Raw genomic sequence first — 498,539 nt, 5'->3', positions numbered from 1 at the left:
TAATTATGTTGATATATTTTTCTTTACAGTATTGGAGGACTCATTCTGGATAAAACAGTGTCTGATCCAAACTTGGCTGGAATTGTTGTTTACGCGCCAGTAATTAATGGTAAGTAGAAGGATTTGCCAAATCTGGTTGTAACAAATTATCTGGTTAGTAACAAGCAAACTAGGTTTCACTAAAAAAAGACATAAACTTGCAAATGTGTCTGTAACAGGATACTTTCTTTGTATATTAGCAGTACCGGGAAGAAAGCTACAGAGTGACGTGTCTGCCCAAGAAATCTCTAGAGGGAGATAGTAATTAATGTTCAGCTAAAGAAGGTTTTTTTTTGTTTGTTTTTTGCTGGTTGAATAATTCACTTGATTAAATTTGAGTCCCTTTCCACATCTTCACCCGATTGTTAATAAAGACGTTTTGCTTTATGGCCCCAGGAGTACTTTGTTTTGTTTGTTATGTAGTTTCCTGATTAAAGCTATTCCAAATGTCTCTCTTTGATAATTGGTTAAGCTTCTTCAACTCTTTCAAAACAAAGTTTAAAAAATCACATTGATAAACTGAAGTTTGTGTGCTGCCACATTCACTTAACAATTTGAGCACAAGCATCTTTCACTTTTTTCTATTTTTCATTTTATTGTGTGGATTATTGTTTGCTGCTGTTGGTTAAATTATGAAGATGGTTGTGACATCTTTTTTTCTTTTAACCATGTGTTGTTGGTCATGAACATTCATGTGTATAGTGGTAGAGCAGCATTTGTGTCAAGGTATGTCACATTTCAATAGACATTTTTCCACCCATTCTACCCATAAACTATGTCATAAACTCAAATTTCTTGGTAAGATTAGAATGGTTGGCTCTGTACTTATGATTTTTTTTTTGGTGAGCCTCTTGCTTGTTTGATGTTTTGTCCCTTTTTCCCAGCATACACTATGATATTTTGGGTCTTGTTCAAAAAGTGGATGCCACCCTTACACTATTTTAAGATTAGGCACCTCATCTAAATTGTAAGATTAGGGACCTGGGGTACCTGGCCTTACCCCATGAACCTTAAGTTCAGGGTTTATAGTAGGGGCAGGCCAGTCTAAGACAAACAACAGAAAGGACAATTTTAAGATTAGGCGTCCGCTTTTTAAACAAGACCTGATATTTCTAGGTGTTCCGTGTAAGCTCCTTCTAATACCTGATCACAAAGGGTTAAGTAAGTAAAGCAAGGCTCTTTCTAAAACAGTGTTCTTTTAGATCCTCTCTTTCTTACTAGTAAAAGCTAAGTGACACACCATGCTGGACAGATTCCATCCTATTCAAGCAGACATAGACCAGTAAGATGTGGAAAAAAGACAGGAGGGAAACTGGTCATCTGTGTTAATGAGGAATAGTGTAAAAGGGAAAATATTACGGTTAACATTGTAGTTTGTAATTCAGACAATGAAATTCTGGCCATAGGAGTTTCTTCAAGTTGTTTGCCCAAGTAGACAAGTTACATAAATATTTGGACAGAGACAACTTTTTTCTAATTTTGGTTCTGTACATTACCCCAATCAATTTTAAATGAAACAACTCAGATGCAGTTGAAGTGCAGACTTTCAGCTTTAATTCAGTGGGTTGAACAAAAAGATTGCATAAAAATGTGAGGCAACTATAGCATTTTTTAACACAATCCCTTCATTTCAGGGGCTCAAAAGTAATTGAACAATTAACAAAAGGCTATATCATGGGCTGGTGTGGGCAAGTCCGTCGTTATGTCATTATCGATTAAGCAGATAAAAGACCTGGAGTTGATTTGAGGTGTGGTGCTTGCATGTGGAAGATTTTGCTGTGAATAGACAACATGCGGTCAAAGGAGCTCTCCATGCATGTGAAACAAGGCATCCTTAAGCTGCGAATAAAGAAAGAACCCATCTGAGATATTTCTACAATAATACAAGTTGCAAATTCTACAGTTTGGTACATCCTGAGAAAGCAAGCACCGGTGAACACAAAAAGACCTGGACGTCCACGGAAGACAACAGTGGTAGGTGATCACAGAATACAGAGGGTGCACTGCAAGGTGCAAGCCACTCATAGGCCTCAAGAATAGAAAGTCTAGATTGGACTTTGCTAAAGAACATTTTAAAAAGCTACCAGTTATGTGACATACTCTGGACCCCCTGAAGGTAGTAGCAGAGGAGAGCATTTTAAAAAAAATCAACAAATACTTAGTGCCATTGTGAACAATGTCCTCTTTCTAACATAATAACACTGAGTACTTTCAGGAACAAATCCTTAGGCAGATGTATGTAAAGAAACACTGGGGCTCCTTTATACCAACAGCAATAAGCCTGCATAATGCCTCACTGAGACTATGACAGCCAAGTCAGATGTTTTTCATTTATTTTCTTCCTTTTTAGTCATTCTTGTATGTGTTTAGACCATAGTTTAGACCAATTATTTTTAAATACAGTAATAAATTTATACTAGGAGTTGCCTTTTCTACCAAGCTTTGCCCAGAAGAGTGGTAAAATGTGCGTTACATTTGCAAAATAAATTATCACGTTATTTTAGTATTACTTAGCATCTAGCACTTCTGAGTTAGTAAAGTCCTTGCAAAAAAGTGCTGTGAAGTGTCCGATTTAGATAGCTAGACGTCATTTTGCAGCAAAGAACAATTGAAATGTTGTAGAAGGTGTTGAATGCACAACAGTCATGATGTACAACTGAGGGTTGAGCGGCATACAGGCCCTCCTCCTCTTTCTCTTCTTTCCTGAACTCCACCCCCTGGCCAGTTACCTCAAATTGTCTGCCCCCTCTTACTCCTGCCATTTCCTAAAAACATTTGTTACTCCAGCTCAATCGCAAATCTCATCACAAAAGTGTCATTTGTTTGACATAAAATGAGCTTTCACAAAAGAGAACTAATTTTTGATATAATCAACTGTTAGAGTATGTTGAACATCAAACAAAAATCTTGTTCTTTTTCAACATGCTTAACACTAGAATTACCAGAGTCTACGAAAAAAACTCGTAAATCCGTCCCACTTTAAATCGCTTCTTAAAATCGTTCACAGCTCTCCGCCAGCATCTTTTCTCATCTAAATGTGCTGATAAAAATCAGGCTGCAAGCAGCCGGTTATTTATTTGGCACGGACATGTCTGCATGCACTTTTTGTGGCATTACACATGTATTTTTTGAGCATGTCCGTGCCAAATAAATAACATTCGACGTTTTGAAGAACTTAGAACGTGCACAAACTTCTCCCGGCTCATGCCTTGATTGATTTTCTTGGAGTGAAGTGGAGTTTTAGAGTGGAAATAATAGATTGTTGTTTGGAACACACGCATTTCATGTCTGTTCCATTTCTACAATAATCTGTGTAAACACATTGTTAAAACAGAAACGTTTTTTATATTCTACTAGTAGATGACAAAATGTAGGCATAAACTATATAATGTATGAAGCCTGAAGTCCAAATATCAAAGAAATACTTTCAAAAAAGCTACAAATCTATTCAAAAGTATAACTGCAGAAACAAAAAGCCGCCTTAACATGCAACATTGACACTCATTTATTATGACTGCCTCTGTGGCGCAATAGAATGAGCTGCTGACTGGGAATCAAAAGGTCGCAAGTTCGATCCTGCACCACTCCATTTTGAGAGGAAAACTGCTCTTAGTTTTACTATTTTAGAATAAAAACATGCATTTGATTTTAGTCTGTAACAGCCAGTGTAATTTATGATACTTGAAAAGGTTAGCTTTGGTTTTTTTTTTGTTTTTTTTTTTAAGTCAGTTTTATTATCTCAGCCACGTTCACAAGCCCAAACACACCCCACCCCTGCATCTGACACTGCTGTTTTCACATGGAAGTGCTATAACAGAGGTAAACTCGGCTCCCTTCTACATCGGAGCAAGAATGCACATACCATTGATTGCATACTAAAGTGTCAGCAGGCACTTTTGTGGCAATACACACATTTTTGAGCATGCCCTCTGCACACTATTTGTGACTTTAGGCTAAGGAATTAAGTAAATAAATAAAGGTAAATTGTGTCATAAAATGATTTCTTCAAAACGTCGAATGTTATTTATTTGGCACGGACATGCTCAAAAAATACATGTGTAATGCCACAAAAAGTGCATGCAGACATGTCCGTGCCAAATAAATATCCGGCTGCTTGCAGCCTGATTTTTATCAGCACATTTAGATGATAAAAGACACTAGTGGAGAGCTGTGAACGATTTTAAGAAGCGATTTAAGGTGGGACGGATTTACAAGTTTTTTCGTAGGCTCTGGTAATTCTAGTGCTAGATATTTTAACATTTTTGCTATATATTTATACATAGAAAACCTAACATTTTATTAGCGTACTGTATATTCTACAATGGACCGTACCAGAAACAACTGCAAAGTTTTGTAGATATAGTTGTGGATGTTTTCTTGTGTTGCTTGAACAAGCAGACAGACAGAAATTCAACTTTATATACTGTATACAGTGTGTATTTACTGGATATACAGTATGCCTCAAAAGTCTTTATTGTTTAGAGAAGGTTTCTCTTTCAGAACATGTACTTTGCACAGGAGAAACCCATTTCAAAACAGTTTAGTCCAGTTGATAAGTTTTCGTGAACGCCACTCAATAGCAGGAGAATATTGCTGCAAAAATTGGTTCTTGAGTTATTAATATGAATAATGAAATTTCTTCTAAATGAAGGCAAATACTCTTATGTCAAATTGGGGCAAAATTAATGTAATCAATGCCTTGCCATAAACTACAATTTTAAGGTGGACATTCAATGAAAGTTTGTCAAGGCCTAAATGTCACAGGGAAGCATCACTAATAAAGTGCTCACCAAGAATCATCCCGAGATGAACAGTCCCATATTCTACCTTGCACAAGTCCAATTGGATCTTAATATTATTGATAAGTACAATGATTGCTCTGTAGGATTTACACTTTAGCAGGCTTTTATTATTTGGAAAAACAGTCATTGAAACCTGGCTGAGAGTGTTTGCTATGTCTTCTTCTTTAGCCGGCTTAACCATAACTAACACTAACTGAGATAACTTCAAAATTCTACTTGATTTTCAGGTAGACTGCTGCTGTCCTGCTGATTTCTTAATGAAAATCTCAATAGTTTATCTAGTACAATGAACTGTGCATTTTAATTTTTTTTTAGAAAAAAGTCTTTGACGAGCCTTATCACATTCCCATCTGTAAAAATGTTTTAGTATTTCTTGGAATATGTTATCTCCTTTATATATTTGTTGAACTAAATACTTGTTACTTATAATTGTAATGTTAATGGCTTAAATGTTAGTTATTGTCAATTAAAACTGATTTTGTTTTGTAGCAACAACCTGTTTGTGTGGTGTGCTGCATTAGATATATTGTATATTTTTTATCAATTCTATGGATTGCAGTAGTTTGTTCTGATGCTCTTCTAGTTTTCAATTTTTGTTCAAAATATTTCAAATTATAATCAAAATGTTTTTCCTAGAGTATTCCTGCAGATATGTGGAGATTCACTAGTCTCTATAAAAATGTCAGTTTGTGTAAAAATGAATTTAACAAAATGTTTGTCTGCTTGTATTAATGAATCACGTCACCAGTTGCAAGTAAATTTAGGACTGAGTAATATTTCAAGCTCCAAAATAGCAGAATCAATAATAGCCTGCAGTTGGGAAGTATTTCATTTTTGAAAAAAAAAACTGTACATTTGCAGTGGAGTTTGGTAGGATGGTGCTGTACTTTCCTATGTGGAAATATCAGTACTATTGGTCATATTTTATACTAGTACAGTGATATGAACAAAAATAGGAAATGTCAAATAAAATAGATAAAGACTACAAGGAACAACATTGTGTTTTAATGTTTTTGCCACCACACATTAGTACAGTATGCCCTTTTTTGATTTCAGGTTCTGTGTCTTTAAGTTATTGGTCTTTTGTGACACTCATGTTTACGTTTTTGAGAGCCCTTGAAATGTAGCATTGATATTTTAGAAAATGTATATAATGCAGTGATAAATCTGTCTAGCCAATGCATTTGCAAAATTCCATAACTACAGTTACTGTGTGTTAACTATTAATTAACACTAGACTCTTAACAGGCATATTTATGATGGTGTTATTTGTGTTATCTTTTTGATCTAGACAGATAATCCCACTTGAGAATTAGGTGGAAGTAGACAGGTGTAGGAAGTATCTATGTGTGGCAGTTGCTAAAAACAACTCGGCATCTGCAGTGTCTAAATAAGAGCTGTGTTTAGGTTGTTTTTGTGTAGCATAATTCTAGTGTTATTTATACAATCACTTTGTTAATAGTAAGAGTACTCAATCTTGTACTCTCTATCATACCATAGCACTACTCCTGTGCTTTTAACTCACTGGTTGAAAAAAAAATTCTGCCCTAACGAGCAACCCCATGATAAATTATTGTGGAATATGTTATCACCATTCCTGGTGGTTCTTTACATCTGGATGTTCTCTGTGGATATGTTATTTATTGCCATTCTTGCAAGACATGACTTATTATGTACACAAAAGGCAGCCTAGTTTAAGCATGGCATATACTACAAATAACTAACAATTTTGCATTGTGTTACGTGGGATATTTCAGGTTACCTTCTCATATTTGCATAACATTTCCACTTGCACAACTATTTGTACTTTTTGAATGAACAGTTTCTGGTCTGTTATCAATAGTGAACCATTACAACTATCTATCCAATGGGGAAGAACAGCCTTTTCTTTGGGGGTATATGGCAAACAGTTGAGAAGCAAAGCTGCTTGGGCACAGTTGTTGTACACAGTGAGTCTTTCTGCAGAAGAAACCCAACAGAAATCAAGTTTTGTTTGGTTAGTGTAAGTGACACAATCTGACAAATGTGTAAAAGATTAACAGATACTATGAAAATACTGCATTAATGAACTTCTAGTAAAACGTGTTTCATATTGTAACATACATGCACCGTATGTAGCATATAGGATTTTACACCCTTCATTGTAATTGATTGAAATTAACATTTTAGTTTAGATTTTATATAAATTATGGGTTCAGATGACAGCCATAGTATAAACATAAAAGCTTATCATAAAAGGCTTCAAATGTCAACAATATTCGGTTAATGTGGTGTGCAACTAAGTGGTCTAAAACATTCTGTAAAGACTGTTAAAATATCTGAAATCTCTCCAGAAAAAAAAAATAAGTTGGTGGATCGACTTAAGATTTTTCTTACTTATTGTAACAGAGTAACACATTTTTGGTCATAGATATACAATTTCAACGTCTGACAAGTAAACAAAGAACTGATAAATTGCCATATACTGCAGAACTGAATTTCATTGCCATCATCATATCACCTTAATGGCTTATTTCACTTCCTTTAGCAATTCCCCATCTCTGATGTTATGTATGTGTAGAGTTTGTGTATTCAGTATATGGCTAATTTGGGACATACACATGTTTAATAAATTAGACACTTAGAGCATTTACTCAGTTTACCTTTGTAGTACTCATTGAGGTATATCTAACCGTTTTATTAAAACATGTTCAACAACAGAGGGTACAAATCAGACTTCACTCAGGGATGGTATGTACTCCATCGCAAGGCAAGCTGAGAGGGTAACTTTGGATTTGAGAAGGAAACCTACACAAACGCGGAAAGAACTTGCACATAGGGCTTAAGCTTTGTAAGGTGGCAGCACGACTTATTCAAATTTGCTTATAATCCTAAAACCGTATGTACTGTATAAGGTAACAATCATTTTGTGATATCCAGTGATCTCTAAACCTTATCAGTCTGTTAATCTTCTTGCTTTATTCAGTATTTATGCCTTTTGTAATTTTTTCATTGTTTAGTTTGGTTAGCTATTCTTAAAGAATTTGTTGGTGAAGAAATATCTACTGTATGATGCTAAACACATTGGAAATTATGCCATATACTTTTGTTTCTAAGAATAATCACTTTGTGATTTTTTTTTCCAGTCTGTACATTACTGTTTTCTCATTATTTAGTAGTGAACCTTGTTTAAAATGTTAATTTTATATTTCTTTCAAATTTAGGGATAGGTGGCAATTTAGTGGCTATTCAGTCTAGCCGGATTTCCACCCATCTCCATTTTCATTGCATTCCTGGGGAAGTTCCAGAAGAAGCTAAAGGCTGCTATTACCCATGCAGAACCTTCTGTGGTTCAGGTAATTGAAAACTAGAAGTGAGGTGTTATGCTAATTCAGTAGCATATCCTTGAATGTAAACAGCAGCTAGTATGATATTAACAAAAAAAATGTAGCTTCATTATCAAGTAACATTCCAATCTCCACAGAGCAGTTTCCAATAACAAAGTCTAAATTATGTTTCATAATACGAGTGAGAGTGATTTGGGGAAACAGTCTGAGTAATTTAAATCTGAGTAGAGAGTTTCTGTTGTACATTACGCACCTCAATCTGTGAAAGTACAGGGTAGACCAGCTTCCCTGTCTGTAGGAGTTAATATTCTTGGGTTGTTATTTAATTAATAAATATATAGATAGTTGGTTTTAGAGCATCATGCCAGGTGATTGTGGTAAAGTAAGGGTTGTCTCTAGATAGAGCATTCAGACTACCAGTCAGTCTACAACTCCCACAACACCCATGGGCTTTTGGAAATAACTGAAAGAAAGAAATCCTAGTTACATATCCCCAGTGTGAACTTTTCTCAGTAGGTCTGAAGAGCTTTCTAGAGTGAGGAGCTCAATAATGCAAGATTGCCTTGAAGTACAACACCTCTTCAATAAATCAAGATGAGCCAGTTCACATGGATTGAACATGTGGAGAGGATGGCCAGTGCTGGGTTTGTACCAGGCATATACCACTAAAGGTAGAGGAAGCTTGAAATATGTTTGAGAAATGATTTCTTTTCTCTGAGTCTCTGCTACCCTGGGTATACCCTGGACTTCCCACCAGGAGCAGTTTATTCTGCATTAATGTGTGAGTAGGGTGTTTAGCATTCAGCAGTGTTATAAATATCTTTTACATCGAGTGTTTGTGTTATTTTTGTGTGTTTGGTGCAAATGAGTGTGTGCCTTTTTTAATTGAACAATTAACCAAATACATGTAACAATCTTCTCTGTTCAGGTGCAAATCACAGATCAGCCCAAGTGTTGCTTCTCTTGGTGGTACCTGGTCATTTAATCTTTCTGTATACAATTCACTTGATGAAAAGTGGTCACACAACCCATACTCCTATTTTTAAGGCTGTATACCTGACTGCTGCACTCCTACAGGTAAATTGTCCTGAATTCTTCAGTATAAATGTTATCATGTATATATGTTTTTGAAAAGTAACTCAATAAATTTTACTTTATTTTGACAGTGTCAGCATTATTTAAATAACATTTTTCCTACCTCTAACCAAAGTACATGTTATATACATTTATAATTTATAGGACCAAAACAAAAATCTTTTGGACACAGTTTATGTATATATTTAAGTATATATTTTTCTATATTTTAATATTTTAGGAACCACTGTTTGTCACATCAGTATCCTTTTTGAGAAATGCTTTCCTGTACACAGGAGTGTTTGTTCAGTCTCAAGAAAGACCCAAGTCAGATTCCACACTCATTCCTACAAAAAAGGCACATTTTGTACCTTTAAATACATTTTGGTATCCATTACAACCTGGAAACTACAAAGTTGTCTATTGAGTCAGACCGGGTACGCGAATAAATTACTGATTTTTTAAATAGAAAAAAGTGGAATGTGTGTGACAGGCAAACAGAGCAGGATTTGGAAATTTACTGAAAAACCATGTATCACCTAGAAATAAGTAAATTGCTTAATGTTTTTTTGGTTTTTGTTAAATTATCAGTTATACATAGAATAAACAACCAGTGCAATGTTCCTACATTTTGTATAATAACAAATAACTGAAAAATGACTTCTGGTTTTTAATAATCATACTTAAAGAAGGCATTATTATGCATCTGTGCTGTTACAGTATTGGTGTTTATTATATACAAGATAAGCAGGGTATAAAATAGCTAAATTAAAGCATATATTGATATCTAAATGAAGGAAAGGTTAAATACTGAAATATACCAGGTCAACTAAAAAAGCAGCAGCTGTTACCTTTTTCATATTTTGTCACAATAACTGCACTTTCCATTAGCTACTCCTTACGTCAGCACCCTTAAATTCTTTCTCCAGCACTTGTTTTCATCACTTGGAGGTGAGGTGCACTATCTTGTGGTTTTTGACACCCAAGAACTGATTGCTAGATGACATGTATTCTTGTGAAAGACAATTTAATTTACCAATGTAAAAAAGAAAAAGTTATGGGTTTCTTTTTCTTTCAGACTTTTAGAAGAACAGTTGTTTAGGTTTACATCAAATCTATTGGAGTCTGTCCCTTCTACTACATACACCATCTCCTACTATAAAATATTAAATGGTACTTGACTTTCTGTAAGTTCAGTATCTAAAAAATGGTGTGTTAACAAATACTCCTTGAGCGCATAGAGTTTGTGCTTTAAAATTTTTTGTAGGTATGTTACTGCAGGCATCTGTCATGCTGTAACCATTGAAACTCTTACTAGCATGACAGCAAATGAATTTATACCATGATTCTTCTGGTGAGAACGTAATTCTTAAGACCTTTATAGGTCTTTAATTTATTAAATCACCTTACTTGAAATAAAATTGCAGCAGGTTAATAATACCTGGTAAATAATAGGGATTAGATAAACTTTATTAATCCCATTGGGAAATTCAGATGGATACAGCAACAGAAACGCAAAAAACGAGACTACAGACTCAGAAGACAGATGATATATCCAATCAATCACAATTAGTCATTAAATAAATACATGTCTACTAGCCAACCCACAGCGTACCATACGCCGCATAATCTGGCCGGTTTTTTTAATGATTTTTAAGCACAGTTAGAAAATTAACATTTGAAAAATCGGTAATGTAATAAATCAGCAAGAAAAGCAACATTGTAACAATGCATGGAACGAACCAACACACAATCGTCCGTGACTGAAAACTGGCGGACCGCCATCGCTCATGTGCCCACCTCCAACTCGTCACTTGAGTCGTTGTCGTCTTTGCACAGTCCAGATGCACCTGTGACTCACCTAGACTTTCCGTGTTCCTGCAGGAGCATCTAAGAAGACGCATGTTTGTCGCGGATGCGAATTGCTGTATGTAACGTGTAAAACAGTTTGCTATGGTGCACGTGGTCGTGCGTCGTAACCGAAAACTCGGTTTTTAAAGACTGCTTACTTCATTGTGTTTTAACCTCAGTTTTAAAGGACTGTTTTAAGGATCCCATGGGATACCCCTCACAAACTGTTTTATACGCTGCATATGGCAATTCACCATTGGCGTGGCTCCATCCTGCGTGCACCCTAGGTGTCTTACTTGTCGGCGGCCTAGTGAATCCACGCCCCTTCCGGCGTGCTTTCCATGGGTGTCTTGCCTTAGTGAATTATATATAGAGATTTTGCAGGTATTTCTAAGTGAACTTTAATGAGTACTTTGGGAGGAAGCATTGAATTGCCTGATAGCAGTTGGCAGAAAAGTCTCCCATAGTAACTTCTTAGCCCACTGTGGTGGAATGAGTCTGGCTAAAAGTGCACCAAAAAAGTACCTCCTGGAGGGAATGGAGGGGATTCTTCATGATGACAAATAATTTTGGTACTATCCTCTTTTTTCACAACAGTTTCTAGTGTGGCCAGGGTTCACCCTGTGATTACGCAGGATTCCTTGATATGTTTGTTCAGGCATTGTGTGACTTTTATGCTCAGGATGCTTCCCCAGGAGACTGCAGTTTAGAACAACACACTGGCTACTATGGGCTGATAGGACATTTCCAGCAAGTTGCTGCACACATTAAGAGGCCTGAGTCTCCTTAGCAAGTACAATCTGCTCTGGCCCTTTTTTTTTTATATATATATATATATATATATATATATATATATATATATATATATATATATATATATATATATATATATATATATATAAACAGTGCCATAGTGTTATCAGTCCAGTCCAGTTTGATTTTTATTTAAACCCCCAAGGGTTAGAATGGTAACTTGTCTCAGATACTTCTTGGCATGCCTGAAGTTCTCCCCCATGAGCTCTTTTGTCTTGCTGTTGTTGAGTTACAGGTTTTTGACCTTGCACCACAAGACAAAGTCCTCCACATCCTTCCTGTACTCTGTGACTATTCTCCCTTATTAATGCAGCCAATGATGGAGGATTCACCTGAAAATTTCTCTAGATGACAAATGCTGGTTTTGTGCAGGAGTCTGTTGTGTAGAGGGCAAACAGGCAGGGAGACAGAACCGTTCTCTGAGTGCTCCGGGATTACATACCGCCACTTCTGACACACAGTCCCTTGCCTCACGGGCTGCTATCTGTTGGTCAGGAAGTCCATTATCTAGGAGTGGGGGGGTGTCAAGACTCAGTCTTGGGCTTTTTTCCCAGTTAATAATGTTAGGTTAAGGATTTCTGGGCAGGGGGTTTGGAGAAGCATTGATTGGTAGATGTTCTACAAAAGTAAATTAAATGTAACAAAAAAGTAAATGACACTTACTCAACAATAATTCAAGAAGAGTAAAACGCAAGTCATTTGAGAGCATGATAGAAAACAGGATATGTTAATCTAGATGAACTACAGAAAAAGATAAAATAGATGTCAGGTACATCTTTTATTATCTCATATACAGTAATAAGGCAAAATGACAGTGAAGGAATATATGCTTATTGTGCTTAGTGCTTCTAATCAGTATAAAACAGTGAAACAATATATAATTGAGACATTAGGTACTTAAAGCTACTATTGTTATATTTATCAATGTTCCTTAGACCTTTGTTAACAGTTGATAGAAACCTCAAACAAAACACTTTTTGATATTTAAAAATGAAAATATAGTATTACAGTTAAATGTTTGCCAGTTAAAATTCATATAAGCAGTCAGTTTGTTTCATATTTATACATTAATTATAATATAATTATGTCAGTGCATTTTAATAAACAACCTATTTTGTTAGCCATTGAGTGTGAAAATGCAGTTCTTGATTCTGCATGTCTTATTTAAGAGTTATTAAGTCAGGCTTCATGTTGTTCAGCAGTTTTTGAAGCCCTTGATTCAGCAGGCAATGTCAGGTTTCATGCTGTTGAGAGTTCTCAGATTCTTTCATCAATGTCTACTTTGATTTAAGTTTGGTTTCGTTCAAAAGTCTTCTTTTTTTTCCTTTGGTACCATTTTATAAAAATCTAAAAATCAAATGAAATTTGTAGTGCTGCCACAGTAATCCAGGTTTTATTTGAAAATAATTGTCCATATATTTCTTTGTAGGTTTTTGCCCTCCTGTGTATTGCAGACTGGATGGTTCATTGCATGTGGAAGAACAGTAAAGATCCAGACAGCTTTTCCATTCCATATCTGACTGCTCTCGGAGATCTTCTAGGCACAGCAATGCTGGCTCTTTGCTTTCACTTTCTTTGGCTCATTGGAGATCAAGACAGTGATGTTGGGGACTGAGCATGGAGCACTGTACTTGGCCTTCTCGATATTACCGCAGCGTGGTGCTATAAATAGTCACCTGGATCTTCTGCTGGGCCGTACTTTTTTTCTTAGGGAGCAAATACTAAAGCCTGACTGACACAGGATGTCTTCTTTGAACTTGCTTAAGCTAACACGAATCTTAGAATGTAGAAATCTTCCCAATAATGTTGCCAGTATAAGAGGTATCAAGGTTATATGATACTGACAAATGAAATGCTTAAACATGCTTTTAGCTAAATTTGTATTTAAATAATATTGATTTTTATATTTTAAGTGGAGCTGTAAAGTATTTCTTTGGCATTCCCAGTGGTATTTTCCAATATATTGTTTGTATTCAGAAGGATTTACATACACAGGAGAAATTCTATACATAAACCCACTGCGGCTAACGAAACCGCAGTATAATTCCATCATACTCCCTCCGTATTATCTGTTTGATAGAATGTGCAATATAATATAAAGAATATAAATTACAGACATCCATTGAAATAATGTGGGTTTTATAAGTAATACAGTATCCTTTTATTAGTAAAGTTTTCATTCATATTTGTCCATGTATGAAATGCCTAAATGTTTAATCTGACAGCAGTTAATGATCTCTAACGGCACATAAGTTGACTGTGGAGAAGATGTGAAAAAGTTGTACACCATATGTAAAAATGGAGTACCTTCTATTTTGTAACATTTATAGACCCATCTGAGCATCAGTGATCATTGAAATGCATGGGACTTATAGTCACCAAGTAACCAAACTGTTTTCTTGTTGATGGTGTTGTTGCTCATAAAAATAACACTCTTGGCCATGGACAACATTGTGTTATTAGGTTGCCTTACTATGTTTTTTGTTCTTGTGCCATACATGGTTAAATGTAAATAATCTTAATAATTTGGGAAATTTGACTGTTATGGGACCGATCCTCCAATTAGCTGTGACCCACACAATCTCACTGAGATTGCATACTGTAGGTGGTGAGCCAGCTGAGGATAGGGAAGGCTGCAGGGATCTGTGGTATCTGGGATGAACTTCTCCAGGCTGGTGGTAAGGCTGTCCTCCTTGCATTGCAAGCAATCTTAGCTTCCATTTGGGAGATGGACATCATCCCAACTGACTGGAAAATGGGACTTGTCGTCCCTATCTGGAAAGGAAGGGTGATCTTCTGGATTGCTGCAACTACAGGGTCATAACACTACTCTCGTTGCCGGGTAAGGTCCTTGCTAGGGTCATCCTCAATAGGATCCACGATCACTTGCTGACCTACCAGCGACTGGAGTAGTCTGGTTTTACGCCTAAGAAGCTTACAGTCGACTGCATCCTTGCACTGAGGTTTCTGATCAAGCTCAAATTCGAATATTGGCAGTTTCTTTGCAGCCTTTAGTGTTTTTCAGAAAGCATTCGGCTCAGTTGATCAAGCTGCCCTGTGGGACATTCTGAGACTTTGCGGGATCACCTGAAGTTACTGGATGTCATGACTGCCCTGAACACTGGTACTGTGAGTGCTGTGAGTGCTGAGCAGAGTTGAGGCAGAACCTCCGCGTTTTTCCTAGTTGATTCTGGGGTTTGTCTTGGGGTCCAGCGGCTATGGGGCATTTATTGGTAAAAAAAAAAAGATTCACTGATCTTGACTTTGCCAACAATGCTGTGATTTTCACAGGAGTCATTGGAGGCTCTGATCAGGGCTTTTCAGACATTGAGCGAGGAGTCTGAGTGTCTGGGCTTGTTAGTGTCATTGATAAAAAACAAGATCCAGGCCTTTAATGACCTCTTGGGCACAGCCATCAGCAGTATATATGTCTGCAGGGAGAATGTCGAACTTGTCAAGAGGTTTATTTACCTCAGCAGTGACATTCATGACTCTGGTGACTTCCTATGAAGTCAATAGATGGATTGGTAAAGCACAGGGAGTCATGAGGTTGCAGGAAAGCAGTGTGTGGCACTCTCAATATCTTTGCAAAAGGACGAAGGTCCAGGTATTTAGAGACCTGGTACTTCCTGTTTTGCTATATGGTTGAGTGACATGGATGCTATCCAGTGACCTGAGACGAAGACTGGATTCCTTTGGTACTGTGTCTTTTCGGAGAATCCTTGGGTAACATCTGGCTGTGGTAGATAGATGTCATTTCCGGAAGGTGGGACTGAACTACATGTCTGCCTGGGGGTTTGCCAACTGGAATCCTGAGCTGTTTCATCATGTAGTGGGTGCGGCAATGCGCTGTACGGGTTAACGCTCCCCAACCCGACCTGACCTGGATCTTGAGTTCACAGTTTTGCAGAAGAGAATGCTTAGTTTGGGCTGGCATTGTGTCATTCAGTATTCAGCAGTCTTATTCTGGGTGCATTTCACTAGTTATATTGTATATTTGTTCAAACAGAGAACACCCTTAATTGTTATAGCGCTAACATTGTATTACTCTCTACTTTGTTTTATATTTTATTTTTTTGTTTTGCCTTTTTAATTACATTGCTGTAGTATTTATTTTATATAATCAATCTATATTTCATTTTTTTCTAATGCATTAAAAAAGTGGATTCCTGTTCAGGAATTTTATGCTAATTCAATTTTTAGCATTTCTGGTAATTTTACTTATTCTTATGCTTCAGTTCATTGAAGCAAATACTGTACATTGAAATCCATAATATAGGGTATAATAGTAAAATTATCTACTTATACTAATGTTTTCTAAGGGCAATGTGCAGTAAGTTTAGATTATTATTTTTGGAGGTTGGGTATATGTGTAAAGTTTGTTTTCATTTTCATATGTTTTTCCACAATTAATAGAGTAAGGACCAATTTTATATACAGTAAGGTATATGTTATATTTCAATTGGTTTACTTCTTTTTATTAATATAGTAATGAAGACATAAATATATGTAATGAGTAGCTATTGTTAAAGAATACTGAATTTTCAAGCAATTTTTTTTTTCATTTGTGCATAAAACATTTAAAAATAAACAGTGCAAGTAAAGAAAACTACTGTTACATAAATTTTACCTATTAACTTGAATAGTATATGCTTTTGGCATTCAGCAATATTTGTGAGTACTCACTAATTTAGATGACATGTTCTGAATATAGACCAAGATAAAATTTTGTCAGTCTGCTCGCTTGGTTAAGCCATATAAATATGAATGGACCTGAACATACTGATAGAACTGTAGATTTGAACATTCTCTTGTAGAATGCTTAAAGTTGATGAAACAGCAAAATACAACAGGGTTTCCATGTTATGCAGTAGTTCAGTGTTGGACAATGCTACCTGTGGTCATTGCCATCCCTTCAGCCCACCCTAAGGTAAAGGTATATGATAGAAGTGGAAAGCAACACAGACCTATTTTATTCTAATGCTGTAAATTGAAAATGAATACATCTGAGTGTGTGTGTGTGTATGTATATATATATATATATATATATATATATATATATATATATATATATATATATATATATATATATATGTGTATATGTATGTATATGTATGTATATATATACAGTGGTGTGAAAAACTATTTGCCCCCTTCCTGATTTCTTATTCTTTTGCATGTTTGTCACACAAAATGTTTCTGATCATCAAACACATTTTACCATTAGTCAAATATAACACAAGTAAACACAAAATGCAGTTTTTAAATGATGGTTTTTATTATTTAGGGAGAAAAAAATCCAAACCTACATGGCCCTGTGTGAAAAAGTAATTGCCCCTTGTTAAAAAATAACCTAACTGTGGTGTATCACACCTGAGTTCAATTTCCGTAGCCACCCCCAGGCCTGATTACTGCCACACCTGTTTCAGTCAAGAAATCACTTAAATATGAGCTGCCTGACACAGAGAAGTAGACCAAAAGCACCTCAAAAGCTAGACATCATGCCAAGATCCAAAGAAATTCAGGAACAAATGAGAACAGAAGTAATTGAGATCTATCAGTCTGGTAAAGGTTATAAAGCAATTTCTAAAGCTTTGGGACTCCAGCAAACCACAGTGAGAGCCATTATCCACAAATGGTAAAACATGGAACAGTGGTGAACCTTCCCAGGAGTGGCCGGCCGACCAAAATTACCCCAAGAGCGCAGAGACGACTCATCCGAGAGGTCACAAAAGACCCCAGGACAACGTCTAAAGAACTGCAGGCCTCACTTGCCTCAATTAAGGTCAGTGTTCACGGCCTGCATGGCAGATTTCCAAGACGCAAACCACTGTTAAACAAAAAGAACATTAGGGCTCGTCTCAATTTTGCTAAGAAACATCTCAATGATTGCCAAGACTTTTGGGAAAATACCTTGTGGACTGATGAGACAAAAGTTGAACTTTTTGGAAGGCAAATGTCCCGTGACATCTGGCGTAAAAGGAACACACATTTCAGAAAAGAACATCATACCAACAGTAAAATATGGTGGTGGTAGTGTGATGGTCTGGGGTTGTTTTGCTGCTTCAGGACCTGGAAGGCTTGCTGTGATAGATGGAACCATGAATTCTACTGTCTACCAAAAAATCCTGAAGGAGAATGTCCGGCCATCTGTTCGTCAACTCAAGCTGAAGCGATCTTGGGTGCTGCAACAGGACAATGAATCAAAACACACCAGCAAATCCACCTCTGAATGGCTGAAGAAAAACAAAATGCAGACTTTGGAGTGGCCTAGTCAAAGTCCTGACCTGAATCCAATTGAGATGCTATGGCATGACCTTAAAAAGGAGGTTCATGCTAGAAAACCCTCAAATAAAGCTGAATTACAACAATTCTGCAAAGATGAGTTGGCCAAAATTCCTCCAGAGCTGTGAAAGACTCATTGCAAGTTATCGCAAACGCTTGATTGCAGTTATTGCTGCTAAGGGTCACCCAACCAGTTATTAGGTTCAGGGGCAATTACTTTTTCACACAGGGCCATGTAGGTTTGGATTTTTTTCTCCCTAAATAATAAAACCATCATTTAAAAACTGCATTTTGTGTTTACTTGTGTTATATTTGACTAATGGTTAAATGTGTTTGATGATCAGAAACATTTTGTGTGACAAACATTCAAAAGAATAAGAAATCAGGAAGGGGCAAATAGTTTTCACACCACTGTATATATATATATATATATATATATATATATATATATATATATATGTGTGTGTATGTGTGTGTGTGTGTGTATATATGTATATATATATATATATATATATATATATATATATAAAAAATATAGAGAGAGAGAGATTGTGTGTGTGTATACAGTATGTACTGTGTGTGTATACAGTATGTATGTATATTTTTTAAGTTTGACTGTATATGTTGCATTATGTTTGTTTTACTCAATGTTACTTATTTATAAATGTGTATGGCACAAAAAAAGAAGAAGAAATGGACTTATTGGATTGTGCACTGCAGATGTGCATACTGGAGATGCTTTTTGCCAGTGCAAAGTGGCGAAAATGTCAGCACCACTGCTGGTCAGATTGCACTGCACAGAAAACACTTTGTCGACTACATGGTGCCCAGTGCCCTGAATGCAGTTAAGTGAGTTTGTAAGTGTTATGTGGGCCAAATAAAAGACAATATCCAAGTTTACAAATGGCAACCAAACACAGGGAAGCACAGTATATACTGGCACATTATTTTAGGTCAACGTTTAATCTATTTGGTTATTTTAAGCACTGTTCCTGTATTTCAGAATGTATTATTTTGCTGTTTCATTCACACCTTTCAGTGGCTGTGCAAATCTAAAAAAACAAGACAGTTTTGTTGGTTCTCAATGATTACTAATATATTACATGTGGTACTTCTTGGCTGTCACTTTGTGAATTTTGCTTGGGAGTCCACAAAGTCTTATTTCTTTTAAATTGATTGCATCTTTAATTTATTTTTTACTTATTAGCCACTGATTACCACTGGGTACAGTTTCATCTTAACAATATGACATTTGTGTTATTGAGACACTTATGATTTTCTTACATTTCTAAACTCAAGTTTTTAAACATTCTATGTTTTTGATTTCTGTCTAATATGTAAAATATTAGCGCTGGTAAAACTGAAACATTGACATTTTAAAAAGTTGTGTTGATATATTTTAAGTAATCATCAATAAACATTTCTTGTATGTCCCATGTATCATAACTTTTTAAAACTGAATGTCATTGCAGTATCTGATTGCTGGTAGAGGCTCCAGCTACCCAGTGGCCTTTCCTTGTATCTTTCATCCGTCTTCCTAACCCACTTATCCAAGAAATATTCGGATAACTTAGAAAAACATCCAAGTACAGCAGTCTTAACGGAACACATTATGACTCACAAATCAATTCAGACTAAAAATCTGTCTCATATAATTGGTTTTCTCCCATCTTACTGAACAATACCTATGCAACTTGTTGGTTTAAATCATGACAGATAAACAGGCAGGGGTAGACTGGTTCAAGCCAGTTCCTTCAGCGAATATTGTGACCAATAGCGGAACAGGCTTACAATTTTTCAAAGTTGGGCATTCTGTGGGCTTGACGGCACAGACAAGGTAATGTGCACTATGTCACTTTGTGGACCAGGCAGCAGATGACTTGTAGGTTTCTGTTTGTACATTTAGCAGATGAATTTATCCAAAGTGACTTACAAAAGAGGTCAACGTAATCCAGTCAATTTAGGGGTCTGTTATGAAACAAGTGTTACAAGACTAGGCTAAAAAAAGGGAAAAATGCTCTAGGCCTTAAAAGTAACTAATAAACCAATTAAGCACAAAACAAATTAGCCTAACCACCTAGCATCAAAAACCATTAGGGATTAAGCAGATATTCAAAAAACTATATTTACTATGGGGAAAATGTGCCAACTTTACAGAGACAAAGATCGGGCACAAGCCTACATAAAAGCTACTCACCTACTCAGTCTGCTAGTAAATGACATTGACATAGGTAATGCTATATGGCTGTGTTTTTCACTGCACTATACCATTTCAGACATGTGTATGGTTTGGTGCTGTTTCAGCTCCTTGTTTACATGAAATCCCACCAATTGCATTGTCTGTGCATAGACAACGGAACAGGAATCTGGTGACTAAAATTAGTGAAAAAATTGATCTCTTTTGTTGTCATAAACATACTGTACCTCAGAAATGCAGAAGGCATTTTCTAAAATTGAAAACTCTGCTGCTTCCGCGTGGACATATTTAGTACGTTTGTTACGCTTGTTTCATGTTTGCTCCAATACCCCACAGACTCCTTGTTAAACCGTAAAGACAGATGCAGTATTTCTTTTAAATTAATTAAAAATTCTTCACTTTAGAAGAGGGTCATGAAGTCGCTGGAAAGGGGTGTGTGGTGCTCCCAATATCTTTGCAAAAGGACAAAGATTCAAGTCTTTAGAGTCCTGGTGCTTCCTGTCTTGTTATATGATTGTGAGACATGGATGCTATCCAGTGACCTGAGACGAAGACTGGACTCCTTTGGTACTGTGTCTCCTCGAGGGAATCCTTTGGTGCCGTTGATTTGACTTTGTGTCGTATGAGCAGTTGCTCATGGAGTCCTGAATGAGGCACATTACCTGCATTGTGAGGGAGCATCAGTTACGGCACTACGGCCATGAGTGTGTTTCCCCGAGGGTGATCCAGCTCGTAAGATCCTTATTGTTGGGGACCCGAGTGGCTGGACCAGGCCAAGAGGTCGCCCATGTAACACCTGGCTGTGGCAGATAGAGGGATATTTCCAGAGGTTGGGACTGGACTGCATGTCTGCCTTGGAGGTTGCCAACTGGGATCCCGAGTTGTTTCGTCGTATGGTGGGTGTGGCAACGTACTGTACCAGTGCATGCTCCTCAACTTGACTTTAGAACAATTTTTTGTATACCTTGATTTAAAAAAAAATTATCTTCACTTGACAAATACATTTAAGGGTGACATTCTTGTCCTGGCACCACTGAATCAGCAGTTCTCTCATCTTTGCTGGTGGTAAGTCGTACAACAGTCGGGTCTTTAGCAAATTCAGTGAAGGAGCTGAAGCTGTGTCAGGCCACACAGTCCAAGGTGAACAAGGAGCACAGTTGTGGTGGCTCAGCCTACTACCCTGGAGTGCCTGTGCTGAGAGTCTATGCTAATCCATAAATGCTGTGGTTTGAAAGTTCAAAACATCAGGAACAAAGAAGGACATTGGTGGTCAGTTTTGATAGTACAACAGTGTTAAATACTGAGCTGTACTCTATAAGCAGGGCTCTGGAATAACCGTTGTCACACACATGTGCTTGGGAGGCAGGCTAAGGGCTTAACCGAGGGCAAAACACGAAGGCAAGGGTTGACAAAGTGCACTAATGTCTCTTCTCCCTCTTCTACAGATCACTAGAACAGAAGCCCACCTAATTTGTGACCAGTTCCTGAATTCCCTTCCAAGCCACACCCTCTTTCTTACCTTACTTCTGACTAAAACCCCTATGGACCCGCCTCTTCCTCTCCTCCAGCTATAAAAGCCAACCAGATTCCCTTACCACCCTGTCCCGTTTTGGACACTGACCTAGAAACTGCTCTGTGGCAGATGGTGGATCCCCATCTCCTTCTTTGTTCATTGTGTCTTGCCTTACACGGTCTTTATTGTCCCAATGTGCCTGGGTGAATTGCAAAGGATATGGCATCTTCTGTGGTCTGGTTTTGATGATATACAAACTGTTGTTGTTCTTAACTATCCAGAATACTAATTTATCCCAGCACTTTACCATGATTGGAGTGAGTGCCATTGAATAATCAATATTCATTCAGACTATTCACGCTTGTTTCTTTAGCACAAGTAACATGTCCTAATCTGCAGATTTTCTCAGCAAAATTTCAAAGATGCCACCGAAGTTTATGTCGTAAAATAAAATTCCAAACCGATAATATTCAAAGCCAGGAAATCATGCCAAGCACAGAAGCCTTCTGGTTTCAGTTTAGATGCTTATCAAAGAGAATAAAGAGCCGTGCTCTGTCCACCGACATTTTTGTACATAGCTTAACACAGATCAGAAATTTTGATTCAACTGCTATGCTAATTGGCAACACCTAATGGCACTTTGCCACCTTTGTGCGATCACCCTTCAGTCATGCCCACTTTATTAGGTTATGCCCCTTCATATTTGTTATTTGTTATGCTAATAGCAGACACCCGTTTGGCATTTTGCCGTCTTTGTCCGGTATGCCTGTCAACCGCGCCTCCTTATTGCTAATCCACCATCCAGTCTTTGGCAGCAACTTTCAGGGTGTCATTTTACATTAGTGGAGTAGTTCCATGAAAGACAATATACTTTTAAAATAATACTAATGTCTTATAAGGTACGGAATCACACGTTCTATGTACTGTACCCAATTAAAATAAGTGCTTAATCATATTACAAACTCAAATTTCAGTGCATACTAATCATCCAGTGTGATTGTATATAAAAAATATCCACGTAGATATGTTTCCATAATCTCAACTTATTGGTCATAACTATTTTTTAAAACGTACCCTGAAATTCCACTTAGATTAGATGTCTTATAGACATTAACACGTTTAAAAATCCACCGTATATCCTGCACAGACACGTGCCTTTCCCGATTTATTCATTTTTCAGCTTCCTGTGCTTGTGGACCACGCTGCCCATCCTATCATCCTCATCTCAGCAATGGCCAGCCTCAATCTAAGCTTTTTAATAATGGCCACTGTTTACCAGCCATACATCATTGCTCGTCTCCCGGCTGTACAATAAAAACTTATCTCCACTGGGGCATTTTTATCACAAAGCAATCACATCCAGGTTGTCCACCCAGATTGTGGAAGGGAAATAAAAAAAAAAAGTACAAAAAAGTCTTTGCCTTCTTGTATCACAAAGCCTATTATTTAGAGTGGAGGATTTTTTTTTTTCAGTAAATACAGTATATTTCCAATGTTGCTATCCACGTGAAATTCTCACCAGACATTGGTATTGACTCAAGAAATCCCCAAGTGCAAAGAGCTCACAACATTAACGGCCATGTGTAATAAAATGGAATGACACAGGACAAAAGTATTAATGCATAGTGGAAAAGCCTTTATTGGTAATGTCAGCTTCAAGATGCTTCCTGTATGAAGAAACCAATCACATACAGTGCTTGGGTGTGATTTTGACCCATTCTTCTAAAGTGATTGTCTTTAAATCTTGAAGATTCCGGGGGGCCCTCTCATGAACCCTGATCTTTAGTTCCTTCCACAATTGGATTTACGTTAGGTGATTGACTGGGCCATTCTAACAACTTGATGTTCTTTCTCTTAAATGAATTGAAAATGAATTGAAATGAAAAAGTTTCCCCTGCTGTATGCTTTGGATTGTTGTTCAGCTGGAAGGTCCATCCACGTCTCAGCCTCATCATCCTGGTAGATGGTAGCAGTTTCATTTTAAGAATCTCTTGGTACATGGCCCCATTCGTCATTCCTTCAATTGCATGAAGTCTGTCAGTACCATGAGATGAGACATAGACTCACAGCATGGTGTAATAATTAAGGCTTTGGACTTCAAACCCTGAGGTTGTGGGTTCAAATCCCACTACTGACCCTGAGCAAGTCACTTGACCTGCCTGTGCTCCAATTGGTAAACCAAAAGAAATGTAACCACCTATGTCATAAATGATGTAAGTCACCATGGATAAAGACATCATGTAAATGCTCCCAACTTCACTATTACAGTTTTTCTCGATTGGTTTGGCTCATTTCTTGAAACAGAAATTACATTCTTAAAACTATAAGATCATTTGGCCAAACAGTCTTACAGTTCTGCGCAACATTACAGCTCACTAGCAAAAGGTCATATCTTTCCCAAAACTGTTCATACATGCTTCAAAATAGATTCCTTTCCCATATAAAGAGTCAGTACCATCAAAATGTCAAAGATCTTTCTCAATTGCGTTGGCTCATTTGCATTCACTTAGTGCGTTTTTCCAACATAACCTGGATGGTTTAGCACAACACCATGGATCACCTGCAAAAGCTCGTATCTCTCCCAAAATAGTTTACCCATGTGTCAAAACTAAATTCCTTTCCCATTTAAATAGTTAGTGCCCCCAAAATGCATCGTCCCTTTGGCATCGTGTAAGCACTGCAAGTCAAAATGCCTAGATGTTTTGTCACTATGGCAGAGGTCTAGCCAACAGAATACAATTATGTATAAAACTGAAAAAAGGATTTTACAGTAAGAGCAGCCTCCAAAGTTTGACATCAGACACACTGCACTCCTACTTCCAAGGAAATTGTAATCATTTTTATTGACACACATAAAGTAACTTCCATACATTAGAGTACATAAAAATGTATACAGTATTCTGTACATGTACGAAATATAAACACAAACAAAAAACAAGAAAAATTATATCTAGCCTACAGTAGGGCTTACAGTAAATAAAGTTTCACAACTAAGGTAACTTTCACTGGTTGTTGTCGTCACCGTCCCCTCCTGGCCACCATCCTCATCCTCCTGGCCATCCACGCTGCTCTCTGTTTGGCCATAGATTCTCATCCACATCGCAGCGGATATTTTCCCTTGCGATGCAGCGAGGAAGAAGCGGCGAATGTCTCAACCATCCCCTACACTGATCCCCTGTAATGTCCTCACATGCAGCATCCATTGCATGGAGCAGGGATCTCTGGTCTTGAGCCTGATGTTCATAGACTTTCCACCTCCAAGCGGAAAAAAATTCCTCAATGGGATTAAGGAAAGGAGAGTATGGTGGTAGTAGCTCCATGAGCATCCTTGGATGGGTGGTGAACCAGGCCCTGATGAGCGCCCACGGTGGAAATTTACATTGTCCCACACGATCACATAGTGTGGTAGGTGAGGCCCTTCGAGACCTCTCTCATTTTCTGGGACCAGATGTGTATAAAGACGGTCCAAGAAAATGAGGAGCTTTGAGTGTTATATGGGCCTAAACTGGGGATGTGTGTGGCCACACCATTCTCAGATATGGCAGCACACATTGTTAAATTGCCCCCTCGCTGGCCTGGGACATCCACCGTGGCCCGCTGACCAATGATGTTACGGCCCGTCTGCGCCCTTGGCCAGGTTGAAACCAGCCTCATCGACAAATACAAGGATGTGAGATGTTTCATTCCCTTCCAATGCCATTATTCTCTACAATAGAGTAAAAAATCAAATCAGTCATATAGAGGAGTCATACACAACAGAAATAGAAAATTACATGGGATTGTTCTATGTTCTCCTCCACAAGTTCAATATAGCCTGCTACTGGCCACTACTCCAGTGGTTCCAAACCTGGGGTACAGGCCTATGCAGAGGCACTGCAGGGAGTATTTGACACAAAGAGGGAGAAACACTGTTGCAGTTTTAGGCAAAATGCTGTAGTCAGATAAAGCTGGATTCTAAAGGTAAAGAGGATACTGAAAACCAAACAAATTGGGAACCACTGCTTACTGTAATGTTACTATAATAGACAACCAATAACTGACTTACATGCACATACTGGTACCGCAGCTCTTTCACTCTGTCAGAATTCCTCTCAAATGGTACCCTGTAAATCTGCTTCATGGTCATCTGATGCTTCTTCAATACCCGGTCTATTGTGGAGATGCTGATAGAGTTGACATTTTGGAATATGGCATTGTCTTGAAGGATTGCATCACGGATCTGTCTCAAAGTGAGAGCATTATTTGCAATCACCATGTTACAGATCTCTTGTTCTTGTTGTTCATTGAGAAGTTTTCTTCTGCCACCCATGTGAGGTTGTCGTCCAATCCTAGACGTAGAAGTCAAAGGACAACACTGTATGACAATTCGTAATGTATGCCGTATTTGTTACAGAATGAGTTACTGTACTGTAACATCATATTGCAACATCACATTGAGGTAATATATTACAGTACTGTAGGCCTACACACACACACACGGAATGAAGAGTTTATACATGTCTTGCTTTACAGTATGCACAGTACTGTATACTGTAATGACTCCATCATTGACTGAGTACATACCTGTTTTCCCTGCGAAAGGTTTGGATGATGGAGGAGACAGTAGAGCGAGGCACATTAGGCTGCACTCGCGCCCAGCCTCTGCCATTGTCAGGCGATGGTTAACCACATGGTCTACAATTGTGGCCCGAATCTCATCCGGGACAGCATGGTGTCTTCGTGCTCCTCGGCCTCTTCCCCCTATTCCACCACCACGCATCCTCACTCCTCCTCCTCCGCCTCTTCTTCTTCTTCCTCTTCCTCCTCCTCCTCCTCCTCCTCTTCTTCTTCCTCGAGCAGGAGGTTGCCCTTCTTGATTTACTTGGTGAGGTACCTCCATGTTCAAATGGTACTGGCCCTAGCCAAGCTCTATATATACACGTTTGGCAGCATTCACAACAATAGACAGCACCTGTCAGGTAACTAAACAAACTGTTTGGTTGGTCATCTGAGATGTGGGAAACTCCTCCTTCGTTGGTCAAGTTCTAATTTCACCTGATTGTCAATTACTGTCATGAATTTATCAAATGTTCCAAGAAATTCATATATGGTGTTCATGGTATTATGTTCTTGACTAATTTTGACAATTGAACAGACTATTGTGCATATGATGACTTACACGATGAAATCATGCTGACATGTTTTGGAGAGAACAACCATTAGACTGAGAATCAACTAATCAGTTTAGATCAGCAAGATCTATTTATTTGGAAAATGTGCTAAATGTGGGCTTATTGTGCTAACTGCAGGCTACTTGTACTTAACCATTTGCAAAGATGCACTGAGACACTTGAGACATGTACTAAGGCATTTGCAATTTGATGAAATCAATGAGAAATGCCATTCTGTTGTGAACATTTGCAAGGTGGTTTGGAGATCTGTCCATGTTATTTTGAGAATGTCATCTCGGTTTCAAGAAATGAGCCAAACCAATCGAGAAAAACTGTAACTTCTGTCATGAGATGGTGGCACCCACAGGCAGTGCATTGCCTTTTAAACAGCAAGAGCTGGATTTCTAACCAGCAAAAAGGTACCCTTAATGAGAAAAATAGAACATTCAAATCCAGTGACAAAGAGACTCTGAAGGACACATAACATGTACTAAAAAAAGCTGAGTGAAGCAAAGGAAGTTTACAAAACTAAAACAGTAAACAAACTCTCTCAGAATAACAGGAAGGATGTCTAAAATGGACTGAGTATAATTTCTGGACTCAAGCAATCCAGTCGGGCTAGAAAACAGATGTGAACAAAGCTAACGCCCTGAAAATAATTTTTTAATAGATTTTCCTTTCCACTGCCACCTTCTTCTAATGACCAGTCTCGCCACACCATCTATACTACATCAACAGCTCCTACCATGTCAACTGGAATGGCCTCTGAGCATTAGTGTGGATTGTCCATACGTGAAGACCAAGTAAAGAGACAACTAAGGAAAGTTATGCACAGGAAAAGCTATGGGACCAGATAGAATCAGTGACTGAGTTCTTGAGTACTTGAGCCTGTGCTGACCAACTGTCCAGTTTGTCACCAATTCATCAGAAAGGGCCACTGTTATGGAAAACATCCTGCGTTGTTCCTGTTGCAAAGAAGACAGGCACCTCCTTGCATAATGACTACAGGCTAGTGGCCCTTACATCTCACATCATGAAGACCTTCAATATCATCCACCATGTCTGTTAAGGGGTAAACTCAGAGATATGCAGGTGAATGATCCTACAGTGTCCTTGATAATGGACTATCTGTGAAGCAGACTGCAGTTTGTGAGACTCCAGGACTGGAACACCGCTAGGAACAGTCCTGTCTTCATTTCTATATGCATCTCAGACTATAAATATAACACCAGGTCATGCCACTGGCAGAAATTCTCAGATGACTCTTCACTTATCAGGTAAATCAATAAAGTGGGGTGTGTGTGAGACAGAGTATACGAGTCAGGTGGACAAGTTTGTTTCTTGGTGCAGAAAGAACTCTCTGTATCTTAACATCAGCAAAACCAAGGAACTGGTTATTGATTTTCACCACACCAAAGAGCCTCCATGTCTGCTCACTATTCAAGGAGTGGATGTTTAGGTAGTCCACTCCTGTAAGTACTTGGGGGTTCCACATTAATGACAGGTTGGACTGGTCTCAGAATACAGAGGAACTATATAAGAAAGGGAAGTGCAGGCTCTTTTTCCTCAAGAGACCTTGTTACTTTAATGTGCTAAGTGACATCCTTCACATTTTCTACAACTCTGTGATGCTCAGTGCAGTTTTCTATGCTGTGTTGTCCTACGCTTGCAAAATCACTTCGGGATATGCCCACCAAATCAACAAGCTAATTAAAAGGGAAAGCTCAGTTATGGAAAACATTCAGGAAGACAAAGCAAAGGAAAGAATTAAAATAAAATTAATAACAATGCTGTACATCCTCTGCCTGACACACTTAACACTGATGACTTTGAGCCAATGAATCGTTCAACAGAAGTGTGTCTAGAAACAGTACTGGTGCTCCTTTATATCAACAGCAATATGTCTGCGTAAGGCCTCACTGTGACTATGACAGCCAAGTCAGAAGTTTTTCTTTCTTTTTAATTTTCTTCATAGGTATGGCCACTGCTAAACTCCTATTATGAACATATTAAAGGGAATACTGGAGGGGGTGGACTCTTGCATAAAATCAAACTTTGGAAGACTTTGCACTTCTCAGTAAAGAAGCAGTTCTAAAATGCACTGCATCATACATCAACTTCTATATGGACATTGTAGTTCCAGTAAGAACCGTATGATGCTATGCTAACAACAAGCCATGGATTACAAGTGACATCAAGGGCCTTTTGAACCGGAAGAAAAGAGCTTTTAAAGGCGGTGATCAGCATGAGCTCAAGCGCATGCAGAAGGAACTCTGAGTCCAGCTTAGGGCGGCGAAGGAGCAGTACAGGAGAAAGCTGGAGCAGAAGTTGCAGAATAACAGCATGAAGGAAGTGTGGGACGGGATGACGATCATCACTGGCTGCAGCTCGAAGCGGGGTGCCAGCATTGAGAGAGACATGGAGAGAGCAAACCAGATGAACAACTTCTTCAACAGGTTTGACCACCCTAACCCACTCTCACCTCGGAGTACTGCACCCTCCACCCTTTCTTCTGCTGATACCAGCATAGGAGAAAGTTTCCCCCAACCCACAATTACAGCAGCGCAAGTGAGCAGAGAGCTGAAGAGACTTTGTGCTAGCAAAGCAGCGGGTCCAGATGGAGTATCACCACGACAGCTGAAGGTCTGTGCGTTGGAGTTGGGGAGTCCTCTACGGCACTTCTTCAACCTGAGCCTGGAAAAGGGGAGAGTCCTCAGGCTTTGGAAAACATCTTGCATCACCCCAGTCCCAAAGGTATCACGTCCTAGTGAACTAAACAACTTCTGGCCTGTTGCTCCTACGTCACATGTGATGAAGACCATAGAGCAGCTGCTGCTTCACCACCTGAGGCCACAGGTCCGCTACGCTCTCAACCCTCTGCAGTTCGCATACCAGGAGAAGGTGGGAGCGGAGGATGTCATCATCTATATGCTACACCGATCCCTCTCCCACCTGGACAGAGGCAGTGGTGCTGTAAGAATTATGTTTCTGGACCTCTCTAGCGCCTTCAACACCATTCAACCTCTGCTCCTTAGGGACAAGCTGACAGAGATGGGAGCAGTCATACCTTACAGACAGACCTCAGTATGTGCTTCTTGGGAACTGCAGGTATGACATTGTGGTCAGCAACACAGGAGCGCCGCAGGGGACTATACTTTCTTCGGTCCTGTCCAGCCTATATACATTGGACTTCCAATACAACTCGGAGTCCTGCCACGTGCAAAAGATTGCAGACGACACTGCTATCGTGAGCTGCATCAGGAGTGGGCAGGAGGAGGAGTATAGGAAACTAATCAAGGACTTTGTTAAATGGTGCAACTCAAACCACCAACAACTAAACACCAGCATAACCAAGGAGCTGGTGGTGGATTTTAGGAGGCCCAGGCCCGTCATGGACCCCGTGGTCATCAGAGGAGACTGTGTGCAGAGAGTGCAGACCTATAAATGCCTGGGAGTGCAGCTGGATGACAAATTGTCTGGACTGCCAATACTAATGCTCTGTGTAAGAAGGACAGAGCTGAATATACTTCCTTTGAAGGCTGGCGTCTTTCCACATCTGCCATAAGATGCTGCATCAGACGGTTGTGGCGCCCTCTTCTATGCGTTGGTGTGCTGGGGAGGCAGCATAAAGAAGAGGGACGCCTCACACCTGGAAAAACTGGAGAGTAAGGCAGGATCTATTGTAGGCACAGAGCTGGACAGTTTGACATCCATGGCAGAGCGACGGGCACTGAGCAGGCTCCTATCAATCATGGAGAATCCACTGCATCCACTAAACAGGATCATCTCCAGACAAAGGAGCACCTTCAGCGACAGACTGCTGTCACTGTCCTGCTCCACTGATAGACTGAGGAGATTGGAGATTTATAGATACATTTTCCAAAAAATTGTACAAACTTAGGTAATTTAATTAAACTAGCCAACCCGCGGCATACCATACCACGCATAATCAGGTCAGTTTTTTTAATGATTTTTAAGCACAGGGAGAAAATTAACATTTGAAAAATCGGTAATGTAATAAATCAGCAAGAAAAGCATCTGTGACTGAAAACTGGCGGATCGCTATCGCGCCTTCTCCTGCCAGACAGAGGGATGGGGGTGCACGGCGCTCAGTCGCAGAGTGTGGAATGGGAGAAGAGGAGAAGGACGTCCATTCAGCTCCCTCCGTCATACTAGTCTGCTGATTTCTCGTTCAGTATGCACTGCCCGCTCATGTGCCCATCTCCAACTCGTCACATGAGTCGTCGTCTTTACACAGTCTAGATGTACCTGTGACTGACGTAGACGTTTCATTGCATTCAGTGCGGTTTTGGCTGCTTTTCTATATATAATCCACCAAGACACCAGACCACGGTAGTAGCGAGGTGGGAGGTGGGTGTGTACAAAGGGTAGGGACGTAACCAGTGGGAGTGTATGAGACGCACTTAGTAGGAATTCTGCGGTTTTCAGCCCGAATGGGGTTCAACGGCTTACCCACACCTCTCTGCGCCAGGTAGACACGCGCTCAATGGAAAGACACGGTTGTCTAAAACGGGTTGGTGTGAGAATACAACAGTAAGTGAATGAAAAGATGGAACTCTGGAGAGAGCAAAATACAACACAATAGTGAACCCGCGGCATAAAAAACACCACATAATTATTTATTGATGGTTGAACACTTCTGGAAAGACACAGTTGTCTAAAAAGGGAGGGTTTGAAGATACAACAGAAAGTGAATGAAAAGATGGAACTCTGGAGAGAGCAATATACAATTGTCTGTGAGTGGAGAAGACACATGTTTGTCATGGATGCGAATTGCTCTATGTAGCGTGTAAAACAGTTTGCTATGGTGCACGCGGTCGTGTGTTGTAACCGAAAACTCGGTTTTTAAAGTCTGTTTACTTCATTGTGTTTTAACCTCAGTTGTAAAGGATTGTTTTAAGGATCCCATGGGATACCCCTCACTAACTGTTTTACACGCTGCATATGGCGACTCACCTCCACGAGAAACATGCCTCTATGACCAGTCAAGGTGGCTTGGAGGTACATGAGGCCTCTACGACAGACGAATATAAATGACGCCGTTCTTTCTGTGTCGTCGCGTCCAAATTTGTGGGCGTGGCTCTGCGAGTTGTCGTCGTATCCAATGGTCTTGGAGTTGATGGGCGTAGCTCCTTCCTGCGCGCGCCATAGGTGTCTTACTTGTCGGCAGCTTAGTGAATCCACAAACCTTCCGGCGTGTTTTCCATGGGTGTCTTGCCTTAGTGAATTATATATATATATATATAGATTATGATTTTATGAGAGGCTGTTGTTATTAGGTGCACCAGAGTGGTTTACTGCTGCTGCTTCACAGAGCCAACATCCTGTGTTCAAATCCCGGCCTGATTGTTGCTCACGTGGACTCTACATGTCCTCCCTAGGTCTGTGTGGGTCAAAACATGAGTATGTTAGGTTAACTTGAATATTTGATCCCTGTGATGGGCTGGCACCTTATCTAATGCTGCTGGTAATGCTGTAGAACCTGCAGCATTGAATTAAATTAGGTGAATTTAAAAATGGATGGATGGGTTGTGCTATTATATTAGTGAACATAAAGTGTGTCAATGATAACAGACTGAAAATAAATGGACTCTATTTTATGTGTTTTACCTTGGCATTCTTCATTGTAACATTAGAAAATATACTTTTAATTATCCCCCCATGGGATTTTTTTTGTCTAAAAGTACAGAAAGGGACTTTCCAAAGGTCTCAGGCTGGTTAGGCTTCACACAAATCTTACGAATGATCATCATTTCACTATTATGGGTATCGATTTAAGTGTATTTTTTTTATCAAGTTAATGCTGGAAACTCTTCTGAGTTTTTGATTATTTCATACTTTTCATTAAAACAGAGAAACCAGGCTTTGTGTAATTTTAATAATCATATGGTTGGAAATTGCAAAATGAGCTTGGCTCTCCTTTTAAATGTTGGAGCGTTTTCAGATAATTGATGAAGCTAAACAACATAGAGTTTAGCCATAGTCATTTAAGACGGCAGCACTCCTGCAATCAGTGCGATCCTCCAACCATTTTACCTCCAAGGCATTAAAGCTGCTTTAGGTTTTCTGCAGCCAAGCACTTGAGATAATTTGACAGCATTCTTCTAACTACTACATTAGACTATAAAAAGAGCAGATTACAAGCTAAAGTATACATAAAAAATACTGTGAGTGTAGTGTGGGGGATTGATGCCCCCATTCTGCTAAACACCAACCCACCGTTAAAAATGAAGTCACCTGACCCTTCAGTTACAGTACAGATATCTTGATGTAAAGCTAGCAATACACCCCATGGCAGTTTGGGCTGGGCAAGATAGACTATATCCTAATTTAAATTGTGGACAGTAATAATATATACAGTGTATTTTTGTAATTTTAAAGCTACTGGTGTAGAGTGGTAAATTCTTAACATTTAAACCTTTGTTAAAAAAACAAATGAGTTAATAGTTGAAAAGAAAAAGAGATTTACTAGAATTGAAATTCAAAAGACCTCTGCCATGTTTTACCTCTTCTATTTCTCATTTCCAAATGCTTTATTTCTTCAGGCTCAATATCTGAAAAAAAAAACTCACAGTTCTGAGTAAACAGCCGTTCTGTTCTCTTTTCATTGCCGAGTGAAAAGATACTAAAAACTTTAGTTGTGCTTGGCTTTGTTCTCACAAACTTGATTCTCAGATGTTTAAAATGAAAGTCATGTAAGAGTGCCCTCGGTGATATTTGTGTCTAATGCAAGAATAGTGTACAATTTTGACCCCCAGAAAATCAGAATACTTCATACATGTAAATCCAATGGGTATTCTAAGAAGTAGAGCTCAGCTCAAATTGTGGGTTATTTTTAATGGGGAAGAACAATCCACTAGATGTCTTTCTCATAGGTATGTCACAGACTATGGCGTAATGTTCAGCTTTTATTCAAACTGTGCAATAATCCATTTTTAAAGCTTTCCTTTTCTATTTCATGGCAGATGCATGGTAGGAATCAACTTTGGGTATGACACAAGGAAAATGTGTGTAGATTGGTCCATGCATTGCTTACCACTGAACTACTGTGTTGCCTCCTTTGTCTACCATATAATCTTTGGGGACAGACAACCCATAACCCAAAAAAAAAGAAACTAAAAGCCCAGATAGCTAGATATATTAACAAAGTATAAACACACAGGGTAATATAATAATGAAGTAGTGAAACAAAAATTGCACACTAATAAAGAATTAATAAATAAAACCTACAGCTTCTCTTGGGCTTTCTAAAGGCAGCATTAGTCCTTAACTTTCTCTACAACCACATTGTTTCTTCCTCTTTCTGCCAGGTGAGCCCTTGCCACTCACTCCACTCCCAACTCCAAACTCACCTGATCTGTGGCTAGAAGTGGCTTTTCAATCCTCCTCATTGGACCACTTACATGTCCCAGCATCAAGTTACTTCCAGTGTCAGGAATGCCCCTTAAAACTCTGGCAGTCATCCATAAAGAACATCCCCTGGCAACTCAGGTGCCCATTTAGTCCTGAATTCTATCCTATATTTAGAGAGGCAGACAATCATATAAAGGCCTTACTACTAAAGAAGAGTGTGAGGAGCCATCTATCAGCTTGCAGGACTAGTAGTTTATCATTGACCATTACTAATCATCTCCAGACAGAGGAGCAGCTTCAGCGACAGACTGCTGTCACTGTCCTGCTCCACTGACAGACTGAGGAGATTGTTCCTCCACCACACTATGTGATCTTTCTATCTATCTATTATATAGTGCCTTTCATATCTATCTATCTATCTCATGGAGTGTCTTTCATATCTATCTATCTATAATGTAGTGCCTTTCATATCTATCTATCTATCTATCTATCTATCTATCTATCTATCTCATAGAGTGTCTTTCATATCTATCTATCTATCTATCTATCTTATATAGTGCCTTTCATATCTATCTATCTATCTATCTATCTCATATAGTGCCTTTCATATCTATCTATCCATCTATCTCATATAGTGCCTTTCATATCTATCTATCTATCTATCTATCTCATATAGTGCCTTTCATATCTATCTATCTATCTATCTATCTATCTATCTCATATAGTGCCTTTCATATCTATCTATCTATCTATCTCACATAGTGCCTTTCATATCTATCTATCTATCTATCTCACATAGTGCCTTTCATATCTATCTATCCATCTATCTCATATAGTGCCTTTCATATCTATCTATCTATCTATCTATCTCATATAGTGCCTTTCATATCTATCTATCTATCTATCTATCTATCTATCTATCTCATATAGTGCCTTTCATATCTATCTATCTATCTATCTATCTATCTCACATAGTGCCTTTCATATCTATCTATCTATCTATCTATCTATCTATCTATCTCACATAGTGCCTTTCATATCTATCTATCTATCTATCTATCTATCTCATATAGTGCCTTTCATATCTATCTATCTATCTCATATAGTGCCTTTCATATCTATCTATCTATCTATCTCACATAGTGCCTTTCATATCTATCTATCTATCTATCTATCTATCTATCTATCTATCTATCTATCTATCTATCTATCTATCTCACATAGTGCCTTTCATATCTATCTATCTATCTATCTATCTATCTATCTCATATAGTGCCTTTCATATCTATCTATCTATCTATCTCATATAGTGCCTTTCATATCTATCTATCTATCTATCTCATATAGTGCCTTTCATATCTATCTATCTATCTATCTATCTCATATAGTGCCTTTCATATCTATCTATCTATCTATCTATCTATCTATCTATCTATCTCATATAGTGCCTTTCATATCTATCTATCTATCTATCTATCTCATATAGTGCCTTTCATATCTATCTATCTATCTATCTATCTATCTCATATAGTGCCTTTCATATCTATCTATCTATCTATCTATCTATCTCATATAGTGCCTTTCATATCTATCTATCTATCTATCTATCTCATATAGTGCCTTTCATATCTATCTATCTATCTATCTATCTATCTATCTATCTATCTATTATATAGTGCCTTTCATATGTATCTATCTAATAGCCTTTCCTTATTGTAGCATACCAACAATTGTTATTTCCAGTAGTCCTTCCATGTTTTCCCAACGTTCACATTATACATTGGCTACTGTTCGTGACAGGTTGCGAGTCAGTGCAGCTCCAGTCCAGATCATGCCCTACTTTACTATAATTGCAGTATAATGAACTATGTAACCGGAAAAATAAGAATGTAAAGAGTGTTGTTGTTACTGTAGAGCAGCATTGTTGTTCCACAGTTGTGTAGAGACAGTCTTGAGTTTCCTTATCTGAGTTTATGTGAGCCTGAACTGGCAACTTCTGGACTGACTGAACAGTAAAACAAGCCATTCTGGTAGAATTAGGTGTGTCATAAGTACAGCACTTCCATCTCAGTTCTTCTTGGACATTGAAAGCCTCAGTGCATCCAGCTTCTTATTGTCATTTTTAAAATGAACAATTTAATAAGGAATCTAGTTTTGGCATTTCTGATACTCCCATGATCAGGCCTCATAAATTGTAATTATAAAGATTTACAGCAGTTGTCTTACTATTCTGAACAAAGCTGTCAAGAATATGTTTGAAAGGGCAGAGGAGGCAGATGGTTAGTGCTGAGGGCTGCAATAATTAGAGTTGTAAATGTAATCTGTAAGTCAATAAAAGTATCCATCCAATCACCCCACTTCTAAATTGTCTGGCACGTCTCCAGTCATGAGCTACAGTAGATGGATAGTCAGAAAGGACGTTAGTATGAGAAGTGCCAGCCTGCAGCCTGAAGGATCAAGGTCTAAAAGATATATTCATAACGGGGTGGTGGAAAGTTTGCTTTAAGTACGCTGTCTGACCAACTGATGAAGACTCAACAACTAAAATGGAGTTTGTGCCTCTGCATGTACAGAAGAATCAGAGGGATGAGGCCTTCATTGACAAGGCTGCCAAAAGAGAACGTTTCGACCACTAGAGGGTGCAAAGACAAAATAACACATGCAGTTCAGGAAGTTTTCGGTTTCAGACATAAGAAATTCAATTCACAATTATCAATGAATGTGTTTACATGCACTTTAGTAGCCTGGTTATTCATAGAAACATGATTTCTAAAATGCTGTGTGTACCCTTACTCCATTTAAAGAAACCCGGATGTCTCAGCAAGTGTGTTTACACGATTTCTATGCAAACCTTAAATTGTAACTGGGTTATACTTAAAGATTTCGTAGGCTCTGCACATCTTTTGGACTCTGTCATCCTGCACATGTGTTAGCTTTACCCTCGCAACCAGCAGCCAAGGGTAGAAAACAGTAGAAATTTTCTCTGAACGAAATGCTCCAGCAATCATTCAATTTCTTCTCTTGGTTGAAATAACTTGTCTCAGTATTTCAGAAATCGCGACATTAATGTTAATGAATTGAACGTACAGTGCTAAGCTTAGCAGCACAATCTTGGGAGCAGTGTTGGGGGGAAATGTGTTAAAAGTAGCATGACTTATATAGTCTGACTTCTTAAGTAAGGACTAATTAACTTCATGCAATACTTATTTTACTGAAGAAAACACACGTGTGTTATTACTATTTAAACAGTGCTGAGTGTAAGACAAGAAGCACACAACCCAGCATGTTGTTCCTATGCACCATTCAAATGCACAGCCAAACAGAAAAGAGAGTGCTGTGTGCAATCCGGTTACTTTAGTTTTGATCAAGACAAGGGGGATTTGCCCCGTGCTTGCTTTGCTTGCCAAATCCCTGGGCCTGTTGACACACTTTTTGTTTCTTTTGTCCATGACTGTACACATTCTACATCCATTTGGACACACATTTTTGGACTTGTAATAAGTATGTAAGTTTAATGTCACTATGCTCTGTACAAAAATTATTTTATACATCCACTCACATGTACAGGCCAGGCCAAAGTTAGTACACAGGGGCTCTCAGCATTGACACCTGCTAGGCAAGCATTTGAAGAGAGAAGGTACAACTACGAAAATGGGCATTGTACTATTTCTGTATGTTAGAGATGAAATTGAATCCTTTCTTTTGCTTGTTTGGAACCTAAGTCTGCACATGTGGAGGAACCAGTATAAAAAGGGCTTGGACAGCAGCCAACCACTTCAAAGCCGAAGGAAGAATGGGTGATATCGTCATTCGTCCCGAAAATCCTTTCAGCGCAGCGACAGAAAATGGCAAGTTCCCACCTTGGTATTGTCATGCTATGGCTTCCTCCATTTGTAATGCCACATAAATCGTCAGTAAAGAAAGCTAAGTTATTTTCTCTTATGTGATTTTTACCGCTGTATCACTATGGGAGGGATATCGCCTTTTAATATCATATCTTTATATTTTTCGGTTACTTAAAACGCCGCTATAATAAAAGAACTTATTCCAATTAGGGAGCTATATTGCACCCTAAAGGAAACAGGACTCTATATAAAGTGTCTTGATTTATGGTCTCTTTTAATCTCTTTTTGGAGAAGCCACTCTGTCATCCTGACATTCAGTTTTTTAAATGATTTCTAACCTTTTCCTACTTTTGTACATTATTTCCCTTATGTTTTGAACACATTATATTATTTTGGGTCTCCTGTCTCCTCTTTCTTTGGGGCTGTTGCCTTTTCAACTTTCTTTTCATCACTGTGTCAATCTAAAACACCTTTGGTAGCTCGTAAGTAGGCAGGCTCTCAGAATGACTGTGTTTTTAAACTACATCCACACCACTCCATTTTCATTTAAAAATAGCATTTTTTTTAAACAAAAATGATTGACGTCAGCACTAGCATTTTCACGTCATTTACGAAAGTATCTTTGCCAACATAAAAAAAAATGCATATGATCAATCAATCAATCAATCAACATTTATTTATATAGCACATATTCATACAAAAAAATGTAGCTCAAAGTGCTTTACAAAATGAATAGAAAAATAGAAGACACAATAAAAAATAAACACAAGTCAACATTAATTAACATAGAATAAGAGTAAGGTCTGATGGCCAGGGTGGACAGAAAAAACAAAAAAAAAACTCCAAAGGCTGGAGAAAAAATAAAATCTGTAGGGGTTCCAGACCACGAGACCGCCCAGTCCCCTCTGGGCAATCTACCGAACATAAATGAAACAGTCCTCTTTGTATTTAGGGTTCTCATGGAAGGACCTGATGATGATGGTCACGTAGACTTCTGGCTTTCAGTCCATCAATGTTGGTGCATCATGATGCTTTGAGTAGGTGGTGGTGGCAGGCCGCCACCACAAAGAAACCGGAAAAGAAACAGAAGAGAGAGTAGGGGTCAGTACGGATTTTGGAGCCACCATGAATAGTTATTATGAGGAATTGAACATACAGAGTATCAGGATTAAGTTAAAGTGAAGTTATAAAAAGGCCATGTTAAAGTAATGTGTTTTCAGCAGTATTTTAAATTGCTCTACTGTATTTGCCTGGCGAATTCCTATTGGCAGGCTATTCCAGATTTTAGGTGCATAACAGCAGAAGGCCGTCTCACCACTTCTTTTAAAGTTTAGCTTTTGGAATTCTAAGGAGACACTCATTTGAAGATCTAAGGTTACGATTTGGAATATAACGTGTCAGGCATTCCGATATATAAGATGGAGCGAGATTATTTAAGGCTTTATAAACCATAAGCAGTATTTTAAAGTCAATCCTGAATGACACAGGTAACCAGTGTAGTGACATTAAAACTGGAGAAATGTGTTCGGATTTTCTTTTCCCAGTTAGGATTCTAGCAGCTGCATTCTGCACTCGTTGCAAGTGATTTATGTCTTTTTTGGGTAGTCCAGAGAGGAGTGCATTACAGTAATCTAGTCTACTGAAAACAAAAGCGTGAATTAATTTCTCAGCATCTTTCAATGATATAAGAGGTCTAACTTTTGCTATGTTTCTTAAGTGAAAAAATGCTGTCCTAGTGGTCTGATGAATATGTGATTTAAAATTCAGGTTACAGTCAACGGTTACCCCTAAATTTTTTACTTCCGTCTTAACTTTTAATCTTAGTTCATCAAGTTTATTTCTGATAACCTCATTGAATCCATTATTACCAATTACTAAGATTTCAGTTTTCTCTTTATTTAGTTTGAGAAAATTACTATTCATCCATTCAGAAATACCAGTAAGACATTGTGTTAGTGAATCGAGAGAGTCGGTGTCATCAGGTGAAGTAGCTGTTTGCCTGAGCTTGGCATGTACACATCGGCAGAAAAAGCTAGACGCTCATTTGCAGCTGGCATTTACACATGGAGAACAGCATTGGCAAATATGAGAAATAAAATAACAGATTGTTTTCTTTGGACTGACAATGACGTAAAATTGTTATTGTTAAGCCAAGCAAAGTGGCTGAGAAAATGTAATGAGCAGAATCCAATCATTAAAGGGTCACATAATAAGCAAGAACAGATCAGAGTGCAATTAGAGTTTGCATTTTCAGAGCTCTCCACTGTCACCCATCTAGAAATGCACAGCTCTAGAGAGCCTTTTTAAAAGTCTCCATTCTAATAAGTTAAAAAAGCTGGGATAGTGTGGTGAAAACAGAGGCTCCTCTTTAAAAAAAGTAAATGTCCTGCAGTAGTGTGGACATAGCATTAAATTCAGGGTTGATTTTATGCACCTAACATAGTTCATTTTTTACTTTCCTATTCTATATTCTATATTCTATTCTGTGCTTGTACTGTTAGATCTTACCGCAGCTTTTGATACTGTGGACCGTTGGAGCTTATTTAATAGATTTTAGCTGTTAGGTGTCTCTGGCTCTGCTCTGGACTGGTTCTCCTCTTATTTGTCGAATAGGAGTTTCTCAGTTGGTGTGGCTGGCTTCTCATCTGACTTTGCTCCTTTCACATGTGGACCTGGACTTTTCTCTTTATATATTTTTCCCCTATCATGGAGTCTTAACTCTTTAAGGACATCTCGTATCATCTCTATGCAGATGACTTACAGTTTTAATTTTCATTTCAACCTAACCAAGTTAATACTTTGCTCACTTTGGTTGATTATCTGTCTCAGGTTAACGACTGGCTCAGTAGTAATTACCTGCAGTTGAATTCAGGAAAAACTGAGGTACTAATTGTTGCTCCTTCTGTTCTTCATTCTCAGATTAGTTTAACATTATCTTCTGTCTCCCCTGTTATTATGTCGAGTTTACATAACCTTGGGATTATTTTTGACCAGTCCCTGATGCTTGATGAATATATAAGATCAAACCGGCGCTCGTGTTTCTTTCATTTAAGTAATCTTTCTAAACTAAGAATTGCTGTTTCAAAATCAGAATTGGAGATGCTTGTTCATTTTTCTACGGTGGGGTGGCGTCCTGCCCGGGGTTTGTTTCCTGTCTTGTGCCCTGTGTTGGCTGGGATTGGCTCCAGCAGACCCCCGTGACCCTGTAGTTAGGATATAGCGGGTTGGATAATGGATGAATGGATGTTCATTTTTTTATTTCCTCACGGCTTGATTACTGTAATGCCCTCTTTACGGGTTTGAGCAAGTCCTCTCTCTCACGTCTTCAGTTAGTCCAAAATGCAGCTGTCTGGCTCCTAACTCGCGCTAGCCAGAGTGATCATGTCACTCCCATTCTGCACACACTGCACTGGCTCCCAGTCTTTTATAGAATTCATTTTAAAGTTTTGGTACTTACTTTCAGAGCTTTGCATTGACAAGATCCTGAGTACCTAACCAGCCTGCTCCAATGCTATACAGCTTGTCAGACTCTTAGATCTGCGCAACAGGACCTTCTAGTTGTCCCACGCACTCGACTAAAAACCTGTGGGGATCGTGCCTTTCAGTCTGTGGCACCAAAACTATGGAATAGCCTGCTTTGTGGTCTGCGTGCAGACGAGTCTGTTAATTCTTTTTAAGAACAACTGAAAACATGTCTTTTTAAACAGGCTTTTAATCAATGCTGAATAGTTCCAGTTTGTAACTTTAAATTTTACATGCCCCCCATTCATGACATGGCATAAAGGTAAAGTGTCATAGAAGGATTTGACCTGAATTGATAAATTAAACAATTAACATGGGAAAGCTGAATGATAGGCAAGATGAGGCAGGACAAAACCATAAAGCACCACTGAGGAGAAAGAGGAGGAGCAATAGGCGGAGCTTAGGCCAAACCATGATATGGGCAAGGAATCAAAAGATGATCAGTCCACTCATAGGATATAACTTTAATGAATATTGGCAGGGAAGATTGTTTGATAAACACAGGTAATAATTATTAGTGCTGATACCCTGTCCGCAAATTAATTAGAAGAAGAAGCACTAGATGGCAGTAGAGAGACAGCTAAAACATAGGCATTGCATTAAGAATCTCCTCCAGGCTTATACTACTGAAGACTGTAGTACTCCAGCCACACCTCAAAACACAGACATTCAAACTAAACAAATTGTTGTGCTTTAAATTAACTAAAGAGATCTTCATTTAGATCTTGATCTTTGTTTGTCTGCGAATTCCACACATGCGTAGACCACCTTCCAGTTTAGTACGTTGTTGTTACTCACGGATGTCAACAATGTGCCGGAATAACGGAAGGGATGGTGGACAGTGTTATGCTGGTTAGAGAATGAGATTGCTGAAGATAAAAGGTATGTGCCTACGTAACATATGAATGAAAGAAAGACAGTGGGTAAAATGAATGACAACGTAACAGCACGTTCCGGAAATTATTATTGTTACGTTGTAGCCGGCGAGTGCTGCGCGTCTCACAGTTGTACTGTGAATTGCTCACATGTCAGTGAAGTGATCCATATTTATGCTTTAAAGAGCCTGGATACCTATGTGTCCCCCTTTTATAACCATTGCTCCGTGTATATTGCCTTACTCTTTAGATTGCCACAAAGCAACCTGTGAGATTAGAGAAAGGTTGAGAAGACATCATGAGAGGAAACGACAGCGTCGTGAAAACGAGATGGACTGTGAACGGACAGAAGCAGAAATGCTCCCACACCACCACATAATTACTATTCAGACAGTGATTCCGAGTGGGCCGTTCCTATCAAATCAATGTCCAAGGGTTTTCTTTTGTAATTTTGTTTCCCTTATAAAAAATCATAATGCTGTGCGATGAAGGGCCCAGTTCACGACTGGCAGCCGCGTTTAAACAGGGAGGCCTTCACAGACAACTTTAACACGCGCAACATAGTTGGACGCACATGGCTAGTTTTTTATATTGAGCAAACAAAACACAGTGGCCTGAAATAAGATTTTAAATGATGAATTGTTTATATTCTGTATATATTCCGCATACATGAAGAGCCCTGATCAGTTCATAAATGTATGTTATAAAGAAAAGAGGAATGATCCATGGGTTAAAAAGTAGACAGCAACAAACATAAGAGTGTAAGAAATTTAACAAATGAGAGGGGACCATTCAGCCCATTTAGATTGCCCTGTTCAGCTAATAGCTGAGCTGTCCCAGTATCTCTACTAGATATATTTTTTTAATATTGTCAATATTTGGAATATATACCAGAATAGCAAGAAGATTATTTTATAAAAATTCATAACAAGCTTTCTGAATGATACACAGGTTTACTGATGACACCGGCTCTGCGTTACTCATATCTAAGATTACCTTTCCTTTAATTAGAGGATGTTATTTAAGACCAGACGTTTTGCATTTTATTAGCACATTTATAAGACCTCTCTGGATGTGCAGCTAACAGATTTTGTACAGTGATTGCTTAAGGGCTGACATTTTGGAAAATTCCATCTTGAGATGAGGCCAGAAATGGCAACAAATTGTAGCAACCTGAAGTTATTCCTACAAATAAAATGTACAGGTTACCAGAATAGAATAGTGAATAGCACAAGCAGTTGTCTTTGTCTTCTGGCTGCTGTTATTACAGTCTGGTTTTATTAACATCATCATTTTGAAGATTTTAGTTACCAGAATCCTTTCCTTGGCGGTATGAACAGTATAGAGTTAATCAGCTAGTCTCAGTGGTCACAAAGACCACGGTTGTTTGGGTGAAGGCTCATTTTCAGAAAAATAATTACCTGAGATGACATTTTACCACACTTGAAAAAGGAGACTTTAGACACTTTCGAAAAAAAACTGGATAAATATAAAACCCAAACCTTATTAATATTAATTCCAGAGTTTCTCCTGTGTGGTTTGGGAGATACATCGAAGGCTTCTGTTCACAGACTCATAAAAAAAAATTGCCTATTCATATTTTATAAATGAATAATTATGAAAAATTATGTGCTGCTTTCACCATAAAACAAGAAATTTGTCAGGGCTAATTTACCATGAATTATTTATTTTGACTGTAGACTTTCTCACAATTCACAATGAAAGGGGATGCTAGACAAAAAATAAAATCTACCTGATGCACGATGATGAAAAAACAGATGCAGTACACTAGCTCCCTGTGAAACTCAGGACAACCAGGTTCAGGGATTTGCTTCAGATAAAAAGCTAGAAGTACACTCCGTTAAACCTGTCTGTGTATTTAGTGAGTTTTCTTTACGTTTTGTGGCCCCTAGTAAGACTTAACACTACTAAACACTGTGATGTTTGTAAATCTGTACTTTTCCATTCTAAAACTGTCCTTCCATGTTTCTCTCTCTCTTCTGTGCCACATTTTAATTTGCCACATCCTCTCTAGGGTGAAGCAGTGGTTAGATCTGCTGCCTTATTGCAGTATCTGTTCACCGTTCATGGCCCGGTTACACGTCCTTCATGTCTGAGTGGATTATTCTCTGGAGACTTTAATTTTCATCCTCCTTCTCTAAACCAGTGTGTCTTAGCTTAACTGGTGCACAAGTGGACTCGGATAGGTTGTGCCATGTACAGGGTTGGTATAATGGTTCATGTGTTGTGCCTGTGCCCTTATTTGCTACATTGAGTGGTGTGACTTGATAGCTCCAAGTGTTTGGCCTTAGCACTAATTACCTGAATGTTAAACTTTCACTATGAAATGCTAGCTGTCTGTGTGATGAACTACACACTCATATTTTATCATTTGCTGTTCACGTGTTTCTATCTGGCCTTAAATATCTTAAGCTCTCATGATTCTACTAACATAACTACCTTCTCTAATATATAATAAATCTTACATGCAATTAATCCATTTCTGTTATATTTCGACATGCATGTATTCTATGCTCTTTAATCATTTTATTTGATTATTTCAACACCAATAATGGTGTTCTGCATGATAACGTGCAGTGAATACACTTGACTTGACTTGACCATACTCCACGCCCGTATGCATCCGCCGCATGGCCACCCTGCTAGTGTTCATTTAACAATAAAATAAAATAAAAATAAAAAGTGTACTAATTCCAATATTCTTTGCTTTTAATAGAAAGCTGTAGTGCAGAGTTTCATCATAGTATATGTGTACCAAATTTCAGGCCACAGGTTATTTGATTTTTGACCTTGACATTCCTGGGTTGATCTTTGACTTTGGAGGAGGTCAATCATCCCCCCGAAAGCAGATACAGGGGGTCCTCAGATTACGACACAGTGATGTAATTTTGGTGTAAGTCGAAACACACCCTAGTCTAAGTCACTTACCTATCCTAACACATTTGCAAAATTATAATCTAGAACATAAAAACACAACTAAGCCACAGAAAAAGGAAAAGGACATAAATATACTGTACTGTACACTGTACTGTAGTAACAGAAAAATGACAAAAAATGAGTGTAAAAATAAATTCCTTACCTTTATTCCTTCTGATCTCTTTACAATGTCTAATTTCACTTCCATCGTGATGGCTTTCCTCTTCTTCGAAACACTACCATCTGAAGACTCTGACTTTCATTTAGGAGCCATGATAAGGGCCAAAAAGTTGCCAAACAAAGCAACACAAATAGAACACTTCCTCCGCATGCAACCAAGCGAGTTCGCCAACTCCTTTGCTGTGTTACTGCGTATCCTACCACTGCGCATAACCAAACTAGTTTGCCCACGTAGTCTATATGTACGATGCTAAAGGCATAAGCCGAAACACTCGTCTCAATTTTTTTACGTTTTTATGGGAATGAGCGTTGTAAGTTCGACTCCCTCACTCACACACCACGTACTTTTACTTTCACTTTCACAGCATGCAACAAAACTACTGTCGTTCGCAAGCTCCCTCACTCATATGTCGCGTACTTTTGCCACCCGCAACCAAACTAGTTCACTCCCGTAAGTCTGTATGTACGATGCTAATAGCGTAATCCGAAACACGTCTCAATTTTTTTTTTAAGTTTTTATGGGAATGAGCATCGTAAACTTGAAACGTCGTATGTTGCGACGTTGTAACCCGAGGACCCCCTGTAGTAGACATCACGTAGTATATGTGTACCAAAGTTCAGGTCAATAGGTCAAACGGTTTGCAAGCTACAGGTGATTTAAAATCCTAGACAGACAAACGGACAGCCACGGTAGGGTATTATGTAAGAAGACCAGTAATGGCGCACTGCACAATAACATGCAGTGAATACACTTGACTTGAGCATTCCTAGTTTTCAGACTCTTTCTCTGTACTTTTAGCGTTCGTTTGCTCAGACGTTGATGCACTTGCTGCTTCCTGAGCGGCCTGCTTCTTCCTTTCTTTCATCTGCATCTTTTCGTGTTAATTAAAACTGATTAAGTCAGTGTTTGTGTTGCAATTACTTAGTACGTTTTTCTTAATTTTTCACTTAAGCGGGGGACTTAAGTGTTCAATCTGCCTCAAGAATGATTTAAGATATGAAGAGGTAGAGGAAGTAACAGAGAAGGTGGGAGGGATAAGAACGGTGCCCGTAGGCATGCGCCGCATGGCCGCCCTACTGCTGAGAGCTGATTCTACAATAAAATAAAATAAAAATAAAAAGAGGAATAACCTTGGAGATCAATCATCACCCTGAAAGCGGATTGTAGAGGTCACGTAGTATATGTGTACCAAATTTTAGGTCAATAGGCCAAACGGTTTGCGAGCTACAGGTGATTTAAAATCCTGGACAGACAAACAAACAGCCACGGTAGCGTATTATATAAGAAAATAGTTAGGGTGACATCATTGGCCTTCTTATAAAAAATTAGATTTTTATTTTATTCAAGATACCTTAATACAGAGTGTCACTTGCATACTGAGTTATGGATGGTGGGCTGAGACTCTTCCAATCTACATGCTAGTAGTGTGGTGTGAGCTGTTACAATGAGTATGTCCTTCTTCACTTTAAGCCTATCTGGGAGTACACCAGACACTGCTGTTAATGGGTTATGAGGGGCTGGGACACCAAGGCTGTCCGATAAGCATTTAAAGATTTTTATTTATTAATTATATTAATTTGGTGGTTTCCCAAAACATATGGTCTAGTAATGACAGTGGTAGATGACAATGCTTGCAAGTTGAATTTTGCCCTGGGAACAATTTAAAGTAAGATATCCGAGATCAATGGATGATTTTTAGTTGAATTATGGAATGCTTGGTGCATACAGTACTAGAGTGTATTCTATGGATGGCTGAGTTCTGCTCCTTTTCTGAGATGCTAATTGAAAGATCACTCACTCACAGTTCCTCAGGATTGTTAGAATGCACTATAGCTCTCTTCACAACAACAAAGACACAAGTTGGTTTTTTGAAACAGACGTTTATTGCTTGGGCTTGATTACTCACACCGTCATGCCTTCATGCTTCCATGCCGTGAGTAATCAGTACAAAACAAATTAGCGAATACACAGTAACTTGCATACACGCACGATGAAATACAAAACATTTAGTGTAAACATGAAGCAAAAGACATTTTATAAATAAAATACCTCGTTGGCCGCTTGTCATGAAAAGCGGTCCTTAAATCCTTGAGTCACTTTGATTGTCTGCATTAGCTTCAGACATCTACAGCTTTAACTTTAAATGCAACATAGCAGAGCCTCATGAGAGACATCCGCCCACCTGCGGTCCATGGAGGAGATCTTTCTCATGTTCTCTCGATAACTCCTAAGTTCATTCTCGGGAGACATTACTTTATATACATATTATCTTAAAGTCACTTAACAATAACAAACGAAATGTAACATGTAAACTTACTATACACATCACGTTTAAAATTTAGATATTTTAAACTTAAACTATGTTTATGAAGTTATGTAACCCATCATAAATCAATTATCTGCATCATGAACTTCACATTAAATATTTTTCAACAACATTTACATCAAGATGTGCCCAAAGTGGTTGATATCGACCCCCTGGGGTGAATTTGAACTTTCTAGGGGTCGATAGTTTCAATAAAAAAATTTGCGGGTCGACGACAGCAAAAATAGAAAACAGACCCCCTTACTACTGCTATTTGTTTGTTACTTCTAATATTCTAATAGGTACCTAATTAAGAAGTACAATAATTCAAAAAAACACTTTTTTGATAAAAACACATTACATACCAAACTTGCGAAACGAAAAGGTAAAATGTGTCATTAAAAGAGTCACATGTAAGAATGCATGAAAATACATGTAGCACAAACATGTCTGTGCATTGTCTTATCGATCGTATCAAAGCAAGAGCGGACATGAAAAACCGCTGCATGTCCACACTTACTCGCGGTGGGACGAGACAACGGATATTCGATATTAGCAGAATCTATCAGTCTTGCACGGTCATGCTTTCAAAAAACACTATAAATTGGTTCGTTTGATGTGACATGTACTTATTTGTGATTTGAACTTTAAATATAATTATTTATTGAGGAGCAGTACTACAAAAAAGAAAATCAGAGGACACAGTTTATTTATTTGAGTTTGAACAAAAATCTTGTTTCAAGTAAGTACATAATTTAGTGTTTTTTTTTTTTTATCACAGGGGCTTTCGAAATTTGTTTGTTAATAAAAGTTTTCATTTCTTCAGATAATAATATGACTGAACCAAAAAAAGAAGTGCTGAAAGTACAACTTGGACTATTTGTACTTATTTTGAATTTACATATTTATTTCATAAATGTCAAAAATGTAAAAAACACTCTTCTCATATTGTTTTGCTTTAATTTTCGTTAATGCAGGTTTCGATATTAAATGTTGCACAAGATAATACCATATTCCGTATTCCTTTTACCTTTTTCAATCATTAATTACAAGTGATTAAAATGAAAAGTTTGATATCTAGTGAAATATTTTATATCGAATACTGTACAAATGTATTAATTTGAGTAAGTAAAGTAAATGACTAGGGGGTCAATGGTTTTAAAAGTTTTTGGTAAAGGGGTCTGCGGCCGAAAAAAGTTTGGGAACTCTTGATTTACATGTACATTCTTTGAAATATTTCTATATGTTATTGTAGTTATTAGGGTGTTGCACCATGTTAGCCATTATGGATGGCTAAGATTGCCTGAAGAAGGGGCCTGAGTTGCCTCGAAAGCTTGCATATTGTAATCTTTCTAGTTAGCTAATAAAAGGTGTCATTTTGCTTAACTTCTCTGTAGATTATTGAAATGCTATTTGAGTTATCAGCAAGTAAAAGGTACATTTTCACTACAACCATTGGAAACAAGTGTTTGTAAGTAAATCCATTACTATTGTACACTAAGGTCTGTTCGGGGTATTATAAAAGTTATTAGAAGCCTTGGATTAGTTACAAATATGTCTTATGTTTAATATATTTAGCTAGAGAAACATTCACATAAGGCTATCTCTGAACAAATTTTAGCTTTCACTGACATAAATACAAGGTGAACATCCAGCAACCTCTATTAAAGATTTAGAGGTTTATGTTGATGCAACATTCCCATTGCCTAGCAATATGTGGAAACAACTGGAAAGCAAATGGATAGTTAAGTTATATTTTGAAACAGTAGAGTATAAATCAAGGGATGTTAAGCTCAGGCATACTATTTTGGGCACTAATGAGACTACAGCCTGAATACTTTGTGGTATTCTGGTCTCCACACTACACAAAGACATAGCAGCTCTTGAGGTTGTGCAGAGCAGAGCAACCAGGGGCCATGCCAGGACTAAGTGACATGGCCTACTGAGACAGGCTCAGGGAGTTAAACCTGTTTTGTCTTGAGCAGAGGTAGCCATCTGGGGAGCTAATTCAAGTCTTCAGAATTCTCACTGACATCAAAAAACTGATCCCTTTCAGTTAATTAGTGAATCAGTAAACTTTTCTTCAGATGAATACTTACAGGACGCCGTGGGGTTGAAGAGGAAGCTTTGGCAGTGTTTAAAAAGGATCTGAATGAGACATTGGGATGATTAATATCTAACCAAACTAGCTGGATTGACTTAATGACCTCCTCTCACTTGCTAAATTATATTTCTTATAAACTCTTTTTAAAAAAACACACACACACACACTCCTTTTATTGAATATGCTACCTCTTTAACAATGGTTACGGTTGTCCAGATGTGAAGTGAATTGATTAAATTATAATATTTCATTGTATCGTACATGACGTTTGTAAAGAGAGACCAAAATACATTTTGAAAGAAAAAAATCGCAAAATTTAAGCTGAAACGTACTGCCGCATTTTTATTTTTTAAACTTATTCTTGTCTTCAATAGCCTGGAGGGTCACACAAGTGCAATTCCATGAATCTCAATAAAATCAATTCCACTTTTTAAAATTCAAATGACTTCTCATAGCAGGTCAGCTCTAAACATATTAGGATCAAATATGAATGAGCAGGACATTCATGTAGTAAGCCATGGAGCATAATGCAGTAGATAGATAGATAGATAGATAGATAGATAGATAGATAGATAGATAGATAGATAGATAGATAGATAGATAGATAGATAGATAGATAGATAGATAGATAGATAGATAGATACTTTATTAATCCCAAGGGGAAATTCACATAATCCAGCAGCAGTATACTGATACAAAGAAACAATATTAAATTAAATAGTAATAAAAATGAAGAGAATTAAAATAAAATTAATGTTCGCATTTACTCCCCCGGGTGGAATTGAAGAGTCGCATAGTGTGGGGGAGGAACGATCTCCTCAGTCTGTCAGTGGAGCAGGACAGTGACAAAAGTCTGTCACTGAAGCTACTCCTCTGTCTGGAGATGACACTGTTAAGTGGATGCAGTGGATTCTTCATGATTGACAGGAGTTTGCTTAATGCCCGTCGCTCTGCCACAGATGTTAAACTGTCCAACTTTAATCCTACAATACAGCCTGCCTTCTTAACAAGTTTGTCCAGGCGTGAGGCGTCTTTCATCTTTATGCTGCCACCCCAGCACACCACCACGTAGAAGAGGGCACTCGCCACAACCGTCTGGTAGAACATCTGCAGCATCTTACTGCAGATGTTGAAGGATGCCAAATGTAAAATGCATCTCTCCACAAAATTGAATACAAATGCTACTGTAAATTGATGTTCTTGTCTAATGCCTACCTTTAATAAAAACATAAGCGTTAGCTGCAAAATATTTGGACTACTTCTTATTTAACACATTTCAGTTCCATCATTGGCACGGCATCTCTTTCCATCTAACGTTGGCTGTCTTCATTTCTGAAAAATGAGGGATAAGTGCTAGGAAACACATAAAGCTGCTAAAGCAGTCACTGCAGTACTAGAATATTCAAAAATGTGGAAACAAATCTGGAATCTCTGTAATCTTAAAAATAATACTATGCTTGCCTGTTCACTTTTGTAGGCAGCTGTCAAGCTGTGCTCTTGGTGCGTCACTGGAACTCCTACAAATAGCCTGCCCACAATGCTTGCTGGTTCTTTTTTACACATTGGTTGCCTTTTGTTTCAATTATAAATCTATGAGGAAGCATTTCATTGGCTCTGCCAGGTGAAACATCAAGAAAGTCTTTTTCTTTTGCAGAGGTTTCTAACAACAGGTGTGGCGGAGTTTCTCATAGGACACGACTTGGTTTATTGTACCAAGACAGCATTTATTTAAAAGTTACAAAAGGTGTTAACACACCTCGTCGTTTTGAGACCCTGGAAACACCGCTTCCATGACACACTACAGCAGCTCAGCTTCTGATCTCCTCAACCTTGAGGCTTTTGAGTTTCTGGTCCTGAGTGACCCTCCAAGCTTCTGCACTTTATGATAACTAATTACTGCGTTCATCTGCATTAAGTTTTTTTCATGGGTCTCCCTACAGGGCTTATGTAACTTTGTATACTGAAACACTCTTTAATGCAAGCTAAGTATAACCTTATTAGTCGTGTCATCATTAATTTGTGTTGTTGCGGCACTGAGGTGGCACAGTAAGTGGAATTACCTTTCACAAATCTGATTACCAGCATGGAACCTGGTCTACCCATGGAGATAACACTCCCTGCTGCACACAACTTTCAAGTATTCAATTTTATATCTTCTTAGCATAATGTTATTTTTAGATTTAACCCTTTAAAACAGTAGGTCTTACCTTCTGACAAAAATATTTCTCCGGCCATTGATCTTTCTGATAAAAAACAAAAAAAACTTAGCAGCATGGTGATAATGTAACTGGTACTAGAGTTGTTTAAAAATCACTCACTGCCTTAGATTAGCATATCCAGATTTAAGATGCTGATTAGCTGTATTAATTGTGATTGCTTGTTAATCATCTGAACAAATACAAATAAGCATGACAACTTCTACCTACCCTCCTTTGTTCTCTTTCTCTTCTCAGTGTTCTACTTTGGCACATCACGCCTCTTCTGTATTGCCAAGATGCTCGTCCTGTCGGTGAAAAGTGACACCAAAGATACTGAGTGTCATGGAATTCAAGGATGGAAGGATTTAATCTTCTGTAAATAGCACATCATTATTATATTATATAATGCCCAGAATGGAACTGGTGGCCAAGTGGCCTACAATTAGCCACCAGAACTGACTTTATCTATAAAACACTTTTAGAACTGACTATAGACATCCACTACCCACCATCCTCAAAGAGGTATACTTTCTCTAGAAATGCTGGTAATGGAGTTTTTCTTCTGTGTTCCCCTATTATTAACAGGCTTTATGTCAAGTACAATGGACTATACATTGACATGAACTGTACATGCTGATCAAATGAAATTGTTCTGTTCTGACATAGTTTAACTATTTACAGTATGTATGTTAACCTTATAAGCTTTAACAATTTACTGTTTTTGCATTACAGCTGAAAAGTTGTCCAAGAGCTCTAAGTCTGTCTATAGTGAAACTTGCGAAGAAGAAGAAGAAGAAGAAGAAGAAGAAGAAGAAGAAGAAGAAGAAGAAGAAGAAGAAGAAGAAGAAGAAGAAGAAGAAGAAGAAGAAGAAGAAGAAGAAGAAGAAGAAGAAGAAGAAGAAGAAGAAGAAGAAGGGTGGTGCAGTGGGTAGCACTGCTGCTTTGCAGTTAGGAGGCCTGGGTTCACTTCCCAGGTCCTCCCTCCATGTTCTCCCCATGTGTGCGTGGGTTTCCTTCCACAGTCCAAAGACATGTAGGTTAGGTGCATTGGCGATTCTCAAAGGTCCTTGGTGTGTGGGTGTGCCCAGTTGTGGGCTGGCACCCTGCCTGGGGTTTGTTTACTGCCTTGTGCCCTGGGATTGGCTCCGGCTGACCCCCGTGACCCTGTAGTTAGGATATAGTGGGTTGGATAATGGATGGATGGATAATAATAATGCATTTAATTAAATCCCAAAATTGAATTAAGAGGTTCAGTCAATGAAATTATGAATGGAAAATCCCAATCGGAAACACAATGTTTTTTCAGTTCCAATACTGGAACAGAAATTCATTTTCAGTCAGCCTCCGCTGTGCTCTTTGATTAGCAATATGTTATATCCATTCTTATTAGCTGTTTCTTACTTTAGATAGCTGGAAACTTTTATAAAAATCTCTGATATTTACTCACAGGATTATTTTCGGGAATTGAGTTGGTATCAAACCTGCTACTTTAAATTACCTCCTGGACAAAAGAATCTAAGTAGCATTTAAAAAAGCAAATTTATAAAACAATCAAACATTGTGAAATACAAATAAAAATAGACCAAGGAGAAAATGTAACAAAAACACTATGAAAGGGAGCTCAAGTGCTGTTACTGTGTCTACTGTGATTGGGTACAAGTGATGAGATGTAAAAAACTACCAGGAGACAAAGGCAAAATATGACGAGCAATCATATAATAATTCTAAGAAAAATCTTATGGTATGACACATCCAAATCCATTTGATTTTGGCGAATGATTCACTTACCTATTCTCACAGGAACCACTCTAAAGGGACTGATGACCTAACATGTGGTCAAGTGAGGTGACAGTAAGCTAAATTCACGCTGACCAGGCTTTCCCACACAGAAAAGACTTTTATTTTCTGTCTGGGTCATCTTTTTCTTTCTTGCTCAAGTTGACTGCCTCAGTCCTTTACATGCTTCATTAAAATCTATGATACTGAGTTATACTTCTTTCTGAGTTCTCTCTGTATGCGACTTACATCATATAAGCTAACCAGAGTCTAAATGTGCATCTGTATCTTTATTTTTGTAGTGCTTACCCTTGCAAGTTGGCAATTAAACTTTGTATGTTCTCCCTATCCACCCATTTGTGAATGTACTCCGTTCTGTAGTTAAGATAAAGAAGCAGTAATGGCTCAAACATGCATTGTGTAATAGTTTTCAGTCTACTCCTTATTCCAGTTTTTAGGACACTTCCTGAAGTTTACTGTACCTGATTCTCTGGCACATTGCAATAAAGCTGTCTTTGCCTTATGCGACTAACACTTCTCCTGCTATCTTTGTGTGTTGTCACTTGTCAGATTACCATTTTACTGATTCTCTGAGGTGGTGCCTACATTCCCTCTTCTCCATTTCCCCATTAACATGTTTAGCGCTGCTCTTTCTTCAACCGCCTGCGGTGATCTGACAACACAATTATGCAAATCCACCTCAACCTCCCCGTTACTCCCACTTTGACATAACTGGCCAGATGAGCATGTCAAAATATGTTGGATTATGGCACAATAATCATTTGTACCCATCATTAGCTCAACCAAAAACAAATCTGAAAGCAAGGCATTATTGAAATCTTCATATTTATAACGCTCTAGTCTAAAGCATACTATGCAGGACCTCCGGTGCATACATAAACTTGTATCCTTTTAAACTACACCTACTCTGCTCTACAGGGTATATCATTTTTTTTTTTTTGGTTGTTTATTGCTTTAATCAATGATATAAAATACAGTTCAGACTACATACATGATTATATACTAGAAATGTTCTACCTTATTCAGAATGCTAGCTTTAATTGCTATACTATTTTAAAATATATGTTCTTATAAACATACTGTATGTCACTTGAACAATGACAAAGAAACATCTGTTAATGTTCTTCGTGCAAATTATATTCTGTTATGATTTAAATAATGAGTCGGATATTCAGTAATGAGCAAAAATCTATTTCACATCATCTCACGTTGCTTTAAAATTAATTTGCCAGTCTAGTCCTTTAACAATGGCTATAAATCATGTCTAATTATAATTTCATACTGAGAAAAATGGATCATCAAATGGGTGGGTGTTCTCTCCCCCTATTTTTGCTCTGAAAATTAAAGCTTAATGGATAGTCTACCTGTGGAGATCGAGATGGGCTTTCCTGTTCATATTGTGTCCAACTAAGAGATAGTCATCAGCAGTAGGCATAAATGTTTTTAGTCTCCAGTGGAAGGTGCCAAGTGGTACTGTTTCTGTTCTGTTAAGTCTAAAGATTCTATTCCCATTTTATTTTTTATTAATGTTACATGTTGTGCAAGAGTATCTTAAAATTCAAAATGGTTTATCATATTATCTTATTATTACTGTATAATGGAAATACAAAAAGCACAAATATTTTAAAGATTTTGATTCCAGTCTGAAGTTACCAGAAAATACATGCAGCTCCTAGGGTGCAGATAAATTGTACCACACTCTTGGTCTGTTGTATGTAATGCCGCTTTGTAACTTTTTCGGTTATGGCACAAGCAGCAATCCTGCCCTCTTCTTGCTATGAGTAGCCAGTGTGGTCCTTATCCATTCCCAGCAGGTCTGATTGCAGATCAGCTGTAGTCCCATTTCTAAACCTGTCTTATGTTTATATCAGTTAGGGCAGCTGCCCCTTTTCCCACAGACAACAGGGGTGCATTCAGGCCCCCCCTTCAAAACACGAGTGGCAGAGACGCGAAATGGCTGGCCACGGGGGCTGGCGAGTGAAGCAAGCCGTAGGTAAGACCCCTAGTATATACAGTATATACTATATATATATATACATACAGTGGTGTGAAAAACTATTTGCCCCCTTCCTGATTTCTTATTCTTTTGCATGTTTGTCACACAAAATGTTTCTGATCATCAAACACATTTAACCATTAGTCAAATATAACACAAGTAAACACAAAATGCAGTTTTTAAATGATGGTTTTTATTATTTAGGGAGAAAAAAAATCCAAACCTACATGGTCCAGTGTGAAAAAGTAATTGCCCCCTTGTTAAAAAAATAACCTAACTGTGGTGTATCACACCTGAGTTCAATTTCCGTAGCCACCCCCAGGCCTGATTACTGCCACACCTGTTTCAATCAAGAAATCACTTAAATAGGAGCTGCGTGACACAGAGAAGTAGACCAAAAGCACCTCAAAAGCTAGACATCATGCCAAGATCCAAAGAAATTCAGGAACAAATGAGAACAGAAGTAATTGAGATCTATCAGTCTGGTAAAGGTTATAAAGCCATTTCTAAAGCTTTGGGACTCCAGCGAACCACAGTGAGAGCCATTATCCACAAATGGCAAAAACATGGAACAGTGGTGAACCTTCCCAGGAGTGGCCGGCCGACCAAAATTACCCCAAGAGCGCATAGACGACTCATCCGAGAGGTCACAAAAGACCCCAGGACAACGTCTAAAGAACTGCAGGCCTCACTTGCCTCAATTAAGGTCAGTGTTCACGACTCCACCATAAGAAAGAGACTGGGCAAAAACGGCCTGCATGGCAGATTTCCAAGACGCAAAACCACTGTTAAGCAAAAAGAACATTAGGACTCGTCTCAATTTTGCTAAGAAACATCTCAATGATTGCCAAGACTTTTGGGAAAATACCTTGTGGACTGATGAGACAAAAGTTGAACTTTTTCAAAGGCAAATGTCCCGTTACATCTGGCGTAAAAGGAGCACAGCATTTCGGAAAAAGAAAAAGAAGCGATTTTGGGTGCTGCAACAGGACAATGACCCAAAACACACCAGCAAATCCACCTCTGAATGGCTGAAGAAAAACAAAATGAAGACTTTGGAGTAGCCTAGTCAAAGTCCTGACCTGAATCCAATTGAGATGCTATGGCATGAGCTTAAAAAGGCGGTTCATGCAAGAAAACCCTCAAATAAAGCTGAATTACAACAATTCTGCAAAGATGAGTGGGCCAAAATTCCTCCAGAGCGCTGTAAAAGACTCATTGCAAGTTATCGCAAACGCTTGATTGCAGTTATTGCTGCTAAGGGTGGCCCAACCAGTTATTAGGTTCAGGGGGCAATTACTTTTTCACACAGGGCCATGTAGGTTTGGATTTTTTTTTCTCCCTAAATAATAAAAGCCATCATTTAAAAACTGCATTTCGTGTTTACTTGTGTTATATTTGACTAATGGTTAAATGTGTTTGATGATCAGAAACATTTTGTGTGACAAACATGCAAAAGAATAAGAAATCAGGAAGGGGGCAAATAGTTTTTCACACCACTGTATATACAGTATACAGTGTATGTATATATATCCTATATCACTGTACTCATTTAAACACCTCACCAACATGCCTGATGGAGTCTCTAGCTGCCTGGCAACAACTTGCACTGTATCGTCAGATTTCTTTTTGATTATAGTTAAATTTTTGAAAGTGTGCTGCATTTATTTCAGGGTTTGATTTTTGTTTTCCTAACCTCTTGTTCTGACATTCCACATGTTGTTCTTCTTGTTGTTCAGTCAGTGTATTTGGCCTCTAGCTTACCCTTTTCAACATCTTACTTTCCTCCACTCTTTGTAGTTATTTAAGTGCTAAGTCATGCATCAGCTCAAGCTTACACCTACACCTTTTCCTGAAGCACTCACCCAACTAAAGTATCCTCTACCTTGCCACTGCTTTCATATTTTCCACCTGAAAAACTCCTTTGGGTCCATTCTTGGCCAGAGGCTTCATGTGAAGGTGTTGCAAAGAAGCTGGAGATCACACACAAAGGACTGCTAACCAGCATCACCGTGTATACAGTTAACATAAAGTAACTCAAACACTAATGTCAAACAAATAATTTAGAGTCAGAAACACTAGAAACCCATTATGTGCAACACAATGAATAAAGGGTCAGTTTACTGACTTGAAACATACACAGTGCAACAAAATAAATGGAGGCAGAAAAAGGTTTTGGGATGACCATCCTGTATACTGAAAGTATGGCAGAAAAAGAAACAAATCTCATTAGGAAGGCTGTTCTATTTATATCAAGCAGACAGGACAAAGTGGGAGTTCATGGGCCAGAACTGGAAGTGAGACCATGAAGAGTGGGGATCAGTGACAGCAGGACTTGTAGCCTGGAAGCGACCTTACTGGGAGGGTTCTTTGTTTGGTAGAAAAGGAGAGAGGATTCGATGACAGTGCCAACCCCTGGTTCGACTGAGAAACAACATTATTTGAGCCGATAATCCATCTCCCATGTGCATGTGTGTGACAATTGATATATAAACATTTGCATGTTTTTCTTTTTCCACATATGTTATCTCATGTGGTCTGAGTTTGAGGATAGCTCAACAGTACCTCTTACTGGCCAGAATTTCTTTCAGTATGTGAGAGAAAGTCCTCTCTTGACATCCCTCCTGAAGTACATAATTTGTTAATGAGTACACAATTTTAACAGTCAGTAAACAAAAAAGTGGAGAAACAAATTAGGTACTTGTGTACTAAACGGATGGCATGACAAAGGAAAACAGAACCGTTTTGACGAATTCATGACATATTTTTTGAGAAATTGAAATATTATAGAAATACATACGTACAATTATGCCTGCCAGGAGTTGGAGTAAATAGCGATACCCGATTTTATATGATTCACTGCCATCCGTTTAGTACACAAGTACCAAAACTGATATTCTTGAAAAGGTAACTATAACAAATGTAACATACTTCCATGCAAATAAAAGGACTAGAACCTGGTGTCCATGGAATTTAAGCAGGTACCATATCATACCATTCAGTTTTCAAAGCAGCTTAATCTTGCTCAGGGTTGCTGGGGTCCATAGCCTATCCCAGCAGGCAAAGGGCACAAGGCAGGAATGTTCCCCTGGACAGGGTACAAGACCATCGCAGGGTAAACGCACTCACACGCACACACTAGGGTCAATTCAGTGTTGCCAATTCACCTAAAACAGGCTACTGTTGTTACTGATGGCACACAGCAATGCATTTCAAAACAGGAACATCTCCAATTATAGGAAATGCAGGTTATGGCTAAACATCATTATGGAAGCAAAGTAGAGATGGACTCTCTTACAAGTTTTAACAATTTCACACAAACTTTAGCAGAGTTTAGGGATACTTGCACACTACAAATGAAAACCTATCCTATTCTCATCTGCATGTTCCTTTCTGAACACAGGGTCACGGGGGTCTGCTGGAGCCAATCCCAGCCAACATTGGGCACAAGGCAGGAACCAATCCTGGGCAGGGTGCCAACCCACCACAGGACACACACAAACAGGCCAATTTAGAATCGCCAATCCACCTAACCTGCAAGTCTTTGGACTGTGGGAGGAAACCCACGCAGAGAACATGCAAACTCCACGCAAGGAAGACCCAGGAAGCGAACCCGAGTCTCCTAACTGCGAGGCAGCAGCACTACCACTGCGCCACGATGCCACCCACATTCCTTTCCTGAACACCTTAATTCTTTCTATGCCCATTTTGATTGTGATAACAAGCAGCCTGCCATTCGATTGCCTTCAGCACCACATGATTCATCCTTCTTTGTTTCTATCCATGATGTAACAAACATTTTTAAATGAGTTGATGTTCATAACTCATCTGGTCTGGATGAAATTTTAGGGTGTCTTTTAAACAGCTGTAATGATCAACTAGCTGTCACGTCTTCAGTGACAACTTTAGTATTTCACTGAGACAATCTGTTGTTCCTCTCTGCTTCAAAACAAGAATCATCCCTGTGCTTAAGACTCCTGCCTGAAGTAAAGACACATGTGTTTAAGTCTGATGTCTCAATAGAGTGGTGTTTCAAGTGCAAACATATGCGTACATTTGATCGGAGATGGGGTGGTGGGGCTCAAGATGCCAGTAAGTTAGCAAACACTGCTGGTACTCAGCTGAGAAAAATGAAGAATTGCATACCAGTCTACTTCAAGGCCTGCCTATAAGACAACAAAAATGGACTGCCTAAATGAGTACAGATTGGTGCCACTCACTTCAATCATAATGAAGTGATCTAAGAGTCTGATGCTGGGACACATTAAACAGAATATTCCAGACAATCTTGATCACCTCCAGTTTCAATATTGTCACATCTGGTCCATGTCATAAACCTTGCACTTCATACCATCTTGGCACATCTGGATAATACAGACTTCTATGCCAGAGTCCTGTTTATAGTCTACAGCTCATCGTTTAACATTGTTATACCAACAAAGTTGACTCCTTGATTTAGGACTCAATACTACCCTCTGCAATTAGAATTTGGACTTCCTAACTAACAGACCTCAGCATGTGCAGATTGACACCATCACATTATTCCACACTGGGCACAACAAATTTTATTGCTCGTCAAAAAAGGTTCACCAGTGCCTCGATGTCCTCATACATGAATTTCTCCATGAATGTCTAAAGGGGCACTGTGGAGCCCATCCTCACTGGCTACATCACATCCAGATATGGCATTAGCTTGGATCCAAGATGTAAAGACCTGCAGAGTGTGGTGAAGGTGGCACAGAATATTACTGGCAACCTGGCTGCCTTCTCTTCACGACATAAGCAACACTCAATGTCTGATATACCCATAAAAGACATAAATTGACTGCAGAATGCAGCTGCTAGAATCCTTACTAGGAAAAGAAAATCCAAGCACCTCTCTCCAGTTTTGATGTCACTACACTGGTTACCTGTGTCATTTAGAATTGACTTTAAAATTCTGTTTATGGTTTATAAAGCCTTAAATAATCTCGCTCCATCTTATATATTGGAGTGTCTGACACCTTATATTCCAAATCGTAACCTTAGATCTTCAAATGAGTGTCTCCTTAGAATTCCAAAAGCTAAACTTAAAAGAAGTGGTGAGGCGGCCTTCTGCTGTTATGCACCTAAAATCTGGAATAGCCTGCCAATAGGAATTTGCCGGGCTGATACGGTGGAGCACTTTAAAACACTGCTGAAAACACATTACTTTAACATGGCCTTTTTATAACTTCATCTTAGTTTAATCCTGATGCTCTGTATATTTAATTAATTATGATTACTATTCATGATGGTTCCAAAATCCGTATTAACCCCTACTCTCTCTTCTGTTCTTTTCCTGGTTTTCTCAAAGCACCGTGATGTCCCTACATTGATGGATTAAAGACCAGAAGTACATATAACCATCATCATCAGGTCCTTCCATGAGAACCTTGAATACAATGAGGACTGATCATTTATAGTAGGTACTGTAGAATGCCCAGAAGGGGCTGGGTGGTCTCATGGCCTGGAACCCCTGCAGATTTTATTTTTTCTCCAGCCATCTGTAGTTTTTTTTTTTTTTTCTGTCCTCCCTGGCCATCGGACCTTACCTTTATTCTATGTTAATAAGTTTTGTCTTATTTTAATTCTGATTTATTTTGTCTTTTTTCTCTTTCTTCATCATGTAAAGCACTTTGAGCTGCATTATTCATATGAAAATGTGCTATATAAATAAATGTTATTGTTGTTGTTGAGAAAGGCAAAGAAAATAATTAAAAACCTCGGCCATTCTGCACAGTCACGTTTCTCACTCCTCTCTTACGGCAAATGGCATGATATGGTATACAACTATTGACATCCATACCATAGAATTCAGAGAAAGTTTCTATTGAATAGTCAATAATTAGATAAAATATTGTACTATAAAAGTGTGTATAAATAAACATGCAATAATACTGATAAAATAACACAATAAAGGATAAAGACATGGAGCCCATTGTTATACACTGGGTCATTATAAAGACTATTTCAAGATACTAATTAAAACAATAAACAAATAACCAAAAGTACCGAATGTTCTTTTGCATAATTATATTGCATATCATTTTACGTTATCTTACATTCTATGTATAAGTCTGTGTCTTTTGTTGGAATTGTATTGCTGTCATTATTCTATGGGGGATATGCAAGTAAGATCTTCATTGTAATGTGTATTCATGATAAACTTGAAAAGGAATGTGAAATAAAAGGACACAAACCTGGAGTGCATACAACAAATAGGACATGAAAACAGTTTCGGTGGAAACAATACAATTGGAAACCTTGGGACAAAAAACTGGTGGCATAGTAAAAATTGAAAAAGGAACGAGGTCTTCATTTAAAAAAGGAAAAGCTATAAAGACTCTGATTTCAATATCTGACAAAGATACCAGGAAAATATAGTCAGTTCTTTAAATGCTCCATTTAATTTTAGTAAAGCTGGACAAGCTGTAGGCCGATGTCTTCTAAGGTGCATTAAGGTTCCGATTTTACTTTAGTTTTTCTTAAGAATTTTTTCTAGTGAAATAAACAGCTTTTAGGAGATGCAAATGACATCTGGGTATCATAAATATAGCAGCCAATGATTTAAAATAAGCATATACACAGTAGCTGGTTTCCCACTTTTATATTAAAATTCTGGTAAAAGCACATACTGTAGTTATAGGAGGCCTCAGCCGTTCTGATTAATGTAAACTGTTAGTTTACTCAGATTCTCAGGGGACTCCTTTACTTGCCAGCTTCAATACTCTTAAAATGTTTAACGCAGTGTCTACAATTCTTTGAAGTTGTTTTCTCTTTTTGAACTTTGTAATATTCTTTATGGGACTTATTCCTTTATGGGGTCTCATTTGAGCAAATAAAACATGTGCACAAGGTCGACTCTAAATATTATTCATGAGCAACTTCAAAAAACTCAGAATTGTCTTTTATATGCATATTTAAAGTTCTATTCATGCAGTTTGTGAATTTGGACAGTAAATTTTAATAGCCTGGATAGTAAACATTTGGTCCATGAGCTTCGGTTTAAATTTCTTTGTCAGTTCCTATGTTTTATGCAGTAATGTACTTCAGTGGTTTGCAATTTTTAATTAAAAACACGGAGAAGCAGAATGAAATTAAATCCCATTTTCCTAGTATTGGGCTACAGGAATTTACAGTCGCAATTTGTTGGAGGGGCCACTCTAGAGTGGGTTAGCGTGAGCCAGTGCTCACTAATGTGTTTGAATGCCTTGTGACAGTCCGGTGTGTTGTTGGTTCCTACCCAGTGCTCAGTTCTTTTGCTGTTGCAACAATTGTCACAAAAAAATCAGTCCTGCCACTGCATTGTAATACACACTTGAGGAAACACACAGACTATCTGATAATGGCCTAACCAAAATATCTTTAGGGTGTGTGAAAAAGGTAGACTCCCTTGGAAAATGTCACATGGATACAACAATGTGAAAACTCCATTTAAATGTTTCACAATTTGCCAATACAAGTTAAGTCCCCTGGGCCATGTGTCACCAATGCTAAACAATATGCCACCATACTGTCCTGTTTGACTGATGTGCAGCTGCTGGGGAGCTTAGCATTGCACATCAGGGGTAATAGTAAAAATCAGCCATGCTTGTTGACCAAGATCTGATTTAGAAACAAATGGGGTCTAACCTTAGAAGTAAAAATTACATATAAATAGAGTTTGGGATTTGCATCAGCCAAAATACCTGTACCAATAGTAGTCCAACAAGAGTGTCCATAGACAGAGATCCTTACCAAAATAGGACAAATACTAGAACTTCTTTTGCTTCTTTGTTTCACTCTTCCTGGCTTGTTTCAAGGTCCTTGTACTTTTGCTGTTCCCTCTAACATTTTTCCCAAACTCCTGACATCCAGATCTGGCCAAAGGAGAAAGACAAACAGAATTTGAGTCATTTAGAATTTGTTATCCTGTCCCTATTAGCTTTCCCTGTGCTTCCAGTGCTTATACTGGAGAACATGAGGTAGTAGTGAACTGCAAGCCACGATGTCACACTGACAGATTCTTGACTGAGGTTGAGCTTTGTGAGAGCAATAATTCCCCAGGCTTCTCCTTTCTGCCTTTCAGCCTTCCTCTTTCTTGATAGACTTCCCTCCTCATCAGGTGAGCTCTTACCTCTTCTCCTCTCACCACTCCAAGCTCAGCTGACTGAAGAAGTAGAGGCCTTTTGTAAGATTCCTCCAGACAGTGACAGTTCCTCCTACCACAAAGCACATCTGGGTCACCTCTGTTTCATCAGACAATTGTACAAATAACACAGATCTCAGTTGCCTTTGTGGGACAAGGGGTGTCTGAAGGTACTATAACTTTAGATGGTCCCAGGTTGCTTGTTTCATAGTAGTCAAAATGGCCTAGCTGTTTTAATGCACCATCAGAGAAGGGATCCAGCAAGTAGACCCACTAAGGCAGAAAAGACACATGTGAATGGAGGTACAGTGGAGCAGAGTCATACAGCAGTGTAAAGATTTAGACAAAGGTTCTCATCATGGCACCAGAGAGTGTTGACGTGGTGCATTACGATTAGTATATACACATAACAATAACAATCTTTACAGTACAAACCCAGCAAGCTTAACCTTGGCAGCAGAAAAATGTTGCTGTCAACTAGTAACCTCAGGAGTTATTGTGGTTACTTGTCAACTCCAGAGGTCTTGGTTTGAGCCCTGGCCTGCTCACAGTCTGTGTAGGGAATCAGCACATTCTGCCTAAGTCGTCGGGTATTCCAGATTCTTTGCACATCCAGTGAAGTAACCGTTAGGCTAGCTGACAACTCCAAACTGGGCCTATATGTACGTTTGCATAAATGAGGCTGTAGCGGTGCTACCGGGGCTTGAAACTGCAACTCCCAGCAGTACCTACAGTGGCTCTGATTGTTCATCTGCAGAGGGTGCAGGGGCTGTTTGGTACACAGAGGCCGGTGCGACATTTAAAAGGGGACAAGTGTTACCAGTGTTACCAAAGTGTTACCAAACCAAATACTAGCTTACTAGCTTAGCAGACCCTGTCGCACATTGCATTCAGCGCTTTAATAATTTTAATCCTGTAACTCACCAGGAAGTCTTAACTTTAATTACTAAAATGAAGCCCACTACTTGTTCCCTAGATCCGGTGCCAACAAAACTAGTAAAAAGTGCAATGGATGTTCTTGCAGCGCCTATTCTAACCGTTATCAATAGTTCATTACTGCATGGCACCGTACCTGATGCACTAAAAGTGTCAGTCATTAAACCTTTACTTAAAAAGTCAGACCTAGACCCACACATACTAAATAACTATAGGCCTATTTCAAATTTACCATTTCTCTCTAAAATACTAGAGAAAGTAGTCGCCAGTCAGCTTCAGTCACACCTTACGCGTTACAATCTATTTGAGAAATTCCAGTCTGGCTTTCGCACTGGTCATAGTACAGAAACGGCACTAACACGGGTTGTAAATGACATTCTGATATCCTCTGATGAAGGAAATTACACTGTAATTATGTTGTTGGACTTAAGTGCAGCGTTTGACACCATTGACCATTCTATTTTACTGCACAGGCTAGAAAACGATGTTGGGCTTACAGGCCCGTGCTCGCTTGGTTCAATTCTTATTTATCAAATCGATTCCAGTATGTACAGAAATGTGCAGACAGTACTCCATCATTATACACAGAAGTTCAATATGGTGTCCCGCAGGGCTCAGTACTGGGACCTTTACTGTTTTCACTTTACATGCTTCCACTGGGATCTCTCATTAGGAAACATAATGTTAATTTTCACTGTATGCAGATGACACCCAGTTATACCTTTCATTTAAATCAAATGAAGTTTCTCCGATGTTGTCTTTAATTAGTTGTGTTAGTGAATTAAAGGAATGGATGAATGAGAACTACTTGTCTTTAAATACAGATAAAACAGAGATGTTAATTGTTGGAGGGAATGACGCTGATCACAGCAATATTTTGTCGTCATTTAACTCAGTTGGAATCCCAATTAATTTTACTGAATCAGCCCGCAATCTAGGTGTTATCTTTGACTCTAGCATGTCATTTAAAGCATATTACAAAGTCGTCCAAAACATGTTTTTCCATCTTAAAAATGTTAGGAAATTAAGGTGCTTTCTAAATAAACAGGATTGTGAGAAATTAATTCATGCATTTATCTCTAGTAGGATTGACTACTGCAATGCGGTGTTCACTGGCTGTTCAAACTGTTCTCTATACAGCCTCCAGTTAATCCAAAATGCCGCTGCAAGAATTATTACAAGAACAAGAAAATATGAACACATAACTCCAGTTCTTAAATCTTTACACTGGCTCCCAGTTAAGTTCAGGGCAGATTTCAAAATCCTCCTTTTAACATATAAAGCATTAAATGGCCAAGGTCCGGCTTACTTGTCTGAACTTATCATGACTTACAAACCTGAGCGCACATTAAGATCTCAAGATGCCGGTCTGCTTAGGATTCCAAGGATTAATAAAATAACAGCGGAGGTCGAGCTTTTAGTTACAGGGCCCCTAAACTGTGGAATGGTCTTCCTGCTTCCATAAGAGATGCCCCTTCAGTCTCAGCCTTTAAATCCCGGCTGAAGACTCACTACTTCAGTTTAGCATATCCTGCCTAGAGCTGCTGATTAACTGTACAGACTGCATCTCTGTTGTTAGTCATTAGCACTATAACATAAGTAACATGATAATTATATTTGAATACTAACCCTCACCTATTCTGTTTCTTTTCTCGGTACCCAAATGTGGCAATTGGTGCCACGGCCCACCTGGCAAGTTGTTTGCCTGCCTATGGTAAAGTCATCCCTGATGGAGGATCACAGGAATCATGGGAAAGATGGGTCCTTTCATCGGAGCAACGTTTCAGCCATGGCATGGCCAAATGGGGAGGCAGCTAGATGGATGAGGTCTCCAGGACTCTAAAAATATCCAAACCTAATTATGTCATATCATCTACTGTTAAACCGTACTTCTAAAATTTTTATTATTATGCTGTCTTAAGGAATTGTTCTGTTGTGTATATTGTATTGTATTGACCCCCTACTTTTGACACCTACTGCACGCCCAACCTACCTGGAAAGGGGTCTCTCTTTGAACTGCCTTTCCCGAGGTTTCTTCCATTTTTCCCTACAAGGTTTTTATTGGGAGTTTTTCCTTGTCTTCTCAGAGAGTCAAGGCTGGGGGGCTGTCAAAAGGCAGGGCCTGTTAAAGCCCATTGCGGCACTTCCTGTGTGATTTTGGGCTATACAAAAATAAACTGTATTGTAAACTGTATTGTATTACCAAAAAAGGGAGAAGTATTTTGTGTTTCATGTCTAAAGTTCCTGTCTGTCTACCTTTCGTTGTCATACCTATGCCTTCTTATTTTTGTCCTGGATCGTTTCTTGGTCAGGTTCTGGATTGTCTGATGTCTGCCTGTTATGTGAAGAATGTATGTGGATTCCACCTGTCTTCACCATTTCAGGAACTACCAGTAAGACAATCTTTACATTCCCCTTCAAACTGCGGATCTCTGGACTATTTACCTTCATCCTTACATTACATCTGTTGCTGTTTTGTGTGTAGTTTTTGTTTGTGATTTGTTGTATTTAATGTATAATTGCTGTCAGGGGAACTGGGGTGGGATCGTTGTTTTCATTATTATTGCTAATGCATTCTTTATTTGCTGTTTTATTTCTGTTGGCTTTTTGTCTCTGTTTGTGAGTGCATAAGGATCGGGCCAAGGCTGGGTGCGTCCCTGGAATCTCCACTAAAAAAAATAAATAAATCACTGTCTCTTCGACGTTGTGAATCTTAGCGGCACCGGACCACTTCAAGGCCATGACTGACTGACACACATCCATTCCAGAGCAATTTTTGATTTTTCATTTGTTTTGTGAAATTACTATTTTGGCATACTTTAGTTTGTCATATAAACCTTTAGTATAAATTTCAATTTATTTTAAAGAAATTATTTTCATATACAGTGGAACCTCAGGTCACAACTGTAATTCGTTGCAAAACTCTGGTCGTAACCTGATTTGGTCGTGACCCGAAGTAATTTCCCCCATAGGATTGTATGTAAATACAATTAATCCATTCCAGACCGTACAAACTGTATGTAAAAATATATTTTTAAGCACAAAAATAGTTAATTATACCATAGAATGCACAGTGTAATAATAAACTAAATGTAAAAACACTGAATAACACTGAGACAAACACCCAGGCTCCCTGCTCAGTTGCACGCGAGCCTGCGCTCTCTCTCTCTCTCTCTCTCTCTCGCGCTCGCTGGCGCTCTCTCTCTCCTGCACCGGCTTTCTCCTCCTGCTTCCTGCCTTCTCCTGCAAAATTCCTGTTCTTTCCTGTTCTCTTCTTTTTCCCTTTAGCCAACTTGCGCTTCTATTTATGAAGAGGACGTGGTAGTCATGGCAATCAGCAGCTCCTGGGAACAATTACGGATGCGGACCAGTTCTCACCTGTGCACTTAGGTGAGAAACGCCCACATCACGAACTGCTCAGGAACTGCTTTGGCCACACACCACCACGTCCCCTTGCTAAGCCGCGAGTGCCGTGATTATTTATTAAAACTGGGCTTTTTGAAGAGAGCTGTGGACCTGCTAAACCAAAGGAGGAAGCTGGGTGGAGAGGAGGTTACGGTTTTGAGGGAAAGTCCCTCTGCGTGATGCAATGCACCAAGAACAATGTACAGTACAGGGAGAGACTGGACATGTGCAGAAATCATTGGCGCGTACAAACCGGAAGGGAAACTGGCTTGTTCGTCAACCGAGTGTGTGGTCATGAACAGATGCAAAAGTCTGGCAAATTTTTTGGTCGTAACCCGATTTGTACGTGTTCAGAGACGTTCGTGATCTGAGGTTCCACTGTATTGTTATTTTTACTGATAGAATCATGGTGCCATTTTGTTTGAAGGATTTTAGCATGCATTATTTTTTGCTCTTTTTCATGGTCACAGCCATATTGTTTATGTCCACTAAGCCTGATGCCAGTCAGGTGACAGTAAAGTCATTTCATATTTTTGGTCACACCTATATGAGATGATTGTGCACAGCTTCTGGAATCCGATGGATCGCTAACCTAATTTCTGCATTCCTTCTTAGAGTGATGGAAGCTAATTGGTGCTTCTTAGAAGACTCAAGAGTTAGGACCTTTTTACTTCATTTTTAACTTCATTATTTTTGAGAACAGCACAATAAAAAAAATATTTTTTGGAATTATTTTCAGTTATGAGGATTTTAAGTGAATGAATCCAAAATTCATTTAACTTTTAGTTTGAAAGGACTGTCTTTGTATAAGAAGATAGAAAGGACTTTTATTTTTAAACACAAGGAGATGTCTTGTGGAGAGTAGAAAAAAAGAGAAAAGAAAAAACTTAGCAGGGCAGACGAAGATTGATTTTTTTTTCTTTGATTAAACGTCTGTACTGACTTAGGCCGTGTAAACACTACTACTGCGTTCTTGTTTAAAAATGCAGACATTAGTCTCTGTTTTCGCCTTTTGTCCAAACTACCCAGCTATCTTTAAACCCTGAAAAAGAAGACTTTAAAAAACGCTCTCCAGATCTATATACTTCTGAAAACAATGGTTCTGCATAGTATATGTGGATGGGTGAAAACATAGGATTTTCAAAACACAGACCATAATAGTATTCTGATTTGTCTGTGCTCTTTACCCTTTCCTGGATTGGATCCTGCTCATTACAATGTTTCATTAGATAGATAGAACTTTATTTGTCCCCAGGTGGAAATTTGGCTTTTTACAGAAGGTCTTTAAATAAATAAATACATTGGTAGATGAAAGTACATAATTAAATAAATAAATACACACACACACACACTATGAAGCCAGAAAATTCAAAAGAAAGAAAACTTCTGACTTGGCTGACCCAGTCACACTGAGGCATTATGGAGGCATATTGCTGTTGGTATAAAGGACCCCCAGACACATTTATTGACACACTTTTGCTGAGTAATTCATTGCCTGAAAGTCCTCAGTGTTATTGTGTCAGAGAGAGGATGTGTAGCATTGTTCATGATGGCATTCAGTTTTGTTTTCATTCCCTCTTTTCTACTACCTCCAGGTGGTCCAGATTGTGTCCCATAACTGAGTTTGATTTTTTAATCAGCTTGTGGATTCAGTGGGCCTCTCTTGAAGTGATGTGACCATCCCAGCACACCACAGCATAGAAGATTATACTGGCCATCAAAGATTATTATAATTATTATTGATTTTGTGAAGGATTTCACTTTCCACATTAAAGGAACACAATCTAATGAGAAGAAAGAGCCTGCTCTGCCCTTTTCTTATATAGTTCTTCTGTGTTCCGAGACCATTAGACCATCATTAATATTGACCCCCAAGTGCTCTAACGTGGACCACCTCTCTATCCACTCCTTGAATACTGACCAGACATAGAGGTTCTTTAGTGCATTAAAAGTTCATAACTCATTTCCGGATTAGTCAACCTTCATGGAAGAAAATCATACTCCAACACAGCAAGTATAGAGGAGTTGCTAACTCTTATGAACATAAATTGAGTTTTATACAGTTTGAATGCTGCATACATGTGCAAAAGATAAATAATTTACTGGTTTCTACATTTATGTGATAAATTTACATTTATATTTACATTTATTTCCTTAGTAAACACTTTTATCTGAAGCAACATACAAAATGAGGTGAGAGTAATCGAGTAAACATCAGTCTTTGGGACTGTTTGAGAACACGTATTACTGGACAATATTACAAAATTGATCACCACAAGTGGAGAGGTTAGAACAAAATACAAGCAAGTTATAACTTCTAGATTGTAAAAAACGAACTGCTCAGTTAGACAGAAATTCACCAAACAAGAGAGCCTTCAAACACTTCGCAAACACATTGAGGGAGACAGAATTCTGACTGAAGGTGGGCAAGCAAGAAGAGAGACTGGATTAAAATTTGATAAATCCCATGGTTGGCGGCATTAACATCCTTTCAATGATTTTTTCACCATGCAAAGTGCATTTTCAGTTCTTTTAGAGTGAACAGAGATACAGTACTTTAACTCTTTCACGGCTGATGTCGACTTTTGTCAAAAGAAGGAGTTGACGATGGTCATCGACTGTAAACTCTGACAAAACCAGCCATTACGTTGGGCTGTCATTGCTAGAAGGAAAGTTAGATTCATTGGTTTGACCCAGATTCCCTGCGCTGTTGTGAGTAGCAAGGCGCACACAATGGCAAAAATGGCACATGACATCTGGCGAGAGCTCAAATCGAATACGAAAAGCAAAATAGTCCGTGGATGGTGCTTTGCCTATTATCTCTAAACTGGACTATGACTTGTCAGACTCAAATTTTGATACAAGTGATCGAAAATGAATGTGAGGGTCCAGCTTCAGCTGATCGGTGCCCAGCTAGTCATGGTACTGACAATGTTTGCCAGGGAGTCCTGCCACTTAACAATGATAAGATGTAGAAACCAGATTGTAATGCACTGTGACCATGACCACCGCTGCTGTCCCAGCCACGTGAAGATAGCCTGGCAGCAAATTTGACAAACTGGCAGCCACAGCATGGAGCAACAGACGTTTCAGGTTGATTTTGGTGTGAAAGCATAATTTTTTGGAAAAACATTTAGCCCTCGAAGAGTTAATAAACAATAGGAAGATTGCAGTATGGACAAAATAATATGAAAAATGTGTTTAAATGAAAACATTGTAACGTAGACATAGCTTTAAAAGTCTTAAAACTTAAAGCTATGGACGTTTTTGGGATTACAATGTGGTTATGGATTTTGTTGGAGCGAACAACTTCCAGGACAACGGCCTTAAGTTAACTGAAGATTTTCATTTTAAACAAGGAAAAACATTCAACCTTGTGATAAAGGACAAGTTCCATTGGGTTTTTGGGTGAGATCAGTCCTATCTCACAAACAAACTTTTTTGTTCTTGCTTTGTGTAAGTGGCAGAAAACAGACTTGTTTCTTGTTTCTCTTAATATAATCTTTCATTTTAATATACCTGTATATTTGTGTGTGGTCTGATTATAAATTCTTAATATATTTGGGCTTATTATCTTCTCTATATATATAAAATCCCAAGCCTAAAAGTGCAACGAATTTTATGTTATGTTTTAAATCAGGCTTATTTTAAAACTTAGATATATATATTTGGTATCATTCTTTTCAGAATTTATCAAACTTTAACATGATGTTGTAGATTTTCAGATTCTTAATCTGTTTTTAAATTATAAACTAAGGAATATCAAGAACTCACATCCCGTGAGACGAGACTTTGTGCCAAGAGGTTTAACCATGCCTGGGGCCGGAAAAAAAAGACAAAGAGTAGATGACAAAGACAGCTGCTGTTCAGGCTTTTAAATGTTCAAAGTGCTGCTGCGCGAGATGCAGATCATGCGGCACGGCAGCAGCAGCAAGCCAGCAGCTGATCAAGCAAAAAGGAGGTAAAAAAAACCTTTTTGTTTCCCATTATGTCACCATTTAAGAGGGGGTTTTGGAAGAGTCTCCTTGTGGTGCGTTCATCCCCCCTTCTCTCAATGCGAGCGGCAGAGACGCAAAGTGGCTGGAGCATAGTGTATAGGCAAGGGGGGTTGGCGAGCAAAGTGAGCAGGGGGAAACCCCCAGTATGATATAAATTGCTAACAAGCTATTTCTTTTTGCTTTACCATCCCAGAATTCACCTTGGTTTGGTTTGTAACTCATCTTGTTTTATAGATAGCTGATTGTTAAAATATACTGTTGTGTTTTGGATTTAGTCATTTGATTATCTTTCGCTCTCTCTCTCAGTACTTTGACCTCTTGTCTGTCCCAGGTTCTGTCTATTCCTTCCCAGTTTTTTCTCATCTCCTGATGACATTCTTTCCTCTCTCTACCAGGCATACTCTACTCAAAGGAGTCCTAAAAACTCTTAAATGGAATAAGCAGGTTGAGACAATGGACAGTGGGGCTACAATTTAAGTATAGCTGAACACTAACACATAGTACAAAGCAGTTCCTGACAGGCCAGAGGTTTGCACTCAGCCACACTAAACCAGATGCCATTAGACTAAGAAAGGAAATCCACACAAACACGAGAACAACATGCAGGCTTCAAACAGAAGGTGCCATAGGCAGAAATCGCACACATGCTGTTTGGCCACATTACATTTACTACTGTAAACTAAAGGCAAAGTTTTTCTTTTTTTAATAATCCATGCCATACACAATCTGTTCTACATGATTGCCATGTTATTTTTCATTTAAATTCCATTTTGATTTCTTTAGTTTCACCATGTATCATAAAACATTGACATTTTCTTGTTTCTTTCATTGTTTTGAAGACCTGGCTGTCTTTATGTGTTTTTTTGAGACAACAATCTAGAACTCATTTCCTATTGTAGCTTTCTGAAATCTACTTCTTAGTGAGCATAACTTATTACACAATTTTTCTGGCTCTGGGTCTTTTCCATTTGAAGCTGCAACAGATAGAGGTTTAATATCCTTCTCTGTTAGCTTGCTAATCTGATAAGTTTGGAGCATTTTGACAAAGACAGTTTGACACACTTGGAATGTTTTTGATGTTTTTTATAGATATAAAGGCAATAACTAAAACATGGAGCTGCATTAGTTTCCACTACTGGCAGAATTTTTGATCATCAGGTTGAAGAGGAAGACTTTTCATACTGCAAATATTTTTTCATCAAATTGCAGAAAATATGGAATGCAGCAACACAAACAACAGAGACGTGCATACCAACAGACTACATGGGAAGGTTATATCATCAATGTTATAACTGTGAAGATGTGCTTTATCATGGTCAAAACTAAAGAATGTGCTGTTAAAGTGGAAAAGTTCATGTTGCTATATATGAACCATCTTTAAGAAGAGCAGCGACATCTGCTGCTCTGGCTGCAAATGATAGAAGCTGATTACATGATAGGAAGAAGAAGAAAGACAGTTGTGGAATCTGCTGAATGTCAAGCTCATATACCACAGTAACCTGATTCTACTCACAATCAACTAGGGCTAGGACTTTGATCCTGGTCTTAATTTAAAAACATATGACGTGATACATGCTGGAGAAGTAGACAATGTTGCTAGTGGTAACTTTCACCAAGTTATTGGGGTTTGCATCTTTCTTAAAGCAAATTGCATAGGCAAACTGATTGAGAAGGTGACTGTTTTGCGATGTAAAAGTTAGAAGGAAGGGTGCTTTAAACTTTGAGGTACTTTTTATATTGGTGGAGAAGTTAATATTGGAAATGCCTCATGTCTCTGGTGACTCTTCCAATGAAGTCAGTTGACTAATTGGAAGAGCATGTGGAGTCATGAGGTCGCTGGAAAGGGGTGTGTAGCAGTCCCAATATCTCTGCAAAAGGATGACGGTCCAAGTCTTTAGAGTCCTGGTGCTTCTTGTCTTGCTATATGGTTGAGAGACATGGACGCTATCCAGTGACCTGAGATGAAGACTGAACACCTTTCACACTGTGTCTCTTCAGAGAATCCTTGGGTACCGTTGGTTTGACTTTTTCTGCTCACGGAGTCCCAAATGAGGCACATTACCTGCATTATGAGGGAGCGTCAGTTACGGCACTACGGCCATGTGGCGCAATTCCGCGATGGTGACTCGGCTCGCAGGATCCTTATTGTTTGGGACCCCAAGGTCAAACGGACCATCACGTAACACCTGGCTGCGGTAAATAAATGGTTCATTTCCAGAGGGTGGGACTGGACTGTGGGTCTGCCTGGGGGGTTGCCAACCAGGATCTTGAGCTGTTTCATTGTGTGGTGGGTGCGGCAATGCACTGTACCAATGCATCCTCCCCAACTTGACCTGACCTGACCAAACTGTTAACCTTTATGCAGACATACGTCCTGCAAATCTTACCAATTCAACCTTCACTCAGCACAGATAAGCTCAATACTGGCCAAGGCTAGCAGCAACAGCAAAAATATCAACAACAGGATTCGGTGACTGACTCATAAAATTAACCCACATATCCAAGTCGGAAGTTCTGATTGAAAATTGGATTATTAATTGATTGTCTTACGAGTATGGTTTAAAAGGTTCTTATCCTTTAAATGTCCTTCTGGCAACTTGCCTGAAGAAGGGGTGTCTGAGCTGCCTTGAAAGCTTGCATCTTATAATCTGCTCAGTCAGCCAATAAAAGGTGCCATTTTGCTTCACTTTCTCGCTAAATAATACAAAAAAACATTCTAGAAGTCTCATTTCAGTGGATTTGCTTATGATTCTGCTCCTTATCCCAAATATTTTGTACATTATATGTTTTAGTAGTGCTGTATTTTTGAGGGAATGTTGGGCATATTCTTTCTCATACAATATAGGAAAGTCAGCACAAAGTCGAGATGTTTTAATGGTGTTAATGTAGCATGGAGTAAGAAACATGACTGAAAAAGCACACGACACCTTAACAATCTCAAACAACAGTATTTTCTTTTTAACTTGTGGAACAGCAGCTAAAACTGCTGACTTATAGTTTCAGAAGAGCGAGTTCAAATAAGTTGAATGTCAGGTATGCAGAGCACAGTGAAATTCCTGCTTGCATGTGTGATTAGTGAGTACTTCAAAACTTCTGTCTTCTTTACCTGAAAATCTCAAAACACATTTGTTAATATTAGACCAAGAGAATAAGGAAATAGTAGTGCCCTAAAATGAAAGAGGAGAGCATTTTCTGCGCCTTGATGTACTGTTGGTAAAATCTGAGGCGAAATTAGCATTGTTAGGTGTGCTAGAAACGTGGCACAGTATATACACAGTGCTTTTAGGGCTTTGGTGCCCAAAACAGTCCTCGGCTTACATTAAGGTGGTCCATAGTACTAGGGTGTTGTACTATGTTAGCCATTATGAATGTAGTGAGAAGTCAAGCACAATTACACCTTTTATTAGCTAACTAATACGCAAGCTTTTACAACTCAGGCCCCTTCTTCAGGCAAGATGTAATCCTAAATGTTCCCTATAACTCTAGTGAACTAAATAGCATAACAAAATACTTCTCCAACCCACTAATCGCAGGCCATCACAGGGTCTGCTCATATACAAACCCACAATGAGGCCAATTTGGAAAAGCCAGTTACAAAATCTTAGCAAAGGATTTGAACCCAGAATGCTGAACCCAGACTGCTGTGCTACCAAGCCTCCAAACTAACTGTTAAAACCCAGACATTCACCTTTTTCCATGGTATGATATTTAAGGAATTTTTATAGGCATGCTGCACCATACAGAAACACATGCTACCTAATATATACCTAATATTCAAAATGAATATTGATCATCACATACAATCGTTCTACTGCTTTGGGTCAAATTTAGACTAATATTAGGGTGCATCTTTCAATGAGCTGTTAACAATACCTTGAATAACCAACAGTATAAGTCCAAGTCATTTCTCAGCTGTTTCTTACAGAGAATAATTTATCTTTATCTTTACTGTGCACTCCTGCTAAGTGCATGGGTCTGCCCAAATAAGAGTTTCAGACCATACCCAAAAGCTAGTGTGTCAAATCCTGGGTTGGTCATGAATTATGTGGACTTTGCAGATGTTTGTTTGTCTCCAGCTACTTAGACTTTCCTCCCAGACCACGGTTAGCATTGTTAGATTGACAGGAGACTCTTAGTCGGCCTGGTATGAGTAAGAACAGGAGCAAGAGTCCATATGTCCTATTAAGAACCCCCTGATAAGTGAGAGTGCATTTAATCTCACCTAGTGGGGAGGAGAGTAGCTGCCAATCGGGAAACAAATTTTTACAGCCCAAACATCAGCTGTGGCACCTGTGGGCCTGCCCACTATTAACACTGGGAAGAGTAATTCAATAGCAAAGGATGATAACAATGATAGTAATGTACACTTGGAAACACCTACATCATATGTAAGGGGACTCATTAAAGGTACAGAAGTTACTATATTAATAGACTCGGGATCAAGTCTGTCTCTAATTATGATTTCCACGTGTCTGCCTCAGCTTTTTGAAATTTTCTTCTAAAGAAAGACTATGTGGCTCCCCATGCAGTAAATGGACAGATGCAAGACATGCTGGGCACGATTACTGTTAGTCTTCAGCTGGGTATTGAGTCATGGCAGCATGCATTTTATGTCCTTAGGGAGGCTACCCAAGCAGTGCTCCTGGGCTGTGATTTTCTTTTGAAGAATCGCGCCCTTCTGGACGTTAATCAAGTCTGTCTACAACTGAAGGATGCTACTCTTCCCCTCTTGAGTCACAAAGACCTAGATCTGTTTGTTGCCACTGCCATGACTCTTTCTCCTATTAGCAAGACAATAGTGCCAGTTAATGCTTGTCCCCCTGCCTTTGCCAATCAATCACAGTGTGACTTTGTTGACTATCTTGAGCCAAACCTTCCTGACTTTCCTTATCTGGTGGTGGTCCACACTGTCACCTCTGTGAAGAATGGACTAACTAGCACACATGTTCTTAATCCTACCAAAAACGACATTACTTTAAGACAGGTTGTGCACTTGGGCAAGTTTTATTCTATGGATGAATTTGATCTCCAGATTCCTCCACCATCCTCAGTGGATGTGACTTCAGTGACTCTACCCTTCACAATGTCCCCTGTGTCCCTACATGATACGCCCATTTCAGCAGCACAGAGGGTTGCATTATCAAGGCTGATAGTTAAATTTAAAGACATCCTTAACAACTCTAAGAAGAGCAATGGTAAATGCACACTAGTGAAACATTACATTAGGATAGGCGGCCACACTCCTGTTATGCAGCATACACATCATACCTCACTGACTGAAGAAAGAGTCAAGTGGCAGACCTTCTAGCTGAGGAAATTACTGAAGAGAGCTGCAGCCCTTGGTCTAGCCCAGTAGTGTAATTAAAAAAATGTAGCAAATTGAGGTTTTGTTTTGATTACGGGAACTTGAATAATGTGATGGTGAAAGACTCCCACCCTGTTCCCTGGGGGGATGACACCCTGGATGCACTGGCGGGCTCTGTTTGGTTTAGAATATTACAAACAGCTATTGCCAGGTAGAAGTGGCCAAGGAGGACAGGGAGAAAACAACTTTTACCACTGGAAGTGTTCTCTCTCAGTGGCACTCCATGCCCATGGGCCTCACCAACTCCCCGGCTACATTCCAACAAATTATAGAACTGGTTCTTCATGGACTCCCAGGGTATATTTGTATGGTGTATCTTGACGATATACCGATTCACAGTCATACATGCGAGGATCATTTGTCTAGATTGGGGGAGGTATTCTGGTCAGTGATCATGTGGTGTTTCTGGGCCACATTGTGTTTCAGGGGGACCTTCAACTGGATCCAAAGAACACAGAGAAAGTCAGAATGTGGCTGACCCTGCAGTCTCCTACAGGGTGTTAGAGCATTTGCTGGGCAATGTTCCTATCACAAGCGTTTTGTAATGGACATTTCATGATATGACCTTATAGAAAAGAATGCACCCTTTTGAATGGATGGCAGATTGCAATGCTTCATTCATCAACTTGAAAGATGTACTTTCCTCTGCACCTGTAGTAACCTTGTCTGAGTTTAGTGTGCCCTTCCAAATTCATACAGACGCCTTTAATATGGCAGTTGGTACCATGCTGGCACATGAAACAGAGAGACTGGAACATATAGTAGTATATGCCAGTCAGGCACTGAGCCCTACACAGAAGCATTTGTTCATGTTTGACTGTGAACTGTGGGTGCTGGAATGGGCAGTTAGTGAATTTTGACATTATGTTGGACTTGCATCATTCACCATCATTACTAACCACCATTATGTTTTGGGCCTCTGAAAAATGGCCATTGATGCTGACCCTTCTGGTAGATGAGGGAGGTGGATTTTAGAGCTAGATTCACTCAATAAGGCAATTGAACACAAAGGTGGGCAAAATCACACTAACGTTGATGCCCTCTCCTAGAATCCCAAAATGCTCTGTTCCATCAACACCAAAGGCAGTGTCAAAGCAGCCATAGTAGGGATTAATACTGCAGACACAACACCAGTAGAGCCAAGTGCTGACTTCTCTACATCAGACATGGTTTTCGAAGGAGTCACTGTTGAGAGTGCTAACAGTGACCCCAGAGAGCCTGCTTCCTACAGTACATTTATGCTCTGCTCTGACACTTCTGATATTAAGTCCTTGCAGAGGCTAAAAGTAAAAAAAAAAGAAAAGAAAAAACTTTGAGCTGTTGACTGATTAGCATTTCACGGTTTATTTAATTGCTTCCATTACACAAAACCTTTCAGTATACTAACTGGAATAATTTAATAAGCCTAGACAATCGGTTATTATAACTGTTTTGTATTAGAAAGTCATCAATTTGTGCTTTGTAGAAAAATACTATGACACAGGAATGAAACATGTGCAGTTTTCATTAATATGCATTTAACCTTAGATTACAATTTTTAATCATGTGCTTAAATGCAATGAAACTTTTTAATCGAAGAGCAGCCCTAAAAGGGACCAAATAAGGGAGCTCACCACTATCACACAAGAGAACTCACTGCGGCACAAAAGGGTCAGCTACTGTACATATTTACAAGACAGTGAATGAATACTTTTCAAGGCAAGGGTTTAGTTATAAAAAACAATAAACTCCGTGTGTAGAAATAAGCCACTTGTAGTCAGATGTATATTTGCAGTTTGCCTTTTATTATAGGATATCATAAACAGGAATCCCCATTATCTTCAGCTTACTGAAGGAAGGTAAAGATGATTACCGGGGCACAAAAAAATCTCTCCTGTTTAATCAACTAATGAAAGACTATAGTATCTGGGCTCAGATTGGGAGTTTTATTCATTCTCCGTTATGACCTTCTGTTTTGAATTGTTTTTTTCTATTATACTAGTTTTAATTACTAGATTCACATAGAGTATTTCATTCTGTGCTGGTGTGATTGCAGCTATAATGGCTTTTCTGCTGATAGCTAAGTTATAATTAAAGTGTCATTATGCCTTATGAATGTCACTTTGATCCTTAGGCACTTGGTATCCTTTTAGCAATTTCCTTTGCACTTTCCTTCTTTTTTAAACAATTCTGCAATAGACATTATAATTAAAGTGTTGTTTTATCCAATAATGCGTATTGATACTCTTATTGAATGTTGATCTTTTTGTGTGTTTATTTCTCATTTTCAAGCATTCTGTATAAGAGCTTATGCTGAGGAGGGCTGTAGATGTTTCTTTTAAAATTGTATAATTGATTCTAATAATTGCAATAACAATAATAATTATGAATATGTGCATTTTCCACAAGAGGGTTCTTGTGACGATGCGGGTTCTGCTCCAGCCTCCCATCTCCATTTTGGGAGCTCTTGAACCCCGACACCGTCGGTAATGTAACCGAATGAGCTGATCAGTGAAGACATCACGAAACAAGGGGATGGTGGAAAAAAGTGCAAAAGTGATTTTATTAAAAACAACAAAATCAAAACAGTTTGTGTCCAAAAACAAAGTGTAGTGCTCCACAGTTCCATAAATAAATAATCCATAAAAACAGTGAAATCCAAAAATGTTCAAACAAGGCTAAAACAGAAGATTTAAAATCTGCAACAGTCATTCAGACCCAGCTCCTTCCCAGCCTCTTCAGCTCATTCAAGCCTTGCTGAGCCAACGAGACTCCAGCTACCGCGGTCCTCTCTCTACCGAAACCCGTCTTAGATGCCTCCGCCGGCGTCTGCTAGACCGCTCGGGATCGGTTGTCCTCCTGTTTTCCTTCTTGCACACGTGGTTGTCCCTCAGATCCCTAGGGTGGACTACTCCTGAATCGCTACCCTCTCTCCCATTCAGTGGGCATGATCAGCCCCTTGAGCGCCGATCGCTCACTTTATCCGGGATTCCCAACCACGCTGACCTTCCTTTTAACTTAGCTGGCTGGCTTGTCCATCCTCTTGCACTACCCCCAATTCTGCTCTCTCGTCTTTTACCGTTCTCATTTCTCTTGCGTCTCCACTTCTCCTATTTATTACGGGGACGTGGCTCAGGTGTGGCGATTAGCAGCTCCAGGATTCAATCACGGATGAGCCCGGGAACCGCTCCAGCCACAGTACCATGCCCCCTCTTTAAGCCACGAGTGCGGCGATTATTTATTTTAGAACAGGCCATTTTGATCTGAGCTGTGGACCCGCTATATCACAGTTCTCTGCTGGCCCCTGATGCTCTTTGTGAGTTTTCCTGGTCTCTCACCAAGCTCTCCCTGAGCCTGGTTTCAGTTCAATAATCATTTTTGGGATAACATTTAAAAGTGTACCTCCTTTGGTGGCTGTTTACCTGCACTGGCAGTTGTAGAAACTTTCCAGATACCAGGGCGGGCTCTTCTTTTAATGTATGGACCTTGTCATTCCAATGCTCAGGAGTTTCTCCATCTCTGGCAGGTGTTCATCAGCAGACACTTCTGTAAAATTAAACAGGGAGATGAGTAAAGATTCTGAGCATTGTCTCACAAACTAAATTAGGAAAGAAAAATCAGTTAGGTGTTCAAATAATTCACAGAAAATTAAACAATTTCGATTCAGATTTAGAACCTTATGCTATTGCACACATTTTTGCTGATTTTTCTTTGGACATAATGTTGCAGAGAGTGACCAGAACAAATTGTAATATCAATAATGCATGTGGAACATTATATATGTAGGAGAAGCCCAAACAACAGGGAGTGCTGTAATTAATTAATATAATCAAATTAAGAAATGCCAAGAGTACCATTAAAGCAAAAAAGAAAAAACAAGAAATGAAGAATTTAAGAACCAAAGGATAAGAATAATAACTATGAAAAATGCAGAAATGAAAGGCTTCAATTATTAATTAATCAGCAGGAAAAAAAATGCCTCAAAACAGAAACAAATTAATTAATAAAGAAATAAAAAATAAATAATACTTTAAATGGAATACAAAGAGATCAGAACACAGCAAAAAACATAAAAGTTGTAAACTAAATGCCTACTGTAATAAATCCAAAACTTCTGTTTAAAGAGTCTAGGATTGCTTTCAGCAAAAACCCTCAAAAAAGAGGGCTAAAAGGCTAAAACAAAAACGTAATAATAAGAGAAAGAAGAGCAGCAGAGGGGGTCCGGTTTGGTGGACTCAGGATTGGGTCACTGCTTTTTGCAGATGATGTTGTCCTGTTTGCTTCATCAGGCCGTGATCTTCAGCTCTGTCTGGAGCAGTTCGAAGCTGAGTGTGAAACGGCTGGGATGGGAATCAGCACCTCCAAATCCGAGACCATGGTCCTCAGCCGGAAAAGGGTGGAGTGCCTTCTCAGGGTTGGGAGCGAGTTCCTGCCCCAAGTGGAGGTGTTCAAGTATCTCGGGGTCTTATTCATGAGTGAGGGAAGAATGGAGCATGAGATCGACAGGCGGATTGGTGCGGTGTCTGCAGTGAGGCGGGCTCTGCATTGGTCTGTCGTGGTGAAAAAGGAGCTGAGCCGTAAGGCAAAGCTCTCAATTTACCGGTCGATTTACGTTCCTTGGTCATGAGCTATGGGTAGTGACCGAAATAACGAGATCGCAAATACAAGCGGCTGAGATGAGTTTCCTCCGCAGGGTGTCTGGGCTTTCCCTTAAAGATAGGGTGAGAAGCTCAGTCATCCAGGAGGATCTCAGAGTAAAGCCGCTGCTCCTCTGCATCGAGAGGAGTCAGATGAGGTGGCTCGGGCATCTGATCAGGATGCTTCCTGGATGCCTCCCTGGTGAGGTGTTCCGGGCATGTCCAACTGGGAGGAGGTCCCGGGGAAGACCCAGGACACGCTGGAGGGACTATGTTTCCCGGATGGCCTGGGAACGCCTTGGGATTCCCCCGCAAGAGCTGGAAGAAGTGGCCGGGTAGAGGGAAGTCTGGGCATCTCTACTCAAGCTGTTGCCCCCGCGACCCAACCTTGGATAAGCGGAAGAGGATGGATGGATTAGAGAGCAGCAGAGGGCTCAAAGCACACAGCAGCTTGCATAATAGAAAGTGTCCTAAATACACCTCTCGGGTAACTACAGTTTTGACGACTCTGAAGCCAAAGATCACAATTAGGGATAAGGAACCAGAGGTAAATCATAAACCTAACATAAAACCTAAGGAAAATGAAGATACGGAAGCAGGAGAAGATGGACAACACAAATAAAAATGTAAACATTTGCTGTTATGGATCGACAATTATTCAATTTGTTGAAGCCATACATTGCAAAGTGAACTTACAGCAGCAAATATCTGACCATTGCAATCATGATTTGCACCGATTTTTCTTTTCTTTACATCATTTGCACACAGTGTTGATGATGCAGAGATCCTGGAAGAGATATCATCATAGGCACACCTGTGTGAATAATGGCAAAATATGAGTGAATAAAATGCAAATCATAAGACCAATGCACAGGTAAGTTGTTTTAGACAGCATTAATAAGTATGGCTAGATATATTGTGCAATTAGCCATTAAGATGAGGATAATAAAGTTCTTAAGAGGAGAGGGATTCAAAATGGTACCCCACCAGTAGCAGAAGCTGCAGTTTTCTTTTTGGTTGCTAAATGTAAGTATGTTTGCATATAAATTTATATTCAAGTAGTTCTGAAATATGTTCTTGTATTTAATTTCCACTTTCTGCCTAATGCATTTCACATTGCTACTGAATACACAATTGTTTGAAGTGTGACGCTTTCAATCAAAAGGGAATTTTTGGAATAATGCCATTAACATTTATTTATGCAATGCACAAATTCGAAACTGACAGTAATGTATTTTAGCCATTGATCTGCTATAGAGTGCCACACAGCCTCTCTCTGTTTCCCAATAGCAGACGTGTTTTCTTTTTTGTGTTATAGATCAACTATTACCTCTTGCTCAACTGCAGACAAAAACTTTCTCTGTTCCTGTTATATATTTTTTTGTTTTACAACAATTAAAGAAAACTTTTTCAGGCCCTCCAATAACACACCATGCATCCATTCAGCTCACTTGAGCTGTAGATGCTCCACTCTGTTCTATGCTTTTTTCAACCCTGATAGATGCTCTCCACAACCGTTTCTCTGGGCAGCTTAAATATCAGGAGTGGGTGCATAATGGTGAATTACCTAAGCTCATTTTCAGTTAACAAGAAAAGGTTTGTGCCTCTATAAGAAAATGAGGCGTATTCAAACTTAGCCTCGATTTCATAACATGGAATAGCCCCCAGGAACTGTGCACATATTCATGATCAAATGAAAACATGTGCTAGCCATACCAGACACTTTCCTGTGGTATATACCATTGACTGTCTCTCTTGAACGTGAGCTAAAAAGCTGCAGGTATTGCTGATGACCTCTGTGGTATCACTCGTTGCACAGCTGCACTTGGGCATCAATCTGGGTGGTTTGTCATGTGGTGGGTGCAGTAACTCACTGAAATCAGCAAGCTCTCAACCTCCTCCTCCTCCTCCTCTCTGAAACAGGATGGCAATTGAACATTTCTCATGAAAATGAAAGGAAAGAAATATGTCTGGTGATACTTAAGAATGAATATAATTTAAAGAAATAGATATATATTACCCTTTAACTAAAAAGAGTTGAAATCTTTGTGGAGTTTACATGCTTTCCTTCATGGGTCCAGCATAGGTGTGTGTAGATGTGTGTGGAAGAATTTATGCTCAATTTGTGTTGTATTTATGTAGATATATGTCTCTATTCAGGTTTAACATTCTGCTCTGTTAACTTAAATTCCTATCATTAGGAAAATGTATGTTGTTGTTTAACAATAAGTAATGAACTGGAATCAGGTTTTTTTTTTATTTAATTGAATTGATTAAAATGAAATAACATTCCATACACATAACTCAAGTTTTACAAAAAGAAAAAAAAAGGTTTGAAACAATCAACCCCCTGAGAAAGAGAGCTAGGCCAGCAGTGCAAAACGTTATGCTAGTAAAGACAAATGAATAGATAAAATAATCAATGAATAAAGATAAATGGAGTAAAAGAGGGTAGAGGACCTGCTTCCTTAATTTAAATGCTTATTCTAAAATGTTATTGATGAGATCCTGCCAGGTTTTGAAAAAGTTTTGTACAGATTCTCTAAATGCAAATTTGATTTTTTCCAGTTTCAAAGAGTACAGGTAGTCCCCGGGTTACGTACAAGACAGGGACTGTAGGTTTGTACTTAAGTTGAATTTGTATGTAAGTCAGAACAGGTACATTATTTTAATAATTGCTATTGTTGACCGACTGTAACCAAGTGCTCTGCCAGTGAATGATCAAGTTTCACCTCTCTCTGACCTTTTTATTATTTCTACTTTATTTTCAATGGTGATGGTTTTTCTCTTCTTTATTGTATCACCAACACTTGCATCAGATTTGTGCTTCAGAGACATTCTTCAAGGGGCGAAGACAAAAGGTTAAGATGAGCTCTTCTGCACAGCACTTTACACGCTATCGCAGCAGGAAGGCACCCGTCATCAACACATCTGATGTACTGACAAGAGACAACTTCCTGCTATGTGCATAACAGTACAAGCAGGCTTACTATTGAGAATGAATTGGGGCGGCGAGGGGCGGTTCATCACCAGCCCACCTCACAGTCACCTCCACTACAGTATGCTGCCTGCTGTGTCCACAATCAAGAATGAACATGGTAGTGAATCGTCCACCATCGCCCCAATTCAACAGGCAGCCATCTGAGGCACACTACAATGCTACCCCCCGCCAACCCGTTCTCCGTCAATAGTCTTCGTTCAGCCACAACCGGGTCACCGCTTCCAGCATTACCAGCCACCCACCAAGAATGAAAGGGGCAGTCGTGTGTGGTGGGTGGGCAGTGAAACCGCTTGCCGCCGGGAGCCACCCGAGGGACACTATACTGCGTAAGTAGCGAAATCACCTCCCTCCAGCCTCCGTTTGTAGTGTCCCCAGGCTGAAGATGATGGAGCGGCAGTTACTGAGGCGCATGCATCGCAGCTGCAGCCCCATTCATAAGTCATAGGTCGGATGACCATAACCTGGGGACTACCTATATATAACATCAGTTACCCACTGATTTAGAATATGTGAGTTAAGATTCTTCCAGTTGAGTAAGATAAGTCAACGGAGAGTGACACTAACCTCCCTCTCTCTCTCTCTCATTTCTCCTAGGGCACGAAGCAGAAAATGGCCGACAGTGGGGTAACTCGCATTGAAATCGTAGTTGAGGAACTCCAGGCACTTGATGAACAGATTCAGAAACTCCTGTCCCGACGGAGATACCTGAGAAATCTGAAGGCCCGGCTGTTGGATAAACCGTCCTTGCGATCTGGAACCGGCGAAACATCAACCCCGCGTTGTGCCGACCTCACCCAGCGTCTCGTAGGAGCGACACCGCTGCTAACCTCGGTGGATTTCAACTATGCAGGCGGGGGTTCAAGGCCAGAGCACCTCCATCGGCACAGGCGAGCATTCTATCTCAGAACCGATTTGACCCTCTCCACGTCCCCATTTCGCCTTCAGCACCTGGTGATGTATTAGTGGTAGGTGATTCTATCGTTAGAAACCTTAATGTCGCATGCCCTAATGCAAAATCGTTTGTTTCTTGTTTTCCGGTGCTCGTGTCCGAGATGTAATGAGCGCGCCAGCAGTCTACGAGAAACACAAGGAGAGGGCAGTTGGATCAATCGTCTTGCATGCCGGCGTAAACGATATAAGGCACCGACAATCAGAAATCCTGAAGGCTGACTTTGCAGCTTTGATTAAAGACACGAAGGAGAGGACCCCATCGGCAAAGATCTTCATTTCGGGTCCACTACCTCTCGTCAGATGATCCAACGAGTACTACAGTCGTCTGCTAGGGTTGAACAACTGGCTACAGGGTTTCTGCAAGAAGAAGGATGTCGGTTTCATCAACAATTGGAATCTCTTTTGGAAAGGCGCGTCTCTTCAAGCGTGATGGCCTGCATCCGAACAGTTTCGCGCCGGGTCCTCTCCGAAAACATATCGAAGGTAATTCGTTTTCTTGACTATCTATCTCTGCTCTTAACCCCTTCCGAAATAATACTGTTGTGCCAGGACATGATGAATGTTTAATAGAGTCTTCCGTTAAAGTGCACACATTAATACTGTAATAAGCAATCTCAATGCACGTAGAAAACCTAGGAAATACGGCATAAACTCCAATAATCTAATTAAAATCACTATTTTAGAGGAACAATGTATTAAAACTATAAAACAGATCACAGATTAAACAAAAATACACACAGAGCGGCTAATAATAATAATTTAGTTCCTATTCCAAATATCAATAACGCACATAGTACTCATCTCTGCACCTCCGAAACATTAAATATGGCACTATTAAATGTTAGAGCTTTAACTAACAAAACGTTTTTTATCAACGATCTTATTAGTGATAAAAAATAGATCTTATTGCACTAAATGAAACATGGCTTAATTCAGACAGCGCGCAGTTTTAATCGAATCTGCCTCCGGATTACAGTTTTACTCTGCAGACCGCCAGGGAAAAGGGGCGGATTGGCTAACATTTACTCGAGCCGATTAAAATGTAAAGATGTCAGTTTTGGTAAGTTCAAGTCCTTTGAGTATCTCGCCGTTGTTATTCATGGAGATTCTCAAGTTCTAGTACTATCCGTGTATAGACCTCCTAAATATAACGCGCGCTTTTTGAGGAATTCTCTGACTTAATGTCAATTTTAATTACTAACTATGACACACTCCTAATAGTTGGCGACTTTAATTTTCATATAGATAATCAGTGTGATCTAAAAGTAAAAGAATTTATGAACCTCCTGGATTCTTTTGATTTGAGACAACTCATAAATCAGCCTACACATAAAGCAGGTCATACATTAGACTTAGTGATTACTAAAGGACTGAAAGTTGATATAAAACAGATCATTGATATTGGTCTATCAGACCATTTTCTTCTACTTTTTAATATAGAAATAATGATAAAAAAACACTCATGAGAAGCATATTGTTAAAAAACGCTTCTTTGATTCGCAGCAGCTTTAAAACTTACAAACATTTTAAGCAATCAGTCCGTTTATAGTGCCAGCTATAATAGCGAGGATAATGTAAATAGTAAGGTGGAAAGATTTAATTCTAAAGTGAGAGCTGCTGTTGACATAGTTGCACCCGAAAAAATCTTCTAGCATTGTTATACCATGGAAGACCCAAAGAGTGTCTGATTTAAAGAGAACATGCCGTAGAGCTGAGCGTCAATGGAGGAAGACTAAACTTACTATCCACCATGAAATATTAAAAGTCAAAATAACAGAATACAATAACACTGTCCGTCTTGAGAGACGCTGCTATTTCTCAAGATTATAAATAACAATGCTAGTAATCCCAGAGTCTTATTTTCTACAATTGATCGCCTACTAAACCCAGGTAGCTCAAAGGAATGCCTCCTAAGTGCTTCCAGTGAAACCTGTGAGGCTATCGCTGTATTTTCAATCAAAAATTAATGATATTAGAAATAACATAGTATATCTCCCCAACACTAAGGATCCTCCTAAACCCCAGCATCCTGTTATAAACAAATTAAACTCTTTCACTAGGATAGATTTACCTGATTTAAAAAAATAATCTCAATTAAAACCCTCCACCTGGTCCTTGACCCGATACCAACAAGGTTTTTCAAAGAAGTATCAGGCGTGCTAATTGATAATGTTCTTGACATAGTAAATTCGTCACTAGATACTGGGGTCTTCCCAGACTGTCTTAAGACTGCTGTAGTTAAACCCCTACTTAAGAAACATAATCTTGACCCCTCAGCTCTTGAAAATTTTAGACCCATCTCTAACCTGCCTTCTTAAGTAAAGTTCTGAGAAGGCAGTCATTATGCAGTTAAATGACCACCTAAATAAACACGCTATTCTTGATAAATTTCAGTCAGGTATTAGAACAAATCACAGCACAGAAACTGCACTCGTTAAAGTAGTAAATGATTTGCGTAAATGCAGACAGAGGCCATTTATCTGTTCTCATCCTCTTAGATCTGAGTGCTGCATTTGACACCATTGATCACAACATTCTTAGAAATCGCCTTAGTCAATGGGTGGGCCTCTCTGGCAGTGTCTTAAATTGGTTTGAATCCTACCTGACAGGGAGAAAATTTTTGTTAGTTGTGGGAATTACAACTCAAGACACATGATATCCAATATGGTGTTCCACAAGGCTCTATCCTGGGTCCGCTGTTATTCTCAATCTACATGCTTCCGTTAGGTCAGATTATCTCAGGGCACAACGTGAGCTACCACAGCTATGCTGATGACACACAGCTGTACTTATCAATAGCACCTGATGACCCGATTCTATTGATTCACTAACACAATGTCTGACTTGTATCTCAGAATGGATGAATAGTAATTTTCTCAAGTTAAAAGAGAAAACTGAAATTTTAGTGATCAGCAATAATGGATACAATGAGGCTATTAGAAATAAACTGGATACATTAGGATTAAAAGTCAAGACGGAGGTAAAAAGCTTAGGGGTGATTGTTGACTGTAATCTGAATTTTAAATCACATATTAATCAGATCATTAGGACAGCATTTTTCACTTAAGAAACATAAGTAAAGTTAGACCGCATATATCACTGAAAGATGCTGAGAAATTAGTTCACGCGTTTGTTTTCAGTCGACTAGATTACTGTAACGCACTCCTCTCAGGACTACCCAAAAAGATATAAATCGTTTGCAACTAGTGCAGAATGCAGCTGCTAGAATCCTAACTAGGAAAAGAAAATCAGAACACATTTCTCCAGTTTTAATGTCACTACACTGGTTACCTGTGTCATTCAGAATTGACTTTAAAATTCTGCTTATGGTTTATAAAGCCTTAAATAATCTCGCCCCATCTTATATATCGGAATGTCTGACACCTTATATTCCAAATCGTAACCTCAGATCCTCAAATGAGTGTCTCCTTAGAATTCCAAGAACAAAGCTTAAAAGAAGTGGTGAGGCGGCCTTCTGCTGCTATGCACCTAAAATCTGGAATAATACAGTGGAGCACTTTAAAACACTGCTGAAAACACATTATTTTAACATGGCCTTTTTATAACTTCATTTTAATCTTAATTTAACTTAATCCTGATACTCTATATGTTCAATTCATCATAATAACTATTCATGGTGGCTCTAAAATCCGTACTGACCCCTACTCTCTTTTCTGTTTCTTTTTCCGGTTTCTTTGTGATCAACAATGATGGATGGATTAAAAGCCAGAAGTCTACGCGACTATCATCATCATCAAGCCCTTCTGTGAGAACCCTAAATCCAAAGAGGACTGTTTCATTTATGTTAGGTAGAATGCCCAGAGGGGACTGGGCGGTCTCATGGTCTGGAATCCCTACAGATTTTATTTTTTCTCCAGCCGTCTGGAGTTTTTTTGTTTTTTCTGTCCCCCCTGGCCATTGAACCTTACTCTTATTCAATGTTAATGTTGATTTATTTTGTTTTATAATTGTGTCTTTCATTTTTCTATTCTTTAATATGTAAAGCACTTTGAGCTACTGTTTGTATGAAAATGTGCTATATAAATAAATGTTGTTGTTGTTGTACGTGCTAATAGTGTAGTAAAGGCAATTACAGTTTGTATGTCCTTCTCCACTATAAGCCCATCTGGAAGAACACCAAACACAGCTGGTAGTGGGTTAGGAGGGATTGTGACACCAAGGCTGTCTGAAAGAAATTTAAAGGTTTTGGTCCAGAATGATGTTAATTTGGTGCAGGCCCAAAACATGTGACCCAGTGAGGCTGGAGCTTGATTGCAGCGTTCGCAGGTTGAATCTTGCCCTGGAAACATTATGGACAATTTTAAAAGAGAGAGATGCGCTCGATATATCATTTTAAGTTGAATAATTCTATGCTTTGTGCATATGGAGCGCGAGTGAATTCTGTACATTGCTACTATCCACTCCTTTTCTGAAATATTGTGTAAGAGATCCTTTTCCCACTGTTCTTTTGGATATTTGAAAGTAAAATGTTTTTATATATTACGGAAATGCTGTCTGAGTCCTTGAGACTGAGCAATATTTTTTCCGGCATAGAGGTAGGTGGGAGGTGAAGAAAATTGGTCAGGTTCTATTTAACAAAGTTTCAAATTTGAAGGTAGTGAAAGAAATGTGTTGCTAGAAAGTTAAATCTGGAATGTAACTCTTTGTAAGATGCAAAGATGTTGTCTATGTACAGATCTCTAAGTGATTTAATCCTGAATGTTATCCAGGTATTAAAAATTGCGTACGTTTGAAAAGGTGGAAAAAGATGGTTCTTGTGCTGAGGTGCCACAGATAAAAACTTCTCTATCTTAAAATACTTCCTACATTGGTTCCATATTCTGATTGAGTAAAGCACAATTAGGTTGCTAGTATATTGGCGATAATTTGTAATTATTGGGGTACAAAGCAAGGAATATAAAGAAGTACTGCAGGATTTTATTTATGTTGTGGACCAAGCCTGTGTATGTTCGTCTATTTGTGTCCATTGCCAAGTTTTTATGGTTTGCATATTTGCTGCCCAGTAATAAAATTGAAAGTTAGATAGAGGTCGCCCTTTGGATATGTGGATGTTTTGAATTCCAAATAAATGAGGTTATGGTTGAGTCTAATTTCTTAAAAAAATATCTATGGATGTATATTGGAATGTTTTGAAATAGAAAGAGAAGGCTAGGATGGATATTCATCTTAACAATGTTAATTCTTACAGCTAAAGTAAGATGAATGGTTGACCGTCTATGCAAGTCTTGCTTCATTTTCTCCATACAGACGGCAAAATTTTGTTGATAAAGAGCTTTATATTTACTTGTGATGTTTACCCCCAGATATTTAAACTGATCTGTGGTGATAAAAGCGAAGGTGTCCAATCTAATATAGTATGCTTGAGAATTCACTAAGAAGAGCAAACTTTTATTCAAATTAATTCTGAGACCAGAGATCTTTTGAAATTCTATAAGTGCTGTTAGGACTGCAGGCACAGTATTTTGTGGGTCCGAAATATACAGTACCATATCATCTGCATATAGAGAGATTTTCTGTTCCAGTCCTTCTCTGATAATCCCCTTTATCTCAATAGCATTTTGACAGTGAATTGTGAGTGGCTCAATGGTGACTGCAAAAAGCAGTGGTGACAAGGGGCCATCCTTGTCTGGTACCATGTTCTAGTTTAAAGTAGTCTGAATTGATGTTTTAAATACAAACTGAAGCTTCTGGATTGTTATACAGTAATTTGATCCATGCACAAATGTTCGGGCCAAACCCACATTTCTCCAATGTATTGAAAAGGTAGTTCCATTCAAACATGTCAAAGGCTTTTTCTGCATGCAATGATAATAATATCTCTGGGGTGTTTGACTTTGTTGGTGAATATATTACATTAAACAGGCATCGATGATTGGAAGCTAAGTGTCTGCCTTTAATAAATCCAGTTTGGTCTTGTGATATTACCGAAGGCAGCACTTTCTCCATTCTTCTAGCTAGGCCTTTGGAGAGCATATTAACATTATTATTCAGAAGTGAGATTGGTCTGTTTGATACCCATTTTAATACGTCCTTATTTTGTTTAGGAAAGATTGTAATTAATGATTGACGAAAAGTTTCAGGTACAATTTTATTTTTACTAGCTTATGTAAATGTTGCTAATAGAAGGGGAGCTAGCTGAGTTGAGAATTTCTTTCAAAATTTAGCAGGTCAGCCATCAGGGCCTGCTGCTTTCCCACTCTGTATTGAGTTTATAGCATCAAGTAATTCTGATAGTGCCAGAGGTTTATTCAATTCCTCTGCCCTAAGAGTATTTATTTGTGGTATCTGTAATGCATCCAGAAATGCCTTGATTGTGTCTTGTTTTCTTTAATCTCATGTGCATTATATTTTTATGGTCAATGATTTTGTCTCCGTTTGTGCTGGTGATTGATATTGGGTGCATAGATATTTATCAAAATCACTTTACAGTTAAATAAATTGCCTATGACAATCACATATCTCCCCTCAGGATTAGATACTACATCTGATTCTGCAAATGAGACTGTTCTATGTATAAGAATTCCCACACCTCTAGTTTTTGGAATGGAATATTTGTCCAGTCCAATCTTTGTGCAGCCGAAATTGATCTTTGCTTAATAAGTGGGTCTCCTATAAAAATGCTGTTTTAGCATTTAGACCTGTTAGGTGAGAGTATATAATACTTATAAAAAATTTCCATAGATGGTCCTTGAGTGTTATGTGAAGGTGACCTGACTTAGATATTGTTCTTATTAAAGGAGTATCTTGAAGTTTAAGGACAGGCTGCTGCTGATAAGACAATAAATGAGCTCTGTTAGCAATTAAAATGTTTGTTAACTAAGGGTCACAAAAAAGTCACCAGACATGACCTAGTTCTTGTTTTGTATGAAGTAAGTAGTTTGGGATTGATTTATGAGGTGACTAAGGTGGTGGTGGGGGGGTTAATTTTCAAGCTATAAAAAGTGTGCCCTGTGTTCATTTTTGTATTCAGGTCTTTAATGTTAAAGTTCTGGATCAGCATTAATGCTAATAAAAACATCTTTTTGTTAAATTAAAATATTGCGGCTTATTTTCTTCCTCGTGGCTTGTAATGGACTGGCATACGATACACGTTTGTATTCTGACCTGCCTCGAAGCTGGCAGAATCAGCTGCAGATCCCTGTCACCCTGGAAGTGACTGAGTGGTTTGAAAATATGATATATGAACATTTTTGTGTTGTAATTGTGTTTGCTCACTAATGCACATTGATATGGTACAGGCTGTTAATATAACAACAAGATTGCATTTTGTAGCTAATGCCATTCATTTATTTATATGCATAATACTTTTTGACTCATAAAGTCTTTTTTGTGCATTTCATCTATTTATCTCTATCTATAAATGTTGCAAAAAGAAATCCCTGAAGCCAATCTGACCCAAATACACTAATATACTAATATTCTACTCTTATCTGTGATATGAAAGAGAAAAACTATATTCCAAACTTTTTCTTCTCTTTTCTCTCACACTCTTTTTTAGGAATGGTCCCCGATCTCCTTAATCAGCTTCTTTGTAACTTAAGAAAATTAATGACAACACTTCCTGCAGTGAAATCACTTGATCTGAATCCAAACTGCTCAGCTCCACTTTACGTGCGGCACAATTGTGTTAACTCTCCAAAACAGCCATCCAAAATCTAAATCTCCAGATTGAAGACTAACAAAGCATATTTCTAGAGGCAGTGTGGTAAGAGCCCAAATGTCAAAGAAATATTTTTTTACTGGTCACCACTGGGATCCCTGGGGTTACACACATTTTAAGAATTTTTGGAACCTTTTTGCCCAGACTACCAATTGTGGGATTCCACTCTTGAAGAGAGCAAGGAGTATCTTTAGGTTTTACAGCATAATACTTACTCGTTTTACTTTGGTATGCATATCCAGTGACCATGCACCATTCCTGGGCCTTGCAAACAATCACTGCCTTGAAGTTTCCTGTACCCAACCCTAAAAAGAGAATGAAAGGTGTTTCTCTGCAGATACTTAAATATATGATATTATAGTCATTAGCAGAAAAGCTGAGCTGAGGGGACATTTGTTTAAATTGTAAGGATTCAACCATTTGTGCTGATTGCTCAGAGATGAAACAGGACCTAGTTACATTCTACTTAACTGAAGCAGAGAAAGAAAATTGGGTGGCCAGTGTAACCACTAGAAGTCGATTCCAAAATTAACCCTCTGTGGGTGTGTGTGTGAGTCCTGTGATGGACCGACTAGTTTCCTCCTTGTGCCTGATGCTGACAGGATTGGCCTGAACCCTGAACTGGATGGAGTGGATTTGGGAACATGGCGATATGGTATTTTAACTAACCAAACACACCTTACTGGGTGAATCGCCTGCCACCTACAGACCTCACTGGGGCAATTTGAATCAGAGTCATCTCATCATGTGCCCTGGGTGAAAATGAAACTGCAGAGTTTAGGAGTCATGAACAGCACACTTGGCACTATTGTCAAGGGTCAGAAAGTGGAGCAGGTCTTAAGGTTCACATAACTGAGAAATGTAAAGAGTTCTGAACAGCAGGGTCTCTTACACTAAACCGCCCTTGCTGCTTCTGCAATGAGGTTGACACAAATTCTCTGGCATCAGCAGAACATTAATATTATTAAGACCAGGACATATGAAATCTGCATTCTGTCAATCGTTTTTCATTGTTCAGGACGTGGACCAAGCTGGCCTCCGACATACAAAGGCTTGAGTTTTTTCACTTGTGGTGCCAATGCCAGATACAACAGATTTATTGATCTGACATCATGCAGAACTCCTGTCATCAGCTCTCATTTTTTTGTCCTTGTTACACACCTGGACATCACTTTTCCAGCCCATGATGCCACTGCAGATGTTGTTGCCCAGAAAACTGAAAGATTCCCACCCCTAAGTTGGAAACACCATACAGGTCAACCTCCTTGATACAGCAAAGGGAGGGAGACAGGACACCATTAAGCTTACTTCAGCATTGGAACTCTGCCATCAACCGTGGTCATTCACGATCACTGCTATGGACCTCTGTTGTCCAGGCATGGCAATGAATGAATGAAAACACACTCTGAAATGCAGGAAGAAAAATGGAATACATAAAGAAAAACCCATTCAAATGCAAAGAGAACATACAAATGACAAAGATGGAGAATGAGGACACAATCTGAACCAAGAGCATTAGTCCCATGAGTCAGGGGTGCTTCTCACTTTCAAGAAAGTGGACACTGCAGCACCTTCTTTCATTTCTCCAGACAATTGTGCCAGAAAAATTGGACATGGCTTCAGTCAATCATCAGCTAGATTAAACAGAGTTAAAAAAGAAAAACTGATGGGTAGACAGACATGTTCAGGTCAGTCAGGCTTCCTGTTAAAACTATTCTCTATATATTTTAATCTTTTGACTACAGCTTCTGTTTTACTTTCTTAGCAACATTTTTAAATTTTAAAAGCAATTTTGTTATAATTTAATTGTTGCTCCTTTTGCCTCCTACCAAATCCCATAAATGTTATGTTAAATATCAAGTTGAGCCAATGAATGTGTGTCCCATGCATGAGTGTGCCCTGCCCAAGCTTGCTTTCTGTCTTCTAATCACTTCTGCCAGGGTAGGCAGGCCTGTTACCCTGGCACACTGAATTTTGAATGAGCAGGGTGTAAATCTGGAGGTATCAAGAAATACAGCGAGACCCTCAAAAAACCTCTTAGATCGAGTGAATGGAATTAACAGTGCCCCCTGATGAGGTGGTGCCACCTTGATCTTTATGGCTAAAGACTTTGATTGCTGTGGCCACTGTAAAATGTATAGATTATTGCCTGTGTGACTGCTGCTTTGACCAGGCTGGCATGTAAAAGCAAGCATTCATTAGAGATTAATGGAAAATCAAAGGCTTTTTACAAATGTAACATATTGAACTTGGCTCCTTGCTTCCTTTGGAAATGCCCATATTAATCCCATTAACGTCTGAAGCAACGGTAGATAAACTCGCTAATAAGATTACTGGGTTCACTTTATCTTGTCGGTCGAATGCATTTAAAAGCCTTCATCTCCCCAGAGGATCCCTAATCTCATCTTCCTGCGGCCTTTTTTTTGTGCCTGAAAGAGCAATAGACCTCACGTTTGCCACTGTTTTTCAGGTTTTTTGTAGTCCTCCTTTCACTTGGAAAATGCAGTTGTGCTAATGAGAGACAAGCATCAAAGGCTCTCAAGAATGTCCACTCCATTCGGAGCTCGCAGTTCTCCAATATTACAGTACTGAACTGGGTGCCAACGCAGCGAGATTACTGGGGCTGGCTGGTAAGATGGTTTTGTATTTCCTCCTGAAAAGTGGATTGAAAGAGACAATGTCTTACTTAGGCTGGCAGCACACTACACAACATTCAGTTGGAGAGCAATCAGACTTAACAACTGCAGTTACTGGATTTTGTCACTTTGAGGAGGCCAGATTAAATGAATGGATATCGCAGCGGGTGAAAGATTACATGACACCTCAGCACCGTTTTAAAATTCAAATGCATAAGCTACTGGCATTGTGACAGCCAACTAATGTTCTGCCTGTTAGCACCAGTGACCTGAATTAATGTTTTCCAGGTATGGTAAGTTTAGCCAGAGTTACCACATGCCTTTTACCTGTTTCAATTCCGTCATGGTACGACAAACACAAGATATTAGATAGACAAGTCTCTGTACTGTTTTCACTGGCCACAATTCCCGTTTTCCTTCTTTTCTTGTGGCTGCATTATATACTTCTGTATATCTCACATACACAAGAACCATCCCTTATGACTCAATCCATCCATCCATTATCCAACCCACTATATCTTAACTAAAGGGTCACAGGGGTCTGCTGGAGCCAATCCCAGCCAGCACAGGGAGCAAGGCAGGAAACAAACCCCGGGCAGGGCACCAGCCCACCGCAGCCTTATGACTTAAGACAAGATCAAATCTGTTTGATTTTGTCCTGGATATTCGCAGACTGCCAAGGCCACTATGACTAGGTCTTTGGGGATGTCACACTGTACAATTGTGCGCTGACTCGCTAACAGTCCCCAACTCACTAAGATTATGTAAATGAAGGTTATGGCTGAAAACCACTGTAGTGTGACAGGGGCTTTAGATGTCTGTGGAGGATCAACATTCGTGTCCACTTATGGTTAGTGAAGGGCTGCGTCAACGTACCTCTGTAAGGGAAAAAAAGGAAAAGATTTCCATGCTGAAAAGAAACAGAGGTAAGAAGCATAATGTTTTGTCAGTATAGCCATTATTAGGTGTATGAAGGAAAGGGAAAAGCAGGTTATGTGTTGTGGCACGCGGCTGGGCGTGGTACCCAGCCAGGATGCCCAGGAGGTCTGGAGGAGAGCTTGCGCCTCCTCCAGACCACGTGGGTGCAACCGCCCTGGTTGCACTGGGGACCAAGGATCCAGAGCTTGGAAGCTCAACCCTGCAGGGTCCCGTGGCCACTGCCAAGGGGCACCCCGGTGCCTGAAGAGCCCTGGACCTCAGCACTTCCGCCACACCAGAAAGTGCTGGGGGAAGAAGACTGGGGACACCCGGAGGGCTTCCGGGTGCGAAGCTGGCATTTCTGCCACACGGGGGAGTGTCCACGGAGGAGTGTCGGGGAGCAGCTGGAGCCCATCCGGGCTGCTATAAAAGGGGCCGCCTCCCTTCAGTCGGAGTCAAGAGTCGGGTGGAAGTGGACGAGAGACGAGAGAAAGAGGAGTGGAGATGGCCGGAAGGAAGGCACTGTAAAGAGAGGCCTGGACTTTGGGGGATCGGGACTGGAGGCACTGGGTTGAGCACGGACTTAAAATTGTAAATATTATAAATAAAATGTGTGTGTTGGGTGCTAAACCATTGTCCGTCTGTCTGTGTCCGGGCCACGTTCCACAGTTTATAGTAGCATGCAAAGCTCAAGAGAAGAAAGAAGTGAAAAACAATAGTAGGCATGAGAAGTAGCCATTGAAGAAGATGATGGAAGATATTAAAAAGTAAATTGATCACTAAGAGAAACAGAGGTTGGGAGCTTGTGCTGATAGCGCATTGACGTACCCACAACACAGCCAACCATCTGTATTGGGACCCGAGTGCAGCGGGTGACACCTCAGCACCACACTGGAACAGTTTTTTACAGTGGCTGGAGTGTCAATCCTGCCACCACCCCCAGGTCCTGAGGAAATATGTGATCCAAGAGTAAGAGTGCTAAAAGTGTTTTAAAAATCTTTGAAAGAATTCAAACCAAGAAACCAGGGACAGAAAATGTTCTAGAATATGCTTAGTAAGGTCTGTGATCTTAATGGCTTAACATGCTCTTAAAAGAATTTGATAGTTGTCTTCATGTCTTTCACCTATAAAAATGAAGACGGCCAGAAACATGATCTTTAGATTGGCATGAGGAGCATTTAATATTGAATTTACCAGAGGGATCAAGTACAATGGTGCTGTTGGTGATATATTTGCAAGTGACAAAGTACCTTCCTGTTAAAAACCAAAATGCCTGGCAGGAAATATGGCTCTACTTTGTGAAGTGAACCGTGAGCAAGTACGCTTACTGTGCAAGAGTGGAGAGTCAAGGTCAAAAGCTTTTGCTTATCTTCAGAATTTTGGTCACAATATTTATGGCATTGAATGTCACCACAGCCCAGCTGTTATTAGATAGATACTGTAGATAGATAGATAGATAGATAGATAGATAGATAGATAGATAGATAGATAGATAGATAGATAGATAGATAGATAGATAGATAGATAGATAGATACTTTATTAATTACAGCTGCCTCACACCTTTAACTTGTACATTCTGCCCTTTTGTATACCACCAGTGTCAAGATCATTCCAGAAGGTGGGCTTCTTCTTGGCAACAATGTATGCTCGTTTACAGTTACACATACGTACATGTAATATTGACCTAAACTTATATATGTATGTTTAATTATTCATTCCTTCTGAAACAGAGATGTTTCTGCGCACGTACTGTATTTTCCTGGTAAACAGCTGTGAAGAGAAAACAAAGAAGGGTAAATAGCAAAAAAGAAATAAAGTGAAGGTGGAGTCACCATTGGGGAAATGCTCCACTGATCTATGGTGATCAGCAGCCGTCCAAGGAGACTTCTGAGGATGTCGACATTTCAAACATCAAATGGGTGCATTTTGTTTCCTTGCTCATCCTTCAGCTCTTTTGGAGGCAGTTTTTGGCTGGATGGTGGCAGATATGCCAACCTACCAAGAGATGAAAGTGAGCTGGAAAATCTGGATCTCCCTTAAATGCATAAAGTGCAGAAGATCAAAAGGAGATGCAAAATTATTTACATTTTCAAATAAAAACGATTTTTCAATAATGTTTGTTATGACGTCCTATAAAAGCTGCCATCTGCCAGCCTTCTGTCCATCAGTTGAGTCTGGTAGGTGGAAAAACTGCCTAAAACTGTTAAAAGACCCTCAAAGATTACAGGTGCGGTAGGTATGAGCCTTAAAAAATCCTCTACTGGATAACTATATGTCAATAGCTGGTCTTTAAAGCTTGAAGAGCCATTGATGAACTGTCATGAACACTTAGAGAATGACATATAGACATATGAGGGGCCAATTAATGGAGCCAAAAGAAAACATACACTATCGCTGTGAAACCCTCCATCTTTACTGTCCCATATAATCCTGCTGTAACTTGTAGATAAAACTTGGCCAAGCCAGTAGCCATCGAAAAATGAAAGGGAGCAGCATCCAACCATTCAGTGGGTGTAAGGAAGGAACCAACCAAGAAAGGGATGTCAGTCCATTACATAGCACAGTTTTCGAATTGATTTCAAAATCTTGTTGCTTGTTTTTAAATCTTCACATGGGCTTGCTCCTGCCTATTTATCTGAACTGTGTGTTTTACACCAGCCATCTAGAGTGCTTAGATCTTCTGGTCAGTTGTCTCTTGTTGTCCCTCGTACTAAGTGTAAAACTAAGGAGGACAGGGCTTTTGCAGCTGCTGCACCTCACCTGTGGAACTCTTTACCTCATCATATAAAGGAGTCATCTACAATTGAACTGTTCAAAACAAGATTAAAAGACTCATTTCTATTCACTTGCTTTCCGTGACCTTCAGTAATACTGATGGTTTTCTCATTGTGATTATGTAATCTTACTTCTATTTATTATATATTTTATTTATGTTTATTTTATTTCTATTTATGTTATTCATGTTTTTCTTTTATTCTATTATTGTAAAGCACTTTGGCCACAGCATTCCTATGTTGTTTTAAATGTGCTATATAAATAAATTGACATTGACATTGACAGGCCTACCCCCATACTGCCTCATGCTTGGCCTTTTCAGAGCTGGCAGGGAAAGTGACTAAAGTATCAGTAGGAAACAATAGGGGAAGACCATGTAAGTTTCACACAAAAGGCACCCCAAGAAGGATTTGAAAATGTTTCCAAGTGCTCTGGGGTGATGATGCAACATGTTGTGCCATCCAGATTTGAGGGTGCTTGGAGCGAAGCTTCTGCAAGCCTGACTAAAAAGATCAATTCTGAAGGATGTCCACACTAGTAGTTTGGTCTGTTCTAAAATTCCGGAAAAACCATCTGATCATGGCAGGGCTAAGGAACTAACAAATGAGTCACCACTCTGCTCATCAACATATCAACATATAAGAGACTTTGGTGAAAGTAAATGAACTTGGTGCAATCAGAAGGGGTAGTCTGACCGTAAGATAAAAATGAGAAGATTCATTCACACTCGAATCAGGACATGGTGGGTAAATCTTGTATATTTCAGTCTATAACGCAATAAGTGAAAAAAAAAAATGGATTTGTAAAAGACCAAAGAGTGGGACACCACCTAATATACAGAGCTGTGTGTGTTCTAGGAAGACAGGCTTCATCTGCTCTAGTCACAAGGTGGGTCAGTCAAAACTAAAAAATTCATCTCTGTGGTATAACAAGGAGAGCGTTTCTGGCATCCATTCACAAGCATGATAATGCAAAGGTGGCCAAAGGTAACTGAAATATGGTGAGTTTACTGTAGAAAATGCTAAACTTGTAGAACACAGACACAGAAAAGTACACACAAAACTTGCCAACTGTTTTGGCCATCCAATGTAGGCATTTGGTCTCCCCCTGTAACAGTTGGATTTCATGCTCAGATAAACTGCTAGGATTATGAAATGCCCTCTGTGGCCTCAGGGTAATTAAACTAACGCTACCTTTAACAATTTCTATACTATTGAATACTGGACCCCATTTAATTGGCATCTCTATTAAAAGGCTGCCATCTTTACTGGTCAGGGTGTGTTTGTGCTGTCTCCTCTCAGCTTGGTGGGGTTGCAGCATTTTTCCACATCTCTATGGCCTGAATCTTTCCCTCTCTTTCTGTTACAATTCTGATTTCTATTTTTATTTCTATATGTTTTTCTTCATGAATTTCTGAGATCTGACAATCATTTTAGGGCTTTTTTGGTGTCTTTGAATATGAATCTGACATTTATTTCTGGAAATTCCAATTACTTTAAGAGTTATTCAAATTTTTGGACTGCTTCATCCACCACTATCTTTGCTGGAGATTCAAAACCCATTTTCAAGTTTCAAAGAGTCTTCTAACTTAAGCATTTTTTGTTTTTGACTTTTGCCATTGATTATTTTGACGATTGTTGTCTCTTGTTATGGCTTTGATGCTCCTGTTTTTTGATCTTCTGGTTTTGATCCTATTTCTGTTTTTTTATTATTATATTTTTCTATCAATCTCCTGGTTCACTGTCAAACTCTGCTTGTGTAGTTAGAAGTTCAGACACACTTTATTTCCTGAACTAAAGCATGAAGGAATTAAACTTCTTTGGTTTTGGGCAGAGATGGAGGTCAAATCCAGGTCTTCAAAATTTTCAAAGACACCAGTAAAGTTCATTTAGAAGAATTCTGTCTATTTAAGAGTAAATTATATATTTTTTAAAAATTAAGCTGAAGCACATTTAAGATGGAAGCCAGGAATTATTTCTTTCCACAAACGGAAAGAACAAACTACCAAGATACGGTCTATGAAGTGAACAGTTTAACAACTTTAAACAAATACAGTATGTTAAGAGGCATTCCATCCATCTGTTGTGATACATCTCACAAAGTGACCAAAACAGTGTGATGCCTTCAATTACAGCCAGGGACGCAGGTCTGAATTCCACCAACCTGCCCAGAGGAGGTGTACAAAAGGTTGCCTGGCTTCCACTTGAATGGCTGGCTTTGAGCTATAATGAGCTAAAATGCACTTCATTATCACAATTCAGAAATATATTCTGTCCCAAAATACACCCAGAATGCCCCACTAGGCAGGGGATGACTATCAACGCCTGGCTTGTAAAGAGCAAGGTCACAAGAAATCTGAAAATGAAAAAAATCAACAAAATGTTCCAAGGATGAAAATATAAAACAATAAAGGAAGTCCAAGGCAAACAAGTCCCAAATCTAAATACACAAGAATGATCTAAAAAAACACAAAATTGAGAACCAGAGCAAAAAAGCAATGAAAATCACAATACTTACAATAACCACCAAAATCCAGCAGAGTACATTCAGATGAGTTGCCTGGACTTCAATGCCCAGCCTGCCTTTATAGGGCTGGGGTGGTCCATTAATAGTGTGGGATGGATGGCCCTGCCTCTTAAGGATCCACCCTCAAAACACAAAGAACAAAAGAGAACCTCAGATCATTCCTAGATACTATAGAATAAAATTAACAGATAATACAAATCAAAAATGAACAGAGCATTACTATAAAAATACTGGAACACAATGAAAAATAACGAAAAGTGATAAAAAAAAAAAAAAAAAAACAAAGGATGCGTTCTAAACATAAGCCAAGGGAGGAACCTTTGCTTGACCTTAACAGGCTCATGACAGTCAGTTCCAGATTCATGTGGCAGTAAAAAGGAAATGACCATTAGTCACCATTGAATAGCCAAAGGAGATAGATGGACTGAATGCTCACTTTTGACTTTCAAAATGTAATTTATATAAAAATCATGGACTTTTGGAAGTAATTCTGGCATCCTGTGAAAATGTAAGCTCTTTCTTGAATTAAAGTCTTTTTGTGTAAACCTCCTTTTGAAAATATTATTATTTTGAGCATAGTAACACAAACCAGTACTGAAGGTGTTGAGAACAGAGTTAAAAACCTTGAAAAAAAAGTGGAGCTATCATGAAGGCACCACACACTCTAAAATGGAAGTCGGAGCCCTAAAGGTGTGGTAAGAGTCCACAAATGTGGGTAGATAAATATGAAATCCAAAGAAGTATATAACTATCAGTAAAGGGATGTACTGTGGCTTAGCAGGTATTCTTCCTGCCTATGGGCACTTTAAATCTCTGAAAGCCTGCAGATTCTCCCCATGTCAGTGTAAGTTTCTTGCCAGGTCCTTCTCATACCCCAAAGATATTCCGCTGGATTGATTTGAGTATGGGCATGTCTGTACCCTGAAACTGACTACCTGGTGATTGATTCCTTGCAACTTAAATACTAAGAAGATCGGACAGAAGGAGATGAACAGATGCAAGGCATGATGAATGCATGATGAGTGGTTACATACAGTAGATGATTTAATAGGTAGGTGTTCATATAATGAATGTATGGAAGATTAAACATACCTATGGATTGTTAAAGCCTTGGATGCATAGTTGAATGGGTAAATGGTTACATAGAGGAATAGATGAATGGATGTTCTGAAAAATGGTTAAATTACAAAATTGCTGTTTAAATGGATGAATGGATAAACAGATGGATGAGTGGATTATTAGATGAATAATTAGATATAAAATCTAGCTACTAAGGTGGCAAACCAGCCCAACTTGGTGCCGGTCCTAAACCTGGCTAAATAGAGAGGGTTAGTGTCAGGCAGGATATGCACATGTAAAACTTTAGCCAAAGCCATTAATGATGAAATCAATCCTACCAGCTTCAGAAAATTACTAGGAATGTACCCCATAGGTGACATGCAGGGGCCTCACCTAACCGTTTTGGGAAATGAGCGAGGGCCACTAAGCCAATGACAGACCTGGCTAAAGATGTTAGTTCAGAAGAACTAGAAAAAGAAAATGGGGAGGGAGAAAGAGAAGCACAAGTTGAAGGTTAGAGTGGGGACTCTGAATAGTGGGACAATGACTGGGAAAGGAAGAGAGCATTGGCAGATTTGATGAACAGGAGGAAGATGTGAGTGTTGTGTGTGCAGAAAACTAGATGGAAGGGGAATAAGGCAAGATATTTCAGAAGAGGCTGTAAATTGCTGTGTAGTAGAGTGAATGAGCAAGGGAGAAATGGCTCAGGTACAATATTATCCAAAGAAATGAAGGACAGTCTTGTCAATATGAATAGGAGGAGTGATGGGGTGATGAGTATCAAGCTGGGCCTTGGTGAAACTGTGCAGTTAATATTAATGAGCATTGGCTACTCAAGTAGGCTGTGAGGAAGAGAAGGACGTTTTCTGTACTGAAATGGATGAAAAAGGAGAAAAGGGAATTGTTGGTGGTGATCCAAATGGGCACATGGGAGAGAGCAGGTGCATGGAGAGAAATGGGGAAGGGGAGTGGATAGTAGATTTTGTCATGGCATTTGTTTTGATAACATATTTTATTAGAAGAAAGTCAATCAGCTTGTGACTTGAAGTAGCCAAATAGACATTCTAATGTGTTGAAGATCTTATTTAAAATAAATAAAGAATTACAAGGTCATAAATGGGGAAAGTGTGACAGTGCAGCATAAAGTGGTAGGGATAGACTGGGAGATCACCATCAGCAAGAGAATAAAACCAAAACAGGCCGCACCAAGGATAAATTGGTGGAGCTTAAAAGAGGAATGTCTTAAGAATAGGTTTAGGGGTAAAGTTTTAAGTGATGTGCAGTCATTTGAGAATGTTGAGAATGATGGTAGAAGAATAACAAATTTGCATTGAGAGTAGATAATGAAGTATTGGGTAGGATGACTGGAAGGAGCCCACCTGGGTACAAAGAGACATGGTGGTGAAACAGTGAGGTGATAAAGGCTAAGAAAGTGGCAAGGAAGACATGGTACCAATCAGGGAGGAATAAGGTGACAGAGAAATGTGTAAGCAGACAAACATGGGGCAAATAGGGCACATCTGTTGAAGAAGTTGTATGATTAACTGGAGATAAAACAAGGAGATAAAATGGCCTTTAGAATAGCAAAGGCAATTAACAAGGCAATGAAGGACTGTTTTCAGATAAAGGAGATAGAAGATGAGCATGGTGTGGTCTTGAGTGAGCATGATAGAATCAAGAATAGATGGAAGGTGTACTTTGAAAAGCTGTTAAATGAAGAAAATCCAATGGTAGTAATTGGGAATGGAGTCCCAAAGGAAGGGTCAGTACCAAGAAGCAGGGTGGAAGTAAATGAGAACCTGATGAAACACCAGTGGAAGTCTGGAAGAGTTTAGGGGAGGATGGAGTTAATGTGTTATGGTATCTAATGCAGAAGGTCTGTGAGCAACAGGAATTCCAGAGGAGTGGAGGAACAGTGTGTTTGTGCCCATGTATAGGGAGAAGAAAGATATTCAGGATTGTGGAAACTTTAGAGATATAAATTTGATGTCACAAACAATAAAAATATGGGTAATGGTTATAGAGAGAGAAACTTATAAAGAAGGAAAAGACCACCAGCAGACCAGCAGGAGGAGCAGATTAGTTTTATGTCAGGTCGAGGAACACCTAATACAGCTTTTTGCATTTAGACAGCAAATAGAGAAGCATCAAGAAAAGCTGAAAGGCTTGCAAGGTATATGGTGTTTATGACAGGGTGCCATGACAGGAGGTCTGGAGGTGTGTGAAAGAGAAAGGAGTACCAGAAAAGTATGTGAAGATTGTTCAGGATTTATATGAGTGAGTGAAGACCTGGGTAATTGGCGCTGTCCTTTGCATGAGACATAAAACCTAACTCTCTGTGGTCATTAAAGATCCCTGGACATCTTGTAAAAATTGGAGGGCGTACTTGAATGTCCTGACTAGGCTGCCAACCACAGCCTTGTTCATTATGGCATCTAATTATTGCCTGTCTCTAACTGGCTAACTGTCTCTCTCACCCCTTCACCAACTGATAGCTAATATGTGGTGTGCATGGCACGAGAATGGCTGCCATCACATCGTCCAGGTTGATGTTGCGCATTGGTGGTGGTTGAAGTGGTTCCCTACTGTTTATGAAAATTGCTTTCGGTAGCTTAGAAAAACACTATATTGCTAAACTGGAAGAATCCTAACTCTCCTCTTTTAAGTCAGTGGGTAACTGATGTTTTATATTATTTGAAATTGGAAAAAAAAATCCAATTCTCACTTAGAGGATCTGTGCAGAACTTTTCAAAATCTGGCAGGATCTAATCAATAATATTTTAGAATCTATATATATAATTCACTAAGGCAAGACAACCATGAAAAGCACGCCGGAAGGGGCGTGGATTCACTAAGCCGCCGACAAGTGAGACACCTATGGCGCACACAGGAAGGAGCCACGCCCACCAACTCCAAGACCATTGGATACGACGACAACTCACCGGCCACGGCCACCAACTCGGACGCGACGACACAAAAAAAAGGGCGTCATTTATGTTCGTCTGTCGTAGAGGCCACATGCAGTGCAGGTCAGGTTAATGTCATGTACTTGCGAGCTACGTTGACTGTTCATAGAGGCATGTTTCTCGCGAAGGTGAATCACCATATGGAGCCTGTGAAACGGTTTGCGAGGGGTATCTCATGGGATCCTTAAAACATTCCTTTAAAACTGAGGTTAAAGCACAATGAAGGAATCAGTCTTTAAAAACCAATAAGCCCTGTGCCTCCATTTCATTACCGTCTCACCTGCTTCACCAATGCAGGCCTTGCAACAGTCAAGACGCTCTGTCAGCAGCTGACCTTCTCTGTGCCTGACTGGTTCACACAGAGACAGCGCAAGAGAAAGCCGCTCCAGAGACAGACAGAGGCACACACACAGGCAGCTGGTGGGCGGCTCTCCGTGAGTTTCTCTTGCGAGCGGACACATAACCAGGCGGTGTGTATGCTTCGAGAACGAGGCTGGACGCAGCTTGCGACCGGGCACATGAGCAGGCAGTGTGTATGCTTCGAGTGCGAGGGTGGACGCGACAGGACCATCTAGGAAAAATCATGTCGCGGATGTGATTCGCTGTATGCAGTGTGTAAACAGTTTGTTTGTCGCAGATGTGAATCGCTGTATGCGGCGTGTACAACAGTTTGCGAGGGGTGTCCCTGTGTCTTTCCAGAAGTGTTCAACCATCAATAAATAATTATGCGGCGTTTGTTATGCGCGGGTTCACTATTGTGTTGTATTTTGCTCTCTCCAGAGTTCCATCTTTTCATTCACTTACTGTTGTATTCTCACACTAACCTGTTTTAGACAACCGTGTCTTTCCAGAAGTGTTTACCATTCAATAAATAATTATGCATGAGATTGAGCGTGTGTCTAGGCGTGGGTAAGCCGTTGAACCCCATTCGGGCTGCAAACCGTGGAATTGCCACTAAGTGCGACTCATACGCTCCCATTGTTTTCATCCCTACCCTTTGTACACACCCCCTCCCACACGTTGACTGTTAATAGAGGCATGTTTCTCGCGGAGGTGAATCGCCATATGCAGCGTGTAAAACTGTTTGCGAGGGGTATCCCATGGGATCCTTAAAACATTCCTTTACAACTGAGGTTAAAACACAATGAAGTGAGCAGTCTTTAAAAAACGAGTTTTCGGTTATGGCGACGACGCGTGCAGCATAGCAAAGTGTTGTACACGCTACATACAGCAATTCGCATCCGCGACAAACATGCGTCTTCTTAGATGCGCTTGCACTTTGTACAAACCTCGCTACGCCGCACGGACGATTGTGTGTTGGTTCGTTCCGTGCATTGTTAAAATGTTGCTTTTCTTGCTGATTTATTACATTACCGATTTTGCAAATGTAAAATTTTCTCCCTGTGCTTAAAAATTATTAAAAAACTGGCCTGATTATGCGGCGTATGGTACGCCGTGGGTTGGTTAGTAAGTTCTTAAAACACTGAGGAAGTAATTCTCTTCGCATTTCTTTTTCTTATCCATTTATCTTTATCCACCTATTAAACTCATCAATTGATGTATTTTTACAAGCTTTAAGTTTTACTCCGTTGGCCATGCTCTCTTTCTCAGGGGTTGGGGTTGATTTGTTTTCAATCCTATTTTTTGTAAAAATTAATCTATTTGTATGGAATGATTACAATAAAATCAATGCAATATTAAAAAAAAAGAAAACACTATAGAAACGCTATGAATTTTTCATATTAGGGTTGCTGTTTAATTGCCCTTAACATGTGTAATTAATGCAATAAAATTTCTGTGATTAAATATTTTATTGCAACACCTAAATGCATTAATTAAATCTGCTGTAACAGAAAGACAGGGAAATGATAAAGAGCTGGGGTGCCGAGATGGCCACCCCATGTAGTTGGATGTAGAGAGATTAAAAAAAAACACACAATTATTGTAGTATCGTCTCTGCAGACGCATATTCAAAACAGAACTGTCCCAAGATGCTTCCAGTTTTGGGCCCTTCTGACAGGAAGAGGCGGGTCCAAGTGGACGTTCACGGGAAGTAACATTAAAGAGAGGCATTAGGACACAGTGTCAACCCCTTGAGTGGAGGAAGAATTGCAGTTACTAGGTCTTCCAGCTGTCCTCTATGCGCACGCGCGTGACACAGGATAATTTGATCATGTGTCAGTCATAGAGAGAGGGAGAAACTGCATCTGGTACAAAAGTTTCTCGCCTCTGCAGTGGCTAATCATGCCCTCTTTAATGTTATTGCCAACCCTTAGAGTGGTTGATCCGGTGATGTGGTGTGGAGACCAGGCTTCGGAAAGAGACCATGAATGGAGTGAGCATATGGTGCATATGGTGCTGAGTTGCTCCTGAAGAGCGCCCAAGGAGCAAAACTGGCAAACCACTGCGAGCAACTTTTTCTGAATGCAGAAGGGACAGGGTTTGCAATGATTCCCTGCTGAAAACATAGGGATACAGATCCTGACTGAGGATTTCCACCTGTTTGGGTTATTTATTTATTGCTTTTAACCTCCACTTGTTTTAAACACTGTTTTTATCATGGCTTTATTATTCATTAAAAACGTTTGCACTGTATGTTTGTTAGGCACTGTTAATAAAAACTACTGTACCATGCTTGCTGTGTTGTTTGTGTCCTCACTGCCCAGTCCATCCTGGGCACATGACTATTATTCTCCTGAGTCCATGGGTATCACACACTTATCAACCAATAGTCACATATACATCATCTTCCCCAAGTTTACTCACCTCCAATAAACAGTGGCAATTGATACAGCATTTGTGGCAGCAGGACAGGCAGAATAGGGGCTGTCAGATCATGATCATATGGGACATAAAGCAGAAAGTGATTTGTTACGTTAATGACAGTTCTTCAGAAATGGCCAGTTATACAGTAGATTTCAGTTCTAGTGATATGAAGCATTACATAATGGCGTTGACAAGTTACATTAGCCGGGGATGACTCACCCAAGTATGAGATGGCATTGCATCACCAGTGACAGGGACGCCTATATAAATGGCAAGCCTGCTAAGGAGCATGCTTTTTCAAATAGTACCTTTAAGGATTGCGAGCCACCTTAAAAGGTCACATAAAGAGCAGAGAATCCATCCATTGTGGTGCTTGGCACCAACGCTATATTGGTTTTAGAAGTGGGATGTGAAGACCTACAATCTGACCTAGCAGAGTGCCAAGTGCATCAGAGACCTCCAATAGACCTTCATCGCTATTCAGAGGAGTTGCTGAAGAGTCCTGAGGATCAAATTTGCAGCAGTAATATAGGGGAGAAGACTGTCACCTCTGAATTTCACAACCACTTTTCCATCTACTGAGGTCCATTAGCCTGGGTGTGCAGACACCGTGGGGGTTCAGGCTCATGGAACTGGGGAAAAATGTGGCATGTTGAGTTGCCATTGACCCCAATTGAGCTGTGAAAAGCAGGGCCAGTGGTAAAAATGCACTGACAAAGGACTAGGCATATCATAGAGGTGTTGTGAAGTGGTGGTGGAGGGAGAGTCTCAAAGCTGAGATCCAGACCTGGAATGTGGTTTGCAGCTCCAGTTCAGTGAAGGAAAAAACAGCCAAGAGAGTGATACATCTGCATCTCCACACCAGAAGGTTTGCCTGCTTGCTTACAACCGACCATCGTTTGACAGCGCAGCACCTGCCATCCCAGCATTGCCATTTGACAACACAGCGCTCACAATCCCTGCTGATGTGTCCTCATCACCAGATACACGACTAAAGTGAGAGAGAAGACCACACTGCTGAGTTGGAAGTGGTCACTGGGGACAGTGACTTCAGCTGGGGCTATGTAACAGTGCTGACGAGTTACATCAGACAGAGATGAGTCACCCGAGTATGAGCTGGCATTACGTCACTAGTGACGGACACCTATATAAACGGCAAGCCTGCAAAGTCACATTTTTTCCAAGTAGTGTGGCAACAGGCGAGAAGTCCTTTAAAGGATAGCGAGCCACCTCAAAGAGCCATGTCCACTCTTGAGAATCCATACATTGAAGTGATCTGTGCTAACACAACAATATGAAGGTGATGACTTTGCAGAAACAGTACTCTTCTGGAACTAACAAGAGCATTGGGGAAATTTCAAAGCTGCCGTTCACTGATCTCCAGAGCACAAAACAGAGTTATCAGAGGATTGTGAAAATAATTAGGTGACAGAATAAGGTTTTTAAAAATATTTCCTTCCTTCTCTCCATCTCTCTCTCTCTCTCAAAATAGATTGTTGAAGGGTGAAACTTTGCTTTTAATAACTGATATGCATACTGTGATCTGGTGGCCATCAAGTCCTACTTTAAGTTTTGACATTGCAGACTCTCTCTCTCTCCCTCTATAGTATATAAGGTGGCATGGTGGTACATCGGTAGCGCAGGTGCCTTCAAGTAAGAATTGGGATTCATACAATACAATACAATTTATTTTTGTATAGCCCAAAATCACACAAGAAGTGCCACAATGGGCTTTAATGGGTCCTGCCTCTTGACAGCCCCCCAGCCTTGACCCTCTAAGAAGAGCAGAAAAAACTCCCAAAGAAAAACCTTCATAGGGACAAAATCGAAGAAATCTTGGGAAAGGCAGTTCAAAGAGAGACCCCTTTCCAGGTAGGTTGGGGGTGTCAAAAAGAAGGGGGTCAATACAATACAGTGTAATACAATACACAGAATAAATCCTCAATACAGTATAAAAATAAAAATATTCATGATTCATGTGCTAAGTGTTCCCTTAATGGACTTTGCATGTTCTTCCCATTTCTGCATGGGTTTGCATTAGTTTCCTACAATACTCCTAAGACATGCAGATAAGGTGAATTGGTATTGGTAAACTGGCCCAGTGTTTGTGGTCACCCTGTGGTGCACTGGCACCCTGTCCAATTCTTATTCCTGCCTTGAGAATGGTTATATGAAAGGTTGAATGGATGGCTCAAGTGATAATAGATGGTAGCTGTATAACAATGATATCACAAAAGCGTTAATCATATGGGTAGAGAGTGACGTGTATCTGATTGAAATAGCTACAAAGCACTGTAATATCCTTCTGTTTGAGATGTGAATATACAGTACATCTTCCTTATCATTCCTCCCCTTGAATGATGTTAAACATTTTTTCTCGACACTGCACTCAAATCACTGAATGTTCAAATGTTGTTAACAAAAGCCAAAATAAATGGATGGTTGAATAAAGCTAAAGTACACAGAAATGTGTGTGCTCTCACTTGTTGGTGCACACAAAATTAAATTAAAATTGAATGGATTACGCACTGTTTGATGAGGAAAATTAATTCAGTGAACAAAGCTATTAAAATTGAACGCGACAAACGCACATTCAGCCTTCCACAGTGTGTGTACAGCACATTTCCTCCAGGTCTGATACTGGTGCCTGCTGTGACACATGATGGGCAATGTGGACAATTATTTTTACTCAACTGTTTTAATACATTTTCTGAAAGAAATTATTTTGGGATGTGGTCGATATTCATTTATACTTTTATCTGCACTTGTCCATGCGGTTTCTACAAACTGGCCAGCTCACGCCAATCTAAGCTTGATTTCTTTAGCTATGAACCAAAATTGACATTCCCACCCAAACTGTGACTGTACTGTTACATTTTTTCCCTAGCTGGAAAACCATAAATTCTAAAAGAAAAAAAATTGGCCAAGAGTTTAGCTTTCCACTTGTGTGTTAGGGCCTTTTAAAGCGTGTTATTATATAATCTACCAGAGATGGTAACTGCATATTTACTTATTTATTAGAAGATGTCCATCCGGTCAGTGCTTGCCTTAAAAATTCTGTTATACACATATGCAAGTATTCAGATCTCTACAACACCCATTTCATACTCCAATACCCCGGTGTTATATTTTCATAATCAGCACTGGCCCATTACCACACCAGGGGCCTCCTGTATAAACGGTGCGTACACACAGAAATGTTGCGTAAGAACTTTTCCATGTTCAAATCGCGATGTATAAAACCTACACTTGGCGTAAAGCCATGCACTTTTCCACGGTACCTCATGCCTTGTCGTACGCAATTTCTCCGCTCCTTTTTGCAGACTGGTGGCACCCAGCGTCAAAGCAGTGCTACTGTTCCTGTGTGGTTACACCTTATTTTCCAGACGCGGCTTTATAAATACACATTATTAGTGTAATGCATCTGATTGTAATTAACTTGTAACAATATAATGGTCCACAGAATGGTCAAACTATTCTAAATACCATAACTGCTTTAGCGTTGTTACTCTCTTCTTCTTCTTCTTCTTCTTCTTCTTTCAGCTTCTCCCATTAGGAGTTGCTACAGCGAATCATCTTTTTCCATATTGCTCTCACTGCACGACTCGGAGTATTTATATCACTGGATCTGAGTGTAAATCACAACAGCAGCTGATCGGAAAGGGAATTATCGATATACAGCTTTAAGGACACGCTGTCTCTGCCACTGCAAAACGTTTTAAAGCCTTTCCTGTACAGAACTCGCGGTTCAGAAACGCGTTTTGAAGAATCGGCGCTAAGCTTACAGATGGCTTAACGTCTATTACAGAGCTGATTGTATGGCGATCGGTTACTTGGGAAAAGAAAAGCACTGCCTGCAGTGACGGCTATGCCAATATATATTGAATATAAAACAGAAAGAGAAAATAACAACACAGCTAAAAACGTAGCGACAAATTTTGGCAAAAGTTAAATGCTTGTGTCATGAGCACGAGGCGGCTATGCAGTGTCTGCAACGGACGTGGCCATCCACCGTGCATAACATTGGCGGGCGAAGGAGCCACAGATTCTTCCTCTGCACAGTGCCACCACAAGCCTAGAGCCGCCCCTGAGTACTGCTGCAATAAATTATTTCATCGAAGTGAAACACATGTTTAATAACGTGCTTTAACTCCTATCATCATGAAAATGATATCACGTATACATCTCAGTATTTTAGTTATTCAGAGAGCTGTAATATCATGAATGTAATTGATTCTGTGTCCAGTTCCAGAGAGCCGGTTTAAAAAGCAAGTAGTGATTCACACGCACAGAGCACATAGAAGATCAAATACAAAACAAAGCATTTAACGTGCTACTTTAATTACGATGTGATTTGAGAAACTGGTTAATTAAACGATTTTAAGATGAAGTTTATGATGTTCTACTAAATGACAAAATAAACTACGTGATTAAAGTGGAAATGTCGAGACTGAAGTTGACATTTCGTGCTTTTTCCTCACTGTGTGCCTTTTTTCTCTGTACCCTAATAAGCTTTCATAGACAGTTGGCTTACAACTCTTCTTTTCACGGCGACTTTGACATGTGACTTCTTTTTTATTTCCGGCACTGTGCAATTTGTGAATGTGAGCTTTCAAGTTTCTCCAACACTCTATGTCACTCGATCAACTTCCTTTTGTTGATTATACCATGGTTTAATTAAACAAATAGTATGTTTTTCCTTTGCCTCCACTTGGTATTCGCTGAAATTCTTATATTTTCCCATTGTCTTTTCACAGAAGGCTGCGCTTAAGGGCGATTTATATTGATTTGCATATTCAAATAGGCGTAATTCTGGGAGGAGTTGGGGCGTAACATAAAGCGCGTGCACGAGTGTTAGTTTTCACGCTGATCGGAATTTATGTAGCGGAAGAACGTGGAAGTTGGAGTACGCACAGATTCCTGCATCTGGATTTTTTTGTGCGTAAGCACATTTCGGCTTTTGTGCTTACGTCATGTTCTAGTGAGAGTTCTACGCACGGCGTTATACATGAGGTCCCAGGTGTGCTAAACACATAAAGAATATTAGGTTGAGGGAGATTATACTGTGTAACAACTTGTGAGACCTCAACTGGATTAGTGCATGTAGTTTGTGTCTTTAAATCGCAAAAATAACAGAGCAGCACTACAAAAAGTGTTAGAGGTGAGCTACTAGACTGAATTTCGGTTTGTAGAATATGAGCTACGTATGAGCAAAAATAGAGGAGATTAATCTTATTAGTTTGGACAGGCATTAATTAAGAGATATCATTTACATTTATTTGCTTAGTAGAGACTTTTACCCAGGGTGACTTAAAAAAAGAGGTAAACTTAAACAGTGTGTTGGACTGTTTTACAGGATAAGACTACAAATTGATCACCATGGATGAAGCACACAGATCAAAATACAAGCAAGTAACACTTCTTTAGTTACAAAACCTCACAGCTAAGTTGGAAAAATTCCAACACTTCTAAAACTTATCAAGGGAGCTAGTTCTTCCTGCCAGGAACCACACGTGAAAAGATGCCAGACACCGTGACATGACTTGACGTGAGTGAAATGTTCAAAATTATGAGGGTACTTTTTACAGTGGATCGCAGATGTTAATTTAAAATTACTTCTTTAGCAAGAACATAGGAACATAGAAAGAGTTTGGTAGAGGACGTTGGCTCTTCACATTGAGAATGTGCAATAAGCTTCCAAGCAGTGTAATAGAAAAGTTGGATTTTTGGGGCCTTCAAATCTCAATTCAAAATGTTTGAACACTAGTTTAAAAGGAGTGAATGATTTGTGCATAACTGACCTTTTCTAACTGGAGATGAGACTGAATGCCTAACTAAATAGAAATGAAGGTGACACCAAAGTAGGTTATTTTACTTAGAAAGACTTTTACTTCCAGTGGCAGGAACTATGGAATGCCCTTGGCAAATTGAGAAATGATCCTAGCTTTGTATCCTTTATAGTCATCCTCTGCTGACACAGAAGAAGCAAAAGTATCTTGTTCCAGACATGATGTAGCAGGTTGTACAGTACATGTTATTTATTCAAGTCATCCAAGATATTCTTCAAAATTTTTGTCATGAGAACCTTCAGCTAAATTGGTTATTGTTTCATCCATTAGGGTGGAACAGACCTCTTAATCAATAAAAGTTTTTGGGAACAAGTTAGTTTTGTTCTCCAGTAATTGGTTAATACATTTGGCTTTCTGATAAGCTAAATGGCTAACTGGTGTAGTCCATCTGTGCTGATAAGTGTTAATGAGCTTTTGCTGCTCTTGACTGTGCAGCCTTATTTCTGTTCAAGTCTGGTGTGCTGAACACCTGGGGTGGAGTAGGGAAGGAAGAAAGAACTGGCAAAAGATAAAGAGGAAGAAATGGAAGCTTGTCCTCCAAATGTAGACCTACTTCTGCTGAAGCCCAATCTGCTAAAATATACTAAAGGCGTGTTTAAGGACAATCCTGAATTGCCTCACAATACTCTGAACATCAGGCAATAGATAAGCTTTGCTGGGCAATATGGTTGGTGCCCAAACTCATCCAACCCTTCCCATCTTACTAATGAAGTGAAGTGAATAAACACTCAGAGTCTCATAGTGTGCAAGTTACCATCCAGATCAGGTCAAGTCAGGTTGGGGAGCACAAAGTGGTACATCTTGTTGCTGCACCCACCACACTACGAAACAGCTCAGGATCCTGGTTGGCAACCCCCCAGGCAGGCACGCGGTCCAGTCCCACCCTCCTGAAATGACCATATACAGTATCTGCCACAGCCAGATGTTACGTGGGTGTCTCCTTGGCCTGGTCCAACTACTTGGGTGCTCAACAATGAGGATCTTGAGAGCCGGATCACCCTCTGGGAATCGCATGGGAATCACATGGCCATAGTGCAGGTAATGTGCCTCATTTGGGACTCTGTGAGCAACCACTCATTCGACACAAACCAGCGGTACCCAAGGATTCTCCAAAGAGACACAGTACCAAAGGAGTCCAGTCTTCGTCTCAGGTCACTGGATAGTGTCCATGTCTCACAATCATATAACAAGACAGGAAGCACCAGGACTCTAAAGACTTGGACCTTCATCCTTTTGTAAAGATATCAGGAGCGCCACAAAACCCTTTCCAGCGACCTCATGACCCCTCATGCTCTCCCAGTCCGTCTACTGACTTCATAGGGAGAGTCAGCAGTGACATGAATGTCACTGCAGAGGTAAGTAAACCTTTTGACAAGGTCAACACACTCTCCGCAAACAGAGACACTGCTGATGGCTGTGCCTAGGAGGTATGTTTATTATCCAGGACACTCACAAGCCCAGACAGTTTTCACCTTCGACAGTTTAATATGAGACTTGCAACTTTTGGGATGATCTTTTACTGAAAAGCTTCATTATTTTTTTGCCTTTACAATTATATGAGGTTGTGGTGTCACCACAAATCTTTACCTTTGTCTGGTCCTGTTTTACACATGACTCTAACATAGTATTTGTATTATCAAGATTTTCCAAGGTAGAATGAAGTGCAAAAGGATATGGCATTCTTTGTGGTCCAGTTGTGACAATATGTACACTGGAAATGATAATGATTATCTGGAATATTCTGGTAGGCATGTTCTGGCACTGGTCTCTCAAAGAATTTCGCCATGGTTGGTGCAAGTGCCACCAGTCTGTAGTCATACAGACAGGCCACTTTTTTCCCAGGCACAAAAAAATGCTTGCCTTTTGAAATAGACTGTTCTGCCTTAAAAGAGACAGAGAGAATTTAGAGTGAAGGGATTAGAAAAAGAAATGAAGATCAAAAAGAAGCCAAAGTCATAACCTGAAATCAAACTACATGATTGTTAAATTTAGAACACTAAGCGGCAATCAAAGACTCAAAATGTCACAAAGAAAATTAAGTAACCAAAAAGCACCTTGAAAAGCAAGAAAAAGTACTAATGGCATTGCTATCCAAAACTTGGATAATCCTGAAAACTGTCTTGTTGCACCAATGACATCACACATCGCATACCCCCAAGGGTTTGCGAGTTAATTTGCTGTATTAAAGGCCAATATGACGTTGACATTAATGAAGGTCTTGTAAGGAAAACAGAATGACGCTACAGGAACATCTCAGGCTCATGTCAGAAAAAACTACATCAGCATTGGTTTCCTTGGGTAAGAAAACTCTACAATAGTGATATACACCGTTAAAAGCCATCTTAGATTTCTCACAAAAAATAATTATAAACTCAGATCCCAGCATAGATGGGGCAGCAGTGAAATATTAATGTTGTTGCGTAAGACATCAACTGATTGATTGTTAGAGGTTTTTAAAAAGCATCCTGAAATTCTATCTGGACAGGATACCTCATGGATATTGACATGTTTAAAAGTCCTCTTTATTTCATGTGCAAAAATAAATAAAAGAATCATCAATCATGTGATGCTGCAGGTAATTGAATTGTGGGAGATATCATCTTGCAATCAAAACAGGCAGGGAATACATTAAGTTGGTCTGGAAGGGAAGTGAAGATGATTAGATTTTACTTCATAATCCATAAACATCCCTAATCCTTGCCAATGTTTGTGGTAATTGATACAACTGCTAAATTTCACCTCTAATTTACTCCTTTACTGATGCTCAGCTAGTTTGATTGCTTTTCTGGGTTCATGACTGCATTTCTGGTATGTTTCTATGTTACCATTTTGAAATGCATTGTTGTGTGCCTTCAGTAAATTCATGATGTCAGTGGTGATCCATTGTTTCTTATGAGAAAATATGCAGATTGTTTTCATAGGCACAAATTTGTCTACACATTTTTGATGAATCACATTATGACATTTGCATGCTCATCCAGATCTGATAGGGAGTCATTTTACACAATCAAAGCAGTCCTGCGGTTTATCCCGTGCTTCTTTAATCCACTATTGTACCACTTTTCTTTCTGGCTCCTGACATTCCAGTCTCTGCTTGTAAATGGACAGCAGGATTATTGACAAGTGCTCAGACCATCTGGGACACAGTGGCAGGTGGTAATCATCTTTTAATAGAGTGCAGCCGTGATCCAGAGTATTAGCGTCTCTTGTCAGGAAGGTGACATGCTAGGGATATTTAGGGTTGACATTCCTTAAATTTTCTTTGTTAAACTCCCCAGCAACCATAAATAATACCATAGAATGTAAATGCCCATATTCGGTGATAATATTGTGCAGATTGTTTAATGCATTGTTTGTGTTGCCTTGCAGAGGAATATAAAAAGCCATTAGGAAAACATAAGAGAACTCTCTCAGAAGAAAAAATGAGTAACACTTGATGAGTACATTTTTTTTTTAGATCAGAAGAATTTTTAGAGTCAGTTTTAACATTCATGTATTGTTCAACATAAAGCACACACCTCTTTCTCTTATTTAACCTGACAGCTCAGTCCGATTCCCACAAAAGGCAGTGAAGTCATTTGGCCGCATTGCAGTCTCTGGTACCTCAGCAGTTAGCCACATTTACAAGAAACAAAACACACATCAGTTTCCAATGTCTCTCAGTATATCCAGTCTTATATCCAGTATTATCCAGTGACTGCAAATTGCCCATGGGAGGTCGATAGGTGTGGTATTCCTATTTCCTGGCTCTCTTTGTCCAGTTGTTCGTAGTTGGATCAAGCCAGTTGTGTTGCCTTTATTTATTAGGCTAAATATTGAATTCAGAATACTTGCTCCGATTTTTAAAAGAGTTCAGCAATCATTTATTATAACTGACTGCAGAAACAAGAAAAAGAACAAAATCACACAAGAGGAAACTAACAGCAACTTTCCACTATCTGGTGCTATGAGTTATATAATTAAATATGAAGGTTCTTTATTATCGGCAAGGACTGACTTCTATTTAGGAAACTGGTTAGAGTGAAAACTTGCAGCCATTGCAGCCCTTTAGAACCATAACTGACCAGAACACTATCATGAAAGTCAGCTTGTAAATAAACAGAGAGAAGTGAGTATTTTATAGATGGAACACCCTAAAATTCACCTGAAGGTTCACTTCAGATTTCCACCACAATTTTTAAATATTCTACTGGGTACAGCTGCATGGCATGGAGCACTTGGAAACCAGTGTGGTTCCTGGCTGGGGTGCCCTCGTTGTGGAGTTGTCACTCAGAACACATGGCCCTCAGGCGGTCATGTTAGCTAGTGACTCACCTTGACACAGTGCGAGTCAACATATGCTAATGTGTGGCATTGAGGAGTGGGCTGTACATGGCCGCTCACAAAAGATTTACTTTCTACAGTTGAACATGAAGATTCAAAGCATATTCATCTTTATGGAAACTTATTCCTGTACATCACTTTAACTAAACTGGTAGGCCTTGATTGTAGTTTTTTGATATTAATGCTGCAGCTTCACCACAAAAATAACAATAATATTCAAAGTAGTAGAAGAAGAACAAAATAAGACAGGATATTGCACTGAGCTGCATGTAATTGTTCATTCACCATGTGTCTCTTAGTCTTTCCACCTTTAGTACACATTACAGTATTATTCTTAACATTGCTGCAAACACCGATAATGGGCACATTTATTTAACCATAAACGTTCCTCTTCTGTACTTTCAGATGAGTCCCCTTCCCACTGCTATGGCCATGGAGAAATGCCTCATAAAGTAACAGATACTGAAACTAGCCACAACTATTCTTGTGCGGTTTCCGAAGTTGCATTAGCTCTTCTAATGTTTTCAGTTCTTCCAGGGTTTAGTACTGTGTCTATCTCTGTGATCCCCCCTTATCTTCTGTGAGGCTCTATTAATCAAATGCTTCAGATTTCTCCACCCGTCTTCTTGAACGTTCCTGGGCTTGTAAAGTGAAACCCAAAAATTCCAGAAGTTCAGGGAATGAAGAGCTTAGTGTACCTGCATGACATTTCACTGTCAATCATCAACCCTGTCAGCTAATCTTCAGGGTAATATGGTGGCTACTACAGTACAGTTTGTATCCATGACCACCTCTGCATGGATACTGTGATGTCGCTTGCGATTCATACATGCTTGATCAGACAAATGTGGGGCAATTATCTTTATGTGCATGGCGTCGATCACGTGTTGTAAGAGCATTTAAAGTTGTGTGCTATATTTGAGAAATGGCTGGTTGTGACATACCCAAATCAGTGCTATTACATAGCTCTATTTTCCCCATGGCTAAAAAATGTAGCATTACCAACACTTTCAGCTGACAGCACAGGACTTCTTTGCTTAGATCAGCGTTTCTCAACCTTTAAGTATTTGCGATCTGAGTTTTCATAACAGCTTTAATCGCGCCCCCTAATGCTTTTTGAAAGGAGCCCACTAATACCAATTTGTTCTTTTTAAATTAATGATATATCATAGATGCATATTTTATTATAACTACTTAACTTTTATCGACATTTATCTAACTCTATATTTATTTTTCTAGTATCAGAATGTAGTTTAAGTTAATTTGTTTTGGTTTCAATAAATATATTTTTCATATTTTCGATTCTTGTTTTCTTTTTTTCATATCTTCGCGCCCCCCTTTTTGTTACTTCATGCCTGCCTAGGGGGGCCCGACCCACAGATTGAGAACCACTGACTTAGATGGAGTGATTACGTAATGAATTTACTTATTATATTAATATTTTTCTATCTCTGTTTGTTCAATATATGAGTTCATTGTTGTCCAATATCTTCAATCATTCTACCTTTCCTGGGATGTGCTTGTCGATCTCCGTCTGAACGCCATCTTCTGGCAGCTCCTAGCCAGTTAGGACAGCTCATGAGCTCTCCTAAATCTTGGTGAAGCTAGGAGTAGTTTCCTAAATTAGGAATATTAAATGCTTTTACTTCTGTTCCGAAAAGTGGGACCAAATTTTTGTCATTCTGATATTTTTGTTTTCCTACTTTGAAATGCTTGATAAATACAGGCACTGATCTTTGACTTTTTCTTCAGATTTGCTCGTTTTTACACAAAATGCAACACAGAACATACTATTATACGTTTACTGTGGGGCATTATTAATATATCAAATATAATGTATCAAAGGATGTGTCACTGTCCTAAAGTATGCAATGTACTACTCCAATTAAATGATAGCAAAATTTTTGGGGGTGGCATTATTGACTACAAAGCTTAGTACAATTTTTGTGTAAGCAGCAGGGTTTGGAAAAATATCACTCATGTATGAAAAAAGTCAAATTCTCTGATTTTTTTAACCACAAATGCTTGAAAAATAATGTTCAGACTGTCCTTCTGCATCAGACACAGCAGTTGAAATGTATGAGGCAATGACAAAAATAAACATAAACAACTAATTTACAATTTATAATTTCGTTATTAATCTGTTCTTGCTCTGCGCAGAAACCATCCCCACCTATCACTTGTATCCTACTTTGGTTGTGGTTTTCATAGCGTACTTATATTAAACTAATAATTAGAACACGGCTTATCGGTGCGTCTATACTATATTATTTTCTAGTTGATGCTTATAAATGTATATAAAAAAATTGCTGTTTCTTTATATATGCATAAATCTATGCAAAATGTATCTTAATTTTTCTCTATACGTCATTTTAATTTTCTATTTAAATAGTTTAACATATTCAGATATGTTGGATGGCGGCAAATTGAAGCACCGCCCCGCCCTGCCCCGAGCGGCATGAACTCGAGCTACGCCACTGCCTACCGCAGACCTCACCACTGTCACACTTCCCTCGTACATATCCTGTACAACTCTTATGTACTTCTCTGCCACTCCCAACATTCCTTCTGCTATAGTTGCCCAGCTATCTGGTAACTCTTCACTGACACCCATTGCCTGTCTTACCTTCTCCCTGAACTCCACTTTACAGTCTTCCTTTTTCAGCTTCCACCATTTGATTATTGGCTCTGCCTTCACTCTCCTCCTCTTCTTGATATCCAGTGTCATCCTAAAGACCACCATTCTATGCTGCCTAACAACACTTTCCCATGCTACCACTTTGCAGTCTCCAATCTCCTTCAAACTGACCCTCCTGTATATGATATAATCTGTGTGCATCTTTCTCCACTCTTTCACGTCACCTTTGTTCCTCCCTCTCCTTAAAATACATGTTCACCACAGCCATGTCCATCCTTTTTGCAAAATCCACTATCATCTGACTTTCTTCATTCCTCGCCTTGACACCATACCTACCCATCACCTTCTCATCCCCTCTGTTCCCTTCACCAAAATATCCATTGAAATCTACCATTTTCTGTCCCTTGGGTACAATGTCCATCACTTCATCCATCTCACTCCAGAAATTTTCTTTCTCATCCATCACACACCAACCTGTGGAGCATATGCACTAACAACATTCATCATCAAACCTTCAATTTCCACCTTCATAATCATTACTCTGCCAGACACTCTTTTCACCTCCAAAACACTCTTGACATACTGTTCCTTCAGGATAACCCCTACTCCATTTCTTCTCCCATCCACACCATGATAGAACAATTTGATCCTGCCTCCAATCCACCTTGCCTTACTCTCCTTTCATTTAGTCTCTCGCACAAACAATATATCAACCTTCCTTCTCTCCATCACATCAGCTAACTCTTTCCCTTTACCAGTCATACAGCCTACATTCAAAGTTCCTACCCTCAGTTCCACTTGCTTTACCTTCCTCTTCTCCCCCTGTCTCTGGACACAACTCCATCCCCTCTTCTTCTTCTTCTACAAACAGTTGCCCAATTTCCACCAGCACCCTATTGCCTAACAGTACTGTTGGCACCTTTTGTTAACCTGGGCATCGACTGATCTAGTATGGAAATTTGTATTGTTGTCCGCATATTTATTTGGCAAATTTTTACACCGGTTGCCCTTCCTGATGTAACCCTCCCCATTTATCCGGGCTTGGTACTGGCATGAAGAATCACACTGGTTTGTGCAGCCCTGGTGGCTGGGTTAGAACACCACAAGACCAATTTGTCTTATTTTAGCTAGGAATATCCTCACATCAGAACTATGACTGATTAATTATTCACTTCAAAAGAGAATCCTCAAAAAATTCAATAGAGACGTTCCTGATAAATTCTGACAGAAAACTTCAAGCAGAAATTCTCAGTGCTAACAATGGAACACAAAATTGAGGAAGATAGAAGTTTAGATATCGCAAAGCAGCTCATTCCATCAGCTAGACTTTACACATGAAAAGAGTCTGGATTGAAATTGTATCCCATGCAGAGCTGGTATCACCTGAAACTTTTCATTCGATGACACGAGTTGATGAGAAGGAGCATAAGACCTTATGAATGGCTCCATATACATAGGTGCAAACATTGACTTTGTTTCAGGCAAACATTAAGGATTTGAACTTAATGTGTGCTACCTCTGGGGACCAGTGTAACACCCTGAAAAGAGGAGTGACATGTGCCCACCATAGCTGGTTGAATGCAAGACATGCTACTGCATTTTGAATCATCTGCAGAGGCTTGGTAGCAAACATAGGTAACACTGCCAGGAAGAGAATTGCAGTAATCAAGATGTGACAGGACCAGATTTTGGACTAGAAGTTGTGCTAGCTACAGTTTGATTTAGCAGATGTTTTAGAGAGTGGATCTGCATGAGCGAGAGACAGCTGCAATGTCATCAGTGAAGGGCAGAAAGTCAGCAAACGTCACCCTAAGGATGTGTACTGACTTGGTAGATCTTAGTGGCAACGAGGCAAACTTTACAGAGATAGTGAGTTGAATAGATGAACAAGCTGGGCTAATAAGCAACTAAGTCTTTGCCCCGTTGAGCTGGAGATGGTGTTCCAAGTTGAGATATCAGTGAAAAAAGCAGAAATTCTAGCCATCCTCTAGAGAGAACAGTTACAACTGAATATGATTGGCATAGCATTGATATGAATTCATGGGACTGGATGATAGGGCCTAGTGTTCGTTCTTTGGGTACTTTGGTTACAAGAAGTTCATTTTTTACTTAATTGGTGTAGCTACCCACTCAAGACTCCCTCATTATTAAAAGACAGGAATGAAAATATTCTGATAACAGAAAAAAATATCATTTGAATATAGATTGTTAGAGTTAAACACAAGCTTGGGATGAGCTCTCTGCATGTGCATGACATGTATTTTTTTTTTTAATTATGCCCGCTATACACATATATCTCTATATAAATTAGACACATACAAACACACACGCACATCCATTTAAAGACAACACCCACTGGGGATTGATTTGAAGGCTGCATCACAGCTCAGGTGTTTGTCTTTTACTTCTCCAGTCGGAAGGACAACAACCTAGATGAGCTCCTCTGCGGCTTTCTCTGATCTTCTGTCAACTGAACCCCTTTCAGTCTCCAGGGTATATAACTTACAAGACGTCACAAATATCATCTGTCAATTTGGACCAGTTCCTGACGATGTCACACCAGTGTAACTGGATGAAGACATGATAATCACCTTCGTTTTTTATTTTTCTCATATGCTTAGTTTTGTTTTAATATGAGCTATGGGTCCCACCACCTAGGAAACAGACAGGCTGACTTTAGACATCCAGTTTTTCGACTAACAGTTATGACACCTGGGTGAAACATTTGCAGATCATCAAGTTATTATGTAGAATTTTCCAATTCTTTTGTCGACAGCCAAAAAAATAATTTTATGGTACATTGACGCTGCGGCTAGTTAATTGGAATATAACTGTCAACTGGTGCCAGGAAGACATTGATGGCACAGAGAAAAGAAATCTGCGAAACCTGTTCTGATTGTTCTTTTTTTTTTGGTTTGAGTTCATTATGTATATATTTTTGACTGCCACAGAATAAACACACTTTGAAGTATTTGACACCTTTATTGTTCTACTGACTTTCAAATGTACTTGATGTTAATGAAATCAGAAAAAGCAAAAACAGAAGAAAAAAAAACCAACGTGGGATCTGCTGACAACTTGACAGAGCAGCGGCATCACAAATAACAGTAGAGCCTGGGATAAGGAGCCTGTGGCCGAGTCTGGCTATTCAGGAGCGGCAAATTACAAGAGTGGCCATTCTCTAGGAGAAGCACTTAAGGGCTTGACATATGGGGCAGCTATTCTACAACGAAACATAAAAGAAAGTCTATGAACCGGTCGTTCAGCAGGGGATAATTTCCATCTTTTTAGGTGCTTCATTGATTCAAGGTGAACCCCATTCCTTACAACAAAAGGGAACAAGCTTCCCTTCCTTTCCTTAAAGAGGTGTGCGGGCCAGGGAGGCCAATATCTAGACCATCCACCGTGATATTTCAAGGCAATCAATTGTTATTTTATGTATATAATTAACAACATAAGTAGCTTCAGAAGATGCTGTTCAAAGGAAACAGATGAATTGGACAAAAGCTAACCAGAGAGCGTAGAGGCAGATTATAAAATGACAACTGGCAACTGACAGGAGAGGTCACAAGGAGAGAGGAGGGAAGCTTTGGGTCACCTCATTTATTTGCTTCCCTGCTCTGTTGCCTCCCAAATTATGTGTGTCAGCTCCTTATTGCAATATTGAGATCAGGTCTAATATAGAGTAATATCCGATTGTAAAATGAAAACAAAATGGGTGAGAAATTCAAAGTAGAAAATTGATCACCAGGGGCCTCGTGTATAAACGGTGCGTACGCACAGAAATGTTGCGTAAGAACTTTTCCACGTTCAAATCACGATGTATAAAACCTACACTTGGCGTAAAGCCACGCACTTTTCCACGGTATCTCATGCCTTTTCGTACGCAAGTTCTCCGCTCGGTTTTGCAGACTGGCGGCACCCAGCGTCAAAGCAGTGCTACTGTTCTTGTGTGATTACTCATCATTTTCATGACGCGGCTTTATAAATACACTGAAACTAACCGCATATTGTTTATTAGTGTAATGCATCTGATTGTAATTAACTTGTAACAATATAATGGTCCAGGGAACAGCCATAGTATTCCAAATACCATAACTGCTTTAGTGTTGTTACTCTCACTTCTCCTCCTCCTTCTTCTTCTTCTTTCAGCTCCTCCCGTTAGGAGTTGCCACAGTGGATCATCTTTTTCCATATTTCACTCACTGCACCACTCAGAGTATTTATATCACTGTATCCGAGTGTGAATCACAGCAGCAGCTGATCGGAAAGAGAATTATCGGTATACAGCTTTAAGGACACGCTGTCTCAGCCACTGCAAAACGTTTTAAAGCCTTTCCTGTACGGACCTCGCGGTTCAGAGACAGTTTAATCCCAAGAACTTTAAATGCACTCAATCAAGTGCTCCTTGTAGAACTGTTTGTACTTATAAGTACAATCACCCCACTGTAAACTTGCACTATAGTTATAATATCGCACAACCTGAGCCACTTTATAAAGCGCGTATTTACATATGATGACGATATCATTTTTAAGGTGAAATGCAGCAAAATATGTTTATTAAATTGTACAGATAAAACTTTAACTTCATTTAAATAATCTATACTCTTCTCTGGGAGTGTCGTTAAGGATAGAATAATTAAACATGTACTACGAAGATATTTCAATGTTCCTTAAACGTTTTGAAGAATCGGCGCTAAGCTTACAGATGGCTTAACGTCTATTACAGAGCTGATTGTATGGCGATCGGTTACTTGGGGAAAGAAAAGAACTGACTGCAGTGGTGGCTACGCCAATATATATTGAATATAACACAGAAAGAGAAAATAACAGCACAGCTAAAAACGCAGCAACAAATTTCGGCAAAAGTTAAATGCTTGTGTCATGAGCACGAGGCGGCTATGCAGTGTCTGCAACGGACGTGGCCATCCACCATGCATAAGCTACCTTACTGACATTGGCGGGCGAAGGAGCCATCGATTCTTCCTCTGCCCAGTGCTACCACAAGCCTAGAGCCGCCCCTGAGTACTGCTGCAATAAATTATTTCATCGAAGTGAAACACATGTTTAATAACGTGCTTTAACTGTTATCATCATAAAAATGATATCACGTATACATCTCAGTATCTTAGTTATTCAGAGAGATGTAATATCACGAATGTCATGGATTCTGTGTCCAGTTGGAGGAAGAGAGCCGGTTTAAGAAGCACGTAGTGATTCACACACATAGGCACAAAGAAGATCAAATACAAAACAAAGCATTTAACGTGCTACTTTAATTACGATGTGATTTGAGAAACTGGTTAAACGATTTTAAGATGAAGTTTATGATGTTCTACTTTAATGACAAAATAAACTACGTGATTAAAGTGGAAATGTCGAGATTGAAGTTGACATTTCGTGCTTTTTCCCCACCGTGTGCCTTTTTTCTCTGAACCCTAATAAGCTTTCATATGACACTCAGACAGTGGGCTACAACTCGTCTTTTCACGGTGACTTCTTTTTTATTTCCGGCACTGTGCGATTTTGTGAACGTGAGCTTTCAAGTTTCTCCAACACGCTATTGCACTCGATCAACTTCCTTTTGTTGATTATACCACGGTTTATTTGAACAAATAGTATGTTTTTCATTTGCCTCCACTTGGTATTCACTGAAATTTGTATATTTCCCCCCGTGCTTTTCCCATTGTCTTTTCACAGAAGGCTGAGCTTAAGGGCGATTTATATTGATTTGCATATTCAAAGAGGCGTAATTCTGGGAGGAGTTGGGGCATTACATAATGCGCGTGCACGAGCGTTAGTTTTCACGCTGATCGGGATTTATGTAGCAGAAGAACATGGAAGTTGCCGATCGCACAGATTCCTGCATCTGGATTTTTCTGTGCGTAAGCACATTTCGGCTTTTGTGCTTACGTCATGTTATAGTGCGAGTTCTACGCACGGCGTTATACATGAGGCCCCAGGTAATGATAGGGATTAAACAAACCTCAAAGACAAAATGCAATAGGAAGAGTCAAAAATGAATCTGATGCTGAAGAAAATTTGTCTTTTGTAATAAAGTATGGGAATTTTTGGGACGTTCCTTTATTTTACAGCAGAAAACCAAAGATGTCACTTCCCGAAATGTATCCAAAACAAGAAACTACATTATTTTAAATTATTATAAAAAAGTAATACTAGCATTTTATACAGAACAGAAAGTAAACACACACAAATCCAGAAGTATAATAACTAGAACTGTGACTTTACTTGACTTTGTATTATCAACAACTGTGGACACTCCTTAAAGTCGACTTTCTCTAGAAATGTTATTAACTGGAGTTTTTGTTTGCCTTTCCCCCACTGTCATCTGACCTCTTCACAGTTATAATGTTAACTGGGCCTATATTGTCATGATTGTTGTGCTAACCTAATTTGTATTTTTAAGTACTCGCCCAAATCCCTTAAAACCCACCCCGGGCGCACTATGCACCAGCCACTTTGCGTCTCTTCCACTCTCGTTGTAAAGAGGGGGGTTGAATGCACCCCAAGGAGATGCGGTTGCTCCCTCGAAACCCCCTCTTTAAACGGTAATACAATGGGAAACAAATACATTTTTTAACCTCCTCTTTGCTCAATCAGCTGTTGGCTTGCTGCTGCTGCATGATCTGCATGTTGAGCAGCGCCTCGAACATTTAAAAGCCTGTACAGCAGCTGTCCTTCTCTCTCATGGGACGTTACAGAGTCTCCGAGAAAATCACATCTCGTCTCCTTCCAAGATTTTTTTTTATAATAGGGAGATGTGTATACTTGTTACAGTAATAAAGTAGAAAACAAGTTGTGGAAAGAAAGCAAAGCACAGACAAATTCAGTATAGTTTTTTTTGTTTTATTTCAAATTGGTGCAAATCATTCTGTACACAACCGCAAAAGTGTATTCTCTGGATTTTACAAGGCACAGGGTCTACTGTCTCATATCTTGAACGGATCACCAAGTATGAACTTTTCATGTGCCAATGCTGACCACCACTGTTACAAAATCAAATGAATTACCCAATCCATATGCAAAATCCACAAATCAATTCCTGTTTTGAGTACATGTGTTCATGGTTAGGTTGGTCCTCAAGACCTCTCAACTACCATCTCCATGTACTGGTGTGGCATTCCAAGTTTGCCAATATACAGGTCTGATGTTTTCAGCAGGTGCCCAACATGCCGACTACAGCACCCCAACAATGGGTGCCCTTGTGACAGACTGGCATCACCGGTGTGCACTACCTCCCAGTTAAAGATCAGTTTGGCTCAGTTTCCACCAGAATAAACTCAATGGTCCTAGCTACCCTGAGCTTGGCTGAGTGATATGGAGAATGGATCAATGCACACAATCTTTACTTTATATAACACCTTTCAAGCTGGTCCCCATGTTGAATATGTTATTTAGTTAATAGCACTGCAGCAGCGACGATTTCCGAGTTGAACATTGGTGGGCGAGTTCAACATTGTTCAAATATTCTAATGCAATTGATTAACTGGGTTGGGCTGAAAGGCCTGTTCTCATTCTTATTGTTTTCATAAATTTACTATCAAGCCTGTTTTGTCAGTTGAAAGACAATGTATACCTAAACATCACCTACCCTACTTATTGTCTATTTTTCACTCTTCTTAACTCTTCGTGTAGCTGCCTACTCCACACCTCTGTCATACTTACTCCTTTAACTGATTTGGGTAAAACAGTATGACATGCAGCAGTAAACCAAAAAAGATGCAAAAGAAGGCAGACATTTGTGTTGGATGAGCAATGGCTGGGACAGAAATCAGTTGCTGTACTGAGAATTTATATATTTTTTATCATATCTGATAAAGTGAACCCGTTTCAACACAGGAGGAAAACACGGCATTAATGGAGCAATTTGCCAAATAAATAAATAATAAATACATATTTACACACTACAGTCTTTATTCTGTCCCCGAACGCCATATTAGCGAGGCTTCTCTCCCAAGACCAAATCTGTACGGCGTGTGCGTCGCCCAACTGGTTGTAGTGAATGTGGACAGATAGTTTACTCACCAAGAAGTCAAGCCTGAGAGTCCGTATACTTTAATGTAGATTTCTTGCCATAAGTAATACAAGTATTAGGATGTAAAACCATTGATAACTTGAAGGTAAAAGGACGATAATTTTCTTAACCTAAATACAATATGGTGGGAACTAAAGTAAAAACAAAAGCAGCGCCAATAGCAAAAAGGGAGCTAGGGACATACCAAATGTATTAATTAAATGGGGGTGGAGGTAGGAACGTACCAAACAGTTTAATAACAATATTAACACGGGCTGCTGTAGCAGCACAGTCTTCCTTATATTAGTCAGGAAATAATCTGATTAAAATCAGATTATGAAAACCAAAAACAAAAAAACAAGGACACCCATTTAAAAGGAGTACAAATCATCAAATGTTTCCACATCTCAACAGGCCATAACTTTCATTTCCATTAGATTTATGCATTTGATCCATTTTGCTGCTCATTTTTCCTGTATCGTCATTTTTTCATACACATAAAAACATTTTTCTGATGTGCGGCTCCCACAGATCTAATGATGTGTTGCTGTATCTGAATGCCTGGACATTCTTGCACACATCAATGACTTCTACTGTATGGGTGACATGGGTGGGTGAAATAAGAGAACAAATGGAGCGCTCAGTGTTTTCAATGGGATTTGCTATGAAGGGTGCTACAAAAATCACTTTGAGTATGGGTGTGGACTTGAGAAAAAGATCCTGATACTGCATAAGGAAAACCTTCAACTGTTCAGCCCCATATTCTGTGTCAAGGAAGTACAACAACTTCACTGTCTGTATTTCGTTTTAATGTTGGAAGACCAAAGATAAGTAAAATGCTAAAAGTTGATTTTTTTTTGTTTGTGTATGTGTACAAACAGCTGTTAAACAACACTTTGTAAACTGTTATTTATTTCCTTTTCCATGAATAAATAAATTTTTCAAAACCTGGCATCCATGGTGAATGTGGGAATGTAAATGATGTTGGAGTACAATCCATCCTTATGAGCGTAATGCATTCCTGCATTGATGTTTACACACCTGACGTGGCCAAATCACCTTGGGAAGTTTTAGGCGCTTTTCCACTGCATAGTACGGCACAGCACGGTTCAGTACAGCTCACCTTGGTTCGCTCAGTTCGCTCGGTTTTGCTTCGACTGCACTTTAGTACCGCTTTAGAGTGGGCGGGATTATTCACGTGTCGTTATAGTTGCGCCGCCTACTGCCGTGACACCGTGGAACTTTTACAACAACACGCAGACAACGACAACACTTTAGCTCGACGACGCGCAAGGGTAAGCATCTAAAAAAGCACATCACTAGCTAACTTTTATCACTGTTGCAAAGCATAAAATGAACTTAACTGCCAGTGTAACATTAAAATGCTGATTCTGTATATTACAGATCTTCCACATTTTGCAAAAAAGTCGCCGCAACAGACCATCTGTTTGGACATTTAACCGTGCCTCAGAGTGGTGGGATGTGATTGTTCCCGGTTTTACAAACACTCAGTGGCTGGAGAACTTTCGAATGTCTGAAGAAACATTCATCCACTTATGCAACAAACTGCGTCCAGCGATGGAGAGACGGGACACAAACTTCCGCATGTGTGTACCTTTAAAGAAAAGAATAGCCAGTGACGCAGTAATGACGATTTTCTCCAGCCAATCAGTGACCAGCAGAGTTTACACGTCACGTTTTGGTAACGGTTTGGCGCGCTTGGAACCTCGGCTGAGGTGGTACTAAAAAAAGGACCAGGTACCAGGTACTGTTACCAGTGGAAAAACCCCCCAAAAGTGAGCTGAACTGAACCGTGTCGTGCCGTACTATGCAGTGGAAAAGCGCCATTAGTTTAACACAATACGGCTGAAACTGCATAGACACTCCAAAATATTCCGAGTTGCCTACTTTGGCCACCAGATCATCATCATTAGCTTATGCTGGAGCAGCATTCTTAAGCATTACCAGGTAGGGCCTGTTTCAAGGCCAAGTCACCTTATACTGTGTGATTTTAAATATCCTTAGTTAAAGGAACAAGTAGCACAGACTGTCTTTACCCTTCAAAATTCCAAGAACTCTTACGCTTCCTTAATGAAAATCTTTCTAATGTGAACGATAGGCAACAAATAATGAAGAAGAAGTGTTAACTAAGCTCCTCTAAATCATATGTTCAGTTTTGAGGACAGGAGTAGAGATGGACCCTATAGGATTTTTGATAGTAGGTGGTGCTGATCATACAATCCACAGCTCATCTCTTAAACAAATTAATAAAAAGAATAGGTTTCAGGTTGCATTGTCATTTTTAAGTCAAACAGTAAGGTAACACTTTAGGCACTGCAAAAATGCATCTATTACTCCTTGACTCTTATGTAACAAGACTTTACCAAAGGCTTCTTTTGGTCTTCTTAACACTTTATAAAACTTCAGTAGATAGGTTATTCATCTCTGTGTAGTGTGGCATATTGACATGATGATAAAATTGCTTGTTAATGTAAAGGATTCACAGGTCTTATACTAAATATGGAATATGAAGAGAAACAAGTCTTAGTTAAACCACCTCAGGCCACTCCAAAGTGAAGTTCTGTTAGGAGTTCACATTGCAGAGATGAAAACACACTTCACTGATGCTTTGTAATTATTATGACAACCCAAAGAAATGTAAATCAAGGTCTTGTTACATAAGAGTAAATGGGTAGCAGGTACATTTTCTTTAGCAACAGTAAAGTGGCACAGTGGTGGTTGCTGCTGCCTCCACACGATTTTTGACCTGGTCATTGTCTGTATGACGTATGTTCATCCTTTCCTTATTGTTTTTTTTGCATTCTTTCACTCTCTGGCTATTCCTATTTTTATCTCACATTCAGGTAACACATTGATTCGTAACTCTGAACTGGAACGCTGAGGTTGGGTGTGTAAGTGTGCCCCGAGCTGGACTGTAGCTCCTTCTAGGGATGGTTCTCGCTTTTTTACCAACGTTCCCTGGATGAGACGTCACTCCCGGTGATCCTCTGATGGACAGACCAGCTTATGAAATGAAACGAGGAAATGAGAGTCTTGGAATTTTGGAGAAAATCTCTAATGGAGAGCATTGCAATCTACAAGCATGTACTTTGTAAGACCATTGGGTACTGCAAGTGATGCCAAAATTCAAATTCTGCCCAATTGTCTTGTAAATATGTCCAACTACAAGTAGATGATTTGTTTTTCAAAGACAGAAAACCAACAAAAAAGTACTTGGAAGATCACACTGAAGGAAGACAGTAAAGAATACCTTGCACTGTTACCAGGTGAAGATGAGGGGCTAGGCTGTCATTGAGATTTAGGTCATTTTGTAACCCTTGCAATAATAAAGTGCTTATTAGTTGTTACTGTAATCAGTACACTCCAAACTATACTTCATTGGATATGAGGTGACCTCCATGGCTTGTCCATTCGAACGAAGGTACATTCTAAATGACTGGAACTCAGGAAGAGTTTGGTTGCAACTTTGCACTTGCCATGAGCCGTTAAACGAACAGCTCACAACCCTGCAAGTTTAACAGCTTAGCATGTTGGTCACTTTTGCATTTCAAATAGTGGGCTGGTATGAATATGGACGTGTGGCTGGAGACTGTAGATGAACCCACCAATGGTTACACCTGCACCGGAGCAGAGAAGGGGCACATCTGGGTGAGACTGTGTGCACCATCACTCTTAGTTAATGAAGGCCACGGGGCAGCCAGTTCAGTAAACAGCTGTTTAAAGAATAAAGAGACGCTGCTAAAAATAACAGGCACTTTGGCACCCTGCCACCATCCCAGTCACAGAATCAAGGTTGAACAAGTTTTCTGGTTTTAGTGTGGGTTAAGATTGCAATCCACTATGGCTTGACACAGCTTTTCTTTTCAATAATGGGTCCCCACAGAAAAGAGCTTTATTTCTTCTTCTGCATAGTGGCTAATTTAACCCCCTCAGAGATTAAAATGACTATGTTTCAAAAAAAAAAAAAAGCCCGTGTGGGACGTCCTGTGGAGACAGTCATTTCACTTTATTGGCTTTGGTACGCTTGTTTGTTTTCAAGCTGTCATTTTACCATGCCACATGTTTTGTAATTCTGTGTAGATATTTTAAAACATAATCACATTTTTCTTTTTACCGTACTGTATTTCTGCAAACAAAGCAGAAATTATCTTTTTTTTTATGTAGTGTGGTTAAGCTGGAATTATAATTTAGTCAAAAACAATTATATTCAGTAGAATCTCATTATACGTTTTACAATGAAAATTCCAAAACCAAATTCATTTTTCAAGTCCGTCCATGAAAAACCACTTCACAGACAATATGAAGAGAGATAACGTGTAGGCTTAAAAAGAAAGAAGAGGGGAGAAAAATAGCAATAAAAGCAAGAAGCCCTGCCACACAAGCTTATATGCTACTTAGTATGCGTCTTTTGTTGGTATTGCAATACTGTCACCATTCAGCGGAATCTCACCGTAATATGTACACATCACAATAAATTAGAACCTGACCTCATCATACAACCACAACCCATTTCTAGTTAACACAAATAAACGCTTTCAAAATAAAAAGGCCAATTTAAATGAGAAACTCCTAAAAGTGAAGCAAATGTACTGCAACATACTCTCGTTGTTTTTTTAAACTTTTTAGGTTTCTCATCACAGCTCCAGTAGCAAAGCCCATTAGCCTCTTTCATCAGCACTGCACCAAGTGGCACACGCTTCTGTGCTTTTCTTGACTTAATTCCTGTTTCTCAGACCACGATTTGGCAGTAAAAATGAAAGCACCCTTGATAATGAGCACCAGCTTTCACCTTCTGTTTGACAAACCAGGAAAAGGTTCATTGTAGATGTTTTGTGAACAGTGAACTAACACTTGGAAAAGTTTGCAGCACCTAGTCTGGGTGAAGTCCAAGTTATGCTCGATTTATGCAAGATAAAAACATAGGAGTTGGAAACATGAATAGAAAAGCTATTCCTAAATAATTCTGGGAGACTAATAATCTCAGATGCAGTATTGTCTAAATTGTTTCATTTCTTGTTATATGAAAGTTGCACCACACCCTGAAATTTACTGGTTTTGTTTTTTTTTTTTTTCATCTTCATGTTTCAGCTAACACCTCTTATTCAAAATATTCATTTGGACAATTTGGGTTAAGCTGTGTTAGCAGATGATAAGCACCAGAATTAAATGCACTTGATAATAGGAACTTGGATAATAAGGACTTTGTTAAATGGTGCGACTCAAACCACCTACAACTGAACACCAGCAAAACCAAGGAGCTGGTGGTGGATTTTAGGAGACCCAGGCCCCTCATGGACCTCGTGATCATCAGAGGTGACTGTGTGCAGAGGGTACAGACCTATAAATACCTGGGAGTGCCGCTGGATGATAAATTGGACTGGACTGCCAATAATGATGCTCTGTGTAAGAAAGGACAGAGCCGACTATACTTCCTTAGAAGACTGGCGTCCTTCAACATCTGTAATAAGATTCTGCAGATGTTCTATCAGACGGTTGTTGGGAGTGCCCTCTTCTACGCGGTGGTGTGCTGGGGAGGCAGCATAATGAAGAGGGACGCCTCATACCTGGACAAACTGGTGAGGAAGGCAGGCTCTATTGTAGGCATGGAGCTGGACAGTTTGACATCTGTGGCAGAGTGATGGGCACTGAGCAGGTTCCTGTCAGTCATGGAGAATCCACTGCATCCACTAAACAGGATCATCTCCAGACAGAGGAGCAGCTTCAGTGACAGACTGCTGTCACCATCCTGCTCCACTGACAGACTGAGGAGATCGTTCCTCCCGCACACTATGCGACTCTTCAATTCCACCCAGGGGGGTAAACGTTAACATTATTCAAAGTTGTTGTCTGTTTTTACCTGCATTTTTATCACTCTTTAATTTAATCTTGTTTTTTTACCAGTATGCTGCTGCTGGAGTATGTGAATTTCCCCTTGGGATTAATAAAGTATCTATCTATCTATCTAAAAATGAGCAGCCATACCACATCCACCTCAGAAGATGTCATCCACCTAAAGATCAGCTTGTCTTGTATGGGACACCAATTAGGAAATTCTTAGGTTGATGCTGGAAGAGGTGTTGGTGAGGTCAGCTGTGGGTGCTCATCCACAAATCTGAATGTGGGTCCAAGTGACCCAGTGCAACGATGGAGACAATATGGTTTAAAAATGGTGCAATCACTCGGATGAGGTCTTGACTCCCTGTGGTTATTAAAGATCCCTGGGAAACCTTTGGCAAGAATAGCACTTATCCCAATGTCTTGGTTAAACTGCCCATCACAGCTGTGCCATTCTGGGCCCCAAATCATCCTCTCTCTCACCCCTTCACCACCTAACAGTTAATGTATGGTGAGTGTACTGGTGCAAAATGGCTATGGTTACAATATCCAGGTGGATGCGGCACATTGGTGATTGTTGAGGGGGCTCCTCAACCACCCTGTAAAGTGCTTTGAGTAGTGAAAAAAGGTGCTATACAAATATACTGTAAGGGATCATCATTATTAAGAATATTGAAGCCTAGGAAACAGCATTGGTCATTTTGCTAAACCAGTCTTGTAAATGAGATTTGCACAGCTTAAATAAACCTTAACACAGGAACTAGCGTTTGGTCCTCACCTCAGTTTACTGTTTGTGTAAACTTTGCTCTCTCTCTGTACTCACATGGGTTTCAACTCCCATGTTTGATAGATTTGCTTGCCAGGCTGATTAGCAATTCTGCATTGGCAAATTATGAGCGAGTGGTGTGAGCCGATAGGGCAGGAAGAGGATTTTGGCTGAAGATGGATGGCACACACATTTGTTCAATAAATGAGGATTGCTTGTCCACCTAAACGGTTATTTTGGTCATAAACATCCATTTGGGCATGTCATTTCATTCAATATGCAGTACGTGTTAACCAACTCAGGACAGGTTTTGTCTAATAATGGGTGTGTGGCTTGACAGCACATTGTTGAGTTCGAACATGCAGGTGAATCTGAGAACAGCAGATGGCTGTTGTTCATGGGACAAATCACAAATCATTCACGTTCAGCCAGTCAGCTTTACACTTGGCCTCTGATGTCATAAACCAGGAAAGCCATAAAAATGAACTGAAAATTACTCATTGCTAGAAAAAAAAGAAAACCCTTCTTTCCTCACTAATCCACTGCACGCAGACAAAAAAAAAAAAATCATTATTTAAATTCCTCTTAAAACCAGGGCTTTTTAATCTAATATAAAAAAATGTCAAATCTTAGTGCCTCCATTATGATTTCAATGGCTAAACTGGTTAAAAGGGAATGACAGTTTTGGACTATCCAGCTTTCATGCTGTCCTGCGAACAGAAACCTGTCGATATGTCATTATCTACCAGAATGTATAACACTGAAGGTGTTCATGAAAGCCAACCACTTGCCACGTTTATTACACGAGTGTGAGCAAATATGTCCTGCGATAGACTGACAACCTGCCTTGCCAACAGTTTCCAGGCCAGAAAATTGATGGATAAATGAACCTCACATGATATTTCACTTTATAGGCTCTCCAAGTGATCATATGGTAAGCTCCTTGGTATTTTGGCTGTTAACCCCTATAGTGGGCAAAATCTGTCCCATATGTCTTCGCCCTACTCCCTCCACTACGTGTTTTTTTTTTTTTAATTTTGTCTTTTTAGAACAGCAGAACAATGTGACGAGAACAGGCCATTCAGCTCAACAAGCTCCTCCAGTGTATTCACCTAGATTGTCCAAAGGAACATCAACTTGAGATTTTAAGGTTCCTAAAGTCCTACTCTCCACCCCACTACTTGGTAATTTATTTCATAGGTCAATGGATTGCTGCATGAAATAAAACTTTCTAACATTTGTGTTAAACTTTCCCTTATGTTTTTAACCGTGCCCCCGTATTCTTGTTTTATGTAGCTTCCCTGCTGGAACTGTGCTCAAGATGATGGGGGTGGGAAAATGGATGGATGGATGTTTTATAGTAATGTTTCTTTTGTACAGTTTATGGCTGACTGCTCTATTTGCGACCATCTAAAGGCGCATGTTGTTAATCACAATGCATTAAATAAAGATTGATCAATGCTCATATTCCCCATTCTTTCTTTCATCACATACTCTGTAAACCAACTCAAACAGGCAAGTATTGAGTGCTTCATTTGATTTGCAACAAACTTCTCTAAAGGGTATTAAACGTTTTACTAGTTTGGTTTAACCCTTATAATGTCTTCTGGAACAATGGATTTCAAGAAAAAAACAGCCTGCTATGTACTTCTAGCATCCAGCGATGAGGAGTCAAAACCGAATATGTATCAATATGCCATAACCATTTTGGAGTTTGGTGTAAGCAGCAGAGGGCATAGTGTTTATAATTTTTACCAACAAAATGGTTTTCACTCTGATGAGGCCATGGTGGCATTTTGGTGGCAGAACGCTCAATGAAATACTTCCCAGTTTTTCACAAAAAATAAATAACACTTAATTATCGCACACTCAAGAGGATGTAACAGAAAACATAAGAAAAAAAAAAAAAATCAAATCGACCCTATCAGTTCCCAAAATTGTAACAAAAAAAGCAATCCATCCTTTCCCATAGTCGTTAAATAATTTTGATCATGCTGCTCGCAGCATCCTTATTTATATGAATAAAAATCATCCATTTGCAAAAAAAAAAAAACAAAAAAAAAAAAACAAAGGTCTTGTAATCATAAAAGTAGGGGCTCAATTCTGTCACCTCCTGTGAAAGGTCCTCATAGACCAAACTGACTGGAGCATTTTTCGTTAGATGAATTTCCTTATGAGCAAATTTTTGAAGAACATAAAAGCAGAAAATAAAATTTAAAAGCACAAAAGAAAACATCCAAGTCTTCAGTCGAGACCAAAAAAAAAAAAATGGGGAATTGTTTTTATATTGTGAGCAAGAATAGGTTCAACCCCCTTGAATGTCTCTCAAAACTGCCATGGTAGTGCGAGTCTTTCAAGTTCATTTTTGGCGCACCGGGTTCCTCAATATGCATCCAGTCGACAGCAATGGTTTGTGCAGTGTAAGCAACTCTCCTGCAAGGTACTGCATCACAAAGGCAGATGTGCATCCCAGCTGCCAAATTTAAGGTGCTTTATTTAGGCCTGCTTGCAATTTAATATCACCTGTTGCCATTTTCAGTGAAATGAGATAACTCTATAGACCCTGATCTCTCTCAACTTGGGTTCCTCACATATAATTACAAATGTCAGGTCAAAGATTCCTAGGTCTTCAAACATCCTTGGTAACGCCATGATAATCGGAACATCTCTTCACAGGGCTTTGTTTTCAACTTAATTGAAAAATAAAAAAGGTCAGGCCTGTGAGATGTTTCATTTAGCGTGACCAAACAATAGCTGAACTACTTCAGTTAGTTATATGATTTTAATCTTCATTCCCCCTATGAGCCATCTCTTTCACTTTAAGGAGTGCTCTAATGCAATGGTAAGACTACAGATTATATGGTCTTTGGTTTCATTTTTCAGATACTGAAGAGTTGGAATTCATGATGCAAACCTTTATTTTCTACCCTTTATTTTCTATTTATATTCTTTGTTTTCATGGCTGGGGTATTCTCCTGTATAGTATTTCACCTGATAGAGCCGAGGCCAACATTAGTCTTACCTATGACAAAGAGAAGATATATATATATAATTTAAGCAATGGCTGGTCTGGCCTGTAAGTTCTCTCTTCTAGGTAGTTACACTTAATAAGAGAAATCATGTAATGATCTGAGGTTTCAAGTGACAAAGGTTCTTTAAAAATGATATATCCCAAAGACATTAGAAGGGATATTAAAGCAGAACCCAAACTTCTTCTTATTCAAGCACTGGGCCATAAAGCCACTAAAGTTGAAATTATGGTTATCAAACCCCAGCCTCTGTTTGGCAGCATGGAAATTTCAAGCATGGTCAGGTCCTCAAGTCTTCATTCCATTTTCAGGTAGCTCGGTGTCGAGTAGTTGAACATCAAGAAGTCGAGTTTGTACAGTTCAAAAAGCTGCATTTGTTGTTGAGAGCTTATATTTTGGAAGAATTCTGCCGTCATTTCATCTGTGGTTCGGGTAGACTTGGCATAAGTAGGAAAACGAAGGTAGTCACTGACCCCGGCCAGCCAGAGAATATAATTAGAGTCCTCCTCTAATGTTTCATACTTGCCCACCAGGTCATAGTGAATATGGCAAGGGTGGCACAGAGAGTAGACAGTTTGCCAGTGCTCATTAAAGGGTTCTTCCCTCTGGGTGGAAGGGTCAGTGAGGTAGCCCACAAACTCTTCAAACTTGACATCACTGCCACTATGCAGTGCCTCCTGCGTGGCGTTCTTGCGCTGTCGTCGTACAATTTTGGTGCCAAACCGTTTATGAAAAGACGTGTTGTACTTGCGGGTAAACTTGTTTCGGTAAGCAGACACCAGCCTCTCAAAGGGTTCACGAACAAAAAGGAACTTGAGGTAACTTTTCAAGCGGTGATTAATTTCTGGGATGCTGTACTGATTGAGGGTTTTCAGGTTAGAAGGGATATGAGCTTCGTTGGGAGGAATACCCATGGGGTCACTGTACTTGCCCCTGCCTGTTAATACCATCATCACTCTTTTCCAGTTGGTGCAAGCAACTTTGGGAACATAACAATAAATCATTTCATGATCTTCATCTACAACCAAGTGTTTGAGATCTCCTGGAGTCAAGACACGGCGTTTGCGGTTGTGGCACTGTAGACACGACAGGTCTCTAGAACTTGGTCTCTTCGCATCTGGTGTAGGACTGCAGTGTTGGCATATTCTGGCTGGAAGAAAAAGAAAATAAGAAAAAATTACCTTTTGTGCACTTGACTGGAAAATCAGTTCAGATATTCATAAGGCATGGCAAACTTTCCATACAGTAAGTACTACCATCCATAACAGTGTTCTCAACTACTGTGATGTCACACATGAAGCACAAGCTTCTCTAACATTGCGATTTAGTGGTTTTACAAAAGTTTAAATACACAAAGAAGGTCTTAATGCAATTTTTCATTTGACAAACCACAATTAAGTTGAATTATTACGTATACGAAGACTGATTTAGGGACGAATTTCAAACATGCACCTCCAGCTCGAACATCCAATCACCTTCACAGTTATTTCAAGCACACCTCACTGAATGGCGGGCAGCTGGAGGTTTGGGGGCAAGACTAGATATTGGTAATGCACAATTATAGTTATAGATGTCATTTTCAGAGCTGATACTGCGTTCAGAGATTGTCCTTACAGCAGCCTGCCAAAGAGTTGGAGTTTGAACTGCAAGGCCATTCCTTTGATCGGGAAGTAATAACAGTATTCAAAGAAATGCAATGTCTTAGTAGGGTTTCTTTTGATAACTAAAGTTATTGTTAAACTAATTTTGTCGACATTTGTGTATTTTAGAGATGTTTTAACAAAAATGGGAGTCATTTTTGTGGCCAGGGAATGTTTAAAAATGCTTCCATTTAAACTAATGGCAATTAGGTGTGGGCATTGCAAAAGCACACCTTATAAAAGGGGGGTTTTCAGGAACAGATTAGTTTCAAAAAGCAACAGTAGCCAGTAATGCTCTGTGGAACCAAACATTAACACCTGAGTTGGAATGTATCCTGAACAACTTTTTTGATATTGGATACAGACCACCTTCATATGTTAAATACATTTAAAATTACATTTTCTTGCTTATTGATATAGCTTGATTATGAACATTTTGTAAATCATGCAACTTGAAGCAAAAGGTCTGTGATACAGTGAGAAAGTGAAATTTATAATTTTTGTACCATGCTCTACTTACTCACCATACCTAGAAAATGAGCACTGCTTCTAAATCATTGAGAACTGAAGAGCATCAACAGAAAAAACACTGGGCAGGGGGTGGGGGTGAACAGAGGGGTTAATATTTATGCCTGTCCACATTAGGGTGTCTGCTCTCACTCTCACAAGAGAGCAGTTAATGTGAGGAAATCCACCAACATCCCAGAGGTGAAGCTGTTCTGTACGGAGGAATGGGCTAAAATTCCTCCAAGCCGGTGTACAGGAATGATCAAAAGCTCCCGGAAATGTTTAGTTGCAGTTATTGCTGCAAAGGTCGGGTCACACCAAAACTGAAAGCAAAGGTTCACATACTTTTGCCACTCACAAATACGTAATATTCGATCATTTTCCTCAATAAATAAATGACCAAGTATAATATTTTTGTCTCATTTGTTTAACTGGTTTCTCTTTATTTACTTTTAGGACCCGAGTGAAAATCTAAATCTGATGTTTTAGGTAATATTTATGCAAAAATATAGAAAATTCTAAAGGGTTCACAAACTTTCAAGCACAACTGTGTGTATATATCTCTCTATATACAGTATCTATATCTATATCTATCTATCTATCTCAAGTAAGCAAACCAGTTGCCGTGGCGAAAACACATGCTGTGTACTCTGTATATTGTTTATATATATATATATATATATATAAATAATACTATGCCCGGCTGTTTATCCCAGTCAAGACCCCCAAGCCACTAGATGGAGCCCTCCCTGCAATGTGGAGATGCCCCGAATTCCAGCAGGGCATCATGGACTTGAGTTGTAGTGCACAGCCCTGCTGGATAATGTCAGGGTCGCCAGGGGTTGCTCCAGGGAGAACCAGGGACTGCTATTTGCCTTATGCCCCGGGAGTACTTCCAAGTCACATGAGCGAAAGGGATGATGTACTTCTGGGGTGAAAAAAAGGACTTTTATCTGACCCGGAAGTGATAAGGAATTATGGACTGAAGGATGAGAAACACTTCCGGGTCAGGAATTATAAAAGGACTATGGGAGCTCCCAGACGGCGAGCTGAGCTGGGTGGTAGGAGGGCAACGCGTCTGGGAGTGGAGGATTGTTTATTATTTTGATTATTGATTATTGTATGAATAGTGTAGAGTGGAGGGTGCTTGATGCACGTAATTATTGTAATAAAAATAATTATTATTGCACTTTTACCTGGTGTTTGGCGTGGTACCTGAGGGTTCAAGGGAGCGATAGTGCCCCCTACTGCTACAATATATATATTATATATACACACACACACACACACACACACACACACACACACAAGGAGGCTTTGCTTGCCCACCCCCAGGTTTGGTTTACTATATACAATTTAAAGAGATTGTTATTTTCATGGGAATTGTTACATAAGCATTATTTTCACTTTTACTTTAAAACTTTTGTAAAAACAATACTGCACTTGTCCTTTATTTCTGGCCCCATCCGTGGTTAAACCTCTCTCTTGCAGAATGTATAATGCTGCTTGCGTTGAGAAAGGGAGGGGAAGGAAGGACGAATGCACGCTAAAGAGAAGCAATTGGATCATCTGCTGGCTTGTTGCTGCTGGCAAGCTGCGTATCCTGCTTGTCGCGCTGTATGGCGATCATTTAAAAGCCTGTACAGCAGCTGTCCTTTTTCCACTTTTTGTCTCTGGCGTTCGCATGATGAAAGGGTGTTGTTTTTTTGGGGCATGGGTATGAACGCACGCTAAGTAGTAGCAGTCGGATCTTCTGCTTGTTGCTTGTCATTGTTTTAAGAGCTGGGAGCACATCAAGCTAGGTTAGATGTCAGTGAACTTGTTTTAAACGTTGTCTCACATGACATTAAAGTGTCTCTCGCAGGACGTCAAATTGTCTTCCGAGAAGATCACATCTCGCCTTCCTAGTCGCCCTTCCAAGATTTTTTTTTTTTTTTTTATAATACAGCAATGCTCGTTTCTGTAGTCCAACCACAATCAAATCTCGTAAGCACGCCTTTTTATAGTGCAGATAAATACAAATTATTTAAAACAACATAAGAAAATGAAAATATGAAGGGACAAAACATCACATTTTGAGATATTTATAGATTGTATATATATATATATACACATACATACATACATATATATATATATATTATATATATATATATATATATATATATATATATATATATATATATATATATATATATATATATATATACATACATAAACGGACACGTTACAGTTAAGAGATTGATTCTGTGCTACAGATTATATTTTTTATTTATAAATCCAAACAAATTTCATTGGCCTTATATAATACTCAAACAAAAATCTGAAAAACATACATTGTGGTATAATACACTACAGCAGTGTAAGCAGTTTCAATATGTGAAATTAAACCCAATTAAAAAATGACCTCCACCAATAAAATGTATCAAGCATATGAACTACATAAAAGGTCAAAAGTTTAATGCAGATGTGGGAATAATAACACCATTTACCTTTGCATTCTGATATGAAGCATGCAACCATGTCAATAATGAAGTCTTAATAATAACTCTTTGTATTTATATAGCGCTTTTCTCACTACTCAAAGTGCTCAGCAATTGCAGGTTAAGGGCCTTGCTCAAGGGCCCAACAGAGCAGAGACCCTTTTGGCATTTATGGGATTCAAAGTCTTAGGACACAACAACCATGCATTTACTGCGAGCCGCCAAGCCCATGTAACATGCCATACTTGAATACCACACTCATGTACCACACACACATAAATTTGTGATACACCTGCCGCTGGTCAGTCCTTTTGTGAATTCAAACCCAACTTTCGTCTTTTAATTCCTTCAGTCCCAGGATAAGCCATTCATTCATTTTCTAATCCTACTTAATCATCATTCATAATATTTTCACTCTATGCACAAAATATACTTACCACACACATTGAGAACAAGTATATATTTTTAAGTTGCTTATTGTAATGACAAATTGGCAACTTCATTATTTTTTTTATCCAGTTATTACACTGGAAGTGAAAATGATGGGACTGTCATAGTTTTGCCATTGTTATTCTTATTGCTGCTAGTCTTAAGTGTTGCTTAGAGTGACATTAATTAAAATCATATATGACTTTAATTTTTGAAGTAGTGTTTCCTTTTCAGAAACGGCATACAGTATGAACATTGCTTTGCTTGTCTAATGTCATAGACATTGCTAGATTAGAACACCAAAGTGATATTCAATACATTGGCTCATTTATCTTCTCAGCTAGTAAAGACAAGCATTAAGCATTAGGGTAACGCAAGTAAAGACCGGGGAAGAAAGTGGAGCAACTCTCTGGTGTACAAAAAAGAAAATGACCTAAAGAGGTACTTCTAGCAGGCAATGTCTAAGTGTAATTTACCAAAGCTGTCTTGTGACTGGCCAATGCTCCGTGGCCTATCAAATGTAAATATGCTTTACTACTACTTTGTCCTTACTGGCTGCAAACTGTATTTTCAGTAAAATTAGGAGCAGTCAATTGCAGACTGGCGAGGAGATGGAAATTGTCTATGCTCATTAGACAGAAGTTGAAGTGGTCATCACATTTAAAGAAAATGCCTGCTACTGTCAGGTTTTTACGCTGTGGACTTCAGAGAGCACTCGAGTCCTGATCTCAGGCCTAAACTAGACACAGGATACCAAATGAAAAAGGGGATTTTTTTTAAAAAACAAGAAGTGATATTACAAAAACAACAAAATTCAAGTCTCAGGGTTTTCCTATAAAATATTCTACATAACTACCTCATAGGGTGGTTACCCACAATAAACCATAAGCCCTTGCTCACCTTTCATCAATGATTCTCTTTTCTTCCTTCCTCTTGCTAGTTAAACCTTTGTTAGCGTCTTCCTCCAAACTGGCAGGAACGACCCACTAACACTTCCAGGTAGCCAATACTAAGTACCTCTCACCCAATGGCTATTGAAAGTCCTGGTTCTATACACTACTTATGCTCCCCTCCCTAGAGACGTGCACAGAAGAAAAGCAGATCGACTGTCCTCCCTTGTACCCTTGCAAAGCTAATAGCTACACTGACCCAATATGTCGGCTAGGCACTTCGTTACGAAGGTCACAAGCTATCCCATTATTTGGTCCGGGCATGACTTCTCCGCTCCACTACCCTAAATCAAAATGCAATGTCGGTGACCAAGGTCAAAATTTTCCCCAAACATATGCATCAAATCAGCCATTCAACAGCAGTATCTTTATACAAGTGGAATAATCATTCTACTCTGTGTAACCATGGACGTTTTATATTTAAAAAAAAAAAAAAAATACTTAGGCAGTCATATGCAAGTAATCCAAAAAGACAAATAAAATACTTCTTTGTAATAATAAACTGACAAAGACTTATAGCTCGCAACATCAGCAGCAAAGCCTGAAATTAAGATATACTGTAAGAGCTATCTGGATTTGTTTCAATTCTTTAAGCACCATTAGTGCAAAACAACAATTTACTTCAAAATGTATACTATGACCTGAAAAGTACATTCTGCCAATGCACTGCAATGGTGATAAACCATTACTGTTGCTTATATAAATAATGGCTTAAGATTATGACACCTTAGACAAACTGGACAATCCATTCTGGTTACACTTCTTTTAAACTAAGTCCAAGTACTGAAGGGGCTGCACTACACCCAATTTTTCAATGTCTCCCAATTCTCTATTGCACTTCATGGCATCCTCTTGCTTATCAGTCCCATACTTTAGTCTTGTCTGACATCACTTTAATTTTAAAAATTTTGGTGATGAATAAGAAATGGTCTGTTACTGTATTATATTTGTAAATCTGTGTAATCACTCTCAGCCTGTCACCAATGGAGGGCACCACATACTGTAGAACTGAACCGAATGGAAAAGAAAACCTTCTAGTGCAGTCACAGTGCTGGCCAGGATTTTATTTAGAGCCACTACTCACTTTTAATATTACAAAATGAGCAAATACAATTTGCCCCTAGTCTAACCCAGATCACTAAGAGGAACAGTCTGTTTTCCACTCTGTTTATCAACAGAACATTAGAACACTCTAGACGAGAACAGGCCATTCAGCCCAACAAAGCTCGCCAGTCCTATCCACTTAATCCTTCCAAATTAACATCACTTCTAGTTTTAAAAGTCCCTCAAGTCCTGCTGTCTACCACACAACTTGGTAGCTTATTCCTTATGTCTATGATTCTCTGTGTAATTAAAAACTTGCTTATGTTTGTGTGAAAATTTACCCTTAACAAGATTCCGACTGTGTCCCTGTGTTCTTCATGATCTCATTTTAAAATACAAGTCTTGATCCACTGTACTAATTTCTTTTATAATTTTAAACACTTCAATCATGTCACCTCTTAATCTTCTTTTGCTTAAACTGTATAGGCTCAGCTCTTTTAATCTTTCCTCATAATTCAACCCCTGTAGCCCTGGAATCAGCCTAGTCGCTCTTCTCTGGACCTTTTCTAGTGCTGCTATGTCCTTTTTGTAGCCTGGAGACCAAAACTGCACACAGTACTGAAGATGAGGCCTCCCCAGTGCATTATAAAGGTTGAGCATAACCTCCTGTGACTTGTACTCCACAGATCGTGCTATATAACCCAACATTCTGTTAGCCTTCTTAATGGCTTCTGAACACTGTCGGGAAGTTGATAGCATTGAGTCCACTACAACTCCTAAATCCTTCTCATAAGGTGCACTGTCAATTTTAAAACCTCCCATTGTGTATTCAAGCCTAACATTTTTATTTCCCATATATAAGACTTTACATTTAAAATGTTATGTCTCTGTATTTCGTACACTGAAAACAGAACAGACTTGCAACAAACGGACTGTGCTGTTTAGATCAGTTACAGAAGCTTTGTGTGACATGGATTTGGGGAGCAATGAGAAAAAGGATGAACGTTCGAGTATATTGCAACTGGTTGCCCTACAACTGACTGGTGTACCAGAGGGTATACTGTAGTCTTCAGCCTACATGAACTTGAACTAAATTAATTGGGTTTAAAATTAAACAGATGGCTGGGTGGGTACATATTATGTAGAATGCTTCCAACCCAGGGGTGACTACAGACTAATATCCAGTAATGCGGAGATTAGCTCCAGCTTGCAATAGATAACCTGTAATGGAAGAAGTAGATTCAGAAAATGGTTAGATGGATACTCTGTTGCCAAGATATTGTAGATGTTTATTAATAAGTTGAAGTCTTTTGCCTTATAAAATAGTTAGAACTGAGCTAACATGACAATAGTTACACATTAAAAATCAGAGAGAGAATGTGCAATAGCCCACTCATTAAAAGCAGCCTATAATAAATGCACTTGTTTCAGGAAAACACCGTCACGTATATAAATGCAGTTTTCAGTGGGGTTAACATTGGTTTTAAGTAATACATTTGTTGAAGCCATCCGTCAACAGGAACCTAATAAATTAAACTCCCCTTATGTAAAAATAAAAATGTGTATAGTTAGTATCTCCCATTAACATTTGATAGTGAAATGGTGCAAGGTGTGAGGCAGACACATCACTAGTGTTCTTCAAAAGACACTAAATACCCAACGGTGACAACAGTGTGACAGACAAACATGCAGCTGATTTGTTGATTTATTATTAATTATTATTATTATTAAGGACTTAGCAGGCACTTTTACCCAAGGGGGCATTTTGAGTACAAATAAAAAGTGCAAATGCTTGCATTTTTTATACTTGGAGCAGAGACAGGTTAAGGTCACAACGTGAGTCAGAGGTGGGAACTGCAATGGCAGTCTTTTATTACCAAGTCAAATGCCCTGTGGGCTTCACTGCCGATCTAGTACCTAAATGTATCATTTAGAATTCAAAGTGGACACCATCAATCTGTCTACCCATAATCTGAACACTTCCCTGCTTCTCAGATTTACTTCTAGAGTGGCTCTTTGACTTAAGTTACCAGATGTTTCTGATTATTCTTGATACTGAGGTGGCTACCCCAGCCATCCAAGATTCTGGGATTGGTTAACTAACCCGACAAGTATACTTAAATGAAACACCTTTCATTTCACTTTATCTTCTTAGGTTCTAATATTCTTCTTTTAATAGGAAGAAAGAACTCCAGTAATTCCAAATCGTGTATCTTCCATGTAGCTCAGATATTCTGGGAGTAACTTTGCAGAATAATGCATCTTCTCTGAGGATCACTGACCTTTACCCATAATTTCCTCATCAACCCTTACAATTTTGTTTCTCTTTTACGCTGCATCTGTGAATTTCCCCTTGGGATTAATAAAGCATCTATCTATCTATCTATCTATCTATCCATTTCAAAATATGTCATTCACCAATTCAGTTTTTTAACCTTACTTGGTCCACGCTGACTGATACAGCATGAAACAGTTTAAGAAAACAAGTAGTATTAGAGACAGTAAATTTTATTACACAATGCCCATGTATCACTTTAAGGTCAAGTTCCAAAATACTTTCTGCAGTACAGTTAAATTCATACTTGCATATCTCCTACAGACTAGTGACATTAATACAATTTAAATAACAGACTTAACAGAGCGAGAATATGTCAATGGAAAAAGTGGGAAAGCTTGCATTTGCAACACAACACAGTGACACATATTGAAAGCACATTAGTGCTGGTAAGCCAAATGCCAGGCGTCATGTTTTCTTCATGATCCACCTTGATAGAAAACTATCACAAACATCCCATTTTTCTGGTTTAGTATTGAAGATGTCATTCATTATGCATCCATCTTCCATGAATATAAATGGGTGGTGCCTTTCTTGTAAACGTCTGCAGATTAACTAGCTGCTTAAAATATTTCCAAATGCTGTATTCTTACTGAACAAACAGTACCAGTTGTATTTTGCTTCAAGCGCTCTGTTGTATAGAAGAATTTGCTTTAATCAGAGTGAAAGAGCACTTGTTGGCCAATAAAAATAACAACAACAATAATAATAATTCCGTGGAAGCCATTTGAAATTTGATAAAATGTCACTGAGAAATATACAGGTATATGCTGCATTATGAAAGCAAATTAACATTCTGAAAAGACTAAGGCTATATCAGCGTGCCATGATGATTATGGCCCAGCTTATGGAAGATGTATTTTATGTAAAGATACTGCAGATAGATATAGTTGTGAAAGAAGCTTTATGATAGATAGATACAGCGCATCCAGAATGTATTCACAGCGCATCACTTTTTCCACATTTTGTTATGTTGCAGCCTTATTCTAAAATGGATTAAATTCATTTTTTCCTCAGAATTCTACACACAACACCCCATAATGACAATGTGAAAAAAGTTTACTTGAGGTTTTTGCAAATTTATTAAAAATAAAAAAACTGAGAAATCACATGTACATAAGTATTCACAGCCTTTGCCATGAAGCTCAAAATTGAGCTCAGGTGCATCCTGTTTCTCCTGATTATCCTTGAGATGTTTCTGCAGCTTAATTGGAGTCCACCTGTGGTAAATTCAATTGATTGGACATGATTTGGAAAGGCACACACCTGTCCATATAAGGTCCCACAGTTGACAGTTCATGTCAGAGCACAAACCAAGCATGAAGTCAAAGGAATTGTCTGTAGACCTCCGAGACAGGATTGTCTCGAGGCACAAATCTGGGGAAGGTTACAGAAAAATTTATGCTACTTTGAAGGTCCCAATGAGCTCAGTGGCCTCCATCATCTGTAAGTGGAAGAAGTTCAAAACCACCAGGACTCTTCCTAGAGCTGTCCGGCCATCTAAACTGAGTGATCGGGGGATAAGGGCCTTAGTCAGGGAGGTGACCAAGAACCCGATGGTCACTCTGTCAGAGGTCCTCTGTGGAGAGAGGAGAACCTTCCAGAAGGACAACCATCTCTGCAGCAATCCACCAATCAGGCCTGTATGGTAGAGTGGCCAGAAGGAAGCCACTCCTTAGTAAAAGGCACATGGCAGCCTGCCTGGAGTTTGCCAAAAGGCACCTGAAGGACTCTCGGACCATGAGAAACAAAATTCTCTGGTCTGATGAGACAAAGATTGAACTCTTTGGTGTGGATGCCAGACGTCACATTTGGAGGAAACCAGGCACCGCTCATCACCAGGCCAATACCATCCCTACAGTGAAACATGGTGATGGCAGCATCATGCTGTGGGGATGTTTTTCAGTGGCAAGAACTGGGAGACTAGTCAGGATAAAGGGAAAGATGACTGCAGCAATGTACAGAGACATCCTGAATGAAAACCTGCTCCAGAGCGCTCTTGACCTCAGACTGGGGCGACGGTTCATCTTTCAGCAGGACAACGACCCTAAGCACACAGCCAAGATCTCAAAGGAGTGGCTTCAGGACAACTCTGTGAATGTCCTCAAGTGGCCCAGCCAGAGCCCAGACTTGAATCCGATTGAACATCTCTGGAGAGATCTTAAAATGGCTGTACACTGACGCTTCCCATTCAACCTGATGGAACTTGAGAGGTGCTGCAAAGAGGAATGGGCGAAACTGTCCAAGGATAGGTGTGCCAAGCTTGTGGCATCATATTAAAAGACTTGAGGCTGTATTGCTGCCAAAGGTTCATCGACAAAGTATTGAGCAAAGGCTGTGAATACATATGTACATGGGATTTCTCAGGTTTTTTATTTTTAATAAATTTGCAAAAACCTCAAGTAAACTTTTTCACATTGTCATTATGGGGTGTTGTGTGTAGAATTCAGAGGAAAAAAATGAATTTAATCCATTTTGGAATAAGGCTGTAACATAACAAAATGTGGAAAAAGTGATGCGCTGTGAATACTTTCCGGATGCACTGTAGATAGATAGATAGGATAAAAACGGAGGTCAAAGTGGCTCAGTAGTAATAATAATAATAAAATAATATTTCAATGATATTGTCATTGTACAGGTACAACAAAATGTAGTTAGCGCATACCGCTTTAAGTCAGGATGCAGGGTCAGCCATTGTACAGCACCCTGGAGCAATTGCAGGTTAAGGGCCTTGCTAAATGGCCCAAATGGAAAGAATCCCTTCTGGCAGTAATGGGACTGAAACTGGCAACCTTTTGGATACCAGCACAGATCCTTAGCCTCAGAGCCACCACTCCGTTAGACACTCCTGCTTCACAACTCCACAGATCAGGACTTCCTGACCACTACACTCTCCTTGTGTCCATTTGCATGTTCTGCACTTGAACAACTGTCATTTTGTACTGTGAAAGGGTGACAGCTATAAGTAAAATGACTTCTCACCCCATACTCACTGCTTGCCATATGCTGGGCTTTAAAATGATGTATAAATCTAATGTAGGGTGTAATTTAAATTTCTGCCATTTTAAGCCATTTACAGGCTGAAATTATGATATCCCCATAACTGTTTGTATGTTGTTGTCAAATGATGAATAGATCTCCTGTCCCTTTCCTACTGCACATCATTGGGGAATAAATGTTTGCTTGAGCTAAAAACATCAAAAAGTTTCAGCATTAATCAGTTTCCATGCAGTCAGCAGTGGCTTAAAGGTAAACTTTACATGGTGAGAAATTAAAATGACTCCACTGCAAGAATCAATTACTCTTTCTTGGGTGCTTAATGGAAAAGTACCAAAGTGTACAAGTGCCTTCAAAAACACTTCACTGTTTCACAAATACATTTGAATCTTAAGCAAACTTTGGTAATAGTATTTAAACATAGAAGGTTATATATAATACAGGTCATTAAACTTGAGAAGTGAAAAGTGGTTAAAGAATTTGTAGAAAATATTGAAGAAAGAAAAAAAAAAAGTTCAGATTTACCCATGAAAATCATTTGTCTTTAGGCAAGCCTAAAAAAGAAAAATATCTCATCCTGATACTTTTCAAAAGATGTCAACTCCATTATTCACAATTTGTACTAGATGCTCAGCATATAAAGAATTGCTTTTCTACTCATAGTAGTTTTATGCTTTGAAACATTTTATTAAGAATGACTATATACAGAATATTTAAATGTTTTCTTAACTATAGCAAGCTTTACACAAAGCCAGTAACAACCTTTAATCACTTTGAAGAAACTAAAACAGAGCTTTGACAGTATACCGTATATATCAGTTGAGAAACTGACATTTTTACCTGAACAAACAGTGGTATTCATTTTTTTTTTTAATCTTAAAAATTTGCTTTGGACCCAAAGTACTGCTACAGGCGCCTTAGAGTCAGGTGTAGTATCTGATTTTTTTTACAATGCAGTTTGAACATAAATAATAAATCTGTTCTGCAGAAAGAGATGATTTGTTGTCAATTGACAGAAGATCACAACAGGTCAAACCAACTGAGAGGAAAAGAAGGAATATCCACTAAAATCTGAGCCCTCCCTACCTGATTACATGGCAGTATTATGGTCAAAACTGAAAAGCAATGATGGAGTTAAGTGGCCACGGACTGGGCAGGTATAATGCAGCAGAACGCGTCTCTTGGGTTCTGTCGTGCCCCCGTTAGACTGACAGGCCTAATCACTGGGACACTAAATGGTCATGAGAGCTGAAGCTTATCAGCAGTCGCTGTTTTCCAGGAATACTTTTCAGTTCAGTTAAGAAAGTGCACTCAAGGAGACATAAAACAGCTCCTCAACCGCTTTGCTAGACAGGATGAGGAATCATGAAATAATTCGTCAGTGCTGTAAGGTTTAGTGAGATGGGACTGTACAGTGCTTATTATTTTAATTATTCTCAGCTCCTTTTTCCTCTTGCTAATACGGCCTGACAGAACAGAGCACATGTCCACTCATATTATGGAACTGGGCCATATTTCAGCAGTGAGCTGCACACCGATTACCAAACTTATCATTTCCAGGGTAACAATAACTTGGGTGCCTGCGATGCTTCAGTTCATAACAGATGACACACGGAAGACCATTTTATTCATGTCTCAGGATGTGTTGAGCAGAAAGCTCTCTCTCTCTTTTTTTTTTTTTAAATCCTCCTTCATTGTTGATAATGCCCTAAAGCAAAATGCGCTTCCTGGAATTGTACTAATTACTGCAGAGGACTCAAAGAAAATCTATCAGATCTTTCTCGTATATCATCTAGAGCCTTTCCCAGCAAACTGTTGTATAAAGAGCTTCATAAAACAAGGAATGGCAGAAGAAGTGAAAAGCACAATCATCCACAAAAAAAAAAAAATGTTGAACACAGAACTGCAGAATTCTTGTGGTGTGTTAAGGAAGTTTTTTTTTTTTTGTTTTTTTTTTTTTAATGGGGAGAAAAATACCCTTACATTTTCTAAAGGAAAATGATGAAATGACTTGAAAAACTGAGCATACTGCGAGTCGATGCTTCCACAAGTGAGTACTAACTACTCTAATCAGAAAGTATAAAAACGGCAGCATGGACTTATTGCCTAAAACAAAGGCCTAGCTTGGCTAGACTAGAACTTAGAAATATAAATTTGTTGGGCCACATTTGGTAGGAAGCCTCAACAAGAAAATGGAACACATCATCAGACAATAAGTAAAGTACTGTATACCGCTGGATTGAAAGATCCACGCTAGCAAACCAAATGAAAATTTGTCATCTTGAACAGTCTAAAGCAAGACACCACAGTCCGAGTGCAGTGCACAAGCAACTCATTATGCCTGGCAGTAGACATTTACAGTGGAGTAATGAGGGTAGACATTCGTCTATAAGGAACTGAAAAAACTTTACAGGTCTCAGAGGAACCATAGAATTGAATGCCACTCAAAAGTCTATTGCTAACAATTCACAACTGAACGGTCTTCAATATCACTGCCATACTGAAATGCAATGTTGATTTTTGAATCCACCAGTCCAAATTATGGGAACTTTTAGGTACATAAACAGCTATTTGGACCCTGATTTTCTCCAAGTACAGGCTAGCTAAATTCATCAGAATGCTGAGTCAATTCCAATATGCCCCCCGTTTGATTTAGATTAGCTGGATGTGAATTTCTACTTTTGAATAGATATCACAGTTCATTCAAGGATCTGTGGTGTGACGCCCAGTGAGGCCAGTATTTCCCTATAAATGCATTTTCATGTTCGTGGGAACATTTCATGACTTTCCAAGCATGGTGGCTGGAAGCATAATGTGGCTGGACAAGCCTATACATTTTCTGAAATAATGAACTTCAAAGTACCTGATTAGCAATGATCATTCAGATATTCCTGGGCATTCAAACACTGCTCTACTCATTGCTAGGAATCCAGTGCATGCAGTCACACTGTAACCACCCACAGGCACTGTTGATACATACCAGGATGGACTTGTAGACTTCATGATATACAGTACGTGTCCAACCATTACTAGGATTCAGATTAGGTGACATTTTTTCTTTCCTCCAGTGTGTAGTATTTGATTTCTGTAAACCACTTCATCCCCCATCTTCCTTGTTTTTCACTAACTGGAATGAAATTCATTAACTGGAAAGCTTTGTTGTGCTGAATAGCCTGTTCTGGTCAGGATTGTTCTAATGTTCTAACTTGCCATGCCACATGTGTGAGAAGGCACAAGTTGCACCTTCTAATTTGCCTCTGCTACTCTCAGCAACTTGTCTGTCTGTTACTCAGTGAAAGTTATCCCGGCCTTTTTTTGGACCCTTTCGTCCTTGGTCTTTTTCCACCGACAGGATCACTGTTGGCTGGATATTTTGGCTCATTCTCAATACATCCATGTTATAATAGTATCAGTGCAGATTCTGTTCCTGATACCCTACACTAACAAATGTTTTAGGCAAAGGCACTTAAATCTTTAGTGTTCATCCTCCTCTCATTGAAGTGCACAAACATACACACTTAATTTATATTTGCCGGATTGCTTAAAATCATGTTGACTACCAATATATTATTACTAATTAAACTTTCAATTACATGGGAGGGGTGGGTATAACTAATGAAGTGGTCATTCATTGTATACAGGCATTTCAATCAAAGGCAGACAAACAGAAAAAGTGTGCTAGTCATTCAGAATGGCCACAGCTTTAAAGCAAATGCCTTGGCAGGCGTTTGAAAGACTGCCTTGTTTTTTTAAAAAAAAAGGACTCTCATCTCACAGAGGGCTTCATTGACTTTCACCAGAATGAGATTTGATTTTTATTTCTAAGGAGGGTGATAGAATATGAGACAAAGCAGTCATTTGGTTCTATACATGGATGATGTCATTGTTCCAATAAGTGATCCTGTGGACAACTAAACCCTCACTGGCACCATGCTCATAACTGGATTATCGGGATTTTAAATGTATGGACAGATGGATGGATGGATAGATAGGTCAGGCTGAACCTCCAGTCAGTGATGGAAGGATACACTGAACTAATATAAAAGTATGTTATCAAAATAATGAGCACAAAAAAGTCCTGAATAGGCCAGACTATACAAATTAGGTCCTCTTGCCTCCCAGTAGGCCAGGTAGCTTGCTTGCTTTCAGTTCATCAACATAATGCTCCCACTCTCCTCCCGATCTCTTCTTCAATAAATCTCTGCCTGAATGACTTTACCACCAGCTAACTCTTGTTTTGCTGACCTCAAGCTCAAAGTATAATCTACTCCAGCCTCCAGTTTAACTCCAGCTGCTGCAGACATACAGGTTGTTTATTTGCTGCTCTCAGTAAAAGTCCTTTTGGTAATCCTAACATGAAGGATCTAACAAATTGTGCACATTAGTCAAATTTTTGGTCAATCGCAGTCATTCCTAGACCATGGCTGTGGGATTTTTGTTTGATCCTTGAACCATTCTTTAAGACTAAATGAAGGATAAAGAGGCCCTTCCTTGCATTCTCTTAGTAAATGGTGGCATTAAATTTTTAATTATTAATCTAGTAGTTTATACAGCTGTTTCTTCTGTCTGTTCAGTGTTATAATGTACAATGGGTTATTTAATGAAATAATCAAAATAATAATGAATCTTAAAGTTTCTGATATTTGACCTTTTGACACAGTTAATACTAAACAGAATAGGACAATCTCTCTTATTGTACAGAATGTCTCATTCTACTGTCATTTCATGAAGTGAAAGGACTTAAGGTTTAAACATGAGGAATATTAAATAAGTCATTCCATAGCATAAACCAAACCCAGTAAGTATGCAGAATGTTTAAATGATTATACACTTTAAGTTTGTATGTAATGAAATGCTGGGTTACTTTATAAAACTAGGGGGCGCTGCCCACTGCTTGCTTCACTCGCCAACCCCCGGGGATGCCCTACACAATAGTCATTTGTTGGATCTGCCGCTTGCGATAAATCGTACTGTGCTTTTGAATAACCACGAATATCAACTCTGACATTGATATCTCCATCTTTCGAAACTGTTATCGCTGACAATTTCTCACATGTTGGTTTATTATATATGTGAGCGTGATCTTTCAGATTCATATAGAAATCCAAGAAAACTTCTTTGTCCGTGTTTTTCAGGTAAATTTAGTGTAAAGTGCGATACTTTTGGACGTATGGATTTGTATTCATTATTGGCTGTAGAATTTCTAATACGTCTGATTGTTTAACTCTTTCGATTCTATGTTGTATTGCTTCTCTGTGATCATAAATATAAATCTGACTGAATTGTGGTTTCTTTGAAATTAAACTTGTAGTAGCTTTAATTGTTGCGGGACCACAGATTCTCGTAGCGTATGGCCCTGAATCGTGTAAATCTATGTTTCAAGCATTGAATGGTTCAAACGCAAACAGATTATTGTAGCTTCAGATATTTTGCCTATAGTGTTTGTGGATTTCACTTTCAGCAAATAACAAATCTTTTATTTCTTGCAGATACACCTCTTGGTCCCAGCTGATTATAACTTCCTAATTTTACCAATTTGCACTTATTGTTCTTTTTACAATTCTTTTCTCTCCAACGCTTATGGGCCTCTTTGATGCGCTGGCCTTTCTTCTTCGCTTAGTTGTTGACGCTTCATCTAGAACATATAAAATTATTGTCCAGAAAAGGACTACATTGAAGGAGACGAATAGATTATATGTCTTGTATTAAAATGAGGAAAATGTAAAAATTTACAAGAGCTGAGAACACAGGAACTGTGTCTGACAATAACATTTACATGAATGAGAGGTCAGTGGACTGTGGGCATGGTTAAATCTCTTGGCACAAATTCTCGTCTTGTGGGACTTGAAATTATCTCTCTGAAAAAGTCTCATCTCATTCCAGATTTTTTTATATAACAGAGAGATAACATTGAAACACTTAATTGGTTTATAAAATAACTAATAGGTTGTGGTAACGTTTAGAATGATACCTAACGAGCCATGCCATTGAGAAACTGACTGATCCTTGTTGAGTTGTGGAATGGTTGAGTAATTCTGTGGTTAAACTTCATTGCTTCCTGAAATATTTACTTTATTGCATACAATACTGGAAATGGAGTAATGTTTAGAAGGAGGCATGATTTGATATTTTAACTAGATATGTGCAGAATGATTTAATGACTAATTCATTACTTAATAAAATATTGGATCTAGTTTTTTTATGCTATTAGAAATTTACTGTTAGTTTAGAATGAGGAACTGCTTGTAACTTCAGCTGGCTTATATCACAGATTTTTAAAAGTTTAAGTATTTTTTAAATACCTACTTATTTTTAAATTTGGAAAGATGGACAATTTGCCACTTCAGCTAGATATTATACTGAAGAGCGGGAAAGGGTAATTTATAGTTTATAATGGAGAACCTCCCAACATTTTAACTAATTAATTCACAGAAACACCTCCAGTTAATATGTGGAACACTTCAATGATCATTTAATTTACTCTGTAGTTTCATGTAATGCCTAGTTATTTATACAACATCAAGGGCCCAGTGAAATTTAGAGTAAGGGGACAATCTGTGAAGATATTCCATAACAACACAGAATTGGGCCCTTTAAAATTTATTAGAAGGGGCCGTTAAATGGTTACAATTCAAGCCCTAGCATGCATAAAATGTGCTGATTCTGGAATCATATCTCACAGAACTGTCAGCGAATTCCGAAGAATTAGGTAGGACAGGCGCACCTGAAGTAGTGGAGGTGATGTTTTAGAAAAACTATCACTTCTTCCTGAATTTATTATTGTGGTGTGATTACTACTGATTGACTGTTTTGAGTTGTGCTTAACGCCAGCAGCAGCCAAATTGACTTAATGCAAGTGAATTTTTTCGTGCTGATGTTCACTTTAGCGTATGCATCATATGCAGTATCTGATTGATATGCAGACTCCAGTCAAACAGTACATACTTACCAACCCAATAGAACTCTCTCATAAAGGAAAAGAATTTTCTTTTTACTTATTTTGGCCTCACAGGCAATTTTTGAGGTAGGCTCAATAGCACCATCTAGGGACGTGATGTGTATGGAGCCAGATATGCGTACCTAGTAAAAAGGCCACAAAAAGGTGCAGATGTAATTCATTGATTAACAGATCAAACACATGTGTAGATTATGTTTATGCTTTAATTCACTTGTTTTATGAAACGGTGCAACGTTATGCTATAAGATACTCAAAAGGAAATGTGAATGAAGGATTATTTCCCATTTTAAATATTTTTTCCCCAAAATATGAAACCGGTCCAAGGTAATGTGTAGAATGTACCAGTGATTCTGTTTTAAGTGAAATATCTATTTATTTAGTAAACTAAAAGTACTGTACTATTAAAATTTAGAATGATAAACTTCTCAACTAGTTATTTCAGATAATCTGTCCCAGAATGTGGAAATGGTTCAACTTTCATGAACGGGACATATATTTATTTTAAAAAGTTAAGGGAAGAGAACACTTGCGTTTGGAATGATGGACATTTCAACACTAGATATTTGGAAGAGTAACAGGAAAGGGCCTGGTAAGACCTAGCATGAGGAACTCTCCTGCATTTTGCTTGTTCTTTTGTAGACTAATGAATGCACAGGAGCCAATGTGTAGGATCTTCATTTAACTGTATGCTTTAACTGTGTTACCTTATTCAAGTATAGATAGGGCACCAGTCCTCATCGAGCAAACACACAAAGATACTGTACACTGGCGCAAAGCTAGAGTCTGCGATTAACTTGCAAGTATGTGGGGATATGCGAGGAAAACTGGAGTACTTGGCTTTCGCACTGGTCATAGTACAGAAACGGCACTAACACGGGTTGTAAATGACATTCTGATATCCTCTGATGAAGGAAATTCCACTGTAATTATGTTGTTGGACTTAAGTGCAGCATTTGACACCATTGACCATTCTATTTTACTGCACAGGCTAGAAAACGATGTTGGGCTTACAGGCCCCGTGCTCGCTTGGTTCAGTTCTTATTTATCAAATCGATTCCAATATGTACAGAAATGTGCAGACAGTACTCCATCATTATACACAGAAGTTCAATATGGTGTCCCGCAGGGCTCAGTACTGGGACCTTTACTGTTTTCACTTTACATGCTTCCACTGGGATCTCTCATTAGGAAACATAATGTTAATTTTCACTCGTATGCAGATGACACCCAGTTATACCTTTCATTTAAATCAAATGAAGTTTCTCCGATGTTGTCTTTAATTAGTTGTGTTAGTGAATTAAAGGAATGGATGAATGAGAACTACTTGTCTTTAAATACAGATAAAACAGAGATGTTAATTGTTGGAGGGAATGACGCTGATCACAGCAATATTTTGTCGTCATTTAACTCAGTTGGAATCCCAATTAATTTTACTGAATCAGCCCGCAATCTAGGAGTTATCTTTGACTCTAGCATGTCATTTAAAGCACATATTACAAAGTCGTCCAAAACATGTTTTTTCCATCTTAAAAATGTTAGGAAATTAAGGCGCTTTCTAAATAAACAGGATTGTGAGAAATTAATTCATGCATTTATCTCTAGTAGGATTGACTACTGCAATGCGGTGTTCACTGGCTGTTCAAACTGTTCTCTATACAGCCTCCAGTTAATCCAAAATGCCGCTGCAAGAATTATTACAAGAACAAGAAAATATGAACACATAACTTCAGTTCTTAAATCTTTACACTGGCTCCCAGTTAAGTTTAGGGCAGATTTCAAAATCCTCCTTTTAACATATAAAGCATTAAATGGCCAAGGTCCGGCTTACTTGTCTGAACTTATCATGACTTACAAACCTGAGTGCACATTAAGATCTCAAGATGCCGGTCTGCTTAGGATTCCAAGGATTAATAAAATAACAGTGGGAGGTCGAGCTTTTAGTTACAGGGCCCCTAAACTGTGGAATGGTCTTCCTGCTTCCATAAGAGATGCCCCTTCGGTCCCAGCCTTTAAATCTCGGCTGAAGACTCACTACTTCAGTTTAGCATATCCTGACTAGAGCTGCTGATTAACTGTACATACTGCATCTCTGTTGTTAGTCATTAGCACTATAACATAAGTAACATGATAATTACATTTGAATACTAACCCTCACCCATTCTGTTTCTTTTCTCGGTACCCAAATGTGGCAATTGGTGCCACAGCCCACCTGCCAAGTTGTTTGCCTGCCTATGGTAAAGTCATCCCTGATGGAGGATCACAGGAATAGAGGGGTCCTTTCATCGGAGCAACGTTTCAGCCGTGGCATGGCCAAATGGGGAGGCAGCTAGATGGATGAGGTCTCCAGGACTCTAAAAATATCCAAACCTAATTATGTCATATCATCTACTGTTAAACCGTACTTCTAAAATTTTTATTATTATGCTGTCTTAAGGAATTGTTCTGTTCTGTATATTGTATTGACCCCCTACTTTTGACACCCACTGCACGCCCAACCTACCTGGAAAGGGGTCTCTCTTTGAACTGCCTTTCCCGAGGTTTCTTCCATTTTTCCCTACAAGGTTTTATTGGGAGTTTTTCCTTGTCTTCTCAGAGAGTCAAGGCTGGGGGGCTGTCAAAAGGCAGGGCCTGTTAAAGCCCATTGCGGCACTTCCTGTGTGATTTTGGGCTATACAAAAATAAACTGTATTGTATTGTATATGACATTCTTAATTTTTTAAAATAACGGAAAGGAGGGACACAATTTTTAAAGGAAAGACTGCTTTGACACTTAGCTTTTTATTCTACAAAATAATGAACCAATTCAAAGCAACTAGAAAGCATCAGCGATGGCTCTTTTAAAGTCTATTATTTCTTTAGATAAACTGTTACTTTATGAAATAACATTGAAGGGATACTTCAGTTTAGAAAACGGGCCTGTTTGAAAATGTAGACAGTTATTGTACAATGTTCATTTATTAGTAGAATGTCTCAATGGTTCTGCATTTTAACTTATTTAATGAGACATTTACTTAGCTTATAAAGTAGAACAAAAGGACACCTAGAGTTTACAATGATTGACAATATGACACTATAGTGTGGTGATATATAAATAACAGCAAAGGGAGTGGAAAAAATTCAAATAAGAATCAGTCCAATGTAAATCTTTCATAGATCGATAAAGCAACCCAAGTGAATGTGTTGAATGTTTCATTAATGCTATGCTATTTTTTTTTTATTCTATTAAACTCAAATAACATTCCATACATGCAAGTCAAGTTTAACTAAACTGGTCTGAAACAAATCGACCACAATCATGAGAAAGAGAGCTAGGTCAGCAGAGGAGCACTTTAATAAAAGTAAAATAAATAAACTAGAAATAGAAAAAGAGGGGAGAGAGTCCACTTCCTCAATGTAAATGCTTATTCTAAAATGTTATTTATCAGATCCTGCCAGGTTTTAAAAATGTTTTGCACAGATCCTCGAAGTGATAATTAGTTACCCACTGACGTAGAATAGGCGAGTTAGGATTCTTCCAGTTCAGCAAGATAAGTCTACGTGCCAATAGTGTAGTAAAGGCAATTACAGTTTGTCCTCCTCCACTTTAAGCCCGTCTGGGACTCCACCAAACACAGCGATTTAAAGATTTTGGTCCAGAATGATTTCAATTTGGTACACACCCAAAACATGTGGCTCAGTGAGGCTGGAACTTGATTGCAATGTTCGCAGGTTGAATCTTGCCCGGGAAACATTTTGGACAATTTTAAATGAGAGAGATGTGCTCGATATATAATTTTAAGTTGAATAATTGTATGCTTTGCGCATTTGGAGCTCGAGAGAATTCTGTGCATTGCTACCTTCCACTCCTTTTCTGAGATGTTGAGTGAGAGATCCTTTTCCCACTGTACTCTGTGATCTTTGAAAGAGAGGGATTGTAAAATATTTTTAGATATTACAGAAATCCTGTTTGAGTCCTCAAGACTGATCATAATTTCTTCCAGCATAGTGGTAAGGGTGAGGTATTTTTTTTTTTTAACAAAGTTTGAAGGTAGTGAAAGAAATGTGTTGCTGGAAAGTTAAAATTGGAATGTAACTGTTCGAAAGATGCAAAAACATTGTCTATGTACAGATCTCTAAGTGATTTAATCCCGAATGTTTTCCAGTTTTAAAAACTGCATATGTTTTAGAGGCTGGGAACAGATGGTTCTCGTGCAGAGGTGGCACAGATAAAAAGCTTCTCGGTCTTAAAATACTTTCTACATTGGCTCCATATTGTGAGTGAGTGAAGCACAATTGGGTTGTTAGTGTATTGGTGATGCCTTGCACTTGGGGTACAAAGCAAGGAATATGCTTTACCTTGGGTTATTTTGTAAGATACACTATATAAAATTACAGAAAAGGCTTCATAAGCTATACAATGAAGAACAATGAAACACTTAAAACACTGATTTTAAAGATCTGCATTCTGTTCATCTCTGGTTTACTGGCCTTTTTTGGGTTTATCCAGATTGGTGATGGCCCTCTGATTGTTTTCCTCTAAAATACCGAGTCATTTTCTAATTTAGTAGTGGCTGAATGGGAATAGATGATTTATGAAATGCTAAGATATACCAGAATCCAACACTTCCAGAGTAGTTTTTTTTTTTTTTTTAGTTTTACTACTTTAAAAACTGAGGGTTAATAGGCAAAATACTTAAACTAAAACAGTTTAAAGTGTGTAATTCCTTTATTTCACACTGTATATAAATGCTCTAATTGTATACAGAATTCACTTTAACAGCAACATACCATATCCTGTGTGTTCCCTGTGTTACAAAGGCCAGCTGGCATTTCTCTGTACATTCGTGCGACTTTTGCCTTCACTCATGGTGAAATGATAAATGGGCTTTGCATGCGTGTTAATTTCATACTCCACTGAAGCCATGGAGGGCCATAATTCAGTTCCATTAAGACTATGAAAACTTCAGATCAAAAATGTTGACACCAGTTTTGGTGTAGCCGATTTTATTTTCTATATTGTATTTGCTGCTTGTCCCTTGTCTGGGTGCCAATGTATTGCAATCTGCAGTCCCATTTTCACTTAGAATGCAGCAGTTTCGACTTCTTGTTGCTCTTCTCAAGAAGTCATAGAGAACAGATGGTGCATCTTTGCATTAAAGCCGCACTATCTCACTTTCTTCAGCAGCCGCTAACAACAGCGACTGCCATCTTGCCAAATTAAATGAGCAGCCACTTACTCCAAACAGCCTGCTTGCACACATCAATGGAGGCAGTGCCTCGAGGAATAAACAAAAGCAAATACAATTCCACCCCCCACTCCTACACTGGCACTCTCAGAGGAGAAGAAGTGCAAATCCCTGACACTGTGAGTGTTGTAGAAAGGCTGCATTTTATATGCTGGTATTGCAGAAGGCCTTACAGATTCCACTTCATGTAGGACATATGAAGTATCTTTTTCCCTTTATTGAAGAAAAGAGTCATTAGTCAAATGGTTACGATGCAAATGATACAAGAATCCAGCATTTCTCCATTTTAGTGTATTTCCATTGACATCTGTGTGCACTATTTGGTCTAATAAAATACTAAAAAAAAAAAAAAAGGACTGAGAATTACTCCTCCCGTTTTAGACTTCAAATCATTTGGATGATATCCTTAGAAAGGAAAAAAAAAAAAAAAGTAGGATATGGGAATTACCTGATATGGCAGAGTTAAAGCACTACTAAGCCATGAGATTAAATTATCGGCAAGAATTGTTTTGTAATTAAGCAACTGGGTGAAAACAAACACCTGCAGCCACTGTGGCCTTCCAGGAACGACTTTGCCCACCCATGATATGAGGTAAGGTGGCCCAGTGCGGTGAGAAGATTGCCAGTGATTGATGCATTTTGTGTGTGTGATGCTGTTAGGAAAAGATGTTTTAGGAAATGAATGAATGAATGGAAGAACCAAATTAAACACATGATGCAGATTTAATTTTTTTTTTGTTAACTTTCCATTATGTTCTTATTTTACTATTCTTGTACAGTATTTAGTGGATAAAAAGAATATGAACCTTTGACTTGTCAAAACACAATATTCCTAACAAATGCACATACATGTTAAGATACTGTACTGTGGTAAAAAAAAATATTGCTTTTTACCGTTTGTTTAATAAGATTAATAATATTTAATTCATGTGATGTATTAATGTAGGAACATTCAGATAAGATGCAGCTTTTAAATGAATAAAACTGTAAACAATCTGCAATTATTTTTGATTGTGTGTATTGAAACAGTAGATTAAAGGGCAAGTGCCTTTTTGGACAGAAGGTTTGGAGAAGCAAGCAAATGACAAGAACTTCTAGGATTAAAGAGGATATTGGGATGCAGGCAAATACATTTAAGAATACTGGGAGATATGCAAAAGTACCATCAAAGAAACTGCACAATATGCAAGGTCAGATGAATTAATGTGTGTGTATGCTTTAACTTGCACTCCACTTTTATTGCTCTTTAATTAATATTGTTTTTATCAGTATGCTGCTGCTGGAGTATGTGAATTTCCCCTTGGGGATTAATAAAGTATCTATCTATCTTGGACAGATCAGACAGACAGACATTTATTTGTTCCTGGTGGGGGAAATTTTGCTTTTTGCAGAAGCTCTTTAAATACATAAATAAGTTCAGAAAAAAAGAAATACATAAATAATAAATACATAAATAAGTTAATAAAAAAGATAAATAAATAAATAAATAATACATAAGTTCAGAAAAATAGAAAAAACGGAGAAATACTGAGCTTCTGTAAAAAGGCTGCTGCTTACAACAGGTGTTTGGAACCTTGTAGTCAGCATGTTAATGTATTTAGCTAAAAGTGGCTTCACTGGCAAGTAGTGTGGCCAATGGAAATGATCAGTCGTCCAATTTCGGCTGAAGCAACTACAGTACTGCTAAATCTTGCATGATCAGCTGCTATAAAATGAATGGCTTTGGAAGCATTTTTCAGAGAAAACTCAACAGGACAAGAGAGAACAAACATCACCAAAAGACCAAGTTTGTAGCAATCAAAGCTATTTAGCCAGGATTCTGATCAGAGTCTTTCAGGTTATAGGTTTCCATTCATTATTTTATCTAACATTTGGGCATATGACTGGTTTCTCTGTAAACAAACATAAGTTTAGATTGAAATAAATTGTCTGTGTTATCTTATTGGAATTGCCTTGATGTTTACGAACACTAACAATCACCTCAATGTCAGAGGTTCTAGAAGATGAGAAATGAAGATACTTACAACCTGGGTTAGAATCCTACAGAACCTGGATACTGTAAGTATTAAGACGCTTGGCAATATGACGAGCCATGTTGTTCAGGTTAAATCCTTTCAGAGGTAGTCAGATGGTGGTCAGTGATCCCAGTAGAAGCAGGCTCCTGGCCTTTAGTAGGTTATTATGTGTAAAATCCTTTCAGGGTAGCCAGTCCCTGTTGGGGAAGGTTTGGCCCTTGAAGTGAGAGAAACAGCTCAAGACTGGTCTCAGCCACTGTTAAGGTACTTTATTCAGAGGTTCAGCCATTTCAGACTGGTTTCTGCAGTGTGCAGCCTGCCCTTGTTAAGGATTCCAGAAGTAAACATTGCAGAGTGTACATACTGTATAACACAATGTAAATAAGCGTAGGAACATTATTTATAATTAACTTGCCCACTAATAAAGAAGAACCATTGTAGGCTAAAATGCCTTTCTTGCACACTTTCATATAAATCAGGCAGGTTATATCTTTCCATTAATTAGCACTTGAAAAATAGGTTTCAGACAATGAATGGATGGAAGTTACACACAGACATTGGTAGCAAGGGAGGACATTAGGGGAAATAAAATCTCACCATACAAATGGACTACCTGCCATTCTGGGCAGCTACAGTTCTTTGTTAATATAACTAGAGCTTTAATCAGTGCCAGGTTCTGTTCTCAATACTAACCCATTTGTTTTGACAGTGTGACCAGGAACAAGTCATTTCCAATGCTGTTTAACATGAAATGCACTAACTACATAAGACAGAATTGAAGAGTCAAAGAACTTTGCTGCTTTAGAATGTGGTAGCTTGGCTGATTTCAGTTTAAACAGATGCTGTCAGATTGCCCAGATACACTTTTGCCACATGGGCATTGTAAAAAGGCGCAATATAGGCGCCGACTCGACACAGACATATCAAAATAAAGAAACTTTATATTTTTTTCCACCTGTGGGTCACGTCTTCCCCGTAATCCCCACAGGCACAACACAGTCCCTAGTACAAATACACAAAAGCACTCTTCTACTTTGCACCATCACTCCTTCTCCAAACATAGACCTCATCCTCCCGACTCTGGCCACTGAGTAGTGGTTGCTGGTTCCTTTTATCAGGCACCCAGAAGTGCTCCAGAAACTTTATTGCCGACTCCTGCTGCAGCACCCAACAGGGCTGCACCATACTCCAACTCCCATGAAGCCCTATGGGAATCCGAGGCACCGCTGCAACCCAGGAAGGCTGCCATCTAGCATCCAGGGGGAGATATTGGGTTTCCCATGCATGCTTCCCTGGAACATATGCTGCAGGGGCATCCCGACCGGGATCCGTCGCAGCATCCACACATTTTCTTACTTTGTTCATTCTTAGAGATTGCCTTCATGTGGTTCTCCTTCACTCGTCTTAGTTGTGCCTCAAATCCATGACATTTCCCTTTTTTACCGTATGCGAGATGGTCTGGTGAGTCCTTGGGATCAAAATTTCACAAGACAAACGCTGGAAGAAACAGCAGCTCATGGTCAGCCTATGCAAAATATTAAGCAGAGAACTCACTCTGCGCTTCTGTGCCTCAAGTCAAGAAAGAAACTTGAGCATGGGAAAGGTGCTCTATAAATAAAATGCATTATTATATAGCATCTTTCAGAAAAATGAAAACATACAGTAATAATGCAAAACAAAAAGGACACTAACTTTCAATAGATGTGGGAAAATTGCAGAAATTGTCAACACTCAGTGTAAGTGCAGGGAAAAGGAAAAGGCGAAAAATCTATCTGGTACATTTGCTGGCCACTTTTTAGTTATTACCTTTCTGTGATAGAAGGCTGCTGTCAGCTTATTTTTTTTTGTAATTAAATACAAACTGAAGACACACTAAAGCAGCCAAGATAAATCATTTTAAATAGTTGGGTATATATTGGCTACTGTATGGATTTACATTCTGAACAATGGTTAGAACCTATCAATTATAACCTTTTTCTCTCATCGTGTCCAGCGGAGAACAGTAATTCAGCAAGGTTAACAAATGAGCTGCTAAAAAGAAAGTACTGCTGCCGCTGCATATCTCACTTTATCCTGATTTTACACTTTACACACACAGGAACTGGCATTGAACAGGACATTTGAGTTTACAATTCTTCAGAGTGCTCTGAATTTTTCAGAGAGAAGCCTGGTTGGAGTTAAATGACAAGAATGTACATTGTACCATCTGCAGCACCGTTTCCTGGCGTACGCAAGATAACTATTGTAACCTAAGTACTCCGAGAAGAGGGCCGAGGACAGACAATAACCCTAATGTTAACTCCAAAAAGCCTCACAATGACCTTACCATCTGCCAGCAGTCTACTTCAGGGCCACTGGCATTGAAAGTGGAGATGGTTCTACCTATAGAAATAACATTTATGACCTGGTCGGGGCGACACCTATAATAAACAAAAAACCTGACGCACAGCTAGCAAAGCTTACCAGCATACCAGTAAGTGTCCACTAACATCCAAATGAATCCAGTGGTCCAATGATCAATGGTAATCCGCAACAAATGAAAACTTTGAAAAGCTTCACTTTAATTTTCTTCATATTTTTACTGTAACCCCACCAGCTACACAAAATCTTATTTTGCAAAACTATTACTGAACGTGCATGCATACAGAAAACAGGTGAAGGTTATTACCACATTGAAATAAAAAACACAAGAAGGATAAAGAATCGATATTTCAGCTATATAGTCTTCATCAGATGAGAATCATTCAAAACGTTCATTTCTAACATTTACCTTTTGGTCTTTGATTTTTATTAGGTGCAGCTGCATAAAACACCAAAGAAATCTGTTGTTGTTGTCATATCTGTCAGTCTGCATGAAACAAACTTGGCTCCCGATGGACTAATTTAGTTGAAATGGTGCACTTAGTGTTTGAGAAAACTTGTTGGGGAAGTTCAGTTTTTTGGGATATCTCAAATACAGTTCACTGTGCATGTTTTTCAAAAACTCGCATTTACAAATTTTCTAAATTGTTTGCTATTGCTGATGCACACTGACAAAGCCCTTCTTCACTCTACATCTACACCTTTTCAAACCTCTGCAATCATTTCAGTTTTCTGGGGAATTGGAGCCTATCCTGGCAACACTGGTACAAACATACAACAAGAACAACAGTAATTATCACTCTACGAGTATAGCAATTCAAAAGCAAGCAGCTATTGTGGAAAAAAATGAAAGACACTACACTGGATGCTAAAGATATAGAAAATCCAAGTAAAATTAATGCTAAAGAAAAACTGCATAATCTATTGGTTAGCTATAGAGAGGTCACTCTGATCAATGATGGAACAAGAAGAGTGGAAATGTGGAAGGTGATAACCATAGGAAAGAAGAAGTATCTAAGGAGAGAAAAGACAATGAATGGTACACCAAAAAAAAAAAAAAAGAATAGGAGCCAGATATTGATGGAAAGAGTTGGGGAAACATAGAACAAAAGATAGAAGGAACAAAAAAGCAAAAACGCTTTGGAGGAGAGGAATCCATCAGGTCATAGTATCATGTCAATCCCTATCTTTGTGGATGAAGAAGACTGACACAGAAAAAGGTGTTTCATCGAGTTGGTCTCGAAAAGTCAAACATTCACAACAAGATAAAAGAAAAAGAAATACAAAGAAGGTTTCTGGTGACAGAAGGAGGTGTCAGCTTGACCTTCCTTAATTTGGAAGAGCTCATTTAGGAACCCCTTCCAGAACACTTCAGTTTACTTCTTCTACAGATCTAGCGCTTCCAGAGGCAAAAACAGACAGAAGTCATACCACCAATAAAGTGCCACAGCTGAAGAAGGAGATGGTGAATGAATGACCCAAAGGGACACCTAGTGGAAGCTATGAGAAAGGTGCCTTTCCAAAACACAAGAAGCCCTTCTGTACACAATGGGTGGCAGACAGCTGGAACAATGTGTCGAGAACACTAGCTAGTAACACCAGATACGCTGATGGCTTTAAAGAACTGTCTGAATGAGACATTAGGATACATCACCGGTTAGCTGTAACCTAACTAAAAGAGCTAAAAGGACAGATTGGTCTTGTACTTAAACCATCTTAAAAATGAAAAACTTTGCGGTTTCAAAATATTTTGTTTCTTGAGGATAGCCTATTGGCTTTATTCTTCAGTTGCCAAGTGAACATTAATTTATCATAGTCTTCCCAACTGGACTACCCTGAATAAAGTGTGGTCACCTAGACGGACACCAGCCACTCATCTGCACTTTCAGAAGTGACTGCTCTTTTCAGTGCATCTAACAGCTGCACCATCTCTGACAAAGCTGTCCCATAACAAGGACAGTGAATGAGATGGCACTCTGTCAGCCTCAGCAGACAATCTGAAAGCGAATGAAAATGTACTGACACAAGGACAGGCATCATGAAGGGTGCATTTAAAAAAAAAAAGGTGCAAGGAAGAAAATGGATATCAACAGGACTCTTGTCCATCACAAAGCTGAGTGACAGAGTCTGACACACACACACACACACACACACACACACACACACACACACACACAGAGTTACCAGTTTGGAACTGACACTTGAGCACCACACAAAAGAACAACAACCAATATGGCATACACCATGAAGGCAAATATTCAAACAAAAAGATTTCCAAAAAGCCAAAACAAAAGCAGAATTAAAAAATAAAGGGTCAAGGTACAAAAAGACAAAAGTGGAACACTATGGCAGATGATAATGCTGGCTGTTAAAAGGCCACAAGCTGCACAGTACCTGAGCAATGCTATCATATAAACTCCCTCTTATTCCCTTGTCCCCTGACTAAGGCACAATAGATATACTGTACAGATAGGATGGGCAAAAAGCAGGAGTAAGGAGAGACTGGGGTGGAGGCACAGATCAATTCTAACACTACAATTAGGAAAAAATAATCACAAAGTGCCTAGAGATTGTAGAATGTCCTGATGAATTGAACTCCCGTAAATGCTGTCTTTTTGCACACATTTTGTTGCTTGTGCAGGTAAATCAGTGTTTAGTATTTCTAAATGTTCACCCCTTTTGAAAATCAAATGCTCTTTGAACAATGGCCATTTAGTTCATCTTTGAGAGTGTAGTGGGGATGGTGATAAAAGCTGCTACTTCAGCCTACAGCTCAACAGGCACTCGCCATCACACCAAGTGTAAGTATTAGACTCTAAGCAGCATCATTTAGCAGAAGCAAGTTGCTGGTTCAATCCTCATTGACTACAATTTTAGGACACTGAGCAAGTCACTCAATCCACCAATGTCATTATACAAATTACAACAAAAACACCATTGATTTACTTCAGGTGAACATGTCAGATACATAAATAAACTGAATGTAAGTAAAGTCTCAGATGGAAATGAGACAGCTGAAAAAGCATAAAACTATTTTCCAGGTGGCAATATTTCATTTCGATTCATTCTTACATTCTGTTGCTTATGGTGCAACAGAAGAACTCCTGGAACAATGGGGCGTCACAAAATATAAACTAATAGTTCCCCAAGCTAATAGGTGTTTCTTTTATCCCCACTGTGGGCAACGGTCTAAGGCAGGGGTACTTAACTCTGCTCCTGGAGGTCCGCAATGGGTGCAGGTTTTCACTCCAACCAGTTACATAATTAGAAGCCAGGCCTAGAAGATAATGAAACTTGGTATTTAATTAAATGGCTTGTTATAACTTTCATTCTTCCAAAACATATCTTTATCACATTGTAGATTTTTCATTTTCTGAGAACGTTATCCAAATGTTTTGTGGTCCAGAACAGATTTGCACCTCTTGGTCATTCCCTTGTCTCTCATTTCCTTGAAAACAGTGCATTAAGCCAGATACTTTATGAAACACGTAAATGGGTTTAAATGGAGGCACGTTAGCGGGAGAGCTTGTGGCTCCGATGTCATTTGCACCTCATTAAATGACAGGCAGTGTGATGTAGTGGTTTAGGCTTTGGACTTCAAACTCTTGAGGTTTGTGGGTTCAAATCCCACTACTGACACTGTGTGACCCTGAGCAAGTCACTTGACCTGCCTGCGCTCCAACTGGAAAACCAAAGGAAATGTAACCAGTTGTATCATAAATATTGTAAGTCACTTTGGATAAAGTCATCAGTCAAATAAGTAAATGTAAATTAATAACTGAAGGCTTGTAAAGAAAACAGGCAACAATTAAAACCTTAATGCAGCTGTTTAAAACTAAAATCGGTAATTAATGATTCTGAATTGTAGAAAACTGAAGCTTAGACTTAAAACATATTGCCATAGTAGTAAATAAATGGGTTTTAATTAAAAATTTTGTTAAAGCAGAAACCTGCAGTTACTGTGGACCTCCCGGACAAAAATTGCTCACCCCTGGTCTAGGATATGGCTGATTGTTTTAAGAGACGCCTGGGGTCCAGAGAGTTGCAGGGACAACAGGGCTTTCTAGGTGAAATTCAAGGACGGCATCCCTCAGAATTTCCCAAGTCCTTCCTGACCCTGGAAAAAAAGTTTACCAGCTTATGAGACCCCTTCAGTTCCTTTGATCAGCAAACTTGTTGGTAAGACTGGCGTAGGCAGGAGTTCATCTACTAGTGGGGTGGGGGTCCATAGAAAATAGAAAGACAAGAAAGATCAATCTGTTAAAACAACTGAAGTCATAAAGGGGACCTGTCACCCTACTGGGAGATCGAGTTCAAAATTATGCATTGCAAGGCCAAGAGGTCTGTAGGCTTTTATTTTCTTCTGTTTAGTGGTTATCACTATCTGTAATTATTTGTAACCTTCTGTAATTTATTACTTCTCTTACAATAAAACCCTTTGGCCTCCTCGGCTTAATTTGGTTTCACAATGTATGTACAGACAGTACAAATGTATCCATAGACTTTTAAAATGAGTTCCCTTTATGAACTCTGCATCTGTGAATGAAGCCCTTATGCATTTTCTTGACACACTAAAATACATCTTATACACTAAATTTAGATGTTCTCCTGAAAAAAAGAATGTTACAAGGACAAATGACGGCTTTTGCTTGAGTCTCTATATTTGATCTTGAGCCTATGCATTGTGCCGAGAACTCATTTAGTGTGTGCTAGCAAAGCCATGTGTCTCCTGGGGTTAAGCCCACTGTACGGTCAGAACAACCTACATGGCTCTGCGTCATAGTGTTTAAATTTCCGCATTTGTCTGACCAAACGACCACAAAAATGGAATCCATCTGAGTAATGTCCCTCACGTACAGAATACGAATGTCATTGGGTGTACAAGTCATGAGAAATGGATGGTGGCTGCTAATTTATGATAGTGGAAGTACAGACGCTAAAAATCTCTGCAACTCAAAAGGTGGTGACAATTATTTATATCACTATAAAATGAGAAGCCAGAAATAATTCTTCTACATTGTTACCTTGCTTTTGTGTGTATAGCTGAGATCTGCATAATAGAAGAGACAGCTAAAGGGCAAGGTCATCTGTCAATTTTGATTCTGACATTTCCACTCAGCATGGGTCAAGTGTGCCAGAGTACTTGCCAGCAGCAAAGGCTGTAAGGAAAGATGCAGCTCTAACCTAGACGATATTCCATTACAGGTCACAGCCAAGTACAGTCTTGTCTTTTCTCTTTTTAGATCAAGATGTACTTTGATGATGGGAAGAAACTGAGGACATGTTTGAATGATTGACGAATTAATAATAAGTTGATTGTGACCCATTTAAAGTTAATAGAAAATACCATTGATGTATCAGCCCAATTCAGCTGAGGGGTCCGCAGCCTAAATGAGCAACATTGGGCACAAGGAAGGACCCAGCCTTGGATGAAGTGAATTCCAATTCACAGCAAAGCCTCCATTTCAAATTCTAAAATACCAAGTCACAAAATTTGTCTGCATGTTCGATTTTTGTTTATGAATGTGTTGCCACTGGGTATTGATGATCTTCTGAAAGGTGCTCACTTTTTACCATACTCATACATCTTATCAAAGTTGTGTTCTTAGTAGTGATGAGTGAAGCAGACAAGTTTCGAGTTGCATACAGTTTTGTGAAAGTGACATGCAGACAATTTCATAATTGTGAAACATGAAATTGAGTTTAAAGAGGTTTTAATGTATTTTTTGGGTGATAACCAAGGAATATTGTTCTCTAAAGCCTCTCATATGTTCATGAGTGCACATTTCTTCAGTTGTGCAATGCATGTAATCTGCTGCACACTAGTAAAATCAGTTCTGTTAATGCCTCCTACATCTGTGCGGAGGAGTGCAGCAATTTTCTTAATGATTTCACATGCTACATATTTTCACACGAAGACACATCAAAATGCACATAACTGTGTTTTCTTCACTGCAGGTCGAGGCCTTGCAGTGAGTTGGCATTGACTTCTACTTCATCCAAGGTTGGTTCCTGTCTTGTGCCTGGTGCTTCCAGTGAAGGCTTTGCAGGAAAAGCTCACTACACGTGAAGCTGCTCCAGTGCTATTAGCCAGCAACTGCCCTTTCCTGATTCTCAACTCCTGCAGAAAAGGTTGAAGATATGCGCACTTAATGAGCCATGGAGCTTCAAGTTTCTTTTCTGTCTCTGATCTGTTTTGAGGATCGCAGTAAGCCAAAATTGTGACAACTAGAGGCACAACAAAATGTCTAAGTGACAGGAAATGAGTCATGTCTTTTTTTTTTTTTTTCTAGACTAGGGGGCTCTGTCTTCTGTTCGTTTCGCTTGCCAACCCCTGGGCGGGTGCTATGCGCTAGGCACTTCATGGATCTGCTGCTCGCGTATTGGGGAGCGGATGTACAATTTAAACAGATTGTTATTTTCATGGGAATTTTTACATGTGCATAATAGAACTATTTTACATTACAGCGAGTAACCATAGTAAAAAATAATAATGTAATAAATTGAAAGAAAAATATGTTTCATGTTGTGCTAGAGGTATTTGTTGCGTTACATGTTTTCGTTCAGATTGGCTTTGAAATTAACACGCAAATACTTTTTAAAACTTACACCTTTTACTGTAAAACTTCAGTAAAAACAATATTTGGAATTAACTTTTCTTCAATATCGTACTGAACTTTGATTCTGTGTTTGAACTTACATTGTGAAAATGCAACTGATAACTGCCTGTGAGTGAATATCGTTTCTTTTGAATGTTCGAAAGAACTTTTTTGAATGTTAGTTTCTGTGATTTGTTATTTGTCATAGCAGAAGCTATTCTAACGGGAAACTGTAAATGTTTTAATACGAATGGCAAATCAAGATCTCCTTTGGTGTCTAATGTTATCCGCAGAATATGTACTACATTATCTTTCTTGTCGCCTGTTAAAATTTTACATGTTAGAATTGTTCGACCAATTTTCAATACAACTAATCTTGTCCAATTGCATAGCCCATTATTCATACAGAAATTACACAATAAGATTATGATACATTCTTTGTTCAACAGTAATTCGGCTGTTGGAAGACCGGACAGTGTTAATGGTTGTAGATATTCTGTGGGATGTTGTAAGTTGATGTTTTTACCTTCCGCACCATCACCACCAACGTTTTCAGCATAGTCTATTGATACGCATTTAACCTAATTTGTCCTGTAACTGATCGACAATTTTTCCGTTTATTCATTTGACTTCATCGTATCTCAAATTCAGTTCTACACAAATGATTTTTGATCTGTTGGTTTACTGCCTGTGCATGGATTCAGTGAGCTGAATTAAAAATATAGTGTTAACTTCATTCCTGAAGGAAACTTAAATGATCACAGGAGTATATACATGTATTACAAAAGACATGGCCACTCAAGACAAAGAAATTTACTATAAAAGTTTAACTGTGCCACTCTGTACCTCTTTTCTTCACTTGTTGATCCTTCTGTACAAGCTCTAACAGATTATTTTGTTTAGCTAAAATACGTTTTTGGACTCAATGCCTTTTCACTAACTTTTATGGGGAAAGGGGCCATTAAGTACATCTTAGTGTTGAGTTCTGAGAATCAATAGAAAATAGCTTATAAGCTTGGAGACCTGGCCCACAACAAAACACAATGCACCATATATCTCAAATTGAAAAGACAATCTAATCTAAATATATATGTATCAAAAAAGTGCCCGTTTGTTCGTCTGTGTTTGTTTGTATCAACACACAAAGTGGGAGCACCATGAAGATGAGATGAAGGGCTGACCTGGCTGAACAGGAAAGGGAGGTAATTAGGACAAGGGACAGGGAGTAGAGACGACTATCGAGATAGTATGAAACTCCTGAAACATGTGCAAAATGGTCAATCTATTTGCTGACCAAGGGGTAACTAATGGCAAGAAGAATATGCACTGCGGCCATTATCAAATTCTAATGCTACAGTAGAGGTGTATGAATGCCAATCGACTAAGGAAGAAGGGCCAAGTGGCTTAGAAGTAAAGCGAGAGCTACAGCTGGATAAGGAAACAGCCGACAAAAGGAGTATATGGCAAAGAAGGAATGCCAGAGCTATGGTAGAGCTGCATAAACACCAATCAACTGAGAAAAGGGACAGATGGTGGAGAAGAAATGCCAAAATCTGTGACATGGGATGACAAAATGGCTGACGAAACGAGTATGTGGCAAGAGGAAATGGTAATCCTACAGTAACACCAATCGACTGAGGAAAGGGCCACAGAGAAGTCAGTTTGGAATATGGGATGGTTTCAGAAAACAGCTTTATAAGAATTCATTTGTACAGTATGGAACCTTTAACAGTGGCATGGTGTGAAGAAATTACTAGGGGGAAAAAAAAAACACTGTAGTTGTGTGTATAGTATCACTCAACAATAAGGACATCATATAAAAAATAGTTATAGCTTAGTGTTAGAGCTTACTTTTGCTCTAAACCTGTGTTGGACTGGTAGCCCATCTTGTCCCAAAATTATGTAGTTAAATAAACAAATCAAAATGTACAATATTTGAACTTCTTTACAAAGAAAATAATGGATTTATAATAAAGAGAGTAAACAAAGTTAAAGAAACAAAAAACTATTTAATTGTAGATGGGTGTTCCCGAGTTCTTGGTGGGCAAGTTCGTCATTTGCTCATCAAAATAAAGCAAGAACAAGCAATTCTCTGCTTGGCTCCTTTTTCCCCCCAGTATCTGGCTACAATGCTTCACTGCCTTGATTATAAACTAAAAGTGCATCAGAAGTGAGTAACCCTATAAGCTCATCTTGACGTATTCTTTCGGGCAACAGTGGAAACATTTTTTTGGAGTCAGGAAAAGGCTTAGAGGTCCACTTCGGGATGTCAGCAATCTCTGGAGTCACTGTCTGCCAAAGCCCTGTCTTTCATTTAAAGAGTTAGGTGACAGCATGTCGAAATCATGTATTTTGGCAGGGATCACGATATACTATAAATTGGTTAAATGCATTTTTTTATATTTGGAGTGCAACTCGCACAATGAGTTGAAATGAGTTCTGAGGGCTAAACTCCAATTTTCACAGCCACTATAACACACCAAATGCCAGTCCTTGCTAGCCTTTGGCAGCTCCAAGTACTGTATGTAAATTTCATTTAGCCACAGTATCCACTGGCACGGCGGCTAAATAACTGTCCTATAAGCCTCAAGGTTGCTATTTGAATTCTCACCTCTGACACACTTTTTTGACTCTGAATAAATACCTTAACCTGCTTGTGTTCCTTCCATAAACAGTTGTACTATGAATCGGTAATTATGAAGTGACTCGGGATGGTGTTTACTATAGAAAGGCATCTCATTTCAGATTGCTTCCCTTTCTCAAACCATCTGTGTGTCCAAGAGCAACTTGACACAATACATATATAAATCTGCCCCGCTCCTGCCCTGCAATTAACTCTGATAAACATCACCATTCTTCATATTCAGTCAGACACACTAAATCAGACTACTAAAATTAAAAGAATTTTCATGGAATACAGCACTTTCCAAAAAATTAAACTTGGATGCAAAGCCCCGATATGGAAAATTCAATTCCTCCAGGTTTAATCGTCTCCACATTGCTAGCAGACAGACTTCTGCACAGCATTATTGTAGCAGACCACCACAAAGAGAGACAGGACTCGCTTGAAAATGTCCAGTTTGTGCCAGGGACAGTAGTGCAGCAATGGACTCGCAGTGCTGCAGTAAAGTCTTATAGCAATCTCGAGAAATCGATTGGGTGAATTGAAAGTTTTGCCCAACCCCTGCACACTTGCTTCTCAAAAAAGTAAGAAAAATAAATAAAAAAATAAGCAAGCAGTTGTTTTCTGTTCAACATGCCAAATGTGCAATGAATAACCATGGCAAATGCAAATGAGCTATGTAAATGCTGATCTATGAGAAACATTTATGTAAATTCTGCCCACATTGTGCCCTCAACCATCAAGTGCCAAAGTCTATTGTGCACTCTTGGGAATCGGCCTTCAATGGGCTTTTTTTTTTTTTCTGCAGCATAAGAACTTAACACACTGAAAAAGCAACACCACCATAGATTATGTTGCTCTCGGCAAATTGAGTGGTACAGCTTGGAAGGATATGTGGCCACTTGTTATTTCTACAAATGTTCCACTGTTTTATTCATATAAAAATAATTAACATGAAGGCTTATAATTTCTGACACAATTTACCCTTATGAATTGCAGCACAGGGCTTAATGAGCTGTTAATGTAAAATGAGCAAAAAGCACAGATTTTTCTGAACCCAGAATCCAGGTAACCAGGTGAGCTTATCAGATAAATAGGGAATAACTGAAAGACAAGCAGCTGTTATGGCTTTAGGGGGTGCTCTGTCAGAGCATTTAGCATTTTTGGGCAAAGCCTTTAAGATATCTTTTTTTTTTTTTTTTTTTTAGAAAATCAAGGAGAACATGGAGGTCATCACATCACAGTTAATTTGTCTGAACATTCTTATCAAGTCAGGACCTCTGCTTGTTTTGTTATAATTGTACCTTTTGTGAAAGTGTTTGATATATGGACTTCACTCTTCACACATTATACACTTCATGTCAAAATGTTATTGGTAGTACTATAACATGCAAAAACTTTCTGTTTTAGCTAGGTGTTCAACATTTCGTGCATTTCCTGTCATCCTACACTTACATAGATTGTTGACATGGAACACACACGAAATGCATATGTTCCAAATAATGATGTATTATTTATCCTATACAACTCCAGGCACCTCACACCGAGACAAACAAGACCTGAGTTAGGCAAACTTTTTGCGGCGGTGGGTTGGGGGGTGGTTAGGGGGATGGTTGTGGATGGGATAGCAGACTGCTTGCTGCTTGTGCTGATCGACACATTTACAAAACATAAGACACTGATGGAAAGGTAAGAATAAATTTAAGGTGGCCCAGGATTACAAGGTTTTTCATAGGCTTCAGGGATTCTAGTGTTTAAAAAAAAAAAAATCAAAAAATCAAGCAAGTAGTGTCTCATCCCTGTTTACATTTTAATTTGCATGTTTCATTTTCTCCTGCTCAGTAACCACTATCCTGTTTTCATTCGGTGTTGTGTTTGCCGTTTCACCCCAGTCCTATAAATCACGACTCTGTCCATGACAGTTAGTGCTTATTTGCAAAAAGGAGTCCTCGGTGTTGCAGTTACCTGAAAGGACTGTGCAAGACTTCAAGTACAAGTACAAGTACCTCAGCTGCTGCTGTGGCATTTGTTTGCTTTCTTCTGTGTCTTTGACTCCCGTGAGTTGAGTTGGTCCAGTAGATTCCACAAACTATATGGTTAGTGTTCTTGTTGACAGTTTTGGAATGTTCTTGGTTTCGGCATTGGTTGTTCATTTGTAATCTATGTGTTTCATTGTTAAATAAATTTTATGTTTTCAAACGGGATCATTACTATAGTTTTTTGAACTTTGCAGTTGGGTTACTAATTTGAGTTCTTTCCTTTTTCTAGTCTCTGCTTAAATTATATTTTTTCTTTAATTTCATTTTTAATTTAATTTTCTCCTGCTCCTGGAATTGCTCATTTGGTATGATAATTCAAACAATGAAATGTTATTGAATTGAATTATTCTTTAATAAATCTGAATAAATAGGAAATTAGTTATTTTTTTTTTTTTTTTAAGTTTGGAAGGCTTTTTAATGTTTACACATCTAAAGCTAAAAACACAACATTAGGAGGAGGCTTCAGTCATTCTTGGCAGTAAGGGGCAATAATAGCACAGCCTCTAACAGGCTCAAACAAATATTGATTAAAAAGTAGTGACCTCATTATTGGACTGAAACTTCATTTTTATAATTTATCCAAAAGCACCACAGCTCTAAAGGTGTGAATTGAGACTTTTCTTAATTCTGGTTACCCGCTTAACCAGAGGAAACAATGGTGACCAAAAGCTGCTTTAAGGTTATAAAAAAGTAGACAAGGAGAAGCATGCAGTAAAGGTTTGGAAAAAGGGAATGGAAGAAAGCCAAATCTCCCGGTGAAAATGGCTCAACTTCAAAAAGAGTTCAGTTGCCCCAACATCAGACTGTAGTATTAAAGCCAGATCTTAAAGGTGTCCACTGTACTTGGAGTGTAGCGACTGTGCTCTGCAATGGAATGGCATCCAACCCTAAACATAATGCGGCAAAGGCAGAATGGACGAAACGTTCCAGTGATATAAAATGTTAAACACTTGTGCTATGGGTGTACCTTTGATGTGGATTTCACACTAAATCACAGCATCAGCTAGATACATTAAGTAGAAAAAGGGGAAAGACAATGCACTTTCATCATGAAAGTTGGGGGGTTGGATCAATGCTGCCAGGAGTCTCCGCTGTCAACTATCAAAGACGTTGCTGGCAGCTTGGATTTAACAAATCTAGTTAGATGGAGGGCCCAGAAGGCCCTTCACCAGCAGCTAATATTGACCATTTGATACTTCTTCCTGGGGCTGCTGGCTTTTACTTTTTGAAGTATTTGCCCTGCAGGTCTGCTCTCTGTATTGAATGTATCAAGTTGTCTTCTCTTTTTAAAGCCCTCTTTAGGGGGTCTCACTTTTTGCATCTTGGAGTAGCTGGTCTGTCTCTAATGATTTAATGCCTTCTAGACGTCACAGTATGTGTGAATTATCTGGTAATCACTGTCATCACATTATCTCGTGTTGCTTGTCTGTTTCACTTAGCTTGTCCTCAAGGGTGCATTATAAAATAAAGAGAGATACACTAACACATTTGTGGCAGTATAACTAGAATAAATTTTGAGGCTGTGGATCCTTTTCTGTGTATGTATTTGTGTAAACTGAATGGGGGTCTGTGGAGGTTGAGGTTGCCTTGTCCGACACCTTGCCAGACTTTTCCATTTATAATCACAGGTTTCCTATGTTCTCATTGACCTCACAGCATGCTCTTTTTATTTATGTCCCCCCATCCCAACTTTACACACCTGCTGCTAAAGCAAGGGCAGCCAATTAAGACTCAGAAATCCGCTTCCTCACTTTTCTTCCACACTTTTTCCTTCACATCCCAATTTAACTTCTTGCTGTCAAGTGGTGATGCTAAAGGTGAGATATCACAATCACGGAGGCGCTGGCCAAAAATAAATAGCTACTAATTAACAAGTTGAAACTGGAAACCTGCATGGAACTGCACGGCCAGATTTGCAGTGCAAAGATAGCATGCAAGTTATTTTTGTTAGGCCATAAATGTAAATTAATGTACAGCCCCTCAGGTCTCCTTTAAGCAATGGCAGTTTTTAATTGCTGCCTAATTCTGCATATCAGAGAAAGAAAGCAAGGACCTAATAAGCAAATGCCATATAAATGTGAAATCATATAGTCTTTGACATGTGAAGGGACACTCGTAGGTTATCCTTATTAGCCTTTAATGGGGTTAGAATATGCCGCTTTTTGCTTTGCACCTCTTGTTCTGTATCAAAGCACATCAGTCACAGGATTTCTACTCTCAACTGATCTTTTATATAGACCCTTTCATTATGAGAAATAAGAAACAAGAAATATGAGAAATGACAGAAGACCATTCAGTTCATCAAGCTTGTTAAGTTATCCCAGTATCTCACCCAGATACTTCTTAAAGTTTGTCGAGGTTTCTGCTTCAACTCCGGGGCTCACTAGTTTCTTCCCGAGTCACACAACTCTTTGTTTAAAGATGCGTTTGCTGGCTTCAGTCCTAAATGCAGTCCCCCCTTAATTTCCACTAGTATCCTCGAGTATGTTATTCACCATTTAGTTGAAAGAATTCTGCTGAATCTACTTGATAATGAGGATTATGAAGACTTGGATAAAGACTTCATGTAGTCTTCTCCGCTTGAGACTAAACAGGTTTAATTTTCTGAGTCTGTCAGAGTACAACATGTTCTTAAGTTCTGGGATGCACCTGGTTGCTCTTATCTGCACAGCTTCAAGTGCTGCTAGAACTTTTTTTGTATAAGGTGGTGACCAGAGCAGCACACATTACAGTACTACATTTGTGGTCTTACTGGTGCATTATATTGCTGGAGCACAACTTCATTTGATTTAAAAGCTTTACAATATAACCCAAATATTTCATTTGCCTTTTTTTTACCAACTTATGAACATAGCTTAGATAAAGAAACACCAATGTAAACACCTAAATCCTCTTTGGAGGTTGCTTCCTGTAACACACGCTCTCCCATTTTGCACTTAAAACTGATGTTCCGTTTAGATAAGCTTCATTGTAAAGCATTTTGTAGAAAACTGCAGTACTAGCCAATCATGTGATTGAATTAGGGTTACATTATGGGACACACCATGCACTCTTTTTGAGCTCCAGTATGTACACTCAGAGAACAGAGGACTATTACCTCAGTCAATTTTTCTTTCACATTGTGCATTTAATCCCAAAGCAATAAGCACAACAGACATATCCCAATAATCCCGTTTAAAGACCATGTAGTCAGGCACAAGCTTGATATAAACCACTGAGCTGTCACACAAAAAGGCCTATGGATGCCCTGTAATGCTGCCCTCTGCATCTCCAGCTATCCAAGTAAAATGTCTTCAAAAATCACATCTTATCCCATATGCTGTGTCATCCCACCAGCAACTTTCCATGAACCAGAGAATCTACTTCTAGGATCCATAGCATGGATTAAACACTGTAATACATCTGCCCCAGGGTGGCATGGAGGCCCAGTGGTAGCGTTGCTGCCTTGCAGTAAGGAGACCTGGGTTTGCTTCACGGGTCGTCCCTGCGTGGAGTTTGCATGTTCTACCCGTGTCTGCGTGGGTTTTCTCTGGGTGCTTCAATTTTCTCCCACATGCAGTTTTGGTGCATTGGCGATCCTAAAGTGTCCCTAGTGTGTGCTTGGTGTAAGGGTGTGTATGTGCCCTGCAATGGGTTGGCGCAATTCCCAGGATTTGTTCCTGCCTTGTGCTGGCTGGGATTGGCTCCAGCAGACCTCCGTGACACTGTGTTAGGAAATAGCAGGTTGGATACTGACTGACATCTGTCCCACTCACCATACTGTGTACAGTCTACAAAGGGTGTCATCTTAGTACAGCACAGGGCATCCTTAAGAAATGGCACAAGTAGGCGACAATTAGAAAATACAGGTCAACAGCACAGAGTTTTATGGATCATAGTCTAAGAGTTAACCCAATGTGGTGTGTTCTTATATTTCTATGATCGGCTGTTCAGAGAAATCTTAACACTTATGAAAATTTTTAAAATACAAGTCTGGTTCTGTTAGTTAGAAGAAGGAAACATAGTATCATTTCTGAAATGCTCTTTCAGCATACTCCATGTCAAATTCTTCTCTCTGTGAACTTCAGTACCCCTAACGCCCAAAACACAAAGTCTGGAATTTGCTTTTTGTATATTTAGAATGACTGACAAATATGCTCAGTGACTTTCAAGTAAGAAAGACAAATTTCAAAGTAACTGATCGTGTGTTGCATGATAATTAGCACATGTGAAGAAAAAAAAACTTCACTGTACATTGTGCATCCGACAAAAAATCCACCTTAATGAAAACATAAGGGTCTGTCTGTGTGTCCATCAGGTTGCTATGTCTCTGCAAATCCAAAAGATGGTGCATCACAAACATTTTTAGTAATACGATGCATTGCATTTGTCACTGTAACAGCTGGAGCATCACAAACATTAACACTGCTTTTACAAATCCCATACCAAATGGCATATAAACACAGACATGTGCATTGTAGGGTGCACTGCGGATAGTAACGCTGAGGTCCACGTTGATTACTTAGATGGGTAGCACAGTTATTGGCACTATAAACCCATAAACATGTAGTGTGGGTTTCAAAGTGTTTTGCTAGTTTGGTAAGGAGCACCGCCTTATTGACTAAGGAACCACACTGCTTTCAGTCTTCACCACCATGCTGCATTATATGGAATGAATCATTTTTGTGCCAATGTTTTCACTGAGCAAATATTGAAACAACTTACTCAAACCTTTCAAGTGCTTTCAGATGGTGTCGCCTATAGGACCATACTATATAAAATTGTATTACAGTTAATTATAGTTATTCATCCTTAAAAATAACCTTAATATTCTCAAATCCACTTAATGCACCTCAGGTTCATTGAGAGCTGGAGCTCAACCTAGCAAGACTGGGCACAAGACAAGACTGGGCACCTCACTCGCAAACCAAGCCCTTAGAACTGCTGGTTAACCTAACCTCCATGTCATTAGGATGACAAGGGGGAAAAAATGCACACAGATGAAGAAACAATCGTTATACGCCTACATAGATGCCTTAGAATAATGGAAGAGCATTACAAAGGAGAAAGACTATATTTGTTTAAAGTGAACCCTTCTGTCTGGTGGGTCTGTGATGGGGAGTTAGGCCTGCTACCCTGTCCACAAAAGGGCAAACAAAACATCTCCAAGTCAGCTTTGTGGATGACGGACAAGTGAGATCCGTTTAAGGATGTGAATCAAAACGTCCTTTTTTATTTCTATTGAAAATTGTTTACATGCTAGTAAATCAAAGTTCCTAATTTACCACCCCGGCCCCCCAAACCAAACATATTTTCTTTCCAAGACGAGCGCGTGGGCATCTTCTGTGGCGGGTGGTAGAGACAGTAAACACACAGTCTGTTACAATTTCGGAAGTTCTATGTCTGTTACAAAAACAACCCAACAACAACAATAAAGAAAAACTCATTAAGCTGGCTGGTTGTCGGGGCTGCCAGGATTCCATATGTTTACTGTTCCTATAAATACTTAAACTGCGGCAGAATCCCACTAACCAGATGGGCTTCAAGAAGAGGTTTGCATCTGGGCAGACTTGTTTTATATAGCACCTTTCCTAGATTTAATAACAAGTGCCAGAGCCATGGCTATTTGGGAAACTCAGCTTTGATGCTTCCCGCAAGTGGAAAGAAAGAAGCGACAGCTGATTGTAGATATTTTGCAAGGATTTAAAAAAAAAAAAAAGGGCGGCAGTTATGTCGAAGGGGAGAAAGAGAAAAAGAAATTAGCTACCTAGTAATTTGGAGAATAGCCGTCTAGAAGATAAAATTGGCTTTGCTGCCTATTTTTTTTTGGAGCTCAGTGCTTGCACCACACTGGGATAAATATAGAAGCAAAATGACAAGCGCTTGTCGTCTCAGAGGAAGGGAGGCTGCTTGTTCCTGTTGGCTGCTGTTATAAATGTAGAGGCTGATAAACATGACAAAGCCCCACCACCCCACCCTTGTTTCCATAGCACTCTGTGAATCTCATCTTGTCCGTGTTGTTAGTGGTGTTCAGCAGCTATACTACAAGCTGATATGGTCAGTTGCCACTGCCTGTTTTACCCTGAGCAGTAACTTCATCTGCCAGCACTTCAGCATTGCAGTGTAATAAGCAATGGCATAATCACAAATCAACTTTCACTTGCAGTATGATTTTCTAAATAAGTTTGTCTGTGTTGTGTCATATTAGGAAGTGTGGCTTATTGGCTCAGGTACCAGTTCAGTAGCAATCACTGACCCACCATATGATCTTCCACAAATCACCAAACTGGCCTCTCCTCCATCTTGTCTGTCCAGCCGTCCATTTTGCTTAACATGTCTAGTTCAGGTTTGTGCTTTCTTTTAGGTCTTTATTTTCTTTGTGACTTGGTGAATTTTGAGTTAATGTCTTTTTTTAAATTATTGTTTAAAAAGAAGCATTGATAAGAATAAGAATGCACTTCTTACCAAGGACCTCAAGCACCATAGGATTGTGTTCATGATAAAAAGTCTTACATGTTACGGTTTGATATGGTGGGTCTCATCCTGGGAGTTTGGCTTTCGGTTTCTTTTTTTGCTAAGATATTGTGCTTGAAAATGATTCTTTAAATGAAAGTTTCATTACAACTACCTTCATTAATTTCATGTAACCGATATTTGTTAAGTTTCACTTTGTATTTGATGAAAGTGGGGCAGGTCCACTAATAAGATTATAAGACTTAATTATCATTACTTCTGCTCTCAGGGACTATTTAGGGGTCTTACAGTTAGCACCTCAATTGCAGCCACACTAACCTGTGGTGTCATCTTTTGCTCACTTTCACTTGTTGGTTTGTCATTTATTTTTAATTTTTGGCTTTTCATCTAGGATTAAGATTTTTATTTAGATTAAGCATTTCAACTTTGTATTTAGGGTGGCACGGTGGCGCAGTGGTAGCATGGAGTTTGCATGTTCTCCCCATGTCGGCGTGGGTTTCCTCCGGGCACTCCAGTTTCCTCCCACAGTCCAAAGACATGCAGGTTAGGTGCATTGGCGAGCCTAAATTGTCCCTAGTGTGTGGGTGTGTGTGCCCTGCTGGTAGGCTGGCACCTTGCCCGGGATTTGTTCCTGCCTTGTACCCTGTGTTGGCTGGGATTGGCTCCAGCAGACCCCCCGTGACCCTGTGTTAGGATATAGCAGGTTGGACAATGACTGACAGTATATATTTTTTGGGATTTTTTTTTTTTTTTTTTACATTTCTTCTCTATTTTCTGGTTTGTACATTTCTTTAGGTTTTTTGTTTCTTTTGCATTATTTTTGAAATTCTGGACTTTGTCAATTTCTTTTCTTCAATTAAGTTTTGCTGGTTTCCATTCTGTTTTGGGCAATTCTAGTCACTACATAGAACCAACACTAAAAATTTTTTATCAACTTTGCTGGAAAAGACTCACCCAAACAAGCTTGAATGGTAAAAGTTGAGGGATGGCCATCTAAAATCCTAAAAAATCCCAAAATTTTGATTTCCATTGTGTGACTTTAAAGTTGCCAGTCCTTTTCTTACATGATTTACTGTCATGATCTTCATGTCTGATGAAGTATGTGGGAGCCCTAGGGTTAAATTCATACTTTCCAAAGTGAAGGATGCATAATTTTAACATCAAGCTGGACAACCAGACTTCTTTACAGACATGCACAAGTTTTTGTGTCCACACAGACTTATTTGCAACCACACACAGAGAAACATGGATGCTTTTCAGTGTGCAGCAGAACAGCATATGTGCAAATGATTTGCAATGTCTCTGTGCCTACGTGGAGATGTATGCACTTCACAGATGGAGCCCTAAGGATGTTTACCTGTTGTGGCAATGAGGTGGCACATAAGCCAGTTTATGGCATGGCAGTCACTATATTACTTTGGGGACAGGAGAGCTGTGAATGCTTCCCATTTAACTTTGAGAAATCAAAAAGATATAGGAAAAAAATAAAAAATGAATTACAACTTCTGACTTTGCCAGTTCTAAACTTTGACTATTGCTTTACTTTTTATTATTATCACGCTTATTTTAACTTTAACTGTTTGTTGTCTGGTACGAATCTTGTAATCGATATTTAACCCACTTCCTATTGTCCAAATGACTTGAAATTTTGCACACTTACTCACTTCCAATGACAATACATGAATCAATAATCGGTTTCACTAATTGATCAATTAATCCATGTTAATTAAGAAATTAAATTTTCATATGAAGAATAGTTAAAGATTTCACCAATAGATGGCGCTAGTAACAGATAGAAATATTAAAGGAAGTATTAAAATATTGATTAGAAAATTATACCAAAACAAACCCAAGACTAAAAGATTGAAAATAATATATATATAAAAAAACAATTTTTAAAAACCAAACTTATATTAGGTTAAACAGTGTACTAAAAAGTAAAAAATAAGCCTCTCATACATCACTCGTAAAATAAAAGCATGGATTATTAGGAACACCAATACTAATACTTGTTGTATGCTGAGCAGTGATTTTAGCTGGCCAAAAGTTTGAGGCCCGGCGACCATACTTCAGTGGTCTGGATGGTGACATGGACTGTATGACCTTGGAATGGCATTAGGGATTCGAGTGTCATCAAGGCACAGAGAAGTGCTACTTACAGTATCTGAGGCAGGGCAATGAAGTAGAAGTCAGCAGTCAGTTTATAAATGCTGGTTATATTCATCTGTAATCCGAACATACTGTAAATGTGAAACAAGAGGAGACCATTGAGTCCAAGCATGTTTGTTTTGCTAAGCAGTCCAATATCTCAACCAGATTCTTCATAAAGGTTGTCAAGGTTTCTATTTTCAATTGTATGACATTATCAGCTACATATGATACATTAAACCCTGCCAGTGTCAGAGTGTTTTGGTAAAGCTATGCTCCGTTCCACATGCCTTTGATTTTCTGTGGCTGCATTGCTGTGCACCTCCTCTGATGTCTGTATCTGCCATTGCTGGATACTTCTGGTGGTGTCTGTATCTGATATTTGTCGGCATCTTTGACAGTGTTTGTTCCTGCCATTTCTAGGTACATTAAAACCTTGGACTGCGAGTAACTTGGTCTGTGAGTGTTTTGCAAGACGAGTAAAAAAAATTGAATAAATTTTAACTTGATAAACGAGCGAGGTCTTGCAATACGAGTAGCATGTATACTCTTTGCCTGCCAATAGTCACGTGATCACAACTGAGCCGATGGTGATTCTCTTTCTCTCGCTGCAGGATCATGGGTAATTGTCTTCCATGCTCGGTCTCAGTCGGCATGCCTCACTCATATAGTCAACATTTTTACGAGTGTATACAGCTTACTATAGCGCTGTGACCACGGATCTGTGTGTAAAGCATTTTTTTAATTTTGTGTGCAAGCGATGAATCTGTTTAATGACAATGCAGTGTCAAATTTCTGCAAAATCCTGAAAAGGAGTCAAAAGCAACTGTCATTGGATAGGTTCCTTGTTAAAGTCACAAAAAAAGAAAAAAAAGATTCCAGTGAGCCAACAGATAGCAGTGATTCCGTTAGTTGTAGTGAAAGTCGTCCTACACAATAACCCTCCTCCTCCTCCTCTCCCTTACACCAGCCACAATTATGCTCGCAAACCAAGGAACCGCTGTACCTATGCCAGTACATTATTTAGGTGAGAGTTTCCATGCACACTTTCTAATGCCTGCATCCGTATGCTTCTCCTGTCGTTTACTTCTGAATTTCGGAGCACCTCCATTTGTCTCCCCATCCAGGTTTCAGTGCTACTCCTCTGATGTCTGTGTTGGCAATTTTGTGTACATCTGCCAGTGTCTGCTTGTAAGCTTTTCACCACCTCCAGCCTCTTTTCCTTGTGTTTAAGTTCATATTTCTTTACACATCTTCCATTGTCTGACTTCTAGGTTTCTATATACTTTTGTGTCTGCCCCACCAATGTGTGTGTCTGTTTCCTTTAGCCTATTCAAGCAAAGATACCATTTGCAAAAGCTCATTTCTACCCCACTTGCCAAATGGTGAATTTCTGACATCCTTATGTAGATACAGATGTTTAAACTCTGCACTTTTCTCCCCAATCATTTCTAAGCTCTGGACTAGATGCATGGAGGAACTAAAAACAGGCTTCTATCAACCAACATGATACGACCCAACAGTACAGAAGTGTTAATGTTACTTTAAACTTTGAACACCATCTTGATTGCAGATAGGAGCAAACAAGGTAAAGATCTGAAACTTTGGGTTTAGTTTTTCTCATTTATCATATCTCCAACTGCAAGGGCCTTCTCCGGTTTTTAAAAATAGAACACTCCTCTGCTCCCAAATGTACACATGAAATTCCCCAAAGTGCTTACCTTGCTGTTCATTTGCAGGCAGGGACACCGCATTACAAATTTAGTTTTGAGAAGCATTCCTGTGGACAACTCCAAGTCAGCGGATGGCTGCCATTCAATCAACCAGCAGCCAAACTCCAAAGTGGACACACATTCACAAACTTGGTCCTCCATTAGAAGTCTGTGGGGTACATCATTGCACAAGGAAATAGGCCATTTGGGTGTCAACTCAGAACCAGTATGAAGTTTAAGTGTTTGAAAGCAACTCACAACCGCTCCTCTCATCACCATCACCAATACCAAGGGGACCTCCTGCTGCAGAAATGGTGCTGAGGAAAAACTTGCACTTCAGAAAACAAAAAGTAACGGGCAGGGTGACATCTACGAGTTCTTCCCAAAAGTTAACCACCTGATCCATTTCTATCAGTTTCATTAATCAATTTTTATTTTATATATTTCTGTTCATGAAGTGCCGAAATATGAGTCCACACCAAATCTAATCCTTAACATAAAATGCAATGCCAAACATTTTCAAATATGTTTTATAATGGACATCAGAGGAGCAATATTCTGACATTCTACAATTTCCCCTTATATCTTGTATCCAATAGAGGGTGCCATTGAGCTCCAAACCCTTCACAAAATGCCTTCCACATATAATTACCAGTAAAAATCAACCATTTTCAATTCCTCCTTTCTCCTCCAAAAGCATGTTGCCCTCTGACTCAATCTAAGTGAGGCAGCGGGCTTCCTTTTAAACTGATCTGGGAACTGAACTGCTTCTGGTCTCCTGTCCAAGTCCTCTGATGCACTTCCAGATCGAACGGAAACCAGGACAGTCCTCCCCAGGCAGCACCCCAAGCACCCCGATAGAGCTGCGTCTCTGGACTACAACTTCCATGTGACCAGATGGGTGTCCTGATCGGGTTAAGCTCAGAGAAGCACTGCCACCTACTGTACGGGGGAATGAGCTGCTCCTGGTGAGACCATTCACTTGATCCTTTCATTAAGGCCTACTGCACGAGTATGAATCTTTCCTTTATCACTGTCAGGATGCCCGTCCTCCTTTACTGGCACCTAGAATGTATGCAACCCTCAGTTTATTCATCTATTGCTTAATGGATATTGTAAAAGCTTAATGTACATAGTATCTCTATTTTATTTAGATTTGTGCCAAACTGCACTCTCCACAAGAAACAGCAGAACAAAGATAACCAGAGTCCATGCCCTCGGGTTATTTTATGGTAGGCTTATTGCTTTTCTTCTTTATCATCATGTCCACTTAATGAGCAATACCTAGAAGAATTCATTTTGAAACATCTTCTCAAATGTAATGGAGAAGTATTAATTGCTTCACCACTGGCAACATGAACAAGAACAAGAATTAATAACATGAATTAATTATTAATATATATCAACATTAATCTTGTCATGTATCTAAATATTTTATATAAACTTTTATATTGTACTTGTCACAATTATTGATCAACGGTGCTCTCTTTCTAATAAAGTGCCTTTTATTATCACACTCCCTTTACTTTTATTTATTTTCTTCTAGCCACGGTACCTGTCAAACACAGGCAATAGAGTAATCTAGAAATAAATGCCATTTCCTGCCCTACATATACCTTCAGTGCCTTTCCTCAGTATTTCCATGCGTCTGAACCTCTCTTCACCGGCGTCTTCCTATAAAGCCTTCTTCTCAGACTCGTCATTACTTTTGAGACTCCTTTCTCACCTTCTGTCCAGTTTTATATTTCCCATCTTTGAAGGGGATTCTCTCAGAGTGCCTCATCTATGCCTTTACTCCTCTCTGTGCGTCTCGCAGTTCCTCGTTCATCACGTCATCAAAGCCTAACTGACCAATCACACCAAAGCCAAAACGGGTCAATCAGACTGCTGTCTAGCTAACTAGAAAATGAAAGGCACTTTTAAGATCTTATATAGTGCCTTTCATACAGTATATGTTCAGCTACATTTTGCAGAGTTTATCTTCTAAATGTACCTATGTTATGTTACCATAATTTTATATAGAACATTTCACTGTCTGTTGCTGGTTTAAAATACTGCACTGAATTTCATTGTTTGTCTCTGTTTTTATGTAGACGTAGTCATTCCTCGACTACCTGTCTTTTCATTTATTACATAAGAATATAAAAAAAAAATTGACAAATAAGAGAAGACCATTCAGACTATTAAGCTTATTTGCTTTGCTAACACCTATAGGCTCTCCCAATATCTCATGCAGATACTTCTTGAAGGCTGTGTAACTTTAAGAAAGCATGAATAACCTGTTCTCATAAAAGTGCTTTTTGCTACCATTAGAATGATATTTTTGTTAACGATTTTATTTTATTTTTTTTTTACCTAAAGAGAACTAATGGGTAGTGGAAACATACTTGAACACATGTAAAAGAGCCCATCCAATCTATTAATCATTTGCTGTCTTTCACTATTTATCTAGTCATTTAACACACATTCTCTGTCCATCATATTGTACATTTCTTTCTTCTATATGGTACTTTTCATATCTACCTGCCCTACCTAAGTCACTGGGAAATACACTGAAAAAGTCCAAATGTGCTTTTTGTGGACTTTTAATTCAAAATGTTCACTGGCGTTTCCCCATTATTATTAAAGTAGGAATTTAAATATTTGACTTGTTTTTCAGACCTCCAAGTAGCCAAGGCAAAGAATGGGCTGTAAATCACACCACATGATCCAGTCAGTGCTCCAGCTGTAGTAATATTGCATAAAAAAAGCTATTCTATATGATCCAAGGTGTGTGTTATGATGGTATTTTTTATAAAGGACACTAAAGAAATCAGAACACGTTTTCTATATTCAAGCTTTTTATTTATTTATTTTTAAAAATGTTGTACTTTGTCATTATCATGGCTGGATTAAGACCTTTAGACATCCTAAGTACTTAAAATAATTTTGTGCCCCCATGCTGTCCTCGCTTGTGTAATTTATAGCGGCTAAGTGAGCGTTCTGTTTCCTCGGAGGCGGAGCACTTACCCCGACTCCACCTCTCACTTCCGGGCCAGACACACACACACACTTCCACGCGTAGAAGTTTTTTATATAAGATAAGATGGCCCTGGGTGCTGCTTAACATATGGGCACAGGCCCCAGGAGCATAGGGGCCCATAATGTTTTAGATACCTATGTATGTTTCTGTTTTACTATCAAAGCAGGGGCACCCAGCGCACTACTTTGCCCGGGGGCCTATGATGCTGTTAAGACAGCCCTGAACTGCACTCATTCTCAGTGGACGACTGAACGGGACAGCCAAAATAGGCAGGACAGGTACGATCACGTGAGCCACAATGGACAGTGTGGCAGTTACCAGATTTTAACTTTGTTGTTTTCCCAAGATTAATATATATCATTTATTTATTATTCAAATTTAATTATGCACTTTTTTTCATTTAATGTGGAAGCCTCTTTTTGTGAGACCTGGTTCTGATGCACCACTTGGACCGTGGTAAATAATTCCGGCAACGGAAAATATCTGTGCTGCCCTTCCATTATTTTGCTTAATGGTTAATACAGCCCTGGTCATTCGCCTCTACATTGTACTTTGTAATAGTAGACCACCTTGATAGGCGCTATATAAACTAATGATTGATTTCCTTAACTAATCACTACAATACACACAATGCATTCGCTGATACAGCCAGTACTCTAATGTCTTTAATTGGTAATACTTTGGTTGTTAAGCGGAGATATAAAGAAAGAACGATTACGTTCCTTCTGACCGTGGAGCGGCTCTGGGTTCATAAGCTACTGATTCACGGCATAACCACTAGCTACTTCGCACCTAACCTCCGTACAACCATTCTAGGCCAGGCAGTGCGGTTTGTCAGAGATAACCGGCTCCAACTGGGTACAACAGAACTGGCGCACTCACGGGGAAAATAAATGTCAAAAAATACACGCGCTTGGCGCCCAGTTGCATTGCTATCGATGCCAGCGCTGCTCGTCAGTGTCAGGCTGCTCCGCCTCGCGCTCCCTGCAGTAGTCCTGAACCGAGCACATTACATTGTGATCATCTACCTCGATATGCAGAAACGAGCGCGCTATGTTTTGTGCAAGCGTGTCGCGGACAAGGTGCTTTGTGATTACACCGATAAGCAGAAATGAATTCCTCGGAGCGCCACGCGCCGCTATACAGACGTGCACAGTGGAAGGGGCCGTCAAGACGCTGATTTCGCAGATTCTCGAGGCGATCACTCTATTCTCTTCTGTGTGCAGCATAAGCGAACCATGTTTCTGATGTTTCTAACACAATTCTTCAATTAACAACGAGCGGGTATAAGCTGAGCGTGCAAAAAAATCAGTCTTAAACTACAGTCCGTGACGTATTTTTTTTTCATTTAATGTATTTTAGCTTTCAGAAATTCGAACCTAAAATAAATGTATGGTCCCCTCAAGTGCCACCTCTGCAACATCAACTATTTGCCGCACCCCAATTTCCACTTCAAAATGATAAAAGCCTGCACACCCACCTGTCAGGGTGTCAGGTCTTGATACATACACATATAACACACACAGTGCAAATTGAACATACTGTACACGTGAGCAAGAAGCCACAGAAGCTGGCCTCCCTGCTAAGCACTGCACGTTATGTTAACTTGTGGGCTCCTGTGGATGGTACACCCGAGTCTGTTCTTCTTAATATTGACTTCATACACATACAAGCTCCTGGCTTTATCTCATTTTCAGTTTGCTTTATTGGTATAATTGGCCTTGGGGCTAAAGGGCTTAAAATGACACCGGTTACTTTTACATACATTAGTTTTCTGAGCCTGCTCAGTACATTGTCAGGAGGTGGAGTTTGTTCCAGTAGCTTTGAGAACAATGCAGCAATCAACACTGCATGGGACAGCAGGCCATCATCAGCCTGAGCCCTTTCATACACAGACACTTTCTCACTACCTAATACACAGTTTTGGGATGTGTGAGGAATTGGAATTACTTGGAGAAAACCCCAGAAGATACTGGACAAACACGTTACATCCTAAAAAGATAGTGTCTGAGACAGGCACTGAACCAGGATCAGAGGAGTTGTAAGGCACCAGCTCTAATCACTCTGTAATGAAGTCATCTTAAAGTATATTCTTTATAATAATAAAAAAAAGAGCATGTAACCATAAGCAAACTGACATGTAAATGAATAAACAGTAATTATGACACCAAAATAATGAATCAACATAATGTATAAAAGAAATACATATAGAAATGACTAAACAAAATGATAAATGGATAGATAGATGGACTAATGACAGATGGCAATGAAAGGCACTATATTCAATGACAGATAATGAGGGACTAATGATAGATTGACAATGAAAGGAGGAGGAGGAGGAGGCTATGAGCATACCCTGATTACAGCGCGTTGCTGCACCCACCACATGGCAAACCACCCAGATTGAGATCGGAGTGCAGCCAAGCAACAGGTGAACATCAGAACCACACTGAACAGTGTGAGGTTTTATTACAGTGGCTGGAGTGCCAATCCTGCCACTAATCCCCAAGTTTTCCCTATACAATGAAAGGCACTATATTAAACGATAGCGAATGATCGTCATCCATTATCCGTCATTAATTATAGTGCCTAAGGGTGGCATGGTGGCGCCGTAGTAGCACTGCCTTGCAGTAAGGAGACCTGGGTTCGCTTCCCGGGTCCTTCCTGTATGGAGTTTGCATGTTCTCCCCATGTCTGCGTGGGTTTCCTCCGGGTGCTCCAGTTTCCACCCACAGTCCAAAAAGACATTCAGGCTAGGTGCATTGGCTATTCTAAATTGTGCTTGGTGTGTGTGTGCCCTGCCCGGGATTTGTTCCTGCCTTGCACCCTGTGTTGGCTGGGATTGGCTCCAGCAGACCCCCCGTGACCCTGTGTTAGGATATAGCGGGGTGGATAATGGATGGATGACTAATGATAGATGGACAATGAAAGGCGCTATGTTAAATAACAGACTTGCTTGATAGCAAGATAAGTAGATAGATATGGAAGGCACTATATAAAAAGATGGGATAAAACAGACTCAGGTAAACATCTAATGAGACTGAGGTTGTTGCATTTCTGTTGTCCGTGTTGCTCCACTAGATATCAGCATAATTTTCGTTATTAATTCAATAGGGTTATATATAGTTAAGTGGATGTACTGACCATAGCTCCATAAGTCATCATATTAAATCAATTTAAGGTCATTTTCAGCTGGAGGAAGGTCTACTGCAGCACAGCTGAGATGACAGCATCATCCTCAGTTCATAGGCAGCTGAGTATAAATGCAGTCCACAGTAGCTGCGATGTCACTCTTCAGTGACAATTGTCACATGCCCAGTTAATTGTGTCATTCTTGACTCAACCATTCTCAGAGGTGTAACTTGTGCAACATTCTCTTGGACTGTTCTTGCACTGTGCCCTCTATAAGCATGAACTTTAATTATGATTAAGTTTAGGATTTCTTTCACGCTGTAACTCGGTCATGTTGATCTTATCTCTTTGATCAATAAATAGAGTGCAATTGATTAGAGCTGTAGTAATGATCATGATGGGCGTGTTGTGACTGACGTCTATTGCCGTGTCCAGTGACATCAGTGGATGTGGACTGCAGTTAGACAGTCATCATTCATACAGACAGTTTTGCTTATTTCACTCAGACACCATCTGTTCCATGAGATGAAGCTATCAGTTTTTCAACGTCTCAGTTATTTTAATTTTCTATGGTTCCCTTTATGATCGTTTTCCTGACCTCTGTAAGTGGACATAGATTAAATTGCCAACTTAATCAATAAATATACAGTAAATGAATATGCTTATGTATGTGGGCATCCAAGTTCATAGTATTAACACATAAAAAGAGATCATTTGTTGGAGGCAGAGATGGGCCTGTAGTGTGGGGAAAGGAGACTTGGAGAAAACATGGGGCTGTTTTCCAAGTTCCTGTAGTAAAAAAGTCTGATCTTCCATTGTACAGGTGCATACAAGTCCATGGAAAAAATCACCTAATCATCAGGCAACAACCAAATACTAAACACACAGCTGTCTTGGAGAATGGCCAACACCTACAGAGCCACACATCCGTTGTTCCTGGGGAAAACAAAAGATGCAGCACAACTTCTTTTCCACACATATGGCTGGCTCGTGCACATGTTCTGTTGTGAGGTAGAGCTGCCACGGAGACTTGTTAATTAATGGAGGAGCTGTGCTGTGATGCATTGCCAGCTCCCCAAATGTACTTTGTTCCAATGTAATTGTGTTAAGATGTCGGAGTCTGTGCGAGTAAAGTTCCAGGTAGAAAGACCTTTTAATTCCCAGTCTACCCCACACAGACAGTGAACAAAGCACAGACAATCCAGGGGGGGATTGTGGGGAGGGTGGAAAAATGGGGCAAGGTTAGGCACTACTTAACATACAAAAGATGGCACAGGCTCACCTTGGAGGTTCAAATCTTATAAATAAATCACTGTTACTGTTAGTAAACCGCTTGTATAAATTCCAGTGCTGCGTACTTGAGGAACATGGAGGGTCCTCCAGGAGTGGAATGCTATAAGCTATACTGACTAGCTGAGCGATGGCAGCAAAGCAGCTCATTTTTTGGATGAAGACACACATCAACAGTCATACCCAGAGTGTAAGGAAATGAAAAAAAGACTCCACCAGCATTGACTGTGTTAAACTGTGCAAGACACATCATCATGTAGAGGACTTTCAGCTTATCTGCTTGACAATTAAGTACTGTGGGGGCTGTGGTTGCGTGGTTGGGGGGGTGGAGGTCTTCTTTCTTTCCAGGGTAAGACACAACACCTCTTCTTGGCTCAAGATCTCCTATAGCCTTTCCTCCTCCAAACCCTGAGGTTTTGACCACATCCTCTTGTCTGAGAACTCTGTGGCACCACCCACACCAGCCACAAACATTAATACAATATATGCTATTGCACCTGCTGCAAAACAAAAACGTTTGCTCATAACAAACAACAGTAAAAGAAAGTCAAGTAAATGACGTGATATAGCAACAGGGTTGTAGAAAAGTTTCAAAGTGATGCAAAAATCATGGCTGACAAAAAATGGGGTGGACAGGCCTGTGTGGACTCCCTCAAGAAACTGCATTACACATCACAGGCTTATTGACTCAATGGTTGAAGGCAAGGCCATGAGTGGTTTACCATCAAACATTAACCTATGAGGTGCTACAGAAACAGAACGTTGTCTGCAAGGTGCTATAGAAACAGAACGTTGTCTGCAAGGTGCTATTTAAAACTGGAACTTGATATCTAGGGTGACTTGGCCTACTGTGACTACTGTGAGTTCAACACACGCACTGCTCTTGTAGCAGCAAACCCACTCCAGTAAATAAAAACTACAGTGTGTGGAGTTGCACACTTTTTATATTTCGATTGTAAAACCGCTCTCCGCATTAGACACACAATAATTTCAACTGTAGCTGTATATCTGTGCCAGGAAATCTGCCATCTGCGCATGAGGGTGGAAAAATGCTAATTTGTTAGCGCTAGCAGTAAAGCATCACAGTGCAGAAAACAGCAAGTGGAGTAAAAAAAAAAAATATATATATATATATATATATATATATATATATATATATATATATATATATATATATATATATATATATATATATATATATATATATATATATATATATATATATATATATATATATATATATAAAAATGTAGGCATCTGTGAGATAAACTACCTCTCATTTTCCATATAAATGTAGCAAAAGGGTCAGAGCAAGCATATGGAGTGGAATTCTGGGCAGTAAGTGAAATGTCACTTTTAGACTTTACTTGAGGGAACAATGGCAGACATTTAAAGCTTTATAAAATCTGCCAAGCATTTTCTGAAAGAATTAGATGGTCACAGGGTGATTGGCAAATCAGTCAGCCTTTCAGTTATATAGCGCCTCTCAAAAATGTTTTAAAAAGGTCAGAGATTTAACTTGGTTAGTACACATATCCGGCAACACACCTAAGCATGGAAAAATGTGGCGTTGCTAGTTAATGTAAAGTATGTTTTGGAAGTGAAAGGGGACCTGAGAAAGTGCAAACTGCATACACATATATTGACCAGGCATGGGACTAAATCAAATGCAAGAGATGGGATTTTGAGGTACTGATCTGGTAACTACAGGTTTATATGTTTTACTGTGCACGTAATTAATCAATAAAACATTATTTTATATAGCCCCCTATATGGAGAGCTGTACAAACTAAACTGAAATTCAATATTTTAGCCAGTAGACCACACTCCCTACCACATTGTTACTGCCTGGAAGTAGGATGTGGAGAGGTTTGCTGCCAGAGTGCTGGCCTTGGATGGGTCACAGTACGATTCAATACAATACAGTGCAGTGGGTTGCATTGATAGCACTGCTGCCTTGCAGTGAGGATACCAGGGTTCATGTTCATGGGGAGAACATGTGCAGTTTGTATATTCTCCCCATGCCCACATGACCTTTCTCCAGATGCTCTGGGTTTCTTCTTACAGTCCATAGACATGTAGATCAGGTGGATTGGTACTGCTACATTGGTCTTAAGTGTGTGTGTGTGTGTGTGTGTGTTTGTGTGCATCTGTGTGTTCATCCTGCAGTGGACTGGAGCCCTGTTGAGGGGTTTCTTCTGCCTTGTGCTCTATGCTTGCTGAGATCCAGCTTCCCCGCCACCCTGCTCAAGATAGGTTTAGAAGATGGATTGGTGGATGGATAATATAATATGCCGTGCTAAGAGTGACTTAGTTGCAGAGGGCTGGAACCCATCCCAAAAGCATTGGAAACAGCCCCAGACAGGGTCCCAGTTTATTCAAGGGCCCAAGTTATCTTCAAAATTAATGACTTTTACATTTTTACATTGGCTGGCGTCTTTATCCAAGGTAATTTACAACATTTATGATACAATTGGTTACATTTCTTTTGGTTTTCCAATTGCAGTACAGGTAGGTCATATGACTTGCTTAGGGTCATTTCTCCATATGAATATGGCAAAAGCAAGCATACCAACCCATTTTTAGGAGTGGGAAAAAAAACAAAACAGATTTTGAAACCTCTAATGGGGACGCCCTCACTTTCTGAACATTTTCTGTATTTCAGAGTGTTTTCGAAGGAGGATGAAGCTGAAACTGTACCGTCAGTTCACCCTTTGAAGTGGCACAGTTGTAAAGTGGTCAGCTCTGCTGTGCCATGGATCCAGCATTCTAGGTTCAGAACTCAAGCCAGGTTACTTTGCATGTGGCGCTTCTATGTTCTTTCCACAAATGTGCAGATTTTCCTCCCATTTCTTTGAGTTTCCTTTTCTGCCGCACAGAATGTGTTTACAGTGTTAATAAGGGGACTCTAAATTGGTACTTTATGAACGTTGCGTGCCCTTTGACTGATAGACACCTCACCCTAAATAGGTTTCTGAACTCAGCGTTTCAGAAAAAAAGAAAGAAAAAAATCTGCCCTCCTATGGCTAAACGGATGGAATGTGAGGAGCCTACACCAAAAAACGACCAGGTCAAAATCTGAACCCAGTCTCCTGTGACGAAGAGGCAGTAGTGCTAACCACTTTGGCTTTGTGCTGAACCAAATATAACAAGTTTAACTGCACTACCAGCAGCAACATAGCTGTGCTTCAAATGGCAGTGGAAAGGAAGAGAAAGCCATTTATTCAGATAAATCATCAACAATCATCTTCTGTGATGCCTGCCATTACAGGGTGGCCACACAGTAATCAGTTTCAGCTGTCTGCTTCTGAACGTGAAGGGATATGCAAGTTTTAGTGGACATGAGCTCTTCCTTTCTGCTTCTGTTAACAGCCTAATATTAGCTAGATGATGAATTATTTTACTGCCTTCATTTAAAGCTGCTTTTTGGCCACAGCATTTAAATTTGAGCCGAATGCTACACCTTTTCTCTGCTGTCTTGTCATGGCTGGCCCTCGTACTGTTCTTCAGTTGCCATCCCCTTGCATTTTTTCCAGGTTTTACTGCTCTGGTGCCTCTACTCAGAAATACTAGCTTATTGATTTCACTAATTCTTTGTTTTTGTGTATGCAAGTTTGGAAACACTAAAATGTTTATAATTACTGAATCATTTTAGTGCCACAATAAGAATTACTTCTAGAAGTATTTTGTGACAGTGTGAATAATAATAAACATACAAGGTGAGAAAACATGCACTTGATTAATTTATATAATCAGCAGTTAACAAATAAAACATTTTAAGATTCATCTTGTGCAGCAGCATTACTGACTTGTAAACTAAATAAATTTTGAGTTAATTGTTTGAAATTCATCCTTGTTCTTTTTAAAGTAATTAAAGGGAACACAGTATACATTTCCATTGTCAATGTCTAGTATGCTGGAGTCTGTCCTACTCCTGTCTGTCACTCAAATGGCAATGTAGCTGACTCTCACCCGTAACCTTGTGGGCAGCTGAAGCCCAACTTCATGGCAGCTTCACACAATCTTTTTAGACTGAGCCATCAGGCGTTCGCTGACAGACACCACTCAAAGGCCTCACTCCAGGAGCAGGTCACTGATGTCCCTGTTCCTGATGATAGTCTTGTCATTTTAATTCGAACATTCAGAGATTGCTTTTTTGTTTGTTATTTCTGTCCTCCCTGGCCATCAGACCTTACTTTATTCTTTGTTAATTAGTACTGCCTAATTTTTATATTTTTTCTTTCTTCATCTTTTAAAGTGCTTTGAGCTACATCATTTATATGAAAACGTATATTTATAAATACATGTTGTTGTTGTTGACTAATTTGACAAGGCTACCACTACATAACTCCAACAGGCACACAAACCAAATCATCTCTTCATGTCAACTGAGTTTTCTGGGTATACAATTAGGATGCCTCCTGAGTGCCTCTCATGGGAGGTATAAAAGGCATGGCACACTCATAAAAGACCAAAGAGCAAATCCAGGACACACTCCAGAGATTACATCCCTTGATTGTCCAGGGAATGTCTGGGGATTCTGCAGGAAGGTTGGGAAACATTTTTGATAACTAAAACTAGGAAGGGCAGGTTAGTCCAGCTCAGCTACAAATACCCTGGAAAGGAAATGTGGAAAGTAAATGGTGATATCATGATACAGCATGTATTAATATGAATGTGCAGTACATATTAGTCACAACAACTCTGTTTTTAGTGTCTCTTAATACAATGTCCAAAAACTGCAATTCCACAATAGCTTTTTCAACCACAGTGTAATTAGGCCTTGGTATCATGTGCTTACTTTGTAACTTGATTAACAACACAGGCCAAGTAAATTTTTCCCATCATTTAAACGTATTATTGCTCATGCCGTTATTCAAGTTACACAGTAAACACATTATATTAAGGCCAAGTTGGAAATGGCTTTGCCCTAAGACAGGGGTCCTCAATCACGGTCCTGGAGAGCCGCAGTGGCTGCAGGTTTTTGCTCCAACCCAGTTGCTTAATAAAAAGCACTTATTGCTAAAGTAACACTTCTGCTTCACTTTAGTGATTTTGAGCCCTTATTGCTTAATTTTGTCTTAAACAGCTATTTTAATTGCTCCTTATTATCAATAACATGCAAATGACGAGAGAGCAGCATTTCTCCATTTAGCTTATTTACACCTGTGTGTATTTATCTGCACTATTGGGTTTAATTAAATACTTGGAAGAAAAATGAAGAGAAAAAAAGTGAAGGACTGAGAATTACTCGTCCATTTTAGCCTTCAAATCATTTGCATGATAGAAAGGGAAAGAAAATCTAGGATATGAGAATGACCTGACATAACAGAGTTAATTTAATTTCATAGCTTTTTAGTGCTTTATTGGCAAGAATTGCTTTCTAATTAAGCAACCAGGTCAGAACAAAAACCTGCAGCCACTGCAGCTCTCCAGGACTGGGATTGAGGACCCCTGCCCTAAGATATAATTAATCAAATTGATTAGGAGATGGAATGATAAGGGGCAAACAAAATGATAGTTTGGAGATAGGAAAGTCAAGGTCCAGACTGGAGTGATCAAAGCACCAACATCTAGTCAAAATGAAACCTGGAAGTCATAGTCAAAATGGAGCAATAGCAGTGGTCTTAACATTACTGGTAAGACTTCCCCTAATTAAAGCAAGACGCTGAGAAAACTTGCTGTAGAACAGTTATAACAGAAGAAATTCGACAAATGAGACAAGACCTTGTAGTCCATCAAGCTCGTTTGTTTAGCTAATAGCTTCTGAAAAATTGGCAAGGATTCTGCTTCAACTACATGTCTTGGTAGTTTGTTCCAGAGTCCCACAACTCTTTGCTTAAAAAAAGTGCTTCCTGGCTCCTAAATGTACTTCCATAATTTCCATCAATATCCTCAATTATTGTACTTGATTCACAGTTAAGTTGATAAACTTCTGCTGGATCGATCTTAACAATGCCTTTTGAGAAATGCATAGACCTGGGCCAGGTCCTTATGCAGTCTTCTCTGCTTGAGACTAAACAGGTTTAATTCTGTTAGTCTGTCAGAGTACGACATGTCCTAAAGTCCTGGGACGCACTTGGTTGCTCTCCTCAGCACAGCTTCAAATGCTTCTATGTCTTTCCTTGAGAGTTATGTCCAGAATTGCACACAGTACTCCAGTACTGTTCATTATATAGTCTAAGCATAATGTCCCTTTATTTAAATTCCACAGGCTTTATGATATAACCTAACATTTCATTTGATTTTTAAATTTTATTGCTTAGACAATAAAAACATTATATTAACCTAAACTCCTAAATATTTTTCAGAGATTGCTTCCTTTATGGCGGTGTCTCCAATGTTGCATTTATAATAAGCGTTCTTTTTGCCCCGTGTAACACTTTGCATCATTTAAGTGTTCACCCAGTTCTGAAGCTCATACAGATCTTCATGATTTGGTTTTGCTGCTTCCTCTTTTACAAGTTTACTAACTATACCAGAACCAATATAATTAACATAAATAAAAAAAAGTAACAGTCCAAGGGACTGACTCCACTGATGACCTCACTCCATGTGGAGCATTCTCCTGTCATCTATACTCTTCATCTCTTGTCAGTAAATCAACCTGTGATCCAGTTTTGTAGGTCACCTCTGATGCCTACAGCTTTGAATTTTATCCAAAAACCAGGATGGCAACTGTAGAACACTGCTGTCTTAAATACTGTCGACATCATGACATCACTTGCCACCTCACTGTTAATCATGTGGCTAGCAACCAGCCATGGAAATGATAAACAAGTTAGCTGTGGCCATAAGAAAACAATACAAAATGGTGACACCTCTAAAAACAAAAGGGAAACAAAATGGGATCATCAAACAAAACAAAAAATTATTAATATGGTAGATTAAATTTCAACAGATATTTGATATTTCATAATTGTATATGCCCAAAACACATTACTGTATCACATATTAAAATAATGTCATATTACTATGCAGTTAAGGGAGTATTTTCTACGTAATGGACTGCTGCTCAGGGGTGTGATCCTGTAAGGTCATAGTGGCTGCAGGTTTTGTCTCAACCACTTAATTAGTAACTAATGACTGCTGCCAGTATAACAGTTAACTCTGCACAATTGTTGATTTAATAAAATATTTAAAAAAAAAAAATGAAGGATTGCAGTCTCATCAAGAAAACGTTTAGGTGGTGCTCTGAAAATAATTAAAAAAAAAAAATCACAAAATACCACACACGCACACAACAGTATGATGTGGCAGAATGAGCACACAGATAAGAATAAAATTGCAGGTTTCATTAACACCAAGCGTGCCTTCTAATTAGGAAGTTTTGTATAGTGAAAATGGATGCACTTCAAGAATTCAGTTTAAGACCCTCGAGTTAGCTGGGTCAATGATGGCTCATTCTGCTTCATCCTGATACTCTGTATGTTCAATTCATCATAACAACTATTCATGGTGGCTCTAAAATCGGTACTGACCCCTACTCTCTTTTCTGTTTCTTTTTCCGGTTTCTTTGTGGTGGTGGCCTGCGCCACCTCCACCTACTCAAAGCTTCATGATGCTCCAACAATGATGGACGGATTAAAAGGAAGAAGTCTACGTGACCATCATCATCATCAAGCCCTTCCGTGAGAACCCTAAATCCAAAGAGGACTGTTTCATTTATGTTAGGTAGAATGCCCAGAGGGGACTGGGCGGTCTCATGGTCTGGAATCCCTACAGATTTTATTTTTCTCCAGCCGTCTGGAGTTTTTTTTGTTTTTTCTGTCCCCCCTGGCCATTGAACCTTACTCTTATTCGATGTTAATGTTGATTTATTTTTTATAATTATGTCTTTCATTTTTCTATTCTTTAATATGTAAAGCACTTTGAGCTACTGTTTGTATGAAAATGTGCTATATAAATAAATGTTGTTGTTGTTGTTGCTTCTCATTATTGTTTGGCTGCTGGTTGAGGAAACAAGAAAAAAAAAAGGATAATTCTTAAAACAAAAGTCAAAGTGTGTATCATTAGTATGGAAAATAAAAAGTTATGTATTAGCATAAATAGACATAAAAGTAATTAAGAGCTTCTATAAGCATTAAACTTAGTGTGAATTAGATATGTCAAGAAAACAGTTAAATAAAGGCATTTGTCATATTTCATTTTTAGTTAAGCTCAAAGCAAAACCACCAACACGGGGTAACTCAGAAAGATAGAGCAGGAAGAGAATGTCATACAGAAACTTCCCAAGAACAGAGAAGGGGGAAATGGGGGAACACCAGTTAGGAAAAAAATGGAAGTAAGGAATGATACTAATGAAGATATGCAGAAAATATTGGTGGCCATGAAAGGCCTGTGATAAGCTAGCTGGAGTAGTGACTCAGAATAGACAGCAAAGGCATCGTTTCAAACAAGGTCAAGATGATAAGAAATGATTATATAAACTGTGGGTTTATTGCAATAAACAATAGCACGGGCTCAACCCAATTAAACCAAACTGAGCTGAGCCCTGAACGGGCCAAAGATCAATTACTTTGTTTGCCTATCCTTCAACTGCTTTAGCCTGCATTTAAAGTGAGAATCTTCAGCATATTTTTCACCTTCCACATTAGCAGCATTAATTGATTACAATTTAAGAAAATGGCTGGAATGAAATCCTAAAGCCACTGCCACCCTCCAAGATTTGGGTTTGACACTCATAAGTATAGTGTAAAGGGTTACCTTAGATGCTGTACATTTTTTTTTTCTTGTGTTCTATGCTTTCTAGTATTTCAGACTATTTGGGGAAATTGTGCTCTGTTTTTAATTATGATTGGCTGCTAAGATGGTTGTCATTACAAAAATTATATATATCACAGCTGCCATCCCAGGTTGGGCACTGCTTGCAGGAGATTTTGTAATAGCTCCCAATATCAGTGTAGGTGTTTGTCCAAGCAGTACAGTGTGGGTCATGAAGTGGCAAGCCACACAATATTAGCATTTGCCTTGTATGCATTTGGGCCCAGATAAGCACTAAATAAGTGGGTCAGAAAATGGATATATAGTTATTAGCTTTGATTTTGCAATTACATTATATCATACTTAAAGAATTAAGACACTTTAGGTTTATTCATAACACATACTTGGGCTAGAGTGAGCGTACAATGGGATGGACTGGCATTGCATGCAGGATTGTTTGATGCTTCCCAAATCAACCCCATCATTATACTAAGCACATATACAAAACAAAAAAAGTATGAAGAAACATTTTGATTTTCAGATTTGCCGACTTTATTCCCAAGCACATGCTAGGGCCTGCTGGACCTAAATTAACCCCAATTAATTCTCAGAAATGTGATATAAGCTCTCTATGCTTCTGGGCAGAGAGTCAGGCTTTGTTATTCTCTTCCTTTATTTATTTTTTTATTTATTTATTTAACCTCCGGCCCCAGCTTCATTGGGTAGGCACAGCTGAAGTCAACCGTGCTGCTTCTGCCATCTGTCCAGCAGCCTCCCTTGTCCCTGTGCGCTGCCGCCGGAAGCGCAGCACACCATTAATTAGAACATCTGCTGAACCTCTGCGTCTTTGCTTTGAGTGTAGGCAACCTAGCAATTACAGGAAGAGGTCCAAGAGTCTGAAGTCTAGCGGCACTCCGTGGGCTGGAATGCCCTGACTGAGAAGGATTTAAAGCCATGTGGTTAGTGCAAGGATGAAAGCTGCCACGTGCCCAATACACTGTAGCAACCAGGTGAACGTCCAACCTGAGTTTGAGTCCAAATTCTTCTTTTTCACTTACATCTAACAATTTTTAAGAATTTAGTGAATACATTTTTCCAGAAGGGGTCAGAAATCACAAATATGAAGAAAAACTGAATAAACTCAGTGTAGTAATGTACTGAATAAGCTGTGTAAATGAACATTTGTGAAAACAAACTTTCCATATTAACACCGCACAAACATTTCACAGATATAATCATTTCCATATTTCTAATGTCCAACTTATTGTTGGTTAACTTGCAGCTTTTGCATCACACCAAAGGCAATAGAATGGATTAAACCAGCAACCTCATGAGTTACAGTGCCAAACCACAGGGAGGCTACAAAACCTGCCATTACAGAACAATGTGATTGGCCTATTGTGGATTCACAAAGTATTCAGACCTCTTCACTTTTTGCACACACTACTGTGTTGTACATTAAACTTTAAATGGATGCATTTGCCATTCTTGCCCATCAATCTTCACTCAATAACCTATAATTACACAGAGAAAACAGGTTTTCTAAAAGGTTTGCAACTTTATTAAAAAAAACAAAAACTGAAATCTGTCTTTCCTGTAAATATTCAAACCCTTAATTCAGTACTTTGTAGAAGCCCATTTGGCAACAATTACAGCTTCAAATCTTCATGGGTAGTCTCTACAAACTTTGCACACCTGAATTTGAATGTTTTTTCCCCAATCCTTCCTGACAGATATTCTCAAACTCCATTAGATGAGATGGGAAACGTGTAAACTGCCATCTTTAGGTCTCTCCACAGAGTACTACTGGGTTTAAAGTTGGGCATTGGCTGGACCATTCAAAGAACAGTCAGAGACTTTTCCCAGAGGCACTACAGCCAAGTCTTGCCTATATGCTTCTTGCCATTGTTGGGCTGAAGGGTGAACCGTGTACTCTGGAGCAGGTTTTCTTCAAGGACCTCTCTGTATTTGGCTGTAGTTATCCTCTTCTCAACTCTGACCTGTCTCCCTGTCCCTGCCACTGAGAAGCACATCCATAGCATGATGTCTCCAAAACCATACTGCACCATATGGATGGTATTAGGCAGATGAGCAGTTAAAAGTTGAACTCTGGGCAGAACTTCTCTTCATACCAAGGAATCTTTATCTTCAGGCTCTCAGAGTCATTTAAATGGCATCTGGCAAACTTTTACTCAAGAGTGACATCCATCTAGTCACTCTACCATAAAGGCCCAATTCCTGGAATGCTGCGGAGACGGTCGTCTTTCTTACAAGTTCTCCCATGTCATGGAGGACTACTGAAGCTCTATTAGAGTCTTCTCACTGACCAAGGTCATCCTTGTTTGGTTACTTACTTTGGCTGGATGACCAGTTCTAGGAAGAGTCCAGATGATTCCAAACTTCTTCCATTTCACAATTATCCTGGGAACACTCAAAGCTTTAGAAATGGTTTTATACTCTTGCTCTTATTTATGCCTCACCACAATTTGAATTTATAGAGGAGTTCCTTGGACATCATTGCCATTTAAGAAAAAAAAAAAGAAGGGACACACATGACCACAATTTGGGGTGTCACAGAAAAGGGTCTGAATACTTACAGAAATGAGAGAGTTCAGTTTCATGGGCAAAAATGGAAACATCCATTTAAAATTAAATCGGCACAATAAAGTGTGCCAAAAGTGAAGAGTACTTTCTGAAACTACTGTATATAAATCAGGTGAGCAAGGAAGCTAATCCATGTTTCAGCAGAGGTGCAATTCCTGGCTACTCATTCTGATTTGCTTCATTTTACTGTGGCGGTTGTAGCTGTTAGGAAGATAGCTAGAGAAGTCAAATCTGCCAGGACTACACTCAACTGTTAATGACCACTTTGGGAGGAATACACCTTGAGACACCAAACAACTGTATTTTTTTCCTTGTTATATTTTTTAATTATAATGCTGTAGCCTTGGAACTGGAGGACACAATGGAAGTCAATGAAGTGGACATGAGGGTGAGGATGCTGTGGATAGAGGCCTTCGGCAGGTCAAGAAGTGTTGTTTTAAAATCATACGAATGACAGCAGGACTCTCTTATTTTGGAACAAGGGTTGTGTGTAAGTGTGTTGTGGGGAGCAGGCTGATATGAAGCTTGGCTTTCTTTGGGAAATTTTTACACTTCTTGGAAGATATACAAGAGTCTAAAAATATAGAATGGTGCAAATTCAAATACATAATGAGGACAGGAGGAGGTTGGGAGCATGGCGTGTTGCCGCACCCACCACATAACAGAATTCAAATATATTTCAGATGTTTGGCCTCACTGTAGCTTTGATACTATAGATAAGTGATTCTCAACATTTTTGGTGTTGCAACACACTTTTTCCCCCATTTAATGGCTTCATGACCCATCGTGGAGATTCAAGCTCAGTCATTAAGGTGCCCCACTTGGTGAATTGATCGAGAACTTCAGAGCAGGACAGGAAACGAGTGGAAGGGCAATCAAGCGTGATCATCGGAGCAGGAACTGGTCATGACCCAAGGCTCAACGCACCATGACCCACTGCCATTATAAACAATACCCACTTGTGACCCACAGGTGGCACCCTCCGGTTATGAAACACTGTTTAAGATAATATCACCCACCTCAGAATTATTATGAGCCAACATAAACATCCTACTCTTAAATGAATGTTATTTCTCACGATATGCAAAAAATATTTTTGCCAGTACAGCCCTACAGACATTTTTCCTCTGGTGTCCCTAAAGGCTTTCTTGTTTAAAATCGGAGTAATTCAGTTCCACAACATACCCTCATGTACTACTCCAATGCTAATGATACACATCTCAACATATATCGCAAGTCAAAACGATATGTTCCAAAATAAGAAGTTAAATGTTTGACAAACAGAATGAGACCATTCAATTAATTTGGTTATTGAATATCTTATCCAGATACTTTTCAAAAGTCGACAAGGCTTTCATATTATCTAATACCAGAGAGAAATTTAATGTCTCAACTAATGGAATCTCTATTTGCAATGTAAATATGAACCTTCTTGACCTCAACACTAATAATTTGGGACTCTTTCTCATCCAAGCTTGGTTAACATTAGATAAGCCTTAACTTTGAATCTCACAATGGTTGCACGTAAAATGTATGGCTTTGTTAGAATACTGCTCTTGTTAACTCACTTGTCTTCTTGTCAAGACAATGAAAATTAAAAGATATGAACTGGATAAAAATGCTGCTGTTAGAGTCTTGACCCAATCTGAAGTCTACAATAGGCTGGGTTCCTGATGAATATCATATCACCTTCAATACTAACAAACTATCACCCTGTTATGTTATATCATCTGTCTAAACAAATTAATTGCAGGAAACCCAAAAGAGATTTATTGATTTTTTTTAATCTACAGATAGACAATACAAATCTCATTGAATACATATTCAAATTTGTGGTTTTATTTGTTTTCTTCATTATTTTTGTTTGTGAGGTGGTAACAATCGAAGCTGAAGAATCAGTTGTCGTCTTTTGTTGTTAAGCTGTTCACAGTGTACCTTACTGTAAACTGCTTTGGACAATTCAACAATTTATGTGGTATATTTAGACTCCCTCACATCTTGAACTTGTTTTGAGACTTACTATTTGATGTTCAATTTACTATCTTGAAAAATGTTTGTGCTTCAAACTTTAGCTATAGATTATGATCCCAAATGCAGAAATTGTTCATTTAGATCAGGGGTCCACAATCACAGTCCTGGAGGGCCGCAGTGGCTGCATGTTTTTGTTCTAACCCGGTTGCGTAATTAGAAAGCAATTCTTGCCAATAATTTAATTTCATGGCTTGTTGGTGCTTTAACTTTGCTATGTCAGGTCATTCTCATATCTTAGATTTTCCTCTCCTTTCTAAGGATGTCATTGAAATGATTTGAAGGCTTTTTTCTCTTCACTTTCCTTCCAAGTATTTAATTAAACCCAATAGTGCATGATAAATACACACGTGTAAATGGAAACAAGCTAAATGGAGAAATGCCAGTCTCTTTTGTCATTTGCATATTATTGCTAATTAGGAGTAATTAAAAAAACAAGAATACAGCTGTTTAAGACTAAAATAATCAATAAGGGTTCAAAATCTTAACGAGTGAGACAACTAAAATGAAGCAGAAGTGTTACTTGAGCAATAAGTGCTAATTAAGCAATTGGGTTGGAGCAAAAACCTGCAGCCACTGCGGCCCTCCAGGACCAGGATTGAGGACCCCTGATTTAGATGATAGTTCAGTTCGATCCCCAAAGAGAAGGATAAGCCATTTGGCTATATTCCAGTGTCTGGTGTCTCAGAAGATTGTTGTTGGCAGAGAGTAGCTGATGGCAGAATCTCTGTATTTACTAGGTTAAAAATTAAAATCAGAATACTTGCTTTGATGTCTGTAAGAGTTTGTCGATTATAATTAACTCATTGTAATAGACTGCAAAAACAATACATTTATATCCAAAAAAAAAAAAAAAACCACACAGATGTCTGCAAGAAGAAAAATGCGACACATCACCACAAGTCATGGTTATAGTCATGACTCAAGGAAGAGAGTGAGTTACTGCCAAAACGCCATTCCTTGGAGGTAGAAGCATTGTTGTTGAACAAAATGGAGGAACATTTTGGACAATATAAAATGCACAGATAAAAATTGCATGAAATGTGAGCAAAAGTAGTAATAATTTTTCTAATCAACTCTCACCTCCATCTCCCACACTGACATACTGAATTAGACATGAGCAATCTACACAAGACTGTTCACCAATCAAAACACAGTATGTGCTAGAGCTCAACCTCTCAACTTTGACGAGTGAAAGTGACAGTTTAATTTCAAGCTGTCTTTCATGCTGCGTATTATGGAAAAAATGAAATACATAAATAAGCAACAAAAAACATATTTTGTGAAACATTTATTTATTTATGCTCACATTTCATGCAGCTTTAATTTATTTGCACGTTTATTTTTTATTTAATTTTGTTCAAAATATTCTTCCATAGAACAATGGCAGCAAATGTTCTAGACTGACGAGTCAAAATTTTACATTTTGTCTCAAACAGGAGGCAGTTTGTCCAAAGAAGAGGTGCAGAGCACTAAATGAATCAATGTCTGCAGCCAACAGTGCAGCAAGGGGGATGTTCCCTGCAGGTTTGGGGCTGCATTTCTGCAAATGGAGTTGGTGATCTTGGCAGAGTAAATGGAATCTGCAATGTTAATATACATAAGTGGACTCTGATCCATCACACAATATCAAGATGGAAGTGTCTGATTGGTGCCAACTTCATTCTGCAGCTGGATGATAACACCAAACACACAACCAAGGTCATGATGAACTATCCTTTAGGAAAAACAACAACAAGGAATTCAGCAACAGATGGTATGGCCTCCACAAAATCCTGATCTCAACATAATTAAGGCTGTCTGGGATTAGCAGAACAAACAGCAGCAATCAAGACAGCCAAGGATTGTATAAAGTTTTCCAAGATGTTTAAACAAATTTTTTCATAAAACTCCACTACAGTGGACCTAAGAGTATTGGTGTGGTGTTAAAGGCAAAGGGTTGTCACACCAAATATTGATTTAGTTTAATTTTTAGTGTTTATTTCTCTTTAGAATACATCTGATATTTATGAAGTTTTCACTTCTTTATTCTTGATAGCTTTTTCACACTATATAATTCTCACATGTACCTAAGGCTTTTGCACAGTGCTATATACAGTACTGGCCAAACGTTTGGACACACCTCCTCATTCAATGTGTTTTCTTTATTTTCATGACCATTTACAGCACTCCATCACTCTCCTTCTTGGTCAAATAGCCCTTACACAGCCTGGAGGTGTGTTTGGGGTCATTGTCCTGTTGAAAAATAAATGATTGTCCAACTAACCTGACTTCTGCACAACACAACTGCTGGTCCCAACCCCATTGATAAAGCAAGAAATTCCACTAAATAACCCTGATAAGGCACACTTGTGAAGTGAAAACCATTTCAGGTGACTACCTGTTGAAGCTCATCGAGAGAATGCCAAGAGTGTGCAAAGCAGTAATCAGAGCAAAGGGTGGCTATTTTGAAGAAACTAGAATATAAAACAGGTTTTCAGTTATTTCACCTTTTTTTGTTAAGCACATAACTCCACATGTGTTCATTCATAGTTTTGATGCCTTCAGTGAGAATCTACCAATGTAAATGGTCATGAAAATAAAGAAAACACATTGAATGAGGAGGTGTGTCCAAACTTTTGGCCTGTACTGTATACATGATGAAAATGAACCAAATGACACACCATATGTTGGTGAACTTCCCAAAGTTTACACACAGCTTTAATAAACATAGAGATTGCTTACCGACATCTGAGAGTCAAGACATGTCATGTGAATTTGTTTCGATAAAATAAAGATTGAGTGATAAATGGTCATTCATTTCTCATAGACAACACCAAATGAATTGTTCTTCTCGTTACACTGCTGGGATTCAGAGGAGAATGCAAAGATTTGTATGCCATCATGTGAAGTTGACGACAGAGGTACAGAAGGCATATCCTACGCAGAAAGTGATACAAAGCCTATGTCTGCATCACCATCCGTCTCTGTAACCAGCGCATTATTTGTGGTTCTTGCCCTGGGAAATGGCAATCATATGACATACAATTGCCCATGTAATACATAAAATCAAAACAACACACAACAATGTTCTGCACATGGTTTAAAAGTGCAACAAGTCCCTGGGTCAAGAGTATGATGTTTCAGCTATCCCTACATGATCTTAAAGTCAAGAAAACTCAGGGTTCCATTACCTGCGTACTTCCTCTAGTAATCGAATTTGCTCCACCCTCATCCACACTTGCAGGAACTCCAGTACAAAAGAAATGCAAGCAGATCCTCACTTTGCTTGATGACCATCTGGAGATATCACTGTTTTACTTGGTGGTGTGCTACTGCATACAACATCTTCCACAACTTCATCTTTATTTAACAGGGTAATCCCTTTTGCATCGCAGGTCCTTCAACATAGTTATGATTTTGGTTTTTCATCCTCTCTTTGTTTTAACATGCAGCAGTTGGTTCTTCACAGCACTTTTGACGGCATGCACTGTACCTTTATCATCCTGTTACATTGACTGCCAGACCACAGGGGCGAGCAGAGATTGTGCCTGTGCAGAATTTGGAGTTATGTATTATGGAACAGTGTCTAGGTTGGCACGGCAACACGGTGCTGCCTCACAATAAGGCATGTCTGGGGTACTCCCCATGTTCTCCTCATGTCTGTGTGGGTTTTCTCCGGGTGCTCAGTCTAAAAACATGCTGGTTAATTGAATCGATGTTGCTAAATTGGCCCATATTTTGCGTGTGTTTATACTGCGATGGAGTGTTGCCATGTCAAGGCATTATTCCAGCCAAGTGCACTATGCTTGCCGGGATAGGTTTCTGCTGCCCCATGACCATATGCTGGATATACGAGTTAAGATGATGAATGGATGGATAGAACAAACAGTGCACTTAAGATGGGTAGTAGTCACAAAAGGTCAAAAATACAGTAATGATACAAGTTTACAGACTTTGTAATCATTTCAAAATTTCAGCGAGGATATTATTGGCTGAAGAGTTTGAAATATGCAAATACTGTACACTCTAACACGGTATTCATTCATCCACATACATAACATAACCTAACAATTCACAACCCACTTAAATTACTGAACAGGCATAACCCAATTTTTGAGTTGTCAGGAACCAGTGCCTCTCCCAGCAGTATGGGTGCATGGTCAGGTCCAGCCATGAATGGTGCACACTCACACACCCAGCCACATTCACTTATTCACAGCAGACAAAAAAATGGCTGGTTTACGTCACCTGTAAAAGACACAAAGACCGTGCTCAGTATTAAAGGCACTATATAAAATCAATTTGGGCTTTGTAAAGGTTTAATCATTCACTGAGGTGAAGCTTGCATCACAAATGCTGCTGCTTTCTTGGTCTCACAAAAGCCTGTCTGGCATATTCCAGTTGATCCACACTCATAGAACAGTGGTTTTTATACATGCAGTGTTATGTATTCATCTGCTGTGCATCCCAAATTGCTGATGCAATTAATGCTTTAAATGAGATTAACCAACGCCACAAAACAACATTAGGGTTTTATTCCCCTAGATGAGTAGTGATGCCGGTTTACAAATGCACATCAAATTTATTCATTAGGTAGGAACAAATGACTTCATCAAGAAATTCTAACTGGCTATGTACTCACTAGGGATGTGTCTCTTATTTGTCACCTCACAGGCTGACTTCATTACAAACACAATTAACACTGTTAGCTCCCATGTCTATTTTATTCACTTTTGCCTTCTAATGGTGCTGTCTGTTAAAGATGCTATATGCAAGAAATGAATGTTTCATTAACTGAAACAGATGACTTGAGGCTACATCCAACTGCCACTCCAGCCCAGTTTAGCTTCTCTCTATTCACTGGAAGGATGCATAAATGATGCATGTCTGACCCTGAACAGTCCAATGACATGCTGTCCTCAAAAGATCCACTCTCTTTTTCTTAGCCTAAGAGGTTCACAGCCCAGGCAGATGAGTCAGTCTTCAGGTAGCAACCACACAATGTGCATTGCATGTGGCATCCTTCCATCAGCAATTTTCGCTTAGAGAAAGGATGCAATCTACAGGAACCTAAGTCATTATATACTTACATTATTCACCTGCCTTGATGAACAGTCTGTGCCAGTTTAGTGTTCTGAGCCCAGTGCTTGTTTTTCAAACTTGAACATGATCAGTATTTTGGTGTACGCAATTCAAACCTTCTTCAATATCTGTGATGCTCAGGAAGACAAATTATCAAGGGTGTGATCTTTTACCGGAGCCCACTGGAACATCAGAAAAATTATCAGGGACAGAGTGAGGGAGAAGACTAGGGACTCAGTTATATGAGGGCTTCATGCATTGTTCTGAAGGCCACGGACCTAGAAGAAGATATATGACCCTCAGTCCATTCAGTCTACTTGTGCTCATCTACCACATCACCTTCCCTTTATAAAGGATTCTTCAAGACCTTGTCTGTTGAATGAGAGTGGAAGAAGAGAGTTATTTTTCTAGGTCTCTCTGTATATATGTGTTTTGAAAGTACCGATGTAGACTTTGCACACATCATGTCTGTAATCCAGCATCAGGTGATGTTTTTTTCATCCTGGAAACTGATCTCTTTCTATATTTGCTTGGTGTTACTCTACAGAAGGTAATAATATAAAGTACTCTACACAACATCTAAAAGGAAGGAGAGAAAGACCGTCTTTGGACAAGAAAAAAAATATGCAAATACACCAATGGGAAATTAACGACAGCAACATAAAATGTGTATATCCGAGTCATAAAAGAATTTCAAAACTTGCGCTTGCAACAACCATTTACAATCTAACTCTCTCACATCAAGAGATATTCTTGATCTTGTCACACTGTTGATTTGACTCCATGGTCTCACAATAAAGATGGCTACTTCCTCATTGTCTCTTTCTTTTAGTTTCGTTCCGTGTTCATAATTCACTTTAGACATCTGAAAGCTGCTTGGAACACCGTGGTCCATGGACTGTGATCACATATTGATAAATGTGAAGGGTTAGATTTCAAGCTCCAGTTTTCAAGACTTTTGAAGTATCACAGGGAGTAAGTATATTGTCCATTTTCAACAGGTCTGCTATTCAAAGTATTTCAACCTTCGCCATAACAGATCTGTATGGCAGTCTCTGCCTGGTCCAAAAAGAAGCTTAAATGATGTGTACCACCTCTAAAGTCATCTGATGGGCGTCAACAAATGAGCCCAAACAAGAGAAGCTGCAAAAAGAAGACAGAATCTAACAGACTGACTTTCCAAAACTTGCCTCTGGTTTACACTCTGAACACAAGACTGTCTGCTGACTTGAACATCTAGTTTCTTGAATATTTTGCTTTTATTTGATGGCTGGGGGAAAAAAATTAAACAAAAGGACACAACACTTTCCTACATAAGTATGACCTTTTACCGGATGGCTACACTAGGACATAGTCCCTCAGCACTTTGAACGAGAAGCAATTCATTTGGTTAATTCAGTGCAATGCTGTCGCCTCTCTAGAGTTCTTTGCCTTCAAGCTGTTTGTGAAGTGTGTTCAGATCAAGGCCTCTTTTCTAATGACTTTGAAAGTGGACTCAAAAACAGCTGGCACTTCACTGCCGCAAGTAGGTCTCCCCCCGAAAACCCCCAGCACCACCACTACCCCTTTGAAGTGACCTCCATAGCAAAGCAATCAAAACAAGATTTAGCAAATGGAGCTCTCTGGAGTCCTCTTAAACCATAGCACTTCATTTTGACTTCATCCTTGTCCTGTTACTGTATTGTCTGGCATATCGTTTATTGGAGGGGATTTTTGATTCATCTTGTACTGTAAACTCCTACATCACTCTTTTATATGGCACCATTTGGCAGTGAGCACCATATCCCTAGGCACTTTATAGCTAATGTTTTCATTTTTCTACATTTAAAGCAATGGCAGGTTAAGGAAATCTCTCAGTGTCTCAGTGGGAGAAAGCGGCAGAGTTTGAAATAGCAGGCAGCCTGGCCTAGTAGCTAAGTAACTGAATTTTAAGACATTCTGATGACAAATCAATCACCACCTCTGACTTTCTCTGTGATCTACAAGTAGTCGTTCAACTTGTAAAAAATAATCAGTTTGTAAATAATTGTACCATTGCATTGTACTTGGATAGGGCATGGGATTAGAATTCACTATAGGAAGGTCCATTTCACGTTTCCTGAAACTGCTTAACCCAGTTCAAGATGGCAGAGGGGCAGGGTTTGTGGCAATGCCTATCCAGGCAGAGTCTAGCACAAGGCAGAAACTAATTCCGAATGGGGCATAAGTCTATCAAATGGCACACTGACCATGCACAGCCATTTCTGAGTTGCCAATCAGTTTAACAAATATACTGGGTGACGGGTGGTCTACCAGAAATTAACTTGGTAAAAAAGAGATATCACATCAGGAGGTAAAAGTGACAAAAATATCTTTGCAAACCAAACCCTTAGACAAATCCGGAGAATTACTAAATCGCATATAAATAAAGTTTTCCCACCATATCCAAAATCTTGGATGCCAAGACTGGTACACTGTTATGTCATACTGTCGCAGTGGTGATGTCAAAATGGCAGAACTTGTAGATGTCAAGAGGTGGCAGTAGAGTATGGCTGAAACAGCTTTGTTTGTTTGTCTGTGAAACCTACTAATGTCTGCTTTTCAAAGACTTTTTTTTTTCACTCCCTGGTAGTGATTAAACTCTGGTTGGCAAAAAAATTTCCTCCAACTAAATGAAAGTGGTCTTGTTTCATCTGACTAAAAGTAATGCAAGACTCTGAAAGCCTGGAACACTTCTCAATAAAAGTGAAATCACAGGTTACAAATATGGAATTGATTTTTGATCTTGTGATATATGGGGCCCCACCCCTTTGGTTCCAGTTTAAGTGCACAGGGCATATAACATAGAAAAAATATAAATACATCATACAGAATAATCAGTAAACAAAATAATATTCAACAATAAATAAAACAGCAAATGAAGGAGAAGAGAATCAAAGCAAAACTGAATGCCATTAAGATCAATGTTGCACATCCTCTCTCTGACACACTAACACTGAGGGCTTTCAGCCAATGACTTAAGCCACTTTTCCACTGCATAGTACGGCACGACACGGTTCGGTACAGCTCACCTTGGTTCGGCTCAGTTCGGCTCGGTTTGCGTTTCGACTGCAGTTTAGTACCGCTTTAGAGTGGGCGGGATTATATTCACGTGTCGTTATAGTTGCGCCGCCTCTACTGCAGTGACACCATGGAACTTTTACAACAACACGCAGACAACGACAACACTTTAGCTCGACGACGCGCAAGGTTAAGCATCTAAAAAAAGCACATCACTAGCTAACTTTTATCACTGTTGCAAAGCATAAAATGAACTTAACTGCCAGTGTAACATTAAAATGCTGATTCTGTATATTACAGATCTTCCACATTTTGCAAAAAAGTCGGCGCAACAGACCATCTTTTTGGACATTTAACCGTGCTTCAGAGTGGTGGGATGTGATTGTTCCCGGTTTTACAAACACTCAGTGGCTGGAGAACTTTCGAAACTTCCGCGTGTCTGTACCTTTAAAGAAAAGAATAGCCAGTGACGCAGTAATGACGATTTTCTCCGGCCAATCAGTGACCAGCAGAGTTTACACGTCACATTTTGGTAACGGTTCGGCACGCTTGGAACCTCGGCTGAGGTGGTACTAAAAAAAGGACCAGGTACCAGGTACTGTTCCCAGTGGAAAGCCCCGCAAAAGTGAGCTGTACTGAACCGTGTCGTGCCGTACTATGCAGTGGAAAAGCGGCTTTATTCAGCAGAAGTGTGTCAAGAAATGGTACTGGGCCTCCTTTATACCAACAGCAATACACCTGCATAATACCTCACTGTGATTGGGACCGCCAAGTCAGAACTTTTCTTTCTTTTTAATTTTCTTGGTTTATAGCCATTCTGGTGTGTGTTAAGATCAAAGTTTGTGTCTCTACAGTATTTATTTACTTACTACCTGTTTATGTATTTATTTAAAGAGCTTCTGTAAAAGTCAAATTTATCCTTGGGGACAAATTATAATACAGTATATCTATGTGGAGTTTGTACCTAGAAACCTGGTATAAAGAGGTAGTAGTGCTAACTGCTGTGCCAGCTGTGCCATGAAAAATAAATATTTTGTTTTATGTTCAGCCTTAGCCACTATGGTGTGATGTTGCCTATAAAGCAGAAATCTTTTTTTCTGATTTTTGCTGTGCCATGTTTATGTATGGAAGGCTTAAGTCACCAAGCTGCTCCTTTCGTGACAGGTGTTTAGCTTGGTTTGACAGCTGTAAAGGCCTAACAAGTTCATGAAAATAATGGCAATGACTGGATGCAGATTTCCCAAATGAAATCCAGCAGCTCATGCTCTGTGGGTGTAAAAATGCCCAAGATAGCTGCCCTTAATAATACAAGTTAGTAATCTAAGCAACTTAGTGAAGGGGTTGAAGAAAAGTGGCAACAATAAACTTAAGTTAGGTGGCAAATTCCCACCCCTGCTTGAAAATAAATAGACTCAATAAAGCATTGATATATCCCATTGGAAATTTGCCACCTAACTTAAGTTGTTTGTCCCCTAAGAAACTGGAGGCTTAAGTATCAATTGAATGTATTGACCAGTCTAAGGTATCATTGGCACTTTTCATTCTCAATGAAAACCACTGAGAAAGGTGGAACAGTTTGTAGGCTACCTATATAAAATATGGCATGAGGAAAATCCCATTATGGTAGAAATGCATACAATGACAGTAGACATAACAGGGAAAAAAAAAATCAGCAAAATGAAAAATGTCAAATTTGAATTAACAGGCCTTTGTTTTATATAGCGTCTCTCTTGTGATCAAATTTCATTGATCAAATACACAAGATCAAAACATCAATAAATCAATCATAACACCCATGTCAGAGTGTTCTGCCACTTCCCCAGCCCACAGCTCCAAGTAGCAGGAGATAAACTTAGTACAAAAACTGCACATTCAATATCAAAGGAAACACCTAAGTGGGCATCAAGTCACAGTTCTCATCCAGGAAATTTTGAACAAAGCAAGCATACTGCAGGACTGCTGATTAAAAAATGCTAGAGCCGGAGGCGCCATTAATTCTAACAAAAGATAATTTAAGCAGCATTATGCTGAAGAAAGAAGATTTTCAGAAATAAATAATCGAGTCAAGAGATTTCCAAATTGAAGGGGAAAATTTGTAGCAACTGTGCCTAGACAGGACAGTCTCTGCTGGAAAGAAGCAGTAAAAGGCATATTACAGGAGAGGATAGAAGACAGAAACTATGCCACAGTATGCCAAAAGACCAAGACTTCAGTACATTTCTGGTACATATGTAGAACACTTGGGGTTTTAGAAGAACAAAGAGAACAAAAGAGCATTAGAAAGTCTCTATACAGTACCATTCAAGGACCACATCATTTTAATGCACATTTTAAGGTGGTAAAAAGTAATATAATATCTTTCACTATAAATAAAAATTCAAAATGCTATAATGTTTAATAGCCTCTGCATGTGGAGTGGAACCCTTCTGGGATTTGTGACTTTAGCATGGCAGATAGACTTGTGTGCCCCTGGAATACTTAAGAGCAGCAACTTTGGGACCCTAAGTTGTGTTTCCCTAAGGAAACAAATGTAACTGATGGGAATCAGTCTAAATGTCATCCAAAAACAGACAGTCATGTGGCTGAGTGTGTCCTGTGATGGACTAGTGTCCCATCCAGGCTTGTTTTTTCTGTCTGAGTAGGGTTCAGAGTCCTTTGATCCTATGTTGGAATTTGTGGGTTTGAAAGTGAACAAAATGACCCGAGGTGTGGCTGCTCACATCCTCGGATTAAATGACTGTTTTTGTTTCTATGTTTTAGTTACAAACTGCCTACCCATGAAACAGCAAGCATTCCAGTTTTATCCTGCTGTGCGAGAGATGCTGGGTTTGTTCCATAAGCGGCTAAAAAGCGATTACAGTGCCGTTCACAGAGGGGATTGGATAAACACAACTTAGCCTCATGTGGCATGCTTTAAAAGGATCCTCGTAGTAAAAGGAGAATATGGAGCAAAAGGACAGAGGTAAACCATTAAAGCCTTTAAGGGCTCAAAACTTAGGGTGCAGCTCAGATTCAAAGGAAGGTGGGAGAGAAGAAGAGCCCTCTTAATTCCTGCTTGTTTGCTCTTAACATCCCTTCCCTCCCACAAATCTTCCATTCTCCTCAAGCAAACAGATACAGCCGAATCAGTGGAAGGCACACCTTACTAACAGTCCGGTTCAGATTAGGGCGTGTAACGTGCTAGTAATAACTTCACTTTACTTTAATGCTTGGGACTTTGAGTGCTTCTTTGTCTAAAATCTTAACTTGTTGAAGCAGATGGCCTCTGGGGGGTCGGGAATGACTTGGCTCTCATCTCCTTGGTCAATTCTGCTCTACCAAACTCCTCCACACCCACTGCTTCAAGGGTACACAGGCTTATTTTGCCCTTCTTCTGTAAGGATCCTTTATCTTCAGTGCAACAAGCAAATTTTACTGGCCATGCTTATTTTAGCAGTGGGTGTCATTCTTCTGAACGACAGGATTGAGCAGCTTGATTTAACGTGCGACAGTGGCCTCAGTGAGGTTCATGCCAGGTCAAATTCAAAATACCTTATGTGAAAAGACTGAATTAGGAGGGAGGGTATTGTGAGGCAATGGCACAAAGTACTGTCAGGTAATAGGAGCACAGAAACAGGAGTGAGGAGTGCATCAGGCAAGCGGATGCGTGTGCTCGATTAAAAAGAATGAAGTGATGTATTTTAAATACATTTTATTTATTGTAACTGTTGGTTGGACATGCAAAAAAGAATTTCACTCAACACACAACAATACTAATACTGCCACTATTACTAGTACTATATACCATACGTACTAGGGTGCTTTGCCCCCTGCTCGTTTTTGCTCACCTAACACCCCCACCCCCCCGGGTGTCTCTGCCGCTCAAGTTGTGAAGAGGAGGGATGAACACACCCTAAGGACACGTGGTCGCTCTTCCGAAATCCCCTCTTAAGTGGCGATACAATAGGAAACAAATACAATTTTTTTTTTTTTTACCTCCTCTTTGCTCAATTAACTGCTGCGGCCGATCTGCATCTTGTGTGGCGCTTCGAACATTTAAAAGCCTGTACAGCAGCTGTCCTTTTGTTTCACTGCCTTGTCTCTCTTCTCCCCCAGACATCCTCTGCTCCTGTTAGTGGTCCCGCTTCCGAGGTGTGCCCTTATGAAGAGGAAAATTTTCTATTCTTTTAATTGAGAGACGGAACTGTCCCCTCCGACTACACACGGAGCTCAACTCACTCCTGAAAGAGACTTGTTTGTTTGAAGTGTCTGAATAACGTTTCTGTCTCTAAAATCTCCTGTGTATCTGTGCAACTCTGTGACCCAAGCATGACAGTGTATGTGGATTTCCCTTATATCAATCAACAAATATTTAAATCCTCGCGGATACACCTCTTCATTAGGAAGAGACCCTACTTTTCCCTGATGGCAACATGAATTAGATGATCTACAAGTCTCAGACTTAATCTTTAAATGCGAACAATATATTCGATCTCTTTTCGCTGTTCTGTTATTTCACCAAGTAATAATTTCCATTTGTTTGTGTTAATGCGATCTTTACTATCATTTTTTTAGAGAGTTTCGAATTTTCATACTTCCATTTTATCTAACTTGTTCTGCATGTGTATCACGCCAACGTTTTTGAATTCTTTATGACGTTCTACTTTGTCATCTAATCTTTGTCTCACAGGACGTGAAAGTGTCTCTCTGAGAAAGTCATGTCCCGTCTCTCTGAAAAAGTCATCACGTCCCAAGATTTTTTTTATATAATAGAGAGATATTAATTTAGTTCACAACTGTAACCTAGACTAATAAAAATAATAGGGGAATCATGGCCACAAAGTTCATGCATGTTAAAACATTGCTAATGTGGTCTTGCAAGTCTAGGAGCAGAAAGACATATATTATCAATCAAGACTGTCCATCTAACCGTCCACTTTGAAAGCCTTACTTCCATTGAGGGTTGGGAGGACAAGCTTATTCCAGCAGAGTTGTATGCAAGGTAGAAAACAACACTGGATGGAGGTACCAATCCATAATATGGCATAATAGCACAAATTAAAGATGGATTTACCATTTGATCTTATTTTATGAATAAACTTTAATAAATGCATCAGTAATTTTGAAAAACGAAGGAGTGAAAATTACACATTCAACCACAGATGAGCATGATCATCTTTTCATGGCCGGTTGCCCCCTTGCCTTTTTTCTTTCATTTTGATGAGAAGTTTATACTAATCACAAATGTTCCAAGGGAAGACATTTTGAAAAGGAGAAAATATTCACTCATTCTTTTTCCCAAACCATTTATCCAGAACAGGGTTACAGAGCAGCTACAGCCTATCCCATCATTAGATGAAAGCCAGGAACACCACCAGGACAAGGTGCCAGTCTATGGCAGGGGAAACACAAACACATACACACACAGGCCAGTTTGGCAATGCCAATTCACCTAACCAGCATGTCTTTGGACTGTGTGAAGAAATGGAGCACCTGGAGGAAACCCACTTGCATTCGGGGAGAACATCCAAACTCTACTCTGGGAGAACATGGGACTTGATCATCAGTCATAACATTGTTAAATGCAATCGTTTATTTTCAAGGCTGTTGGGGATAAAGAGTATCCCTGCAGAACAAGAAATTAACTTGGATGAGGTATAACACTATCAGAGAAAGAGAAAACAAGTTAGAAAACTGATGTACACCATAATATTCAGATTCATTTAGGTGCTTAGTCAACGGATTTGAAATTTGGAGCATTTTACATTTTTCACTCACTTCATCAAAGTCAGTTATGACTATTTTTATTTGTTTATTAAAACTTTTTGTAACAGTGAATCATATTCAAAAGGAACATCGTCCACAGAATTTATACAGTTTATTGACTTTTTAACAGTACTTTACAATCTCATGTAGCCCAAATTCACTTGTGCTGGCTCAGTAGTTTTCATAGAGAGCAGATTCCAAATCAAGTGATGAAAAAATGGCACCAATTGATGTGCTATTGTTAGCTGTGGACGGTCGATGACTAACTGTACCTTAAATTCTACAAATATAACCCGTTTAAAGTGTTAAAATCTCTGTTGAAGTCTCAAAGTAAAAATTGTTGGCTGTTTTGAACCATAATGGAGAGCACGTCTGGAGCTTTGCTGATAAATTATAGTGCCAGAGAAACATGAAATCATTAGAATGTGCAGATGACACAGCCGTTCAATGAGTAATGTAAATACGGAGTACATATTTGTTCATTCTGTGCTTACAGAGAGACATTTAAATACTTCTCTTTCATTTTGTATTAATTTCCAGACAAGCGGCTTTTTCTTTTAATTTTAAATTTTAATGTTAACTTATCTCAAGTGACAGAAGTAGTGAGCTAGTATAAATGCAGCTTGTGCACGCCACTCCGGGAATTTAACTGACTCGTACTCTTGCATATGTTTAGCCGTCTGAAGAGGCTTTTGGACAAATAGTGAAAATTATACAAAATATAAGTTAAAATGTCCCCTCTCATAGTAAATGAATTCATAATTGGAACTAGAGAGAATGCTTCTCTATATTGAGAAGACACATTTTTGCAAATTTGCCAATACTTTTCCAATAGGAGGTTTTGAAATTTCAAAACTTTGTACAGCAAGGTATTCTTGAGATATCTTAACGGAAATTGTACTCAACAAATTTCTTTGGATAATAAGTTTGTCAAATTTAAACAAAGTTGATCCACTGAGAGCCACATTGTTTCAGTGAGACAGACATGGCAATCACAGGAGGTTTTGTGTTTTACATTATACACGAATACACCTAAGATGAAAAGAGCAAATGCTACAGACATATATGTGAAATGGATTTACAATTAATATAAGTTATGCAAATCAACCAAATGTTATTTTATATGGCAACTTTCAAAATGCATGCCATCACAACGTTTTTAAACGCATGCAAAAATAAAATTCAAAGCAGCAAGATGACAAAAAATGATATACTGTATTTGAAATCCATGATGAAGCCCACGGTGAAAAACACAAAGATAAAAGTAGACCCTATATTGCTCAAATAAAGTTAATAAAAACATGAATGAAAATCTGTTAAACGTCTCCTGACTGAAAATCCTTTCAGTAGTGCAGCCTCTTGGGCTAAATGCGACTTTTTTTGTTCAGAAATATCAGAAGCCACCAAAGAAAGACCATTTAATATGCTTAGGCCTCCATCTAACAGATGTTCTTGCGATTGTCGCACACATCTATTGAAAGGCCAATGGAGAAACTGAAACAAAATTAAATCGCACTTTTTGTTAGTTAAAAAAAAAATACAATAAATCTGGGGTTGGGTGCTGTTGGCTTATCTCTGTAAAGCGGCTGCAAGGAAGGATTAGGGAACACCATTAAAACTGTCTGCAAATAAAAATAGAAGGAGTGCTAGTGTAGGCTTTGCCGCTGCATGTCAAATAAGCAAATACCACCGTGCAGGGGGGCCAGGCTAAAAATGAATGAAATTAGCTTAAAATATTATGACAGCTGAAGGCCAATTAGCTGCCACACAGCAGTACATTACTCATTATAAGTGCTCTCTGAGCAAATAAAGAGACTATTTACAGTAAATTAAGGACATTTTACAACATCCCTAGAAAGCACGCCAAACCTTTTAATTCTCCCTACAGTGTGTCAGATGGAAAGTGTGATCAGATTCAGCTTGGCCTGTTCATTCAGTAATATATTGTAATTTAATTAATTTAGGTAAGTGACCTACACATAAAAATCACAGATTCAGGACAGCTGTTAATACATTTTAAAACTGGAGCATACTCTGAGTACAGTGTCTGTATCTGGGTACATTTTTGTCCAGGTACTCCAGATTCATTGACTGGTGTTTCTAAAATGGCTCAAATTATGCAGTGGAGAGGCATCTCCTTTAAAGCTGTTTATTCTTGCCTGGTGCCACATGCTGACAGGATATTTTGAAAATGAATAAAGCAAAATTTACAAGATAGATTCTCTAGTCTCCAAGTACCAGTGTCCATCTTACCGGTTCCACCATAGTATCCCTTTTGTACCCATTGTGTTCTTCTGCCTGCCAATGCATCTCTGCCCAGAATATTACCCTCTGAACAAACATTTCTTCCTAATCTGTCAACTCAACATGCGTCATTCATGTCAGAGTCTGTTTCCCTGTTGTCCACACCCTTGGCAACTTTCAATCTAAATATTTTCTCTATAAACTATCACAATAGGTGGAAGATTGATGTCATCTTGAAAAATTTGGAAACGTAAGTTAGTGCTACTATTCTATACAGCACTTTGAGAAGGATGATATACAAGTATAAATTAAAATAAAGCATACAACAAAAATTGCTAGATTCACATGACATTCATTAGAAACCTCAAATAAACTTGTGATTTTATATATATATATATATATATATATATATATATATATATACTGTGTGGATTAAAATAGGAATCTCAAAACCCAAAATCACAGACACAAGCACACAAAACAAAAGTCCCAGGTTCAAACATTGTTTATTTTAAAAAATTCAACTTAAATAGGTGTCTCTTAAAAAAATATATACTGTATATCAGAGCACTAAAACTAGGCAAGAAATATGTGACATCTGGTAACCCTACACATACGCTCAAGGAGGCAACTATGGCTACCCAATTTGCCCCCCTGGCTTTATTTGCACTGCCCATGTTCACTATTTTCAGATCTGGACTGAAGATGTATACTACTTTATAACATTGCATGACAGTTTGTTTTATTTCGGGATTGTATTGAGGTCAGCTTTGTCTTTATTAAGAATTAAAAATGTAGAGTTTTACTTTAAAAGATCTCTTCCGTTTTACACAACATTGAAATAATATGATTAACAGAGAGAACTGAATTCAAGTTTAAGGAGTATGTATCCACTTTCATAATTAAATGTATGATAGCTACATGTACAGCCTTTTTAGTAAAAGAACTCATGTGAAATTAGATTTACAGATTTTGGTAGCCACTCAAATGAAAACATTAGAAATGCCACATATCATAAAATGTAGAGCAGTATCCCAAAAGGCATTTCATATTTTTGTCACAGGTCTTTAAAGTTCCCATGAAAGTGAAGAAGTAGGAGTACAAGTAAGGTAAGTGAATCTTTGCCTTAATTGTTAGTGAAGATAAAGAGACATGGCTGTTACATAATAAAATATTGCAGATAGTTGGCCCATGCCAAGCCATGTCATTTATTTGTTTAACTGCTGAACTCATTTATTGTTATCAGTTATTTCCTCCTTACTAAAATACGAAAAGGACATTTGTGTTACCCTCGCCTCCTTTTCAGATGTAAAAGTAATGCAATTAGTAATGTGATTACTTTGTCCATAAAATAACGAGCTAAGCAATCCAGTTGCAATTTGAGAGAAGTCATTAGCAATTTACTTTCCGTGAGAAACTACCCTAAATATTGATTGAACTTCTTGCTGCAAACATGTTTTAAAAATAAAAAATCAGAAATGTCTATTAAAATCGAATCATTCAATGCAGAAGTTCAGGAACAAATCAAGATCAAAACCAAAAATAATTGCTCCTAAGCCCAAGGTTTTTCTAGAGTTCAGTTTGTTGCTGCTCATCTTTGTTAAGCCTCCCAACTGTTTACTCTTAAACCTTCTAAAGCCCTTACAAAATAGGGAAAAGAAGAACATTTACATTCATTGATTTGTTCTGTTTTAACCTTTTTCCTACTCTGGTCGTAATAATTCTTTTCCTTTTGGCTTTCCCTAAGCTTTTTTTTTTTTCTGTCTAGTCTTTCCCCAGAGAATTTGCTACAACTTGAAAATGTCTCCCCTCACACCAAGTCAAGGACTGACAGCATGAATTACTAACCATTTGCTTCCACTCAAAGCATCAAGCCTTTGCAATTAGGCGAGTGTGACACAGAATAGCCGAGTTCCAAGTCTTCAGAATGTGCTAATTTACATCAACATAAGTACATCTTTTGGACCTAGAACTCCAAAATGAACAATGGCATCCAACCCAGGAGATAACAATGAAAACAGAACAAGCACTTGTCCCCATCTCAAGATATGCTGAAATAAAGAGACTAGTGTAACAACCCTACCAGTTTTTGTGATTTCTGGTTAAAGTCATTACTGTTAATATAAAGAAGTCAAGTATGCATTTCTGAGCAATTTCAACCCTTGACATAAAAGGTACTGATATCCAAATTTAATAGGGAAAGAAAACAGCTATGTTTGTTTTACAGTTCAAGCCTGCTGCTGGCTAATGTCTCACATGGAGTGCATGATAATATACAGAGCTGCTCTACAAGGCAGTGACAGAAAGTTCAGCTTTCATCTCAACTGCAGTATGCTGGAAATGTATAAAAAGATGTTCTTACAAAACATCTTGTTGCCTACTAAAGAAATCTGAAGACACTACAATAAGATCAACTGCTTAAACCATACAGATGATGGTGATGATTTTTTCAGAGTGAGAAGTCAGGGAAAATCAGAGAGGAGAGTGAGAATTGAAAAGTGACTAGCCACAGCAGTTTTGTCTTTATTGGTTGGCTGGCATTTTGTTTTTCTCATATACATTTTTTAAATATACTTTAAAAAGAGTACCAAACATCATCTCACCATGCCTGGCACCCAGAATAATATACATTCACACACATTTATAAGTAGGGAGAACATGAAGCACAAAGGAACAGAAAGAAAAAAAAATCCAAGCTGATACAAGGGGCTTGATGCTCCGAAGTGTGTAATCCCTTCTCTCTCAGTTGGATGATTCTCCTACATGCGGGCCTCTGACGTGAAACACATAAGCACTCCTTCTCCTCTCTCACAACACTTTCCCCTCCATGTATTCACGAGCTTTTTCTTCAGTTCTCCTAATTTCAAACTTGTTATGGCTGGCCTTAAATTGTATTACCTTATAGGCTGCTTTCAAAATGGGATATTTATTTTATTTATTTAGAAACAGATTTGTTTTAAGAGCTTATGTAAAAAGCCAATTTTCTCCCTATAGTCAAACGTACATAAATAAATAAATATATATATATATACCTACACTATGGGCTGAATACACAGCAGAATGACAAAAAAGCAAGAAAATTAAAACGAAAGAACCCTTCTGACTTGGCTGTCACAGTCACAGTGAGGCATTACGCAGCTGTATTGGCATGGATATAAAAGGAACCTCAATGGCATTTCTTGACACACTTCTGCTGAATGATTTGTTGGCTAAAAGTCCTCAGTATTTGTGCGCCAGAGAGGGGGTGTGCAGCATTGTTCATAATGGCACTCCGTTTTGTTTTAATTCTCTTCTCCCCCCCACCTGCTGCTATCTCCAGGGGGGCCAGAATGTGTCCTACATCTGAGCTTGCCCTTTTAATTAGCTTGTTGGTTTGGTGGGCCCCTCTTGAAGTGATGTTACCATTTCAGCACACCACAGTGTAGAAAATGACACTGGCCATCACAGTTAGATGATGTGCAGGATGTCATTTCCTACATTAAAAGAACACAGTCTCCTAAGGAAAAAGGGCCATTTCTTAAATAGTTCCTCTGTGTTCCGAGATCAGTTCAACCCGACATTAAATGTGGACCAGCTATATATTCACTCCTTGAACAGTGACCGGACATACAGACTCTTTGGTGTGGTGAAAGCAACGTTATTATAGTTAACGAAAACTAAAATCAAAACTGGAACTATTATTGAAAAAACATTTTCGTAAAGTGAAATAAAATAATTAGTGTGAAGCGGCTAATAATGAGTGTGAAGCGGCTGGGATGGGAATCAGCACTTCCAAATCCGAGACCATGGTCCTCAGCCGGAAAAGGATGGAGTGCCCTCTTTTAGGGTTGGGGGAGAGATCCTGCCCCAAGTGGATGAGTTCAAGTATCTCTGGGTCTTGTTCACGAGTGAGGGAAGAATGGAGCGTGAGATCGACAGGCGGATCGGTGCGGCGTCCGGAGTGATGCGGGCTCTGCATCGGTCTGTCGTGGTGAAAAAGGAGCTGAGCCGTAAGGCAAAGCTCTCAATTTACCAGTCGATCTACCTTCCTACCCTCACCTATGGTCATGAGCTATGGGTAGAACGAGATCGCGAATACAAGTGGCTGAAATGAGTTTCCTTCGCAGGGTGTCTGGGCTTTCCCTTAAAGATAGGGTGAGAAGCTCAGTCATCCGGGAGGGGCTCAGAGTAGAGCCGCTGCTCCTCCGCATCGAGAGGAGTCAGATGAGGTGGCTCGGGCATCTGATCAGGATGCCTCCTGGACGCCTCCCTGGTGAGGTGTTCCGGGCACGTCCAACCGGGAGGAGGCCCCGGGGAAGACCCAGGACACGCTGGAGGGACTGTGTCTCCCGGCTGGCCTGGGAACGCCTTGGGATTCTCCCGGAAGAGGGAAGTCTGGGCCTCTCTGCTCAAGCTGCTGCCCCCGCGACGCGACCTCGGATAAGCGGAAGAGGATGGATGGATGGATGAAATAAAATAATTAACAAAACCGAAATGTAAAACTAAACGAAACTATTAAAGTAGCTGGAAAGACTAACTGAAATAAAATAATAATTTACTAAAATGTTTTTAGTTTTCGTTTTTGAATGAATATTCTTGCCGTTAGCCTTTAACCCTTGTAAGTTTTAACTCTAAAACAGAAAGTCACCCACCACGAGCCGCCTGCACATACTGTATTTATCCAGTGAACGCCGGCTGGTGAAGGAGGGCGGCTGTTCATACAGCATTTGCGGTGGCAGAGCAAACCGAGTGCTGGTGCGTAAAGCGTGAGAAATAGAAAGCGATTTGCGTTCCTTTGTGCTTGTTGTAATGTATATCAAGATGTAATTCAAACGGCTGAAATCAGAATGTGCTGGTCAACAAAACGTTTACCATAAGGACAGAAAAATCACGAGTGATTAACGTTTCAGTTTCTCAGGTGTCTGCTTTTTGTTGATAGCAATTCACCTGCCACTTCGCACAGGAGAAATCATTTTACTTTATCACATATATTTCTTGAGAAAGTATAGTAATCATGAAAAAAATTCGACCTCGATATTTTAATGAATCTTGATGCTATAGACTAACCAGTGTCCAACAATACTGTTTTTTTGGAATTGTGTGTGTACGCGTGTGTGTGTGAGATATATATATATATATATATATATATATATATATATATATATATATATATATATATATATATAAAAAACACGATAACTCAAAAACGCAACTAGATAGATGGATGGAATTCGGCATGTGGTTGTTACACCAGAGTTGTAGATCTGTATTAACTTTTGGTCCAAATCACCCAGAAGTGATACTTTACCTGAACATATACTCGATTATTTTTTTATTTATGTTTTTTTTATACAGCTGCAGAGTCCGATTTATTCAACTTTACTTTTATAAGAATTGTTCAATATATTATTCATTTGATTTGTTGTTGATGGTTCTTTAATGTACATAATATAAAAACATAATGATTGTCTTGCGGTTTACTCCTCAAATGTCGATCCCCATATCTGAGTATACAAGAAAGTCGAGGGGAGACCACTCCCGGTTTTTGAAAATAAAACGGCACTGATCGAGTATCTGACAAGGCCATCATACAAGATCGGCATATTGTTGCTGATCAATCACTTTTGCTTTAAAAACATCGTTTAACAACGAAGCGATACAAAGGTAGAGAGTCTGGCAAGTGATGAAAAACTACTAATGGGTTTTTGTATTTATTGCATATTTATTTATCTTTTTTAGTTCATATTCACAACTCAAAATACCTGATATTGTGAAAGTAATCCATTAGCAGAATTATATTTAAAAATATTTGTCTCCCTTTTTTCATTTTTTTTCTCTCTCTTTCTCAAAATAGATAGTTGAAGTATCATATTCTTTTTGTTCTTAACATCAGCCTTATACATTGCATACCAGGGATTTTTCCTGCCTTTCATCCAAACCTGCTGTAGGCTCCAGGTTTCCTGCAATCCTACTCTGGATAAACAGGTTTAGATAATGTATATGCTGTTCTTAATCTCAGATACTGTCTCTGTTGTTTTGTGCCTGTCCATACTCTTATTAGCTGCTCATGCCCTGCTCATTATGGGTTTACTGTTCTTATGGTGAGCTATTCAAGACTCACCACCACTAACCTGGACACTACATGCTTGTTGTTCTGTGTTTCCCTCAATACAGCTAAGTGGGGTCTGCACACTGATTCAAGTCTAAGAGCCCTGTTCTTCCTAAGCCCCTGTGATTTCCATTAGAAAATATTTTAAAAATTATAAAATTGTGTAAAATTGTTCATAGTCAGTCTCTAGTTTTGATTATGCTTGTTTTTATCAGACAAAAACAAAACCAGATAGTAAACCAGGCAGTATAGTAAGCTTCCACTAACATTAAACTCGTATCCAAATCTGTTAAGTGTACAGTTCTGTCCGATTGTGACACAAAACTAACTCTGCAGGCGCTCCATGCCATAATTACTAAAACTGAAACTAATAGATATAAAAATAAAATAGAAATGTCTTTGTGAAATACACGGTGAAGGAAAACTAAAACTAAACTGAATTTCCAAGTAAGGTCAGAAAAAATCTAGAAATAAAAACTAATATAAAAAGGCAAAACTATAATAACCTTGGGTGAAAGTCAATAACCCGTTCCTTGATTTTGCTGATGTTAAGATGCAGACATGGCTCTTTGCACCAAGAAACAAAGTTCTCAACTCCTATACTGTCTCACCCCCTCTTATCCATACACCCCTCAGAAGTACAGAATCATCCGAGTATAAGCTAGACAAAAAGTGTAAACCCAAAGATTACTAAAAAATGAACAACATTCATCAAATTATTAATACATTTCAGTTACTTAAGGAGAAATATCAGGAATACTAACGAGAACCTTCCAAAATGGTCTATATGCCTCTAGTTAGGTGGTGGTCTCTTATTTTTTCACATTTAACATAGTTATTTTTCTTACACTCATTTGCTAATTTTTCTAACCCACTTATGCAGGGTCATAATTACTCTCAGTGGCAGCTAACACAAGTCCTTCTCAAGGTGGCTAGAGGCGAATATGATATCATGGGCTTCTATTTTACAAATGATTCCAGATGAGTGCAAAATAAAAAAAACAACAACAACACAGCACAGCACAGCACTATTTGGAAAGACAAGCTTGTCTACAACTCACTGAGGTAGCAGGAGCTGGACTGTACTTTTAAGAATGCAGAGGCCTGGAGGCATCAGTCTCAGTGCTCCTTAACTTGATTCATTTAGAAAGAATCTGGTGCTCAATAAGTATTTGGAATCTCTTACTTCGTTTCAAGGACTTCAGAATGACATCAAGGGAAGAAGGAAATCTGCTAACACTTAAGAATAGAGTCTTACTATAGTGTGTGTTACTCGCTTATAGCTAGATATAACAGGCAAAGCCTTTGTTAAGGTCTTGTTACAAAGCAGTACCTGAAAAGTAAATGCACTATAGGTAATCGGCAGTGAGATCCTTTTCTCCGATTACTCTTCCTATGAAGTCAGTAGACAAATTGGAAGAGCATGGCGGGGTCATGAGGTTGCTGGAAAGGGGTGTTTGGTGCTCCCGATATCTCAAACAAAAAAAACAAAAAGGTCCAAGTCTTGGAGTCCTGGTGCTTCCTGCTTTGCTATATGGTTGTGAAACAAAAACGTTATCCAACGGCCTTAGATGAAGACTGGACTCCTTCAGTACTGCGTCTCTTTGGAGAATCCTTGGGTACTACTGGTTTGACTTTGCACTGATTGAGTGGTTGCTCACGGAGTCCAAAATGAGGCACGTTACCTGCATTGTGAGGGAGCGTCAGTTACAGAACCAAGGCCATATGGTGTGATTCCCCAAGGGTGATCCGGCTCACAGGATTCCCATTGCAGAGGACCTGAGTGGCTGGACCAGGCCAAGGGGATGCCCACGTAACACCTGGCTGTGGCATATACAGGGTCTTTTCTGGAGGATGGGACTAGACTGCATGTTTACCTGGGGGTTGCCAACCAGGACCCCGAACTGTTTTGTTGTGTGGTCAGTGCCGGTGCATGCTCCCCAACCTGACCTCACTGGTAATCAGATCTAAAATGTCACTGATGTTTTGCAAGTCTAAAAGAACCAAGCAAACCATGTATTAAGGTCTTCTTATCTTGGGGATTGCAGTTCTGGAGACCCTGATGAGGTCCTTGGGGAATGCTAGAGGGTACTGTTGGGAGGAAGTTCCCCTGTCAGTTGGAAGTTCTGTCTGAACCAGAAGTGCTTTCTAGGTGCAATATGGTGTTGCAAGTGCTCCCGGGTCCAGCATAAGGAAAACTGCTCCACCTCATCCAGGCGAGTTAGAAAGATGAAGCTCATTTGGAGAGGAGTGGAAGAAGGAGAGATAATGTAGGGTAGATTGTACTGGAGAAGAAGAAGTCCATCTAAACAAGGTATTTTGATAAAGAAATATTTGTACTTGTGTTGCTGTGTTAGGTTTGGGTATTTAAGGCACTTCTTGGTGTCACACTGTTTGGTATTGTGTCCCATTGAGCCGGAGCATGAAAGCATTAAAATGAACAGGTGTTTAAATTTTAAAATATCTGCTTCATTTTAGTCCTCAAGCTGGGCAGTAAAAATATGTTTCTGTAGTAAAATAAACTGAGACAAACGGCCTCACTTGTACTATTATAATAAACTGACTTGGACTTGAAAGTTTAAAAAAAATAACAAAAAAATCAAAAGGTAACCCCCACCCACCCTGCCTGATGTTCAAAAGTGGAACATAGAAAAAAAAAAACAGCACTTTGTTAGGAGAAGATGTTGCACATTCTTTTTTGACTCTCAGACATGGAAAAGGTTAAAAGTGTATTCATCAACAAAACCTTACTAAACATTAAAAACCCCTAAATCAAACTAAATTGTGAAACACCAGCAAGGAATTACATACCGAATATGAATGGATACAAATGTTGGCTACAACAACGTTATGTTGCCTTGCAAATACAATTTTCTTAAAGCTGCCAAATCTTAAATTTGCCAAAATTCTACTACCTTTCATTTGACAGGAAATCTGAACTGATGAAGAATGGTCATGAATAGATTTAGGAGGCTCCTGCCTTCAGTCAATTGGTGCCAGCCAATTAATCACTTTGGTGCCAGGGCAAATCCGAACTGAATTTGACTCTGGCTAGGATGTCACTACTCTGGACAATACTTTAGGTTTTAATTAAGATTATGTAAAATAATGCCCGATTGCTCTAGTGGAAGGTGATTCTGAATATGGTAGTGAGTACAGGTCACCATACAACAGTGACTCCAAGAATACTGACCTTGCTGCTGGAGAAGTTACAAATAAGCAAGCATCTTCTCAGCTAAGAACATGAAGCCTAGATTAATAGATTAGACAATGCATAAATATGTTCTCTTTTAATGCGCCAATAGATTGTGATCAGGTTAGGAGACATTTTCATTGGTTATTTTCCTTATTGTACAATAAAAAACAGAGTGCGCAAAGCTGTTATTTTGTCTTCTGCTTTTTTTGGGGGGAGCAATGGGCTCATAACAAACAGCAATAGTACAGCAGCTTTCATTATTAATGCAGTAAATCACAAATTACAATTATCTCTCTGCTCTGCTAGATAAAGTGCAGATTTCTAATGACCACACATTCTCAATCTTACCTATTCAGAGTTGTGGAGGACTGGAGTAAGGTACAAAACAACCCAGCACAGGACAATAGTCCATTACAAGGTTCACACACACGCACACAACATGGACAATTTAGATGCCCCCAGTAAACTGGAAATGTGTTTTTTTGAGGATGTTGAAATTAATTCAGAGTACTCGGAGGAAAGCGCATTGCCAGAATATGCAATTGCCACACAGACGATGACCAGAATTCAGACCCAGGAAACTGGACCCATTAGGTGGCACCTCCAACTACTACACTGCCATACACCCAAAAATCTTTTTAACATTTATGTTTTTACTGATCTTTTTGTTAATAAGCAGTCTCCATAGTGAGTTTTTCTAATGTTAGAATGCAAATGCTTATGGTTCCCAACAGACCTACATAAACATTTGTTTAATCTTTCATTTTGCTGTAGCTAAAAAGTGAGCAGACATGAGGCTCACCAGCATTTGCTATATACAAACCACTTCCTCTTGATGGAATGCCAGAAATAATGAAACAGCACCGAAAGATAAATGGATTCACAGGGCTGCGATCACATTCTGAAATGCCTCCGAGTTCTGAAGATACTCCATCTGTATCATCTACTTAAGGACAAGTAGAAGGAAATTCTGACTGAATTACAAACAAACCATGAAGCAGATATGATACTGTAGTCATTTGTCTTTTACTGCTAACAGTTTTAAGCACATTCCTTCTCCTTCTGCAATATTTATATACAGGTACAGAAAAACTGTTAACCAACCTTTTTTGGTAGATTTCTTTATGTTTACATGAAGGGGCCATGAAAATGCAACTGTCAGTAAAAATACAATGTAATTACTTTAATTTCAGATAACTACAGGGGATCTTTATAGTCAATACAGAAACAGCGGAGGTGTCCGATTGTCAACTACAAGCTTCTAATTCAGATTCTGCTCCTGACTTCGTAAATAATAAAAATAATAATTCTATATAGTGCTTTTCTCACTACTCAAAGTGCTTTTCATAGTGAGTGGAGAGCCACTTCAACAACCACTAATGTGCAGCATCCAGCTGGATGATACAATGGCAGCCATTTTTGCACCAGTATGCTCACCACACGTTAGCCATTTGGTGATGAAAGGATGAAAGAGAGATAACAAATTATTAACAGGAGATTATTAGAAAGACTAGGCCATGGAGGGCAATTTAGCCTGGACATCAAAATACATCCTACTCTTTATGAAGGATGACCAGGGATCTTATGACCACGGAGAGTTAGGTCCTCAATTTGTCCCTGTCACTACACTGGGGTATTGGGATCTGAAGGGTAAGTGCCCCTTGCAGGTGTCACCATCATCTCTAGTATTTCCTAGATGGTCTCCCATCCAAGTACTGGCCGGGCCCAAACATTCGTAGCTTCAGGTGGATGTCTTGGTTTGAAGTGCACGTGGTATGGCTGCTGACTTCTTTTGTGACTATCTGTTATAACCAACTACAGACCTCTCTGAGGTTTACTTTCTCCAGAAATATATTTGAGTGCAGTTTGTTTTCCCTGTTCTACTTTAACTAAATATATTTAATTTATAACATTAAACAGACTTATATTGGTGCATTTATTTCAATATTCATCAGGATGTATTGTCTTTCACTGTGTGTTTAAAACAATTTATGTGTTCATGTATCATTTAGTAATTTACAAGACCTTTGAGCCTACAGTTACTGAAGAGCATTATACTATAAACTATATTATCCAAGACTGGATTTATAAACCAGTTTACAGTTAAAAAGGTAGTTTGGCTGTATTTCTGTTTAATTTCTACAGCAAACTACATAATCAATTCATTTTTATCTCTTTAGTGGACATGTTCCCCAATGCGACTTACAAATCAGATCACCAGCTCAAGCAGCCTACTCAAAGTCACAGAGGGAGTCGGTGATGAGGACTGAACAGGTAAGCAAGCACTTTAAAGGCCTAGACTTGGCCATTAGTTAGTCATGCTGCCAACCATTAGACTGTAAACTGTATTACTGAATTACAGTTTTACCTTCCATCAATCAATTTTATCCCCCTTTCAGTTATATGCTGCATACCCAAAACCCCGAATTTAATGAAGCCGGTTTAAGAATATACTTTATTAGACAGTCTTTCCACTTTGATCCTGTTTTCCAGGCCAAGGTCATGATACGATTTTCCATTTATCTGTGTTGTCATTTTATCTTAAATCGAGATCAACATTTTGTCCAACATTTGATTTTTCAGCCTCCTTCTAACAATAGATGGCTGTCGAAACGCTGCATTTCTGCATATTTAAGACATTCTGTCTTTTTATGGCTGAAATAAACCATATGTCTCATGCAGAACAAGCATGAATAAAAAGCATTTTTCACTGCTTGTGAATGTCTGCAGAAAAGCAGGGCGTTGGTTAATGTCAAAATGCAAATAAAATAGCTAGACAAAAAAAGATGGCCTGCAGGTAAGTAAGGTCCCGTTACAAAAAGTGATTAGTAAATCATTATCATAAAATGTTTCCGGAGTGTACGCTAAAGTGAAATCTCGCATGCTGCAGTAATGAGAAGGTCGTATTGGCTGGTGTCCGTCACTGCAGTCAGTAAGGAGAAGACAGACAGAGAGGATAATTTGAAAATGGACTTTTTATACACAGTAAAACACTTCCGCTTTCAGCTGCCCATTTAAAGTATTTTACTAAAACACACAAAGTAAAGAAGTAGTCAACAATTGCAAATGCCCACTCTAGATATTCTAATTTCTAACATACGGTACATCTTTCTGCTCCAGTTTTCACATATTTTGCCTTTTCAGTCAATGTATAAATCCATGTTTCCCATTACTTGCGACTTGTCTCTTGTTCAGTCTTGAGAGTGAAAGAAAAGTCCATTTATGCTAGAGAAGAAGTTGATTCTCTGGTTCATGTTTTCATTGTATTTTTTTTTTATGTGCAGTGTACACTGTATACATTATGAAGAGGTATGTGGATCACAATTGGCTAATGGGGTAAGAGCATCTCAAGGAGTAAAGTTCTGTAAAGTATGTCTGCTTGTAAGGGGAAAAACGATGAGGGCTAAAAAGGAAACCTGACCCTACAGCCAAGTACATGAAGCTGTGGACGACTGGCAGCAGACTAGTGTTGTTCCTCCAGGCCAGCAGGTGGCAGCACAGAGGCCCCGGCTTAGAAAGTGTGACTTTTCTGATTAGGAGAAGGCAAACAATTTGGCACTACCTTGAAGTACTGGATATCTAAGGGTTAGTAAGAGCTAAGAGTTGCACAAACTAGAAGAAACTTTTCAAAATATGACCTTTGAACCAGAATTCAGGTATGGCCCTACTATGGGGTTTAAAGTGGCTACAAGCCAGAGCCAACATACCGTACATCTCAGATCAGAAGATGAGTTTGGTGTAAAGGGTCATTAGCAGGAGGAAGGGAAGTCAGTGACACATGAGGATGACAGGAACGTGAAATGTAGACAAATGGATAAGATACTTGACCTAACAGACAGGGACTGACACCTGTAATCAGCAGGTTTTCCTGTTGTATCATTTGGTCTTCTGTCCTGTTAATGTTTTAGACTCTTTAGAGTACTCTTGATAAAACTTCCCAATCCCTTCTTGGACTGTCTTTTACAGTCAAATGATCCTGACTTGCTTGTCAGTTTGTCCTTGTGTATCAATTCAATGTCCAGACAAACCAAGTCAGGGACTGTCAATCTCTGTCCTCAGGGTTGTCTAGCTGATAATGTCTTCTGACATAAATGCCAACATCACCTTAGCCACTGTTCCTTGTCAAACCTTACCAAGCTGAGCAATCTTCAACAATGAAATTCCTGCTAATGTGCCTTAGCTATTAAACCTCTCCCTCAAAGACCTTGAAATCAGTCATGTAGCTAACAAAATACACATACTGACCATTTTTATATGTAACCTTAGTCTTGCTAAATTTTCTCAGTGCCCTCACTGGTACATAATTACCAGCTTTACCAGAATTTGGATCCCTCCTTTACTTGGTTTTGTCAGTTACATGCATGTGTTGCACAATATGGCAATAAAGTGAAATTTTGTATACCCTTGATAAACTGAGCCAATATCTGAATGAAACTAGATGACAGGTTGGGTTGGTCATATTGTGCTGATCATTAGAATGTTTCCATTCTTTATACTGTAACTCAAGCATGGTACAAGATGGCAGTCATAACATCAGAACACATTATTCCATCCATTTGTCATTAAGGAGATCTTTGTACTTCTCTTTGCTCCCGTTTCTCACAACCCTGTCAATAAAAAAACAACCTAGCAGCATGATGCTCCCACCACCACACTTCACTATTGGAATGATACTGATCATGATATTGATAATAGATATAATGCTTAGGATTTAGGCCAAATAGTAAAAGCATAGGTTCATCAGACTAGAGAATCCTATTTCCCATAGTTTGAGAGTCCTTTAGGTGCCTTTTTGCAAACTCCAAGCGGGCATTTGTACATGATCTGACCACTCTGCCATAAAGCCCAGATTAGTGGAGTGATATAGTGGTGGTTGTCCTTCTGGAAGTTTCTCCTATCTCCACATGATTTCTTTGGAGCTCAACCAGAGTGACTACTGGGTTCTTGGTCACCTCTCTGACCAAGATCCTTCTCCACTGATTTCTCAGTTTAATCAGAAAGCCATCTAGAGTCATGGTTGATCCAAAATTATTCCAATTAAGAATTATGGAGACTACTGTGCTCTTGGGAATCTTCACTGCTGCCAAAGTTTTTTGTAGCCGTTTCCAGATTTGTGAATCAACACGATCCTTTTTGTAAGCTTTGCTGGATGTTTTCTTGCCGGCTTGTTTTTTACTCTGATACACACTGTCAACTGTAGGACCTTCTGTAGACCAGTGAGTGCATTTCCTAGTCATGTCCAATTAATTGAATTGAACACAGATGGTCTCCAAAAAAAAATTAAAAATATCTCAAAGATAAACAGTAGATGAATTTAAGCACAATGTATAGTGTCAGAGCAATGGGTCTGAACACTTGTGTCAATGTGATGTGTGCTTTTTTTTTTAAACATTTAATACATTTAAAAAACATTCCTAAAATCCTGTTTGATGATGAAAAAAAATCAATTCAAACAATTTTACCATAAAGATACTGCATTGCAAAATGGGTAAAAGGTGAAGGAATCTGAATATATTCTAAAACCATTGTATTTCATGATGATTTTCATGATATCACTAGTAACACAATGCCAGGAAATACATCCTTAATTTTGCTTCTCTTCCTATAGCCTCTTCTGCCTCCATATCTAATCTCTTTATACAGTGGAGAAGAGCTGCATCAAGAATGTGACCCATTCAGCCATCATCTAGGAAACATAATATTCTGGACCTACATTAGCTTTGCCCTCTTTGATTTACCGAGCTGTTGGTTTGCCTGTATTGCCTATTATTTATTCATTGCTCTATTCATGCATTGTTGAATTCTTTTGAACTGTAATATAATTTAATTGCTTTCTGAAGCGGTCCGAGATCGAGTGCACTATGAAAGACAGTAAATAAAATAAGGACTGATTGACAATGAGCTACCTGACTTCTTGTACATTAAAACCATGACAAGCGTATGATAATCAGGCATATATCAGAATAAGCTCCCCATGTTAATAAATTCTGTGTGATGCCCATATCTATATGGAGAAGGTGGATATTGTTTTATGATCTGGTTGATTGTGAGGGTGAAACTAGATTCATTATTATCTTTAAATAAAGCAGAGTATATTTGCTAAAATGTCTCTTCACTAATATTATTTAAATCATAACCTTTTTCCTTAATTTTCGTTTCATGGTCAATGTTATAGGAAGCTGGTGTCTATCAGCAAGACAGGACTCCACCATTACATGAAATGCTAGTGGAATACTGTACACAGGAAAAGCTTACAAATAAATTGCAGTCATTCACCAGTGAACCTTATAGCCTGCACATAACCTGCGAGAGAAAAATCAAGGCAAACACAACATAGAAGGCCTCACAATTGAGAATGGAATAAGTGTGGCTGGAGAACAACAATATGTGACAATCTGGCCCTCATTTATAAATTAAATAACCAGAAAAAAATAAATTCCAATACAAATAATTCACAAAAAGGGTTGTTTTTCACATATCCTATACAGATGAAGGGAGATATGCTGATGCAAAGTGACAGTGGTAACTTTAATGAGCGTCAAGGACAGGGAGATAAGAATAAAGTCAAAGTATCAGATAAGGAATCAAAACACCAAATCCTAAACACTAGACAACCTTGTGGTCCAAATTTATTCCTACTTGTTCTTAATCGATTCAGAAAGTATGGTGCATCAAACCTTAAGTACTAGACATGAATTCTAGAAATATATTGCCAAAAGTTCAATACCCATGAAACTAACCAAAATGGTTGCTAAGTATGTTTTCTTTTCTTTGAATATCAACAGTCTCAGATGCTGATACATCATTGCCTGATGATGTCTCCCAATGCCACTTCTGGTGGGCATGGCCTGGCACTGCAGACGTGTTTTACAAGGGGGGCACAAAATGGCATTGCCCACAATATGAACAAAATTATAAATAAAATGCAAAAGCCCATCTGTGTGCTCAGTAATGCAGGAGAGGCAATGCACAGTGGTCAGAGGCCCTTGGTGGTGCTGAGACAAGTGAAGTTTCAGCAGTAGTGGTACAAAACTGTTAGCAGTGATACAGTATGTAAGTATTATCTCCTATAGAGAGAGGATGGCCACACGGTTTCAAAGCAATGCACATTTTTCTTTACACACACACACACACACATACAGTAAATATACCAAAAAAAGCTGAACTCCATTTTGTTTGGTAAGAAACAGACCTGGTATTTGATAAATATCGAATGAGTAGATATAATCCAGCTATCCATCCATTTTTTGAATCCACTTATTTCTCCGCAGCAAAGTCATGAGAAGACAGAACTCATCCAGGGAACATTGGTCACAAGACAGAAGCCAACCCTGGACAGAACACAAGTCTACTGCAGGACAATCATGCCATCACACTGTAGTAAATGGATTGCTTTGCTAAGTGTAAATTGTGGAAGACAGACTTTCGATACCAAGATAAACTAACATACTACTTTTAAATACATTTCATTGCATTTACAAATCCTAACCACTGATGCATGCATTTTATGTCTGACACATTTGTCCTAATGTTTTACTACAAGTATTATGCTCAATGCTACACTTTATTTGTACTAAGTTTGTTTGATAGCTGTGCTCTTCATTGATTTGTTTTTAATGCTTTGTCGTGATCTCTGTGTGAAACCAGCTGACAAACCAAATTTCCCTTTTGGGGCAATAAAAACTGGACTCGATTGAATATACGACTGTCAGTGGGCTGCAAGTTTTTAATTCTGGTGAAGAAAGTGGCATAATGGCACTAGGGAACCTGAAAAGAGCAGCTCCTGGAAGTGCACATCTGCCCTGGCACGTTTCCTCGGGCACCCAGTGCAAACTTTACTGGAGCTCTTTAACACCGTTCTTGGGATTATGAGTCTGCTTTAAATAAAAAGCAGAGTACAATGAGCCTAAGAAGCAAAATCTGCCAGCCAATCTCCCAAATGTGGGCTATGATGCACAAACTTGCAGCTTTTCTGTGACATTATTTGAATTTGGTGTGGCACATGTTTATTGTTCTTTATGATAAATACAACAATCACGTGAAAGAAAAAACAAACACATTAGTCCATGTGAATGCATCACAGTTTAACCAGCCAGAAAAATTAAAAACAGAAACCAAAAAGGAATGCAAACAAAGAAGTGTACTAGTATTACATGAAAATATATGGGCAAGTAACTGATAAGAAATTTTTCATCCTTAAAAGTATTATTAATTGGGCAAAAAGAACTTCCAAAAAGGAACAAACACAGTGCAATATATTATTTAACAAATTCATTAAATTGCAAAAGATCATGTTCAATGATCAAGTTAAATGTTAGAAATAATTCCACACATTGGGTAAAGTCTGTGCCCAGCGACAGAGCAGCACACTAGTCAAGTGATAAGTCACATCTCCAGGTTCTTGCAACCCTCAACCAGATTAATGAATCTGCATAAATGGTACGGAAAAAGTGTAGCAAGTTGTTATCAATATTTTTATAACGTAAAATTAAGTACGTAAAAAATATTTCCTTAGACATGTATAGTGTTTGTGCATGCACACACAGTGGTTTGGCATTACCGTAATCATTAAATGATTCCATCTTTAGTGTTCACCTTTTGTTCTTTGAGGGGAAACTGTGCATTCTCTCACATGCTATTATTTAACAAATTGCTCAGGTTGCCATAACTGCAAACACCTCAGGTCAAAGAAACACTGAACATAATTATAAAGCTACAACTCTCTCTGACTCCTCAGCAAAAAGCAGTATTCTCCCATATTTAATGTGAGACATCCTTGACTGGAGGATGGGAGTGCTGTGCGGAACCTTTACACAATTATGAACACTCTGAATAAGCAAAGTAGCTGAATGGAAAGAAAATGTGGTCTCCAAGATGTAGAATACATTCCAAAAATCCATCCATCCATCCATCCTCTTCCGCTTATCTGAGGTCAGGTCGCGGGGGCAGCAGCTTGAGCAGAGTGGCCCAGACTTCCCTGTCCCCGGCCACTTCTTCTAGCTCTTCCGGGAGAATCCGGAGGCGTTCCCAGGCCAGCCGGGAGACATAGTCCCTCCAGCGTGTCCTGGGTCTTCCGCATGGCCTCCTCGCAGTTGAACGTGCCTGGAACACCTCACCAGGGAGGCATCCAGATCAGATGCCCGAGGCACCTCATCCAACTCCTCTCGATGCGGATGAGCAGCGGTTCTACTCTGAGCTCCTCCCAGATGACTGAGCTTCTCACCTTATTTTTAAGGGAAAGCCCGGACACCCTGCAGAGGAAACTCATTTCATCCGCTTGTAATCGCGATCTTGTTCTTTCGGTCACTACTACCCATAGCTCATGACCATAGGTGAGGGTAGGAACGTAGATCGACTGTTAAATTGAGAGCTTTGCCTTACGGCTCAGCTCCTTTTTCTCCACGACAGACCGATGCAGAGCCCGCATCACTGCAGATGCCGCACCGATCCACCTGTCATCTCATGCTCCATTCTTCCCCCACTCGTGAACAAGACCCTGAGATACTTGAACTCCTCTACTTGGGGCAGGATCTCTCTCCCAACCCTGAGAGGGCACTCCACCCTTTTCCGGCTGAGGACCATGGTCTCGGATTTGGAAGTGCTGATTCCCATCCCAGCCACTTCACACTCAGCTGCGAACCGATTCAGAGAGAGCTGAAGATCATGGCCTGATGAAGCAAACAGGACAACATCATCTGCAAAAAGCAGTGACCCAATCCTGAGTCCACCAAACTGGACCACCTCAACACCCTGGCTGCGCCTAGAAATTCTGTCCATAAAAGTTATGAACAGAATTGGTGACAAAGGGCAACCCTGGCGGAGTCCAACTCTCACTGGAAACGGGCTGGACTTACTGCCGGCAATGCGGACCAAGCTCTGACACTGGGTGTACAGGGACTGAACACATCTTATCAGGGGTCCGGTACCCCACGACCAGGACGAAAACCACACTGTTCCTCCCGAATCCGAGTTTCCATTATCCGAAGGACCCTTCTCTCCAGTACCCCCGAATAGACTTTTCCAGGAGTGTGATCCCTCTGTAGTTGGAACACACCCTCCCGTCCCCCTTTTTGAAGAGGGGGACCACCACCCCGGTCTGCCAATCCAGAGGCACTGTCCCCAATGTCCATACGATGCTGCAGAGACATGTCAACCAAGACAGTCCTACAACTTCCAGAGCCTTGAGGAACTCCGGGCGTATCTCATCCACCCCCAGGGTCCTGCCACCAAGGAGTTTTTTTTGACCACCTCGGTAACCTCAGCCCCAGAGATGGGGGAGCCCACCTCTGAGTCCCCAGGTTCTGCTTCCTCATTGGAAGGCATGTTAGTGGGATTGAGGTCTTCTTCGAAGTACTCCCCCCACCGACCCACAACGTCCCGAGTTGACACTGCACTGCTTCCCCCTCCCGAGACGTCGGACGGTGGACCAGAATCTCCTCGATCATCGGGGGGGTGGGGTTAATGGGGGGGGGCGCATTCCTTCCAATCATGCCCTTCCAGGTCTCACTGTCATTGCCCACGTGAACATTGAAGTCTCCTAGCAGTACGAGGGAGTCCCCAGAAGGTATGCCCTCTAGCAGGGACTCCAAAAAGGGTGGGTACTCCAAACTGCTGTTCGGCGCATATGTTAGGACCCATCCCCCCACCCGAAGATGGAGGGAGGCTACCCTCTCGCCCACCGGGATAAACCCCAATGTGCAGGCTCCAAGTTGGGGGGCGAAAATCTCTAAATATAATAAAAATATGGATGCACTGATTTAGACTTTGGAAAACATCAACAGTTGATGAAAGTGCCGAGGGGACTGGTGTTCATGGGCATTACTGCAGGTCTCTGTACTTGGACCATCTAAGTGAACAGGATGGATGAGCTTGTTGGGCTGAATGGCCTGTTCTTGTCCCATTTTTTCTAACAATAATGTTATACAGATGATTCAAAGTTGATTTATTCAATGTTTATTTATAATAGCTACACGTCACAATACTGCATTGGAACCAAAGCCTAAAATTCTAACTGCCTAATCATAAAATGGACTTGAATAAGTGTTGAAACAGCAACTTGCCAAGTGCTTAAAAAATTGCATTTCATTATGTATCTTATTTCTAGTGTTCTTAATAATGATATGCATGCGTACAACTGTGTCAGCTTTTTTAAAAATATAGGTTTTGCTTTGATTACGAAATGCAATGTCATCAATTAACTTCAGCGTTACTGCCAACTGTTTACGGCGAAATTAAATTTCTATTTTAATGCTTAACCAACACACACCAAGCTGCCGCGGTCTTTGTCTGGCAGCACAAACGTCCTGCCCTAGGTTGTGTGAAATATAACATCACAAAATACAGTCATGGCCAAAAGTCTTGAGAATGACACAAGTATTGGTTTTCACAAAGTTTGCTGCTTCATTGTTTTAAGATCTTTTTGTCAGATGTTTCTGTTATACTGAACTATAATTACAAGCATTTCATAAGTATCAAAGGCTTTTATTGACATTTGCATTAAGTTTATACAAAGAGTCAATATTTGCAGTGTTGGCCCTTCTTTTTCAAGACCTCTGCAATTTGCCCTGCCATGCTGTCAATCAACTTCGGGGCCAAATCCTGACTAATGGCAGCCCATTCTTGCATAATCAATGCTTGGAATTTGTCAGAATTTGTGGGTTTTTGTTTTTTCCACCTGCCTCTTGAGGATTGACCACAAGTTCTTAATGGGATTAAGGTCTGGGGAGTTTTCTGGCCATGGACCCAAAATTTCGATGTTCCCAGAGCCACTTAGTTATCACTTTTGCCTTATGGCTCAGTGCTCCACTATGCTGGAAAAGGCATTGTTCGTCACCAAACTGTTCTTGTATGGTTGGAAGAAGTTGCTCTCCGAGGATGATTTGGTACCATTCTTTATTCCTGGCAGTGTTCTTAGGCAAAATTGTGAGTGAGCCCATTCCCTTGGCTGAGAAGCAACCCCACACATGAATGGTCTCAGGATACTTTACTGTTGGCATGACACAGGGCTGATGGTAGCGTTCAGCTTTCCTTCTACAGACAATCTTTTTTTCTGGATGCCCCAAACAATTGGAAAGGGGATTCATCATAGAAAATGACTTTACCCCAGTTCTCAGCAATCCAATCCCTGTACCTTTTGCAGAATATCGGTCTGTCCCTGATGTTATTTTTGGAGAGTAGTGGCTTCTTTGCTGCTCTTCTTGACACCAGGCCATCCTCCAAAAGTCTTCACCTCACTGTGCGTGCAGATGCACTCACACCAGCCTGCTTTCAATTTCTGTTGTTGCCCCAATCTGGCAGCTGAATCAACTTTAGCAGATAGTCCTGGTGCTTGCTGGACTTTCTTGGGTGTCCTGAAGCCTTCTTCACAAAAATTGAACCTCTCTATTCTAACTCAATCAGCATGATGGAGTGATCTCTAGCCCGGTCCGGAGTTAACGAGAGGATTGTTGAAATGATGTCAGCAGGTCCTTTTGTCACAAGGCTGAAATGCAGTGGAAATGGGTTTTTTGGGATTAAGTTCATTTTCATGTCAAAGAGGGAGTTTGCAATTAATTGCAATTCATCTGATCACTCCTTATAACATTCTGGAGTATATGCAAATGGCCATCATAAAAACTGAGGCAACAAACTTTGCGAAAATTAATATTTGTGTCATTCTCAAAACTTTTGGCCACAAGTGTAAGATAGTGTTTTTTTGAAACAGCCCAGTTTTACGAAATTGACGATTAGCTTGCAACCATAAAAATTACAAAAAGAAAATGTGTTTTGGAGTTTTAAAGGTTTTTTGGAGGACAAAAAGAAACGTTATTTTTGACAGGTTTGCCACACTGTACACCTCATTTGGATGCATATATGAAATTGCTTTTTAAATTAGTTGAGGAGAAAAAGCTGTGCATGCAGTCTTAGATGAGATCCCATGGGCTCAAAGCTTCATGTGCACTGATAAGGGCATCCTCCCATCAGGCTTCAGTACACACCTTCTGCCTGATGGGAATTGCAGTTCCCCCCCACTGCCACACGGTTTTAGATGAGACGAAAATATAGGAAGAAGAACCTTTCAATATAATGCGACCTTGGCACAGCTTCAGCCACCACACATGCAGGGACAACACTCTGACAATTTTCTTAAGAAACACACCCTCCGATTGCCAAACACCCTTTCAGACGATGTTCCAATGCTGAAGAAACACACACTCAGGAAGGCAATTGTCGGTTCAGCTGCTGCTTTACTGTGTAAAGCAATCTTCACACATTATTAAAAGTCTATAGTACTAGGGTGTTGTACCGTGTTAGCCATTATGAACGTAGTGAAAAGTCGAGCAAAATGACACTTTTTATTGACTAACTAAAAAGATTACAATATACAAGCTTTTGAAGCAACTCCGGTCCCTTCTTCAGGTAACATCTTGCCTGAAGGGGCCCGAGTCGCCTCGAAAGCTTGCATATTATAATCTTTTTAGTTAGCCAATAGAAGATGTCATTTTGCTTGACTTTTCACTAAGAGTCTTTAAAAGCCAAAAGTTCTCTCTTGTCCTATGTAGACTGTAACCGATTCGGTCCCCCCTTCTACTCTCTTTTCAAGTTAGTTCCCTTGAGGAGCACATCTAGTAGTTCTTTTAAACTCAAGAATTGGAATTACTGTAACAGAGACAACTAGGAAGGTATCTGCTTTGCTGCAAATCTGAGTTAAGGCTCTGTTGCTGAATAAAGGTTGAGTGCTTTTCCTGTAACTGCTAAAGTTCTGTTTGCTCACTCCTTTGCCACCCATTTCAACAATATACCAAGCACAATGGGACATTAGTACAAATTTCACTAGTCATGAAAAGACATAGTATCATAATTTTTTTGCAAAGACACAAACACATTTTCACTGTAAATTCAATTTCACTTCAGTTGCTGGCGCTTTACTTTTTTTTTTTTTATATATAAACATTTTAATGAATTTATTAAAATCAAGTAACATTCCATACAAGCATGTCAAACTTGACAAATCTAAGTTCAAATCAGCGCCCATCTATGAGAAAGAGAACTAGGCCAACAGAGTAAAACTAAAAATTGGGGAGAAAAAAAAAAAAAAAGGCGGGGGTAGAAAATCCTTTCCCCCCCCAATTTAAATTCTTATTCCAAAATGTTATTGATTAGATCCTCCCAGGTTTTAAAAACAATTTTGCACAGATCCTCTAAGTGAGAATATGATTTTTTTTTTCCCAGTTTCAAATAGTCATCCGTTACCCACTGACTTAAAAGAGGTGGGCTAAAATCCTTCCAGTTGAGCAAGAAAAGACAGCATCGTAATTTGTTTGCTAAGCCAAACACAAATTTTCACTGTAAATTCAATTTCACTCACGTCGCTGGCTCTTTACTAATTATAGGCTGAAAATAACTCAGACCTAGGTGGCTCCCCAAGTTCATTTATGAATTCAGAGTTGATACGGATACTGTATTTAACCTTTCCTGTGTCATTTCTGCCGAGCGAGGCCAATATTAATTAATTCCAATTATCTTTTCTGAAGTTTTTGTACACTAAAATTGCAACCATGCTTTTGTATAAACTGACTGTTTAAATGAACACTAACTATTTTAAATGAAGCAATTTTCTTTTCTTTATACACTGCTATTCTTTGTTGTACTGTTATTTGGATGCTTTAGCTTCAGAAACAAAATCAGAGCAGCACACTCAATTGTATTTTATTTCTTTTGTTGTTGTTGTAAATAGAAGCCTGCTATACTACTATAAAATATTAGAGTAATGGATTTTGCTTCCAGTGTAGTTTGACTTGACATCTTAACTTTTCCAAATAACAGCTCAACTGTAAAAAGGAGCAGTGGGATGTGATGCACGCAAAGGCAATTTTTCTACATCAGCTCTGAGGTAGGCAGTGCACCTGTGGAGTCAAGATCTTTGTAGAGGACTAATTAATTTTGTTGATTTATACGTTTATAGCCTACTTCTGCCACACAAGATATTTTATACAATACGTGTTGCCTACTGCTTTTTTGTTGTGACTGACATTCACAGAGAAAAATGACCATATTGACTACTTTTCCGTATGCAATTGCATGATACTTAGAAAGCAGTCTTGCTCTGGATTATATTGAAACTAGACATTAAGCCCGTTACAATAATGGGCGCTAGAACAGTATTGCATAAACATTAGTAGGAACAGTCTATATTAAATGGCAAGGGACCTTGACCTCATTCTGTCTGTTGTCTTCATTTTTTTTTGTTAAAAATATTTTTGCAAGAAGCCTAAAGTAAAATAATAATTTCATTATAGACAACATTTTTTGTAAATACTCTGAGTTTGGCAACAGTTTGCCTTGTTCAGGACCATCTACAACGTTGACAACAACATCATCTGTAAAACTTCTAACTTGATAATGCAACATATCGTGGCTGAATACTGGTTCTGGCAAGTAAATGGCAACTTTTTCTAAGGTTTGCCCTTGAGCTTTATTAATTGTTATGGCAAAAGCTAATGTAACTGGAAATTGTCGCCTTCTTAAGGTAAATTAGTAGAGGATGGAGCCAAATCAATACGGGGAATATCCATCCATCCATTTCCTAACCCGCTGAATCCGAAGACAGGGTCACGGGGGTCTGCTGGAGCCAATCCCAGCCAACACAGGGCACAAGGCAGGAACCAATCCTGGGCAGGGTGTACGGGGAATATTCTGACGCTAATTTTCTTTTTCTTCAATCGATCTATTTGTTCGTATTTTTCTTTGTCTTTCAGCCTTTATGTTGATGTTTACTTGCTGAGCTGACCGTTCTTCCAGGAGATGTTGCTTATTTACGATTTGAGTGTCTGTGTCTTTGTCCTACTTGACGCGCTCTTTTTTTTGGGGTGGCATGTTGTTAGTAGATAGTTAGTTAGTAAACATGCCCGGGGCAGTATGTGTGGCATCTCCCCAGCAATGGATTTTACGTGCGTGGCCGCAACTACCCAATCAACACTCTCCCCGCCAATGATGTCCTTTATTTGCTTATCATGCGCGGCTGCGGCTATGGCTTTCACTGTGTGCGTCCACGGTGCCGTGCACATCGAACCGTGCCCCGCGCATGCGCACTTCACCAGAAGACACACACACTGACACCTGGACGCACACAGGGGTTTTATTAAAGACGATGTGTTTTCATAACTAGTATACCAAGTAAAACTCTTAAAACAGATACCAATACTTTTTTTGTTTTCTAATTCCATTATGTGGCTACCGGTATTTCAAGCAGTGGCTCCAGATTAAGGAGCCACATTTATAGACCTTAAAAATTTGACAAGTTAAAAGTGTTTCACACCCAAGACCTCACACCATTAACTTTACCAGATAAACTAATGAAAAAGACAGAAACATGAATGTCACTTGGCAAAATGTCAATGAGTCCTCAATTGAAGGAAAAATGAACACTATAAAATTGATTGTGCCATTCTGGAATTTTTAGTTTCCCAGTTCCCATTATTTGTTTCTCCGTTTATGTGACTTTTTCTAGATCCACTGATAATGGATACATGACCCCAGCCAGAGTGCAGGTATTAAACGGGAACTAAAGATTGCTGTGTGCACAGTGGGAGAATTATACATTGCACATTACTTGTCTTTGCATTATAAGGTCTTCAATCTCATATCCATCTGAAACCCACTTACAGATGCAGAGAGAATATCAAGACTCACCAAGGAGAACATTCAAACCCTAGACACGGACAACACTAACTACTGTAACACCATGCTGCCTCAAGTCTTGACTTTAGTGTGAATATTTTAAATGGATGGTCATATCAACCCATGCAGTATGTCAATGGACTGATAATGTTAGTTTCAATTTATGGTAATCGGTTCAGAACTGCTTGGTTGTCCTGTGTGATTGAACAAAACTGTGTCATTAAGCCTATGCATTATGTAAATAGAAATTTGTAAAGTCCGTAATTGCATTTCCCTGTGAATTTGTTGCAGCACTCTTGCGATTTCACTTAGTGAAGGGCACTAAACAAAAATAAATGGAACTAAATGCCGTAAAAACTTATAGTCCACCAACAATGTCAGAAATGTAATGCTATTTACAGGCCCAGTCTAGGCCCTCAATAATGCACGTCAGTCAGAAGTGGAGGTAATCACTAGTGACCCATACCTGCCACTACACATACTTGATATCATAACACGCCAGCAGTTTTCAGCTTATCGAGTTCTCAATTAGGGTATCATTCTTTCTTTTCAATGCCATGTCACCCTTTAACCTACTGTCCTAGAATTTCTGGACAGCACACTCAATGTCAGGTATCTTTGTATTACACTGTGAGCTGTGCATCTCACCTCGATTGTTATAATACACATTTTTAAATATTTGAAAGCAGTTGTTCTTTGCGGAATACATAATTAGCTCTTCCTCTGGTGGGAGTATTGCTAATAACACCTTAGTGTTTACTGTTAATTGGATACTATTAAAAAAAATAAATAAATAAAAAAATAAATCACACCAGCCCACATTACCCAGAAATCTCAATTACTCTTTAATTTCTTTTATAGCATCCTTCAAAATAAATATAGTTGTGAATGGTACAGAAACAGCTGCCTACATCCCTTAGTTAGGGTTCAGACAAAACAGACCAGTATCAGCTGCAAAGAAGTGGATTCAAGTGTCGTGTCTGTAATCAGCCCCTGACTCTCCTACTGACAACATCCATCACTTTATTTTTCTGAACCTTTAGTTTCACAGGAGCCCAGAGATGGGATAGTAATGTTGAACTCATGGTAGGAACAAGCCCCGGACAGAATGGAAGCAGTAGTAGTTATTTTTTATTTATTTTTTCTCCAGCCGTCTGGAGTTTTTTTGTTTTTTCTGTCCCCCTTGGCCATTGAACCTTACTCTAATTCGATGTTAATTAATGTTGATTTATTTTGTTTTCTTATTGTGTCTTTTATTTTTCTATTCTTTATTATGTAAAGCACTTTGAGCTACTGTTTGTATGAAAATGTGCTATATAAATAAATGTTGTTGTTGTTGTAGCAGTGCTAGACTATGGCCTACAACAGGAATATCTTGCCATAAAAAGCTGGTAGCCTTAACTCAGCCATACCTTACAAATGCATGTGAAACAAAAGCAACCAATAGATTTAGAAAAAAAAAATGAATATATAGTAATATATTTTGAAATAAATACTTAGTTGAGAAGCCTCTTCAGATATATCAAATGATCACAAAACATTCTTTTGCTAGTTTTTTTTTTTTAAAATCACACCTTCCTTTTTGTGCTATCCACTGGGACTACACCTGAACAACACAGATCGTTACAATAGATTGATGAAAACATTCCAGTAAAAGTCACACAATTCCCAATGACAAAACAGATGTTCATCCAGGTCATCATCGGTTTTGAAAATGAGCATGGGCCACGATAATGATGACAAAACCAAATTTAAATGGAACAGTGAAGATAGTTAGCCCCGTGGGGACCTATGTTTTATGCCACAGCCCATCAAACACGGGTTGAATGTTCACATTATGCTTCAAGATGGTGGTCCTGTATAACCCAAACTAACGAGGATAAAGTTAGTGATGTGTTTGTGACACCCAATAACAAAAGTCTAACAAAATGTTTGGCGCACTGTCCAGGTGTTGTTCCTGCCTTCCACCCAATGATTGCTGGGATAGCCTCCAGCTGGCTGTAACCAGGCCCTGGATAAGTGGGTTAAAGAAAATGGATGGATACAAAGTTCAATGAGAAGCATTCACTGTTAAATGTTTACTATCATAAACGTATCTCTCTATTATAATAAATGATCCTGGAACAAGACGTGACTTTTTCAGAGAGATACTTTCACGTCCCACGAGACAAGACTTTGTCTTCTATTTCCGGCCCTCTGCATGGTTAAATCTCTTGGTACAAAAAGTACATGACAAAGCAGAACGTCGTAAAGAATTTTAAAATGTTGCCGCGATACACATGCAGAGCAGGTTAGAGATAATGAAAGTACTAAAATTCGAAAATTTCAAAAAAATGATAGTAAAGATCGCATTAGCGCAAACAAACGTAAATTATTACTCTGTGAAATAACAACGAAAAGAGATCAAATACATATTGTTCGGATTTAAACTTGAAGTCAAAGAATTGCAGATCGTCTAATTCGTGTTGCCATCAGGGAAAAGCAGTGTTTCTGCATATCCGCAAGAATTAAAAGATTTGTTGTTTGGTGAAGGTGAAATCCACATATGAAAACGGCAGAGACACAAAGTGGCTGGTGCATAGCACAGGCCGAGGGGGTTGGTGAGCAGGGGGCGAAGCCTCCTAGTTTTGTATAATTTTCAACCAGGATTAATTCCATTCTTTGTTGTGGGTGGCGGCTGGGTACAAAGCAAGTGACACAAAATAAAAATGTAAAATTTTATTGCAAAATGAGTGGTTCCTGAAAATAGAAAGTACATCATACAATAACTCTGGGGCCATACACCATTCATCGATGTTCATAATCAGACAGTGTACAGAAGCAATTAAGAAGGCTAGGAGGATATTGTATTATACACTGAGCTCACAGTTTATTCGGTACACCTACCAAGTAATGTGCTGTGCCTTTTTTTGGTTTTACAAGATGTTGGATGCATTTATCGTGAATACCATTCTATGTGGCATTTCATAGTTGCTAAAAAATGGGTGGCGGCACAGAACTGCTGTGAACAGTCCTTTCCACCTGATCCTAAAAGGTCCACAGCATGGTTGAGAGCTGAGAAATGTGTAGGCTACTGAAGTAATTATAACCTGGGACATGGCCAAAGGGCTGGGGTTTGAGGGAAAGCCCCAGGATAAAAACTTAGAAATGGCACAGATGATGCTATGCTGCTGTGTTTTTAGAACCACTTGCTAACTATACATATCTACCTTGTGATAACGTACAATATGATGTTGCATGTGTTCTCATTGGAAGAATTAATAAATTGTAACCATGAAGGAATGATCTAAAACAACTTCCCTGACCAAGATATGTCTTGCCATTTGGATGTTCTTCAGAGGGCATCAGTGGTCCTAATGTGTGCCAGGAAAACATTCCCAATGCCATGACACCACCATCAGTCTGTTCTGTAAACACCAAACCAGAAAGCTCCATGAACTCATGTTGTTGGCACCAGCATTTTTTTTTTTTTTTTTTTTTAAAAAGCTCGCGACAGACCATTTTGGATGCTTTTTTTCTCACTAGAAACATGCTTACTTGTTTTTTGCAGATAACACTGATCACTGATATGGTCTTCAGGTGTTGTAGCTCATTTGAGAAGCGGTACATTCCAAGATCCAATTCTGAACACCAAAGTTGAATTCAGATTTGATTTCTGTGGTTTGGGCCAGTTTGTACAATTCTCACCATTCTCCTTTGACCCACAAGCTGGCTTTATCCATGAGATTACCTATCACTGGTAGGTTTTTGCTTTATTCATCATTCTCGAGAAAACAGCTATTTGGGAGATGCTAGAACTAATATAAATATCACCAACTAGTATGCCACATTCAAAAATCAATAAGGCCGCCTGTCTCACCCACTCTGATGCAAAACTGAACACTAGCTGCAACACTGGTATGTCTGATTTATACCATATACTGCTATCATTTGACCATATTGTGTTGGAATATAGAAGTTGTGTGAAGATGAGGGATGTCTATAATACCTCCATGCTGTGTTGAGTATATGACAAAAAAAAAAGATTATGCAGAAGTTATATAGTGTTTTTTTGTTTAATGTTTTTTTGATGGTGCCAGTCCATTGTAGAATGTTAAATTTTTTTGAATTATGAAAAATTTTTTAGTTTCTACATCAATTTCTAAAATAAGCCTTTGGCACACCATTAACCTTAAAATAGTCTAAAACCCCCGTAATGCCAAGCAGCATCCCTTAATCAACATAAGAAAAATTTTCTTGTGCCAGCACTGGACACCAATCTACTCGTGAACACACCACCACCAGGCCAGTTACATGTTGGCACTTAACCTAAGTCTTTGGAAAGTGAGAGGAGTACAGATATGGGGAACACATGCAAATATCACATAAACAGCAAGTGAGCCCAGGATTTCAACCCCGTCTCCTATATCTATGAGGCAATAGAATCAATCACTGCACCAGCATCTCACATTACCATCCAGAACACAATATCAAAAAAAATTCTAAATGTTGATCAGGTGTCAGCTGTAATATTGATATCAATCTATTATAATGTACCACCATATGCTAATATCAGCTCATCTGCTGCCAACTGTGCTTATCACATTTTTTGCCATCCCACAGTAATTGTGCTGTACAATAACACTCTCACAAGGAAACAAGAGCACACTAACATCACAAAAACGGTTGTGCCAGATTGAAACTGGCGCTGGGCCCAGATGTTGGCCAGCTAATGATCACAAAACTGGCAGAGCAGCTTGAAGTTATTATTAGCAAAATTAAGCATAATAAAACCACTCCATCTCTGCCTTTTAAAGGAGATAGTGTAATAATGTGGATCTGTGTGTGTCTAAGTTACCTCTTCCTATTTCACCATGTGCAGTTAATTCTTAAATGTCACTTGTTCTCTAAGGCTTAATCAATGGTATCTGGCAAGTTCTTTAGGCACAAAATTATACATGAAGAGGTTAATTGTGCATTATCTAACTAGAGCTATTATAGCCAGATTTGTGAAGGACAAAATTAACCTTTGAAGGGCTTCTGCAGCTTCTCTTATCCTACACACACCATTTTCTATATATATTCTCCAGAACTCTTCTAAAGGGTCATCCTTTATGGATTTGGCACCAGAGTAACCTGCAATTCACCCAGGAGTGAGTGAAGGAAGAAGCAAAGATGTTCTCTTGTGAATTCTACACGTGTCTGTTGAGGCGAAGGGTAGACTGCATTTTTGGTTTTCACTGCACTTGTCTTTTACTGAAACAGTACTGTAGGTTGGAGTAAAAAAAAAGTAATAAATCCTAAAGATCTGCTTAGATTTGAATGGGTACTGGCTCAGCCTGCATTTTATCTAGGAGTGATATAAAGGAGAAGAGGGTATTCCTCTTTCAAGACTTCTCCACGTGACATTAGTTTTTTTTAAATTGGGCTTACAATTAAATTAGTGCTTTTTACCTTCATTAAATTATTTGGGTCCAGTCCATTTTGACTGGGTACAACTCAACCAGAGTTACAAAGGTAGTGGGAGAAAACCAGACCCACAAAGGCAGCTTATGTCGTTCTATTGGGACTCTGCAGTTTGCTTTGAGCATTCTTTCCTTTTTAGTTACATTGCATTTCATGACCATCCCGTTTTATCAGGACTTCTGTTACAATCTGAACAGTTTTCATTTTTTGCTGTGTATTTGAAAATTCTAGAAAGTAGTCAAACTACTCAGAACAAAAAACACATTTAGCTCGATTTCAGAGTTGAAATTTGTGTTCTTCTGAAAACCTCCTAGTGCTCAGTTCTTTTGGGATTAGATGCAATCTTTAAAAAGTATCAAGGAATAAACACAACACAGAAATGTTCTCAAAGCAATGCAATGAAATTGAGTGAAGCAAGGATAAGTCATTAGTTAAGCACAGGGTACATATATTTCTGTAATTGCTAAAAAAAATTCAAGATGTACAAATACAACAGTAACGAGTTCTAATGTGTAGTAGAAAAGAGATAGTCCCTGAAGTAGTTAACACATGTAGGTGATTAGACCACCGATTTCCCATCTGTATTTTAAATATATAATTTGGATCATTTAGTACAAAGAGCAAAATGTGCATCAGTATTGCATATGGGAGAGCTTATTACACAAAGATTGAATTTTTGGTTTACTCTACAAAATGACTATCAACAATGCAGCTGAACTGCCATCTCTGACGGGTGCTAACTCATCATGTTTTATAATTTGCGACTTGAGATTATAGTAGTTTTTTTTCACATATTTATACTACACATTTGAAACCTTAGACAAGGCTGAAAATTTTAACACTACTGTGTTTGGGCTAAATACCAAAGATGTGTGTGTCAGATTGATGGGTGCCACATTAGTGTGCCAATGTTTCTGCCCAGTGATGGACTGGTATTCCATCCAATCTTGGTTAACATCTTGTACCCGATATTATAATAGTGTTATCAATTAGAACATTCTTTTATAATGTTCACCAGTAATATCTCATGTATTTTTGTGCGGTTTTCTTCTGTCTATTGGTGAAATCTTCTCAAATTAATGGTTTGATTTGAAGTCATTTTTAGTTACTTAAAAGTATGTTGGGTCTTGGCACACTGCCATTTTGGTTACTGTTTTGTTTAATAATATGTTAAGCCTGGTCATGGTCACTGTTGAGGCTAAATAATAGCTGTCGCTGCACACTTCCAGATTGTCTAAGACTTTGGATAAAATACGAGATTTTGCAATATTTCTAGTAATTTTGACATCAGAGCTTTACAATATTTGATTCTTAGACAAATATTTTTGGTTTGGTGCATTGGGCTAGGTCCTATATATATTTTTTTCTTTTTTACTTTTGTAATAATTCCTTCTTAGTAGTTTGATTTTTGGATAGGCTCAAACTATTTTCTATTCCTGATGAATTTACATCGAGAAAGATCAGCGAGAATATTTATAACGTTAGCAATTTAGAACATTTGTGTGAAGAACAGGTCATCTGACCAAGTGAGGTCATCTATCCAATTTATTTTGATTGTCCAAAATAGCATGAAGTCGTGATTTGAAGGTCCTTAAAATCCAACACTTGTTAATTCATCCCATTTGTCTATGGTTTTATGCATGAAGAAAGGCTTTTCTTTGCTCAAATGCTGTTATCTTGTTAGACCCCCATACTGCGATTAAACCAATTCAAACAATACTTGCCTTAAATTCTGTAAATAGTTATATCTGTCCATCCTCCTTTACCACATTACAGCCAGTGCGCTCTTGTTGAGGTGAATTTGGGTTAGCTATAAACATCAACGTATGCACCTGTCTAGATCTCTAAAGTTACATTTGTTAACGTGGGTTTATAAATTTAATCAAACCTCTCCAACTACTTGGTGGGAGATTCAGAATAGTGCTTCTCATTTTTTTAATAGCTTCTCATAAAATGGGTGTCACTTGGTAATCATGGAGCAGGTACCACATTGCTTACGGTTTAGATCACAATTGAACAACTTTCATGTTATTTTATACATTGTGTGAACGCTGGCCCGGACACTGACAGGCAGACATGTTTGAATCACCCCCACACGTTTATTCTCCAAATTTACAATAATAAAGTGCTCCACAACCCCAAAAGTCCTGGCCACAAAACACAATGCCTTCACTCTTCAGGCTGCCTCCTTGCCTCCTCCAGAGACCTCGTCCTCTGCCCTCCCAACTCCAGCCATTATATGAAGGGAGGCGGCCCCTTTTATATCCCCCCCCTGGATGTGCTCCAGGTGTGTTCCGGCAATCTTCCACCGACACGCCCCAGTGTGGAGGAAGTGCTGGCTGCATCCCCGGAAGCACTCCGGGTGTCCCTGCTCCTCTTCCCCCAGCACTTCCAGATGTGGTGGAAGTGCCGAGGTCCAGGGCTTCAAAGACATAGGGGTGTCTGCTGGCGGTGACCATGGGCCCCTACAGGGTTGAGCTTCAATGCTCTGTACCCATGGCCCCCAAAAAGGTACCAGGGCAGTCGCCCCCACATGGTCTGGGGAAGTCGCGAGCCCTCCTCCGGTCCTCCTGGGCGTTCCAGCCGGGTCGCCACACCAGCCATCTCCGACAATTGCTTGAAATAAACAAAGGTATTTTGTAGCCTTTTATGATTATATTTTCAGCTGTATGGCTACTTTCAAACAAGAGCAATTTTTTGTCATTTTAGTAATGGTTTTAGTAGATATAAGGAAGAGAAAAATGGAGAGGGTGTGTGTCTAAGTCTGCACAGAAGTATTCTTTGAAAAACCTGCCAGTTGGAGTAGTTTTTCTTTAACTTTCTTTTTTTTTCCCCCATAATAACGGCTATGTCTGAAATGAGCCCTCATCAGGAGTCATTTTGCACAGAACTGATTGCCACCCTTTGCAAAGCTATACTTAAATCTAAATTTAGTCATCTTTATACATAAGAAATGGCCAGGGCTGTACGCTCGTACCCGTAATCTGCACATCTTATGAATGCAGTCCATCATCCAACTATGACCTCAGTTCACATTAACACTTCAGATTAGCTTAGAAGGTATCGGAATATGATTTACAAAGCAGGAAACCACTAGCTTAAAATGGGATTTTAATATAAGAAAACAGCAATTAGAGTTTCTGGACAAAATGGAAAGATCTACCCAGTAAGAAAGAATCTTGTCCCTTGCTGTTTGTTTATGTATACAGTAAAGCCAATGTAGTGTGTAAGTATAACTCAAATGCTAATTTTCTCTTTTCTATCAGGAAATTAAACAGGGTACCAGTTACCCACTAATCCTTCATTGTTGTCATTGCTGCAACAGTCCACATAATGGAAAAAGAAAAAAAAAAGTCCTGCAAATGGTAGTGTTTTTCAGCTAGCCCTATTAAGAATACTACCAGTAAAACCAAGCAAGTTTTATTTTTCAACAGAATACTCATGAACATTATTAAGGTGATAATTATCACAAATATTTTCTATTCAACTGGTGCAATCAGAAGTAACCCTGAGGTTTTCATCTTTTTCATACTGTGCCTCACAGAGTTAACCCCCAACCCCCAGGGGTTGCCAAATACGTCAAAGACCAGAGAATGTCTTGGGTGAATCCAGCTTTACATAGATGTCTTTGAGAATTGTACAGTGTGAGCCGAGACACTGTGGTGAAGTCAAAAGAGGGACAGTCAACAACTTTCCTCACCACTGTCTCCTTGATCGACTACAACAAACACCAACGCAAATCAACTTCATATTGGTTGGCTATGTGGGCTGGTAGAGTCATGTAATAAACATGAACAACATAAAAACACATTCATGATCTTGTTATTATTGTTCTGAACCACGAATTTCCTTGGTGTTGTTGAATTACTAGGATTCCACTATTTTGTCTGATGTTTAGACACTAGAGGATGTATCCCAGTTTCACCCCTGATTACGAAATGTTTCTTAAATTTCTCCCCCTCCAGATTTACTACCTTGAGATTCATCTTGTCGATGCTTCATTTCAGGAGTCAACATTCTGGATACCAAACATGCACAGACCTTGCTCATCTTTAATTGTTCATGAAGGATGGATTGAACCGACCCCATAACCAATCCATTTTGTGTCTGTAATGCTCATGCATCATTTCTCAATTGTATCCACTTCGCAACGGTAAAGATTTTTTCTGTTGTCAATGGTTTGCCAGATCTTAGGTCTTCACTGAGAGATATCTTGCACAACGGAATCTCTTGTCTGTGATATATAATGGGGAGTGGTTCTCATTTATGTTGACTAAGTGAGAAGTAATCTATAAAAGTATGCTCTTCCCCAGCATTAGAAATTCAGTGATAGCACAATACTTGATTTTATGTTTTCCAACATCCAGGGTGACATTGCATTGTGACACTGCAATGAAAACAAGAAGAATCTACTATAGAATAAAACACAGTATGTCTAGTCCCTCTGAGCAATGGATTAGGCAGTTTGGCTTTGATGACGCGACAAAAGAGGAAGTGCGAGTGTGAGACGCATTCAAGGAGGAGTAAAGACGCATGAGACATTCTCGAAGATATACCTGCAAAGACGGTAAGTGTTAAACTGGACAGGAAGTGAGAAAGGTGACCTCAAAAATAAAAACAGCGTCTGAGGAGTAGACTTTACAGGAATGCGCTTCAGAGCAGGAGCACCAGCGAAGAGATGTTCACACACAGAAATACAGAGGAAAGGCGCTAAAGGTACACATAGGATAAGCGATACAGACTTATTTTAATTTGATAGGTACTGTGGCTAGTACAATATAAATCATAAATGCTAAAAATGTACCAACCTGCAATTAATGTTTAAATGAGCAGGAGATAATACTTGGACTACTTACAAACTCAGTACTTGAAAATATTCTTCTCAGTCAAGTTCAAAATGTTTTGATCACACCTCATATTTGGGGTACAGCTTTTAATTTTTTTGTGTTAATGCATCCTAGCATGTAGCTATGAAAAAAAAAACAAACCACCAAAACTTGTTTTTAAAATTGAAGAAGATAGTGGCTGGTGCTTATTTTGCATTTTTCTACTTGTGCTTTTAGATCCTGGGCTGCAACTAATGGGCTTCCTTATTGAGGCAACAGGAATAGCTCCATAAAGTCAGTTAAACAGCAGTGAATGCTGGTCTGCGGGGTGCCAAGAAAGCACTCTGGTATGCACGGTCTTTTCAGGTTTACTTGTGCATGGATACTCAACATTGTGCAGTTCTGGTCACAGCTCTACAAAAAAAAAAAAGACATAGCAGTGACAGAATCTGTGTTGAGAAGAGCAGTCAAGTTCATCCCTTGGATTAAATTGCATGGCTAATTGGTTAGGAATTTCAGCTTTAATAAATAAAATACAGCCACGGCACTTTCAGTGGATACCACGACTGCTCGTTGTTTTATGTGTTGCCCCTGAAGCTGCACCATGCAATGTCATCAGTGTGATGCTATGTAGTCCGTCAGTGTGACTAAGTCTTTAAGTTCGTGAATACCCTTTTAAAAAAGTGAGCTATCACTTAGATACAATGGTTTGACAAACTAGAAGCCATTTTTTTACCGTTTTGACATATTGGGTTCTGACATATTATCATTCTAAATTTCTGGTTACTGGTTATTATTTTAATGTAAGTTTTCATCTACTGGTCCTTCTCTGTTGCCCCGGTGCCTGACAGTTTTCATGCCATGGAAGAAAGCTTCTATGACAGATTAATGGAGTTAACCCTCTTTAGCCTTGTGTAGAGGGCCAGTGACTGGGTATCAAATTTCTCCAAAACATTGATAGAACTGAACCACCACAAGTCTTTCAATTAGTGAGTAATGTACTCAATAATGTCAATGACAATTAATGCCAAGTGCATTCTAGACTGAACCCTGGAAATAGTTCTTCACACCAATGGTCGTAAGAATATGGAACAAACTACTGAGTCACGTAGTTGAAATGGAAACCTTGACCACTTTTAAAACGTGTCTGGATGAGATATTGAGACCACTTAGCTAATAGCTAAACACAGGAGTCTAATCAATTGAGTGGCCTCTACTTGTTTGCAAAACATCTTCTGTTCAAAGCAGCATCTGGAGTCTTGACTGCTTGCTCATCCATACTACACAGCAGGGACTGGGGCCACCCATTGTAAATTCTTAGAAGACAAGAAACAGCTTAATTCAGCTTCATCTTAAAATTAAGCTTGCCATCGGGGAACTCCCACATGCCAATTCCTTAAGTTCATATTCACAATGACCATTTTCCCACATAGTTTGGCAGGGCCAGTCATTACTGGCAAAGAAGCAGACTACACAGAGCAATGTGAAATAATGTGAAGCCTACCATGTTACAGAAACCTCAGAGGTGCAGCTCGGAGTACTTTACTGATGACAGTTAAATAGGAATTGCTTGTAAATTTGTAAGTGGCAAGAACAGGGTGTGCTTTCTAGGGATTACTTACTGCATTCAGTGGCATTTCTATAAACAAGTCCCACATGTGTTTTAATGGTAAGTTAAAAGTTGTAGTTACTCGTTTGATACATTCTCCATATTAATATGAAGACTAAACACGACGCACAATTACAGTCTCCAGCACTACAGACCTACACAATCACATACATATTGTTCACACCTAAAAAACTACTCCTTGTACTCAAGCTTTACTTCAGATTTCTTTAAAGTGTCTGACAAAAAATGACTTTAAATATTTCTAAAACAGTCTACTCCTAATAAACGTGGAGCATCAGATAAGTAAAATCAATCATTTGATTGATTATTGGCACTTAACTCAAATAAGAAAAGGAGAGATTGTCCAAGTTGGGGTCTCTGGGATTTTAGGACAGGGTTATGGGAAAAGCAGAGATAGGCTTGAAATATAAAGTGAACAAAAAGGAGACAATTTTATGAAAATGTGCTATTCAAGAAAACAAATAATAAAGCCAATACAGTGCCCTGCAGAATTTTGGGCCAAAGATAAATTTTTCCTTGATTTCCCCCTCTGCTCTACAGTTTAAAATTCCAAAATCAAACACTTCAGGTGTGACAAAAATGCACATTGCAAACTTTCATTTAAGGGTATTTGCATACATTCCAGTCACACCATGTACAAACGACAACAATTTTTCTACATGGTCCCCCCCACTTCAGGACACCATAATGTTTCACACACAGCAATGGCAGGTCTGATGAAGTAGTCAGATTTAGGATTTTGTTGTATATATGCCTTGCATGCAATGATTGCTTGAAGTCTGCAATTCACAGACATCAAAAGGTGCTGAGGATCTTAGCTGCTGATCTCTGCCAAGCTTCTAATGCAGCCATCTTCAGCTCCTGCTTGTTTAATTAATTAATTTTCCTCTTCTGTATATGGAAGGCCTGCTCGATTGGATTTAAATTGGGTGACTGGCTTGGCCATTCAAGAATTTTCCACTAGTAAGCTTTGAAAAATGCCAGTGTTGCCTTGGCAGTATACTGTATTTGGAATCATTATCTTGTTGTAGGATGAAGTGTTGTCTAATGCGTTTAGAGGCATTTGCTGGAACCTGAGCAGGTAAGAAGTTTCTATACACATCAGAATTCATTGTGCAACTGCTGTCTTCAGTTCCATCATCTGTGAAGAGAAGTGTGCCAGCACCTGTGGCAGTCATACATGCCCAAGTTATCACCCTCACCACCATGTTTAACAGATGAGATTGTACACTTTGCATCTTAGGTGGTTCCATTTTGTCTCCACACTTTGCTCTAGCTGACACTCTGATACAGGTTTATCTTTTTCTCATCTGTGCACAACAACTTTTTCCAGAATTCTGTAGGCTATTTTAAGTACTTTTCAAAAATTTAAAATGGTCATCCTGTTTTTGTGGTGGACTAGTAATAGTAGTAGTAGTAGTAGTAGTAGTAGTAGTTGTTGTTGTCTGACGATAGTCGTCTCTGAAACATGCTCCTCTGTCTCCTGAAGACTGTTTCTGGTCTGTCAAACAGGTGTAAGGGGCTTTTTCTTTACCATAGTGAGGACACTTCTGTCATCAGCAGTGGAGGTCTTCCTTGGCCTACCAGTCCCTTTGCAATTACTGAGCTTACCAGTGCGTTCTATCTTCCTAATGATATTCCAGACAGTTGATTTAGGTAATCCTAAAGTTTTAGTGATGCCTCGAATGGCTTTATTTTTGTTTTTCAGCCTCATAATGGCTTCTTCGATTTTCAGGATTGTCTTCCTGTTGAACAATGACAACTATAGATTTCAAAGGCAGAAGCCAGCCGAGGTGTCCTATGAAGGAATTAAACATGCCAGAGTAATCACAAACACCTATGATCATCAAAATCATTCATGTAAAGCCTGAAAACTATGAGGACTGATTTAGCTCATTTATGTTAAGTAGAATGCCCAGTGGAGGCTGGGTGGTCATGTGGCCTTGGAGCCCCTGCAGATTTTGCTTTTTTTCCTCCAGTCCATCTGGAGGTTTTGGTTTTTCTATGTTAAATATAAATCAAGAAAAACTGTGTCTTTGTCCTAAACATTATGGAGGGTAATGTAGTTAAGTAATGACTGACTCTAAATAGACAGAGTTAGATAGATGCTCTATAAAATTTGTGCTAGACAGTTAAAGGCACCATATGACATAAACATAGGAAGTGAACAGTCCATTATAAAAGAAAGACACACAGAATGAAATTACCTTTAGATGAATAGACAGATATGAAATTCACTATATTCTAGACCAGGGGTGCCCAACTCCAGTTCTGGAAGGCCACAGGTTTTCATTCTAACCCTTTTCTTAATTAGTGATCTGTTTTTGCTGCTAATTATCTTCTTTTGAATTAATTTTAAATTGACTTGGTTTTTAAGAAATGTTTTCCTGAATTTCTTCATTGTTCCTCTGAATTGCTTCATTTCTTTCCTTAAATGGCACCCAAACAGAAGTGTAATGTGAAGTAAGTGAGCCAACAGAAGACTAACTAAGTCATGGCCTCAAACTCCAACCAATTGCTTAATGAGGCGATGATTCTTGTCGTTAATTAAACCCGTTCTTTATTCTTCATGGCTTGTTGCTGCTCTCATTTTGCAATAGCAGACATTTCCAAAATTGTGGATTTTCTCTCTTCTAAGAGTAGATCAGCATTCCTGAGACCTTCACCTTTCTTTATTTTCAGATATTGTATGATGGTCACAGTTTGCTGGTACTGTTTTGGCTCATTTAGTATCTCATTATTGTTTGGCTGCTAATTAAGAAAAAGAAACAATTGAGGGGTCCGAGTCTTCAAGAGAGAGTCAAATAAAATGAATTCAAAAGTAGTTAATTAGCAGCAAAAACAGGTCACTAATTAAAACCTGCAGGCACTGCGGCCCTCCGGGACTGGAGTTAGGCACCCTTGCTCTAGACAGATGGGAATGAAAGCCACTATGGACAGACAGAAAGACAGATAGACAGACAAGCAGGCTGGCAGACACTCAGTAAATCTAATAAAAGAAGTCTTGACGTGATTATGGACTTCAATTAGAGACCAAGAAAAAAGTACCAACCTGCTACAAGTGGTATGTGGGTTGGTTATGGAAACCATATGCATTGATGAAAGTATCTCAACCCACTCTTCTCAGAATTTCATAATTAAAAAAAATCATTGGCATTATTGAGAATGTTCCAAAACTAAATAACACACAGAAAATAAAATATTTTTTATATTAATGTTACAGCACTGCAATCTTATTGTATACGTGTCTCCTTTTGTTTTTCCTCTTCCTTGTTTACTAACCATAATAGATTTAGTAGGAATAGATTTAGGCTGTGTTCTTTTATGCTTAATTGATTAAGTGTTAGTCATAATTTGACTGAGTTATTAACTCAGATGACCACCACAAATCAAGTAATCATTAAACATGGCATTTCAAACTGAATAAGCAACAAAACAAAGATGGATAGAGAAGCATGATATTTTTGAGTATAAACAGCTCAAAAGATGGTCCCCTTAGAATATTTAGAAAAATAAATTAAAAGATTCAGAATCTGATTAACAGAAGAACTTTAACTCAACCCGTGATTCATATAATTTTACCACAGGAGAAGTGCAGTGCATCTGTAGGCCGCTGTTATCGTTGAGACACAGTAGACGAGAAGGCCATAGGACAAGCGTGGATTTGGGTTGCGGCTTGGTGCCGTGTTCCTTAAAAGGAGTGTTATGTTCAATTTACACCCTGCCTGTCAGTAGTTTTTGCAATTTGCTGCTGTAAAAAAGCAAAACAAACCATATAACCAGCATTTTAATGAACCTAACTTTGTTCATTTGATTTTTGATTATTCACAAGAGCATACAAAGTTTTGGACACCAGTGTCAAAGTGCTACCATTTTTATAAAGACACATGCAAAACAAATATAAAATAATTATTATAGCACCTTTCTAATTCTGAGAGTACTTCATACCTAATGAAAGGAATACAAATAAAAGCAAAGATGACTTTTTGGAGCTCAATAGCATTCCAAAAGTGATACAGAAAAACAATAAGAACATTGTTTAATAATAAAATATATATATATATATATATATATATATATATATATATATATATATATATATATATATATATAAAAACACAGAGTGACTTATGTAGCCCTCAGATGAGTTCTTGACCAAGCTCCCTCTTCTCCTGCACACATTATCACAAAGCCATCATTGGGCCTGACCTTTTAAATTTTCTGTAGTTTAGGCTTCTTTTTTTTTTTTTTTAGGAAATAACAAAAATCAAGGAAAGTTGTATAAAAAAATATATAAAAGCATTTAACTTTAAAAATAAGGTAATAACCTTCCAATAAAATAGTGTTAATAATGGATGCCGCTCCTTGTTAAAACTCTGATTTTTATTTTATTTAGTTGCTAGTTTTTCATTAATTTGGCTATAATACTTTCCTTACTATACCTAAACGTATAAATCCTGATTTACCAAAATAATGATTGTGTTTAGTTATGCATATTATTATTACAAATCAAACATGAAAATAATTAAATGTACTCTTTGGATCAGTAAATCAATCTAACTTATTAGCTAATCATACAATTACTGGTTAATTAACTAATTAGCTAATTAAATAATTAATAGTAAAAACTGACATAAGACACTACAAAACCTAGAAATCCCTTCCGAGGTAAAAGCAGGCCCAGAGACTTCTAGTTTTGCTGCAGCAACAGGACTGCCAACCAAAACTGAAGTGGGTCGTTTGGTTTAGCAGGAGCTCTCGGTCTGAGGCAAGAGACTGACAGGCGGTGCTGGCAAATCATACCCTGGTGCATTTGCCCTCCATTTCAGTTTTCCCGCCAGGTGTTCTTATTAAACAGTGGGGGTCTACAATAAGGGGTTGGGATTAAGCACACTATAAATACTACACTGAGAAGAAAGAAGGCATCAATTGTGAAGGCGAGTAAAGAATCGCTCGAGCAAAGTGAAAAGGGAAGGCAGCCAGCTGCCGAGGAATATGTTGGAGCGCTTCCAAGGTCTACATTGTGCCCTCGGTGAAGCTCAATGCAACATTTCTTTGCTGACTGAAAAGTTATTTTTCCTGAACACACAGTGGGAGCTTGACACAATGTTCACACACTAGCTTAGAATAAAAACCATACACTCGCCCTTCTCCATCTCATTCTAAAACCTCACTTAAAAACACTCCGGTTCAGCCAACAAGCATTGCTTTATCTATCTGTATGGTACTGCACCAGTGAAAGGTTATTTTTTACATAAAATTGTTTCCTTATGACTTTGTTCAAGGCATATTTAAAAAGTCCTTAGTCCTGAATGGCACCATCTTCCTCCAATATTGCATTTCAGCATGCAGAAAATAAACTGATTATTCTTTACTCTGTAGCAAAAACATTTATCAAAGTACGACGAAATGCATTTCTTGCCAAGGCGTCATTTTCTACAGCTACAAGTACAGTCAATGCATGACTTCCTATGAAATAACCACTGAGACAGTGCAAGAGGATTACATGGGAGTAGATTTACCACAAAGGCCTTGGGGACTTCATGACTGATAAGAGCAAAATCCAACTCTGTCTATCGCAAGCTGTGGGAATTTTCAGAGCTACCACACTTGTCGTCACACCTTCTCATTCGTTTTATGCATTTCCAGTTTAGATTTAGGAGGAACACAAAGTCAGTGTTGATTTGCTGCATAATTCACACAAAAATAATATTGACGGCGTGGGGTTTGACAAAATGAAAAAGATGTGTTAAAGGTATAACACCATCCTAATTTTTTTTTTCATATTACTTACCTCACGTAGTTTGTAGTGATGGCATGAATATTATTTTAATCTCAACTTTTAATGCACAATAAAGAGAAAAAAAAAAGTTTATGGTATAACAGAAGCCAATAGTGACCAACTCTGTACAACAAAAAATATATAAAAGATCCAAAGTTTAAAGCCTCATAGGAAGAACTTTTTGAATTGAAGACAGGACTCTTGACCAACAAATGGAGGGAGGTGGGGCTTCAATTTAAAAAAGGCAAAAACACGAGGCTTTAGGGTTCCTGTTTATGATGTGTGTTGATAATACTGTTCATTCATCACTTAAGTATCTAGCTAACAATATTGTAGCATACGTTTTGCACATTTTGTGCACACTGCTGGATAACTCTCATATGGACTATGTGACACGAGCAATGACATATTTTTTTTCTTTTTCTCCATGGACACTTTTCCACATTGTTTGCTGTTGTCCCACATTTGTCACTATTGCCTTCTGTTATATCATAAACATTTCTCTCTATTCCGATGTGGTCATTTAAAGTTAATATTCTCCCCGATTTACTAAAAGAAATGCTGCATGTAAATGGCAGTGTTCATCAACTCCTACGATTTCCCATTTCTTCACCATTACCCTCTGACATTTGTATATCAAATCATCCACTTCTACTCAAATAATTTTGTGCGTCACTCTGGTAACCTGCTGCAACTTCTTTAAATTTTGATTTGTCAGTCCACTAAATCAGGCAATGGAGCTCAAAGTGATGACTGGATTATACTACATAAAATGACAGGAGGAGATCTCGGTCTACTTTAAAACACTCAAGAATTTATGAAGGGGAAATAAGCACAGACTGAATTTCTATCTATTAACTGGATGATTTTTTTTTTTAATATTATAATTCTTTAGATTACTACTAATTTGAGTTCCAAGATATTTATATTCAGTTACAGATACTGCATATCTGCCTCCACTCCAAAGTCTATAAGGGATGAACAAACTTCTGTCTCAGAAAGTAAAATATCATTTCTTTCCTTTTTTGTCATTCAGAGAAGGTTAGTCATTATTGCAGCTCTAGGGGTGCTGTACAATGGCTGACCTTGCACTCTGACACTCAAATGTCATGCAAAAAGACAAATTCTCCTTAGGGATTAACAAAATATATCAAATTAAAACAAAAATCTAATTATTTAAGCAAACAGTCATCTTGGTTTGAGTAATGGAGTTCATCTTTCCCAGGGACACATAGTGTCATTAGAATACTCGATAACAAAGGAATGGTTACTGTTCACTCTCAAGTCATTTGCATACAATAAAATTAGTAAAAGAGGCCATGAAAAAACACTGAGTTAGATTCAATGTCCCTTAAAAACAGTTACTATTTAAAATGTATAGCAATGATTTGAATGAAAATATTCACATTAAGCTTATCAATCAGTATGTGAGGATGGACAACACTGAATGCAGAAAGAAAATCCAGAAATAATGCTCCAACATGGACGCCAGATTTAGGATTGGAGTAGATACCATGTAGGATGGCCATTAATGCACCCAGATTATTGTGTCTGCATAGTAGGCAAATTGGTAGCTATCTTCACTGTGTTATAAGGATGTTCTTCATCAAATGTTCAAGAAATAAGCACCAGATCCCCAAATTACTTTGTTTCAATCCAACTCTAATACACTGATTAGATCAACCTTCCAACTACATGGATGATTCTATTGAAAATATGTTTACATTTTCCTTAATAGTTCAAAGTCAAACTACCTATCCTAACGGGACCTCAAAAATCATGCCCATGTCTCAGAAATATATAGAAGCTGGACTCCATTTAAAGACCTCAAATCTGTGGAGCCACTGCATACACTTATATGGTGAGAATTTACCAACAGTCATCCTCAAGAACCCCTCTTAAATTCAAAGACTCCTATAAATCCAGCACTAGGGTATCATGGCTACTGTAAGCAAAGAAGAACAGCCACTGAAATCAACACCCCTTACCTTAGTGCTGCACCTCCTATCAGAGGTCCTTTTACTTAGAGGGTCTTAGAGCTTTTGCCAGAGCTAAGCTACCACCTGCCATGCTAAAGGCTTCTAGATTAAATCAACAATTCAAATTTGCATAGCCATTGGAGAACAATGAAAAGGAATTAAACTCTAAATATAGTATCTACAGCGGACTCATTATTCTGATTTGCTCTTAGTATTTTATCCCCAATCATTTCATTATGTCCAGTAAAATAATATTATTGATATACTAGGAGATAACACACTAACGCTGAAGCCACTCTCTAATTTTATGCACTATGGGGGCCAGAGTTTGTAAGGTTCTCTTTGATAAGGTTTGTATCTTTTAAATTTAAGTTTATTAAAATAAGCTTTATGATACAGCGCAATCTACACAAATCGCAGCATTATAAAGAAAGGGTTTTTTTTTTGTAAAAATTGAATTTTTAACTTCAGTAACAAGAAGTGGTGCCCCCGCACACCAACGTTTACTTAGCAGTTTACACTTCGATGAAAAGGACATAAATGTGTACTGAGGGAATCCCTCCAGTAATTCAGTAGTAATGGCAGAAGTACAATATAGTTGTTCTTTCCCTGACAAAATGGAAACCATGCCTTCAAAGGGCTCAGACCGCAACACCAAAGCCAGCCTCCCATTCATAAAATGTCTACCTGAACATCATCCACCAATCTGATGACTGGAAAGCAAAAACGATTCTTTGCTGTGAGGAAAGAGAGGAACAAAATCCTCTGCTATTCACAAGTATACCTAAAACAAGGTTGGTAGTTCTGTCCCCATCTCTTATACTCTGTGACCTTAAATGACTAAAATCTGACATAGACAATTGGAAGGTCCACTTATTGTCAGTATCTGTCCATTAGTTTTCATTTTTTTCTCATGCCTTTCATAGTCAACATTATCACAAAGTGCACTACAAAGCAATTAATGGCAATAATTAAAGAGACTAAGAAACCGTCAAATAGATTTGTAGAAAGAGATAAACAATGGATTAGTTGTTTATAATCTGAAAACCATTTTGATTAGCTAAAATAACCTAATGTAAATAATGTTGATGATAAAGAGAAGTTAAATTGTACTTTATGAAAATATTTAGCATAAAGACACTAGAAATAAAAAGAGAGATTTGTTGTAGAATATTGGCTAACTAACATACTGTATTCAGCAGTAGAAGTCAGGTGGATGAGCCTGACCTTTTAGGGTCACACTGTGAGGCAGAGGTGGGATTTTTCTTGGCCACAATAGTCCCATGAGAAAAGCGCAACATCACAGAGCTCTTAACTGTTCCACCCCAAACCGAAACGGAGACATATTAAAAACGTGGAATAAGCCAAAGACTGACCTGAGTGGGATTGTAAAGCTCCTGCAAGGCATTCTTCGATCCTTTTCGGCAACATACATCAGAAGCAAAAGGATTCCTATGCATTACTGGGAGAGAAAAGAAAAATACTTTAGTGCGGAATACATCAAGAGTGTTCAAGTTTATTGTTATGCATATGTTGTATAATACACATGCCTGACCAACACGCAACACATTGCCACGCTCCAGCACAATAACCATCAAGCATTTATACTCAGACACACACCATACTTTGAAATCTCTGGATTGTTTCTTTTCATTAAATGAAATCTTCAAAAGATAATTAGAAAATCTCACATGCTGATCTCTATGACCCTAAAGACATCAGCTTGGTTGATCATCATATTTACCTGATCAATAAATGGGGATTGCCAGCATCAATCTTCCTTATTACACAACACTTTCCACAGAGTGTTTAGTGCCAGCAGATGGACACGTGATGAAACAGCAGCGAGATTAGCAGCCATGACCATCAAGGCCCCAACTCACCCACAACTTTACCACTGGCACCCTTCTACACACATCATCATCAGCAACAACATCATTCTTTCTCTGGAAAATCAAAGCGTTCCTAATTGATGTTTTGCATCTCCTCAAAACTTGTTCCTTTACCCAAGAGCCAAATTAAAGTATTGCCAGCTGTGGAAGAATTTACTTGATTCCAGATTTTTTTTTATTTTATATAAGCCTTTGATGCTTCTGGTTTTACATCTAGCACAAATTAAAATGTATATACTTAAAAAGCACTTTAAAGAAGGTTCAGTTGTAGCAGCCAAATTCTGCTGCTTGATCCTGTTAGCATAAGAAAAGTAATTCTCTACATTGTGCCTGCAGGTCCAATTCAGTTAATCGGATTAGCCAACTCAAATCTTGTGCCGTTTACAAATGAAGGGACAGTTTAAAAAAAAAAAAAAAGTAATGCGTGGTTTATATAATAAAGCGGCTCGCTGCATGTTATTTACACAAAGTAGACACGAGGCAGGAACCCACTTCGTCTATCATGGACACACTGACACAAGGACCATATAGAGGCACCTATGTGATTTGGGTTAAATGCACTCTTTTGGGAGGAAAACAGTGTGCACTCCAAAAATATACACATAAACATAAAGGGAATGTGTAAACTCAATGATACAGATGGTATTAGAACCCAGATCCCAATATAAGGTAGTACATTTTTAAATTATTGGAATTATAGTTCGGTGTAATTAGTCAGTAAAGTGAAAAAAGTAAATTACTAGTTGATACGTAGAAATCTCTTAAGATCATACCTCTTTTGTAGAATGTGGACTCCTGACTTGAAGTGGAAAGATTGAGATGATGAATGTGTAAGAGATTGATTTAAAAAAAAAAAAAAAGAAAAATACTAAGCAATGCTAAATATGGCTGCTCTTCATGGAACACACAAAAGTGACCACATTTTCTCATTAAAACTTTAATGATAATTGAGCATGTAAGGATACTAAATAACCACAAGTTGAAAACAGAACAAACTCTGTAATCAATTGATTTTTTTTCATTGTAAAGCAAGTTTAAATCCTCCCTTTGTGTTTTATAGCCTTTATTAATTACAGAGCCTGTAGTCCAGTCCTTGCTTGTACTGTGGGTTGGAGGCAGGGGTTTGGCTTTTTTATTTTCTACAACTGCAGCTTTCCTGATGGCTGCAATAACAGATCCAATTTGCAGAGCTCCTCGAAATCATACCGACTAACAGATGATTTATTCCTGACCTTCAATAACGCAAAATGTAGCAGAAATCGGAAAGTTAGCACACGCAAGATGAATTTCAACGTGGAGTAAGCAGGTTTTCAATAATGTAGCCTATTTATCTTGGGTTTAATCATTAAAACGTTACATACAGCACTGCAATAACCTAGGGGGATCTGTAGCAAGAGGCCACTGCGTTAGCAATTTGATTCACATGCCCATCTTGTAGCAGAGTGCTAAACACAACAGTATGGGATGATAGGAGGCAGAGATAAGAGGAAAGTTCAGAGACAGAAGACATGCACAAGTTATAGCCGTGAATCAGGCTTTATTTTAAGCAGAATATTTAGTAGATCTCCAAATCATAAAGTGGAAAGGATTAACTTTAAATTTGACTCTCAATGCAAAGTGAATCAATTTTATTTTACAATGGTGCTTTTAACTGGACTTTCCTTTGCATAGTCAATCAGGGGTTATTATAGAGTTTTTGATAGGCCAGTAAATCACAAAACAAAATCAACCTTTTTTCTTTAGGCTACACCTTCAATGGCGCTCTTAGTCACAAAGTGAAATAGGCCTTGCCATATGCAAAAAGCTTTGAACATAGCCGGTCCATCATGAAACAAATCACGATTTATGTCAAATGGCACCTTTGATAAAGCTTGTTATTTTATACAGCATCTTTCATTGGGCTCTCCATCTCAAGGAATTTCCAAGTACGGCACAATATAGTTTACAAAGAAACTTTGTCCATTTCACAGTCCAGGTCAGGGTTGTGGAATTCACGGTATATCTTGGCACCAGGTGAAAGGCAGGTACTAACTCTGTGATTTGGTCGTACAGCACATGCATGTAACTTGCCCACACTCACTCACTCACAATTTAACCAGAGTTTCACATGCAGCTTAAGATGTGGAAAGAAAGCTAACGTCACAAAGACAGGAATTGACTTGGATCCCTAGAGCTGTAAGGGTCCACTGTGCTCTCCACAAGTAATTCAGTTTGATACGTATAGGAGACAAGGCCAGTGGCTTTCAAGCACAGTCCTAGGGGACCCTATGGCAGCAGGTTATCATCCCAACCAATTTCACAATCACTGCCCTATTCTTACTTTTAGCTCATTCCATTGTTCAGTTAGCCACTTTACAAATATTTTAAAAAACTATTAGCATTGTTTGTTATAGCTTTATAATGTTTGCATTGCTTTTGCCAATTGATTTCTTTTTAATTTACCCTTTTCTGTAGCATTTGTTTCCTTAATACTCATGATTAGCAATGAGTAGTGCCAACCTAGGTGCCAGCAACTCTGAATGCTAAAGGACGCAATTATTTCACTGCCATATTCACCAGGCTGCTCATTAACAAATGTTTCTTACAAAAGACCAGACCAGTGAGTGAGACACTAAGGTGATTGCACCATTATTCAGGGTTGCCAGCATCTGGGTACAAGCAACGGAGTAAATTTTGTTAAAGGGATGAATCAAAAAGAAAATGGCAAAGGAAAGAACCATTTCAAGTTCTTCCAAAAATAAACTTTTTATAATTCCTTAGAATAAAAAGGAAAAAATGAGAGCTTACTAAAATTTGAAATACTTTGAAAGTAAGAATGATGCAGATATTGTGAAACTGGTTAGAATAAAAACCTGCATCCGCAGGGGTACCACATTATACTGGGAAACGCTGGTGTAAGCCATTTCAAAAGTAACTAGATATCTTGACTGTTTAAGAAAAATCAAAACAACATGGGCACCCTCCACCTCAAGGTTTACAAGTTGCCCCCCTGTATAACCTGCCCAGGCTATAACCGTCTTTCTACCCTGTCCCATAACCAGCAGCTCTATGCTTGTAAATTGGATTCAACTGTAGTTTCCATTCATGTTGCTGACATTCATATATCTGTTGCCAAGAGGAGTGAAGCGTTTGAAAATCTAAAATGTGCATAGCCCAGACTTGAGGATGGACTCGACAAGATACCTACTGTGGATACTTAAGCTGTAGTCTGCATTTGTCATCATTGTACACTGTTGTATGAAACACCCTTTATTTCAAAATGCTCTCTGTGGGACTCGTGTTCTAATTGACTACTGTAGTTACACATCTCCTAGTTTTCTTGGTAGGTGTGTTATGTGAAAAATGCAATAAATTAAGGACTTCTGCATCCACTGATGTCAGCTGTCTTACTGAATGTGGATACTGTAAACAATATCATTCTCATTTTAATTTTATGACAATACAGATATAACAATACACACATCTGAACATTGCAAAATGTCAACGTGGCCCATAAGACACTGCTGCTGAAGGCAATTTAAAACATTTAAAAAGTTCAGAGACTGCTTTAGGCTCATCTTATGAGCGCTGTTGACAAGATACCTACTAAGGAGGTGCACACTGTAACCTGCACTTCTCATCCTCTCTCCTTAAGCTAAAATGCACATCTTAAAATTTCAAATCATCATTTGAGCTCAAAGTTCATACTCTTTCATTGAAGTAAAAAGATTGAATGGTTAAAGGACCTAACCTGGTGTCATCTTGATGCTTACCATGCTAGATATGCAATTCACATTACACCAAAACATAAGAATAATTTTAACAACAACAGGTCATTCCGTCCAACATAGACTGGTCAGTTTCTATTCCTGTAACGTTTTAAAAATATCGTTTGGTCAAGTTTTGCGGGTTCTCAACATATGACATCTACTATATTATTCTACAGGGCGGCACGATGGCGCACTGGTAGTACTGCTGCCTCATAGTAACGACACCTGGGTTCGCTTCCTGGGTCCTCCCTGCATGGGGTTTGCATGTTCCCCCCGTGTCTGTGTGGGTTTCCTCCCACAATCCAAAGACATGCAGGTTAGGTGCATTGGCGATCCGAAAATTGTCACTAGTGTGTGCTTGGGTGTCCTGCGGTGGGCTGGCACCCTACCCAGGATTTGTTCCTGCCTTGCGCCCTGTGTTGGCTGGGATTGGCTCCAGCAGACCCCCGTGACCCTGTGTTAGGATATAGCGGGTTGGATAATGGATGGATATTATTCTACATATCCATGATTCTATGTGTGAAGAAAGACTTTATACTATGAAATTTACCCTTAGCCAGTCTCAATGTTTTCTTGTTGAAGATCTTACTTTAAAATAGCAGCCTGGATCCACTGCACTAACTCCCTTCATAATTTGAAGTCTTCTATTAAATCACCGTTTGCTTAAACTGTTTCAATTTTTCCTCACATCTCAGACATCTCTCTGCATTGGTGGAATCAGAATGGCTGCTTTTTTCTGGATCTTGTCTAGTGTTCCTAAGTCTTTTTTGTAGTACACAATGTTCCAGATGAACAAAAAGATTTTACTCACAGATGTTTTATATTGAGCACTGTTGTAATGAAACATCATCCTAAGGTAGTTTACATTTATAGGCATAAAGGACAATTTATTTATTTACATTTGGAGCAGAGAAATGTTAAATAATTTAATCAGGGTCTTAAGGAATTAGAGGTGAACACTCAACTGCCAACCTTGAGGTTTAAAGTCCAAAGCCTTAATGAGAGGTATAAACTGTTCATCACCCCTGGATTCAGATCATTTCACTGGTACCTCAGATTCCTGCGGACAACTGGTAATGTATGCATGACCATGATCATAATTCCCTATCATAAATGCTTAAATTGTATAAAAGCTTTCTTAAGATGAGTTTGTCTCATCTCTCTCTTTTATATTTAAGGGAGGGCTTTTGAAATTTCTTTGCATTTCTTTTTCTAACTCCTGATATAGATGTAAAAATCATTAATGATCAAATATATTTCTATCAATCTCAAAGAAAAAGTGAATTCATAATATTTCAGTGTTGTGATGTAATGCTAGCATGGCAAGCCAATACCAAGGTATTAGGGCCCAGTAAACCAAACTTTGATCATGTGGATCTTAAAGGGGAAGTTATTAGGCAAGTTATTTGTTATTAGGAAGTTGTTAGGGAAATTAGTCATAGGGATCCACAACTCCAATAAAGAAGAGCTATGAATGCTAAATGTTAGGGAGGCATACATTAGAAGAATTTAAAGAGGAGTTCTTCAAATTACCTGGCAAGCCCCAAAATTTACATTTAGTCACTTAGCAGATGTTTCTATCCAAAGAAACTTACAAAAAAAGTCAAACATAATTGAGTTAAGCTTTAATCTGCAAATTAGTATGAAACAAAAGTTATAGAACAAGGCTGCAAAATCGACCAGGACAAGTGAAGAGCTCGAATCCAAACAGAAAACCACAAGTCTAGTTAATCTTATCTATTAAGAAAGAACCTTGCATCAAAGTGGCTAACATTCAAAAAGCTTTTCCAGAAGAACAGAGAGTCTTCAACTGTTTATAATATTTATGTTATCAAGGAAGGCTGTGGAAAACAGGTTGCTAACAAGAACATTTTCCTCAAACTAGAGAGTGAGAGAGAGAGGCAACACAAGAGGAGTCTTAAGTTTGAAACTCAAGAACAAATGGGGCAAGAAAGATAATGGTCCCTTCCCCTTTACTAAATCTTAATGTTTAGGGAGTGAGGGTAATATGTCATTCAGAGGGTGGGGATTCCCTAAACACTAGAACCGATTTCAGAGATGTCAATGGAAATAGACTCCAGAAGACGTAAAAAGCCACTATGATTGAACTTCCTCTGGGCATAAAGTCAGGAGTGCAACGCTGGCAAGGCCTCAATCTAGTAGAGAGGTAGTGAATACAAGAAGGTGAAAAAGGAGATCTGTGTTATCAAGAATAATGATGGCGTTCAAAGCCTGGAGAAGGCTTAACTAGAGTTACACAAATTCTTCTCTGTCTGTTTATTTTTCTGCTTTAAGTGCTGCCATTGTTTAGCCCTCCTTTGTATCATTTATTTGTATAAATAGAATTTTCATAATTTTGATAAAGAATGCTGTTTTTGGAATTCTGTTTTGGGTAAGAGTGGCATACAGAAGCATAAATGCAACAATTTTCATAAAACAAATACAGAATGAATTGTTTTGAGAACAATAGTGCTTAAAATAAGCAATAATATTTTTAAGTTTTGAATAGAATAATATCTTAAAAATAATCAAAATATAATGAAATTATAAGAGAACAGTAAATGGCTAAGACTTTAAAAGAAAAAAAAAAACCTGCGTGGAGACAACTTTAGAAACAAAACACAAAGATGTGGCTTTATAATCTCTCTCCCGCCAGCTGACTCAGAGATTCAGGAAGTGCAAACGATGAAAGTCTCGGTACAAGCTAAAAGAAAAATATTTTCTAAGAATACTCAGATCATGGGATTACAGCAAACATTTTAAACATTTTTTACAAAGCCTTTATGCATATAATCTCCCAGGAGTGGAAAAAAAAAAAAGAACATGCAATTTAATTTTGTCTAAAGAAAGATCTTAGCCTGCTTAAGACAACGCCAAGAGCCAGAAGACACTGGCAGATGTCAGGTTTCCTTTTCGAGGACTCTCTTTGCATGTTCATCTGAGTGCTAGGGGGTAAGCTCTTCTTGCTTCAGGGTTTCAAATTCATGAGAGGTTGAAATCAGTGTAACATAACATAATGCATCTTTTTCAAACTTCATTTACATACAGTTCAGGGTCCCAGAGCATACGAGAAAGCCAATTCTGGACAGGGTACAAAGCACAGACCTGGGGCCTCATGTATAACGCCGTGCGTAGAACTCGCACTATAACATGGCGTAAGCACAAAAGCGAAATGTGTTTACGCACAGAAAAATCCAGATGCAGGAATCTGTGCGTACTCCAACTTCCACGTTCTTCCGCTACATAAATCCCGATCAGTGTGAAAACTAACGCTCGTGCACGCGCATTATGTAACGCCCCAAATCCTCCCAGAATTACGCCTATTTGAATATGCAAATCAATATAAATCGCCCTTAGGCGCAGCCTTCTGTGAAAAGACAATAGGAAAAACACGGGGAAAATATAACGATTTCAGCGAATACCAAGTGGAGGCAAAGGAAAAATATACTATTTGTTTAATTAAACCGTGGTATAATCAACAAAAAGAAGTTGATCGAGTGACATAGCGTGTTGGAGAAACTTGAAAGCTCAGATATCAGTTGCCGTGAAAAGGCGAGTCGTAGCCTACCGTCTGAGTGTCATATGAAAGCTTTTTAGGGTACAGAGAAAAAAAAGGCACAGTGGGGAAAAAAAGCACGAAATGTCAACTTCAATCTCGAAATTTCCACTTTAATCACGTAGTTTATTTTGTCATTAAAGTAGAACATTATAAACGTCATCTTAAAATCATTTACTTAACCAGTTTCTCAAATCACATCGTAATTAAAGTAGCACATTAAATGCTTTGTTTTGTATTTGATCTTCTACTCGTATGTGATCTGTGTGTGAATCACTACTTGCTTCTTAAACCGGCTCTCTTCCTCCGACTGTACACATAATCCATTACATTCGTGATATTACAGGTCTCTGAATAACTAAAATACTGAGATGTATACGTGATATCATTAAGAGTTAAAGCACGTTATTAAACATGAGTTTTACAGCGCAGCGATTGTGCACGACCATCGATGAAATTATTTATTGCAGCAGTATCAGGGGTGGCTCTAGGTTTGTGGTGGCACTGGGCAGAAAAAGAATCGGTGGCTCCTTCGCCGCCAATGTCAGTGAGGTAGCTTATGCACGGCGGATGGCCACGTCCGTTGCAGACACTAGCCGCCTCGTGCTCATGACACAAGCATTTAACTTTTGTCGAAATTTGCCGCTGCATTTTTAGCTGTGTCGTTATTTTCTCTTTCTGTTTTATATTCAATATGTAAAGAGGTGGCCGCCCATGCAGTTCTTGCTTTTCTTTCTCCAAGTAACCGATTGCCACACAATCAGCTCTGTAATAGATGTTAAGCCATCTGTAAACTTAGAGCACTGATTCTTTAAAAAGTTTAAGGAACATTGAAATATCTTCGTAGTACATGTTTAATTATTCTATCCTTCACGCCAGTCCCAGTGAAGAATATAGATTATTTAAATGAAGTTAAAGTTTTACCTGTTTAATATAATAAACATATTTTGCTGCATTTCATCTTAAAAATATTGTCATCATATGTAAATACGCACTTTATAAAGTGGCTCAGGTTGTGCAATATTATAACTGTAGTACAAGTTTACAGTGAGGTAATTGTACTTATAAGTACAAACAGTTCTACAAGGAGCACTTGATTGAGTGCGTTTATAGTTCTTGGGATGAAACTTTTTCTGAACCTCGAGGTCCGTACAGGAAAGGCTTTAAAACGTTTTGCCGTGGCTGAGGTAGCGTGTGCCTGATGCTGTATACCGATAATTCTCTTTCCGATCAGCTGCTGCTGTGATTCACGGATACAGTGATATAAATACTCCGAGTGCTGCAGTGAGAGTAATATGGAAAAAGATGATCCGCTGTGGCAACTCCTAACAGGAGCAGCTGAAAGAAGAAGGTGCAGTGAGAGTAATAACGCTAAAGCAGTTATGGTATTTGGAATACTATGGCTTTTCCCTGGACCATTACATTGTTACAAGTTAATTACAATCAGATGCATTACAATAATAAACATTATGCGGTTAGTTTCAGTGTATTTACAAAGCCGCGTCAGGAAAATAATGAGTAACCACACAGGAACAGTACCATTGCTTTGACGCTGGGTGCCGCCAGTCTGCAAAACCGAGCAGAGAACTTGCGTACGACAAGGCATGAGGTACCGTGGAAAAGTGCGTGGCTTTACGCCAAGTGTAGATTTTATACATCGCGATTTGAACGTGGAAAAGTTCTTATGCAACATTTCTGTGCGTACGCACCGTTTATACATGAGGCCCCTGGACTTGCATTGAACCAATCTAAAATAACATTTTCATACCAGTTTATTCAAGATTAGGGCTGCAAAGGACCAAGGATTTTCTCATCAGTATCAAGCGCAAAGCAGGAATTAACCCCAAATAATAACCAGTGTGTTTTTTTGATGGAGAAGGAAAACCAGAGCACCAAGAGGAAACCCCCATGTAGAGTTTGATTAATACATCCAACTATTAACTGACCTTACTTAGGAGACATTTAGAGCAATGAGGGAAAACAGATCCTACTGCAGCGTTTTAAATGGCAAGGTAGAAACCAGCCCGGGATGAGAAATTCGTAAAATGGCTTATTAATGTAAAAATACTCCAACATTTATGAAGAAATTCAGGTGAGCATCATCAGAAAGCAAATGAAAGCTGTGCATCCAAGTAAGTGGTACCAAACTGAGCCAGGATTATATCAGATAAGCTGATTTGTGTTTTTCCGTCTGAAAGAATTGCACAAGGCAGTGAATGGGTTATGTATTTTAATATATTCTTGATTATCTTGATGGCAGACATGGTAAACAGAGCATTCAAGCACTCTGTACACAACACTACTACTGCTGCTGCTTCCTAATCTAACTGGAGTACCTGAAGAATAAACTAATAGGGTTACAGTGACAATGTACAAAGCCCTTATAAACAGGATTTGAACCCTGATCTCGGGAGCTTCCCGACATTAAGTGTTATTTTCACCTTTAATAATTTTAACCCATAGACAATCGACTCCATAATGTTTCCTGCTGTGAAGTAAACTACCATTAGTTTCAAATTTGTTTATATTACAGTCATGTTGCATAAATCTCTATGGAGTTCTCCTTTTATAGGAGCCTATATTTTGATTACAGGCATCAAATTTCTGCTGTTACTTCATTTTAAATCCTCTTCTTACTCACAAATATATTGTTGAGTTACAACATCAGCAACCAATGAATGCACACCAACCAGTGCTTTCTCCTTACCTTTATCCCCTTACGTTTTGCAAACTTTATAAGTAAATCAGTGTTGATCTAATATAGCACCTTTAACTGCAAACACCACGAGGGAAGTAGCAAAGAAACAAGAATGCAACACATAAAGAGAATGGTCCCTGCAAAAGGGGCCACATAATGAGAATGAAATTACTCCAATCGCCACACTTTAAAATGAATTTTCATAACACTTGTAGTTCTTCGCTTTAACTTCACTACCATCTAGCATACAACACATGATGTCAAGCAATCCTGATATATTTCCATTTACCAGTTTGGCTCTGTTTCACTGTCAGTTGTAAAGTTCTGGGTAGTTTTGCATAATGGTACTCTGTGGAGTGTCTTGAGCCAACTTACTAGGTACAAGGCGTGTCAGAGACCCAAACCCCAGACACAACCACACCAAACATGGTCCCAGGAACAAATAAACTAATTTTTTGTGAAATCAAATGTCTCCTTACGGGTTTCCACATTAAGCACAAATCTTTTCTCTTCCACTCCTTCCCAGGTGAGTGTTGTCTCCATATTTGGTAGATGAGGACATGGCTGCTTCCTTTAGCCTGACACCCTATTGCATCATGGAAGCAATTCCAAGTGAGGCAGAATCACCTTCAAACAAGGAATGCTCCTTTCCACAGCTCTCCTGCTGCTCCTAAGATACCCAACAGGGCCATCCATTGGGAATACTGCTCTGAGAGTGTGAACATGGCTGCACATGACCCCCCAGAAGGATGCTGCCACCAATCAAACAGACAGCGCATATGGCGTCAAGTGGCTGCTTATCTCCATCAGTCAGTTATATAGACTTCCTTGCTGGGATACCAGCCTCTCTGTGTCCTCTATGATAATATAAACAAATTTATTCTAAAAACAGAGTAATATATAATTTTCTCAAACTCTATTAATTCAATTTAGAATAATACATAACATTTAAGATGGAGAGTTAAAATTTAGTAGTTTTGGATTCTAAGGCATTTTTCCAAAATCTCAGCATCTGAACCAGAAATGTGCAATTGGTAAGTGAAGTATAATTTATAAATAAGTTGTCATTATGTGCAAAACTTTGGCCCTGAGATTTATTTATAGTTTTAGCAAATGCTACAACTATTGGAAATTGTTGGCTGGGCAAGATGAATGATAATCTACTTACTGAAGTAACAGCAGTATCTAACTTAATACGCAGAAGGAATACGACTTCTCCTGCACAATCATCAGTCATAATTTTGTCAGCAATTAAATGTTTATGCAGCTTTACAATTTGTAACTGTGTGCTGTTACATTGGCTTTATTTGTCGACTGCTAACACAACTGAATTACTACAGTTCCTAGCGGAAAGGATGAATACAAGGTATTTTGTTTGACATATGCGTATTAGACTGGTTGTATTGACAGGAGAGTATCATTGTTAATGAATATGAAAAAAAAAATGACATATACAGTAGATGTATACTATATGACATACGGTTTTGAAGAAAAAGGAACATTACCTGAAAACAACATAAAAAAAAATTGCACGATTTTGATAATCTTTTAAAATACACATATGAGAGAGAGAATATAAAGGTTTCAAGTTCTACAATGCAACTTCTGTGTTTATGAAGATTGTTTATGGCAAGTTGAAAGTTGTTGATTTTTCTTGTATCACTAACTTGAGGCACTCATTCCTGAGCTTGTATACATGCTCTTTTCCTTGTTTACAGAAACTAATGTGGATGAAGTTTTCATGTAAATAGCTGCCAGTATAAACGGAAGCTACAGTGGAAATGGTAAGTGCTGGAGAAGAGCTTCATGAAGTTACAAAAGCATGAGTCATGACCATGCTTTTCAGGTAAGATGGCTTGAAAATATATGTACCTAGGATCTGAAAATAAAAAGAAAAAACTACGAGATCTGTTTTCTCCATCATAGATGGAAGCTGTAGGTGATCAATAAACAAATCTTATCCTAATGAAAGTTTTTTGTTTGGTCTTCCCAGTTTTGTCTACTTCTTCCTGATTAATTTAGGTAAAAAGAAAAATGCTTCTAGAACACATTATGAATGATGAGGGCAGGAAAATCAGTACGACCGTCTCCTGTGGCAAACCAAGTGTATTTATGGACAATTCTAAGTTTTCCAGTGGTGGTTCTCAATAGATATTATTTCACATTTTCAAATTACCAATTATACTCCAAATAACTATATAGCGACAGGCTACAGATTTTCCTCTTGTTTCTTATCCTTATTCAATTGTAGCTACATATCGGGGTATTCTAGCTAATTAATTAATACAGGTAACGTTCAGCAATGAGCTAGGGGTTTCATCATTTATAGTTAGACATATTGATTGAACAGAGAAATATCTTGTTTGTCTAAGGACTGAGAAGTGTTATCAATTCACTAGAGAAAAAAAAAAAAGGAAAAATGTATTGGGACAGTTATTGAGGACTTCTTTTATGTGGCATAGGATTCGTCTTGTTTTACCTTCCTTATTAGGGGCTATGCAGCAAGCATGGCGCTAAGAAAACAGTAGCAAGGAATTAATGGCCATACGTGAAAGAAACAAGTATGGATGTATGTATGTGTGTGAGCACAACATAGTGACAAAGTAGGAACCAGCCATATACTACACACTTAATTATGCATGCTAAGCTTAGTTTAATAACAATCACTTCTGAATCTACATTTTTTTCCATGTCTTTGTTGTATTGCTTCCCTCATTTAATCTACTTTATGGTCATAAAACGTCTGTCACCTGGAATTTTAATTGTGTGTTGATCATATTATTTATTTATTTGTTTAGGTATGTCACTTCTCTGTGTTTTATTATTTTCCAGATGTGCTAATTTCTGTCAACACTAGATCTTCTCACCACACAGTATTGCATTCTTGATATGCTCTTTTAGTCCTCTCACGATTGCACAGGCAAATAGCCTTTGTTCTCTTTGTTTGGCACATAAATCTGTACTCGGCAGATGGTCTTATGAATTTGTGTACAGCTGGACTTGGAGAAATGTCACTTAAAACGGAGGCAATTGGCAGCTCCTTATCATGCGGTGTTGCATTGCCATATAACCTTCTCCTGCCATATTTTGGGTACTCTTTTTACATCCTTCCACAAAGATAATGAAATGATTCCTGTGAAAACCTAGTAGCACAATTTGTAAGGTTTACCCGATTTTGCCATTTTTTTTTTTTTTTTTTAAATCTATTCTTCACTATGGAAATGTTATTTCCAGCACTAGAAAACAATTTGAATTGTGTTATTTTAAATTTTAGATGCATTACTTACAATCGATAGTAATCATCGTCCACATATGTACTTTTCTCTTATACAGTCAGTAGGGTGTTTTAGCAAATAAAGAAATTGAAATCTGTGTATAAATTATCATAAATATTATACATACTGGGGATGTCACCACACTAGGATTTCCATATTATATACAACTACCAATGAAATTTCATGAAACGCGATACCATTTGGTAAAACTGAAACAACAAACCCAATTCAATGTAATAGAATATAAAATATATAAATGCTAATACTAATAAAATGTTCAAAATAGTGGTATTACCATCAAGTAGTTACCCAATTAGTGTTTAAGTAAACTAGCATTACATTCATAAATATCAAAATACAATACAGGGTTTGAATTTTAACATATAATAATAGGCAAGAATATTCATTCAGTGTAACAACAAATGGGGGGATTTTAATAATCTGGTAGGATTTCAGCACAGCATTTATAAAGACGATACCATCATGGACTACCCGATTTGTCTTACTATGTCAACAATCAAAATGTATTCTTTGACATTCTCTCTCTAGAAAGTAAAAAACACTACTTAAAATCATAAAAATCATAAAAATTCAAACAGTTATATCTGTACAGATGAAGTAGTGAATTTAGGATATTTTAATTAAAAAAAACTCTTTAAAGCAGTTTCTGTAACCACATGCTTTTAAAATCTGCTTTGTCAGTGCCTCTCTCTCTTAGGTTTTTTTTTTTTTTAACAATTGCTATTGTAAGATTTATATTTGCATCATTAGCTGGTTTTAAAAAAAACTTAGTAAGGAATAATATTTAAATGATGAGTCACATCATTCTACTGTACATATTGGATTTTTAGAGAACAAAACTGCTTTGCATTTATAAGGACTTCAGGAAATGAGAATGAATACTTTTACTAGTTAATAAACATGGAATGGACTGAAGCAAAAAAAAAAGATACAAGCAGGAGCACAGCCAAAAGGCGATGAACAGTTAGAAAACCAGAATATTTAAAAGACTAAATTTAAGCAACTTCAATGGAAACAACTCATCCAGAACACAGTCAAAAACAAAGGAGGTCATGAGCCAAATATTCTGGCATTTACTTGCGTTTCTTCCCTTGACTTACACAAACACAAATATTTTTCCCCACCCAAACACAAAGATGGGTTTACAAATTAAACCAACATTAGGATACTGGCTTCTGTGCACAGCCCTCTTTTCTATTGAAATGAGATGACTGGCAATGGGTATAGCTACCAGTAGCTATGACTATGGTCATGCATAAATACAACAAAATGGTGCCATGATGCATCACCATCAGAATATTGCAAATAAAGAGAATATATAAATATATATAAATTCCAAAAACATAACAAACAGATGGCATTGAAGCTACATCTTAGATTTAAGAAAGCATTCCTGCAACTGGTAGCATCGTGTGCGTGTGTGTGTGTGTGCTCATGTAGTTGTAAAAAATGCAGTAGTTTCAATATGTAGGTCGCATTATTATTAGTCTGGCTTTTTTCTGGTCACATTGTATTTGGAGAAATGAAGCAAGTCCTTAATACATAGTTTCTTTTTATTCTCACAAAAAAAAAAAAAAAAGATAAATTTTTGTTATTTTTATGCCAAAAGCAAACTCAAAATTCACATGCACGAATAATGTGGGAAGGAGACGTCACAAGTACTTAACTAAGGAAACTCTCCTAGCAAATGAATGCAGCCAATCACCTGCAGCATTTTTATCTTATAAAATCAGGAGTGGTCTCCCCTGAATACTCAGATATGGGGGATGGATATTTGAGGAGTAAACCGCAAGACAATGATTATATTTTTATATTACGTAGATTAAAGAACCACCAATAACAAATCAAATCAATAATATATTGAACAATTATTATAAAAGTAAAGCTGAATACATTGGACTCTGCAACTGCATGAATAAAAAAGTATCACATCCAGTTAATGTAATTAGCACAAAAGCTGATAAAAATCTATTTGTATCTAATACCCGTTTGTAAAATTTGGTTCACCCAAGTGAAATCGTTCAAGTTATGTTTACATACACACACACACACATAAACAGAGGCAGATGCCAAGGCAGAATTCCAAAAATGGTATTTTTGGACTCTGGGAGGTCTAAAATAATCGAGATTCATCAAAATCTCGAGTTTGTATTTTTGGACTATTACAATACTTTCCATATACTTCGTATATGAGAAAGTATAAACTGACTAAAGTATACAAACAGTATGTTGATCTGCAGTCAGTATCTACTGTTTGCAATCAATGAGGCTGCCACCTGTAGTACTGGATGTGGGTGTCATGATACATTTACATGGGCATGATTGTAGTAAAAAACGTTCTCTAGCAAAGGTGCCTGAGAAATGTTTTTAAAATGGAGTGTTTTACCACAACCTGAACAACAGAAAAGGCAGCGGACAACAACTTTTGATCTGAAGGACAGACTAAGGTTAAAAATACAGAAGTCATAATATGGGTTTCTCAAAGTCCAATACTTGATGCAAAAGTCTAAAGTCCAAAAGGAATGAACCAAATGTCAAATTCTGAATCAGAATTGCAGAACCCTGACCAGAAATTCTTGCAACACAAAACACCTTCTATTCTCCTGTTACTGAAACACCACGATTTATGCTGTTTGTGTTATAACATCTTGATGCATTGATGCTGTTGATCACATGGGTATCAATGGAAAACGTTACTAAACACAATATTACCACAGCCATGAAAAATAAAATGTGGTGTCTGCAGGGAAAATCCAATTTTAAATAATAGCATGATTAAGTCATCAATAGAAGAATAAAAATAAACAAAATGACAGCAGAACTGCAAACGAACGAATATTAATCCAGAAATGAATAAGCAGCTATGAAAAACAAAGATTATAATAAATTACCTCTACTGATCTGTGATCAGCATCGTGTTTGTGTGTTATCACCCAACATTCCATGGGCTGACTTAATTGTTTCTGTATAATCATTTCGGCATGAACAGTATACAATGACTCCAAAGTTCTTCTCATACATGAGAAAGTATTTTCCAGCACCCCACCAGTCAAAACTCAAAAGTGAGTTCATGGGACAGGAAAGATGGATCAACTAAGACAAAGTAAACCACTACCCCCATATTACTGTAAAACTGTCCACATTCAAAAATTGAATTTATGAATTTTAATATATTCTTGTTTATCATGGCCCCCATAAGGCAAGTAATAGTTATAGGTGTTGGGAGTCTATCTCCTCTTTTCAAAAGAGCCAATTAGATTAGATTAGATAAACTTTATTAATCCCATGGGGAAATTCAGATGCATACAGTAGGAGAAACAGAAAAAAAGAACACAGACTCACAGGACAGATACTACAGCCAATCAAATCAAATCAGTAAGTAAATAAAAATAAATGAAATATATATTGTGCAAATATTTTAAAATGATATTTCCAAATGAACCCAACAAGTGCCCCAGTAGGAAGAACTGAATTGCATGACAGATGTGGGCAGACAAGACCCCTACAGGTGCATCCCCGCAAACAGTGATGAAATGAGCCTGTGGCTAGAAGTGCTCCAAGACAGATAATTATAACACATTTGATAAAGAAGAGGAGACCATTCAGACCATTAAGCTTGTTCAGTTAGCTAAATACTTAGTTGTCCCAGCATCCCCATCTTATTTACACACCCCAATGCTCTTACATGAGGATGAGTGGAGCTCTTAAGCCCGCTTCCAAACAGACACCAAACTTGAGTGATCGGTTTGAAGGCACACATACTGCATGTTATTCATTTGTGGGTGGGGATTGTGCAAGTTCTACGGTACAGCGACCAGCGTATGGATGTGAAGGACTTGTGGAAACAAGAGAATCTCATGTGAGAGTCTCCAATGACAGAATTGTCATCCTGGGCTTTTTTTGCACCCGATTATAAAAAGGTATTCATGATTGTGCCAGGGAAGGCTTTTAATTTTTCAAGCGGGCAGACTGTGGTCTTCTAACTAGTAACCACTTTATTGGGATTTTGAAATAAATAAATAAATAACAGTCTTGTCACAATTACATTCTAACGGTGTATCTGAATGTATGCCCTGAATTGGACTGGTCCCTGTTCCAAGTTGGTTCTTACCCTGTGAAATTGGCTGTGAAAAGTGGAAAGATGTGTTTCATAAAGACAAACTTCATAAAATGTATTGATGAACTTTGCACTGCACCTTATCAAGATGAGCTCTTGTCCTGCTATAATTTAAATTGAACTAAGTGGGTTTGAAAACATTGTACATTGTGTGATAGATATATTTTGATAATGTCTGTTATCTTAATTCATAGGTAACATACCGTAACACACTTAAATTCATTTCTGGGTTGTGAGTGGAAATTTTTTAAGCACTGGCTGCAGGACAGGGTTTCAGTCCATCAGCTCTCACACACAGACCCCCACTTACTGTTGACAATTATTCTAACCTGAATGTCTTTTGGGATGTGGGATAAAAACCAGAGAATTACCCAACTGCTTACAGACAACAACTAAGCCAGGATGGTAGATCCATAAAGCAGCAGTGGTAATCAATCACTGTGCCACCATGCTGAATTAGTAATTTAAGAAGCCTTTTTTAGGTTTAGCCTATACATGTGGCCACAAGCTAAATCTTATCTTTTACACTGAACAATTAATAATGCACAAAAGCCCATTTAATAATGTAACACTAAAGTATACACTGTATGTGCGTTTAAGTGTTTTTCTGTTGGGTACAGGTCCCCAATGCAAAAGGAATGAGTGGGCTTAAAAACAGAAGTTTCTTTTATAATGAGAAATGAGACAAAAGTTAAGAGTTCAAGAATTCCTCTATGCATATTTTTCTGAATGCTTTGTTTCCTCCATTAAAGTGCCACAGTTGGTATAATAATAATAATCTAACCTACTCAAAGCCACTTCAAACCACCACCAATGTGTAGCATCCACCTGGATGAATCCGATGGCAGCCATTTTAACACAGGTATGCTCAACACACACTAGCTGAGAGGTGATGAAGGGGTGAGAGGGATAGTAAGCCAATTAGAGACAGAGGATAATTGGGGGGCAGAATGGACAAGGCTGTGATAGGTAATTTTAGACAGGACATCGGAGTACACTCAAACCCTTTTTGAAAGATGCTCAGTAATCTTTTAGCACCACAGAGAGTCAGGACCTCGGTTTTACAATCGCAGTCGAAGGAGAGCACCATTTTTTCAGCACAGTGTCCCCATCACTGCATTAAGGCATTGGGATTCACTCACAGACCACAGGTTAAGCACCCTCAATGGCCTCACCAACACTTCTTCCAGGCCTGAACACGCTTAGCTTCAGATGGATTACCTGTTCCAAACTGTAGGTGGTATGGCTGCTGACAATATGGCTGATGTGGCCAGAGTCTATCCCCTCAGCAATGAGCAGTAAACAGAAACTTCACTGCACATAACATAGGTGTATTATACAGCATGCAAATACGGAGTCCATCAACAATAGCCTCACTAATGACGTAGACAGCAAGTCTGTGGACAATACTTGGAAATGTTTGGGAATACAGGCAGGACTTGAAAATAACACACATTGAGGGGACAAACCAGGAGAGAACGTACAAACCTCATTTACTGACATTGATGCCAATATAAACTAAGAAGGATGGCTTTGATAGGGTACCAAATCTAAAAAACCTCACACAGTGACAAGGCTGGGATTTAATCCCAGGCATGCAAGTTAACTTCCACACCACTGTTCCACTTACCTAAATGAATAAGGTAGTCCATTAAAGATACAGTATATATAAAAAAAAACCAAAAAAAAAAAAAACTAATTGGTATAAAAACCGCCAGCCAATTGTAAAGAAACTGCCTGTGAGGCTGGTAATCTCCAGCAAGTCAAAGAAACAAAAAGGAGTTTGCCAACTTGGCTGCTAGGAAGTTTTATTTTTTTTTTCATCCTTCAACCAATCAAACTAACAAACGTGTTACGTGTTTCAGGATGAAGTCAGCAAACAAGCAGTCCTGCATGGCTGAACCGACAAAAGCAGTCTATTGCGCCAGTCCAACGGGGGAGGAGTGGGAGAAAACGAAAACACAGCAGTGTGTGGGGAAGAAAGTAAGAGAGAAACGTGTCACAACTTCTGTGAACAGCTTTAAAGGAAGAAGCAAATGTCCCAAAGGATCCATGATGATCAAGAAAAACGCATGCTGATTCATGGTGCCCGTAGAGGAGGGCAATGGAAATTCTCTCAAACGTTCAGGTTGTACGCACTGCCATAAAAATGTAAGCACACTTTGAACATCTGTTTCCTTTAAAGTAAATCAACCAAATCTCTCCGTTTTACATCCATGTCACTGTTAACGCATTCCTTTTTAACTCTAATCGACCCAGGGCAGCACTGTAGCACAGTACAGTGTACACATGCAGTTTGGAGTTCTGACTGGAGTCCTCAAAGTGGGGAGTTTCTATACCTACATTGTTAGTTTTTGCTTTTTGTGTTATCCCCATGTGAAGGATTAGAGGACTCCTGAGTAGTGAGTGGAAAGATTCAAATTGAATTTAAAATTGAATTGACAGAGACACTTAGTCATTTTCTAACCCCCCAAAAAATTTTTAGTGAGAAGTCTGTGTGTTCAAAATTGTGAGAGAAGTAAATTTTAATTGTATATGAACCCCATTCAGGACTTGTTCCCATTTTTTTCCCCACCAAAAATCTGTGTCAAACTTGATCCAATATGAAATGTGCCCCAGTCTTGCGCTAGGTGCTGCTGCAAACCTGGTGGACTCTATAATGGAAGAGGAGTGAATACACTTAAAAATATGATATTCATGTACAGGCAGTCCCCAGGTTACGGACATCTGACCTACGAATTATGAACGAGGCCGCAACTGCGACGCATGCACCACAGTAACTTCCGCTCCATCATCTTCAATCTGGGGATGCTGCAAGAGGTAGCTGGAGGGGTGTGATTTCACTGCTCGCGCAGTGTAGTGTCCCTCGGGCAGCTCCAGGCGGCAAGCGGTGACCCGTGGTCCATAGTCTCCGGCGCCACAGCTATCGCTCGTGTGCAGGATGATGGTTCGCTGCCCGCCCACTACGCCACCGCAGCTACTGCTCCTGACTGGATGCAGGCTGGATGGAGCGGAGGGGGGGGCATCTCACTACCCGCCCAGCACACAAGGCTGGTAATGCTGCAAGCGGTGACCCGGTTGTGGCTGAACGGAGGCCATTGAGGGTGAACGGGGTGGCGGAGGTAGCATTGTAGTTTGCCTCGGATGGCTGCCTGTTGAATTTGAGTTGGGCGATCACTACCCGCATTTGGCCGCACCGTGTTCATTCTTGGTGGGCAGACGCTGCAGGTACTGTAGTGGAGGTGACTGTGAAGTGGGTTGGTGATGAGATACCCCCCACCACCCCCCCGCATCACCGCCCTCAGTCAATTTCAATAGCAAGCCTGCTTTTACTGTTACGCACATAGCAGGAAGTTGTCTCTTGTCAGTACATCAGACGTGTTGACGACGGGTGCCTTCCTGCTGTGATAGCGTGTACTGTATAGCGCTGTGCAGAAGAGCTCATCTTAACCTTTTGTCTTCACCATTCAAGAATATCTCTGAAACACAAATCTGATGCAAGTGCTGGTGATACAGTAAAGAACAGAAAACACCATCACCATTGAAAATAAAGTAGAAATAATAAAAAGGTCAGACAGGTGAAACTCCATCATTCATTGGCAGAGCACTTACAGTCGGTCAACAATAGTATTTATTAAAATAATGTACCTGTTCCGACTTGCATACAAATTCAACTTAAGTACAAATCTACAGTCCCTATCTCATACGTAACCCGGGGACTACCTGTACGTACTTCGGTTTTGTTCACTCATATCCCAAAGAGGTTTACTGACATCTCATAAGAGACCTGACACCAGTGAGTGTGGACCCACTTTCTGACTCGTTCCTGCCTATGCCCCCAAATCTAATGGGATTGGCTTCTATTCTCATAATAACAGATCTTCCTTCAACTACTATCATTAACTTGGACATTAAATGGGGTGTCCCCTGGAGATTCAGTCCCCCTTTTTCTTCATTTCTGACTTGTTAACAACAGATTTTGTTTGCTCTTTTAACAAATTAAATTTGTTTACCTTTTTTATATAGGACTGTGTCCTTTCCTGCTTGCTCTCAAATTAAGGCCATCACTTCTTTAAAAAAAGACACTGAAGTGGACCTTGCTTTTCTTTCTTTTTTTTCACAAAAAGAGCAATCATACAGTCGACTGGCTGGCTGCACTGTCAATCGGGGATCAATATTTTCAATGTGATCTCTAGTATGGCCACCATTTAAGGTGTCGGAGGACTAACCCTAATTGTGCACTCCTAAATGTAGGGCAATCTGACAGACAGTCAAAAGGATCTTGTCACTAAAGCACTGTAACTAGGCCTAGTCCCCCTAACTTAATGCTGTTAGGATAGGCTCTGGGTCCCCCCCTCATCCCTACAATGAATTAAGCAGGCATGAACATGTAAGCATAGATGGTCAACATTATAAAAAAAATATAGATAACTATTAATTTCTCCCAAAGGCTCCCTCTTTAATTTTGGATGTCTGCTGCTCTCACTTGTTTCCTGGCACTGTAAGTCAAAGTCACAGTCAGGGTACATTACCAAACCGACGTCTCACGTGGCAGCGAGTTAAATGCCCAGTCTTTGGATGTAGACGGGTTTGGGGGGGGGTGTTTTGAGCGGTGGGATGAACTGTGATTTGGAAAAAGTCAGCTGGGAGAAGGGGGGTCATGGAGCGTAAGCAGGAATGAATGCCAAGCATCTCGCAGCCAAATGTCTAGCCAGACGAGGGGTTAAGGTTACAGTGTGAGTCAGCAGTGGCGCTAGTGTCTGAATGAAGGCTTTCCACTGAGGTGTCTCAAAACACTGACTCAGATATAATGTGATGACTCAGGAGACAAGAATTGGTCCTGAGGTGAGGGGCTCCCACAGAGACTGGGAAAGACAAAATGTGAAAATCTGGACCTAATGCTTCAGCATCTTCTTTTAAGAAAATATTTTAAACATGTATAGAAAGGAAATGGTGTTCTCTTGTCTCCAGATGTCAGATATGTCCAGTGTGCTCTGCTCTTTTATTAAATCTTCATTTTATAAGCATCATGGTTAATATATTTATTGATACAGAACCTTTCATAATGTTAGTGACTAGAAAAGGGTTGGGCAAAACCAGTCAAAAATATGTAATCATTATTCAGCCAACAACAAATAAGAATAATAATATAACATTCATCACCAGAGCCAAGCATCCCAAAGCATGCAGACGTCCAGCAGTGAACAAGAGGTGCATAGCAATAGGCCCCCTCATACATTATTCTTCATTCTTCTTCTTCACACCCATCGTGCCAAAGCTCATTTCCAATGCAGCTGCTCTTTAGATCTATCGCTCAGCTGCCAAGAATCAGAGAGCTTTCATCCAGATAGAATACCAAACACACCAAAGCACACTAGACATCACTGCTACCACTATGCATTTATAAAGCAGAGTACTCCTTTCTCTTGTGTAGTTTTTTTTAAATGGCAAATGCATGTTCCCCTTGTCTTCTCCCTGTGCTCTCTGTGTTGACTTTATGGTTTCTACTGTTAAATACACAGAATAAATTCTCAGATACGTCTTGTTCCCAAGGGTTGTTTTGTACGCTTTTGTAATATACGGTTATCCATTTATAGCTGCAACCTCCAAACCTATACTTACTAAATAGCACTGTACTAGAATTAATTGAATTAAATAAAGTGTTGGCTGTGAAATAGTGATACAAGCTGACAAATACACTACTTTCATATGTATGCCTATCTGATGCCAAGTAAAAAGCCCAATCAGCCTACAGAGCTTACCAAATTTTTCAAAGCCTGGATTCGACAAAGCGCTTGAAAAATGTAAGGATTTTGGTCCTGGATGATTCAATAGCATCACCCAGTCCTTACAGAGCACATTTCTTGGCCGCATATTCATGCTGCGAGTTTCCCATTCCACCTCATCCCAAAGATGGCTGTGCAGATCATTGGAGTAAACTGAAGTCACTCTCATGGTTTAGGACTTCGCTCGAGATGATGCATGCTTTGTGACATAACAGTTTCCCTTACTGTAGGTATTCATTTCAAAAGAGAGTAGTCCATAACCACAAAGGAATGCATAGTCGGTTACAACATTAAGACATTCAACAGACACTGAACTGGAACTAAACACTAGTGTATGCCAAGAAAATATCTGCTAAACCATTACACTACATCCACTAGTCTACAGTACATCACTGACATAAAGCAGGACTGATCAATGGATCCTACCATCATCACATGGTAACAGTTACCAAAATACATCACCCAAAGTGCCATTCTTCGTATAGTCTAGTTTAGGTGCCATTAGCAAACTCATTTTTCTGTGTTTAACGGAGAGTAGTACAACTCCAAGTAGTCTTCTGTTGTTGCACTCCATCCAACTCAAGATCCGATGTGTAATGTGTTCAGAGAGACCGTTCTGCATGTCTCGGTTATAAAGAAATGTTATTTCAGTATTAGTGGCCTTTCTCTTCGCTTGCTTTGTATTAACAAGCACGTGGACATTATAAAGGGATCGCTGAATAAATACGTTAGTGCTGTGTCTGAACTCAATGAAGTGAGCTGTAGTATGCTAGAATAAACTGAATGGAATAACGCACCAGTTGTGCAATTGTACTTGTTATGACAGGTGACTTAAAAACTTTGACGTTGATTATAACAAAATACAGATACACCATAAAATGTGTGAGTAATAGACAGATGGATAAAGGCATAATGATGATGAAAAAATAGAATCCTTTAGTAAAACAGTACAATACATAAAAGGCATGGTCTCTACCAGCTATGTCTCTTCACTTTGATGAATTATATAAGCACAACCTTTAAAAGAAAAATCAGAAAAGCCAAAAAGGCTGGTGAGGATATATTGCTAGTAATGCAAAAATTAGCATGATAAGCATCTTTGAATTTTTTTTGCAGTACAAAGACAATCAAGGAAGAGGTGAAATATATTGAGAACAGTAAAGGATAATAAAAGCAATTCATCCATCTTCCAAACTCGCTAGTCAGGGCTGTAAGAGGCTGGGACCCATCCTAGAAACACTGGGCTCAAGACAGCAACCCACGGCGGTTTCTGAAGTGGGCCAGGATTGCAGTCAATTGCAGGGCACACTCATGCGCATGTCAACTCTTATTCAAATGGAGGCATTCAAGGCTCGACAATTTGCATGTCTTTAGGGCACTTGTGTAGCGGTCCTAGAAAAAAAAAATCAAGCAGAAAATATACGGATAAAGGATTCACTATTACTTCTAATTTTATACTGGTGACACTTAAGAATAGAGGCATGCTGAAGGTGCTATACAGCAATAAATGCCTAAAACAAAGAAAAATGTTTGTTAAACTCTTGTTACATAGCAGTAACTGACTAATGGATGCACCAAGAACAGCCTTTATATTAAAGTTTTACCAACATATTTTGATAAAAAAAAATTGAGTAATTTTCTGCACCACAATTACCCCATATCTGGTTTAACCAAGTTGCCACAAAACACTTGAAAAGATTAACTGCAATCTCAACTCCGGTCATGCACTTCATATCATCTATTCTTGCAATTACTTTGTGATTGCATCATGTGAATTAGATTTGAAGTCCAAAAAAAAAAATTCATTCTCGTTTGTCACTTGGTCCAGTCTTCACTCTTCTCATTAGAGAACATGGACTGAAATACAAGGTCCAAGGAAATCAAGATATTAAGCTGCAACAGTGTGAACTAAAACATGGAGGCCTGGAAAAGTAGTGTTTTCATTTATGAGAGTCACAGCTGCACAACATCTCTCCATACATGAGTCTGCAAGGCTTGTTAAACGAAGCCCAAATAAACTTCAAAGGCGAATAAAAGTGAGGGGGTGAGAATTGTGTCTCCAGGTGCCTCATTAGTATCACTTTATTCTTCCATTAATGGAAGCACAGGCCTTAGGACCAACACCCTGAAGACTGTTTCCAAACATTTATGAGGGATGCTTTGGTCTCCAGTCTATCAAAAGGCAAGTCATGAGCATTAATGGGATGTTATGGTTCTAAAATATTGCACATAATGCACCATTATTTACTGCAGGGGGACAAAGGTTAAACGTACACTTTCTATATCCATCCGATACAGCAAAGTTATTATATATATTGTCACAAACTCCACGAAGAGCCATAGCAAGGTTTGGGGCAGCCACCTGTATGTTTGGTTTCCTGGCTGCAAATTGCAAGTAAATGATAGCACTGATGTCCACAAACTGGAGTCCAAAACAGAACTGAAGGAACGTTGTGGCTTTTAAAGTTCAGGGCAGGAAGTGACGTCAAAGGGGCCGGGATCGGAAAAGTCTTCAGCCATTGGCCTGAGCCTGGACAACACATCAAGGGGGCCGGAGTTGGCAAGGCCTTTCTCTATTGGTCCGGACCCGGAAGTGATGTCAACCGGCCCAGGTGGAACTTTCTGTGAATGGTCTGCAGGAAAGCGACAAAGAGAGTCAGTGCACTCTGCCACATCTCGGTCAGATTCGGAATTGCTCTCACTCAAGCCATTTAGCTGCCTCCCATGTGCACGTGTGTGACTATATATATGTGTTGATGCTGGCCACAAGCAGCGAGTGAAATTATTCCCCACAGATTAAAGGTCATGGGGTGGGGTGAGAATAGATGCACATGCCTTTTCAAACTGCCTGATTGTGAGTTGAACTGCATCATGTTTCAACAGGCACCATGTACCACAGATTATACACTTTATTGTGTAGAATTAAAAGTGGATACCATCTGATGAAGATTACCAGGGACAAGGGAATAAAGTGGTAATGAGCAGAAGAAAATCCCCAAAATACCTCAAAACAAGTAACACCAATCATACTAGTACTGTAGTGAGGGGGGGGTGTATGGGTTCAGTAGAGAGACAGTGGTGTCCATATTAAAACATGAAGTGGGCATTTGAGCCAACAGATATAAGAAGTGCCCCACCTTCTACTTAGAAACAGAGTGTAGGTCATGGAAGACTTACAACAGTCTACCAAACCTCCTAGATAACACATAGCAGTACAGGGTCAACAGTTGGAGCCTGTTGTACCACACAGTCCACAATGGCAGATCTATTTTGGAGGCCCAGGCATTTAAGATCTAGTGAACTTTCAAGGGAAAACACCAAAAACTAATGGAGAATATGCATGTTTGTTGTCTCTGTTAACCAAAGAATGAAAATGAATGGATGGGTGAACTTTAAAGCATTGTTGCACCAATTGTTAATGAAACATTGAATCCATCAGAAAATAGAACCATTGGTTATGTGTACACATAGCACCAAACTAGCGACCTCCATAAATCTGGAGGAGACTTGGATTGAGTTCAAAGACTTAAATGAGACATAAAGGATGAAATAATAGTCTAAGTGTTAAAGTTCAGTAAGCACCAATCAAAATTTAAAAGAAAATAAAGAAGTCAATTAGTACAGCTTTAGACCACCATGTGATGTCAGATGAGCTCATGTGCAGGAGAGATGTCACGTAATTCTTCTAGAACAAACAGACCCCGAATGAAGGTTCAGGTTTTTTCAGGATCTAGTGACCATGTTGTTGCCATGCTTTCCTACCACTGTATGAGCACATCAGCAGAAATACTGCAAAAAATAGCTGAGGTTGCCAGCTCATAGGGGTAGTGACCTTGGCGTCTTACCAAATGAGTACACCCAAGCAATACTAGGAAAACACCCCTCTCTATTCCAATGCCTGCAGGACCATTTACTGCCAAAGTCAAGGCTTCTGTAGGCCATATATCTGCCCAGCACTCCAACTGTAGTAACTGTTTCTTTATTGTGCTTGGAGGACCATTCCCAATAAAACTGCCTGTTCACTCCATAGACTTAAAATTTGCAGTCAATAAGAGCACTCACCTATTTAATCACAGGCTGTATGCTGATTATTAGAAATAAATTATTCACAACTGGGCGATTCTGACCATGGTTTGCCCTCTCCCCGATTTCTTCACCTCCATCACCATAGACACCGGTGCCTCTAACAGTCATGGAGGTTTGCTGTAAATGTAGGGAGCAATGACAGGCCAGAAGTTTAATGCAAAACAATGAGGATTCTGGGATATGAAGTGTTTCATTAAGTCAGGGTCAGCAGGTCTGTGTGGAAGCACAGACCTTAAAATATATAATACAGTAATGTATGGCCTTTACAACTCCTTTGGCCATATTCTTCAGTAGTATCAACCCAAATGGTTGCAAGAGCATTAAGCTTAAACTGAGAACTCTGCCCACTGCTACCAAGGTAAGCTCTCACACTTTACTGCCCTGAATTTGAAAAACATGTTTAGAAAATGGATACAACCAGAAGAGGTAGTGTTGCCACATCACATCACCGGGACCCCATTTCATGTACCTACTAAGTTTCCACTTGAAGCCTACATTACCTCCTCAAATTTTTCTGCTTTATCGTCCATTTTATCAAAGTCATTCAGTAAGGGATAACCTAAATATCCATCATGGCACAAAGATCATCAGATGCAAATGCAACCCAGAAGTGATTCACTCGGCAAAATTGCTGCCTCACCCCTGTTTCACTTTTGATTAATTTGCAGCTCTGGAGTTCACATGTGTCATGTACATGTGAGACAGCTTAAGGGGTTTTGTGATGGTAATTACCTGCTGGATCAGGGGTGGGCACTGTATACTAATGCATTCTCTTCTCCTCCTTCTGCAGAATGGAAGATTGATAGCCACTCCATCTCTGACATCACTTCCATGTCACCTACCTGGACCCTCCTCTTCCTGCCTTGTGACCTCATAACCTAGAAATCTGCCATCTTGAGGCAGATCTCTGATGAAGTTCGTGTTTGCAAAGATACTCCAACAATTGTTAAGTGTGTTTCTTTTTTGTTGTTGTTGCTTTAAGCCTTTCAATTATATGAGGTCACCAAGGTGATGCCCAAACTCTATCGTTGTTTGTATCTCGTGTTACACATGCTTTCCCAATAATCTAAGGGTATGTATAATTCATTTGTCCCACACTAAGACACCACCATTCTTAAAACTGCATATCATCAAACACACTAACAAGAAACTGGGCAGCAATATGTCAAAAGCTCTTTGTTTTCATGAGCAAGCTCTTCTAAAGAAGTTGTTCACATTGCTTTTTAGTAACTGTGCTTGCGATTGCCAGTTTTTAAGTCTCCTGTGTCATGTTTCTCTTCTCAGTGCCCCGTCACTCTGACCTTGGGATTGCCTGCAGGTTAGCTAGATGACTAGAAGGTGAAAGGCAGGCAGAAACTCTCAAATTTTATTTTGCATGCTGCTCTAAATTTCATTGTATTATGGGCACATAGCAGTACTTGACTTAATTTAAATTTATACCTGGACTTAACCTAATTCATTCCTACTTTTCTACCTAATAACATCAAATTAATTAAGTGTATATATAATATTATGAACATACAGTATTACAAGATCTACATATACTCTTGTACTTTGATTTACACTCAGGGATCGTAAAAAGAAAGGTGCTATACAAGAGTGAATTGAACTGAAATGAAAGCACCAGCTCTGTACAACACATCCATCAAAGATCTCTGTACCCATGAGCCTACCAAAAAATACACTGGTGGAAAAATTTAATTGTGGAAATTGTCAAAAGGATTATCTATTGGTAGGTATTAAACACAGTAGCCTTAATCTTTATTGTTACTGTAATTTATTTGAACTGCAGAGTCTTAAATGCACGGCCACACACAGTAGATTTCTGTGGTTCCCAGTGACTGTCTCCATTAATAATTCTTGATGTATACTTAAAATTATTATTCATTCAGCTAATGAACCTGCCTAATCTGACCTTTCGGGTGCAGGCATCTAGAGAATGTACAAGTAGCCTTAGATGCAAAGCAGGGACCAACCCTAGAGGGGAGTCACTCCAATGCAAGGCACACAGACACACACACACACACACACACACACAGGCACCTCTTTGGAATTTGTAAGTGACCATTGCAGGGTCCGAGTTCAGCCTCCTGGAGCGGCGAGTCAACAATTTGTAATCGTTCTTTTATAAAGTAAACAAGTGACTTACTATGGTGGACTTTTAAAGGTTTGAAGGGGAAAAAATAAAATTACTGTAGTAGGCTGATCCTTTGGCTTCAAGACACTGAAGCTGTGCAATCATCTGCCTGCTTGTATAAGAAATGCCCCTTTGGTGTCACCTTCTAAATCCAAGCTGAAGATTCACTACTTTAATCAACGTCTGCCAGACTAGAGGTGCTGATTAGCTTAGCTGTGCATATTGGAGCTCCAATTTGTTAATCATATGCACTAAACTTTAAGTGCTGCAATCATTTTGAACAGTTACTGACCCTCACTCTATTCAATTTCTGTTTTGGTATCCTGCTGTGCAACTTAATGCCAAGCTGCCACTCTGTGTCCATGCACAGTGACGCCCCACATACTAGCAGCTGTAGGACTCAATTAAAGAAAAAGAAAAAAAGATTGAATTCTGTCAAGGTTTAAATCATTATTTGTTTTGTTTTTTTTAATTTTTTTAAATGTTTTATCAGTTATGTCATCTGGATATGGCCATGTACATATGTGATGGGACATTTGCCTTATTACAGCCATGTTATAAAGTGAATTTTTGCAATTTTATCATTTGCGATTTGCTTTTTCAATGTTAAAGCTCAATTAGAACCCTTCAAACAACTCACATTTTTTGTTTAGTCTTTAAATTCTTGCCAAAGTAAATGGCTCATGAATAGATTTTGTCTTTTAGTTTTGTCTACTGCTCTCTCAGTGAACTATCTATAAATGTAATCAATACATGATCGGGGCGGCATGGTGGTGCAGTTGTAGCGCTGCTGTCTCGCAGTTAGGAGACCCAGGTTCACTTCCCGGGTCCTCCCTGCGTAGAGTTTGCATGTTCTCCCCGTGTCTGCGTGGGTTTACTCTGGGTACTCCGGTTTCCTACCACAGTCCAAAGACATGCAGGTTAGGTGCATTGGTGATTCTAAATTGTCCCTAGTGTGTGTTTGGAGTGTGTGTGCACCCTGAAGTGGGCTAGCACCCTGCCCGGGGTTTGTTTCCTGAATTGTGCCCTGTGTTGGCTGGGATTAGCTCCAGCAGACCCCACGTGACCCTGTAGTTAGGATATAGCGGGTTGGATAATGGATGGATGTAATACAGGATCAGAGATATGGCCAAGCTATTACATCACTGTTTTTTAAATCCTGTTGTAATTGCTTACAATAATCACCAAGGTTAATTTCTTACATACTAGAATAGTTAGTCTAAAAACGAGCCTCAGGTGATGGTCTTTTAAAAATCAAATCATCAGGAAGTTGTAAGTGGGAGGGTGGAGGCAAATATGCACCACATAGGGGGCGCAGGGCGCAGACAAACAGAAATCATGGCACTGACAAAGACAAGGGGTGGGAGGCGTCAGGAATTAAAAGAAAACTGCAGCCTTTGTTATTCCTGTTTCAAATGCGGAGTTGCGTTATGGATGTCATCATTGTTGGGTCAGGATGTGGCTTCTGTGTCGACATCGATTGTCAGAAGTGTCTTGTGAGTGTGGCTTTGCGTAGCAATACGGGGAAGGGTTTAGGTGTGACACTGCCACTAACAATTTCATTCCCTTTAGAATGGAGAACAACCCGGGAGACTTTTGACATCACTTTTCCTTCAAACATCTTTAAGCTCCACTCTTCCACTTCCTCCGCTACTTAAATGGGCAACAGACAGCAAGTAGCTTCTGAATAAGACTGATCTCCATGCTCCTGGAAGCTATTCTATGGCTGAAGCAGCCCATAATTCTTAAGATGCAATGTTTATCCTTTATTTTGACAGACCAACGTTTCCTTCCTTAAACCAGGACATTAATGGGGTGTCCTCTGAAGCCCTCACTCTTCTGTTGTTTGTTTTGGTTTATGCACAATGTGTCTATGATGCGTGGCAGGTGACATCACATTAGTCACATTATTTATGGTCAAGCTCAGTGCTAGTTAGCATTTGTACTTTTTTGGAAATAAAGAGGTGCTTGTCAAGAAAATATTAGATTCTTGAGCAAATTAATGGTGTAGAATTTTTCAACCCTTTTGTCTGTCTAGTGATTTATGCATTTCTTTCCCCTTTTTTCAATTTCCAATATTTGGTCTTTAGTCAAAGTAACAACCTCAGTTATATTTAGACCTGTTTATTCCATATGCACTTAAGGACCTCCACCACACAATACAACAGAAAAACAGCATTTTCATCTCTTCCTTTGCTTGGAACTTGTTCAAATGGGTTCAACACAGGGGGAAATAGGAAGGATGGATGCAAAAGGCAAGTGGTAAACTCAAACAAGTGTAGATGTGAAAAGAATGGAAGTTAAAAAAAAGAACATGTAAAAGCAGGAAAAAGTGAAGAACTAAAATGAATTGCAAAGAAAACAGACAAGACAGATGAAACTGAAATAAAACAGTGTTTGAGAAGATGAAGACATAAGCACACCATAAACAAAATAAACAATAAGAAAGATGAGAAGCTTTAGGTACCTCGCAACCTTGAATTAGATCGATAATGGAAATGACCCTCGTGTATAAAATGCAAATGCAAGCCTATTCTTACAATCTTCAGGTGCTGTTGGCTAAGCCTCCTATCAGCAACCAACACTGCAAATAAATCACCGGTTGTGTGTGTGTGTGTGTATGTGCATGTGCAAATCTTTCCAGCTCTGCTTACTATGACATCTATTATGCTGTTCACTTTTGACCTCAGCTATATTTGACTTTGAATTGAGACAAAAAAAAAAAAAAAAATGAAAGAAGAAGGCATTCGTGTAAATCACCTCTTTACACAGTGAACTTGGTGATGGATGCTCATTGCAGATCAAAGATCTTAAAATATTTTCAGCAACATTACACTGCAGCGTAGTATTGTATTATGGAGCAAGACATATCTTCTAGTAAAAGAGCTTGTCAAATTTAATGAATGCATTTGCTGAATTGGAGGATGGCAAATAGTTGGAGTCGCACTGAAAGACTTTTACTATGATTTTTCAACTACACAATCTTAAGAAAACTCACTGTGAAGTATAAACACTTGCAACACTCGCCCAATCCCATTAATTTTGTGGTGTGTCAACCCCGGCGACTTAGTCAGGGCTCTTAACAGCACATACATTACTGCTATCTCTAACAAACTAGTCCGACTTTCTCGTGACGAGTTGATAGTCAAAGGGTGGACTCTTGTGTTCGTGAGAGTTAACAGACAACCAATGAACCCTGAGTAGCAAGTACAATGCCTACACTGATCAAAAGCAGAGAGTAACAATGGCAGATGCAAGGAAAGATGGAAATTCAGTCTTTCGGACAATGTAAAAGGATGAGAGGCCCATTGAACTTTTGAACCAGCAGATGTGTATTAATGTTTCATCCAGTGCTCCTCTTCTTTTGCTAGTGTGCTCCACATTGAGTGGCTGCCAAAGACATTGTAACCCAGTGGCACTTTCACAATTTGGAGCCATTCCAAATAGTCATGCTCCAAAAATGGATAATATAAAAATTGAGAAAGAGAACGAAGACTCTTAAGAAATGGGAAAGAGTTGAGAGTGGTGGCTGCTATAATGGGGCTAGTGGAGCAGAGTCTCAAATCAAAAAATTGACTTATTGGAAGTAAGCTTTCCTCACACCTCTCAGGCTTCTGCCTGTATGTGCTGTAGTGCAGATCTTCATTCTCTGACTTAGATGAAAGGACTCATGGAATGCTCAGTGGTGAAATCAGATATGCTATACACAGTGTGTTGGCTAATATTACCAGAAGACCCTCAGGCATTTGGACAATGAGTCATTTAACCTCACTGATCCAACTAAAGACATACTGTATGAAGCGGTTGTGAGGTTGTCTGTAAAGCTCCTCGGGATGATATACTACAGTATTTATGGCATGCTCCTTAGTCATCATTTTTCCTATCTAATTGTTTATTTGCTTGTATCCGTTTCTTTAACATCGTGTAAAACATTTTGAGCTACATCCTTGTTATGAAAATGTGCTATAGAAATAAATGTTGCTGTTGTTGTTATTTACTAAAGAAAAGTGAAAAAAAAATATGTTTACTATATGATGGTTCCTTTAAAAAGGGTTAGGGTTAGTAATTAGGGTTAGGGTTAGTAATTCTAATTATGCATTTTACAAAATTATCACAAACAAAACCATCCAGTCTCCATTTTATATTGCATTGTTGATAAGTATAAATTAAATGGAAAGGTAGCAAAACTGTACAAGGTGGAATGTTTGAGTTAAATTCTCTGAAAACTAGATATAAATAGATACCAATGGAGTTAAACATCTGCAAATGTGCTGAAAAACAACTCCGCAAATGGAGATTTTTAGTAACGTCACAGCTAGGATGGGCACTGGGATTATGGCTTCTCAGTTTTTAAATGGAAAAGCTCAGGAGACTTTTCCAAGCATAATACTTAAGCCACATCACACCCAAATGCACCTCTTACGTTTCAAAGACATGCATGCTAAAAGCTCAGGTTTATAAGCAATGATTACCGATTTCAGCTATCTAGTTTGTTAGAGAGCACAGTAAGGCAGACTACAGTATGCAATTTGTCATTGTAAGCAATGTTCTCATGCCATGTATGGAAAGCAAGGACAGGAGTTGACTATTATTACTAGACTGCTCCTCTCCTTCTCCCTGAGCTCAGTAAAAGAATGAGATAAGACCAAAACTATTCAAATGTAGGGGACAGAAAAGAGCTTTATAAGTGCAGGGGCAACATACAGTGGTGAAGGTAGGAATCAAAGAATTACTAATAAAGCAGTAAAATCTATATTAAGGTATAAGGGCAATCTAATAAAGGCATAGAACAATATGTATACACAGTGGAACCAGTATAATTAACAAGACTAGATAGCTACTATATATATATATATATATTTTTTTTTTTAGTTTGTTTTGATATACTTTTAGTCCCCAAGGGGAAATTGTTTTTTTTCACATGACCTTTGGGGGTCAGAGCACAGGGTCAGTCATTGTACAGCACCCCGGAGCAATTTCCAGGTTAAGGGAATTGCTCAAAAGGCCCAACAGAGCAGGATCCCTTCTGACAGAACTGGGATTTGAACCGGCAACCTTCCAGATACCAGCACAGAACCACCACTCTGCCATATGTATAAAGCAATAACAAGATAATGAATGAGTCAGAATTAAACCACTTACCAAAGGAACATTAATATAATAAAACCAGCTGTGTTACCCAGCTTTCCTGGGAAATTACCTAAGACAATGGGCCTTAGTTACAGTATAGCATTGTTGGTTAATCAGATGTATCAGAAGTGCAGAAGTGCAAATACTGTAAGTCCTATTTTATATACACTATTTACCGATGCTAATATTATTATTGTAGTTCACTGGAGCTGTTCAGTCATGAACATGCAACATACATTTGACTTTGGTTTTTGTTGATGATCAATGTAAAACAAGTTTAGAGGAAAGTGTATTCTTTTAAATTGAAACAGGTTATCAGAAGTAGTAATGGGAATTTTGAGTATTTATGCCCACCTGCCCAGTGTACTATGCATACTGGGATAGGTTCTAGCTCCCACAACCCTGCTCAGGATAAAGCTTAAACAGTTTTGAGAATGGAATTTCATGTAAAAAAGCAACAGAATTTAAATTTATGCTTAATGAAATCTGCTGTATCTGTAAAATACCAATGAACAGTTTTTTTTTTGTGTTACAAGGAGATAAATATGTGTCATGAAATTTTCACAGTGTATTTCTGGCATGAAACACACAAAATCACAACCTTCTTGATTTTTTTTTTTTTAATTATTGTAGGTCTGTTACAGTCAAGTCAATAAACGTTTTTAAATACTGTATGAGGCAAAATTTCAACATGTATTGTATTTATTGTCATGACCAGAGCAAGAAAGCACTGGCAAAGTGAAAAAGTTTGGTGACTGTTTATTAACACAACAGATAGTGCATGTGTTTCAAATACCTTGTATATGCATATCAATATACTTACTGTGTGTGAGGAAATATCTTATTATATAATGTATGTGTTTCGGTATACAGTGCACATGTTTTAGTATATAGTTCATTCATTTCAGTACACCATGTGCTTTAGCATTTGGTGTACAGTGCATCCGGAAAGTATTCACAGCGCATCACTTTTTCCATATTTTGTTGTGTCACAGCCTTATTCCAAAATGGATTAAATTCATTTTTTCCTCAGAATTCTACACACAACACCCCATAATGACAATGTGAAAAAAGTTTACTTGAGATTTTTGCAAATTTATTAAAAGTAAAAAAAAATTGAGAAAGCACATGTACATAAGTATTCACAGCCTTTGCCATCAGGTTCATCCCGTTTCCCCTGATCATCCTTGAGATGTTTCTGCAGCTTAATTGGAGTCCACCTGTGGTAAATTCAGTTGACTGGACAGGATTTGGAAAGGCACACACCTGTCTATATAAGGTCCCACAGTTGACAGTTCATGTCAGAGCACAAACCAAGCATGAAGTCAAAGGAATTGTCTGTAGACCTCTGAGACAGGATTGTCTCGAGGCACAAATCTGGGGAAGGTTACAGACAAATTTCTGCTGCTTTGAAGGTCCCAATAAGCTCAGTGGCCTCCGTTATCCATAAGTGGAAGAAGTTTAAAACCACCAGGACTCTTCCTAGAGCTGGCCAGCCATCTAAACTGAGCGATCGGGGGAGAAGGGCCTTAGTCAGGGAGGTGACCCAGAACCCGATGGTCACTCTGTCAGAGCTCCAGAGGTCCTCTGTGGAGAGAGGAGAACCTTCCAGAAGGACAACCATCTCTGCAGCAATCCACCAATTTAGGCCTGTATGGTAGAGTGGCCAGACAGAAGCCACTCCTTAGTAAAAGGCAAATGGCAGCCTGCCTGGAGTTTGCCAAAAGGCACCTGAAGGACTCTCAGACCATGAGAAACAAAATTCTCTGGTCTGATGAGACAAAGTGGTGTGAATGCCAGGCGTTACGTTTGGAGGAAACCAGGCACCGCTCATCACCAGGCCAATACCATCCCTACTGTGAAGCATGGTGGTGGCAGTATCATGCTGTGGGGATGTTTTTCAGGGGCAGGAACTGGGAGACTAGTCAGGATAAAGGGAAAGATGACTGCAGCAATGTACTGAGACATCCTGGATAAGAACCTGCTCCAGAGCACTCTTGACCTCAGACTGTGGCGACGGTTCATCTATCAACAGGACAACGACCCTAAGCACACAGCCAAGATATCAAAGGAGTGGCTTCAGGACAACTCTGTGAAGGTCCTTGAGTGGCCCAGCCAGAGCCCAGACTTGAATCCGATTGAACATCTCTGGAGAGATCTTAAAATGGCTGTGCACCGACGCTTCCCATCCAACCTGATGGAGCTTGAGAGGTGCTGCAAAGAGGAATGGGTGAAACTGGCCAAGGATAGGTGTGCCAAGCTTGTGGCATCATATTCAAAAAGAATTGAGGCTATAATTGCTGCATCGACAAAGTATTGAGCAAAGGCTGTGAATACTTATGTACATATGTAATTTCTCAGTTTTTTTTTTACTTTTAATAAATTTGCAAAAACCTCAATAAACTTTTTTCACGTTGTCATTATGGGGTGTTGTGTGTAGAATTCTGAGGAAAAAAACTAATTTAATCCATTTTGGAATAAGGCTGTAACATAACAAAATGTGGAAAAGTGATGCGCTGTGAATACTTTCCAGATGCACTGTATCATTCTGTCTCTTTTTCCTTCAATACCTCCACTTATTCACTTGTCCATCCACACTATTGGCAAGTGCTGCTGTTATACTGGTGTTATTAAAGTGACAGACACAGTTGTTTGCACTGAGCAGAAAAAAAAAGCACAGGGTGCCTTAAAATAACCCACACTGGACAGCATTGTTATTGGCAAATAAACTGTTTGGCTAGTTTTATTTTTTTCTGTAACGTCATTATCTTTCAATCACATTACTAAAAGTGTTTTTGAGATTTTGGGGCATTTAAGTTTTCTATTGTAGGCAGGGCAGTGTGTTGCAGTGGTTAAGACTCTGGACTTCAAACTCTGTGGCTATGGGTTCAAGTCCCGCTACTGACACTGTGTGACCCTGAGCAAGTCACTTGACCTGCCTGTGCTCCAATTGGAAAAACAAAAAAAAATGTAACCAGTTGTATCATAAATGTTTAAGTCGCCTTGGATAAAGGTGGCAGCCAAATAAGTAAATGTAAAAAATGCAGACTTTGTTTTAAATATCAAAATATCCTTTCTTAGTGGATAACTACTGCCATAGATTTAGCACTCTAGCAAACTTCAGCATTTCAATTAAACAGGAAATGAGGTTTTTGTTAATGAATGAGTGAGTGAGTGAGTGAGTGAATGAGTCAGTCAACCTATGTATACATTATGGATATACAAATAAAGAAAAAAAAGCCAAGTACCAATACATTAATGATGGACAAGCACAATCATATAAAAAAAATCTACAATGCACTGTAAAAGGAGATCAGCTTAGTACAAATTAGAAATGACTGATTTGCAAAAAGAGGACAAAGTAGAAATCTGTTAATAAGCTAGCAATATAATAAAAAGGGAAAGTCTGTATGTGTTAATTTAAAAGCAGTCAAAGACAATAAAGAAATTGTTTCAATATAAAAAGACAGCACTGTAATAAAAGTAAAAATAGAGGATCAGTTAAAAAATAGATCAGACAATAAAAGGCATCATTTTTATGTAAAGATTAGCTGCAATAATAATGTGGAAAAATAAATTACATTTAAAGAGGAGAATGCAATAAATAGGGAGGATATGTTAATAAAAGAGAAACCAGTATAAAAAGATTTCTATATAAAAAGACATGATGCTATAATAAAATGGAACAAATGATCATTTTAAAAGGGAGGAGGCAACAAAATAAAGAGAGGCAATCAGTTAATAAAAGGGGAAATTAATATAATAAAGAATCAACCTTCTTACTAAAAAATCGGACCACTACAATAAAACAGGAAAATTATAAATAAGAATGGAGACAATATAACAAACTGGCAAGAAATCGATGCATAAAAAGTGCAATATAATAAAGGGAAAAGTTCTCTATATAAAAGGAAGCAATAACACAAATTCAACAGCAGGAAAGATGAAGTGCCAATATAATGAAAATAATATCTTTATTTAAAGATGTGGCAAGATCATAACTACAAGAAATGATATAATAATAAATAGGGGCAAAATAATAAACCGGAGAGAGCAAGTTAGAGCAAGGGAGAAAGTCTTTAAATGAACAGCACTACCATATGGAAGATCTATAACTGATTGTTGAGCTCCCTTAATATGAAGTACTTGTCAATTTGGACTTTATTCCAAAATAATTGCAAAGGACTCTGCAATGGTCAAGTGCATTTTTCATGTCTGCTAGTAGTAAATCTCTAGGAGTTTGGTGGGGAGGCTTATAAGCCAAAAAAAAAAATACATCATACATGGCACTGATAAACATTAAAATACAAATTATCAAAAGTAATAGACACAACCCACCACCCTGAGGCTATTTAGGACCCCTTATAACATCCACCAATCTCAGGGGTTACACTCGTAAAAGTCCAATAACATTGCCACAAAATGCACCAGGATGGCCATTTCTTCTGCTACAATTAACCAATCTTTATTTTATGCAGCAGATTCCTTTGGGAAGGAACTGCCCGACAAGGCAAATATAAAAACAGACTTTAAAATCAGTAACGTTATTGATGCCATTAATGCCTATAACATGTACAAAAACTGCTTCATAGTTTCACATTTCATAATCGGGGTGTCTGAGCTATTGCACTAGATAATGGTCCTAGTGTAGTCTGCCAAGAGAAGGCAGTGTGTGCATTGATAACCATGAAGGTTTACTGACTTTGCTCTGCAAAACTGGAGAAGCTGATAAGTGAGACCACTTGAAGTCTTCCAGTTTTGGGAATTAATAAAGAAACTGGACCAATGCTCCACAGCCAGAGGAAAGACTTGTACTGTACATCTACTCGGAGGGAACTCCATAAATCACAGCAAAACGTACTGTACCTTAGGAAGGCCAGAGTCAAACCAAACTGCTATGGAAAAACTGAATTGAAGAAAAACTGAACTGAAGGCTTCACATTTGTATTGAAACGTTGCACCACACTCCTAAGGTAAACCAAGAACTGTGTACACAGCATACAGTATACGGATCTGGGGCTTCTTTAAATCTTTTGGATTCGAAGTTTGCTTTGGGTAAAATGTCCTAGAAACAACTGCATATAGTTAATATGACACCTGTACAATTCACTCAAGTACTTTAGGAAAATACGCACTTATACTCCAGCAGATCATATATCCAGACAAAAAAATATGCAACAGACACATAATATAGGGAATCTTTCACAAGTGTGAAAGTTATTGTAAATACAGTAAAAACATATATTCAGTGGCATACCCTAGTTTGCAGTTTCATAGAAATGCTTACACACTACACACACCCTTAGACTTCATACTCCGAGCATACAGTATATGCACACTAATCAAAATAACATCAACTATGAACCTGAAATAGGTAAGTAGGTTGCAAGGCGACTAGTTAGATGCACTTTTAGACGTCTGCATGCATGTATGAAGATTTATATAAATGCACTTTAAAGTATTTACATTTTATAAATGTGTACTAATGCACCCACATCAGTATGCCCACATATATACTTGCAAGCCTTCACACACATTTACATGCAATTATGAACACTCATGTAAACATGCTTGAACAATTTCACATATGGCTAAGCACACACCCACTTACACAAACACAACGCATCCAAAATCAGAGAAAATCACATGGCACATGCATACAGGCACATCAAAACAAACCTTCACATATTTGCATGCACGTGTTCACAAATGCAAATTTATGCACATATTTACATTACTGAAGGTTTGCTCAGGAACATACAGAACTCTGCACTACTGGAGCTCCTTAATACGAACGGCAACATACCTCACTGTGACGGCTCTCTTTAGCCAAGTCAGAAGTTTAGTTTTTCTTTGTAATTCTTATGCGATTGTTTGTTATAATATTTCTGTATTCCATGACCGTTTATAAAAACCTAAATTTTCCCCCCTCAAGACAAAGTTTTATCGATTTCTGCGAGTTAACAATGTCACTGTATTCTGCACAAACTTATACATGACTGTGTTCATTCACACCCAAACAGGCACATATTTACACACAATTAAGTTACCAAGTAAAATGGCAGACAGCAATCCTTGGGCCCATCCAATCTCAACTTGATGATATTTTGCAGTTTAGGTGAAGAGGATTCACAAGTTATGCTGGTATGAATGACCCACTCTCATTTTTTTTTATTCTTTAATATTAATTACTGTATGTGTACACCAATGTGAATTCTCATACAGATCGCCTAAATTCAATCATCTGTGCCACTGTACTAAGACAAAGAAAAATACAACACACATTTATTAGCTAACTAATAGCAATTGTTTTAATACAGACGTCAGGTGCAGGTTGTTTTTTTTTTATTATTATTTTTTATTGAACTACTAAATCACATGCACCTGAAAATTGTAAAATGACAAAAAGTTTACACTTGGGGGTATATCTTATATTCTTCTATTAGAACAGAGGAGTACCTCTTACAGATTTCACTCAGGATTGTTAACTATAAAACACATGCCACACCACACATTGTACCCTGCTTCCGCAGTTCAAATTCATTTCCATACAGCACGGGAGAGCCACATGTTATGCTTATATTGATTTGTTGGCAGGCGAACCCCCAAGGAGCATCTGATATTTTCACAGCTGGAACTAATATCATAGAAGCCTCACTATAATTTTCATTTTCTGTGGTATACCCATCATTACTTACTGCACTGTGAACACTCGTTCCTAGTGGTGAGAAGATATCTGTGGGGTCAGTGTCTTTGGGGAACTGAAACACATAACTCATGCTGTCATATGTCTTGATGTAAGGTATCTCCATGGACCTGCTGGATTTTATTCATGCAGCTACAAACAGCTCTCCCTGTACTGCATGCAGTACAATGAAAAACCTGTTGCTTTCTGCATCAAAATGTGTTTTGTACAGTGAATACTTGCTGGTAGGGAGCATAATGACACTGCAAATAATACCCATACTGTACAAGAGTAAAGTACCTACATTCTGTTCATCCAGCTGCCTAGATATATACTTTGATATCTGATTAAATCAAGACATCTTCAGTCTACGGTACTTCAAATACTGTAGTGCTTTTCAGTCCAAAAACCACTCCAAGCTGCTTCGGAAAGACAAATTGTAATGTCGAAAGTTCCCTGTTAAAATAGAACGTATCTATAGCTCTTTCAAAAATACCTAAGAGGAAAGAGAAGCCTCACCTAGTATATAACTTTTGTGATGAGCACTATCTGAATGACTTTACACAACTTGCTCCTGGCTAATTGGATTAGTAGCACATCTTAATTAACAACTCTTTTGTTTTCTGAAGAAGCATTTTGTTTTTCAGCCTTATAGTCTGTTGATCCCATGGCAGCATTTCCCACATTTTCTTGGAGTCGCATTCGGTCACAAGTAACTGCCACCTTTTGTATAACCTGTGCAGGAAAGCTGATTCAGTTTTTCCCTCATATCTACTCTCCTAATGCCTTCCAGCATCCACTATAAAATATCAATGGCTTAAAAAACTGCATACTGAGGCATTTCAGACTTGTCCATGGCAATTCACAGGAAACTGTTCTCTCCCCATAAGAAGTTTACTTTTGGTGCTACACCATCTTATGATGCATAGAACTGTACCTCTGTGCAAACTTGTAATTCACAGGATATACTCTGGCATTTTACTCAGTACATACAGTATACCAAGACAAAAATTACAGTATATTAACAACATTCATATTAAGAATTTTCTATTCATATACATCTTGGGTTTGGTACTTATTAGTAATGGTTACATCTCTCCGTTACATAAAAAAATTCTGGGATGAGACAAGACTGTTTAGCCTGGGACAAGACATGACTTATAATTTCACGTCTCGCGACACGAGACTTAACCACGATTTAACCACACCCGGATCCAGAAATAAGAGAGTAGATGACAAAGTAGAATGTCGTAAACAATTCAAAACCGTTGGCACAATACACATGCAGAGCAGGTTAGAGATAATGAAAATGAAATAACAAAACAGTGAAAAGGGATCCAATATATTGTTCGGATTTAAACTAAGTCGGAGACTTGTGGATTGTCTAATTTGTTTTGTCATCAGGGAAAAGTGGTGTTACCTCCCAATGAAGAGGCGTATCCGTGAGAATTAAAAGATTTGTTGTTTGGTGAAAGTGAAATCCACATACGCGAGCAGCAGGGACGCAAAGTGGCTGGAATGTAGCGCAGGCCGGGGGGTTGGCAAGCGAAGCGAGCAGGGAGCAAAGCCTCCTAGTTTAAATTAGTTCAATCTTTTTTCTGTCATTAAACATTGTTTGATTTTTTTATTTGTATAATCTTTTTGTTGCTTTTTGTTGTTACTGTAGTCAGTAGTGATGTAATAGTAAAAGATTTTCCACTTGACAATGAATGGTTTACATAAAACAGAAAAACCTAAAGTTCAACATACTTTATAATTTTTGTCCTCTTTACAGTGTAAAATGAAATGCATGCATGTTCAAGAAACATGCAAAATAGTCGTCAATGTCCAGATACAGTATATGTACATGAGTAACCACTGGACATGCACCATGACACTTGTTCTAAAATATTTTAGGTAGCACAGTTAAGTTGCAGTTTGGGCTTCCATTTAGCAAAAGACTGTTCAACCCTCTCTTATATAATAACATAAGAAATTTGACAAGATGACTGGAAACCATTCAAGCCCATTTGTTTAGCTAACAGCTAAACTGGCCCAATATCTCATCCAGATTCTTCTTAAAGGTTGTCAAGGTTTCTGCTTTAATTGCATGTCTCAGTAGTTTGTTCCAGATTCCCACAACACTTTGTGTAAAACAAGCGTTTCCTGTCTTCAGTCTTACAAGCTCTTCTCCTAAATTTTCAGTGATGTCCTTGAGTACACAATTCACCATTTAGTTAGAAAGAAATATATTGGATCTGCTTTATTTAAACCTTTGAGAAGTTTGAAGACCTGGATTATGTTAGTCTATGACTAAACAGGTTTAATTCTTCAAGTCTATTCGAGTAGGACATGTCCTGAAGTCCTGGGATGCACCTGGTTACTTTCCCCTGCACAGCTTCAGGTGATGCTGTGTTATTGTGGCATGGTACAACATTCCCTCTGCTTTTGTCTCTCTGGCTCCTCTGTTTTTCACTCATTTCCCTACAACATGTAGCTTTATATGACTGACAACTGCGGTTTAGACTAGAGGACTACTGCAAGGTACAATGTTGCTTCTTGCCTTGCGCCTTATGCAGCGAAGTCAGATGCCAGTTCTGCTCAGTCATTGGAACAATTGAGTTTGGAAAGAGAATGAATCAATGGGATTTGTACGTTCCAAAATCCTATTATAACTACCTATGAGATTATAGTAATTTGGCATATTAGTGACACCTGATCGGAGTAGAACCAAAATCTGCTATGTGTGGGAAGTTGGTATAAAGATGGAAACGGGGGTTTGGGCATTCTGTTGTGAAGCGGTGCTAAGCATCGTGATCAAGAGCAGTCAGTTTAGCCCTGGTAGATATGTCTTCAGATTGCTGGTCTGCAAGTAAATGAAGCACTTCAGTTTTCTTTTATTCTTTCCTTAAATCCCCACCCCACCTGCAGTCTTCTGCATGTTTTAATGTCTTTTCTTCTCCAACGGCTCCCCAAAGCTGTTAAATACATTCAGTTCAATTTATTCTTATTATACACGTCACATTTCCATGTATCAGTCTAACAGGCTGTACAATAATTACATAGTATAAAAAAGTAAAAGGGGGGGCACTATAAATATAAAGGCAGTGGGGGGGGGCTTGGTGGCTAAAGGATTTAGGCTGGTAACTTGAAAATTACCAGATCGAATGCGAGCAGCGACAGAACGAATGCTACTCCATTGGGCCCTTGAGCAAGGCCCTTAACCTGTAACTGCCCCAGGGGCACTGTACAAATAGCTCACCCTGTGCTCTGACCAGCCAAAAAAAAACTCTGGAGAGTAATTAAGTAAAACTGACAAATTCCTAATACAAGAAATTGTATACAGCAATTAAAGGATTAAAAAAATCAATAAAAAAATAAAATATGAAGATGATAAATAAATCTAGAAAGCATACAATGTATACACGGCAGACACACTTTTTTCCTGTTAAAAAGGAGACATACTGAAGCAAAAGATATAGTTTTGAAACTACATAGATACAATTGTAGCATATACCTTCCAGAAATTAAAGGCGTGGGGTAAAAAATTCTCTTTTTCCAAAAAAAAAAAAAAGGAGTAAAGATTACAATATCACTATTGTCATTTTAATACTACATTTTGCATACAAACCTTTATGCTTTTTGTCAATGCAAACTTGGTAGTAATACAGTTTTGTAAATTTCCTTTTTTTTTGGCTCTGGCTTTATTGTTCCAATATTCTTGTGAATCAGAATTTGCCATGGGTTTAACACATGATAAAGAGCAGTTGACAGAGAGACTGCCAAGTCTCTACTGCACAGATTGCACAGTTTACACTCTGTACCAAACTGAACCAAAAAGGTGAAATCTCACAGCTTTAGGTTGCATTGAGCTACATGTGCGAAAAATAAATAAATAAATTAAAAAAAAAAAAGAGAGAAATTGCGATGGAGTGAGGAGCCTTACTAGCGCTCTAACAGTTGTTGAATGTTTTAACAGTAGAACACTGACTAAAAGAGAAAAAATATGAAAATAGTCCCACAGTCACCACCACTCCATTTGTTCTGTTTTTTCTTGAAACAAAGGACCTCCACAGCGTGGACTCCTATAGCTCTTCTGCCCAAATTTTGCCACGCCGTACCTCCCCTGATGTCACCTTGACTCCACCTTGGACACGCCTACAGTCACACTGAGGAAGTCACTCCCCTTTCACTTTTCCTGTTTTGCCTCCCACACCAAAGAGATACTTCAACTGACACAGAAACGATACTTAAAGTATAAGGTAACACAACAAGTAGTTGTCAGCCGTCAATGAAAAAAAATTTAAATACCATATACAATACTAGATGATGTGTTAACTGGCTTTACCCGGAAAAAAGTCAGTTGGCATCAGTTATAGTGCCTTTAGCTAATCAGAAGTACTGTGTAACTAACTAAATTCTTTTCAGTACAATTTTTTTTTTTTTTTAAACCGATCCTTAGTAGTGTTAGTGTGAATCAGATTGAAACAGAACTCCATATTAAAAGGACACTGCCAATAGCAGTATTCAGTTTGTTACAAAGATTATTTAAAGTTGATTAATTTAACGCTAAAAACGTATAAAAATCGACACTCCATTAGCCTCAAAGCACAAAATTAGTACCATGTCAGTAGTCAGTGATTTGGAATAAAAAACTCTGACAAAAATCGCGCGTCATTTTGTTTAATTATGGCTTGGCTCCATCGGTTGCTTTGCAATTTATTTTTTTATTTCCTATTTGTGTTTAAGTTTAAAAATAGCTTAACGCTGATCGATGATTGGTATTACAAACTTAAGGACGACAGGCAGGTGGACAACATTGTTGCATTTTTCAAAAAATGCAAGCCTGTGCACTGAAAAATAAAATAAAAGTGCAATCAGTTTATCTCAGATTTATTATCACATATGACGCACCCCCCAGTCCGCCAAAGTGATAGACAATGCTGCGTGATATTCTTCCATGTTTTTAACTGCATTTGTTTCACCCAGGGGGCCCGCATCTCTCTGCTCTTTTAATCATGGTTGATTCACATAAGGAGAAAAATCCTTTGCTCCTCAAATGCTGTTTCTGGATCGTCAAGGAACGTAAAAATATAAAACTTGGCAAGAAGACAATTGAGGTTGATAAAAACTGCACTAAGATAAATGCTGTAATCCAGCAAGACAAAGAAGTTATTATGCCAAAGTAGCTGAGAAAAAAAAACCAAAAAAAACCTAGCAGTTGCTACCTTTGATGGCATGCCACTTTTATCGATGCTCTTACTTAAATTTTGTAAGCGCTGATGAAATAGTCTGGAGCAGATTGTCAAGATTAGGAAACTGTTGCTCCCGGTTCAGCATTTGTACAACATTGCAGAGAAGCTGATGGGAGTGGGTGGGTAATATATATATATATATATATATATTAAATAACTTTCTTACTGAATCGGTCGCAATAAAATTGACTATGCTCACAGCACCTGGCAAGCATTTGCTAAACATGTGTTCTTTGAGCTTTACCGGACTTTCAATCATTTTGCTTCGCTTCTGCAGGTGGCCTTCATTTGAATAAACCAGCACATCCCATTTCTCCATAAAATTGCTGCCAGTGCTATGGCAAAATGAGAAAACAGTGAATTAGAATGAGGATTATCAAGGCCAGATACAGACCCCTACAAGCTTTTGGGCGATTTAGCTTCTTAACAGAATATTGATCATAGTTTTAGTGATTCAGCGAGTGGACGCCAGGTCATTTAATGCAGATTGATGAAATGGTCAAGTATCCACATTATATCAACTAATAGGGAAGATAAGGTGAGGTGGCCCTTGGTCATCCTAAATCACGAATACTCAACTATTTCACCGAGTGTCCCCCTTTGTCATTTCAACTCGAGAATTCGACAGAGGCCCCTGCGCATGCACCCAGAATGTCTGAGGTTAGATCCACATCTGAACATTATTAACGACTAATTTATAAAATAAATAAATAAAACTAAAACAACAACATGTTGGGTAATTTTGTTTTTTCTATGATATCAAAAAATTTCAATTTAACTTTTCAAGACATTTTTGGGATATTGGAGTATTTACACTTTCTATGATGTTTTACACCTACTGGCCTAAATATACCATCCTTTTTAGCCAAACAGAAAACAATATATTTGTTGATGAGCAAGTGAGTGAGTTAACTTGGCCCATATTTTACTATTTATATATATATAAGTAATCAGATGAAGTAAATAAAAATCACAGATTAAATGAAATACTGTGCTAAATAACAGAAGTGACTAAACATGTCAAAACACTGAATAGACTTATTTAATAGAGTTTGTTTTTGTAGCTTATATATTAATTAAAAAACAAAAACCATGCATGTTTTTGCTTTTTAAAAAATTTCTAAATATATAAATGACAGGGACACAAAATGTCCAGGTTTAAATATCCATCCATTCATTTACTGAACCCATTTAATACCGATTTTAAGTTTTACAGAACCAGTGCCTTTACCAACAGGCATGGATGGAAAGAGGACAGTGCACTTCTTGGCGCATACAAATTGACATATTAGGCCAGTTTACATTTAACAACATACCTGACTTGAAAGGCAGAGGGAACAGGGAAATTGGAAAATCTGAAAATCCAATTTCACATTGAGACAGGAAAAACAATACACAGAGAGGAGGTCATCATTCAAACCTAGGACTCTAGATGCATTCTGTATCAGTGTTAAGCACTCAAACTCCTGTAAGCATACATATATTGTAATAATACATAAGAAAACATAATAAAACTATGGTATATATAAAGTAGTAAGTAAATATTAAAATGAATTTTAGGAAATGAACACATTTAAATAAATGAACACAAGTCTACAAATATATTTTAAGAACCGCATTGCAGCACATTGAATAATAACGCCACCTCACATTTTCAGAGTTTAACTCCTGTGTCGGATTACTGTCTGTGTGGAGTTTGTAGTTCTCCCCATGTCTTAGGTTAGATGGTCCTGTTTCAGTATGGTATGTGTGTGTGTTTGAGCGAGTGTGCCATGCGATGTACCAGTTCCCTTTCCAATGCTGTTTCTTGCCACAGCTTAGTGCTTTTAATGATGGGCACTGGGACTCATACGACTGTGTTAAGAGGGTTTGCGTATGTTTTATTTTTAACATTTCTATTTTTTAAATTTACTTCTTTTCTCCCCCACTGTTTAGTTACTTGCTGTTGACGTCATCAATTGTCACCTTTTCCAGTGCTTTGCTATAACACAGTGAATTGCTAGAGAGTAAATGTGTACATGTGTGAGATATTATGAACATCATCTTTACAAGTGTCAGCTGTATGTTAAGAAAGTGTCTGCTATTGCAATTCAGACAAATTAGTTTTCTCATGCTAGACCAGTCAGTCAATCTCATTTAAAAGGATTTGCTATTCGTTTTTTGGTTCTTGACTTCAAATTCAAGGTTTTTATTTTGTAATTTGGTTGCAGATTACATTCTTTCTAGTAACGGACCCTACCTGACCCTAAAGATCTTCTCTTTCTCGCTTTCTTTGCTCCTTCTGGGAAATCTCTTCACTTATTCTAAACTCTCAACCAATTTAACCCATATCCTTAAAGGAAAATCACAATGTAATGCACTAATGCTCTAAAATGCAGTGTAAATGCACTTAAATAACTGCAAATAGTAAATATAAATATGGTAAATTAGTTATTACAAGTATAAGCACTTCACCACTATAGAACACTCCAATGAGCAAATAAAACTTGTACACCATGTAAAGGACACTTCCAAAATGATCTGGCAGTGCAATCAATCATTCTTCCTTCCTTAATTCTTCATAATTGATTTCTAAAGACAAAAAAACAGTGGCTGTTGCACAAAAGTTAACCTGGTTCTTCATCTCACACCAGGAAAGAATAGAAATGTGAAATGTGTGGCCCGTAAATAACTGATATTAGAATCATGTACAAATTTCAGCAGCCTGTGCATCACTGCTGGGTATCAGAAGGAGCTGGAGAGCTCTAATAAAAAACAAAACAAAACAAAAAGAAGGAGATGGTCTTTGTGACGAGCCTTGAGCTGCACACCAGAGGCACACATCTCAAGGAAGAACACTTCACTAAAAAATATCAATCTGTCACCGGAACAGAAGCAATGAACTAATAGCATGGCCTTGACAAGACTAAGCCTTCCTTCCAAGTCTCCATTCTAACACAATGGTCTTGTTAACCAACACCTTTACTGTTACAGATGCTTACCATGAAATAAATAAATAAATAATAATAAAAAAAAAATCTTGGGAGGGAGAGAGACGAGACGTGATCTTCTCGGAAGACAATCTGATGTCCCGTGAGAGACACTTTAACGTCACATGAGACTAAGCAGCGAGACAACGTTTTAAACAAGTTCACGGACATCTAACCTAGCAGTTGTTGGAATGCTTTTGGCAGACACACTTCATGTGCTCCTAGCTCTTAAAACAACGACAAGAGACAAGCAGAACATGCAGCTCGCCAGCAGCAGCAAGCCAGCAGATGATCCGACCGCTTCTCTTTAGCATGCGTAAACACACACAAACCCACACAGAGAAGCCATTTTAATAATAGAATACATTTTAAAATATGTTGTCTTTCTGGCTCTATGTGCACCATTCCTTAGTATCCTTGCGTGTCTGAATATCGACTGGAAAGCACTCTGTCCAGTGCTTTCCCATAAATCCCGTTCCTCAGACTATTATGCACACCCAAATAAACGCTCATGTGAAATACTTGTGCTCAGCCAAGATTCTTATTTCATAACTTTTACAATCTGCAAAATGTTGCATATAATGCTATAGCAATAAGAATAGCTCATCGAATACCAAAGTCCAAAATCTGATGTGTACGTGTCAACAGCAACGAACTGAAAACTATAATCTAGTTTTCATTTTGCCTGTATTACCCATTGGGAGCTGGTTATTGACCAGGTTAATAAAATGTCAACACAAAGCAAAACACAAATATTACAGTCCTGCACAATATAAAGTATCTACAGCTCTAATGATCCGCTTGTTTAATACTTCATAGACTTAATGGTGTGAAGATTTAGTTCCTGTACAGAAGTAAGCACAATGATTTTATTCACATTCAAAAACCAATTACATTTCCTGCTACACTAGAATGGGCAAGTACTGTGTTAAAAAATTCATAATGAAGGAATATAATGCCTAGCAAAACAAACTTTTAAAAGAACAGCTACTTACTGACTGAAAAACTGAACTTTGTGAGAGGAGGGGATGTTGGAGGGTCAGTTACACTCTTCTCATTAACTTCCGTTGTAAAACAATTTTCACTTAATAAATAAGGCAAATATAACACTGAACTATGAAAAGCACAACACTTAAGCATTTCTTTTTTTCTAAAGGAGTGGACAATTTAAAAAGGTATGCCAATGCACATGCGCTTTTTACATTTTTTTTGTATGCAGATTCAGAATATGAAGGTTTTGATATGAATAATGAACTTTGGGTGTATATAACACATTGTTCTGGTATATACATTCATATATACATGCAAGTATGTGTGTGTGTGTCTGTGTGTGTTTGTGTGTATATACCTGTATATCCTGTCCTGTCCAATCCCAAAAGGCAGGACCATAGACATCCAAACCGTATATAAATGGATTCAAATGTCTATTTACTTTGTAAACCAGTTAATCCAAAACATACAGTAATGATGGGGAAATCTTTTCAGTCTACTATATTGGGGCGATGTGCTTGATCAGCCTTCTCCATACAGCTCAGTCCTGCACATCTTCGCCAGTCAAGCCCTTTTCCTTCCGATCATCTTTTTTACTTCCATCCACCTCCACTTCGGCCTCTAACGCTTTCTCTTCCCATGTAATTCCATGCCCATACCATTTCAGCCTAGTTTCCTTTACTTTCCCTCCCATTTTTGTTGTACCTTCATCTCATTTCTTATTCTGTCCTTTTTTGTAACTCCATATGTCTGTCTCAACATTCTCATATGTCCCACATCCAATTTCCTCTCCTGTACTTCCTTTACTGCCCATGTCTCCACTCCATGTATTACTGCTGGTCTTACCACTGTCTTAAAAACCTTAACTTTAACCTTTGCCTTCATTTTTTGATCACACAATACTCCGGATAACTTCAAATTGTTCCATCCACACTGCACTCTATGGGTTACCTCTGCATCTGGTTTTGCATGTCGGGAAACCACTGACACTAGACATTTAAATGTATCCACTCTTTTTAATAGCTCTCCCTGCAGGCTAACTTCTGAATCCTGACCACCACTATTCTTCATATATTCTGTCTACTTCTTCTAATGTATCTTCAACCCTCCATTATTATTCCAACTTCCTCTCCACTTTCTCTTTTCAGGTTTTCTACACAAACACAATGTCATCAGCAAGAAGCACTGGTCTAAAAGTGATAGAGAAACAAACAAATCTAAAAATGTAAAATGATGGGGAATCTATCCCAACAGCATTGGATAAAAGTTGAAACCAGTCCATGGCATCCATATAGTACTCATTATATATCAATACGGTATATAAATACATCTTCATCGTCCTCATCTTCTTTCCACTTTCCTCGGTTGTGGTTGTTATCCTGTACATGAAATGAACAACAGAGGAGACGAGACGCACTTGTGGTAGAGTCCAGAATACACAGAGAATGGTCTTGATTTAGTGCTAAGTAAATAAACACAACTCTTGCTCCATAAACATGGTGACCAAAATGGCATGCAGTAGTGATCCCAAAACCCCATTTTCCTGTAACACCTTCCACAAGATAGCATGGGGGTACTATATCATAAGTCTTTTTCCAAGTCCACAAACGCATGGTCCTAAAACAAGAACCACAAATGCCAGAACCATGCAACTCTAATATTTTTTGTACACTGGAGTTAATTTTCCACCACTTCCAAAATCAAACACCATCAAATATCTATTGAAGTTCAAAACATTGTGTTCACCCCTCACAAATAATACGGTCTATACACAAAAAATACAATTATAGTGTAAACACCAATATGCCGCCTCTCTCTCTCTATTTCAATGCACTTTTCACTTTGACTTATGACACTAACTTTTCTATTGGAAAATAATTGCAGTAGGATGCTTTCCAGTTTTACTCCTGTGGATAGAGAGCTAATCAGAATGCAGGCTTTAACAGCTTGCGATGCTATAAAGAAAAAAAATTAAAATTAAAATGGTGTATGTAGCTGAGAAATGTGACACTAGTCAATGAATCAGACTGATGTGACGCAGAGTTCTTGCAGGTTCTCTAGCACCTCACGCTGTGCCCCACTTCGCTTCCCCCAAAGATACTCAGCCAAGGGTGAGAATAGCTATTTATTTTAGGTTTTTCTTTTTAGCTACGTATAAGGGGCAAGGAAAATTGAGTGAAATTGAGAAATAAATGGAAGGCTAGGTGGCATTGTTCTCTTGCTTGAATTTCTGAACACTTGAGGTAAACCGGGGGTGGCCTCCACTGGTAATGGTTAAACAAATAAAACAGTGAGAACCGCATCATTTGGCAAATTGAATGCCCCCACAGCCGTCTCCGTGCTGCTCAGCACCCTCTCTCTTTCCACTTTGCTGCTCTGTCATGCCTGAAATCTCACCTATCACACTGTATGACATTTCTTTGTTCTTGCACTGCAGGCAATTGTCTTCCTGCAGAGATAAAGAAGCACAAGGCAGTAGTTTTCTGCATGACGCCCAATCCCAACCCCCAGCAGTCAGGCAGCACCCAGCTGTGGGCAAAGGGAAGCTAAATTTCCAATTTACATATCTGTTTGGAGTCTTTTATTTAATAAAAGGTGGCTCGCTTCTCTCCTCATCAAGACTACTTCTTTTGGGAATACCCCCGCTTGCCCCTCCCTATGCTCCTCCATGTCTGAATACAAAGCCTAATTATTACTTGCCGGATTTCACTGACGAGGACATCTTCCAACGGTGAACACCCCTGCATGGGTTACAAGTGCAGAACAATTATTTCCATATTATACAGTTACAGCACAGGCACAATAAGCGACTTGCTCAGGGTCACATACTATGTGAAGTAATCAGCCACTCAAGCAACAGGCCAGGAGAAGACCAACATGTTAAGGTCTCAGTAAGTAGAAATGTCTTGATAGCAGGAAATATGCATTTTTATATGCACTTTCATCTGTTTATTTATTTTTAAGTTTCCCGTCGATCAGCTAGATGTAAACACAATCCATCTATCAATTGCATGGGTAGTCCTTTGGTTCAAGCAAGGAGCAATCCAGAAAGGGAAATACAGATAGATAAGCAGCCTGGACTGCAATGGGTAACAAATCATTAGGCTAAACTGCCCACCAGTGACTTGTAATGGGATTACAGATGCAGCAAATACAAGAAAACAGTCAGACTGTGCCATCAGGACCAAAAGCGATTTAACAAATTTAATGCCAGATTGAGCTGAATTGTATGTTTAAGTGAATATTAAAAATCACCATTCACTCATTTTCATTCTAAAAATGGTTGAGCCACAAGGCACAAATTATTTAGCAGCACAAATATGACTACATTTTAAAAGTGGATGATAAAAGGACACTATTCAAAGTCATTTTAACTTCTGTTAATCAATTATGTATATCATTTTTAATTATATAGTCCCTTTCAAGGTCAAAACCCCCAAGCAAATGAAGCAACTAATGATAAGCTTTTAAGAAAAATACATGCAAATTGCAAGAAGTGCAGAATACTGCAGTAAGCATCACTAAGAAGCTGGATTTAATTCACTCAGCATTAGACCCTGATCCCAGGCTGAAACAAATTCAACTGTGTAACTTACAAAAAAAAAAAAAAAACCAATCAGTTATGATTTTAAATTTGGATGAACTAATGTTATTGTACATATGTACATTTTCTTTTGAAGTTTAAACAATCCCATGCTAAAACAAGAGCATCTAACATGCTAATAATCTGTTAACAAAACTAAACGCTCCCATTAAGTTTTTCATTATACCCTTTATAGGCACTGCCTGGCTAATAATACTGTATACTTTACGACTAATGTAAAGAAAAAATTAATTTCAGAAAAGGTTGATCCATAAATGGACATTAAAACACTTTTCCTTTCTCTTATGGACGAAAACCCTCGTATGTCTCATAAATCCATTTACACCACGGTCAGCAAGTTTTCCTAACATCATTTAAGGAATACTTTCTTTCACTACATAAATTCATAAAATAAACATAAAACCAAAGCCAGCCCTTTTATTATCAGAGGCACACAGCAGGCGTGCTATAATTAGCAGGGACGCCAGAGAAGTGGGCAGAGGAACATATGCTCTAGATGAGAGGGAAGCTGCCCTCTAAGCACTGCTCTTTACTTTCACTGGGAGCTGGTTTTGCCTCAGCTACTAATTCTTTCTGCTGCTCCACCCATCAGCGGAGTACGGGCATGAGGTCACCTGACAACAGGGAGGAGCAGGCACGCCTGTCACCAGAGCCCTTGCACTCTCTTGTCTCTCTCCCCGATACTCTTAAGAAATCATCCTGTTGTGATGTGTATATCAGCAGAACACAGAGAACTTAAAGCCAAGAGGTAAGGAGGCACCACTGCTTCTAAATATCTAGATGTAGAATGGACACTATATAAAATGAAAGATAACGAAAACACACACAGATAGTATATAAATTTTCTTATATGGATTTTTGGTCTGTGCATGGGCAGCAGTGTGCCCTTGTGATGGACTTCTTTAAGTGCTCACTGATTTTGACCTTGAACCCAATGCCACTGAGATAAGCGTCTGTCCTACTGTAACCCAACACTGGATAAACAGGTTAGTAAGCAAAAAGATGAGCTAAATAAATCAGTTGCTTTGAATACACATACCTGATGAAAATATTATACAGATATACATACACATGCACACATCTATAGTGAGAGGCACTATATCATATGATAGAAAAATAGAAAATAAACTAAATAATGCAAATATAGATATATAGCCACCACATTATACATATAAAGGCACTTCAATAAACTGGATAAGTGTCATATTAGATGGATAGACAGAGTGCCAGGTACCAAGTCACAGAGAGAGAGGCAGATAGAAAAGACACCATTACAGCCTTTTATCCATCTATTTTCAAAGACGGGTTAAATAGTGAAAGGATCTCCAGTGCCCTTTTTACCTACCCAAATAGAATAGTAAAGGGAAATAGATGAAAGAAAAAAAAAAAAAAAGCCACCGTATTAAACTAAAAAAAAACACATGAGGTTTTTCCTGTGGGTTTTTCCTCCAATATCCCAAACCTGATCTCATCTGTCCCAAGTGTGACTTAATTACACCATAACTGAGTATGGGAGTTTTAGTGCTGTATGATGCACTTTCAACCTGTGCAGAACTGGAACCTGCTTTATGTTCAATGCTGCTGGAACAGACTCCATCTTGGCATCCTTCAGTCATGCACTCGTGCAAATGGGTTCAGAAAATGGATGGATTGGGATGTTAACTATACATATGAGAAGTACAGTACCATCCATTTTGTCCCCAGAAGGCCTGAAGTTGAAAGTTCAGGCTTGACGAATGGCAAAATCAAAGCGCTGTCCATTGAACCTTACCCTTATTCGATGTTAATTAATGTTGATTTATTTTGTTTTATAATTGTGTCTCTCATTTTTCTATTCTTTAATATGTAAAGCACTTTGAGCTACTGTTTGTATGAAAATGTGCTATATAAATAAATGTTGTTGTTGTTGTTGTTGTAGCACAGGAAGGACACATCCTCCAAGTGTGTCAAACACAGGCAATCTATACTTCTTTCAGACAGAATCATTTGGCTTAACTTATGACAACATTCAAAACCCATTCTCTTTCCAAATACACTCACCCATGTTGCCACCGCCACTTTTTATTACCCCACAAGATAAACTGTGATTAGTGCACTTAACAGCATCGTAAAATCAATTCTGACAGATCACTTCCACCTTGCACATATCGGTGTCAGCAGTTGATGGGGAGGGGATTAGAGGCTCACTTCTCTTCTTGTAATACATAAGATTTTTACAGAGGATTGTTGGTGGGACATGATTTTTTTTTTCTTTCATGTGATTATCCTACCCTACAGTAATTTTTTGTTCTTAAGCCTTTCTTGTATTCCACTAAAAATCAGGGCCTGCACCATAGTAGAACGCAGGAAACAGAAGGAGGTGGTGGGCGGCCACTTGACTTAAGTCAGTTACTCTGGCTTGCCTGTTTCTAATGGTTATGGCACCCGAGAAATTATTTCTTTCTATCTGCAGTGTGTTTGGAGTTTCATTATTAGTACCTGTTATTACGAATTGTAACATTTTTATTAACATTATAAAAATTGTGCCTACAGGTGCAAAGGGTATTTGTTTATGCAAGAATTTGAAAATTTATTCATGTAAATTAAGTTCTGTATTTTTGTGTTTTAATTGAAAGTTTTCCTGCGATCTGTTTAATCACATTATAAATGCAGATGTTTGCCTTGGACAGAGTTTAACAATAAGAAACTACTCTATAAAAAGAAATATAAAGTTTATTTAATGAATAATAACACCGAGAGAAGGTTTATCTCTCATCTCTGTTATACCACTGGTGCACTTGAACCCAAACAAATGGCTACTCTGGGAAGAACATTTTGTGCACATTGATATAGTCCTAAAAGAACATCAACTATTAGATAGAAACTATGATGTCCTCTTCCTCTCTCCATTACAGCATACAACAAATCGTAACTTTATTAGGTAACCAAACCAGACAGTGACGTCATACCACATTTGGCCTCAAAACAGCTTCATTTCATCAGGACACAGACTTGAGGAGGTATCCAAACTGTGTACAGTCTTGTTGTCTCACATAGGCTTCAAAAGGTCTCATAGCTGTGAATATTTTCTCCAAATAGCTTCTTCTATCTCACCTCACAGATTGGTCTGTGAGCAGGCAGGAGGTAAATGCAGTAAAGTGAAACCACCATTCTGTAACTCAAGAGCACTCCAGGAGTTTTATAGCTTTATTTTGCCGACAAAGCTCATTCATAGATGGGTACAATGCTGCCATTAAGGGATGCCCATGATCAGAACCACTAATCAGATATATTCATCAATATCATCATCATCTTCATTTAGTCAGTCCAGTTAATTATTTTTAGTGAGGCAAAAATAGCCAAGTCACTCAATCCTTTGCAACTTCCTCCCACTCCTCCTGGGAATACCCAGAGGTTCCCAGACATGTCAAGAGCTGTAATACTTCCAGTATGTATTTAGTGTGTCCCTGGGCCTGTTCTCTTTTCGCATATTGATGATCTCTTCACGTTTAAATATTATGCAAAAACTGAAAAGTCAAATCTGCAATGTTCAAGGTATCCAATATAAGACACAAAAATACATCACTCATTAAAATTACCACCAACTTGCTAGAGAGATCCATGTGTTCATGGGGTTCCTTGTCACATCTTGGTTTTTCCATTAAGCAAGAAATATCAAAAGTGAGGATTTACTAGTCTGGGTCAGGTTTTTCTCATTCCTTAGTGTCCGTCTATGCACATTTCAACCACAAATTCTTGCTTTTCACTGATTTGCTTGGAACTTGTTTGGGTTATTGACTGTCATTCCTCATCAGGTGCAAGATATAAAGAATTGTGCATTCTGAAATGCCTCTTTGGACAACACTTATGTACTCCACGATTTATTTTTGACCATCTATAGCCTGTGTGTTAAACTGCTGCCTCTGTCAACTCTTTTTATTACTCTCCTCCAATGACAGGCAGTCTGTTAGACTGTTCACCCAGGGAGATGTCCTGAATGAAAACCCCAGCAGGACTGCTGCTGGAGATAGAATGAGGCCTGCAGAAATGGAACTCCTCATCATTCTTATAATACACCTTCCCATTTTTCTTTCCTAATTGCACATACTGGTTCTCTTCTTCCCATTTTAATGCCATTGTCTTCACAAATGATTATAGTAATTGAGAAGTTTAAATTACAGAAAAGACAGCTGGAGACCAAATTAAATGGTCAGTAGCTGTATATCCAGCTACCCTATTACAAATAGATTATTGGACATATGGATGTGTCCAACAGTCTAAGGTAGCTGAATGTCTTTACAATACTACCTGGGGAACAAGTCCATGTTTTCAAAATTATCCATGGGTAAAGTTTATCCAAGTAGAATTCTTCAAATAGCAAAATTACTGCTCAGGGACAACAATGGACGTGCACTTAAAATGGAATACAGAAAGCACCTTACACAAACTTGCACAGGAATCTGAAACAAACCACTTAGTTTTATAGCTGAAGAGGATACCTTGATGGTTCATAAAAAAGCAACTAGTCATATCATCTAAATGGACTGAACAGTCTCCACTTGTTCAAAAAGCTTTTGTTCTAAGGTTCTTCCCTTGTCCACCTCTATCTGTAGCACTGGGCAATCCCAGGAGTGCCAGGTGAAAGGAAAGGATCGAGCCAGTTCTACATGTCAATCATCCACACACACCCAAAACCTAACCAAAAAAACCTCGGGAGAAACATGCAGGCTCCACGCAAAATGTACTCCTACTCAAGCCTGAGCAAAACGCCACATGCAAAGCCCAAGTAGACCACCCTCCTGACAATGAGCTGCCTAAGCCCCAGCACTCCACATCATAAAGAAAAAGGCAGATCAGATCCTAATCCCTTCAAACCAGAAACCAGCCCAGGATGAAGGCATTTATTTTTTGAAAAGACGACCAACGCCTGCACTGCATTTTATGACATGCAAGCCCAGCGGTAGGCTTTCTAATAGCTGACAAAGACATGATGGGCTTTGTGCGGCAGGCAGAGAAGCGTATCTGCTGCTTCTGTTCCTCTAGTATACTATGATTTATGCCTGTAATCTAGCCGTGTGAATGCAACAGTAATGAGTTTCCAGTACAGCTTTATAAAGCTCCTGTGGACCACCATAATCTTGAAAGGATTACAGGGCAATCAATCAATCACAGAAGAAGCAGAATTTTTATATATATGTATTTGGTGTGTCCCTGGGCCTGTGTATGTGTGTATATTATATATAAAAAACGCAAACAACTACCCATCCCCAAATATTATACCATTAAGACATCAGCAGTTATTCCTGATATGCACAGTACAATGGGACAGCACTGTCAGATGGTCAATACCCACTTACAGGATGCAACCTCTGAAAAGGATTTAGGGACTAATAGTAATGAAATATTCTCATGATCTAGGTAATATGCAGAGGCAATAGAAATGGCAAAATGAAATTTTAGGTTGGGTTGAATAGAAGTCACGAATGTCATACTGACACTGTACAATGACTGCATCTGGAGTACTGAATGCAGTTCTGGTTATCGTGCTCCAAGATCAATGGAGTCTGAACAGTGATGAGCAATCAAATGCATCACTGGGCTGAAGGGCATGTCCTACTCTGGTAGACTAAGAGAATTAAAAAGAGAGAAAGCTTTGTGGGGGTCTAATCCAGGTATTCAAAATTCTCAAAGACTTTGATAAAATGCATCCATCTGCTCTTTCTCAATTAAACAGTGAATCATGTACCTGAGGCCACTGGTGGAAATTAAGAGAAAATTAATTTTAAGATTTATGAGAGAAAGCACTTCTTAATACAAAAAGAATCATGAGAAACTGAAATAAACTAGCTAGTCATGGAGCTGAAGTAGAAGGCCCTACAGCTTTTAAAACATATCTGGATGAGATATTGGGACAACTTACAGTAACTTTTATCAAAACATCCAGCTGGATGGGTTGAATGGTCTCCTCTCATCTGTCAAACTACACACGATTGCTAAGTAGTTGCGCCTAGCACCTAAATTCCAGATTATAAAATAATAATTCCTTACATCTGTATAGCGCTCTTCCTGCTACTCAAAGAGCTTTACAAAGCGAGAGTGGAGCCATTTCAAACACCACTAATATGCAGTATCCACCTGGATGATATGAAGGCAGCTATTATAGCACCAGTACATTCACCACACATTAGTTCTTAGGTGGAGAAAAGGTGATAGATAGATAGCCAATTAGTTACAGGGGATGATTAGGTGGCCAGAATGACCAGACCAAGGTGGGCAATCTAGCCAGGACATCAGGATACACCCTACTCTTTATAAAGGACGCCCAGGGATCTGTTTATGACCACAGATAGCCAGAACCTCAGTGTTGCGTCTCATCTAAAGGACGCCGCCATATTTACAATACAGTGTCCTCGTCACTGCACTGGGGAAATGGGATCCACATTCAGGTCACGGGATATGCAAATCCTGATCACCTCGCCAACACCTCTTTCAGCAGCAACTCAAGCTTTTTCCTGGTTGATCTCCCATCCAAGTACTGGCCAGGCCCAAACATTCTTCGCTTCAGTTGGATGATTTCTTCTAAGTGCATGTGCATGCCTAATTTTACATAAAAACATAAGTAATTTGAAAAACAAAAAGGAGACTATTCAGTCCATCAACTTGTTTACTTAGTTAATCACTAATCTGTCCTAAAATCTCATCCAGATGCTTCTTAAAGTTTGCCAAGGTTTCTGCTTCAACTACCTGTCTCGGTAGTTTGTTACAGAGGTTTAAATACTTATTTAACTGAAGAAAAATTCAACAGTTAGTGTTTTCATATCTATAGTAAAATGTTTATTTTAACTTTAGAAATATATTGTTACAGCATAAGAGTTCACATTAAAAATACCAAACGGATAAATGTGTGTGCAAACCTTTTGTCATGCAATTATGATGATCTTCAAGGGGATTAAATGCTTCTGTACACCACTCTATTTTATCAATGCCTTTGAAAAAAATCGGAAGACCTGGATTAGGTCCCCACACAGTCTTGAGATTAAGCAGGTTTAATTCTCCGAGCCTTTCACAGTAGGACATGCCCTTTGGTTGCGCTCCTCTGCCCAGCTTCATGTTATGTTATGGCTTTCTTATAAAATGGTGATTAGAGCTGTGCATTATATAGCGAAAGCATAATGTAAGAACTGTAGAATATAACTTAAGGGACGATAAAACCCAATATTTCATTTGCCTTTGTAATTGCTTAGATGATGAGAACATTATTTCCATGTAAACCCTTAAATTCTTTTTAAGTTGATTCCTGTAGGCCGATGTATTCCATTTTAAGGCGGGTTCATTGATGTTAGACACATTAAGAATTTTTCAAGACAAAAGGCACTACAGTATGTCTGGTTAGCATTAACTGAATTATACTTAAAAATATCTGGCAAACTAATGAGCAGTGTGGAAATGTCATTCACATGGCACAAGATTCCTTCATGCAGGTCTCCCACAAACTATTGACAGTGGTACAGTACCAATACAAACAATGCAACATCATACAATAAACACAACATAAGCCAATAATACATAAAAACACACATTAGGTATGCCCTAGTCATTAATGAGTGGCTGTGGAGTACACTTAAGAATAAACCTCCCTTCATCACCTGGGAGGAGTACTAATGGCCAAGTTCCATTTGCCAGAATAGAAGAGTGTGAAAAGGGACTGTGCAGGATGGCTGAAGACTTTAATAATGCAGTTAGCCTTTCTAATGCAGAGTGCATTATATGTCCTGAATAGAAGACTGTGTGCCAGTAATATCCCAAAATCACTTCAGCTTCATTAGCCTCTGAAGTGATTTGTGATCCTAAGGTAGATGTTAGACAGCCAGTGGAGATGGACTCCGCCATGCATTTGTAGACACTGGTGAGCATGAATGAAGACATTTAGTTTAGATATCCCAGAAGGTAAAAGCACTGGTGTGCTTTCTTGATGAATGCCAAGATTTGTTGAGCCCATGTTAGGTCATCAGTGAAATGATTTTTATATAGTAAAATAAAAAATATTCAAAACTTAAGATAATATTTTTTATACAGTCCACTTCTCTGAATGTCATAGGCACATCAATGTATGTTGCCAAATCTTTCCCAGACAGTTGAGCTGTTAGTAGTAGCAGTGGTATGTCTTGAACGGTTGCTATAGTCCTAAGAGATGTAGGCGTGGCTTAAAGAATGGATGATTATACTCGGGAGCACAGGTGCAGAAACACATGGGGTAGGAATTGAGGAGAAAGGAGATGCTACATTATTCAAGAAGAGAAGGGCATGCACACTCAAAACCTAGGACAGGCAGATACTTACCAATGTATCCAAACACCATAGCTGTGCCCAGGTGGCACTAAAACACATGGTTTTGGAGGCATGCTGGCGTCCATAAAGTAAGAATACCACTTGCAGAAAATGGGGTAATGAGGAGGGGAACATGCATGGATTCTCCCAGCAAGTTGGAGGACCTGCCTACAGGGGTAGATGCAGATCAACTGTCTTAAAGTAACTTGGCGTCAATCCAAGGGGTGGACTAGGAGCCATAGGGGTGATGACATCAACTCTAACCAAATCAAGCAGCTCCACACAGCTCAATAAAAAAAGCAGTTGTCAGTTAACACAAATTTTCCATGTTGGCTTTGCCAGTTTTGAAAATACTGAAGACGAAGAGGTCAATATTCAGGCCTGTGAAATGAACAAAACACCTTCGTACCAAAAGTGAAAGCAATCATACCACAGTAGCCTACTACTAGAATATTGAGCCATTAGCTCATATTTGTAACCTAAGCACAGAATCAAGTCAAGTCCCACTTACAGTGGCAACCAGGAGGATTTCAGGACAGCTGGACACACTAGCAATAGAAGGTGCAAGGGTGTGTGTGTGAAATACTCGCAGTTCAGCAGAAAGCAGTAAAAAAAACAAATTGTCATACAAAACAGGTATTAATCTTATTACTGTAACTGTTGCATAACATGTTCAGTCTTTGCTTAAACTTAATATTCACACAAAGGATTATGGAAATTGGAAATAGTGGAGACTTGGAATTGGACAGAAGATGCACAGAACTTGATCTAAGCCATCTCGAAAAGACAGGGGGCAATTCAGCTATTTAACTGAACGACAAGACAGGACGGTCATACTTTCAAAATTTCATATGTTTTAATCTTGTGATTCTTTTTTTGTAGAATGGTAATGTAGCAATTCTGTTGGCAAGTTAGCAGATGTGAGCCAGTGTCTCTTGCAGTGGATGTCAGAGGTTGCCAGTGCTTCCATAGATGAGACAGCATAAGAGAATTAGTGCCTATTGTAGTGAGGGTGAAAAATAGCAAAACAAAAGTGGAAAGCAACTGGCTTTAGGAAAGCAGAGAAACAGCGCCTCTAAAATAACGGTCAAAGGGAAAACTGCCCCTTCTCTAGAAAACCACTAGTGAGCTGGCAAATGGAAACAAGTACCTTTGCTGGTGAAACAACTGTACAAAATCAATTCATCCACCCATTTTCTAACCTGCATACCCAGTTCAGTTTGGCAACACAAACTGTGGCTTTAGTGATAAAGCAGTGAGAGAGAAAACAACCCCATCACAGGTTAGATGTTTTGGAGAAACAGCACCTCTAGTGGTGAAATTGTGGAAAAACAATGGGGGCGTTCAGGTGACAAAATACCTGGCAAGTAGTACATCAAGTAATGAGATAGCAACAGGGAAATGGTATTTTAATTTGATAAATGCATTTTTGGCGGTTTTCTGCATACTGTTCCTATTACTTTGTTGTGGTGCACCGCTAAGCAGATGACAAATCTGCCAAGTATGTATTAATTCTGTGTGTTAAATAGTGATTAAATGCTAGTGCCGGGAAAGGTGACAATTAACAGTACTAGGACAATAGGATGACAATTCCTCCATTCATTGGTTAATCTAACCCTGAACAGCATAAAAATAAAAGTTACAGCTCTGTTAGCTTAAAGTTTACTACTCGAGTAAAAAGAAAATAAAATGAACTGAGTAAACACACATAAAAAAAAAAGCAACAAAGCTACTTACATTTATTTAGAACCCAATGCTTCATTACACAAGAATCTCTTAAAACTATTTAAGAAAGTCAGTCCCATTAAGGTCACGAGTGCACATCAGCTTTCTATTTTTACCCGACTCAGCTGGAGGCCAAGCTCACACTGGCCCACCAGTCGCACCTAGACATCACATTCCAAAATGCCCGGGGCCAGATTTCGAAACCAGCGGCCCTGAGAGTCTGCACAGTCTGTCTGGCTGCTATTTAGAAGGCACTGAAAAGTGGTAGAAAAAAAAAAAAAAAATCAAACTTTGAGCTGTTCATTTTATTTCAGGCTTCCTAGCTGGCACATCCGTGAGGTCACAACTTGCATTCTGTGGTAATTCCTTCTAATATTTAATTCCATGTTAGAAATGATACTGATACTTAGTGGGGCACCAATTAGTGCTGCTGCTTCACACCACCAAACACCTTGGTTCAATTCCAACCATGGCCATTGTATGTGTGGAGATTCTATAGCCTTCCAATATTTTGATTAAAATTTTTAATTAAAAAATAATAATGTACACAGCATTCGGTTCTTTAGATTGGTTATTACTGGAAAAGTACAATTCGTGCAACCTCAACATGCACAAACTATACAAACGCAAAAAGGAGGAAAAATATGAAAAATCTAAAACTGACACAGTGACCTGCTTTTTTGATTATATGCCACAAATAAGGACCTTAGGTACTCTTATTCTGCATTACTCACTAAAGTGAATAAAAGACGAAGACTCATTGCTCTCAGTCTTCTTACCCATGGCCACACCAGAAAAAGACAGCAGTGTACCTCCTATACTTTCACTCCCTTTCACCAACAGAGGTACAAGAAGCAGCAAGAACTCTCCTTCCATACTTTTCAATCTGTTAAGATACTCTCCTCCCATACTAATGTGCAGCCTCACTCACTGGTTGCCTGTTAATAAAACAAGATGCTCTTTTCCCTTTGCCATGGGCGAGACAGAGTGGGAAAAGTTTGGGAGAAGTGGGACAGCCTCTGCTTCCACAACAGCTCCACTTTACTTACCCAGGGTGTGTTCTCAAGTGGGACTCTCGCTTGGCTAACTGATTTTTTTTGTCAACCAGCACCCTAGTCTAGAGTCTATAACGCTGTAATGGACTAACTTAAGGCGCCATATCAATATCTGCAAAAGCCTATACAGCAATACATACTATGTGCAGCTATTGATACTGAACACATTACTGAATACAGACAAAACCAAACTTACTGTACTTCATTGCAAATGTAAAGGGGCTGTCTAGGGTCATTTCACTATGTAATTTTCCACTGCACACTCCATTACATAAGAGATTCTATCGCAAAATATAAATTGCAACAATATGGGCAGCATTATAAATTAATTATTATTCCTCCTGCCTTGTACCCAATGATGTGATAATGGACTTACCCACCCTTTCCTTGAATTGGATTAAATGTGTCTGAAACGTACACAAGTTGTTACACAGACGCATCAGAGGACCTCCTCACAGGCTTGACTGATGTATGTGCTAAACCACCTGGGCGAGAGGAGGCACTGTTGCTAACGTTCTCTTCTCCTTCACTCCTCAACAGCACTAAGAAACCACCCAGTGAGGCTGCTTAGTCCCATTCCTTCTGTTATACGCACTATAAAGACACCTGGCTGCCCAGAAACAGGCATCATTCTCCCCTGAAAGTGAACTGCTAGACGGACCTTCAAAGAATGACACTTTCCTTAAAGCCAAAGAGCTTAACATCTGTGTTCCTTTTGTGCCCAAGTGGTTTCTTTTTCCTTTATTGCCTTGAGGCATGCTGCGGTTTGGACTTCAAGCATTAAACAGGATGACTTGGCTTGACAAAGTGTACTTGTATGTATACAGGGTGGACACTTGATTAGATCCCCTCACCACTACCATGCACCTGACTGATTGATCAGTGACAGTGTCACAGTTCTGTTTAAAGCATATAGGTACGTACTGACAGAAAGTTTTGGAGCAACTGAAAAGCCAAAAATTGGTAAGACTTAAAATGTTAAGTGCCTTTGAATGAACCATTGTAGGGGGTGTCCGATGTGCCAACATAAATACAGGAGGAGCGGCAACCAAACATAAGGCTTTTGACTGGGCTTTCACCCAAAATCCATTTAGACAATGGTTAGAAATGGACTGTGATGAACAGGGCTGGCTGCGGCTGGCATGACTTGTAAAATGTGCCAGACAGGCTGAAGTTAAATCGTTCAAAAGCTAAAGAGACTCTTCGAAAGTACAACTGGTATGGCAGCCAGAAGTCAAGAATATACTCTGATGGTTGTGAGGTAATGGTAGATGTTGGGTTTTCTATAATAAAAATTGAAGACTGACCATTCCTGCTTTATTTTTCAGGAGTACATGTGGCTGATCTGTTAAAGAAAACATGAGTTACATAAACAGAGCTGGTGGTGTCACAAAAGTCAAGTACCACTCCACCATCTCCTTTTACATTCCTCAATTGATTTTACTTAGGAGTTGCAGCCTTGACCTGGCATGGCCTGGAGACTGATGAACATCTGGAACACGGGCACAACCTCCAAGAGTATCATTTGAAAAATGAAGATAACACCATTGGTCACGTCTGTAGTATGTGTTGCATATGTGTGTACTGAAAAGGTTTGTTCCGGAATAAGGAGACAGACAAGGACTAGAGTTAAATAACAAATACAGACCATCTAAAAAAACTGAAAGGAACTTGTGCCACATTTTTGAGAGCTGTCCAAGAGCCAGAAAGTGCAGTGGACTTGGGATGTAAACTAAGGCCCTAACAAATTTGTTTTTGCAGATGGAGTGCCAGGAATAAAGTAAAAGACATAACCAGAATTGTAAGAGGGGAGTATTTACAACAGGAGAGAAGGAATAAGACAATATCCGGTCAGGTATGGGTAACCAACAGCATAGTACATGAAAAATATTTGGCATGCCTGCTCTAACTGCATGTTTCACTTAATTTCCAAGTGAAAGAAATTAGTATAACCACTCCAGTGTACAAACTAGTGACACAGAAAGCATAAATATGGATTCTCACAAGGTTTTTTCTCCCGATGCTCTCCCTATTTTCTACATTTTAGGAGCACAGCTGGTTTTCCCAAATATGGTGAGTGATTATATGCCTTAACATTTTCTTACGTGTCATTCCTCCACCTCTATTCACAGAAGAATCTGGATACATTTGGATACAGTTTTACAGTTTGTTGAGGGATGTGTAAAAATAATGTAATGAAGTCATCTCCTTGAGCATAAATTTGATGCGATTCTACTCATATCAGATACAGGCACTCATAATTCACTACCACATATGAAAGCAGCCTAATACTAATTTGGTGTTGTGGATTAAAAGAATAAAAAAATTGAATCTGGTCACAGCAGAATGTAAGTGTAAATGCAAATTTAGTAAGGAGGAGAGTGTGTTCCTAAAGTTTTTATTGGCTTAACGAGCTCACATCCAGTTAGTGAAGTTTAATAGACCGGTTTTCTTATAAAATGGGAGCAGCAGCAACTAGCCACATTATTCGTCAAAAGGCAGGTAAAACAATACATGTACAGTACTTTCGGCGACTTTCCTTGGTGTCCTCATGTGTTTCAACTTCTCTTGCCTACCATTTCCCTTGTTCCTGTAAAGTAGTGGTCGCCAACCCGTCGATCGCGATCGACTGGTAGATCTTTATCACTGTCCCGGTAGCTCCCGAAAATAAAAACGTTTTCAGTTTTGCAAGCATCTGTATCTCTTAATCCAACTGCTTTATTTTCAATGAAGTGACCAATCAGATAAAAGAAGAGCACCCGTAAATTAACTGTCGCAAACGTCAATATGGATCTCCATTGTGATAGCCCGCGCGAGTTAACATACTACAAACTAGAATGGCGGAGGCTCCACGAAAGAAGGCAAAAACATACAATTTTCATCCAGAATGGGAACAGGAATTTCTGTTTACCTTGGTAAAAGAGAAGTGTGTATGTATGTTGTGCCACCAAAAACAAGCATTATGTAAAAGAGGGAATCTGGAGCGGCATCACAATACCAACCACCCGAAATTTAAAGACCGCTACCCGCAAAAGAGCGCGATTCGTGCACGGAAAGTTGACGAGCTGAGATCTGAGTTGAAGGCCCAGCAATCACTTTTTACAAAATCTGCTGATCAAAATAAGGCTGTTACTGAAGCATCGGTACGTGTAAGTTACTTTCTGGCTAAAAACAAAAAGCCTTTTACGGATGGCGAATTATTCAAGGAAGCCATGGCCATTACTGCAGAGACTATTTTCAAGGATTTCAAAAACAAAGACGACATAAAAGCCTCACTCCGTTCTGTGCCTCTCGGCCCTGCATCAGTGGCAAGGAGGGTCGAGTCACTGTCAGAGGACGTGGATCGACAGGTGTTAAAGGACTTGTCACTCTGTGAATATTTTTCACTGCAGTTCGACGAATCTCTGGATGCAGTGGACACAGCTCAGCTTGTTGTTTATGTCAGAATGGCTTTCCGGGATTCTACAAAAGAGGACTTCCTCACTCTTTTGCACTTAAAAGAGAGAACGCGAGGTGAGGATATTTACACTGAGTTTAAAAAATATGTAAGCGAAAATGATATCCCCATTCATAAACTGGTAGCAATTACCACCGACGGAGCACCGGCGATGCGTGGCGTGCGCCTGGGTTTTATAGCACTGTGCCGTAATGACCCTGATTTTCCCGAGTTCAAGAATTATCATTGTGTCATTCATCAGCAGGCCTTATCAGGGAAAGTCGTAGATTTTTCACACGTAATGTCATTGGTGGTCAAACTGATAAACTCGATACGAGCAATAGCACTTCAGCGTCGCTTATTCAAGGCGTTACTGGATGAGCTCGATGCCGCGTATGGAGACCTACTACTTCATGCTGATGTGCGGTGGTTGAGCCGCGGGAAAGTGCTCCAGCGGTTTGTTGACTTACTGCCTGAGATAAAGACATTTCTATCTGCAAGAAACGAGGAGCACAAGGAACTGTCAGATGATGCGTGGCTGTGTGACCTGGGGTTTCTGACAGACTTGACCGCAAAGCTGAATACACTCAATAACGAGCTCCAGGGAAAAGACCGACACCTGCCACACATGATCAGCGCAGTGAACGCTTTTAAGTCTAAGCTTGGTGTTTGGATCACACATCTTAAAAACGGGAGGCTAACACACTTTCCCAACCTGGAAAAAATGTCACAGAGCATTAAAGACAAGGACGTTTTTCACCCTGAGAAATACTGTGCTCACCTGGACAAAGTTGCAACAGAGTTCAATATGCGTTTTGGTGAGTTAAACGAAATGGAATGCATTGCTGCATTTGTCTCAAACCCATTCATGCTCATTGATATAGAACAGGTTGCAGCCAAATTCCAGCAAGTATTTTCTTTGTCAAGTGGAGTTGACATGGAGATAGTTGATTTGCAAAATGACATTGAGCTGAAAGCCAGATCAAGGGACAGTGACTTTTGGGGACTTGTCAACAGAGAAAAGTTTCCGCTCCTCACTGCATGTGTACTAAAAGTGAGTGCCTATTTTGGATCAACTTACCTCTGTGAAATGGCATTTTCACAGATGAAAATAATCAAATCAAAATATAGGAGCCACCTTACTGACAGACACCTCACAGACTGCCTCAAACTGGCTCTCTCTAGCTATGAGCCAGACTTCAGAGGACTCACAGAGAGTATTCAGTCACAGCCATCACACTGACTTGAGTGAGTAACATTACTTCAGCAGTTTTGCCTTCTGGTGGCATTGAGAAAAGTGATGTTGCATATGATGGGACATAACTGCACTTAGCTTAATTTGAGATTGTTGATAATTTTGTTGATAAAACAGTTCATTTATAAAATGTTAAGGGTAGGTAGTACCGTCAGAAACTTCAGTGAATAAGCACTTTACTGCTGACAATGGCATTTTTCTTGAGTTCAGTGCCACTTCATATGATCTGATTATATGATGGTTGCTTCCGAGTTAAGTAAAAAAAGAAAAAGAAAAGAACATTTAATGTATATTAAATTCAAATACAATTCAAATACTAAATAAAAGGCTTCAAGTTGGAAGTACAATCTGGGCTGTCTTTTTCTATCTATTCTTCGATAGGTAGATCTTCCCTTTCATTAAGGCCGAGGTCAGGGATCTTCGACTTGAAAAGGTTGGTGACCACTGCTGTAAAGGCTGCTTCAGCTTCTAGCTCGCCTCCAGTTCATTTTTGATCACATCACCAAAGGCTAAGTGACCAATCACATCAAAGCCAAACTGACCAATCAGATTGCTCAAAAGGATCGAACACAGCACACACCCCCACCCTATAGTTTTAATGTATAGTAAATAGTTTTCCCTCCCAGTATGCTGGATACAGGAAGAAAAAAAATTCTGCATTGATATCTAGAACTGACTAATGTAGTGCAATGTTTTCGAGCTATTCAAATCATTTGTATCCTTCAGTTAATTCAAAATGCTACTACAAGAATTGCCACTAAAAATAGAAAGTACAAACTTACAACTCCTGTTCTCAATTCCGTACACTGGCTTCTAGTCATGTTTTGGATGATTTAAAAATCCTAGGAGTGATACATAGGAGTGTTTTATGTATACTGTTGTGCTTGAAAAGTTTGTGAACAACGTACCAAGTGTCATCTTCAGAAGAAAATGATTCGACTTGCAGGAATCAAATATATATATTATATATATATATATATATATATATATATATATATATATATATATATATATTATATTGTATTATATTGTATAATATAATATAATATATAATATATTTGATTCCTGCAAGTCTAATCATTTTCTTCTGATAATGACACTTGGTAAGTTGTTGAAAGATTAGGAATAACAAACTATTCTAAGATATGCGACTCATTTTCTGCCTTTGTGAATCTCACATGCAAACCATATCACAGACCTTCACTTCCATTCATACCCATCTACTGTATGTATATAAAATCATTTGAGTTTATTTATATAAAACATATGGTTTAATAATATGTAATGCATACATTATAGCTGTAAACATGTGGAATGGCCCTGAAGCTGTACTCCTTTTAATGCATTGTACAAAAATGATAAGTATGACTCTACTGTAAAGACATATACGCTCACACTGCCTTACAATTAGAAATACTTTCAATTACATTCTGCATTTCTTTATGGCAAAGCTTTATTACCTTTGAGCTCACAGCAGCTGTTTTTGGAGAGCCGCAGGTACATCAGCATTGTCTCTCCACTTACAGTGTGTGAACATCATAAAAACCAAAATGAGCAAATGCAATTTAGGAAAGTCTAACCTTGATTTTACAGGCTGCATAGTTTCTTTTCTGCTTTCAAATCTCAAAATAGAAAAAAAAATGCTATGTCTAAAAGGGAAAGCTTGAATTTGGTCTCTGGTGCCAAGATATGAATAAATCCAAAGCTGTGGACAACATTAGTTAGCAGTGATGCCCCATGGATCTAGCGACCTAGGTGTTCAAATCCCACTCTTGGTTGTCCATGAGAAGTCTGCATGTTCTTCACAGGTCTGTTTTTTCCCCCTTTCCATATCTCAAAGATATGCTGGTTAGGTTTAAGTGTGATTTTGATTTCAGATTGTGGGCCTGCCTGTTAGTGGGTCTTGTGACAGACTACCAGCTACCTGCTGTGCCACCATTCCTACTGAAATGACACATTTCAATAAGGTAATAATTGGATTGATCACGACTCACATGCACAACTACTCTGGGTTTCCGCCCACATCCTAAACATGCATTTGTTTGTTTGACTTGAGAGAATTTGGGAGGGTGTGTGCTGTGCAGTAAATGGCCATCCTGTTCTGGGGTCATTCTTGTCTTGTGCGCTTCCAGGATTAGCTCTGGCTCCATTTGAGCTTGAAATAAGAAAAGAGCTTGATGACTGGTGTTGGTTGCAATTATCCACCTTTTAGTAACACTGCCGGTGTGTGGCCTGGCAAAAAAAAAAAAAACCTCAACTAGAAGACATTCTAGCATCCAGTTGACACTTAACAGTGAAATTCAATACCCTCAATTCCAATCTCATGCCAGTTATTGTTTGTGTATAGCTTGCATATCTTCAAAGCATTTCCTTTCAAACACCCAAATGCATTTGTATTATTGGATTTAGGGATTTCAAATTGGTCCAGTTGCGGTGTATGCATGAGTGGGCCCAGATCTCGACTGCTGATTGATCCAGGATTGTCTCCTACCTCATTCCTTATTCTGCTGGGATAGGCTCTGGCCACCTACATTGTATCAACTTGTTCCCATATCCCCTCATCATAAGTCACAGAAGGGCAGCTCACTTGAACAACAAGTTGTGTGGTTCACTGAGCAAAAGGAAATGAGGCTGTTCCACAAGACTGGGGACTTGTGCTCCATAACATGTTGAGGAAGGCCACAGAGTAGACCAAGCCAAGTCATTTGAGGTAGGCTTGGCATCTGTAGAAGATTTCCTTGATTGCCTAGCACTGTTTTATAGCTTGGCACCACCAAAGAGGATGACATTTGTGGAAACATGTGGCAGTCAACCAGAAGCAAGACACCAATAGGATGCTATACTAGGTTCACAAAAAGAGTGGTTTGGATGGACCCACTCGTAAGAAAAGTATTCCAAAAAAATAAAAATAAAATTACACATCTGAAATAAAAGGGATATAATAAATGTTAATCAATGCAGTTTATCTATATTTTAATGTAAACTATGGCGTTTAACTCATTTTAGACAGGTTGTTCAGCTACAGCAGGACATTTAATACGCATGCTGCCAAGTCTGAACACATTCTGGGAGCTGTCCAACCTTTGATGTTGCATGAATTGGCTAAATGAGGCTAATGAAGTCAAAGAGAGCAATCTGGGGATGGAAGCCAAATGACACTACAGCTTTAGGGCCAGATGCAATGTAGCCAAGAGACCAAGTAGCTGGACTGGAAATCACAATGTTGCAGGTTTAGATCTTGTCACTGTTACCTTCAGCTAACTTAAAGGTAGTGGGCATCCTCCCAATTCTAAATATGTACAATTTGATTCAGTTTACTGCAGCTATAAAGCAACATCACATGGTGCTCTGAATGAAAGACACTATATAAAAGAATTTCAACATGTGTAGGAAAGACCAACCGTTTTTATTACTACTACTTATTTGGCTGATGGCTTTATCTAAGGTGTGCTACAACATCTGAGTTAGTTTTTTAAATCTCTTTTGTTTTGTTTTTTTTTTTTTTTTCCTCCTATTGGAGCACAGACAGGTAAAGTGACTTTCTCATGAAAACACAATGTCAGTTGAACCCACAACATCAAAGTTTTAAGTTCATAGCCTTAATATCCAATTCTTTCACACTGTGCTACCACAAGTTCAAATGGGGCTATAAAAAAAAAACAAAGTTCATGTTTCTTTGGGAAAAAATAAAGGACTGATAAAGGGTAGCTAGTGGTAAAAGAGGTATCAAAAATAAAACAGAAAGAAGGAACAGAAGAGGAAGTCAAAGGCTGTGTATGGGGGGAAAAAAAAAAACTGGGGAAAGGAGTGTAGGCAACTGGAAAAGCCAATATGTGTGAACCCCCGTAGATGTAAAGGGTACTCCAGCAGAGAACCAGACACATGGACCTGTGGGGGGAGTCCACCTCGGTGCTTAGATGAAAATAAATACATAGATGGAGTACTTATGGCTGGAAAAGGACAGAGATGGATATGGGGGAAGATGAGATGAGGACAATATATTACACAATAGATAGGAGAAAAGACAGAAAGCGAAATTCAGTATTATTGTGGAGCGCAATGAAGACAGACAGAAAAGACATTATATAAACACAAAACACACATATAAAGTGAAAGGCTCTATAACTTATAGCTGATAAATAGATCCCACATGGTACATCTGCAAATCAAAAAAGAGATACTAAAATAAAACAAACTGAAAGTTCACGATTACATCATAAATACTCAGTAGCGCCGCATCCCAAGTTAGTTCAGATGCAAAATCCGAACCTAATAAAAAGCCAAATGGTCTTCAAGTCTGCTCCCAGAGAACACAATGCTAAATTTATAGCACATTATAAAAACATATATTGAATATATCTTTCTTTGAGATGAGTGGAATATGCAATTTACAAAAAGCCATCAAAAAACAGAATGGCTGACTTGATATCCACAACTGTTGCTCTGTTGGCCTTTTGGATTCAGGAGTGTCGGGGAGGTTTGGAGAGGTCAGGGCATAGAAGTGTCTAATGTTCAAGTTAAAATAAGAAAAGGAAAATAATTTTTATAAAGTGAAGCTATTAGATTTGGTAAACAGTTCAGTTCTTGCCAGTCTACAGTGAACATGCCACCAGAAAGCAAAGCAAAACATAAACCTATATAGAATCATTCTCAAGAAATAATAACATTATTTATACATTTTTTTAATATTGGAATACTTGCTGATAAATTAAGTCACTCAGTGATTACAGGCCAGTTCTAATAACTACTAGACCACACTGACTGCCTTCAGTCAAATCCCTGCTCGCTCTTTTTGAGGTGTATAAAGTCTAGAGGGTTTGCATATTTCCATACACCTTAAAACAGAAGCACAGTTCACTTTTTTTTCCTTTTTAAATTGGGATACACTGACTAAAAGAAAGAGCACATTGAGTGTTGAAATGAGAAACCTTCTTACTCGTATGGCACTGGACACCGCGTCTCACACACTGGCAATTAACAGACCTAGCTTTCTGACAATGCCAGCCTTTTACCTTAAACAGGAAATGATAAAAGTGCCCCAGGATGCCAAGTTTAAACTGATGACATCACTGGAATTCATCTCCATCTCACCAAGTACGTTTCGGGTCAAGAAAGTTTGAGGCAGTAAATCTCCAGGATGGAGCGGAGTGGAGCTATAGCAAAGCTGCCCACAAATTTAAAAAAAAAAAAAGACTTCATTATCCCTTTTCAAGGCATTCAAGCTCCAACACTTGAGTCAACAATACCGAGACAGTATGTACAAATTTCATGCACCAGGCCATTGTGTTGGAGTGAGCAAGGCATTGTAAGCAACAGGTAACCCCTGAATTGCCTGCTCAATGAGGTCAGGAGGGGAAAAAAAATTGAAGGACTTTGCCACTTTCCACCAAAAAGTTGAAGTTTTCAATGACAATGACCAGTCTTCTGGCTAAATCCTCCAAGCAGAAGCAACAAGGCTATTCGTTTCTTCACTCCACACAACTGACTCACTGTGCAACTCCACAAATTTTTATAATATACACATATAGAAGTGTCTAACAGTGTCTATACACACACTGTACACCCCTGAAATTTGCCATGGAATGGTACCCACTAGGAAAACAATGTCATAAGAAGGTAATGCATGGGCAATGTGGCATACCCCAGGGTAGCTGGGCAAAAAACAAAGAAAATAATTATAGATGAAGCACAGAAGCAGTAACAAAGTAGATAAGGCCAGGACAGGCAAAATAGACTTGAGTAAATGACTCTAACAGAATCTTTTAATGAGTAGGCAATGATGCCCAAGAACTCATTTGGTGTCTCAGAGTCATGCCAACTGATTTCCCTGAGGCTTGCAGAGCATACCAAAGAATCCTGAAAGTCTTCTTTTTCAACTAGTCATGAAGGGAGTCTGCCACTGGTCCTTTTTATCAGCCCATTGCCTCGGACTCCTCCCACACATGTCTGTTGCATAGCAACATTTGTTATGCAATACTCTGAAGATGGAGGGACTAGGAAGTTAAAAATGGTAATCTGGACTAGTGGCTTTGCACAAGCAAGTGCTTTGTGACAGCCACCAAATAGATCTCCCATTACACCAAGGGTTTGAATATTGTTACATGTTTCTATGCTGTTTAACTTTGAATCTTTTTTTGTATTTATTGTTTCATGAATTTTCCTGTCACATTTTAACCTTTGCTTAATTTTTGCAAGGTTTATTGTGTATGCCTTTCTGTTAAATAGTTTTGGAATATCCTTTTGGATCAACAGACTTATCATTAAAATGGTTTTATTACCAGTTAGTCATGTCTGTGTCTCACTTGATTGTACTGATCGCACAGTTATAGTGCGGACACATAGTATGGCTGTTCAAGACGACCAGCTTCTAGAGGCTCCACTGCATGCTCCTCTGTTTCTGTGGGTGACTTAGAGCATGAACAACAAACATGTTGCAAGGTGGTCAGCAAACAGTAACATGGCGAATGTCATGCTGCCTGACCAGGAGTCATGCACAGTCCATTAGGCTATCACAGGTAGTGACAGCTTAAATATGGAGTGGGTCACAGAAACAAGCAATCCAGAGTATGCTATGCCTGGGATCATAATTGAAACCAGAATTTTGGGTCTGAAATATAAGATGAGGTCACCAGGTGACAGTGCTGTCTGGTCCTTACATTCCTTACTAAGAAAAGCCAATAATTTACAAGGAACCACTAGAAGGAGAAAGAAAAAAAAAAAATCAGAGTTCATAAAATCTGGCATGGAAAGGAAGTAAGAGTGGTGAGTCTTGCATATACTCAATAGAAAAAAAGAGCAGAAGGATGCCATGGAAAATGGGTGGCGGTGCCGATTTTCATGGGAGATTATACTGGGAAAAGGATGCTAAGGAGAGAGCTGCCAGGCAAGAGGAAAAGTGAAAGCCCCAAGAGAATGTTTATGGAAGTAGTGAGAGGAGACATGCAGGTGTGAGGGCAAGATGTAGAGGACAGGAAGATATGGAACAAGATGATCCACTGTGGCAACTCCTAACGGGAGCAGCTGAAAGAAGAAGGTTACACCACTATGGCCAACATGAGTTAGGTCATGCAAGGTAAACCATATACTTGTGCATGTATGACGTGCCATCACTTAAGCTTCCAATGTTTTCTGACTGTTGAGACTTACGATAACACCTCTCAACACAGCTTAGTGTATTGTTGGTAGTTGAATAAGCAAACTAAAAACTAGCAGGGATTGATCGATTGGTTAAACATTTATGGTGGGGCAAATCAGGAATCGGCGACACTAATTGGAATCATAAAATTCTTAAACCATAAAAAACATTTTTTTTTTTTTTAAAATGTGTTTGTTAACAAGAATGTTAGTCCAAGTCCACACTCTTAATTGACATGGTGTCTAGCACATCTGCAAATTGACATGTGTTCATGGCATTAAAGATGCAACAACAACATCATGAAATTAAAATAAAAGATTAAACATTCAAAAACACTCCAAAAAGTGGGATATGACAAAGGGTTGAAAAATACTTTTCCACATCACACATTTACTCATCCACCTATCACCATCAAAGGGCTACAAAGAGCCTTTGTTAGGTGCAGTTAAAGTAGCATGTGCATCTCTGAAATCGGAATAGTCAAGGAGAATAAGCAAATTCCACACTCGCCTGGATCTGAACTCAAGAGTAAATGGATATGAATAAATAATAAAAAGATTTTTACTCAAATAATGCCAACTTAAGGAAACATTTGACACAAAGAGGCCAGCCACTCGCTCCAAAATAGCTCAACAATCTCTATTCGCATAAGGTTATCAAAAAAAAAAAAAAAAGATTTCATTATAATATAACTGAGTTTAGATGATAAACGGATAATGGCAAAAACAAGAATGAAACTGCTGTCATACCCGTGAAGACCTTGCATGAAATGAAGCCAATCATTCAAGTTGTTTTATTATGAGTGGCTGTGGTTTGCAAAGTCATTAGGCAAGTTCATTGTCACTGAACAAACAAGGATCAGTAAATAGGACAGCAATAACCATTCAAAAGAACAGAAACAATATGAAATCATAAGAGGGTTCAAAGCCTGAAAAAAATGTTTATTTTGCACTTGCTTAAGAATAACTGGCTCAAAATTATTAGAATTTCCCTATAAGCAAGGTTAAGATGAGCCTCTAACACAAAGCTTCCTTTTCAATAAAATAGCTGCTGTGACATCATGCATGTCTGTAATGCATACAGAAGCGAAAGGAGTCATCGACGAAGAACACTCTTAACAACACACAAACAACAACATTCAGAACTTACTTAATAAAATCAGGATCAATCAGGCCAACATTTCTCAAGCTTGTGAACCAGACATGGGTTTTGTCCACAAAGCAAGTCAGCTACTGATGTTCACCGTACACAAAAAAGTGTCTATGTATTTCACAATTTGAATGTCACTTCAAAAAAAGTCATTGGTGTCTTTGTTATTTTAAGTTTCGTAAATAAAATTAAAAAGATGGTGGCACTGACCAGAAAGCCAGAGACAGAGCTGGAGGTAGCAGAGTTAGATTCAGAATCGATTTTAAGATTCTCCTCCTAACCTATAAGGCACTAAACGGTCTAGCCCCCGCATATTTGAGTGTCTTGCTCCATCGTCACAATCCTCTTCGTGTTCTTAGATCCGCAGATCAGTTGCTCCTAACCGTTCCCAAGGCACATTTTAAAGCTCGTGGTGAAAGGGCTTTCTCCGTCTGTGCACCCAGGCTCTGGAACTCCCTACCTTTAGTGATTAGGCAAGCCGCCTCAGTCGCCACATTTAAATCACGCCTAAAAACACACTTCACATTGGCTTTTAATTCTTAACCTGTCTCATTTCCACTTGCTTCTTCCTATTTCTCTATTTTATTGGGTCCTCTGACCTGTTTTTAGTATCTCCGTTTTAATTCTCTCTCAAGGTTTTTTTGGTCTTTGCTTCTTTTTAACGGTACAGCGCTCCGATCAGTTGTAATGCTGTGTTTTTAAGCGCTCAATAAATAAAAATGGTATGGGAGTTAAAGATGCTAAGATTTGCACTGGGTGTGATGAGGATGGATAAGAATAGAAATGAGGACATTAGAGGGTCAGCTCAAGTTGGACAGTTGAGAGACAAAGTCAGAGAGGCGAGATTGCATTGGTTTGGACATGTGCAGAGGAGAGATGCTGGGTATATTGGGACAAGGATGTTAACGATAGAGCTGCCAGGTAAAAGGAAAAATAGAAGGCCTAAGAAGAGGTTTCTTACAAGAGGTACCTGCAGGAAATTCAATGCAGATACAGAGAAAATGCTCAGATGTGGTGAGAGAGGACATGCGTGTGATGGGTGTGACAGAACAAGATGCAGAGGACAGAAAGATATGGAAGAAGAATGCAGTCCAAATCCATCTGAAATGAACATATGGGTCGTGGGCAAAAGCAGGTTTACAGTTGGGAGTGCGCCTAACACAATTTTTCTTGTGTTATTAGTTTACTAATTATTGTATTTTTTGTTGTATTATTCTTATTCAAGTGTGCTTGAGTGTAACAGTCATAACCTGCATGTCTTTTCCATACAAAAAAACTGTAAACCTACTTTTGCCCCACAGCATAACCCCCCTTCTTTCCAACCTGGTGGGTAACCCTTATCAGTTTGAGAGATCTGTGTAAATGTACACAGGGCTAAACAACATCATGCAGCAGAAAGGAAGGCATTCATAATGGCCGCCGCCTCACACACCGGACTGCAGCCAATGGCTATCTGGACATGAGCAAAGGAAATTTCCAGGACAGGTTCGCTTCTCCCCAACTTAAATCCCCTACTTTAGTTTTCAAAAATATTTTATCATCGACATAAATAAATAAAACAATTCTGCATTATAATTTTAAAATTAGTGGACCAAAAGGATGAGCATAAACAAAGTATTGTTACCAAAATTCCCAAAAGACAAGAAATGTAGCCAAGTGAACGCCACTCTAAATACACTTCCCATTAGTATACAATGCCATTTCCACAGTTCTAAAGGCACAGACCATCAAACATAAGGACGATGAAGACATATATACGTAAGTGTTACAAATATAAAGCACAAGTAAAGGCTTTGTGGCAACAAGACAAAAGGGTGTTCAGGAAGAGAGGGTCTTCGCCTGTGATCCTCACTTGCCACAGCTGGTTAGTTCAAGTCTGCAGTTCAGATCCCATCCAGCACTTGATATCCTCAGAGAACTTGAGTCTCTACTCAGTCTCTGTGTCGTCTGTTACTTTTTAACATTAGTTGACTTTTCAATACAAAGATTTCTATTCTCACCTGATGGCGGGGCATTGTAACACCATCAGCAGAACACAAGGAGGCGCTGTGGGGGGGGGGCAGCAAAGACTTATTTAGGGTTTCTTTAAATAAAAAGGCAAAAAAGTTGACAGGGACATTTATTAAAAAATAAATCAGCTCATAAAAAGCAGTAGTAATTGACTGAGGTGTCATTTGGGCAAAACCAAAGTCACAACCACAAAATGAAACAAGTCAAAGTGTTCGTTTCTTTTTAGTGTTTGTTCAGTGTACAGGCAATGTAACTCTCATGAGGGGCTTTCAATTAGAAGTCAAAGTGTGTGCACTGTATTATCCTAAAGTAGAATTGCACCAAAATAACTCACCCCACAATGTCTGGCAAGACTCTACATTCACAGCCACAAAATGTCGGTGCCCATTGAAAAAGATGGAGAACTGTATTCAAGATTTCTTTGTAAAAGGGTGGAATGTTTGGTTAAAGTGGATCTATGAAAAAAGTGTGGAAATATTTTGCTATTTTGAAATGACAATGTGAATTTTTAATGCATCACACAGTTCCACCATGGATCGCCCCCAGAGAGGTTTATTTTCTCCAGGGATGCTGCCGACTGGAGGTTTTGTTTTTTTCCTCTCTTCCAATGTCCACAGGCCATAGTTCAACAATTAATGCACAGATATTGTATCCATTAATGTTCTTCAGTTCCTACTTTGTTTTCGGTGGTTCTTCCAGGGGTAAGGCTCATCTATCGCACTCCTAGTGTAAATGCAGGAAAAACACGACTGCACAATGTGGTAGTGGGGGACTACATTTGCACTCTACTCCGATTTGTGTTTCCCCCTTAAATTTCCCTCAGGATCAATAAGGTATCTCTCCTATCTATTTTAACAAGTCTATGTCTTTATGGGGACTAATTCTGTATTTTGTCATTTATAAAAATCTATACTTGCATTTTACCTGAGAACTTGTCACAGTGCTTTGCCCCTGCACTCAGTGAAGCGTGTCAGACAAAAATAAACTGAATTGAATTAAATCTAAAATAATGGCTACAGTGTGATGACTCTTTCCTGTACTTCTCTAGGATTTCAGTTTTATTTGAATTATTGTACGTTTTATTCTATCCTTTTATTTTATGTTGTCTTCTGCTTTTAAGCTTCTGGACTATAAAAAATAAAGGCAGATTTATTACTGCATGGTGGGCTTGTGTGGAGTGCCTGCTTTAAATCATGGCTTTTTTTAAACATTTGTCTTGCTCCTCTTCCCTTAACCATCTTTGTCAGGAAGTGTGGCCTGTTAGTGGTTAAAGCCAAAAAGCCACAGCATTGCCTATTCAATATTTTCCACTGTGAGACCCCGAGTAAATTACTGGCTGTGATTTAAACTGACAAATTGCGCTTTCATATACATGTTGCTTTGGACAATAGCTTCAGAAATAAATAAATACGCACACACACACGTAAATGAATGCTTCCTCCACTTGCCTGCTTAGATTTCTTTACTTTTAAGATAACACCTTGGGGTCATCCACCTTGCATTTTAATACCTTCATAGCAACTTCAGTATGCCCCTAAGCTCTTTCTGCATTCAATATCAATTCAAGGTACATTTTTTAATGGTTTGCACAACCTCATTATGAGATACAGAACAATGAATCCATGTAAACTACCTTGCAATGTGCATCTAATGCAGCACACTGGCACAAGTGGCAAATAAACTGACAAATAATGTGCAGCCTGCCATTTCTGCTCAGTGGTGAAATAAGCCAATTTTCAAAACGCTCTATATTTATGCTCATTGGATGACTGAAATGAAAAAGGCGCCTGCAGGTATGATGTTACCCTAAGGTTTGAATTTCCAGGAATAGGGTGATCTGAGTAAATCAAAAGGGTAGAGGAAACAGAATAATTTAAAGCTGAATCTAAGCAGCTCACCTCCTGCACGGCAGGATTATAATAAGCAAACTGTACATAAAGGAAGCTCAGTGGTACAGACTTGCTTGCTCCAAATAGCAATAAAATCCAAGACCACTGCTTTTTAGGGCACTATTCATGAAGAGGAGGCAACCTATTTCTTTCTGTATTGGCTGTAATAAATATTTGTAATAATAATAATAAAGGGGCGGCACGGTGGCGCAGTGGTAGCGCTGCTGCCTCGCAGTTAGGAGACCCGGGTTCGCTTCCCGGGTCCTCCCTGCGTGGAGTTTGCATGTTCTCCCGTGTTCGTGGGTTTCCTCCGGGCGCTCCGGTTTCCTCCCATAATCCAAAGACATGCAGGTTAGGTGGATTGGCGATTCTAAATTGGCCCTAGTGTGTGCTTGGTGTGTGGGTGTGTTTGTGTGTGTCCTGCGGTGGGTTGGCACCCTGTCCAGGATTGGTTCCTGCCTTGTGCCCTGTGTTGGCTGGGATTGGCTCCAGCGGACCCCCGTGACCCTATTCGGATTCAGCGGGTTAGTAAATGGATGGATGGAATAATAATAAATAATAATACATTTTATTTATACAGTATAGCACCTTTAGTTCAAAGCTGTTGAACCTACGGCTTTCGAAGTTATTTACTTATTAGATCTATAGGAATGCTTTTCATTTTCATAAATATCACTTTGCTGAAGCGGGGCTTTAGTGTGCACTGGCTAGCACTGTCACCTCGCACACTTCAAGGGCCTGGCATCAACTCTGCTTGTGTGGATTTTGTACACTGTCCTTGTGATCATTGTGCACTCCGATTTACCACCATATCTCAAAAGCAATGTGGGTTATGTGTAGTGTGAGCAAAAATGGGAGTGTGACCTGTGATGTACTGGAGTCTGAATCTTATTTGTATAGTCTAAATTAATATTATAATAAACACAGGATGTGTAACATCCTCACTAAAGTTGCTCAGCCACTGGGTCACGAGCTGCTATAGATTATAATGGAAGCGGGTTGCAGTTGTTCAAAAAGTGGAGTGTCGTCCCAATGATTGCACTCAATTTACCAAGGAGGATCATGGAGATCTTAAGATCGCACTTGACTCATCACGGGGGGAAACGCTCTCTCACTCAGTTCCCCCCTTGGTGGGTTGCAAAGACATTTGCATAGATCAGTGGTTCTCACTTTTTCAAACCGAGTACAACAAAGAGTTTAAGACTACAGAAATCTCAACATGTATCTATATCTATTCCAAACCAAACCATTCATTTAACAGTTTTTGAACCCATTTCTAACTATTACCAGTTGTCTCACATGCCTGTCTGTGGATCACCCTCAGGACTCCTCTAAGGTATGTGATACCACCTCCAGTTGAAAGGGGGCGCTACCATTAATCATGTTCTCACCTATTCCACCCACAGCAGTGTGGAGATAGCCAGTGAGAGCACCTGACTCTACCCCTTCCAGTTTCCCCATCTATAAATCACAGGGTCGACAGAAGGAGGCATCACTCCATGAGAACAGCACGACAATGGACGGAGCTCCTGTGTAACCGATTAAATGACCACAATACGAAACCTGACCAGTGCAATTTTGTTTTGAAAAGTTTTCTTGCCTCCACACATTTGGGCACTTATATTTTCATTAACATTTAAAACATATAAAACAGGGACAAACGGGTTGGAGCCACAACATTTCTTTGCCTGGGATTTGTACTTCCTCACTCATCCACACAGTCTTAAACCAAATTAATGTAATTCAGGATCACAGGGTGTTCGAGCCTTTCCCAGCAGCATTGTACACAAGGAAGAAAACAACACTGGACAAAACACCCGTCTATCAGAGATGCCCCGCATGCACACACCCCACTCGCACAACAGTGTAAATTTGGGAATTAAGCAGAATTAATGTCTTAGGAAGGTATAGACAGAAAACCAGAGTACCCATAGGAAGACCATCAGGGGGAAAGGTGTGGACTCCACACAAACAACAGCTAGACATGGGATTCAAATTTAGGGTGCTTTTTTCTGTGAATTTTAAAAAGACATTTAAAATAATTTTTAATGGGTTATATTCATTAAATGTTAAAAATATTTGCTTTAAATGACATATTCAAACGTTTTGTTAAAGTGTCTTTTTTTGCCCAGATGATCCAAAATTGAATTGTGCAGGTTAGAGAACATCTCATATGTATTTTTTTTTTTGAGCACAACATTATTAAACATCATAATGATTTTAAATATCTTAATAATTTCATGTCATCTTGACATTTATGGCCACCAGCTAAATTTATTTATTGCCGCCCCACCCCGGTGTTAGTACCACTATCCCAGCTCACTATCCATCTCCACAGTCATTTCATTATTTTATATTCAGACTTGATGCCTGGATATTTTCTGTGGCTCCTTTGTTGTTCTGGTTAGTGCTCCTCTCACCCAGTGGGGCTCCACAATACTTAGTTTTCACCATTTCAGCATACTTTTTTGTCCCACCATGAACCAAGACACCACCCGTTCCCATGCTCGGCTTTACTTCCTGTATTCCAAAGAGATTTAGTTTAGGTTAATTCTGCCCCCTGGATGTGCACATAAGTAGACCCTGCAATCGTTTTTCGATTGGTTCCTACCCTGCACACAGTGCTGCCAAGACTGCTGCATTCCCTTATGACCCAAACTTGATTGGGGTCTAAGAATATTTATTTATCTAGCATTTTAAATTAAAGTGTTGCCTTTTAATTGGTTTTTCTTTATAAACCTTCTTTATAAAGTTACTAAACTAAAGCCTGACAGACAGATTTTGAAAATTTGTTTCCAAAATGAACCCTGCTACTCCAGAACTGTTGCACAAACCAGAGAGAAGACAGGCTTTAGCGAGAAGCAGAAAAGAGAAAAGAAATCTAAGGCACACTTGTCATAGCTAGATTATTCAAAGAAGTCAAATCTCCGACCTTCACGTCACTGTTTAACAGCCCCTCTCATTTGAAAATGGCAATGCATGCAGAAATAAAGACACCATTCCAAGAAGATACACAAAGAAGTGCTGCTGGTGCCAGCTTTGCAGCCAAGTCCCAGTGCCTCACACATGGGGGAGAAGAGGAAAAGAAAAAAAAAAAAAACCGAGAGAGACTCTGTGAAAAAACATGCTCTCCTGCAAACCTCTGGTTGCCATGGAAACCTGCCCTGACCTAACAGGAAAAGGAGAATGGGCGTGCGCGTGTGCGAGTGCCGACAGGTGCGCACTCTCGGCTCTTCTCTTCCATATCATGCCAACACCCCAAGGAATCCAAATGCTTGTTCGCCATAAATATTTCTCATGTCAGCCATGGAGATAATAGATTAGCCTGTTGTCAGAATAGCAAAGCGATTGTCAAACCAGACCTGTCAGCTGTTTCCCTGCCAACAAAAGAAGGTACCCTGCCCTTGAAGGCCACTGGAGATTATTTTTTTTATTATTATTTTATGACATGGTGACTCTAACTTGACCCTGTAGGAGTTACTGTGGTTCTGTGAGTAAGTGTGCCTTGAAAAGGGCTGCCAGTCCTTTCAGATTCAGTAAATGTATGGATGGATTACATCATTCATACACTTATTTACTGAACCCTTTTTATTCAATAAAAGGACCATTAGCTTTCATATATAATATAATGCAATATAACATAATATAATATAGGATGGCACATCTTTAGGGATGTGGGAGGAGAGCCAGAATACTCGGCAGAAAATCTCTGGAAACACTGAAAGATCACCATATATAAAACAGTCCATTGGATCTGAACTCCAGACAGTGGATTTGTTAGATAGATGATGGTTCTTCTCAACTTGATCACTATGGACCAAATCCTGTCAAATGAAGCCAAGGCAGAAGTAACCGATTTGTTTCATTTTGATACCTTGTGATCTTCCTGTAGTCAGGCCTCCATGGTCTATTGGACTGTATAACGAAACCCTTATTTTGGTTATAAAGGACATGAATGTTGCTTTGTTTCAGGTTAGGGTGACTCACTGGAGCACCCCAGTCTCAATTGAACTAACTAACCAGAATCGGCCTCCTTACAATCCTGAAATGGACAGGCATGCAGTACAGCCTCCAAGAGGTCAAGGTATCATTTTATTCTCCACCACTGTCTCATTACATGAAACGCTTTAACAGGCCAGATAAGTTGTAGATTCCTACAGTCCTAAAATGTAAAATCAGATAGTGTTGTCCCTAGTGGTTACAGTGGCAAGCTGTTAACGGTTGCATGATCATTTAAACAATGGACATAAGTTACATTGTCCGTTTATCTACTAATATTTTATGGATGTAGTGCGCTGTAGTATAGTATAAATAGATTGTGTAACCCCACTGGTTGCGGCACTGGGTTTTAAAGCAGAAGGCTGCTGTTTCTCTCACCACCCCTGACCTGAGCAAGTCCCAGTTGACCTGTTAGTGCTCCAATTGTATAAACCATGAATTATTGCTCTTAGCACATGTTCTTCGTATTTAGACAGATGTGTGTAAATAAAAAGAGAGAAACTAAAACTATGGATGAGACATTATAACAAAATGTCAAGTTGTGAACCACATCCATCTAAAGCAGTGACCTCCTGTTTCACTTGCAAAATCTTTGTAAGTTCTAGCTGAATTTTTGGGAAAATGAAACGCTTCTAAAGCTGTGGATATTTCTTCCCCATTAGTCACCTTGTGAGAATCCTTTGAAAAAGAGGCCACCAGGGTGGTGTATACAGTGTGCTACTACTATCAAAAGGATGGGAAAGGGTAGACTCATTTTTCAAGTGCTGTCATTAAAAGGCCAGGTTAAGCAAAAGAAAAAAAAGAAAAGAAAGAAATACCAGTAGAGAAATCCTCTTGTATTCACATGCATTTTTAATTGCAATTTCAAACCCAATCCACCAGCTGTCAAACCAGGCCTCTTACCTGGGCTGTAGGTGCAAAAAAATGCCAAAAACCACAAAGAACTGAGGGTGAGGGAAGTCCATCTGGACTATACTGTATGTGATAGCCCATTTTTGTTATTCAGATAACTAGCATTACAATCAGCCTCCTCCAAGTATGACAACACCACCGCTGAGGGTTAGTAAGGCTGCTAGCCAAGTTATCAGCCTGTGTGCTAAAACAACAGAACAAGATTCCCCATCATAACGGACTTTTTTTTTTTTGGATAATAGAGTGATGAGCAAAGAAAATGACTTGAAAAAATCCATTTGAACCATCTTTCCCATTTTTTTCTAGCTTATTGAGTTTTAACCACCACCAACTCTTTAATCTGCACATAGTATATTAGTACTATGTAGCATTTGTGGCATGTTTATGATACTAGACATGTAATTTCTGTAAATGATTGTCAATTTTCAATAGTCTCCCTCTGGATAGCACTTGTATAGACGACCTATTGTTTGTCATCAAGCAAAGATTTTGTACGCTTTGCTATTTAAATAAATGTTTATATATGAATGGCAAGAAAGCAGTTAATCAGTCACTTCCTATGCAGTCCTTAAAATAAATCACAAAGAAAGACTAGGAAGTTTTTTTTTTTAGTTAAAATCAGCTTGTCCAAAAAGCTAGCCCATCTCCCCAGCTTAGCCCCCCTGATCGGTCTTGCCTGGCTTCACAAAACCTTGAGAAATTCTACTCCATCACACTGTGTACATTTGTGCCCACTTCTAGCTTTCAGACCTAGGATCCCAGTGTGAAGCCGCTACCTCGGTGATGAATAGGCATCAAAGTGAAAGAGTGGAATTCATCATTTATACGCTCCCCCCCACCAAACACACACACACACACACACTGGCACATTCCCGGAGAGAAAATCCTCTCTGCTGCCAGCCTGAGCTGTGCAATTTTTGGACATCTGGATAACGTATGCCCATCTGATAAATGAGAGGTCATTAATTTTAAGGCTGACCAGGTATCTAGAATGGAGGAAGTGTTGGGAATATATTATACTAGATTATTTCACCCATTTACTGAACTCTTTTAATTTAATTTTAGAGAGTCATCAGGAGCAAGAAACTACACTGGAAACACCTTGCACCACTGAACTGAATTAAGCAGGTTTGAGAATGTATTTATTATTTTAGACATCTACAGCCCCACAGCTCCCAAGTACCAAAGGTGGTTCACTGTCAATGTGGGGTTTCCAGCTACTACCTGTGGGAAAGTCTTTCTTGAATAAGTAATAATAATTATTCTTTACATTTATATAATGTTTTTCATAGTAAGTGGGGAGTCACTTCAACCACAACTAATGTGTAGCATCTACCTGGATGATGAGACAGCAGCTATTTTTGCACCAGTACACTCACCGCACATTAGCTATGAGGTGGGGAGGCAGTGAGAGACAGTCAATTCGAGATGTTACCGGCCTCAGGCCTAGGGGAACTTGGGCCAGGTACAAGCCACTGTAGCTACAGGCAGTAGCCACAGCAATATGGTGAAAAACCATAAAAGAAGCAGGCAGCAGTCAAGTCTCTGACCATACTTCTGTTCTCCTTTATTCTCATTTACCCAGAAATATATAAATGCTTCAGTCTCTGCATAGATCAACATGACGATCAGTGAAACAATTATGCATGTCAATTTCCTCTGCAGAACAAAGAGTGTAAACACATTAACTTTGGTTCAACAATAGTATTGTGGTCAGCTATCAAAAAGTACCCAATGTCCCCAGAACTCGTTCATTTTCAAAGGAAGCAGGCAGTTCTGTATCACCACATCGTGTGTGGACGAGATACTAATCAAAGCAGTCTGACTATTCAAAGTTGGTGAATCTGGCAAGACAGGTAAATATTTATGTCCTGTAAATATCCATCAACAATAACCTATAGCTGAATTTTCCAGAAATTGTGCCTTTTCTTTAAAACACTGCTTTATAGCCCATTACAACTAGCAACACACACAAATGTCATTTTCTTTAAAACACTGAATTCAAGTCCATTACAGAGACAGAGGATGATTAGCGGGCTAGAACGACTAGGTCATTGAGGGCAATATGGCCTGGACAACAGGGTACACCCTTCTCTTTACGAAGGCTGCCCAGGGATCTTTTATGACCACAGAGAGTCAGGACCTCAGTTTTACATCTCATATGAAGGAAGGCACAAATATTTATGACGCTGCATCCCCATCGCTGCACTGGGACATTGGGATCCACATTCAGGCCACAGAGTAAGTGCACCCTGCTGGCCTCAACAACGCCTCTTCCGGCAGCACCCCAAGCTTCTTCCTGGATGGTTTACCGTTCAAGTACTGGCCAGGCCCAAACATGCTTAGCTTCAGGTGGATGACTTGTTCTGAAGTGTATATGGTATGGCTGCTGGGTTATTGAAGAGTATGGTGTTGCACCTTCTCTGTTCAGTGTTTTATTTTGTCTGGATCCCCTTATCATACTTCATACCCCTTACACAACTGCTTCATTACTTGCCATATAAACGTTCCACGTAGAGCCATACACAATTTACACGTGTTAATGAGCAAACCGTTTCCTTAATTCCACCAATGTTTCCGTTTATCATTTGTTTCATAGCAATGCTGCAATACTCAAATAGCAGTTTTTTTTTGTTTTTTAATTTGTCTAGTGTTTTGCTTAAGCTTTCTTACTATTTTCGAACGCCATTTCCAACAAGTAAGACCCATCCCTTTGGTTCATAAACCATACTGAAAATATTCCACCCAATTAATCTTTAAATTTTGATAAAATAGCTCAAAATTAAGTTTGAAGTTAAATCTTGTGTCTATTAAAATGTGCTAGACATACTGTCAAGCCTGGCTCTCTGGTCTCTAAGAAACAGTGTATGATTTTGCAATTGGGCCAATTATAATGTTACAATCATACATAATACATTTAGGATGTAAAAATATACTTTACTCCTTGAAGTAATTTAATTATCTACCTATTATAAAAACTACAGACCTGAGGCACCAACAGATACAAGAGATAGGGGGCACTTACACTCACTTCCACCTCACTTACAGTGGCCCAATTTAGAGCAAGTTAGCGGAACAAGCAGGATTTTAGAATGTCAGAGAAAAACTGGAGCATTCAACAGCCAAGTATGTCTCTAGTCTGCAAAATTAAAGCATGGCAACAGAAATTGAACATTAACGTGTCAATGTCCTGCACATATAAAGATGATAATGCACACTTCATTTGATCCCTTCACAAGAGGCAAGGGGCATGCGCTGATACAGCACATTGCCGCACCCACCGATGCAACAGGTGACACCTCAGCACCACACTAGTTCAGATGGAATGGAACCAGTGTGAGGTTTTTTTTATGGTGGCTGGAGTGCAAATTCTGCTTTTTCCCTGTAGGTTGAAGGGCCTACATGCAGGGCTGGATGCAGATTAACGTCATGTCCAAGATGGAGTAATTGCAGGTTTAGGTCCTTGTTCAAGGGCCCAATGGAGTAGAGCCACTTTTGGCATTTTACGGGATTTGAACCAGCAAACTTCCGATTACCAGTGCAAATCCCTAGCCTCAGAGCCACCACTCCACCACTTCAGAAGGCTGGCTCTTAAATACTTGTGGACACTTCAGCAAATGTTGTCTGAAGCCTCCAATTGTCACAAGGCTATTTAATGTGCTACATATTCAGAAGAAGAAAAAAAAAAAAGGCATGTATTCAATTGTTTTAATCTTCCCACAACAGTAAAACTGCAGACATTTGCATCTTCTGCCTCCTGCAAAACTCTCGACATCCATCTTATAATTCTATGTGGACCACACGCTTCATGACCCCAGGCTTTCCATCTCACAGAGACAGGTCGTATTGAGCCTGTGCTACAACCACTAGCTGACATGCTGACGTGGTCACATCACAGCTGGCTGCTTGGCAGTAAATGCTGTTCTTGCAGGACTGCCACACATGGGCTCATAGGGGGACTAGATGACTGCAAAGACACTGAGTCAATATTTTACATTACTTTGCTGGGCTGTGTCCCAGAAGACATGAAAGCCTTTACCCAAGACAGAGCCAGCGGCAGCCACAAAATGTCCAGTATTCGATTATGAAATACTGTGAAAATGGAGAAAATGAGTAATTCCTGCTGCGATAATTACAAGATCACAGTAGTGCTGGGCAACGCTGACCACCCAAAAACTGATGAAATTAAAAGTACAAGACAAAAATGCAAAAATACACACACACACACACACACACACTGTGCAGGTTAAAAGGTAAATAAACCACCAATTTACCACAATGGGCTCTCCTATCTGGCTGGTACTCCTGATTATATAATAAGTCATGCATTATATCCAAAGTTCACATTCATTTGTACTCAACTAGAAAAGCAACATGCCACCTTCCTGCCCATAACCCATAGTCTCCTGCTTGGCAGCCTAATGCAACCACTAGGATGTGTACAGTACGTGCGCCTTTTAGAAGAAAAACAGTATAGCACCATTGACAATAATAATAAATTTTATTTATATAGCACCTTTCCCATGCTTAAGGCACTTCAGAGTTTAAGAAAGAACAGCAGGGTATACAGTATATAGCATTGTACTAAGCCAGATAAATAAATAGAGTAAGATAGTAAATTCAGAGAAAAACCTAACAGACAGCATAATTGATGGTCTAGCACACACACGCAGGTTATAAGAGCATCTTGACAGAGAAGTAAACTGACAGAAGGATAATAAAGTCAGGTAGAGCTGAAAGCCTTCCTGAACAGATGAGTTTTGAGTTGTTTTTAAAAGAATTCATGGAGTCAGCTGACCTGATTAATTTCGGTAGGTCATTCCAGAGTCTGGGCGCTATACAGCTGAAGACCCTGTCACTCATGGGGTGTAGATTAGTGTGGGGTACAACAAGATTGCCAGAATCAGAGGACCTTAGTGGGCAGACAGTCACAAAGTGATGGAGAAGGTCACTGGTGTAGATTGGAGTGAGGTTATTTAAGGCTTTGTAGGTTATTAGTAGGATTTTATATTCAATTCTGTACGACACAAGGAGCCAGTGAAGACGGAGCAGGATGGGTGTGATGTGCTCACTGTTGCTGGTTCGAGTAAGGACTCTTGCAGCCGAGTTTTGAATAAGCTGGAGCTGAGATATAAGATTAGAAGGGGCACCTACCAGTAGAGACTTACAATAGATGCGGGATGTGATAAAAAACAAACCTGAACACTTTAAAAACTGAAAAACAAAACCATCAGTCAGTGCATAAGACAATTCCACCTTCTCCTTATTGAGAACCAAAATACTGCAGTGAGAGGAAATTGCTTGGCCAAACACTGAAGCAGCACCCATAAAAATCAAAAAAATACATACACAATACAACAAATTATAATGATTCTCTCAGCTCTAACAGAAGTAGGGTGTTGCACCATTTTTAGCCATTATGGTTGCAATGAGAAGTGAAGCAAAATGTCACCTTTTATAGGATAAACTGGACAGATGACAAGATGCAAGCTTTCAAGGCAGTTCAGGCCCCTTCTTCAGGCAAGATGTAGTCACAGCTTAATGAAGGTCTGTAAAGAAGTTGTGCCTTTCACAATTATAAATTCACACCAAGATGCAATCATACATCAACATATACATATTAAAATTTATACACATATTTACATAAACGTGTACAGGCACAGAAGAGTCACACCACAGAATGTCCTGGTTGTTATTTGCAAGAAATGATTTAATGCAGTTATCCCCTGGGTATGGACTACCACCTTTGGGGGGCTCACTATACCCAATAATTATTATTTTGGATGTTGCAATAGCAGTAGTAGCCAGGGTATTAAGTTAAAGGAAGCACAATGGTGATCACAACAACAATTTGATAGACGACAGCACGAACGTCACAGTTTTAAGTTAAAGTGGAAAAACCTTTTAAAAATGATCTTGAATTAGACACTAGGGGGGTTTAACTACTGGCTAATAAAATGAGCTTGATGGACTAATGGTCTGCTCTTGTTTGTCAGACCTACTAGGTTTTCCTTTTATTAGGATGCACTTTGTGTCAAAGGTATGTACTGGGTAGGTGCCTTAGCGCTTTAAACTGGATAATCTGAGACTGCCTGCTGAGAGAGTTCAAGATAGATGGCCCCAGGGCTTTCAGACCAGTCCAGATCCCTGGAGTGATCAGGTAAGAGAATCCAAAAGGTACATCAGAATAGTTTCCTAATTATTTTAACACTCAAAATATTAATAAAAGAAAAACACACACAGACATAGACATGTGGTCTTTGCCCTCACTATATGGTGGAGCAGCTACTCCACTTCCCCAACTTCCTTCTTTTTAGGTCTAGTTTTAGACTCATTTTCTCACAAATTAAAGACCTCATCCATAGACTTCATTTCCCAATAAACATGGCTAGCCTTTAAGCCCCATCTCAGGATTACTACCAGAGTCATGGAGGACTGACTGGTCACGTTAGAGTTTAGAAGAACCTGGAACCATTGCAAATTCTGGCTGCCTCTCCATTGGTTATGTAAAGATATAATGATATAGTACAAAATATGGAAAGAGGATCAGAAGAAGAGATGCAGTCTGGAGACAAGATCATAAAAGGAAGAACAAAAATATCAGCACTAAAACCATTAGAGAGAGGTAACAAAAAACCCAAGTCAAAAGGAAACCCAAAATTCATTACCAAAGTACAAAGAAAACTTACGAAAACACATTTCAAGAATCAAAAATTGTAATCCACATTCTCGGATAGATACCTGACCTAAAAGATGACCTTTTATCCCCACAATGCAATAAAGAGAAGCTTTCCACATGCCAGTTCAGGCTTCTTATTTTTAGCAGGTCTTGTGTCGCTTTCAGTGGTCTGCATGCCCTCTGTAACCACTAACACATAGGCAAGCCTCTGATCAAAATACACATTGCTTTAGTATTAGTTTGGACACAGACCAAAAACATTTATCATTTCTAGACAACGATAAAATCAAGCCAAATATCTAATAATAATAAAGATAATGCATTTCATTTATATGGCACCTTTCCCCATGCTCAAAGCACTTCACAAATATTCCAATAAAAATGATTAACCATGCAGAAAAAGGTCAAATGATCAACTCTGGATAAAAACGAATATCCATAAAGCTCCAACTAGCACACGTGTCCTTTAAGTCCTTTTAGGTTAAGTTTTATTAAAAAGTAACGCCTTTCTTATGAAGCATTCCTGCACTTAACAAAAAAAATAAATAAACCCACAGTGAGTGCACTATAATTCCAGCTTATGAAAAGCAGACAAACACCAAAGAGAACTGATGTAGTACTCACTGGACAGAGCACAGTATCCGTTAGCACAGTCATTGATCTTATTTTTACTCAAGAGAAAAGAAAGACTTGCAAGGTTTTCAGTCAAGCGTAAAATCTAAACATCTGTGTGTAAGCAACAAAATGCTTACCAAAATACACAGTGCTATTCACTTGCTGGTCAGAAGGCCGCATCCAAGGCAAAATGCATTACTGTAGCAATCAAAATCACCGTTTCAAAGAAACGGTCTACTTACGACATGGATTACCCATCCCACCGTGCCGCATAACCCTACCTGCTAACCCCATCATAAAAGCTTTTTGCGAATGTAAATTAGAAGATTGCCCAGCATCACTATAAGTAAAAGCATATCAAAAAAATGGAATAGAAGTCAAGGTCATATCATCTGTGTTCTTCCAAAGCTTCAAAATTGAACAAATCAAATGTAAAATCAAAGGGCAGCAGCTGCAAGGAGTTTGGTAAAATCTTAAGGTGGACATCTTGGGCGAACAGATTGATCATAATTTAAGAAGTATAAAACTACAGAGATCTCAAAACTGATCATTTTTTTAATTCCTGTATGCAGTTCACAAGGTATCATTCTCAAACCAGCTTATGCCAATTCAGGGGCAGACGGCAGAAGCCTGTCCTGGAACCACTTGGTGCAAAGTAGTAAAACAGCCTTGAGCTGGGTGACATTCCAAAGCAGTTGACAATTTAGAGCTGCTAGTTAAGCAGACATGCCTGTCTTTTGGATGCGAGAGAACTGCCCAAGTACCTGCAGGAAGACCTGTACAGAAATGGAGAGAATGTGCAAACTCCACACAGGCAACAAATCCAAAATTCTGGTACGGTGAGACACAAGCACTAACCACAATACCAGACCTTAAACCAAAATTACTTAATAAAAGACAGTCCTTAAAAAGGAACAAATCAAGAACATCATTTCATTAAACAAGTCACAGTTTTGCAGCTAGGGCCAAAGAGCAAATATCCACAGTAATAAAAGGATAAGTGTCAGTGTGTCCATCCGGTTGCTATCTCCGTCATTCCAATAGATGGCACATCACAAACATTAACACTGCTTTTTATAAATCCCATACCAAATGGCATAAAATAGAGACATACTGTATGCATGGCATGATGCACTGCAAACATTAATGCTGAGGTCTACATTTATTACTTAGATTTCAACCCATCATAGATGGGTAGCACAGCTAGTGAGAAAATAATTGGCATGCCTAGGTTTTATTAAAACTTGACAGTCCAGTTCAGTACATTTTAATTAAAAAAATAAGAATTCTTATTAAATTTTAAATGTGCCTTTTCATTCATTGTACTAGTTTTTTTTTTTTTTAACTGATTAATTCAAATAAAACCTTGACCTCAAAAAACAAAATCTAAGAGAAAAATAAATCTAAAGTTCCATATCAAATCAAGCTTGGCTTTCAGTTTAACTTCTAATGTAGCACCTGTTCAAGTTAGTGTTACCAGTGGGTCACAACAGTAATGACCCCTGCCTAATTATTATTTAAATATTCATTTTCAGGTATTATAGCCACTGCCACTCAAATAAAACTCAAAGAGTTCACATTTTCAAGCCTGAAATAGCATTAAACTATCCACATCAGTAGTCTGTCATCATTTGGTTTACTATAATTACATCTTATGCCAATTCACTATACAAATTTTGCACAGTGAAAGGAAATTAAAAAAAAAAACACAAACAACACCCATGGTCCATCACTATGGGGCTGTGGATTCAGTATACAAAGCCTTTTAATTTGGACTCCAAATTAGTTGTTCCTTTGAGGAGGGCCCATATGTAATATTCTGAAATTTCCTTTTCTGTCAGTTTATTGCTTACCTTTGAGGTTTTTAGGTCATTCATTGCATTTCAACCGATTACATTTGAAGAAAAATGTAGAAAAACTGAGGTGTTCTAAAACTTTTGACCAGTAGTGTATATATTACGTACTTTCTTTAAAACTAGGGGTCTTTGCCCCCTGCTTATTACGCTTACCAACCCTCATGCCTGTGCTATGCGCTACCCTCTTTGCAGTTCTGTCGCTCACGTATGGGGATGCTGTTGTACAATTCAAACAGATTTTTTTTTTTATTTTCATGGGAATTGTTACATATGTATAAACAGAACAATTTTACATTACAGCAAGTAATTAACCCTATTTAAAAAAAAAAAAAAAAACGTAATAATTTGAAAGTAAATCTTGTTTCATGTTGCGTTACTTATTCATTGATAATACGATTCTGTTCTGTTTGACTGTTTAAAATTAATCCGCATATACACTTTTACTGTAAAACTTCAGTAAAAACAATTTTTTGAATTAAAATTTAGTCAAAATCGCATTGAATTTTGATTCTGTGTTTGGACTTTCATCGTGACAACGTAACATAACTGCTTGTGATTGCATTTCGTGTCTCTCTCTCTATTAAATAAAATGACTTTTTCGAATGTTTGGCTCTGAGATTTCTTAATTTTCTTTGCAAAAGCTATTCTAACGAGAAACTGTTAACATTTTAATATGATAGCATATCAAAATCTCTTTTGTTGTGTAATGTTATCCGCAGATGATGTACTATATTACCTTTCTTGGATACATCCTTCTTTCTACAGTAATTTGTGCAGTGGAAGACTGGACGGTGTCAATGGTTGTAGTTATTCTTCGAGATATTGTAAGCTGATGTTTTTATCTTCTGCGTGAGCACCACCAACTGTTTCAGCATGGTCAATTGATACGCATTTAACCAATCTGCCGTGTAACCGATCAGCATTTTTGGTGTTAATTCGTTTGACTTCATCGTTTCTCGCTGCTAGGATTGCCCGTGTACTCATTTTTTCACTTTGTGATGAAATTCAATAAGATTTGGATACAAGTCTTCTTTAATTGGGAACTTAAAGTGAGGAAAACGTTAACATTTATAAGAGCTCAGAGAGCAGAAAATGTGTCTATCAAAAGCATTCACACGAATGAGAGGTGAGATTACAGTGTGTGTGGTTGAAAACGGTTGAGAGGAGGGTGTGACTTGAAAAAAATCTCATGGACAAGGTCTCACCTCGCAGGACTTTAAAAAAATCTTCCAAAAAGTCTTGTCTCGTTGCAGGATTTTTTTTATTATAATAGAGAGATAAAATAAAATAATGAGAGAAGACACAATATCAGGAAGTATGGGTTGCATAATGCTTAACTTTTCATAAAAAACAAAAATTGAAGAAATGCTAAGCATGGAATGACAAAAAAAATAAATAAATCAAAAAACACATAACAGTTATTTGTCCAGGAAACATATATACTTGTTTGTGCCTCCACAAGACTTACAGGCAGTGATGCTATTGAAATCTTTTTTTAAAAAAAAACTATTTAAGCAAAGGTACACCAATGTAACCATTAAAGCCGTATAGCTATTGTGTTCCAAAACATAGAAAAAATGTCACAAAACTAAAGACAACTGCACAAAGGTTCTATCTCCATCTAAGACCTGTATGACAACTGATCCCTCATGTATATTAAAACAGCAGCAAAGGTTAAAACAAACACCTAGATCTATCTTAGGATAACATTAATGAGTTACTGAATCACTAAAAAAAAAAAATTCTCTTTCTTGAAAAGAATTACTTTTTTCCAGTTTAAGACAATATAAGACATTCTTTTGAGCTATGAGGGGAGCCAATTAATCAACATGAGATTTGCACAAGCCGATGTAGTATTTAATGCCACAATAAATTTTCTTGTATATAATAGTACTCTATCTGGCGTTATTGCTGTTGAGGGTGCTGGGATCGATTTTAGACTCAAATCGATCTGAAAGACATGCAACAATTTTAGCCCAAAATGTTCCGGGTGTAGCATCAACAACTTGAATCTTGTCCTGGATGCATTTTAAATGATGTATACTGTATATGCTCCATGTTTAAGGTTTATCTAAATTCAAGTAATCTTTGCACAAATTGAAAAGAAAGCTCATGTAGGAGGGTGTTCCTCAAAATCTGTGGTTAAAAGATAGAAATATTATCTGTATATTCATTAGAACTAGCCAGTTTTGCATCAGGAATAGAGACTGATAAAAGGGGAGGAAAATTTGACACACGATTTTTCACAACATGTCTAATTTGTACACAGAAAACAATAATGTGTTGCTAGGATATTATATTTATGAGATAGCAGGTAGATGCTGTCTGACTAGTGACTCGTGAGCTAAATAGGTTACATAAGGTTGGTATTCACGGTTATTTTATATGGTTGCAGCTAGTAAAAGTGTCCCATCATAAAATACATTCTACAGTGATACCATGTCTTAAGTGAATGGTGAGACACAGGATTGCTGTAGACCTGCATACAAGGAGGATTTTGAGCAAAATTTAATTTCAAGCTGGTGACATATCTACCATCTTCCAAAGTCTCAGGGTCTGTATGTTTGCAGCCTAATAATGTAGCAGGGAGGTACCATCATGTTGCTTTCCTGTTTATGTTTCTATAAAAGTAGCTTTTTTAGTGTGTATTCATTTTGGAAATATTAATTCTCCCAGACAGAGGGATACCCATCCATTAACACCAGGCATTCAAACTTATTTTAAACCCAAAGAGCTTATGAAATTCACCAAGTTGATACAGTAGAAGATTTATTATGAATGGCATTAAGATTTGATCTGTAGATCATCAGTATAAATATATATGGTTTTGCTCAGAGCCATTCCTTATGATCCATTTTAAGTTTAAATAGCATCCTAACATGAATAGCCAGGGATTCCTCAGTCTGTATTTTAATTTAAAATAGAATTTATATTACTTATACAAACCACATCTTCTAAATTAGAGTAATTTAATCCACACACAAATATTGAAGTCAAACTGAAATCTGTGCAAAAGAATACACAGAGAACCCTGTGATATCACAAGCATTTTCTGCTTGTAAAGACAGTAGCACCTCTGGAGATTCAGATATTGCCTTTATTATCTTAGACAACTAAAGGAAGTCAGAGTGTCAAAAGGAATCCTGAAGTCCTTCTATTATGCAGCTGTTCAAAGCATACTTGCAGAATATGTCACTACATGGTGTTGAAATTGATTTAAAAAAGGGCCACACAGCACTGCAAAGGATTGCGTGCTTGGCTGAGGGCATCATGGGGATATCACATCCCTAAACAAAAAGCTGTAATACCAAGGTAGCCAGAATAATGAAAGACCCATCGCGTCCTTTATGCAGCCAGTATAAATGGTTAAGATCTGGTAGGAACCTATGTTGCCTCAAATCAAAAGCAGAAAGACTGAGAAAAAGCTTAATTTTCCAGGGGATAATAATCATCTTTTTGTCAAATAAGCATTCCTCAAAATTATAAATAATGAATGACTACTTTTACATTTTTAACTTTCATTCAACAATTATCGCTGGAAAAGGATGTGTGGCGCTCCCGATATCTTTTTGCAAAAGGACGAAGGTCCAAGGCTTTAGAGTCCTGGTGCTTCCTGTTTTGCTATATGATTGCAAGTCATGGATACTATCCAGTGACCTGAGGTGAAGACTGGACTCTTTCAGTAGTGTGTCTCTTCAGAGAATCCTTGGGTACCACTGGTTTGATTGGTTTGACTTGTCAAATATGCTGTTGCTAAAGGAGTTCAGAATGAGGCAAATTACCTGCAATGTTAGGGAGTCTCAATTATGGCAAAACGATCATGTGGTGTGATTCCTCAGGGATGATCCATCTCACAGGTCCTCATTGTTGAGGACTTAAGAAGCTGGACCAGGCCATGGTGACGTACAGATAACACCTGGCTGCAGGAGATAGATGGTCATTTCAAGAGGGTGGGACTAGACCTCGTGTCTGCCTGGGGGGTTGCCACCCAGGATCCTGAACTGTTTTGTCATGTGATGGGTGAGGCAACATGCTGTACCAGTGAATGCTCACCAACATGGTCTGACCTTTCTACATCTTTTCATATTTTGTGTATTTTTAATGTATACATTTTAAAGTACACAGTACAGGCCGATTAATCATCTGCATTTCATTATATGCCCTTGAGTGTGTAAATACGACAAATAAATAAAATCTTAATCTAATCTGAATCTTACAATTATTAAACATTTGAAAATAAATGTCCTTTGAAAAAAATCAGCTTAGGCTTGAGATATAAGTATTTTCTTTATTCTTTCAGCTACGATCTTAACATCATTATTCAGAAGAGATATTGGTCTGTAGGATGCACTCTCAAACTAAGTATAGAAAATTCCTGTTGATTGACATAAACCATGTTGATGTCAGTGCCTACAAATTTGCCCACCGTATCTGCCAATTCCACATCTTCTGTATGCTCCCAATTTAAATCATTGAAAAGCATAATCAAATGCCAAATGCAAAATAAGAAAGCATTAGCAAAAAATGAAATGCACAGATGTGTGAAAAGTCAAGCAGCAGCATCCATTTTATTTGAATATTTTCATTTTGGCCGTAATTATAGAAATCCATTATGACTAGAAACCTCTTAAGAAATCACAACAAGTACTGCTGGGCCACCTATGAGGAGACCTGGCATTTTTATCTCTGCTCACAAGGCTTCTTTTTTCCCCCAACCTGAATATCCATTTCTTCACTAATGCACGCTTTCATGTCCTTTCTCATCCATTATCCATGACACTTCAGCTTCCTCAACTAAATCTGTCTTTGCCCGTTTGATGTATTGCCCATAAATATGGTGTTCTTTATTTTCATGTTTTGCTTGATTACTCTAGATTGTAATACTAATTATTCTCAAAAGATGCATTTATGAAAGGCTCAGCCAACTCAGAAATGCTGAGTGGTATGTTAATACTCACATCAACCTTATAAAAGAAAAAGCAGATCTCAACGAAATAGGTGTTCAATACGCTGACTTTAGTATTAGGCAGGCAAATTTGAGGTTATTTCTTCACCAAGTAAAAAATAATGAAAGGCATTTGCTATACTAAACTGTTCATGAGTGACACAAGATAGCTTCATAGATCTTTGAGCCGTTCCCATTAACAGGTCAAAGTAAGAGAGCGACAAAGTATTACTTGACATCAGGTGTCAAAGTCCATAGGTCCTTTCCAGCAGCCACACATGAAAAGCGGTAACTGTTACAAATAAACAGCTGTCAACAGGTCACCAGTGGAAATGCCTAAACAGAATAAGACTTGAGAGAAAACCACTATAAACACCCTAGAAACAGCCACAAATTCAAATAGCACTGTAACACAGGGGTGAATGCAGCTGCCTTGCTGGTTCAAGCACTTAAATTCAATTGCTAGCCTGTGTGGAATTTGCATGTTCTCCCAATGTAAACCTGGGTTTCCAATCTCTTTCCACATTTCAAACATATGCATGTCAAGTAAAGACATGTATTCACTTTTCAAAAACCATGTCTACTTGAATGCTAGAGTCTATCCAGTAATCATCAGAACTAGCCCAGGTAGGGTGCCAGTCTATTGCAGGGCATATTCACAGATACTCGGATAAGTTAGGCAAACAGTAAGCCTAAACTGCACATATAAAATCAAGCCAAAAGATAAATAATGTTCAATGATAGAATGCTGCATTATACTGTAATGTTTAACGTTCAAAAAGTTTTACAAGTAAATACCCCAGGTAATGCAATGCCTGGATTACACCACATCAGTGTAGCCGTTATAGTTAAATATCTTATGCAGAATGATTCTGTGGAATATGATTAACAAAAGGTGAAGTAGGACCATTTGTAATATTCTGAAATTTCCTTTTTTAAGTTTTTGCTAACCTGAACTATAAATTTAAATTTCTGGTAGTTTACTGCTTATCTTTTCACCATTTTGGCCGAAGAAGGAGAAGGAGAGGGGGGAGATGTGTCCAGAGGCAGGAGGAGAGGAGGAACTGAGGGTAGGAACTTTGAATGTTGGCAGTATGGCTGCTAAGGGGAGAGAGTTAGCAGATATGATGGAGAGAAGGAAGGATGATATATTGTGTGTGCAAGAGACTAAATGGAAGGGAAGTAAGGCCAGGTGGATTGGAGGTGGATTCAAATTGTTCTATCATGGTGTGGATGGGAGGAGAAATGGAGTAGGAGTTATTCTGAAGGAACAGTATGTTAAGAGTGTTTTGGAGGTGAAAAGAATGTCAGACAGAGTAATGATTAAGAAGCTGGAAATTGGAGGTGTGATGATGAATGTTGGTAGTGCATATGCATCGCAAGTTGGGTGTGCAATGGGTGAGAAAGACGATTTTTGGAGTGAGTTGGATGAAGTGGTGAACAGTGTACCCAAGGGACAAAGTGGTGATTGGAGTGGATTTCAATGGGCATGTTGGTGAAGGGAACAGTGGAGACGAGGAGGTGATGGGTAGGTATAGTGTCAAGAAGAGGAATGAAGAATGTCAGAGGATAGTGGATTTTGCCAAAAGGATGGACATGGCTGTGGTGAATACGTATTTTAAGAAGAGGGAGGAACATAGGGTTGCATACAAGAGTGGAGGAAGATGCGCACAGGTAGATTACATCCTGTGCAGAAGAATTGATCTGAAGGTCTTGTGTGTCTTTGCATCAGTCTAAATCACAAGTCTGATGTCCAAGGTTATTTCAGAAAGTGTGGGAAGGTAGCTATAGTCATACCAGGCAAAGCGCGTATCTCATGTAACACAGGGGCTTTATGAAATACCATATATATTGACTGAAAACCCTGTGAAGCAAGATCAGCATTGGTCTTGTGATATCCACGATCTAATAACCCCGCTACCCCCAATCCCCACCTTTGGCTCTAATATCCTCAGCTTCAAAAGGAACTCCTTACTGTCAATACCAGTCATTGAGACGGACTTTGTTAAGCCATGGAGCATTTTCCTCCACTCTGCCTGATAATGCAGGCTCTCTCCAGTAGCCTTTATAGTCGGTTAACACAGCTTGCTTTGTGGAACGGGAGCCAGACTTTGACTTCTGGCTTTCATTCCAATACCCTTATCATCTGTAAATGACACAAAATGAAGAAACGCAATTCTCTCTTCTGAAAGGAATAATAGCAATGCTTAATGTGGCCTTCCTACAATGCCCCTCTGTAACAGCACTATACAATTACAAAAATGTCCATTTTAAATGGTAACTCTAATCCAGTAAAAAGAATGGGTGCTTAATCAATAAGGAAAATCTCTGAGAAGAAAAAAGTGATAATTCAAAATTGTATAAACTGAATATAAATGAAATTAATGTCATAGGAAGCTATTTAGGAAGCACCACATTTACAGGGCTTTACATAAATCGTGCATTTTTATTTTAAGTATCATAGACACAGAGTCCATTAAACCAAACCAAAATGAAAAATGGCATAATTTATTTTAGAGCAGAGCAGAATTGCTGCTTCACAGTACTTAGACCATTCCATGTAGAGTAAGCACATTTTCCCCCATGGTTGGGGGTGTCTTTTCATGAACCAAAGGTACCATGTGGACTTGTGGGTGAGTTTCAATTGCATTTGGATAAGAAATTTAGATTTGCACCTGTCTGTACCATTGCATGTAGGATTTGTTTGTGGAATTTGCCCATTCCAGCGGGCTTAGAAAATTTATGGATGGACTTTGGGACCAAACCGTAATTTTTTTAATTACATATAATGTGTGTATGAAAGATTTTGGGGGATCTTCCATATACTAAACGCACAGAAAAAAGGAAATGATAGTCTTTTCAGACCGAGTTCAAAACGGAACTACTACAAAAGAAAATGAGGGTAGTATCTATAGGTGGATCTGCAGGAAGTGATTTTATGAAGAGGCGTGACCCTGGGGGTTGGAATCAGAAGTGATCTTATTGGGAGGTTTCTTCAGTTGTTCTGCTGGGAGACAGGAAAGAAGAGTTAGAGGGCAGCGCAAACCCCCGGTTCAGCGATTAACTGCATCGATTTAAGCCCGTAAACTGTCTCCCAAGCACATGTGTGCGACAATATATATATTTTATTATATGCACACATGAGGGGGAGTCAAGCTAAAGTTAGAAAATGGAACGAATCTTAACAAAACTGATATTTTACAATTTAGTCTCCACCCATCTCAATGCACTTGCATCACCCGCCTGGGAAGTGCCTGGATTCCACTTATGGGTAGGCTGTTGGTGAATCTGGAAGCACAGACAATGTGTGCGATTTACTGTAGTTCAGTATACAGTGTACTGGAAATTCCCCCTAAAAAAAAAAAAATAAATGAACAGAACACTACTTGGTGGTGGTAGTGTTGAGAGAGATGTTACTAGAAAAAACACAGTTATGATAGCTCACTTGGGATGCTTCTTGTATTGAGATCTACTAAGGAACATATGACAAGATAGAATTTCCTACACAAGACCCTGTAGATTTCTTCTTTCTTGTCATTAATTTATTTTCTAGACCCATTTGCTCCAGTCTCCATCAGGACACTTTCTATGCAGAGTTGCCACATTCTGGCCTCATAGTTTGACTCCAGTTTTCCCACACAAACCTGTGAGGTTAATCTGAAATCCAATATTCCATTGGTCTGTATTACCTTGCAATGGACTTGTGCCCCACACACTACTGCCCAGCCAGGATGTGCCTCTCATTAGTGAATTCATAAAATAATGTTGGTTTCAAGACCTATGAAATCCTAAAAATCAGCATTATGTGGGATCCTGTACTGAAGGTTTTATAGCTTAGCTGTCATCACCAGGAAGCTCTTGTGCAGTGCTTAAAAGCAGTATCTTTACAGCGGAGGTCAGGAGATCTCCTTTAGCAAATGTTGTACATAGGCTGCTTCTGAGGGCCACTGTAATCCAGAGGGGTTCAAGGCCGACTACTGGCTCTTGATGTGAAGCACCTGAAGATAAATTTTTAAAACAAAAAATGGAGTTATAAATCATTCAGAGCCTATTAGTGGGTTTGTGTGTCTTCGCAGTCAGCAGACAACTCATCAAAGGCCAGTACGGGAATCCAGGTATCTAAAACTGATCTACACATTGGACAGAATGCAACATTTCAGTGGTTCATCCTGCAAGAAAGAGGAGAGAATCCCTCAAGAAGATTCAACAAAAATGATGGAGACGTTCCGTGAAAATGTATAAATAGGAAAATAGGATCATTACACAGCCATTAATGCTTTTAAAGGTCTCAGTGAAGCTGAAGTGTGTGGCAATGGCTACCAGAAAGTTACAGATATTGTTGATACTGTGATATTAACAGCTTTCAGCTTATGAGTGATCACTACTTTTACACTCGACACAACCTTCTTTTACAGTATCTTAAGTACTATTAACTAACTAGAGCTGCAGCACTGGTTTGCTTCAAGGCAGCAAACAGATTCATGGCACTCATTACTTTAATCTGCATGACGAAATGGCCATTTTATTGCTTCACACACAGCGCCTAAGTGTGTATACATCATGAAATGTTGCTGTTCTGTAGGATGCTGATCAGAAGAACAAGATGGCATGTCTCAGTTTGTAGATTTCATACCCATATATTGTGCAATATGTCAAGATATACATAACCTAACCGATAGCATTTTTTGCAGTTTATTGCAAATTCCTTAGTACCAGTGTAACACTTTAGTCGTCAGCCAATACTGGAGCACTAAAATCATCCTGCTGATTTTCACAGGGTATTTCTCATACCTTATGGTCCACTGTATTAGAACCCCGAGAAAGAGTAATGGCCTGGTTCCCGACGCAACAAAGGACACATTAGTTGCGATTACTTTCAATATAAGAAATGGATATCTGCATACTTATCTCTACAATAGAAGAGTAATAGGATAAACCGAACAGTTGGTATCATCTCTTATCTGTCCATGAACCTCTGAAATTCGCATTTTTGCTGGAGTGCTTTACTCTTTCAAGTTTCAAGATGTAACTTAAAACACACTTAAAAGCACTGCTCTACTGAAAAAAACTTTCATTTCATATTCTTTTGCAATCTTCAGTAGACATTGCAAACTTGAGCTATGCAATAATTTGAAGAGCTATAAAACAAAATTTCTGCACAGGGTGTGTGTAGGATGGCTTCTGTCATGTGAACTCTTAAATACAACTGTTTTTTAATGACACTAGTGTTGTGTGGCTCCTGGTAGAACCATCGAGGTCCTAATTCTCTCCGGTCATAAAAGATTTCCGGGCATCCTATGTAAAGAGCATGGTGTATCCCAATGGTCAGGCTAAATTGCCCACCAAGGCCTAGCCATAATGGCTTCCTAATCATCACCCATCTCCAATTGGTTCTCTCTCTCTCTCTCACCCCTTCACTACCTAACAGCTCATGTGTGGCGAGTATACTGGCTGCCATTGCAACATCCGGGTGGATGCTGGATATCGGTGGTGGTTGAAGTTGCTCACCACTCACTATAAAAGGAACTATCCATCCATTTTCCAACCCGCTGAATCCGAACACAGGGTCACGGGGGTCTGCTGGAGCCAATCCCAGCCATCACAGGGCACAAGGCAGGAAACCAATCCTGAGCAGGGTGCCAACCCACCGCAGGACACACACAAACACACCAAGCACAATTTAGAATCGCCAATCCACCTAACCTGCTTGTCTTTGGATTGTGGGAGGAAACCGGAGCACCCGGAGAAAACCCACGCAGACATGGGAGAACATGCAAACTCCACGCAGGGAGGACCCGGGAAGCGAACTTGGGTCTCCTAACTGGGAGGCAGCAGCGCTACCACTGCACCACTCCTATAAAAAGGAACTACGGTATATAAATGTAAAGAACTATTATTATTATTATAGTCAAAGAAGGGCTCTATGCATATGAAATTGTTTCTTCTACCTTTGAAAGCTTCTAATAAAGAGGGGAAATAGAAATCTGCAATGTGTATAGGCAACTTAGCAGGATACTAACAGATCAAGAAAACCTGATCTTTTTTATTATTGAAATGAAAGCAGCAACAGAGATTTTAAAATCAGGAGTCCATGGGTATTTTACAAATCTATAATCATTTCTTCATGACTGTTTCTTTCTGGAACTTTCATATGAATGATTTCTCTATGGCATCACTTGGAAGAATCATTTGGGGGCTTCTATATTTTTAAGTGTGTGCCCCAGACTTCATTACCTAGGTTTAATAATGGATGAATGAATTATAAAAACATAATTAATAATAAAACATAATGGATGAATATATAAAATAACATACAGTATAACAATATAAAATGTAAGAATATAAAATAATTCAAACGAGAGTGCATTTAAAGGTTCTTATTCTCAAAAGAGAAAAATACTGGAGCCAACTGAAACCTTTAACAGGAGAGCTTTGACTGGCTGCAGGTAGCTCCAGCCCAGCTTGTAACAAAGAGAGAATGAAATCTGCCTGTGAAGGTGTGGCGATCAGGGTTTAGCCTGCCCACTTGTGGTGTTTTTATAACCATTTAAATATTGCAAGTGTAAAAGACGGGCAGAGCTGATGAAACAGTCTTTCATTGCCACTGACACAGGAATGACTGACTGCAGTGGTCAACTAGCCTGACTATTAAAAGGACCCATTTATCACCATTTTTTTTTTTTTTTTAATTGAGCTGTCAGGTTGAAAAACTAAGTAGAGCTAACATTTACACGAGAAAATAGTTTCCAAATAAAATTACAATTCCAAGAAGCCAAGCAAAACGCCCGGCACCACCCCTACCCCATCCCCGCAATCGCACAGCACTAAATTGCTCAGGAGTGCATGAAGAAAATGCAGAGTTGCAGCCCAGTGCTCACGTGGCACGTTCAAGTGGTTCCTCCATCGGCCTCATCAATCTAAGCCTCTGCTTGACAGCCATACCGATCCAGTTTGCTTTATCAGCTTACATGAACACCTCCCAGGGAAGAAACCCCACCGTTTATAAATTAGTAACACGTTAGCTTTCTCACTTTTAAATTATGGTCATGTGCAGATCATAAAAAGTTCAATAGATGATGCATGCTATTAAATGCCCTTTACAAAATAAAGAGACTGACTTTTCATGTTGTACTGCCTATAAACCCAGTCCAAAAGTACTGATTTGTTTGGCACACATACTACCCTTCAGCTAAAATAAAACACTGCTATCTTTTGGAAAAAAAAAAAAAGTCATGAATTAAGCAAGTAAGCCCTGCAGCAAATTCTGTTGATGGGTACAGAATAAGCTCCTCAGGGTTCCATAACTCACCACAAAGAACTCCAGAATGGCACTATATACAATAAAGATTAATGGACCGACTATTACAGATCATCAAGCAGGAGACATTAATGCATCCTCAATGAGAGACAATATTGTACTTGCAAAAGGCTTATATGTGAATGAGAAATTGTGCTCATCAGTGGCCAAAAGAATGGCTGGGCAGTCACTAAACACTTAAAATTAAAAGGTGCCAGAGTTGATGCTCAGAGTGGGGTCATAGGGAAAATACTTTGGCTTCCCAAAAGACCCATCCATATGAAGGTTCCAGAAAGAACCTTTATTTATTTAGATCTGTAACAGACTCCATACAGTAAAAAAATAGCCATGAATAGATGGTAACAGTTTTGTGAAATATCAATGGGTCCCAATTTTAAAATGACTCTTACTTCTTACATTAACACGTGCCAAGTCCAGGTTTCCTGGATCTTTTAGTGTCCTGCTAGGTAGGTAGCCTATTAGAATTCAAGATTTCAGTTTCACATATTGGAAAAAGTTTGTCAAAGTAGAAAGAATCAACTTCATATGCAGAACCCTTCAGACAATGAAAGGGTGCTTTGTCAAGCAATGGTTCAACAAAAGAACCACAAAACCCATTAAAGAATCATATCAAGTTGCATAAAAAGAACTATTTTTAAGAGAGAAAGGTACAGAAAGTGTTTTGGACTATCCTTTGGGGTACTTTCAGTTCTGTCTCTTTTAGCTAGAAACATACTAACACAGCCAAAAAGCTGCCAAGATGAAGCGTTCTCTCCAGACTCATTAGCCGTGTTATGGAAACTGCTGATGTTTGTCACTCCAGGACAAGTTAACAGAGAACACCAGTAGCACTGTTAGGATGTCACCCAAGGTACATATTTGGTTCCTAAACTCTATATTTCTGCATCCCGGAGAGTCCAACCTGGAGATCCAGGTAGATTGAGTTGACTACAAAGCGCACCTACGTAGTCTTGCAGCAGACCTCCAGAGCTTCATTGGGATCACCTTTAGCCTTACTGCTGCTTCACCGACCCAACAACATGCAACTATAACAACAGAGCTTTACACTATGATTAAGATTAGGGGAGGGTTAGAATACTTAAATGATTATCCATTAAGTCAACTCCAGGTATTTGAAGCTAAAGGGTGAAGGCTCCAGGTTGTGGCTCACTAAATGTCAATCTTTATTTCTAATGATTTTTCCCATTGAGTAGAAAGACTACTCTTTTGGGTGGGCATTGCCCGCTCTCTGCCCACCTGAAGCCATGCCCCTAGAACGAGGCAGAGATAACCTTCAAACCAGGTGCTCGGCCTCCATAGTGAACATTTCCTCACACAGTGCCACTCAACTTATCCTACTTTGCGACTTGACTTGTAAGTGCAGCAGACAGCACACATTAATGTTAAAAGTAACTATATGTTAAAAATGATGGATTGTTTGAACAAAGCAATCTTGGTGCACTTGTGTTTCATCTACCCTATTACGTGTCCACAATTCAAATGAGAAAGACATCTGATAAGACTTGCTGCAATTACAAAGAAACAAAAAAAGCATTATACATCAGTGTTACAGGAGGCAGAGGCTTGACGCCGTTTCTTATCACTCCACCCTTTGTGTACATAGATGCAAACAGTCTGCAGGAGGACAATCCTACAAATATGATGATGGGCCCCTAATCATCATCCGTCTCTGATTGGCTCACTCTCTCACCCCTTCACCACCTAACAGCTAATGTGTGGTGAACCTACCGGCGTAAAATGGCTGCCATCACATCATCTAGGTGTATACTGCACATTGATGGTAGCTGAAATTGCTCCCCACTCACTATGAAAAGCACTTTCAAGAGCAAGAAAAGCACTATATAAAAATGTAAAGAATTATTATTATTATTATACTCCGAGAAGGGCTCTTTGCGTATGAAATTGGTTCTTTGGTCTTTGAAAGTTACTAAGATGCAGGCAAAACAGAAGTCTAGCAGGATACGAAGAGATCAAGAAAACCTGAACTACTTATTCTTGAAATGCACGCAGCAATATATATTTTAAAATCATGAGTCCACAACACTCCTACAAACACCTGCACATGTATATTGCAATAGTCAATTAAGGGAACGGGAGAAAAAAAAATAAAATACTATAACCCAAAAACAGTTAAATGCCACACAGATATCGAACACAGGACTTGAATTCATGTTGCTGCTCCCATTGTGAAGGTCTGCGTTAAAAGGGATTCCAATTAGGTGACAGGTTCGAGTATGATAAATTCAGACATAACAGATCTCCTTAATGGAAGATGGTCGACCATGCTCTCCAAAAAACTAAAATATAACGTAATAAAAGTAAAGTGATGCCATGGTAGGCTTTCAAAATCTCCTATAGGCCTACTGTTGCTGGGTAATGCTTCAGATTTTGAAGAAAGAAATTTTAACATGCTTGTTACATTTTTTTAATAATTCATTCCTGTCCACTTAACAAATAACAACTTCCATTTTAAGTTCACAGAAAATCTAGCCAAGTAGAACTGTTCAAAGTAGATGCCAGCCCCAGGGACAGACCAATCCATCACCACTACACTCATTAGACTATATAAAAAAAATTAAAAAAAAAAAATAGAGGAGAGGAGAACATTCAGTCTGTCATGCTTGTTTGTTTAGCTAATAGCTAAGATGGCCCAATACCTCATCCAGATACTTCTTAAAGGTTGTCAAGGTTTCTGGAACAAACCACAGAAACAGGCAGCTGAAGCAGACTCCCAGAACTCTTGGTGTAAAGAAGCACTTTCTGGCTTCAGTCATTAATGCCCTTCCCCTTAAACTTCCATCGGTGTTCTTGAATATGTAACCTCCATTACGCTTATTCAGGGCAAATGTAAAGTCACCCATTGACCCGATTTGGCCAAATGCAGGTGGGGCAGCCGCAGGGAGAGCTGGACACACCATAGTGAGGCAAAAAACTGCCATTCCTTCCAGGGAGAAGTCCATGTATGCTCCCAGAAGAGGACTAAATAAAGACGAGTTCACGACATTTTTTAGTTCATGGTGACTGACATTTGCTGATTTGATTTTGTGTTTTATATTGTTAAATCGCTCTGTCCAGGTGTTGCTCCTACCTTGAATCCACTGACTGTTGGGATAGGCTCCAGCTGCCCTACAGCCCTACCCTGGATAAGCAAGTTAGGAAGATAGATGGACATTACTTTAAAATGTGATCTTATTGCACTATGAAGTGCCTTACGGTTGTGTGCCCTTTGGCAATGCTATATAATAAAGATTTACCAATTAAGCAGTTGAATTTTTAGAACACTTTTCTCAGTTCTAAAGTTGAGTTGCATAGCATTAATAAGAAAACATTGAAGAAACAAAGCAACAATAACAACACAAAAAAAATAAAGATGGCAAGCACGAACGAAAGAAAAAACATCTGTACAAAAGGAAAAAAGATTTAGAGAGAAGAAAGATGTGAATTAAAAGTAGAGAACCTTTTCAATTCAGATTTTAAGGGGGGGCAGTCACAAATATATTGGGGGAAATAAATGTAGAGTTTGGGGGCCATGGTACAGAGTTTGGTCTATAATAATAATAATAAAGGAATAAAATCACTTAACAGTTTGACAATTTTCTCCTGCCACAAACAGATGAGTGTTTCTTGGTTCGCATGCACTGACAAATTAAAATTGGCAGCATTTGTCTGTATTATTAATTCATCATGTGATGCAATCAGTCAATGCATGCATGTTTGCCAGGGAAAATGATGCCAATTAATAAAAAAGTCTGCGCTACAAAAATACATCTTATTTACAAATTAGGCAATGGTAGTTGTGAGGCACCGGATGACAAAGGGATTCTGTTTTTTTGTTTTAAGTTTATCTGAATGTCTCATGCTTTCTCACAAATTAAGTAATGAATTAAATATACAGCACCTTTCATGGCCAGGACAGTGCAGTGTAATGTTCTTGAAGTTAAATTGGGATGAATTACAGGATGTTGCCCTGCCATTAAGTCAACATATAAAGTAGCAATGAGTTGGCAGACAAAAAGAATGGACAATGGCACAGAAGAGCTAAAAAAGTAAAAAAAAAAGAGACTTCCACGGTCTTTCTGTTAATTTTCAAGAATTAATTTTTTGGAAGGGCTTTACACAACAGGGGTCCACGCAACGGGATCATCAGGACTGCCAGAACCGTGTATCTTTGATATCTATGAGGCAAGTCGTGATTAAATTGCAGCTGGACCTTACTGACATGTGAAAGAACAGATAAGTGTACAAGAGACCCGTGTTCAATGTCACATCATTACTGTACTTCAGCATGTCCCATGTCTAATGACATGTCTGTCTAGATCCGTAGCAACTCCCGGGTGTTTCATTTTAACATCAATTTATCAAAAAGAATCAAGTGGCATAGCAGTCAGTGTGCGGTTTAATGTTGTGGTCTGCTGGAGACACAACAGAAGCTCAAAAGAAGCACAATGCCTTAACAAACTTAGCAGAAAAGCCTGTTTCATCACAGGGTGGACCCTGGACACTATGGAAGCTGCTGTGGAGAAAAAAAAAAAAAAAGGAGGAGGGTGACAAAATTTGATTTCATCATGAAAAATCCCCTCCATCAGGAGGCACCCTCTTGGAGTACTTCAAGCCACAAGCTCATTCCACTATGGTGTGTGGAGAAGCACCTCTGGGGTACTTTCTGCCCACTGCTATCAGGCAATTCAATGCTTCCTCCCAATGTATTAATTAAATTCATTATTAAATTATCTTCAAAATAAACATTTATTTATTGATCAATTGACTGGCTGTATTATTTCTCCTGTGAGTCTGTATTATTGTTTTTTAATGTTTCTGTTACTGCTTGCACCACTACAAATATCAAAGCTAGAATGAAAACATTTTTAGCAAAGATGCAACTGTTTACCTACTAAAACAGGTGTGCAAGCATTAAAAATATAAAAGGCCACGCTGCAAGTTCATTTTGAAATTTCTGTACAATACACAACTATTTATTTAAACTTAATTATCAATTAATGAAATTGATTGATTGGTGGTATTATTTGTCCTGTGAGTCAGTAATCTTTTTTTTATGTTTCTGCTGCTGTATGCATGTGAATTTCACCATGACATTAATAAAGTTTATCTAATCCAATTGAATTTACCCTTACACTTTGGAACTATATACTGGTATGTCATTTTCTTTTACATCAACTTGAGTAACAGATAGAATTTAGTCATAGACTGTTTCATGTAAAATGACTCATTTTTTTTTCTTTTCCCCCGAATCACAACCCCATTCGTATGCCTGTCATGTGGGTTGAACTGCAGCACTTAAAAAGGTACCTATACTTTGGAGCTCCAAGCTTGTTAAAATATATGGCATCTTCTCAAAAAAAAACATTTTCTTCCTTCTAGTAGAAGACTTCAGCATCTCCTTCATTTAAAAGAAGTTCTTTGTATGTGGCACTAGTGCTCCCAATGCCTTGTTGGCTGCCAAGTGATAATATATGTCACGAGCTTCCTTCATTTAAGATCTCAAAACCCCAGAGCTGTTCATGCCAATGCCATAAGTCACATTACCATTGAACAAAGGCATTGCTAATCTCAATGTCAACCCAATCATTGGACTACTAAAAACCCTCTGGTTGTATTCTCCACTATTTCTGCCATTGTCGTCTTCTTCTTGCTCCATCACAGTACCCAGTTACTAAGTGACTACCCAGTGACTAGCATTGCAGTCATCTTTTCTATTCCCATCTGAAAAATGGCCCGTGCAGAGTCCACCAATTTTTCCAATAGTTTTCCCCCACAAGGTGTCTTTCCACATTTTAAACACTGACAACTCTAAACTTAAGGTAAGGAAGTGTGACTTATTTGACTGGCTGGAATAAGAGGGTCAGTACCATAAATGTACAGGATAAAACAAAGACCGATTCACTCATTCGGGCTTTTATGCTCAGAATGTCTTGTTGGTAAAGAACCTCAGACACACATAAAGTGACTCCTCTTTCTCATCTAAACTACTTACTTAGACGCACCAAGCCTCTTCAATGTATATTTGCATGCTTTTTGCTTCACACCATGGCTTTAAAAGATCTATTCTTTTATATACCGCTTTTCACCATAAGAATACAGGTGTAAAAGTTGCTATATAAAAGCATAGAGTATTTGTGCAATGTGTTGTCATTTTGTTTGTAGGCCAAATTAAACAAAGCCCCTTGGGCATTTGGTACTTAGGATTCAATACACGTGGCACAGCAGAACTGTTGTAAAACTGCATTTGGGCTCGCATTCATTTACCAGCTGGACTGCCTTCTACTGTAAATCGTGTATAGATCATACGTTTTCCGCAGACTCATATAGGGCCTGTGGTTTACCCCCACCACCAAAGACTTGATGCTCAAATTTCCAAGGTACAGATGTTTGGCTGCTACTTGTTCAACTCATTTTTACTGGGATTGCTTAAGGCTGCTCATAACACTAAAATTTATGAATGCATGAATAAAAGGATGAAAATGTTCCTGGGGCAGTCTAGCAGAAGGAACAACCAGGATCAACAATTAGGACCATTGTGACAACAAGGAAGGTTGAAAGTCTTCCATGGGTTCACTGGGAAGCCAAGGGTATTTTTTGTTTATGTGTTCTCTTTATTAAAATATACACATTTGTTTTACACAAGATGAGATTTGAGGTAATGCTTACAGTGCAAGGCTCTGTATAGAAGAAATGACAGAGATGCAAAAGTACAAGAGGTCAGTTGGAGTAGAATTGATTGCATCAGCACTGTTGAAAGCTCCACTGAAATTATAGAGAATTTTTTTTCTCCTAAGGAGACTCAGATCTTTTGATGTACTTTATGCAGCGAGCTGCTGGAAATGTTCTACCAGTCGATAGTAGCCAATGTGTTGTTCTACGCTGCGGTCTCCTGGAAACACAAGTTGAGCATAAAAGCAGCACAATGCCTGAACAAACTTATCAGAAACGCCTGCTTTATCACAGGACAAAACATGGACACACTGGAAGCTGTTGTGCAAGAGGATGGTGGCAAAATTGGAGGTCATTCATGAAAAATCCACTCCAGCCCCTTCAGAAGGTGCACTGTTATAGCACTTTTAGCCTCAGGCTCATTCCACCAGGATGTGCTAAGAAGCGCCTCTGGGGGTCTCTTCTGCCCATTGCTATCATGCAATTCAATGCTTCCTCCCAATGTATTTGTTAAATTCATTATAAAAATATCTTCAAAAATATACATGTATTTATTGATCAATTCATTGGCTGTATTATTTCTCCTGTGAGTCTGTATCCTTGTTTTTTTTAATGGTTCTGTTACTGCTTGCACCACTACAAATATCAAAGCTAGAATGAAAACATTTTTAGCAAAGATGCAACTGTTTACCTAGTAAAACAGGTGTGCAAGCATTAAAAATATAAAAGGCCATGCTTCAAAGAAGAGGCCTTCTTCCGATTCCATGAATGCTTCAACATAGAAATAATTACGGGTAAAGCTAACACTAAGTACACAAACCAGATGTGTACAATGTTTCCTGTCCTTCTGAATTATGAAGATCTGACAGATGGAACCTTGGATTAAGTTTCACCATTCCAGTGATTTGGGTTCAATTCTCAGCCCAGTCATTGTCTGTATGGAGCAGCATATTCACTCTTTCTCCTTGTGATCTTCCTCAGGGAGCTCCAATAAACATGCAGACTGCATTAACTGGGATATGTAAATTTGCTCGGAATGGGTATACCCTATGACAAACTGGAATTGTGTTCATGCTATTGATACTATTAGTTCTCCATGAAGCTACTGTGGACAAACTCAAATTATAAAATGAGAAGATTCAAGGACCATGGATGGTGCATTTCTGCAACCGACTACTACATGTTGTACTTAAGGCAATGTGGCAGTAGCAAAGGCCTTAAACTCAGGCTGGGAGTTCAAATCCTACTACTGACAACATGTGCGAGTCACATCACCTACCTTTGTTCCAATTGAAAAAACAAAAGAGATGTAAACAATTGTATCTCACATGTTGTAAGGCATATCTATATCTATATCTATATATCTATATATCTATATCTATATATTTTATTTTTTTTTTTATAAATTTGCTTGAACATTCTGGCCGATTTTGCGACTTCTCTCATTGCGCTATGTATCACAGTTCGCTTGTGGTACAGATTTATTTGGGCAAATCCAAGAGAAACGCAGTGGGCCGAGGGGAGGAGGGTGTGGCCCTCTTTACTCACGTGCCAGCCTTGGAGCATGCCTTACATTCACTTAGCTAGCGAATGAGAGAACTACTTAACAGATTTAGGTTGGGCTTTTTTGTAGAATTTACTTGAACATTCCAGTTGATTTTGCAGCTTCATCACACTAAGAATCATAGTTCGCTTGCAGGAGCGATATATTCATGCTAATCCAAGATAGAGGCTGCGGGCTGAGGGGAGGGGGAAGCGTGATGTCAGGAGTGGAGAGTCGGTCTACCTCTGTTTTGGAGTGTACCTTGCCACCACTTAGCTATTGATACCTTTTTGTTTATTGATTTTTAAAAAGTTTGTCCTTTTTCACTACTACACGGGAGGAGCCATGGGGGACGGTTAGTCTTGTATAAAGGTGTCACACAAATAATAAGTAATAATGTTGCTTGAACAAGGAGACATGCAACGCTGCATATAAATTTGAAATTAATCAAAACCAATATACTCTCAACAGAACAGTCAACAGCAGAGGTGTCATAACATCTACTGGACAGTAATGTGACCACTAACTATTGCCACCGAGTTGTTATTCTGCAGGCCTCCATATTAAACTAATCCACAGCCAGTAATTTGCATTTGCCCTCAGAGACCCCAAAGAGGCAAGTCTAAAATTTTCAGCCTTTGCCCAACAAGGAATCAATAGGAATTTGTTTAAATTAGGGCTGGCAGGATTGGACAGAGCCAATAATGCCATATGCATTTATTACAGAGATGCTCAACACATCTTTCCGACTTCCATCATGAAATGAAGTGCACAAATGTTGTGCAAGTCATTATGAGGGGGACTATGTGAAGGTTTTCAATTTACTGTAGGTGTCACTGTTCAAGCAGCTTTAGTTTTTATGGCATATGTTATAATACATATGAAAGGTGTAAATCAACAAGGATGCCATATATCATTTATGTACCTATCCAGGAAACACTAAAAAAAAAGTACATTCAGAAGGAGTGGGTGCCTATTATGGAAGTACAGACCAGAAGATCCAGTCCACTACAAAGAACACTCACGCCAAACATTCTCTCATGGCAGACCAAATTAGAGATAATGAAATGTGCTATATGATTAAAGAGAACTACAAAGCATAGCCACCTTGGCCATGTGACCTCACATATGGGTTTGCTGGTTTTCACTTTAACCAGTTTCTTAATCAGCAGCCAGTTTCAGCCTTTAAGTGACCTTCTTTTTCCCAGTTTTACTTATACATCCTCGGAGACATGCAGGTTAGGTAAATTAACTCCATGAGAGTGTGTGAGGAGGTCCTGTAATTGACTGGTGTCCTCTCCAAGCTCCGTTCCTGCCTTGAACTAAATTCTGTCAAGATAGACTCCTGTCTCTTTGAAGCTCAGTGTATTGAGTAAGTTTTGCACTGGGATGGAGTTTTAATTGTCTAGTTCTCAAATTTGTAGGATGCAATAAAAAGCTGATCACAAAAAAAACCCACCACCCAGCATTGCACACTTCACAAAAGGAAGGCTCTTCCAACCCTCCATCTAGGACAGCCCTGGATGGGCAGCTCAGGACACATTCAAACACAAGGCCCCAGTTATCAGTTAAAACTACCCTGCATGTCTTTGGGATGGTGGAGCAAAATTGGAAGACATGGAAACAAATGAACTCACCCACAGGGAGAGGCATGCAAACTCAAAGAGAGATGGTAGCCATTCTAATAATCAAAATGTAAAAACAAAAAATTATCAGTTTTTGTTGGACTACTGAACTGAAAAATCAAAAAGAAAATTGTTGTGGTTGCACAGTTTAAAAGACTATTTGAACCACAGGTGTGTTCATAAGATATGGAGGGGAAAAAAAAAAAAAAAAGTTGACATTAATTGGTTTCGGTGGGAAACAACGTGGTATGTTCAGCTTGTGTGTTCATATAAGAGGTGAATACAAATAAGGACTGAGGTATCACAATTGGTCCTGGTAGGTGTTATAATGAGCTAATGCATCAAACATATAAATGCAGCCTAGGAGTTTCCAAAGCACAACACAAACAGTGATGAGTGTTGTAACATCCCAAGCCGAAGACGGACATAAACCAAACTAATTCTCCTCATAAAAATAACCTTAAACAAACTGAACTGTCAGTCATAAGGATGACACCGTGGTTAGCACTGCTCCCTTTACGACCCGGGCACACCTTGTGCGGAGTTTGCAGTCAAGACATTAAAGGAATTGGCCTGAAATCCCAAGCCAACTCTGACCGAAGTAAGGTGCTTCATTGCACTGTGGCCACAATTTATAAACATATCCTGTATAAAGTACAATCTACTGCAAACAGAGGATGGTTTACATTAACAGGCACTATATAAAGCGTTACAATTTCAACTCTAAGTATTATTACATTAAATTTAGTCAAACTGTGTTTTAAAGAGCTCTTGATGCAAACTACCTCAAAGAGCTGGAAAAAGGCAATCAAGAGCAACATTTACATAGGCTACGAAATAAACACATTGAATATTTATAAGAGATACAGCATGGCAGCCAGCACTTAGTAGGCAGTGTTACAGAGCAGCAGGAAGGAGGAGAGATTTGGATGACAACACTAGAAATGACTACCTCTTAATATACTCCTAAATGAAACTGTATAAGACACCTTTCACATCATGAAAGTTCTTAAAATGTCACTCATACTGCAACTCCAGAGAAAACAGCTCATGTATACTGTGCATACAATTTATTTGACTGATGCTTTGTAATTATCCAAAGTGAATTACAAATCACAAGTGCATCAAGACAAAATATCTTCAGGTTCATCAATGGCACCCCAACTGCCCAGCAATACAAATGAGAAGAGTCTTCAGACTGAATCCGATTATCATCTAAGCCATCTCACTGGCAAATACAGTGAGACAGCAAAGCAGAAAATGGTGCATTTGGACTGGAATGACACAAAGTAAACCAAATTTCACTTTTCAGAAATCTAAATGGGAGAAAACTTGTTCAGTCTGAAGACTTGGAAACATTCCACAAACGTCCTGCATTTCTCCTCTGCACTAAAATAAATGTAATCTTTAACATGTCAGCTCTGCTGCTAGAGTTGGCATTTGCTTACTATGAAGCACATGTGTATTGATCATTTTAAAAGGCAGCACGTCAATAAAAAAAAAAGACATTTTCTTGATCAGCTTGTATTTTGCGATTTACATTTTGTGATGCACTTCATAAGACGAATCACCAAAAAGGTGTTACATAAAATGCAAAAAAAAAAATACATTTTCAAATAGATCTTAACCAGGATGAAACACAGGCATAAGTTCATTGTGTGCATATATACACAAACACTATTACATATAAACTATACACAGAAGGGTGTGTATTCACAGACAATTATAAATGTACACAAACTCATTAATCACGCATCTAATGTGAAGTACCAATAATTGTGTGCATTCCATAATAGATTAAATATAAACCAACTCAAACAAAACACACACTATACATATTTCAACAATGGCTATTTATTTTCCACTGTATCTTCATTTCATCGATTGCTTTCCACACTGTCGAGAGGCGAAAATGTAACCTAAAACCTAAACGCAACAAATGAAAAGATACTCCTTTTAAAGATGAGCACTAACGAAGCAATTTGTCAAGACGATCGCGCGTCGACTTATTTCCGTTTACTGTAAGCAATTTACGTCTTTCAAACACCGCATCATCGTAAGATTCGCCGATCACTTTATGAAATTACACTATACCTGCGATAATGAGAAAGTAAACATTTAGAATTCGTTCATTAACAAATGGCTTTATCGCGAATTACAAGGGAGCGATTAAAAGTAGGCAGGTCACCTGAAACTCAAATCTTATGGATTATAAAGGACAACTAGTGAACAGGAACGGTGACACGATCGAGATCTGAACCCAGTGTTTTGTTGGCGGGGGCAGCTTTATTTTTAATAGCACTTAACTGAAGCATCACGTGACAACACTACGGAAAATAATTTAAGGAGCACATTTCTCACCTAATAAACGACTTTTTAAACGGCGTCTTTAAAAATGAGCAAAGCCGCAGAATCAAAAGCAAACTATCAACGAACTTGCATGCAAAAGAATATTTATCAAGTGTTCAATCGAACTAATTAACCACTCTAATGGAGTGCGGCTTCTGCGATGGACTGGCCCCAGACTGCACTCTGATATAGTATTTTGTCCATTCATAATCTATTTTAAAGCAAACATAACCAATTTATCGATTCATTTTATAAACGCCTGGGCTGGACACGGGCACTGATCACACCGGACGGGTGCTTGGCGGTCCGCTTATTCACAGCAGTTCACACTTATGAACCCATTAAAAATCACGCCGGGAACCTCACAACATAACTTTGACCTCTGGAAGAAAATCGTAATAATAAACTGAATTCTTGGCAAACTCATCAAAGACGGCACGTCAGTTGGAATTCGCGACACGTGATCTAAACTTTATATTAACGATGTATAATTTTTCAACGATCCATTAAGCGACCCTTGTCTGTGTATACAAGTCGTTTAAAGAGGACAGCCTCATTTATTGATACAGATCGAGTCCCTACTAAAACTTCAATACTATAGGTTTTTGTTTAATTATTTGGCATCGCTTAAACATGAACAATTACTAAATGAGAAAACAGTTAATTATACACAATGATTAATTTCTGATAAAAAAAAAATGCGAGATGTAAAAAGCAAGTATGGTTGTTGAACGTTTCATTCTTCTGTGCTGCGCCTTTAACAGCAAGACACGTTAAGGATGCGCTGCCCAACGGCAGAGCAAAGTAACAACTCCGATAGATGCCGCTCGACTGTTGCTTTTTCTACCTGGCAACGTGCACATCAACACCCAGATGTCTATAGCTGCAGACCGCTTCTCTGGACGGAGCGCGATGTCTCACTTGTACGTTTGCATTAAGGCATTGGTTTATACATTGAGTGCAACTCTTAAGCAAATCTGGCACATTTTGTGGCATAACACTGACACAACGTAAAAACTGTAAATGACATGATTTCAACTAAACAATGTTGAGGCACCATGCTTATTTTGAAACAGCGGGAGTTTCTGACAAAGTTAAGCGTGAGTGTGAAACTGCGCGCTCCAATGCTTAGCCACTGTATAGCGCCTTTAGCTATGCGCGTGTTTTAACAAAACCCACACAACACCGCCGAAGAGGAACGACTCCTGTTCCACACTGAGCGTTTTAGGGTGTGTCTTGTAAGACTTTGAAAAAAGAATCTTATAATAAACGCTTGCGAATTTGCAAGAATCTCTTTGCGGTTATGGCCTCCTATAATTTTCGCGGAAGGATAATTCCAAACTTCAAGGAGAACTGTCGGGGCATGATTTACTCATTCATTGTCGCCACTGTTGAAAGGGAAACATGCAAGTGAAAGTGCCCAGGGGTATATTTTTAGCTTGCCAGAAACTATTAATAGCTATATAATTTTTGCAACTTTTTAAATCCAGTAACATGAACTTCCGATGCTCGGGAAACACTTACGGAGAAGGCGACCACATTTCAGCGTGCAGACGAAGATAAAGAAGGGTGACACTCGTGAGATACCTGGTGTTTCCAAGTTTGTGTTTGTATAAATGGGATCTTTTGAGTGAACTGTGTCATTGTAGGAATAACATATCAAGACCTTGCCTGGTGAAGTTCAAAAGAGCAAATGTGTTCGTTTTACTCTTCCACAGAAGTGTAAAAAGACTATCTAGAAAAGCGCTCGATAAACACCTGACTCTCCAGAGACAAAAGCCCACTCAAACTCGTGTAAGAAAGCCCACCAAAACTGATTACAGAAATTCTGTGCGCGCGGCCAAGTGACAACTTTACAAGTTAAGTTTGATCCCGAAGTGGCTTGGACAAGGTGCGTGTCACATCAAGGGGCACCGCTTTCCAGTTCTTCTGGCGCCACATCGTTGCCAAAGCAGTACAATTCCTTTAAAAACGCCACATATACCGCTTTGGAAAGAATTTTCACACTGAAATTCTCTAATGCATCCGTTGATTGGGTTTCTTTTGAATATGTTTTATTCACGTTTTCACTTAGCAAACGCTTACTCGTAGTTGGCACAATAGGCGTTGTAATAGTTTATTCTGAAAGACACTATATAAAGCAAAATCACAATGCAGTTAAAGCGTCGCATTTTTTTAACAAGATAATAGAAATTGTTTAGTCCTTTTAGGAAAACCAATCCTAAAAAAATTAGCGTGACACCCTTTATGACCCACGTGTAACAAACACTTTAATATACATAGGTCTTATGTGCAAGTCTTGTAAAACCGTTTAGGATTTCATAAAATGTAAATTCACAAGCAAAGCAGTAGGAAAGAAATAATAACAAAACAAAAAAAAGAAAACACTTTCCAGACTGACGGCGTAGATATTCCGCCGGGGAACCTGCAGGCTCATTCAATTAGACATTATCGCGCGTGTCAGCAAATTAATGCTAATAGTCGTGACCGACCGAACTCCACTCAGGATGGTTATCGTTACCAAATGAACAAGCAGACAAGGTGTGTTTAAATGATTGCATCGCACAATACACTCCCTCCCGTATCTCCTAATATATTCAATTACAAGACACTGACTGTTTCCCACTAAACAACTCGAAATGCAAACGTCAACACGACAAAGGGGATGTATGCAATTATGGTGGGTCCTACCTGGCTGGAACATACTTTGAAAATAGAAGACGACCAGAATAAAAGATCCAAAACAAGTGGCCAGCACCATCCGGCATATCCTGCTCATCCTCGTCAGCTCGAGTAGCGCCTGTTTCATTGCCGGCTCCAAAGATGATGTGCGGTTAGCGGAGGAGAGCGAGCCGCCCCGGAGTGTCTCCTGCTCGAGGACAGAGTGCACCGATTGCCACGGAATATTTGGGAGCCGATGCCGCTCGTTGAGGGTGCTGAGGATGATACTGACAGCTTTCTCGCCTCATTCAGCTTCGCTGTGATCGCAGACCGTACTATGCAGGCGGGGAGGTGGAAAGCTTCTCCAATGGAATTTGCGCTCTTCCGAGGAGAAAGCGAAAAAAATCACCCCCTCCCTCATGGAATAAGGCGAATGGGCGCGTCCAGGGCTTTCAATGAAAAAGACTTTGTGTGAACTCGGGAAGACCGTCAGTAGGAACACCGCTGGGTCCTTGTGTCCTTCGACTCTGTCTTTTTTTTTGGCCAGTCTATGGAGGAGGTGGTAGTGGTGGTGGTGGTGGAGGAGGAGACGGCTGGTGCTGCGCTTAAAGTGCTTAATAATACCTCATTTATTCTGTCTTCAGAACGTTACCCATGTACGTTTCTCAATGCATTCACCTCTCTCTGTTTATCCTTTTCACCAGCTGCTTGCTGTAGCAGTTCTAGCCGTCTGTCTAAGTCTGGTTATTCTTCCGTTATAAAACAAAATACTAATTTAACAATATGACTCACGTAAGACACAAAGAGTGAGATCAGTTATTTGTTATTTTATTGTGAAAAATAGCCTATTCAAGGCGTCGGAACCAATGCAATATTGAACACAAACCATGAAGAATCCACCCTGGACGGAACGCCAGTCTACCACAGGGCAAACTCCGTAGACTTAATAATCGCAAGAATTTGAAGGCAAGTGTAGGCATTAAATGCCGCCTAACGTAATGCAGCTGTAATTCATATCTAACAGCAATAGACTAAACAAATTATAATGGTAGGATTAAACAACAAACTCCCAAGTATCGGTGATCGTGTGCATTCATTTGAATGTTACCACACCACCTACACTTCAGAAGAGGAAATCTACCTGAAGCTAAGCATATTTGGGCCCGCCCAGTACTTAAATACATTGGGTATGCTCGAGTTGCCACTGGAAGAGGTGTTAGTGAAAACAACAGGGGGCGCTTTCCCCGTAATTTGTGCGCGGGGGACATCGTGCTGTAAAAAAAATTTCTGTCCTTGACGTAAATCCGAGTTCCCGACTCTCTGTTGTCATGAAAGATCCCAAGGATGTTTCCCAATGTTCTGGCTAAATTGCCCGCCAGAAAACCCCACCACCTGCCGCTTATTGACCAACTATCTCTCTTAACCTTTCGCTTGAAGTGGTCCAGTGCGTACCGGCACTTGTCAGTTTTTAGCAGTTGCTTACCGACAGTGTTTGCTGAGCACAAGCAGTGTTTGTGAGCGTACGGCCAGGCATCACGCATATCCCATCGATCTCAACCAGAGGGTACCCGCATTTCAGGCACTGGTGAGCGTAATGGTGCAAGATTGGCAGCCGAGGTGGATGCGGTGAGGTGGATGCGGCACATTGGTGGGGGCTGAAAGGGTGCCTCACTTTCAACGTAAAGCGCTTTGAGTAGGTTAGAGAAGCGCTATATAAATTAGCTTTGATGTTTATAAAACTAGGGTGGCACAGTGTTTGGTGGTGCTGTCTCATAAACTATGCGTCCTGTCTGAGCGTTCTCAGTCATGTCTACATGGATTTTTTTCGGCTACTACCTTAGAGCTTTTTCTCACTTATTCCCAAAACACAGACAGTATGTCCATTGATGGACTTGAGCAAAGTCCACGGCTGTAGCCTGCAAGGCCTAGTGCTGCAAAGACAGGCTCCGGGTTCCCATATTTCTGATTTAGATTATGCAGGTTTGAAAATATTATTTAATTTTACAATGTGAATCATAAGTTTAATATAACATCAACATTAAGGTAAAATGTATCATAGAATAGGTAATTCATTTTGTTAAATGTGTGATTAAGAAAGGTATGAGACAAAGCAGAGAAAAAAAGTCTAAAAAAAGAAAAATACTCACTCATGAATTATTTTTGGAATCTTGAGTTTCTTTTGGAACTGTTCATGTTTATTAAAGCATCTGATTGCAGAATCTGGAAATGATAGTCTTTATTGGATTGTTCTTCTCCATTACATCTTGCCAAGTTGCTACAGTATAAGATAATTTATTTAGTTATATATCATTTTAACAGGAGAATTCCTCTTCCCAAAGCCATGTTGTCAATATGTAATGATGTCTAGTTCAGCAAAGAAAAAACAGGGTGAAAAATGGAAAGGAAAAATGCAGGCCAAATAATTTAATCAAATTTCATGCAGTAGTTTTTGTCTGTGGTACAAAATATCAGATGCTCTTTTTACATGTAAAGATTTCAATGATGTAGACTTTTAAATTGTACCTCTTCATGACATACAGTGGTGCTTGAAAGTTTGTGAAACCTTTAGAATTTTCTATATTTCAGCATCAATATGACCTAAAACATCATCAGATTTTCACTCATGTCCTAAAAGTAGATAAAGAGAAACCAGTTAAACAAATGAGACAAAAATATTATACCGTACTTAGGCATTTATTTATTAAGGAAAATGATCAAATATTACATATTTGTGAGTGGCAAAAGTATGTGAACCTTTGCTTTCAGTATCTGGTGTGACCCCCCTTTGCAGCAATAACTGCAACTAAACATTTCCGGTAACTTTTGATCATTCCTGCACACCGGCTTGGAGGAATTTTAGCCCATTCCTCCATACAGAACAGCTTCAACTCTGGGATGTTGGTGGGTTTCCTCACATTAACTGCTCACTTCAGGTCCTTCCACAACATTCCGATTGGATTAAGGTCAGGACTTTGACTTGGCCATTCCAAAACATTAACTTTATTCTTCTTTAACCATTCTTTGGTAGAACAGCTTGTGTGCTTAGGGTCGTTGTCTTGCTGCATGACCCACCTTCTCTTGAGATTCAGTTCATGGACAGATGTCCTGACATTTTCCTTTAGAATTCTCTGATATAATTCAGAATTCATTGTTCCATCAATGAAGGCAAGCCATCCTGGCCCAGATGCAGCAAAACAGGCCCAAACCATGATACTACCACCACCATGTTTCACAGATGGGATAAGGTTCTTATGCTGGAATGCAGTGTTTTCCTTTCTCCAAACATAACGCTTTTCATTTAAACTAAAAAGTTCTATTTTGGTCTCATCCATCCACAAAACATTCTTCCAATAGCCTTCTGGTTTGTCCACGTGATCTTTAGCAAACTGCAGATGAGCAGAAATGTTTTTTTGAAGAGCAGTGGCTTTCTCCTTGCAACCCTGCCATACACACCATTGTTGTTCAGTGTTCTCCTGATGGTGGACTCATGAACATGAACATTACCTAATGTTAGAGAGGCCTTCAGTTGCTTAGGAGTTACCCTGGGGTCCTTTGTGACATCGCAGACTATTACACGCCTTGCTCTTGGAGTGATCTTTGTTGGTCGACCACTCCTGGGGAGGGTAAGAATGGTCTTGAATTTCCTCCATTTGTACACAATCTGTCTAACTGTGGATTGGTGGAGTCCAAACTCTTTAGAGATGGTTTTGTAACCTTTTCCAGCCTGATGAGCACCAACAGCTCTTTTTCAGAGGTCCTCAGAAATCTCCTTTGTTCGTGCCATGATACACTTCCACAAACATGTGTTGTGAAGAGCAGACTTTGATAGATCCCTGTTCTTTAAATAACACAGGGTGCCCACTCGCACCTGATTGTCATCCCGTTGACTGAAAACACCTGACTCTAATTTCACCTTCAAACTAACTGCTAATCCTAGAGGTTCATATACTTTTGCCACTCACAAATATGTAATACTCAATCATTTTCCTCAATAAATAAATGACCAAGTATATTATTTTTGTCTCATTTGTTTAACTGGTTTCTCTTTAGCTACTTTTAGGACTTGAGTGGAAATCTGATGACGTTTAGGTCATATTTATGCAGAAATATAGAACATTCTAAAGGGTTCACAAACCTTAAAGCACAACTGTAGTAACTGTAGCCTATAAACAGCAATGTACAAAAACAATTGTATAATAAGATACAAATGTTTCATCACCAGCACCGAAACCAACATCATCACTATCCCAGACAACAAATGAACTGATTATTTTTAACCAAATACCTATCTTATTGAAGGGGAGTAGACTTGCCTATTTTCTCTGGCAATATTTTCAGACTTTTAATACAGAATCTTGTTAATTCTTGATACTTTCATGCAGTGCATGCATCCATTGCTTTCAAACACACTTAGTTCATTTCAAGGGTTAGAGCCTACATTTGGGGTAAGGTAAGAACAGAACCCACCCAGGGGAGGGAGCCAATATGAAGAAGAACACACTCCCGCATGTTTGAACCCCTACAATCCAATTTAAAGCCTCTGTAAACCCAACAGATGCCTCTAACGTGGGAGGAAAAAACAGCATTTCTGGGGGAAACCAAACTGGAATAAAGTAAGGACCTGTAAAATCCATGCAGACATGGGACATTAAAGCTTCTATAAGAAAAACGAACCAATATTCTGAATTATTTTAAGTATGTCAGGAGTTTAAATATTAAATGTGCCTGGAACTGTCAATTCTTTACATCATAGTTTAAATCAATGACAGACTCACCATTTATTGCACTTAAAATGATCGTGTCTCAGCTTTTGTCATTTCAGTTATTGCAAAAAAGTAACGTTTTTCTGGGAGTCATTTTGAGTGAATGGAGCTTTTGGTTTGTGTTTGACTAGGTTGTTATATTTGCATTAAAATAACACCCAACCACCCAAATTTCTCTCCCATATTGCATTCAATGCTGCCGTGATAGGTTCTGGCACCCTATGGTCCTGACCTGGATAAGCAAGGTTAGAACATTTAAAGACAATTTTCTTAAGTTGTTAATTTAATACATTTCTTCCAATAAGAAGCAATTTTAATTAAAGACAAGAATTTCAGACTTTGGCAGACCAAGATATTCCTGGAAAGACATTCAGCTTATGCGTTGTAGACGCAAGCTGACAATCTGCCTGTTCTGAAGAGCTCACCCAGGCACCAATAAGCAGGCCTCATCCTGTACCTGGAAGTGAACTCTGATCCAATCAGCAGAAGCTGTACCTTCCCTTTAAAACTAAGTGCATCTCTCCTTTTAGTCTTGCTTGTGGGGGGTTTGGAAATTTTCTCTCCTTGGAGCTATTGGGGCTGCACAATCTGAAGTGGGCGATTACTAATTGTAAGATCCTCTCTTCCCAGCCCAGGTATAGCTCTATGCCTGAGACTGAATTGGAAAGGCAGGGTAAGAAAATTAATGGATGTTCAAGAAGGGAAACTCACTGCATAAAACATACTTTTCTCTCTGCGATGCTACGGAGGATAAGCCAAGGAACCTGTCATTCAAGGTGTGCTGTGAAAGACAACACCACACCACAGGCACAGAGACAAGACCATATGGCAAAGATGAATAAGTGCATTAACCTGAAAATTAAATTCCCCACTTGAACCTTGATCAAAGACAATGCCCATTGTGTCTCTCTCGTTTCTTCTGCAGATGTTCAGAGGGTGGAAGGTTTCAGAGGATTACAATTCAGAAGTGCAAGGGTTGAGTACGACAGCCCCTGTGGTGCTCCAGTATGTCCAGGGTCCAACAGTTGTGAGGTCTCAAATGCTAGTGTGTGGTATCACATTTTGTAACTTTAAGATGATACTGTTTTGGTACTATAATCCAATTAGTATTCAGAATTGAAAGCTTCAACTAATAAATACAAGAGAATCTATGGAAACAAAGGACCCTATCAGCATTTCTCCTAGCAAAACCTGAGAAATATTTTTTCACAGGCTAATAATGAAAACAAAAGCAAGAATGTATAATAACAAGTCAGAAAATGTATGCATTGCGTAACATTCTGGTGCCTTCAAGGGTTGTGCAGTCTCTGTGGCCCTCAATAGACTGAGGTCAGTAGATCAGGTCTAGAACCTTCTCAATGCATTTCAGGCTTGTGGAAGCTGAAGATTTTCTACCCAGGGTTGGGCAAAATGCTGAAAACAGACCTGCACAGACATCTAATCCATCACAGGGACCACTCTCACTCACAAAAAAATACACTCCGTATTCACACACAGTGACAATTTGTAATTGCCAATTAACATAAACTAAATAAAAAAAACAAATTAATTCCTTCTTTGCTTGAACATGTCTGGCCCTAGTGGTTTTCAATAAATGGGCCTTGCAAAGCTGTTCAGTTATGATAAATGTTAGGGAATAATAGAAGTGAAAGGTAAACTTTTTAACGCCAGTGAACATTATGGATATCAGGTGAATCATCCAGTGCCAGCAACAAGGCAAGCGGCTCAGGTAATACTTTGGTCAGGATGGCATTTTCATATATTTATTTATTTTTTTACATTACAAAACAACAACACAAATACATCCAGTACCATATTTATTTACTACCTATAATTAAAAGTTTAACATTTCAAATTACGTGGTTAACAGTGATAAGCCACATGTCAATACGTAGCACTGGCGTTCATCTTCTTGATGAATACACACAGGCATAGGGGAGAAGGGAGAAAGGAGAGAGGAGGGGAGTGGTAAGAAACAGGGTAGGGAGGGGGTTACGGCAGTCCTGGTGCAGTGCTAGAGAAATGTTGCAAAGGTAAAAGGTACACTCTTTTTTTTCATTTCATGTTTCTGTAAGAAGATCGAATCAATATCATACCACATAGGTGCTAAAAACATTATCTTTGAGTGTCAAACCAAAATAAGTCTTTGGTGCCTCTGCTTAACTCGCCAGTCTGCCATCCAGTATACAGTGCTAACTGCCTTAATATAAGGACAAAATAATATGAAAAAGAAGTGTAATGATTCCTATCCATTGTTCTAGTTTGTACTAATTTATCCAAACACTACATCCAAGTAATGGATTGGTGTCAGTTTTTAAGTGAGATAGCAGCTACAGGGATATTTTTTAGCATGCCAGGAGCAAAGATGTAGGTAGAGCAGTGTTTTCCAATTGTTTTCTGTGGTGGCACACTTTTTTTAACACAAAAAACCCCAAGGCACACAACGATTCTACCAACCACAAAAGCCATAAATCCCTTAGACGTGCTAAACTGTGCAAAAGAGAGGAAAAAAAAGTATCTCAGAGATTGCCATTCACCGACACAGCACTTAGTGAGTACTTTCAATGCATTTCCCAGCTACTTCACCCACTTTGCCCACACATACAGTTGGTCCTCACTCTACTGACCCAGGGTCAGAGGCAATTCATATGCCCACTGGCCCTCTGCTCTACAAAAGTCGCTGGCAAACCTGCACCCAAGCAGATGAACCCCCGACATGTCTCCGGACTGCTGATGTGCTCACTAAGTGCTGTGTCTGCAAAATGGCAATCACAGAGCTGCTTTTATGTCAGCTTCTCCAGGTAGTCTCATCCTCCTTGGACAGGTCCTGACCACCAGAGGAGTGTGTCTGTCTCAGGTCAGGACTCAGGGGCACTGCACTGTTATTTCCATGGCACACCAGTTGAAAAACACTTGTGCAGAGTATAATTATCAAGTCATTGATGATGATGAAAAATTGAGGATAGTATTTCCAAAGTGTTTACACACGTTTTAATTTATGCCCATTTAAGAGACGCGTATACTTTCAAATAGATCAGTCTTTAGCAGTGCATTCAATGTCAACAGTCGTTTCAATTTTTTTTTTACTTTCACACATCCGTGTCTCATATGCTACACCAATTTGAGAATTAATACATTAGCCTTGTTTTCTTATTGCCTTCTTTTCAACTCCCTTTTAAAAAGGCATTAAAATTCAGGTTGAACTTGCTGAAGTAGTATTTTGTTCAGGTTTAGATAGATAGATAGATAGATAGATAGATAGATAGATAGATAGATAGATAGATAGATAGATAGATAGATAGATAGTTTATTAATCCCAAGGGGAAAAGGTCATTGTTTAAGTTTAAACTATGCTATTATTTTGTTTAATTCCTTTATGTTGATTCTACATTAAATTTATGATTCAGTGTGTATTTACATGTGATTTGTGTATTAATTTTATAATTACGTTTTAATGTTTGATGCGATTAATTGTGGTTAATTGCAAACATTTATCCAATTATTTAGTTAATTTTTTTAATCAATTCCCAGTATATATATATATATCCATCCATCTATTATCCAACCCGCTACATCCTAACTACAGGGTCAGGGGGGTCTGCTGCAATCCCAGCCAACACAGAGCGCAAGGCAGGAAACAAACCCTGGACAGGGCGCCAGCCCACCACAGGGCACTCACACACACACCCACACACCAAGCACACACTAGGGACAATTTAGAATCACCAATGCACCTAACCTGCATGTCTTTGGACTGTGGGAGGACACCAGAGCACCTGGAGGTAACCCATGCAGACGTTTATTATATATTTATGTGTGTGTGTAAGAGGATGGACGGGCATCTCAGCCAGGATGGAGGAAGATTTCTAGCCTGGCTGGGAAACCATAATGGAAGGATGGCTTGGTTGCAGACATTACCCGGCTGGGCTGTCTTATAATATCTGTTCTGGGTGGGATACCAGAAGGACTATTGGACCGAGGAGAGCTGGAAAACAGGAGCAGTTCACCCCCTAAATAAATAGGTGGCAGTGTTCCTCACCAATGGTCCCTGTTTGGACACCTGCACGACTGCAGGAGAATTGGAATCCGGAAGTACAGCCCTGTAGGGGTCCTTGGGGAATGATGCAGGGCATTGCTGGGGGAGGGCATCCCTTGTTTCCAGGTCCGAATTAAAAGGAGTCTGCTGCCAGGAGTCAGGAGGGAGCAGGTAAAACTCATTGGAGGAGAGAAGGAGAGAGAAAAGAGAGAGTATTTTGGTTTGTGTATCAGCTATGTTAATTGTGATATTTGAACTGTGTGGATTAGAAATCCTTTATTTGATTCTGGAGTGATGTTGGGTCTCATGAATCTGTGATTTGGAGGGTGATTGGATGATGTGATGAGCATTGTACTTTGCGTTTCTTCTTTTCCTAGTAATTCCCACACTCTACAGGATGATTTTGACTTATTACCTGCCTTTCTTATCTATGTCTATATAAACTTAGACATTTGTATACTCAGAGTGGCTCTGCTACAATGGAGAGTTGCTTGCCGCTCTTCATTAAACTCACTGAATTAAACTAGATATGTATACCCCAAACCTGTCACAGAGTGATTTGGGAACATCTATTTCAAAGACATCCAAAAAATTCAGTTTAAATGCATATCCATAAATCCAGCAGATTGATGACATTCTTAACAAGAGATTAAACAGTGTTGGGTGACTGGTATGTCAAGACTAGTTGTTCCCTTTCCCTATCACAAGCACCATGTAGTGTCACATTTGTAATTGCGAAAAATACATGTGCAGTAAAGATGATTACTATATACAGTAAAAAATTACAGCTAAACACATTACTATTTTACAAATTAATTGATGAACAATTTAATATGACAGAGGTCTAGTAGAGCAGCGGTAAGCTAAATCAGTCCTGGAAGGCCATAGTGACTGCAAGTTTCTGTTCCAACCCAGTTGCTTATTGAGATGTCAATTATTGCTGTTGAACCACTGATTGCACAAGAGACATTTTTTATGCTTCATTTTAGTGGCCTCACTTGTTGAGATTTCAAAACCTTAACTGCCTTTTTTATTCTTAAACAGTTGCATTCACTGCTTTTAATTGCTGTTTATTAGTAATAAGATGTAAATGTAGTTCTTTATCTAGCTTGTTTCCATTTACTCCTGTGTATATTCATCATACACTGTTTGGTTTAATAAAACAGAAGGAAAGTGAAGAGAAAAAATGAAGGACTGAAAATTATTCGTACATTTTAGGTTTCATATCATTTGGATGGTATCCTTAGAAAGTAAAAAATCTATGAGATAAGAATGACCTGACATTGCAGCATTAAAACACTAACAAGACATGAATTTAAATAAGATCTTTTTTTGGCAAGTATTGTTTTCTAATTAAGCAACTGGATTGAAACAAAAAGCTACAGCCACGGCGGCCGGTTCTAGAGAATAGATGGAGAATACATATCAGAGTTGTTCCGGGGGTTTCACCTCCATTCTGAGAGGAAAAACAGAACAGATATTAGTAATGGTATCTTATTCTTCCCTGTATTTTCCCTTTGTGCAAAACCCATAAAATGCTCCCCATACTCACTTGTCTGAGACTACCCTACAAAATCTGTCTTCACTGTCAATCTCGGAAGCTAATTTTAAGTGTATTCTAATCTGATCAGTTACTTCAGCAACCACAATGCAAATTCAACTAAAAATATGTTTTCATTTCATATAAGACGTCACTGAATTGCCTGAATTTAAGAAATGGCAAGGGGAAAAATGAAAAAAATAAAAGCCTATTGTTAGATACATCAATGTTCATTTGTTCACTTGGACAGATGCAAGTATTGACTCAACATAATTGGCTCCTAAAGTGCAAAAAAAAAAAAAAGACAAATGCACCACAGACCTAAACAAAGTGACAAAAAAGAAATAGGAGTACAAGCAAAACAATATGTGCTCAAAAAGGTGCAAAAGCACAAAAACAGCAATTGTTATGAACAACACTATAACATTCGCAAACCGGGCTAATCTAAATCAGGGATGCAGAGCTTATGTTAGCCACAATGTAGGCACTGTCCCTGAACAGGCCATTATAGGCACCACTCACGTCCACAGCCATGCTCACACTCACAAGAGCCAACTTACAGCTGTCAACTTAAGACTCACATCTTTAGTTTGTAGGAACAATATTAGATCCCCCCAAAGAAAACTCATGCACACATGAGGAGAACATGCAATGTCCACACAGACAATGAGCACATGCAGGACTAAAACACACGGAACTATCTCGTTGAAGCAGCAATACTGACTACTGCACTCATGTTACTCCACTATATTTTATGGAAAAATTGTACCATGAGGCTGGAATAAAGCTGACTCTTTGTATTCAGTTTGCTTTTATTGGAGGAAAAAGAGCCATTTTCATGTCACATGTGACATGTAAGACCGTGTTATATAGTTATGCCCTTGTGCCATCAAAACAACACTACCATTTATAGAACAATAAAAAATTACTTGTCATTTTCTAACCCAAATTTGTCCAAACCAAGTTCACGAGGTACTGGAGCCTATCCCAACTGGCATAGGGAACAAGACAGGAACAAACCCTGTACTGGGTACCAGTTTATCACAGAATGAACACACACACACTCACAGACTCCAGATACACACTATTGCTAATTTACAGTTTACAATACAATACAGTTTATTTTTGTATAGCCCAAAATCACACAGAAAGTGCCGCAATGGGCTTTAACAGGCCCTGCCTTTTGACAGCCCCCCAGCCTTGACTCTCTGAGAAGACAAGGAAAAACTCCCAATAAAAACCTTGAAGGGAAAAATGGAAGAAACCTCGGGAAAGGCAGTTCAAAGAGAGACCCCTTTCCAGGTAGGTTGGGCGTGCAGTGGGTGTCAAAGATAGGGGGTCAATACAATACAATACACAGAACAGAACAATTCCTTAAGACAGCATAATAATAAGAATTTTAGAAGTACTGTTTAACAGTAGATGATATGACATAATTAGGTTTGGATATTTTTAGAGTCCTGCAGACCTCATCCATCTAGCTGCCTCCCCCATTTGGCCATGCCACGGCTGAAATGTCGCTCCGATTAAAGGACCCCTCTTTCCCATGATTCCTGTGATCCTCCATCAGGGATGACTTTACCATAGGCAGGCAAACAACTTGGCAGGTGGGCCGTGGCACCAATGGCCACATTTGGGTAACGAGAAAAGAAACAGAATAGGTGAGGGTTAGTATTCAAATATAATTATCACGTTACTTATGTTTTAGTGCTAATGACTAACAACAGAGATGCAGTCTGTACAATTAATCAGCAGCTCTAGGCAGGATATGCTAAACTGAAGTAGTGAGTCTTCAGCTGGGATTTAAAGGCTGAGGCTGAAGGGGCATCTCTTATGGAAGCAGGAAGACCATTCCACAGTTTAGGGGCCCTGTAACTAAAAGCTCGACCTCCCACTGTTATTTTATTAATCCTTGGAATCCTAAGCACACCGGCATCTTGAGATCTTAATGTGCGCTCTGGTTTGTAAGTCATGATAAGCCGGACCTTGGTCATTTAATGCTTTATATGTTAAAAGGAGGATTTTGAAATCTGCCCTGAACTTAACTGGGAGCCAGTGTAAAGATTTAAGAACTGGAGTTATGTGTTCATATTTTCTTGTTCTTGTAATAATCCGCATTTTGGATTAACTGGAGGCTGTATAGAGAACAGTTTGAACAGCCAGTGAACACCGCATTGCAGTAGTCAATCCTACTAGAGATAAATGCATGAATTAATTTCATTCTAATTTAGTGGTGCCAGATCACCTAACCAGCATGTCTCTGGACTGTGAGAGGAAACTGGAGCACCCAGAGAAAACTCACGCAGATTCAGGTAAAACATGCATACTCCACGCATGGAGAACCCAGGATGTGAACCCTGGCCTGCTTAGTGCAAGGCTGCAGTGCCACCCCACAATAGAAAATCTCCAGTTAAACAACACAAAAATAGAAAGTAAATCAGATAAGAATTAGGAAACATACTCATCTGTCTGTAAAACCGAATCAAAAACCTATTCTTTTTTCACAAATATATTATACTGACTCACATGGGGAGACAACTCTTTGAAAGTGGTGGATCAGAAAATGAGACATGGTCAAAATACACGCAGAGATAGAAGCTGAAAATAAATTGCACTTTTGCCAAGCCAAAAAACAAAACCCTGAAATCAGAGTTAAAATATTTTGCCTGAAAGCTTAAGAGTATGAAAAAGAAAGAAACACACTAAGTTGGCAATATCTGCAAACTCAGATAAAAACATGGCCATTAGTGCCAACCTTTAAACTCATCATATGTAAGATGTCATGACCTCTGTGACTATGCCCCCCAACATCCGGGAGCTCCATCTTAGTAATAGGATTTAAGAAACGACAATGCCCATAACCAAAATGGCATTAAACCAGTGCAAAATATTTTTAACAAAGTGAAATAATCTTTTTGAACAAAAATCAACTAGATATTTGTAATAAATATAGTCAAAACCCCTAATAAACACATAAAGATCAGAAAAGAAAAATTAAAAGCAGAATGGAATTACAGTATTGGTTCCCGAATCCAAACGCCCCAGAACTCGAACAACTTGGAATCCATATGAAAAATTCGAGCAAATTTTGCCCTGGAATCCGATTGGCCAGCAAGTTGTTTGTGTGTGTTTGTACGTACGTTTCCATTGAGCTCGGGCCACCCGTACGCTTTGTCATTCAGTTTGTTGTCAGAAGCTGTAGTGAAAGCATCTCGTGTGATTTTTGCTGCTATTTTCATTGGTAATATTATGCTTTTTTGCCTGTTTTGTGTTATTTTTTTTATATAATAACAACTCACTGTAATTGCCACTGGTCCAAAAAGTGTAGTGAGGAAAATAAGAGTAAGAGGAAAGTTGTTAGAGCTACACTTGAAGTTAAGAAAGATCTTATCGCTAAGCATGAAAGCGGTACACGTGTGGCTGATCTCACTACTATATTCAGGAAGCCTAAATCGACTGTTTATATGATTTTGAAAAATAAAGAAGCTATCAAAGTAGCTGATATGGTGAAAGGGGTTATGACACTAACTTCTAGGAGATTGAAAAGTATGGAAGAGTTGGAAAAACTCCTCTTAGTTTGGATTAATGAAAAACAGTTAGTTTTATGAAGGTCTCTTTGGACCCTGCTTAACCTAAAGTGTTACTCTGGAGTTATGTAAACTGCAGGAATGTGTGCAAATGCATGGTTACAGTGGTTCAACCCTTTACCATTTTCCCCTGTGGATGCATTTGGTGGCAATGGTGGGTTGAGCCAGTGGCAGTGAGGAATGAAGATGAATGACTAATATGGCAAGAGGATTTGGTTTCTGACTGTTTACAAAAAAACCTTCGTACACAAGCCTGGTAGAAGAATGAAAGGACTATTATGCTTGTGTTTAAAAGATTTAAATGCAGGTGTGGAGAGACCATGCCATGATCCTAGTCCACCAGTTGCTTTGGGCTGGTGCATGGTGAACACATGAGGTTGGTCCCCAACAGGATGACTAACACTAGATGGGCAGGGTCGCTTCTGCTGAGTAAACAGGGAGTAGGTGCTAAATACCGCTCCAAGTGAGCTACCACCTTAACACCATGTGGTTGTGTTAGACGGAGCAGGGTTTGTTGGGTTCCTGCAGGCTCAGAGGGACACATGTTTCACTTGGGGCACCCCAGTGGTGCTGGGGTGCAAGCTCATGAGAAGTTGGACAACACCTGTTGGTGGATGTCTCTTCAGCCTAAGGAGACCTTGCGGTGAACTGAGGATTCATCAGGGTGAGAGAGCACAAGACAAGCTGTGGTTTTAGAGAAAGACAGATCCTGTGTCTTTAAACTTGGTTTTTATGGATTACTTTATTGTTATTTTATCAATGACTTTTTAACCTCCACAAACAACATTGTTTTCATCCTGGATTATTTACTGACTTTATTATGAAGATCTGCACTGCAAATTTTGTTGGAACTATATTTATTGTTTGAGAATAATAAAAGTACTAATGATTTTTGTTCCTTATCCTTGCCTGCAGATGTCCTGATTTCATGGATAATCCCAGTCATGCTGTCAAGAGTTCCAGGTGCCAGTAATGTCAAGGCTGGTTGGGCTAACCCAGATTATCACTCCCTTGTTGGCATTTTTTTTCCTGTTAGGACTTTTTGTTGTAAGAAATGGAGAAAATCTGCAATAAGTTATATTCCTTGTTAAAGATTTGTAGGCTACTGTTTGCTATCACATATGGAAATAACAGGAGCATCGCTATACACTGGGGAACTGCAGAATTCCTGAAACAGAAGTGAAGCTCCAACTTTCTTTATTGCTTATCTTGGGGTACTGCAGCCAGATACGCCCAGTGAAGCACATTAGACACCCATCTTTAAGGGATTTCTATGGAGAAAATCGTCCAGGCTTTAAGTAATATTACAAATGTGTCAACATTCATTGGTCTGCAGGCCTTCATATATGTCATTTTTCACTTCCTGAACGAAACTACTAATAGTTGATACTAAACATTCCTGTTTGGTTATTATCATAAAATTATTCTTTGAACCACTTCCTTTTGCTTTTTGAAGCCCTAGTGGCTTAGTGGATTCGGACTACATAAAGAAGACAGATTTAAGAGTGGTAGTCAGTGGAGTATGGCTGATCTGGAAATATAAACTCTGTGACAGGGATTTGAATAGTTTTAAATAGAAAACCAGTTATAAAAGAAACAGGAAGAATGACCAATGCAAAACATTTGGTTGAGTAGTTAAACAAAAAACACAGATCCTTCATTTGTGGTAGAGTGAGATGTCGACTGGCTAACTGACTCATGTATATGGACATGTCCGCCAAAGACGCTGGAATGTGAAAGCAGCATTGTGCAGCCAAGGGCTGGTTTTGAATCCTTGTGAAGTTTGATGAGATTTGTAAAAACACCAAAATTCAAAGTCAGTGATTCTTAAATTGGAGGGTGAGATTAGTGGTCATGAGAGTCTTTATGCAATAAATATACCGATGGTAAAAGAGGGTGAACTTTAACATCAAAAAGGCTGATTTTTTTTTTGAGAGATCTCTTTTTTCGGATGTGAGCCATGAGACGTTTTTATAAAGGGTTGCATTCTTAAACAGGTTAAAAAACCATGATTTAAGAGCACAACTGAGAGTCCTTGGCGAGGTGACAGTGGCACTTATCAAGGGTTCCCAATGTTAAGTGGCGAAGCACAACAAAATGGTGAAAAAAAAATTGAGCTGTTCTCAGGTGTCAAATCGATGCAACGTCACTCCTTAGGTGACATGAGTTAGCATCCAGAGGACGTCCAAGAGTTGTCACTTTGTCATTAGGTGATTTTCTAGAATTTTGTCATGGCTCAGTTCACACAAAATGATTTTATTGATGCAACTAAATTGATAGTTCTATAGAAAATCATGGATGAGGTTAATTTTATTTTTGCTTGGCAAGTAGATGAGGCAACAGGCATTCCATACCATCCACAGCTGTCAGTTATAACAAGTTATGTGGATATTAGCTTAAGTCAGGAGGAACTAAGGTTTCAGGTTCCATTGTTTTCTTTGGAAGGTAAGATGCAAAAACCCTGATAAAAGCCTGGTGACCTGATATTATTATAAACATTGTTGTTCATATTTAGCACTAAAATAGATAGATAGATAGATAGATAGATAGATAGATAGATAGATAGATAGATAGATAGATAGATAGATAGATAGATACTTTATTAATCCCAAGGGGAAAGTCACATAATCCAGCAGCAGTATACTGATACAAAAAACAATATTAAATTAAATAGTAATAAAAATGCATGTAAAAGCAGACAATAACTTTGAGTAATGTTAGCATTTGCTCCCCCGGGTGGAATTGAAGAGTCGCATAGTGTGGGGGAGGAACGATCTCCTCAGTCTGTCAGTGGAGCAGGACAGTGACAAAAGTCTGTCACTGAAGCTACTCCTCTGCCTGGAGATGACACTGTTAAGTGGATGCAGTGGATTATTTATGATTGACAGGAGTTTGCTTAATGCCTGTCGCTCTGCCACAGATGTTAAACTGTCCAACTTTACTCCTACAATAGAGCCTGCCTTCTTAACAAGTTTGTCCAGGCGTGAGGCATCCTTCATCTTTATGCTGCCACCCCAGCACACGACCGCGTAGAAGAGGGCATTCGCCACAACCATCTGGTAGAACATCTGCAGCATCTTACTGCAGATGTTGAAGGATGCCAAACTTCTCAGAAAGTATAGTCTGCTCTGACCTTTCTTACATAGAGCATCAGTATTGGCAGTCCAGTCCAATTTGTCATCCAGCTGCACTCCCAGATATTTATAGGTCTGCACCCTCTGCACACAGTCACCTCTGATGATCACAGGGTCCATGAGGGGCCTGGGCCTCCTAAAATCCACCACCAGCTCCTTGGTCTTGCTGGTGTTAAGGTGTAAGAGGTTTGAGTCGCACCATTTAACAAAGTCTTTGATTAGGTTCCTGTACTCCTCCTCCTGCCCACTCCTGATGCAGCCCACAATAGCAGTGTCATCAGCGAACGTTTGCATGTGGCAGGACTCCAAGTTGTATTGGAAGTCTGATGTATATAGGCTGAACAGGACCAGAGAAAGTACAGTCCCCTGCGGCGCCCCTGTATTGCTGAACACAATGTCAGACCTGCAGTTCACGAGACGCACATACTGAGGTCTGAATGTAAGATAGTCCACAATCCATGTCACCAGGTGTGAGTCTACTCCCAAATATATACGATATGTGGTTATTTATTATGTATTTTCTATCACACAGGCCTTGGGCATGGACAAAGTGGTAGACATGTTTGCTAAATTTCATAATGACAAAAGAATTATCTTTGCATAATTTTATTATGTTCAGAAAAATGAGTGTCTGAAATTCTATGAGCAAATATGGCAACTGAAGTGGCGTTCATTCTCGAGTATCATTGGTGTTCCATAACATCATGTTCATTCTGCATTGAAGTTATAAATCATGCAGCACAAAATGAAAATGTTTCCGCACAGCATTAAAGTTATTGTGATATGCTATGAGGCAAACTCCAGCAGGTAAGATCCATTTGGTATTTCATGTAACTAGATTAATTTATTTGTTCTTTTGTTTTGTTCACATGTGTTATATTAGGAAAATAAAGCATATCAGAGTAGAGGTGGTATAGTGTCTTTTCTGATAATCTGACATAAACAACAATCATGGAGAAATATTATTGCCAAGGTTGTATTATAACACCCCAGACATTATAATGTATTCAAATTTCAGGTGGAATTAAAAACACAGAAATAAAAGTAGACACTAATTTGTTTCCAGGATTAAAATGTAACACATCATTTTTCTCCTCTTTTTAGCCACTGGGGACCAAATGACATTTTTATATCACTGGTTAACTGCAGGGAAGAGCATGTTGCTTACTTAGTGGAAATAATTGAAATTTTCCACAGTATTTCCATCTATATACTACTACAACTACTACAACTACTACTACTACTACTACTACTACTACTACTATATAATAATAATAATAATAGGAGTCATAATACTTAGCTGAGGCCAGATTGGTAGGTGATTAGATTTTTTATATGTACGTTGGGACCAAGAAACGTATATCTTCATAATAATATTGTAAGTCTGACTCTACAAGCATTTTTATGGTGTAGGCAAATTATTACTTCAGGTAATACAATTTTTTTCCTTCAATTTCGTTTTTCCTGTTTAAATGCCTATTATATAAATTTAAAGTAATTGTAATATTGTAGTGCACAGATATGGATTAAGTAGGTTAAAAAAATAGCAAGAACATAAGAAGTTTGATAAATGGCAAAAAATGATTCAGTACAACAGGCTTATTTGCCTAGATAAAAGCTAGGTTGTTTTAATCCTTAATTTGTATCCCATTCAGAAACTTTTTCGACTCCTTGTTTCTGTAGTCTCTTCCAGATTCTTGCAATTATTTGTATAAAGAAGTGTTTCCTATCTTTAGTCTTAAATGCATTTTCCTAAATATTCACCAGTGTCTTTGAGTGTGTGATTAATTATTTGATTAAAATAATGTCTCTAGATCTATTTTATGATATTCCATTCAGAATTCTCAAGTTCTGGATTACCTCCCCACCCAGGCCAGAGATGCTGTATCAGTCTGGCCAGAACTACACATAATGCTAAACGCGTGGTCTCACTACCGCTTTATAAAGTATGAGAATAATATTCCCATGTTTGTATTGTGCAGTTTTTACAATAGAATTTAACGTTTTATTTCCATTTCTAATCAGTTCTCTATATTATCTACGCAATGAGAAAGAAGTATCAACAAATACTCCTAAATCCTTTTCAGCAGTTGCTTCCTGTAGGTCGGAATCAAATATCTAGCCTTTACAAACAATAATCCTTCTCCCTGGCAGTAGAATTTTGCACTTCTCAATATTAAACTGTATTTTCCAAGTTTTTTTCTCAGTTTTGAAGATTTCCTGAGTATTTTTCTATTGCTTTCCTGCTACTTCTGCATCTGGTATACCTCCGTTCTTTGCACTGTCTCCAAAATTTGCTAAGTGAGTTTGCATTATAGTATCATGTGTTGTAAATTTAGAAACAGTATTGCAATAGACCTCGGAGGGCCCCAGTGGCTGCAGGTTTTCATTCTAACCCTTTACTTAATTAGTAACCTGTTTTTGCTGCTAATTAATTTCTTTTCCATTATTTTTAATGGACTTGTTCTTTAAGATTTGTTCCCCTGAATTTTTTCATAATTCCTCTGAATTGCTTCATTTCTTTCCTTAAATGGCACCCAAACAGAAATGAAATGTGAAGTGAGTGAGCCAACAGAAGACCAACTAAGTCAAGGCCTCAAACTCAAACCGATTTCACTCCAACCAGGGGCTTAATTAGGCACAGAGTCTTGTTAATTAAACCTGTTCTTTAATTCCATGGCTTGTTGCTGCTCTTGTGATGCAATGGCAGACATTTCCGAAGTTGTTGATTTTATCTTTTCTAAGTGCACTGGTAAAATGTTTTGGGGACCTGAGCAAATCGACATTCCTGAGACCTTCACCTAAAGTTATTTTCAGATATTTGGTTATGATTTGTTGGTTATGTTTTGCTGGTCATGTTTTGGTTGATTTTGTATCTCATTGTTGTTTGGCTGCTAATTAAGGAAAAAAAAAATAAGGTGTCTTAGTCTTCAGGAGCAAGTCAAATAAACTTAATTCAAAAGAAGTAAATTAGGAGCAAAAACAGGTCATTAATTAAGAAAAGGGTTAGAATAAAAACCTGCAGCCACTGGGGCCCCTGCAATAGACTAACAGATAGATCTAACGTTATTAAATGTGTTTTAAAGTGTACTCTGTTAAGATTTACTAAGAAAAGTTTGTGCATTAACAGATTTTGGAACTCTCCCCTTAGGAAAATGTACTGTTCAATGGTTAATCTTTGGTGGCTCATGACACTTAAAAGAGATTCTCATTTATGGTTCATTAAGAATCAATTTGGTCACAGATGTTTCTCCTAAAATACCTTAGGAGAAATAGCTTTAGACAAAAATGAAACATGAGTTTCAACTCAGGTAAAAGGAGTCAGAATTGAGAATTTGGTTTGAAAAGCATGTGATATTTTGTGAGATCTCTTTCTAGCCTTGTTTTAACCACTCTCAAACCTGCATATCTTTTACTTATTTTGGACTGATGCCTTATCCAGGGTGACTTCCAACATTTGAGATATGATTAGTTACATTTTTTTTGTTTTTCCAGTTGAAGCACAGGCAGATGAAGTGACTTTCTCATTGCCACACGGTGTCAGTAGTGGGATTTGAACACACAACCTGAGGGTTTGAAGTCCAAAGTCTTAACTTTTATGCTACACTGCAAGCCCTTTTTTCTCGAATGAGTGTACTTTAATTGGGGCACAGCAATGTAAACTAATCATATTATTTAGACACAACAACTACAGTTTTGTAATCAATGTAAAATGTTTTATTACCACCAAAATCTGTCCAAGAGAAACGTCTGAGAAGCATGAGGGAAAATAATATGCCTCCATTTTATTTCTTTTTAATCTCATTGTCTAGGAGAAACCAAAAAAAATATTAAGGATATCTCTTTTTTGATTTTTTGTTCATATGGGTCTTGATCATTGCAGTAAGATGCAGTCAAATAATGAAGGCAATGGCTACAAATCAGAAACCATTCTTGGTCCATCACAGGGCACAAAAAGAAAAATAATAAAAAAATAAATGAGTATATGAATGGATAAATAGCTGATATGCCCCAAATAGTAAATACGAATAAATCAAAACACACACAATACAGATAGAGATCTATCTGCCTACCTATCTAAAGAGGTTCTGTAGAAGTCCAAAATTCCCCCTGGGGACAAATAAGTTATCTATCTATCTATCTATCTATCTATCTATCTATCTATCTATCTATCTATCTATCTATCTATCTATCTATCTATCTATCGATAATCCTCCATTATGGATATATTGCTAAATTCATTTTTAAGTCTCTAATCATTATAACGATACATTTGAGTCTATGGTCAGATGGCAGAAAACAACTCTGCATGGGTTATGGGTTCCAAGACTAAAAGACCACACAGCCCCCACTGGGAATCCTACTAAATAAAAGTGATTTAAGTAGTTGCTTAATGTTTAAGCTTCATCCTAGAAGATAAGATGCAGTGGGTCTCGTGAGTTGCAGAGTGTCCATTTTCCTTCCAGCATACAGATGGCTGCAGAGTATATTGATCAGATGGCAGTGCCACAAAACATCACTGCAGACAAACAGAAAACAGAAATGTAGAGTTTAATAATGATTACGAAGTGTGTAATATTGCCATACATTTATAATCTATTAGAATTGGAGCTAAAAAGTCGCTATGCAAAAGCCAAATTATTCTTATTGTATTGTAATTTTGCTCCTTGGAGCTGTGTGCAACATGACCAACTGCTGCGCCACTGCATTTTGGGTATTACAAAAGGATTGTTAATAAATAAATTTATTTTTTTCTCATTTGAGTTCTCATTCTGAGAAGTTTACACTATGAGTCTGCTCATTTTGAAATGCAAGGTCAAAAAAGAATTTGTTATATTAATGCTCTCCTTATTAGGCACAGTTATTGAGGCCCGACAACTGAAGTAAAAAGCCTTCCACCATTGTGGATGTTCACTACAGTTACCTGATATCTTTTACAGTATCAGTTAAACATGACTTACATAAAAAATGAAGAGTAACTAAAGCATAATATTTATACAAATGAAAGCAACAAAATAGGTAAGGCCAAACAAGGCTTTAAATACTGAAAGAGAAATAAAAACCGAAAAAGAAGTGAAAACGTACTCAAGTTATCGTGTTTACATACACACACACACAGACAGACACAGAGACATAATTCCAAAAAAATTTTTTTTTAAACTTAGGGAAGTCTAAAACATCGAGATTAATCAAAATCTCAACATCGATTTTTTGGACAATTACAATACTTTCCCTATACTTTGCATACGAGAAAGTAAAAGGGAAAGAAGCCATTAAACAATTAAGCAATATAATCAATCAAAAGAGTCACTCCATGCCTTATGGCCCTGTTATTACCCTCACCTCTCAAAAGTACTCATTTTCACTTATCTGGTAAAAGTTTGTTATTCTCCATCTAGCTATCCACCTATTTTTGAATCCACACATTCAGGTGCAGAAAAAAATCTGTGGTATCCCATCCTGGACTGGTTTCTACATTGAGTTCAAAGTGTCAGAAACTTATGGTTTACTAATTGTTTGTGGTTGCTTTTGTTTCAATGTGTTATTTAGTTTTTATTCTCCCTGACATTGTTATTACAGTAACATCATGGTCAGGACAACATTTGTATTTCATTTCTGAAGTTTTTGTTTTGTTCTATTATAGCATTCATTTTTATTTCTTAATGTTCTAATTTTTTATCATTCTCTGTTGGGTGCTTCTGTATTTGCAGTTCAGGACATTACCAGCCAACATCAGGACTCCGCTATGAAAGAAGGCACCTTACACAATGAAGGGTCCAAACTTTCATCTCTCAAAGTAAAGACTTTGGTAGAGACTAATGTTTAAACAACACCAAATACAAAAGCTTTTACGGAAAGAAAATTGTTTTTTTACTCATGTTTGGTTCGTTACTTTGATCCAAATTAAGTCCTAATAAAGTGAAAAACAAGATATATAACAAAAGCTGTGTACCAGCTCTACTAAATTCCCATACTATTCCTCTGTGTTATCCTAAATGAATAATCAGTACAATCTCCTCCAGTTGCAAAATAAGTTTCTTTGAAGAGACTTTCAGCCTGTTTCAATAAAAATGTCACCTTTCTTCACATCTCTGAATTGGAATAAGCAGGTTTGGTTGGCTTCTGAATGCAGGAAACAGGCTTTAGAGAGAATATTAATACAATACAGCACCCCTCTGTAGTGAATGGTGTCCCGGTGTCCCATTGTTTCAGGCAGCGTATATACAGGGTGGACTACCTACGAAGGACATCAATCAGTCAGCACCAAGAATCCTGACTAGATAAAGAAAATCTGAGCACATCTCACCAGTCTTAGCATTGTTACACTGGTTGCCTGTGTTCTTTAGAATTTAGAATTTTTAAAATTCTACTAATGGTATATAAAGATTTAAATAATCTTGTATCTTTTTATATTTTGTCCCCCAATGTTCCAAGTCATTACTTTAGATCCTCTAATGATGGTCTGCTTACTATTCCTAGAGCCAACATTAAAAGAAGTGGGGAGGCAGCCTTTTGCTGATACACATTATGCCAGACTAACAATGTAGATTATTGTAAAAGAAACTCTTAAAATTTAAAAAAAAATCAGCCTTTTTCATAGCTACCTTTCAGTTCTGCTGAACTAGATAGATATGTTGAATAGACTAGATATGCATAGAAGTATTCTTCAACGAATTTGCAATCGTTATTACTTTCTACACATCTCCGCTTTCTTTTCTGTTTTTTCTGTGGTGGCGTTTTGTGACACCACCACATGACAGGCACTGTACAACCACCGCTGATGTTTAAATGACAGCGGATGCCCCAACTTTCTATGAGATCCACTTAGTCGAATCCTCTAAGATGAAGGCAAAATAAAAGGTATGACTTAAGTACATTTATGTTAGGTATAATGCCCAGTGGCGGCTAGGTGGTCTTTTGGTCTAGGAACCCCAGCTTATTTGGATTTTCTTTTGTTTTGGACATCTGACCTTATTATCAGACTCATCTTTAGAGACTTAAAAATGATTTTATATATAAGAGCTATGCCCTGCGGTGGGCTGGCGCCCTGCCCGAGGTTTGTTTCCTGCCTTGCGTTGTGTTGGCTGGGATTGGCTCCAGCAGACCCCCATGACCCTGTAGTTAGGATATAGCGGGTTGGATAATTAATGGATGGATGGATGGATATATTTTATGTAAGTACCTTTTATTTATGTCTTGCATGTTACTAATTCACTATTACTCTTGTCTAATTTTTACTATTTCTTTGATATCATATTAAACACTCTGAGCTACATCCTATGTATGACAATGTGCTATAGAAAACAATGCTGATGTTGTTGCATAACAATTATTTCTAGATTTCTACAATGTGGGACTGTCAGATAAAGTAAATTGTTGAGGGTGATACAGTAGTGAGGATCGTATCAACAGACATGTTCTTTACTTAGACACTAGGCGACCTGCTAGCTCCACTTTCATTTTCACCCATATCCACCTGTGGACATCTTTGCAAGAACAGTAAATAAAAAAGGAATCCTCCATCGACCTGTAAAAAAAAAAAAAGAAAGTGCTTGAACTAAAATTCCTGATTGTAAATCCTTTTTAAAAATATTTGTAAGAAAAAAGGCAAGCATACGCTGCAGGGTTGTTTCAGATTTATCACGGTAGAGCAGAAATAGGTAATTAAGCAAGAAGATCACTGAATGGCGGAAGTTAGCCACAGCAGGGGGAAAAAATGCATTGCAAGCCTGCCGAGACTGTGGTCCTGCGGGTCCAGGATGGAGAAGCATTAATCTAAAGAGGGAAGTTTCCTACAATGAATAAGACAAATGTAATTATAGCATCAAAGGAGTTTAAAACAGAAGACCGTCTTGACAATATTACCAGCTTTAAATGGAAAATGGCTTCTCGAGACAAGCGATAATGAGAATTTGTTGTAGTGATTACATAATGGGCACATATGTCTAGCTTACTTATTCACTTCTCCAAGTTCTTTTATAGATGTGCAAATGAAAGTAGACATCTCGGAATGCTCAGCTTAGACACATAAGTGAACAAAAATGATGATGCAGCCATTTTTCCTAATCAGGATTTCTACTTCAGCATTAATGAACAGAACACATAAAGCATCCTCAGAAGGGTTGCCAGGCCAAGAATGTCTTCCTTTTTTGTGTGCATGGATTTTTACCAGATATAAAAAAATAAGCCGACTGAGATAAGGATAAGGATGAGGTCCTGAGTGGGTAAGACCCCATTTAATGCCGGAATGTCTTTTTTTTGGAATAGGACACTACTGGCATTGCCTGTTGCATGGTATTGTTTCTGAGAGTGTATTTCTTACAGTTTATCTATCTTAATAAGATAAATGTGCCATTGACACAGGCTGCTCTAGTATTCTTCAAACATCCCAGGGGCATAGGAGTTATTTTAACTGGAGATTCTAAACTGTCCCAATGAACACAAAGGTGCACTACAATTAACTTCCACCCTATCCTAGACCGGCCTGTTGTTTCCAGAACAATCTTCAGCAATCCTAAAACAGTGAGTTTAAGGGGGTTTAGAAATTGGATTGATGGGTAAACAATAATGAGTTAGTTAAATAAACATACTGTAAGTGATAAAAATATATCTGACGTTAACCCTAAAATAACCTAGGATTACACGTGTCTCTGGATGCCTTCTGACATTCCCTCCTGTTTTACTTTTTTGATCTGTCTCAGTATGGCATACAGCTTAATTCTTCTGGGTGGCTCTGTCTAGACGTACAGCACTCTCTGAAGACATCCTTATAAGATCCTACCTCAATCTGGCATTTAATAAGGATGCCTTTATTTAGCTTTATTTCAACCCTGCCTGCTTGCTAATGTATCCCATTTTCACTGTTCCTGAGTTATGGAGTAATTTTCTTCTGGTTCAGTTTATTTTATTTATTTTTTTTCCTCCTTGTGTGACAATTTACAAAGCTAGTTATTTGTTGTTCTTATATCCCTCACGTACTACACAAACTACAGATACACTTGTGCTCCCTAAACCACAGCTGTACCATTACAGATTGTAGCATATATATTAAACCATTGCTGATTACATATGTTTCCAGATTACTAACTGAGGGATCTTAAAAGAACAATACATAGGAAAATGCAGGCAGTCATGATTCTGTGGCATTTCTGTTAATTTTTCCTAAAAAGGATGAATTTTTCGCTGAGGTGTGTTATTTTTTTTTCCTAAGAACCTGAATCACATAGAGTTTTGTTTAGTTTGTTTTATTTTTGGACTTGTACATTTAATTTTATCATTATTGTTTAGTTGTTATTGTGCTGCCATTTTGTTTTTTGTGAGCATCATCATTTTAAGAATTGGTTGCTAGGAAGCTTGAGTCCATTGCTAATGTTGGACTACCTAGAAATAGTGACGAGCAATGTCTTTAACATAATGCTATTTAAGTCACTATTGCGTGGGAGTCTTCATTCAAGTTTATTGATACTTCATGAGAATGTGTTAAATGTAAGTTTTATTTCCTTGTCTGAGATATTTTCACCCTTCCGACTTGGGGACCTGTTGTCTCAGCACTTCCGCCACACCAGGAAGTGCTGGGGGGAAGAATTAAAAGGATACCCGGAGAGCTGCCGGGAGGACAGCCGGCACATCTGCCATGCTGGGGCGTGGTCAAGAGGAGAATGCCGGGAACCACCTGGAGCTCATCCGGGAGAGTATAAAAGGGGCCGTCTCCCTTTATTCAGGGCTGGAGTCAGGTGGAAGAAGGACAAGGCACGAGAGAGGTGTGGAGGCGGCCCGAGAAGAGGCATTTGTGTGGCCAGGACTGTGTGTGTTGGGGGTTTGTGCACGGAACTGGGTCTTAGTGACCATAAATATTGTACATATTATTGTAAATAAATACGTGTGGTGGTGATTAACAACATGTCTGCCTGTCTGTGTCTGGGTCGGCTCCACAATAGATAGATAGATAGATAGATAGATAGATAGATAGATAGATAGATAGATAGATAGATAGATAGATAGATAGATAGATAGATAGAGATTTTGCTTTTTCCAGAAGCTCTTTAAATGAATAAATACATTAATAGGTAGATAATTAAGTAAGTAAGTAAATAAATAAATTAATAAATATATACACTCACTTTGGTCTGAACAAAGAAGAAAATCAAAATGAAAGAAAACTGCTGACTTGGCAGTCCCAGTGAGGCATTATGCAGACGTATTGCTGCTGGTATAATGGACCCCCAGTGGCGTTTCCTGACACACATCTGCTGAATGATTCATTGGCTGAAAGTCCTGTGTTAGTTGTCATACAACCCCAGTTCCAAAGAAGTTGGGACGTTGGGTAAAACATAAATAAAAGCAGAATACAATGATTTGCAAATCGTTTTCAACCTATATTCAATTGAATACACTACGAAGACAAGTTATCTAATGTTGAAACTGATAAACTTTATTGTTGTTTTGCAAATCTTCACTCATTTTTGAATTTGATGCCTGCAACACGTTCCAAAAAAGCTGGGACAGGGGCAGCAAAAGACTGGGAAAGTTGAGGAATGTTCAAAAAACACCTGTTTTGAACATTCCACAGGTGAAAGGGTTGATTGGAAACAGGTTTATATCATGATTGGGTATAAAAGGAGCATCCCCAAAAGGCTCAGTCGTTCACAAGCAAGGATGGGGCGAGGTTCACCACTTTGTGAACAACTGCATGGGCAAATAGTCCAGCAGTTTAAGAACAATGTTTCTCAACGTACAATTGCAAGGAATCTAGGGATTTCATCATCTACTGTCCATAATATCATCAAAAGATTCAGAGAATCTGGAGAAATCTCTGCACGTAAGCCGCAAGGCCGAATACCAACACTGGATGCCTATGACCTTCGATCCCTCAGGCGGCACTGCATTAAAAACCGACATCATTCTGTAAAGGATATTACCACGTGGGCTCAGGAATACTTCAGAAAACCATAGTTAGTTAACACAGTTAATCGCTACATCTACAAGTGCAAGTTAAAACTCTACCATGCAAAACGAAAGCCATATATCAACAACACCCATCTCATCTGAGATGGACTGATGCAAAGTGGAAAAGTGTGCTATGCTTTTACGAGTCCACATTTCAAATTGTTTTTGGAAATCATGGATGTCGTGTCCTCCGGGCCAAAGAGGAAAAGGACCATCCGGACTGTCATCAGCTAAAAAGTTCAAAAGCCAGCATCTGTGATGGTATGGGAGTGTGTTAGTGCCCATGGCATGGGTAACTTGCATGTCTATGAAGGCACCATTAATGCTGAAAGGTACATACAGGTTTTGGAGCAACATATGCTGCCATCCAAGCGACGTCTTTTTCAGGGACATCCCTGCTTATTTCAGCAGGACAATGCAAAGCCACATTCTGCATGTGTTACAACAGCATGGCTTCGTAGTAAAAGAATGCGGGTACTAGACTGACCTGCCTGCAGTCCAAACCTGTCTCCCATTGAAAATGTGTGGCACATTATGAAGCACAAAATACGACAATGGAGACCCCGGACTGTTGAGCAACTGAAGTTGTACATCAAGCAAGAATGGGAAAGAATTCCACCTACACAGCTTCAACAATTAGTATCCTCAGTTCCCAAACGCTTATTGAGTGTTGTTAAAAGGAAAGGTGACATAACGCAGTGGTAAACATGCCCCTGTCCCAGCTTTTTTGGAACGTGTTGCAGGCATCAAATTCAAAATGAGTGAAGATTTGCAAAACAACAATAAAGTTTATCAGTTTGAACATTCGATATCTTATCTTTGTAGTGTATTCAATTGAATATAGGTTGAAAAGGATTTTAAAATCATTGTATTCTGTTTTTATTTGTGTTTTACACAACGTTCCAACTTCATTGGAACTGGGTTGTACATGTGCGCATGGGAAACAGCTTAAGGGGCTACAAAATAGAAATTATACGCCAGACCAAGGGGCGGCGGAGTTTGCTAACTGTCTCTCAGTCTCTTGCAGACCATTCTTGGGAAATCCTACTTGGTTCCGGCGCCAACAATGATGCCACTTCCGGTCAGGAAGACGTCTCTTCCGGTCATGAAGACATCGCTTCCGGTGCCGATGACGTCATTTCCCGCTTTATCAGTTAAAACCACCATCTTGTCTCCATGCAATCAGTTCTGTTCTGGACTCTGTTCTATGCACATCGTGCTTCTTCAAATCAAACTTTTGCAGCCGTGAAAAACAATCTACAGGTGGCTGCCCCAAATCTTTATGATGCCTTTGACTCTTTCTTATGACATAGTGTTTCAGAGTGAGGATGTGCAGCATTGCTCATAATGGCACTCAGTTTTATTTTAATTCTCTCCTTTGCTACGACCTCTAGGGGGTCCAGAGTACACCTCATAACTGAGCCTGCCATTTAAATTAGGTTGTTGATTGAGTGGTTTTTTTGAAGACCAGGGATCCTTTTCTCATATTTGTTCTGTGATCAGAGTTACTACCAGGACCACTCCCAGCTTATGCACTTTTGCTGACAGTGAAGGTCCTACAGAGTGGCATTCTATGAGAATTGTGAGTTCAGATCATTATTGAGTATTTTTTGGAATTTTCTAAATGTTTCGTTTAGTGTGTTTTTGTGGCTTTGATTGCTTTGGGTTGCCTTTTTCATCTGTGTTTTTGTTCATTTTTCTTACCCTGCCTGTTTTGGACTTCTTGCTTTTTGATTTATTACTAAATTTTCATTAATGTTAAAAATAATTTGCTTTGTAGTTTTTTGAAGCCTTAGCTCTATATTTGGGCCTATGCAGACCTGCATCCTGCTGTTTGAGTCCTGGTTTCCCAGCCTTTGGTCAGGACAAATGCATTAGGCCCAAACCTAATAGGAACAGATTTGAGATCTTCGTCTGGGTGTTTTGAGGCCTGCACCTCTTCCATTATATTTTGTAGATGGAGTCCAAAACCCTAATATACACTGCTCACAAAAATTAAAGGAACACTTTAAAGAAACACATTAGATACATCAGATCTCAATATGAAGTTGGATATCTATACAAATAACGACAGGGCAATGTCTTAGGAACAAAAGGATGCCAAGTCTTTTAATGGAAATAAAAGTTTTCTGCCTACAGAGGGCTCAATTGTGTAGACACCCTAAAATCAGAGTGAAATGAAGATGTGGCAGGCTAGTCCATTTTTTCAAAAACTTAATTTCTGCTACTCAAAATGCTTTTCAGTATCTTGTGTAGACCCCACAAGCTTGTATGCATGCTTGACAACGTCGGGGCATGCTCCTAATGAGACGATGGATGGTGTCTTGTGGCATTTCCTCCCAGATCTGTATGAGGGCATCCCTGAGCTGTTGTACAGTCTGAGGAGCAACCTGGCGGCGCCTAATGGACCGAAACATAATGTCCCACAGATGTTCTATTGGGTTTAAGTCAGGGGATCGTGAAGGCCATTCAATTGTTTCAATTCCTTCATCCTCCAGGTACTGCCTGCATACTCTTGCCACATGAGGCCGGGCATTGTCGTGCATTAGGAGGAAACCAGGACCTACTGCACCAGCGTAGGGTCTGACAATGGGTCCAAGGATTTCATCCTGATACCTAATGGCAGTCAAGATGCCGTTGTCTAGCCTGTAGAGGTCTGTGAGTCGCTCCATGGATATGCCTCCAAGATCATCACTGACCCACCACCAAACCAGTCATGCTAAACGATGTTACAGGCAGCATAATATTCTCCACGGCTTCTCCTGACCCTTTCACGTCTTTCACATATACTCAGGGTGAACCTGCTCTCATCTGTGAAAAGCACAGGACGCCAGTGGTGGACCTGCCAATTCTGGTATTCTATGGCAAATGCCAATTGAGCTCCCGGTGCTGTGCAGTGAGCACAGGCGCAGTAGACATTTGGGCCCTCAGGCAACCCTCATGAAGTCTTTCTGGTTGTTTGGTCAGAGACATTCACACCAGTGGCCTGCTGGAGGTCATTTTGTAGGGCTCTGGCAGTGCTCATCCTGTTCCTCCTTGCCCAAAGGAGCAGATACTGGTCCTGCTGATGGGTTATGGACCTTCTATGGCCCTCTCCAGCTCTCCTAGAGTAACTGCTTGTCTCCTAGAATCTCCTCCATGCCCTTGAGACTGTGCAGGGAGACACAGCAAACCTTCTGGTAATGACACGTATTGATGTGCCATCCTGGAGAAGTTGGACTACCTGTGCAACCTCTGTAGGGTCCAGGTATCACCTTGTGCTACCAGTAGTGACACTGACTGTAGCCAAATGCAAAACTAGTGAAGAAACAGTCAGAAAAGATGAGGAGGGAAAAATGTCAGTGGCCTCCACCTGTTAAACCATTCCTGTTTTGGGGGTCATCTCATTGTTGCCCCTCTAGTGCATCTGTTGTTAATTTCATTAACACCACAGCAGCTGAAACTGATTAACAACCTCCTCTGCTACTTAACTGACCAGATTAATATCCCATAAGTTCCATTGACTTTATGCTATACTCTGATTAAAAAGTGTTCCTTTAATTCTTTTGAGCAGTATATGTTCCTTCAGTTTACCAAATGCACTTTTTTCATGATAAGGTAGCTAAAAATGCTGCTTATTTAATTTGTTTTACTTTTCTCACAGTGGGTTATGCTTACTTTTGAAAGACTACTCCTAAAAGCATAATTATATCTTTTGATTTCTTAATTATGACTTTAAATCAGCATTTCAAGATGAAAGGTATGTTAACATTTCATCAGGATTTCAGAGTTTGCCATTATAATTATAAGATAAAGGTCATAATTACAAGATAACTTTGTTAGTCTCACAGAAATGGACTTCCATTCGAGAGAGTGAATTTAGCTTGAATTTTTTTATATGACCTTAACACACTGAGACATGAAAACAAGTTGGTGTGTCAGTGTTGTTGTAACTAAGATGTAGTTTGGTTAGAGGAGAATGTTAGGTAAAAGACCAAGAGGTGACTGAACAAGAAAGTGCTTGAACAAAAAGATAATCTGAGGAGCAGGCATTGCTCATCAAAAAAAATTCATCAACAAAACTGAAATGGAGGGATGGAAAAATAGTTAAGCTTGTACACTGAAAGCAGGGAGCAGCCATCTTATTTAAGCAGAAAGCAATGACATAACATGTCACTTGAACCCCATATCATGGGTTAAGCATCGAGCATGGGTAGCGCCTGGCAGATATTTATAAAGGGCAGCTGCAATCCAAAACTAATAAATACAGCAATGATGTTACCAAAATATCAGAAATGTATTAAAACAAAATAATCATACATAGCAAATAAAGGTAAACGTAAAAGTAGTCAAGTCAGTATAAAAAAACGTATTAGCAAAATGTTGCACAACATTGATTTATGTATTATACTTTCTTGCATGATATCAGTTCTACTGAGTGTCATTAGCCATTGTATTTTTATTCAAGAGAGGTAAATTTAATTCTAAGCAGCATTTTCTGCCAAATTAAAAAGTAAGTAACACCCAAACAAAATTCTAATATTATCCCAAGTCATAAAGTATTTAGCAGACAGTAAAGTGAAAGCTGTCTGTTTATTCCAATATTTTTCAGGTCAGTTGTTTTGGTTTCAGGTTGCACACTGGTATGGTGTTAAGAGCTGCCTCATGGATCCAGCCTCCCAAGTTTGAACTCCATACCTGGTGTAAATGCTTGCATGGATGCATTGGCTATAATGGATGACAAGGAGAGCTCTAGGTTCCTATCCGAGTCGGGCAATCATATAATGGATGGATAGAGGAGTCTGGTGATCAAGGACAGTTTATGTCCAAGGTGAAAGGTGGCGGTACTATTTTGGTGCGGTCCCTGTTTGGACTCCCACAGGGTTTCATGGGACCTGTAGTTCATAAGGGCAACCCCATCAGGTTCCCTGGGTGCAGCCAAAGGGCACTGCTGGGAGAAAGTCTCCCTGTTTTTGGGTGGCTTCTGCATAACCCATAAGTGCTTCATCCAGCATAAGAGGAGCCATCTCACCTCTCTTAGGTGAGTCAAAATAAGGAGGAGGAGAGATGAAGCTCACCAGAGGAGTGGAAGGAGAGAAAGGAAACTTTAATCAATAGTGGTGATTAAACTTTGGTCTGTGTTTTGTCTGTATAGTGAAGGTGTCGTAAAAATAAATAACCTTTATTTGAATACGTGTTGGGTGTAATTGTGACTGTGGTTTGGGGCTCACTGGTGCCCCCTTGTTGTCACACTGGCCATTGTCTATGTAGAGTTCACACATTCTCCAGTGTTATAAACCATTTTCCTCTAGATAGATGCTCCACTTTTCCTCCCATACACCTAAAAACTGAAGTTTAAGATAACTGGCAACTAAAATTGGCCCCATGCAAGTGTGGGTGTATGTGTGAATGGGTAATGACTGCCAAACAGAAACTTACATTGTGCACTTACCAGAGTTGCAACTCTCCAAGCAATCCTGAAAAAAAGTATTTTGGGTATACAAGAAGGAGCAAAGGCAAAATATTATTAACTTAATCAAATTTTCTTTTATTTTGAACAAATTACCACTCCCGCCAGATAACCTCTGACTCATTAACAACTAAAGTTAATTTACCTCTCAGTATACAAGTCACTGGGCAGCAAGGGATGGCAGACTGATAGCCAGTCTGAGTTTGTAGAACATTCTGGCAGGTTTCCAGGATCTTGCTTTTTCTCTGTTGACTTCAAATAAATTATTTCTAGGGTATCCTAAAGTAACTCTGCCTGGGCTGTTTCGTCCCATAATAGAATGTATTTGAGTAAACATCTATCACAGTGCCAGTTCCCCTGCCTTTCCCTATGGACCATTCTGGACCCATCTTGTGTTTCATGTCACCCTGAAGCCCCTATCATTCTTTTCAAATCCTCATCAAGTTAGCCAACTGTACACAAAAAGCAGGAAGAAACGTGTTTAAAAAAAATCTGAAATACTCTTTGTAGTTAAATAATGCAAGAAAAAAATCCTTCAAAATGCATATCTTTCCAATATCCATTGATAAAACCAAACTGTCTAGGGAATGATGAAAAATTCCCGTTTGCTAGCCCTGCTAGACAGTACCAGTAGGTAGGGATGACACACTATCTATGGCCACAGGGAGTGAATACTTTTATTATTTTTATTATTTTTTATTTAGCAAAGGCTTCTTCGAAAATAACGTCCAAAACCAAATCACATATTCAATATATTCAACGCTCTTCCAATACTGTAGGTTGTTAGTACCATCTTCCTGCAAGTACATTTACAAAAATAAACAAATCAGAAAGTAAAAGAGGTCCAAGAAAATGAGATGACTGAAAGCTTTCCTCTTCTCTGCGGCTGACCTGAATGTAACGGGTTCATCACAGTGTACCACAGATAGCACAGTACCTCACTAACAGCGTGCAGCGCTGGACAAGTAGGTGGTCATCTCTATGTTTCAAGTTCTACTGTATTAAATAAGGGACTGAGAATTGTAAAGTGTTTAAGTCGTGTGCAGTTAGTCCAGGTATGGCTTCATGTTTGTAGTCAGTGGTGTTCAATTATGTGCCTAATTGCTCATTAACATTGGATGTGTTGATAATTAATGTGCTTCCCTCTGTCATATTTAATAGGACACAGTATGGAAATGGCAGAAGCACTTTAGAAATTTACATGGAAGTGTATTCCCTCACAGGAATGCATTAAAAAAAAATGTTCTTGCCATGTTGTAAATCTCCCATCCCAAATCCATATCTTGTATATTCTAGCAAGAACTGTTGTATGTAAGTGTCTTGTAAATGTCCACCTATCTTGGTATCATCTGCAAACTTAACCAGCTTGTTACTTATATTCCTATCTAAATCATTTATATATATTAAAAATAGCAATGGCCCTAGCACTGACCCCTGTGGAACACCACTCTTAACATCGGCCAGTTCTGATGAGGTTCCTCGCACCATCACCCTCTGCTTCCTGTGTCTGAGCCAATTCTGCACCCATCTAAAAACATCACCCTGAACTCCCACTTCTTTTAACTTGATGCCCAACCTCTCATATGGCACCTTATCAAATGCTTTCTGAAAGTCCAGATAAATAATATCATAAGCTCCACTTTGATTGTATGCTTTTGTTGCCTCCTCATAGAATTCCAACATGTTAGTAAAACACGACCTCCCTCTTCTGAACCCATGCTGACTGTTCAGAATAACTCCTGTCCTTGCCATGTGTGGCTCAATCTTATCCTTAATAATTCCTTCCATTAATTTTCCTGTGATGCATGTTAAACTTACTGGCCTATAGTTGCTTGGATCTGCCCTGTCACCCTTTTTATATAATGGGATGATATTTGCCATTTTCCAGTCCTTTGGAATCTCTCCAGTGCACAGTGACTTCCTAAAAATACGTGTCAAGGGTTTATATATGTACTCACTAGCCTCCTTAAGAACACGAGGATAAATATTATCTGGTCCTGGTGACTTGTTTGATTTCATCTTATTTAATTTGAGCAGCACTTCTCCCTCTACAATTTCCGAATCCCTCAGTACCTTCTTAGTAGTCGCGTTTACCTCTGGCAGGTTATCCACTTGCTCACTTGTAAACACCTCAGAAAAATGTAAGTTTAGGGCATCTGCTATTTCATTGTCTGTATCTTTTAATTCCCCTTTACTATTCCTGATGAACTTGACCTCCTCCTTAACTGTTCTTTTACTACTAAAATACTGAAAGAATCTCTTGGGGTCTTCTTTCACCTTATCTGCTATATTCCTCTCCAACTGTCTTTTAGCCTCTCTGATATCCTTCTTAATGGTTGCCCTCATTTTCTCATACGCCACGGTTCTCTTTGCAGTCATTAGTCTTATATGCCTTATACAGCAGTTTTTCCTTTGCAACTTCTTTTTAAATCTTTATTAATCCATCGTGGAGTTTTTTTTAGTTTCCTATTACTTCCAAATTTAGGTATGTATCTGTCCTGCATTACATGTAAAACATTTTTAAACTTGTTCCACTGCTCCTCGACTGTCTCCACATTTAAAAGCTTATCCCAGTCTATCCTACTTAGACTTTGTCCCATCTGCTCAAAATTAGCCCTACCAAAGTTCAACTTAATAATTTTAGTCTTTGCATCTGCACTCTTACAAAATACTGAGAATTGTATTATATTATGGTCACTTGACCCTAGTGGTTCAATCACCTCTACACCCTCAATTCTATCCTGATTATTACAGAATACTAAATCCAGACAGAAATTCATCCCATGTTGGTGCTTTAACATGCTGTGTTAAAAAACAGTCACTGATTACTTCTAAAAACTCCTGCTCTTGTGTCCATATATATTTGGACAGAGACAACTTTTTTCTAATTTTGGTTCTGTACATTACCACAATGAATTTTAAATGAAACAACTCAGATGCAGTTGAAGTTTAGACTTTCAGCTTTAATTCAATGGGTTGAACAAAAAGATTGCATAAAAATGTAAGGTAACTAAAGCATTTTTTTAACACAATCCCTTTTTTTCAGGGGCTCAAAAGTAATTGGACAATTGACTCAAAGGCTATTTCATGGGCAGGTCTGGGCAAGTCCGTCGTTATGTCATTATTAATTAAGCAGCTAAAAGGCCTGGAGTTGATTTGAGGTGTGGTGCTTGCATGTGGAAGATTTTGCTGTGAACAGACAACATGTGGTCAAAGGAGAGCTCCATGCAGATGAAAGAAGCCATCCTTAAGCTGCGAAAACAGAAAAAACCCATCCGAGAAATTGTTACAATATTACAAGTGGCAAAATCTACAGTTTGGTACATCATGAGAAAGAAAGCAAGCACTGGAGAACTCAGCAACGCAAAAAGGCCTGGACGTCCATGGAAGACAACAGTGGTGGATGATTGCAGAATCATTTCCATGATAAAGAGAAACCCCTTCACAACAGCCAACCAAGTGAACAACACTCACCAGGGGGTAGGCATATCGATATCCAAGTCTACCATAAAGAGAAGACTCCATGAAAGTAAATACAGAGGGTGCACTGCAAGGTGGAAGCCACTCATAAGCCTCAAGAATAGAAAGGCTAGATTGGACTTTGCTAAAGAACATCTAAAAAAGCCAGCACAGTTCTGGAAAAACATTCTTTGGACAGATGAAACCAAGATCAACCTCTACCAGAATGATGGCAAGAAAAAAATATGGAGAAGGTGTGGAACAGCTCATTATCCAAAGCATACCACATCATCTGTAAAACACGGTGGAGGCAGTGTGATGGCTTGGGCATGCATGGCTGCCAGTGGCACTGGGACACTAGTGTTTATTGATGATGTGACACAGGACAGAAGCAGCCAAATGAATTCTGAGGTGTTCAGAGACATACTGTCTGCTCAAATCCAGCTAAATGCAGTCAAGTTGATTGGGGTGTTTCATGATACAGATGGACAATGACCCAAAACATACAGCCAAAGCAACCCAGGAGTTTATTAAAGAAAAGAAGTGAAACATTCTTGATTGGCCAAGTCAGTCACCTGATCTTAACCTAATTGAGCATGCATTTCACTTGTTGAAGACTAAACTTCAGACAGAAAGGCCCACAAACAACAGCAACTGAAAGCCGCTGCAGTAAAGGCCTGGCAGAGCATTAAAAAGGAGGAAACCCAGCATCTGGTGATGTCCATGAGTTCAAGACTTCAGGCTGTCATTATCAGCAAAGGGTTTTCAACCAAGTTTTAGAAATGAACATTTTATTTCCGGTTATTTAATTTGTTCAATTACTTTTGAGCCCCTGAAATGAAGGGATTGTGTTAAAAAAATGCTTTAGTTGCCTCACATTTTATGCAATCTTTTGTTCAACCCACTGAATTAAAGCTGAAAGTCTGCACTTCAACTGCATCTGAGATGTTTCATTTAAAATTCATTGTGGTAATGTACAGAACCATAATTAGAAAAAAGTTGTCTCTGTCCAAATATTTATGGACCTAACTGTATACAGTTCTATGGGCTCAGAGGCCTAAACTTATAATTTAATGTCTTACACTATCTTTTACTGTTGCTAAGCCATTACCAGAACAAATATTCCCAGGATCCTTTCATTATTAGGAAACATCACTAGTGAGGACGAGGTGGCCTACAGGAGGGAGGTGGCCAGTCTGGTGTCATGGTGTGAGGAACAACAACCTCACCCTCAACACAGACAAGATGAAGGAGATGATAGTGGACATGAGGAAGGAGAGGAGACCTCTCCGGCCACTGTTTATCTGAGGTCTTGATGTGGAGAGGATGAGCAGTATTAAAACCCTGGGCATCTACATCAGTGAGGACCTCACTTGGACACTTAAGAACAAATAGCTGGTCAAGAGGGCTCAACAGTGGCTGTACTTTCTGAGGAGGCCGAGGAAGTTTGGTATGTCGACTAAGATCCTGAACAACTTCTACAGCTGCATTGTTGAGAGTATCTTGACCAGCTGCATCACCATGTGGTACAGCAACAGTACTGCTATGGACCGCAAACGCCTGCAGAGAGTGGTAAAGACTGTTTACAAGATCACCAGGACTCCACTGCCCTCTCTGCAGAGCATCTACAACTGCAGATTCCACAGGAGAACTGCCTCGATCCTCAGGGACCCCACAACATGAATTGTTCACACTTCTACCCTCAGGCAGGAGGTATAGAAGTATGAAATGCAGGACTTCCAGGCTAAATAACTCTTTCTTCCCCAAGGCCATTAGACTCCTAAATAACTGGCTGGAGTTTATAATCATGGTCCACCTTATTTTATCTACCTCACACTACTGTATTTGACTTGTCCATCACACACCTACCTGCACATTACACTTTATACTTCTATGCTGCTTTTTTATACTTTATGCTGCTTTTGTTACTTATTATCTATGTTTTCTTTATACGTTGGTTTGTTAATCATTGGCATTTGGTGTGGACAGCAAAGAAAGAATTTCATTGTACGGGGAAACATGTTTCCTTACTCTGCACATGACAATAAACTTTGAATTGAATTGAATTGAATTATTAGCATTCAAAGCTTTCTCAAAACGGTTAACTTTACTGCACAGTGTCCAGTACCAGGAGAAAACCCAATTTCTATTCCAACTCAGTCTACCTTTCCACCCTGCCACCTACATTATATTAAATATCTCGTATATATTGTCCCAAACTCGACTCAGAGTCATAGAAAGGTTTGGGGCAGCAAAGTCTCAAAAATGTATACAGAACTGACGTGTACAAAACCGAGTCCAAAACAGAACTGAGGGAATAGGGAAAAGGTGGAAGCTTTTAAAGGGGAAGACAGGAAATGAGGTCAAAGGGGTCGGTCTCATAAGGGTCTTCAACCATAGGCTCGAGCCCGGACGTGACATCAGAGGGGCCAGAGCCAGCAAGGTCTTCTTCCATTGGCTCGGACCCGGAAGTGACGCCAAGAGGGCCAGGAGGAATCTCCCGTGAATTTTCTGCAGGAAAGGGAAAAAAAAGAGTCAGTGCACTCTGTCACATCCCAGTCTGATTTGGAATTGCCCTTACTCAAGCCTTTTTGCTGCCACCCATGCGCATGTATGACAATATATATAGTAAAGGGTAAAGCAACACGCCAATCCTAGTGCTAAATGTAAATATTCCAATCTTTGCAGTAATTAAGAAGGGTCCAATTTTCAGAACTCTTACCTTAATGGCTTCCTGAGACCACAGTTTATAAACAAATTCTTCATTCTTTTAAGCCAGTTTCAAGCTAGTTTCTAGTCTTTCATTCTTCTTACCTTGAATTGTGGCTGGTAAGGCTCATATGGCACATCCAGTGTGGATTCCTAAAAATAAACAGGATCTGTTGAAAGAGATTCTGCAAATCGCATTGAAAAGTAAAGTCCTTCCAGCCCGTATAAATGTTTTACATACAGTGCATAAAGCCATACATATCTCGTTTCTTATGTTTCTGAATGAGGCTCCAGTCTATAAATGCTTTAGTCCTCATCTAATAGTCTGAAACAATTTTCTAGACAATTCTGTCTTTCTCTTGATTGACAGTTACTGTCTGTTGTTGCACTGTAATTATAGATGCTGTGGATGTGAGCGTGGGTAAAGGGAGAGGCACCTAAATCTCACAGAGAAAACTTGCCTTTTTATGTGAATTTATTTTGGGTTTGCACTTATCTTGCAGAATAGTTTGAGATAATAAACTATTATTTTGGGTTTTCAGTCAAAAGTAATAGTGTACTCTGTTTTTACTTCATCCATAATAATGAAGTAAATCATATACCATAAATACACTGAAAATGGAAATATTATAATAAACAATCTAAATGAACTAAACAGCAGCAGTTTAAAAATTGGATTGTATCGCCTAATCTGTAAATATGAAGAAGAGGATCAAGGGCATGAAAACAAAGGGCACCGTGAAAGATAATTTTATACTTCTGCTAATCCAGAGTGTTTGTGCTTTTGTAGTTTTTGAAATAATTTCTCCACAGGAAATTGTCTATTAAGCCACCTCCCCTGATAACATCTGGTCTGTAAATATAAACTGACATAGAGTATTTATAGAGCTCTACAAACAGGAAGCCACTTAGTCACAATTTGGAAAATCACAAGTAGGCATGGAGCCATGTTATTGCCAATCCAATGTTTTGTTTTTGAATGTTTTTCTCTTTGGTTGTCCTATTAAATAGATTATATTTTGCAGAAAGTTTTTTTTTTGTACAAGAAATGAATTATTAATGCTGTCTTTCTGACTTCAGATCACAGGCCTGGGCACTGTCTGTGTGTAGTCTGCACATTCTCCTTGTTTCTAAACTCTAAATGCTTCATCAATATGTTTTGTGATGCACAGGCCGACTATCAGGTGCTCCTGGAACAGGCCACGGATTTATAGATCTTAAACTTCATTAAAATATAGTTGGATATTTTTTAAAGTAAATACTGACCTAAAATACTCCATTATTCTTGAATAAATATTAGAGATTACTTATCAGTAATGTGAATGCAGGCAGATTCACTGATCTTCAGTGATTGAATTTGTGCTGAAATCTTTATAGCTGATAGTTCAAGTCCTTTGTTGTTTTCTCCGCTGCTGTTTTCTATTTTTGTGTGCTTTTTCTTATTGCCTATATATCTATAAATTGTTTAGCTGCAGGGGAATCTGTTCTACCAGGTTTGCACAAATCATCACCATAAATGAAAGAAAACAAGATGAAGTTAAAGAATATTTTAACAGTTACTCAAAGCAGTAGTCTACTAAAATAAAGATTTTGCATTCTGATCACAACTACTATATGAAGTACCTGTATCTACATTATGAGCATCCAACAAGGGGCATGGCCAGGCCATAAAGGTATGAAAACCACAGACTTGGGAGGTAGGTGCCAGGTCATTGACAGGGTACTAGGCCTACCAAGAAGTTTAAGGACACCAAGGATACTTTCCCTGGGGATTTTCCTTTCTTTTCCTGTGTTGTTAATTGACCACAGCTAATATGAAATAATAAATGGTGACTTTATGACATCATTAATTATAGGATAAAAAGGTAACCATTTTGAATGACTTATAACATACTCTGTATAGTTTATTCATGTTTGTCTTGTTCGTTATTATAATTATTATTATTATTTCAGTATCATATTCTACTAATATCTGTTCTATTCTAATACACTCATTGAAAAAGATTATTAAGAACACCTGTACACCTGCTTACCCATGCAGTTATCTAATCAGCCAATCATGGGGCAGCAGTGCAATTCATAAAGTCATGTTGCTTCAGGTTAGGAAGTTCAGTGAATGTTCATATCACAGCAGATAGGGCAAAAATGTGATCTCAGTGGTTTTGACCGTGGTGTGATTTTTGGTGTCAGACAGGCTAGTTTATGTATTTCTATAACTGCTGATTTTCTGAGATTTTCACACACAACAGTTTCTAGAGTTTATGGTGTGAGAAACAAAATAAAAACATACAATAAATGGAAATTCTGTGGACAGAAATTCTTTGTTGATGAGGGAGTTTGGAGGAGAGTATCCTGAATGGTTTGAACTATGGTAACTCAGAAAATCACTCTATACAACCGTGGTAAGCTGAAAAGCATCTCCGAATGCACAACCCATCAAACCTTGAGTCAGATTGGCTACAAATGCAGAAGACCATGTTCAGTTCCATTCCTGTCAGCCAAGATCACAAATCTGAGGGCATAATCTCATCATAACTGGAATGGTGAAAAATGATGGATCTCAATTTCTGCCAAGTTACGCATATGGTATTGTCAGAATTTGGCACCAACAGCATAAATCTATGTGCCCAACCTGCCTTGTGTCAATAGTTTGGGGCTAGTGCTGGTAGCATAATGGTGTGGGGAATGTTTTCTTAGCCTACTTTGGGCCCTTTAATGCCAACCAATCATCACTTGAATGCCATGGCATATTTGAGTATATTGTTGCTGACCATGGCCACAATTTACCTATATAGCTACTTCCAGCATAATAATGTACCATGTCACAAAGCAAAAATCATCTCAAACCGGTGTCATGTACATGACAATGACACCAGCTAGATGAAAGGACTGGGGGAAAGGGTATTCACATTTCACTACCTTCCCTGGGATGCTAGAGGGCAGCCCTCCTGGGCGACTGTGTCACCATGGACTCCCACAGGGCATGCTGGGAATTGGAGTTTGGTACAGCCCTGTTGGGTTCTGTGGGGGCCAGCAGGGAGAGCTACAGAGCCCTACAGTGTACTTCCACCACACCAGGGAGTGATTCCAAGTAATGGTGATGAGCCACCTGGAGCACTCAAAGGGCCTGCTTAAAAGGAGCCACCTCACTCCATTTGAGTTGGAAAGAAGAGGACAAAGCTTGCCAAAGAGGTAGTGGAGGCGGAATGAAGAAGATGAACTATTGTGTGTATGTGACTATGCATTAGAACTTTGGCGTAATTGTGGGAAACAAGGTAGAGTGGTTCCCACAAGGAAGAATAGTAAGCAGGAGCACCCCGGTTTCCAAAAAAAAATAAATAAATGTATATATATATATATATATATATATATATATACTGTATAATTCACTAAGGCAAGACAACCATGAAAAGCACTAAGCCGCCAAGTGAGACACCTATGGCGCACACAGGAAGGAGCCACGCCCAACAACTCCAAGACCATTGGATACGACGACAACTCGCAGAGCCACGCCCACCAACTCGGATGCGACGACACAGAAAAAATGGCGTCATTTATGTTCGTCTGTCGTAGAGGCCACATGCAGTGCAGGTCAGGTTAATGTCATGTACCTCCGAGCTACGTTGACTGTTCATAGAGGCATGTTTCTCGCGGAGGTGAATCGCCATATGCAGCGTGTGAAATGGTTTGCGAGGGGTACCCCATGGGATCCTTAAAACAATCCTTTAAAACTGAGGTTAAAGCACAATGAAGGAATCAGTCTTTAAAAACCTATAAGCCATGTGCCTCTGTTTCATTACCGTCTCACCTGCTTCACCAATGCAGGCCTTGCAACAGTCAAGACGCTCTGTCAGCAGCTGACCTTCTCTGTGCCTGACCGGTTCACACAGAGGCAGCGCAAGAGAAAGCCGCGCCAGAGACAGACAGAGGCACACACACAGGCAGCTGGTGGGCGGCTCTCCGTGAGTTGCTCTTGCGGACACATGACCAGGCGATGTGTATGCTTCGAGAACGAGGCTGGACGCGGCTTGCGACCGGGCACATGAGCAGGCCGTGTGTATGCTTCGAGTGCGAAGGTGGACGCGACAGGACCATCTAGGAAAAATCATGTCGCGGATGTGATTCGCTGTATGCAGTGTGTAAACAGTTTGTTTGTCACAGATGTGAATCGCTGTATGCGGCGTGTAGAACAGTTTGCGAGGGGTATCCCTGTGTCTTTCCAGAAGTGCTCAACCATCAATAAATAATTATGAGGTGTTTGTTATGCTGCGGGTTCACTATTGTGTTGTATTTTGCTCTCTCCAGAGTTCCATCATTTCATTCACTTACTGTTGTATTCTCACACTAACCTGTTTTAGACAACCGTGTCTTTCCAGAAGTGTTTACCATTCAATAAATAATTATGCATGAGATTGAGCGTGTCTAGGCGTGGGTAAGCCGTTGAACCCCATTCGGGCTGCAAACCGTGGAATTGCCACTAAGTGCGACTCATACACTCCCACTGTTTTCGTCCCTACCCTTTGTACACACCCCCTCCCACACGCTGACTGTTAATAGAGGCATGTTTCTCGCAGAGGTGAATCGACATATGCAGCGTGTAAAACTGTTTGCAAGGGGTATCCCATGGGATCATTAAAACATTCCTTTACAACTGAGGTTAAAACACAATGAAATGAGCAGTCTTTAAAAAACGAGTTTCCGGTTACGACGCACGACGCGTGCAGCATAGCAAAGTGTTGTACACGCTACATACAGCAATTCGCATCCGCGACAAACATGCGTCTTCTTAGATGCTCCTGCACTTTGTACACACCCCCCTCCCACCTTGCTACGCCGCACGGACGATTGTGTGTTGGTTCGTTCTGTGCATTGTTACAATGTTGCTTTTCTTGCTGATTTATTACATTACCGATTTTGCAAATGTTAAATTTTCACTCTGTGCTTAAAAATTATTAAAAAACCGGCCTGATTATGCCGCAGGTTGGCTAGTATATATATATATATATATATATATATATATATATAGAGAGAGAGAGAGAGAGAGAGAGAGAGCATTATAATCAGTGTATGAGCTATAATTTTATTATCTTTATTGTTGTTATTATTGAGATAGATAGATAGTAAAGCACTAAAATTCCAAAGTCTCAAAAAAATTACCGCATTAGTGCAAACAAACGGAAATTATTACTCGGTGAAATAACGGAACAGTGAAAAGAGTTTGAATATATGGACATATGTGATATGACAGAAGTATGTAGATATTGTTCGGATTTAAACTTTAAGTTGGAGACTTGTTGATCATCTAACTCATGTTACCATCAGGGAAAAGTGGTGTTTCTTTACAATGAAGAGGTGTATCTGCGAAAATTAAAAGATTTGTTGTTTGGTGAAAGTGAAATTCACATAAGCGAGCGACAGAGACGTGAAGTGGCTGGCGTGTAGCACAGACCTGGGGGTTACTGGAGACTTGTAGATCGTCTAATTTGTATTGCCATCAGGGAAAAGTAGTGTTTCTCTACAATGAAGAGGTATCCACCAGAATTAAAAGATTTATTGTTTGATGAAAGTTGAAATTTACGTACACAAGTGGCAGAGATACTAAGTGGCCAGTATGTACAGTAGGCCAGGGGGTTGGCAAGCGAAGTGAGCAGGGGGTAAAGCCCCCTAGTAATTAAATAAAACCAGAACTATTTCTACTGCTATCACATTGCATTTAGGGAGCACTGCCGGTAAAATGCCTAAATACTGGAACACACTATATAGTAAATATAATGATCTAAGGCACTATATAAAATTGGAATAAATCAATATTTTTACATCTGTTTGTTAAACATGAGTAAATATTTTGCTTTAGTGAAACCATTCAATTACCATGTTGAGTGTCTCCCCAGTTTCCTTTTCTTGAGCTTCTCTTAAACACAAGTTGTCAGCAGAGTTTTTTTTAAATAAAAAGAGCTTTTATGTTTTGGTTTTATTTTTATTTTTTTAAAGAGACCAACTTACAGGTCAAGTGCAGAAAAAGTGCTTAGTACAAGCTATTTATATTTAACGCACTCAGCCAGTCAAAGAGGGGAAATTAAACACCTTTGTGCTCTGCTACCTCAACTGAGGCTCTGAGAAGTGACTGTGTGATTGAGGGGCTGAGTGTTTGTCTAAGGCATTGCTAGCATTTCAGTAAATAACTCAAACCAGAAGATTTCAACCTTACGCTTCTGGTCAAATGAGAGCCTCTATTCCGCCTGCTTGAAATGTGAGCTTCAGAAGATCAGATAAATAAAGCAAATGCAGACTCGGCTACTAGATAAAAGGCAAGATCTCCCAGTAGGCACCACGCAACCCACATCGGCTGGGGTCAGGGGGTCTAGTTGGTTATATTATCTTCTAAACATTCTTCACGGAAAAGTGAATAAATTCCACCCAGTTCTCGGAAGCAAGTTTACGGGGAATATATGTTAAGTCAAGGACCTGCAGGCTCTTGTGTATCCCTGAGAAGAGAACCTGATGCTCTTTAAATGAGAAGCACTCTGCGGTAAGGAGTTCAGGAAAGAATCCTAAAAAGAAGCTAAATCTGAGCCCATTTTTCTAATTTAAAAAACACTATTCTTTTAATTATGTAATATACAAAACATATAAACAACCAGGTTTTCAGCTAACAAAGAAATTTATTAAACTGTTTATTATTATTGTAAAATAGGGTAATACCTTCAACCAAAGTGACTTACAACACTAGGATATACTGTCTTTGTCCTCAGGTAGTTTTTATATTTGGAGTACAGGCAGGTTATGTAAATTACTGTGGCTGAGGCAAAAACATAACTGTCACACTCATAGCTTAATTAAACCACACTGCCAGCAAAAGGGATGAGCAAACTAAGAGACGAAGTGAATCAAACCACCACAAGCCAGTGACTGCCTCACAGTCCTCTTTACACCAGACTAAACACACTGAGTTGGGGGAGACAGATTGTCTGCTTCTGCAGTAGATGTCACACCTTCCTGTTCATCTCCCTCACCTTCTTTCTTCTCTCGTGACAGTGAGCTCTTGACCTCTGTGTTCTGACTCCACTTCCAAGCCACCAGAAAGTTACTTCCTGAGGTCTTAAGTACAATACAATACATTCAAATTTATTTTTGTATAGCCCAAATGTGTTTCCTCATTAGCACTCTGGGAATCGGCACTTAAGGCACTTACACGGGGGCGGGCAGAAGGGGCAGTCCACCCCAGGTGGCACATTTTTGGGAGAGGTATTATTGGCCAAAAGGCTCAGTACAGTTCATGTGTAAGTAGCAGGGTTCGGAAAAAAAATCACTCCCGCTTTTTATCATATCACGCTTTTCAGACTGTCCTTTTGTGACGGCATCAGACACAGCTGTTGAAATTTATGAGGCAATAACAAAAATAAACATAAACATTACACTGATAATAATTTCTAGGAAGATAAACAACTAATTTACAATTTATAATTTTGTTTCGTATGATGGAAGATACTTATACTCATTAATTAAAAAAGCCACCCACTAATCATGGTGCTGGAAAATGGCGATTTATTTATTTAAGTTTCATGTTGATTTATGCAAGCAAGTGAGAATTCCACTTTACTCTTTGCATGTGACAATAATGACTCTGTAAGCCTATAATTTTATATAGTAGAACATATGCATTGTATATTAAAATGCATACATTCTGAGATTTATCTCATAAGCCATACACTGAAATAAATCCACTACATACCAGTGGCTAAAGCGGACATACATAAGAGGCAGTACTCTGTTTAAGTCTGATTTCTTAATTCTTCGAGCAACGAGAATTACTGACAATAAACCGGATTAGAACGATACACATAATGCATGCTGGTACACTAACAAATGCTCAGTATGCACCAAACACTGCCAGTATGCAGCTGTGAAGAATGGGCAAGGGCCAATACTCCATACCGGTGCACAATGGCCTACTTTTAGCCCTGCTGTATACTTACGGTGCTCATTTTAGGACTTCATCATTACTCCATGTCACGTATTATTTGTCACTTTTCACTAGTCACATATCAGTTGTCATTCATCACTTCTTACTTGTTGTATCATCACTTTTGGAACTTGCCTCATACATTTTATGTGTATACGGTCTGTGTTTAAATATTTGGAATTACCCAGAAACTAGCATATTTTTAACAGATATTGATACATTTTTATCAAGGTGCCATTAAATTGGTTTAAAAATAAGACATTACTAATGTAGCAAATGGCTATTATTTCTTGAAATGCCCAATTTTTTATCCACATCTGACCACAAGCCTCATTTTCAGCTGCCATTGTTACTCCATTGTCCTAAAGGTACATAATCTCTTAGATCATCTTTAAATAAACTTGTTTAAATATTATTTGGTTATTACAGAGGCCTGCTATGCTGTTTAATATAGCAAGTAAATTGTCTTTCTGTAGGTTGCAAGGCACTGGCATTCCTGAAGTTCAATTCTGGGTTCTTTTCTGGCCAAAAAGAAACATACATCTTAGGAAGCAAGTCAGTCTATTGCTGTTCCAATTTCTCAACCATTTACTACAGCCCCACACACAAAAGATGCCACCCTAAACTGGGATTATGTGATCTGGTATATATAAAATTTCATTAAATGAGTATCTAAACTTTTTAAGGCACTATACTTCAGCCATTTCCTATCAACACTTTATTTGCTCTAGATATGCCCCTTTTTTAAATAAAGAAAGGGGGGACTGCAGCATATTGACCTCATGTCCTGTCCTTCTAATATAATGCATGCTCTTATTTGTGGGCATAGCAGGAAGCTGCAAAAATAAAGTCTGGCATGGAGTGAAACACACTGCATTCAGTTCAACGCATTCTTCAAAGCCATATACGGCACTGTGGAGCAATTCTGGAATCTCTACATAAAGGCAAACATTCTACGTGGTGGTGTGGAGAGCTGTGGTATCACCCCAACAGTCTCTCCTAGCTCAGCATTTAACTGCTACATTTTTGTATCTAATCCCTGGGTTTCATTTTCAGTTTTTCTTCAAAATAAAATTTTCCATACTCTGCAGTAGCCAGCTTGTATGTGATGGTAATAAATTTAAAAGCTCAGGTTGATTTCAGCTCTATACAGTAACTTTAATATATAAGTAGACTTGTGAATAGATAAAAGCGACGACTTTTTCAACTCGTAAGGCCAGTTAAAGGAGAGGCGAGTGTCACTTTGAGGGGATCAGCTAAACACAGGGCTTCCTGCTCATTGCTGTCTTTTTGAACCATTGGTTAGGAACAGTGTGCTGTTTGATTCATTCTCCGGATTGTAAGTGGACGTTCGTAATGACACTGACTGCTTGTAATTATTTTTTACCTAACCATGATGCCGTGTGTCTCATTGAAAAAGTGGGTGTAATTATAGACATTACCCAGGCCTGAATGCAGTTTCAGATCGTTGCCCAGGACCATATTCAGTGTCATTATTTATAAAGGACGGGATGCCGTTTCAGTCATTAAGTAGGAATTCAAGCAGTGTCCTTCATTAGCAGGCACTAGGTATAGTTTCAATCAATCCACAGAAACGGATTCAGCTTTAGTAATTATCTAGGCCTAGATGAAGCTTAAATATGGGATGCATTTCAATTCATTACATTGGACTTGATGGAGTTTCTGTTAATACTAAGGGTGCCTGCAGTTTCAGATCTTTACCAAGTGTCATATTCAGCTTCTGTCTGTTGTGATTTTATGGTTTTTGCTTGCAAGCAATTACATTCTAAATTTGTCTTGTGTTTATATGTCCATTTTGACTGAGTTAACATTTTATTGTGATGTGTATTGATTGACTACATTACCAATTTGTTTGTAGTTTTTCAAAAATGATCGCATATTTTTTGGCAGTGGTGACCTGTGTAATAAAACTCACAATGAAACATAGCAAGGTTTGGGGCAGCCACCCGTATAATGTGGTATCCTGGCTGCAAATCGTCTTTTTAAATAATAGCACGGTTGTGCTCAAAACCGAGTCCAATACAGAACTGAGGCAATAGGGTAAAGGTGGAGGCTTTTAAAGGGGAAGACAGGAAGTGAAGTCAAAGGGGTTGGGCTCATGGAGGTCTTTGTCTGTCATTGGTGCGAGCCCGGACGTGACATCACAGAGGCCAGAGCCGGCAAGGTCTCCTTCCATTGTCTCAGTCCCGGAAGTGACGTCAAGGGAACCAGGTGGAATCTCCTATGAATGGTCTGTAGGCAAGCGAGAAAAAGAGTCAGTGCACTCTGCCACATCCTGGTATGTCTCGGAGCTGTCCTTACTCAAGCCCTTTAGCTGCCTCCCATGCGCACGTGTGTGACACCACATTATTAGTAAAGTTCTCACATTGCTATCCCGTCAGTCAGTCAGTATCCAACCCACTATATCTTAACACAGGGTCACGGGGGTCTGCTGGAGCCAATCCCAGCCAACACAGGGCACAAAGCAGGAACAAATCCAGGGCAGAGAGCCAGCCCACCGCAGGACACACACACACCCATAACAACAGGAAATGGTGTCGCGTGACATTGAAGGGATGGTACGCTCTGTGTTCAAGTGTACAAATAAATTGTGTGTTAGTTATTTGAATTTTTCTCAGGGAGTCAGGAGTTTTCGTATGTTTATTTTGACTTTGATTCTGATTTACATATTCGGCTCTACAGTTTGGTTTTTGATGCACATGCTTTCTCTTTCATATCCTGGTCCTTGTGCTAACTATTTTTCTCTGCCTTTTGTTTTCCGTGACAGACCACCGTCACTGCAAAGGACTGAATGAAGTTTCAGTCGCCACCATGACAATATGCCATTTGCTGCTAGATCTGAATATGCCTTCAGTCATCGCAGAAGTTGACATACATTTCTAATAATAATAATAATAATAATTACATGTATATAGCACGTTTCTAACTTACTCAAGCGTTTTCTCTTAGACCTTGGAGACTACCACCAAAGTGCAGGACCCACCTGGTAGCCATTCCTGCGCCAGTACACTCACGTACACTTAAGCTATTAAGTCGTGAAGGAGAGAGAAAGACAGTTAGCCAATAAGGGACAGCAATGATTAGTAGGCCAGAACAGACAAGGCATTGGAGGGCAGTTTAGCCAGGGCACTGGGATAATACCCTACTCTTTTTGAAAGATGCCCAGACTTCTTTGGAACCTTGGTTTTATGTGTCATCCAATGGACACCACCATTTTTTTTCAATACAGTGTCACTGTCACTGCACAGGGGCATTGGGATCCACACACAGCCCACAGGGTAAATGTCCTCTGCTGGCCTTACCAGCACCTATTACAGCAGCAACCCAAGATTTACTAATTGTTGCTCTTCCATTTTAGTCATTAAATATAACTGGGTGCAGCGTCATTCTTTAGTAGGACCAGATTCTTCATCCATCATTATCCAGGTGAGGATGAAGTTTCAGACCTTACAGAATCTAAGACTGGGTGCATTTAAATTCATTAACCATGTGCTGATACTCTTTATGTTTAATGGTTAATTGTCTACTGCCATATTCAGTTCATTCCCTGGGATTGTATTCAGTTTAAGTCACCATCAGGAAAGGATGCTATTTAATTTACTTATCCAGACTGAAAATTGCTTCACTTATTCCATTTATTGCCTCACTATATCTGGACCCGGATAAAGTTTTATTCAACACTGGGAAACATATAAGTTCAGTTATTGATGAAACAGGAAAAAAATGAGGATGAGAGTTATTGTCGTTCGTGACTTGATAAAGTTTCAGCCACCGCTGAAGATTCATTCATTATGAGAACCTGGATTTTCAGCAGTTATGGTCACTGCCATGATCTCTATTCACTACCAGCATCGCATGCAGATTCGGGTCATTGTTCATGACTGTATTCAGTTTCACTTCTTACACAGGATTCAATACAGTTTCAGCAATTGTCAGGATTTAATATTGCTTCAACTATTACCTTTTATGATCTGCTTGGCTAAAAAAATTAAAAAAAAAAAAATGTTATACCTCCAGGCAAGGCCTCAAAGCTCAAGGGGCACAAGAAAGAATGTAATCCTGTATCCAAACTCAAGAAACAGGCTGTACAGACCAAAAAAAAGTCATGCTTACATTTCTCACAAAAAGAGAGAAGAAGACCTTACAAAACTCCTGATTCAAATGAGAAAAATGAAGTTTTTTAATATTTGAAGTATTTAACAAAGAATATTCAAAAAGTTTCAGACAAAGTCAAAAAATTTATTTTAAGAAAGGTACATCCCAAAGTTAGCAAAGTTAAGCCCACCATCGATGTGAAAAAACCCAAAAATCAAACCAAGTCCATTAATGAAAAAAATCATAGATGTACTTACCTTATTTATAACTTTAAAAAACAGAAACAAGAGGGAGATGATCAAACATGAGCAAATGCAAATGCATCAGTGATGGCCTAGAACCTCCCAGACCTTTATTAAGGTTGAGGCCAGTCCTTCAGCTGTAGCATTAGGTGTCCTCCCCTTAAAAAATAACAGAAAAATAACTGACAGAATAAACGATAATGAAATACAGAACAGAACATCCAAAATTTTCATTAAAGAACAATAAAATATAAAAAGGAAGAAGACAAAACATCTTTTAAACAAAATCACAAAAGAAAGCACATTAAAGACAATTAAAAAAAATCGGAAGTGGTCTCCCTTAGACTTTCTCGTATACTTAGGTATGGGGATGGATATTTGAGGAGTACACCGCAAGATTATATTTTTATATTACTATGGGACTTTGACCGCTGCTCGCTTCACTTGCCAACCCAATACATGTAGATGTATTTTATTTATATAGATATATATAATATATAGACAAAGCCTTTTATTCTGCTGGAATCCAGACACTTCCAGGCAGATGAAGCAAGTGCATTGAGAAGGGTGGAGACTACATTGAGAAATGACATCATCAGTTTTGTTAAGGTTCGTTCCATTTCCTAATAAATTCTGTTTTCTAACTTTAGCTTGGCTTCCGCTCGTGTTTGTGTATATAATAAAACTAGGGGGCTTACCCCCTGCTCGCTTCTCTCACCAACCCCCTGTGCTACGCACCAGCCACTTTGTGTCTCTGCCGCTCGTGTTGTGAAGAGGGGGGCTGAACACACCCCAAGGAGACACGGTAGCTCCCCCGAAACTCCTTTTAAATGGTGATACAACGGGAAACAGATACATCTTTTTTAAACCTCCTCGATCAGCTGCCAGCTGCTGACATGCTGCTGCTGCTGTGCCGCGTGATCTGCATCTCGTGTGGCGCTTCGAATGTTTAAAATTTGCCTGTACATCAGCTGTCCTTTTGTCTCACTGCCTTGCCTCTCTTCTCCCTCAGACATTCTCAAACACTATTCAATCTCTTATCACTTTTCCATTATTTCACCAAGTAATATTTTCCATTTGTTTGCGCTAATGCGATCTTTACTATCATTTTTTTGAGACTTTTGAATTTTCCTACTTCCATTAGCTCTAACCTGCTCTGCATGCGTATCATGCCATTTTTTAATTCTTTACGACATTCTACTTTGTCTTTTTCTAGCCCTGGGCATGCTTAAATCTTTTGGCACAAAATGTTATTTTTTGCTTCTTTTTTTGCATTCTTTTCTCTCCAATGCCTTTGGGTCTCTTTTCAATGCGCTGCTCTTTCTTCTTCGCTTAGTCATTGACTTGTCATCTAGAACGTATGACATTTTTAAGAGCTGAGAGCACAGGAAGTGTGTCTGCCAAATGCATTCCAACAACTGAGAGGTTAGATGACTGTGGTCTTGTTTGAAAATGGTTGTAAGTAGGATGTGACTTGCAAAAGTCACCGTCTCACGGGACTTGCTTCCAAAGTTGTAAGTATGATATGACTTGACCGTCTGTCTGTGTCTCTTCAAAAGATCTCTCTTCAAAGGATCACATCTCATCACAGGAAAAAAAGTCTTGTCTCATCCCAAGATTTTTTTTATAATAGAGAGATGTACATTAAGGAACCATCAGCAACAAATTAAATCAAATTAATAATATATTGAGCAATTATTATAAAAATAAAGGTAAATAAATCGGACTCTGCAGCTGCATAAATAAAAGGCAATGTACCACTTCCAGTTAATGGAAATAGCCCAAACATTGATAGAAATCTATGTTTTATACCTAATACTTGTATGCAAATTTTGGTTGACCTAAGTGAAAGCATACTCAAGTTATCGTATTTACACGATCAAAATCTCTGAATGGAATTTTTGGAGGATTCCAAAAGTTACCCTATACTTCGTATTCAAGAAAGTCAGGGAGCTCTAAAATGTCGAGATTCATCAAAATCTATATATCGAATCTTTGGACAATTATAACACTTTCACTGCACTTCGTATACGAGAAAGTAAAGTAAAAAGAATAAAAAAAAAGACACTGGGATTGAATTCCTGGTGATTCCATAACGTTTCCCAGGCCCAGACAAAATTTCAGTTGCCGCTCATATTGGATGCAGTTTCAGTTATTAGTCCAAAAGATTAGTCCAGATATAAGGTTATTGTATACTAAGGAACCATAAGGGTCTGCCACTGAGCTCCAAACCACAAACAAAGTAATGCTCAGCATGATTCTTGGTTTAAATTAATGATATTTGTTAAACCAAATCACCTTTGCAATAATCACCTGTGCAAAGACTGGAAATTAAATACAATACTTTGTGGTGCCTCTGAGACTAATGATCTGTGCCACTGTCCTTAAGGTTCCCGGTTTGAATCCTATTACTGCCAGAAGAGATTTTGCTCCATTGGGCCCTTGAGCAAGGCCCTTAACGTGCAATTGCTCCAGGGGTGCTGTTCTATAGCTGACCCTGTGCTCTGACCCCAAGGTGTATGTGATAATTACATTTCATTGGACCTGCAAAATGACAATATCATTGAATCAATTTTATTAGAAGGATGCTAAGGATAGAGCTGCCAGAGAAGAGGAAAAGAGGGAGGCTTTATGGATGTGGTGAGAGAGGACATGCAGGTGATGGGTGTAACAGAACAAGATGCAGAGGGCAGAAAGATATGGAAGAAGATGATCTGCTGTGGCAACCCTAACGGGAGTAGCCAAAAGAAAAAGAAGTCTCTGCTCTTTCTCATTCCTTCCTCCAAGAATGTTGCCAGCTGTCTCCCCACTCTGAATCCCTTAAGTGAGGTGGCGGGCCCCTTTTCAAGTTGGACTTGGGAATGCTTCCAATGCCACACTGTGTCCTCTTAGAAGCACTTTGGGTCATATGGAAAGCAGGAAGTGGGCAGTGCTCTCTACCGGCACCCAGGGACCACAACAGGGTTGCACTTCCAGACACACAAGCATCCCTGCGCCAATCCCAACAGTGACACCACAAGCGGACCACTACCACCTGCCATATGGAGGATGGAATTGCTGCCAGCTTCCAGTGGTCCATCTATTATATTATTCTGGCTGGGCACAAAGTTCTTTCCTCATCCAGTCTGTCAGTTTGTCTGTCCTTCCTGATCTCTTGTCTGGGCAAGAAATTACAGTGCATCCGGAAAGTATTCACAGCGCATCACTTTTTCCACATTTTGTTATGTTGCAGCCTTATTCCAAAATGGATTAAATTCATTTTTTTCCTCAGAATTCTACACACAACACCCCATAATAACAACGTGAAAAAAGTTTACTTGAGGTTTTTGCAAATTTATTAAAAATACAAAAATTGAGAAATCACATGTACATAAGTATTCACAGCCTTTGCCATGAAGCTCAAAACTGAGCTTAGGTGCATCCTGTTTCCCCTGATCATCCTTGGGATGTTTCTGCAGCGTAATTGGAGTCCACCTGTGGTAAATTCAGTTGATTGGACATGATTTGGAAAGGCACACACCTGTCTATATAAGGTCCCACAGTTGACAGATCATGTCAGAGCACAAACCAAGCATGAAATCAAAGGAATTGTTTGTAGATCTCCGAGACAGGATTGTCTCTAAGCACAAATCTGGAGAAGGTTACAGAAAAATGTCTGCTACTTTGAAGGTCCCAATGAGCACAGTGGCCTCCATCATCCATAAGTGGAAGAAGTTCAAAATCGCCAGGACTCTTCCTAGAGCTGGCCGGCCATCTAAATTGAGCGATCGGGGAGAAGGGCCTTAGTCAGGGAGGTGACCAAGAACTCGATGGTCACTCTGTCAGAGCTCCAGAGGTCCTCTGTGGAGAGAGGAGAACCTTCCAGAAGGACAACCATCTCTGCAGCAATCCACCAATCAGGCCTGTATGGTAGAGTGGCCAGATGGAAGCCACTCCTTAATAAAAGGCAAATGGCAGCCTGCCTGGAGTTTTCCAAAAGGCACCTGAAGGACTCTCAGACCATGAGAAACAAAATTCTCTGGTCTGATGAGACAAAGATTGAACTCTTTGGTGTGAATACCAGGCGTCACGTTTGGAGGAAACCAGGCACCGCTCATCACCAGGACAATACCATCCCTACAGTGAAGCATGGTGGTGGCACCATCATGCTGTGGGGATGTTTTTCAGCGGCAGGAATGGGAGACTAGTCAGGATAAAGGGAAAGATGACTGCAGCAATATACAGAGACATCCTGGATGAAAACCAGCTCCAGAGCGCTCTTGACCTCAGACTGTAGCGACGGTTCATCTACCAACAGGACAACGACCCTAAGCACACAGCCAAGATATCAAAGGAGTGGCTTCAGGATAACTCTGTGAATGTCCTTGAGTGGCCCAGCCAGAGCCCAGACTTGAATCCGATTGAACATCTCTGGAGAGATCTTAAAATGGCTGTGCACCGACGCTTCCCATCCAACCTGATGGAGCTTGAGAGGTGCTGCAAAGAGGAATGGGCGAAACTGGCCAAGGATAGGTGTGCCAAGCTTGTGGCATCATATTCAAAAAGACTTGAGGCTGTAATTGCTGCCAAAGGTGCATCGACAAAGTATTGAGCAAAGGCTGTGAATACTTATGTACATGTGATTTCTCAGTTTTTATTTTTAATAAATTTGCAAAACCTCAAGTAAACTTTTTTCACATTGTCATTATGGGGTGTTGTGTGTAGAATTCTGAGGGAAAAAAATTAATTGAATCCATTTTGGAATAAGGCTGTAACATAACAAAATGTGGAAAAAGTAATGCACTGTGAATACTTTCCAGATGCACTGTATCTTCCATCCTGGCCGGGATGCCCATCCATACTCTTGAACTCTTACCTCTAGAACTTTTCAAACCTTCATCAACTGGTTTCCTGTCTTATCAAAGGGACAATGGAAATGACAGATATTTCTGATTTTCTTTAAGAAATGATAGATATATCTGATTTTCTTTTAATTTAAATTCCTTTAAAACAGTAATTATTCAGAAACTCATTTTAGCAGTCTTCCAACAAACAGCTTCACACTTATCAATGGGGAGTTTCCTACACCATCTAAATTATTATAACAGTTAAAGTAAGGAGGATTCAGTTCGGTCTTTGCAAAATAGGTCTTTAATAGTGAAGAGATCATGTCACATGTACACTTTGTACATGGCTCACTCACTTGCTCAAGGTATACTTTTCATTTAGAATGCTCTGTTCAAAATTTGTGTTGGCACTGCTCTTTATTCTTAAATATTATCAGGTCTTTGCAGATCAATCAATCACAGTCTCAATCGAACCTAAACTGCATGTCATCGGGATGAAGCCAGACTTTTCAGTGAAAATCAATGGGAGATAATACAAAATCCATACAAATATTGATTGTGCTTGGATTCTGACCCAAGAAGATGGAACTGGTTTGCAGAGACTCTAACTGCTGTACCACCATTCCATATATTGATTACAAAACAATCAACTGCATCTGGTAGACACCTATTATGATCAGAGTACTTGTCATAAATCTCCTTTCTCATCCTTCTCACACCTGGTATGTGGCATAGCTGAGTAAATATTTGTGCCTTCATTGTGCATTCACTAATAGCCAGAGTTAGACACTTTTCAGATGAGACATTCGATGAAGGCCATGAAGGAATGGACCACCTCAACGTTGGGAATTAAACATTACAGTCTGCTGGCAATGGGTATGTACAAGAATGTGATCATCCTGTACCCAGTATGTTTAACTTGCAGCATTCATTGGGCCGTCTGCAACTCTGAATGTATCCCAACTCCTGCTTGTTATGCCTCATGGCCTTTAAGCCCTGCAGATACTCCATATTCTTTATTAGACAGGCCATTAAGAAAAAGAAGCAAATCTATCAGACCAGAACAAGAAGCAAATTTCAGCAAAACAAGCATGTCATCATCAAGAGAGAAACCACCAACAAAACTACAGAGTAAATGAGAAGTAACATCTCTCATAATGAAATATGCATATTTATTGTTCAACCTATTTGCACGGTTAATGCTACCATAGAGGATGGGCAGTGAAAGGAAAGCATTTTCACATGTGCTACGTACCTTCAGCACCAAATGTTCACTGACTTCTAATTCTTTTTTAATTCACCACAATAAGTATAGAGTTTAAATTTCCAAACTTGTGTCTAATAAATAAATAATTCATCAATAAGAATAACAGAATGTCTGCATTTGGGTTTCTGTAGGACTAAAGTGTGTAGTACACAAATCATTCAGATCAACTCAGGTGAAGTGAAAATAATTTGTCCAGTATTTCTCAAAATTTGAGCTCCTCTCCATGGAAGTCATTTGGTGATGTTGGGTGGTATTGGCAAACACTTCATGCAGAATTTTGGTGGTGTTCTGATTTCAGTGCCCATTGCATTTTTGGCAGGATTAAGTGAATGATCTTCACACGCATTGAGGGTGTGCATATAGGATGAGTTATGTGGAAGTTCATGTACTAACCTCTCTTCCTCTTACACGTTGAGAGTAGAGGAGGAGCTCTTTAACGGACAGCAACATCACTTCCAGAGCTTACTGGAAGTCCCACCAAAGCTGACTCTATATAAATGCTGTGGCAACCACAAGTTGAAATTTATTCTTGGAGCCACATTTGCTGGAGTCACACTAGCCAACAGAAGCACATCTTTAACAAAACCTGGAAAGACACACAACTTCCAAGATCCTTTATTTATTTATTTAGCTTTCCTTTGATTTTGGTTACCTATTGTTATTAGCCTTGCTGCTAATGAAAAGGGATCTCTAGGAGACCCCAACACTTTATTGTGTCTTGTTCTGTTCATCCCAACAATACATATATGTGTGTGTTTGTGTATTACATTCATTAATCCATTTTTCATAATCTACTTTTACTATTACGTAGTCATAGGTAAGTAGAGCAACATGAGGCATGAACAGTCCCAGCTCAAGGCCAAAATAATAAGGGGCAATCTAAAATAGAAGGAGTGACGTGATGCGATAAACTCCCAAAACTCCACCAAGTAATAGTATACCCAATAGTGCTTGGGGGACTTGACATGATATTTAAGGGGGAGGGCTTAGCCCAGCTAAATGACCCCCAGGACCAGAGCCTGCACATAAAGCAGGAAGCAATAGATCAGGCTCACACATACACCTCTGCTCAGTCATATTGGGCTAATTTGAGTTGGCAATCAAATCAGCATGACTTTGGTATGTCAGATGAAAAATACAGTAGCTGGGGAAAAGCTAAAAAACACAGTGAGAAACTGCATACCCCACATAGACATTGAACAGTACCTATAACAGCAACATCATTTTCCAGAACAGAGAAATGAGAGAAACAGGGAACTTTTAGATTGGCATATAGTTTCGTAAAATTGACACTAAAATTCATTTCACAAGTGGTTGTGAAACATGGAACTCACCAAATAGTCTTTTGATGTATTTAAAGTTTTTTTGGTGGGTAGAAAACAAAGAGTAATGCTTTTTAAAGCCTCATTCACACCTATGTTCTTTTCTTCGGCTGTGTCAAGCACATTATTTGTAATCCAGCTGTGAAATCAATTCTTTTTATACCTCTTGTTCACATCACCACAGAGGACTGCAATCTGTTTTTTTAAAATGTGTAATGCTGCATATTTTCAACACAAAGACTCACGTTAACACATCTTCATTCACATTATTGTGTTTCTTCCACAGGAAACTATAGTACATGGAAAGACACTGTTGTGTAACCCTTCTCCACCATATCCCTCTCCACGATCAGGAGTAACACCTTTCTTCTTGTGTCAATGAAATAAATTTCACTAGTAGCAAAACACAATTTATTTTGATAATATTTTGCAAAGCAAAACAGTGTATTTCACTGTAAATTCACTTTTGATTTAATTGCTTTACTCGTGACCCCATAAACCTCTATTCTATTCTACTTATGCACTTTGGTTTACATCCTTATGGACTGTGTGGAGCTTGTTGCTTCTCCCCATGTCTGTGTAGAATTTCCTCCAGGAACTCTAGTCTTCTGCCCACATCTACTGAGATGTTTAGGTTAATTGGCAACTCCTTGTGGGCCCTAATTCAGTTTGTGTGTTTTAAAGGGACCTGCCATGGATTGGCACCATAAATAGCGGTGATCACTGCCTTGTATCAATGGCTGCTGGATTAGATTCAGGCCCCCACAACCCTAAACTGGATTAAGTGGATTTCAGAATGTATGTATATTTCTCAATTCGTTTTCCAAATTCACTTAATCTAATTATGGAATTGCTTCCATATTCTATTCTATTATATTATATTATATTAAATCTCTCTATTAAACAAGAAAATCTTGAGACAAAACTATTGCCTAGAGATTTTTTCAAGTCCGCCTTCCTCTCAACCATTTCCATTTAACGGCCCACATCCATGGTCCTCTCACCTCTCATTCGTGTGAATGCTTTTGTCAGACACAGTTCCTCAGTTCTCAGCTCTTATGAATTTTTATGTTTCAGCCGTGGCATGGCCAAATGGAGATGCAGCTAGATGGATGAGGTCTCCAGGACTCTAAAAATATCCAAACCTAATTATGTCATATCATCTACTGTTAAACCGTAATTCTAAAATTTTTATTATGCTGTCTTAAGGAATTGTTCTGTTGTGTATATTGTATTGAACTTTTGACACCTACTGCACGCCCAACCTACCTGGAAAGGGGTCTCTCTTTGAACTGCCTTTCCCGAGGTTTCTTCCATTTTTCCCTACAAGGTTTTATTGGGAGTTTTCCTTCTTCTCAGAGAGTCAAGGCTGGGGTGCTGTCAAAAGGCAGGGATTGTTAAAGCCCATTGCGGCACTTCCTGTGTGATTTTGGGCTATACAAAAATAAACTGTATTGTATTGTATTGTATTGTATTTTCCTCACTTTAAGTACCCAATAAAAGAAGACTTATTATGTCCAAATCATATTGAAGAATTTCATCCCAAAGGGTTATCAACAGAAGAAATGAGTACACTGGCAATCCAAACACCAAAGGTCAAAAGAATTAACAAGAAAATTGTCGATCGGTTATAGGGCAAATTGGTTAAATGCGTATGACTATGCTGAAACAGTTGGTGGTGATGGTGCGGAAGATGAAATCATCAACTTACAATATCCTGTAGAATATCTACAACCGTTAACTCTCTCCGGTCTTCCACCGGCCGAATTACTGTTGAAAGAAGGATGTATCGTAATGTTATTGTGTAATTTATGTATGAGTGATGGGCTATGCAATAGGACAAGATTAGTTGTATTCAGAATTGGTTGAACAATTCGGAAATGTAAAATTTTAACAGGCAACAAGAAGCATAATGTAGTACATCTTCTGCGGATAACATTAGACAGCAAAAGAGATCTTGATATGCCACCCGTATTAAAAATGTTTACAGTTTCCCATTAGAACAGCTTTTGCTATGGCAATTAAGAAATCACAGGGACAAACATTTGAAAAAAGTCAGTTTATTTATTAGAGGGAAAGAACGATATTCACTCACAGACAGTTATATGTTGCATTGTCATGATGTAAGTCCAAAGACGGAATCAAAATTCAATGCAATACTGACGAGAAGTTAATTACAAATATCGTTTTTACTGAAGTTTTACAGTAAAGGTATAAGTTTAAAAAGTATCCATCCATCCGTTATCCAACCCGCTATATTCCATCTACAGGGTCACGGGGGTCTGCTGCAGCCAACCCCAGGAAACAAACACCAGGCAGGGCACCAGCCCACCACAGGGCACACACACACTAGGGCCAATTTAGGATCGCCAATGCACCTAACCTGCATGTCTTTGGACTGTGGGAGGAAACCCACGCAGACACGGGGAGAACATGCAAACTCCACATAGGGAGGACCCGGGAAGCAAACCCAGGTCTCCTTACCGCGACACAGCAGCGCTGCCACTGCACCACCATGCCGCCTGTTTACAAAATATGTTCATGTTAATTTCAAAGCAAAACAGAACAAAAAAGTATAATGTGACAAATACCTCTAACACAACGTGAAACATAATTTTCTTTCAATTTATTATGTTTTACTATTTTTTACTTTGGTTAATTACTCACTGTAATGTAAAATAGTTAGGTCTATTATGCATATTTAACAATTCCCAATCTGTTTAAAATATACATCCGCTTCCCCATACGTGAGCGGCATAGCCGCGAAGTGGCTAGCATGTAGCTCCCACCTGGGGATTGGCAAGCAAATCAAAATATTATTATATATATTATAATATATTAGCTGTGCTAAAATGGTTTGAAATCACAGTAATCAATGTAGATGTTATGTTTTTTATTTGATACAGGGGTTGTCTGTTTGGTCCGGTATAATAGTACATACCTTATCACTTTTAATTGCGGTGGCCTTTTTCTCTTAGACAGAGTCACCCATTTTCTTTGTTTCCTCTCAGCAATGTTTGTCAAACTGACCACTCATCTAGTTGTAATACTATACTGAGAAAAAGTGGAGGTGAATGCTACTGCATTGGCCTGCTTTAGCATCTCCAGCCAAATTGTGTTGGGGCCATGGTTTCCTGATGTTTGTGTCAATTTATCATTATTTTCATTGCCCACCACACAAAGCTATTAGTCATTAGCATTACAGGTATAAACCTCGTGCATGTGGCCTGAACTTGTGCAAGAAAAGAGCTACCGCGATATATATCTATATTAACTCGACAAGACCAATTTTCTTATTTTTAAGGCCATTATTTAGTATTTTATTGTCATTTTCTAGATATTTTCACTCTTCTTGTACAAGTTTTGCCTATACTAATTTTTTTCTTCGCAGTCATACCAACCACACAGGCACATAAGTAGATATCCAGGCATACACAGTCACTTGTGCTTTAATTAAATTGGATCAAATTATGTTATACTAGTATGTTATATTATTCTAGCCAAAGTACCTTGCATTACCCATGTATATTTATAGGAAGGGTCAAGAAAAGGAAGCAACGGTTTATGTGTTTCTTAAATGGTGACACTGTCTCTCTATTAATATTTCTGCCCTCATGAATTGAGAATTTGGTTTTTTTGGGTCCAATTGGATTTCACAATTGCAATAACTCCTTGCTATGTTGTAACTGTGAATGCAGTCATGTTTAACTCGTCCTTTTTATTTCAAGGTGGATAGTTTAAGCTATGAAGAAAAGCCTACAAAACAGCCCTTTTGATTTGCATTTGTGTTACACTTCCATTCCCAATCAAGCCCCACCCAACATTCCCCTACACAAATGCACTATAATCCTTTTTATGTTTTAGAAGATCGTAGCAGGAAGCAGCGTTACCTGGGTAAGTAATGTTTGGATGTTTCATTTGCTCTGGACCAACAGATGGCACTGGTGTAAAAACTGTACCACACACAAAACAAAGAGGGTGGGGGACTTTGGGGTGGTTGAGGCTTTTTGGGTTCCAAAGAGGGCAACCATGCAAAATTTGGTCCAAAGGGTGTGAGATTTTATAGAGAACATACAGTTCATTCTGCCTCTCACTATACAGGTTTTATCTTGACCCACTTGTTTTCTCCTACATCCCAAACATACACCAGTTAGAATAAATGGATATTTATTCCAAATTTTCCCATTATAAGTGAAGGGTGTGTGTGTGTTTTTGTGTGTTCATGTGTGAATGTGCATTTTTCTGTCTGTCTGATTCTGCCAGGACAAACTGTCAGCAATATAATATTTGAATTGTTTTCTGTAAATTCAGAAGTTACTTTATATTATAACATAAAAGGCACCGACTTGACTAGTTAAATGCAGGGATCAATTGGGTGGAAGGCAAGAACCAGCCCTGGAAAGTGTGTTGGTTTGTCAGGGGGAGCATGAAATCACAGGACACTGTATTCATTAGGCAGTAGTGCCAACTGATGTGCCATCTTGTAGTACATTTTATATTATATTATAGCATGGCACCTTAAACCAAGATCATGAATAATTTTATTAACAAGCAAAAGTATTCAGTCAATGAAGCTTGTTTTTTAAATTTATAATTTTTACAAAGTAATTCAGCAGAGAGCATGTTGTTGACCAATTCCAATTTTTTCATTTTTCTGAATGTAATTATTGTGTGAGTTATTATTGCTTTCAGTGTTCACTTTTGTTAATATTGAAGCAGGACTTTTTAACATCTTTCTTTCCTACTATTAATTGTGCTGTCCTCGTTATCTGTTCTTATTGTGCCAATTGTTTTGTTTTATAAGATACTCAATGCCTACCCTCTTTTGAATAACCCCAGTTTTTCACCATTGTCATTCTAGTCTTGCTTCTTTCATCGCCTATGTTGTGCCTGACCCTTTGGCCAGACCCTGTTCCTTCTGTCCTCAGGCTTACATACTCTGCCTCTGTCCTGAAAAAGCAGCCTCTTCTCTCATCTGTTCTAATCAATTTTTGTCTTTTGTGTCTAAACTCCATGGGCACACACAACATCTAAATGATTACCATCTGTCTTTATCGTCTGCGCTCCAACTGTGCTACAGCGCTGAGTCGGCCCTCCCTTGGCTCAGTACTAATTTACTCCTAAATGCTGTCACTGGATCATCCGCTGCACAGTCTGTCTTTAGACTTCAGCAGTAAAATCAGTTCCCTCTATCCTTTGTTGTATCCATCAAGGCTTTGTGACTAACTCGTTGTTCATTATCATCTTGGGCATTTAATTCCATTCATTTTCTAAATCCATTTTGTCCTCATCGGGGCCTTGGGGAGCCTACCCCAGCAACAGAGGGCACAAGTCTAGAACCAATTCTAGTTAGTCATCTCTTGTCTGACTCACTTTCCTTAAGATCCTCTACTTACTCACCATCACCCAGATGCAGACTGTTCTGCTTTTGCATATTAACTAAATTTAGAAATTTACCATATCCCTGTAGAGTGTAAAAGAATACCAATGCCATCTACAGTTCTACTTGAAAGTTTGTAAAACCCTTAAGAATTTTTTATATTTCTACATAAATATGACCTAAAATATCATCAGATTTTCACTCAAGTCCTAAAAGTAGATAAAGAGAAACCAGTTAAACAAATGAGACAAAAATATTATACTTGGTCATTTATTAAGGAAAATGATCGAATATTACATATTTGTGAGTGGCAAACATATGTGAATCTCTAGGATTAGCAGTTAGTTTGAAGGTGAAATTAGAGTCAGGTGTCTTCAATCAATGGGATGACAATCAGGTGTGAGTGAGCACTTGTGCTATTTAAAAAACAGGGATCTATCAAAGTCTGCTCTTCACAACACATGTTTGTGGAAGTGTATCATGGCACAAACAAAGGAGATTTCTGAGGACCTCTAAAAATGAGTTGTTGATGCTCATCAGGCTGGAAAAGGTTACAAAACCATCTCTAAAGAGTTTGGACTCCACCAATCCACAGTCAGACAGATTGTGTACAAATGGAGGAAATTCAAGACCATTGTTACCCTCCCCAGGAGTGGTCGACCAACAAAGATCACTCCAAGAGCAAGGCGTGTAGTAGTCGGCGAGGTCACAAAGAACCCCAGGGTAACTGCTAAGCAACTGAAGGCCCCTCTCACATTGGCTCATGTTCAAGTTCATAAGTCCACCATCAGGAGAACACTGAACAACAATGGTGTGCATGGCAGGGTTGCAAGGAGAAAGCCACTGTTCTCCAAAAAAAAACATTGCTGGTCGTCTGTAGTTTGCTAAAGATCACGTGGACAAACCAGAAGGCTATTGGAAGAATGTTTTGTGGACAGATGAGACCAAAATTGAATTTTTTGGTTTAAATGAAAAGCGTTATGTTTGGAGAAAGGAAAACACTGCATTCCAGCATAAGAACCTTATCCCATCTGTGAAACATGGTGGTGGCAGTATCATGGTTTGGGCCTGTTTTGCTGCATCTGGGCCAGGATGGCTTGCCTTCATTGATGAAACAATGAATTCTGAATTATATCAGAGAATTCTAAAATAATGTCAGGACATCTGTCCATGAACTGAATCTCAAGAGAAGGTGGGTCATGCAGCAAGACAACAACCCTAAGCACACAAGTCGTTCTAACAAAGAATGGTTAAAGGAGAATAAAGTTAATGTTTTGGAATGGCCAAGTCAAAGTCCTGACCTTAATCCAATCGAAATGTTGTGGAAGGGTCTGAAGCGAGCAGTTAATGTGAGGAAATCCACCAACATCCCAGAGTTGAAGCTGTTCTGTACGGAGGAATGGGCTAAAATTCCTCCAAGCTGGTGTGCAGGAATGATCAAAAGTTACCGGAAATGTTTAGTTACAGTTATTGCTGCAAAGGGGGATCACACCAGATACTGAAAGCAAAGGTTCACATACTTTTGCCACTCACAAATATGTAATATTTGATCATTTTCCTTAATAAGTAAATGACCAAGTATAATATTTTTGTCTCATTTGTTTCACTGGTTTCTCTTTATCTACTTTTCGGACTTGAGTGAAAATCTGATGATGTTTTAGGTCATATTTATACAGAAATATAGAAAATTCTAAAGGGTTCACAAACTTTCAAGCACAACTGTACCAAAAAATATATTGATCAACATTCTATAGCCTGGTACTTAATAGTAGCTTACAAATATTGAAAATGCTTTTCTAAATACACCAATGGGTCACCCTAAATACTCAGTGACAGCAGTCACATCTGGAAAGAGGTGATTCAAACTGCAGGATCAAGTGAAGTACACTTTGGTGCATGAGGAATATCAGTGAAGGAAACAAACGGAGCATTCAAGACTAAAAAAATGAAGGTCAAGACATTACAATGATTTGTTTAAGTTGGTCTCCCATTTCAATGAAGCAAATTTGCCTTCATTTTAATTAAGTGACCAATGTAGACTGAAATGGTTTGGTCTTAATGTGTTAGAAAACTCATTAACACGTTAGATGTGTGGAGCAGGAAAATGCAAAAAGTATAACCTTGTGTTCTTTATTATTTTTTGTGAATTTATGACTGTTCTGAGTGTGCCTCTAATATGTAACTGAAATATTTGGAATATATCGTGTTCGGAACAAGTTACCAAGAGGAATGATGAGATAATCATAATTAAATACATTTTATGTTTAATACTTTATAAATAGGTAGCTTCTTTCTGAGGTAAGTATGTGGGTATGTGCCAAAGCCTTCTAATATATTAACTATTTTGTGACCTTTACATAATTTAAAATATAGGTGTGTTAGGAGAATATACCATTTATCTGTAGAGTGATCGGTGTGAACCAAAATGCATCTTAAATATGCCTTGTAAATGAGCCAAATTTATTTAAGACCATTGCTTTGTCATTTTAGTCATCCAGTCCCAGTAAACTGATAAAGTACGTTTCCTGGCTCCTTCAAGCTTGTTGTAGCAAAAAATGTCATTCTTGGATTCAATTACTGATGGTGACACATGACGTTTTTTATTTACTGAGTACTTTCCCTGATGTGCTTAACAAGAGTACTTCAATGCTTCAGAAAAAAATTTCTGGGAGAATGGATCTGAGACCTCTGTTTTCACTCCATGGGACCTTCTTTAATTTTATTATTAAATAGATGATCTGCAAAGAGAAGGGAGAGAAAGCAACAAGGCAGCCAGGGGCTAATATTGATCAGTTTGCAAGCAACAATTATAGCTAGCCATTATTAACACCTCTTAAACCAGAAAAGATAGCAGATACTGAATGTCAGCATGACTGAGAGATCTGAACAGTCAGAAATACAAATCAGTCCCTCAGGTGTCTCTTCTTCATTGGCTTCCTGTTCATTTCAGTAACATCTTTAAGATTCTGCTTCTCACCTACAAAGGAATCCCATGGTACACTGTGAGGAGCATGAGAACCTCTAACGACAGACTTCTCCCCATCTCAGTGTTCAACTACACATATGGTAACTACTCTCCATAGAGGTTCTCTGTCCATTCTGTCAAATTAGGGCTGAAACCCAACTGCATTCCATGATCTTATTACTATTGACTCAACGGTGATGAATTAATTGGGCCAGACGCTTTAAAATTTGTTGTATCTGTTTCAAATAGAAAATATTTTTTAAAATGTGTTTACTTTATTAATTCAATATGTAATGTTTATACAGCATATATATACTGTAATATATCATAATATATATATACATAAAGCGAGAGAGAGATAATATATACATTATATATGTGATATAGTGATATATTGCAAGTTGTTTGCTGAATATCCATTTTGTTTTTCATTATGATTTTGTACCATTGATAGATAAAAAAGAGGGTGGGAAGGATGAATTATGGGTGGATAATGAATTTGGTTGGAGAGAATCTGAGGACGCATGTAAGGGATTGTTTTGCCTAATTAGAGGCTCAGAGTATTTTCTTGTCTTCATCTGGGTTTTCCTTCATGTGGCTGTGAAACACCTAATGTTGAGCTTGAACAAAAAAATAAAACAAAATAAGAGACCACACATAAAACGCAAAGCCATTATTGTAAAATAAAGACAAAAGAGATTCTAGCCCTAAGAGAGACGCCAGTTCATTGCATGGCACGCTCATAAATACACCCACTCTCTAACACCAGGACAATTTAGTGTCGCCAGTGAACCTACCAGTATCTTTAATGACCAGAGGAGGATTCCTACATAACATCAGGGAGCATTAAAACTTAAAAGAGACTGAATTTCAGTTGAGAACTTAACTGAGGCCCACATTATAATATAATATAATATAATATAATATAATATAATATAATATAATATAATATAATATAATATGATGAGCTGGCACCCTATGCATGCTTGATTATGTTTATAATATAATATAATATAATATAATATAATATAATATAATATAATATAATATAATATAATATAATATAATATGGCAACAGAGTGGTTCAGTGGTAGGCACTATTGTTTTATGGATGCAGTAGCATGTCTAGTTCATTACTCGTCTGGAGTTTGCATGTTCTCCCCGTGGGTTTCCTCCCACAGTCCAAAGATATGCAGGTTGGGTGCATTGGCGATTCTAAATTGTCCCTAGTGTGTGCTTGGTGTGTGTTTGTGTGTTTACATTACTATTATTATTATTATTGTTATTATTATTATTATTATTATTATTATATTAGTAATGTTACACATTACTTTAACATGGCCTTTTTATAACTTCACTTTAACTTAATCCTGATACTCTGTATGTTCAATTCATCATAATAACTATTCACAGTGGCTCCAAAATCCATACTGACCCCTACTCTCTCTTCTGTTTCTTTTTCCGGTTTCTTTGTGGTGGCGGCCTGCACCACCACCACCTACTCAAAGCATCATGATGCACCAACATTGATGGACTGAAAGCCAGAAGTCTACGTGACCATCATCATCAAGTCCTTCCATGAAAACTCTAAATACAAAGAGGACTGTTTCATTTATGTTGGGTAGATTGCTCAGAGGGGACTGGGCGGTCTAATGGTCTGGAACCCCTACAGAGTTTATTTTTTTCTCCAGCCTTTGGAGTTTTTTTTTTTTCTGTCCACCCTGGCCATCGGACCTTACTCTTATTCTATGTTAATTAATGTTGACTTATGTTTATCTTTTATTGTGTCTTCTATTTTTCTATTCATTTTGTAAAGCACTTTGAGCTACATTTTTTGTATGAATATGTGCTATATAAATAAATGTTGATTGATTGATTGATACATCCCCTGCAGTAGGCTGGCGCCCTGCCCAGGGTTTGTTTCCTGCCTTGTGCCCTGTGTTGGCTGGGATTGGCTCCAGCAGGTCCCCTTGACCCTGTAGTTAGGATATAGTGGGTTGGATACTGGATGGATGAATAATATAATATAATATGAGCTGCCACCCTATGCATGCTGGATTATGTTTATAATATAATATAATATAATATAATATAATATAATATAATATAATATAATATAATATAATATAATATAGTAACAGAGTGGTCCAGTGGTAGAAACTATTGTTTTATGGATGCAGTAGCATGTCTAGTTCATTACCTCTCTGGAGTTGGCATGTTCTTCCCATTACTGTATGAGTTCTCCTTCAGTCTTTCCATTTTTTCCTTCCACATTCCAAAAGATGCACTGGTTAGGCTGCAATTAGCAGCTCTAATTTGTCCTGCTGTGTGTATAAGTGCGTCCTGTGATAGACTGGTGCCACCATTGGACATCTGTGTATATTTAGGTAGTACAATTGTCCTCCCAAAGCCACAAAACATACTGATTAGGCTGATTGGCATCTCTGAACTGGCCTTGTATGAGTGAGCATGACTGTGCCTTGTGGTTGACTGACACCAAGTTTCAAAATACAAGGAGTTCTGGGACACTCGATTAAGTGTTTGAACACCATAAAAACTGAAAACTGAAAATATTTCAAAGACCCAGAAAATACATTTAAAAAAAACTATTGTGTTGTAAATAATCACTCAGAATTGCTGGGCTTTGCAAGAAAAGTCTGTGGCAACCAGCAGGCAGCTTATCACAGGCTGGGTAGGAAGACGGGAGTCTGTGAGGTGTTACTGTGCTGGAAAGATTATTGAGTGGCTGCAGCCCCTCTGGCAAAGAAAGGAAGCACATCCTTTGACAATCCTCAAAATAATTTAGGAATGGATGGAGACTTTCAGACAAAAGGAATAAATAAGAGCTTCACATAGCAATAATGTCAGAGCTTGTCTTGATCTCAAGGATGCTGAAGAGTGCAATGGTGAGAAGCAGAAAGCGAAGAAGTTTGTTGATACCAACAGTATTCATGGTACAGTGGAATACTACTTTACTCTCAGTTATGCTTCTGCTTTCCATGTTCTTAACTAACTAGAGCTCCAGCACTGGTCTGTGGCAGAGTGGCGAATAACTACAATAATCCATCCATATAATAAAAAACAGTAGATATTTTAACATTGTACATTCTGCATTTAAGTTCACATGGTTCATTAAAAGATTGTGTTCTGTGAGATGCTGATCAGAGGTACAAAGTGACATGATTTTTCTTTACAGATTGTAAATCCATTTATGATTTGATTTGTCTTCTTAAGATTTGCAGATCGTTAACAGATAGCATTCTCCATAGTTAACATATTGTATATTCCAAAGTACCAGAACAAGATTTAAATGTACAGCCATTATTCAGAACCTCCTAATTACCACAAATATTTCAAACATTAACTGACAGCCTATTCAGGGTTGCTTTCTGCCCTTCATCTGATGCTGTAGGGATAGACTTGTGGTCACCAGTATCACTTCTTCATTAAAAGTCAGTGGTGCACAGCCCCACCAGATGTTGTGCAGACTAAGTAAGAAGCTTCCCTAAGTAATTTACCTTATCATTAAAATGTTTATTAAAAAACCCTCAGCTTTTTGTTTTCGTCATATGTTCAGAGTAATTACTTACTTGCTTTTTATACCATGTGAAACTATGTTCATGTCAAGTGCCTGTTTCCAGCAGAGGGGATGGATCAATTGACCTTGCAGTGCTCTCTATAACCTTCATATGTCTCTGTTTAATACTTATTTCTGATTTTTTTTCCAGCCATTTTCTAGTGAGGGTTTATTTATGATATGACTGGTGTGACAACACGTTGACACTGTACAAGAAGAGCCAGACCAGACTGTACTCTCTAAAGAGACTCAGGTCTTTTAATGTATGCTGCAAGTTGCTTGAAATATCCATAGTAGCCAGTATGGTGTTCTACACTTCAGTCTGCTTGGGAAGCAACCTGAGCATTAAAGAAGCCCAAATGCTTCAACAAACTTATCAAGAAACCCTGCATGGGATTAATAAAGTTTATCTAATCTAATCATGGCAATGTACAGGCCATTATGATTGATGTGTTTTCTGTGCCTTTTTTTCAACATCTTTGCAGATAAATTGGGTTTTTCAAACTCAGTGAATTCAAATTTGACGTATTGTTCCCCATTTCCCTGACCACCTTCTTGACCAATGTAAAATTTGGGTTACTATGGTTATCCCATGCAGTTACTTGATTGATTAATGACAAGATTACTTGTTAGGCGTAGCTATTTTTAGGGTTATCTTGCTCAACTCATCTTTATATTACATGAAGAAGAAGCTGACTCTTATACTGAAAGAGTGCTAAATAGTGTAATAAATAACTTTACTTCAGGCTTTAAGTGCGTGAGGCATCCTTTGCAGTAAATTACAGGAGTTACTGGTGGACCCCTATGGATTAAAGATTTTCTCCTTAACAGGGAGCAGTGTTTTAAGGTTGATAGTTAAACTTCCACAGTCCATTACACATCGATGGGCTCTCCAAAAGGCACAGTGATTGTCCTTATACTCTATTCTGTATACTAATATCTTGAGAGGACCTCTAACAATGTGGCACATTTAGAGGAAGAGGCTTATAGGATGCAGAATTGGTGCCTGGAGCAGAATCTCCATTTAAATGTGACGAAGACAAAAGAGCTGCTCATTGATTTTAAGAAGAATGCTGAACCAGTGCAACCACTGGTCCTCAATGGAGAACAAGCTGAGAGAGTTAGTAGCTTTAAGTACATGGGAACCATACTGGAAATGAGCTTGAACTTTAATGAAAACAAACAATACAGCTACAAAAAGGGTCAACAGTGCAGCTCTTTATTTAGAAGGCTTAGTAATTGAATATTTCAACTAGCATCCTTCAGGACCACTAAACATGTCATATTTAGTGGGCACTGACTTCTTCATTCCAGGCCGTATTTGGGGGACTATCTGCGACTAATAAGAATAAACTTGGGAAAATAATCCAACAGAAAACTGCTCTCAGTAGCAACTAGGACTTCAAGAACTGTAGAACAAAGGAGCAAAAAGAAAATTGAACAGGACCGGACACACTGCTGAAATAATTGTTTTCAAATTTAACCTTCTGGGAGATGATACTTGCTGCCAAAATTTACAACAAACAGATGTAGAAATAATTTTATACTGGCAGTAATAACACTTTTAAATAGGCCAAATTCAAATTTGTTGAAATAAGATACCATTCTGGAATTTTTTTTAATGTATATAAATATGTTGGTATTTAATGTATTTCATTGCATGCAATATCGGCAGTAATGCACTCTTTTATGTTGCTGACTGGAGCAAAGCACATTTCCACTTGTGGACAATAAGTCCAAACACGAAATCAAAATTCAATGCGATCTTGATGAAAAGTTCATTTCAAATATTGTTTTTACAAAAGTTCTATAGTAAAAGTGAAAATAATTCATATGTAACAATTCCATGAAAATAACAATCTCTTTAAATTGTATATCCTGTAAACCAAACCCGGGGGTGAGTGAGTAAAGCGAGCAGGGGGCAGAGCCTTGACCAGGTTTGAGGCCTACACAGGTCCTCGATGGGACTCAGGCTTTTTAAGTTCAACAAATACTTTAAATATTTAAATACACAAACATACCCTGTGGTGGTTACCATAAACCTCTGGTTTGAAATTAAAACAAAACAAAATTCCATGTATTTAAGGAATGTAGCTGAGTTCTTACATACATGCATACATTTTATCCAGAAGTTCACTAAGTCTATAGTACAATCGTGCTCTGTGCCAAGGCAAGATTACAGGATCAGTCCTTAATGAATATGTTCATTAAGTTCGCATAGCAGTAGTATTGGTAGTAGACTTAATATTGCCAAATGTACGGAATACAGTGAGATTTGTACTTGAATGGCTAACCAACACGCAACACGTCTCCACTGTCCAATGGCATGGTGATAAAGAATGTGTTAAAATAAATAACTCTTTTTTATTTAACAGAAAACTCAAATCAGCACACTTGATGCACTCAAGTGTTTCTACTTTTTCAAGTAGTTAAGGGAGAAAAGGTACATTTGAAATGGATCAATGATTATTAAGTATATACAGTGGTGTGAAAAACTATTTGCCCCCTTCCTGATTTCTCATTCTTTTGCATGTTTGTCACACAAAATGTTTCTGATCATCAAACACATTTAACCATTAGTCAAATATAACACAAGTAAACACAAAATGCAGTTTTTAAATGATGGTTTTATTATTTAGGGAGAAAAAATCCAAACCTACATGGCCCTGTGTTAAAAAGTAATTGCCCCCTGAACCTAATAACTGGTTGGGCCACCCTTAGCAGCAATAACTGCAATCAAGCGTTTGCGATAACTTGCAATGAGTCTTTTACAGCGCTCTGGAGGAATTTTGGCCCACTCATCTTTGCAGAATTATTGTAATTCCGCTTTATTTGAGGGTTTTCAAGCATGAACCGCCTTTTTAAGGTCATGCCATAGCATCTCAATTGGATTCAGGTCAGGACTTTGACTAGGCCACTCCAAAGTCTTCATTTTGTTTTTCTTCAGCCATTCAGAGGTGGATTTGCTGGTGTGTTTTGGGTCATTGTCCTGTTGCAGCACCCAAGATCGCTTCAGCTTGAGTTGAAGAACAGATGGCCGAACATTCTCCTTCAGGATTTTTTGGTAGACAGTAGAATTCAGGGTTCCATCTATCACAGCAAGCCTTCCAGGTCCTGAAGCAGCAAAACAACCCCAGACCATCACACTACCACCACCATATTTTACTGTTGGTATGATGTTCTTTTCTGAAATGCTGTGTTCCTTTTACGCCAGATGTAACGGGACATTTGCCTTCCAAAAAGTTCAACTTTTGTCTCATCGGTCCACAAGGTATTTTCCCAAAAGTCTTGGCAATCATTGAGATGTTTCTTAGCAAAATTGAGACGAGCCCTAATGTTCTTTTTGCTTAACAGTGGTTTGCGTCTTGGAAATCTGCCATGCAGGCCGTTTTTGCCCAGTCTCTTTCTTATGGTGGAGTCGTGAACACTGACCTTAATTGAGGCAAGTGAGGCCTGCAGTTCTTTAGATGTTGTCCTGGGGTCTTTTGTGACCTCTCGGATGAGTCGTCTCTGCGCTCTTGGGGTAATTTTGGTCGGCCGGCCACTCCTGGGAAGGTTCACCACTGTTCCATGTTTTTGCCATTTGTGGATAATGGCTCTCACTGTGGTTCACTGGAGTCCCAAAGCTTTAGAAATGGCTTTATAACCTTTACCAGACTGATAGATCTCAATTACTTCTGTTCTCATTTGTTCCTGAATTTCTTTGGATCTTGGCATGATGTCTAGCTTTTGAGGTGCTTTTGGTCTACTTCTCTGTGTCAGGCAGCTCCTATTTAAGTGATTTCTTGATTGAAACAGGTGTGGCTGTAATCAGGCCTAGGGGTGGCTACGGAAATTGAACTCAGGTGTGATACACCACAGTTAGGTTATTTTTTAACAAGGGGGCAATTACTTTTCACACAGGGCCATGTAGGTTTGGATTTTTTTTTCTCCCTAAATAATAAAAACCATCATTTAAAAACTGCGTTTTGTGTTTACTTGTGTTATATTTGACTAATGGTTAAATGTATTTGATGATCAGAAACATTTTGTGTGACAGACATGCAAAAGAATAAGAAATCAGGAAGGGGGCAAATAGTTTTTCACACCACTGTATGGAACTAAGGCTGATTTCTTTCACTAATGCTCAGGCATTGGGCACTTTTAGTGAATTATGAACTGTGCCCCCCAGTAAAGATCTGTTGATAATGTTAAAATTGGGTGCTGCGCAATGGTTAACCTCTTCAGCTGTTGTGATGGCACCGGGTCTAAGGGAGAGGAAGGAAGTTTTTTTTTCTCTTAGAAATTAAAGGTATGATGTCCTGTTCCATTATAAAGTTAAAAATTACTAAGGTGGTGTTACAAAGACAATATGTCTCTTACCTCTATGTCTTCTTGTTTGTGCAAAGTCAAACCTGCATTAGAGGGTGCCCATCGATGGACTGGCATTTCATTCCATTAATACCTTCTAACACTTGTTCCAAAAATAGCCTGTGTCCCTATGACTCTGAAAGAAATCTGTAAATATTCATGAAAATTGTTTTCATCTGAGAGTCAATAGTACAGATGGTATTTATTGATCGTCTTGATTATATATCATATCAAAGGAATGTTTGTAAATCTATGCATTCATTAATTTAGCTGAACCAATTTATACAAAATTAATTACAATGCAACAATATAACTGATTCTGATTTCTACAGCTATGACATTGTCAAGCTAAATGTCACATAAAAAGTCAGAGACAGGAAGTCAGCCACCAGCATTATGGGTTACAGTCCATCACCTTGGCCACCACAGCGACTGCATTCATGACAGCAGTATTGATGTGAAATGACTGGCTGAGTCTCACCTTTAGGTGCCTCTTATAAAAATTCTCAAACCTAAAGAATTCAGCTACAAACCGAAAAAAAACTATTCAGATAACCTTATTCATCAGACTGGAGTGCCATCTACTGGATAAGTGATGTCTGTAAGTAAGAAAAGTATAAAAATCAGCTAAATGACAAAACCAGTTTGGAAGGTCTAATGTCCAATGAAAGGCTTAAAAGGCCACTATCATCTAACAAATTGAGGGTTCCTGCCAAAGTAGTATTCATCTTAGCAAGATTTAATCAGTAGTGCATGCTTTTGAACTTGAAATGTTCTTGAAAAAATAATTCACTGCTCATCAGAAGTAGAAAAAGAGAGAGATACAGTGATGTGATGTTGTGAGCAAAGTGGAAATGCTCGCATCAGAGGGCCAGAAAATGAATACAAAACGTACACAAAAGAATAACTACATGCAAAGCAAAAAGGGCCGAACCAAATATCCTGTATTTATATATGCCACATTGGGAGGCAGGCCATTCAGTGCTATGGCCCCTCAACTCTGGAATTCTCTTCCTCAGTCTCTCCGAGATTGCTCCTCTTTCGGCACCTTTAAATCTCAATTGAAAACTTTCCTCTTCTACGAACTTTTGTCTTCTCTGTAATTTTTTTTTTAATTTACGCTGTATGTAAAGTGACCTTGGGTTTGTGAAAAGTACTCTATAAATGTAACTTATTATTATTATTTTAAAAAATTGGAGATTGGGAAGATCCAAGCAAATATAGGCCAGTAAGCTTAATGTGCATCACTTGTAAATTAATGAAAGAAATTACCAAGGATAAGATTGAGCAGCACATGGCAAGGACAGGAGTTATTCTGAACAGTCAGCATGGGTTCAGAAGAGGGTGGTTGTGTTTTACTAACATACTGGAATTCTATGAGGAGGCAACAAAAGGATATGATCAAAGTGGAGCATATGATATTATTTATCTTGACTTTCAGAAAGCATTAGATAAGATGTCATATGAGAGGTTGGGTTTCAAACTAAAAGAGGTGAAAGTTCAGGGTCTTGTTTGTAGATGGGTGCAAAATTGGCTCAGAGAAGGAAGGAGAGGATTTATGGTGCAAGGAACCTATCAGAATTGGTTGACGTTAAGAGTGGTTTTCAGTATGGGTCAGTACTAGGGCTGTTGCTATTTTTTGTATTTATAATGGACTTGGATAGGAACATAAGTAACAAACTGGTTACATCTGCAGATGATATCAAGCTAAGTAGTTGGCAGATAATCTAGAATCCTTTGAATCATTACAGAGGGGCTTGGAACGCATACAGGCCTGGGCAGATTTGAGGCAGATGAAGTCTAATATCAGTAAATGTAAAGTTTTACACATAGGAAGTAAAATGTTAGGTTTGAATACACAATGGGAGTTATGAAAATTGAAAGTACATTTTATGAGAAGGATTTAGAAGTCGGAGTATACTCATCACTATTAACTTCCAGACAATATTCAGAAGCTATTAAGAAGGCAAACAGAATGTTTGGTTATACAGCACGTTGTATGAAGTCAAAGTCAAAAGAAGTTATGCTCAAGCTTTATAATGCACTGGTGAGGCCTCATCATGAGTACTGTGTACAGTTTTGGTCTCCAGGCTACCAAAAGGACATAGCAGTGATAAAAAAGGTCCAGAGTAGGTTGATTCCAGGGCTAAAGGGGTTGAATTATGAAGAAAGGTTAAAAGAGCTGATCCTATACAGTTTAAGCAAAAGAAGATTAAGAGGTGACATGACTGAAGTGTTTAAAATTATGAAGGGAATTACTACAGTGGATCGAGACTGTTACTTTAAAATGAGTTCATCAAGAACACGGGGACACATTTGGAATCTTGTTAAGCGTTAACCTCACACAAACATTAGAAAGTTTTTCTTCACATAGAGAACCATTGACACTTGGAATAAGCTATCAAGTAGTGTGGTAGACAGTAGGACTTTAGGGAATTTCAGAACTAGACTTGATGTCTTTTTGAAAGAATTAAGTGGACAGGACTGGAAAGCTTTGTTGGAATGAATGACCTGTAACTGTCTAGATTATTCAATGGTCTAATGTTCTAATTTTTAAAGCACTGCATCAGTGATGTTACATCTTGTGACTCCTAATATCACAGCCTTTAGCAACTACTCAATGCTTTGTAGTAGTGGTTCTGCACAATGGCAACCCCACTGGGAAAACAAAATGGTGCCACAGCAAAACAAAAACGTAATACAATTGTTTACATACAGTATTGCAATCCCAGAAGCTTGAATAGGTCAGTATAATCATATCCAAATGATTTTTGAAGAACACAAAAATGTATAAGGTATTACTTTGCAAAAACTATATATTACATAACCACCAGCATGGGCAATGAGGAGAATGATTTTGACCAATCTACCTGCTAAGATATTTTTGACTCTGAAGTGGTAGACAAAAGCAAAGTATTGAATATAACATAATTGGACTTGCAAGAAACATTTGATGCCCTTCTGTATAAGGAGTAATTCTGAAACTCAAACCAATATGCATCAGAGTTAACTTACAAAACTGGATTTCAAATTGACAATGTGTATGTGTAAAAGAAGAATATTCCATACAAATTTCTTATTGCATGTTTGACCAACATGAAACACCTACCCATTGTTCTGTCAAGGTGGAAAAAATGGTAGACCACAGAGAAAGGATCAGGAGAAGACAAAAATAAACAACAAGCTAGCTAGGAAATTGAGGTCAAATGATCATTTCAAAATAACCCAAAATCTCTCTCTATATAAAATCCAGTATCTGTCTGTCTGTATGTCTTTCCGCTTTTCATGAGAGAACTACTTAACGGATTTAGATTGGGTTTTTTTCAAAAATGTGCTTGAACATTCTGGTTGATTTTGCGACTTCTTTTATCACGCTAAAAATCATAGTTTTCTTGCGGTGCCGATTTATTACTTATCCAAGAGACAAGCCAAGGGGAGGGAAGAGCATGACATCAGGAGTAGGGAGCCGGGCAGGGTCCTCCTCACTGTCCTGTTTCACTACTATGCGGGCAGAATCGCATGGGATGGCTAGTTTTAGATAAACTCAAAGTCACAAACACAAGAAAATGCTTAGTTTCCTAGACATACTTTTACACTGTCTTTTGAATTATCCGCAAACTTGGATACTAAGATAGGATCCTATTGACTTATATCCTAGTGTATAACTAATGTCACTAATCAAGATTTCTACCTGCCACACGTTAACATTGAGTCTTTGCCAATAACAAAATGGCAACTTAAAAAACATAAATAACATAGTGATAAAAATGAATTAAGGGCTGTAAATCAAAATCGAGGATGCAAATAAGTAAAGAGAGAAGAATGTCCTAAACCTCCAGAAACTCACTGGCATCACAATCAGTAAGCATTACTAGTTAAACACTTAACTTACCTTTAAACATCTGAATTTTTCTTTTCTTAACCAGCCATGCCACCTGCACTTCAGAACTTGTCACCCACCTGAACCTAAGCATGTTTGGTCCCACACAGTACATGGATGGGAGAATAACCAGCAAGAGACACTTACCCTGTGGTCTGAATGTAGCTCCTAATGCCCTAGTCCTGACTCTCTGTGGTCATAAAAGATCCCTGGGCATCCTTCATAAAGAGTAGGGTGTATTCTAATGTCCTGGCTAAATCGTCCACCTTGACCTAGTCCTTTCATTCTATTAATCATTCCCTGTATCTAATTGGCTCCCTCTATCCCCACTTTACAAGTCTGACATCTAATGCGTATTGAGTGAACTGGTGCAAAAATGGCTGCCACTGCATCATCCTGGTGGGTGCTGTATATTGGTGGTGTTTGAAATGGATCCCCACTCACTATGTAAAGTGCTTGGAGCAGTGAGAAAAATAGTATATAAAGACTTATTATTATTATGTTACCAGCCTTCATACATAAAAACATAATAATATATAAATAATAATAATAATGAAGAGACATAAATTTGTAATAATTTATATCAATGAGATTAATTCTGATATCATTGGAAAGTTTGTGAAATGTGCAGATGACACTCTGCGAACATAACCAGCTTGTTGTTCATATTCTCGTCCAGATTGTGAACATTAAAAAGAGCAGTGGCCCCAACACTGAGGGACATCACTTTTAACATCACTGAATTCCGAAAAGGTTCGTCTCACCATGACCATTTATTACCGCTTTTTAAGCCACTTTTGTTCCCATCCATAATATAGCCCCCTAGATTTCCATTTCTCTTACTCTGGTCACTAACCTCTCAAAGCCCTTCTGAAAGCATTCCCTCTTCTTATAACCCCAGAGCTGACCCACTGACTGTTCACTAAAATTCCTATTCTTGTCATGTGCTGCTGAATCTTTAATAGCTGCTTCCATTAATTTTCTGGTGATGCACGTTAAGCATCCTGGCCGATAGTTGGATTAGCCCGATTACCCTTTTTATACAACAGGATAATATTTTCTAACTTCCAATCCTAAGGAATCTCCCCAATTTATAATCATTGTGGAAGAATATGTGTCACATTGTTAAAGTTTTGTTTACTTACCTCCATAAGCACTTGAAGATACGTGTTAGCTGACCGAGGCCTTATGTATGATTTCAGACTTTTCAATCCAGGCAAAGTTTCTCTAACTCTTAATTTTTATAAAAAAAGTGAAAGCAACATGTAGGAAGTGCACAAATTTCAGATAGTCATTGACTGGGCCAGGTTTTGATCGCTACCCTCTGAAATTGTGACACAGTAGCCTCAGTGAAAACTGTCAATTATACAAGAGAGGTATTTTATATGTCAGCATGCCCCTGAGTATGAAAATAATTTTATTTATGGTTGTATTAAACAGATTATTTTTTTTTTTTAATTTGTGCTCATTATACTAGGAAAACATGATGGCTTCAGAGTTGATAATTTGAAGTAGAATACATTAAGAAGCTATTTGTATTACGAATAAAATACTGCAAGCCAACACTTTAATTGAAATGGTAATGAGTGGCATGTCTTTTGTTATTGTAACAGTACTAATTATGACCATGAATCTCGCTTATCACACTGTGACACTACGTCTCCAGAGGCTGACAGAAGGTCACCTCTTCAAGTTCACTGATACTTTTCTTTGCTGTTCAGCTATCTGTCTGTGAAATGCATATATCAAATGGCAGTGAAATAAGAGATGGAGTCACCTTAGCTAATAAACATATGTGCAAAGCATTAGTCTTCCAAATGGTATGTTTGAAAATATTCAGCTAAAGTAGACGGAAGTGAGATTAACAATGGAAATATTCTGTTTGCGATGGAATACAGTAATAATTATGTTCTGAGATTTTTTGAGGTAAGGTAGTGTGGAAGATCAGCCCGACGACAGACGGACACCAGGACACACAGAGGTCCAAACACACGCTTTTATTTTGTTTCTTCACTACACAGTCCTTTGCACCTCACACACAGTGCACAACCCACTATTGCTCACAGTCTTTTCTTTTCTTCTTCTCTGCAGCCCTTACTCCTCCACTGGCAAGATTGGTCCTCTGCCTCCCAACTCCGGCTCCCCAAATGAAGTGAGGCACCCCCTTTATTTTGCACCCGGATGTGCTCCAGGTCCACCCTGATGAATTTCATGCACCACTTCCTGGTGTGGTGGATGTGCTGCCATCCAGGGCTCCAGGATCATCCAGGTACCCTCCTGGCAGTGGCCACAGGCCCCAACAGGATTGAGCTTCCAAGCTCCCAATCCGTGGCCCTAATGTAATCCAGGGGGACTGTCCTCTTGCACCCAGGAAAAAATATTGCCCCTCTCCTGGTCCTTTTCTTCTCCAGGTGTCCCGGTGGGGCAATGTCCCTGGTCGTCTGCCACAATAGCTATATTCACTAATTATTGTGGACTCCAAAGAGGTTATGCTTAAACTTTATAATGCACTGGTGAGGCCTCATCTGGAATACTGTGTGCAGTTTTTGTCTCCAAGCTACAGAAAAAACATAGAAGTGGTGGGAAAAGTCCAGAGAAGAGCAACAAAGCTGATTCCAGGGCTACAGGGGATGAATTAGGAAGAAATATTCAAAGAGATGAGACTTTTCCGTTTAAACAAACAAAAATTAAGAGGAGTCATGACTGAAGTGTTTACAGTTATGTACAGAATTAGTACAGTGGATCGAGACTGTTACTTTAAAATGAGTTCATCAAGAACACGGGGACACAGTTGGAAACTTGTTAAGGGTAAATTTCACGTAAACATTAGGAAGTTTTTCTTCACACAGAGAACAATAGACACTTGAAATAAGCTACCATGGTAGACAGTAAAACTTTAGGGACTTTCAAAACTAGATTTTTTTTTAGAAGAATGAAGTGGATAGGACAGGCGAGCTTTGTTGGGCTGAATGGTCTGTTCTCGTCTAGATTGTTCTAATGTTCTAATGTCAGAGTGGTGATGTGTTGTGTATTGCTTTGCATGTGATAGCAAGAATTTCACTGTACACTGTCCATGAGACAACACTATGAACCTTCCAGACTGACATTTCATTTGGTTGATGCTTTTACCAAGCTGACTTATACAAATCACAATGTCATCAATCTTTCTGTATTCATGGCAAGTTGATATTCATGAAATCACACACCGTGAGTCTGTGATAGAAGACGGGGCCTTGAAGGCAAAAGTTTAAAAACCTATATATTGACCGCACTGCCCTATTTCAAAGCACTGTCCTACTCCACTGACAGACTGTCCTGCGCCACCACCACCTACTCAAAGCATTATGTTGCTCCAACAATGATGGATGGATTAAAAGCCAGAAGTCTACGTGACCATCATCATCAAGTCCTTTCGTGAGAACCCTAAATCCAAAGAGGACTGTTTCATTTATGTTAGGCAGAATGCTCAGGGGGTCTGGAATCCCTACAGATTTTATTTTTTTCTCCAGCCGTCTGGAGTTTTTTTTGTTTTTTCTGTCCACCCTGGCCATCGGAACTTACTCTTATTCTATGTTAATTAATGTTGACTTATTTTATTTTTCTTATTTTGTCTTTTATTTTTCTATTCTTCATTATGTAAAGCACTTTGAGCTACTTTTTGTATGAAAATGTGCTATATAAATAAATGTTGTTGTGGTTGTTGCAGGGAGCACTGAAGACTTCTTTGTGCCCTTTAACCCGGAAGTTCGTCAAAGGAAGAGCGACGGGCTTCTGGGGTGAAAAGAAAGGACTTGTACCTGACCCAGAAGGGATTGAGAGTCACATGGACTGGGAATTGGAACACTTCCGGGTCAGGGGATATAAAAGGACTATGGGAGCTCCCAGACGGAAAGCTGAGTTGGGTGGAAGGGTGGCAACGCGTCTGGGAGTGGAGGATTGTATTATTGTTAGTGATTTGTGATTTATGAGTATTGTGAAGGAGAGGGTGCTTTGTGGACTGTGGTGATTAAATAAAGTCAAGTATTGGACTTTTACCTGGTATTTGGAGTCGTGGACAAGGGTTCAAGGGAGCGATAGCGCCCCCTATCTATCTATCTATCTATCTATCTATCTATCTATCTATCTATCTATCTATCTATCTATCTATCTATCTATCCCTTCAGCTCAGAAGCAGGGGATCTTCCCTGGCAAAAAGAAAAAACAGATTATCTTAGATCCTTTGAACTCTTTTTCTTGTCAGTTACTCCACTCATGCAGTATCAGGGTACAACAAGTCAAACATGAATGTCATTCTTCATCAATATGTCTCTTCTGTTTTAGATTTGTTCTTCTGCTGCTGACCGGAGTGATGTGTCTGCTGGACTGTCAGTTCTTACACTTAGTTGATTTTTGGGCTCATTCCGGTCATTTGCATTAGACTCTGACTTGATGCTTTTCATTATCTGATTGTTACTTATCTTGTGATCTGCCTTTCTAGCTGGCACAAAGGCACAATGGAAAATAAAGATTGATTGGTTGAGAGCTGCTTACCAGCTCAAGATACGCACAACTGAAACATAATGTGGAAACTTCTTTAGAATCTCAGCTGTGTGAAATAAGGCAGTTGTACTTACACTTCAGACATCAAACATAGAAGCTCTTTCACTGCTGTTCTTAGGTTATAAAATGAGACACACCAGAGACAAAGAGAGACCTTCAGAAACCTACCACCATTTATGCATAACATTAAGCAGACTCTGGCAACTTTTATAATTTAGCATAAACAATGAAAATAAAAGTTTAATATTCCTGTTACATGTTTTCACAAGCATAAAATTATCCAGTTATAATCATTACTATAATATGAAAATACTCATATTGTTGACCTGCCAGGACAAGAAAAAATAAATACAAGTTAAGCATTCCGAAACTCCACTTGAATGGTCATGTGAGGTCGCACAGACAAATAAGGTGGGATATTCAAACTGAAAATGCAACAGAAACAGCAGGCTCATTCATTCTTGACATGTGAAACAGCATGAAGAGAACCATTCTGCAAGCACAGAAGGTAATTCTAGTACTGTGTTTGGCCCTCTAGATAAATAAAGGGACTAAGAAACTCTGATTTGTCTTTAGGTATTGGGACCAGTTTTTTTGTAGTATTTTTGACTTTGTGCATATGTTTGAAATGTATTTTTATTGATTGCTTTATGTTGCTTTGTAAAATGATGTAGTTGTGTTACATTGCCTTTTCCCATTGTTGTGGAGCCACTGCACATTTGTCAATTGGTGTTGTGGTCGTCAGTACATTTTAAGAGCAAGGGGATGTGGGAAAGTTTAACCAGAACTCTTCCTACGAAGTAAAGGAAAAACTCTTTGCAAAAAGACATACTGTAATAATATGGAGTGTTGTGTAAGAACTACACGATCACAGCTTTTTAGTTACCATTTATAATTTGCTTGATTATAAACATTAGCACAATCAATCAAATCCAACTTTCTATTTCGTGTTCAAACCTCTCCCCCCACAAGTACATAACTAAATAAGAGCACCACAGAAATAATCTTGTTTAAGGCATGTTTCTCTGGTGATATTAATATAATAATCTGGTGATATAATATAATTAAGCTGAATGACCTATTCCTATCAAACTATTTCTAATGTTCTAATGATATACTTCTTGGTCACTGTGTAATAATAACATAAAAGAAGACAAAACTAGAGTGAGAAACCAGAGCAAGAGAGCAAAACAAAATCATACTTGAAATAAACCTAAATAAAACTAAAGAGTAGAAGAGATTTTGTATCCAACAATGGATAACTGAAAGTAAAAACATTGCAGTATTTATACATTACACCTTGTGACGTTACAGGTGAGATTGACGTGTTCACATGATTAATTACGCATGTCACATAAATGCTGGAAATCAACATGGTTATACAAAAATTACTTTTTGAAAGTCAATTCAAAATGGAAACCTAATAGCAGAATTAAATTCTCCATGTATAAAAGTCCAAAATAACTCAGAAATACATTTATAGAAATGTGCTAATACTACACCTGCAAGCACGTTGCCTTTGTATGGTTTAAATAGATGCAAAGATATATAAATTCAATAAAAAAATTAAAACTTAAATAAAACCCTTAGTCTTATAATCCTGATCTAATTGTCTATAATACATATCACACTTTAACATATGCAATTAAATAATTTTTATTATTCATGCTAGAATGCTTATGTTCCCCATCACACAGCACTAATCTGTGTTGTAAACACCAGTCTAACATCTTCTAATGAAGGAAATTCCACATTAATTATATTGAAAGATTTAAGTGCAGCCTTTGACACCATTGATCACTCTTTTCTGTTACACTGGGCACTCAGGTAATGCCCTTGCATGGTTTAGTTCATATTCATCAATTCGATTTCAACATGTACAGAAATGTGCTGACAATAATCCATCAGTATAAAAAGAACTTAAATATGGTGTCCCGCAGGGCTCAGTTTTTGGACCTTTATTGTTTTCAGTTCATGATTCAATTGAAAACTAACATTAGAAAGCATAACTCACATTTTCATTTGTATGCAGATGATACCCAATAACACCTTTTTATTAGACCAAGTGATGTTTCTCTAGTAATGTCCTTAAGTAATTGTGCAAGTTGAAGGAGTGGATGGATGAGAACTGCTTGTCTCTGAATACAGAAAAAACAGAAATGCTATTTTTGGGGGGACGGGGTCATGAAGCAGACCTCAACAACATCCTGTCATTTTTTTTAACTTAGTGTCTAAACATTAGTTTAATTAATTCAGCATGCAATTTACGCATTATCTTTGATACCATTATCTATTATAAAACTATCCATTAAAAATATCTAGAACCTGTTTTTTCCAGTTTAAAAATATTGGAAAAGTAAAACGGTTTGTAAATATGGAGGACACTATGAAATTAATTCATGCATTTATTTTTAGTAGGATTGACTATTTCAATGTGTTATTCACCAGCTGTTTAAATCATTCTATGTGCAATTTCAGTTAATTCAAAATCCTGCTGCAACAATCATTACAAGAATTAATAAGTACAAACACATACTTCCACATCTTATTTCATTACACTGTTCCAATTAAGCTTAGGGATGATTTCAAAATTCTCCTTCTTAGATACTGAGTTTTAAATAGCAAGGCCTTGCTTAAGTATCTCAATATATTATTGGTTACAAACCACAGTACACACTGACATCTTACTGGACTACTTATTATTCCAAGGAATACTATAATGAAAGTCAGAGGTTGAGTTTTTAGATACATGGTGCGAAGCTATGGAACAATCTGTCTGCTAAAACAACAGATTCCCCTTCAGTCTCAACTTATAAATCCAGGCTGAAGGCAAACTACTTTAGTACAGTATACCCTGACTAGAGCTGCTGATTAGCTGTGCATATTGCATCTCTGTTTGTTAGTTATTTTTACAAAAAATAAGTAATGCAATAATTTAGACTAAAATGCTAATCCTTCTTTATTCCGTTTTTCTTCTCCGTGTCAAAGTTGTGTTCCTGCACATGGAAAAACATCTGAGATACCAGGAGCCACGCAATAAATTTATTGAAAGATCACATTAGATTGTACTGCAGAATGCCCAGGAGAGGGTGTGCGTCCAGTTGGCCGAGGTGTCCAGGACTGTGACTGCGTCTGACCTTGAGATTTTTATTTTCTCCAGGAATACTGCTGACTGCTTTCCTCTTCTCCACTGGCAACTGGCAATACAGTACTTCCAAAATTACAGGATGTGATGGGACAGATTCTGTCAGGTTCCATTTTTTTAAATCAGTTTGGAACTGTTTTAACTTTCTGTGCATTTAAAAAAATCTAAGTATTTATGTGTATTCATTATTTTTGTAAGAATGTTTGTAAAAGACTACTAAGGAGGTTCTGAGTGACTTGGAAATTGTAGAGGGAGAAATACTGCTTAGATTAAATAGGCTGAAATCAAACAAATCACCAGGATCAGATAATATTTACCCTCAAGTTCTTAAGGAGGTTAGTGAGTACAAATATAAACCCTTGACCTATACATTTTAGGAAGTCACTGCACACTAGGGAAATTCTGAAGCACTGGAAAATGGCATATATTATCCAGTTATATAAAAAGAGTGATCAGGCAATTCCAATCAACCATAGGCCAGTAAGCTTAACGTGCATTGCAGGTAAATTAATGGAAGGAATCATAAGACTTAGCAACACCTGGTAAAAACAGGAGTTTTACTGAACAGTCAGCATGGGTTCAGAAGAGGAAGGTCATGTTTACTAATAGGCTGGAAATCTATGAGGAAGCAACAAAAGGAACGTTAAGAGTGGAACATATGACATTACTTATTTTGACTTAAAGAAAGCATTTGGTAAGGTGCCACTTGAGAGGTTGGGCATCAAACTAAAAGAAGATGGGAGTTCATGGTGATGTTTTAAGATGGGTGCAAAATTGGCTCAGACACAGGAAGCAGAGAGTGATGGTGTGAGGAACCGTATCAGAATTAGGCCATGTTAAGAGTGGTGTTCCACAGGTGTCAGCTCTATGTCCAATGTTATTTTTAATACTGTATATATAAATGATTTGGATAGGAACAAGCTGGTTAAGTTTGCAGATGATACCAAGATAGGTGGATCGGCAGTTAATCAAGAATCCATTGACTCATTAAAAATGGATTTCAGTGTTGGGCAGATTTGTGGCAGATGAAATTTAATGTAAGTATTCTGGCAGATGAAATTTAATGTAAGTAAATGTAAAGTATTACATATAGGAAGTAAAAATGTCAAATTTGAATACACAATGGGAGGTCTGAAAAGTGAAACTACACCTTATGAGAAGGATTTAGGAGTTGTATTAGACTCGACACTATCAACTGCTAGACAGTGTTCAGAAACTATTAAGGCGGCAAACAGAATGTTACATTATACAGTGTGATGTGTAGAGTACAGCTCTAAGGAGGTTATACACAAGCTTTATAATGCACTGGTGATTCCTTATCTGGAGTACAGTGTGCAGTTTTGGTTTCTAGGCTACAAAAAGGACATAACAGCACTAGAAAAGGTCCAGAGAAGAGCAACTAGGCTGATTGCAGGGCTACACAGGATGAATTATGAAGTTTTAGCAGTAGAAGATTAAGAGGAGACATGATTGAAATGTTTAAAATTCCGAAAGGAATTAGTACAGTGGATCAAGACTGTTATTTTAAAATGAGTTCATCAACATCACAGGGACACAGTTGGGAACTTGGTAAGGGTAAATTTTACACGAACATTAGTAAGTTTTTCTTTACATAGAGATCTATAGACACTAGGAATAAGCTACCAAGTAGTAGTGTGGTAGCCAGTTGGGCTTTAGGGACCATCAAAACTCAACTTGACGTTATTTTGGAAAAATTAAGTGGATAAGACTGGCGATCTTTGTTGGGATGAATGGCTCGTTCTCATCTAGATTGTCATAATGTTCTTATCAAATTCAAGGAGTTGTCACCATTATATTCTTACTGCACATATTGGCCACTGCCCCTTTTTGGTGTAATACTGTAGTATGCTTTTTACAATATGCCATTCACACATTTGTATTCACTAACCGCCATAAGTACTTGAGGAAAAATGTTAACTGCTCCTGGTCACTTGCTTCATTTCAGCCGTATTTTTAAACCAAATATCACTTTTCTCTGTACAATTTCCAAGTCACTGATTACCTTCTTAAACATCCCTGTAAATAGTGGGAAGTTCTCAACTTCTTCACATGGGAAAACTTCTAAAATTGAGAATTTATAGTATTTACATTTCATAGTCTGTATATTTTTGTTTGCCATTTTCATTCTTAATACACTTCACCTCCTCCTTCGCTATTCTTTTGCCACCAAAATATTGGAAGAAAGCTTTGGATTATCTTTTGAATTTTTTGCAGTTTTTCTCTCCAAATTCCTTTTTGAATTCCTAACATGGCCAGACCCTCATTTACTCTCTTTTTGCTAATAATGAGGATCCATCTATGATATACTCCCCATATCTATAATCAGATGCTGAGATGTTATTGTTATAATATCATAATTATGTGCAGCCCCGAACAGTATACACTATTTGGCCAAATGTATGCGGACACCTCTCCAAACTAGTGAGTTCAGGTGTTTCAGCCACACTCTTTATTAACAGTCATTATGCACAATGCTAAGCGTCAGCTAGGATCATATAAATCACCCTGCCATTCGACTCAAGAGCAATGGAAATGTGTTCTCTGGATAATAAATTATGCTTTACTATCTTGTAGTCTTATGGATGCTTATGGGTTTGGCAGATGCCAAAAGAACGCTACCTTATGGCCTCTATAATGCCTACTGTAAAGTTTGGTGGAAGAGAAATGATGGTCTGGGGCCATTTTTTAGGCACCTTAGTATCAATGAAGGGTACTGTTAATGCTGCAGCATACATAGGCATTTCAGACAGTTGTGTGCTTCCAACTTTATGTCAACAGTTTGGGGTAGGGCCTTCTCTGCCTCTGCTACTGCGCACATAGCCATGACAATAAAGTCATGGTTTGGTGAATTTGGTGTGGAGGAACTTGAGTTGACTGCACAGAATCAATCAAACTTGTATAAATACTATTCTATCACGTCAATCTCGATACCATTGCACTGATGACATCATTTTTGCAACTTCCAGGATGCTTTCTGTGGCAATCACAGACACAAAACTGCAACATAAAATGGCAATGATGTGAAGTAAACAAAAATGAGAATGAACTGTTTAAAAATAAATAATATACCTACAGTATAGAAACAAATGCAATATAAACACAAGGAGAAAAAAAATATGAGTCGGGGAAGGCACCAGCTGTACAACATGCTGTGAAGGAAAAGAAGATTCAGCAATATGGATGGATGGAAAGTCTCCAACTATAGGTGAGTCTGTAAAAAATATTAGTAGCAACTGCATTTTATGTTACTTTTTGCCCACCTGCATTTCATTTTGTTTAAGTGATGACTAATAGCAGTTTTGTTACTAAGGTCTTGACAAGCATTATATTTTGTGCAACTTTGTATGACTTTAATTTTTTCCTTTCGCTTTATATAGAGCCTTACATAAAGATGGGTACTTTGTTAGGTTCTTGAAATAAACATTGCAAATCAGAATTGTCATATTCTTTGTTTTACAGAGAGATGCTATTACATGTACAACATTTTAAAAGAATGATATCATAGCTGGGGTCAATGTTAGAAATATGATAATCAGGGAAATTTAAAGGGTTAAAGCGATTTCCGATACATTGCTGGCAAATCAACCCAAGCTCTATAGAGCTGGTGTTTCACAGTGATTGGATTCACTTCTGGTTTTTGGCTAAAGGGTCATCTGAGTGAAATGTATTAATTCTCCCCCGGTGGGCATGGATCTTTCTGTTGGTGTCGTTTCTTTGTACAGCTATGGTAAGAGTGTGTGTGGCTGCATTTAAGAGTGCTTCCTTCCTTTACCTTAAGTGTCACTCTCCATGTACTTAAAGTGGATATGGTAATCAATGGATTGATTGGTGGATAGGTGGTGTTTTCACAATATTCAGTACAAGTCACACTTGTTTATTGTGGTAAATACTAAACCTTTTTGTTTTTTTTGCTGTAAATGGTTTCAATAACAAGCTTACTTTTTTCACAAAAACATGCACCCTTCTATTCCTCACAGTGTTTAGAATACTGTATTTACTCGTGTACCAGGCACCCTCGTGTACGATGCGCACCCTAATTTTTGCAAAGAAAATGGCGAAATAAGTTTTGCCCCGTGTACGACACGTGTTGTGATTGTATAGGAAGCGTTTAGAGAGAGAGAGAGCGCAAGTGGGCGAGCAAGCGAGTGAGTGAGAGAGCGAGCGAGCGAGCCTAAGCAGGAGAAGTAAACATTACAGAATTACATTTCCTCGTGTATGACGCGTACCTGATTTTCTAATGTTCATTTTTGGGGAAAAAAATGTATGCGTGATACACGTGTAAATACGGTATTACATTTTATGCATTTAGACCATGTATGCTAGCAATTTTGAAATGGAATCTATATCTAGTAAATAAAATGTGAACATCAAGTCATGCACTTTTAATAAGACTGAACTTGTTGAATGTAGACAAATAGCCAGCTTCTGCCATTTATATGAAAATCTTTCAGAAATTAAACAATTCCTGCAGTTTTTTGTCTTCCTAAAAAAATGTCCATCCATCCCAGCATCTTGGACTGGGAAAGGGAACAGGAACCATCTTAGTTTGGGTGCACATCCTACCAAACTGTCCTTCTGTTATAGTGAAGTAAGAATCCACCCTCAATCCCAGTCAGAATGTCAGTTCATCTGTTATGGCATTTACAAGCTTTTTATGTCAATTAAAACTTTCTGCCTTGTTTGAGCAACCACTCTTTCATAGCTGAGAGTAGCCTTTCAGACTGGGAAGCAGGTAGAAGTCACAAGGGGCCAGATTTGCAGAAGAGGGCGAGTGTGACATGTCTTCAAATCCACAATTTCACCGAGCAAGACTTGCAGCCCATGTCTTGCAAACTGGGGCACTTTCCTGGGTAGGGGGTAAGGGGATTGTCATGTTTTCCTGGTTCCCTGATGGAAGTGCCAAAAGAAATCAGTGTTATATTGACTGGTTAGTGTTTTATGGGACTTTTAAATCAATATGGACTACACCCTCAACATCATAAAAATGTTGTGCAAATGATCTTGCTGGCATTGGCTTGGACCTTAAATTTCCTTGGAAGTGGTCAATCACCATGCTTTGTTGATGTGATTGTTATTTGGGCTCTCAGTCATAGTGATGTATCCAAGTTTCATCTCCAGTTATGAAACACTTTTTCCAGTCAAAATACATTAGCTTGAGATTCACCTTGCAGCATTCTAGACAGTGATGCTTCATTTTGGCAGTCAATGTTCACTGCGCAGAGACCATGTATCATATTTAATTGGTCAAAAAAAAAATTGATTCAACGGATTCATAACTAATACCATCACTTTTCAGTTCTGCATTAGGTCTCATGCCATTGGGGTATCCATTTCTTTTGCTGTCAATGCTGAACATCATACACATCTTGCGTCACCTTTCAGACATCTTACCATGAGAGAGTTCTGCATCCGATCTCCTGAATGTGGCACATGAAGGGGTCCTGGTACATGTTGACAAGGTGGGAATGAACTTACAAGTGCATATTGTTGTCTAGAATTATACATTTAACACAAGAAATCGGACTTTACAGTTTTTTATTATTTATGTTGACTTAATTGTGAAACAAGAAACACACATTATAAACCACTAAGGCAATCAACTTGTAATTCATATAGTTTGGTGCACATTCATTTTTCCTTAGTCCCATAGTGCTAGGGTGTTGTACCGTGTTAGCCATTATGAATGTAGAATGTAGAGAAAAGCCAAGCAAAATGACACCTTTTATTGGCTAACTCAGGCCCCTTCTTCAGACCCAAAATCATCAGTACAGGTTCTGACTGAAATCTTTCTGATCAGACCTTGTACAAAGAGTGCATGGCTGTTTCTTGTAAACTGCTCAGTGTGGAAGGTACTAAAACCTACAGATATAATTCAGTATATTGTTATCATTATCATTGGCTAAAGAAGTACCAAGTGAGCCTGCTAAAATGACATTGTATCATATTATCAGTGGTTGTCGTAACAATCCATGTGCACATTACCATCAATGTGAAGTGCAAAAGCTGAAGTGAAGCTGAAGCTTAAGTGACTCAAGTTGAACAAACATAATTTTACAACAACCAGACACAAAAACAAATCCACAACTTCCTGTTTTCCCAGAAATATTCGTTCATTTTCAAAACTCATGTAATCACTGGGGAGCAGCAGGCTATCTCAGTGGCACTGAAATGCAAGAACCAAGCCTGGACAGGGTGCCAGTCCCCCAAACAACATTATCTTTAACTGGTGCATGGCCCATTTAGAATATTGTGACCACCAGGACTATAAACACCTTCTGACTTCTCTGGCAACACTGCGCCCATGAAATCTGACCCTTGCAGTAGTTTACTTATTGTTACCTAGTACCCTTTCTGCAGTGTTGGAGCATAACCCTTCCTCACAACAACTGTTTCTGATTGGCATTGAGATTTATCTTTTCATGTTATGCTTGGTCAGCCTTTCCTATCTTCAATGACCCTCCTGCTGCTGACAACCTCTTATGACCAAGTAACCAAGAATGAAAAACCTGAGTACTCTATGAATAACCCACACAGACAATGAATGCAGGGAGATGTAAAGCATGTAACTACCATGCTGTCATTCAGCATCCCAAAAACATTCATCCATTCAGTCAATTTTAAACCCGTTCAAAGTTACAGGAATCTAAACCTCAAAAGTAAGGGACACCAAAACTTGGCTTTTTTAGAGTTGCCAGATGCTAGTGCTAAGCAAATCAATCTGTGTGAAATTGAGTCTGCAGCAAAACTTTGCATTTCGCTATGAAAAAAAAAAAAAAAAAAAACAAAAACTCCCAGCATTGACACGTGAAGAAATGTGCTTAGTGCTGTCTAACAGAATTTACATGTATTAATACTGCACACACCTGCCTGTCATTTAGTATTTAAATGAAGATTTCATGTTGTAGCGGTGCTACATAGAATTAGTGTTGTCAATGTTTGTGCTGAATGCATTTTTGTTTCCATTGTCCCGTTTGCTGTTTATCATGTGCATCAGTCAATGTTGTCCCCGTAAATACAGAGGGAACGGATGATGGAGGGAGAACGCAGCCCCAAGATGGAAAACACCTGTTCACAATGAATCAAGTACAACCAGCTCATCACTATATAACCAACGTGGTCTATGGCCGGCTTGTCATCCCGGCCAATACCCCCAGGCTGCCAGACGGAGCCCTCCCTGCAGCATGGAGGTGCCCCGAAGACCAGCAGGGAATCATGGACAATGGAGTTTTCATCCACAGCCCTGCTGGATACCACAGGGGCCACTAGAGGGAGCTGAAAGGAGGAGCAAAGAGTCATATGTGCCCTATAACCCAGAAGTGCGTCATGAAGATGAAGAAAAGGACTTTTTATCTGACCCGGAAGTGATAAGGATCACATGAACTGGGGATTCATGGAATCATGGACAATGGAGTTTTCATCCACAGCCCTGCTGGATACCACAGGGGCCACTAGAGGGAGCTGCAAGGAGGAGCAAAGAGTCATATGTGCCCTATAACCCAGAAGTGCGTCATGAAGATGAAGAAAAGGACTTTTTATCTGACCCGGAAGTGATAAGGATCACATGAACTGGGGATTCATGGAATCATGGACAATGGAGGTTTCATCCACAGCCCTGCTGGATACCACAGGGGCCACTAGAGGGAGCTGCAAGGAGGAGCAAAGAGTCATATGTGCCCTATAACCCAGAAGTGCGTCATGAAGATGAAGAAAAGGACTTTTTATCTGACCCGGAAGTGATAAGGATCACATGAACTGGGGATTGGAACACTTCCAGGTCAGGGACTTTAAAAGGACTGTGACAGCTCCCAGACAGCGAGCTGAGCTGGGTGGAAGGGTGGCAACGCGTCTGGGAGTGTTTAATGAGTATTATTGTGATTACTGAATGAATATTGTAGAGGAGAGGGTGCTTTGTGCACTGTGCTGTGTTAATAAAGTCAACATTTGGACTTTTATCTGGTGTCTGGCGTATTGGACAAGGGTTCAAGGGAGCGACAGCGCCCCCCCATCTGTCACACCAATCAGGAGGGAACAGAGAGAGAGAAATGAAGGAGAATGACGGAGATCACAATTCACTTACAACGAACCACCAGCACCTGCTAATTTTCCACATCACGCTTTGGGATCCTGTTTGTTTTTCATTCTTACATTTCTTTCATTCAGACTTACATCGATTCAATCATCGCCAGAGACCCCAGGGTTGAACTACATTGTCCACCACACACCGAGGATTCATGGTGAGGTTGCTCCATAGTAGTTATAGGCCGGGGGTATGTGTCAAAATCGCAATTAGAGCTGTCAATCATAATGATTAATGACTTTTAAGCCCCCCCTCTGACGTCACACGGAAGTGCCGCCCGCTGACGCAAGACCGGAAGTCCCGCCCGTCGCCTCCTGATGACGTCACGCCGGAATTCCCCGCCTCCACGTGCCCTCTCTCCGCCCCGTTGGCGCCGCCCCCCGGCGTCGGATTGGTGTAAGGGCACCCAGTCCCCTCCCCGACTCCTCCTCGAACCCTCCCCGGCCCCTGATTGGTTCCATAAACTGTCAAGGGTCCGCTTGACGGAGCCTGACCGCTGGTTGAACCCGGATTGCACCTGCCTGCCCAGGAAACTGTCAAGGGCAGTTTGATGGATGTCTGCCCCCTGTTTGAACCCGCTCCCACCCCACACCCACCTGCCTGCCCAGGAAACTGTCAAGGGCAGTTTGATGGATGTCTACCCTCCTTGAACTCCCCACGCCCCCTCTCCCGAAAGACAAGCCGGCGTGACAGCCTTTACCTCGACAAGCTCGGGCATGCCCGGGGCCTGTCCTGACCAGCTCAGACATGCCCGGGGGCTGCCTCGGCCCCCGCCCTTTCTCCGGCACAAGCCCAGACAGGCCCTGGGGTCTGTCCTGACCGGCTCAGACCAGCCTAAAGTCGCCCCAGCACCGACCGAGGATGATGGACGGCCTCCCACACTGCCCGGTCCCCCCAGAATTCCCAGTCCCCCCATACTTACCGGCCAGTTCTAAAAGGCCATATAAAAAGCTAAGCATTTTGTTCTATCTACGATTTTAAGACATGAAAATATCTCATCTTGGCTTCAAAAACCTGCATTTTCCAGCTCACACACACAGATAACAAACTGTCAGATCAAAGACACGGTCTGAGTCAGGCCGCATTTAACCATAGGCGCCCCACACTTCCCGGTCCCCCACACCTCCCAGTCCCCCACATTTCCCTGCTGAAAGCCTAAAAAGCTAAGCATTTTGTTCTATCTACGATTTTAAGATGAGCACACCATTAAAACATCTCATCTTGGCTTCAAACTAAGTCAAGCTGCTTTTTTTTCCATCTCGCACACAGATAACAAATTGTGAGATCAAAGACACGGTCTGAGTCAGTCAGCGTGATCGCACCCTGTTTCTGGGCCCCCCGGGGCTCCCCACCACTTCCCAGCCACTTCTGAAAGTGCTGTATAAAAAAACAAAGCATTTTCTTCGGTTCTATCTATGATTTTAATATGAACACGCCATTAAAATATCTATCTCATCTTTGCTTTATCACTTACAGGTCCATCCTTTTCCATCTCACAGAAATTCCTCAACCAACATTGAGTCAGGTTCCCAGTGACAGACTCCCAGCAATGGAGCGGTTTCTCAAAAGAAATCAAGCAGCCCCGCTTTTAGCAGACCCCCCTTGCAATCAGGCCTGTGTGCTCTGTCTCTCTCTCTCTCTGAGCGCAGACACGGGCTCGAGACCGCAGACCCTCTGCCCATGACGGATGGATCTTTTAAAGTTAAGGGATTTTTAAAGATTAGCTTGTAAAGCTTGAGATAACTGCTAGTTCAGCCCTTTAAAAATCACACCTAGTTAAATAATATGCCGCAGTTCCCTTTTTAATCACGTTTGAGACGTCTAAAAATCTAGCCTGGGCTGATTGGTGGCTGATATCAAAAATGTTCTCTTATATACAGAGCTTAACCTTAGGGACCCTCTCCATTGAGAATATTCAGGAGTGGCTTTAAAGCGCAGGCCGGTGGTGCAGTAACTCTGACCTAATAAAAGTATTCTGAACTACTTGCAGAAGGGACCCGCTTGTGAAATGCCTACTCTTTCGAAACGGCCTCTCTCTGTACGGAGCCGCCTGTTTTTAAAAGGTTGAGATAACAAAACATTTTTGCTTTATAAACTCTCATTTGGACAGCCGGTTAGAGACAGACTCCAGGAAATTACTGTAACGGTGTTTTCATTCATTCATTTCGCTAAATGTAATTATTTTAATACAGGATAGTAACCCAAAATCCGGGTGATTTTAGACGTGTGAGTAATATAATGAAGTTATTTTTAAAAGTAACCCCACACCGCACAAGAGAGACAGATTCCACGTGTGTTTTAGGATTTGCTGCGGTCAGTGATGAATTTTTTTTTTTTTTGCTCAGCTCATTTCTATCACCTAGGAGCCTTTTGACAAAAGAAACCTCTCTAAATACACTTGTGCATTTAACGGAGGTTTATAAGGAAGCAGGTTTTCTACCTTATCCCAGTTTTGTACATGCATGTAAAAGCACTTACTGTTACACTAGCACAAAATTTTGATATTTTCTGTCTACTCAAAAACTGAAATTATTTCTATTACACAGATGATAATTAGAAATCATTTTACTATTTTTAATTAAAAGTTAAAACAGAAAAGCCCAATTATGATTTTTGTTTTGTCATGGAGGGCCCTAGGGTGACACTTTTCCCCTTTATACTCTTACTTATGTAGACCTTAAAACATATTCTTACCAAAATAGTTCATCACTTCCCAATTCCTGTAACTTCAGGTAATTAGACAGAGCTCCATGACAGGCAAGAGAAGATTATAGGTCAAATACACAGTGTCATAAAATAAAATAAAGTGTGAACACGCGCAGACCCTCTGCCCATGACGGATGGATCTTTTAAAGTTAAGGGATTTTTAAAGATTAGCTTGTAAAGCTTGAGATAACTACTAGTTCAGCCCTTTAAAAATCACACCTAGTTAAATAATATACCGTAGTTCCCTTTTAGATCACTTTTGAGACGTCTAAAAAATCTAGCCTGGGCTGTATAATTTGTAATTATAATACTTAATATAATTTGTATAACAATCGATCTAAAACAAACCCTTTTCTCTTCAAACTCACCCCACATTTTAAATACAGGTATCTTCAGTTGACCCTAAGGAAACATCTTGTGGAAGCAAGCGGCCCGCATGGCTCAGGGAGGGGCTGATGGTTCCAGCAGGGGCCGAATTCACACTTCCGCTAAATCAGGTTTCTCAGTGACAGACTCTGCAGTAAAAAACAGTTTTAGCAATGAAGCTGATTTCCCAGAGAGAAAGACCAAGCGGCAGACCCTGTCAGCTTTTAGCCGACCCCCCTGCTCTCTCTCTACACACAGAAAGTAAAGTCAGGCTCTGCAAGCACCTCAATCGGGGGAAGGACTCTGTGAGTTCGCTTGCAAACAACTGAGGCCGCCCGTTTCGATCACCCACCCCACTGGGTGACCCTCGGAGAGATCACCGGCTGCTAGTCTCAGGAATTTGTTAGGATTATGTCATGTACAAACCTAAACTTTGAATTATCACCTTTAAAGACATGGAGCAGTCTCGTGCTACAAACGCCTTGTGTCTCTTTTTAACACTTCTGCCTGTAAAAGCTCTCTATTCCTTCTGTGGCCTCGGGTTTAATAGGGGCTTGCACCCAGGCTAATGAACAAGGTCCTGTACATGTCGAGATGCCGGCCCATGCCTGCCGTCCCTTACACTATATAACATGTTTGGTATTCATTTTGTATATATAATATAATGAAGATATTTTTAAAAGTAACCCCACACGCACAAGAGAGACAGATTCCACGTGTGTTTTAGGATTTGCTGCGATCAGTGATTTTAGTGTTTTGCTGAGCTCATTTCTATCACCTAGGAGCCTTTGGACAAAGGAAGACTCTGTAAATACACTTGTGCGTTTAAACGGAGATTTATAAGAATGCACAGGAGGCCGTAGTGAGGGTGCTGGTTTAACTAGAGGCAGGGATGTAAGTAGCCCTTTTTGCCCCTCCGAAGTTCATCGAACTAAAATCATGTTTTAAAATCAGCAGCTTTAGCTCATGCTAGTGACCTCGTAAATGGGAGCCAACGCTCAGCACGCTGTATAGCTCACAAAATAGCAGAGCTAATTACTCTTTCTTCTTAAACTAATGATCAGATATTCGGGTAATTCTTAATGAAACACTAAAGTGCTAGTGAACAAAATACATGTTCAGTAGCCAAGTAAAAGGACCGGTTGCTTTAACATGAAAATAAAGCATCTTTAGAAAATAAAGCATCTAAAAGCATCTTTATAAAGTCCGATTTTAAAACGTTATAAGAAAAAGCCTTGTTTCCAAAGAGTTCTTTGGAACCATCAGTGCCTTTCTGATCACACCCACCCCAAACATAGCACAGAACTTAATTTCTGTACTCCTTTTAAATGAGAATAGCCAGTATAAAGTCCCTAAAGGAACGGAGACATCTGATATCTTTTACCCTATATGTTTTCTTGCCGCCCAAGTCATTCAGATTCTGCTTACAACACAAATGTACGATTATTTTTCTCAAATGGCCTGTTCTTTGGCCTGCTAATCATGAAAAAATCATATTTTATTCTCCTGACACTTTATTTGCATATTTTATTATACCTACTTGTATCGACATTTATCTATCTCTATATTTATTTTTCTGTATCAGAAGGTAGTTTAAGTCAATTTGTTTTGGGTTCAATAGATGTATTTTTCATATTTTGATTCTTGTTTTCTTTTTTTCACATCTTGAGTCCCCTTTTTGTTACTTGC

The 498,539-nt window shown here is 38.9% G+C and overlaps 2 protein-coding genes across 2 annotated transcripts in view; one reads left to right on the top strand and one right to left on the bottom strand.

Moving 5' to 3' along the window:
- Positions 1-14,605, top strand: part of LOC120534596 (solute carrier family 41 member 2-like) — an 18,854-nt gene extending 4,249 nt beyond the window's left edge. The window contains exons 2-5 of the mRNA XM_039762185.1: positions 29-109; positions 8,045-8,176; positions 9,096-9,244; positions 13,335-14,605. Of these exons, the coding sequence (XP_039618119.1) occupies positions 29-109; positions 8,045-8,176; positions 9,096-9,244; positions 13,335-13,520 (548 nt within the window). The 3' untranslated portion in view covers positions 13,521-14,605. The remainder of the gene's footprint in view (positions 1-28; positions 110-8,044; positions 8,177-9,095; positions 9,245-13,334) is intronic.
- A 123,855-nt stretch (positions 14,606-138,460) lies between these two features.
- On the bottom strand, positions 138,461-400,166 carry chst11 (carbohydrate (chondroitin 4) sulfotransferase 11). Its single transcript, XM_039761823.1, is given in 4 exon segments — positions 138,461-141,498; positions 141,501-141,579; positions 274,800-274,885; positions 398,515-400,166. Coding segments are annotated over 4 exon segments (1,056 nt in total). The 5' UTR covers positions 398,633-400,166; the 3' UTR covers positions 138,461-140,725.
- Positions 400,167-498,539: the final 98,373 nt, after the last annotated feature.

This window comes from Polypterus senegalus, chromosome 8 (genome assembly GCF_016835505.1).
Source record: "Polypterus senegalus isolate Bchr_013 chromosome 8, ASM1683550v1, whole genome shotgun sequence".
Taxonomy (NCBI): domain Eukaryota; kingdom Metazoa; phylum Chordata; class Cladistia; order Polypteriformes; family Polypteridae; genus Polypterus; species Polypterus senegalus.
This window is presented reverse-complemented; position numbering and strand designations above follow the sequence as displayed.